The sequence below is a fragment of the Sturnus vulgaris genome, chromosome 14 (assembly GCF_052056855.1).
Source record: "Sturnus vulgaris isolate bStuVul1 chromosome 14, bStuVul1.hap1, whole genome shotgun sequence".
Classification (NCBI taxonomy): Eukaryota; Metazoa; Chordata; class Aves; order Passeriformes; family Sturnidae; genus Sturnus; species Sturnus vulgaris.
Genome location: NC_142256.1, coordinates 16,570,155 through 17,070,251, shown reverse-complemented (window position 1 = coordinate 17,070,251; position 500,097 = coordinate 16,570,155). Strand labels below are relative to the sequence as shown.

The 500,097-nt window shown below is 40.8% G+C and overlaps 10 protein-coding genes and 5 long non-coding RNA genes across 28 annotated transcripts; 6 read left to right on the top strand and 9 right to left on the bottom strand.

Annotated features, from left to right (window-relative positions):
• Positions 1–41,389: 41,389 nt before the first annotated feature.
• LOC148222175 (uncharacterized) lies at positions 41,390–44,360 on the bottom strand. Its single transcript, XR_015806895.1, has 2 exons — positions 44,315–44,360; positions 41,390–42,457 (listed from the first exon to the last, which is right to left on the bottom strand). It is a non-coding gene; the product is annotated as an uncharacterized LOC148222175 (long non-coding RNA).
• A 17-nt stretch (positions 44,361–44,377) lies between these two features.
• ACSL4 (acyl-CoA synthetase long chain family member 4) lies at positions 44,378–83,335 on the top strand. Of its 2 annotated transcripts, none has more exons than XM_088173414.1 (16): positions 44,378–44,514; positions 64,055–64,100; positions 66,398–66,913; positions 67,218–67,395; positions 69,095–69,204; positions 69,289–69,427; positions 70,809–70,959; positions 72,083–72,206; positions 72,971–73,042; positions 74,639–74,778; positions 75,230–75,402; positions 75,609–75,683; positions 75,911–76,102; positions 76,593–76,707; positions 77,418–77,575; positions 79,378–83,335. In XM_088173414.1, exons 3-16 carry the CDS (start codon positions 66,563–66,565, stop codon positions 79,533–79,535), a joined length of 2,136 nt encoding a protein of 711 aa, XP_088029540.1. In that variant the 5' UTR covers positions 44,378–44,514; positions 64,055–64,100; positions 66,398–66,562; the 3' UTR covers positions 79,536–83,335. The 2 variants fall into 2 exon arrangements, with proteins under 2 accessions (XP_088029540.1, XP_088029541.1); XM_088173415.1 differs by having other exon boundaries at positions 44,416–44,514; positions 66,674–66,913; positions 79,378–81,790.
• Positions 83,336–86,680: 3,345 nt separating this feature from the next.
• On the top strand, positions 86,681–87,649 carry KCNE5 (potassium voltage-gated channel subfamily E regulatory subunit 5). The gene has a single exon (XM_088173416.1). The coding sequence runs from the start codon at positions 86,824–86,826 to the stop codon at positions 87,511–87,513; it is 690 nt and encodes a 229-aa protein (XP_088029542.1). The 5' UTR covers positions 86,681–86,823; the 3' UTR covers positions 87,514–87,649.
• Positions 87,650–97,927: 10,278 nt separating this feature from the next.
• Positions 97,928–106,382, bottom strand: NXT2 (nuclear transport factor 2 like export factor 2). Its single transcript, XM_014886575.2, has 4 exons — positions 106,272–106,382; positions 104,134–104,220; positions 102,314–102,458; positions 97,928–101,459 (listed from the first exon to the last, which is right to left on the bottom strand). Exons 1-4 carry the CDS (start codon positions 106,284–106,286, stop codon positions 101,281–101,283), a joined length of 426 nt encoding a protein of 141 aa, XP_014742061.1. The 5' UTR covers positions 106,287–106,382; the 3' UTR covers positions 97,928–101,280.
• A 35,069-nt stretch (positions 106,383–141,451) lies between these two features.
• Positions 141,452–153,469, bottom strand: LOC148222173 (uncharacterized). Its single transcript, XR_015806802.1, has 2 exons — positions 144,603–153,469; positions 141,452–144,210 (listed from the first exon to the last, which is right to left on the bottom strand). It is a non-coding gene; the product is annotated as an uncharacterized LOC148222173 (long non-coding RNA).
• A 3,198-nt stretch (positions 153,470–156,667) lies between these two features.
• LOC106859352 (uncharacterized) lies at positions 156,668–160,118 on the bottom strand. The gene is made up of 3 exons (XR_015806801.1): positions 159,208–160,118; positions 157,312–157,394; positions 156,668–156,963 (listed from the first exon to the last, which is right to left on the bottom strand). It is a non-coding gene; the product is annotated as an uncharacterized LOC106859352 (long non-coding RNA).
• Positions 160,119–160,711: 593 nt separating this feature from the next.
• Positions 160,712–184,753, top strand: IRS4 (insulin receptor substrate 4). 4 transcript variants are annotated; one of them, XM_088173276.1, is made up of 2 exons: positions 160,712–162,420; positions 182,387–184,753. In XM_088173276.1, the coding sequence occupies exons 1-2, from the start codon at positions 161,027–161,029 to the stop codon at positions 182,439–182,441; spliced, it is 1,449 nt and encodes a 482-aa protein (XP_088029402.1). In that variant the 5' UTR covers positions 160,712–161,026; the 3' UTR covers positions 182,442–184,753. The 4 variants fall into 4 exon arrangements, 1 of the variants encoding a protein (XP_088029402.1); XR_015806797.1 differs by lacking the exon at positions 160,712–162,420 and adding an exon at positions 169,727–171,871; XR_015806798.1 differs by lacking the exon at positions 160,712–162,420 and adding an exon at positions 171,881–172,041.
• A 4,299-nt stretch (positions 184,754–189,052) lies between these two features.
• On the bottom strand, positions 189,053–264,630 carry COL4A5 (collagen type IV alpha 5 chain). Its single transcript, XM_014886554.2, has 51 exons — positions 264,423–264,630; positions 242,099–242,158; positions 235,205–235,294; positions 233,869–233,913; positions 233,195–233,239; positions 233,026–233,088; positions 232,207–232,260; positions 231,497–231,523; positions 230,264–230,344; positions 229,167–229,229; positions 228,601–228,636; positions 228,471–228,512; positions 228,272–228,364; positions 226,074–226,127; positions 225,915–225,971; positions 223,731–223,775; positions 223,574–223,627; positions 223,358–223,399; positions 222,762–222,894; positions 222,049–222,222; positions 221,104–221,187; positions 219,819–219,911; positions 219,187–219,257; positions 218,809–219,000; positions 218,204–218,372; positions 217,459–217,551; positions 217,271–217,375; positions 216,607–216,704; positions 216,201–216,351; positions 215,457–215,570; positions 212,235–212,402; positions 211,295–211,384; positions 210,383–210,532; positions 209,060–209,158; positions 207,988–208,077; positions 207,537–207,676; positions 206,475–206,601; positions 205,137–205,217; positions 204,506–204,604; positions 203,877–203,927; positions 202,938–203,123; positions 196,555–196,688; positions 196,118–196,190; positions 195,896–195,967; positions 195,397–195,525; positions 195,023–195,121; positions 193,534–193,746; positions 192,993–193,170; positions 192,458–192,572; positions 191,993–192,165; positions 189,053–190,518 (listed from the first exon to the last, which is right to left on the bottom strand). Exons 1-51 carry the CDS (start codon positions 264,510–264,512, stop codon positions 190,437–190,439), a joined length of 5,067 nt encoding a protein of 1,688 aa, XP_014742040.2. The 5' UTR covers positions 264,513–264,630; the 3' UTR covers positions 189,053–190,436.
• Positions 264,631–265,300: 670 nt separating this feature from the next.
• COL4A6 (collagen type IV alpha 6 chain) lies at positions 265,301–392,291 on the top strand. 4 transcript variants are annotated; one of them, XM_088173272.1, is made up of 45 exons: positions 265,301–265,329; positions 265,407–265,455; positions 312,523–312,606; positions 348,829–348,963; positions 350,107–350,151; positions 355,707–355,823; positions 356,587–356,655; positions 357,529–357,564; positions 358,004–358,066; positions 358,714–358,749; positions 358,884–358,925; positions 360,454–360,546; positions 361,574–361,627; positions 363,008–363,067; positions 363,512–363,556; positions 364,542–364,595; positions 365,893–365,962; positions 366,694–366,804; positions 367,607–367,756; positions 369,110–369,214; positions 370,073–370,233; positions 371,208–371,387; positions 371,959–372,142; positions 375,748–375,819; positions 376,215–376,322; positions 377,065–377,286; positions 377,532–377,693; positions 379,634–379,804; positions 380,473–380,616; positions 380,874–380,999; positions 381,295–381,476; positions 381,736–381,799; positions 382,294–382,368; positions 382,724–382,831; positions 383,557–383,664; positions 384,741–384,812; positions 386,093–386,218; positions 386,535–386,651; positions 386,829–386,990; positions 387,903–388,001; positions 388,262–388,408; positions 388,779–388,895; positions 389,613–389,804; positions 390,034–390,320; positions 390,955–392,291. In XM_088173272.1, the coding sequence occupies exons 1-45, from the start codon at positions 265,316–265,318 to the stop codon at positions 391,213–391,215; spliced, it is 5,079 nt and encodes a 1,692-aa protein (XP_088029398.1). In that variant the 5' UTR covers positions 265,301–265,315; the 3' UTR covers positions 391,216–392,291. The 4 variants fall into 4 exon arrangements, with proteins under 4 accessions (XP_088029398.1, XP_088029399.1, XP_088029400.1 ...); XM_088173273.1 differs by lacking the exons at positions 265,301–265,329; positions 265,407–265,455; positions 312,523–312,606 and adding an exon at positions 346,106–346,193; XM_088173274.1 differs by lacking the exons at positions 265,301–265,329; positions 265,407–265,455; positions 312,523–312,606; ... (4 more) ...; positions 357,529–357,564; positions 358,004–358,066 and adding an exon at positions 358,568–358,621.
• A 691-nt stretch (positions 392,292–392,982) lies between these two features.
• Positions 392,983–405,644, bottom strand: ATG4A (autophagy related 4A cysteine peptidase). Of its 3 annotated transcripts, none has more exons than XR_015806800.1 (13): positions 405,549–405,644; positions 403,921–404,031; positions 402,673–402,744; positions 402,226–402,324; positions 400,859–400,960; positions 400,256–400,328; positions 399,270–399,349; positions 398,118–398,305; positions 397,932–398,010; positions 396,865–397,010; positions 396,255–396,311; positions 395,287–395,424; positions 392,983–394,968 (listed from the first exon to the last, which is right to left on the bottom strand). XR_015806800.1 is itself a non-coding variant. In XM_014886563.2 (13 exons), the coding sequence occupies exons 1-13, from the start codon at positions 405,556–405,558 to the stop codon at positions 394,904–394,906; spliced, it is 1,194 nt and encodes a 397-aa protein (XP_014742049.1). In that variant the 5' UTR covers positions 405,559–405,644; the 3' UTR covers positions 392,983–394,903. The 3 variants fall into 3 exon arrangements, 2 of the variants coding, with proteins under 2 accessions (XP_014742049.1, XP_088029403.1); XM_014886563.2 differs by having other exon boundaries at positions 395,287–395,398; XM_088173277.1 differs by lacking the exon at positions 403,921–404,031 and having other exon boundaries at positions 395,287–395,398; positions 405,549–405,617.
• Positions 405,645–405,715: 71 nt separating this feature from the next.
• PSMD10 (proteasome 26S subunit, non-ATPase 10) lies at positions 405,716–409,797 on the top strand. 4 transcript variants are annotated; one of them, XR_015806795.1, is made up of 6 exons: positions 405,736–405,945; positions 406,049–406,147; positions 406,869–407,015; positions 407,123–407,289; positions 408,008–408,140; positions 408,274–409,797. XR_015806795.1 is itself a non-coding variant. In XM_014886564.2 (5 exons), the coding sequence occupies exons 1-5, from the start codon at positions 405,832–405,834 to the stop codon at positions 408,425–408,427; spliced, it is 681 nt and encodes a 226-aa protein (XP_014742050.2). In that variant the 5' UTR covers positions 405,716–405,831; the 3' UTR covers positions 408,428–409,797. The 4 variants fall into 4 exon arrangements, 2 of the variants coding, with proteins under 2 accessions (XP_014742050.2, XP_014742051.2); XR_015806796.1 differs by having other exon boundaries at positions 408,245–409,797; XM_014886564.2 differs by lacking the exon at positions 408,008–408,140 and having other exon boundaries at positions 405,716–405,945.
• Positions 409,798–409,863: 66 nt separating this feature from the next.
• Positions 409,864–422,638, bottom strand: VSIG1 (V-set and immunoglobulin domain containing 1). Its single transcript, XM_088173484.1, has 8 exons — positions 422,552–422,638; positions 421,542–421,637; positions 420,835–421,005; positions 418,392–418,590; positions 416,649–416,804; positions 415,884–416,003; positions 415,029–415,155; positions 409,864–413,592 (listed from the first exon to the last, which is right to left on the bottom strand). Exons 1-8 carry the CDS (start codon positions 422,636–422,638, stop codon positions 413,409–413,411), a joined length of 1,140 nt encoding a protein of 379 aa, XP_088029610.1. The 3' UTR covers positions 409,864–413,408.
• A 21,641-nt stretch (positions 422,639–444,279) lies between these two features.
• Positions 444,280–447,365, bottom strand: LOC148222172 (uncharacterized). The gene is made up of 2 exons (XR_015806794.1): positions 446,044–447,365; positions 444,280–444,906 (listed from the first exon to the last, which is right to left on the bottom strand). It is a non-coding gene; the product is annotated as an uncharacterized LOC148222172 (long non-coding RNA).
• A 1,597-nt stretch (positions 447,366–448,962) lies between these two features.
• Positions 448,963–458,596, bottom strand: LOC148222171 (uncharacterized). Its single transcript, XR_015806793.1, has 3 exons — positions 458,527–458,596; positions 453,864–453,943; positions 448,963–450,582 (listed from the first exon to the last, which is right to left on the bottom strand). It is a non-coding gene; the product is annotated as an uncharacterized LOC148222171 (long non-coding RNA).
• Positions 458,597–460,065: 1,469 nt separating this feature from the next.
• Positions 460,066–498,825, top strand: LOC106859364 (synaptotagmin-like protein 2). 2 transcript variants are annotated; one of them, XM_088173270.1, is made up of 18 exons: positions 460,067–460,124; positions 466,362–466,490; positions 472,454–473,009; positions 475,240–475,391; positions 479,702–479,795; positions 481,526–481,616; positions 482,562–482,655; positions 483,260–484,381; positions 485,608–485,706; positions 487,566–487,657; positions 488,104–488,205; positions 490,816–490,985; positions 491,319–491,421; positions 492,063–492,224; positions 492,927–493,005; positions 495,798–495,897; positions 496,141–496,346; positions 497,425–498,825. In XM_088173270.1, exons 3-18 carry the CDS (start codon positions 472,909–472,911, stop codon positions 497,568–497,570), a joined length of 2,913 nt encoding a protein of 970 aa, XP_088029396.1. In that variant the 5' UTR covers positions 460,067–460,124; positions 466,362–466,490; positions 472,454–472,908; the 3' UTR covers positions 497,571–498,825. The 2 variants fall into 2 exon arrangements, with proteins under 2 accessions (XP_014742055.2, XP_088029396.1); XM_014886569.2 differs by lacking the exon at positions 466,362–466,490 and having other exon boundaries at positions 460,066–460,124.
• Positions 498,826–500,097: the final 1,272 nt, after the last annotated feature.

The window sequence follows — 500,097 nt, the reverse complement described above, 5'->3', positions numbered from 1 at the left end:
CCACAAACTATTCAATTCTCAACAAAAATTGAAACCCTAAATGATGCACAGAAACTTTTGGGTTCTATCAACTGGGTTAGATGGTATTTAGGATTAACTGATTCACAATTGGCACCATTATTCGACCTGTTAAAGGGTGATCCAGAACTGACTTCACCGAGAAAGTTAATTATAAAAGCAAAAGCTGCTCTTGAAATAGTAGAGCAGGCTATAACAAAGAAACAAGTCCACCGGATATGCCCAGAGGTGTGTGTTACTGTGTTTATTATAATTGTTAAGTTTCATCCAACAGGAATCATCAGGCAGTGGAACTGACACTGGCCTGATCCTTTGCATGTATTAGAATGGATGTTTTTGCCTCACCAGCCCAAAAAGATGGCTCCCACCATCTTTGAGTTAATAGCACAATTGATTATCAAATGTCGTTACAGGTGCATGCAGTTAGGTGCTAAAGATCCCTCAAAAATTATTATTCCTGTGAAGCAAGAACAGTTTGAATGGTGTTTTGCAAACAGCACAGCTTTACAAAGTGCTTTGCAAGGTTTCTTGGGTCAGATTTCCAATCATTTGCCAAGCCATAGACTGCTTAAGCTAAGTGGGGAGACTGAACTCTCTCTCAAACCTCTGAGTAGCCGCATACCTTTAAAAGGTGTCACAGTGTTCACAGATGGCTCTGGGAGAACAGGGAAAGCCATTGTAACATGGAAAGAGGGGAGTGATTGGCAAACCCTAGAAGGATACGAGAGTAGATCATCTCAAATGGTAGAGCTACGAGCTGTAGCTATGGCTTTTCAGTATTTCCCTCACACTCCTCTAAATGTGGTAACAGACTCTGCATATGTAGCTGATATCACTCAAAGATTAGACCAAGCTCTGTTAAAGGAAGTTGAAAATGCACAACTGTTTAAGCTACTTAAAACTCTGTGCCTTGCCATACAAGCTAGAAGTTGTCCTTACTATGTATTACACATCAGAAGCCACACAAATTTGCCAGGTTTCATCACAGAAAGCAATGCTCGAGCAGATAAGTTAGCTGCTCCTGCCTGGACAGCACCACAGCCAGATATGCTTACACAAGCAAGAATGTCACATGATTTCTTCCACCAAGGTGTCCGAGCCTTGCAGTGGCAGTTTCAGCTGTCAAACACAGAAGCTCGTAACATTGTTAACACCTGCACTGACTGCCAAGGCCACACTGCACCACTGCAGATGGGGTAAACCCTCGTGGACTGCGTGCTTTGCAAATCTGGCAGACTGACGTGACACATATTGCCGAATTTGCCCATTTAAAGTATGTACATGTCTCAATTGACACGTTTTCATCAGCAATCTGGGCTACAGTACACACAGGAGAAAAGGGTCGGGATGCTATTGCACATTGGCGATCTGCATTTGCTGCCTTAGGAATCCCCCATCTCATCAAAACTGATAATGGTGCTGCCTACATTTCACAGAGAACAAGAAATTTCTTACAGCTCTGGGGAGTGTCACACCACACTGGCATTGCACACGTATCAACAGGACAAGCCATCGTGGAAAGAGCACAGGGCACCTTAAAAATTACACTTAAAAAAACAAAAGAGAGGAATGTGTGGTGAAACCCCATAGAGCAGAATAGCAAAGGCTGTATACACACTAAATCACTTGAGAGTAATAGAAAATTCCCAGAATCCAGTTATCCTAAATCACTTCCTATCATTACAATCATCTGGTGATAAACCTTTACCTAAGCCTAAGGTGATGGTGCGAGACCTCGACACCAATAAGTGGGGGGGTCCGTGGAATCTCATCACCTGGGGACGGGGGTATGCATGTGTAACCACGGACACAGGTACACATTGGGTACCTGCTAGATGTGTTCGTCCTGCACGGAACCACAGACAACGTCCCCGTAAGAGCTCCTCGACGGACGTGGGGGAGCCAGATGCAGAAGGACAGCACCCTCCCGAGAGCTCCTCGACAGATGTGGAGGAGCAAAATGCAGAAAGATAAATGGGAAAACTCACCTACCTCACAGAGTTATAAGACACTGAAATAACAGAGTTGTTTGTTTACAAAATGTTTTACTGTTTACAAATTGTCTTGTTAAGTTGGAATTTTGCACAGTTCTAAAACTGAATGTTATATTAAGTTATAATTTCAGAAGAAAAGTTTGAAGTTTTATTGATGTATGTGAAACCAAAAGTGCTAAATTCACCTGACTGCTCCTGAACAAAAGCACTGCAGCTTGTGGTATGTGGAACTCATCACTATCCAAAAAAGCCAAATTTATTAGGCTAGGTAAAACCCCATTCCAACTGAATAGATGCTGTTAATGTAATTTTGCATGCAAAAGGGCCCTTGCAGGCAAGATTACAGAGAACATTCAGAGTATTATTTGTTCTAAACATACCAATTCCCATGAAATTTGGTAGCAGGTTTCTCCCTCCTCCCAAAGTTCTTGTCTCAGCTTTAATGAAACACAAAATGCCTGTCAACAGAGCAGTAGTTATAATGCACTTAGCAACTTAATTTTTTGGTTGCCTTGAAGAGCTTTTTATACATAGACATTAATGGATGGCTGGATAAAGAAATTCTTCTACAGAAGGAATTAATTTTGCTTAATCCTTTTGAAATTAAGAGATGATATGGAGAGGTAGGTAATGAAGTGCACTCTCTAATTGTAACATTGCACATTTGTGTTTCAAAATTTGTTTTCAAATTAATAAAAAAGAAACGGGGAATTGTCACAGTGCAAGCTGGCTTGTACTGGGCAGTTAATCTGACCACTGATTGGATAAGTAACCTGGCTAAAAGGCAGGCCCCCAAAGAACAGAGATAGGACAAAATTGGAGACAGACAAGGATTTAATCCTATGAGTTCCAGCCCTGGCTGCAGAGAGCTATTGGTCAGCGGGCTGAGCAGCCTGACCTGGGAGCCAGTCACAGACGTTTACCCGGGAACATTGAAAGGGGTATATAAAGCGAGGTCAGACCTGAATAAAGGCTTTTGTCATATGGATTACAGAGTGTAGCATCTTCTGTCTCAGACTCTGCGCCGTCGCACCTAACACCACTCATTAGAAAAAAGGAATATGGTTGGTATAAAACTTTGTATCTTGGTACAACTGATACTTCTTTGCAACAACACAATATGGATCATTCATGTTCAGACTGTGATCCAAAGTAAATCCAGAAGATCTGGTTCTCTGATCTCGATCTGTTGGATGGCTTGGGCACAGTTCCTTCATTCTCTCTGAGTTTCTTCAGCTTCTTTGAAAAGCACCCTGAAATTTGTGAAAAACAATTTAGCATTATTGACTGAACACTAAGCTATTGCATTTTTTTTGTTTATTAATAATTTGTTCTCACCATTTGTCTAAGTTAGGATCTTACTAAGATCCACCATAAACATATGTATCTCCTATGTCAATAGAAATGGTTTTCTAAAAGCAGTAATTTCCTGCAACTAAAATGTTTGACGAGAGCCTGGGGCTTGTTCTTGCATCTAGCATGAGAATTATTTTTCTGTCAATGTCTTCTTTAAATACAAAAATGGTGAAATTTAATGTTAATCCCTGAAGAAATACCAGGCCCTGGGCATAGCAGGAGTCCTTGACCAGCCAGAGCCCCAGTCCTCTCCCAGGCTGGGCTTGTCCTGGGGTACAATGCAAAAATGTGTATTCTATCACCATCTGTTAAAATGTGGGAGGGGTGGTGATCCTTATCTCTGTGGGAGATATCCTCTGCTGATGTGCCATCTGATAAGATCAGGGGGATGATCATCATTATCTTTTCACAACCCATCCTTCCTCCAGAAGATATATTCTGTTAATGGGCCATTAAGTCCTATTGTGTGACTGATAAGATTACATCGTCCCATTGGGAGATGCCCCAGCCAGGGGCAGGAGCCAAGCCTTTCCTACCTAGATAAAAAACTGGGGTTTGGGACCAGAGGAGAGACCTTTCTACTGGATCCCAGAGGGAAGTCGGACCTTTTCCACATCATCGCTGGATCTTCAGAGGAAAACTGCACCTTCTACAGGAGCACTGCTTCAACGGAACCACATCTGTCATCCAGGACTGCAGCCACCATTTATACGGACTGCTACCAACACCCTGACTGACAGGGTGTCAGGTTGTATTTCTGACTGTGTTGGTGGTTGTTTATTTTATATTATTGCATGTATTTTATTTTTTCTCTTTTCTCCTATTAAATTGTATTACTGACTTGGAGTCTCGCACTGGTTTTACTTTCAAACTGATACCGAAATAATGAGAAAAAGGACTAATGTAGATATAGTAGTAGTCATGCTAAGGCTTAGAAAACTGCAGTTCTCGGACAGGCCCTGGGAACCAGCCCTGGGAATGAGCTGGGGACTGTGGAAACAATAATTAAAGATAATTAAAGAATTTAGTGGAGCATATAAGAACATCTAGAAACTTTCAGGATAAGGCTAAAGTATAATAATAAATAAAGGGTTCTGGTGATGGGAAAACATGCAAGGGGGAATTAAAGGGGGGTAGCCTATAGTTTTTAATAGACAAGCATGCAAAATTTATAACTTTTAGGAATGATATCTACAAGATTTATGTATCTGTATTGTCTTGAAGAATGTGTACCTCTGCACGTGGACTACTTTGTAAAAAGGTATAAAAAACTTGACGAAAAAGGGAACTGTGGGACCCTGACTTTGGATGCTAGTCCGCAGGTTCCCCGGGCCCTGAATAAAGCACCGCATAAACTGACACTCTGTTAGTTTGTGTTCTGTTTGGGGCATCGGGCAGCAGTTTTCTGGCGACCCAGATGGGACTCCGGAGGCGGCAGGGGCGGTTCGCGAGCTGATCCACTCCACGCCGGCACCAGGTGATTTCTGGGGAGGACATCAACCCGTGCCCGACCCCACGCCTGACGGACGACCAGGAGGTAAGCCCGAAGGTGCTTTATTCCTTTTATCGAGGGAAAGGGGGGCCTGCCGATTAAGTCGGAACGGCGTTTCCGCACGGGGGTCACAGACGTCTTTAAGGTTGTGGAAAAAGCCTAGGCGCTGACCGTCAGACGCAGCAGTGACTGCGCAGGTTCAGCACTTGCCACTCGCAGAGACGAGAAAGGCAAGATTTGTGGAAAGGGTGTGAGTGTAAAGGGTGTGAGTGTTGTGTGTGGTGTGTATTGGAAAGGGTGTGAGTGTTGTGTGTGGTGTGTATTGTGTATAAAAAAAAAAAAAAAAAAAAAAAAAAAAAAAAAAAAAGTGTAATGATGCCTTTAAAAACGTTTAAAACTCTAGCAAGTACCAGGATGGAAATCCCGGACGATTCACCATTGGGCTGTTTATTACAACACTGGAATGCGGGGAATTTTGGTCAAGAATTAAGTAAAAGGAAATTGATTGATTTCTGTAATCATGTATGGCCTTTATATGAACCCGATGGTATGCAATGGCCTAGGAACGGTACACTGAATCCTGACATTATTACACCTTTGATGCATTTCCTGCAAAGTAATGAAAAATGGGATGAAATACCGTACCTAGACCTCTTTTATTATTTGAAAGATAAACCAGAGTGGCAAAAGGAGTGTGGGATCATGGTTTTGAAAACATTAAACCTTTGTGAAGGATGTAAGGGGTGGCAGAAAGAGAAGGAATGCTCATTTAATGGTTCTGCTTCGTGAAGCAGTCGGGCCGCAGGGGGAACGGGTCATAGTGAAAGTTCCCTTTTCTCCGAATGATTTGCTAATTTGGAAACAATCAGTGGGGGCGTATCGGGAGGATCCTGAACGAACTGCGCGGGTGGTAAAAATGGTAATTAAGACTCAGAACCCAGATTGGAATGATTTACAAGTTCTGTTAGACACAATAATGGATTCTACTGAAAAGGAAATGGTGTTTAAAGCCATGACAGAGAAAGCACGGGAAATGATTAGGTTGCGGCTTGCGGATGGTACAGTAAATGACTTAGTGCCTAGGGAAGATCCGGAGTGGGATCCCAACTCGACGGGCGGGTCTCGGAGACTTAAAGCTTATCAGGATTTGTTAACAGAAGGAATACGGAATGGAATACCAAAAACTTTGAATTGGTCTAAGTTATATTCGGTCAGACAGGAAAAGAATGAGTCTCCATTAACCTTTTTAGAGCGGCTTAAGGAGACAGCTCGTAGATACACTAATTTAGAAGTTGAGGGAGAATCGGGAAAATTACAGCTAGCATTAATTTTATGGGGCAGTCCCAGGAAGATATTAGAAAGAAATTACAAAAATTGGAGGGAGAAGATACTCGGAATTTAGATAAACTATTGGAAGTTGCGTGGAAAGTATATAATAACAGGGAAAAAGAAACGGCCAGGAAACAACAGGCTACTATGTTAGCGGTGTTACAGCAAGTGGCTGGAAATAATATGAGAGGAGGGAGTCGTGGACGTGGACGAGGAAGGGGTAGAGGAATAGCAAAGGGGGAAATGCCAATGGGGGCGGGAGGACTCATGGGACAATTGAATATGGGAAGAGGAAGAATGCAGCTGGGGATAGATCAATGTGCTCTATGTAAAATAGAGGACATTGGAAAAATGAGTGTCCTCTCAACCAAGGAATGGGTTTTGGGGGAGGAATTATAGCCAGTGGGGATGGAAATCAGGGACTGATGAATAATACAGGTGCTTTCCCGGGAAATCCACAAGGTGCCGCCCAGGCCTTTATGATGGGGAATTACCAGAATCAGAGCTGACTAGACCAGGATTTAAAGGTAATAATGGAAGTAGATGGGGAACCGTTAGAATTTAGAGTAGATACTGGGGCATCATTCTCAGCTGTCAACACTAAGATAGGACCTTTGAGTGATTCTACTATTCAAGTAGTGGGAGTTACGGGACAAGTTGAGGAACGAACATTTTTGCGGCCATTAGATATAAAATTTGGGGGGAAGGAATTTGACCATCGATTTTTATATATGCCAAATAGCCCAGAATCACTATTTGGGAGGGATTTATTGTCAATGTTAGAAGCAAAGATAATATTTGAAAAAGGTAGAGTAAGATTGGAATTTCCTGAGGAGAATATTGCTAAGCTGTTTGTAGTGAAAGAAGTAGAAGCAGTAGAAATACCACAAGAAATAGAGCAAGCTGTAGTACCATGGGTATGGGAAACAGGAGTAGCTGGAAAATCAAAAGCGGCACAACCGGTTGTAATAGAACTAAAAGAAGGAGCCTCCCCAGTAAGGGTAAAACAATATCCTTTGAAATTGGAAGCACGAATAGGAATAGCACCTATGATTGAACAATTTCTTAGCTTAGGAATTTTACAGGAATGTGAGTCAGAATTCAATACTCCGATATTCCCAGTTAGAAAGCCAAATGGTAAGTATAGATTAGTTCAAGATTTAAGAGCAATTAATAATATCACTAAAGATATACACCCAGTAGTAGCTAATCCGTATACATTGTTGACAGCTGTGTCAGAAAAGTTTAAGTGGTTCACAGTGATTGATTTGAAAGATGCATTTTTCTGTATCCCCTTGGCACTTGAAAGTAGGAAATACTTTGCTTTTGAGTGGGAGAACCCAGACACGGGACGCAAGAAGCAGCTCACCTGGACGCGTCTACCACAAGGATTCAAAAACTCACCAACTATTTTTGGAAATCAATTGGCTCGAGAGTTAGAAGAATGGAAGATGACTCAGGTAAAAGAATCACCTTTTTTATATGTTCTCCTACAATATGTTGATAATATCTTTATAGCCTCCGCAGAAAAGGATGTTTGCCTTAGACTCACCATTGAATTACTTAATATGCTGGGACAAGCTGGATACCGAGTATCGAGAGAAAAAGCTCAGCTGGTAAGAACCCAAGTGATTTACTTAGGCTGCGAAATTTCACAAGGGGTGCGAAAGTTAGGAATCAATCGAGTACAAGCAATTTGCACCATACCCACACCACGAAATCCACAAGAGTTAAGATCCTTTTTGGGCATGATAGGGTGGTGCCGCTTGTGGATTCCGGAATTTGGACTGAAAGCAAAACCCTTGTATGAAGCAGCCAAAAGCCCTGTGTTTCAGTGGGGACAAACGCAAGAAAAGGCATTTCAGAGTCTGAAACAAGCTTTAAAGGAAGCCCCAGCACTAGGATTGCCAGATCTCACAAAACCTTTTCAACTATACGTAAATGAAAGACAGAGACTGGCAATAGGGGTTCTCACCCAAAAATTGGGCTCATGGAAACGCCCGGTGGGGTACTTCTCAAAGCAGCTAGACTCTGTAAGTGCCGGATGGCCCAGTTGTCTTAGGGCTGTGACAGCAACAGTGCTCCTAATTCGAGAAGCCAGAAAATTGACTTTGGGAAAAAGGATGGAAGTATTTGTTCCCCATATGGTCATTGCAGTTTTGGAACAAAAAGGGGGGCATTGGCTCTCGTCGAGTCGCATGTTACAATATCAGGCACTCCTCCGAGAACAGGATGACATTGAATTAAAAATAACCAATCATCTTAATCCAGCAGAATTTCTTAGGAGCAGCAGCCAGGAAGAAGGAGGCGAATTGACACATGATTGCGTAGAAATCATTGAACAGGTATATGCCAGCCGGAAGGACCTGAAAGATGAGCCTTTGGAAAATCCGGAATGGGAACTGTTTACAGATGGATCCAGCTTTGTGGAAAACGGAATCAGGTATGCGGGATACGCAGTAGTGACTTTGACACAAATAATAGAAGCTCGAGCTTTAACCTCGGGAACTTCAGCCCAGAAAGCCGAGATACAAGCTCTGGTAAGAGCCTTAGAATTGAGTCAGGGGAAAAGAGTAAACATTTGGACTGATTCAAAATATGCCTTTGGAGTAATACATGTACATGGAGCACTGTGGAAAGAAAGAGGACTGTTGAATTCTCAAGGATCAGAAATTAAGCACAAAGAACAAATATTAGCACTATTGGAAGCAGTGCATAAACCTCAGGCAGTAGCAGTGATGCATGTAAAAGGACATCAAAAGGAAGAGGGAAAAGCGTTCCAAGGAAACCAGCTGGCTGACAGAGTTGCCAAACAGGTTGCTCGAGAGGTATGGACACAATTAGCTTTACTGCCAGTGCGAATTAACCCTGCCACTTCTTTTCTTGAGCAGAAACCATGGTATACACATGAAGATGAGAAGCTTGCTCAATTTGTTCAGGCCCAGAAGAATGAAAAAGGATGGTATGTCACAGCTGAAGGTCAGGTTGTATTGCCAACAAAAGTAATGAAAACAATTTTAGAAATCGAACATAACAAGTGCCATTGGGGAGCAGACGCATTGGTACAATTTTTAAAACGTGAGATAATTTCCAATCGGATGTTAACAATGGCAAAACGGATTAACGCCATGTGTCCAGTCTGTATTAAAAATAACCCAGTGACACGAAGGCAGATACAACTAGGAAAGTTACAAGTGGGGCCGCAACCAGGAGACTATTGGCAAATAGATTTCTCAGAGCTACCAAAAGCACAAGGGTACCGTTATTTACTGGTGTATGTGTGTACCTTTTCAGGGTGGCCAGAAGCCTTCCCATGCAGGACTAACCAAGCAAAAGAAGTAATTAAAACTTTACTACGGGAAATCATCCCTAGATTTGGAATCCCATTAGGAATGTCCTCAGATAGAGGACCTCACTTTGTAGCTAGAGTAGTCCAAGAGGTAGCCAGAGTGTTAGGGATAGTTTGGAATCTCCATACGCCCTGGAGACCACATCTAGTGGCCAAGTGGAACGGATGAATCAGACATTAAAAGGGCAAATTAAGAAAATTTGTCAGGAAGCGAAGATACAGTGGCCTCAGGCACTACCTCTAGCCTTGCTAAGAATCAGGATTAAACCCAGAGAAAGGATAGGAGTAAGTCCATACGAAATTTTGTATGGCAAACCATATCATGCTACAACCTACAAAGGGGACCCTCACTTAGTAGGAGATCAAGTATTGTTGAGTTACATTTTGTCTTTAAATAAAGTCCTTACAGCGCCGCGAGGAGCATTGCAGTGGAACCGGCCTCTGCCCTTGGAGAATCCTGTCCATGACATACAGCCAGGAGATCAAGTATATGTGAAAAACTGGAATACGGAACCCTTGAAAGAAGTATGGGACGGTCCTCACCAGGTGATCATGACTACCTACACGGCAGTGAAAGTCCAAGGGATCGAAAACTGGATTCACTACACTCGAATCAAGAAGGTCCCGTCAAGATGGGAAGTACAGCCTCTGTCAGCAACAAAGCTGGTGTTCAGGGCAAGGCCTTAGTTCTTTTAACATTAGTCTGTATAATGCAGGTGGGAGAAGCGTTTGTTAAAATTACAGTTCCGGAGCCAGATGTAATGGTGCCTGAGGGTGCGGGAGTAAATTTAACCTGTTTGTTTTCTGACAACCAGAGAACTGGATTAAAAGAAGTACATGCAGCCTGGAGACAAATCACCACAGACGAGGTATTTACAGAAGGAATTGTGACACTTTGGGATATGGAACAGCAAAGAGGTAACACCACATTGACAATATCTCATATGCAAGCTGATCAGGTAGGACAATTCTCATGCATTGTGCGGATTAGAGAAAGTTTTGATTATGGGAACATAAATGTAGGTATTCTAAAAGAGAATGGGAGAACATGGCAGGTGACAGAAGCTGGAAAAACACAACAAGAATTGGGACAAGAAAATTTAATAGTGGGATTAGTTAGGGATTTTGGACAAGTACAAAATACTACGTCCATCACTGCATGTTTACCTTTACCTAAAGCTGCGGGAGATCCAATACCATGGGGCATCATTCCCGTTGGGGAAATGCCTCCAGTAACTATAAATGGGACAAAAAGATGTAATAAAGAAGTACGGAATCACACTAAGATGATAGAGGAAACCTATACAGTTCGAGGGAAATGGTCAACACCGGGACAAAAGAGTGAGTGCCTAAAATTACTAAATCCAGTTTTTACAAGAATTGGACGGTTCAAGAATGTAGGATGGTGTACTTATGACATAAGACAAAAAAAGACAAAAACCAGTCACAGAATTTTCTTATGAGATAGTATGTCAAGAAGGGAAGGAAGAATGGGAACATTGGAAAACGATTTGGGGTCCTAGTTTGTTAGAACCTTACAGTTACATAGGACCAGTACATTGGTGTGTCGAATGGTCAGGCCAGAGAGAGCAAGGACATCTAGGAGTGTTAGGAACTGAAACAGTAAGACGAGATCGAGTGACCCTCACACCTAGCTGGAATTGTAGCAAAATCATCACCTGTGATACCCCTGAATCCCAAATTGGTTTAGTGCCAGTACGGATACTATTAAAATGGGGCTGTGAATGTCAAAGGTATAATCATACAATAACAGGTGAAATAAAAGGGGCATGGAAAGATTGTCAGACGACTACCATCAGGAGTCCAGGGCATTCAGTGTGGGTAATGGGGCACGGACAGTGGACTACTCATATGCCTATTAATGGCCCGGTCACACAGATTACTTTAGGAGTCCCTACACTTTGCCCTTTTTGGAAACAGTCTAAATTAACGCAGAAAGAGATGCAGTCACGAACAAAGAGAGAAACAAATGAAGTGGCAGAAGAACTAGGATTGGGAAATGAAGATGAATGGCATGAACCCTCATCAGGAGTTAAATTTGGATGGGTATTGGAGTCCTTGTTTGCACCAATTTCTACATATAGAAACCGGGAGATGCTGTACAAATTAGTAGGACAAACTGAGAGGCTAGCCGCAGTTACAAAGAAAGGATTTAGGGATCTAAACTTACAGTTGCAGGCAACGACAAGAATGACAATTCAAAATAGAATGGCATTAGATTTGCTTTTATTAAAAGAACATGGAGTCTGTGGGTACCTCCAAGGAAAGGTTGACCATTGCTGCGTACATATCCCAAATGTCACAGAAGAAGTAGAAAAAGACATAAGTCAATTAGAACAAATTGAAACAAAAGTGCATGAAGTCCAGGAGGAAGCTGAACATAACTGGGTAGGAGCACTGTTTAGCTCCCTAGGAATCCAAGTCTCTGGTTGGATATCATCAATTGTACAATATGTAATAATGATTGTATTGATTATTGTAGTATGCATGATTATGTATAGATGTCTTTTAGGAATGATTGCCAGAGAAGGAACTCATACTCAACGTGTTATGAGAGCACTGACCCGGAAAGAAGTAATCCTGCCAACTCGAAAAGAAGACTCACCATCCTACTTAGAAACCATAACTTGAAGAATTGAGCATCCTTGCAGAAAATCTGAAGAATGCTCAAAAGGGGGGAGTTGATACCGAAATAATGAGAAAAAGGACTAATGTAGATATAGTAGTAGTCATGCTAAGGCTTAGAAAACTGCAGTTCTCGGACAGGCCCTGGGAACCAGCCCTGGGAATGAGCTGGGGACTGTGGAAACAATAATTAAAGATAATTAAAGAATTTAGTGGAGCATATAAGAACATCTAGAAACTTTCAGGATAAGGCTAAAGTATAATAATAAATAAAGGGTTCTGGTGATGGGAAAACATGCAAGGGGGAATTAAAGGGGGGTAGCCTATAGTTTTTAATAGACAAGCATGCAAAATTTATAACTTTTAGGAATGATATCTACAAGATTTATGTATCTGTATTGTCTTGAAGAATGTGTACCTCTGCACGTGGACTACTTTGTAAAAAGGTATAAAAAACTTGACGAAAAAGGGAACTGTGGGACCCTGACTTTGGACGCTAGTCCGCAGGTTCCCCGGGCCCTGAATAAAGCACCGCATAAACTGACACTCTGTTAGTTTGTGTTCTGTTTGGGGCATCGGGCAGCAAAACCAACACAGGGCTTTAGGCAGATTCTGCCCTCAGCTCTAGCATTTGCTGTTCCTGACTTGTTGAGTGGGCTTCCTGGACTGACCCTGGACCTGACTTGTCCCCCACCACTTTCTCAGTGATTGCTGGACTCTTACAGCCCCTGTCACCATTCCAGCCCTGTTCTCCTGGCCTGGCTGGATGCTCTGGGATGAGCCCTTGTTCAAGTCAGTGCCTCTGTGTAGTTGCCCTCGGCTCCTGTGGGGCAGCTCCACTCTGACAAGCTACGAAAGTAGCAGCTTATGCTCTCTCTGGAAAACAAAACTCTGCATCTTGTCTCTCTCTAATGTATCATTCGCAAATTCTAAAGTGAGTCTGAAAGTAAAGGCAAGGCCTGAGATCTTGCATGTGGTGCATATCAACAAGCATCACAAGTTGGACTTCAAAGCAGAAGGAGTAAAAGACCTCAATTCTTATTCAAAAGAGCATTTAAATATCAGCAATGGAGAGATGGGGACATCAGAGTTTGGATCAGAAGCCAATTTTATTGAGTATACAAGGCGTTTATATAGGGTTTTACTTCATGGCACTTTTATAGAGTTCTATTTTTTGTAACAATTTTCCATTGGTTATGTATTCTTCATGACATCATGTCAACTGGTAACATTATCTTATCACAAAGTTTCACAACATGTTTCTTGGTCACTTCTTTCCCAGGGAGCATTAATCTGTGTCTATCTCTCCCATGGTTTCTACTTGATGAGGCCTAAGATATCAGGCCCCTTTATCAGTTCCATTGTACTCTCTGTTTTATTCCCTGTATTTAAGCACATGCTTAGCTTTAACCTGTCCTCAAATACTTTGAACTTAATTATATTGATTAAGACCCTTCCTCAGTATCAAGCTCTGTTGCTGTACTTTAGAAATGTGACTGTACACATCTGTATGTAGTTACACCTGTAGAAGCACTAGAGACTGTGCCCTTGTTGTATAGGAGGTATTACAAGAAAACAAAACAACAAGAACCCATGAGCTAAATGAGCAACAAAGCAAATTATCTTTTAAGTCCTGAAATATTTCTGGTGAATAACAATATTCACAGATCTTCCTTGTTGTAATTTTTTTTGGCTGAAGAACAGTACTGGGCACATAACTGCAGTCTGAAAATGCTTTGAGCAGTCAAAATGAGACTTAAAGCAGTTCTGGGCAGCACTTGAAGACTATGGGCATGAATATATTTCAAGTTGTATATGTGGAAAGCAACAACAGTTGTAAACCAGAAGGCCTGTTGCTGTACAAAAGAGAAATCACAGTCTCTTTGGCTTCCTACTTACATCCTATCTCTTTTCACTTTTCACTTGGCCTTCCTGTTTCATTCCTTGTAGCCCAGGAATTAAATAAAATGTACTTTCTGTTCACAAATTAGGACATTTTCTTCCCTACCAAGGTTGAATCTTCAGGAGTCTATACATCTACATCCTTATTCTGACCTTATTTTCAATGTGCTTTTTGTTGTTGGGATGGCTTTGACACCCCAGGCTGAGTTCTGCTGACTCCTGAAGTGCTTTTATAGTCTTAAGAAAAATTCTCATTTTATCCACTTTTCAGAAAGTAATCAAACCCTGGATCACTTGTGAAAGCAGTGGGACCACAAGCAATGCTTTACTGGCTGTGGCAAGGGCTGATTACTTGCTTTGAACACAGGACATACGCTGTGATAGTCTGCTAGCCGTCAAACCTGCTGCTGGCTGCCCTGCTCATAGTGAAGCTGTAGCTGGATATAGATCCATGTCAGGAGCATGCAATGCACGTTCAGATGTGACATCAAACATTCTTACCTTGCTGCAGATATGAGATGCTGGCTCTACGAGCCTCAAGGGACACCCTGAGAGTATCCCTACCCCAGGAAGATCATCACCATGAGCTGCCATGAAGGACACCTCAGTGGTCTCGAGGATGCAGATACTTACAGCAAGCCTCTCACTACAGGGTGGATTTGTTTGTTCTTATTTTTTCTGTTTTGCTGGGGTTTTTTTCCTCTTGCTACAAATCTAGGTTCATAGAGATTCTTCCATCACTTATTCTGACTTCCTTTTATTGAGTCAGTTGCTCACATGTGTTTTTTATTAATTTAAAGAAAGGCTTGCGGTAGCATAATTGCTTAATTCCTCTCAAGGAATTTTCTTGAGAGAAAGATGGAAGTCTGTTGCATTTATCATCTCTCTCGCTGTCAGCTAATTTAGCTAGAACTTATGCTAAACAATACCAAAAAATGAGTAAATGTCAACTAGAAACATTCAAAATAGAAGTTTAAAAAGCGTATCACATTGTCATGTTTTTAACCAGATGGACTGAAAATAATATAAAGCACCAGCAGAAACTTGCTAGATGGCACTCCATGAACCAGCTTCTCACTGATTCACATTTCTGTCACATTTGCACTATTAGATTTATTTTTTCCATAATATAAAATGCTGCATTATTAATAGACACAAAATATAGGTGGATGTAAATTAGGGGAAAGTACAGAACTATCATGAATCAGCAAAGTTTGCTTTGAGATAAAGAAAACAGTTTATCTGCACATTGATTACTTGTGTTGAAATGAAGAGGTCAAACAGTATAGTGAAGGAGCCACCTGAACAATGAGAATATTTCTTTGTAGTTTCATATGCTAAATGACTAAACACAGTCTCTGAAGTTGTTTGGAGGGAAAATATATTTTTGTTGAGTCTGAAAAAATGGATTTGCTGTAAAACACATGTGTTCTTAAGAAAACTAAAGTTTCCATCCAGATATTCTCCTTAAACTTGAAGTATCTTGAGAACTAACAAAAAGATGACTGCTCTTTTCACACATCAGCAACTAAACATTTATGCCATAAAACGCTCCCTTTTGTGTTTGTGTCCTGTGTTGCTTAGCCATTTTTCAGTTTTCAAGGCATGTGCTTTATTTAATGTCCAGTACTAGCCCCATTTTATTGCTAAGTATAATAAAACGCATTTTACAAGGAACCATCCAAACTCTCTCTTGGAAGCTGAGCCTTAACAGCGCTTCTCTCAGTCTCTAATTGTTACAGTTCATTTAAGCTGTGACTGGTATACGTAGGAGGTCCACTCTAAATCTACATAGATATGCAGGTAGAAGAATGTGTGCTTTCTATTTTTCTTCTGTTTTTCCATAGTTTATTGAGCACCATGATGAATTACTGAAAACCCTTTTGGCTACAACTGAGTTCTTACTTTTAAAACTAATTTCAGATTATGAGACGCTGTCAATATTTATGAACCTCAACCCGAGAGATTCAGAATACTGTGTCTTCCCTAACCTTCTATGTAGAATTTACTTTTGTTATTAAAACCACAGTGATATTTGGTGTTCAGAGAACTGCTGTAATTTAACATAATGTAAAACAAATGTAATGGCAGTCTCAGAAACATGAAAGGTGGGAAGGAGAACTATAACATGATGTAATTTCTGGTTAATTCTATTGTGTGAAATTTGTACCATTTCATTATATCATGGAATATTATGTGGCCATATATTATGTTATGTAATTGTGTTATCACAGTGTATTTTTATGTCTTGTGATATTTGGGAAGGAGGTGTTGGATACCTCAGCTTTACAGTGAGTGATCAAGCAGTATCCATTTTTCACAAAGATTTCTGAGCCAAACCTGGGTTCTGTTAGAACTTCCCATTATTTATTAGCATGCACAGGTATCAGTCACACACTTGAACATTTCTGTGAATGTAACCCCTGAAACTAGATGGTTTAAAATGCCAAAAAGCTGCTCTTATACCTTTGTATTGGGTTTGCGTAACAAGGCTTTGGTAGTTGAGGGGGCTAAAGGGTGGTGGCTTCTGTGAAGCTGTCAGAAGATTCCCTGATGTCCAACAGAGCCAAGGCTGTCTTGAGTCCAGGACAGACCCGCTGCTGGACAAGGCTGTGCCCAGCACCAACAGAGACAACAGCTCCGGGATAACAGATTTCACAAGAGGCAATAACCCCGGTGTAACTGCAGTGGAAGACAGAAGTGAGAATAATTGAGAGGAACAATTGTAGACAGTGAAGAAGGAGGTGCTGGAGCAGAGATTCCCCTGTAGCCTGTAGTAAGGACTGACGAGGTTCCCACCTAATGCACCCACTCCTCTTGGGCTCCCGGCTCGCTCCGGGGAACCACATCAAGGTGTGGCCTCTCCCCAGCACCACTCTGGGAGCCGCAGGAGGGGTACAGCGCTCACGCTGTAGCTAGGGCGGTCCGTCAGGGTGAGATAAAAGGCTGCGTGAGAGACCTCTCACTGTTCCAGAGAGAGGGTTTTATTAGGGAATGGAAACAGGACCGGAGGTCGAGGGAAGGGAACCGAAAAAAGGCGGTGTGACGCGTTTGCACAAGCTTAAATATGGGGGAGACACAAGGGGAGGGTACATAACTTTGGCCAATTACGGCGAACTAGGGGAGGTACCGAAGGCGAGGAAAGGGATACATCAAACCAATAGGGAAATACGTGGGCGTCAACTGGGGGTACAACAACTAATTGTCTAACAGAGTAGGGAGAACTTTCCAGAACTCGGGGCAGGGTCCAGGGAGGATTGACAGCGCTAGGGGCAGAGATTAAGGTGAGGGACAGGGAAGAATCTGGAAGCTGGGAGTGGTTTAGGGTTGAAGGACAGGGGGGTAGGCGGGTAAGGGCTAAACCATTATTCACATAATTTAGGGGAACGAACCTGGGACAAACCATTAACATATGAAAAAGCTTAACATTAAATAACACAACACAACAAAGGACCATGGTGACGTATGTCTTTAGTGTGCCTTAATAAGTTATTGAGGAAAAGTAGGTATACTGCAATGTTTTCTGTGCAAGCTAATGCATTTCACAAAGAGTAGGAGCCTCACACGGGATACAGGTCATGTTTAAGTGATTTGTTACAGAAGGTTTAACATTTCATGTAACAGTCTGGAATGAGCTGTGAGCCCTCTGGTGGTTGCTCACCCCCTGAAATTCTGTTATATAACTGATATAATAACCCACACACACACTTTGCTTTCAGTAACAGCGCAAGTTTTGTTGGTTTATCCCTTGAGAATGTTGCTATGCCAACTTTTCAGCACAGAGGAAATGAAATAGTAACAATTTATTGTTAATCAGGCTGAAAGAGTTGGGAGTGTTCAGTCGGGAGAAGAGAAGGCTCCAGGGAGGCCTTAGAGCACCTTCTAGTGCCTAAAGGGGTTCCAAGAGATCTGGAGAGTGAGTTTTGACAAAGGCATGGAGTGACAGGACAAGGAAGAATGGCTTTAAATTGAAAAAGAGCTGGTTTAGGTTAGATACTAGGTAGTAATTCTTCCCTGTGAGGATGAAGCAGCCTGATCTGGTGGAAGGAATGAAATTCCAACCCTGGCCATTCTATGATTCTATGTTTCTATGAATTGAACTAGTTCTGTTCTAACAATATATGACACGCCTGCATGAGACACAATACTCTTCTATAAGGGAGTTTTACTTTAAATTCCAAGAATATGTGCCTGTTTCTGAAAAAGGGATGATGGCCATGTGGTCACTGAGATCTTGGCTGGGGCCTTGGCACACCAAGCATTTTGATAGAACAGAGATTAGGAAAAGGAGTCAGTGTTTGCAGGAAGGAAGGCAGGAATTGTGTTTTCATCTTAGTTCTCAGATGAGATGGGGTAGAAAAGGGCTAACTCTAAACTGCAGCAATCACTGGACTGATATTTCGTGATAAAACTTGAACTAAGTTTTCTAGAAATATGTAAGGATTGCATTTATTGTAAAGGAGGTTATGCTTAATTCTAAGAGGGGTTTTTTGGTGTTATTTGCTGAGGCCAATGTAGTGCACTGCATTTGAAGGAAACAAGAAAATATATATCTCATGCAAATTTAATAGCTTATCTTCTCATATTGGTATCCAGATGAATCACATAGTCATTGGCTCCTTTATTCATCCCACATCAGTGGATTGCTGCTAACAGTTTCCAGTAATAGAACAGGGGATGCAAAAGAGTTTTTCAGGTCTAGATCAGCTTTTCAGGATCAGTTTTTCAGGAGATAGATCAGCCCCTCTTAGGCTTTTTCATAAATCTTAAAAATATTTGCCACAGAGATTTCTGTATTTATCAGGATTCATGGCTTGTGTACATGTGAGCATTTTCACAGCTTGGCTGACGGTATCCATGTTTCAGAGCTGGGGACTGAGTTTTCTCCTGTGTCTGATTACTGGGAAGATTTCTTCAACAGTCTCAACCCTGACACAATCCCTTCTTGCCTGGATGGGAGGTCAGTGCTACGGTACTCAGTACAGCTTGTTACCCAGCATATCATATGGACACTGCAGCAGATTTTTCTGTTTATCCAGCAGCATGTCATTGAAAAAGTTATCCAAAGAAGGGGAAAAGAAGAATAAAACTCCTTACATTCCAGCTTAAAACATTTCAGGCTATTCCTGTTTTTCAGATCTGTTTGCTGCTGTTCTATGAAGTCCAAAGAGCACAAATGGCTGCTATATAAGCTAAAAAATTCTAGAAGTTCAGCCACACAAACAGAATAAAGTAGTTTTCTCTTTAAAAGATTCTTTAAAATCTTCATCACAATACTAATGCATGCCTTCTCTTATTTCTGTAGTGTAGTGAGATTCCAGGATCTACAAATTAAGTGAAACAAGGGTATTTTAAAAATACTTGATATCTATATAAAGTCTGCTTTTCTTAAAACAAAACAAAACAAACAAAACCCAAACCAACAGGAAAGAAATCATCAGTTAAGCAGACAAGTGCAATTTGGTGAGCATTTAGCAGAAAGCTGTAGGGTGACAGACAGTTCTTATGCATTCATTCACGTGCTGTATAAAATAGTTCCAATGTCCCCAGGAGTTGGTATTTTGAGATATTTCTTTTGTAGAGGTTGAAGTACATTGGGTTATACACATGTAGACAGTACCACATGAACTAATGTCGCAAAGCAGGTGTGTGTGACCCGCTCAGCTGAGGCACCTACCACTGTGATCTTGCCTGAGACCCTGAGTGTGCACCAGTGAACATGCCTGTGCTTCAAGACATTTTTCCCATTGTCACATGTCAAACTCTTCTCTAGATGTTTTTTTTATGAAGGAAGTCAGACTAGACACCTGCCTAGTGCAATTAAACTTTTGTTACAAAATCACTCACTACTTTAACAGAGAACAAAATTAACCATGCACAGCAGGTGGCAGCCCCGGTCCTGCTTGTCTTTAGCCTAGCTTGCACCTAAGAGGAAAAGAGTCTTCCAGAACTACAGCAGTTACTGGTATTAAACAGCTGTCCTTTCCTTCCTTGGAAGCAGGTGATTTTTAGCAAAGATGTCATTGGTCACTGCCATACTACAAAGGCAGAGCGGTTCAAGGGAAGCTCATTTGAAAATAAAATGAGTAAACTATGTGATCAGCACCACTCACTGGCAATTTGGGATGGTACCTTGTCTTAGTTTGTGAGACGTGTCTGCTAAGGAAGGCAGGAGCCTCCCTTGGAATGGAAAATGTAAAGCCCTTATTTCTGAATTATTATAATTTTCAAATGAAAGGGCTCTCAGGCAAAGATATGAGAATAGGAAAAACAATTCTTTACTAGTATGTATAAAAAAGCAAACAAACAACAACTACATTATTAACAACAAACACAACCACAAACCCAGTGACCCTTCTTGGCCACACTTTCCCTTTGGTGCAGTTCCAGTCACAGCCAGCAGGGGCGCTGGTGGCCCCCGGTGGGCAGGGCAGGCGCCATCATCCCCGCGCGGCTGCAGGGGGCGCTGTGGCGCCAGCTCGGAGAGCGCTTGGTAATGGCGGCAAGGCTGAGACAGGAAGGGATGGAAGAGAGAGGCTTTGCTTCACAAAACCCTGGGGCAGGCGATCCCAGTGTCCCAGAAAGACTCTCAGAAGCAGCAAGCTGGGCCGGCAATATGTATCGGCAGGCAGGGGGTACGGAGCTGCAGTGCCGAAGAAGCTTCAGGGGCAGGTAGTGGCAGCGCGGCTCCCAGCAGGGCAGGGAGAGGCAATAGTGATCAAGATCCCAGGTACCAAGCAGATGGTGATGGGTCCCTTTTTTTAGTGGAGTAGCTGTTAATAAGGTCCCAGTTCAGTGGCTGCTCTCACAGGCAGAGAGTCAACCGACGACAGAAGAAGCAGCTCTGGGCTGGGCTCTGGTGGCAGCAAATTCGCTTTCCTCAAGCAGCAGCTCCAACTGTCCTCTGAAGCCAAGTTGCCGAATTCTCGAGGTATCTCTACTTCTCTCTTGCCTTATCTGGAAGAGAAACTCACAGATAAGAGAAGTGTAATCAGATGCCCTCTTCTCTGGAGCTTGGCCACTTCTTTTATTTTCCTTTAGTACTTAGTCGTTAGTGTTTCCTAGCAACTTATGGGAAAAAATTCTATAGGTAAAAAAGAACAAAAGGAAAATAACCTAACTCCTGTTGTGGTTTGCTATTTTATTGTTGTTTTCCCCTGCACTGATGGTTTGTTCCAGTGTTGTTCCTCCCTATTTGTTGTAATACCAGCTGTCCAAGTTCCCGCCCTTACCCTATCAATCTACCCTTGTCCTGTCCCATTTTCCCAGATTGTTCCCCACCAGTCTCCTAAATCCCCTCCCATCCCATTGTCAATCCTCCCTATCTCCTCCCAACCTTCCAGAAACCTCCATGTCAGTTACCCTTCCCTTAAGATACTATTGGTTGTTACAAGTTGTTCCCCACCCAGGTTTTCCCTTATTGGTTAGTTATGTATTCCTCCCCGCCTTGTGTTCCTCCCCCAAGCTACTGTGGTTGGTTTATGCGCTGTACCCTCCCTTGGGACCTCCCCCGCATTTAAGCTGCTGCACAGTAGTGATTTTTGCCTTTTGTTGGATCCTCCCTTGTGGTTTCCTCGTCCCTTCGGACCCTACAATAAACCTTTTCCTTGGACGAACACAAGGACTCCGTCTCGTTCTTCACCTCTCCCAGACGTGGACTTTACCAGAAGGGCCTCACAGCTCTAGCTGCATTCCTGGGATATTTGTATCCGGGAAGCAGCCCACTCTTGGTGACAGTTCCCACCTGTGTGAGCTAGCCAGGTGGGCCGGAGGGCCAGACTTTGGAGCAGGTGGGCTGCGTCAAACCCCCAATATACCTGTAGTAATGTAGATTCAAGTTAAGTCAATAGAATGACAAAATAAGCAGTAAGTCAAACTCTTGATAATCCTCCTTGAATAATGCTCCACAGCCACCCCAATACATCTGCCTGTTAGCAGAAGCAAGAGGTTCCCACAGTGTATTTTCGGATATTGAATGGTATCTGAATATGATATCTGAATATATGTTATCAATAATCTGAAATATTTTGGTTAAATTGTAAGGAGTAAAGTGTTAGTCTAAATCTTGTAGAACCAATGGTGGGAAATTCTCTAGCAGATTGTGAAATTTAATTCCTGAAATGGAATTCTTACCCCTCCTCTCTTCTCTGAATCTTAAAAGGTGTGTTAAAGAAAGGAGGAGGAGGGGGCTCATACCTTCTCTGCAAATGGGGCAGTTTGCTTTGAAATATAATGAATAATACTTCTTAGAAAGCCCTCTTATCAGCTCCAGATGGATTTGTACCAATTCTGTCTTCAGACAGCCTAAAACCCATGATGTTATCATTGAATGTTATATATCCTTGTTCCGTCTCCTCACCTGGCCTGTGGGGGAAAAAAAAAGGAATCCTTCTGGGAATATGTTGATCATGAGATAAAAACCTGACAGTGTAATATATGATATAACGTAATCCGTGTAAAGCTGTAAACTAATGTGGAATAAGCAATGTTTGTATTAATAAAATAATAAAGAAAACTCAGAAACCAAAATGAGAACCACGGACAAAAAGGACACAGATTGCTTCATCACAACATTCTAACAGCCAACAAAAGCAGGACAGCCCAGATTAACAGCTGAATGGATGTGGCCGAAATGGAGATGGCTCTCTCGGAAACTGTCCAGGAAACACCCAAACGATGAGCTCCCTGAGCTCTTGACAAGCACCCACGATTAAGATAACCAGAGCCATCGGGGAAAAATACATCTCAATACCAGCTTTCCCTAAACCAAGACCTGCCTTCATCAGAATTCATTGTCTCCCAGAATATGGTTTTGTCCAGCCCAACACAGAGAAAGGAAACTGCATGAATATGCGAAACAACGAAAGGAGACAAAGACATCTGCTCCAGGCTAGGAAAAACTGTATTTAAACTGGACTAACCAAAGAGGTTTTGTGAACATTGGGGGATCCGGAGCAGTAGAGTTTGGATCATAGTGTGTTCACCCAGCACCGATCCCAGGCTCGGCGCTGCTCTTTGCAATTGTGGCTGTTGTGGACTGTATCCCGGTCCCGAAATAAATTATCGCTTGTTTTTGATTATACCAAATTCGGCTGAATCTCTTTATTATCTCTTTATTTTGGGTTGGCAAAATAATGAAATATGGCCTAGGTGGCAGGCATTTTAAACTTGATATGCTAAAACTGTTTACTTGCTTGAGTGGGACATTTCAGCGTTTGACTGAACTATTACCTAGTTCTAACTATTACTATTACCCCTGTACCAGGGGAATGTCTTAGACCTACAGACTTAGGTGGTTATTAGGCTTAATTGGTATTATTACTGTAGACCTCCTGAGATACTATGTCTTATTATGGCTTATTTTAAACTTTTAAATCCAGTATTAGGAGGAATTGCCATCAAGTTATACCATAGAAAAATAAGTCTAAAGTTAAATATTGCATTGTTGGTTTAAAACTGTTTAAGCCTCCTGTTCATCACAAATCCTCTAACATTTTTACTGCACTTCCTTATGCTTATGCCAACACTTTTTATAGCCTGTGAGCCATCCTTGGGCCCAGTGTAGAACCACAGAAGTCAGTGGGGTCATAACGGAGATGAATTTCACAACATTTCAGGATGAATTTCACAACATTTCAGTCATCTAAGCTGATTCCCTCCAAGTAAGCACAGGGCCCTGTGCTGCTAAAGGCAGTGGAAGCTCATTAAATGCCTGTTGCAGCCCTTATGGAGTCTCTTTTTTGTGGAAATCCTGTGTACTTGTTCTTGTTTGTTTTGTGTGATAACTTCCCCAGGTTAATTATGTCTATTTGCAAGATCAGTTCTGAAAGGCCCTACATTTTGTACATGGGATGTAAGGTAATGGAAATTGCATTGAGGTAGCATTTGCTGGCTTTGCTATGTAAAAAAAGGTGGAAATTGGAAACAAGTATCAGAAATTAATTGATAGTTTTAGCATTAAATGAGTAGCAAAAGTAAAAAGAAATACTTAGAAATTAGGGTGTAAATTCCGTCTGTAGTGTTTCTGCTGCACTTCAAGGATTCTATGAACTTCAAGTGCTCTTATAGCACTTTGCAGAGGTAAAACAAAACAAAACAAAACGAAAAGTGTGTAATGTTTGAAATTTTTATGCAAAATAGGGAAAAAGATGAAACAGTTTCATTGATTATAGATTTAATTTTGTGAGTAAACTCGAACAAGAAGTTGGGTTCTTTTATCTGAAATTCCTACCTGAAGCATGGGACAAAGGTTCTTTCACAGGATAACTAGGACAGACTCAAGACTTGACAATAAAAGCTCTATGAGGAAAGGGTGTCCACATTATAAATTTGCATTTTTGATAAGAATTTTATATTGGGTCAATGTTGAAGACACATGGGATTTGCATGCGCAGTCACTTGGCAATCTGGTTTAGTATGGAAATGGTGAATAATGTTGAATGATCTTTTATAGTAACAGAATTAGTTGAGCACTGAGAGGTTATCCTTATTAAACAGGGAATCCATGGAAAGAAAAGAGCTAGGGTCTCAATCTGTTAAAAACCTGGAAGGTTTCATCAGCTCTGTGCTCATAGGAGTTCTTATTTACTCTGCATAGCAATATTTCTGTCCAAACGCCTTTCTCCTGTGGGAAGCCATTTCTGGGAAGGGAGGTGAATGTCAGTGTAACATTGAATGACACTGAATAGGGACTTAGCTTTTAATTCTCCAGCTACAGCAGTGTTTAGTCAAGTTCCAGTATAAAACAAAATTTGATAGACAGCAGAGATAAAAAAAGGAAAGAGGGAATTTATGTTTAATTATGTGTTTTGTCTTCTGTGGAGGCCAGTGGGCTGACTGAGAAAGAATCTACTGTGCTTCCCTGGAGGGAATGCCCTTAGGCACTAACCTCCACTGTTACAGTGAGGAAAATTCTTCCCAGCATGCTTCCTTGCTCTGCATTTTGCTTGTACCTCATTACCTCCTTTGCCCCACCCCTGAGCCCTCAGCCTCACTCCCTGTTTTCCTTATATGAACCCTGCTCCCTCAGACCCTTTTGGAGCTGTCTTTTTCCCTGGTTCCCTCTGTGGTAGAAGCTCAATAAATTTCTCCGTGGAACACCATATGATGCTCCTGTCCCTCTCTTCAGCGTCACCCAAAGCGGATTCACAGAAGAGCTGAAATCACTCACCCGGGAGTGCAGACGTGCCTGTGCTACCTGGACGTCCTTTTCAGGGTGATTCTCTGGGAAGGTCATGGCATTCCAACCACCAGTGCCCCACTGTGACAGCTGGTGCACAAACATGGACCTCTATTAGGGGGTCCCTGGAGAAGCAGCTCCTGCAGCATCAGCTGCAGGACTCAAGTCGCTTTCGGGTTAGCTGGCTCCCTGAGGAGAGCCCTTCACATTTCAGTGGAGGCTATCTGAGGGGCGACCGGGACCATCTGAAGACATCTGGGAAGAAGAGCCCTGCAGACCAGTTGATGGGCTGACCACCTGCTCAGCAGTGTTTTGTTGACCCAGCGGGCTTTGATTGGCCCAGAGAGAAAAAGGGAGTTTGTGGATATTAGGGTCTTTTCTTAGGGGGTCTTTGTTTTTTATTTTACTGCTGGGTGTGGGATTGAAGTTTTGAGGATGGGTATTCAGTTCAGCCATCCTAAATTTAGCCTCCTCAACAGGACATATACTACCAAGTTGTGGGCACCGTTGTTGGGGGAAATTTTAAGTTCTCAAAAGGGGAACTTAAAAGATTTATTCACTGGGTTTTAAAGTGCTTTCCTAATACAAATCAGGATTCTGTTTGTTTAAGTTCATTTTGGGATAATGTGGGGAGAAAATTATATAATGTTCAAGTGTGTGGGGATCTTTCCGTTGCGAAATTTTTTCCATTATTGCATATTATCGTTGAGTTGGTAGAGTTATTGGGGAAAAGTTTGGGTGATGTTTTGTGCCCCCTGGAAAACCCCTTCCCCTCTTTCCTCTCTCCATGTTCCCAAACCCTCTTCCCCGCTGAGGGGCAATTGGCAGGTGGTTGTCACTATGATGCACAGGGCTGCTTCCGGATCCCTGACACCTCCTGAACCCCTCTCTCCCCTCGCCAGAGTGGCCCTGGCCATGCTGTCCTGGACCTTTCCCTCAATCTCCTACCAATACCCACATACCCAGTTTCATCCTCTGTTTCTGACTTACAAAATGGTGTTGGCAATGTGGCCAGCCCGGCCATTTTGCCTCCCTCATTTCCAAGTCTTCCTGCCCTTCCACCCCAAAATGGCCACCTTCCCACCTCCATCACACCCAGCTCCTCCCCCCCTGCATCAATGGGTGTAACCATGTTGGGACCCTTCCCTTCCACCGAGAAACCCCTTCCTATCACGGACCCCATCCTTTCCCCTCCCCCTTCTGCTGTTGTCTCCTCCCCCACTGACCAATTCTCTTCTGGTTCCCACAACACCCAAACAGGAAGTGGCAATGATGGTGACCAGAAGGAGCCATCTTGGCCTCCAGTGCCACCCACCACCCAGCAGCTCCAGTCCAGCTGAAAAGGCCCTGCCCTGTAATGAAGCGCTCTTCATCCTCTTTGGAGGATGAGTAGCAATTCCTCGGACTCAGATTCCAACCCCAAGTCCAAAGATTGCTGGGCAACAACTCAAACGGAGGTTACCTGGGAGGGAGACTGGGAATTGGCTAACAAAATTTCAGCTTTCCCAATTGTTTATAAGTGGGGGAGGAAGTCAACAATACCTGGGAGCCCCTCCCCTATGGGGAGCTTAAAGAACTCTGCAAGGTGGCCAAGGAGTATGGTCGGGGTTCACATTATTTTAAAAATCTATTGGAGGCCACCTTCTCTGCCTGTGTTTTGGTCCCACATGACATCAAAAATATCATAAGCTGCCTCCTTTCCCCAGCTGAATATATGCTGTGGGAGAGGCAATGGAAAAGGCATCTAAAAACCCTATCCGACACCTATTCAAAAGACACCAATAGACCAAATTTATCAATTGATTAAATGGCAGGAGAAGGAGACCTCCAAAAACCAATAAATCAAGCCCAACAATTACCTGCACTGCATTACAGGGCCACCGCAGCAAAAGTATCTCTGCTCCTCACCCCTGATGATTCCATCCCACCCAAAGTTTTACAAACATTAAACAGAGGGTAGATGAGTCCTTCATAAAATCTGTAGACTGATTAAAGTTTGCACTCAAAAGTCAAATTGGAAGTCCTGAGGGACAGAGAGAGGTATTAAATAAAATTGCTATGGCAAATGCCAATCAGGAGTGCAAAACTATTTTTAGGGCTCTACCCCTGGACTCTGAACCCACCATCAAACGGATGGTTGAAGCCTGCACAAGACATATCTCCAGCAAAAGCACAATAGCACAGGCAATTGCAAAGGGCATTGCGGTGGGGGTAGCAGGAGCCTTTGCAGTGGTTGCAGTGAAAGACAGTCAAAAATGCTTTAATTGTGGGGAACTTGGTCACTTTCTAAAAGACTGCCCCGAGAGACAGACTATACAAGACCATCGCAAACACCATCCGTGGCCCCAACGGCAATCACCTTACCAACAGCACCTGGGAAACTCCCAGCAGAGTGCGGAGCGTCCCTGTGCTACAACATTAAATTGGAAGCTGTTTCAACCCACTCTGTCCACCATCACAGAGCGGCAGGAGGACCAGACACCAGTCCTGACAGCTCCAGAGGTTCCAGCCCACCTCCAGATGACGTCACATATGGAGCAACTCAGGTGGGAACCCGGGTGCCAGCTGGTAAGTGTGCTGTCAATTGACTTTACAGATAAATGCATGCACCAAATTCCAACAGGAAAGTATGGGCCACCAGATGGTCCTTGGGACATTTTAATTATCGGGGACACATTCAATGGACCTGACCAAATTCATGCTTTCCCTGAGGTGCAGACAGTGAACCCAGGAGACTAAATCTTCATTTCCCTCCGCTGCACTAAACTACCATTCTACTTATCTCAGGGAGCACCGATTGCACAAGTTTTCCTTTTGCCTTGAGACTATTTGGAACAGCATCCTTTCAACCCTATGATTATGTGGGTACAGATTGTGGGCTCCAATAAGCCAATTATTGAGAGTGGCTTGTTCTGTAAGGGAGAAAAGATCCACTGCCCAGGAATGATGGACACCAGAGCAGTGTTGGACCAGAGGGTGATGGACATCATTGCCTGCTCCAAGTGGCCATCAAATTGGGAACTGCAACCTGTGGCGGGATGATCTTGGGGATTGGAGGGGTCACTGTCTCCATGAGGAGCAAGCAAAATAGTAGTAGAAGGTCCCAAGGGTAAAATGGCAACCATCAGGCCATATGTGGTGAGGGCACATATCACTCTCTGGTGCAGGGACCTCTTGTCCCAAACTGGGGGGCTTCCATACATATTCCTAATAGGGATTTTTAACTGGGGCCACTGTAGAGTGTGCAACATCCACCACCCCTCGACTCACTTGGAAACAAGACTATCCAGTGTGGATAGACAAATGGCCCCTCTCTAATGAAAAACTGAGCACCCTGGAAGCTCTCGTGGAGGAGCAGCTTTCCAAGGGCCACATTACTGAAGCCAATAGTTGATGCAACCACTGGAGTCTTTAGCTAACTCTTAGAACACCAGCAGCCACACCAAGGTGTGTGAAACAATTCCAAGATAATTTCAGCAGGTGGGATTAGCTTTACCAGCATCAGGGAGAAAAGTAAAAGAGTCAACAGATGCCCTCTGCCTGATATTCCAGAAGGTTTTTTAATCCGGAGATTCAGAAGTGAAAGAGAGCAGCTCTGCAGTGGCTTATACACAGGCCAAAACTGGTGGACGGGTACAAAAGCCAGCCAATGGGATAACCTTAGGGGAGGAGTGAGGGGAGTGATTTACAGAGCCAGTTCCAATGAGAGCGAAGGGGAGGAGAAAGGGGAGGTTTACATCAGGGGTGGATACAACTTAGGGAAAAACTAACTTGGAATGACATAGGGAGGGCTTTGGAAGCAACCATTATCAGACAACCTGATCACTTGAAACTGAAAACTGAGGTAACACAAACACTTAGCGCAACAAATAGTCCTCGCAACTCCCCATCTTAGTTTTGAAAAAACCTGGCAAGGACAGGTGGAAAATCCTCCATGACCTCAGAAAGATTAATGAGGCCATTGAGAACATGGGTCCCCTGCAGTCCAGCTTGCCCTCATCATTAATACTACCCCGGGACTGGAAATTAGCTATAATTAATATTAAAGATTGTTTTTTTAACATCCCTCTCCATCCTCAGGACGCCCCTAGGTTTGCATTTTCAGTTCCCTCCCCCAGCAGACAGGCCCCTCTGAAATGTTAACACTGGCTGGTCTTGCCACAACAAATTAAAAACTCCCCGACAATATGCCAGTGGTATGTAGCAAACATTCTGTCGCCCACAAGGAGCCTGTTCCCAGCGGCAATCATTCTACATTATATGGACGATATTCTCGTTTGTGCACTGGAACAAGCATACCTGGATGTGAACTTAAAAAACCCATCCAAGTTATAAAAAGAGCAGGCTTCGAAATCAGCAAGGACAAGATCCAACACACCAGCCCCTGGACCTACCTCGGACTTAGGATACATGAGCGGACTGTCACATCCCAGCAGCTGGTCATCCGGGACAACCCGAAGACCCTGCAAGACCTCCACCAGTTCTGCGGGTCCATCATCTGGGTATTTCCTCTGCTGGGGATAATGACGGAGGACCTTGTGCCGCTGTTCAACATTTTTCGCAGCAGCAAGGACCTGGATTCACCACGCACCCTCACACAGGAAGCCCAGGAGTCCATCACCAAGGTCCAGGAAGCCTTGTCCTCGTAGCAAGCACAGCAGTACGAGCTGAGCCTACCTTTCCAGATGACCATCCTAGGTAAGGCTCCTTGATTCCACAGCCTTATTTTCCAGTGGGATACCCAATTAAAAGACGACCCTCTAATCATTCTGGAATGTGTATTCCCCCACCACCAGCTGACCAAGACTATAACCACCCCTCAGGAGCTAATAGGGAAATTAATAAAAAAGGACAGATCTTGCCTCTGCTCTCTTGCAGGTTGTGAGTTCAGATGCATTTTTATACCGTTGGCATATTGGGAATTTGGAACATTTGTTCCAGTCCATTGAGAACCTCCATTTTGCCCTGGATAGCTACCAGGCTAAATCTCAATTCATCTACCCAGCCACAAATTATTCAAATCAAATTTCAATCTGGTCCCAAAATTCATACAAAGTAAAACACCTCTCAAAGCCTTGACCATTTTTGATGATGGCTCAGGGTCATCCCACAAATCAGTAATGACTTGGATGGACCCCAGGACATAGAAGTGGGAGTCTGATGTTCAAGTGGTTGAAGACTCACCACAAATGGCAGCTATTATAAGAATGTTCCATCTGCCACAGGAGCAGGCCTGAGCAATTATAGCCACCTGCCCCAACGGCCAGAATTGCCAAGTGCCATCTATGGGCTCTGGAGCTAACCTCTGAGGCCTAAACAGCTGCCAACTTTGGCAAACCAGTGTTACCCACTTCCCATCCTTTGGGAGGTTAAAATATATACACATGTCGGTGGACACTTTCTCAGAAATGGTGTTTGCATCAGCCCATACAGAAGAAAATGCCAAACACACCATCAGGCATCTTCTCCTTGCATTTGCCACCCTGGGAGTCCCCACATAAAGACAGATAATGGGCCCACTAACACCTTCTACAAACTCAAATATTTTTTTACCAGTGAGGGATAAAACATACTACAGGTATACCATTCAATCCCACAAGGCAGTCAATCATGGAAAGGACCCATGGCACCATCAAACGAGTACTCAATCAGTGTGGAGAGGGCTTACAGCTGGTCTATGAGCCAGAGAGAGTTAATTGATAAGGTTTACTTCTGAAAGGAATTTTATCAAGGCTGTTGGTATAGAGAACAAGAAGAGAAGAGGAGAAGATAAGCAAGAAGAAACTTGCAGCTGGAAAAAGTATTTTTAGAGAAGTTTTGTGAAAAACAGAGGTGGGGATGGTTTTCCACCAATGAACATAATATTGATCTATTGTAACCAATTAATAAAGTGCAAACTTTGTAGAGTGTATAAAAGACAGCATGCTGTTGTAATAAACAGGATTTTAGCCTTTTGAAATGTAGTGCGTCCTTTCATATGTCGCGTCTGTCCCAACAGCAACAAATCAGCAGCGGGGAGAGACAGAGACTGTGTTTCCCATTGAGAGACTCTGTAGGGCTCTGTATGATATAAATTTCCTAAACTGCTCTTTCTCTGAGCTGACCCTCCCTGTACTCCAGCACTTCTCGAATTTGGCTCGAGCAAAGCTCGATGAGAAACCGCTGGTGCTGATGAAGGACCCTGAAACTCAACAAATATCGGGGCCTTTCCCACTGATTACCTGGGGAAGAAGATATACCTGTGTGTTAGCTCCATCTGGCCCTAAATGGCTCCCAGGGAAATAAGTTAAGCTGTATTTAGGGCCAGCAAACACCACCCCCACCAATACTAACAAGGACATTCCTGAGATTAACACCACAGGACCAGAAAACCAAAGACATGTCACCTGGAGACGAAGACGTCATCGAACACTGAATCAGAAAAGACTGAACTGTCCCATCAAGAGGTCACAAACAAAGCAAAACCTTAAACCAGACTCGACTGAACAAGAAAAATGGCAAACTACAGGCTAGGCACAACCTAGCCACAGTTGCTCCCTGACGTCGATCAACAAAAGAGATGGGACCTCCACTTGCATAACAAAGAGACAAGACCCCCGTTTGATGCAAGCATGAAGCCAGTTTATTGATTTCACACATCAATATATATACCTTTTCAACTATAGCTAAAAATAGCACAATCACACAATTGGTGTTTCTAAGTAACATTACTTAATCAGAGCTCTGCACAGACCCTCTGCACAGACCTATACAGACCAGCATAGGCATGATTCTTCTTAAACAAAGCAGGCCAAGCACACCTTCTGCTTCCCCATTCAGGGTTCTGCCTCGGCTTGCCAGGGTTTGTGGCCTACCAAACCTGGTACATCCACTTCAGTCATGAGTTGAGCAGTGCTCTGAGCCCTGCTCTGCAGCTGTATTTCTCCAGCTCCTCGCCGTAATCCCCCAAAAACCCTACTCACCTTAAAGAAATCTCCAAACCCCACTTACCTCCATACTTATCTTTCTGTTCAAGTCAGTAAGTCAGGAGTTTCTCTGATTTCTTCAGAGAAATCAAAGTGCAGGGATTGAATTAAAGCCTTTGGATGGAATGAGTAAGTGAATAGATGGAGTGAATAAGTAAGTAAATGGAATAAGTTTTAAGTGCTTTTAGTGAGTAAAAGGTCTTAGATACCTGAGAAGTAGTACGTGTTCTGGTGAAGGTTGAAAAACTTACTAGTGTTTCCTTAGAGTCTCCAAGAACCTAGCTTCAGACATAATAGAGTTAGAGTTAAGAATATTGCTTACATTTTTCAGTTAGAACAAGATAGGCCATGAACGCAGTTTATACGTAGCCTGGTGTGCTAAGAAACTAGAATTCTAATAGGTTAAGAAGTAGTGGTCCGAGTTTGTGTCTTAGCTAGTTGGAAACTGTCTATAAAAGAATATGCATTAGGGAGAGCTGGTGCTCTATGCCGTGACTTTAGGCATGTGCATTCTGCCATTACATTTTGCCACTGCAGTTTTGCCATTGCTTTAGGCCATTGCTTTTGCCATTGTTTTATGCCATTGCTTTGCTTTGTTTTTGCCTTTGAGATGATGTGCTTCTACAATAAATAACTTTATAGCAACTATTAACTTGCTTGGCTTTTTAAAGAAGAAAATAACCCAACAGTGTGGGTGCCCAAGAGGCACCCGGAGGTCTGCAAAACCTCACACCTTTCCACTCCTTCCCCTTTTCCTCTTTTTACCCTGAGTTTCCCAATACCCTTTACCACCCCTACCCACTGTGTTTGTAATTAATGGAGAATGAAAGGGGTAGAGAGAGAACAAGTTAGTGTGAGAAAGAAAAGAAAACCCCTCTCCACACGAACTAAAGATTTTGTTTACTTCCCCTAACAGAAGCCCCATTCCTGCCCAAGATGAAAGGTGCTGTCCTCACAGCTGCTTGGATGCTCCTCGTTGTGCAATACACCCTTGGTTGGGTAATCCCACAACTTAGCCAAAATGTATGGATCACCCTAGCTAAGTCCCTCCAACAACAAGGCATGTGCCTGTCCTTGGGCTCAGTCGATAACCCGTTCGCATTGTGTCTAGTCAGAATTCCCTTTATGCCCAGCGAAGACCCTTCCTTAGGGAAGTTGCCCAAACCAATGGGCAGCTGGGTGGAGTGCCTACACCCTTCCAAGCTAGGGAAAAAGTGGTCGAGAGCCCTTCCACCCACACAAGCAGAACCACAAGAATTGGATTTGTTTGGACCAGCTAAGGTTAGTTATTGTATTAATTTTTACTTCTGGAATCCATCTTCCTGGCCTCAAGACATAACCCCAACCAAAAAAGTATATAAATTGGCCAATTGGTATGATTATACCACCATAACATGGTCCGAAACTTCTGCTTCTTTCCATCCCAGAAAACCTCCTCAAGGTGTGTTCCTAATGTGTGGAGACCGGGCTTGGGCAGGGATCCCCTCCTGTATTCGGGGAGGTCTGTGTACCCTTGCCTGGCTTACTACCCTCACCCCAAACACAACACTTCTGCAAGACTGTAAAAACAAAAAGGAATTAGCACACTAAAAAAGATCACCCACAGAATTTGATGAAAATTGCGATCCCACAGTAACTAATTGGTCAAAAGGTAAGAGATTTGCAGCCTCAGTATTTCTCCCGTGGGTGGTGGCTGCAAGGTCTTATGGTGAACTCGATCACCTGGGCTGTTGGCTTAGTAGGCAGGCCAACACAATATCAAAGGTGCTCAGTGACCTCCTCAAAGATGAGGGGATGAGCAGGCATGCCACCTTACAAAATCAAGCGGTACTGACTTTCTCCTCCTAGTTCATGGACATGGTTCCCAAGACTTTGAAGGTCTCTGTTGCTTTCATTTATCATCGCATGCAGAGTCAATTTCAAAGAGCATCCAGCTACTAAAGAAACAAGAAATCAAGACTGAAGGAAAGATTACAGATAAGTTCAGTAATTTCCTTGGACAATGGGGACTCAAAGGGTGGGTGCTTTCTTTAGTTAAGGGTGTCATATGGATTTGTGTTGTAATTTTCATTATGTTGCTCATGTTTTCATGTTTTGTACAGTGCCTCAAAAGAGCAGTTGGAGAGGTTTTTTTAATAAACAAAGACAGAGGAATTGTGGGCTGACTGAGATAGCGTCTACCACCTTTACCTGGAGGGAATGCTCTTAGGCTCTAACCTCCATTGCTACAGTGAGGAAAATTCTTCCCAGCATGCTTCCCTGCTCTATGCAACTTGCTTGTACCCCATTGGTCCTTCCCCCTTTGGTCCACCCCTGAGCCCTCAGCCAATTTGTTCTACCCTGCCCTTTGCTTTCCCTATATGAACCCTGCTCACCCAGACCCTTTTGGAGCTGCCTTTTTCCCCTCATCCCCTTTGTAGTAGAAGCTCAAAAAACTTCTCTGTGGAACACCGTATGATGCTCCTGTCCCTCTCTTCAGTGTTGCCCAAAGTGTTTTCACAGAAGAGCTGAAATCACTCACCCAGAAGCACAGATATAACTGTGCTACCTGGATGTCCTTTTCAGGACACTTCACTGGGAAGGTTGCAGCACTCCAACCACCAGCACCTCACCATGACAGTCTCCAAATTATAAGAGTTCCTTTCTAATATGACAAGTTTGCTTATAAGAAGGAATTAACTTATTATACCAGCTTGACACATAGCTGGTATTGGGGGAGTTCAGATCTTACTGTAACATACATAAGTCCAGTGTAAAAGCATATCTTAGAAAGACATATATAACTGCTTTGCTTTAAGCAACCCTTTAAATTCTGAGAACTAGGTTCTAGAGAACTAGAACTGAAAATCCTGTGCTACACACTGCACATGTTCTGTTTGCTGAGCAGCCTCTGCAGGCAGAACTGACCCTCACTTGTGCGTGAGGGGAGAGAGGGTGCTGTCACTGCCGTGCTCTTGTGTCCTGGACTGACACTTGGGCTGCTCCCCACTTTTCTCCTGAAGGGTGGTATTTTCAATGCTGATCAATAATATTTAAAGGAAAAACAGCCCTACTGCTGTTTGTATCCTTGATAATGAGGAGATAAGCAAGGCATCTCTCATTAGGCCTGATAATACAGTTGGATGAAGTAATGAAAAATAATATTTTAAAATTTGGTAAGAGATGGGGTTTCTCAGGGTGCTTGTCCAGTGGATATAATGTAGCTTTTGTTATCCTGCCTATTTTTGCACTGCCTTCTCATTTTCTCAAACTGCTACAAGTCTTTCATGTGAGGATGCTTCCTTTGTATACCAATGAAGGAGTTAAATTATCTAGGCAGCAGAGGCTAAAGCTGAAACTCCCTAGCATCACCTAAAGTATCATTGTCTGGTAAGAAAATAGGTCTGAAAGTGATACTATTCATCTGAGCAAGAAGAAACTGTTATCGGGGTACTTGTCACCTGTGTAATACTGATACCTGGGCTGGCCTCTGGAGCCAGATACAGCAGATAACAGGAGGGTGAGGTGAACGGGTGGGATGATGGTGATGACTGCTTTTGAACAATGTTGGACCTTGAGTACCAGAGTAGCAGGGGCAGAGAGCACCTCACAATGCAGTCATTCCCTTCCCCGGCCCCAGGGCCTGTGAATTTCAGAACTCGCCTTCATTCACAAGCATTTACTTCTTCTGTAGCTACAACAACAGTAACAGTTATTTTTTGCACACAGTTAGCACATATGGTCATATGAATAAATTGAATAACTGACTCCAATAATTAACTTGTAATAGAACTACCAACAGAAACAAAAGTATAGCAATTTTAGAAGTATTGTGTAAATTAAGTATATTCCATTTATATTTTTTGCTTACGTCATTTAACAATGACATTAATTGTAAACCTGAGGAATGTGCACAAGTAGGTAGCAGCCAATAAAATGACAAACCGATTGTGCAAGTAGAATTCTCTCCTGTTTTGCTGCCAAAAGGGAAGTCAATGTTACAAGTGCAAGCATTTAAGAGTCAGTTTTGTTAACTTCACCACAGCATTACAGACTGACTCACCTGGACTCTTCATTACAAATGCTTTTACTTTACAAATCGGAGTGCTGAGTCAAATCCTTCATCTCACAGAAAGCACTTTTTAAGGCAAGAATTCAAATACCTTTTTTACACTTTGAGCTGCATTTCCCATCTTTATATGACATTTCTGTTTTTTTCCATGGACAAATGTTTTGTGTACCACAAATATTATGAATGGAAACAGAGCAATTTAGACCCAAAAGATTTTGGCAATGCAGTTACTGTGCAAAGGAAATGTTGACTTGTTGACTGAAAAATGCTATTAAGAATGTAGAAACTTGTTATTCTGGCATCTTTGTTCATGTAAGCAAGAGCTTATACAGATCTAAGTGGATGGGAGAGGCAAAAGTGTATGTGGGGAATGTTTTACGGGTGACTCCTAAAGGGTCTGAAAAAGATGACCAAATAATCATATACCTTTCTTATAACGTTCAGTGTAATAGCCAAAATTGCTGAAGACGTCTGTATCACTACAGCAAACTGTCTATAAATTACATTTTAAAATACATTCTTCCTGGAATTTGTGTTCCTTTTTCGATGTTCCATAGTACTATGGAGGTAATTGTATTGGGCTGATGGGAAACAGTCCAGTGATCAATCAGCCTCTGAAGAAAGGGGTTGTGCTAGAAAAAACAAGCTGACTCAAAGCTTTGCTGCAAAGACAGAATTAAAAGAATACAAATTGAACTCCAGCAAAATCCTGACTTTTTCACAAGATGGGTAAATGAGATTCTTACAGGTGCAGTGTCTTGTAAATCATTAAAGAATGGAAGCTGCAAGGTTGTCTTCTTGTAAGTACTCCCTTACCATTTCAGGAACAGGCTGAAACAGAACTCATGGAGCATGTCAGGGCAGACTGGCAGCTTGCTGGAATTAAGACCGGATGCACAGAGTATTTTAGTACTTGAAGACTACCCACTTGCTTTAAAGCATATGCAATACTTCTGTCCTTGGGCTAGAATTCTGTGTTGTGACTCCATAATTTTACCCTCTGGGCACAGCAATCTCTGATACAAAAATAAAGTATATCTGTTGAAAGCAGGATTAGTTTGTACTGATTTTTATAGGGATTTACAACCATAGAAACAGATGTTCCAAGAGGAACATTTACAGGTCGTTTAAAAAATCACACAACACAGTTCACAATAACAAGAAAACTTCATAAGGTTTGCATATAAGTAGATTGCCAGTCTATCATCAAATAATTTTTGACGCAGCACAGCCTCTCAACACTCGGACCTGCAAGCCCAGCTAGCTTTAGGCCGCTGTCATCACGAGTGGGCCAGCTCCAGGACACTGAGGACCTGGAGTCTGGCTAAGGCACTCAGCCTTTGGCACTGCTTTCCGCATCCGAAAGAGAGTAAAGGATTAGGAGGAGGCCTTCTTGGATTCCAGCAGGGAAGGATTTATTATGGGGGAACAGGGAGGACACCGAACGCTGCGAAAGGGAACCTCAAAAAGGCAAGGGACACAGGCGTGCAGCAACTTAAATAGCGGCCCTCCCCCCAGGGGAGGGTACAAGCATAAACCAATCAGGGAAAGAGATGGGCGTTACATAGGGAGGAGTCATGGATACACAGAGCCAATGGGGTAAACCGAGGGTGGGGATACATACAGTACAACCAATCATTGATACAACAGGGAATGATTGACATGGAAACTTCTAGAACAAAGGGAGGGGCTACAAGGGATTGACGCTCACTGGGGCAGGGCTTAGGGTGAGGGACAGGGAAGGTTCCAGATAAAGGGGAGGATGACTGACTAGGGCAAATGCAGGAAAGGGAAAAACCATTTTACAATAACAAGGGGTACAACAAGGGGAACAAACCATTACAACATGAACACATTACAATTAAATAACATTCAAATAAAACGCGAACCGCAACAAATTTTTAGGAATTTCTCTTAGATTTTTGTTATTATATATAGAAGAGAGCTCAGTCTGTCAGTGTGTCCTGGGGTACAATGCAAAAATGTGTATTCTATCACCATCTGTTGAAATGTGGGAGGGGTGGTGATCCTTATCTCTGTGGGAGATATCCTCTGCTGATGTGCCATCTGATAAGATCAGGGGGATGATCATCGTTATCTTTTCACAACCCATCCTTCCTCCAGAAGATATATTCTGTTAATGGGTCATTAAGTCCTATTGTGTGACTGATAAGATTACATCATCCCATTGGGAGATGCTCCAACCAGGGGGAGGAGCCAAGCCTTTCCTACCTAGATAAAAAACTGGGGTTTGGGACGCGAAGGCAGACCTTTCCACTGGATCCCAGAGGAAAGTTGGACCATTTCCACATCATCGCTGGATCTTTGGAGGAAAACTGCACCTTCTACAGGAGCACTGCTTCAACTGAACCACATCTGTCATCCAGGAGGACTGCAGCCACCATTTAATGGGACTGCTACCAACACCCTGACTGACAGGGTGTCAGGTTGTATTTCTGACTTTGTTGGTGGTTTTTTCTTTTGTATTATTGCATGTATTTTATTTCTCTTTTTTCCTATTAAATTGTATTACTGACTTGGAGTCTCTCACTGGTTTTACTTTCAAACCAACACACAGTGTTAAGGACTATGTGTTGATTTGTTTTTTTCACTTTAAGAAATGAAATACCAAAACCCAAATAAACACACAATTTAATATTTCTGTAATAGGTAAATTGTTACACAGGAAGCCAGTTACTCTAAAATGAGTCAAGTACTTATTTTTGCACCAAAATATGTTTTGGACACAAGATGGTATCTGTCCCTCATGCAATCTACTGATGTGTATTTTCCTCCAAGGCTTATGGTAATGGCTACAAACAGATTAGCAATAAGTTGAGTCATTCTAACCTTACCAACGTTACTTCTCATTGGGCAAATTCGGAGGAATATATACACATGCAACTGCTCCCTGTGAGAACAACATGTACAGGAACACCACAGAGGATATTGTTTGTTCTTCCCTGTTCCACGTTCCTCTGAAATACAGCTGAAGCAGCAGCCAGCCCACAAACATGCATTAGGACTACTGCTACTTATTAAAATGAAATATTGCTTTTTTTTTTTTTGTAAATTGAGCTCAAATTAAAAACTGGAACAAAGTTAAGGTGAACAAGTACTTTTTTTCTATCTAGGTTCTAAATAAATTTTAAAAATGTGGAAAAAAGTATCAGTTAGGAACTGGCATTGTTGTTCCTGTCAAAAACTTCTGCCATCACATATGTAAACAGAAAAACTATTGAAGTCAAGGTCCTCACTGAAGTCTAGTCTTTGCTCTAATGAATTCCCCAAATAGTTTCATACTAAATTAGGGCACCATATTTAAAATGTTATGATTCCTTTAAAGGAAACTATAAGACTCAAGAGGTCCTGGTGAGAAGAGTACAGAAATGCTGAAAGAAGACAATATTTAAACATATTTTTAGCCATAACGTATCCTAATCTCATGGGCTCTTTGTAGTATGTCTGGCCTGTTGTGGCTACTGTTAGCTGTGTTTATGCACTTTAGACTGGATCTTGTGAAAAATTAAATAAAACATTTATTTTCCATAGCACTTAATTTTCTCTCTTGTGAATGTCTCTAGGCAGCATAGGATATATTTCATGATGAGCTACCTGCTCAATCTTTTGCAATGGCTGTTCAAAGTTTCCTCTGAAGTCTACTTTTAGGAATTTTGTTTTCTATGGTGATCTACTGATTGTCCTGTTGATAAGACATGTAACTGTTAGCACCAACAAAATTAAATTTAGAATTCCACATCTTTCCCTAGATTTTTTGTGGTATATATCAGAAACCTCTCTGTCAATACTGCTTTCCTTTCTAAAAATGTGTATTCTTCAGTTAGGAATTCCTGGTCCATACTGCATCCTATTTGTGATCTAATACTTTCAGGCTATGCTTCAGATAGGGCTTTTCAGTTTTGTGATAAACTGGACAGTAAGAGAACACTGAAACTACATTCTCCTTTGGCTTCGTGTAGTCTGTGACACAACCACTCTCAGTGGAACTCTCTGTGAGTGCTGATTTGACCCAAGATCAGTAAATAACCAGGTGCCCACTTGGAGGAAAGAATCAGGGGAAAGAGAAAACCAGAAAATGTGTACTGTCATTGGTCTGATATCTTGAAGCCTAAGCAGGCAGAGTGTTACTGTCAGGCATTACTTCTAGAAAGCAAAGTAGCTCTAACCTCTGCACACATCTGAGCAGGTAATGAAGCTGACGGTTTTGCAAAATACAAATGTTATGTCTGCAAGCAGGTACACGTTTCTGTTGCACACATGGAATAGGGCCCAAACCATTTAATTATGTAATGCAAGTATTTGTTCACTACTCACAAGCTGCTGTTCATTTTTCAACACGACTCAAAGTGAGAAGTCATATTTGGGTATATGAGGGGAACAAAACTGATTGCAGTTTTTTTTTCAGAGAATCTATCAGACTTTGTCTCTACATTTCTCCTATTCCTTCCCCTAAAGGCCCAGTATTATGATTAGAGATTCAATAAAGGGATTTTTATTTTTCATAAAAATATAGAAATTTGTTATTCTTTGACAACTGTTGTAAACAGATTTGCAGATAATCTAAAATCTGTATAAGACTAAGAGAGGAATGGAACTAGCTTGAACAAAAAGCATCAAGAAACAAAACAATTAATACGTTTGGTAGCAGCCCCCTCTCTTAAAATACTGCCTTTTATTCACAGCCATCCCTCAGTTCCCCCTACTGGAAATTCCTTCTTGGAATGCACTCACTTGGAGATTTCAGTAAGCCTTTTTGTCATCAAATGTGTATGACTGACTGCTATGCTGGTTTTTGTTTTCTTTTAAAACGCAAGAGTCAGTTTAAAAAGGTCTAGAGTAAACAAAAGTGCTTTACTCCTGATGGGCAGAATTCAATGTGCAAAAAGGGGCACACTAAAACTTCGCCAGCCTGAGACGAAACACAGGTAACTTTTCTGGGAGAATGCTTGCTCCAAATTTTGTTTTTTTGTTGTTTTGATTCTAACTGTCCACTCTGTGAAGACAAACAGGATTGTATTTAGGATCAGTCACTTCTCCTAATCAGTCACTTCTCCTAATATAAATAAATACATAAATAAATCACAAGGTTCCAGATATTGATTTATTACTTAGATTAGAAGTGCTAAGATTGTGCAATTCCTTTGCTGATATCAGGAATGAGATGATAAGCTCTTTACTCTTTGCACTGAATCTTAGGTTAAAAACAGAGACCTTCTAGGCCTTGGCTTCAGCCTCTCCTCAAGATCCCTTTCTCTTCTTTTAACGTCTGTGATAAGGCTGAAAATCAGCATCAGTACAGAGTGACTTCACTGTCTGGGAAGTGCTGTTACACTCATCACATCCCACAGAGATCTTCAGTGAGTATTTCTTACTGGAAAGATACAGAAGAGTTGCAACACAAGAGACAGGGAAAATCCTTTCAGATTTGGTTTTGAGGATACTGAGTCATTCTGTTTTATAAAGATAATTATAATTTTTGTTTAAAGACTTCTCTAAAAGTTTGCGAAGACATTTTACACATCTTGTAGTGAATATCAGCTTCCTGACCATAGCCTTCCTGTTTTAAAGCTTTTGGAAGTATCACACATCCTCAGGGAATTACAAGTTGATCACAGCTTTATTTATAAAGAGCGAGTAAATCCGTTTCAAAACAGAATGTTTGGCGTCTTTCAAAGAACTTGTTTAAATGAAATTGTGTCTCATGACAAACAAAAGAGCATATTCTACATCAGTAAATCCTATGAAAATCAGGCAGGTATTTGTATACATGTAGCTGCAGGAGAGGTTTCCCATGGTGCTCCTTCTAAAGCCTTGGCAGAACAAGGTGTATTTGACCCTTTACCCTGTCTGTAGTAAGTACAATTTTAGGACTCATTATTCTAATGATAACTTGAGAGGCTATATTTTTCCTTAATTGTAATTAACCAGAATTTGCTTCCAACTTTGCTGAAATTATTAGTTTGACCTAGGCGTTCATCCTTCTGAAACAGACAAAGTATTTTGTTGAGCATCCACTGAGGCCTGGATGTCAGTCAGTGGTGCCTGGCCTGGGGACATGAGTGGACAGACCCTGCAGGCACTGGGGTTCCCCACAGAGCTTCTTGCTGTGGCACACAAGTCAGCTTGTCCAGGGCCATGAAGAGGTGGTCCCATGGCTTGGTGAGATGTCCAGCAGGGAGGGCATAAAGGGACAAGAGAGGGAAAAGTTACACTCAGCAGAGGTGCACAACCTGAAGCACCTGAAATCCAGGTGGCAGCAAGGACATGCAGTCAGCAATGGAGAGATGGAAGCTCTGACTTATTGGGAGGTACTCTGAAACTGTACCTGGAAAATGTGAGACTTATCAGCCTAGAAGAGAGATGAGTAAGGTAGTAGTGCAAGGAATCTGTGTTACAAATCTGTAAAACAAGGAGTGGCATGGAGAGAGATAAGAGAGAATGGTTAACTAATGCAAAAGTCAGGGGATATGATAGGGAGATCCCAGACAGAAGGCACAGAACATATAGAAGTGATTTCCATCCAGCATGAAGTTAGACTGTGGAACAACATCAAGCTATAGATGCTGGAAGCTTATAGGACTAAGAAAGCAATTGGATTTCTTTTCCATTGTCTATCAAGAGCAGAAACAGGCTACTTCTAGCTAAATGTCTCAAAGTTGCAGAAGTCCTCATCTTTCCAGGAGATGGCCAGCTACTCTTTTGAACAGCATCGTGTTCTACCTTGGGCATTGCTCTGATCCACTGTGGCCATTCCCGTGCTTTAGCTGGCTTAGGCAGAAGACATGCTTCCTGACCCACCAGGAGGATACATCAAGGTAAATCTATACTCACTTAATTCAAAATCTAAGACTATAAGAAGTACAAAATAGCTGAAAGGAATTGCAAATAGATTTTCTTGCCTATTTACTGTATTTGACAAAGATTTAGAAAAGAGGCTGTGTCAGTGTTCTAATTGTGAAAAAAAACTGTAGCAAGTTGGTTTGCCCAACTTTTTCTAAGTATTTAGCTTGTGCAATCTAGGTTGTCTTATAAGTGATGATGTGACATTAAGAAAAGCAATGAGGTTTGAGACAAATTAGAACAAAGTGAGAATGTAACAGACTGCCCCAAGTGTCATACAGTCCAAACAGAGCAAAACCCACAGTGATTCAGCTCAGCCTCTATCCAAGGAAGTGATGCGCTTTTTGCTACTCTGAGAATTATTAAATGTAACATCCACATTGCATGTGCAGTTGTTGCCAGAACATTTTAGACTCCTGCAAGATGTTGTCTTTTATGGCAGCAAACTTGCTACCAAATATAGCAATGGCTACATAACGTATGCCAATTTTGTTTTTTTTCACACTCTGACCCACTCCATATGGGTGCAAGGGAGAATTCTGCTGGGCTTCTGTACCACATTGATGGAACATAGAATGTTTTCTCTTCCTTTACATGCTATTAAGAAGTGGCGTTTTCAGAAGCAAGTTATTTTGTGCCAGTTCTCTTCTGAAGAAGCCTCAGACTCCAAAACAGCTAAAACCATCTGGCAAACTCTTGCATGAATCATGGGGATATTTGTAGCCTCTGGCTTTTTGAAGCGCGCTGTGAGTAATCCCAGTCGCTCTTGTCAGCACTGCTGCCCGTTTATTGTGTTTTGAATAAAGACCAAAGGGGCCTCCGACCGGGCCTGGTGGTCTCTAGACTGCCAGGAGGCAAACCTGGGCTACAAACATCTGAGCTGTCTGTTCCGGCCTGAAAGATCATGACTGGCGGCTTTGCTGCTTCCAGCTAGAGCCTGCCCGGGAGGCTGTGCCCGAGGGTGGGGACTGGGGTTCCTGGAGCGGCTTTTGCCGTGTGCCCGCACATCGGCCTCTCCCGCGGCCTGTACATGAGCCTTAGCGGAACCGTAACAAGCCCCGCAGAAGGGCCTCGCTAATCGAGCTCTGCCCGAAGTCCGAGGTCCCGTGCCACCCCCTCACGAGCCTGGGAAGCCCAGGGTCACTTCGAGACGCGGCTGCAGCAGCACCCACCGGGTCCACGGGCTCGGGTCCGCGACCGCCCCTTCCCCGGTGCGTCACGGTGGCGGAGGGAGGGAGGGAGGGAGGGAGGCGCCCTGGCGGCGGCGGCGGCGCGGGGCTCGCTCCTCCCCCGCGCCCTCAGCCATTTTAACAAGCCGGTACCAACACCGATAGCGCCGTGATCTCCGTCGGTAGCGCCGGGGCTGGGCACGGTGAGTGCGGGCTCTGCGCGGCAGGACAGACGGGATGGGATGGGACGGGACGGGACGGGACGGGATGGGATGGGATGGTCCCCCTTTGGTGCCCCTCGGAGCATCTGGGGAGTGACGAGGGCTGGGAGGATCGACCCATGCACGAAGAGGGGGCGCGGGGCTGGCGCTGCCCCCGGCTCGGAGGTCTGCGGAGCTCCCGCCGGAGCAGAGGTGGCTGGGTCAGCCGGGAAGGAGCGGGGGTTACGCGGGGTCAGGTCCGTTCCCGCGGCAGTGGTTCTGGGGGGCCGGGCCGAGAGGATGCGCCGAGGCTTGGCGCTCCGGTATGGACGGGCAGGAGCTGTTTCTTCCGCTGCCCGGAACAGGTAGGCGGCGCGGAAAGGTCTCCTAGAAGTGCTACGAGGGGGGTCGGGTAGGGCGGCCCGGCGTGCAGCCGGCAGGGAAGCAACCTTGCTCGCCCCAGCACCATCCCGGGGCCTTGGCTTCGCTCCGGGTCTTCTCCACAACACCGGGCTAGCGCCGTCGCTTCTCGCCGTTCCCGTCCCGCCCGCAGCCCGCGGGGTCGAGCGCGGTCGTTCCCGCTGCGAGCCGGACCCGCCGCCCGCCACTTCCCTGCTCCGCGCTGGGCGGGAGCTCGTCCCCGGCAGCTCCCTGGGCCTGCCCGGGCCTTGCCCAGTGGTTTGGCGGTATTCTGGCCTCCTCCTCCGGAGCCCCTCGGCCTTTGGAGCCCTCCGGCCCCCGCCTGGATGCAGGGGAGGAGGCTGGGCTCGGGAGATAGGCTGATGCTGATCAGGAGAGGTGATTCACTCCTCAGCGCATGCTTCTCAGCTCCGCGTCACAAAAGCACCTGTTGAAGGAAAGCAAGAAACTGGCTGAATGTTTTTGTTGTCGTCTTCCTCTGTGATAAATTTTGCTTTTTGCTGTTCTAGAACATTCTCATTTGTGGATTTCTGAAGCTTATTTGAAAGCAAGTGCATGTGCACTGCCTGGCTCCCCTGCCCTGGCTGCACAGACCTCTCCTGATCCAGTGCTGCTGTTTGCCGAGTCCCTTAATGAAATTATTGTAGCATATGCCTTTATAGCATATAATATTTGGGGAAAAAATGAAATGTGAAACGTTTATGTTGGGGAAAAAAAAAGGAGTGATAGTACAAAATATTTCAGTGAGGATGTTCAGTAAATACAGATGGAGGTTACAGAGAGCATTGGTGTCAAGGAATGTTTTATAGAAAGTAAATGGAGAGTTGAAGTCCCTGATGGTGGTAAAAGATGATTGTTCCAGTAAGGATAGTGTTGGTCCTTGCTTGCTTACTCTTTACATCTTAGATTGTTGCACAAAAATAAGTATATGACCTGTGTTGTTATTTACTATTATAGACAATCTTGCAATTGTAGCATTGCCAATTTCAAGTGCAAAAACGAGCAAATAAAGCTGCAGATAGACCTTAGAAACGTACAGTTTTTTTCTTTAAGTTCTGCTTTTTGAATGTTGGGAATTTTTCATCTCAGACTAACTGTAATGATTAAAGACATGGATTATGTTTTTCCCTAAGATATGATTAAGATTTTCATGTCTCCTGTCTTTTCACCCAATTAAAAGACAGCAAAGTTCCACAGTCTCTGACAAGATGACGGGTTTCATGTTTTATTTCTTTTGCTCTTTGTGCATGGATACAGTTTTTATTCTAATACAGTTCTACAGAAGCCTTAAATATTTTCTCATAAAAGTTATTTTGGAAACTATTTAATGCATTTTTAACATAGCTGTCATTTCTTTATAATTACCAGTTCCCCCTTCATTGTTGTCTTAAATTATAGAATTCTATAAACTTGAAACGCACAATTTCAGCAGAGTTCAGTAGATGACACCTTCTCCTAATGCAAGGGTGATGCTTCAGCCCTTTTATAAAACTAGAGAAACCACTTCCAAACAAACTATTAAGGCAAGGCTTTGCGTACAGAAATACGCCAGGTGATGTTACAATGGTGCAGCCTATTACACTGTTGTAAATGAAGTTAGTACTCAGATATCAAACAGTAACCTGAACCAAGTAAACATGCAAAATATACTGAAGTTAATGTTAGAGTGAGGTAGTTAACATGACAAATGAATGAGTGCTCTTTTATAAGAAAATCCTTCTGAGTAAGGCATTACTTAAACTAAAAAAGAGTTGGAATTAATCATTAAGGGAAATTTCGTTGTATACTCTAATAAGCATATGGTCACTGTGCTTCAGGACATTTATTTTCTCAGGAGAGAAGGAAGTTGAACGGAAGGAGGAAAGCAATTTCCTGGGAAACAGAATGTATAGTTCCATTGTGTTTGTTCACAGATTGGATTCTTATTTGGATGGTGCAAGTTCTTCAACCTTGTTTTGGAAGTCCTATCTCAAAAGCTGTCCACACTTTAATTTTACTACCTTCTGGAGCAGCTGCAGAGTGACTGCTTTGATGTTAATCTTTCTTCCAAAGTCTCTTCCTCTCCTCCCTGTAACTTGGGTTGCTACCCTTTGCGTTTCCATTTGGAATAGGCTAGCTGTATGGAAAGGAAGGCTTAAGAAAGGTGTTTTTTTTTTTCCTCTACTGGTAGAGTGATGTTTGCAGTGAATAGGGGTTATTAGTACTTTGCTGTTGTTTCATTGTTTTTTTTGGTCGGGAGTGGGGGAGGGAAATTAGGATTGCCTATAATCTGCCGACACTGTTTCTTCAAAATGTTGAACTCTGTAGGTAGGCACATGCAAACAAACGCTGAGTGCAGCACTGGTTATTCCTTCTGTGGCCACTCACTCAGGGTAACCTGTGTTGCACTGCAAGTAAGGCACACATTGACATGTGTGTGACAGGTTTCTCCTATGACCTGTAGTGCTTGTGGAGCCTGACAGCACCAATACTCAGACTTCTCTGCGGTCTGAGTGGTGCATGGGGAGGACCTTGCCTTAATCCTGGACATGCTGGAGCTGTGAGTTGGTTTTTCTTGTTTTATATGGACATGAGCTAGAAGACACTGTTTGGAAAAAGATTTGGCCAGTGGCCAGCATTGTCTAGGAGCTGTGGTTTCAGTTTCCTTCTCTGCAGAAAGTACCTAGTATGATCTGCATAGGAATCAATAAAAATGGTTGGGCAGAATGTAAATAAACTACAGTAGCTCTGCTTTCCCTACCCCACTTCTTATCAGGCCTATCAGTTCTTACCTAGCACTGCATATGAAGTGCATTCATAATCAAGATATAGCTTCGATTGTGTGCCAGGTGTTCATAACATTATTTACCTGACCAAGTGTGTGAGACCTAGGTTAGGAATGAGTGGTGGAGTTGGAAATTCCTCATGCTGTTGTTATTGCCCTAGATAGGGAGCCTGTCTCCTCTCCACATTGCTGTCTTGCTACAGCCCAGAGTAGCTTCTGAGTCAGGACTGACCCAGGGCTGGGATCAGCTTCTTTTTTACTGTGAGGATGATGATATGTTGGCACAGGTTATCCAGGAGGGCTGTGAATGTCCCAACCCTGGCAATGTCCAAAGCCAGGTTGGATAAGGCCTTGAGCCTGCACAGCTTCATTGCAAGGAGTGTGTGAGTGTGAGGCTTGATGGTACAGTTGTCTGGAGAGTTATTTAAGATGATCCCAAATATAGCAGAAGACTCAAAGGCAAATTGAACAATTTTTTAGTAAGGAAATAAATAGCAGAGGCAGTGTTGGGAAATGGAGGAGCAGAACACGCAAGGAAAGATGACTGTGGGCATGGGAGGAGTAGGAAGTGTTTTCCTTCAGCCAACATGTTGCCAGATTGTCAGTTTGTATAATGGATGATTTTTCAAGTTTGAATGCATAAGTTGCTTATGGATGTGATGTGAGGTTGGAGCAAATGCTACAGCTTCAAAAAGTCATTGTGCAGTTTTACTTGCTTTACATTTGGAGTAACAGCTGTGTAACGTGAAGGATGCGGAAAATTGTTTTCCTTTTTTTTTGCTTCAGAGAACTAAGCACTTGGACTTGCCCCTGAAATCAAAAGGTACTTTCCACCTCAGTAAAGTGGTTTTAAGGAATCCTAGAGATTGAGAAATTATTATTTTTTTTTTAATTCATTTTTGCATGGGTTTTATAGTACAGTTAATACTAAACCAAGTTGTATGTCTGGGAATTCACCAAGCTTCAAGGTGAGATATCTTTATCTCCAAGGCAGAGATAAGTGATCCACCAATTATCACAGAATTAAGAGTCTCGGATTTAAAGTGATCCAAAGTGGATCCTTAGTTATCACTTTAAATCTGAGACTGTTAAATCTGTTATGCTTGAATACCACTGTTATTCATCAAGGACTAAATTAATGTACTAGGATTTCTAGGATTTCCTTCAATGCATATTGGTGTGACTATTGATTCCCTATAGTAAGTTACTGCTTCATCAGTAGAGCATCTTTTTTTTTAAAGGATACTTGTAACTTTCCTTTTAGGCTAACAGGTTTATATTTATTTTAAAATTCTTCCTATAAACTCATTGGCCTGGCAATGGCAGCTGTTAAATGTCAGAACTCAGAGCAGAAGACCTGTATGCATGTCTGTTTTACTTTAAGCTGTAATGATGCTCATTGCATGATTTTTGCTTGTCACTTTTGTTAGTGTACAGGGAATATGCCCTTATTTCCAAACCCTGATGTTTGCTGTATAGCACAGGTGTATAATGGCAGTTAGTATATTAATATATGTGTCAATTTAAAAAATAATCTAGGTATGCTTGGAAGACTGTGAAATTAGAAACAAGTTAACATGGCAAGGACAGACTTAAAATAGCACATTACACCCCAGTACTTTTTCTCTTACAGCTTGTACTAGTTAAGAGATGTTTAAATGATCGTTTTAATAACACTGAAGTGGTATTCTGTTCTAACTCTTCTTACAACAGAAGATAAGATTGTAAGTGAGCAATACCAAGACAGTTACAGAAATGTTCAAGATGATTTTAAAAAATTTAAATTTATAATAAATGAGTGCTTTATTTCAAAAATATGTGTTAATGACACATTTACCCTACCCCCTTCCTTTGTTGTAGTATAAGCTTGGCCAACATGTGACAGTTTTGACATTAAGCTAATGGTTATGTTTGGCAGAAGTACTCTTAGAGCTGTACAGCAGACCTAGTTTTTATTTTGGTTTTTTCAAGCTATTTTACAAGACAGTGCAACCCATTTCATTTAATACAGTGTACTCTGATTTTTGCACCACTTGGCAATGTGTTTCACCCAACTGCATAACATTTTCAATTTAAATTGTGCTTAATAATGGTGACATATTCTAGGAGACAGAGAAGTAGATTGAAGAGACATGAAAGGATGGCGCTTTTAAAAACTGGTTTTGGCACATTATAAGCTACAAGAGGTGCATCCTGCATTACACCTTCACTGAGGTTTTCCTCTGTATGTGCAGTGGCTCCATTTCAGCTGTTCAATATCCAGTTTATACAGCTACTTGTTTGGGTGCTTGCTGTGTAACTTCAGAGAAGTAAGTGGAGTGTCAGTATGCCTTTACTAAGGTTCTTACTGACTGCTGCATGGCAGTCTGTGAGTGTGTTGTGGGTGCAAGACTGTGCTCTGGTGCTGTCAGCAGTGTCCACTACACACCCATATGTGGTTTGACATCACTGGGGTTGGGGTTATTGGGGACCAAGAGCTTGAACACTAATTTCTATGCTGGAATTTTTGACCTTTAAACATCATGACTCAAAAAAAAAGTAAAGCATCCACATGGTGCTGCTTATTTCATGAAGTATTTCCTCCCATCCCCAAATAGTTGTGTCTTCAACAATGTCTCTGCTCACCTTGGCACTGCTGTAATTTATACATCCCTCATTCCACCTCCTCAGCTCGTTATCAGAGTAGCCTCTGAAATAGCTGGGTAACTGCCCTTCTTGGTAAGTGACCCTTAAGCTTTCTTAAAAGTCTTACTTGGTCCTGCTCACAGAAAAAAATGGGCATAGAGAGGAAGTGAATAAATTATAATACTGAATGTGTAATACCACAAAGAGAAAATTCTTTTCTGTGTTAGTAGTTTATAAACATGATTATTTGGTATTCCCCAGTTCAGGTTCTTGGAAAAGAAATATAAAGCAAATAACTGATTTCTTCAGAGCACCTGTATGCCCTAAAGCACTTCTTTCAAAGCTGCCTGAAAATCTTTGTTGCATAGCACAGTAAGAACAGCCTTAACACTTGTGTTAGGTTTGCTTTAAGAGTCTCTTAGTGCAAGTGAATTTTTACTATCCTTCAGTGCACAGATGCTTTTGCAGACATATCAGCAGAGCAGTGTTTCTATCTGATAGCTTTTCCTGTGATTGTTTTCCAACTTATCCGTGTCCTGCTGTGGCACCTAAAGGCCCCCAGCTACAAACCGTTAGACTCTATGCCCAGTGCAGGCAGCTCTCACCATGAGCCTGGTACTGGAGAAGCCTGATGTCCTTCATTACATCATCTCTCTGTTCTCCACAACACACACTGGGCACACCAGCTGATTCTTGTGCTTGAGTTTTTTTATAGGAGGTGTTCTCCTCTAACATAAGAGCTGTCCTCTGTGGTTCAGGATAAAATGTACTGATTAGCCTGAAAAAAAGTGAATCTTCTGCTGGTCTTTTAAAGACTAAGCTAAAGGTATGAAGTGTTTATGGAAACTGAGCAGCTAAGTTGCCCATTCTATATCAAACTTACTCAGCTCAATATCAAGTCTCCTATACCACAGTGTTTGCTAAAATAAGAACTTTCTCAAAATAAATACATTTTTGTGTTCATATAGTGATTGGTTATCTGGCAACAAGTCTTGATTGGAGATGTTATAATTTACAAAATAGTAATTTATTTATTAGGTCTGTTTCTGTGCACTAAAGCCACTGTACAACTTGAACCAAAAAGTACAGTAAGGATGTATTTAGAGAAACAGTAGATTATAAATAATGATTAGCATCAGTTCCTCACATGCAGTGGAATACAAAGAGCACTCACTACTCCTAACTTGTCAAGTTAGGCAGGTACTACAAAGTGTTTGCTCTAACTTTGCCCTGTGTTGTAGTTCACCATTTTATTGCACATATTTATGGCAGGTAGCACATACAACAGAATGAGTCTTTGCATATTTAAATGTGCACCAGTGTCCTGTTGAGTGGGTAGGGCTATAGCAAGCTAGTAAGAACACAAGGAGCATGTGTTGTCCTTGCTGGTAATAGGATGCAAGTGTCTTTCTGAAAAAAAAAAAAAAAAATGGACATACTGATATAACTGGTCAGGTTTACTGAAACACTTCACCGTGTCTAAGTGATCCATCAGGTACTTTGTTGTTTCCTCCCCAGCAGTCATACATGCAGTAGTTCTGGAAAAGATCACATTAAGTTCAGTTTATCTAAAACACTTGATAAGTAGAATACACAATGGGTCATTCTCCCATTTGTCTTGGTAGCTAGAGGAGTTGAGCAGCCTATGAAATGTTCACTGTTTCAAATGTCCCAGTTCAGTCTGAGGAGCTGTATCACAGCACGCTGAGTGGCTCACAGCAAAATCTCAAGAATTTATGAATGAGGGCATTCGTCTCATAGCTTAAGCTGACAACTTGGCAGCCAAATACCATACAGTCACTTTGGATTAGGAAAATTACTAACTCCTGACCTTCCACAAATAAAAAATTATGCCTGTGAAAGTATTTTGGAGTCTATAAAATTAATCTGCAATAAAATTTTTAAAGTGGCTAGGTATAGGAGGTTGGGCCTGGTTTTTTGGCTTTCAGTAAAGATGAAAGTAGGTTATATATCACGGTACAGCTTCTGGTTGCTTTTTTTTTTTCCCCCTAGTACGCTTCTGTGGATGCACTAAGCTTGTAAAGGCTGCAAGTCTGGGCAGCCTCTCACTCTTGCTCCTGGTAAAAGGAGAGGACAGGCTGGGGCAGCAACAAATAGGTAGATGTAACAAATAGGTAAATGCAACCAAAGGTTGTGTGACCAGGCGCTTGCAAACTCTGCAGCCCAGGGGCATAGCCAGTGCACCCCAGGTGGGACCATCTCAGTTCAGAACTGCATTCAGTTACCCGCCATGAGCCCAAACTTGAAGACTCAAGGAGCTAACCCCCCTGTTGCACTGTTCACTTCTCATTTGGAGTCTCCCTTACGCTGAGGTAATTTTTATGCCAATTCAGCAAAGTAATTTGCTGATGTTGTGTTGTATCCTAAAAATTGCTTTGAGTACTCTCTTAACTTTTCTAACATCTTTTCTATTCCTAGTATGGCGCTTCTTGTTCTGGTTTTCTTACACAATGAAAATGCATGTACTGAAAGAACTACAGTACTGTATAGATAAAGGGTAGTTTTCAACAGTATTTTCTATAGCTTTGAATGTTATGTAAAAGAGTAAGCAGTTAGTGGTAATGTCAACTAAGAGTGAAGTGATACAAAAATATAAAGAAAAATTTAAAAGAAGAGATCTTGGTTTGTGGTGTCTGTGATCTTTTTGCACTAGGTATAGAAGTAGGAAGGATGGAGTAGTTTCTATCTGCTCATAGTAGCCCATTAGTTCATCGTTCCGCATATTACTTTCCATGAAGGCAGTTGTGCGTACTGTTGAGTCATACTGTATATTTACACAGGATAAATTGATACTGAACTTGATAGCCTCGGCTTTGTCTTTGTTTGATAGTTGCGTTTTAATTTTAATTATGAAAATGGATTATCTGTTTATTTCATAAGCGTGCAAATACTTCTGCATTTTTATGAGCTCCTCTGTTTGAACAAGTTAGTCAAAAGTGCTTTCCTTCTGAAATGTATTGCCACAGGCAAGAGGCACAATTAGAAAGTGAAACTAAGCTTGCTGTGCTTAAGTAAAAAGCAGGGTGAGAATGTGAGGGCAGGAATAGGGTTCAGAGCAAGGTTATGCCTTAGAAAACTATGCAGAGCACCCTCCTTGTATGAGTGTGCTGCGTTTTTCCATTCTGGGATTGCCAGTTCTCCATCTGGCTGGTCTTTCACTCCTGTTTTTCTTTCATGTCTTTCAATAACAGTACCTATGCATGGTGTTTTATGGCTCTATGAACTCTACAAGGAGGAGAGATGATGAACATCTGGCAGTTTCTCTCTGACATAACTGAAGGAAAAACCCTCATGCCAGCCTTGAATGAGTCCAGGCTATTTGCACGCTCAAAGGTGTTTTGATGAATGATAATCACATAGACTTATTTCTGACTGTTATGTGTAAGACTCTATCCTTATCATATTACCACACTAGCTGTTTTCCCACCTTTCTGGGTCTGTGTCCAGACGTTGGATGAAAAGGTAAAGGGAGGTTGTGTTATTCCCTGAAAGGCAATGGTGGATAAGGTTTCTGTTGTCTAAGTTGATTCACTGGTGTTCCTCAGACAGAACAAATAGTTTGAGAAATTTGTTACATATTACCTCTTAGCTTTTAGTTTTGTTAATTAATTAATGACAATTAATTAAATTAGCTGATTAATTTAATTAATTAAATTTAATTAATTAAAATGAGATTTGCATTTGTAACTTGCATAGCATTAAGTAGATTTATCTTTCAGAAAGGTAAGCTTTGAATATTGGGTTGCTGAAGCTTTACTGTTGAGGCTGTTAAAAGCAATCTGATGCCAGATTTAACCATGAGTACACATGAAAACTTTGTCTGGCATGTTTTTGGCAGCATGTTATATCATTCAAACTCCTGAAGATTCTCAAAACATAAATCTGAGGTGAAAACTGCAAATGATAATGTAATGAGTTTCTAGTGGTATCCCCTGACCTACACCTCATTCCATATTTACAAGGAGGAGGTAGTGTTTGCCAGTTGTACAAATGGCATTGACAACCAACAGCTGACAAAGGTCTTTTTACCAAGCCAGGAAAAGTTTGGGTTGAGTGGTCTATCCAGTTATGTTTGTAACTTAAGAGGGCCTAGAACTTCCACTATTTAATGTTTCTTTTCTAGATTTTTTGTGAGTTTATCAACCTGCTTACCTAGAAACATTTGAATTGCAGTTGTGTTCAAGGTAAAGTGACTTGTTTTTTGTGTCTGCTAGTGAGCAGCAAGATTGACAATAACTAGAATGGGCATTTAAATAACCCTTACTCAAAACTTCAGCAGAGAACTTTGTCCTCCCATCACTGTAAGGATCAATCTCATAGACTTGAAGTGGGGACTGTGTATTTTTAAGTTGAATTGGAAATATTTTCTCACAATGTTAGCTTTTTGAGTATCATTGTATTTGTTAATAAACTAAATTACTAATTGTTTATTATTACTAACCATGAATTGTTGTGATGCACAGTGTCATGCTAAGGATTCTTCAGTCCCTTTTTCAGAACAAAAAGTTCCTAAAAATAAGTGGAAGGAATGGTCAGCAGCATCAGTTTCCTCTTGAGACTTCCTTCAGAATTTGTCTGAGACCACTTTACTGTGTGTTTAGTCTAGTGCTGCAGTTTTTCTTCTGCAGTTGCTACTGTGACTGCTGCTTTATTCATATTCAGAATTATCCAGTTAGCTAAATGAATAAAAGTCATGCCATTGAAGCTATATACTTTGCTGAAAATGTCACACTGTCAGGATTTGAACAAATTTCTTTCAGGAAGCTTTGTGGCTGTGTTAGCACCCAGCTGTCCTGTGCTAATGTGTTCTGCTGAGGGTAAGACATGTACACAGGTGTGACCATGATAATGTGGTTACAAAGCTCCTTGGCCAGAGCCAGCACCAGCTTGGGCCTGGAGCATGTGATCCTCTGACCCCTCTGCTGCTTTGCAAAAGGTACTTGGATATTTTGGAGTAAGAACATCAAATGCTTCTGCCTTTGCAACTGTACACCATAAACACTTTCATGTCAGTGCAATAAATGTGCCTGCACATTTATTGGGGTGTGGTAAAGTTCAAAACTTTGTTGTTTAAAACTGTTTCAGAGGTATTTTTTTTCCTGCATATTTTTTTAAGACATCTTGAAGAACTGTGCCAATTTCTGCTGTGTTCTCCTTAGTATAAATGATTATGTTCAGAGTACTTTTGAACAAACTATTGTTGAGAGCTTTTAAATCTAAAAACTTGAATGTTCACTTTGCCTTGTAGGGGAAAATGTTTGGTCACCTTACTTCCTCTTTGAAGTGCAGATAAAAATCAAAGAACTGTTATGATACAGTAAGGAAGTAAATGCCAGAAAATGGCAGAAAAGGCCAGATAATGTTATTTATTAACAGGAATGTACCCTAAAGGTATCTCTCTCTACCATACAGCACATGAAGGGAGCAGAAAGCAAGTTCACTCACATGAAGTTTAGTCAGTCAGCAAAAAGTTGCAGGATGTAGTACTGTCTTATCTAAGTTATGACTTGGGAATTCCACATATGGATCTAGAGATGATGAATGCTTAAAAATGAATCTAGGTATGTTTAGCTAGAAAGTAATGGGGTAGGTTCAACATGAACCAAGCAATAGGCTGTGCTAAAGTTTTGCATTAAGACTATAATAAAATTCAGTTCCTTAAACATGCAAAAAACATCGTCACTTTTTCACTGGAAGATACTGTGAATCTGTTCAAAAGATTAAACGGTGCTTGCTCCCAAAGCTCATAGTGTTTATTGACCCTCAAAGCATTTTTATTACACAATGAAAATTAAAAATAGAGATGACTCATGCTTGAAATCTCAGGGGCTATAATCCCCAATGACCATGGGTGGGGGCAACTTTCTTAAAACTTGTATTTTTTTAACTGCAAGGAGAGAATTTCTTTAAAATTCAAATAAGAAAGCCTATTTTCTTTCTTTTTTTTTTTCTTAGTCAAAAAAGGGAGACATTTGCATTTGAATGTGAGCTCCTAAGAGAAAAAGGAAGGTGTATTTTCCAGCTCTAGTGATCTTCTTGTTGACGTCCCCACAGAATTTTGAAAAACCTATACAAACCTTAGAAAAATCTCTCCCAGCCTACAGTATGCATTTTGGTAGACAAAAGACTACTGGTGCAGTACACAGGAGGAACATTTACTCTCCCCTCTTCTGTTTTTTAAGCATGTAATTAATTTCACTTCCTAACTCACAACCCATGTCTGAAAGGAAAACACCCTAATGTGAATGATGAGATGGAGTTTTTGAAAAGCAAGGAAGGTTAATGTAAAGTCAATGCCAGCATTTCTTGCCAAAATGAAAGCTGAAGAGCAAGTCAGGTTCCCAGAAGGAATAGAGAATTATATTTAGAGCTGGGACAAGTATAAGTACATTTTCTGTGAATCAAATTCTGAAAAACGCTTATCTGGGAGATTATTTTCTCCATCTTTATTTGCAAAACAAAAAGCACCTGCCATCCTAATTTCCTTACATTGTCAAAGGCTGTTGTTGAAATGATCATCGGAAGCATAAGAGGGGGCGATGAGCACCCTGATTCTTAAACAGTGAGTTTAAGAATTCTCAAACAAAGCATTTGTCAATGCTTATGTTTCTAGTGCTGACAATATCTGAAAATAGATAAAAAAGAATGTCACCAGGACCAGCGAAGCACCTAGCAATTAGAAACAAAAAATAAGTTAGAAAGTATTAATGCAACTTTTATCTCCAATATCCAGTAATATGCCAGAAACAGGAATATTACATCTGGGTTTGAAGACTGTCAAGCACTGTGATGCCCAAAAAAAAACCCCATAGACCAGTGTCTGTAGAATAGATATTTGTTTATTGTGGTGCTGGAGGTGAGGGGGATTTCTACTCCTTTGTCAAGTGCTGTGGTATATCTATACAGTAAGTATTGCTTAGTGTTACTATGTCACTATAACATCATCACACATGTGCTGGAACTAATTTACATAGTATGATCTCATGATTTTTAGATAGTGCTTTTGAACTGCGCTTGTGCCTCCCCAGTTCAGGGGTTGCTGGGGGTCTTAGATGAAGGCTTCCAAGGTTGTCTTCGCATCTGAGCCTTTCAACTTTGTCTTTGGAGCATGTGCAGTTACAGTGTTCCTTGGTCTGTCTCATCTTAACTGGCCTAAATTCTTTGTTTTGTGGCTAATTGGCTTTATTTTTCATTAGTACTATACTTAGTTTCTCCAAAGCTATCCACCTGGTGAGTTTTTTCTTCTTTTTTTGTCTATTCAGCACTGAGCAACTAGTTAACCATATACTAGCCACTACATTGTATAGAAAGTTATTTATATCAAGTAATATAAGTATAAAAGTTATGATTCAGGTTGTATAGGTATAAAAAGCTATGATTGTGGTTATATTGATATCAGGTTATATAGATATATAAAAAAAGTCAGGATTTAGGTTATATTGATACCAGGTTTTATAGATATATCAGGTTATATGGATATCTTATAACTCAAGCTATATAACCACCTTGTAACTCTGACCTAAGTTACATAGGCACCAACTGTAAGTTGGTTAAATAAATTATTTGCTTTTATTGTGCCCTGAAAATGCAGGGGAAGATGTGGCAAATAGGGCTTTACATCTTGAAGATCAAATCAATTTGAGACTTATACACTGTATAATTCAGCAGTCTTAGGAGAGGCCTCTCTTTTTGTGAAGCAGTTTGCTACCAAGAGTTTGCTTCCAAGAAAGAATTGGAAAGTTAAAGCGGTAACTTAAATCTCACTATTTGAATCATCAGAGCCATGCAAGTCACAACCTTTCCACTGTGAAATGGTTGTGTGGCTAAACACAGAACTAGCCAGTCTGTCCACTGTATATTCTGCGTGGGAGGGAAGACTATCAGCTCTTATTTGGCTGTTTACAGAGCTTTTGCTGAAGTCTTCTATGGCCACACGTCCTCTGAAATTTGTCCTTGTTTGTACTGCTTGTCTTTTCGTGTCCTTGTTTAAAAAAGTTGAGTGGAAATGGTACATTCATCTCTGCTTTGGAACAGCAGAGTAACACTGGTCATATTGCCTGATGATATGGGGTATATGTTGGGGGATTAGACTGAAATACTTCGTTATTAGTATAGAATATGCATTTTCTTTTTTTTTTTCCCATTTAGTCCAAGTATATTTTGTAGATGTTGGTAATAACAGTATTTTTCAGTTGCACATTTTCTCTTTTTCCATCTACTTCTGGAACACCCTCTGTCCAAGCTACCAGGTTTTAGCCTAGTCATTAATTAAAATGCCAGTGAAACAGAAAGATGCCTCTCACTTTCCGTATCACAAAAAAAGATACTGAAGCAGCTGTGTTTGTCATCACTCACAGTGAGTGCATTCACAGTGCTGTGTGTAACTCAGATTGACCTGGTGATTTTCTGCCCTGCGCTTGTGAGACCCAGCCTGGACTATCACACAGTTCTGGGGTGTCCAACATAAGAAGGATATGGAGCTGTTGGAGCAAGTCCAGAGGAGGCCATGGAGTGCTAAGAGGATGACTGGAGCACCTCCTTTATGGAGACAGCCCAGGAGAGTTGGGGCTGTTCAGTTGGGAGAAGAGAAGATTGTGTGGAGACCTCACAGCCCCTTCCAGTACCTGAAAGGGGCTTTCAGGGGAGCCAGAGCTCCTCATCATGAGGAACTGTAGTGACAGGATAAGGAGGAATGGGTGCAAATTGAAAGAGGGAAAGATTAGTTTAGGTAATAGGAAGAATTTTTCTAGTGAGGGTGGTGAGGCCTGGAACAGGCTGCCTAGAGAGGCTGTAGATGCCCCATTCCTGGAGTTATTCAAGACCATTCTTGATGGGGCCTTGAGCAACCTATTCTGGTAGAAGGTATCTGCCCAGGGCAGGGGGATGGAACAAAATTAGCTTTGAGGTCCATTCCAACCCCTTAACATTCTATGATTCTGTGGTTTTGTGACTTGACAGCCTGTGCAGCCCAGGTTGTGTGTGACCAGAGCACAGCACAGGTTGGGTACAGCTTTTGGGAGAGGCATTGCTGCAGTGAAAAAGCCTCAGGTACTCACAGGACAGGTTCTGGATAGAATTTGAGACAAAGGAACAGGTGAGTCAGAGGAAGTACTTTCCCAAATCAATGTAGTCGCAATGGACGGTTTTCAGTTGTGGAATCTTGCCGTGGTCTTTAAAGTTTTCTGCCTTTGGGGCATGCAAACAGCTCTTAGCCTTTCACCAAATATTTGCTCGCACTCAAGTTACAAATTAGGAGAGAGTTTCAAACCAGGCTCTTAGATAATTGAGAACTACTGGGTCAGTGTGGCTGGGCTAGCTTCTACTACAGTACTTGTTGCAGAAATAGATGTTGGACACAAATTGATTTTTTTTCTGATTGACTTTAAGTACATATATGTTGTGAGGTAGTAAGCAGAAGCAACGAACATAAAGGACAACAATAATATTTTTCTTAAAACCAAAAATAAATCTTACCTTTGCTGTTAGCTGAGTATCATATTAAGCAGCAGTATTTTTTAAGCAGCAGTAAGAGAAACAGTTTCCTAATACTACTTGTTATTTTGCTATTTCAAGTAGAATGTATATATTTAAACTTGTATCAGGATCCACTACAACTGATTTCCCCTCTCCCTGTTTGTTGGGACATAGGTACCAGTATTTACACTGTACAGACATAGTGAGAGCTCTCAAACTCTCAGGCTTTGAGCTTCTATTGCATTCCCAGAGCACAGAAGTACTTCTGAAAATTGGTTAGGTTTGGTTAGGCTTTCTCTGAATTTTCACTGCCCTTTGTGATGTGCCAAAATGTGCAAGAGGAAAATACCTAGAAATCTGCCTGTGAGAAAGAAAGAAAGAAAGAAAAATAAGACCTCATGAACTTTGCTTCCTACCATGAGTAACTTGAATTAATATTGCTGAAGTTTGTTTTTATAAAAACACCAATATGATGCAAAAAACAGAATAATTTCTTCTTTTTTTTTTTTTTTCAATCTTTCTAACCTGAACTAAGTTGTAATTAGCGACCAGATTCTTCTAATTCTTACTGCTATTTCATCACAGTCTTCTCAGCTCTGGAAAATGGTTTCTCATTCCTGTGTGTGTTAGGTATAAGTCTGGAATATCAAAACTTGCAGAGAGCCTGACCATATGCACTCATTTGCTTAATGTGCTACATCTTCCTTGCTATGGTGGTATTTCTTAGTCTTTGTGTCATCTCTTTTTGAAATCCCAGCCTTGTTCTGTCCTGTACTGGAACAAATTCAGGATGGCTAAATACCAACTAAGTTCCCTTCCAAAAATGGACTAACTGAACACCACATACTTACTCAGGTCAACTCTTTTTCTTTTTTTTTTTTTTTTGCTGCATAAAACCACTTTTCCAGTTACAAATCCTGAATGCTCAGTCATTCCAAAATATTTAGATGTGCCTGGATGCTAGAGAAATTCCAGAAATGGTTGTTACTTACACATACTGGATTGTTTTGGAAGATTTCAGAACTTCCTGACAGGAGTGAGCCCTGAACACTTACGCTAAAGTCAGAATTGTGTCTCCATTTGAAGTTGGCAAGAGCTCAAAGAGCTCTGATGCAGAGGAACCAGATTTCCTGTGGTGTTGCTTCTAAACTAAAATCAGTCTGCTTTGCAGATGGCAGTTTTCTTCACAAACTAGAACACAACCCTTTTCTTCTCTAATGTCATCTTTCTTACTAGATGATTTTACTAACACTATATTCGAAGCAGACAGAAAATGAAGTTGTGTTTTCTTCTAATCATGTTATTCCATAGTAAACTGGATCCCTGGCAAGCTTTTTAATACCTGAGCAAGGATTATAAACAGTGTTGCCAATATTCTTTCACTATTAAGCCTTTAGAGTGTTTTGGGCTTGGGCTAATTAAAGCCTTTCCTAGTGAAAATAATAATTTTCTACCTTATTAAAGTTAAACTGCAAAGTATAAAATTTCTAGCTATAGGTACTTAGATTTTTGATTTACACTTAAAAATTCTAGTAGTGTATGTAAATGTTGAATAATTGGTTCTGTTCAGGTTGGAGAATCAAATGCAGAGAAGATCAGGGCATTTCCTCCTCTGAGAATAGTCACTTCCAGAGGCATAAACCCTTTCTCTGTTTCCCATACAGACTTTTGCTCTTAGTCTCATAAGCTTTTCTAACTATTTAAAAGGCTTTTTTCTATATTAAAAAATATAATTGCTAGTTGTTTCTTAGATTTGAGTTAAATTAGGAAGAGAGGAATGTCTTTTCTGTTCTAGAACTGTGCTTTGATTTCAGACTCTCTTCTGTGATCCTGGCTACAGGACAGAAGTAGAGTATTAGCTGTCAGAGTATTCAGCATATTATCTGTCTGCAACTTTTAATTAAGGATATAGAAGTCAGATTATACTTGGATAACATCTCTTCCATCTTTGGCAGCCCATAAAGTACAGTGCCAGTCAGGAGTAAGCTTGGACTACAGAATTTTTGTAAACACTCAGCGTATAAAATCCATAAGTGAAACATTACTTCATGAGTAAGATTTCCAGCATGTAACAACTGCAAATTTTAAATGAACTCCAGACTACTTCAGAGTTAATAGAAGCTGCTTCACCTGAGGAAAATCCTTTGGAAATGCTGAAAACCAGCTATCTAGGAGAGAAATGTCTGGTTTTGTTTGGTTTGTTTTTTTTCTTGTAGTCATGCCTGACGCACACTGCTCTTTCTGAGAACATGCATTTCCTGCATCAAGAACGGGAAGCTCTGCTGTTTCTGAAACAGCTACATAAGTATCTAAAGAGGCTAGTTCTGTTCAACAGGCAAGAGAAATAGAAAGCTTTGTAAACCAATAGAAAATGTTACATATTCTAAATATTCCAGTGTTAAATAAGTTTTATCTTGTTATTGTGAATATTTTAATGAATGCTAGATTTTATTTGTAAGGAATGAGGAAATTTATGAAGAACATAACTTATACTTCAGTAATATGTAGTTGTCTTACCTTCAAGTGTCTTTGGTGCATTGATGTAAGCATTGCACCTCATCCTTGCTCTTAAAGTCTAAGGAGAAGATTGAAGGCATAAGTGTAATTTGAGTAGCTAAATTTGGCTTCTAACTGAATACAACTGGTGTGGAGATACCTTTGCATGTTGAGTATGTCAGTCTGTTATATGCAGTATATTTAACAGATGATAAATATTTATTTAGCATGAGCTTGGGATGATCCTGCAATGGATCAAAATCTTATACAGCCACATGCAAATGCAAGCAACTCTAAAAACATTATAGGATCTCTTTATATTTCAAGAGAAAAATCTTTGTAGGAGAACTTTGCAAGGGACATTTAACTCAGTTTCTGACATGGCCCGCCCCTTTGTCCACTCCTGAATGACACCCTGGCTAGCTCCGGGCAAGCCTGTGCCGAGTGGCCCCTCTTCAGGATCTCAATGGAGAACCCGGAGTAGGGGTGTGTAGCCCAAGCTACAGTGCTGATGGCCGGTCCAGGAGAGAGCAAAGAGCACGAGGGAATCCTTTCGTGCATCCAGGGAAGGGTTTATTGGAAAGGGACAGGGTACCGAACTGGAGCTGGGGAGGAGGAACACAAAAGGCACAGAACAGGGCTGTGCACCAACTTGAATAGGGGACCTCCCCCATGGGAGGGTACAAACCATAGACCAATCAGGGAGAGCAAGGGGTGTAACATAAGGTGGGATCACATAAGCACTGAACCAATAAGGGGAAACATAAGCGGGGATACACTTGTAACACCAAATCATATGCCGAGAAGGGGATGACTGATACAGAAACTACTAGAAGGATAGGAGGGGCCAGGAGGGGATTTGGGGGAAGGACAAGGAACAATCTGGAAAATGGGTCAGGACTAGGGTTGATTGGTTTGTTCCCTTCCCGCCTTTCTCTAATCATTCAGTACATAACTTGGGGGTGGAATTTGGGAACAAACCATATAACATGGGAGAGAAACCAAACTAAATGGTGCACTGCAACAAGTTTCAGCTTGTAAAGACTGATTAAAATCTTAGACTTATGGGGAAGGCCTTTAAAATATAACTAGGTTAAACATCAGTTAAAGCGTTCTGCAGTAGACTTATTGGAGCCTTCTCTGCAGTTACACACTGCCATCTTTTATTGCACTGGTCATGAGACCAATGAGGCCTCACTGCTTCTATAGACATGCTTTTGTTCTGGAAACTCTTCTCTTACCACAATACTCCAAATCCACTTCATGTTCTCTTGGGCAATGTGTGCCATGGGTCGTCCTGAGTTCATGTTTTTACTGATACCCATCTCTCAAGAGTGACAAAGGGCTTCTTTTTCTGCCTTAAGTCAGAAGAATAGACCATATGCAATATGAAAGTTTCTTCCTTGTCTTTCTGGGTTTCATTGGTAATTAAATTGCATTAAGCTTCTGTTCTTAATTTTATTCAGAACATGTTTAAATACAAAAGGGAGGAAGTAGTGTCACATAAAAATTAAGCTCCTTTTTGGCAGTTTCGTCTCTTGTTTGTCCGCTTAAGTTTGGAAGCTTAATCTTTTCCTGTATTGTAATTGCTCTCCTTTGTATGGGTTGTATTGCACCTCTGTCTGAATTTATAGTCTGTGCTTCTTAGGAGTAGTAGGGTGGAAGTTCTAAAGATTTCTCCTTTCTTCAAGGCAAAAAACATCCCAAATTCTACTATGTTCTTTCTTTCCTGTTTTACTATAGATCTATTCAACCTGAAAAAACCTTGGTCATCATTGTGAGCTCCCTTGTAAGTACACCTCTGCGTGTGTGTGCATGTGTGTGTGTTAGCTTTTGCATGAGCATGTTCAAAGGAGAAAGCCAGGGTGGTCTTTTTGGGACTCACTAAGTTTTCCCAACTGATGTCTTTTAAGAATTACATTTCTATCCTGACAAAAATCAGTTGTGATTATCTTTTAAATTACTACAAATATTCATAAATTAGCTAAATTTTCTGGTTTTATAAACACTTTTTAAAGTATTTCAAATCAACCTGAAATTCCAAAATTAAAGAAATGCAACCTTCTCTTCCCTTCCTAAATTATCCAGTTCTTGATTATTAGCCACTAGTGTTTCACAGTAAGACCACTTCTGAACAAGCTCCTATGCAGCCCAAAGAAAAACTGTGGTACTGTCTCATTGTGTTAAATAGTTTCCAGTACTCTGACAACTCTGCTTTTTATCCAAGTCAGTGTGCCTGGTCGTATGTTCATTGTTGGAAGGTGAGGAGCAGCCAGAGTTCCCCCTGGGGTTTATCTTAACTTGTTGCATTATGTGTAACCATGGGTGTGTCCTGACATTTCGTTACCATATCTTAGAGCCAAGGGTTGTCTGAAATAGAAGCTCAACTGCTGTGCTTGGAGCACTGAATTAGCTGGAATGAAAGTATGATACAAGATTTGTGTTATAAACGAATAATTCTTAATTTTAGAGAACTGAAGCCTTGGGAAGTAAACTCTTCTCTTTTCTGCTAAGGTTGATTGTGAGGTTCACCAGAGCAGAATAAACATGTACGTTTTGAAAAGAATGTAGCATTCATAATTTTTTATAAAAAGAAATATGCAGAATACTTTCATCCATACAAGTATGAGTTTAGTTTGGCTTAGTTTATTATACTATTATTCAGTAGTAATTTTATTCTGTAGTTGTAATTACAAAATTAATGTGGTAGTCTTGTTGTTTTAAATACCTGCAGATCTCTATTTTATATTAATTAAAGCTGTTGATATTGGCAACAACACAACTGCTTATGTTGAAATTCTCATTAAATAACCCACCAACTTGTTAACTGATTTCTGTCTGCTGTTAGTAGCAGTTGTCTTGTTTAACCTGAAATGTTAATCGTAGCCTCCCTCATCACCTGAGGGTGGCAAATATATCAATAAAGATGTATTTTGAGGTGTGCCTACATTCTTTTAATTCTTGATGGAGCCCTGAGAATTTTCCTATTCTCAGCCATTCTGTTTGTCAGATGGTGTCCATGACAGCCTGGGCTCCCTGATGGTGGTTGTCAGTGTCACTGGCTCCCTTGCCTGTGTGAGGTTCTGCCCTTGGTTAGCGCACCTGTGCCTTCTATTTTCCCCACTGTGGCAGTGCGGGTGATGTAGTAGCAGGCCGTGTTTGCACAGCAGCCAGGTGAAGAAAACCACCCCTCTCTCACATGCCAGTGCAAACTGGTCCCAGGCCAGTGAGCTGGCCATGACTGGGGTTTGCTGTGATGGTTGTTTTTCTTCCACTCACCACTAGTCCTTATTTAGGCCCAGCTCTCCTTAATGAGGAAAGATTTCTGATATGCAGACAAAATCTTGCCAAATTGTACTTTACTGTAAATTGAGTTTAAATTTTTATTTTAAATTGCATTTAATTGGTCAAATTTTATTCTATTTTCTGTACTTGGAGTTTGAAATGCACGTATTGAAGTAGATTTTGAAATTAGAAAAGCAGATCTGCATAATACCTTTCCAAGAGTCTGACATTCAGAGTTGAAAAGTAAAAGATGAAAAATGCAGTTGCTTGGAGCAAAGTTAATAAAGCAGTTTTGGAATATTATATAATTTTTAGATTACGGCTTGTAGATTTGAGTCTATATATTATTTTTTAGTATATCAAGATACATCTTAATCTGAATAGAAGTTGATGGAATATTCTGAAAAGCAGTTAAGTGATCTCCTGTACATTTTCTGTTGTACAAATATTTAGTGGGAAAACAACTGTTGACCTTTCCCATAATTACACAATTGTATCATTACGCAAGTGCTTAAACACAATATTATGTTGTGAAGGACAGACTTCATCTCAACAGCCCTGAACTATTCAAACAGAAATAGCGAGGAAAAGTCTGTGAAAAGTAAATATTTGTGGATGCAAGAAGTAAGTACGGAAAAGATTCATCTTCTTTCATCCCCAGAGCAGTTCAGTGCTCTGTTGTGCAGTGATGCTTATGAAGTGGTTCTTAGAAGTACTAAAACTAATTAACTGACTGTAATATTACTAATTATTTTTTCTTTTCTTTCCTGCTCTCTGCTTGGCACTGGTTTTCGCCCACAGGTGTCTACTGTTGGCTCTCAAAGGTTGCTAAAATTTCTGCAGCTGCTCTGAATCAGCACTACCTAAGCTTCACCTACTGTTGCTTCTCCCTACACCACTCTGCACTGCTGCCTTGCTCTTGCCTGCTTCAGAACCCCATAGGAATTTCTTTTTCAAATACCCACAATGAAATTTAGGTTAGAAGTGTGTGCCATTTTCTTGCTGCCTGTGTACTTGTTAATCTGGTTGTACAGTATGCTGGTATTTATTCCCTGGTATTTTCTTACCAATGCCAAGAAGAAAAAGGCTATGGCAAAACGGTTAAAAGCTAAACCCATCTCAGACAAGCCAGGGAGCCCCTACCGCTCTGTCACTCACCTGGACTCACTAGCAAACATAAACATCCCTGGAGCAGACACGCTGGACAAGCTCTTTGACCATGCTTTAGCAAAGTTTGGGAAGAAGGACTGTCTTGGAACCAGGGAAATTCTGAGTGAAGAAAATGAAATGCAGCCAAACGGAAAAGTATTCAAAAAGGTAAAACTTACAATTTTTTACTTAATTCTGATTTGGTTTTGAGCTGCTTTGTATCTTGCTTCAACAATGCATGTCCCTTTAGAGTTCATTAGAGTCATCGTCTAATAAACCATTCATTTTATGGTAGTTGAGGAAAAGCAGAATATACAGGATGCATTATTTATTCTACTTCGAGTAAGAGGAAAGCAATTTCTTAATGAATGCCAGACTGTGTACTTACGATGTTATGCACCAACTCACATCAGCCAGTAGACCTATACCAGAAGCTTCTTGTCATGAAAATTCATTGTTTTTTCCTCTCAAGTTAATTTTAGGAACGTATAGATGGTTATCCTATGAAGAAGTAAATGAGAAAATTACTTGCTTGGGGAATGGACTGACCGCCCTGGGACTAACTCCGAAAAGCACTGTTGTTATATTTTGTGAGACCCGAGCTGAGTGGATGATTGTAGCTCTCACCTGCTTCAAGTACAACTTCCCTCGTGAGTGCTCACCTTCGTTACTTCTAATGGATTTTAGAACCATTTCTCAGCACAGATATAGCTGGTTTTTTGCCAGTCTTGTCATTGGAGGTGTAAGAATTTCATAAACTTTCTGATGATGGTCTGATTCTTAGAAGTTTTCGGTCTATTCTATGCGTCGAGATCCTTAAAATTAACTTGCTGATACTTATGAAACTGTTTTTTATTATTTTATTGTACTAATGTTCTAGATGTTAAAATCACAGAATAGTACACTTACTATTCAGGTTGTTTTAAATATTCTGAAGATGTCAGTAGTTGTATTTTTCCCCACAAAATATGGGATGTTTTTATTATATTTTCTGACTGAATCCTAAATTATACGTCCAAAAGATGAAATGGTTATCAGAAGACAAGAATGGTAAACAAAATCATGTGATAGTCTGTGGGTAGTCTGTTTTGGTGACATTTGTAAGCAGCTCAAATTCATTACAATTATGTATGATTTTTCTTTTTTTTTTTTTTTTTTTAATTCAAGCTTTCAGAAATCTCTAATGAGAGTTAATGCATGCAGACTCCCTGGTGAGCTGCAGTGGTTACTGAGCACTCCAGTGCCCATTTTGCACACAACACACTGTGACCCACAGTCCATTTTTTTTTGCTTGCACTGGGCCATCTCTTTTTCTCCCAGCAGCAGTAGAAGCTGCCTGTGCAAGGAGCAGCTCCTACAGCAGAGTGTGCAGAGAGGCTGTTCAGGGGCAGTAGTGGAAAAGATGACCTTGGTACTGAAGTAGGAGACTATGGTTAATTTGGTCTGGATCCCTATACTTTGAAAGGCAATAAGAAATAGCTGTATAACATGAGTCTTTTAATTCTTCTGCATGGGTCCTGTCTCACAGCACTGTTAAATTCCCTTAATGGTCTTTGGAGGTTACAGTTTGAGATAACAAAAGATATTAAAGAAGGGTTTTTCTCAGTAGAGAGATAGTGGGGAGAGGTGAACTCCATTGTGCCTGTAAGGCACTTAATGGCATATCTGTAGCCAGTCTGGGTTAAAAATAATCTGGCAGCGTGAAAAACAGTCTTAATTCCTTAGTCTGATTCTCTATCTTGCCAGCATCACTAATTCCATGGGAGTAAGGGAAGTAGCTGACCGTGTGCAATTAGCTGCCTGTAGCTGTGCCTAGCTTTAAACTGGTGCCCTGTAATGCCTGAGTGTCATTTCTCCCCCAAGTTATGGTTGCAGAGAGCTCAGGGGCAGAACACCTGCTCTTAGTGGCTTATTCTGGGATTGCTTTGTACATTATTGTTGGGTTTTGGTGCATTTGTTGTTCTGATAATTTCTTTTTTGCTATAGAAAAAGTAGAATTATTTTAGGAGGATGTAGATGACCATTATAGGTTCCTTCCTTCCAACTGCCTGACCACTTCAGGGCTGACTAAAAGTTACCTGTTAGCTAGAGCGTTGTTCAAAGGCCTCCTAAACAATGACAGTCTTGGGGTATCAGCCAATTTGACCATGCTTTTATCCTGTCAAGCTGTCCTCCTTGTTCCAGAGGTCTCTTGTGCCATAAAATTTCTGATGTGGAAAAATTAAAAGCTGGTTTATTTCCAAATTAGAAAATTCCCAACTGAGTGCTTTGCAGTAAACTAAAGCAAGAGCTTTTGTATTTAGTATTACTTTTACCCTTCTTTCATGTCCTCTCCCATCCCTGTGACAGTTGTCACTCTCTATGCCACCCTGGGTGAAGAGGCAGTGACCTATGGTCTCAACGAGTGTGGAGCATCATATCTGGTCACAAGTGTGGAACTCCTTGAGAGCAAACTTAAGGTAATTTGGTATCATCTTCACCTGCTATAAGCAACCTTACAGTTCAGTCAGTACACTACTAAAAATTTCATTTCTCTTCTGTAGACTGCGCTGCCACAAGTCTCCTGTCTGAAACATGTAATTTATGTGGACACAAAGATGATAAATAAATCAGAATACCCTGAAAACGTGGAGATTCATAGTATGCAGGCAGTAAAAGAGCTGGGAGCCAAACCAGAAAACTGTAAGTGAATCTCTTCACAGCGGACTGACTAATAAAGCAGTGTTAACAGTGAAATCAGACCTGGGTTAAGAGGAATGTGTAGCAGAAAACCCCCCACCCAGCAAAGGGTGGCCTTTGTCACCAACAAAGGCAGTGGCAGGTTGCCAGTTCATCCTCCACCTCCCTTTAAATAAACAAAAAAATTAGTTTTATATTCTTTTGTTCATGTGTTATGTATGTCGGGATAAAACTTGTTTTTTAACTTATAAACCATAACAGAATAATTTAATACTTCATCTTTGTTTTAGGAAATGAAATGGAAACTGTTTTAATGTTTCATTTTCTGCTACTCTTACCTTTTGTTTATCTTACTGTCACTATTTTTTCTAAGAAAAGAGGAGAAAGCACTTTTCTAGTTTTCTGCTTGGAAATGTCCATTGTCTTAACCAAGATGTAGCTAAAAAAGCGCTTAAGGCCAGAGGAATAACGTTTACATTCCTTGCTCCATTGGGCAGCCAGGAATGACTTTAAACATCTGCTTTAAGGAAGGAAAACTCAACCCTGATGACCTGTTCTCCTTACATCAGCAGTCTGTAATTATAACCACATCTCTCTGGAATAAAGGAGGAGATAAACTGGCAAAGGAGCTTTGGGAAACACACGTTCATCACAGCTGCTAATCTCTGATCAGCCTGAGGTGCTGGTACAGACCCTAGTGGGTGTGTTTTCTTGGGGTTATTCTCTAAAAAAACCCACTTCCTTGCAGACACTGTAAAAGCCATGAAAAGCTGATGATTGTCATCCTAAGAATAAAGAGGACTAAAACAAAAATCAGAAGTCAAGTGTTCCCGCTTACTGCTTTTCTACTAAACCTGCAGCTTACCTGAGAAAGGTTTATTAAAAATAAAAAAAAAAAAAAAAGGGGGGGGGTTAGTTAAAAGGAATCGTACCTCTACAACCTTGGCTTTGAAAGACTGATGGACAGAAAAGCAGACTTGCAGCTTTTTGGGGTATTGGTTTTTTGTTTTATTTTTTACTCAACTTGCTGTTTATCATCAGTACTGTATTCTCCCCTTTGTTGCCTTTGACAGTTTTATTTGGTCTCCAGAAAGCTCCTTCTATGAAACTTTCAGTCGGCTATAAACCACAATGACAAAACTGTCACCCAGATCGTGTAGATGCTCAAATACTCATCATTCCTTTCAAAATGAGCCTTCCCTCTCTTCCTCTTAAAACCAGATGACTATTCTCTCCAGTACTGACATTGCAACAGCTCACTGTACTGGCCTTCCATGAAGCACCTATTTCACAATTATTACAGACGTTTTCACATTGATCAATTACAGAAATGACTTGGAAAGTAGGTAAGAATAAATAACAGTTTTTCTCCTGAATTTTTCAGCAAGCATTCTGCCAAGCAGACCTGTTCCTACAGACTTGGCTTTAGTAATGTACACCAGTGGCTCTACTGGGAGACCCAAAGGAGTGATGATGATGCATAAAAACTTAATAGCTGGAATGACAGGACAGTGTGAGAGAATACCTGGACTGGGGTAAGAAACACTTCGTTGTCTCATGTACAGAGAGCTAAAACAACTTCCAAAAGTGTCACATTTATAGAGTCTGCTGCTGGCACTGTGTTAACAAGTTTCTTCATATTATTGTGAGGCCACTACTCTTTAATTTATAAGAAATATGTCTTGTGTGTGTGAACTTCTCTTGTTTGAAAAATATGCTCTTCTAGCTGTTTTCTCACATGCTGTTGCTTTTTTTATTATTGTTACCCTTAGCTCTAAGTCTGATGGATTTTTGCACTTCTAAGTATCAGAGAATACCACTAGATAAGAGATGCCTCCTCTGGTGCAACTTGGGAAATGTTTTTAGACATTTTCAGGTACCTAGAATCAGTTTAGGAAGCATGTCAGAGCCTAGCACTTCATTGACCTGGAGATACCACTCTAGGTGCACATGCTGCAGAATCTACTCAAGTACAGTTCACTGAAGGACCAAAAAAGTAATAGATTATGCATTGACAACAGTAAAACCAAGTGCAAGTTCTCTCACATTAGTGTTTTGAGGAAGTTTTTCATGGAAGCATGTGTATTTGTCTCTGCATTCACAAAGGGTTCAATAGCTGAAATAAGCCTTGTTGCCAGACTGCTGTTGTGAGAGGATATAAACCCAGTTCTGGCTGGGTGCTGAAAGCTGCTGTTCAGTGACAGTTCTAAGGTTCTTGCTGAGAAATCTCTGGGCAATTACTTTCTGCAGCCAGCCTCAGTACTTCAGTAATCAGCTGTCTTTCTAGTAATGTATCCTAGAAGAAAACTACTTACAGGGCTTTGTAAATCATTTGTCATTATTTTAAAATAATTATTTCATCCTTAATTTCATAATTGGAATGAAACCTCCCACAAGGAGAGGAAGTAGCAGTAAAGGACTAAGGAATTGGAGTTTCCTAGAAAACAAGGCAAATCTTGTAACTCATACTGATTTCAGTAAGGGCAGATTTCCCCAATTTGTTCATATACTGAAATCACACCTGTCTTGTGTGCAGGAGAATAAGCTCAGATGTGATTCAGGTCAATCAAAAATTAATAACTAACCACACAATAAAATGGTTAAATGGTATTTTCAGTTCACTTGTGATTCATGGTTAATTTTTTTTTTCTTTCCCAGACCCAAGGACACTTATATTGGTTATTTGCCTCTGGCCCATGTGTTAGAACTGACAGCAGAAGTTTCTTGCATCACTTACGGCTGCAGGATTGGTTACTCCTCTCCTCTCACTCTGTCAGATCAGGTGAGGGCTAGCAGAGCAAGGTGGGGAGCAAACTGCACCTTTTGCAGCCTGTTCTCTCCTTGCTCAGCTTCCTCTTTCAGTAAAGAAATGCTGACGTATATGGGACACTTCAGAAATGTAATTTTTTTTCAGAAAATGATGCAAATTAACATTCGTGGTGAACAACAGCAGTGGGTTGTACCATATAAATTTTATTAGAACCTTTGCTTTTACGATACTTAGGAAATCTAAAAGCGATCCTAATAAATGCCTATAGCGTTATCCACTGGATAACAGCGTAAGAACAGCTCTTAATAGATCAGCTGAACTGTTTAAAGCGGTTCTAAGTTTTGGTCTCCCTTTATCAGTTCTTTATCCAGGTATTGCAGATCTTTTATTTAGTCCTTTGCCTTTTTCCCTTTAACAATTCAGATAAATAAGAGTAAATTAAGCCAGAATAGATACCTCTGTATGTTTTGCTTGTAGAGAGATTTGCATCAAGCAAAACAAGCTCCCAGAGGAAGATGGAGGAGAAAGGAAGTACTAGAGGGAGGAAGTAAGAGAAAGATAGATAAACAAAGTGAACTTGTAAAAGATTATTTCAGTTGAAATAGATGTTAATCATTACCCTTTCCATAACAGTGTGGGCAAAATGACACAGGAACAGGGGAAGATATTTGAACAAACTGCATGCTAATGTATCTCCTTTTTTTTGTTAGTCCTTTAGTTTTCAAGTGCTGTTTCATTTTCAGCTTCATAAATTGACATTTTTTTCCTTATTACAGTCAAGTAAAATAAAGAAGGGAAGCAAAGGAGACTGTACTGTACTTAAGCCTACACTGATGGCAGCTGTGCCTGTAAGTATGCAGAAGCAGAATGTCCAGTAAAAAACGTTGTCTTTTTTATGCTAGACAAATATATTTACTAGCGTGTTTTTCTCTTCACATGCAAGTAACTATCACTAATAGGAAAAGAGCAAACACAGACATTCGAGCTGTTGATGGATTGAACTGATGGATGAACTGATTGATGCTGCAGTTGAGCACAAGAGTTTGCCTCTACTAAAGCCAAGATCCTTTTTGATCCAAACCTGTAAATGTTTCAGTAGTTACAAGTGGTGTTTTACTGACACAGCAATAGGATACAGTCACAGTCTGGACCTCCTTTTTCCACAGGGACAAATAGGGTGGTTCTGGCCAAGAGGGAATTCTCTTTAAGGATATGGGCATTTGGCTCAGTCACAGACTTAGCAAGTCAAGGTGACACTGAGGCTGAGTCTCTCTTGCTGTTCTCAGGGTTAGCAGGCCAGGCTTAGCCTTCTCTCAGAGGAAAGAGTGATCAGGAGACTGTAACTCCTCTTGCTTCTGCAGGTTACATTGCTCTGGGAGTGACCAGGCTCCTACAGTCCACAAAGCTGTGGTGCTGTCCAAAAACTCTACAAATGTTTGTGTCTTTTTGGTGCCAAGGCCTTCCCCAAATGTGCTGCTTTTAGGATCCTGTCACATCTGTGGCTCATAAAACTGGTAGCACTGGGTGATGCCACATGGTGGTGGGGAGTGAATAGGAGGATTTAATCTCATTTAGGAATAGTGAGTTTTGGTTGGATCTGGTTGTTCTGCAACATCTTAGAATAGCCAAGAGTTGTAAAATCAATTTAGTCACTTGCATTCTTCTGTTTTATAAAATCATAGGCACATATAGAGGCTTGGTCATCTTCTTAATAATTAACAGAGTGACAATTAGTGTGTCTGAGAACTCCAACCTTTTGGAAAATATCCATTTAAATTTATTTCATGGGGAGAAAGCACATAAACACTTCAAAACATTGGCTCCTTCAAGTTTGTTTTGAAGCACAATCTTTAAACTTCCATTAAATACTTCACCAATCTGAACAGTGTTTCAGGTTCTGTGTATTTGGGTGACCGTAATCTTATTATTTTAATGGAAATTAATCTCTGGTCCGTTACAAAATTGTGGTGGGTTTTTGTCAGATAATTAGAATTACTGCAACCATGTTGCTCTGAAAGTTGAAGAACTCTCTTGGAAAAGGAATGGTTAAATGAATTCTCTTAGTTTATTCCCTTGCACTTAACAATTGCTATGGATAAATTACAGCATCAGCACTCCCAAGCATGAGACATCTTGAGGGGACTATACCAACCTTTAGCAAAGAGACTGTGTTAAACTTGAATTCAAAATTTTCTAAATCAGTTTATTACAGTTTAAGTATAGGTTCAGGTGTAATAGCTCCAAGCTGCAATGGTCTATAAATTGGCTCATTGATCACATGTTAAAAGCATTGCACTCGAGCACTACCTAACCTCATGATGCAAGATTTTCACTTTTATTATCCATTTTAAAGGAAGAATAATGGGGGGGGATTACTTATACTTAATTTACACATGCTGGTCTGTCCCATGTGGTAATCTTCTTTTTTTTTTAACACTTTGTAGGAAATAATGGACAGAATTTATAAAAATGTCATGAGTAAAGTTCAAGAGATGAACTATATTCAGAGAACACTGTTCAAGATAGGCTATGACTACAAATTGGAACAGATCAAGAGGGGATATGATGCACCTCTGTGTAATATGTAAGTAGCGTTCATGGGCCAAGGGTGCATTTTGCCTTGGGATCTGTTAGGACAGTCTAAAAGAATGATCCTCTGAGCTATCAGACAGTTCTCATATGACATGCAAATAACACCTAATGAGTAACTGAAGTAGTCCAAGTTCTTACTGGAAACAGGTGAGATATTTCATGGTAATGACTAATCTTCCAAACAGCTGCCTGGTTAATTTTCATTGCATTGTTGTTTTTTTTTCTGAGTGCTAAAACTGGAATGTCTATTAAGCTACGGGAACTCTGGCTCCTCAGGTGTTACACAAGAGCTAATGGGTTTGGATTAGTCCTGCTGTATACTAAAATCTGGGAAAAAATTAATTTTTAAGGTGTTCCAAATAGAAAGGAAGGAAGAAGGTTTGTGTCTTCTTATAAGAGTGAGCTAAGTGAATAATTTTTAATGCTTTTTGCCTTCTTTCAAGACTACTGTTTAAAAAAGTAAAGGCCCTGCTGGGAGGGAATGTCCGTATGATGCTTTCTGGAGGAGCACCGCTCTCACCTCAAACACAAAGATTCATGAACATCTGTTTTTGCTGTCCTGTTGGTCAAGGCTATGGACTGACAGAAACGTGTGGAGCCGGAACCATTACAGAAGGTAGTTAAAACACCTGTGGAAATATGTAAGTTAAGGAATAGAAATGTATGGACGTTTGATGGTTTTAATTTTTTTTTAAATAAGTCAAAATACAGCTACAATACTATACCTGTAGTTCTGAAGTAAAGTAACTTGAGATAAGATACACCCTATTCGTATTTCAAATAACAAAAAATCTTGCTTTTCTTTCTTGTTCTGTCCCTAAGTTGCTGATTACAGCACTGGCAGAGTTGGAGCTCCTCTTATTTGTTGTGAAATAAAACTGAGAGACTGGCAAGAAGGTGAGAGTAGTAATTGTTCTGATTTCAGAATAATTAATTTAGCCCCTGCTTAGCTGGTATCTTTGCCTATCTGCTTAGCTAGGTGCAGCATATGAAGTAATTGTTCTTTATCTTTGATAATAGTCATCAGTTAGTGTGCTTTAACTTCAAGCTGAAGTTTCAAAGTATTTTCTTGGCAGAAAGATACATATAAGTTAAAAATAATTGCTTGGGATTGTTGTTTTCAGGGGGCTATACTAATAAAGACAAGCCTAATCCTAGAGGAGAAATTATAATTGGTGGACCAAATGTCTCCATGGGATATTTTAAAAATGAAGAGAAGACAACAGAAGAGTTTTATGTTGATGAGAATGGCCAGAGATGGTTCTGTACAGGAGATATTGGGGAATTTCATCCAGATGGGTGTCTGCAGATCATAGGTGGGCCTCAGCTTTTGATACCTTAATATATTACAAGATATTGACTGACTAATTATTATAAACATGTTATTAATACTGTTGGCTTTGCCTGGGCTAATCTACTTAAAGTTACCTATTTACAGAATAGGTGTAAAATACATTTCCAAAAGTCCTCATAGCTGTAGTAAAATTTTGGAAGTGATGCCATTTCCTGTGACATTATCATCATCTAAATTTAGCACATGGACTTTAAAGAATAAATACAAGATTAATTTTTGTATTAATTACAAAGCTTTAAAATCAGAATATTTTTCTACAAGCTATGTGACAAAAAGTGTAGCAGCTATTAGCTGCTTTTAAATTTGTCTGTTAAGATCTGGTATAGCACAAAATACATATGTGGTATGTAATGGTATGGTATGGAAATGAGTTTTTGGAAAAATGGTGAAGTTTAAATGAAACGAGGCTTTTGGGTTTGTTTTTTTTTTGTTTTGTTTTCCCTGACTCCTAGATCGTAAGAAGGACTTGGTAAAGCTCCAAGCAGGAGAATATGTATCTCTGGGCAAAGTAGAGGCAGCACTGAAGAACTGCCCATTGATTGACAATATCTGTGCTTATGCCAAAAGGTAAGAGTGGTATTAATTTAGAAACTCTGTTTAGAGTAAACATGAAGTACAGGCTCTGATCCACATCTCTGATCCAACTATAGTTTTTCATGGTTTCCTTCTAATAACCCCCTCCATTAGAGTACAAGTTAGAAACACCATGTCTGAAGAAGCCCAGGTTCCCAGATTCCCTAAAAGCTGAAGAAATTGCCTATTTTTCTGTTGGCATTTCTCCTATCCCGATACACTTCTGTTCCATTTCATCCCTTTTCACTAAACTACATATATCATTATATGTTGTTATATTTAGCATGTGTTTTGGCTAGAATATCAGTGAAAAGTTAATCTGGACACTTTGCACCCGATTCAAAGCTTTCCAATGAGTTTGGGAAATAGTCCCAATATCTTCCCCTCTCTCCCTATGTGAGGGGGAACTGAGGAGAAGTAATTAAACCCCAGGTCTAGCTGGGGAGCTAAATGGAGATGTGCATGAGTGAAATGACAGCAAAGGCTCATTCTGATCAAACCTGATGATGTAAACCAGCTTAGAATATCTTCTTGATAAGCCATCAGATGTGAAGACTTAATGCTCAAGAAGGATTCTGTATGGTGGAATAACTCCAGTTCAGAAAGCCCTGGGCATTTGTGGGTCCAACAGCTGGTAGTTTACAACCTGAAATGAAAGTCTTGACTGGACCTTTTTTCCTTCCTTCTCTTGCCACTCTGTGTAGTGATCAGTCCTATGTGATCAGTTTTGTGGTCCCTAACCAGAAGAAGCTGACAGCATTGGCTGAGCAGAAAGGCATCAGTGGAACCTGGGTGGACATTTGTAACCATCCTACAATGGAAGCAGAAATACTGCAAGAGATTAAAGAAGTGGCAAACAAGAGTAAGTACCACAGCACATCCTGCTGGCCATGGAGGCTTATCCAGCAAAAACTGTCATTATCTTCACTGAATGCTCCTCCTTCTTCCAGTTTCTCTGTATCTCACAAAACTTAATAGTTTATCAAGGCAAAGACCGTGTGAAATTGTTGCATATTATTATTACATAATACTGGTTGTATTGATTACTATGCTTCTTATCTCCAGAGTTTAGTTGAAAAAAAACCTTCAGATATTTTGTAAAAAATACAAATTGCTTGTCTAATATGGTTAAAATAAGGTCCAAAAGAGCTGTCAGTTGGAAGAAAAGTTGCAAGGCATTTGCTGTCAAGGAAACTAGTTAAGCAAGATATTTCAAAGCATTTTTTCCCCAATATAATTTTGTTCCCTACTGCTTTGAACAGCCATGATCCTTGTGGTTGTAGAGGCTTAAAAGCCTGCTATTCTTTGCTGTGGTACTGAATGATCAAAAGTGTCCATCAGCCCTTTATGGGACAAAAAAATGAATAAACTCAGTGTGGAAGAGTCTAAAGCACTTGGCACCTCATACAAGGAAGCAGTAAAAGCTGCACTTAAGCACATGCTAAGCACTTTCTCTTGAACATAGAGGAGAATCTACCTTTTGAAAATGAGAAAACAAGGATGAAAGGCACTATTAAGGCTTACCTTGAAAAAATAAATCAATCCATATGTTTAAGGCTTAGGTTTAAACACTTTAATCCATGGGGGTTTTTATTGTGAATTAGGCAAATTACTATCCATATAGCTTTGTGTACTTAAATCCTTTGCTTATGTATTCTTTCTGATTTCCAGATAGTGATCTACTCTTGAGATACAGCTAATTTATGTGAAACTTTTTTCAAAACTGTTTTAAAGTGGTAATTCTTGTTCTTAGCAGAGCATGATGCACCTTCATCATGAGCAGGCATGCATCTGAGTGAGAGGCATCAGCACATCCTGATAGCAGCTGAAGTTAGAAAGGCAGAGGAGCTGCTGGGTCCCACTTCTGCTGCCCCCAGAGGCTGTGCTGGAATTCAGCTACAAGGCCATGTCTGTGGAGCCCATTCCCAGCCTACATGCAGGAGCTGGTAGTAAACCATGCAGTACTGGGCACATGCAGTAGCTCCCTGTGCTGTTCCTGCTGCTCCTGCCCTTACCCCTGAAGCAGTTCCCTTTCTGCTCCCTTGCTCCCCCCTCTTAGGCTATTACCTGTGCAAGAGAGAAACAGCCTTGGCTGCAATGAGGCTGTGCATGTGCCAAGCCACTGATTCCAGCTGAAGGGAAAATAAGTGGCTAATGTAAAAAAAATACAAAGTAGTCCCTTAGTTTTAAACTCTAATCAGACTTTTAGAAATAAAAAAATAGGAAAGAAACATTCAACCAGGGAAAGTGTACAAGTACTTCATTATAATTTAAATATGATGCATGTCCAGCTAGTCCAAGTTAACCTAGTTATTCCATTCCTTTAACAAAGATACAACTGTAGATTTCAGTGTATTCTCTTGTGGCAGTAGTCTCAGAGCTTCAGGCTACTCAGTCATTTGTTTCAAGCTTTAGATTTTGCCTTGTCATATCCAATACAACCTCTAAACACAGAGTGTTATTAAAGTATTTGCACACTAACTAGCAGTCAATGATGGGACAGGAAGAAATTTGCCTGTGGCCCTTCTGTAAGGTTATTTCATTAAGTAGGACAGTATATTATACAAGCTACAGGGTGCTGACCAGATTTTTAGGGAACTTGAATTAGTATTTCATTTGGCTTTGTAATCACAGTCATGCTTTTCTTTGTTCTTGTCTCTGCAGTGAAATTAGAAAGATTTGAAATACCCATCAAGGTCCGGTTAAGCCCTGAACCGTGGACCCCCGAGACTGGGTTAGTAACAGATGCTTTCAAGCTGAAAAGGAAAGAACTGAAAAATCATTACCTCAACGACATTGAAAGAATGTATGGAGGCAAATAAACAGCTCTGCTGATCTGGCACTTGTGCAGCTGGTTCCTTCTCATGCCTCAGTTTTGGATGTCTGTGTATACTGTAGATATCACACATTTCAAAAAAATACACCAAATGGATGACTGTTTCTATAATTGCTATAAAGCAAAAAAGATAATATCTTAGACTCCAAATTCTTAATTATTAGCAGATTAGACATTAGTCTTCACAGAGTTTTGTGTGATCATCTCCAGTTTTGAGACAGACATCATGATGTGAAGCAGTGTGACCAGGTGTTTTTATTGTTTCTCTAGCATATTCAGACTGCTTATAACTTCTCTTTAACTCATGCTGAAGTCTGGCCTATATTTCAAAGAAGAAAAAATAATGTAATTGTGATGATTCTTCTGTCATAATAGGACACTTGTAATAGGATACTTCCTTCTAGCAAGGAGGGAAAAGGAGTATCTAATGTCTACCCTTCTCCATTTAAAAACAAAACCAAGACAACAGCAGTAGTCAAGAACTTGCTAGAGATCACTAGAAACACACTGCTTGAGAATGGATTCCTCTGCACATCAGTATCTTGAATATTTACAGTGCCTACAAAATAATAGAAAGTACACTTATTGAAACAAAGGTGAACTGAAAAGCTTTCTACAAACAAGTCATAAGAAATTTCACTCGAGAGCATTGAATTAACTATTTCAACTTCCAACTCACCAAATAGCTTTCCACTGAACACAGAGTGTAAAAGAAAACAAAGACTTGCACTGTTCCGGGGGTGCTGATGAGAAATCAGTGCCTGAATGCAGAACTTGCATCTGGACTGGCAAACAGCTGTGAAAATGATGAGCAGTGGTCTCTAAACAGATGTGAAACTCGGAGTTTTGGTGGGTTTTTTTGAGGGGTTATTGATGTTTTTAAGGCACTGATTCTCTAGACAAGAGTACTGGTACAGGTTACCTGGACATAAGCTAGAGGATCAGGTTTTAAATGTCTGCATTCCTTTATGGAAGGTATTTCTGTTCACCTTTTAACTGTGGTAAGCATGACAAGACAACCAGAAACCAACAGGAGTTTCCCCTGTCTAGTTTTGTTTTACTTACAGAAAAGTAGTCTGTGGCCAAGGAATCTTTGTTTCCTGGAAACTTGTAAAAAGGGACAAATCACTCTTTCCAGAAATTCATTACAAAAATGTTATCTTATTAACTGGAAGTCATAGATGTGAAGGAGGATGATATAATTTAATAATAGTTCATAATTTTGTGTGCTGAATCCTATACTGTGTCTTTTGAATTGTAACTGAGCTTCTGCATCCCTGCCAGCTCTTCACATTTGAACCATAAGTGCTGTAAAAAGTGGAGGCTCTTGATACTGTTCTACTTTGCACTTTCTTAATCGTTTTATATATGTTGCTTACATTTTGTACAGCTGTGGCCCTCGACTGCTCTATATTGCAAATTCATTTGAAAGTATTTATAGCTTTCTATTCATAATATTTGTGTTGTGTATATTATGGTTAAAAAATTATTTCATATTGTCATTGTACAGAAAGTAAAAGATTTTGTACATTGCTTCTCTTGAACACACAAGCTTGCAATTTCAGGACAAGTTTTTCCTTTTCTGCATGTATATGTATTTTTATTTTCCAGTTAAAATAGACTTTGGCAAAAATAAATGATGGCTCTACAATCTTCAAGTAAACCATCCATTCTCCTGGGACCAACTTCAAACTTCACCATGCATAATTTTCTCTGGCTAGTCCAGAACACTGCCAGCTCACATTCCAAAAACCCCAAGGGGAAATGGGGAAAGAAAATCTGGTATATAAAGGTGACAGTATCCAGTTGTGCATGGGACTACAAGAGTCATTAAAAGAAACAAGAAAATAGCTTTTCTAAAAAAAAAAAAATTTTTTTTAGATACAGACAGTTGTTTTTTGACAACAGGGAATACTTCCTGTATCAGTAGCAACTTTTAAAATTACTTGGTCCTAGAGACATGGTACCAAGTTTTCCATGTTTTAGAACTGGTCTCTATTAAATAGCCTTTAGTCAGCCTGTAAGTACCACAAAAGTGAAATACATGTAAGAAAGTACTTACACTTTGAGTCTGTCAGCAGGTTATGAGACTTTTTTTTTTAAGCCATGAATGTATTTATATGAAATGCATTTTATTTTCTGTGTCTTGGTTGACTGAGGATCGCTATTTTCAAAGTATGTATACACAAATACATAATGTTAATATTTCAAAAGTGGAATACAACTTAAATGATTCAACAAGTTTGTGTTTCAGAATATCTTCATATTACACAGGTGCTCTTGTTCCTGTTCTGTGCCTCACATTCTGTCTAAAACTGAGCCTACCTTACAAAGACCGCTCAAAAACAGCAGCAATGAGTCCATACTTCAGGTAATAAAAACCAAGCCTCCAAGCAGGTCTGATTTTTCTTGTAAGGAATGAACTAGAGGTGGATGTACTGCAAAAGACAATTTGCTACATCATCAGCTTTTCAAGCACATTTGGAGAAAGGGAAGGATTGCATCAGACTGCCTTCAAGTACAGGGATTGTTTGCAAATACCTTGCAGTTGGACAAGAACTTTATCCTTCATTTTAATGAATTCTAAATCCTTTTTGTGACAGCTTGTGGAGGAGGAACAGAATGAGCAAGAATGTTTAATTCTTGCTATTAAAAAGAAGGAACTAGGATGCAGATGAAGAGATAGTAAATCACTTCAAAATCATTGTGATAGTTACAGATGTTACAGGTGCTGTTTATCTTCTGCTGGGCTGAAAGGACATACACCATGGGACTGAAGTGTGTCAGAAAGGTTCATGTACTGCTGAGGGTTCTGGAATGCTGGAAGTTCTTCAGAAAGCAGGTTAAGAATTTTAAGTCATCCTTCTAAGACTGAGGAAACGAGGTCAAAGAGAAACAAAATTCAGTTTGGGCATATCTTGTCTAAGATTATATTTAGGCCCTCTACCTGAAAATACACTGTCTGTCTAGATGTGTAAAGCCAGAGTGTAACTACCACAACAGCGGGTGTAGAAAGCTTTAGCAGTGAAGGAAGATTAGAGTTGTCTAGCTGGCCTGAGGAGGGATTGGCACATGCCACTAGATGATTAACCTGCAACTCCATGTACAGTTACTCTGATGAAAGCACACAGAGCTGCCCTCAGGGAAAGAGGAAGAACAGAGTATAAGTTTGCACAAAGTGAAATGGATGATTTAGTGTTTTAAAAAAACCACAGGATTTTAAACTAATTCCTTACTAAATACTGAACTAGTTGCCCAAGATCTTTCCCACTGAAAGTCTGCAGAGCCTCAGTGCCAATGAAAGCTCAACAAAGCCTTTGAGGAACAGCCTTGGCACAGACCTGTGGGTGGGGCTGGCAGGGACAGGTCCTGCATCTGACACAACAGGAACCGTGCCTGTAATAGGCACAGACATCATTAAGTGGCTTGAAAAGTAAAAAAAGAGCCTAAACATGGAGAGGAAGGAGTTACTCCCTTAGGAGCAGGTGAGTTGGTGTTTAACCACCTCATGCCATCACAGTGCCCCTGATAGCCGCTCAGAACATAACCTGCAGGGTGCTTCCTACCATCTCCCCCAGCACAAACTGCAATTCCTAGCACAGTGGTAGGCTATAAAAGGAACAGAACACCAGTTCAGAATGTGGGTCACTCATTTTCACTAGCTAAAAAAAAAAGACCGTATCTACCACATCTCAGAACAATAGCTTCAAATAACTATGTTGTATTCTAACAATAAATGTTGTTTTGCGATTACATGCAAAACAAGAAATAAATTCTAATTATGTATTTGGTTGTGGTGTGTTGGGGGTTTTGTTTGTTCATACCTTGGCTTTTTTTGGTTAATTTTGTTTCTGGTGGGGTTTCTTTTCAGTCATACTGAGCCTACCCAATGGCTAAGCTCTATTTACGTGACAGTAAAGCAATTTCCTTTTTGAAGGCTAAAATTTACACACTCAAAGCTTAGAAATAATAAATCTAGTGCGTTTTTTGCATAAGATGGTACCTAGATAATCTACAAAATGCAGTCAGCCAAACTTGCAGTCACTGGTTACATGCAGAGTAAAATTGTGTGTGAACTTACCTGGATTATTAAAACACCTTTCCAGTTAACTCAGTGCTCTGCAAAGTGGATTAGTGATTGCTTTATGATAGGAGTACATCAGCCATGGAGGATCAGAGCTGACTATATTAAATATACATTTGTACTTAGCCTGTCATTTTCACATAATTTAATGTGAATGAGCTCTGACTGAAACGAGGTAATGTTTGCACTATTGCTTTGCTACTGGGTGCTGTAATAGATTGGATCTTGCTACAGCTTTACTGGGGAGAGACATGTTTTGAAGAACATTAAACCCATTCTAGATTGATAAAGTGTTCTAATGAAGCTGAATATCACAGATAATTTATCCAAAGTTGGTTTTGGCTGGAAGCATGTAGCCTTGACATTAGAGCAGTGGTAATTTAGACAGAGCTCTGGCCACAGTGATCCTCACAGACTTGACTTGCACTTTTAAAGCAAAAAATAACTAAAGCACCAAAAGAAAAAATGAAACCAAAAACACACCACAAACTGCTGAGCTTTCTCCTTGTTCTTCCATTTTGAAACACCAGTAACCTGGTTAATGATGAACGCTACTGGAGATGTCAGAGGTCACTACATGTTTATCACGCCTGCTTTCTGCATTTACTCTCACGTCTCCAAATACAGAAGTTTGCCCACCACCTCTATGTTATCTCTTATTTCTGAGCATCCAGACCCTGGGCAGGGATGCCCATCACTCCAAGACATGACCTCCTATCAATCTAAATGCTAAAACAAGAAGGTGTCGTATAAGTTTTACTTTTTTAAAACACAGAAAAGACTTCAATCTGAAGCAGTTCTGGACTACTTCTAATAGGTCAATTGAAATTATGACCTCAGTTCACATGTTGTTCCAGCCCTGGGAGTTGTTTCTAGGATTTTTAATTGTTTTTAAACAACAAACCTAAGCTTTTCCTACCAGATATAAATCAGCCTATATCATGCTCCCCCAGGGAGTGAACATAAAGAATGGATCACTGTTCTCTATAGTTGCCTGCCCTACTTTACTTTCTGCCTTTTGGGTCAAAGCAAACCAAATCTCTCCCAGTGAGCCCATTCCTATGGCATTTAATCAGGGTCATTAAACCAGGCCCCTCTGCTCCCATGTTCAAGACAAAACACCTGCCTCACCCCCCGACACAGCTTACGAAAATTACTTCCCAAAGCCTTTACCTTCACCCCAGAACATATCTGCTGCTTAGGCAATGGGTGAACTATCACCTTGGGACTTTTTTTTTGTTCCTTGTTATTTTTAAAATCTGGATCTCAGCTCAAACATTTGAAGTACCACAAGAACTGTATTGCTGTGAGGAGGGGAAATGCACAGGTGATGACTGACTTTTTCAGGAGCTCTGCAAACAAACGCTACACCTCAACCCAAGCTGAATTTCTAACAAGTCAGTCTGGATCAGTTTTAACCTATGTGCAGATCATTTCTGAGCATTTACTGGCAAGCAGACTCCTTACTTTCAGAGGAAAGATGCCAAGAAAATTGTTCATGCCAATAAAAAAACATACCATAGGAAAGCAAACTAAAACCTATCTCTGTGTGATATGCATCAGACTCTGGGGTTTGGCTATCTTGAGATTCTAAATTGATACGCAGCCGTTCTAACTGTGGTAAAAACTATGGTCTGTTGTACTTTTTATTTTATTTCCATGCCCAGCCACCACTATGCTTTCAGTAGGTCACCTGCAAACAATGAAAATGCAATATGTCTGCAATGTATCCGATCCACAAATTTCACTTAAGAGACATGAACTGTAGGATTCATAAGTGAAAAACACCACCTTACTATGCCCAGACCCCCCATGTCTTCTTGACTAGACAGCAACCTCTCACTTGTGTCCTGGAGAGTGTAAATTCCACTGTGCTGTGGTTGTGGGGCAGTAACTATCCTGAAACCAGAGGGTCTCTGCATTGTATTTTTCTGATAGAGAAACAAGAAATTATTAATTGAAGCTCTTAGGGGAAAAAAATTAAAAATTGGGAAAAAAATAGGAAGCATGTATTGCTACAGAAACATCCCATTTACTTGTGTTGCTTCTGAAGCAACTTTAAAAGAGAAGCATTATGGAAAATCAACCTCTATTCTTTCAATACTTAACTCAGTATTGCACACTTGCCTAATAGAATAGAAAGCCCAAGTCAACACTACAGCATTTTACCTTTTCAGATGGGTACTCATTCTGGTCTGTGTCAAAATACATTTTTTTCCCCCGAAAACAATGAGAGGAAGATGAAATAGACCACAATGATCAGCCCCAGCCACCTCCTGGAAAGGAGCAAAGAAACTGCACAAGATAAAAACTACTCTAAATGCTGGCAAGATTGTGAATCTCTAAGACATGCAACTGCCACACTCACCTCTATGAATAATGACAATTAAAATTAGAATTACCAGATAAACAACTTGGGAGCACGGAAAAATTTGAGACTCTCAGACCGTTTACAAGATTTCAAAAAAACCTTAACTATAGGCACAGACCTTTGCAAGGGGGAAAAAAGAATATGGAGAAAACTCACCTGTCTTGCCTCAGGACCCTCTCCAGCCCATCCAGACTGGGGACCACCCAGAAATCACCTGGTCACATTCAATTCTTTCCAGGCTTTTCTGATTAAGGAAAAGACCCTCTGTAGCAGATTACCAAATGTTTTAATGACCCATATTAATTCTGCTCCTGGGTATTGAATCACTACAGCTGTTGCTGCTCAAGTTCCAATACCCCACCACCACTGTTCCTTCCAAACTTTCTTGCTTTTTTCTATGTGCCCCTCAACAGCAAACCTGCTCTGGGAGCCTGCCCAGGGTTTTTGCTTGACTGCTCTTGTTTTGTCAGCTGGGTGCTGGATGATGTTCTCCTGCAGGAGAGGTTTGGATTAAATATTAGGAAGAAATTCATTACTGTAAGGGTGGTGAGGCCCTGGCACTGGCTGGCCAAGAGAGCTGTGGATGTCCCATCCCTGAAGTGCTCAAAGCCAGGTTGGATGGAGCTTGGAGCAATCTTATCTGGTGGAAGGTGTCCCTGCCCATGGCAAAGGATTGGAAGGAGGTGAGGTCTCTTCCAACCCAAACCATTCTGTGATTCTGTGACTAGAACCAGCTTCTCCCTGTCTTTATTTTGGCAGACCTGCATTTTCCCAAGCATGAAATATCTCGCATCTCTAATTCAGGGAGCCTGACAAGCGATGTCATTTCGCACCGCTCTGAGCCCCATGGAAGCTCCCCTCAGCTCTGTCCAGCCCTGGCAGCGGGAGTCCCGCCGCCCTCCGCGCTGTCAGGACTGTGCCCGGGTGGCTCCGCTCCGCGGTGCCCGTGCCACCATGAACTGCAGCAAGGCAAGGCGCCTGCCGGCGCTGTTCGGGGCGGTGCTGCGGGAGATGCGCCGCGCCAACACCAGAACGGCCCCGCCGGGCCCCGGCTCGCTCTACATTCTGCTCAGCCTGATCTTCTACGGCTGTCTGGCCGGGGCGCTCATCCTGGCGTACACCCGCTCGCAGAAGCTGGAGTCCAGGCACGACTCCTACCACCTGTACATCAAGCGGGACTGGGGCCCCGTCGGCGCCGCACAGGAGGCGGAGGAGGGCGGCCCCCCAAGGGGTAGCGCGCAAGAGAGCGGCGGGAGCGGCGGCCAGAGCTCGGCAACACGAAGGGTCCCTCCTGCGATAGCAGCGCTTCTGCTGCCCTCCCAGCTGGGGACTGCGGGCAGCGAGCGACTGCGGTGGATGAGAAATTGTTCTGTTCTTGTGCAGCGGCTTTTACAGCGCCCAAGGCTTGTCATGCGGTGGGAGTTCTTCAATTCTTTGGATCCGTTTGTGCTGCTCTTGAACAATAAATACCTGCATTACATACTTTCAGTAGTCAGAGGGGGTTTATAAAAAGGAGGGAGAGTAAGTTTTTATACGGGCAGGTGATGGGTCAAAGGGGAACGGTTTTAAACTGAAAGCTGAGAAATTCAGTTTAGCTGTTGGGAAAAAATTCTTTAATGTGAGTGTGGTGAGGCAATAGAACAAGCTGCCCTCAGACGTTTTGAATGCTCCATCCCTGGAAATGTTCAAGGATGGGGTCCTGGACAACCTGGCCCCTGGCAGGGCTTTGGAAGTAGATGAAGTTTGAGATCCCTTCCAAACAAATCCATTCTGTGATTACTTATGCACAGAGATCTCTCTCATCAATTATCTTTAGATCTTAGTTTTCGGGTTTTTTTCTTTAAAATCTGTTTGTATTACACCTTGTTATCTGACCTCAGTGCTGTTGGTGGGGGCAGCATATTATGGAATTAAAAGCAGGTCTGTTATTGCTGTAGGATGCTTTCTTCTGTTACTTTGGAGGATTGACAGCTATGTCACGGGTTGGAAGGGTCAGGTCTCCTTTTGTTAAAGTAAGATGGGTTTGACTTACATGGAAACATTTCTTGAAACAAGAAGAGCTTAGAAAAAAGCACCAGTACTGTGGCTTTGATGATGCACAGAAACTTCTCAAGCCATCAAAAATACTCTTACATGCAGAGATGTGTGATTCCAAGCTTTGTACAAATTAAACTTTGTGATTAAACCAACATACAGCATATGCTTTCTATAGAAAAAGTGGGGCTGGCAGAGATTGTTTTGGATGTTCGTTTTTAGCCATGTCAGTAGTTTGGAGTGAGGCTTTTTCAGATAAAGACTAATGAACAATTCCAAGGAACAAATGCTGTCACTAGGAATTCTTCACTACGCAATTCAAATTACCACTTGGATTTTATCCACACCACACTGCTGGGAAAAGAAGCTTTGACATTAACTTCAAAGGAGGGGAGATTTTTGTTATACACTTAAACTTCCTAAGACTCATTAATATTTTTTCCAACAGAAAAACAGTTGTCTTGTATCTGGCAACAACTGCATCTTGCTGTCTCTGACTTTGTGAGGAATCATATACTGAACACCTGAAGTGATGAATTAAAAAAAAATCCTGGAGAGGACTGACAGTTACCAAGTCAATGTTGTCACTTCAGAAAAACACTCCAATGTTCACAGACCAAATTAAAAAGTATCCTTAAATATCAAACTGCATCTTGTGAATACCCAGACTTTCTAATAATTGAAAAGTATGAGGCAGAGAAAAAGTTCAAGTTCCATAAACAATTTCAATAGGAGTATATGCCATAGAACTACTTGCTAGCATTGTAGCTATACAGTAGATATATGTGAAGTGTAGCTCAGCAAAGCAAATGTAGTAGTATCATGTGAGAAAAGGATGTCAGAGAAACCAACAAACTGACCCTATTCTTAAAATCCCCTATCAAACAGACAACAGTAAAAGTTCTAGTCAGCTATTTCCATCTGCCAGAATTCTGACAGTATCTCTGGAAAATGAAAGCACTAATTTCAACTTGGACTTCTTGAAGAGTCACAAACAGTATATATATATACACACATAATATATTTACAGCTGCAGAAGCCGACTATCTAATGAGCTTTCACACTGGGATAACTAAAACACTGTATCAGTCCCATTAGCAGATTTTGTGAGGATTTCTTTCAGTAGAATCAGAATTAAGCTATGAGCAAAGTTTCCCCCTAAGAATGAGGGGATCATTATGCATATCCCAAACCTTTTACTTATTCTATCTCAGTGATTAACTTCTCTTTTTCTACCTGACCACTGCCTATAAGCAGGACTCTGGGAGGTCTTACAGGCTAATAGCTTAGGACTACTGAATTCAGCTACATTGGACATTAATAGGGAAGGACTGTTTAAAGTTTTTTGAGTATGAAAGATCTGAAAGTTTCAATGCACCGGACACTAAAATGCATATGCTTAGCACATTTTATTTAGTATCAACTAGTTACTAACTGCTTGCCACTGCTTCATCCCATAAACAAATCTGAAGGAAGGTTGTGGCAGTCCTTCTGTTGGGGGTTGAATTGTTCCCTTTTCTTTCTGTGGAATTTTCTCCCATTGTTATGCTAAGTAATTGTGGCTACACCTTAAAACGACAGATAATGTTCTCTCGTAGGGGGGTGGGTGGAGGGGGAGGGGGGGAACCGGAAAGGGAAAGGTGGATGGGGGGGTCTGGAGCAGGGGACTCTCTCTCGCTTGGCTCGTGGAGTGGGAGGACAGCCTGGGCTCCGCTCTGGCATCTCCCCTGTCATCCCAGCGCTGAGATCCATGCTCCCTGCCTTTGGACATCGCTCTGCTGCTCTCCCATCTCACCCTACTATCTCCGGACACTCTGCTGAGCACCACGACCGACACCGTGAGGGGGGAGTCACTTTCCCCATCCCTCTCACCCCTGGGCCGCTGCCGCCATCACCCAGCCCTCTTCAACTGCGCGGGCCCTGCCCTGCCCACAGCACCGGTAACTGAGCGCAGGGAGACGGCCTGCGGCCAAAAGGGACTGGAACTGAATTATACTGTTCTGTTCTGTTGCCAATTTTTATACCTGTTGTTGGTTTTTTTCTGCCTTGTTGGATATCAGTAAAGAACTGTTACCCTTATCCCCACATCTCCTGCCTGAAGGCTTCTGATTTGGACCTAAAATAATTAACAGGGAGGGGGTTGCATTCTGCATCACAGGAAAGGGGCTCTTGCCTTTCCTTAGACCATACCTGTCTTTCAAACCAAGACAGATTTTGGCACCCAGAACGTCAGGCGTTGCCTGAGGGCATTGAGAGAGGGGTAGAAAAGGGGATAACAGTTCTTGAATTACCCAAGCTTGTGGTAGGTGACACCATGCTGTCCAGCTTACCCTGGATTGGCCTCCATGTGGTCACTGCTATATCTCTCCCATTTGCAAGCCCTTTTTTAAACATGAGTTTCATATCAAGGTTACTGTGGCTATTATCCGGTTCATTTTGTGGGTTGATCAGTTGAGGAATTCATGGATTTTTAATTTTCTCTGGAAGATGGCCACATGGATTCAGAGCTATCACACTCTAAGTTGTGTGTTTCTGGGGCTACTTCAATAATGGTACTTACTGTGAGGAAGTGGCAGCAGGTGAAATTTTCTCCCAACCCATCACACCGTTTTTGAAGTTCACCCCACCAGTCTTCAAGGGGTTCCAATCTGCTTTAAATGCTAATGACATTATACTGTGGCTAGTGTTGCTTATATCCCTGTTAAACCTGTTCTATCTAACATTCAGAGATAAGGGGAGATTGACTTGGATAGCAACCCTGATACCTACCTCAGGATATAGTGATGTTACCCCAGAGCCTGATCCTGTCCCAGAGACTAGGGAGGTTACCCCAGAGCCTGATCTTGTCCCAGAGACTAGGGAGATTACCCCAGAGCCTGATCCTGTCCAAGAGACTAGGGAGATTACCCCAGAGCCTGACCCTGTCCAAGAGACTAGGAAGGTTACCCCAGAGCCTGACCCTGTTCCAGAGACTAGGGATTTTACCCCAGAGTTTGAACCTGCCCCACAGCCCACCTCGGAAAGGAACCACCCAGAATGGGTGGGGGTGCTAGCGAAGAAGATAAGTGAGATGGGCCAGATGCTGAAGGAGTACCTCTCCCCAGCTGGTGAGAAACCCTCCCCCTGCCTTAAAGAGGGAGACTCTGATGGTGCAGCAGTGGGACCCACAGATGTTACATCTGTCCAGGTTCCAGCTGAACTGCAAGGGCACTCACAGCCAGCACTCACAGCCAGCAGCAGTTGCCCCTGTGGAAACTAGGAAGTCTAAGATGAAAACAAGGCACCTAGATAATAAGGGTCAGGAAGGGGGCCCCTCACAACCAGCAGGGGAGCCAGAAGTTGAGATCATCACCGAGTCCCTGTCATACGAGAGTCTCCGTAACCTGCGAAAAGACATTGTACGACGGGGCCGTGAGCCTTTTACAACCTGGTTACTGCGGGTCTGGGACCTTATGGGTACAGGTGTGCAACTGGATGGTACTGAGGCAAGGAATTTGGGAGCCTTGACCCAGGACTCAGGTGTGGACCAGGTATTTGTAAGGGAGACAGGTCTCCTTTCCCTCTGGGAGTGACTTTTAATGAGTGTGAGAGAGAGATTTGTCCACAGGGAAAGAATGCAGGAGTACCACCAGAGAACACATTGGAATACCCTTGAGGAAGGGATCCAAAAGCTGAGAGAAGTGGCAGTACTGGAGGTGCTCTTTGGGAGGGATGGACAGCATGACAATGATCCTGACAAGGTCAGGTGCACAAGGGCAGATGTTGTGGAATCTGGCAAACCTGGGCCCATCTCAATATACCCCCTTTATTGCAATGATTGATGCTGATACCAACCAAGTGACAGTGGGTTCTGTTGCCAACAGGCTCAGGAATTATCAAAGTGTGATGGCTGGCCCAATGCAGGCTCATGTCTCTGCTGTGGCTAAGGACCTCAGAGAGGAGTTTAAGGAGGAGATGAAGGAGATAAGGGAAGAGGTGAGGAAGATCAGTGCAGCACCGGTGAGAGTCATGGACCCCAAAAGTAGAGCCAAACACCCCCCAGCTAGGGAGAGAGGGTACACCCCACGTGCTGACCTGTGGTTTTTTCTACGTGACCACGGGGAAGACATGAGAAGGTGGGATGGGAAACCCACTTCTGTCCTGGCAGCATAGGTGCGCCAACTCAGGGAGGGGAACACCAACAGAGGGAACTCCACTAAAGTGAAGGTAGCCTCAGCCTCCCATGACCAAGGTGCAGGCTATTACAGAAGGGAAGATGATCTGTCAGATCCCCTTGAAGGAACCTCCACTATGTATGCCCAGGAGAGAAATAATAACCAGGGCTAGAGGGGCCCTGCCTCTAGCCAGGGAGAGGCACGGGAAAACCGGATCTTTTGGACGGTGTGGATCCAATGGCCTGGCACATCAGAGCCACAGGAACACAGTGCATTGGTTGACACTGGTTCACAGTGCACATTAATACCATCGGGACATGTCGGGGAGGAACCTGTTTCAATTGCTGGGGTTACAGGGGGATCTCAGGAATTGACTCTGCTGGAGGCTGAGGTGAGCCTGACTGGGAAAGAGTGGCAGAAACATCCAATTGTGACTGGCCCAGAGGCACCATGTATCCTAGGCATAGACTTCCTCAGGAATGGCTATTACAAAGACCCAAAGGGACTCAGGTGGGCTTTTGGAATAGCTGCTGTGGCGGCAGAGGGCATTAAGCAGTTGAACACCCTGCCTGGGCTATCAGAAAACCCATCTGCAGTGGGACTCCTCAGGGTGAAAGAGCAACAGGTGCCAATTGCTACCTCAACAGTGCACCGCCGGCAGTACCGGACGAATCGAGATGCCGTGATCCCCATCCACAAGATGATCCGTGAGCTGGAGAGCCAAGGGGTGGTCAGCAAAACCCACTCACCCTTCAACAGCCCCATCTGGCCTGTGCGTAAATCTGAAGGAGAATGGAGATTGACCGTGGACTATTGTGCATTGAATGAAGTGACTCCATCGTTGAGCGCTGCCATGCCGGACATGCTGGAACTGCAGTACGAGCTGGAGTCCAAGGCAGCAAAGTGGTACGCCACTATTGATATTGCCAATGCATTTTTCTCCATTCCTCTGGCAGCAGAGTGCAGGCCTCAGTTTGATTTCACCTGGAGGGGTGTGCAATACATGTGGAACCGACTGCCCCAGGGGTGAAAACACAGCCCCACCATCTGTCATGGATTGATCCAGGCTACACTGGAGAGGGGTGGAGCTCCAGAACATCTGCAGTACATTGATGACATCATTGTGTGGGGGGACACGGCAATGGAGGTATTTCAGAAAGGAGAAAAGATCATTGAGATTCTGCTGGGAGCCAGCTTCGCCATTAAGAAGAGCAAAGTCAAAGGGCCTGCCCAAGAGATCCAGTTCCTGGGAGTAAAGTGGCAAGATGGACGGTGCCAGATCCCCAGTGAGGTCATCAATAAGATCACTGCAATGTCTCCACCTACCAGCAAGAAGGAAACACAAGCCTTCCTAGGTGCCATAGGCTTTTGGAGAATGCACATTCCTGAGTACAGCCAGATTGTGAGCCCTCTTTACCTGGTCAACCGCAAGAGGAACGATTTCCACTGGGGCCCTGAGCAGCAGCAAGCCTTTGCCCAGATCAAGCAGGAGATCGCTCATGCAGTAGCCCTTGGCCCAGTCAGGACGGGACCAGATGTGAAGAACGTGCTCTACTCTGCAGCCGGGAACCATGGTCTGTCCTGGAGCCTGTGGCAGAAGGTGCCTGGTGAGACGTGAGGCCGACCACTGGGATTCTGGAGTCGAAGCTACAGAGGGTCCGAGGCCAACTACACTCCAACAGAGAGGGAGATCTTGGCCGCCTATGAAGGGGTCCAAGCTGCCTCAGAGGTGGTTGGCACGGAAACACAACTCCTCCTGGCACCCCGACTGCCAGTGCTGGGGTGGATGTTTAAAGGAAAGGTTCCCTCAACCCACCATGCCACTGACGCCACATGGAGCAAATAGATTGCCCTCATCACACAACACACCCGTATTGGAAACCCGAATCGCCCTGGGATTTTGGAGATAATTACCAACTGGCCGGAAGGGGAAGACTTTGGTCTTGCCGATGAAGAGGAACAGGAACAAGTGACCCGGGCCGAAGAAGCCCCACTGTATAACCAACTGCCAGCAGCTGAAACACGCTATGCTCTTTTCACTGATGGTTCCTGCCGCATCGTGGGGATGAACCGGAAGTGGAAAGCAGCCGTATGGAGCCCCACACGACAGGTCACACAAGCTACTGAAGGAGAAGGTGGATCGAGTCAACTTGCTGAACTCAAAGCTGTTCAGCTGGCCCTGGACATTGCTGAAAGAGAGAAGTGGCCAAAACTCTACCTTTACACTGATTCATGGATGGTAGCCAATGCTCTGTGGGGATGGCTGGAAAGGTGGAAAAAGGCTGGCTGGCAACGTAGGGGAAAACCAATCTGGGCTGCCAATGAATGGAAAGACATTGCCACCTGGATAGAGAAGCTGCCTGTGAAAGTCCGTCACGTAGATGCCCATGTCCCCAAGAGTCGGGCTAATGAGGAACACCGACACAATGAGCAGGTAGATCAGGCGGCACAGATAGAGGTGTCGCAGATAGATTTAGACTGGCAGCACAAGGGAGAGTTGTTCCTGGCTCGATGGGCCCATGATGACTCAGGTCATCAGGGCAGAGATGCCACATATAAGTGGGCACGAGACCGAGGGGTGGATCTAACCATGGACAGTATTTCTCAAGTTATCCATGACTGTGAGACGTGTGCTGCCATCAAGCAAGCCAAGCGGGTGAAGCCCCTCTGGTATGGGGGGCGATGGTCCAAGTACAAGTATGGGGAGGCCTGGCAGATTGACTACATCACACTGCCTCAAACTCTCCAGGGCAAGCACTATGTACTGACCATGGTGGAAGCCACCACTGGATGGTTGGAGACCTACCCTGTGCCTCATGCCACTGCTCGGAACACCATCCTGGGCCTGGAAAAACAAGTTCTTTGGAGGCATGGTACCCCTGAGAGAATTGAGTCAGACAATGGGACTCATTTCAAGAACAGCCTTATAAACTCTTGGGCTAGAGAACACGGCATTGAGTGGGTGTACCATATCCCCTACCATGCACCAGCTGCAGGGAAAGTTGAACAGTGCAATGGCCTGCTTAAAACCACCTTGAAGGCACTGGGTGGGGGAACTTTCAAGAACTGGGAGATTAATCTACCAAAGGCCACCTGGTTAGTGAACACCTGAGATTCCACTAACCGAGCAGGCCCTGCCCAATCTGAGCCCTTGGTAATACCAGATGGAGATAGGGTTCCAGTGGTACACATGAGAGGTATGCTAGGAAAAACTGTTTGGGTGAATCCTGCCTCCAGCAAAGACAATCCCATCCATGGAGTTGTATTCGCACAAGGACCAGGTTGCACCTGGTGGGTGATGCAAAAGAATGGAGAGACCCAATGCATACCCCAAGGAGACCTTGTTTTAGGGTGAAATACCTATAGTACTGTGCCTATGTCTCTAACTGCATGTATGTATATATAATGTAACAGTTTAATTTGATATAGCATATTAGTATGGGAGAAATTCAGGGGTGGATAATGTTGGGGGTTGAATTGTTCCCTTTTCTTTCTGTGGAATTTTTTCCCATTGTTATGCTAAGTAATTGTGGCTACACCTTAAAACGACAGATAATGTTCTCTCGTAGGGGGGTGGCTGGAGGGGGAGGGGGGGGAACCGGAAAAGGAAAGGTGGGACAGGGGGTCTGGAGCGGGGGACTCTCTCTCGCTTGGCTCGTGGAGTGGGAGGACAGCCTGGGCTCCGCTCTGGCATCTCCCCTGCCATCCCAGCACTGAGATCCACGCTCCCTGCCTTTGGACATCGCTCTGCTGCTCTCCCATCTCACCCTACTACCTCCGGACACTCTGCCGAGCACCACGACCGACACCGTGAGGGGGGAGTCACTTTCCCCATCCCTCTCACCCCTGGGCCGCTGCCGCCATCACCCAGCCCTCTTCAACTGCGCGGGACCTGCCCTGCCCACAGCACCGGTAACTGAGCGCAGGGAGACGGCCTGCGGCCAAAAGGGACTGGAGCGGAGCTAGACTGTTCTGTTCTGTTGCCAATTTTTATACCTGTTGTTGGTTTTTTTCTGCCTTGTTGGATATCAGTCAAGAACTGTTACCCTTATCCCCACATCTCCTGCCTGAAGGCTTCTGATTTGGACCTAAAATAATTAACAGGGAGGGGGTTGCATTCTGCATCTCAGGAAAGGGGCTCTTGCCTTTCCTTAGACCATACCTGTCTTTCAAACCAAGACACCTTCCAAGTACCGATTTCTTCACCAGACTATCTTTATAGTCCATTTCTCTTACTCACTCAAATTGCAAAGTACATGCAACACACTGTATTTAGAGCCTAACTAAAACCAAGGGCTGCCCATGTGAAAAAGTTTGCCCTGCATTACACAGTTCACAAATAAAGCACAAGACCTCCTGCCACGTAACTAAACATCTTATTATCTGCTGTTCTATCAGAGCCTTTCAACGCCTGACCACAAGGTCTCAGTGAAGTGTAGTAATTTCTGATTTACATCAGTCCATCTGTTCTTGTAGTTAACAGTTCAACCAGCTGTTTAAAGAAGATAACATCATTGAGCATTAAGACATACCAAAGTACTTGAAACACTCAAGAAGAATTCATATTGTGGCATATAGACCTTGATATATAAGTATTAAGTCCAGCAGCAACGTTAATTTCTTTTTGCTTTAGTAAGTTCAATACATTGTGTAGTGGTTGAAATCTTGAAAAACCAAAAAACCAAACCCAGTGGGGTTTGGGAACTGAAATAGGCTGCAAGAAGACAAAAATCAGCCACTGCAATCCAACAGAATTTTGCCATCAACAGTATATTTGAAGGCACATGTATTACTGATGCAGGGCAAAATGGCCTGTAGTACATTCAGTCACAAAGTGTAATAAGATAGATTTATTTATATTATTAAACCCAGTCTTCTGAAGGAGTAAGCCCAGCTGTCCATGTCCTATCTTTCTGCAGTTAGGAACAATAAAAGAGAAGCTCACTTTTCTAGGAAGACTAATATTCTTTTCTTCAGCCCAATTCTGCAAAATGAGCAATTTCTGGATCCACTTTCAACACATCTGCAAAAATATCTTCTGGTTTGGGCTGATTTATTTTTCCCAGCACTCATAAATCTTTACACTGCATCAGCTGTCAGAGCCTTGCTCAGGATCATTACCAAGAGCAACTGCCAGCAAAACCTTACTGAAATCTATACCCTCACACACAGCAAGAACTTTCCAATATATTTGGCATGGTTTCCAGAATACATTTCTAGAACAAGATTTGTTTCCATGCAACTGTTGACTTTGCACGAGCATCTTCATCTTTGCAGTGTTAGCATTTAAAAGCTAATGTCTACACTGAGCAAGTGTGCATCAGTAATTTAATGTTCTAAACAGCAAAATAGTGAATAAATCACTGGAATTATCACAAAAAGCATTTCTCATTTCAGAGTTTCATTTCTTCTTAGAGAAACAGCAGAAGCATAATATGTTCTCAGTGCAAATATTTACAACCCAAGAATCTGGCTCAAATTTTGTTTGACTTCATCCAGGTATGTGTTGGAGAACAGTCTAAACTCTAAAAAATTTTAGAGGGATATGTTAATTTGAAATAGTTACTTTGAGCAGCTCAACATGTACTGCCTTGAGAGTGCTTTTGGCAAGGCATTTGCCATAGGGTTATTCACATTTTACCCGGACAGAGAGCTGCCAGCCTGTTTTGTAGTGTCCCCACACCACTCAGAACTCAGACCTACAACACAAGTAGTAAAGATAAGGAAGCCACAAATTATTTCTTGCACTTTTAATATCATAAGAACAAGCTATGAAAATTTCTAACAATAATAATAATAAAAGTTAGAGTAACCTGTAGGTTTGGGGGTTTTTTCCCTTGTTTTTTTTGTTTGGTTCTTTTAGATTTTTTTTTAATTAAACTTACAAGAGGTATTAAACAATTTCAAAAACTTACAAAATACATTCAAGTGTGGAAAGTTATTTTACTGGTAAAACAGCATTTCTTTATAATGTGCTTTTCTCCAGACAGGTTAAGGAAGCATAGGCATATCAGAACAAATCATTCATACCATCAGAACAAATCCCTTTTCTCCAACATAGGCATTTTAAATCCATTTAATTGTAGTATGCTAAAACAACACAGCAACAGAAAGCAGTGACTGCTATAGACAATATAGAGAACATACACAAAAGAGATCTCTCAAGTCTTCAGTTGCTACAATTTCACATGTGGAAGTGCTTAGCTCTTCAGCTGGCTTTCACTGACTGGTTGCACAGGAGTAATTTGGTCTTGAACAAAAAAATGGAAGCAGTAACTCCAGTTCAGTGTCTGGAGCAAAAACATAGATTCCCATTGTAAATTTTGGATATTGCAGTAGAGTCAGCAATGGTCACACCAAACCAGCTGTATGGGTTTGTACAGAACAAAATTAAAGCATTTTTGTGTTTTCTGCTAATTTCAGCACAGAATATTAACAAGCAGCACAGAGCTAGTAACAAAGAGGGGTTTTTGTGCCATTAGTTACTCCATTGTAAAACAACCACTTGACCCTAATAGCTACATTCTCACGTAATATAATAAATAAAAATATTTTGCAAACCAGCATTTTCAGTTATAAAGAGCAAGAGCTAATTATGGTAGTACTGAATCACCCCAAGTAATCCTCACTGAAGAGGACAGAAATAGGCAGGAGTAACTGGCACCTCCCCGTAGCCTGAAGCAATTGTGTTCCAATAAATTTCCCAACAAAACCTCTGGGTATGCACACCAAGTCCTACTCCATCTACAGATCTTACTCAGTAAGAGTTTTAACTGAGTTTGTCCAGCTAGGCCAGTGAGTTATCTTCCTCAGTCATATTCCAGGTAGTGGTAAGGTTTTTTGTTTGGTCGGGTTTTTTAATATTAATTGCAAAAGGCAGATTTAAAAGCAGCTTGCATTTAAATAGCATGAAAATAATTGAGAATAAACATCTGATTGACTGAAACATTGCCTCATATATTTTGAATCTTCTAGTCTGCCTAGAAAAAGCTTAAAATTATTATACAAATTCAAACTTGGATAAAAATATCCAGTAAGTATATATTCACAGCACAAGCTTATCAGGTACTGATATAAGTGTGTGTTCTGGTGACCGCCTTCAAAGTCCAACAAGCCAATGCCACAGCTGCACCCATTGCTGCATTTTAAAAGGCAAAACCTGTTTTGTGTATGCAAAGCAGATCTATAACACCATGTACACAATCAACAGCTAGTAGAATACACCACGCCAGTGTCACAGCTCAACAATGCTGTACCAGTTACAGGCATTCTTAGGTTATGTCTTCTTTTCAATCGTGTAGAGGAAACACAAGTATATGAACATCACATATTCTCTTAAGAACAAACAGTAATTAAATAGAATGATCCTTTCTTTACTACATACAGAAATAATAATGTATTTACAATATTTACAGTTTTCAAAAATTCTGTCCTTGCACTGTTCTGCAGGAATTCAAATTCTTCAGCCTGAAAAATAGGTGCACACAATAGTTTTGACTATAAACAGCCTCTGAACAGAGGATACCAATTCTAACTTACTGGTGAAAAGACTAGAGGGTCTGAAAAAGAAATAAAGCCACTCATTTCAGCTAAACATTCCATTGTTTGTAGGATTACATCACAAACTACAGATGCTTTAAGATATTTCACACAAGTGAGATATTGCTCATTTTCAGTTTTCTCCATTTCAGTCACTGAACAAGTGAGCTGCAGTTATAACTACTTTCAGACTGCTGTTGTCATTGAAACAGGCTATGACAAAAGTTACAAGCTCCACTCGTGTATTTTCAGTTACAAGCAAATGTCTGCTCAGGGATACAGCTACATTTTGGGTTTGTTTTTTTGCTTTACTCAGCTTAAAACAGAAATGCACCAGTTTGAAACAAAGCTGCTGATACTCAGATTTGCTCTTAAGTTCCAAAGTTAAGGTGGACTCTCTTAACTTACAGTCTTGAAAAAAGTGTTTCAAAGCAGCTGTAAGCTTTAAACTACAAATTTAAAGCAAGACACACAAAAACCCCAGAATCAATAATTAAAGGCAATGTTTAAAAAGAACATGAAAAATACAGTAAAAATCTGCATGAGAGAAAGATAGTGTTAGTGGTGCAGAGCTGCTGTTCTCAATTGAAAATAATGCAAGCACCTGTTCTAAATAACAGTACCGATGAGAAAAATTGAAGGCTTCACAGTAATGCACACTTTCAGTGCCACTTTTAACTACGTTTCCTGAAAAGACAGAAAGGATTCAAAACTTGCAGACTTTATATGGGAAAAATAATCCAAACCTCATAGCAACAGAATGCGGAACCTAAAGACAACAGAAAACTGAAATTTCAATTCATGTATGTGACCTATTTCTAGGCTACAGCAAGGCTTCAAAAGAAAAATAATCAGTTTGAAGTCCTTCACATGCATGTGAAGAGTTACTGGCACAGGAGCTCTGAATCATTCAGTATGCCCTACATATGAATCCATGGAATTAACAACCAAAGTCAAGGAAGCTCAGACCTAGAGGAAACCCAAAGATATACAGTCCTTTGGCATCAGAGAAGGTAAAAATTACCTTTCTAATGGATTGAGAGATTACAAATTTAGGAGCTGTATTTGCTCCTTTCAATAACAGTATAAACCATAGCAATCCTTCCCAGCCTCTTACAACTGGGAGTAGGGAGCTTTCTCACGCCACAAGCATCTTCTTCAAAAGAGAGAAGATGCTACTGTAAAAACAGATCTTTTCAAGTTGAAAAAAATTATGTTTGGTCAGAATTGTACATGAATAGGATTTTGTGTTCAAACAGAACAGTTTGAGCACTCAGCAGTGGCAGCATAGCTGCATGTAAGGCATTTTAGGAATGATTCGAATACAGCTCACTGCCTTTAGCACTTTACTAAATTCAAATAACACGAGCAACCTCTCACATTTTATTACTAAAGCTATTGTCACTGGAATCAACCCCAAAACATCTGTAGACCATCCATAACATCAGATGCAACACAAAGAGTGCGTGCATTCCCTGCATGGGAACAGCTGCCTGCACAGTGGACTTGTTGGTGCTGAATGAGAGGTCACTCCCCATGCCAGGCCCTGCTAACTGGCCCAGTCCTGGAAGCGGAAGCAGTCCCCGGCGATCTTCCACACGGTGTTGGTGGGGGTGGCCTGTGCCGTCAGTAGGAAGTTCTGATTGAAGTAGCGCTGCTTATCCCCATCAAATTTGACAGTCCCACTTGTCACCACGAGGACTGTTGTCTGGCCTTGAGTAGCTTGCTCTTCACAAGGAGGTATGAAATGATGAAGAAAACAACTCAAACAAAGACTAGCAGGTAAAGAGGCAGGAAATGTACACAGAAGCTTGGATCAACTCTGGTTACACTGCGCCAGGCTAACAGCTGGGTACAGGCAGGGAAGTGCAGCTCTGGTGCAGAGTTTCTACACAGACAGCGGTGGGTTCACCAACACGGCATGGCAATGGCTTTGCCATTTTCATCTCCTGCTCTTCATTTTAGAGCATTGACAAACACCTCCGTTTGTGCTTAGAATAAGCTCTCATTACTTGAGATATACACACATATAGATATTTAGCAACTTGCATATACTTTTCCCCCCGTTATTAGAAATGTTATCTTTTTCACAGCAGAGCAAAACAAGTGTGTTTGACCACAGGCTTTTCCCTTACTTTTATACCCAAAACATTCTTTAGAAGCAATTCATTAATTTCTCCTATGTAAGCCTTTCTTTAGGAGCTGTTAATCAGAAATCTAAATAACTTACTTAATACCTATTCCAGATGTAAAGAAATCAAAGTACATAGAGGTTATATGGCAGGTCAGTACAAGAGGCCATAGGGGTCTCCCAAGCACAACATAACCTGGTAAGCCAGACTTTTTCCATACATGAAAATAGATCACATCTGAATATGATCTAAACAAAAAAAGTCCTTCAAATATTTTCCCAGACATGAAAAAAAGTGTATAGCTGCTCCGTCTCTTGATTTGTGCTTTATTTAAGCACAATTTGACATTTCAACCCTCAGTATTTTCTCTAAAAGCACTATTATAATTGCTCACTTTCAATAGTTATAAAAAAATGAAAAATAACTAAATAAATTATAATACAACCTTACCGTGAACAGGCTGGCAGTCCAACACATTAACCTGGAATTCACTTGATGGCAACATTTCAAAAAACTTATTTAATTCTTCTTGCCCAGACACTGCATTTCCATTCCAAACTAATGTTGCTTTGTCCAAATACAATCTTGTTAAAGCCTGAGTGATTATGAAAACACACATTTAGGAAAAACAGGCAGACATACAATGGACAACATATAAAGCTCACACTGTGAATTACTGATTTCTTCTGTTACTTTGACAGATAAAACACCTTCCTGACACAGTAGCTCCTTTTAACAACTAATGCTTCTGACCAAGAATTAAAACTAACAAACACATTTTCCTTTATGAGTGGCACAGTGACTCACGTCTCAAATATTGATAATATCCCTTTAACAAAAGTGTCCTAGTGTGACGATATGGTGTTTGTATCTCCAATCGTGTGTTCTGTTTATGCTTGGTATTATGTCCTGTGCTTTCAGGACTGAATCTAAAAGTGAAAGTTTGTTTTGTCTTGTTATCAGCTGGATCACCTCCCCCATGGTCTGTGTTTAGGAGAGGCTGGCTCGCTGCTGGCTGGCGGGGCTTTGCTTTGCTTTGCTCGCTTAGCTTTGCTTGCTGCTCGCTTAGCTTTGCTTGTTTAGCTTGCTTTGCTTTGCTTGAAACTGAATACCATCTGAACCTGTTCTGGACGGGGACCTGGGAAACACTAAGAAACACCAGGAGTCTGCATTCTGTGACCTGCAGCAGTCATACCCCAGTGCCGGAGACTGATAACTGGGTGACCACTCGCTGCAGACACTTTCTGAGTTTGTCATCCCTTCAGAACGGTGAAAGAGGTTTTTTTTGTCAGCTGGTGTTGGGGTTTTTTTGTGCTGGGGAGTGGTTTCGCTTGTTAAATAAACAGGTTTTTTTTTCCACTCCTCTCTGAGGAAATTCTTCCCGAACCCGGTGGTGGGGGAAGGAGTCATGGGGGTTTGCTTTCTGGGGGCTCCTTCCGGAGGTTTTCCCCCAAAATTTGCCCTAAACCAGGACAAAAAGTAATGACAGAACTGAAGTGATTGCTAACAAAAGGCCAGTGCTACTTTTCCACAGTAAGTTTATCACTGATTTTCTTTTTTTTCTTCTGAGAGGGAGAGTGTGTACACAACACAGTTTAGGTCACGAAATTAAAATTTCAGGTTAATAAAAAGAAGTGAACAAGACTAGGAACAAGTGAAACTTGAAAAGGACAGCAGCATACCAGAACTTCCCAAATGCTTAATAAGCTATCACAGCTGAGTATCTGCCCAACTCTCCTTTAAGTTGCTAACACATACCTGTCCAATCTACTCATGTGCAAAGTGACTGTGAAGTAACATGGGACTGCTGGTAATTTCACATAAAAAATTGTGACTACAGTACATGTAAAATTCCAAAGACTAGCCTCCAAGACACTTCAGGCACTCTGAAGAACCCCAGAACCAAAAGTGGTAACTGCTATTGAAAGAAGTTTGGGAAAAAAGAAGTTAAATCCTGACCTCAAGGGAAAATAAAGCAAGTTCTGCTTCCCTATACTGACCAAATCCTGCACCTGTAAGACATAGCTGCACACCAACTGAATGAGGGTCATGAGAAGTCTAAGGCACTTTCTGAACAGCCCTTTTTATAGCAAGGCTACACAGGAGCACAAAATCCTCTGCAGGGCAGCCTGTGGAACAGCTGCCCTATTCTACCATGGACAGTATAGCACATGGCAACCAATGTTCAGTTGCTTTCTGTGTAATGACAGTTAGAAACGCAAACAAAAAGTGCCAAGACAGTTTTAACTACGGTCAAAACAGCTACATACCCTTCTTCTTTTGTCCATTGTCTCATAGTAAATGTTGACAAACTCATCTGCAGCTCTACAAGCTTGATCCACGTAGGTTTTGAAATCCTGGAGGGAAGAAATCGTATCAAAATTCTTTAGTTATGCAACCCAATCATTGACTCAATTTCTCCTGCAAGTCACTTTGACTGGTCTTTTCCATCCTCACCAAAAGATGACATCAAATAATGTTGAAATTTATTCTAAGCTCCTTTTTACTACTTGCAGAAGTACCAGCTGTTAGGCAGGTGACAGTTTCAGCATTAGTTTTGAATGCTGATATATTTATTGTACTTAAATTGCTAATATTTACATTGGAAAATGGGCTACAGATGTTGCAGGTAGTGTGGTCATGCAATTATTCAAGGAAAACAGTTGTTGCTGTGATGGCTCTTCTGAAATAAAGGTAAGGAACAACACTTATTAATGTACTTCCCATCATACCGCCATCCAAGTCTCATTGTTTAACATACCTTTACACATAGAAATATATAGTAAAAGAGAGAACATCAACATGTGGATGTGTTCCTTCTAGTATCAATCAGTGCTACATACACAGGTCAAAGCCAAACACTTCTCCCCACACCTTGCGTTTTCCTTATATCTCTCTACTTTCATTCATCCCCAGGTAACAGCCTTTGTTGTCCCACGACTGCACTGTGATCTCACTGGGTTATTTGCTCAGTTTGTTCATCTGTTTGGCCCTTGATCTCTTACAGATCCTGAACTGAGACATCCTGGAAAGGAGACTCTGAATTTCCTGTCCATACATCCATAAACCTGCATCTGGTTCTCTTATCATCAGTTGTTTAAAATGCTATTATTTATCATTATCCTATTTCAGTATTATAGGCTCAATATCTGCATCTCAATCAGTGCTGAACAATTTCACTGCTTGTATTTACTTGGCTGCTTTTACTGAATATATTCCAGAACCACCAGGAACTCATCCAGTATTAAGACAAGAAATATTCATAATCAGAGAAACCTTCAATCTGAAAAGTAACTAAGGCCTATCAAATAGTCCCTGTTTATTCAACAAAGCCAAACATGTTTCTGTGCACAATCCTTTCTCTCCCCCTGCAATGACACAAACTGCTCTTCATCTTCCTACCTTCCCCAGCAATTCCCAAAGTCACAGGCTAATGCCAATCCCAAAAAGTGCCCAGAGAAATTCTGGAGTCAGGAGTGTCAAACCTGCCCCTGGGAACAGAGACTGCAGCTCTGCCTGTTGTACCAGTGAGAGCAGGGGCCTGTGAGCCCTCAGCCAGCTTACACTGCACACCAAACCTTCCAAACCAGCACCAAACATTCTCATTCAGCTCCCAACAGAGGGAATGGCCATGAGCTTGGGCAGTGGAGAAATATCAGGAGACTGGAATGAGTTGTTGAGATCCCTTCAATGGTAGTCTAATAGGAAATAAGCTCCGTCGGTTTTGGCTAGTTTTTACAGCCATAACCACCAAACAGTTTAAACTCTGTGAAGAATTTAGGCTGGAATAAACTTCTGGAGGTCATCTGGTCCTAATCCCTTTTCAAAGCAGAGCTGACTCCAAAGGTTGATCCACTTTCCAGGTTGTATCTGACAGCTCTGTGTCCTCTGTCCTGTCTCCTGCCACGTTTGGACATCTCCGAGGATGGAGACGGTCACAGTTCCTTCGGGTTCCAACGTTCACCTACCTCACTCAAAAACCCTCCTTCGAAGCTTTTAACAAGAAAGCCGTAATTGAAAAAACCAACCAACCAACCCCCAAATCAACTTCTCGAAGACCCTGGTGGCAACTCCAGGCAGTTTCCCAACGCACACGGCTGCTGCTGACAGCCTCACTGAGCTCCTCTCTGCCCTAAGGCTCCTGTACGAAGACGCTGAAGCCGCAACTCACGGGCCCCCGCCCTGCCCCGGGGACCCTCCAGAGGGTGGGAGGGACCCCTGCCCGCACCCCACGCTGAGGCACTGCCGCCCTGCCCGTTCCGTCTCTCAAGCAGCCGGGACACTCTGGCGGCCTCCCCCCGCTCCCACGCCAGCCCTCTGACACGCAGCACCCTCCCGAGACGGACACCCCGCGCTCCCCTCTCCCCGGCCACGGTTCCTGGCGGTTCCTGGACCGGCCCGGACTCACCACGGATGCAGCCATGGGGCGGCGAGGCGGGAGGGCGCCGGAAGTGCGCTGTCCGCTACTTCCGGCCGCACGTCCCTCGCCGAAAGCGTTCCGCCGCGGTACCCTGAGGAGCGTTCTGCCTACAAACAAGGTCCGGCTGCGGGCGGGGCTTTCCTTCCAGAATCAACCTTTCAAATCACTGCTGTTGGAAATCTCCCCAAAGAGCTGATACTAGGGAAAATGAAAGCATGGACACTAAATAAAGGAAATTACATGATAAAATCATTCTGTTTAAAATCACCTTGTTATGTTATATTATGTTGTATTATGTTACAGTATATTATGTTATGTTTTCCAAATAAGCTGTATCTTCTACCAGCTTGCAAAATCAGACTTCCCAATAGGCTTTCCTGCCTTTGTCTGATCAATGCTGCCTATCTCAAGGACCAGACTTCCAGAACTTCTCTGGTGGTTATGTACAAGGACCAGATGGCTATCTGTGACTGATTATCACCCGGAGGTTTTGTGAATTTGTGTAAGGATGTTTATTCGACCACCACTGCTTACCTGGCAAAATTATGACAGCAAAAAAACCCAAAAATTATTGATTACAACGAGAAATCATAGTGTAAGAAGAGGCTGCAAACCAGGGTTCAGTGGAGTGTGGAGTGGGCGGTGACCCCTCGCGTTCCCCAGTGCGCTGCTTGCTCTTTCTATATTAAATAAAGCAATCTAAATTTTGCTGAATATTGAGACTTTTGTCTCTCATTCATAACAGTATTATATATTTCTCTATTTGTATGGAGTAATTCTTAGAAGTGACTGTTTTAGACCTTCAATCAAATTCAGTCAAAAACCCTAAATTCAGTCGAAAAATCTAAAAATATCTTTACTGAAGTTAGGATGTATCAAGATTTCAGAAATGCATTCAGCCATATGGGTTTGGCCATATTTTCTTATGTTTTCAGCCATTGAGTAAAATCAATCAAAATTTATAACAAAGCACTGAATAATTTTAGAATCACTGACAAACTGCATAGATTTTTTTATTGTAAATTATTTGATACTGGGCAAGGAATGACCACTGAATGAAAATGGAATTCAATCTCCAGTAAGGTGAAGAGTTCACAGTTTCTCATAGAACCCTCCTGTGACAATCATGCACATTTGTATTAAGACTTATGCAAAAATGAAGACAGGCCACATCTTACCCAGGCCACTCTTCAAATGAACCTTGCTCTGTGTCACAGCAAACTCTTGGCATTTCTGTAATGACCTCAGTTACAGACTGAAATTAGGCCTTTGGGTCCTGATTATCTTGAATAGTCCTTAGTTTTCCAAATAGTCTTGCTGGACTTGGATTAATGGATTTGTAACTTTCAATGGGTTATAATTTGTTTTCCTCTTTTATGCAATTAATACTGACAGATTTCCATTGAAAATTGTCTATTAAAAGAACCCAACAAACTACAATACTTCTTAATTTATTGATTCGAAATATACATTACATCACTGGAATCATAACACGCTTGAACCCTGCAGCCTCAAAATCTCACTGAAACATTGTAACCAACACTGAAGGACAAGTCCAGGGGGCAGCAGAAGGCAAATCTTTCAAATTTCTTCCAAATTTCAGATAGAGACCAAAGCACTAACGCATGGCCTGTGTCAGTGATTGAATTAAGCTGGTAGGTTGACTATTCTTGAGAGGTTCCTAGGCCTTCACTTGACATGCAGCATCCCTGCTCCCAAAGTCCAGCTGCCAAAGCTTCAGCAGAACTCTGATGTAAACAGTGATGTTTACCCGAAGAATTCCCTCCCAGACAGCAATTCACACAACACTTCAGCTTTCAAGCTGCTAAAGCAACATCTGCAAAGGCTGTCTTGAGGCCAGACTGTTCTCTACTCACATCTTTGTGAATAGTGAGGGTCTTGTGAAAGGCAGGACTCTCAACTGTTGATAAAGTTAACAGAGAGTACAGTAATGTTCCCATATGTACAGAAATTTGATGAACTATCTCCTAAAACAAGGGAAGCAACTGACACTGGCCAAATCCAGACAGACTCTGATTAATGGGATTCTTGTGAAACTGGATCATGACTCAGTGTTTGAGGGTTTTGCCTAAGCAAGAGCTGAATGAGAACTCAAAGATTTGATCTGTTGATTTTAATGAGAACTGGGAGTAGGTCTCAGATGTTTGACTTATAGGCTGGATAAAAAATTAATGCTAAAGCTGGATTTGGGATTTACTAAACTACAGTTGAATTAAGAAAGTCTATTTTGGCCTGTTCCCAGCATAAAAGGTGGACCTAGGCAGAAACTGTTACTGTTACAGTCCCATGAGGACTCTAAACTGTGACCACTCCACCTCAAATTTCTTCTATACCAGAACTAGAGGAATGCAATGACTCTTATGCTGATAACTACCTCCCTTGTTTTTTAAGAAAAACAGGACTTGCTATATATTGAAGTGGTAATTGTATCCAACAGGATATGCTGAGATCAAGTACAAATAACTGTTCCATTTTACTGAAAATAAATTTTCAGAACAGGTCAGTTCAAAGTGTCATCACATTTGCTGGTTAAAGAAATTTTAAAATCCTCTTAATTTCATTAGGTAATGATGCATTATTTGAGCTCTTGAGAAAATATGACCATGTGTATGTAAAACATATGGCCAGGTAAACATACTTGTGGAGTTTTTTTCCTCCAATATCTTTCCCCTTTTAAAAAAGAGACATCCTTTGAGAACAGGCAATTTTAAAGTAAATTTTCATTAATTTTCTTTTTTTTTAATGAATAATTATGGATCAGCTACAGATGGAGCACTAACTACTGCACATTATAGATTTAACAGAACTTCTGTGCAGAGTTCACTTGGATGAGAAAAGCCTGCAGGGCTGGAACTGTAGTTTATGTGCTCTCTGAAACTGTTAGCTCAGGTCAGCTTGTAGCATATTCTGAGCTCAGTTTGTGTTTAGTGCAATAATAAGGCCGGAATGCTGGGCCCTGGGTGGTAGCCCACAACAATTAACTGGTTTGTGGGAGTGTTTAAGATCAATCAAATGCTAAGTAATATTTATCCAGGCCAAACATACCTGTGACTTTTTAAGGAATCATCTTCCAGTGAAGAACAATTTACCTCCAGCTGCAAGTAAAGAGTTTTATCATTTGCTTTTCTTTACAAATGGAAGAGTTAGGAGAATCCGGTATGATTATTGAGTATATGTCTGCAGATGTTTCACTTCTATTCCTGAATAAACCAAACTATTTAGCTTTGTCTGAGCATCTGACCTGTGGTTCTGTGCTCAGATGATCTGGCACAACAGCTCTGCAGCAGAGAAGGCAGCATACCTTTCTTTTGGACTGTCCCTGCTCTCTGTGTTATTACAGTGGTACCCAATGTTCCCTACAATATCAGTAATTCAATAGCCAACTGTTAAAAAAAAGGCAAAATCCCACTAACTCTAGTGGAAGCCAGATCTGGCCTTTGGTTTATTTGTTTTGGCTAAATAGGGAATAAACAAAGTTTCTTCAAAATGTACCTTTAGCCACTACATCAGTTCCACAGCCCCAGTGCTCCAGCTCCAGTTTTAGGAAATATCATGGCGAAATGTCTAATAATTCCAGCAGCTCTTTGAAGGCAAATATTAGACAGAGATTGCATCTGAAAGAATTACCCAAGCACCATTCAATTAACCTACTTGGCTAAAAGGTAATGCACTAATCAATAGTTTGTAACAGAGGCATGTGTTTCAGATCAGACTAATCAATAGGCATCAGAGTAATTTTAAATTACAGACAAGTACAGACAAAGTTAAAATTCAAGGAATTTAGATACCAAATGTATTGCAACTTAAAAGAGCTCTTTTAGACAGGGTATTCCCCAGGTACAGTTTCAACATATCATTGCTTTTATTGAACTATTTTGTCTCTTTTCTAAAATAAAAATAATTACTGTCATTTGGGGAGAACTCAAAACAGGTGCAAGTTTCCCTGTTGGTCCTTGGCCAGCTAGTAACTAAAACTGTGCATTAGGATTCCCCTGAGCACAGCAATTGAAATAGACCTGACTATTCGGAATTTTTCTGTTTGCTTTTCATAACCACTTTTCTCCCCATTTACCTTCTAACCCTTGTACATGTGTAATGAAAGGGAACAACAGCAGACTCAGCTCAGAGCTCAAAGGATAAATTTTAGCATCAGAGGTCTTGCTATTTTCTACCTACCATAAGAAAAGTTTGTTGTTCACAAGCCTTTTAACTTGACAAGGGCTGTCAGCGAATGAAGAGGAGCTGTACAATATGAGCTGATTGTCATCTCTCTTTTCCTTTATACTATAAATATACTTCCAGTGGATTGTCTCGGTTCCATGGAATCATTGGCACATTTCTGGCCTGTGGCTGCAACAACATGTTGCTCTCTGTAAGCATTAATAACTCACTTTTTACAATTTGTAGGCAGAAGATCAACATCTTCCAAACAAATAATCCCAGTATGTTACATACATGTATCTTTGCATGTGCATTCTTTACATTGGAAGGCAACTGCCACTCTGTGCTTCCTTTAAGTAGTCAGAGTTGATGTGTGACAACCATGGGGATTCTAGAACTCCCACATGGCCCCAAGGGTTGCCTGCAGTGACAAAACAGTGAGTCTGCCATCTTTGCTAGTGATGACTTGCATGGAGGGCACCACCTACCCTTCTTTTTCCTGAATATTCTCAGCCCTCAACTAGATCAAAAGTAAAATATAAGATCTGATTGTGAATGCTCCCATCTCTCCAATAATTTTAAGGAATAGCCATTAAATTAGTGATATTTGGTCCCAATGATGAAAAGAAAGGCTGAAGAGCAAGCCTAGATACAAGTTTCCTTTTTACCTTTACTCTTTTCACAGGTTCTATTTATTACAAAGACCCAAAACGAGGTCAGTGTCTAATGTCATGTGTAACAGCCTGTTATGAGTAAGGTATCGTGGTTGGCTCATGCAAATGAGGAGGAGTTGTTGAGCGTGGTGGGGAGAGGTTGTGTTGGGATTGGCCTTTCTTTTGACATGTACTTTTGTTGTTCCAGTGTGGTTTTGAATCCTTTTCTGTTCTCCCTTCAATCTGCCGCCACGTGCGGTGGCTGCCCGGCAGCTCTGGCAGATGGAAGCGGAACTGTCGGGGCATGCGGTGGCGGGCGTGTGCTCGCCGCTGGTGCGGGGCGGCGGGAGGGCGATGCTGGGAGGCCGGGCAGGGTAACATAGCACCACCAATCAAGACGCCAGAAGAGCTCCACCAGTGAAAAGCGCGGAAGGACAATAAGCCCTGCTCGTGAATATGAATGAGGCTAATGCGATCTTGGAGGTATTTGGTAAGGCGGGCCTCTGGTGAACAGGAGTCTTGCTACGCTCCCAGCGCTGGTTTGGGTCATTTGTAACAAGCCTAATCTATTTTTCTTCGACAAGTTTGCCTTTGGAGTGGATTGTATATAATGGTCCTGCAGCATTTGTACTGCACTTACCAAATACTCAGTAGGATGAACTCCTATTCCCACTGCAGTTATTAATAACAAATCTTGCATTGCTGCAGTGTAAATACCGATACACCAAAGAACACTAAATCTGATTATTTACTCCCATGGTTGCACTAGTCTGCCAATGAGGAATATATTTAAAAATCACAGTAGTAAGCAGTGGAGAAACAAGAGTAATTTACAAGAATCTTTTTGATTTTATCAACAGACAGACAAGTAAGGTAAATAGAAAAAAACAAGCCCTATGACAGTTCAAAAATCGTTTTTCTGCATTCTTTCAGAGTTTACATCAAAGCAAGAAAAGGGATTATCATCTTTAAAAATGCTATTTCTTCATTTAGATTTTCTTCAATGAAGAGGTTTAAGCATATGAAGGTGCCTTTCAGAAAGAAGACCAAACATGAGAGATTTCCTAGACAATCTTTGGATTTATATTTCAAGATTATTTTGTATGGATAATAAGAGATACTATTTCCTTTCAGGCACTAAAGCAGATCAGGTATGAGGACTCAGGGTCCTGATGAAAGGCTGCAGAACCTCACACATTTAGATGTTGAGCCAAATCCATCCAACTTATTTAGGGACATAGGTGGCATTTACTGTCAATCCTTGTTCAGTTCTCAGAAAGCAGACAATGTCCTCTAAAAGGTTCAGACATTGTTTCACACATTGGGCATAGTGTCCCAATCAGGAAAATTAGGATACAGACAAGCTGTCTTTAGGTAAAATGCTCTAATTGCTTTTGTACCACTTCAGTATATCTAATGACCAAAGTACAGGAAATATGAGAATCTCCTGTAATGGTGGTTTAAAAAATCAAGGTGAACGTGCTCATGGAATTATAACAGGCCGTGTCCCTAAATTCTTGTCAAGATTATAAGTCAGGACTTTAAGTCTTCTCCTTATTATATACATTTCAACCCATTAATACACTACTGTGCAAAAAATTAAAATTGTTTCTTAAGTATTGAGAGAAGAACACCCAAGAAATTGGCTTAAATACCAATCAAAACAGGCAGGAATAAACCAACATGCCAATGCTCTGTTGATTTATTCCAGAGCAATGCACCTGAACCCAAACATATTCCCCCTGGAGAAACAGCTGTTTGCTCAGTAGTTGTCATATTGTCTGACACAAACAATTGCTTGTTAAATTTTTCATCAGGGATTCTCTTTGGGATTTGAAATACTTGAAAATGTCACATTTTGTTTCTATCCTTAGGTTTGGAGCATTCTTTTCCTACGTAGTGTGCAGGGTAACTTCTGTCAGAATTATAGGGCCTGTAGCATCTCCAAAAAGGTCAAGTTCAAGGTGGTTCACTGTGAGCTATGGATGCCTAAGTAAGGGGAAGTGGAAAGTAATGTTTAGTGGATCAAATTATGTGTCAGAGACAGTGGAAGGATCCAGTCTAATCACCAAGCTAAGAACATGAGACAACAAATACATTTTATATAAATTATGGGGGAAAAGAGAGAGGGAAATTCCAGATCATGGAAATTGTGGAATATGTTACAACAGTCAGGGCTGGGGAGTGACCTTAGAGAGTCATAGCTATGGGGAAAGAACAAACATGTTTGCTATAAGTCTTATTAAGGAATGTTTTGAAAGAAGCAGTGAAATATAAATACTTGATTAATGAAATAGCATGTACAGGGTTGAGCAACTGGGAGGACTGTGGTTAAGAAGATACTCAACAGGAAATGAACCAACATTATGTGATAGGAAAGTGCTTAGAAATGGAGAGGTAGACCTGAAAAACATTTGAAGCTGAGGGTTGATGGAATCACCACACAAATATGTGTAAGAATAAAATGTGGGAATTGATGACAATCATACAATACCTCTGAAGAACTGAGAGACTAGAACTGTACCCATCCAAACAGATGTTTTATGAACTGTAGGAGATAAGCACCAGGAATTTAAGTAATGAAAACAGTACATCAAGTTGCATCCTGAAAAAAATGGTTTGAAAGTATATTCCAGTGGGTAATAATAGAGTCAGTAAAGTGCATAATGGAGGGAAATCTAGTTAGCAGAGAGAGAACTTGCCAATTATCCATCTAATTTCTTCTTTACAAGTACTGTTTGTGGCACAGGAGAAACTGGCATGAATGATCATACTCAACATGTTAACTTAAACTGCCCACAACATACAACTAATCAAGAGACAGGAAAACTCCCTTCAAAAAACCTTTTCACTGACAGCATGCACTATTAGAAATGTGTGTTTTATGAAACTCTACACAAGCAGGTCCTTGAGAATGACCTGCTTTCCTCTCAGCTGTGTGCATACTGGGCTTGCTGATGCCTCATAACAGATTTGCTTCCTTTTTTGACCTAAACTGAAGAATAATGAATACCATAAAGTCAACTTTTAAAATCATCTTTTTTAATGAACATTGTGGACTTATCATAACAAGTCACCCAGAATGTTATTCCTCCAAAAATGGGATTTAATTAAACATCACTAAACTCAAGGATTTTTAAAGGGGAAACTGTGGTGAAAATGAACACAGTCAAAGATATACAGCAGATAACCTATGTCTCCATCATTCAAGTGAAGAAGGATAGGTTTTCTGCTGAACTTACTGACGTTGATCTTTAAATTCACTGAATATAGAAAAGACAGAGCGATTGAAAGACAGACACATTGCCTGCAAAAGAGGCTGAGAGAGTTGGAATTGTTCAGTCTGGAGAAAAAAAAGTCTCTGCTGCATTCCAGTAAAGAGGCCTTAAAGAGGACTTATAAGAAAGATGGAGACAGGCGTTTTAGCAGGACCTGTTGTGACAGGACAAGGGGTAAGGACTTTGAAAAAGGGTAGATGTAGATTAGAAGTTTGGAACTCGTGGTGCTGAGGCCCTGGCACAGCATGCCCGGAGAAGCTGTGGCTACCTCATCCCTGAAGTATTCAAAGCTCGGCTAGACGGGGCTTGGAGTAATTTGGTGCAGTGGGAGGTGTCCCAGCCCCGCGGGGCTTGGGACGAGCTGGTCCCTGAGTCGCTTCTCACGGCACCCCCAGCTCGCGCGGCCCCGGCGCCATTCCCCTCCTCACCCACAGGTGGCGCGCGCGCAGCACCCGGGTCAGGCGCGCGGCGATGACGTCAGGCACTGTTGATGGCGTCACGGGCGGAGCGGCCTTCGCCCAGCGAGCCGTAAATGGGGCGTGACTGAGGCAAACACGGGGATCGCTTTTGGTCATCGCGTGTCAGAACAAAGTCTAAAGGACAGCATTTAGCGCAATGTATTTACTTTGCACCAGTGCAAGGACTTTCCAGAAGTATGGAATGAAGAACAGGAAGATGTGTTTGTCCCCTGTAGACACAGCCATGGATACAAGTATGGCTCCCTGGGCATACATTGTCAATGTACTGATCACGCCAGAACACTGATGGAACAAGACCCTGGATAGCAAGTATCCAAATTACTTGTCCCAGAACTACCAAAACTTAGAGCACATTTATTCACCTTAGATGGAGACCTGAAAGCATTCATATTTTCAAAGCTTGTAAAAACTTTCAGGCTGGTCTTGGGACACTGGTAGAAGTTTAAAAGCTTTACTGCAACAAAACTTTATCTAAAGTTGTTCTTGCAAACTCCTTTTGCCACTGGCAACCACTGTGATAATTGATAAAAGATTTGTGTTAATCACAAAAGTGTTGAGGTTTGTATAAGCCGGAATACTAAGCTCTGAAGTGAAGCATGGACACTAGATAAAGGAAAATATATGATTAAATCATTCTGTTTAAAATCACCTTGTTATGTTATGTGATGTTATGTTATGTTTTCCAAATGAGCTGTATCTACTACCAGCTTGCAAAATCAGACTTCCCAATAATCTTTCCTGCCTTTGTCTGATCAATGATGCCTATCTCAAGGACCAGACTTCCAGATTTTGCTTGTGGTTATCTACAAAGACCAGATGGTTATCTGTGAGACTGACTATCGCCCAGAGACTTTGTGAATTTGGAAATGGATGTTTATTCGACCACCACTGCTTACCTGGCAAAATTATGACAGCAAAAAACCAAAAATTATTGATTACAACGAGAAACCACAGTATAAGAAGAGGCTGCAAACCAGGGTTCGGTGGAGCGTGGAGTGGGCAGTGACCTCTCACGTTCCCCAGTGCTGCTTTGCTCTGTCTATATCAAATAAAGCAATCTAAACTTTGCTGAATATTGAGACTTTAGTTTCTCACTTGTAAGAATCACCATCTAAGCCAAGTCCTCAGGCTTCCCAAAACCAACTGCATCCCTCTGCAAAATTAGTAATTAACAGTAACATAAATAATTTCATTCCAAGCACAGCACTCTATGAATGGGAGAGCAAAAGAACCAGTAGCCTCATGGAATTCAAGTGGGGTGCCTGTTGCAATCTGGTGGATCTTTGATGAAATGACGTTGAGAACCTGTGAACAATCAAACAGATGCCTCTGGAAGGAGAATGAAGTGATTTTTGTGTCTTTAGTGAAGATACCTGCTTGTTATTCAAACCATTCTTGAGATAGAAAGAGCAAAAGGAGAAGGAAGAAGAATATTTATGTATTTAAGATCTGACAACACTGTGGAATATTTTTCATTTTTGCAATTCAGCAGATTGCACAAAATGTTAGATATTTTCAAGCACATAATGAGGGACTGTTCTGTAAAATCAGATTTTTTTCTTTAGGTACCCAAAAGGCCACACACACCTGTGGTGTTTTAGTATATTACGTCTGAGTATAACATCCTAGCCATGAAAACAAAAGAATATTAGTACTACTGAAGTTTGAAAATCTCTTCAAATACAGACAGTACCTTTGCATGTCTCACAAATATCACTAAAGCATAAGTATAGGATAATATCGGAAAAGTGAATTATTTTTCTATTACCAGATATTTGGAATAAGGTTATGTGGCGCTTAAGTACAGAAGCAGAATAAACACTTCCAAGTTATTTTTCAGTTTCAAGCAGGAAGACAAGAAGGTACAATGACAGTGATGGAACACACCTTTCTGCATTCCACTGCCAAAAAAGAACAAATTATGATAATTTAAAGTGGGCTCCGGAGTATGCAATAGTCTGATAATTAATAGAGACAGATAATTTTGTTATTATTTGCACTAGATGCTCCAAACAATGAAGGCTGCTCAGAGCCAAGGAAATGTTGTCATTGATCTGTGAAGGTGTCTGTGCATATTGAGTACAAACTTCAATTTCTGCTCTCACAGAGAGTTCTGCAAAGAACGCATCTCTTCCCAGCAGTTACACTCAGGTTACAGGGCCAGTCCTTTGCCAGCAGGAATCAAGTGGCCATTGTGCACCCAGAGCAGCACTCACTGGCGCCCTGGTGTATTCAGCAATGTTCTATATCCAACCAAGACTCCAAGTATAGGTGTCATTTGATCACTGGCTGATCTCATTTGAGAAAGGAGACAGAAGTGTGCCTGAGGGACTTGTTCTAATTTTTATTTTAAGGCAGATCTTCACAACCTTGAACAACTATCAAGAAAAAGAAGCCAGTGCTGTAAACAAACTCTGAACTAGAAATTATAACACAATTAAAATTCAGACAGTAGGATCAGGAGATTGCAAACGGTCTGTGAAATAAAATGCACAGGGCTTCCTCAATTCCATTTCTGTGCTATCAGAGTGTGTCCCATCTATCCATCCACCTTCCTGTAGGTACCATCTGCCTCCCTCTGTGAAAAACTTGACTGTCACTTGCTTTACAAGTCTGTCTGATTTTCAAGGCTGTACATATTCAGGTCAGAAATATTAAAACAGGCATGAGAAATTGTATCTTCATTTGCATCCCAGTGAAGATTTGAACTATAATGAAAACATGGCTTTTAAAAATTGGTTTACCTTAAGGAAGGTTTAGAGGATAAGATTCCAGAAAGAGAAATGTGTTGATTTTCTCAAGTTACTTTAAAAGTTTTCTTAAGCAGCTTGTAAGGATTCTTTACAACAATGAGATGCTTGTATGAAAGGGTAATAAACTTTCAGAAGTGTGACATGGACTAGATTAGCTTCAGATAAATCTATGTGACTTTTAAAGCAACAGTCAATTGTACACTTAGTGTACCAGTGTGGATGGATTAGCAGTACAATCTAAAACAAATTAAATGATTAAGGACTTTAGGCTTAGTGTAGGTGCATGTAATGTCTACTCATTTGAGAATGGAAGTTTATAGACAGATGGCAATTTATTAACTTGAACAATATTTTTGTCTTCCTTCATAATGTTTAGGGTACAAACATAAAAGTCAAGGTCTAAAGAGGCACTACAAGGACAATAAGTTCTGTTTATTAACTCCACATAACCTTTTATATTAATCCTCAGCAGACGTGAAGAAATCAACAACAATGGTTTCAGCACAGTAGTTAAATTACTCTGAAAAATAGACGTAGATTTTACTGAAGGAAAATGATGGAGAGGAGTACAGAATATTGTAATACTGCAGGGCAGAACGCTTAGAGGGAGGATATCCCATTGCAAAGTGAAATGGTGAGGTAATGGTAACATTATTTTATATACTGCATACACATCAATGACAACTTAAAGCTTAGTGTACTGGAATGTCTTGAAATAACAGGAAAATAATTAATCTGACCACGTAACAGGCACAGAATACTGTTAATGATAATGCCAGCAGTAAAACCAAGAGGAATTTTTTTCAGCTTATATTGACCTCTGTTGCAGACCAACGTTCCTTGTGTGTGTGTCAGTTATTTATTTTTTGCTTCCTCAAGATGTTAGTATAAGAAAATATAAGAAAATCTCAGATGAATCTACCATATGCTATTGTCTACTAGCAATGAAGGCTCATGAAAAATGAGCCCAAATTATGCTGCACATTTTCTAAGAAAATACACTGGAAGTTCCTGAATGTACGTAGAAAAGTAGTGCAATACAAATCTAAATAGTAACGGTGTCCTGAATACTCTTGTTATTGTGCTATCAAAGCATCAGTCTCTTCCTGAAAGCAACACCCAGGAAACTGCTGTGACCAGGGAAAACAGAAATGTGGTCAGAACCATATCTAGTATGAAATGATGATGTTGACAATCACACGATTTGTTATTTTGTTATTTTCAGTGTGGTAAGTGAAGGAACATTTGTCAGCATAACGTACAGAAGTTCTGCTAAAAACATCAACTACCATTTAGCAGTTCCTGACAACTAGTGGTGCTTGGTGTTGTAAAAGGTCACACCTGGCAGACCCCATCAGCTTTACCAAGAGATGATTGCCTCAGCCAAGGCTGTTATGGAGTTCATTATGTGATGTCACACTATTAATGTTGCCACTGATTCCCACAGGAGCCCCTCGGGTCTAAAGATATCCTACAATCTCTGTTTGATGGCCCCAGCACCAGCCCAACTGTTCCAAAACTTAGCATTTCTTATGTCCTTTATTCAACTTATTCTGATACATTGCGCTGTGTATAGTCTTTGCTCAGCTTTTCTCATTGCAGATATCCTGTCCTACAGGACTTTCATGTATTCACTCCTCTCTCTCTTTACAGTCACTCTTGACCAAGCCCTCTCCTCACTTTCCAGCTGTGTCCAGCCATGCTCAAGAGGCAAAAGAATACAACTTTTATCACATTACTGGGTCTTGCTATTTTTTCACTATCAAGACTGGGGGTTTTTTTGTTTGTTTTGTTTTTTGTTTTTTGTCTTTTTATTTTTATTTTTTTGTTTGTTGGTTTGTTTTTGTGGGGGTTTTTGTGGTTTTTGGGTTTTTTTGGGGGGGGGTGTTGGTTGGGTTTGGTTTTCTTTGTTTGGGTTTTTGGTTTTGTATGGGGTTTTTTTTGCCAGTATACATTATTTCTCTTTGACTTCCCAAGGGTTTGATTTTGTAAAATGCTGAGAACTTTCCATTCCCACTGGCTTCTGTGGAACATAAAGAAGTCTGCATTATATGGGACAGACCCATTATGTTTACATATTTAAACTCAAGCTTAAATTGTTTTAAACTGATCCTACACTGTTAGGATGTGCCCTTTGTTAGACATTACAGGTGTACACTTAACAGCAAATATTTTAATATAGCTATTTCAAAATCTCTCTTCCCTTTACTTCTTAGGCTTCTGAGTTTCTACACTTTCCCAAAATATATCTACTATATTTTATCTCTGTAAATGCTTCCCGTAATGCCATCTTCAGTCCACTTTCTTTAAATAATGTCTTTTCGCATTTCTCCTTAGCCACAAACACAAGTGCTTTTGCATACTCTAATGCTGTTCAACTAGTGCTTCCACTCAAGTGGAGGAAGAGCTATAATTCAACTCTCCTCTTATAAAGCATTTAAAAATTTAAGAAGTAACAATCACATCAGGCTGATATTTCTTGTGTCCTCAGCCTAAGGGTAAAATAAAATGTAAGGACATTTTGAAAAATTTTGTATGGCTGCTTTTTTAATTTTGGAGCTTGAAAACTAAATAATGTTTTCATCATTGAAGAACATTTTTCATGGTTTCTTTGACAATAACTGACTCAAAAATAGCTTTATTGTTGGATTTTCTCTCCCTTTGAGCCTATGTATCAATTAAGGAAGTTGAAATTCTAATAAATAAACACATAGGCACAAGAGGAACCAGTGCTACTCATTGTTTAGGGAAACAATTTGGCATGTAATGAGTTCTTTATGGCAGGTGAAGAGGATGGTAATTAACAATTCATGTTGAGAGGGGCCTGGGCACTTCTTTCTAGGAAGCACTGTAGTTGTGGGTTTATTTGTAATACAAGCTTTCATATTTGCTAATCATATGTGTTTATGTTGCCCTAGCTGTTGTTAGATGAACAAATTAAATGCATATGTAAAATGAAACAACTGGAAAACAACTGAAATGTTGTGGTTGTGGGTTCAATCCCTGCATGGCCATTCACTTAGGTGTTGGACTTGATGATTCTTATGGGTCCCTTCCAACTCAGAAGATTCTGTGAATCTGTTATCTATGAAAGGCTGATTTGGTACTATCCATCTTGCAGAATGCTCTTGTGAGCAATAGCTGAAAAATAAAGGAAACTCTGACAGAGGAATTATATCAAAAAGTGAAAGGCGTTAGGGATTCTTCCTTCCATCACCATGAATTCAATCAGGAATTACTGACACTGGAGAAATAATTATGTGCTTAGTGGAAAGTAGTGGTAGCTAGTACAGCTATAAAAAGTAATTTTTATTTTCTGCACTGCTCTATATGGAAGTTCTTTATTTACAGTGGAGAGTTGCTAGTAGCTGGTACAGAGCTGTGCTTTAGTTTTAGTGTAAGATTAATGGACTCGTACTGAGTTCTGTGTTTTTTATTTTTCCTATTCTCCCTATTTTGGAAGAATAATAATTGAAACAAAGTCTAGACCTGGAAATATAGACTTCCATTGATTTATAGTCTAGAAAAGAGAGAGGAAGTAAAGAGCAGAAAACAGACAAATACATGCTGAAATGTTGAAACTGTTAAGTCTAACATATACTAATATATTTTTTTAACCATCTTAATTTGGTTACACTGGTTCTAAATAATTTTGATTTGCTGTGGAAATCTGTTTCTAGCAGCAAAAAAATTCCTAAGAATGGTGCTCAACATTCTTTAGAATGATTTTGTTATATCAAGGCTCAGGAGATACTCTTAAGAATAACAGCACTGTACAGTCTTAATTACTAACATTTTTAGATAAATGTGCTCAAAAATTTTCTGTCTCATGCTTTTATAGATCTAACTTACCTGAGTAAATCCAACTACACATTCCACTGACTAAATGTCTAGGTATCATTTAGATAAAAAGAGTGTAAACCAAATCAGTGGCACTCTACAAGAAAGCCAAATATGAAAAAAAAGCCTGTACATTCTTTTCTCATTGCTAATCTATTGGTTTATAGTAAGGAAGGCAGCCAGGGAGTGGGCACAGTAGAAGGGAGCAGCATTCCCTCTGAGAGGGCTGAATTCAGTGTCTATGGATGAGCCCACTGATGAAGGCAGACAACACAGACTCTAACACAGACTGTTCCTCTCCTCCCAGAGGGGACTGGAAGTGATCTGAAGTGCAAAAAGAGATAGAAACTGCTGACTTCAGTGGAATGTGAGGCGTGCTTTCTCCTTCGTTTTCCAGCATGTTTGACTGTTAAAGAAAACATTATCTCAAACTTTGAATCTTACCAGCTATAATATTGGTCAAAGCTAAAAGGTGCTGAGCCCTTTCTGAGACAGTGCATAGCCCCATGAATTCCCGGTAAGGCAGGAAATGCTAAAGGAACAGCCTTCCAACACTGAAACATGTTTGCAGCTTTCAAACTGTAGTAATAAAACTGTAGTAATAAAACTAATAAAACTGCCCTGCTGGTACTAAATCTAATCAGTACCACGTACCCCATCTCCCATGTAAGCATACTTTGGAGAATGCTTTTTACAATAACTCATCTGTGGATTCAACCACAAGTGAAATGTTTTGCTTACATTGAACGCCCTTTCCTGTCTGCCTGCACAGAGTAAAATGAAATGTTTCTTCAGTTATCAGGCAGTTTGTCTTTCTCTCTTCTTCAGTCCCAATATATTCAGCATCTCTCCGGGGTTATTGTATTTCTAACTTCACTGTATGCACATAGATGCATACACGTGCAAATATAAAGATAGCATGACAGTTTCCTATAGCAATACAAATGGGATACAAATACGGAATTCTTCTGACTGAAAAGTTTTTATGAAGCATTCTGTCACTGAAAAGCTTTTAGTTCTGATTTTACATACCTGAAATCAACAGAGTCCTGTAAATTGCTAAGTATTTTAGTTAACAAAAATAATAAATTTCCAGTCAGACTTTAAATCTTGTAAAAAAAAGCGGAAATAGAAATTATTAAAATTTTTTTAAAGTCTAGCTGTTTTCTTACTTATACACTCCCACTGTCCACTAAGCCATTTCACCATTCTCCAGCATCTCTGAGGAACTTTTCTATTCACAGTTAGAACTTACTACCATTTCCTAGGAAAAATGTTTTGGGAAAAAAAAAAGATTGTAATCCTTCATCCATGTTAAAAGCTTGCAGGTTCTCTTTTTATTATCTCACTTTTTATTTATTGGATTCCTGGGAAAATTTGCCTTTTCTGACCCTTCCACACTGGCCTCTCCATATACTTTCCTGCACTAAAATTCTCCATGTTCCTTACGCAGTATACAGCAAGATTCCCTAATTCTTGGTTTCCTGAGGGATCAAAGACTAGATCGTTCCTTGTGGATTTGTGGTAATATTATCAATGGACTGCCAGCCCAACTCCAATGCCTTATATTGCTAAAATGAGTCAGCTTTTGATACAAAATTGTTTCATTTTCTTGATTGAAATTTGAACAGTTTGCTGGTGCGCTTGCCTGGTATAGTTTGAGAAAAGTGTTTAACGAGCTAAATCTTTTTAAATTGTGTCTAAATCAATTAACCTATTTCTTAGTGTCAGATTCAATTGTAATTTGACCTAAATGAAGAACTAAAACCTGTGCTACACCAAATTACATTTTTCTGTTGAACCTGAAAAAACATCACATTTGAATCGGGCTGTACACATATGAATGAAACAAACTCAAACGAGGGGCTGCTTTAGGATCAGTATTTGGGAGGCTAAATTTTTTTTTTTTTTAGTCAAGGGTATAATATATGATGTAATTCGTGTAAAGTTGTAAATTAATAAACAGTGTTTGTATGAATAAAATAAACTCAGAAACCAAAAAGAAAACTACAAACCGAAAAAAACACAGATTGCTTCACCACAACATTGTAACAGCCAACAAAAAGCAGGAGAGCCCGGATTAAAACTGAGTGGACGTGGCCACAACGGAGCTGGTCTCTTCTCTTCGGAGACTGGAGACCGTCCAGAGAACACCCAGACGATAAGCGGCCCGACAAGCACCCACAATTAAGATAACCAGAGCCTTCGGAGAAAATACATTTCAATACCAGCTTCCCATAAACCAGGGCCTGCCTTCATCAGAATTCATCGTCTCCCAGAATATGGTTTTGTCCAGCCCAACGAAGAGAAAGAAAACCACATGAATATGCAAAGCAGCGAAAGGAGACAAAGACATCTGCTCCAGGCTAGGAAAAACTGTATTTAAACTGGACTAACCAAAGAGGTTTTGTGAACATTGGGGGATCCAGAGCAGTAGAGTTCGGGTCATAGTGTGTTCACCTGGCGCTGTATCCCGGTCACAAAATAAATTATCACTTACTTCTAATTATACTCAATTCAGCTAAATCTTTTTTTTTATCTATAACAAGGGTAAATCATATAATCAGAAATTCAGTGTGTAATTTGTATTGTGTTTTAGGTTTTTTTTAAAAAAGTATTTTGAGAAGTCCTTTAATGGCACAGTTTATTCAGTGTTTAAGCTGACTAATCAGGGGACACACACACATACACATGTATATATGTATATGACAGGTTACACCTATAAACAATGCAAAAATCTCCTCCTCGCCTGAGCTTGTTTGGAGAATGCCCAGATGCGTTCCCTTTCCATTTTAGTGTTCTGCCCTGAATTACAGACAACCACAAGTGAGAGGCAGTGTGAATATGTACTAAAAAAAAAGTTAAAGTACTTTGCAGCAGCTTGTTAGAGCAGAGGAAATCACTTGACTGGACCAAAGTCTGTGGGATTTGCCATTCCAATAGAGCTTATTTTGATTCTACTGGAGATTGCATGGGATGATTGAGTACTTAGGTTTCTACCTCGTTTGCCTGAAAAATGACCAGAAATCAGGATTATCACATTTTGACAGATGGAAAACAAGTGTTATTCTATAAGAATTGTCTTGATGAGTGTTCAATGATGCAGTTCCATGCCTGTCTCTTCATATTATTGAAGTGAATAATGGCAAGGAGACCAGCTCCCGTTTACTGCCTTTATTGAGAAATAAGCTGCACCACTGAATCCTCCTGATGGACAATCCCGAAGAGGAGGAATTCACTTTTGCTGTGCAGCAGAGCTGGGCCTTCTATCCTCACAGGAGTCCCACAGAAAACATGGCTTGGCTCGTAGTCCAGGGGTGTCACGTCGATCGGGTGCTGTTCAAGTCATGGTGACAAGGCAGGAGGGTCCTGGTTGGTGATTTCATCTTCTTCACTGCTTTTCTTACTTGGGAGTACCATTCTTGGTTTTCGATGTTATATTGGCTCGTTGTTTTTAGGGGTTTTTTATTACTGAGTTGTGTCCCATAAGCACTTGCAGTCTTCTCATTTGCCAGGCATCATTTTGGGAGCAGCAAAGGCGTTACCGATGGGGAGGGAAAGGGCATAAGGGCAAGGCAATTCCAGGGAGTGGGAATCAGAACAGAACAACAGCAACAATTAACATAAAAACAGGGTGTTTTCCACAGTTAACAGAACATTAACAGAACAAACAGGAGCTTGTTCTTAACAGTTATAACAGGAGAAGGATAGAGGAGCAACATTTTGAAATTTGACTTAACTCTTTTATTGCTGACCTACAGCATAACTGCACAAAGACCTGCACAAAGAGAACCCATGACCCCATAAATCCTGCAAGTTGCAAAAAGCCATGGCTGTGTCAACTGATTAATTTCTGTTGCTGGAAAACCAACTTTGCTACAGTAACATGTTGTACTTTAAAGGTCACGATGATCAGGGCTCTGATAAATCAGGCTTAGCAGCCACATAGTGAGTCCATGATAACAAAATAAGCTTTAAAATAAGTGAACAAAAAAGTAGGTAGAATAGCCAGAATTCCGTCTTAGACTGATTGGAACAGAAAAATCATAAATAAGAAAGCAGCACATTTTCTGCTGTCTGGGGCATTTTTCAGGTGCCCATCACAGTATTAATTCCAGGAAGGTGGGAATCTCATACAGTTCTATATTCTATACACGTACTACAAGACATATGTAGACAATCTGCTCATTTCTTCAGAGAAAAACATTTAAATTCGTAAAAAGAAATTATGTTTCAAACTTCCTGCCCATAATGGCAACTTCAGTTGTCACCTGTAAGACTGAAAATAGAGGGATGAAATCAAGTACATTCAAATGAAATTTTAACAACCAGATCATCTGGAATAACAAAGCAATGTTAGATAGATGACCAAGTCTGAGAGAGCCTGGCAAGAATATGCTTCTGGATTTCACAGAGAGACAGTAAACAAACATTTTACTCACAAGATATACTAAACTGAGTGCCGTGTTTTTGATTATTGCTGTGTTTTAAGCATGCACAGACTCACCATTTATATAATCTAGCCATCTGCATACTCACTGTGCTCATTTGTCTCAGAAGTGAGAAAGACACTTGCATCCACAAGGCCTTGCTCAGACTTTCAAGCTTCTTACTGAAGTTCAAATGTAAGAATTTAATGTATTAAAATACAAGGTGTATATTGCACTTGTGTGGCATTAATATCATTAATTAAAATTAATATAGCAGGAAAATGTGGGCACACATATTGAGAAAGCAAGAAAATTACAGCCTGAAAAATATTCCATGCTGGAGCTTCTCAGCTCTGTTCCCAGCCTGATAAGCTGGTCCAGCTGAAGGCTAGGGAGAATTTCTCCCAGGGTGATAACTTGGTCAAAATAGAGAGGAATTTAATAACAAAGACAGAACACCTGTTGTGGTGTGTGCTCAGGCCCTGGGAATGGGGTGTCTTCCCTCTGAACCAATCACCTTTTCCTGCTCTTGGAATTGCGAGTCATGCTACAAAAACAAGTGTGTTTCTGAATAAACTTGTCTCTTTCTTTTCTATCATGAAAGACGACCATGTAGCTCTGTGTTTTATTTCCACTGCATCCAAAGGGTTAATACCCCATTCCATGGCCACATGAAGATACATGTATTTAGCATTAACCAGGATCTCTACATTTAAAGAAAAATGTCTGCTTATCAAAATCCTAACTACCCATATGATTGAAATACTACAATGTTTTGATTTTGTCTGAATGTATATTTTGTTCTATATCTCAAGATTTAGTCTGAAATTAACTTACTATTATCAAATTATCACAGAGTATAGACCTAAGGAAACAATGCCAGACTCTCTTTTCCCCTAGACTTCCTTGAGCTACTCCAACAATCCCAACAGTGCTAAATCCAGCTAATTAAATTTGGATTATGTTTGTTTTCCATTATCACAGCAATCACAGTATGATAGATTAGTTTGCTAGAGAGAACATAAGGCATGGTTATGTCTGTTATGTAAAATAAGGTACACTGCAGAGATTCGTGAGATACTGCTACTTCAAACTACTATTTTTATATGGCATGACTGTCAGTAGAGATACCACCTTAGGAACAAACCCCCAAAGTAACTGTATTTAGTATTTCATCTGAGTATTAGTAATTGGATTTTTGAATTAAAAATAAGACCAAAATGTCAAAATACTCTGTGCAATGGTGACTAAAAATCTGATTTCATTACATGAATGGAAAAAAAACCCAGGGTGGCTGCAGCAGGATCTTTTCATAGAAAATGTCAAGTGATCCACTGTGGAGAAGTTTGTCACAAACTGTAAAAAATTCTGCTTTGATGTCACAAATACAGCCCTTCATACAGGCTGGAATGCTTGGTTAATTGAATGTGACTTTTTCATTGATGTGATATGAAAACTCCCAAGGCAACATCTGTATTTTATCTAAGACTTCCTATTCCTCATTTAAAGCTAAATTATTTCCTTCCATGGTTTTATCAATGGGCCACAAAGGCTGATAATATTGCTTCCTTCCCCTGTTAGATGTGTTTGGACTTTTGCCATACTGACTTGAAAAGTAGTAAGTTTGATTTCCTGTCCTGGGTAGAGCAACTGCCTTCATTCATAAAATGGAAGATTAACGTAAGCAATGGAAAATCAAGTTAAGAGACAATTTTTTTTGAGCTATTTGAATTCCCAGCCATTGCTCCCCAGTAATTTACTGCCATGATTACACTGAATGAGAAGCATGAAGCAAATGTCTCCTCACAAGACTGACTGCTGTGAACTACTGTGACCTCTCTCCAGGAGGGAGGTGCTAGGGGTCTGAAACTCTCCTCCCACCTCTCCCTTATGGTTCCACTCCTCCCTCCTCTTCTCCATTACACACTTTTGATACAGAACTCTCTTCTTATCAGCCCTTTGCACACCAAAATGAAGTAGGTGCGAGGGAGATGAAAGCATGACCTCATTTAATCCTTCACTGTACCTCTCCTGTGAAGGAGAATTTCTAGGGCTACGGCCAAAAGTGATTCTGCACTTTTGAGGCATAATAGAAAAGCTCTTTCCCTTCGTACTTCATCTCCTCGCAGGAAGAGTAATTTTGGACTTAACAGAATCTTCAGTATTTATCATAAATGTTCTTACATACTCTATTGGACCTCAGCTCAACACATGAGGAAGTGCAGCAGGTACAGGGAGCTTGACACAGCTCCTGTATATAAATGCTACGAGGCATGAATCATTACATTTATCTGGTTCCTGAACACAAGCACAAATGCAACAGCTGTTTTCACAAGATACACAATATTACATCCTACTGCACCTAAAAGAAAGAATCAGTCCTGAACTGCTGCATTAAATAAAAAATACCCCATTGATTAATATAAAGTTTCCCTGGCTTGTTTTTTGTGTCAGTTTGAGACATTGAATTTGTTAGACAGTTTTCTAGTAGAATTAGCCTCAGTCTGGTGTAGCATTCTCATTTCTTTGCCAAAAACACCTTTTGCAGCACGCAATGCAATCCGAATTTCATATTCTCACTTCAGAAAGGGAAGTATTTCATTGAGGAGTGATCTCTATTCACATAGGCAAGACACAGCTCATGACTGCCTCATAGCTCATCAGCCTGCAATGCAAACTTCTATTGCAGCAGCATAAGTGAAGCCATCTGTGGTGCTGGCTGCCCACCCTGAAACACGTGCCCAAATTGGCAGCTACTTCATGCTGCTTTACTGTGTGCCTTCCTCAGGGTCAAAGAACCCCAATGTCCCTTCTCAGCCCCCTCTACATTCCTGTTAGTACATTCCCACTTCTCCTCTAAATTCTCTTATATTTTTCTAGTTACAGTTCCAATCCTCTGCTCCTATTTTCCTCTCCCCAGATACTTCCCTTTCCTTCATGCCCACCACCCATCCTCTGAATTTTTTCTTGGCTACAGTTGGATCAAAGCACAGTGTGTAGAGCACCGAGCTGCTCTCCTGATGAGACTGCACTGGAACTACCAGGATGTCCTTTGTGGTTACTCAGCAGCCCTGCTCCAACAAACACTGAGATGCTGCAGAGCTCCGCACATTTCTGTGACTGTCTCAGAAAACATTCAATATGTTTCCTGCCCATAAAACTAATTTGGGAAGGGTGGAATAGGCTGCCTGTGCTTATGTCATTTTACACAAAAAAATTATTTTCATGCAAGGCTTTTTCTTAGAGGCAGCATCTGCACAATAATACAAATACAATATAAAACTATCAACCAGGTTACATTCAAACAAAAAATACACACATATGCAAGTACTTAAAAGCATATATAAATATGTAGTTATGGACATATACATAACCACTTATATAGAAGTGGATTAATAATTTTGGTTTTTAAAAATTATTAAATTCTATAAAAACCTTAGCAAACTAATTTTATGCTCCCAAGATTAAAAAAAAAAAAAAAAGAAAAAAGTGCCATCCATTCAACTGCTGAGACCTACAGTTGAAAGAACACAGAACAAATTAAACTCCTAAATTATGATATAGTTAAGTTGAATATAGCTTGGAAAAAACTGCACTTCTGGTGAAAATCAGCCTCTTGAGGAAGTTTAAGATGTGAAGTCATAATCTGGGCAATTTATTGCCAGAAGAGAACACTATCATCCCATGCTGAAATTCTGACTGATCTGGCAGTAATCTGAATACATTAAAAGTATTATTCTTCAAAATGTTTCAGTTTTCAGATTCATTAAAAGTTTAATTTTAACTCTAAAATTTGAATCCTTTCTCTTTACCACAGCAGAAAGTAATCAAATATGGTAAAGGAAGAAACACATCAAGAAATCTTGCAAAGTAATTTGGTCTAACTTTCAATGACATATAAATATATGTGGTCTGGTGGTCTGGGTGCAGTAGCAAAAGCCAGGCTTTTTGTATTTCCAGACCTGCCTGATGAATCAACGGCCTTAAGAGAGCTCTGTGTATGTATCTACTTTAGCTTTTCAGCGTGGTTAAATTTCATTAAGAAGCAATCATATTTTAATGACATTTTTAATACAAAAGAAGGTATTTATAACTTCCTTTTTATATCTATGACATCCTCATTCCTTCTGCTATGTTTTAATGTAACTCATGATATGCCTTATCTTAGCATCAAAGGTGGTAAATCCCCTCATAGATGCCATTATGATTTGTCTCTCTTTCCTTGGAACTTCTTGATAATTTAGCTCTTCTCCAGAACTTAGCTTTGTAAATTGGGACTCTTTTCCCCATTTCTTGAAATCCTGCCTAGAACTGAAAGCAACTCCAAGTAAATTGGATATATTGCCTTTCCAGCCACATGTTGGTTGGGAATGTATGGCATTCACAGTCTCAGAAGCATAACTGTCAAAGTTGGAAAATGGAGCAACTGTACACATCAGTAATTGCTTATTTAATGATTTCTGTCTATATGCAGCTTGAAAATCTATGGAGACTTACTTAAATAATTGGCAATTATGCATGAAAATGTACAAATTTTCAGCACAATAATTCTTGGTCTGTTGTTTGAATAAATCTTTAAGCCTTTGTCATTCCAAATGTGCATTTTGAGAGGTGTTCCCAGAATCTTAGGTCAGCAGACTGTTTTTTTTTTTTTACCTTTGTTGAGAAATGGAAATAAGTACCAGACAATAATACCTGAACACTATCTAAATACCAGATAGGTAATTAGAGTATGTAAGTATGGAAAATTGATTTTTATGTGCTTTATAAAGATTTTTTTATTTTAGTATTCTTCCAATTTCTGTCAGTCCTTTTCATACCCTCACCCACACCTGCAGGTATTCACCCAATACCTCAGGTCCTTCCAGAATATCCTCTAAAATTTAAAAAAGTAATCCAGAGTAACAATCACCCTCTCTCTTTAAATCAGTCTTTCCTCTTTCTCTTACAATACATACACTTTCAAGCAATGATGGATATAGAGGTTAGGCTAAGACATTTCTTTGGGTGTTTCCCTGATTGACTTGCTCTCATCCTGTGTGTTCCTTAACTAAACACAACCTGAACAGCAGGTTCTTCTGTTTCTTTGAATAACTTACATAAGTTTTCATTCTCAAGGGTTAGTGAAACAGTCTTATTTTAATGCCATTTGAATTGTGATAGTATCTAGAATCTTCATCTCTACATACTGTGATATGTCCTGTACGAAGTAATAAATTATAGTCCCTGATAATAAAAAGCAGTCATTAGCTCTGCCACGGCATGATGGGCCCCTTGAATTTCCAGTGGATTTTGTTCATCAGCTCCTAAATGTTCCTAGTGATTTTGTTTCCAGCACTTATTCTGGGGGACTATTTCACAATCAAATATATCACTCTGTCACAAAGTACTTCTTGCTATTCAGATGACAATTTCCATTTCCTTTTAAAGTGTAACGTTTCTGTTTGTATTGCCCAATACACATCAGAACAGAACCTCTGGTAAGAGCCACAACAGGATTTTGACTCATTGGGTTCTTTCACATCTGGGAAAACTGTACAGGAAGTAATATGCTTCTCCAAATTTTCTCATTTTATATTTTGAAGTATAACCTATAGTTGTCTATGAACATCCATAATGAGCCATGCTCAGGAACAGAAGAGTATCAGTTTGTAGTTACATAGATACTAAAAGTTCTTTATCCAAGGCTTAATCTGCAATATTTTCGTTATTTCCTATCCTGCTTCCCTCTGGACTGCTTTTGCTGTCATCATTCTTGCACTATATTTTGTTGACAGCCCTACTGTCCAAATTCTATCACATTGTGACAGTCAAAAATGCTCAATCTTCCCTTTTTCCTGTTCAATTAATATTAAAGGAATTTATTTTTGGTTTATAATTTGGAAGAAAATTGAGGCAACCTGCACAAAAACTTTGCCTGTACTCAGACCGGATCTAAGCTTTTGAACACCTGGTTTTTAAATTCAATTCTTCTGTAACAAAGAGGAAAAAAAGAGCTGTGTTTTTGAGTTACAAACATTTTTGAGTTACAACATTGTAACTACAGTTACAACATTTTTGGTAATTTAACATGATAATTGGCAACTGTGAAGCTCTGAGTGTCCTAAGAGAAATTAAGAATGTTGTATTTAATGCCTCAGTTTTCAGATTGTAATTTTAAAAACTAAGTGGCAGCGAAAAAAAACCATTCCTTTTTTTGTAAACTGGGCATATGTACAGTTTCTAACTCTATGTTTTTCCTAATCCTTAAAGAGCCTTTACAAATACAGTCTGACATTACATTTAAAGGCATAATTAATACCTGGAAAAAGTCTAGTGAGAAATTTCATTCTACATGAAAGAAACATTTGAACCCCCAAACTTTAAAAGAAGATGTGCCAGGTTTGAAGAAGTTAATACATTTAGAAAGACCATAGTCCTAGTGATCATTGTTTGATAAACCTAAACCACAGCAGATGGAATTCTGTATGTGTCTGTATGTCTACATGTCATTCTTCAGGCAGAAGAAATCCTGCTTGTGATTAGAGTGAAAGCAGAGCAGCTGCCAAACGTCTGTGAGACATTGAACATTTTTCATCCATAACCTGAAACCTGAGTGGACAGCTAGTCATTGGCCTCTTTTGTCTAGACTGGTGTTGTTCTCCACCCCCAACTCCATGTATAAGGCTCAGCCAGGAACCTGCAGGATGGAAAGAAAATGGTCCAAAATGACTAACACTTTTTATTCAAGTAATCAGAGTTCACTTCTCCACTCATTTCTTCCACCTCTATCAAAGCATAAGTAAGAGAAAAGCATGATATTAGAGTTGACACCTATGAAAATAAAATGCCTGGCACAGGTTCTAAGAAAAGGCATGCCTTAGTTTTAATTTGTGTTATGTAGAAGATCTCTAAAAGTGAAAAAGCATGTGGGGTGCTCAAGGCTCCTTGCAGCTATGAGACTGCAATGGGAGTAAATTCTTTATGCCCTCACTTTATTTACAGTCCTTTCCCAATGAAGGTGATTTTTTAATTGCTCAAAGTTTCATCCTTAACTCTTTCTTTGAGCTTTTACCTCTAATAAAAAGCTCTCTTACAAAGGACACTGTGGCATGTTAGTTAAGCTTCTCAAATAATTCCTAGGCCAAAAAAGTTAATTATAGTCCTTCCTTTGACTGGAAAAGTGAGTTGTGACAATGTATTTTTAGAAAAAAGTGGTGAGAAAGATGTTTAAACTTACATGCCAATATTTCAAATTAACTATAGCAACTATAAGTAGTTAGAGGCTGAATTTTGAAAGGTTGATCATTCAGAAACTCAACTAAGTTTAATAACTAATTAATAACACAAGCCTAGCTATGAAATTGTACTATGAAATTTTATAAATTAAATGTATAAGAGTGCTACATCCACTGTATCAGTGTATGCATAATCAATTAAAGAAACAGTGTTACATGGGAAAGATGGAAAGATTTGGATGCAGCTAATATCAGCATGAAGCCAGCATAGCACAGCTCATAGGTCATGATATCACCAGAGAGGATTCCCACTGAAGCTGGAGTCATGCCACAATAGATCACAGCATCAGTGGCAGGAAGTTGGAGAAAGATGGTGCTGATGTGATCTCATATGTTTAATCCACTTCAAATATGTATCCTTTTTGCCAATAATAGCTGTAATTCTACATCTATGAGATGGGAGAATATCAGCCTGCAAGATGACCTTATTGTTATTTAAATGAAGCTTTTAGCATTTAATCATTATAATACAGTTTTGTAGGTGCAGATTAGATACAAGAATTTGTATAGTAACATCTGTGATTAACATGACAAATTACCTCTTTTTTAGTTCCCATGGCGTTATCTCTACAGAGAACTAGATTTTTTCTTTCAAAAATATTAAGTAAATATGTGAATTCTATTGTACTTTTATCCATTTAACAGTGCATATGTTCTGATTCATGGGAAGTGCTTTTTGCTAACAATGACACAGTATCTAAGAGTTTGTGTTAAATCTTTAATCAAATTCCTTCTGGTTTACTTTTGCTCTTGGGTATAAAACCAGAAATGGTCACAGCATTGCCAGCTTGGAGAAAGATCAAAGGGACAGTAGAAAAATAAAGCAAATACACATAACTGCAATGAATATTGCTAATAAGCATATCCCAGTGGGTGCAGAAATCACACAATACTGTTATAACCACTCTCAAAGTTTGAGTTGAAACTTGATATTTGGCTGAACAGAGACACAAAGCTTGTAAATACATTACAGCTTATTTCTAGTAAAATCCGTTTTTATTATCATAGAGTCTAGACTGAATTGAGATTGGAATTCAAATCTTCATAGGTAGCATGCAGCTAAAAAAAAGATAGAAGGAAATGTTGAAGAAAGGTGGTAATTTTTTCCATTTTATAGGTTGGAAGCTAAAACACAAAATGGCTTCAAGCTTAACTCCAGCCCTAGTGATTTCTATGGGCTATGGTTAGACTCTTGGATTATATCCATGGTGTAGCACCTGCTCAGCTGCAGGCAGGACAGTGCAAGGACGTTGGCAGGATGGGGCAATAATGCAGGTGGCTCTGCTCAGTATGGGATAAGGCAGCAGAGACATTGCTGACCAGGACCATGGAGGTCTGCAAGGACTCACAGGAGGAGTGGGTGTTTCTGGAGACATCCCTTAGTTTACTCACAGTGTGTCTTTATGACTGCCCAGGCGTAGGATCATATTTATAGGAAAATGGACATGTACTAAATGAAGCAGCCTAAACCTTCTGAAATAGGTCATGTCTGTCGGTAAAGAAGCTGATGTTGCAAGAAGAAAGAAGCAGAAACTTGCTAACAGAACACAGGGGTGTCAACCCGAGTAAAATGATACATATACTATTAACCAATTAGATGAAAAAAAAAAAGATGCGTGCTTGCCTCGTGGACAATATAGAACTACTAATCAAAAGATGCAACAAAGCGTGGACAAAGCAGAGCAACCAATAAAATAATCTATGGCTGTATAATAAAAGATAAGAAGTAAATATAAACAATATTTAGAGGCACAGTAAATGGCTTTTGCTTGATTCACATTGAATCGTGCAGAGTCCTTTGTCTTCTCACCCAGGGGCAATCAAAATTTAAGACTGAGATCATGAGGGAATTTGGCTTGAAGGACACTCTAACAGGCATACTTTTATCCACACACAATATAACTCAATGTTATATGAGCATTTGAATTCAGACCCAAGCTTCCCATAATTCAGGAATAGCCCATTCCTCTAGTTTGAGTCCTTCAGAAATCCAACAGTTCAGTTCATTGAAACATGCAAGTTTGCATGCTTCTCTAACTCTTCAGAGTCTGCAAAAGTAGGGCAAGAAATCTCATAAAAATGTGTGTGACTTCAAGGAGAGTTCCCTACCCGTGTGGCTGCAGAATCAGACCTGATGAAGCACTCCTTTTGATCCAACTTCATTTTCCAGAACTCTCCCAGTAGGATTTGGTTACATGCACATGATCCTGAGTATATGTGTATGAGCTATACAGACATTCCCTCATCACCCAAAAGTGGGCTGCATTCATGGAAGACTGAGAGAAATTCTCATTCCAATGATTTAAAAAGATTGCAGTTAATGATCTGAATCCATGCCACTGCAAATGAATCTATATTAAACTAAAGAATTTGAGTGTTTCAGGACATTCCATTCTTGACTGAAAGTTTGGCAGTCAGCTCACACTTTCTGCAAACACAATGGATTCACGATCATTAGATTTAGTTTTGTATTTTATCACTTAAATCACTATTTTGCAAAAAATAGAAACTACTATGTATATTGTAATTTATATTCTCATTTAGTCCACACTGCATTTCTCAATGTATTCTTTAAATTTTAAAATTGAAATTATTCTGTATTAATATTGCATTTTCCATTTTCTTCCATGTATAAATCCCACCATCACTGCAATATGATTTCTGATTCGTGTGGAACAAAGCACTTGCAGAAGATGTGTTCAGTGCTCATTTTTAGCATGGCACACTAGTCCAGCATTTTCAAGTTATAGAATGAATAGACCCTTACAATCTCAGATGAATTCAGACCCTTTTCTTTAGATTTTAACCAGCAATGTCTAGCCATGGGTTCCCTGCAAAATCAAAGTCCAACCTGTTTACCACATACCTTACAAAAGTCTTTAACGCTGCAAGTTCTGCAGACTATGTGGCCTATTAAAAACTTCACAATAGGTCCAAAATAACAAAGTGCAGCATTTTTATTATTTCAGTGTTCCATACGATTGTTTGCTTATTGCACTTGGTGTTCTTGAATTTAAATGACAAATTTTGTAATCCTCCAGCCTTTGACAGCTGCAGTTGCTCTGCTACTTTGCTCTTTAAAAATGTCTGTCATCATCTTCTTCTTTTAGTATTTCGTGAATTTCCAACTCTGCAAATAATCTGCCTCTATAAAGTGATGTAGAGATATGACTAAATATTAGGACTCAGATCAGCATGCAAGAATTATGATAATATTTTAAATAATTATTTTTATTTTCTTTTTATCTTTGACAGTATTCCTCATATATACAAGACATGCTGATCCCCAAAAACTATCTCTAGGAGACCTATGTCTATATAATGTGCTATATCCATACAATAATGCAATGACATGCAGAGTGTGTTTGCAACTGCAGCATGAAACATGCACTAACATTGCTTAAAGCCTACCACCTTTTCATAATTTTTACCGCCTCATTTAGGAAAGCATTAAAAAATTGAATAATGCAAAGGTATTTTAAAACTGAAATGTATAGCTTATAGTGTTTGCCACTAATGGGAACAAGCAGTACTATAAGATGCTCAGCCAGTGAAAAACTCTTGAATTATCACAATCTTTTAGTCAGACATTCAAGTGAAATCTGTAAAAATTGTTTCCAACAATTCTGAGGACATCAATCTTTCCTTAAATTGACATACCAACTTCCATCATTCTTTTCAGATTAGGATTATCTTCTCTTCTGTCTGGTTATAACCTCTTGAAGGTTATATTATGCATAGATATGTATAAATCACATTTATGTTCATATTTCATAAATACTAATTCTATTTCCTCTGAAAGTCTACTCCACATGTACAGTACTTTTATTTTGCATTGACTTTTAATATAAATTTCTTCAACTCCAGATTTTTAAGATATCTGCTTGCTTTACACAATTTATTCTAGTGCATTTACTCATTTATTTTTGCTGTAGACACCATATGAGCACACACTGAACTCTTCCCCACTGCCCTCTGCCACAGCTGCCAACTTCCCCTCCTCAGGCTCTGGTCTGGCAGTAATAAAGCTGCAGAGGACCATGTAAGCCCCTCAGTGGGATTTGTCAGTCACAGACTTTTTCCAGCAGGACAAGGAAAGCAGGAGAGCTTCACCCTCCTGGCAGAGAAGCCTGCAGAGCTCTGTATAGCTCTGCTGCAATAGTGCAGAGTTGTACAGAGAGGACCCATTGTCTGTGGTTACCCTGCAGCAGGTGAGCACTGGGGGCGAGTCTCACTGCTCACCCTGGGAGAAATGTCTGCATTCTTCCATATGTAGTCCTGTTTTATTCCACAAAGTATAGCCACAGATTTAAGAACTGCAGCTAAAAGCAAGCCCATGAGAAGTTTCAGATGTTAGGAGCTTGGAGAAAGGTCAGATGACTCTGCTCTATCTGACAATGTGTTTTATATCATCTGTCTGTAGTAAGCACTTTTTAAAAGTGGGTTAAAGTACCTCCTTTCCTACTACTACTCAAGTCCAAACCTCTTCATGTAAATCCGAGTCTGCCCTCAGTTTGTTCTTGATAATCAGGAATTCTTGGAACAATACAAACACATTTGTATTTTTTGCACACATTATGTCTTTTCCATCTGCAAGACACTTATTTAAGCTACTTCCCTTTTCTACTGACTAAATTATTTTACTACTGTGAGAAACATGGCTCACTATTTAAAAATGTTATAAAAGTTTATTAAGGGATAAAAGGGACAATATCCAGTGCTGGGGTGCTTTGGCAATCTGCCAAAGGCACCCTGTTAGCTTAAAACAATGTTCTTATATATTTTTCACATTACACGGGTTAATGCATATTCATGAGAGTTTATACATATTCAATCATTCTTGTGAGTGTAGATGTTCTAGGAGTTTTTTTCTTGGTTTTAACCTTTGACTTGTATGCATGCCATCTTGTAGATTAGATTTATATTTTATTTCTTTTCGTGGTTCTATCCTGTTGTTTTTACACTTCCTGATAATGAAGAGTTAATACAATTTTCTCTCAGTGCTCTGTTTTTTGTCACTGTTATATTCAGGTAGTTCATAAATGTGAGAAACAACATAATTATTTTACACTATCCTCTGAGTTAGTTACATGAATAAAAGAATTTTAACATTACATAGTTTCTATTTTAATATTATGCTAAGGCCTAAGCTACAATATATTTATCACATTACTATTTATATAAGCTATATGGCGCACACAAAAACTGACAGTTTATACTATATCAAAAAGCAGTTAAAAGGAATTACAAATTGTACTATATCAAAATCGTTATGATTAATAATAACTTGTAAAAGCTAATATATAAATGTGAAAGCCAATATTTATATGGTCATTTATAACACTATTCTGTATTGATTATATGGATTTATTGTCATAGTAGAGTTTGAGATAATATTAGGATTTCTGACTTCATAAAACAAGCCAAAGACGTAGGATAGCAGAAATAAAAATTAAATTAGTGCCTTTTATACTTTTAGCATTTGTTCTCACTGGAACAAAACGTATGACTTATGAACAACTTAGCAATTTAAGAAACTATTCCTTATAGAGCACGGCCAGTGCACAGAGCAGAGGCTGAACGCGGTGCAATGATAGAAGATGCCGGCATTTTGGGATCTGCAGGGGCCACCTCCAAGGACAGGCAGAGGGAAGACCGGAGTAGAAGGAAAAGGAAGAGCCGGCAGCAGAGATGCAGTGTACCCTGGTGGGCTCGCTGGTCATAACAACTTGCTAATCACTGGCCTAACCCACCTCCTGCTAAGCTGACACTGCGCTTCAGTTGATAATGCAACTTCTCAGCACTTTATTTCAGAACAAGCTGTACTTGGCAGAGTGCCATGATGCTCAGTGATCCTTCTCCTGCGGGATTCCAAAACTTCCACAAACACAACAAGTCACTTTCCACTAATGTGACATAAAAGAAATAGACTGAAAATGTCAGTGTTGACATTGGCTGCCTGATGAAATCAGTACGCAGAACCAAGCTCTGTTTACAAGGCCAGAGTTTAAGGGAACTCATGTAACTCCCTCTGTCCCACGAACTTCCCCTCTCCTACACATGTATTCACCACCACACTGAACAGCTGGCTGGTGCCTGACCTGAATGACCACAAAGTAATGAATTGAATCTGAACCATTTTTAATGAGCACACAGCTAGTTTAGGATGAGAATGGCTGAATATCAAAGCTGCATTGTCCTGCTGCACAAGCAAAACCAGTACTTGATGTTTGAATATTACTTATGAATGAGGAGAATGGCATACAAATAAATTGATGACCTGCAAAAATTACCTACGTTTGATTGTAGGAAATGCGATCACAAAACTATGAAATGGAGAGGAAAATTGCTAATATGCTGTGGAACACCATTCATCAGGGTTACTTTTTACAATTCATATCACACTTCAGAAGAGGATATGTCAAATTATTATTGATTCAACTCTACCTGGTTTACAGCTATCTGGATTAATTACCCAAAGCTGCACTGTGTTCATACCAAGGAGAGTAAATTATTTAAAGAAATCATGAGAACTAGATCAATTCGCACAATGGCAGGTAAAAAACAGAGTATTCAGGAAGGAATAACAATTTAAATCAGGATGGTTTTGCTTCCTAAACACACTTTGGAAACAGCAAAAGCCTTGGTAGGCCATTCTGTAAAAACCACCACTATATGAATGCTAATATTTCTGTCATGTGCCATCCTCTATATCCCATTACTTTTACATTAATGAGTAAATGAACTGTGAAAAGACATTAGAAAACACAGGAGACATGTACATGCATTTGTTCACAGCCATGTTTTTAGATTTTTAAAAATTTCATTTATGCTATGTTTCTCTCATCCACTTGTGTCACTGTTAGCTATCAGATTAGCTGTTGGAACAGCAAAGGGAACAGCGACACGGTATCTTCTCAAGATAGGAAAAGGGCAGTTTATTTTAAGACTAGATTCCCTTATATACACTAGATCGCTAAACCAAGAGTAGAATACAGCTCTTTGGTGAGAGCAGGCAACACCTCTTGCACAGATGTTTTCACTATAAACAAGAGTTCTCACAATACACATTCTGTAACAGTAGCAGATGCATATTGTTTAAGATTCTTTCCTTTCTGTTTTCCTCCAAGTTCCTGGGAAAGCTTCTGCTTTCCCAGACCAGTGTATCTACACACTTGTATGGCACAGCATACCTGGCTCACTACTCTTGCTTAAATGGCTTTATTTCTACCCACTTGTATTAGTACTGGAGCTGGCTGCTTAACAATCTCCATAACTCTGTCACAGTGCAAGCTGGCTTGTACTGGGCAGTTAATCTGACCACTGACTGGATAAGCAGCCTGGCTTAAAAGGCAGGCCCCCAAAGAACAGAGATAGGACAAAATTGGAGACAGACAAGGATTTAATCCAATGAGTTCCAGCCCTGGCTGCAGAGAGCTATTGGTCAGCGGGCTGAGCAGCCTGACCTGGGAGCCAGTCACAGACGTTTACCCGGGAACATTGAAAGGGGTATATAAAGCGAGGTCAGAACTGAATAAAGGCTTTTGTCACGTGGATTACAGAGTGTAGCATCTTCTGTCTCAGACTCTACGCTGTCGCACCTAACATAACTCCACAGATTATCTCTTCTATTTTCATTCATTTTCTGAAGCTCTAGGGCAAGTGAATATTAAAATCAATCTAGAGTCTGTTTTTGAATCCTTGCAGTGAAATTAGTAATTCAGTTAGTAAAAATTTTGCCTATTGTGGGATTCCAAATCAATCAATAGGTAATCACTATGTAATTTTTATTTTAGAAACAGTAATAGAACACTGTATCAACTATTTTTAGTGGAATGTTGGTATTAAAAATCTTCTTACTTTCCTATTATCTCAATTTAAAATAATTATTAATATTAATATATTAATTGGTAAGTTATTATTAATGTGCATTCTTTTGATATGATATGATATTTATTATACTTATTATATTATATTTATTATATTCATTGAGACTCTTACCATAGCAGTACAAATAAAGAAGAAGATACAGTCGCGTCCTGTGCTTACAATTCTTCATCCCATTTTTGCGAAAAACTGGTTGAGTACACTGATCCAATCCACAACTAAAAATTGTATTCACATTTATGTGTGTTCTTAAATCACAGTTACAGTACAGCTAAGATTTGCATCTCAGATGCTGTTCTGTTGCTGAATGTTTGCATCTCCTGCTACATTGGTCTGACCTAACATGTTTCATAGACGTGAGACATTGCAAATGAAGAAAACAACAGAAGTTCGCTCATTTATTGTACTTTAATTATTAATCCTGCAAGAGTTTGAGCCAGTTTTTTTCTGTGGATCTAAGGATGGAAATTTGAGCAGTAATTCTTCTCCAAAAAAAAGCGGTCAACTCCATTTGAGCCCAGGAATGAAACACTACCAGCCCAGGTTAACATTTAAATGGGAGATCATAAAGTAAAGAATCGTGGCAGATGAAGAACAAAGACTTGTGACCAATTAGTCAAGAAATGTTATGCCTCATATATCAAAAGATTGGCTTTATTTAGTCCTACCGTTCCTGCTAAATTGCTACAGAAGTAAAAAAAAAAAATCAAGAATGATGAATTTCTATGCTCTAGAAATGTAATAATTTCACAGATAATTTTTACCCTTTCTAGAAAAGACAGGCAAAAAATACCATGGTAATTTCTTTCTTCCTTCCTATAGTTTAGTTTTCAAAACTGAAAATATACAGTTAACAGTTTAGTTTCAAGCAAAGATGTAAAAGTAAAGCAAAGAAAAAAGGAAGAGGTATTTCAAGGAATGTAGCACCTTTTACACTAAGCCACTATTTACAGTTAATCATAAAAACCAGTCTATTAAAATACAATTATCTGCAACTGATTTTAGCCTAAAGGTTTTAACTGTAAACAGTTTGCTCTCTAATAGGATAAATGATATTTTAAAAGTTAATAAATTGCATGAAATGATCATTACTTGCCAATAGGATGGAAGAAAGAAAAAGTATGTTATTATAATTAGGGACATGTATCATCTTTCGGCAGAAACAAAAATACAGTTTTTCTCAAGACAGGATAGAAATATTTTCTACTTTATCGATTATAAACATATTATTATAACATTTAATATATTTAATATAGATTAATATAACATTTTTAATTCCAGTGATTGAATGCAAGATAAATACAGCATTGAAATGCCACTCTTTTCTATTGACTGACAATAAATTACTTATTCAGTTCACTATTAGGCAAATAGTGCTTTGATACAGCTGACCTGTTGGAAAAGTAATTAGTAATAAAACAAATTTAAAGATTTTGAAGGGACTGAGCCTATCAGCATGTCTGAGCTGAGCACAGCAGCTTTGTGAATTAAGTTTACTTTATAAGGTGTAAGTGCTGGGTTTTCTAGACATCCATAGAATATGAGATAGGATCTCCCTAACAGCTCTCAAAATTAGATTTGTCCATCTTTACATAGAACCTAAAAGGAAATAAAAAGTCAAAGATCTCTGTTGATTTAAATTGTTTATATTGATCTTAATTTAGTTTACAGATTTGTTTATATGAATTTTAGTAGATCTATTAGCAATTTATTGTCTATAGAAGATCAGAAAACCATTCAGTTTTGCCTGAATAAAAACTGCCCCAGAGAGTTTACAATTACATTCTTACGTGCTGTTAACATATTTTCACAATTAAGACTTTTGCTGATCTTTTATATAATTATTTATGTTTGGGAGTATATACATCCTAACTAATATACTAGTTAAAGGTCCATAGAACCAGACTGGGTTCTATGGATCTTGAGCTAGCATGTTTCTCATTACTTTATTGTTGTTACACAGCCAGTGGAAACAGGCCACAACAGATATAAATATTGTTGCACCAGAGCTGCCTTGGTGTAAACATCCAGTTTTTTAGTTAATAAAAAAGAGACTTAAAAAAAAAAAAAAAAGTTAAAAAGAAATTGTGCTTCTGGATTCAGTTACTCTTGCAAATTCTGAAATATTTTATAAAGCCACAGCAAGCAGTTGACTTCTGGAATGCTCTGCTGCTGTCCCGTGCCTACAGCAGGCTGCACTCCTGCCCAGTCTATTGACTCATGAACTTAGTGCCTGCTGGTATTCCTACAAAACCTTGTTCTTGCATGTGAGACACAAGTTTTCAAACAACACATTTCTAGAGTCTCATTCTTGGTTGTCAGCTTATCGCATGTGAACTCCCTACAAATATTTTAAAAAACAAGCCAGGACAGTTGTGTTGACTCAATGGTGCCAGCACCTTTCGGTCAGGTAATGCTCAAAAGGGAAGTCTCTCTTATTAAAGACCCTTTGGCAGTCCAAAGGGTCAAAATCTTGCCTTTTCTGGTAAGTCAGAAGAATAGCTCTGTTAGATGCTTTAAAATTTGGAGAAATGTATAAATCCTTGGCATTCTTACTTGCTTCTGTTTACACAGGCAGACTCTAACACCCTTTATCCTCTTCAAATTAAACCCTAAATGCATGGGATCACAGACAAAAGAAAGCCACTTACCAAAACCTCTATCTTTCCTTTTTACAATTCTAAATATTTAAGTCTAACATCTAAATGCAATTTCATCTTAATATTTTCATGCATCAGTTGTTACATATGCACAAACATTCCAATTTGTACAGACAGATCATAACCAATTATTTTAGGATTCTATAGATTCAACAGCAAGTCCAAAAATTTACCAGCAGCTATGGAAATAATGAGTGCACCAATTTTTGCATAAGACTTTAGACAAACAAGTTCAGACTTCATATAAGCAAACATCCACGGGTGTAAAGTTTTAGAAGATGCTTGTGAAAAATACAGTTCTTATCTGAGATTTAACAGGGTAGGTTTTCCTACTGTATTGGAATCAAAAAGTTAGTCTTTGTCACCTATTCTTCAGTTTTGAATAAATTTTTATCTGACTTTCATCAAAGAAGCTTTACACATCACCAGCTTTCACTGCTTTGAGATCCTAACCAGTAGGGAGCTTGTCAAACTTTTAGAAATATTTCCTGTAACATTAATCAAGAAATCATTTCACAAATATGATCCTACATAAAGCATACACTATCATATTTGCATGAAAGCACTAAAGTTCAGAGATAAGGCAGGTGAAAAACAGACAGAAATATCCAGTTTCAAGATACAAAACTTTTAATGAAACATAAATGTATATTTCAAAGTATTTCCTGTCTCTGTCAAGTGATCTTTCTTTCCACTAAGCTGCTCTAGATTTACTACGCAGCTCAGTCTCACAAGGAAGTTGCTCATACTGTAAGTAACTTCTTTGCAATGAAAGCACAACTTTCCCTCCCTTTTTGCTCTAAAAGTGTAAGACTGATTTCTCTTTCCAATGCTTGCAAATAGAAAACAAGCATGCAGAAGCACACGACTCCACCCTGACCTTGCAGTTCAGGCTGCATCCACTCCCAAAACAGCAGTGCTTGAGCCATGCAGCAATTCACTCCCAGCAGTTCTAGTACAGGACTGTAGACATAAGCAGAGAACTCTAATAACTCTGTGAGTAGTAAAAATATTTACATTTATAATTGGATTTAAAAAATCAAGCATGTTTACCTAAGAAATGTAATACTTATTTACAAGAACTTTGAGAATTATTGCAATTAAACACATATTTTGGCTTGCCCATGCAAATATGAGCAGCCTTATGCTTACGTCCTGGTTTAGGGCAAATTTTGGGGGGAAAACCTCCGGAAGGAGCCCCCAGACAGCAAACCCTCACGACTCCTCCCCCCCACCACCGGGTTCGGGAATAATTTCCTCAGAGAGGAGTGGAAAAAGAACATGTTTATTTAACAAGCGAAACCACTCCCCAGCACAAAAAAAAACAATACCAGCTGACAAAAAAACTTTTTCACCAAGGGATGACAAACTCAGAAAGTCTCTGCGGCCAGTGGTCGCCCAGTTATCAGTCTCCGGCGCTGGGGGATGACTGCTGCAGGTCACAGAATGCAGACTCCCAGTGTTTCTTGGTGTTTCCCAGGTCCCCGTCCGGAACAGGTTCAGATGGTATTCAGGAAAGGGAAAGAAAAAAAAAACAGTCCAGGGAAAAAATTGGACTGCCTAGCTAAACTAACTAATAAGCAAAAGCAAGGGCAAAGCAAAGAAAAAGAGGCAGAAGCGAGAGAGCAAGCCTGCAAGCAAGCCAGCAAAACCAGCCAGCCTCTCCTAAACACAGACCATGGGGGAGGTGAGCCAGTTGATAACAGGACAAAACAAAGCTTCACTTTCAGATTCAGTCCTGAAAGCACAGGACATAATACCAAGCATAAACAGAACACACGATTGGAGATACAAACACTATAACATCACCCTAGGACAGTTGTCTTTGTTTTATGTACTTCTTCAGTACTCCAGCAGGTAATTGTTTAAAAAATATCACGACATGTTGTTGTTGCAGAATATTATCTGATATTCATTTGAAAACTAATCTCTGTCAGCTCTCCCATGAAATAGAGTAAGACTTTCTGTGAAAAAAAACCTACCCAAAGTAACATTTTTTCTACTCTATTGCAAGTTACTTCACCCCAAAATTTGGAAACACATTAAAACTCCTCTAAAAATACCTTGTTTCATTTTCCACATGAGAGGTAAAGATAGTTTAAGTGATTTAAGTGTGACTATAATCCAACAACTCATTATCAACAGATTATACAATCTTTCCAGAAAACACCAAAGCCATCAGGAAATTATTTCTAATTGCAGATATATTTCTGAGACTATTCCCCAAAGATATTATGAAACACTATTCTGCTTTTTAAATCTTCAGATTCATGATAGATAATAATGTTAACTTCATGAATGACATTTAAATCTTGTTCTCACGAGCAGGCAAACTACTTTGCAGACCTTGTAACTATCCATTATAGTTTCTTTCGGCTTCTAATCTAAAGAGAAGTGCAACATTGTTTCATGAATGGGCAATTTCCAGACACATCAGCTTTCTGGATCATAGCATTCGGAGTCTTGTGTAAGTAAAAGCCAAATTCCTCTAAAGCAGTGCTTTTCAGACCTAGACACACTGGCATGGCTGGGTGCCTCATGGACTCAATAATAGGGCATTTACTCTGACAACTACTGAAAAGATGTTTTCAAGACAGAGAACTGTAATGAAACAGCAGAACATGTATTTCACAACTGAGTAGGAGCATGAGATTTCTGGATAAAGGTAAAAGGGTTTTGAATTAATCAATAGCAGCAAAATAAAGGGGAATAGAAGAAGGGATTTTATATTGAAAAAATCCATGCAAATTTTATTTTCCCAAGTTTCAAAAATTAACTTTCCCTTTTATCTTCAGCAATGTTAATGTTAAATTAATATATTTTTTTATGTGTGAAAGGTTGATAGCTATGCCACTGACAGAGCGAACCATCAACAGAAATTAAATTTGGAATCTTATGGATTCCAAAGAAGCTTTGGAAAAACAAGAAAAAATAAATTTCAATCTAATAAAAACAATTATAATTTTGGGACCACAATGTGGTTCTAAACGTGTGTATCCACAAAGGTGAATTTTACATCACATCCTAATTGTCATATTTGGAGGAAATTTTGAAGCAGACAGAATGCAATTTCAAAAGTGCAATTATTATACTCTCCTTGTACAAGTCTATCTTTCTTGTATTTGTCTGAAGTAATAGGCTAATAGACTAAATAATTTTTTGATTCATTCTGCACAAATACCATCAATTTTTTGTCAGTGCTGCCATTATTCTCCTTTTATCTTCTTCAGTTTTCTACAATTCTTTATTTTCAGCTCATTTGAAGCATCATTTTTGGCGTTTATATTTGTATTGTAGATGTAATACAATGAACATTTCCTTATTATAAAAACTTTTTATCAATTTTTCTCTACATTTTTTTACAAGTAAAAAATCTATGAGCAACAAAGAGATCAGCAGACAGGGAAACTGTAATGAGGACCACATTCTCCTACTGACTTATGCTGAAGATGAAAGGAAAGGTATCAAACATTCAAAATACCTGATGTATATTTACATTATTTTAACACTGTATCCCAGTGTCAAACTTTGCACATTTCCTATTGTTGTTATGGGAATACAGCTGAAAATTCAAGACAAAAAGCTTTCCTAAATGTAATGCCACACACTGTGGATCCTAATTTAACCTAACCACTGAATGAATCTGGGATCCAATTCCAAGACTGAAATGTTGTCCTGGGGTACAATGCAAAAATGTGTATTCTATCACCATCTGTTGAAATGTGGGAGGGGTGGTGATCCTTATCTCTGTGGGAGATATCCTCTGCTGATGTGCCATCTGATAAGATCAGGGGGATGATCATCGTTATCTTTTCACAACCCATCCTTCCTCCAGAAGATATATTCTGTTAATGGGCCATTAAGTCCTATTGTGTGACTGATAAGATTACATCATCCCATTGGGAGATGCTCCAGCCAGGGGCAGGAGCCAAGCCTTTCCTACCCAGATAAAAAACTGGGGTTTGGAACACCAAAGCAGCCTCTTTCCACTGAATCTCAGAGGAAAGTCGGACCCTTTCCACATCATCACTGGATCTTGGGAGGAAAACTGCACCTTCTACAGGAGCACTGCTTCAACTGAACCCCATCTGTCATCCAGGAGGATGCAGCCACCATTTAATTGGACTGCTACCAACACCCTGACTGACAGGGTGTCAGGTTGTATTCTGACTCTGTCAGTGGGTTTTTTTGTATTATTGCATGTATTTTATTTTTTATCTTTTTTTTTTTTTTCTTATTAAATTGTATTACTGAGTTGGAGTCTCTCATTGGTTTTGCTTTCAAATCAGTACAAATATTTCCTTAACACCAGAGCAGGCATGACTGCTGGACTGACTCAGTGATAACCATCAAACTTACCCAACCATGGACATCCTTTCTAGTAATAAGATGAATTTTTGTTACACATCCTCCATTCAAGTACAGACTAGGCCCAAATCTGCTCAGTCTCTGAGATAACACATGATCCTTCTTCAAGCAAAAAAAGCATTTAAACTAACATCCTTTCTTAACATTAAAATAATTGTTCTTGCTAATTTTGTGACTCAAAGAACAAGACATTGTTAATTTCAGAAGTTTTTTTAGATTTATGTACTTTTACCACTATTGCAGCAATTGCAGCCTGTATGAAATGAGACACTAAATGAGACTATTACTATAAAAATCTTTTTCAATACCTATATATATATTAATTACAGAGATGTAGCAGTATGTCTAAGAAACCAAGTTATTTCCTCAAGCCCTATAATATACTCACTGATTACCTAATGACTAAATCTATTAATGATTAAATCTATTAATTTAGATACCCATAATTTATGTTTATAAGTTGGATATGAATGCTCTTTTCTTTTCTGAAATACTTGCTTCCTAGTGAAGATGTCTTGTGCATGGATATTGGGCATTACTACACAGACCCACTAGCAGACCTGAACTCATTACATTGAGGTAAAGCAGCTCTGGAAAACAAAGTCACAAACCACTCATCAATTTCAGAAGAGATTCTGGCTCCACTTGTACTAATATTTACTATTAAGATAGCAGCATAAAGACAAGAGGAACATAAATTTGTAACACAAAGAGAATTGCCAAATAACATACAATTAATGTTACTGTTTATTTTAGTTATTTATTTATTTGATCTTAGAATGTGATGGAATAATTAAGGGTGGCTAAAATATGTTTGGAACAGGCAAACTTCTAAAGATCTCTCTTACCTCTTCCCTACGCAGTCTAATGCCACCAATTCCCATTTTATTCTTTCAGTTCCATTCTTTCTACTAGCCAAATGCCTGCTCCCACTCTCTTTGTGTGGCACTCTTAATTGGTAAGAAAATATTTTTGCCTTCCTTCTTTCATCCATATTTTCCCTTAACTTCTTGGGCTCCACGTTAAGTCTTCTAGAGATTTGAAATTACCCTGCATATCAGTGACACTTTGCTGTAAAATAGGGTTAATGAGGTCACTTTGAAGGGACCAGAAGTAATGTTTGTTTTGAAAGTGAGCACTCTGTTTAAATATATTTATTTCTGCACTAAATCAAGGCACTTAGAGCTGTCATGATGACTCAGAGCAAAGTTGCAAAGCCTTGGTTCTGCAAAGAGATTAGTCACTGTTTTCTTGCACTGAGCTGCTCTGAGTCAGATGTAAATTGTTTTACATCGAGTATCTGGGTATAACTTCAAATGGTGCAGTTAACTTCAGTGCAAATTCCTGAAAGAAAAGCTCTCTGTATCTGAGCAAATTATTGACTAGGTCTACCTTCTCCAGTATAGAACTGGGTTTTACAATGAAAGAAATTAGAACTGCCTGAACATTGATTTACATTTTTTCCCTTAGCCAAGGAGAAATGTCAGGGTTAGCAGGCTGAGTTTAATAAACTCTGAGTACACGGAACAATCAGTTGAACTGTGCTCTTAATTCATTAATTATGTCAGAGATAAAAAATCTAGACATCAAAAGGCTTAGGTTGTTTTTTTTTTGTGTCAATCTATAAATGTAAACTTTAAACTTAATAAATATACTAACCCAAACTGTCTCCCTAGACAGCAATACCACCCTAATGCTTTTTGGAGAAAAAACCCACAAGAGACAGTATAGAAGAAATGTGACTTTTCTCTGAACCACTCAACTCTATTAATGCTTTCATATGGATCCAAAGAGAAGAATGTAAAAATAATGTGAAGGCTAAGAGTGGTGAGCTTCCTGAGAAAGAGGATGACCCAATCCACTGGTCAGTTATGGCAAATTAGTGTTGCTCTAAGGACATTTTGAGTTATTTCCACCTGTACAAAGCCTGCATTTGTTCCCGTCTCCTAATAGTATAGTTACCTTCCCATAAAGGCTGTCCTTACTAGTTTTTCTTTTTTTCAAACCCTTTGACTCGTGCTGCTGTTTTACTGGGGAATCAGAAGGCTCTAGCACATTTTCTATTCATAGTACAGTAAAGAACAAGCCAATACTCCTGTCTTTATTAAACCTAAAATAATAATGTCACTAAAAGATTTTCAGGAGAAATGTTGTGTTATTTACTTTTATTTCATTTATTTTCTAGAGAAGGTACTATGGCCAGTACTCCTCAAATGAGCAATCACTGTGTGAAGGAATTCCATCAAATACAACTTTTCCTGCACACTTACTCACCACTTGCTTTCAGTCTGACTTATTTGAAAACTGCCATCTACTTATTATTAACTAACAATAGGCATTCAAATATGCAAATAAGAATAAATATAGGAGTAATATCTGCTGCACTTGTTCATTCTTTAAACTTATGTCATTTATATGTATACCCTAGATTTTGTTCTGTAACTACCCATGCAAATAGTAATGAATTCTATAAACCTATTTGGAACATAATGTGTTAATTAAACTGTATGAAAGACAGTTTGATTATGTCATACCATACTTTATTATTGAAGGGATTAGCATCCAATACCACATCTTCTTTGCAAGATTCAAAATAATTGAGATTTGGAACATTAACACTTTAGAATATGATTGAGGAAGCAAGAACAGATCGTTAGTAAGAATTTTGACATTTTCTGTACACTACTCCTTTATACACAGCCTGAAGATAAGAAATACATTGCTATGAAATGAAGTGATGCAAATGAATACCCTGCACATTTTGTCTTCAGGAATCTTATGATAGTTTTGGAAAGGCTTAATTAAAAATAATGAAAAAATACTTTATTTCAAAATATATCAAATGTCTTTCTGAAAAATAAATATGTAAACCTGTTCTAATCTAGTATGTAATATAATTTAGAGATTCACTGTTACTGTATTATTTATTAATTTATTTATTATGTTGTGGTAATTGTGCTAAGTATTATGCTAAATATTAATATTGTATATTGTACCAATACACAGAAATAACATTGAACTGATAGCAGTTCTAAATAACAGAATGTTCTATTACTGATAGCACAGTAGTAAGGGAAGTCTTGAAAAGCATTGATTGATTCTGCCCTGATACAACATATTTACACACACTCTTTCCTCTCCCCTATTCTCACTCACATCAAGCCACATTTATAGGGCAAAATTGCCCCGTTGTCCAAGATGCATCAGTACCAAAAAGCATTGGTTTAGTCTATACTGATGTAGTAAAAAAAATAGAATGTAAAATAAATAATATAAATGACGTCACAGCTACTTAGAAAGGCACTATAGATAATGTTTCTTCCCAGAGCTCCAAAAAACTATGGTTAATCCCATAGAAGCAGACTAAGCCTTGTTCACTGGTCTCATTATATGTCAGCCATAAAAACAGATGAGATCAGTTTTATCAGTTTTACTTCTACACCCTAAAGCTTTATCTTACAGAATGAATGCTAGCTTCCTGAAAAAAAAAAAACACTGGCACATTATAATGTTTATGATTGTGATAACTCATTAATCACTCTATTCTTAATTTTAAGAAAAAGCAATGGAAAGTAAAGTTTGGCAAGCATAGATTAGCAAGAATAACAATTGAATATCAGGAGGCAGAAAACACTCAGCAACAATCTCCTGTCCTTCCAGTTTATTGCCATGTGACTTTTCTCCTGGCTTTACTATTAATTACTTTCTTTAGTAAAAAGTTTTAGTTGTTGCGAAAACTGCTTGTGAATCTGTGAAAGCTCTTTCTGAAGAACAAATGCAGGTGTAACGATCATACAGAATGGAATTTCAAGTTACATACTTAAAATTAGATTGTACAATCTATATCTCTGTTGGTGAGACCTACTCACCCAAGCTGTCCTACAGGCTAAACTGAGCAAATTGGTATTTCCTTATATATTTCCTCTTTCCAGGGGCATAATTTGTCCCTTAAGTAAATGGTTCAGGTAAAGCCCTCTGAAAATTTCACTAGAGAACTATAGATGTTTAAGACTGAAATAACCTATTTCAACACACACTATCCTATTTACTATAGATTTTCCTTCTTCATAAACCAATAAATAAAAAAAATGCCATTCACTGCCAGGCTTCACGAAGAATTACTGTTGCTACCAAATTAGGAATTCTCAGTGCTTGATTCCTAGTTGCCTACCAGAATCATTAACCTGTTTAGACCTCAAGAACAATGGATCTTTGCATTGCTAGCTGATCTAATATTAACAAATGAGTACTTTAAACTCAATTTTATTTACAGGTAAATCACTGTTCATCTGCAAAATCTGCTGCCTGAATCTGTTAGAAGTCATTGCAGAGCTTAATCAGCTGATTGGCTGGTTGTTTGATTATGCTAGTCTTAATTCTTAAATTTAACTGACAAAAAGTTTATTTTTGTTTTTGTGTGAGTGCAACTCATTTGCTTAAAAATGCATAAGAACTCAGATTTGTCTAATCATATTGGTGATTATTGCCAAGTCCGCTGGGAATCAAACTTGAATGGTCCTTTGCAAGTCATGTATGTGTTGCTGATATAATTTCTCACTGTGACAGATTTACCTCCTATAGGATGAAAAGTGAGTGTGCAAGGAACAAGCATTAGTTTCAGAGCTGACAAGTAAGTAGAATGTCTCACCTACCTACACATCAGCAGATAAACTGTACTCTGGACATCTGATGGTTACAGAGTTCTGCATGGAAGTAGTAAGGCATTCCTACATTCTATGCCACCCTTCCTCAAAGCTGTGCTAAGGGCACTAAATTAATGAGCCAGCCTTGAAGAGAAATTATTTCCTTCCACGAGCAAGTGGAGAAGTGGAGGGAATTTGGGTCAGAAAGAAACATAATCGTCATTCTGCTCCCTTCTGTGTCAGCACAGGGAGCTGGCTGGACACGAAGGAAGGAACGTGCTCTGGCAGGGTCTGATGGCACACTCCCCACTTGTGCAACGCTAAAGCTCGGGGGGAATATGATTCAGAGGATGCTTCTGAGTCACAACTTCTCACTGAGCCGCTCCGAGCGGGCATGGCCACATTTTGTCCCTTCTTGGAACAGATCATCCTCACCCTCCATTCTCAAATGTGTCAAGCAAGCACTGACTTTGTGAGGGGCACTAAAGCACTGGGCACTAATTCCCTTTGCAATAATTAAACCAGACTCATATATATTAACGAAAAGGCAACCACTCTCTGCTAATGACGTCAAACTGTAAAGAAGCATTCAGTATGTATGCTGTCCGAGATGTCTGTGGTGTAATGCTACACATTTAAAATAGTTCCTTACAGACGGACGCAAGTATTTTCACTGCACCTTTCGGAAGCGGAAGTTGTGACTTCTCTGGAGCTCACGGCATTCCCACAGCCAGGGGCACTCCCTGAAGCTTGCTACGAGAGCTTCAAGCGGGGCGCGCCGTCCGTCCGCCCCTGCGGGTCCGAAGGCGCTCCCGGCCACCGCCCGGCGCTCCCCCAACGGGACGGGTACAAAGTCACGTCCTCGGCACTCGCCAGAACGGCCGTGGCCCCTCGACAGAGCTGCCATGGGAACACGCCGCCGCCCAGGTGCCAGAGCCTGTCCCAGGGAGCGGGTGGCAGCGCGGGAGGAGCGGATCGAGCGGTGGCCGAGGAGGCTGATTAGCTCATACTGCTGGTAGTGCTGCGAGCGAAGAGATGAAGGAGCATCGGGGAGTTTCAGAAAGAGACTGGCGGAATCAAGCTCCGCCGTCTCTGAGATGGAAACAGGGACGACCACCAGAGAAAACCCATAATCACACTTCTTAAATACATTTATTTAAATACATAAATAACCCCTTCTTAAATACAGTATCCCTGAGGCGCTAGCACCGCGTGGGCTGGCATTGGCTATACTGGACATGGGGGAAATTTCTGGCAGTTCCTCACAGAAGCACCCGTGTAGCCCCTACTCCCAGCTACCCAAACCTACCAAAATAAACAACCCACTGCATGTCACCAAAACCACAGTGCCTCTGCCAGCAAACCAAACACATTCCATCCCTCACCTCTGGGTACCATATGTTTAAGAACTATCATTAAAATACACATTCATCACAAACTTCACTTACATCAACCAAAATAATTTCCTGCACTGAAGTCAAAATAACATGAACACCAACAAAAGTTACAGACAATACTTCCCTCATTGCTTCACCACGATTACAACTACCAAAATGCTCCAGAATCATTCTGCTCTTCCCTCTCTGGCATAGTTCATCTATGTTTGGTCCGTTACCTTTTCCTCTGTCCTTATCTGAAATTCCTCCTATCCCCATTTGGGCATCAAAAAGGCCTTTATTTTTTTGGTGGGGGAAGATGAAATTAATCCCACTCTCTGGTATTGCTATAGATGACTACAAGTCCTATAAACCCCGCCGACACAGTCTATCAGCCCAGTCTTTAGTAGCAGCGCTCAGCACACTGCCGACCCTGGGAGCCACACCTCCAGAGCAGCGATCCTCATCTTTGCCTGTGGCATCTGTAGAGGCATTGCCTGGAATTCTGACTACATCATCAACCAACCACCAAACAGTGGGCAATTAGCATCTAGCAGCAGACTCACTTCTCCAAGTCATGTCAGTCTTTCACTGAACACAGTCCCAGATTTTTCTTACTCAGGCAGTGAGGATGGATTCTGTAATTCATCAAACTTGTGCAAAAAGCTGAAACTTCTCATTTATAAACTGTCTAGAGGGCATTTACTTCTACTAATAATTTTTTCAAAACCAAAGACTTAAAGACATACTGGCTAATTGATATAAAACACCTTTTGGTAGACACGATGTACTGCAAAGAAGGTAATAGGAAAGGTTCTTTTCTACTCAGTTTGGGAAAAAAATGCTTTTGATTTACAAAAACAGTCCTGTCTGCTCATTATCATGAATAGTTGAAAAGTGATATTAATTATATCATTTTCATTTCCAGTTATATAAATGGGTATCTTTAGTTTCTGTCCCACTCTGCTATTCTCCAAAGACAATCTGTGAAATTAGTGAAGAAGAGTCTGGTTGCTTTAGTAGCTTCCCTATCTTAATGACCTGGATATATGGCCAAATCTGTGTCCAGCAAGAGGGTACAGTTATGTTTCTTTCACTAGCAGAGTTGCATAATATAGCACATAATCCTAAATCTATATATCACAAACAGCAACTATCTATCAATAGGAAAAGAAACAGGCAGAATAATCTTACTATTCATTCATGACCCAGTGAGAAAATGTGCAAATGCGTGCGTATGCCTTTGAAAAACAGCATTCTGTGGCTCTTTTCACTGCGTGGTGACACCATCCCCAATTATACAGAACAGCAAAGAAACCAAGCGTCTGAGTATTTCTGTAGACAATGATGTGATAGGATTAGTTGCATGGTGAAAGGAGTATAATGGAACAAGTAAACAACCAAATCCTCATTATCAGAGAAGTGCTGAGCACCCACAGCTCCCTCTAACTTAAACTGGCAACTCTTTAATATGTCTGCCTTTAATCTTTGTGCCTGAAAATCTTAAATTCAAATCTATACATTTTCATAAGTGAGCAACATCACAATTGCTGTGAAGATTCCAGCATCTTATTTCAACACAGCAAGGAAGGCCTGGATGAGAGACATAAGACCCCATGTAACTTATGGCGGGAAATGCATGTGTAGAGGACTCTTATAGCACAGTGGATTCTACACAACTGTAGGGATGATGGAAGCCCTCAGGTTGGCTTTAACATAATTTTATACAACCCTTGATAGCAAAATGTGTGTGGTTCTTTGTCATTAACAGACTTTATCTCTAAAAACACTCTTTTGAGAAAGGGAGGAATTCTTATTTCCATTAAATGACCAAGAGATTGAAACAACATAGAGGGAGAGATTTGCCCAAGGAATTAGGGCAAGACTGCCACAAACTGAAGTGACAACTTAGAACTCCCTATTTGTACCTTAAACAGAGGGTATTATGTCCTCTGGATCTTGGTTAAGAAATGGCACAATAATTTCATTTTCTTATTCCACTGACATACAATGGACAGGGACGTTTCTCCATCTGCAGAATAACCCATGATAACTGGTAATTTAAAACCACTGATCTATTTGATTTTGTAAGCTAACTTTGCCTCTTGTAAAAATAATCATATGACCTACTGTGAGAGCAGAACTACTAAGAAGTTAATGAGAGCAGACTACTTTGGAGATGTAAAGTTAAAATGAGGGAAGAGTTTGGGCCATAAATATGCATTATGAACAATTACATTAATTTATTTTGCACAAATGTATAGAAATATATGATTAGTAAAAATGTAACGCATACAATTAAAAACTGTTAACTTACCTTTCACTTATCATCCTTTGGTTGCTAAATACTTCTGGGATATTTTTATTATAAATTTCTACAGAGGTAATTTCTCCTGTTACTTTTCTTTTATGAACATGTCACAAGTATGACTGAGCCAGGATTGTGTTTTACTACTCAACAAAACTGCTTTCCTTCCTGTTTTTTTATGGGTAATTACTCCTGTAGATGTAAGTGAGGATGGGTATCGACAATTGAGAGAGAGATGGGGACTACTGACTCGTGATCAGAATCCAAATTTATTGTGAGCTACATATGCTTATATACCATTTTTAGGAAGGCTACTAATTTTTTACTACATTCATTGGGTTAAACATCACCCAGACAAACTTTATATTTCTACCTAGTTCAATCTTCTTTCCTGTCACCAGTCTTGATCCAATCTTCTTGTAATCTTCAAAGCTCGGTTTGCTCTTGCCAAGGCATCTTGGTTATCAAACTGCATATGGAGCTAATTAAATCCACAGTACTCCCTGTTTTAGCTTCCACAGATGGGCATAAGATAGGCTGTTGTAACTAGAAAAAATGAGCAATAAATCACGCAACATCACACCCAAAACCATTTACTTCTTATATCTTAACTAAATTAATAATATCACTCCTTGTAGAATTTCAGAGATCCCTACAGGAACCCATTCCTTGTTCCTCATTACTTCAGCCACAGATGGTACATCTGGCCCTCCATTTGGGTCAACAATATGACTACCAGTAGCTTAATTGCTTTATATTATAGACATTATAGCCACTTGTGGAAATTGTAATGAAAAAACTGGTTTTAAATTTCTGGCCTTTGATAGTGACTGCCTCATGCAGACACTTGGTAGGGTAGAAAGAACAAATACATGAAACATAAAGCAAACATACCTCCAGCTCTAAGAGCTACACGTTCTTCAAGTCTGGCAAAGATCAAGAGACATGTGGAGGGGATCTTGACTTCTCTTTCGTTTCTGAAAAACAGTGTACCCACAGCTAATGAAACATTTCATGCACAGGCTATGTTGGTTTCTGTAAGCAAAACTGAAGAATATAAAGCTGATTCTATATAAAAAGTGGGGCATAGACTTTACAGAGCAAACTATGGCTATGTGACTTACAACTAGCCAGAGAAACAGTAAGAAAAAAACCTAGAGAAGCTTGTGAAAAGTATAATAATTTGTGACAAAAAAGATAGTAAAATTAGATCCAATCCCATAGCAAAATAATTATTTCAGTAATAGAAGGGTATCATACACTAACAGGTATACTTAAATGTTTTATATAAGCTAAAAAATAAAAATTGTAACTACAGGAAACCAGTAATTTTGATTCCACAACTGCACAAAAGACTCTAAACAATATATATTCAAAGAGAGAGAAAACAAATAGTTGCTCTTTTTACTAATGAAAGTTGAGAAAGACTATGCAAACTATAGATTAGCTTGTACTTTCGATAAGTATTTTTTAGTAGTCACATAGGAAAACATGAACAAATTAAGTTTTCAGGAATACTAAGCACTCCTTTTAAGCCAGAGAGAACCCAGTGGGAAAATCCATTTCTATTAATTCTGTTTCTGCAGGTCCCTGTGAGTCTGATCACATGTGTTCACCCTCCCAAAATTCTGCATAACTTAATTATGCATAGGTCACTTTCTCAACTCCCTATCAAAAACACTGTAAGCGCAATGTAAGCGCAAAGGACCTAAAAAGAGACCAGAATACAATGGTACGTTTCTTTTTACAGGGACAGATTATTCATCCTTACTGTCAAACAAGCCCAGAGGTTGATGACTAAAAAAAACCCATAAACAAAAAAGAGAACCCAAGCCCTTTCTTTCAAAAGTGTTCCTTTCTTCTTCCCAAGTATAAACTTCAGCAACCAGCCCAAATAAGCATCCAATGAACAAAGTTCACCGTGCTCTATATATTTAAAACCACTTTAAATTCTCATGTAAAAGTACACAATGAAACCCAAACAATTGCAGAAATCTCAGCCTCGCCAAACTGACAGACCAGGCAGAAAAGAATAAAAAATAAAAGGAACTAATCTTCAAAAACCAGTTTAATTCTACCAAGGGCTATCAACAATATAATGCAATATAATTGTATAGTTAATTCATGACACCATTAACTAATGGGGAGTTAAGTTGTGTGTTTTTGTGCCAACATGTCTGAATGGCTTTAAAAACTATATTTAATCTCAGTTTTCTAGTGTTAATAATTCTTGTTTTAGGAAAAATTACGTTTCTGTAGTTACAACTTATTTACTGTATTGCCGTAACACTTAGGCACTCTAATAATGTACAGGAATATACAATGTTATATGATGTAAAAACATAAACCAAAAAGAGTGCAGCTTGAACACTGTGAGCAGGCAGTGAGTAGAGAATTATGGGGAAAAAAAAGAGACATTAACAATCAATATGGCAAGTACAAAGTTTGGCATGTCAACTTCCAAACTGAGTTCCTGAAGCCTTCAAAAATATCTTTTCCCACACCTGAGAGGCAGAATGAAAGAAAACATAGAGCTATTTATCCCAAAACAAAATAAGTGGATGACGGAAGTTGGTGTCAGGAATTGTTGAGAGCTGTCATCTCATAATGAATCATAGGTGAGGTAGCCCAAGAATGACCTTGAAAGCAAATCAAGACAGAAAGTATAGAGACCTGTGGTCAAAATTACTGGCTAGGAAAATAATCTTTGCTGTTGTATTACAGGAAAAGGATTACTTTTACACTTGACATCACTGGTGCACACAAACTCCTAACTCAAATAAAACGTACCTTTGGCAGTGACGCTTTTCTTAAGAGTGAGAACGCACCAGAAAAAGCATCCGTGGCCAACACCCTGCCCTGCCCTGCACTTTATGCACCCCCACACCACAGCACAGGAACATGGCTTGGGTTCTGGGCTGTAACGGACCTGCCGTGTGCTCTGCCCACCAACTTGGACAGTGTCCTCTGTGAGCACATAGGCGAGCTGGCAAAAGGAGGAATTAATTACCAGACGAAGAAAGTGTTGGGGAAGTGGATAGAGGACTGGAAGTGGCTCCCTGCCCTCCAACACTGCTTCTGAAATGGTGGGGCAGCCGTGTAATGACATCCAGCGCTGTATTTTATCAGTACAATTAATCTAGATGGAGCAGAGATTTTTACGACACACAAGTGCCCATTAACTGTGAAACAGAATGAATTTGCTCTTCACTCTTCGCATTTCGACCAAAACCCTAGGAATTATGTCAGTGGCCTGCTGGCATCCCACAAGCACACTATAGTAACAAGAGTAACACGGATTGTCATCCCACCAACCCCCACTGCGACTGGCACCGGGCAATCCCGAACCCGAGACAAGTTACATCAGTGCATCGGAAATAAACAACCCACTGCATGTCAACAACACCGCGCTGCCTCTGCCAGCAGAGGAAGTGGGGAATGAGTGCGCTGTGAGGAGGTCTCTGGAGTTGTGAGGGTTCTAAGCGTGCTATGGGGGCTTGTGAGGGTGCTGCGGAGGCTATGAGAAATTCTGTGAGGGCTTTGAGGGGGCTCTGGAGGCTGAGGAGATGTATAGGGTCCGTGAGGCCGAGTGAAGCAAAACTCCGAGATCGGACATAGCGTTCTGTGGGGAGACACGAGCGGCCGCGCGCCGCACACCGCACACTGTACACCGTACACCGTACACCGTACACCGTACACCACTCAACTCAACTGCGCAGCCGACGCCGCCGCCCGCTTCCGCGCTGACAGGTTGTTTACTTCCTCCGGGGCTCGCGCACCGCCCACCCAGCCCTGCTGCCCTGCCCTCAGCCCCCGCCCCCACCCGCGCGCCCTCCTGGCCGGTCAACGGCAGCCGGCGCCAGCCCCGCGCGCTAGGGGCGGGCCCCGCCCCGAAGGAACCGGGTGAACTCAACGTCAGCCGGTAATACTCGTCAGCCGGGGCTTTGCGCTGATTAGGCAAGCATCCTGCCCATCTTCTCAAGGCCCCACATTCCCCTTTACTCTCGCCGCTGAATACACAGCTCCCCGGCTTTGCCTCCCCTGTCCATGTGTGTGAGGCGCGGATTGGCTGTCAGACCCGCCGCTCAACACTCCTGCCAATCACAGTCAGCCCCGCCTCTTTCCCTAGCACAGGAAACACCCCTGCAGGTCGCGGCCAGCCCGGGACGGCCGCCACCTCCCATTGGTCCGCCGCGTTGTCCGTCCGCCGTAGCCCCTCCTCTCCGAACAGGGCGTAGCGAAACCTGTCTCTCCTCCCTGCTCCGCCCACTGATTGGCTCGCTGGCGAAGGACTGCCTTTTGCTATTGGCTCGGCTACTGCCACTCTGGCGCGCGGCCCCGTCGGCTCGCCGTTGCCCCCTCGGCCCGCGCACTGGGCGCCCCGCCCTCCGCGGCCCCGCCTTCCTCGGCGTCACGTGATGTTTTCGCCGTGCTGCTGCCGCCGCCGCCCGTGAGTGCGAGTGGCCCGAGCGACTGCCGGAAGCGGGGACCGGGCTGGGGCGCAGGAGGCAACGCCCGCTTCCCATGCAACAGGGCGCTTCTCCGGTGAGCGTGGATTCCCGCTGCCCGTCCTGTCCCCAGCGGCACCGGACCCTGCGTGGTCCCTAAGATGGCGAGCGGGATGAATGGCCCGGGCGGCGGCGGCGGCGGCGGCAGCAACGAGGAGGAGCCGGGCGCCCGGCATACGGGAGGCGGAGCCGCGCCCCAGCGGGAGCCCAGCGTGCTCGGCGCAGCGGCGGGCGAGGGGGAGCCGGCGGCGGGCGAGGGCGGGCGCTGCCCGTCCCCTCAGCCGCACCACCTGATGCTGCTGCTGCGGCGCTCGCCCAGCACCTCGCTGTGCCCGGCGCCCGAGGCCGCCTCCGCACCGGGCCGGGCCGTTTCCTCGGCGGGCCGCGGCGGGCAGCCCCCCCCGACGGGCCGCGGCGCCGGCGAGGACGTGAGGAAGTGCGGGTACCTGCGGAAGCAGAAGCACGGGCACAAACGTTACTTCGTCCTGCGGGCCGAGAGCCACCTGGCCCCCGCCCGGCTGGAGTACTATGACAGCGAGAAGAAGTTCAAGAGCAGCCTGCGGCCGGCGGGGGCCGGCGGGGCGGCTGCGCTGTGCTGCCCCCCACCCAAGCGGGTCATCCCCCTGTACCAGTGCTTCACCGTGAGCCGCCGGGCCGACGCTAAGCACAAGCACATCATCGCCCTGTACACTAAGGATGAGTACTTTGCCATGCTGGCCGAGAACGATGCCGAGCAGGAGGCCTGGTACGAGGCCATCAGCGAGCTCATGAATCAGAGCAAGAGGGGATTTCTGGAGCAGGAGGACCACGCTGATCAGCAGGTGGATGAGGATGATGAGCACTACGGGGCCGCTCTGAGGCCTGGCACCGTGTTCAAGGAGGTATGGCAGGTCAACGTGAAGCCCAAAGGCTTGGGACAAACAAAGAACCTCACTGGAGTGTATAGGTTGTGCCTTTCCAGCAAGGCCATCCACCTTGTCAAGCTGAACTCGGAGGTGCCCTCTGTTCACTTGCAGCTTATGAACATTCGCCGCTGCGGACACTCAGAGAACTTCTTCTTTATTGAAGTGGGCAGATCTGCCTCTATTGGACCTGGAGAACTCTGGATGCAAGTGGATGATTCAGTTGTTGCCCAAAATATGCACGAGACTTTTCTGGATACCATGAAAGCTCTAAAGGCCTTTGCAGAGTTCAGGCCCCGAAGCAAGAGCCAGTCTTCTGGTGGTGGCAGTGGTACCAATCCCATATCCTTCATCACCACCAGGAGGCACTTGGGCAACCTACCCCCTAGCCAGACAGGCTTGCAGAGAAGATCTAGAACTGAGAGTGTTGCTGGCGGGACTCCTCCTACCACCAAAAGCAACAGCTCCTATCGTTTCAGAACATCCAGTGAAGGAGAAGGAACCATGACTAGACCTTTTAGGTCAGTGACTGGGAGCCTGATCCACCTGAATACTGCAAGGATGAATCTGGGCCGGCAAGAAGGGAGTGGAAGGTACGTGAGAGCTGCTTTCAGCTCATCTTACCACACCAGGTCTGCTTCGCTGCCCGTTTCTCATTTTCCTTCCACCACAAGTCCCATCAGTGTTTCTTCCAGTAGTGGCCATGGTTCTGCTTCAGACATGCTGACCAGACCTTCTAGCTCATCTGTTTGTGGTTCCCCAAGTGATGGGGGATTCATCTCCTCTGATGAGTATGGCTCCAGCCCTGGAGATTTCAGGTACTTTAGGGTGAGGAGTAATACACCAGATTCTTTGGGAAACACACCACCTATCAGAGAGGAGAACTGTCTGAGTGAGTACATGTCCATGAATAAGCATCAGGGAGATGATGGTTCAAGAGATGATTATATGGAGGCTGAAAAATGTTTCAGGAAAAGAACTTATTCTCTAACAAAGCCAACTTCTGTAGCAGTGCAGCAGAAGACAACACAAACTACAGCTTTGTTGGATGAAGATACTGCAGGAAATCACGGACGATCACTTCATTCTGAAATACCAAAATTGAACGATAACCATGAATTGGAGTACAGTGACACTAACCTTGATTCCATGTGTAACCAAAGCAGGAGTAGGGTCAGGGATGATGGGTACATGCCAATGATGCCAGGAGTTGCATCTTCTCTATCCAGCAACAGTGGTTATTTGCCAGTGACTCCTAAAAGCATATCTGTTCCAAAACAGATTAACAATTCATGGTCGCCATCTCAGGTTGATTCCCGAGGCTATATGATGATGTTTCCGAAGGGCAGCTCTTCACCTGTACGGAGTCCTTTAACTGGATTTGCTTCTAAAGGAAGTAATGAGAAGATCGTAAACAACGAATATATGGATATGTCACCTGGTAATTCAGTTCCAAAGCACCCCAGTGATTCAAATTATATTCTTACCAGTTCTGTTTCCAAAGGTTTTAGTTCATATTTTTCTTTGCCCCGAAGCTTTAAGGCATTATCAGGACAAAATGGTGACCACAGTGAATATGTTCCAATGTCTTCACCTGGAAAACTCTTGTATGGTGCACCAGAAAATGTAAAGGAGGTCAGCAGTGAGACTCTGGCTAATGGCATCTCTAAATTGCCGACGTTGAAAGGTTCAGATGAAGGACTTTTGCAGAACAGGGCTACCAGGCCCACACGACTGCCCCTAGGTACAAGAGGGAGTAATACCATCCCCAGAATGTATGATCGTACAGTTCCACCTGAGCCAGCGAGTCCTGGTGAATACATAAATATTGATTTTAATGAAAAGGCAAGTAACACACCGTATTCCTTATCTGCAGAAGGATCTCCATCATCTCTAGGCTCAAGTAGTGACCACAGACAATCACCGCTCTCTGATTACATGAGTGTTGACTTGGATGTGCAGTCACCAAAAGCAGTGAAAGAGCTGTCAAACTCTCTTACAGATATTTCAGTTTATGCAAGTTCCAGTATTCCTAGAAACCAACCAAACCCTGACTATGCCAGGCTTTCATTTGGTGCTGCTTGTGTTAGCACGGCAAGTAACAGGACTGATGACTACACTGAGATGACGTTCAACATAGCAGCAACACCACCAAGGCCATTTGCCACTGAATCTGACAATACTCTAAAGATGGATAGTCCTTCTTCCATCGTTAATAGACTCTGCATTGTTGATAGATATGCTGGTAGCAGTAGCTTCTCTGTCCCTAGCTCTGACCCTCCTATAGGACCGAAAGTGATTCGAGCTGACCCTCAAGGCAGGAGGAGACACAGTTCTGAAACGTTCTCTTCTGCTGGGACTGTGATGTCCTCATCCTCTTTCTTTACTGACAGTAGCAAAAGACACAGCTCTGCCTCATTCGACAATGTTTGGTTAAAACCGGATGAAAACATTGCTGATGGTCAGGAAAGCAAAATGTCCAGGGATACCTCAACTGGATTTCAGAACGGCTTAAACTACATTGCTCTGAATTTACGCAATGACCCTCTAAGCTGTGAGGCGAGTACTACAGTGCCAGCTTGCCATCTCCGAAATGGTACTTCAGGTTTGGACAGTGGAGCTTACGTAAGCATAGATTTCAGCAGATCAGATGGGCTGAAGTGTCACGCTGCGAGAAAAGGTTTGTAACTTTAAAAGCACTTCCCTTTAATGCTTGCTTAACCATAGGAATTAGATTGTCTGCTTAGCACTGTTTTCAGAGTTGGGTAAATGCTTTTTATAATCTCCTGTTTTATTCTAGTACAACCAGTTTTGTTGTAGTGCAGCATCTGAACCACTGAACAGCAGTGAAAGGGGATGTGATCCTTGGCCTAAAGGATTTATGTGCCTCTTCTAGGCAGTCAAAGGTGTTACCAAACTGTCATCTGCCTTTTTTATTTTTTATTAATTTTGCTAGTATGAACATTAATGGTATGTCACGTTGTGAATTCTTGTTCTGAAGTTATGGTAGCTCTTGCCTTCACTTCTGTTTTGCTATTTTTCCCTTATTAGAGATAAATGACTCTTCATTTTTTTTCCTGAACTGAAATTTTTGTAATTGGAAAGCTCAAAATGGCTAAATTTGGTTTAGACCTCAAAATTTGAGGCTTAAATATATTTCCTGTTTCTTTTTAAGGTAGTTGAAATAGATATTAGAGCAGTTTCTTTATGTGCAAATCTATCTGGATCTATTTAGCTGACTCTTATATAAACAGAACTCAGTTTTTTTCTCTTGAAGGTTTGGTGTCTCTTTTGAGCTCTGGTCTCCACTACATCCGTGTGTCCTCTGGAGAAGCCTGAGGACCTGGCTGACCAGTGTGGAGGCGGGCTCAGGCAGCTCATGGCCTTTACATTCACCACCTAGGGCTCAGCTGAGCTGTAACTTTTCCCTGGGATCTGCCTTTTGTGTAGCAGGTGAGGAATGCCTGTGGTTGAGGAAAAGCAGGCTCTGAGGAGTGTCTTCCAGGTCAGAAACTTGGGAAGGGAGGCTGCTGCCTTTCAAATTGTCAGTGGTCTTACCCAGCTGTAAGGCAATGCAGTTTGAAGTGTGCATAAAAATAAAGGTGTTGCAGGTGGGGAGAAAGTATGGGAAAGAGGAGGGACACTCCTGTTCATATGATAAGCTCTCATGGTGGGAGCAAAGCCAGTAATTAGGGGTGTCGTGCAGGTACCCCGACTGAGTGGCGGTTTATGTGAGTGCTGTGCTGGAACTGTGGAAGAGTAATCATAGCTTTGGTGCCATTAATCCATTGAACTTCTTACAATAATTCACTCTCCTGGTAGAAGACCATTTCTGTTGGAAATTATGTTTTCCTCTCTTTGCAAATGTACATATAGTCAGTAATTGTTGGATACTAAGAGGAAATACTTAATCTGGTTGGGCATTATTACTTGTCTACTCTGTCCACAGATAAAGCAGTAAGGGGGCAGGCTGCTGCTGACATAGTTTTAATTAAAGTCTTATATGCTGGAAGGATTTTTTTTTTCTTATTTTGCTGTAAAACTAAGTTTCTAAAGGTAGAAGGTGTTACAGGTGTTGCTTAAAATTGTATAGGCTTTTCTAGTGAAAAGTATAAGCCTGACTCAGCTCACATGCTGTTCAGAATCTGGCAGCACTGCTTGGGGCTGCTCAGAAATGTGTGGTTTGCCTTAGTGGTTTTTTGTCCTCTGCTTTGTTTTGTTGGTTGGAATCAGATTTAGAAGATGTTGAAGGTTGCCAGTCTAAGAAGTGCTTTCTTCCAAAGTCAGTCTTTCAGCCCTTCAAAGACTTGTTTGCTAAATCTGCAGTCAGAGACACACTGATTGCTGCAGCTGGTTTGGTTTTGGTTTTTTGTGTTTTTTTTTTTTTTAAGCACCTCCAAAACCAGCAGAATTTTTAACTTGATCTTATTCCCCTTATATGACTAAAATCTGTGTTATAAAATTTTTTACAGAATTAAGATGAAAAAAGAACAAATATATTTTCAGCTGTATTGTAAATATTACATTGAAAAATACTTTACAAGAGATACTGTGTTTAGAAATTTTATTTATGATAAGCATTTTGCTTACTATTGCTGCAGCAAAGTATCTACAGCCCCACGCTTGGGGTTTTTCCCTTCTCTATTACAAGCTGCAAAGGAGCAAGAGGCATAACAGCTGCTGGCTTTTGTTGGGAATTGAGGTTTTCTAGAAATGCATTAAAAGGAGGCAAAACCAGCTCTGTGCAAAAAACATAGGCTTTGCCAGGAAATCAAGCATTTTTCTAGTCCTAATAAGAAACACAAAATTATACAAGACCTAACAGTTTTCTATAAAGGTATTGTAAAATATTTCTGGTATATAGTAGGAGGGTAGGTGGAGTGTGGACACTGGTCACTTGTAGGGGCTCATGAAGGGGTGAACAGATTTTGGAATGCTCCAGGCTAAAAGCAGCTTGCCAGACTTAAATACTGTAAATTGGTGGTGTTTATCTGTTTCTCAGGAATGACTTAAAATTCTTGATTATAAGGATAGGTGTTTACTTTCACATATGAAATCATGTCTCTGAGCTATAGCAAGCACAATTTTAGAAGTCTATATTCTTCAAACAGCTTATTGGTTACTGTGGTAATAAAGCTTTTATTTTAATATTTTAAAATTTTTCTGTAATTCAGAAAAACATTTTTATATTCCATTAAGTAGTTAAAATGAAGCTACACTCTTAAACCTCTTGTCTTCTGAAGAGGTGTAGTGTGCCTTTAGGTAATTGATATTTTTAATACTTTTGGAGACTCAGCAGAACTGTGTGCTGTCTTTCTTACTGCATTTCACTTTTTCAGTCTCTCTACCTGAAAAAGTGCTCTGTGGCTAAATCAATTCTTAAGGAAGATATTTAGCAGATGTATTTACTGTTTACTTCCTAGAAAGGCGCTATCCCATCTCTGTCAGGTAGAGAATTTAATCTCTTCTCTCTGAACCACAGTTTTATTAGAAGGAAAACACTTCCCAGCTTTGGATTGTTTGCTTTTTGTTTTTGTTCGCTTAAATGGTATATTGTGTTCCGTGACTCAGCTGTGTTCTCCAAACTGCCGAGGGTGGTGGAGTGATTTCCAATGCATCACTGCTCCTTCATTGTAATTCCCAAACTACTTCTGGTTCTGGTTCACTGATGTGAATCAAACTTTTTTTTTCCCCTTCTCCATTCATGACATGCATGGAGGAGGGGGAGAGCACAAACTTGGAATGGTAACTAGGGATGACTTGTTATTAAACTTTTTTGGGGGGCTTAGGCAAAGCTGAGCTCAGGTTTTATGTTGATAATGATAAAAAGAACATAAGATCCTGATTTTCAATGCTTGCAATTTAAGGAGGTCATTAGCAAAACAATTTCATCATGAAATTGTTACACAATATTGAAGTAAGTAGTTTGCAGTTTTGATTACATGAATCTGAGTCATGACATTTTGTGCTAGGAATACAGAACGCTAAAACTACTTCAAACGATTTAGCTAATGTATAGTTTGTTATTGGACCTTGTAGAAACTAAGCAGGATGAGAATGGGCAGTAATAAAATGCATAATGAGTCCTGTGTAATACAAGTTTCTTCAATCTTACTAGAAATATTATACCTGCAAAGATACCCTGGACTCAAAAAACAGCTGTTTAGTGTAAATGTAATGTTCAGCTTAATAGCAGCTCGGCTATTTTACACCCACTCTTCAATCTTATCTACTGCTCTGTGATACTTACCTGATACTCTAACACTGTGCTGAGATATTATTCAAGATGTTCTGTAAAGTGTAGGATTATAATATAATTGTTCCTCACCATTTTAATCTCTCCTGTGCTAGACTGGGTGAGAGTGCTGTGTATGCTTTGGGAAGCTGAGAGGAAGGAAAACAAGAACAGCTATAAACCAAAATTTATGTTCCAAATTGTCCAAATCCTTTCAGGTAACTTGCATATTTCAAATGCAGAATCTTGAAGAATATAAGGAACAATATAAACTGAAAAATTCAGAAGCTGAAAATTTTAGCTATTACTAATATAGTAAATTGCAATTTATGGGATATGAAGCAAATAACCACTCCTTTTGGGTTTCTAAGTAGTGGTTTTAAAGTTTGTTTTAAACTGAAGCTCTTCTGTATTGGCAGAATACTTAAGGCAGGGGCCCATTTAAAAATAATTTGAAGAACTCTGCTGCAGCACATCCAAATGCTGCTGTGTATCCTACATCTCTGAGATAGTGCTGGGATAATAATTCTTAAAAAAACCCAAACAACTCAAACCATTTTAATCTTGCTGCAACAGATGCTACTTGAATAATATTGGGTAATTTACAGCTATGCTTAAAAATACCCAGGAAATTTCTTCTTAAGTAGTATGTGAGCTACTGAAGGCAGAAGAGATTTTGCTGTATGGTGTGGGAGTGAGTTAATTATGACATATTTGACCAAGAATCAGTTCGGTTTTACTTGTACTTTGGTGAGAAAGTCTGCGACAAGAATGTTCCCCCGCCATTGAAAGAGAATGCTTACTTAGAGTCAGTGTTGAAATACTTTTGGAAATGAGCTTTCCAGACTTTAAATCCATAGTTGCAGCTGATGATGACATTTGTCTTTTTGGAAGTCTAAAACCTTTTGCTTGTAGTTGTCTAGTGGATGAAAGCATTGGCTGCAGAATGCAGGAAGGTCTGGGAGTAATCCAGCATAGGTTCAGGGTGGTTTTTTGGGTTGTTTCTGCATTTGTTTTGTTCTTTATTTTAAAGTCTTTTGTTGAAATCTTAAATGCATTATTATCCTTTTACTCTTCTCTCTACAACTTCACATTTTCCCTCCTCCTTTGATGTTGAGGACCCCTTGTTCCCCTGTTGCTGGGGCAGCAAGTTGGATTTGCAGAGGGTGGGCAGTGCTCATTTGGTCTTTCCAGAGGTTGTATTCCAGCATGTGATTACTGGGGTGGTTTGTCACTAGGTATGTCTTTGGGTTTTTTTTATGTCCAGTGGTATGTTAGCAGTAGATAGTGCTTGGGCTTGTTTTTTTCTGCATATGGCCTTTCTTAATGAAAGGATCTTTATACATTTTGTAATTTTGATTGGTTGGGGGGGATTTATACCTTGAGGTTTTGGGTGGTACTAAAAAGAGCTTATAATGCTGTTTTGTAACTTGGTGTGTGTGCGCTGTTTGTGGATCTGTGGTGCTCCCAAAACCATGCTGAATTCTGTTGATTGCACTAACAAGTTTGTTTTTCTGAGCTGAAGAAGGAAACAAACTCCACAGTTCTATTTTAGGTACTGATCAAATGTGGCATTCTTCAACTCAAAGGAAAATGGAGTGATAAAACTGGAAGGCATGTGTGAGAGTGTCAAGCTTTCTGGAGCCTGGGGAGGTACTGGTACTGCTGTTTTCTCTTAAAAATAGCCTATTATCTTACAATGCATCCTTAAATGGTGTGTAATGACTTGGCTGGAGAACTGTTCGATGGTCCACCCTGAAAATTTGCTGTTTAAGTTTTTCAGTTTAGGTTCTGCATATTCACAACAATCCTATGCTCAAGTTGCACTATTGTCTTGCAGGTTTAGGCAGTGACAAGGGAAAAATGGAGCCGTATGTTCCAGTTGTAATCAAGCCCTGCAACTCTGTGAAGGTCACTCAAGCTTAGGGATGGGTTATGATTTACTTTAGAGGCAGAGCTGTGATCAGGAAGGAATTTCTGACATACTTGAGCACAGTGGGAAGACAAATGTAAATGAGCCTGACTCATCAAAGGCATTTCAGAGGTGTTGCTGAGTATCTTATCTAAATGATCTGGAACATATATAAGTGTTTGGATTTGTGGCAATTTTGCTTCAGGTGTAGCATTACCCCAATAGCAACAGTGTTAGTAGACTTAGCAGAATTTTCTGCCCTTTTCAAGCCATGAGCTGTATGTTAAGGGCCAGAGGTTGCTTATTTCCAAACATTATTTTTCTGTTGATTTAGATCTGTGGTTGGATGGAAACCATTGAGACTGCACCTGTGTGTGTGAATACATGTATTTTGTCTGCCAGTGATTCGTGAGTTAAGTGTGAGGTCTAATCTTTTTTATTCTTCCAAGAAGAGAGGGTTTTTGAAAGAAGTGACTTTTACTGAAATTACTATAGGTGAGGTTTGGCTGTAGTTCCAAGGTAAAGATACAACTTAATGTGACTCAAGAAAATTGAAAACTTTAATAAATTAGTACAGAAGGTAAACAGGGGTTGTATTCACTGCATAGCGTATGTATGTTATGAACTTCTGTAAATACCAAACTGATTTATTATTTAGGGCATGAAATAGGTAAGAATAGTACTTCCTTTTTGCTAGGGTATGAAAGGCTGATAAATATGCTGCCTACTTGGAGAAAGATTTCCTTTTTAGTAGAACAGAATTTTGCTGAAAAACTGAGAATATCAAAATGCTTGGGTTTTCTTCTTCTGGTGATTGTAGGAAATAAAATGAAAAGGGCTGCAAAAAACCCTATTAAAATTGGTTTCTGAATTTATCGAGGCACTGTTGAGGGATACTCTCCTTCCACAGGGAATAGTGTGATTTTGTTCCTGTACTCTTGCTGACCCAGCTTTATTGTTTATTATTTATGGTTCTTGCTGACCAGATGAATTTTCCATGTAACTTTTTTTTCCTGCTGGATAGCCTGAGCCTGAATTATTTCTTGGGAACTTGTGCTTCTTCTTACCCAGATCTTGAGGTTAGCAGGAGTTTGGGAAATTCTTAGTGATAGTGAAGCAGATGTTGCATCATTGATAAATATTGATTGCGTACTAGCCCAAGAGCTTTTCTTGTGAGCTGTGGATATGCCATTTGTATGAAACCCCTGTTTAAGCTATTGACAGGCACTGGCGTTTCTGTTTCCTGTATAGAATTCTTTTGAATCTCAAGTTGATCTGTTAGAACAATTTGTAAGCTCTCTACTTTTCCAGTAGTACGATTGCTCCTTAACAACGTTTGTTTTTTGTTGTGTGAAATGCTTTGGGAGGCCTTTTTTGTCTATATTTCACCGTGTGATGTTTTCTTGGAGTGAGTCAGATTTGTATGTAGGTGTTTTTAGAAAAAGGTGTTTTTAGAAAAAGATGTTTTTAAATTGCAGATTGTGGTGAACAGGAAATCAGTTAGAAAAAACTAACAGATTTGATCTTGGGGTTATTCAGACATTATTATGACAGACTGTTAATGAAAGTATGTAGCTTCAGACAGGATCTTTCCAGACATGATCTCTACTTGTTGTGGAACCTGAACAGGTAGACAGGATGGAGGTCCCCATACGGTGCCACAAATGTTAATGTGTTGATCCCTCTCCTAAGGAGCTTAGAGTTTAAAGATGAAACTAAAGAGATGGATGAAACCTAATGTGCTGGGGTGGAGAGTAAGATAGAGATCAAGGCTGCTGCCATTGGCAGAGTCCAGATAAGAGCCTGGAAGAGATAAAAGGCTGCTGAGAGTGGTTGTGGGGCAGGAAGCTGGTGGAGGTACTTGGAAGGATATGCACATGGCAGGGAGCAAGGGAAGGTAATGAGCTATAAATACAGTGGTTGTAATGGTTTAAATGACTTGAAAAGGATGAGGTAAATGTCAGACCACAGGCCAGGATATTAATCGTGGTAAGAAGAATGTGGGCCAACATGTATCTCTTGAGTTAAGGAGCATGTCCCAATGTTTACTTCTCTCTTTTAGATGTGGTATGTGATTTTTTTCTGTTTTTATTTCTTTTTCCTTTCTGTCAGTTAATTTTCCTGCAGACATATGGCTAGTAGATTTGGTGTGAGCAGATGTGCAGAAATGCATAGCAAAACGCTGGATCACCCTGTGCAACATCCCTTGGCACTTAATGTTGTGTGGACTGGAGCCTCTGTTCTTGGTGAGACTTTGCTCCAGAAGCAGCAAAGCTGGTGGAACTGCCTTGGCATTACTACTGGTTCATTCTTGGGGTTTTATTAGGTGGTATCTCTGAGTTTCAGGCAGGCAGTCTTCTGGCATTGGAGAGAAGGCACAGTGGGGCTTGGAAATTACTTTTAGTATTTGTAACCAATGCACCAGAGCATTTGGAGCTCACCTCTAGGTGCGGAGGTCTGCATGGGGCCTGCTCATTGCTGCTGCTCTTGCAGGTGTCAGCTGCAAGAATGACGCCTGTGGAGGCTGGAGTACAGCACAGTCATTTTCACAGGAGAAAATTACTTTATTTCTGTGTCTGTAGATCAGGTTGAACAGATGCTACAGTGGTTTTGGGTAAATCTGGAAGTGGTGTCAACATCGAGGCTTGATTCACTGTTGAGGGTATGAGTGATTGAAACATTAATGTTGACATGTTCCACAAGGTAGACACTAAACAAGAGTTGGACACCGTTGATTAAATGTTGTCTGTGTTTCGAGTCAGTTTAACTCTGTCCTTGTCAACTCCCAAACTGCTTCTGGAAGCTGAAGGTGCAGTCCTTGGCTCTTGGGCATGTCCTGGGGTTTGAGAAGATATTGCTTCACACATGCAGTCCAATATGAACCTTTATTTTCCTCCCCTGTGTGAGCCAGGGTTTGGGGTGTCCTGATATTAATGGAGAGTCAATAATGTAATGGTTAGGAAATGTAAAAAACTGATGCATGCCACTGTTCTGTGTGTGATAGCGGAGAGTGACTGTTAGCAAAGATATATTTATTTTTCTGTGCAGGCACACATGAGCCTGCACAGGTGTGTAACTATGTGGGTATGTGGCTTTGTAGTAACTTTCTGCCTTGGACAGTCATTTTTGGCACTATAGAAGTGAAAGAAAAAGGTAGTGCTGAATGCTTACAGGTGTCGATGTCTAAAGTGATTGAGAAGAGGGAAGGGATGAATTACAACAGGTGAAATTTCGTGTAGAAAGGAAGTTTTCGGAAAGGTAGTTTGAAAGGTGGGGAGCTGTTTCATTAGTCACTGACCTTTCTCTTGGTTGTGTTCCTAAGAATAGTTTGGCTCAAGCCCCAGACCTATGCCTGCAAGCAGACACTACCCAGCAGAGGAAGAGCAGGGCAGGCATGTATACCTCCCACAAACATACACCCAAGCCTCTGATTTTTTTCTTTTTTTTTCAGCTTCGGGGATTTCTTAAGCCTGATGTTGTTTGTCTGTTTTGTAATTCTTTATTTCTCTTTAATCCAAGTACTTTTCCAATCTCTTTGATCCTGTGTAAACTCCTTGTATCCACAGCAACCTCCAATCCATCAGGACGTGCTGCATGCAGACCTCGGTCCATTTTGGACCCTGCTCTTTACCAGCTTTGTTTGGCAGCCTCTGGTCTGTGTAGTCAAAGAGATAACGAATCTTATCTTTTTTCTCCAAGCCTCTTAGGATTGTGTAGATGCTGTGCCCTCCTCTGCAGTACACTTGTCCAGTGTCACGTAGTGTGGACCTGTGGTATAATCTGGGCTTTTAAAATTTCCTGTTATGTCCCAATACTTCTCTGCAGGCTGAAGAGTTCTTGTTAACAGTCTGTTCCTCACTGGGAAGCTATGTCACACCTTGCAGGAGTTTTTTTGCACTACTGAAACTTCCCAAGTATTCCAGGTCCTTTCTGGATGCACGAAGCAGGGCTGTGCATGCAGAAGTGGTGTTTGCTGTGGCTGTTTTCTTTCCTGTTTGTTTCCAAACAGTTCATAATGCCCTTCTTTGCAGCAAGAGCACAGACAGGAAATATTCCTCCCTTTTGGCACTGAGGACTCTTGACCTTTGTCACGGTAGCAGAGGGAATTGCAGTAGGTGGTACTCTCAGAAGCCACACAAACAACTTTGTATTTTTTGGCTAAAATTCACTCATATTTTTTGTGGTTCAGGTCAGGTGCAGTAACTCACACACTTGTTGTGAGAATGCTTTTTCAGAAGCAGAACCTTTTTTACATTTTTCTGCAACATGAAAATCTGAAGTTCTGAGCTATGTATTTTGAGGTGGAGAAGAATTAATTTTTCATGTTGTTGTTGAAATTTAGTTTAAAACCTCCAAACAAACTCAAAAAAACCTCCAACAACTTCTTGTCAAGTTGTCCAGTGCAATTTGAGTTGGTATGAGACTTCTGCAAAAACTGCAGGCAAGTTTACTAATTCTAGGAATACTTTCAGCAAAGAGATGACATTAGGGAGTGTGCATAAGGCCTTCCTAGAAACAACTCTGCTGTTTATTTGAACAGGAAAAAAAGCCACTGTTGCAAGAGATAAGGCATTTCTGCAAAGTGAGTAGAAGTTATCTGAAAGCATGGGAGAGGTTTTTAGCTCGTGAAATTGCTGAGCACTAATAATAGCAAACCCATGTTTTGAATGAATAGTTGTGCATAAAGTTTATTTGTAAGAGTAACTTTACCTTCTAAATTTTAGAAACACAGCTTGAAGAGAAGTCTGATTCGCTGGGATATTGTTACTAGTTGCTGTGTTTAAATAGTTTATCCAGTGTAAAGTGGGTCCTGCAACAGGTTTTTTTTAAACCAAATTTTGCTTTTTTTGCTTGTGGAAAGTCAGTAAAATTATAGGTTCAACATATATTAATTACCTGATTTTGAGCATCATTAGTCTGTTGTTGGCTGAAGAAAGTACATGGAGCATGTGCTTGGTGGTCAGCAGGTAGTGGAACTCCTTGCAAAATCAGGATGTCTCTGTCGGGGCCTCGTTTGGGCACCTTAACTGCACATGTGAGGGATGCAGCAAGTGTGTCCGGTTTTGATTTGTATTTGGAGACTTGGTGTTCTGCCAGGTGCAAATTAAGTAGGAAATCTGCTTTTCACTGCTTGCCTCTAGCAATGTCTAAGGGTATTCCATTAAAATAAGAATTCCACGAAATAGGACAATGGCATGGGATGGTGACTGTGTATTTGGTAAGATCTGGAGCAAAAGAAAATTTTTCACTAAGTTGTGAATAATGTATTTGGACAAATGATCCCTTCCTGCCCTGCCTGCCATGAGGAGAGCTCCATGTGGAACTCGCTGCTGTGCTCCTGCCCCAGCCTGGCTGCTGAACGAGATGCTTTTGGATGCTACACAGTATCCTGAGATTGTGCTGGGTTTAGTTCTTTCCTGAACAACTGGAATATTGTGTGGCTGTATGCACAAAAAATCTAAGATTGCTCTGCTGCTTTTGGTCTGTGTAAATCAGATTAATTCTGATTTCCCCCTAACCTGAAGTTCAAGAAATGGAGAACTTCAGCAGTGTTCTCCAGAAAGCATTAAGCTGTCTTATTCTTTGACATGGAGATTTTAATAATTTAATTATATTAAATTTATATCTTCTGCAAGCAAAGCTTTTATCCTTTTAAGAACCAATTGCAGAATTATGTCAGTAAAAGCCTTCCCTGTAAAACCAGGTATTATTTAAGATGGATTTCTTCGAGAGAATTAGGGTATGTCTGCTGTGTTCTCAGGGCCTCTCAGTATGTTTCAAAGTGTCCTGACTTGTATGGGCTTGACAAGATGCAGGAAATGAAGTGTAAATTTGGTATATTCTCATCTCGTACATTTTCAAGTGAAACACACTGGGTATGCATCTGATGAATTACAACTGATTTATATTTCTGCTCCTAATTTTTATAAAAGTATGTGATTTTTGCATAGAAAATTTGCAGAGTGCTTTCTCAGTGTGTTCCTTAATTTTAAATAAAACTTTTTTGAGCAATGGCATGCTCCCGTCCCATTTTAAATATTTGCCCCTTAGTTTCTCTTCTGCCTCGTGATCTTTTTCCTCTGATTGTTCCTCAGCAAAATTCAGACAAATAAACAAGACCAAACTTTGCTTATATATTTTGCGCGATGAACTTTGAAGATGTTTGGATGCTTTCTAGATTTGTTTTCTATATTGAACATTGATAAGAAGTTGAATTTGTATTGTCAATAGTCTGAAGCAGTAGAACTCACTTTTGAATAAAGGTTAAAATTTTTGTGCAAAATCTGTTAATGGAGCTGAAGTTCTGATAGAAAAGCCTGGTGTAGGGTGCAATGCAGTGAAAACTACTTAGAGCAGTGTATTTCTGGGCTGCCTTGGAAAGTTTTTTGCAGAGGTTTTTTGGTTTCTTTTTCGTGTACTAATCAGTTACCAGATTTTTTTTTTTTTTTTTTTTTTAAGACTGAGTAGGTTTTCTTGGAAGAGCTTATGACAGTCCAGGAAGAGCTGTGTGTTTACACTGCGAGCGAAAGTTCTGAAGTTCTGAGTTCTGCCTGATTGGGCCACCATGTTTTATTTGGTGGCATTTTTGTTTGAGAACTTCAGGGGAATGCTGGGTTACTTGGTGAGAGTTGTACCTCTTGTCTCTGCTAGTTCACATCTCATAATTTGTTTACCTTATAGAAGAGTTTCTTCTTCCTTTTTTCTGGCAGTTTCCTTTACTGTTTGGTCAGTGCTGAGTTAAATCCGTTCATATGGGATCTGGTATGAAGTGTTAATGTGATATTTATTGTTGATCAACAATTCTCATATCTGTACCATTAACATAGGAAATTGATGTCTGAGAAATCTTACATTATGAGACTGAAATAAGATTATTCAGCTTCACAGAAGCACTGCTGTTTTATTCAAGCACTGCATGGCCTCATTAGGTTTCCTTCACCAACTAGTTAATGAAACAATGGAAGCAGCTCAGGTGTGGGAGAGAAGAATCGTCAAGAAGCTTAATGTGCAAGTCCTTTTGCAACCTCTCAAATTAAGGCCAGTCCCTTGAAAAGGATCCTTCTGGTATGGGCCACAGAGGTGGGAAATCCAGTATCAACAGCACAACACACTGGCCTTGTTCTCACATTAAATCCATTTTACACCTCTTTTGATGAACAGCTTCGCTTGATAAAACCTCCCTAGTGCCCAGGTGACGCCGAGTGGGCAGTGGGAGCAGTGACCTGTGAGACTCAGTAAGGGGGCGGTGTGATCCAGCACAGCTCTGGGGAATGTGGGGGAAGCTCCGGCAGCTCTGTGGTTTAGGAATTGTGCCAGGGATCATGACAGTGACTACACAGCTGGTTTTGTCTGGGCTGCAGACCCCACTCGCCCCTAGGTGCAGACTCCACCGGTCGTGACATGGGATTTCTGTGATGCCTGGAGGTTCATGCTGGGTGACGTGCAGGCCTTTGGCTGGAGCATGAATGGACTCCTGAGGATGGCCCTTGGGAATTGTGGTAACTGAAGCACTTTGTGGGAGGGATCTTGCAAGACTTCAATCTCTTAGATTTCAGATGAAAAGTTTTTCTTTTATGTGGTCAAGCTGCACAAGTTGCTCTTCGCCTTTTCTGTCTGACACTGATATATGCACGCACATGCGCATGCTCATGCGTATGCACCTACACGCACGTACACATGCACGCATACACATGCACGCGCGTACACGTGCACACACACGCACATGCACACGCACACGTGAACACGTGCGCGCACATACACATGCCCGCGCACACGTGAACACGTGCGCGCACATACACATGCCCGCGCACACGTGAACACAATCACATGCACACAGGCACACACGCGCATGCACGCACACATGCACACGCACGCGTGCAACTGCACGTGCGTGCGCACGCGCGTGCCCACGCACGTGCACACGTGCACACACGCACGTGACAACACGCGCATGCACACACACATGCAACTGCACGCGCGTGCACACGCGAATGCACACGCATACACACGCACGTGCCCACGCGCATACGCACATGCACGCACGTGCGAATACACACACGTGTGCACACACGCACGTGAACACATGCACACACGCGCACGCACACATACACACGCGCGCATACGCACGCACACGCACATACACGTACTCCTACACATGCACACGTGCACACATCTACATGTGCATATATGTGCACACATGCACACCCATACACATGCACACCTCCACACACATACACATGCATGCACACACACATACACATGCACGCACATAAACCCAGGCACATGCGCACACATACACGTGCACACGCACATAAATGCACTCACATGAACGCGCCTGCACATGCACACACATTCACCTGCATGCACACGCATAAACACATAAAATGCACACGCAAACACGTGCATACACATAAACTTGCAAACACGCGCGCACCTACACACGCGCATACACATATCCACAGGCACTTACATGCATATACATGCGCATACACATATGCGCACACACAGGCACTTACACGCATATACACAAGCACATACGCGCATACACACGCACATACATGCCTACACAATCACGCATTCGCACTTTGTACATGCAAACGCACATACACGCGCATACACAGGCACGTACATGCATATACACAAGCACATACGTGCATACATGTGCACGTACACACATACGCACGTACGCGCATACACTCGTACGTTCACTTATGCAAACGCACATACACAGGCCATTACGCGCATATACACACGCATGCGCACCTGCTCATGCGCATACGTGCGTACACAGGCTCTCGCATCTACACACGCGCTTACGTGCATACACAGGCACATACGCACATACAGAGGCACTTACGTGCGTGCACAGGCACTTAGGCATATATACACTCACATGCGCATGCACACGCAGATACGCGCGTACACAGGCATGCGCATATACACGTGCACATATGTGCATACAAAGGCACTGACATGCATATGCACACGCACATACGCACATATACACATGCTCATGCACACATGCACATACGTGCATGCACAGGCACTTACATGCATATATACGCACGCAGGTACGTGCATGCACACGCGCGTACTTGTATACACAGGCACGCGCATATACGTGCATACACACACGTATGCGCATACACAGGCACTTACGCACATACGCACATGCGCATACACACACACGCACGCACATATACACATGCACTATGCGCACACCACACAGACGTGCACTTACACCACTTACACATACATATACACACACGTGTGTATATGTATATATATATATGTATGTTGGCTTTATAACAAAGAAGTGGTGATGCCTCAGGACTCCAGACAATTGTACTGCTCCAATTGCAATATTGTAGTTTCCAGCTTTAATAAGGGAGATTAGAGAAGTGGTGACAACTAATAGCTCCATGTATGAAAGACTCAAGGCTTTATGAGACTGATATCTGCTTGTGGGTAATGTTTATATGAAGCTTGCTTATGTTTATTTCCAGTTCCTACAATTCTGTTTTTCCTTGAGAATAAAGGAGAAACATGTTGAAGTGTACTTTATAATCATGGGGGCAGGAAATTAATGAGCACTTATTCAGGATGTGCAGAGTTTTGGGGAGATGCTGCAGGGAGGTCCCAGCCTTTCTTCTGGTTTCTGATAAATTAATCTGTGCTGTTTGGGGTTCTGCCCAGAGTTACCTGATGCTCTTACTTTAGAATAGGTTGCTGTGCTGTCTCAGTACATCAGGCTGCTTCAGAGAATTAAACTTAGGACTTAAGCAGACTTGGGTTTTTTTTGCTCTTAAGCCCTTCCTCTTCCCATCCAAATATCTTAAATGTAATTTGGCAGTAGTTTGTGAAAAAATTCAAAACATTTTAGGTGTAAATACTGAGTTCTGCCATGTGGGATTGTCTGATTCAGGCAACTGGGCCTTTGCTCTTCAAAATGTTTTGGGGCATGTGCTTGGAGAGATTAGAATAACTTGTCAAACAGCTTTCAGGTGTGCCTTGTATGTAAGGCGTGGAGGAAAAATGTCCCGACAAAAGCAGAGATCGTTTTTGAAGTTCTTTTTATATGAGCTTACAGGTCCACAGTAAGGAAAGGGTGGGGAGATGCTGGTAAAGTTAATTTTTATTGAGTATAAGTTTAATATAGAAGCTTTAACTGTTTTAATGTTTGACTTGCATGTGTCACTGAGGTGTGATTCATTGCAAACGATGGTGCATATTTTCATCCTTTGGTCTTAGAACAAAACAATATTTTTGTAAAGAGGAAAAATAATTCAGAAATAATAGTTTCAATGGGCTTTTGTGAAAACAAGGCCATTGCTGACCACATCACGCTCTGTGTGTACCAAGCAGTAACTTTTTGTAGTGATCTTATGATATCTATATCTATGTGTTATGTATATCTCTATGTGTTATGAAATAACAGAAATAGAGATTCTCAAGTTGTAGGTGTATTTTGGATGCTTCTTCCTTTAATTGTGGAAAACTAAGTTATTGTAATTTTGAAATCACTGAAATATTTGAAAAATGAAACATAGCAGCCTGGACCTTGGTGAGGCCTAGGTAGGGATAAAAGGGAGTTTCTCCTGAAGTGGAAGAGATGCCTCTATACTTCCAGCCCTGCCGTACCTTTGCCTGTCTTGTCTCTGGAGCCACAGGCAGCCTTTGCTGAGTGCTGGGATGGGGCAGGGCTGCTCAGCTGAGCTTTGGTCTTTTTTCTATTTTTTTTTCTTTCTTTTTTCTTTTGGAGGGACAGTACTTTAAGCTGGACAGAAATACGAAGTTCTTTAGCACAGGGTGGAGTTTGTGTGTGCATACCTCATGATTGGTTTGTAAGTAAACATACAGGTTTGCATTATTACACATAATGCTTATTCTTTACATGATCATCTTTTCTTTGGCATATCCCTGGAGTAGAGGCAAGGAAGAACTATGAGATCTTCAGCAGTGAGATGTGATTTTCTTGTGACCCACTAGAAGAGCATGGGCAGGATTAAGCCCCAAAACCCCTTCCTCTGTTCCAGGGGCCTGTGCTGTCTTGCTGTGCTGTGTAATGAAGTGTTCCAATATTGCAGCTCGGGTAGCTCCCAGAACAGGGTGAGAGCTGGCATTGTGTGGCTTTGAGGGAAAAAGTAGCTGACATTTTTGTATCTGTTGTTTTCTGAAGACTCAACCTCTTACACTCATTGTTTCTCAGTATTGTTCACTTCTTTGCTGTACTGCAAGGAAACATCCTGCAGGTACGTACTTCAAACCTTGGAGGGAAGGCGAGCAAAAACACCTGCCTGGCAGAGGACAATGTCCTCAGTCTTGGCTGAGAGGACAAAAATGGTCGAAGAGTCTGACTCAGCTTGGAGACAGTGTGATTCAGAGTGAGTGGATTGGCAGTAGCCCTCCAGACTGAAAATTACTGTTCATGTTGACTCAACTGGGAGCAGAAGGGGTTTTGTAGAGAGTTGGAAAGTGACTTCTTATATGTTCCTCATTTGTGCTCATGCAATTGCAGAAAGCATTTGCATGCCCTTCATCACTCTTTCTTCCATCTCAGGAAACTCCTGAGTTGTTTTCACCTTGGCATGGGCGTGGTTAATTGCAGGGTTGATATTGTGCTTTGAGGGCAGACTCCCTCCTACTTTCATTTCTGCCTTGTCACCCATCTGTATCTTCCTGCAATACAAGAGTATATTTTTTGCCCGTCATTCTAGCAAGCACTTGGACTTCTGTCTTTTCCAGTTTGAAGCCCCTGAAGAAGGGAGCTTGGACGTAGTTGTGTGCTTTTGTCTTTGGGTGTTGCCTAGTAGTGAGACTTTATTCAGAAAGGGATGAGTGTACTCTGAGGTGTTTCTGCTTATAAATAAATAGAGCTTTTTCCTGAAAAGCTGAAGACAGGGCATGTAGCTGTCACGACTTGCTGCTTCTTGCTTGGAGCTGGAATTGCAAGCAGTGTTGGTGTTGCAGCTCTGCCCTGCTGTGAGTGGGAGTGTTGGCTGGAGCCTCCATCACACCTGGTGAGTGGCACTGCTGGGGTTCTCTCCACTGTGCAGCCTCAGCAGGGGAGTCGGGGACAGTGGAGTGGGCAGCTGTGAGATGTGGTCTGTCCTCAGCATGGGCTGGCAGGATGGGCTGGCTGCTGCACCAGTTTCTGTCCTATGTACACATGTCACTCTGGCTGCAGTGGCTCTTCAGTGCTTGCTTCAGACTCCATCATTCTTCCTTCCCTCAGGATCTCTGAAGGGTTGGCATCTGGGAGTGTCCCCTCCCTCTGCGAGGGACCTACATTCTGCAGTCAGCAGCTCTCTGCAGTGGATAAACTCCATGTGTTCTCCTCCCTAGAAAACATTTTTTTCTGATATAACTTGTACCTGAAATGTCACTGACTTTTTTCCCCCCTCCTTTCTAGACTGATTGCATTGCCATGGAAACCATTGTTGGAAAAGAAGACTTTCTGCTGGTAACTCCAGAAACTGTGTGGTGCTTTTGGAAGCAAAGCTCAACTCCAGCCGGCTACTTTCATTTCCACCAGCACGGACATAGACACACATCCTTTTAATTATTTTTTTTCATAGACATCGACTTTCTACAATTTAATTAATTTGAATTGACATTTTTTCATAGCTGTGCTTTGATGGTGGAATTTGGTCTTTCAATCCTATCTGTTTGGGAGGCAGTGTGAATGCTAATAGGAGATCTCTGTATGTCCCTTTCTTCTTCCTGCCTCTCTTGTTAATTAAAAAAAAAAATCCTATTCTGAGAAGTCAAAGCTGGTTTCTGATTGTCTGTTTAACATGGGTTTTATTTCTCTGGTACATTAACGTGTATTAGAAATACTTTGGCAGTTCAAGATTTTTCCAGGTGACTGGGCAGAAGGAGGGAGGGAGAGGTGCACATAAGCTTGAGGGATGAACCCGTGGAACTGGACGGGTCTGAGGAAAAGAGACCTCTTCTGCCTTTTTTTTTTTTTTTCTTTTTAAGGTTTTGTTTTTATGGTACAGGAAGTACTTCTTGAGCATAGGCTAGAGGCTTTTAATCTGTCAGAGCTTAAACAGATTTTTTTTTTTGCTCAGAATTTTGGTATGTACAAAGTAGGATTAATGGGCTGGTTGTCTTGTAGATTGTTTTTGTTCTTGTTCATAAATATTAGTTGTGTAAAATGAGGTTCTTGTTCATGGATTCGAATGGAGAACTGCGGAGTCATATCCAATGTTTGTGACTTCTGCATTAGACTTGTCAGCTGTAGCTTTTTAAAGGGAAACCACCCTAATTGATCTTACTTTCAACCAAAGTCCCACTTTTAATTTGGGACTATTTTTGTTCTTTCTTTCTTTCTGGCATAATGGGGTAAAAAAGTAAAATTAAAATGTTGGCTCATCATTTGTCTTTATTCCCCTGACAGAAATGTGAACAATGACTATTTGACATTTTAAAAATAAGCCCTGATTTTTCTACAATTTAAGTGCTTCACTCTTGTACTGAATTTTTTTTTTGGTTGAAATGAGTTTAGCTTTTTAACACTGCTATGAACTTAAAAGAGCATGACACTAGTCATTGGTACATGCAATGGATTATAAAAGGCACTGATGATTGCTAAAGGGTTTTAAAGTGGTACACAAATCCTCATGCTGTACTGCACCACACAGCTGGGAATCCTCCACGTGTATATTGTACAACGGATGTGCCAGACTGCCTCACCTCCAACAACCTTCAGATTGCTGGTACAGTTTGTGTAACAAATTAGACACTGTCAGCTTGGATTGCTCAGTGATGTGTACCAAGATCTATTTCTGAGTAGTAATGAAATGTATATGTCACTAAAATAAGAGGTGATTGTTTTGGGGTTTTTTTAGGAAACATGGTACCAATCAACTTACACAATGTCTAGTGACAGGAAAAACTGTTGCTACAGGGTTTAAAAGCACAGACCTGGTTTTGATTCTGGAAGAGAAGTTTCAGTTGGTACAATTACTTGCTGCTAAACGTACAGGAATTAAAAACACGACCACTCTTAAAGACCATGATACTGTCTTGCCATATAGCTGTTGGTTGGTCTCATAAATGAATAATGCAATACATAGACAGCTTTTTATAAAGCTTTACATCTTTTCTAAGAAATCAAAATTTGGGTGAAGATAGTTCTAAACATTTAATGTGAAAGGAAAAGGTTGTTTTGAAGAAATTTGTTACATACTTATTTCATATTAGATTCCCTGAGGCTGCCATTGTACAATATACAGCACTGATTTAATACATGCTGAATAAATAAGTAAATAGGTAACCTCAAATATAGTGGTACAAATGCTAATAGGTACGGCATAATAAATATGCAATCTTTTTGACTCTCTTAGTTTACAGCAACTATTTATTCAGTATTGTGCTGGAAGAACATTTTCAGATGATGTAAAACATATCACTATATATATTACCTTCCAGCTACCCGTTTATGCTGCTGTATAGTACGAAAATACCAATGATAGAACAATGTTTGTCCTGTAAATTTAATTTGATATTGGACAGTTATTGTCTGTACAAACAAAAACATATATGGTTGAAACTGTTCATTATATTTGCTATTTCTGCTCCACAGATCTGTTTTAAAGTTGGGCTGATTGATCTGGCTTTGTCTTCCATTGTAAATATTGTTCTGTTGTTTTCTTTGTAAAACACATCATGTTTGCGGTTTTGGGAGACTGGCTTGAAGCTCTGTATAGTGTTTATATTTATCTGACTTGGCTTTCCATAGAGCTACTTGCAGTAAATACGTGTTCATGTAGCTCCGTGTCTGGGTTTTATTTTTAAACAAACTTTTGGGTTTTTCCCTCAGACCTCCTGCTGCAGCTGCTGTTTCTGAAAGTGGTTTTGTCACCCCGTATCCCTGAAGATTTGGAGAAGTTTTAGCACTGTTTCAGGGTAGTGATTCCCCATCTCTCCAGTTTTCTTTGCCTTTCCGCTTAGTTTAAAAGGTAACATACAGAAGTTTTCTTTGCCATGGATTCACAGTTCCTGTAAACAATTAAGCTTTGGAATGAAAAAAAAAAGATGTTTTCTGCTTTACATGTAGAAGACATGAACAAAAAATTGTCACAAACTTTGTCCAAGACTGGATATGAAAGTCTCATGATCAAAAAGTACTAGTCCTGGAAGAAATTTTTAGAAGTGTGTTATCAGATAGGGGCCTGACTTGAGGGTAGGAGGGAACAAGAGTGTTTTGGTCTATCTTTTGCAGTGACACTTTGGTTTTAAAGATACGGTAAGTAGGTCTCAGTATGTGAAACCCAAAAACAAATAGATAATCTCATCATTTCAAGTAATGCACCACCTGTAAAAACAACTGAAGTCAAAATGCCAACAAAAGGTAGTGCTTTTTCAGATTCCTTGCTGACATGAAGGCTATAGCAAATATTTTTCTACAGAAAGAGGCTTTTATCCATAGATGTGAAGGTGTATATCTCCATAAATGTGGATGATTACTGTGATAGGTTGGATAAGACCTTTCTTTAAAATTACCTGACTTAATTCTTACCCTGTTACTCAGAACAGTACATTGAAACAACTCCCGGAAAGTTCAAGTTTGCTATATAAGAATAGGGTTTTCCTCAAATAAACCAGCCCCTTTCTTAGCATCCCTTTGCATAGTGTGTAGCCTGTATTGAGAGGGAAAAGAGCATAGGGCTGCTTAACCACAGCAGAAAGAGCCCTACAAGCAGTATGAACAGTGACAATTATCCAAACTCAGTCCAGATTTGTGCCGGTGTCACAGTAAGTCAAACTACCTTTGACTGATTGGATTTGAAATGGGCCAACTGCTGGAGGGTTGTGGCGTTTTGTATGTGAGGGGGACACAGTTTTACTCTGATTTTTCAAGCCCTTTTGGGTGCCAGAACCCTCTCGAATCTGAAGGATAGTGAAAGCTCTCAACTAAAGCCAAAAGGAAAGTAAAACTTCCTGACTGAATCCAGACAGTCACTAGAATACATCTTAAAAGTCTTTGTTTGGAAATGCATTGCCCAATTCTCATGGCCTGTGCATCTCCCTGAGCTGTGTGGTACTGGAAATGACCAAATACTGGGGAGTGAGTGGTTCACAACACTGGAAGAAGGACCTTGTTAGAGGTACCAGGTATCAGTTCAATCTGTATTGCATTTTTTTTTTTTTAGTCCCTGCATCCTCTTTTGGCTATAGCAAGTGTTTCCTCAAATAACTATAGAAGTTTCTTCCCTCCTTTGTCCATGCAGAACTGTGAAGCAGCATGTCTTGGGGAGAGCTTGCTGTACATGTCTGGAAGATAGAAACTTCTCCCCATCATCCCCTTTTGCTAAAGCAACACACCAAATCTTTGGTTACTTTGGTTTCCTTCTGAGTTAATTCACAACTTTTTAAAGCAGGATTATGGTTACAGCCTGAGTGTGAGGTAACAGCTAAGTGGGCACCAAAGCTACTGTTGGCAGAGCACCCTCAGCCCCCATCCTGTGCTATACCCAAGGGGCAGAGAGCCCTTGTAAGGACAGCAGGTGTCTGGTACTGACCAGTTATGGTCATCTCCTGTCCTTAGGCAGTGCTCACCTGTCTGCTGCAAAGGGGTAGAGTTAATATTTTTTTCCAAAGCTTAGGAGTTCTAGATACTTACCCTACATTTTAAATGTAGAACACTTAATGCTCCCCTGAGCTCATCACTGCCCTTGTCTCCCATTAGCAAGTGTTGCACTTTTTTTCACCAGACCAACCTGGAAAGACTAAATTATTCCTGTCTCTTGTGCAGTTTTCAGCTTGTGCTTCTAGTGGAAGTAGCAGAAGGATTGTGTGCCCAGCAGTGCTGGGTTATCTAAAGCATCTGGGAAGGACCTGTTGAAAACACATAATACTACTCCCAGCAGCATGGTCCTGAATCTGGCACAACAGCCCTCCCTCAGGTGTGTCCCACGGATGGCACAGCAGCACAGTTCAGGCAGCAAACTGACTACGGAAGTACTGCAGTTGGGTATCAAAGTATATAGAAAATATTTGAAGAACATCAGATTTTAGAACTTGAGCATTTGTTGCTTGCAAAATCAGTATGTTGTTTTTTTTAAGTTGTAGAACTACTTTTTCAAACAGATCCTTCCTGCACCCTCTGTTGGAAATAGGCACTAGAGAGGAAATGACTTACACAGCAGAGAACAAAATGCTGCAGACTTCAGGGCTTCTGCAGCTCATTTGTGTGTGACATCTAGTTCAGGGTACAGAAGTGCTGCTGCAGAAGTGTTTAAAAAGTTTAAATCCCACTTTAGCAGTGAATATGATGTTGAAGGAAGCTTTTTCCGCTTTGTAATGGGATTTCTAGAGGGACTCCAAATCTACCTTAAGCACAGCATTTTCTTTTTTAACACTAGAACAGTGTAAATCCAGCCTAGGCACAAGATTGCTAAATCCTGGTTTTAGGATCAAAACTAGTATTCCTTAAGAAAAACTGCACTTTCTCACTCATCATTCTGGTTGCAATTTACCGTGCCCCACCTGCAGCAGATTACAAGAATTGAGCCTGAGTAGTGGGCAACGCCCTCTCCTGCTGAGCTTTCCCTCCTGCACAGGCAGGGCCAGACCTGGCCGTGCTGCTGTCCCAGCTCCTGTCAAAGCCACATGGTGCCCTCGAGTGGCTTCGGCATGCCCCCAACGGCTCAGCCCGGTGCCTGCTGAGATTAAGTGAAATAGCACAAGTCTAGGTGATTAGTTATGAGACTAAAAACTTTTGCAAAAACATAGCAGACATCAGGAAAGAGCCTTAACTGGAGCTGAAGTGGTGTCTGGAGCTGCATTCTTAAGTGTTGAAAACTATTTTAAGGCTCCAATGGTCAAAGCAATATTTTCCTTTTTTAACAATAAAGCTGCAAACACAAACTTTTACCTGTATTTTAATGTTTATAGTGACAGATAGCACCTAGAGGCCCCGACCAACATTTGAGCCCCCTCAATGTCTCTGCCCCAAGGAGCTTACAGTCTAAGCATCAAGAAGCAGGAGAGAATAATAACAACCATGTTTTCTTTTATAGATCAGTAAGGTCAAGTGATTTACCTTCTCTAAGGCACAGAAGGTGTGGTGGGAATTAACCCAACATCTCTTGACTCGCTGCTGCAGATCTCAAAAGATGTTCCTTCATATCTAGACCACTTTTCTCTTGGTAAAATTGGAATTCTGTGCCTGAAGCTGATTAACGTTCAGGACTCTTGCCCAGAGAACGGACCTGTCACAAGCACAGCTGCTTTACATGCTTTAATTTTCTGTGGTCATCTCACAGCTTTGGGCCCTTAAGCTGCCACAGGACCAGCAGGTCTGGGTGCTCTGTACCTTAGCCTGGAATAGGCTCTCTTGTCTTGGTTTTACATGCTTCAGGAGAAGCCCAGATCTTACAAAGAAGCACCAGTTACGCACTGGTTTACTAAACATGGTCCACTCCATTCCATGTCCCCACATCCAAGCACTTTGTTTTGGTAATCACAAGATGGGGTTTTGGTAGGGAAGGCTGGGAGTACCCTTTCCTTTTAGATCTCCTTCGCCTTAGCATCCATTCTTCTGCTGTTTTAGGAGTAGGGAGTGGCTGCTACATTCATGTTAGACTTCTGCAGAGCCAGCAGCAAGATAAGGGCTTGTGTTTACAATGAAGAGACTTTATATTTTATTTCAGCTTTGGTAACAAATTCCTGACTTGGAGGTAGCAGCAGGTTTAGTTTATTACTACATGCATCAGCAAACCAAACTAAACTGAAAGATACACATGGCTGAATTCCCACTCTCTACCAACATATATAACTGCAGCTAATGGAAAAAAAGACAAAGCTATTATCATTTTGCACTTTAAACTAAAGAACTTCAGTTTCATACTTCAAAGCTTTAGAAATCAGCACCAATCTCATCGTATATCACTGCCACCTGTGTAGTCACCAGTCCTATGGCTTTTGTCAAATGTGTAAAACAAGGAGATGTCAGATGCTCCATGTTTACAGGGATAACTGGAAGGTAAGAATGAACCGCCATTAGCAGATAAATTACTTAACAGTATTCAATAAAAAAACACATCACCTTTATGGAGGTGATTCATTAATTTACAAGTTAGGTTGTATTGATAGTCAAGGTGGCAATATACAACGAAAATATTAAAGTATTGTCACTTGACAGTCCTGCATTGTCAGGGAGCTGTTTATACATGAGGGTAAATGAAATGCTCTGACCATAGAAGCTGAACAGTCATGCATATTAAAGTGATCACTTTTCAGCTATTGCACAAGTAGTGACACTCTTCAGACATACATAGGTGATTCTTACAAACTGACATCAGAAAGACTGCATGCACCATCTTTTAAGGCCTTATATGAACTATACATACACAAGAGTTGCTGTATACTGTGAATACATTATGGATGTATACAAATTCACATAAGATAAAAAGATTAATTTGTAAATAGGAAGGTTTCCACCAGCATATGCTTTATTTTCTTCAGAAGGTTTCTTAGCATGTATACTATTTTGGATAAAACATATGATTACACCATTTCAGAGTTGAAGTTTCATATAAGCGTCACCCTAAATGCTTTGGTAACTGGATATTCCCAGAGGACAATTTTGGTTAAACCAAACTGATTACTGACTTGTATTCTTAAAAGAGAGATATAGAATATGGCTAATAATGTCACATATTTTCACAAGATTAAAAATCCCTTTTCAAGTCATTGGGATTTCTAAGCACAAATAAAACCACTGATAGTATGGTGTACAACATTTAAAACCCTGATCAAAATTACTTGAGAAAAATTGTGCATTCCCCAAATGTATCAGATTGGCAACTGAGGAAGGAAATGAAAAATTAAATGAATAAGTTGGCATAAGAGGGGTAAATTCTCTCTGTACCACAAGTTTCATAATAAAATAGTGTCTTATCTTTTAATTTTAAACATAAGGATTTTTAGATCAGTCTGGTTTGTTTCTAAATGACTGAAAATTTAGATTTAAAAGGTGTTTACACAATATACACATTTAATTACTTACAAAGAGATAATAAGCTTAAAATTTCATATTAAAAATACAGTAGGGTTAGTAGCACCATGAAAAATGTTTTTCAAAACTGCAGTCTTGTTACTTTAAACATACTCAGTGCGTCGTGTTCTCCTCTATTCTCTTGGTAGATCAAAGAGGTGCCATTTTGGTACAGGGAGAGAAATGAAAAATTTCATCTTCTGATCCTTTGTGAACCTCAAGTGTTCTTTTCTGTTTCCAAGAGGTCAATTCTTTCATCTTAGTCCTGTTGTCAAATATGTACTGAACAACCCTTAGTTTGGCACACGAGTGAGGTACACTTGAATTTGCATGGTTAAAACAGTTTGGATTTGTTTTTTCTTTTCTTTCTGCACAGTAGCACCATTGTGGCAGCTGGAAGACAGTGCATCTTAGGAATTTTCAACGGTTTTATAAACCATTCTCCAAGATGTTACGTCGTCTTCATACAAACTTGACAGCGACTAATACGTGTCCTCAGGTCTCCGGCTTTCAGTGTCTCAGACTGAGGTTTGCTGGTTGACAGACACAAAGGAAAGGTTGGATTAGGTTTTTCTGTTTGCAGTTCCTTTCAACTTCTACTGAATTCACTGTTTCATATAAAACTGAAGTATGTGAGGAGGGATGAATCCTGAATTTGAGGGTTTTTCTAAAAGAGATAATTCTGTCTGTTTGCCAGCACCAGGTGACAGATGCTCAGTTGTGTCAATGTCTCAGTGTCCCCAAAGTGTGCTAAGCACCTGTTTCAGTCTGGCAGGTGATGGAGCACAAACATAACCTGAGGGGAAGGTGAATTGTGTACATTCGAGTCTATTTCTGGGGTCTGTTTCTGGCCTTTGGGTTGCTTAGTTGAAGGGTACTGCTACAGTCAGAGCTGTATTTAAGTAGTAGCTTTACCAAATAATTTATTTTTATTTTAAAAGGGTAACAAGATGAGAGATTAATATAGTTAGTGTAATATGTGTACACAAATAAGTCAAAGGCTTAAAAGTTTCTTTAAAAAAATAGAATGAAGAAGGAAGATGTTTTAATGGGAAGGAGAAAACAACAGAGACAGAAATCTCAAGGGTGCATGGCAGTTACTAATAGGAAGTTTTCACTGGTGAATTACCAATAATCAACTACACAGAAAACTGAAGAGTGATGAATTATCATGTCAAGTACCCTGATTGTAGGGGTTTCACGAAACCAGTTTAGGGGCCACCACTGCTCAGAGCACAGTGCCAGCCTGTGCCACAAAGCTACACTTTTCAATCAGGTGGCAGTGGGAATCTTAAGAGTTTTATCAGAAAACAAACAGGGCAGTAGCTATTTATTCTATGAAAGGAGATGATTTTTCAGTGAAGAAATGATTTGCTACTCAACTTGAAAGGGAAAAAGTTGGAGGAGCTGAGAGACTTCAGCTGAAATGCTGACTGCAGAGAAGTTGAGGACAGAATGGCCACTGGCTTTCTTGCAGCCAAAATGTTATCCTGTTCCTTCTGCAAAGTGTGGAAGAAAATGCTGGCCGTGGAGGGTAGGAAACCTTCATACAAAATCATTAAAAACAAGTCATGTGAACCTTTGCCTTAAAAGGCTGAAGTAAAGTTGATCTTGCCCTTCAGTCCTATCCCTTACATATCTGTGAACTACCTTTCCAAATATTTGAGTTTATTGAAGGGTTTGGCAAGAAAAAAAAAGGAAAATTGTTCTTTTGGGCTCCAAATACAGTAAACACAGTAGGACTACTTTCAGAGAAGGTACTACAACAAAATGTGAATAAGAATTGACACACCAAGAATCTGCCTCCTTACAAAGCAGAATATGCCCTAGCATATTTTAACATAATATTAAAGGTTTACCAAAGAAACACTTGAAAAACTGGTTGTGAGGGGAAAAACAAGCTAAATTTCCCTACACCCCTATAAACAAATCTCTTTTAATCTTTGGAATAATTTCCAAAGCATTCATTCTGGAATAAAGCAATAGACAAACAACGGGTTTTCTTACCTGAACATTTCTGACACCTCCACAGTTGCCAGCCAGAAACTGTATGAATTGGCATAATAATTACAGGTGCCCCGACCATGGCATTCAATGAATGGTGCTGAGCGGAATTCTTCCAGACAGGATCCAGGCGATGCCAAGGCCTGTCCAGAGCCCTCTGCTCCAGCACTCGTGTGCTAGTGGAGGAAAGAAAGACACAAACAAGGATCTTAGGTGTTAAAAATTGCATAGCACAGCAGTCAGCTATGAAAAGTCACTGTTCATTCTTGGCAGAGACAATGTGGTGTCAGACACCTCCATAAACATCAGTGACGCTGAGATCTGTGTACTGTCAATCTTGGCTGCCTTGGTTAGTGATTGAAGGTAAAAGCTTTCAAATGACAACCCTTGCAGTTCTTATCAGTGTCCTAAAGCAGCTGAGGACACAGGTGGGCAGTAGCTGCTTCTGGAGTAGCAGGCAATTCTTACCATCATGAAAGAGTAACCAATCCAGAGGGAGTCCCAGCCTGGAGGACATGAAGGGATCTGAATGGTTTGACTGTGGACAGCTATCACCATAGCAGGAGCTTCACACACAACACATCTGGACACAGGGGAAGCACCAGAGAAGCATGTCATGACATTAAAATAGGAGTATGTTTTATTAAGAATTCTTACACTGAAAAAGGGAACAAAAAATACTGAAAATGGAAGCTCAAAGTCCCCATGTGAGTGCCTTAATCCTAAAGCCAATGGCTCCCATATTCTTCCTGTCCATGATCTAGCACTGCTGGCTACAGACAGTGCTTGTTTGAAAAGAGCTGGTACAGCCTCTTATCACTGCTGCAGGGAGATGAACCTCTGCAGACAACGAATACTTTAAAACAAACTATTTTTCTAGTCTCTCCCAGAACAAAACATGACAGATTTATCTCTTAATACCCAACCTGCATGTTGGAAACACATGGGTAAGATGTACTATTTATCCAGATATTAAGAGGCCTGATGGCCTGCTTTGCCTCACCGGCTAATGAATGGCTGGATGCTTTGCCCAATCAGTGGCTCCATGCTCATTGGCATCGACTCTGGGGTTGACAGCCAGTAGGAATAGTCATTCCTTGATGCAAAGTTACAAACATTGTTGATGTTGCAGAACATGAAGGGCATGGTGCTGAAACGTCTAAGACAGCTCCCAGCAGTACCTACAGAGTAAAACATAAGAGTTTTCACTTCATTGCGTTTTACAGAAATTACAATTATATAGCAATTGCTTTTTATAGCAATTCTTTGAGAAGGAGTACTTGTGGATCCTTCCTCTCCTTCCTATGAGTGTACAGCAAGTGCTATCAGAGTGTCACATGGGGGAAACCACTTCTCCATTTTGGTTTACATTCTTTCATCCTGAATTACAATGTGCATCCTCTAGAGATAGCAGGTATTAGTATGCAATCCCCATCCTCATTTAGGAAATCTCCAAGACTGCTGTGTCTTCAGAGAACCTGAGCATTTAAAGAAGCAGCTACAACATTTTTCCTCTTAAAGAGAGAGCATACAGAATATCTCACCTAAATCTTGGCCATGTGCTCTCTCATTTCCTTGCACATATAGAAGAGAGAATCCATCATATATTCTTGATGTTCCCTGTGGACATAGTGGTGTATCCTTGGTCTGGCTGTGCCGAGTTATAAGGAATCCATGAGCAACAGAAGCTGTTCCAGGTGGACCAGGTGGGCCTTGTGAGCCATCAGGACCAGGAGGTCCTTGTATTCCTCGTGAACCTATTCACAGGAGAGAAACACAATACACAGTATTGATTAACACCATTGCCTGCTCTTTTAGGATTAACATAGCTCTGAAAGGTTGTTGGTCTTGTGATTGAGTGCTTGTGTGTTAAGGCACCTGATATTTGCTAACACTGTCTTCCCAGCTTTTTTTTTTTTTTTTTTTTTAAGTTTGGTTGAGTCAGGGAGATTGTCATAGGTGGTTGTAACAATGGAACTTCTCTGTGTTGCAGGGGTATTTTGAAGTTAAATATTCTCAGGGCTGTCAGGCACTATGATAACTGCAGAGGACATGGCAGCCAATGGAATGACTTCAATCAGCTTCCCACTTCCAAAACATATCTGCGTGTGCAGCTTAAGATAATGTTGAAATATCTTAAGTAAGATCACAAAATAAATGGCAGAGCCAGAAATGGGCAAGTCTCACTCCAGGCCATGGTGTGGTAACACCTGAGCCAAAGCCCATCAAAATGAATAGAAAAGCTGGTGCCAGTTTTGGCATAGGTTACTATAAGTGGAAATAAGCTATAACAGCCTTGAATGGAAGCAAAAATGAGTCAAGTCACTGAGAAATGTATCAGAAAAAGCTATTCTTAAACAGCAATATCAGGAAATACAAATATTTAGACTGTGTTATTCTGGAGTCATTATTTACATTTTTTTACTAAAATAATGCTATCAGATTTCATACAGCTGTTCAGAGAAAAAGAGGTGTTATGAATTTTTGTCTCCTTTTTAACTGTTTTAATTTTAATACTTTTTCTCACAAGTTGCAATAGAGAGCTACTTAATATCTGTCACCTTTAGAAAATTGTCCCAGTGCCTAGTCTGATTTCTCAAATCGTAGTTCAGTAGTTGTAAATAATATCTAAACAGTAGTCCAATCTCTGACTTTGGTGAACTCTTTTATGAAGTCTGTTTTTCTCCATTCATAATTTCCATGCAAAATAAGCATTATTTTACTAATGACTCTCTTCAGTTTCTTATAGTTTTCATTATCTCTTCTGTATCATCTGTGCTGCAAAGGGGATGCCATTAAACTTGAGGTAAAGCATTTGACAATGCTATTCAGCAATTATCAGCAACGTATTGGTGCTGAGAATATTCCAAATCAAAGTATGTTCATTTGCTTATATTTTTGCATTAAGAAAATCCTAAAATTATGGTTTTATCATTATTGCCATGAAGCAAAGATCTTACTTCCCAGTATTAGCCTCCATTCAGAAATGGAAGTCTCTTTTTCCAGTGAGTCATCATAGCATAAACACCATACCTGGTTGGCCTGGAAGACCTCTCTCTCCTTTTCGTCCTGCTGGACCATCAAAACCAGGAAGTCCATCTCTGCCTGGGTCACCAGGAAGACCAATTGGACCTAGAACACACAAAAGCATAACTGAAATAAAAGCTCTTGAAATCTCACTTACAGTAATCTTCAAGTTGTCAGTGACTCATCTGTTGCTTCTTTCTAATACATAAGAACAGCCCATTAAACCAGAGGTAAATAGTGGAATCCTGTGTTCATCTATTAACCTGCATTTCTCTCTTGCCCCTTACTGAGCTCAATAACTTATCTCTGCAGCTTGTGTCATGTCACTGGCACTGCCACCTGCACTTCTAGTCATGTCCTCATGCCACCTTGGATCGTACCTGGCAATCCCTGTGGCCCTGGCAATCCAGGTGGCCCTTTGGACCCAGGCTGTCCTGGAGGACCCGGGGAACCAGGATCACCTTTGACAACTATGTTTCGTCCAATGGTACCTGGTAATCCTGGTGGGCCTGAGAGAAGAAAGATTGGTATTAGATAAACCAAGGTGGAAGACACCATTAGAAACAGTTTATTTCAAAATCAGAAGCCAAGAGCTCCATCATTGCGAAAAAGAATAAGTGTATATATAGGACAAAAAAGTACTTTTGGTGACCCCCTCTAAGAACCCCTCTCACAGGAGTTAATCCATATAGACTAGATACAGAGTATAAAACACATTAGAATTACTTGTAGGGGCTAAAATGTATAGGTTGGAATTGTGTTGAAGATCTTGCTCGCTTCACTTTGACTGTTGGCTGAGACCAACTCAGTCTTACATCTGTGTAACAAATTCTACTGACAGCGAGCAAAAGTGACAGTGCCACTACCCAAGACTCCTACCTGGCGGGCCTGGCAGACCCTGGCTGCCCGTGAGGCCAGCAGGTCCTGTGGGTCCAGTGGGACCTTTCATACCTGAAACATCAAATTCACACAGTTACCCAGTGAAAGAACATGCTGTTCTACAAAGTCTGCTGCAGGAATGGCCTAAACAGACTTGTTATTGTGTCTGGAGGTTTTCACTCAAAATGCTGGTTAAATACCTGGGAATACCCAGTGAAATACCTGGGAATCCTGGAACGCCTGGAACCCCGGGGTCACCCTTCATTCCATTCAGGCCTGGACGACCAGGATCCCCCTGAAGAGAAGAGCCTCATGTTATTCTTTCATCTCAGCAGTTCCAGAGAACCAGAATGGAACAGGTGGTTGGGGGACAACCAAGCACACTGGGGGCTGTGGAGGGCTGAGGCCATGGGCACTGTCAGCAAGTGGGAACACAAGGCTGCAATAGCTCCAGCTCCCATGGGAATATAGCAGGGACATCCTGCCTAGATATTGGGGGATAGCTAGGGAAAGATCCTCTACCTTGCTACAAGACAACATATTAGCTACCACATTTTAGTTTTTATTTTATTATGTTAAATTGCATGTTCCACCCAAATATATTCCATTTTTATTGGATTTAAAAATTAACTAGGGGAAAACTCCTTTTCTTGTCCTACCTGGCGTCCAGGTGGTCCTTGATCTCCCTTTGGACCAGTCAGGCCAGGTGGACCAGGTGGACCTGGATTCCCTTTTTCCCCTTTAAGTCCTCCACTGCCTGGTGGCCCTCGTGGACCTTCTGGGCCTGGTGGACCTTAACATTGCAGAACAAATATGCACACATCAGTATATGCCATTCATTCTTCCCAAATTTGTGCCTTCGGTGTTGAAAAAAACAAAAGAGAAAGATAGTTTGGCTTAACTTCCCAGCTCTATTTCAATGCTAAATTCAGGGTAAACTAGAAGGAAAACAATTAAGAGGAATTTGCACTACCCAAATCAGGAACCAAGGCCCCTTATCTAGCTGATGAAGCAGGTCTTTCCAGAAGACAGTGCAGCTCACCTGCATTAGCAGCTTACTGGTAACCAGACCAGTGCCTTTACTAGGAGCCAAGAAACCCAAAATTAGATGGTACAAATATCCCCTCTGCTGATCTGCATTACATTCACTATGTCTTAAATGCCTCTTAACAGCCTGAAATCCTTTTACAAGCTAGTTTCAACACTAACACAGTACAGTGTAAACACTTGTAGTGCTCCTTTCTTCTTAGAATTTGACGTACCTATTAACGAGCACATGTGTACTGTCTCCTGACTGCTGGGCAGCAGGAAGTTCATCGTTCTGCCTTGCCTACATAACAACGTGAGTTCCAGAAACTCTTTCATCGAATGACTGTCTCTCCAGCTGATTTTTTTGTTCTTTATTAGACTTACTCAGTGTAAATCTAATAGAGAAACTGGGCTGGTCTTTTAAATATTTTGCCCTTGCTACAGCCAGATTAATCCAAAGCAAAGCAGTGGGTATAAAAGAAACTATGATATCTGGAAAACTGAAAAATGAGACCTCCACCTTTGTCCCACCATCTAAATGGAAAGTAACTAGTATTAATTTGTGGCAAAATAAACAATAAGCAAGTGCAGCAATAGCTAATAACATTTTACAAGTTAGAGCTCACAATTGGATTAACAAAAGTTTTTTTTGCAGGACAGTGTTATGACATTCTCTCCCGTAGTACAAATCTAACAACATTTATCAATGAGCTGGATTTTCAGTCCTCCTGCAACCTTGAATAACTTAACACCTCCTTTGACATCCTCATAGTCTATACCAAATGGATAAATTTGATGATTTATATTTCTGCATGCAAATCTGAGTATAGAATTCCTTCCCTTTTTAAATCAATAGCAATTTTGTACCAGATTTCACACATATCCTGTAGCAGTTTCAGCTACAGAAAACATCCCATCGTGCAAGGATTTTTTTGTGTTCATTTTGCTCTTTCATACTGGTTTAGTACTGTACGTATGGAAAATTGTACCAGGTTACCATCTGGGGCATGACCCATATGATCTGCAGAGTAATCATAGCCCTTAAAAAGACAATCACAGAATTACAGGAGAACATCTGTTTCTCTTACATCAAGTGCAACGCAATAAAACAAATTGCCCAAGTTAAAGAGTCTAACCTGGAGGCCCTGGAAGGATCAGAGTTCACCAAAGCCCAATGATCGATGTTAGAAGGGTCAGACATCACACAGTACAAAACAAGATTACTAGTTAGAAATAGTACAGATGACAGCATATACACTACACAACAACCCATTTCACCAGCATATTTTGTATTTACAGTATAATCCACATGCATGCATAAAACCACACATGAATACACAAACATCGGTATTTTCAGATACAAGTTATTCTGTCCGCTAGGCTCTACTGAAACAAATTTAACTGAAATTCTACTGAAACTTCATTTAACAGCAAACTTAAAGCTTCACTAGAGAATGTATTATTGCTTTAACATTACAGCTTAAGACCTATAACTGGTTAGTCCTGCTCACAATAGGGCCTGGAGTACGTAACCATTTCACTGACAGTATTCAGCCACACAGGGCCAGGAGCTTGGCAAATAGTGAATTACAACTTACTCTTGAGCAAAATTCTGCTTTGGGCAGGAGGGAAGTGTGACTAACAGAAGGACTTATTACCACTAATCAAGTATGAGCCTCAACTATCTGTGAACACAATTCCAGTACTGAAAAGTAGGCTTTGAAACTGTAAGCAGGATTAATATGAATCAACAGGGCTGCAAGTGCTGCAAACAAAAATACATCAGAACTTGCAAATTTAGAATGTTGTCTTCACTGCTGGCATTTTTTTGTCTTGATAAAAATATTTCGATATGCCAATTTGCCTGTTCAAGGTTATATGGAGAATGGCATGCAATAACATCCTTAGAAAAATGATTAAAATTTCCTCTCTCGAAAGATAAGCTGGTTGTCCCTACAATGCTCCTAAATTAATATGTATTTTAGCTCCTGTGTCACTTGTGTAGTTCATGTCAATGAAATTATTTAAATATATCAACTTATCACCATGCAATTTGCAGCTAAAAACGACAATAAATACACATCAGGTTTATTATCAGGTATTTTGAATGCTAACTGTAATACCGTTGTTAAAAATAATGACATGGACATTTCATTGTTAATGTTAAGTACTTATAAACTATATTTCACTGATAGGTAAGTTTTGCTATGATTTATAAATCGTAGAATTCATCACTGAATTTTGGCTGATCACAGTCACAGGATGGAGCAAAGCATGATGCAATTGCTCAGTTCCTCTCAGCACCCCGTGAGGGCAGCTGTCTTTGAAAGTGTGGTTACTGCTTGGGTGACCACAGTTAAATTAAAAGGTAAAGCCACATTCCCTTTTTTTGACATGGCTGCATAAAGATAGGATTCAAACATCAGGGACTACCACATTTCCTACCTTGTGGTGCTTAGGACAGCAGGCTGAAAACTAAAATTTATTCCTTTATTAAATTTTCATATCAGTTCTTTGCTGCCTGAAAGTCATCATAGCAAAACCTAAAGACATCATTATTATTATATAGATATACCAAGTCATTTTCAGTCTGGACACAAATGTTAAGATCTTCCCAAGTGCTAGTTTGTGCTCCGTGCTAATACACTAAATTTACAATTAACATCTGGAAATTACTATGTTCTCACGAATTCTGTCCCACTGCCCTAGTGCCAGGGAGGGCATGGCTGTGAGCTTTATTTTCATTAAATACTTGTGAAGGGAAGGACTTTCCTCATTTCCTCTAAATGGGCTGGTGAAGCTAAACAATGGAAATACGGATTTCTCTGCACTGAAAACTTAAAAGGCTCTAAGTTGGGAATCTAAAGCATCACTGTTAGTCTATATAAATTTTCCTACAGATACTGTTGGTATAAAAGAAACATCTAATTTAAGTCACTTGAGAGTGTTCAAAAATCAACAGTAGCAGGTGCTACAAAAATTTACAAAAATTGCTACTGTCACTTGCCCAAGCTGCAACATGCAATTATGCAGCAAGTCATGGGAGCACAATGCAACGTGCTTTTTTAAAAAAAGCTCAAAATGAGAATATATTTTTTCCAATTGCACTGAGGAAGAAAAAAAGCTAAAACAAGTTTCACAGCTGGGGACTCTTTATACAAGCCTTGCAAATCTAGACCCACATGGTCTTTCACCATGTTGCAGAGCAACTGTGTCCTTCCAATGTCAGTCCCACAACAACATGAAAGAGATGGCTGAAAGCCAACTCTGAGCACTTTTTTCCCACCACAAATTAAAAGGTATGTCTGAAACATGACTCCACATATCTACATTTAGACACTACAAAAGTAATACATTCATTTTCATGCAAAGTTATTATGTTGGAGTTATGGGGCTAACCTGAGGGACCTGGGAGTAGGGGGTCAGAATTCACCAAGGTCATCATTAGAACAAAGGGAAAAATATCAAAATTGTTAGAAATACCAACAAACTAACATATTCAACTAAACCTTTGTTTTTAGATTTAGCTCAATATTCCTTTACATATAGTATACAAAACACCAAACTATTATTATTCATAGCAAGGAAAATAGACATATGGAGTAACAGCACTGTTCTGTTGCCCTAGAAATTGGCTTGATTTTATAATGAATTAATAAATCTATCAATGTTTATTTTAAGGGTAGCTCAACTGGAGCCAGAGAGCTACATCATGTTTTACTTCATCTCTTTTACTAATCTTAGAATATATCCAGAAGTCAACAACAAACAGTACATGCAAACAGCTTCTGGTTTTATTTCTGTCCCTAGAAGGGGCAATTTGACAGCCACACAGCTGCTTTTATGAGTAACTGTCTTATGTTGTAATGTTACAAAATCAGCATTCCAACAATAGACTCTGTTATCATCAGAAACAAAAGGCTGGAGTGCTGATTGTACCAGAACTGCAATAATAGTTTGGTTTATCCACATTAGTTCACACATAACTGAGCAAAACAAATGCTTCACTTTATACATTGCATGCAACAAAATTGGAAATAAGAAAAAGAAAGAGAAAAAGAGAGAGAACATGGCTGAGCAGAACCTCACTGGTTGTTTCCCCTGCTCATAAATCTACACAAAATGAGTCCCACCATTGCTCCACCTTCCCAGCTGATCAGAATCAGTAAACACTTGATTTAGACAGGGAAGTGTGAACAGGATGAGCAGCTTCATAAACCCCCAATGCTACAACAGAGCAGAGAATCTCAGTTGGTACTTTTATTATACCCCAGAGGTTGCTTAGCCTGATTTACTTTTAAAATCATCTTTAAAGTCTGGAGATATCCTCTTAATAAGAAACTTTTAAAAATGAAAGCCCTACACTGTTATGGACCAATCACTGTCCTGGGCCAAAATTTTAATTGCTGTAGTACTCTATATACAGAAGAATTAACAGAAAGTCAAAAGCAAACTGGGGCTACAAACGTGCTGCAGGGATGTTTCACTGCCTGGTTAGAGCCCCTGGGGCACAGCAGGGAGCCAGTTTCTTCAAGAAAAAGGGGGAAGGCATTCCTCATTCCACTAACCAAATAGGAAACCAGGAAGACATTGTGACTGGCTGGGGATTATTAACCCACAGGGTGGTTGTTTCACATCAGTCACACACAAAGCAGGTTTAGGATGAAACACAATGGAAGTATTTTTACTAGGACTAAAAGAAAACCTCATTATACCAGCAAACAGCACCTCAGTTCTAAGGTGTTATAGATTAAAACCAAATGTTTATAATGACTCGTTTTTTAAATACACAGGGTATATGACTTCATAGCATGCTCTACAAAAGAAAAAACTCATATTGCTATTGATAATAACATGAATTTGAGCTCTAGGGAAAATATTTTGATAGAATTCCATTAAAAAAAACCCATTATTCAGTGTGACTGCTTCCTCTTGTGTCAGAAGCAAGCATGAGGAAAAAGTGAACCTTTAAATCTTTCCAAGTGTATACTGCAAAGCTAAACTCTCCCTTGATACCCAAAAATCAACAATATCTGTGTTGGAGTTATTTTACAAATGTACTAATTCAAAACTAACTTTCCTCAGAAAGTCTTTAAATAAAAGAATAATTTGAGGGCAATAAATAAAAATATTACTTCACCATTAATATGCAAAGGAAAAAATCCATGTCATCAACCAATGGCTTGGTTTGAAAGCGGCCTCCATTAGGGAGAATATCAAGCCTGTTATGTGAGATGAATCTTAGATGTAGCAAAGTACTTCTGGATTAAAGATCCAGCAATAAGCTTGAGCTGGAGCTGTGGCAGGTTTATTTAAATTAGATTTTTTTCAAGAGCAGTATCTAAATGCAAATAAACATTCTATAACAAAATAGAAATCAATTTCTAACACAGGCCAGGTAATTGCTCAGCAATGTTAACTCAGTGTAGTGTTTTCTCATTTCCCGAATTAGTTGGTGCAGGAATACAATGCAAACATGGAATGGAAAGATGAACACAGCACGATGGAGCAGAGTCCATGGGAGCCACGTGACACAATGGAGCAATGACTTGTGTTACATGGCCTGGAGATGAGGAGCAGTATCCAATCTGATCATGCTGGGATGCTAGTGGGAATTTGATTTTCATGACTCTTAGATTGATGGGGTTTGTTACTTTTGGTTTTTTGTGTGCAGTGACGTTTGCTGATTGTGTGACAATACTGCAAAGTTCTCAGGTGTTCAAAGGTCGTATCGTGCTTGTGAGTGATTATTGAGGCAGCATGCGGAAAATTTCCTGCGTGGGAACACCTTTGATTTTTGCTGCCAGGCATCAGAAATTTAGAGAAACTGAGGCTGGTTTATTTATAGACACTGAGGTTTTTTGGTAACAAAACTCTCTGGTTGCCCACACACCTATTCCATGAGGCTTGACCTTATCCATCCAAATAAACTGAGCCAATTTAAAGGCTGATGACCTACCAGCAAAATATCAAAGTACTGGCAGATGTTCACAGGTATGGATCATGCTCTTACCTGGCCTTCCTGGAACACCTGGTGGACCAGGGCTACCTTTAGGACCTTCCAGAGGTGGTCCTGGTATTCCTGGTGGACCTGGTGGACCCTGCAGACCAGGGAATCCCTGGAAACCTGGTTCCCCCTTCAGACCTGGAAGTCCAGGGGGTCCCGGTGGGCCAGGTAACCCCAGTTCTCCTTTTTGCCCTGCAAAAAGTCATGTTTATGAATACTGTTACAAAGTTATGTAAAGCCCAAAAGCCAGCTTGCAAAGTCGTTTCTCTCTCTTGCAGAACACACAAGTCTGGCCAGAACTCCCCTTATTTGCAGACTGAGACAGTGCAAAATTATCTAACATTCAGAAAAGAGTGAGGGCTAATAATTCTTGCAGGAGAAAGCACTATAGCTTATAACATGTTAAAACGTCTAAGTCAATGATGTTGCAATTCATAAACATCCTTGGAGACTGTAAGCCTACAAATAAGGCTTTCTGTGAAGAAACCTGTCAATATTAAGACTTCATCCTTTTTTTTTTGAGCTATTGCTGAAAATTAAGACATATTTGCAAAATTTTCAAATAAGCCTGAAGAATTCAGGAGCTTTAATTCAATGAAGAAGAGCAACGTATCAAGTACCTATACTTCCAAAGCAGCTTCATTTGTCATCTGTTGTATGAATGCTTTATTTACTGATAGAAATCAGCAAAGTTCCACACAATGCAGTAGGCTCTTGCTCTGTACATTTATTCTGGCTGCATAATTGCTAACTTACAAAATACAGTAGTCAGTAATAAAATGTCTTTATTGCTGTGGTTAATTTAAAACAGTCAGCTGAGGAAAAAAATTACTTGTAGCTATAGCATGTATTTGTTACAGAAAATACAACACACCTTTCTTGGTTTTGGTGTGTAAATGTATTTTACATTGACCCTTTTAATAAAGGGCAACAAAAAAGCTTTACCTGACAATCCTGGGAGTCCTGGAGGTCCTGGATGCCCAAAACCTGGTAGACCTGAAAATAAGATGGATTTAGAGAAAAATGAGTATTTAGCTTTCAGGTCTTTAGGAACAGAAACATGAGGCTTCGAGCAACGAAAGTGGTTTTCGTCTAAATAAGCAATCCCTTGAAATTACTTGGATTCTCATTCACTCACGAGTCTTCCCCAAAGTTGGGGGTTTTGCTATTGAATGCATCTGTAACTTTCATAAGTGTTTCCATCCCCTAGCAATCCATGTTCTTTCAAATTTTGGGAGTTACTATGTTTGCATTTTTGTTTGAAGATCTATCTTTAGAGCAGGGATTACACTGTTTATCCACTGTGTAACTGAGCTGAAGCAATACAGCTACCATAGAATACAGGAACAGGGACTAATGTTAAAGCCAGGTAATAAAACCCAGAAGAGCTGACTGAATTCTTGTCCTGTGCTTCTCTGGCAGCTTGCCAGCACTCTTTGTGAGCCACCCAGCAGCCAGAAACGACAGGAGCAGCTTTGACCGTGCAAAGGCAGTTACAGGAAAGAAAGAACAGAGCAAGCAGGACATGTCAGTGCAGAGTGAAGAGGAGGAAAGAAACAGGAAGGACACCTAACCTGGTTCACCCTTCTGACCCGCTGGTCCAGGGATACCATCTCGACCAGGTTGTCCCTTTTCCCCTGAAGGACCAGGAGGGCCAGGATGACCAATATCACCTAAAACAGGGACAGAACACATTAGCACAGTCTTGCCTAAACTGCAGTAAAGAAAACCAGCATCCCCTTCACCACCATCTGAATCTAAAAGTATAGTAATGCAATAAAAGTTTTACGGGGTATAATCTAAAAATTAACCCATTTTCTCTCTCCTTTGACAATTTAGAAAAGGCCTTTAGGTCTGGGAATTTTCAAGCAATCACTGTTTGCTAAAATATAATGCTTCCCTTTAGAATAAATTAGGATTTTGCTTCTTTAAAAACAGATTAGACCACTGTAATACGTAGCATAAATAAAGCTGGTAAGTACAGAAACACTTCTTGTTTCAATAGCTAATGAATTGACAGCAAATACAAGTCCTCAAAAGAAAGTTAAAATTTCTTTCTTTGCTGTTTAATTTCAGAAAATTAAGTGTATGCAATGGTGTTTGAACACCCATATACATACATTTCCATGATGCTAAAAATATAAGAAAGGAAGTGCTATGTTTTTCACAGAAGCAGCTGATCTCTGCTGCACTGTCCATGCTCACCTGCTGGCCCAGGCGGTCCAGGCAGGCCAGGATTACCTGGAGGGCCCTCAATACCTTTTGGTCCTGGAATTCCTGGTGTTCCTGTAAAGTACAAGCATTTCAATCAAATAATGAACAAAACTGACTTTTCAGCAGATCTTGAAATGCTACAATCTGAGATGCCCTGAGTAACAAATGAGCCAATTCTACCAAGATACTGTATGCTCGTTTTTGCAGGCTTATAGCTGCAAAGATGAATTATACAGCAAAGAATGTACAGAAACAAAACATACTGGTACAGCTGCCCTTATTGCTACTCTCAAGCTTCCTCTTAACTGTTGAGTGCTCGTGGCCAAGCACACAGCAACTCTGTTTGGCGGTCTGTTAGAAAGTTACTATTTTAGAGACAGGTGTTTCTGCTTGACAAGAAAATGAAAGCATGATGAACTGGGATTGAATGCAAGTTCCCCAACCCTTTTTTCCTTTCCTGCGACAGGAACTTAATAAAAATGGTCCTAAGAGTTTACACTAGATTCTCACCCCTACAGCGTGAGCTGAGTGGGAAGTAGGAAAAACACTTGATCTGTTGCAGTGTCTGTTCTGAACAGCACCTGAGCCTGATCAAGGCAGTGTCACAATACACGTTGTAGCTGCTCAGTCTTTTAGGCATGACATGGAAGAGAGCAAAAAGTCAGGTTCATGGTCAGGTTTTGTTTTCTTCTAAGCTTCCTGCTGTCACAACCACAGTTGTAAATTCCCTAATTTTCTACATCAAGGCAGCTCAAGCATATTTGTAAAACAGTCTTTAGTGCTGTTAATGCAGCAGAGGTAAAAGCTTTGTTTTTTTAAATTTTGAATGAAAAAACTGACATACACCTGTGAACAACCTCTATTAATATTTTTATAAAGAACAAAGTGCAAAACCTAATTTAATTATATTTCAGAGATTTCTCTTTAGAACACATTTTTTGGACAATAAATGCTATGAAAAGAAGTGCTAAATTTTCCAGGATGGTACTTTTTTATTGATTCATGAAGAAAAAACATGGATACTTTTTTTTGACCCCAATATTTGTGTGTTAGAGAAGGTAAGAGTGAGTGCTATGGAGAGCATTAACTAACATAGCTGCTCTATCCCCTCAGAGGAGATAATTTCAGAAGGCACTCATAACAGAAGCATTCCCACACTTTTGCAGTGACAATTCCAACAGCACAAAGCTTACAAGCACCAGATTGCCAGAAAATCTGAGGAGCTGGAGTCTCCCCAAGTTACCCAATGTGTTTAGCTACCATGTGTTACAATGTGTTTGTACCAATATTAGCAAGAGGGGAAATGAAAAGAAATCTGTTGAGAATTACCTGGGAATCCAGGAAGGCCTGGTTCTCCTTTTGCACCTGGACTGCCTGGAAATCCAGGCAAACCAGGATTTCCAGCTACACCTTTAGAGCCTGGACTGCCTGGGTATCCAGGCAAGCCAAGATCTCCCTAGAAAAATTAAGCAGAAATAAGAACCCAGACTCTTTAGGATAGGAAGGACATTATTGTATGTTCCCCATTCTACCATCACATCAAGGTCACAAATATGTTGTGTACACCTCTCCTTACATCCAGTTAATATGAATCATCTCAACACAAAATTAAGCAAAAACAGCAATAGTAAAACTTCAACAATTTTCCCCTATAATTTTGTGTACAGTATCATAGTTCTTCTTCAGAACTGGCCTTATTTAAAGAAAAAAAAAAGTATCTTCCTTTCTTCCAGCAGGATCAGAGATTTTTTGATGATAATGCAGAATAAAAAAGAAACCAGTGCAGCTTTGATTATGCAATGTTTTTGCTAAGTTAATTGTGTGCAACATTAATTGCAAGGCTGTGAAGTGATCAGTAATCAGTGAAGACTGTTAGACATTCTTTTTGATCTTTTAGATCTTTGTCACTTTTTTGTGGATGGCAGAAAGGATGACATTGGTAAATACTAATTCAAATATTTTATACAGACTTTAAAATTTTAAGCAGCAGTAACCATGCTATATTATTAGTAATTTGTCATTAAATGCATATCTTAATTTTTTAGGCATTAACTACGTAATTAGACAGGGGGACAATGATATTAATTGTATAAATCCCTAGCAACTGTGAAAGTGTCACAGCGAAGATAAGGCCACTAAGTAAACCCAACTTGAAAAGTCTGGTAAACAATCTTCTCCTTTAACCTGATTAAGTTATATATAACTATTTTCATCTTTAAAAGGAGAAATTTTTATTTCACCTGAAAAGTCAACCCTGCTTGTTACTAATCTATTTATATACATATTTGCAGTTATACATAGAATATATTAAGTAATAATTGGGGAGAAAAAAATCAACACAAAATTTAATTTGCTCATGGAATTTTCGATTGAAGAATTTTGTTAAGGTACCTTTGGTCCAGGGGGACCAGGAATACCAGTGCTTGAAAGACCAGGGTCACCTTTCTGCCCTTTCAGTCCAGGAAATCCTGCAGGCCCAGGCTGCCCTGGACGTCCTGCTAGTCCTTGGTTGCCTTTAAGCCCGGGGGGACCTGTCCAAAATATAAAATGAAATTTAAAAAAATATAAATAAAATTTCTGCAGTAATTTACAGAAATCAAAGTACAGCAACCAAACTAGAAAGGCCTAACAATTTGACTGGCTGGCCTTGAATACCTAATGTTTTTTTCCTTTTAAAACCAAACTAAAACAATTACCTAAAAATCTCAATTATGTATGTAGGGCTTTATGCAATCTTCATCTATATTGTTATTATTACATACTAGACACAAGCAAAGTCATCTTTGGAGTATATAAAAGAACACTGGCCCAAATGAAGTGAAATTGAAGCACTGAAACTAACCTGGAAGGCCCATCTCTCCCATAGCACCTTTTAATCCTGGAGGTCCTGTTGGTCCTGGCTGCCCAGGAAGCCCCATGTCTCCCTTGATGCCTAGGAAATGTGTGATTGAATTAATTAATGGCAGTAATTACAGGTTACCAATATCCCTGCATTCTCATGTGAACATGCTTATCATCTGATTACAAGCAATGGATTTGGAGTTGCTTTAAGCCTCATACTGCTCCTACTTGCTTTTCCAGACTTATTTGTAGTAAGTTTGTTGCAAGCCAAGATTTGATCAGGGCCACTGCTTATTTGTTTTGAAGATAAGTCTAATGAAATAGGTCAAATCTCAGTCCAGGATTTAGTCACCATCTGAAAGGATTCAGTACTGGTGTGATATAGTCTCTCAAGTTCCTCTGCAGAATGAACACATTATCTCTTTCTTATGTGCAACAAATATTCAGTAGCTTCTATTACAGAATTAAATGCAACCTACAATGCCCAAACTAGTTTGAGTCCTGAATGGTTAACAATATTCCCCAAGCCCAACAAAATATTTAGAGCAAGGCCTACATTAGACACAGCAAGCAAAGACTCAAGACTTCAGATAAATTGTTATAGCTGTACAGAGAACTGGTGCGAAACAGAATTAGTTTTCTTTTTCCTTGCAATTCTTTAAAGCAAATATTTGACTCCCAGACAGCCTTTGCAATACATCAGTTTGGCCATTTTCAAAATATAATGCTTATCAATACACAAAATAAACATATGAAATTAAAGTCCTATTGACAGATTCTGCAGTCACCTTGCTTGCTCAAGCAGCAAGTACTTTTCCAGTTATCTTAGAAGACACCTTAGTCTTTAATGGGATCAGTTTAAATCTGCTCTTGGGTCTGTTTGAAGGAAAGGGCTTCAACAAACCAGTGCTTGGATAATGATTTTAAATGTCCCAAAACTGTGCTACAGTTTTTAACACAAATCCCTAAGGTTAGTCTAGATATAAGCGTATTAACATCCCAACTCCATGTGATAAAAACATATGCAAATCTTTATTCATCAAAGCTGTCCAGCTGAGGCCTTATTTACTGACCTGACAATCCTGGCACACCTGGTGGGCCACTAATTCCTGGTGGGCCTGGGTCACCTGGGAGACCTTGATAACCTTTCTGGCCTGATAAACCAGGAATACCTTAAGGGAAAAAGACACATTCTATTATTACTGGTATTACTACTACTGTATGTTTTCTTTTACCTTAAGAGATCAGATGTAGCTATGGATGAAAAAAAAAAAAACAAATTGGGATTTTTCTTCAGTAAATATAATTCCTCCTAGTTTAGCAAAGAAAAGTATCACAGAACACAAAATATTTGTTCTGGAAAACTTAAAATTACTACAGAACAGGAACAATAAGTAAGTAGAGAGAAAAGTAACTTCATGACTAATGCCAGTATACTTCATTCAAAGGGCTGTCTTCTGTATGAGCAGACTTCATTCTAACCTTTGCATTCAGCTAGATTATTTATATATAAGTTAAATTACAAAATCACTTTGAGACTAATCCATTATAAAAATTAACGAAGGTGTTTTAGCAGATTTTTACAAATTCTATGTGGCTGTTATCTCATAAGAACTTTATGTTGCTCTGCTGACATAGTTAAACCTGCCTTCCACAGAGAAAGAAAAATAGTGTCTTAGGATCCTATCTAGGCTTGCAAGAAATTAATACAATAGGTAAATTAGCACAATAATGGCTGGGACAACATTAGGGGAAAGCATTCTGGCTCTCTCTAGGGTAGAATATTTTTCAGTCTTCTCAAGACTAAATTAGAGTTCAAAGGAGACCCCTTGATGGGGGAGGAGGGGGAAGCCTGCAGGAATGAGAGAACACAGACTTGAGAAAGACTTCCAGGCTGCCAACTTCCCAAGCAGAAACACACACAGAGATGACATTTAGCTCACAGGTGGTACAGAGAGACACCCAAAGGGAGAATATAGAGGTGGTGCATGAGCAGATGACCTGAGCAATTTCAACCTATATGGCAAAGACCCAACGGCCTTTGAGATAGCAGGAATGCAGCCAGCACAGCAACTATGAAAACTCTCTCACCATGCTTAGGAATAACCCCAAGAAGGCTGAAGTGTAATCCTGCTGAAAGCACCTTAGTGCTATTACAAAACTGCCACGTGCAAAATAATAGTAACAGTTAATGAGCAAGGACATTGCAAACTAACCATAAACAGGAAATAGTCACAAAATCCCTATAGAAAGTACAAGACCCTTAAACCACATCTACATTCCAAATTATTTTTTTTTCCTCTACGAGTGAATGAACAGTAATGGATTCAGTCACAGCTCACCACTATGTGTAGAGGACAAACCACCTCCCCATATCCACATGCAAAATTCTTTACCTGGAACACCTGGCTCCCCTTTTTCTCCTTTTGCTCCCAGCTGTTTGGGATCAAGTGTTCCGGGTGGACCTGGCAGACCTGCTTCACCTTTGATTCCTTTCTGCCCCACTGGTCCAGGAGGCCCTGGTGGACCAGGTAATCCACTATTACCTACAGTAAGTACAGCCAACAAAAGAGGAAAAAAACCAAAAAAAACCCGTAAGGTAGGCGAATTTGTCATGCTTTTTCTTACATAGGCATTCCATGATTTATTCACGAAGCTGGAATTCACCAAATGAGTAGGCAGTTTATGGAAGGTGCTCCACAGCACGGGCATGTCTGTCAGCTCTGGACAGCAGAGGAAGCAGCTGTGCCTATCTGAGCCACTTCAAGAGCTTCCAGAGCCCCACCAAGCTGTTCCACCAACACAAAAGGGTCACAACAGCTATGGCAGCTTTGGATTCAGAGCCTCTTTGTTATGGAGAGGTAAATCAGGTTTTCTTCTACTAAACTCTTTCAAAATTCATCTCCAGCAGGAGGTTTGGGAAAATGCAGAAAGAAGAGACTCTTTGTGATACTTATATAGATAATTCTTGATGACTCCATAACACTAACCTACTGATTTTCTTCTTTCTGCTATTTTAAGCAGATTTCAAAATACACTTCGGGGAACATTGCCCCATTTCAATGCCATCAATCCAAAGGAAACGTTTCTAAAATAGCTAACAATTCATGACATCAACTAAATAGTGGTTGAATGCTATGGCTTAAAATTGCAAAGCAATTCTGAACATCAGCACTATCACAAGACAATAACTTAGGCAGGTCCCAGAAATTAAAACCTAGATGTTAGTATTACAAAGCCTCTTTCAACACAGGACAGGGAAAACAGCATTCTGCATTCTTTTCAGGGGTAAATAAAACAAACATTACCTTTCAAGCCAGGCAGACCATTTCTTCCAGGAGTTCCTGGAGGCCCTGGAGGACCAGGAGCTCCCATGACACCTGTCTCACCTTTGGCACCTGAAAGCATTGAACCACATTGTCATTCTGAGCAGAAGCTCAAAACCTATCAGGTACCTTAAATTTGCTTCCCTGGATCTCTATTGTATTTATTAACCAGCACATGGCTATTTTAAGGGAATTACAAGCACTCATTTTTTGTACAAATTAAAACCAGATCAAATGACACTTGAAAACTGTGGCAATTTTTCCAGTTAGGTCCTGAGAAGAAAATTTGCACTGCTCTGCTATGGTAGAAAGCATATTTATATCTCCAAGAGGTTTAGTTCTCTGGTTTGAAACACAAATAGTAAGTGGAACAAACTTGAATTTATTGAAAGGCAAGAAGACAATTAAGTATATACTACTTCTAGAATTGTATTGCTCCCTCTCTTCAAGAGATTATCAAAAATTCATTTTTAATATTTCTATTTCAAAAGGCAAAACAGACTAGCTTAACTGAATAGTTGAACACTTAGAATAAGGAAATTAATACTTAAAACTAAATAGTATTTATCAATACTTTCTTTAAACATTTTAATTATAGCAGTGACTAGAAAAAAACCGCACAAAATAAATTAGAGAAGTAACATAACAATGATGATCAAAACCATGTCTGAAAGTTGAAAAAGAATAATGAAGTATGAAAAAGAATAATGTGTGAAATATTGGTAACAAGGATTTTGATGCAACAAATTTTTTTACAATTTTTTTTTTTTTTAAAGTATGAGATGTAATGGTTACATATATCTAACTTTAAATAGGTAGGATACACACCTAATCGCATTAAGCTGGCATGGCCAAGCATAAAGAACTTACCACCTGTAACTGCAGTTTGGTCTTTCCCCACAGGTAAAATACATGAACTTACCTGGAAGTCCAGGTATTCCATCCCTGCCAGGTGGCCCAGGTGAGCCCTGAGGCCCTGGTAGTCCAGGGGGTCCTGGATATCCTGGAGCTCCTTGGTCACCTGGAGGACCGGGAATATCGAAGCCTGGAGGACCTGGATCCCCTTTCTCCCCTGGAATGCCTTGCAGCCCTAGACAATGTTGTTAAGACACAACCTTTTAGTAAAAGGTCAGACAAGGCTGAGATTTGTATGTCTGGGTATAGTACCATAGGAATAGTTTTAGTTGCAGTCCATTCCTAGCACTGATGAAAACCCTGCAATTCTTCTAAAACCATTTATTTTTTAATGATTTCTAAGTGTTAGAAGGCCGTATTCCCCTGAAGAGAAACATGACTAAAATTTTACTAAGATGCAGCAAATGCAATTCAAATAAAACCCAAAAGGAAAACAACTCTCTTTAACAACTTATTAAGTCTGATTATTAAAAGAAAAAGCCAAATATATTAGACTAGTTTGTATTTTATATTTAGGTATTCAGATTCACATATTTCCATGAATTATTGCATTTTCCTACATTCTAAGATAACATTAGCTGAATATTTTTGAAGGTTAGCAAAATTCTGCACTGCATTGTATTTTCCCTGAATGAAAAATAATAATTGTCAAAATATGCTTAAGATTGTTCAATGCCAATGACCCTGAGCTCAAGGCATTGCTGAAGCAAGCAGATGGCTCATTTCCCTCCAGTGCACAGTGTCAGTGAAGATGCTCACTCTGGAAATGTAGCTCACCAAAAGGGAGAATTCATAAATCTCAAGTTAAGAAAAGGCTTTGGTAAACAAACCACAGTACCTGGGGGACCTGAGGTTCAAAAGCCAACGAGTTAGAGCTCATCAGGAAGTTGAGACAGGTAGCAGTAAGCAGTTGTAATGGTCATTAAGTTAGGAAACAAAATAAAGCACATATAGATTAGAACAAAGACAAAAAAAAACCCTCTATCTAAAGTTTCTGAAAACAGATCTAAATACAAAGAATTCAATGCTAGTGCAGCTAAGAGAAACCAGACGCAAGGAAACTTGGAGATCATTTTCAAAGTGCAGCCACCACTGTATGCAGAAACCCCAAACACTGAGATATTTTCAAGTATTGATGGTACATTTTAAAAATAATTTCCCCCCCCTTTCTCCTTGTCTAGTATTCTCTACAAAAGTGAGGAACAAGCTTTTTCTGATGTGTTTCCTACAAAATTCTCATTTCTAGGTACTGGCTTGGACCCCTTCTGAACACCAGAGTACACCCTATCAATCAGCTTCTCATTGATTGGCCCCACATTCTATTAAATCCCTCCAAATAGGGATTTTCAAAAGAGGTTCCTTCGTTATTGCACAAAAAAAAACTTGCAATATTTTCCCACATTCTTTTAGTTTTATTATGTAAGCGTATATTGTTATGCTCACAGATGGTATATTGCATTTTGCATGCCCTGGCATAGTCTGAAATAATTGACACTACCATGCCAAAACCTCATAAATAACTCCAAGGCAGCAGTATTCCAACTCTGTAATGGTGACCCCACTCTCAGCTGCAGGAACAAGTTTAGGAGTGATGTCATCATGTGTTCTTTGCACGTTGAAAAGGCAGATTGAACTTTCTTGACGGCATTAGCTGTAGATTTCCATTTATTCAATTCTAAGCATGTTTCCCTCTGGCAGCAGCTTATCACTGCTTTAAACCATGGTGTCATGTGCCTGGAGTGGTTATTTTGCAGAGGAAAAAGAACCAGTACCAGATGATGAACAGGGGATACATATGCGCTGTGTTCAAGGGCTTTCTATCAGCAAGTAGGAAAAAAAAAGAGAACATAATATATAGGACAAACTCCGAACTTAGAATGGTAAAGATAGGGACTTCTAAGAATTTTCCAAAATACCTGAAAAAACAGAGTCCTAGAAACTTTACCCTAATGCTGCATAAAGGAACAGAATCAAAACAGCCCAGTAAAAAACACAAGGGATGAGAGAAGGCATTCTGCACAAAACAGAGACAGAGCAGTACCAAGAGAAATAAGGATTTCTCAAGCAGGACCTTCCTGCATGCACCAGATTTCAGAGCCCCATGCTGTTAATAGCCACACTGATTAGTCGGTACACACATAAAGAGGGAAAATAGAGGCATTTCAAATCCATCAACTCTAGTAATCATTGTGCATTTGTCAACATTGGCATTTTGTAGAATTGTGATCACATGAAATCAAACTGGCTAGCACCAGAGGAGATGTTACAGACAAAAGAACATGCATTAGATGAAACATTCAAACCTGCACTAGTACGTCCCTCCCTCACCCCAAAACCTGGAGTGTATTGCCCTTCTGTTTCAGTTTAGCCTCCAGTGCATCTCAGGACTCTACAGTCAGAACAGCAAGCCAGGCACAGGACCCACTGCTGCCCCAGGGAACCCCTGTGTGCCTTGTCCCAACCCCTTTTATCCCTAGCTCCCAACACTGGGCACATTCCAGGCTTTCTGAATGCCCTGACCACATGTTTTTTGCCTCACTCAGGAAGAACAGATCTAAACATGATCTACACTATGCTTACAAGCAGAATGCAAGCTCCATAGGTCTATTTACTCAAGTGCTTACCTACCTTCAAGTTCAAAACTTTGCTGAATCTCAGCTCACCATTCATAAAAATCTGAATACAACCAACCAATCCATGATCCATAGTCTTAGAGCTGGCCATGACTTTGTCAGCATGCATTGCAAACAATGCCAAGCCCAGTGCTGACAAACAAACACATTCAAACAGTGTAGGTCACAGACATGCAACACACACATTCTACAGGCATGGCAGAATTCAATATTTAATTTAATACTGGAACTGGATAGGTTTGGAAACGCTTCAGTGCAAGGCATGCTTAAGACCACAATAAGTGTTCTCACTGTGGTGACTGCCACCTATCTGCAACATCAAGACTTGGTGCATGGCAAGCCCATGAAAGGAAAAGAAATTTCCCTGGACAAACTTTATGAATAGAATTACGTACATGCATGCATATGTACCCTTCTGTGCAGAGATGGAACAAGACCTTCATCACCAGTCATTTTAGACAAAAGGCAGCCAAACTCCCTTCAGATATATGTACTTAATTATCACTGTCTATCTGTCAAGTTGGATTTTAAGCATCTTCTGTACCTGCTTGCATATGCCAGAAATAATCTATGGGAACCATTCGTGTAAGTTTTACCTGGGGGGCCAACAGGACCTGGAGGTCCTGGAGATCCAGGAGGACCTTGACCACCAATGCCAGGGATGCCTGGTGGGCCTGGAAGTCCTGGTGGTCCACTTGGTCCAGGGTCACCTAAAAGAACACTCTTGTTTATTCAAATACTGAACTCATTTCAGAGACATTGCTTTTAGAGCAGAGTCCCTGAACATTGTACTTGAAATCTTGTCCTTGTGTGGAAACAAACATTGACCTAAAAGAAAAAAAAATAATTCACACTCCAGAGGCTATTTCTCAAAGCCAGAGATTTGTCCTCACTCAACATAGACTGTATTAAGTTTATGGTTCTAGGCTATACATACATATATTGTGCCATCATCCACATCAAACTCAAAAGATGCTCTCCGGCAAATCAGGCATGTACAGATGATGGTCAGTTATTCTGGGGTAAATGAATTGCTAACTCTGTGCATGTGGAAGCACAGTGGATCTAAATGACAATTATTCTATTGATAAAGTTTTACCCCCATATAAACATTATTTGTCTTTAGAATACAGACCTTCAGGTACTGACCCACATATTGGGATTTATTCCCTTTTGAGAACACAAACTTCCATTTACACAGTTGTGTCTGCTTTGGAAAAATTGATTTTGAAGTAATGGCTCTAAAGTCAGCACTGCTTGTATTTAACTGTTATATTCCTTCCAGCATAGCTACATTTTTAAAAGTTCAGTAGGGAACAAAACAGGAAAGTTCTCAATACCTTTTGGCCCTGGGATTCCATCAAAGCCTGCCCGGCCTGGGAGACCAGGGCTTCCTGGGAAGCCAGGATCACCTTTAGGTCCTTGAACTCCTTTTATGCCTGGGGGTCCTGGGGACCCAGGTGGTCCTGGAACTCCAAATCCACGGTCTCCCTATAACAAATAGATTTTAAAAAAATTGAAAGGGAGTTTTATAAGTTTAACCTCTCCTAAAAATGTTAAAAGTAACAAATTAAAAATGGCCACCATCTTAGAGTTCAATTTCTATTATACTACCCACACTCAAGTAAAACATTTTACTTGCCCACCATCAAAGACTGAGAACAAGAGTTGAAATCCTCCTCATCATCTTTCCAGTGACACAGAAAAACCTCTAAGGAAAGTTTTATAACAAACACAAACACAGACCTTCTGTCCTGGGAAACCAGGTGGTCCAGGAGGTCCATCCAGACCAGGGCGACCTGGAGTTCCTGGAGCTCCAGGCAGGCCTGGAGTCCCTGGGAAACCTACAAATGACATGAAAATTAGGGCAGTAGAAAGGACACCAGAGAGCATTACAGCAACTCCTCCAGACGTGCCTAAAGCTCATGAAGTTCTGTCCTAGCTCAAGCATACTTGAAGGGGTGCCCATTCAGCTGAGAGAATTTCTGAGCATTCAGTCTTTGCCACAAAGGGTCTCTGGGACTCTCAGAGGGGGCACTCCCTATGCCATGAATTTTTACAAAAATCACAAGCAGTTCACATCAGAAACATTAGCATCTTGAGGCAGCATTTGGAGACCATATATTGATTCAAGCTCATTTCCCAAAGTTTTACCCACTTGTGTGTTGTTGGTTTACTGAAGAATGTAAGCTACTGAGAAGGAGCAGGACAGTGAACAGAATAATAAGAGCTCAGTAGTTTTTTCTCCTGGTATTTCTCAAACTGTTATACGGATGTATAGCTTTAGGACAAACATTTTTTAAAGGATTCTAGAGACAGAAGTCAACTCACTAGTAAAAAGTGAAGAGACACTAGCCCTTTTGTCCCCTCTTCCAGCCAGTACAATACAGTAACAGGGCAGTAAACGTACCCTTTGGGCCTGGTGGACCTGGGAGTCCAATGCCAGGAATACCTGGCTCTCCCTTTGTACCTGGGATGCCAGGTAAACCACGCTGACCTGGCTGACCAGGATCTCCTGTAAAAAGAACATCAACATAGTTATCCAGAATCAGAACAAAAAGCTCTTGGAATTCCCTGGCTATCTAGCTGCTGCTTTACCTGGAAGACCTGGATCACCATTTCTTCCTGGAGGACCAGGGGGACCTGGAACTCCTGGTTCTGTAATAGTCTGGCCAGGGTCACCTTTTGGACCTAAAACCAAAAACTAGAAATATGAATCACGCAATAGGAGCTTTTCTGCTTTTCTTTTAGCAGAAAAAGATGCCTGTCCATCCCAAGTTTACAAAGAACTCAGACACCAGCAATACTTTATTCAATAGATTCTCAGGTCCCAAGCCCCACAAAGCACATAGGGGCTTGGAAGCCCTGTTCAGTGTTCAGACAGTATTTCTGAACTGTTATTTTTTAATAGTTTCATCCTCTGTACAATCATGTGAATAGTATTTTCCATAGCTGACACCAACACAACTGAGGATCTGTGTAGTTTACAAGAAAGTAACAAAAGCAAACTTGTTCAAAGCAGCCCCTTTTTTCCCAAATCTGTTGTAGCTGCAGTATAACCAAGCATACAGTGGAAGTTACAATGCATTTCCACTTCAGTCAGTGGGGAAGAAGAACCGTGGAGGTCAGAGCAGAAGGTGAGGCACATGCCTAAAGTGACATGGTACAAATGCTGCTCTCCCTGTGAGGACCCTCACTAAGGGAGCTCACAAATAACAATAGGTCATACAAAGCTTCTAGGAAAAGTTTAGAAGCAGCATTATGTTCTGAGAACTATCTGGAGTAAAAGAGGCAAAGTTCTACTTTGCAGTACTTGCTCAACAGCACACAGGGACCAACTCACCTGGAACACCAGGAGGCCCTGGACGGCCGGATACACCTTGGATACCTTTTTCACCAGGTGAGCCTTGTGGACCAAAACCAGGAGGTCCAGGAAGCCCTTTTTCTCCCGGAAGACCTGGTATCCCTGGGTCACCAGGAATACCCATTTCTCCTTTGAATGCAACACTTCCCTGAAAATAGAAAGAGCATAATGAGAAAGATTATGTATTTACTATCAGAAGAGTAAAGTGTTTCATTGCTTCTGCTTTGAAACTCTGGCAGTTTCCATCCTTCCAGCTCTCATTAGCTGCCTACACCTTACTAACATAGTAGAGAGCAGGCCTGAACCTGGCTACTGAGTTCCCTCCAGTACATAGGTGAAGTGTAGATGATGGCAGAAGAGACCCTCTGACATCACCCAAGAGAAGCCTCAACTTATTTCTAGAACTCTGGCAGATTGGGAAGGTACCTCAGTGTATCATCACTAGATTGGCACTTTCTGAAGAGAATTCCTGCCTTATCACATAAAGTGCATTTGTGCCAGTTCACTTATCTGCATTATGTCAAATGCATGCAGGACTTGCCCTAACATCCATCCAGTCAAAGACAGCCTAAAATGGAACTCACAGGTTCCCCCTTAGGGCCAGGCAAACCTGGCAGTCCATCTCGTCCAGGAGTGCCATCTATGCCAGGGAGACCTGGAGGTCCTGGGAAGCCAGGGTCTCCTTTGTCACCTTTCAATCTTGGAGAAATCAGGACATCCCCTGGGTCTCCTTTAGGACCAGGTCTGCCAGGAGCACCTGGGGTGCCTGGAAAGCCCTGAGGGAGAAAAAAAAAAAAACAAACCAAGAAGGAGTTTTTCTTTCACTCCCTCTGAGTATGGAACAATATATGAATCATGCATTCAAGGTAGTTATGGACAAAAAAATATTAGACAAATTAAATATACTGTTTACAGATCTATCTATCATGCAAGACAAATGAGAAGAGAACACCACCACTTACTGGTGGCCCTACAAGGCCAGTTAATCCAGGAAGCCCCTTTTCACCTTTTGGTCCAGGAAAACCAGGAGAACCTGAGTAGCACAGAAAAACATAAAAGAAAAACAAATCTGGAGAGGCTGCAGTATCAAGCATGATATTTCATTGATAATGGCTAAGTTGCTTTAAAACCGGACAAAGTTTACTCTTTTTTTTTGAGAGCTTCATTTTATTTCAGCAGAAACAAATTTGTTACTCTAAGTTGAAACAGTAGCACCAAAAAATAGAATGCTTTTAAAAGGCTTCAGCTTCTTCATTACTCCAGGAATAGCAGTAGTAGAAGTTAATTTTTCTCTCTCAGTTAAATCTACAGCAGACCCTAAACCTTCAATATGCAGAATGCTTGCAAGCTGTATTTGAACAGAGAAATACTTTTCAAATACTAGATTTTCAGAGAATGAGTGTTTGTTTTACACATGCCCATCTTGTTCCTTTCCAACTGCGCAAAATACAACACGTACCAACTCTGCACTGGAGCTGACAAATGCACATTTGAACTTGTACACAATATATTGTTACCATTGTATACAGACACGCTGATAAAAAAGTGACTTTATGGAACATATTAAGCAAACTAGTGAAGACTGTAGCCCTACCTGGACTACCTGGAGGTCCTGGTGGTCCTCTCTCCCCAGGAGGACCAGTTACTCCAGTTCCTATGCAGTTGAAGCATGTGTCTCCTCGATCACCTAAAAAGATTTGCATTGAAAAACTTACTTGAACATCAGGTTTTAGAAAATATTAAAAGAATTAAGCACAACAGCAACTGTTTTCTTGCTACTAATCTATAATACCAGGTTCAAAGTGACTACTTCAAATAATTACTGCTTAAATATTAGAAACCTCCCCCCCTGCACCCACAAGTTAAACTGAAGCTTTTTGGTGGCTTGGAGTCAGACAACCAATATTAGCTATGATCAGAATGCATTTATGACAGTATGGCAGTGCAAAATAATTAAAACAAAATCAATGCTTTCAAAAATAGAAAATAGAACCATGGACTTTTGTTTTCTCAGCAGAAATGTCCTATTTTAAAGTAGGTACTTGACACTTCTAACCATAACTCTAAAATACATACACCAGAATTCCAAACTTAATTAAACTCCAAGAGTGTAAAATAAATACTGGGAATGTTTTATTGATTTGAAAATAGACTAAAAGTATTTAATTAGAACAAAAAGATTTGTTTCAAGAAGCTTAGGAATTTCCTTCACATACAGACTTATGTGACATTCATCAGTGAAATATTTGAGCATTTAATTTAGGTTAATTAGCTAATCCTTACAGTCTCCATGAGAAAAAATATTTCTCTTTGAAGAGAGTACAAAATTAAGTGAGATGTCTAAAGTCATGATGTCCATGGTTGGGCTAGGAAAAGATTCTCACTTACCCATATCAGCATCCTCATTGCAAGGTTGTCTTTTTGGAAACAAGGATATATATTAAATATGACTCTGTTTTGCTTAACAAACAAACCCACTGCAGACTGACCAACTCAAATTAGGAATCTTGTATTTATAATTTTAATGCTGTTTTCCATAAAAAATTTCAAATTTATTCATGAACTAGAAAACATTTTCACACAGACTTGGCCAGTACTATTACAAAGTACCCAGTTTCTGTCTGCCTCAAGTTCCATTTTACTTTATTTAAGATCCATGCTAGACATTGGTTGTGCCCTCAGTCAATACTATGCTTTAATATTAGGTGAAGTAGTATCCTACACTCAAAGCAAACAGGTTTCTTATTCAGAGACATAAAATATCTGCACTCAACCCTACCAGGAAGGGCACCGTTAACCATTATGTAATGCAGTCTTTTCATTTGTTACCAAGCTTCCAAAAAAAGAGAAAAATAGAAAATATAGCCATGACACTGCACCTTTTTGGCCTCGCTCCCCTGTAAAACCTTGTTGTCCTGGAATTCCTGGAGGACCTGGTGGCCCTTGCTCACATAACCCATCACCTAAGGAGCATCATGAGAGGTTTTATTATCTATTTGTGTTAGACTGACAGCAACACCAAATACATGTATTCAGTACAAAAATGTATTTGTGTAGATATTCTAATCATAATCACAGACCAAACATTTTGGCAATTCAGACAGGACTGCTCGTGAAAACCCACACATGTAATTCAATCTCAAAAGGAAACAGTGATAATACACAACGATCATAAATTCTTTACAACCTCAACCATCTCCCACTGCTTCCCACAGCCTACATAATTCCAGCTCTACACTTCATTCTGATATTCAGCCTCATGTCATAAGCATGTTTTTATGAATCATCATCAGAGCAAGGGCACTTCAGATGCTAATGTCATCTAGACACTAAATTCCCCCCTGAACCATGTTAGCCCCTCTCCACTGCAGCTTTCCAGTTCTTACATTCCATCTGCCATTCCCCACTCTCCCTATACCAAAAAGAGAGCTAAGTGCTTTCATCCAAAGTGTCCACTCCGAAGCTAATTTCATGTGATCTATACACTAGAATATTTATGAAATGAAACTGGAATTCTGTGAAAAGTTACACTTTTGACTCTCCTGCTATCTATCACAACTCTTAGTAGGGAACAAATTCTGTATCTTAAGCCTAAGGTTCTCCTACAGATGTTTTGATTTGCAATGGGAGCAACTAGGAGAATGTATAGAAATAGAATCTCATGGACTTCAGCTGCTGATAAATGACATCTTTGGAGGTGGAATTTAAAAAACACAAACAAGCAAACAAACAGAAACCCAAACGTAAGCAAATGTCAAAGCTGTTTAGTCTCTTCTGCTTGCTGTTTGTGTGATCTGCTTGTTGTTCATGTGATCATCACTTACCAGGAGCAACAGATGGAGCAGGTGGCCCTGGGGGACCTGGTGGTCCTGGTGGTCCTGGTGGTCCTTCAACTCCTGGTTGCCCAGGAATAGAAACCCCAGGTAAACCTGGATCTCCCTTCTGTCCTCTCTCACCAGGTAAGCCAGGTGGGCCAGGAGGTCCAACAGTAGTGGTCCCTAAGATGGGAAGGACTTAGTTCCTTGCTAGCTTAATGGCTTACATCACATTTTTGCAAGGATGACAATGATATACATTTCACATTTTTAGAGGTGTTTCTTTGAAAAATTGAGATTCAACAACTAAGTTTATGATGAGGAAAAAAACCCAAAACAAACCAAGACTAATGAAAGAAGCACATATAGGTGTCACTGCTCACTCCCACTGTAGACTCAAATAATCTCCTACCAGACTTGTGGTACACAAAACTTTCTCTGTGTAATGCAATGGACAACATATAGTATAGATAAGTGATATGAGATAATTACCCCTAGGAGTATTAAGCTAGTATCTGAATAGCATCCTCAGTTCACCACAGCAAGGGCAATGAATGTTGAGAATTCCTCACACTATCCCCAGAAGTTCAAGACTACCCTTGAAGCTTAAAAGTAGCTCTGAATATTCTACCTTCTGTTAAAAGGAGTGTGTAGAGACTGTGAAGCCAAATATCCAATCACATGTTTGACCATACAGCTTAATTTAAAGCTTGCACTCCTACCTGGAGATCCTGGCAAGCCAGGTGGTCCTGGCCTACCAGAGAACCCACGCTCCCCTTTGGCTCCTGGAACTCCTGGCAATCCTTTGCTACCTTTTGGTCCCACTGTTGCATCAATGCCTGGTCTTGGAACAACCTGTAAATGTTTCATGCTCATGTGAAACTACTTGCCAAGAAAAGAGTCATTGGAATCATAGAGAGATGTGAGGGAGGGAAAGTTCAACATACTTTGAACCTTATGCCAATGACAGGATGCTTTTCCCACTCCATTGAATTACCAGGGAAAATTCCAGTAAAGAGCACTCCCCAATAGGAAGCTGTTTGCCTGCCAAGCCAGCAGTTACAACAGGCTTCAGTGAGGCTGACTCAATCCTGCTGGTCTGAGGTTACAGTCTAGCCTTTGTTTGTAACCTAACAAATCCCAGAGTACAGAATTGATATTGAAAGTAGGAAACACTTGTTTCTGTTAGTGTATATATGAAACATTTTCTGGTGCTCTTGGTGTGGTACCCAGAGACAGGACTCTCAGTCAGCCAAGAGCTACAATAAAACAACACTGTCAACCAAATGCAGAAGAAAATAAAGGATCAGCAACTTACAATTCCAGGAGGACCAGGGGGACCCATATCACCTTTTTCACCCTACCAATGAAATTAAGAGCATTTCTAATATGGTGCAGCAGTACATCAATTATTGCAAATATTCCTCAACAGTGTAATAGCATAGGCAATGCAATTACTACTCAGGCAGAAATGAACTCAGTGATGGCAAATTTTCAATCCATTACAGCAATACTGACAAAAATCCTGGCATACCTTTTCACCATCTCTTCCTGGAGCACCGTTTATTCCAGGCCCACCAGGTAAACCCTTCAAGAAAAGGGAAATATAATCACACTAAGATCTTCTCCAAAATACCAAAAGAAAAGCTTATAGAGAGTCTGCTTAAACTAAAAACATATGAATTACTCACATCTCTACCAGGCTGACCAGGTTCTCCATCTTTGCCAGGCTTTCCCTTCAAAGACAAATATGCATTGAAATAAAATGCTTCAGTGGTGAAGAATTCTTATTGAAACTATGTTACTTGTTTCCCATTATTCAGTAAACCAAACTATCAAGAATGCAGTCCTTGGGACAACACAAAGACATCAGCCATAATCAATGGAGTTACCTAAACTGAGATTTCCATTTTGAAAACCAGAGCACAAAACCATGACAGTCTCAGAGAAATGCTGGGTGAATACAACACAAAATGATCTCCAGTTAACTACTGCTGATTCATTGTGTTTACTACTCCCTTTATTTTAGCATTAGAGAAATTCTGTATTTGGAAAACAGATCCTAACTCCCTAAATAGTAGAACACTATATTTAATTAGGAAATTAGTATAATGTGACCAGTGAAACTAAATAAAACTTTGTGTTTGAATTTTAACTCTCCTTTAAATCAACCCAATTTTCTCAATAGTATCTATGAAAATATAAGATGAACTTCTGTTCAAAGAAGTGACTTCTAAAATATATATTCTTGCTGAACAGATTTGTCATTGCTGTAATAAAAGCAGGGCAAGCTTCACTTTATTCCAAACCATTCACTGGGCAGACAAATGGCACTTTATCATCAGAGTTACAGAAGCCATGTCTGGGGGCACCTGCTGGAACAGAACTAGAGCAGGTGATTGAACTTCACCTAGTGAACCTTCTTCAGTATGGAGATCAGCTTTCATTCATTGAGACGTTGATAAGACCTCACAGATTTAGTGAATCAGAGTATAATGTGATTTGTAGAGTTTGTTTTCACTGGTGATGAGCTCTAACTCTCAAAACTGAGCTTTTAAGATACCCTGCGAATGTGCAGAGCTATATGCTTGAATACGTAGACTGACATTTTTATGAATATATCTATAATGGCTTTGAGCCTCATCAAATCATATGGAGCCCTAAAATGCAACTTTAAAGTAACTTAACAGCAAAACTGCACTTCAAGTATGCAACGTGCCCAGATCCAGAGTAATAAAACCAAAAATACTGGTAAACAAGCTTTTGGCAAAAGGCATCTGACATATCCCCTCAGGACTTTTATCCTTTCAGATAATTGCAAATTTATGTGGTTCCCATTCACTGTTGCAGAGAGAAGCAACAATTCAAAATCTACTCAAAATATGATGAGACTTTTGGCTTGGTAAATCTGATTTTTATGTTCTTTAAAAGAGACAAATCAAAGCCCTTCTATACATCTCAGCAACTAAGGAGTACCAAACACTTATCTGGAGTACCAAACAGTTTCCAGTGTATTTATTTCCTATGGAAATTGGAAAACCTACTACCAGCATGTTTCTAAACAGTGTTTGTATATTGCCCAATTAACTCGAGTAGAACTTGCGTCTTGGTTTTCAAAGGGGCCCATTTTATTGATGAAACAATGCACTCAGAAGCTGTGGACGTGAAGATACTGAATGCTTTGAGCTGGTTACAGCCTCTTTTCTTTGTTGGTCCAGTCCATGTTATTTTTATCCTATTTCTTAGCACTTCTACAATCTTCTTCAGCTTTTCCAAGTTGTGATATCCAAGTACATTTAAATTCCAGCATTGATTTAAATCTGGTCGGGAACAAAGTGACTCTTGCTATCCCTAGATAAAACTATCTCGTGCCCTCCCCAGATAGCACATAAATTGAGGCAGTCTCTTGGAAAGTGACAAATGGACTACTTTTGATCTTAACAGTGTTCAGAGACTTGGTTTTGCTCACAAGCAAACCAGCTTTTATTTATATATATACACACACAGCAATCTCATGCTGCTTGGCAGCCCAGTACATAGCAAACTGAATGAAAACCCTTTCTAAAAGGAAACAAAACTGCTGCTTCAGACATGCAGTCCAACCACTTTAAAGGTTTTCATATGTTAACCACATAATATAAACTATTTTCTCTTGCCCCCCAAACTAAGATCTACATGTAGATAATTCTATCATTAGAATTAGAGCCATAGCTAGGAGCACTGTTATGAGCCCTGTGTGCCATCTACAAGTTACCAGGTTATAGAGAGAAAAAAAATGTAGTCTCTTACCCATAAGCTGATGGCCCCACATTTGCTTAATTGTCAAAGATAACAATGAACTGAAAGATAAATCTTTGGTTAAACAGACTACTTACTCTTTTGCCTGGTTCTCCTTGCTCACCTTTCTCACCTTTTACACCACCGGGAAGACCCTGGACACACAAACATCATCTTAAACTGAGCCCGCAAGCCAGAGTGGAATGAAGCTATAGTTCTGATACAGATGCAACAAACTAGAACTAAATTCTACTCACAGGAGGGCCTGGTGGCCCAGGAAGTCCTGGTGGGCCTGGATCACCTGGAATACCCTGTCAAGCATGGGCAGAGAAAAAGAGGATTAAAGCCTCCATGACTCTAGCAGCTCAGTTGACTTTTTCTTAAATAGGATATTATTGCTATCATTTAGATTCCAAGTTATAAAGCTCATATTTATTCTTTCTTTGTGTGGAATTTAAAGTGAATCTATAAATTTTATTAACTGTTCATCGTGTTTATTTAGATGATTCATTCCACTAAAAGCACAACTGTCTCCTGCATGCACTGCAGTAGCTGGTTTGGTGGCCTGAAGGTGCTATCCAGTAGTAAAGAGAAGAAAGGAAAAAAGGAAGAAAGAACAAACAGATGCCAGATCCTGCTGAAATTACAGGAGCAACAGCCATTAGATTATTGGTAACTGTTGAAATTGAGAGGCCATCAAGATCAAAGTGTGTTTGTCAGAAAAGTGTCACAAGATCATTGTGTTAAAAAGTTCTCATTCCTATTTTGTCTTATTACACCTTTGTATAAGTTACTAAATCTTTTCACCATTAACCCAAAGAAAAGTTACATGCTACTGAATCCACAAAAAGTTTCTGTGCAGTTTCCATTACTTTCTTGGAGTCATCCCAGACTCAAATCCATCTACAAACTTAATTTTAGTCAGAGATCATAGGTGAAGGTACACACCAGAACTCCACGTGCATTTCACAAACAAGTAACTGCAATGTTGATAGTTTTACTGATTGTGTTCTACGAAGCATAAACTTTGTTGAAATAAAAACCGATTTGCAAACTTGGAAATCATTATAAATGTTGGTCATAGGCAATGCACTCAGTGTTTATAATTCTTAGTGCTTTAAAAGGAATGTAGGTAGAATGCTTTTACTTTGTACATTTACACAAATTAGTGCCAGTATAATTAGTCCTTCAGGGGTCCCTGATGACAGAAGCAAATTACTCTGACCCCAATAAAATCAGATGAATTTTTGCTTCAACAATAGTGCGGTCAAAATGTCACCTTGTGTTTTCTTAGAATTATAAGGACACACAATGCTGCTCTTTACTTTCTGTTCTATCACCCAGTTACAGACAAAACCAGAGACCTTTCTAGGATGACTGTGCACTGCAAGTGTACACCAGCACCTAGTTCTAGTTAATGCCTTAGTGGTGCTTAATGCTCTTCTGAAAGGACAAGTAACAAATGATTTTGATCAAGATGAAGGGCAGAATTGCCCTACACCTTACTAAAATAAAATACTGCTATGTCTCAAAGCTTTCTCTGACACATTTCCCAAGATAAGAAGATGGAAAGGAAGAAATTGATCCAAAAACCAATGGAGAAACAAATAGTTAAAATTTCAGTTACTACGGTATCATTTGCAAAATAATCAGAGCACAAAAATGATCACTCAACACTTTTTCCTCGAAGTATCTACCTCAACTCTTCTATTACTCAGGGTGATATTTGAGAATATCACAAACTTCAAGGAAAATGTGACATCCACACACCCATGATCCTGCTGGTTTTGCTCAGACTGTCTATGGCACCCAGAATTAAACAGTACTACAGAATGTTCCTCAGTGAAAAGGAAAGAGGAAAAAAATGTACTAACTTTTAAATGCTAACTCTCCCAATGACCTTCTCGCATTTATGGGTAGGGAGGGATCCATACAAATCAAACCAGTATTTTGAGCTTGTTTGTAACAATATGACTGATTCACTTTTGAGATGCCAGAAACAGGGAAAGCACTTTATTCAGACCACAAGGAATAAAGATCTTGGGCATCAAGATCTTTTGGGCACCACTAATAATAAAAAAAGAAGAAATTGAATTAAAATTTTTCAAAGACTTCTTCACAATGGATGACACAACTGGTTAATTAGTAGGAATCTGAATCCCCAGACTGCTTTGAAAATTGCAATTTTGGGTGTCAAAGGAATGGCAGTATTTTAGCTGCTTTTAATGTTATTGTGAACTGCCTTTAAGAGAGTTTCTTTTGAATAGTTATTTTACTAAGGGAAGTAACAACTAATATGACTGGCATGCTTTCTATTAAAGGAAAAGTACTCAAGCCTGGAATATCAGTACTCTGAGAAAAAAAATAAAACCTCTGCAGTAAAAAAGATGTGAGCATAACAGAGGCTGCAGCTTGATCACACGCTCACTGCAGACAGGTGTAGTGTCCCACTCACCTGATCTCCTTTCTGAAACTCAATGTCATTTGGTCTTTTCTGTTCTCCAATTTGTCCTGGTGGCCCTGGAGGTCCCTGAAGACCTTGTTCACCCTAATGTGTAGGAAGATGCAGTTCATTACAGGCAATACAAGCAAAAATGGCAAGCATAAGTATTTTGAAAGTAATAAGTAAAAATATTATGTGATCACTGACTCACTTTTTCACCTTTGGGTCCTTGGAAATTCAAACCCATATTACCCTGCAAAAAGTACAACTCATCAGCCCTTAGAAGTTACAAGGAGAAAGAAAACAGTCCACCAGCACCATCAATATGAGAAAGCCAATACCTTGGGTCCTGTCAGCCCTGGTGGACCAGGAGGTCCCTATTGAAAAAGGAAACCAAAAACCAAGTCACTTAAAAGCACTTTACAAACCCCTGTAGAAAAAAGCCCCCCAATAAAGTTGCGGCTTTGATTCCTGTGAATTATCTCCATGCTGACAATGCACATTGCCTGCCTTTGCAAACTCATGCTATTCAACTTGATAAATATGTAAGAAACTAGTTCTTCAATTAAGTGAGACCATAAAATGAAATTAAACAGTCGGGTATTAAACATCATAGTCTAAATAAGGCAAATCTTGTCTTATGTTTCACACAACTAAGAAGCCTGCACAACAATTCAGCACAATCTAAAGCAAAAAGATGTCTGGAAACAGGATGTTTTAGAAGTATCTTATTAAAATGTGCATAGCAACAGCTCCAGGCTGAACTGAATGCATGGTTGCTGCTGTCCTCATACCAAGTCCTGACTATCATGATCTCTGCACTTTACTGACCTGCCTCTGAGAACCTGAAATGAAGTAGTTACTGTCCCATTTAAGGCTTTATGAGCAACAGGTTAAAGAAACTTACTGTCAAACCTGGGGGCCCTGGAGGGCCAATTGGACCTGGTATTCCCATGGAACCAGGTGGACCCTGTTGAGGAAGGGGAGGAGGCCATGAGAAGCACCTTTTTATAAAACAAACAAACAAACAAAACCCCAATGAGAGCTTTAAGCTAAAATAACCCCAACAGCTGGCACCCCATACATGTCAAATCAATGTAGCTGACCACTAACCTACCAATCTGTCCTTGGGGAAAAGCCTAAAGGAGCGTACGTCATGTTAGGAGAGTTCTGCTTTTAAAATCAATGCATCTCTTTGGCTAGGATAAGGGACTGCTTTTTTGTTTGAACTACTTTTGCACTTCCTTTCTCTTCATGCTCTGAGAGAGAACAACAAAACACTTAGTATTTGTGATTCCTTCCAGCCAGAAACAGACAATAGGAAAGCACAGATCAGAGGACCAGAAATGCTAACAGGCCCAGTCTGGTCACAGAATAGCATGGGGCTTGCGTCTCTGTACCAGGAAATGGGAGTCTGACTTCTGTCCAGTTCAGATCAATAGACTCATTTTCGGCTCCCTTTGTTCTTCCACTAAAGCAATGAATGGCTCAGTGGGGAAGTACAGTGCCTGGAGTCACTAGCTGTTTTCACAGAGCACTGCTGGGAGAGCACAAACACTGTTAGGAGTTTCACTGTCAGGAAACATGAGGAGAACAGCTGAGGCATTACCCTCTCCTTCCCACCACCCAAAACAGAAGCTATACCCAGGAATGTCAGATGTGACTGACAGAGTGAAGAAGGGAACTCCAGAACTGATACAAAGAATGTCTATGAAGTGGGAAGAGGCAGGGAAAGCAGAGAAGCAAATCTCTGAGTACTGCTGTCTGCTGGATACTACCTTCCTGCTCAGGGGACCTTTCTGGCTTCTGTGGGCCACCCTATTAAGAGCAATATGGAATCACACACCTTCCCTCAAGCCATAAATCGGAGGTACATGAAATGTGAGCCCTTCATCTCCAAGAAAATGTATCCAAGCACCAAGTTGCCAATTGTACTGCAATAAAAGTACTTTTCATGTTATCTTTTTGGCAGAACACAGCCTAATAATACTTTATGCAACTTACAGGTATCCCTGGAAGACCTGGAAATCCTGGGTCACCTTTCTGTCCTGGCAGCAAGGATGTAATTATTTCACCTGCTTCGCCCTAGAAAAAATACAGCTGACTTTAATTAACAACGCATTTTACAATTCCTTACCCCTATTTTTACTCCAAAGGGTACATAGTGGCTCCTAAGACTCTAAGAAACTCTGAGCTATGCTACACCCTAGCAGTACACTTTAATATGAGCACTAGATTCTCCAAGAATTGCTCTGTTTGAGAGATGACGATTCTAAATGACTAACAACAATTAAAAGGTTTCTTTAGCACAAAGATATCAGCATTGATTAAAACTCCAAAGGACTGGGGGATTAAAACACAAATTCTTCACGAAAGAGACATCCCAGCTTCATGTGAAAGCAGTGGATAGGACACAACAGAAAAAAGGGCTGATTCAGCTTTTTCTTATGACCCAGCTCATGAGATTAGTGCTGAGTGTGCTGTTACAACAATTATGCTTTGTGGTCCATATTGAAGTAGTTTCTTATTGACTTCAGGGAATATCTTTGTTTTGAAGGTATATATTCTGATGAGATTGTCCTTTAATATCTTGAAAACAACTGGAAAGAAAAGGAGCAAAGAAAGGCAATTCAGTTTAATAGTCCCAATTTTCCAGTAAGTGTTATGCTGTCCTCTTAGGAGTTTATTAGTGTAATTCTTTGGGTTGAGTTTCCTCTTAAATAGATTTGAATCAAAACTGATGTTTTGGCCCATGCTTAATCGGTCAAAGGCACAACAAATCCGTTAAAAAATAAAAGGTTCAGCATCAGATATGAGACTCTACATTAGGAGAAAAGGCCATATATGTAGCACAGAGTTCAAAAAAAAATTTTCAATATGAACAAAAGATTGTACTATTCTTGTCACTGGGTATTTTAGGTGACTATTATTTAGTCTTTAAGAGTGTTTTGAGTATGCACAGGCAGACTAACGGTGCATTTGAGTGTTGTAGACATTTTGTTAACTTGATGCGTCACAGTCCCAAGGAAACAGCTTCAGGAAACACTGCTACTTTTCAAGCTACTGACCCGATTTCCAGTTAGCTGCACTGGAGTGGCCTGGAAACACCAAGAATGTCACTCCAGGTTCCAGTGGATGCATGTAGTCTTTCATGAAACAAACAGGTTACTCATGGCAGATCACACTGCGCACACATGTTGGGTAAGTACCTGGACGTGACAGTACAGCACCACTCACCTTCATACCTGGCAGACCAGGAGGTCCCTTTGTTTAAAAGAAACAAAAAATAAAAGGAAGATCAATAGAAATAAATCACTGGTGTGTTGTTTTCAAATCACTAATCAGATCTACACCATGAGGCAACCATTAAAGACAGAAACTTAGAACAATATATAGAACAGAGGACAATAAATTTTTTTGAACTTCAGAATCAAATGGAAAAATTAGAGAAGCACTCCCATAGTAAATGTTGAGCATTAGAAGGATTATATTTTCCTTTCTTAGCAATTTGTTTCTATCTTGCCTCCTATTATCCATCCTGTCTACTACATCTGTTTGTACTTTGCTTCTGACATCCTTGTGTTTTATACTGAAAACACCCTACCCTGGTTCTTCTGACCCATTAATCACTGGTAATACTCTTTCGATATATGAGATATCAGTATCAAGATCTTCCTTCTCTGACAGATATGCATATATTTGTATTTCTCTGCAAGTGGTAAAGCATTTCAGCATGTGAGAATTCAAAGAGGTTTTTAAGCTTTACCACAGCATGCAGCAGAAAAATTCACTTTCACTCACTCACTTGGACAATTAAAATGCTCTGATTAAATTTTTTAAATTCCTGTTTATTAAAAGCAAAACTGCAAAAAGAGGCTGATATTTATTTTACTTTTCACAGTAGAAGTCTTTCAGTGGATAACAAGATTGGGAAATCTTTTACTTACAGGAGGCCCTTGTAAACCAGGAAAACCTGGACTGCCTGGGAATCCACGCTCTCCCTTAGGAATTAAGAAAATTATTAGCAGAAACCAAACCAAAATATAGCAAAACCAGATAAACAAATTTTGATTCAAAAGTCTAGTGTAATTGTTAGCTTAAGACTCCAGAAAAGAAAATTGTATTGGAATAAGATAGAATAATCACTTAGTTAATTCATACAACTGTTGGAAACAGATTTCCTCAGTCAGGTGTTTCTGCATTCTTCCAGGCAAAGTACTACACTACAGAGATGGAAAACTCATGGAATGTTATAGAACATCAACTTCTGGGACAATCTCAACGTGAAGCTAAGTAGCAAATCAGAATAAAATTATTCCCTCCAACAAGGACAGTGAATCAGTATTTTCAATATAATATTAAAAAATAATAATTAAAAACTCTCACTATTAAGTAATGAGTTTTCCTTAGTAGCAGAAGTTTACTACAACCATGAGACACAGCACCTGAGCTAATTATCAGACACACCTCTCAGCTGTAACTTATATAGGTAAGGATTAGAACAGAGTTTAACTACATTGGCTGCAGAGCACACAATGCTGTGCCTTGGTGCTGGCAATTTCTGGCAAAACTTACGCTTTAAGTAGCAGACCGTGACCCCTTCTCTCAAATGGGTGCGTAAGTCTGAATTATCTTGGAATTACCTTCACAACTCAGTAACAGCAAGTACTGTTGCATATGACAGACTACATCTATTTGGTACAGACAGGAGAACAAGAGCTCTTTACTATATTATTGTTGCATTAAGATTTTTTAAGGAATTCCACCTTTGTTCCATTGCATCCTGGGATACCCTGAGGTCCTGGTGGCCCATCTTGCCCAGGCAATCCCTTTAAAGTAGAAAAGAGGAAAAAAGAGTTAGATTGCAGGATGCTCTTCTGGGCTTGAAAGCCAAATGGGAACAGATTTGTATCTATACAGCCCATTCCTACTCACAGGAAGTCCTGGTGTTCCGGGAAACCCAGGAAGCCCTGGTGGTCCCTAGAAGGACAGTAACCATGTGTTTGAAACAGTACAGTACATGTTGACATAGCATTCAAAGTTCTTCCCAATTTTTAAGTGAAATAGCCACAAAAACATAGAAAAGACAATGCAGAACTACTAAAGTAATAGATTATAGATACAAAGAGGAAATAAATAAACTCTCATGGTGTAAAAAATGGATGTGGCCCAATGAAGTCAGAGATGTATCAATTATTACCAGCTAAGGTATGTGACAGAAAAAGCAAAGGCATAAAATCTAAAGGACTTCCAGACAAGTACATCTCTCTTGTATGGACTGTAGACATACTGCCTCTCCTTCAGAATACATTGAAAAAAACGTACTGGCACTTGCTTAGGTCCTGTATTGCAAATCAGACCAAATGAATATTGGGACTGCTCTCCCTTAAAGAGTTTATGAAATACAAAAAATACGTAAGCTTGCATGAGCAATACTATTTTGTATTTAATATAAAAAGTAGTACAAATCTCTCTGGTGGGTAGATTACTCTTCAGATTTAAGTCAATTTTTTTTCTTGTCAGTCACCACTTCTGTTAGGACCCACCAAATGCCTATCAATCTTTACTCATTATTCCAACGTACACTGTAAAACTGCATCAATACTTACTCTGATTCCTTTGGGTCCAATAGGCCCTGGAAGACCATTGTCACCCTAAAAAACAAAAATAGAAAAAGAAACAAGACCCCACACTCAAGCTAGAGTTTGTCTTTCTATCAAATTAAACAATAAGCCTAAACTTTCTCTTACATGTTCACAGTAAGTGGGTTAAAGTTGTAGTTATCATTTCCTGAGTTAAAGGATTCAAAATGATTTTAACTTTTGGCATTGGACTCTGAGCTGAAAAGTATTTGTTCCAGCTGATTAAACATGACTTCGAGGAAAGTTTTCCTTAAGGCCACTGTCAGGTTGCTGTCAGGTCACTGACAATCACGGGTCAGCCCTCCCACGGAGAATCCTCCAGCGGCCCCTTGTGGGCAGAGCAGCCCCTTGTGAGCCACGATTCAACATGGATCAGACTGTACCAGTGTTACTTTGCATTATGGTCATCGCAGAATCACAACGCAGAACTCTGCATCAAAATCTTAAAAAACTGCGTTTCTGGAATAAAAGTGTAGCAAAAGTTTCTAGTCCAAGACCCCTATGCCATTTCACTTTTGTTATATCCAATTAATCTTCTCTTTCAGTGTAGACCTCCTTTATTTTTTTTCTTATGACCTGCCTATTTTTTCCTTTGCTTCTTTTTGATGGGCTTTTGTTAGGTTTATACTGTGAGCAATTATAAAAGAAATGGCACATACTGAATATCCTTATGTATGTTAAAGGCAAATATGTTCAGAGGAATTTTACTGCTGAATTACACCATCTGAGTGTAAGGAGGCAATTCAGTAGTAAATAGAAATAAACGGAACCCCTCCAGGGAAAGCCAGGAGCATTCCTCAGCTCTCTGCACACAGGTTCAATGAGGCCATCATTTGCATCACCCCACCCAAACCCAACCCAGGAATCCCATCCCAGGAATGCTACCAGGTGCAAACAACAGTTTACCTACCTGGCAGGAGCCCCCAGGGCAGCTGAGAGCAAAACTCTGCTCTTATCATTAAGCTCAGCTAAGCCGAGATCTCCTTAGTGCAGGGACTAACAAAGCTACATCACAGCACCTTACCAAACCTGTTCTTTGACCTTAATGTGCAGCACCTAATGAAAGGCAGTGCTGGCAAGCACCTGTGTAGGTAAAGAACTGGATAGGAAATTCAGAGCAATCTTTTTCCACTGGCTGGCTATTCAAACTAATCAACTGAAAAACCTGTTATATCCCAACACCTAAAGATTTTGACTATTAAGCCAATGATAATCAGGAGTTCTGAAATTGCTTAGGATCACCACAACAATTAAGCTAACACTGCCCAGCACCTTCATACCATTCAAGAGAATTGTGACCTACCTTTGAGCCTCTTGGACCAGGTGGTCCTTCTGGTCCTGGAAATCCAGGCAAACCTGGCTGTCCTTCCAAGCCTGGGAATCCCCTTTCACCCTACAAAAAGAATAGGTGGTGGTGGAGGTGAAATATGACAGAAACAAAATATAAGATAGAAAAACTTAGAACACACATTATCTTTCTGCTTTTCTGTAGAAAGTCATAATGCTAACTAACACTGACTAAACATCTCACCTGCTTAACTAAAGAAATTCCTGAACACGGACAGATTTACCTTTAATTATAGCACTCAAACAGATTTCATAGGTTTACGGTTTCACAGGTGTTATCCCATGCAAACCTAATACAAATACTTTTGCATGGAGCTATACAGTTGGTCTGCTACCTCATCTGAAAAGCGACACTCTGGAGGAGTATTACTATCTCAGGCCAGCATATGAAAGGGTTAGCGTATCCTTGAAGGAGAGAGAATTAGGAATTTGGGAGTGCCGGATAAGGAAAACATTAGGCAAAACCTAATTGGAGCAAGCTCTGGCATGAACTGTGTTTGCACACTAAGAAACCACACCTGTGTACAAGAGGCATGTCAGATGTGTGAGGGGCAAGCCAGGCTATAGAGTGTCTACTAATCTCAACCCAGTCACTCTTCTTCACATTTTTTTAAACCAAGTAGCATCTACAAATGGTTGCTAGAACAGACTTCTAGCAGAGGGTTGGCCTTGTGTGTCATCTAAGGTTGAAGAACTGTTCTCTAAAATGCAACTATGCAAAAGTCTCCACTCTAAACAGTTATGGAATGGGGAAGCCAAGGCTTTGAAAGAAGAGAAACATGAAGCCAAACAGCTAAGCAGAATAGAAGAGGCAAAAACAAACTAGTGACAGTAGTACTGAAAGTGATTTGAGTATTTTCCAAGCCTGCTTTGAAATTGAGCAGCAAAAATGAGAGCCTTGCATGAGGAAACTGTTGCCAGGGCAACCCCTGTGGAGTTTGCCAGCAAATTACCCCCAAAAGCAAATAGATTGTTTGAAGGATTATGCTTGGGGACAGCTGAGGGAGTCTATTAGACATGTCCTAAGGGAACTTATATCAAAGGTAAAATAATTACAGTGGAAATAGCTGCACTATAATCCCTACTTTTGATTAAAAAATTGGTTAAAGAAATGTGGGCAAATTTTGTGGGGAGAGAAACTATGCTGATCCAGTTCTCTTTGAGGTTTTTTTGATAACTTTTTCTACTTAAACAATCTATAGACAATTCCATAAGTGACAACCGTTTTCAGATGTTGTTTCTGCCTCCATATTTTTCCTGTGGCCCACACCACACTGATTTTCATGAAGATTTGGCAGAAAAAACTGCCTGCTCACTGCTGGAACATACTAAAACAGAAAATAAATTTAACAAGTCTGTCACAAAAAGTAGTGCTAAAAAGGACATTGTTGGGGATAGAATGAGATTGAAGTCCCTGGTTAATGTGCAGTAAATTTTCTTATAAATGCAAAAACTCACTAGCCAGTTCTGCTTACACAGAGAAAACTGAGGAACATAGGATACTTCTTGTTTCAAACTGGAAGCTACTAAACTAAAAGATAAATAGCAGAGGTTCAGGTCAACTCAGATCTCCTCTTCCAATCCTGAAAATACAGGATTGTTTCCATACCCAAATATAGAACCATCATTTGCTTGGGGAATGGGCAAGGAGTCAGATTCTGATCTCAATTGCTCTCAATCAGCTACATCAATATGGCAAAACTGCCAGCTCACGAGCTTGAACATGACCGTTGCTTAGGTCATAGAAAGAAAAAAATATAGTTGGGAAACACCCTAAAATTATGCTTTGCTGCAGCAAGATATAGCCAATTAAATAAGGATACAGAAAAGTTTGGCAGAGTTCCATGTACTTTAATAATAGGACACAAGCAGGGATACATGCAATTTTAAAGTATGCACAAGTAATTCACATTTCTAGAATTTGTTCTCCAAAATCCCGTATTTATAAATACAGTATGGAGAGAGAAACCAGAATAATTACTTACATTGATGTGATATACTCACAGCAAAAAAAAACCCCAAACCAACAAACAAACAAACAAAAATCAGAAAAGTAGTAGTTGAAGAGTCCATTTTAATGTCTAAACACATACAAGAACATGGCTGTAACATTTGACAAAAGAGGCACGTACTTGCTTCCTGCCCTTGCTATAAAAATAGTGAACTTTAAACAAAAAGAGTCCAAAACCACATAACTATGGGAGGCTGCTTAAAACTAAATTAATGTACACATGTCCATAGTAATATTAAGATACACAGCATGGAAGAAGTGGTGCCACAGCCACCCATATTGTTCTCCACCTTTCTAAACAAATGGAAAGTAGGGTATAAGTAATAGCTGCCTTAGGTAATCATTGTAGCCAACAAATTCTTCTTCAACTCGAAGAGCCCTAATTCAACACATTTAAAACTACAGTATCTAATCAAAACAAACATAGACATCCCCTCTAATAGAACCTGCATTTTTCAAAACATCAAAATTTTTCAGGATGTCATTTGTGACTTGTTTTGGAAGATGGAACAGTTGAGGTTTAATGTTCAGTGGTTACTTATCAGGATTGTAAACATTTCAGTATACAGGGCCATATTTGTACAGTTCAGGTCAACAGTTATGAAGCGCATACACCAATCATGGAATTATTCTTGACAAAGTGATTAAAATCTGAGAAGTTTTAACTATTTCTTAGGAATTTTTATACAACATTGAAAAGAAAAGCTTAATTTGGGTCACAACTGTACTGAATTTTACCATGATAAAGGCAGAAGGAAATAAGGATCTTGAGGACAAACATTGATAATTTTCATCTGAGACTCAGAATTCCAGGAATATCCACCCAATGAGACCAAGAGTATGATATCACAGAATATGTGGCCTCACCTTGAGGTGGTCAAATTAGATCAAGGGTCCCCAGTATTTGTCAAAAATAGCACAATTTGCAGCTATTTTGAGGGGAAACTGCGTCTTAGGTTCTGTGAAAAAGTCTCAACTTAAGCAATGTGCTGCTACCACAGCCACATCATTGTGCTGCAACATAAACTGTGTGAAGGAATTGATTAGGCTGAAAACAAGTAAAACTTACAAGGAATTTTATTTTCAGTGAGATCACTTCACCAACTGCTTTGAGCAGGGCCTCCCAAGCCCCAGAGGAGAATAGGAATACCTGACATGGGGAAGGTATGAAAGCCATTTCAGCAGCAGCACTTATGCAAAACCCGCAGTAGCCTTGGGCTAAGTACCCTCAGCCCTGGGCTCTCAGGCTTCATCAGCTGTAGTAGCTGAGACTCAGTACCACCCCCTCCTCTTCCCCAGTCTTTATCAAGCTGATCTTATCAGCAGCTTTGGATCATCTTTTCAGATGAGATAAAACCAGCCCAAGTCTTACTGGTTACTAGAAATTGCTCTGTGTGCAGCATCTCATCCTGTTTATTTCTTTAGCCAGCTTTTACTCAGGAACCAGCTTTTAAGTATTAAAGCAGATTAATCTCAAAAGTGTGAAGCAATATTTATTTTAAACTCAGTTGCTGAAGTGGAAAGTATACACTTCCTATGGTTTAAGAGTGAGAGCAATTCCTATGATCACCTGTATGTAACATTTTAATAATACACTTCAGATTTAATACTCTTGCCAAATCCAGTTCACTTTTGAGCTGCTTACTTCAAGTAACAGCAAAATGGCTCCCAGCTGCAATCGATTTTTACTGACTTCTTTCTTCATTATTTCATTTTAGACATATTTGAACTTTATCCATTTTACATTTAAGTTCAGTAAGGTGGGTTTACAAAGAGGAAGAAAACTCAAGTGTGCTGATTTTTGTCAGCTGTTGTACTGTGAGTTTCAAAAAAAAAAGCTTAAAATGCTTTGATTCTTTTAGAGATAATGTGCTACTGATGCTACAGGGGCACATGGCAGAGGCAGAGTTAAAGAACAATCACTGGTAGAATGGGAGCAATTAAATTAGAGCTGTGGCTCCCCAAAGCAAGACAAGAAGATAGTCTTCCTATTTGTTACAGTTCAGTTTATAGTCCTGGGCCTGACCTGTTAAAATTGGGATATCCTAAAGGGAATGCTATGATGCTTAGGAAGAAGGCTATTTTTGAGTCTCAGAAGGAATGCATTAGGCTCTGCTAAGATGAACAAAGCAGCACTTCTTAGCTGACTTAATGCAAGTGAGCAGCAACTTGGGCACATATGCTGGTATAGGGCCAGAACGGAAGCCCAGTGGAACAGAAAGGCAGGGCTCAGCCAAGTGCATTAGACATGGCCCTTCCTGTCTTCCTAATACAGAGCCAGGTTCCATACATTTGACTTCCAGTACATCTTCAAATACATTGTCACATCCCTAATGGGAGAATCAAAGAAGGGAGATTATACAGACAGCTCTTTGTCTAACGCTTTTCCCACACCAATTAGGTAAGGAGCTATAGAATGTGACTCCTGGTTCAGAGGTCACTGCAGAAAGAAACAGTATTGGATTTGGAAACTTATATCAAATGTATACAAGTGATACACTGAGGGATCAAGGTAATAATTTTAAAACAGCCTTTGATGTCTTGTAGTAGTACAAGAATCTAGGAAGATTCAAACAATAATTCAAAACCTAAGCAAAGCAAAAACCTTATAAGATAAAGCATTAGGATTTCAGTGACAGACCTTGGGGTTCCCCAGAGCTGAGCTGCTGAATCCAGCAACACATCAAATACTGAGGGCTTTGTAATTATAGGGTGACTAACATAATGAGGTGTGTACACATATGCTCAAACAAATTCCACAAGCTACACATCATACCTAGGAAATATGGGCTTCGCTTTTCATCCTTCCTTTACATACATAACGTAGATGATGGTCTGCAAGCTTCAGGAGGACTATTTAAAAACCCTCTGGCATGCTTCAGGAGCATGCTGTGTTTACCTCGACTGCAGTGGAAATTAATCAGTTCCCCTATTTCATATCCATTCTAAGGACAGATTGCATTAGATCCACATTAACCAGACAACAGCTACTTGCTCAGTGAATTCACAAAATAGCTGTGACAAGTGGGAAGGGAAAAAAAAAAAAAAAAGAGCCAACTTAGAATCACAGAAAAGTCCTCCAAAGTTGTACCTGCAATAACTGTAACAGGCATAGAAATCTGATGTTTAAGTGCCTTCAAGCTGAACCTGAAATAACTTGTGACTAGTTATAATCCATCTGGTTTGGGCACCTGCATCTGAGATCCTCTAGGAACATTAACCAGGTTCATGTTTGGCTAACCAAACCTAACTTAGAAATTTTGCCATCAAGAGAATAGTGTTCTTCACTAGGTATGTAAATTGGGAATACACTCAGTGAACTAAAAGCAAGTAAATGCCAAAGAATGACCTCATCTGTCTGGAGCTATCTGGATGGCAGGTGTGGCATTGAGCATTACCTTGAATTTTGGACAGTTGCCTTGTTTAACCTGAGCCAATAGTAAAACTCTGCACCAGACATTATAGTGCCAGTGCCAGCTTTTTGAATTACTTTTGTTCATTTAAGGTTAAGTTTACACAAGTCAAAAGCCACCCTTGAAATGTGTCAGAAATTAATCTAGAGCACTGAAACCCTCCTAGAAACTTGCTAAGATAGGGTAAGTGGTTTGGTAGGACATGTTTCTCAAACTCTTATCAGTTCACATCTTTAGGACGACTCCATTGTATCTCAAGCAAACTGTTTACAAGACTAAAGAGCTGCATTTTGAGTAGCCTCTGCCCCTTGCAATGATCACATCCTATTCATTCTGTGACAACTGCAGTTACATGGGAACAATTTAAACACAATTTACTTACAACCAGGCTCCCCCACACTGGAGAAAGAACCAAGTACTTGCTCGGTTCACAGTACTGAGCTGTTTATCTACAGTGCATTGTAACTAAAGGAAATTCTGGGCACCTGCTGTTTCCTCAAAGAAAAAAAGTTGTAAAACGGTAAGAAATAATGTCGACAAACTTGAAGTACTGTACACATATACTGAGAACAGGGAGTGAGACTGGAAGTCAAAGCTGCAAGGAAGAAGAAAGCTCCAATATGTCAACGTGCATCTCTCGGCCTTAGAATACCATCTAGGCAGACCAAAACAGCTTGTTGCACCTAAATGAGGCACACAGAGATGCTTTTTGCAGTGGGGGTGGATTTTACTCTGCTTCATCCAAGAATACATGCTTGGCCATTAACTAGCTGCTTACTTGGGTGGCAGCTGTGTTGGGAAAGCTGTATCTGAATTTTGTTACTTCCATGGTCCAGTTCACATCTAGACAGTGACAGCAATCATTATCTTTCCATATGGCTATACAAATTACAAGGTGAAAAGCAGTACAAGTTTAGAACATTAGTGAGCATCAACTGGCAGTTCAAGAAAAAAGAAAACAACCCATATTCACTCAATTTTAAAATCTCACTGAAGCATTACTAGCATAGCTGTTATGGTACATTCCACACCTTAGCTTGTCAACACTAAGCAGTTAGTATAGACAGGCCTTGGCTGTAAATAGGAATTCTTTCTATTTTACTAGAATTTGTCTCATCTCTGTTTTTTGGGTTTTTTTTTTAATTGTCAGATAGATGGAAAAAAATCTGTGCATCAATGCCCCATTCTAAAGAAAATAATGATATGATAATCTTACACTGTCATATGGACCAGTCAGTCTTACTCAATATCTAAAACTGCTAATACAGCTTCGCTCTTTGGTGCATGCCCACGCTACCATCAAAGAAAAAAGATATGAGCTAGAAGCAAAGAACTATCATCCATAAGCTTCAGTTATCTGGAGCTCTCAAATGGTTCAGTGGTTTGTGTGCTGGTCTAACAGTTTAAAAAAAAAAGGAATATTTACCTTTTCACCTTTTACTCCACTGCAATCACATTTGGGTAAAGACGTACATCCATGGCAAGCCTTTAAAGACATAAGGGGGAAAAATTGTTTTTAATTGGCATAGGACTATATGAAGTATTTAATATTGTCACAAAAAGTTAAAACGTTTGTCTAAAATGTAAACTTACAAAGTGTCCTCTAGCCATTATACAAGTGCTCAAAGCCGACACAGTTAACTAAAAGTTCATTACCCTTTAATAATACCTATGTTTGTTTGTAAGTATTTTACAGTTCATTTTAGACTTCCAAATTTATGCTTAATCAGAACAATGCAATACCTAACACCAAAAGCACCAGTACTTTCTGAAACAGTCTCTTTGGCTCATCTCCAACTGAGAAGAGCTCAGTTATGCTTCCCACCAGTAGATGTCAGGTTTTGCACAAGAGTTTAATCAAGCCTGAAGATTATGAGAACATTTGCAATAGTTACGAGACAAATACTTGCTACGCTGTAGCTCAGTTACTGAGAAAACATATTTTAAAACCTCTATATTTCCTGTAGCTGCATTCACACACCAGTGCAAAGCATGACAAACCAGCTACAACAGTCTCTAGCATAAGGTGGCTGAGTGGTAGTCAGATTTCAAGGGGTTAAAGGAGAGGGATATAGAAGTTTGGTTTACAGAGAAGATCCAAGTTAAGTAACCATTCCATACCACATTTGCTTAGATTGTATTCTTCTACCCTCATTCTAACATGGGATATTCATTAGAGTCCTGTGTTGATCTCGGAGATTAATAGATGTGTTTACAGAAGTGCAATTTCTGGAAGAAATCCTTTTTTTCTTAGAATGTTTCTACATAATACAAGCTTCAGACCTCTTTAAAGTTAAAAACTATGAGCCATGTTAGAAGATACACTAGCTGAAACACTTCAGGGTTCAACTTGTTCTGAGAATAGGTGTGGCATTGTATTAAAAACATAGAGCTTATGCTTTAGAAGTTTGAAAAGCTAAGCATTTGAGGTCCTCCCCTACAGTAATTGACATTATGTCGATTCAAGAGAACATTATGTACATGTTCAAGAGAACATTATGTACAAAGTTTCAACCAAGCAAGAAACCTGTCAGTATGTCAGACCCGAAATACACTCGAATTCTAGCCTTCATTACCACAGAAACATTTAGGGACATGACCCATCCTCTACCTGGCATTAGGAATAGCCTGGCTCTTAGCCTAAACATACTACCAAGCATCAGATTGAAAACACAGAAGTAGCTTAATTCAGTTGGAGCTACAAAACCCCAGGATCAATTAAAGCATCTTGCAGCAAAAGGCAGAGCTTTGAGATTTAAGCCTAGCAGTGGTGCTACATGACATGACCAGGGTGTCCCTCCTGATCTTCCACGTGGCTTCTGTAACCAGTTTCTTGATGTTATCTATGTGAAAACTCAAAATTCTTGGTTAACAGGGATTTATTGAACCATTTCCTAGAATGAAATTGAGCCTTCCTAGCCCAGCTTTCAGAGATCAGACTGGATGAAGGCCTGAGTAAGGTGGCCTGACCTCATTGCTGTCCTTGTTTGGAACAGTGTTTGCCTAGATGTCCTTCTGATGCCGCCTTCAATCCCAGCTATCCTGTGAATTTGGTATCTGATCTCTTTTACTTTTCAAAATGGATTTTAAAAAAGCAATTTCCTTGTGAACCAGTTTTAGGATTAAACCCTTTAACAAAGCTTTGTTTAAAAGGGATTAACCTTAGTTACATGCAATATTCTCTTCCTTCACAGTACAAACCAGTGCTGTGCTGCAGCACTGATTCTGTATTACAAGGATGGAACAGTGAGAGCAACATGGAAAACCTCTGCCTCCAAGAGACGAGGGAAAAAAATAAACTCTATCAGTACTTACCAAAACCCACCATAAACTGTGGTAGAACACACAGGCTAAAACAGCACATACACAAAAAGCACAAACAGGATTTATTCAGCCTATGGAACAGAAGAGATTCATTTAGTCTTCCTTCCAACTTTCACAAAATGTTACTAGAGAAATCTTTTCTGTTTTCAGGTACAAGGCAACTCTTGGGGTAAATAGGGAGAAAGAGAAGTTGGGAGGGAAAAAGATGGTATGAGATTACATGGCCCCTTCACAAAACAAGTTAGAGGTGCACAATGTTGTGAAGGTGTTTTCCGACATTTAAACTCAGGAGTCTCTGCCCTTTGTTACTGTATGCAGAAAGCTACTTTGTTAGTGCTTACACATCTTAAACAGAAATCCAGCATCAAGACCACATGAAATAGAGCTGATTAATGAAACAAATTAAGTAATGAGATTATTTGGTATGGAAGGAATCACTCAAAGCGGGGCAGTTTAGGCAGTTTGCACAGGTCCTTGTTCAGTTGCCTATTGAATAACTACAGTAGTGGAGATCCCGCAGCCCCCTCAGGACTCAGATTTGGCGTCTGCTTGCCTTCACTACGAAGTCGTTTTCCACAAAATATCTCACCTCAATTCCTTATGTTGCAACTTGTATCGATTAAAAGTTTCATATACAAAGTTTCTGAAAAATGTACTTCTCTCCCTTATTTTGTTTGCACCAAAGTGCTTTATTTATCAATGCAAGGGTTCTTTTTAAACCGGTGACTGTCTTCCAACGCAATTTATATATTCAGACTATATTTATTATGCTTTGAATAGCTTCTTAATCTACATAATTAGCCTGTCTCGGAGAGTCAGGAGTACTCACTGAATGCTTTTTGACAAATGATTTTGGATATCCAGTTCAGATGCATTACCTGCAGGAAGGAAACATGGTCTTTCCCAGACAGCAGTGAAGGGAAGCTAAAGGTCTGTAATCAGAAAACTCTTCAAATACCCACTGTAATCAAACGGTAGTAAGTTTTTGGCATAAATCCTGGGAAGATCTATTTACCCACAAGCTTATCAAGAAGTACTCCCCCAGAAGTCTCACTTCTTGTACAAAAGGTGTGTTTGGCAGACTGTTTTTCTCATTTGCATTACCTTGTATCCACACCAAATTAAGGTATTCTTAATTAAAGTCTGAAGTAAAAAAAAGCCCTGAGAATCTGTATTATCTCAAGATCAATGCATGCCACTTAAAGGTCTTATTGCTTAAAAAAAACTGAAGTAAAATATGATGGCACAGAGGGGAAAAAAAACGTAATGACCTACTCTGAGTGAAAGCCTTCTTGTTTAGACTTTTCAGTAATCTCAAGGCCACTTTTTTTTAACTTTGCAAAGCAGAGTTAACAAAAATTGCACTACAGGAAATTGCATACTGCATAACAAGTAAGTACAAGTTTCAAAGCCGCTCAGCAGCCACAGGCTAGAGATTTTTGATGTCACAGAATCAGTTGTTTATCCCATATGAATGCAAGAAAATCTAGGCTCCATGCTATGCATAGAAACACTTTAAATTTCTCCTGCACATGGACAGTAAGTTATCTACACTTCAATTAATCAGTCAAAGAAAATGGATGCAATGACATTCCAAACACAGAAAAACCTACATTAAGAGCAAGACTTAGATGGTTACCATCAGTACTTTACCCTTAGGAACAAGTAAACCATCACTAGTTCTGAAAACTACGTTTCCTCTTCTGGGTTTCCAGATATGGAAAATTGAATGACTCCAAACCTCAGGGGAACTCCAAGTTACACTCAGCACATAATGCAGTTGGAAAACCAAGCAAGACTCTTGGCTTGTATTATTACTTGGCAGCCAGAAGCCTTCAGCAACAGTTCATTTCCCAGCTCTGGCCAATAGGCCACATTGTCTTATGTGACAGAATAAAAAATATTTGATACAATAGTGAGTTGTAGCTTGATTGTAAGGAGCTGGTCACAATCTCCATATCTATCAAAATCTTTTAGTTTTCAAGTACACCAAGATAAATAAGGAATCAAAGTAGCTTTTAAGTGTTGGTATTGAACAGGATGAAGAGTTCTGCCTGAGGCCATGGGAAAAATCGCCATAGTCACAGCGAGTAGAAGTCTGCCTGCATTGTCCCCTGGGAGCTGTTATGTTAATGCTTCTAGTAAGTTCTTTGCTTTCCCTGTTACCATTGTTTAAAAAATGATGCAGCGTTTTACATAGTAATCCCCAGTTTTCACTGGATTCTCATCCTCAGACTCCGTCTCTAACCTACCTTATTTAAGTTACTGTTTCACCCTGGCCTTTGCCCTTTCTGGTGCACCCTACATTGAGCTTGCATTCTACTATTTGCTGTTTTCTCCTTATTAAAGTTCTTCTGTTTGGGGTCACTGAATTGTGCCTATCTCTCTTGTATTCGCTGCCTTCAGACTTTTGCTGGTTCTGACATAACACTTGGCTGTACCATCCGGGCCCGGGCTGTTACATTTAAGAACTCAAGACAAACTGCTTAGATTTGCTCCTTACTGTGTTCCTGCTGCCTCCCTGCTCATGTACCTGTAAAGATGAATATACTATCACTGCTTATTTCCTATGCTGTGACTTTCCCATAGCAAGACACAACCAAAGGCTCTAATTAATCTATTCAAGTTTAGCTAATCCTTTCTCTGGATTTTCCTGACAGCTTCTACCCATTGAATCTCTGTGTGGAGAACAAGTTCTTTTCATTAGTATATAAAAGGAGGGATGGTATTGGTTTACTGATCAAAGGATAATTCTTCCAGAACAAGCTTGGTTTTTTGTGTCTTACATGGACTGAGGAAAACTGCTTTATGCCACCAACAGAATGCAGTTTTGTTTGTTGTTTTTCAATTTGAAGGGAAAAAGTACACAAAAGTACACAAAATATGTACAAAAGTACACAAAATATGTACAAAAGTACACTCTTGGTTTGTTACAGTCAGCTCAGTGAAATGAATAGTCTACGTCATCCTCAAAATGTGTTATGGTTAGAAGTTTGCCTTATGCATCGGGCATATTCCACTCCTCTCTCATCAGGCCCAAAGACCTTGGTTACAAGGCAATTTCAGCATATTCCATTCCCACCCCACCTCCCAGCTGCCATTCACAACAGTATTGGACAAAATGTTGGTAAGAACTACCAGGAAGATGAATGCTGTTGCTGGAGAGAACAGTAACTTGGGACTTTGCAAAACTATGAAATGAAAAAGTGATTTACCACTACATACACACAGCTGCAGGGAAACTTAACAGCTAATAGTGTGCGCATAGGGACGAGTTTTAGGGAGCACCCAAACCCCTATGCTAAAGTATTTCATTAATGTATTAGTATTAAAACATATAGGAGTTTAAGAGTAATTTCATATTCTTGCCATAAGCAAGATTATAGAGGGAAGCCAATTATTTCCAAACCTTGACACTTACAAATTACCAATCAAGAGAAAGTGAGGCTGCTTACAAAAGCATGGTAGGTGACTCAATGAGAGTTCTGACATGACCCAAGTTGCTTACAGATGAATTTTCAATTCAGGTATCAGAAAATTGGATAAGAAAAAGAAAAGAGAAATAAATAGCTTGAAGAATTTCTTTATTCTGACATCCTCCTTATATATAATTTCATCACAAATCCAGAATTTCTTGTTTGATAACTCCTCTCATTTCTAGAGGAGCAAAGTGACATTACTGAATCCAGCAATTCAGTTTGTACTAATAGACTGAATGCTTTTCTTGAAAGCTCCATTCTGATAGCTGCAGAAGGTCGAGAAAGAATCAAAAGCCTGATTGTGGGCAGCCACTGATTTTAAATGCTGGTGTCACCTGTAATGCATTAAGACCCCCTCAGAGACTTAAATGATGGAGCTTCACTGAGGGTTAACTTGCACACACTACCTTCATAAACAGATGTTGTCCTGAAGGGAACCAGATAGTTATTTGACACCACAACATTGTCAGGCCCCTCACTAGGTAAGGATGGTTCCCTCTAGTTGGAAAAATATGTACAGAAGTCATTGAAATAAATTCTGCCCAAGTAAAGATGGCCAGAGTTTTAAAACAAATTGAAAACTGCAACAGACACTGATGACAGGAGGTTAACTGAATAGTAGAACAATGTGAATGAAGAGCAGAGAGCAAGCAGTAAAGGCTAGAAAAAAAAAGTTAATATACATTCACATCACAGCGTGTAGCAATAGGTGTTTGTGTCCTGTATTTGTATTTTCCCATACTTTTCCCTAATTACTTCCTCAGGATTTATTTGCTACATATAATGAAGCCCTTTGATTGTTTGGTTTTACTAACCCTTCCATTCACTAGGATAGTGAAAGGAAGAACCATCCATAAATCCTATTCAAAAGCAATTCATCTCCGAGGGCTTCCACACAGCACACAGTCTGTCTCCCATAACAGTTCTTGAACCTGAGACTTGCAACTCAGATTTTTCACTGATAAAAATAACAGAAGCACTTCTGCAAGGCTGATGCAGTTATGAGTCCTTTCACTACCTGCGGGTATGACTGCACAGCCACTCAGGCAATGAATTGCTGTGATTCAAATACAGTCTCAACTTGAGAATGGACACATAGTATATTTATATTTTCCTTTCCTTCCAAGCGTTTTTAAAAGCTAATAGAGCACTTGCTCCTATTAGTTTTAGATTATCAAGAGCCTCAGGTCTCTCCCTTCTGTATTCACAAGCAATATGTGACCAGATACTCTTCTTAGCAAGTCAATCACATAATGAAGTTATCGTAGTACTAAAAAGAAAGCTGAATGAAACATGGAGTTTTGCATTCAGATTGCTTTGTGGTTTAGTGTGATTCAATGTCAAAAGAACTGCAGGTACATCAAACCCTTCAAGTTCTAGCACAGCATGCATTTTAAGTTTTAACTGTGGAAATTGCATTTTCAAGCAGACTTTCAAGCTGCTCTCATTCATGATTTAGGGTTGGCAGAAGAGAATTTTCACAGTAGGGGCTGCAATTACCTGTTAGACATCTGTGAAAGCTATTCCTAGAAAAACAGCTTATACACAGTGAACAAATCGTGCACCTCTCATAGTTATCCTGCTGCTACACAAGTTCTCTTAATGCTATTAACATCACTCTCTGCATTCAAATATGACAGCTTACCAGTTGTCAGCATAAGCTCAGCATCGAAAAAAAAGGAGCATAAATACTGGATAATTCTATCAAATATAAAGACTTGTTAGAAATTCACTCTGATTAAAATCAGCAAATTCAATATACAGTAAAGCATCAGTTACATATGCCTTTGCTCTGGGAGGATGACCTTAAGTAATCTTCCTGCTGTAACCATGCAAAAGCCACAAACTTAATTATTCATGCCTCTATTTATAATGCAAATAAATTCAGCCCTTCAGTTCCAAGCAGACAAAGATTAAACTCTATTTTAGTGGTGGTCCCAAAGAGCATCCTCATATTCATTAGCTTGCCAAGATCTGTGTAACAGAACACCTAGCTTTCTAGCTAAGGATTTACTACTCATCCAAGTCAGATCTCAGCATTTATCTTCAGCAAGTTGATTTTCCCTTCACCTGCCTGGACAGAAATATAACCAACAAACAAAAGGTTTTGCAGGGATTTGACAAGCAGAGCTAAAAGAGCTATTTTGAGTTCTAATTATGATTTCACATCCATGCTCTTTAGGCTTAAGACGGAGTACATATTTGCAGGTAATTTATTACTCATATATCCGTGTGAAGTCAGCTATGGCAGCAAAGCCATCAAAGGTTTCTAATCCAAATGGCCATCCTTTGCTCACTAAAGTGGTGCACTTATGAGCAATAACATTGCCAAAGCAGAATCTGAATTAAAAGCCTATTACATGCCCTTCTAAGGAATTGTTTCCCTCAATCTACCCAAAGATGTGAAAAGAATAAATATCATGTAAAAATGTAAGAATCAAAATATGTTTGCAGAAGTTCTTGACTTTTTTTAAACTAAGGGAACTTCTGACATGCAATTTCATCTGTTGCACCTCGAAGCATTTTCTTTCTTTGAAATCTGTACAGCATAAGACCTGTTCAGACTAGCAGAGGAAACTTTTAGTTGTAGTAGCTACAGCTCTGGCCACAGTGAATGAGAACACAAGAGGCGGGTTCTCGAACATTCTCAAGCATTTGATGGATAAACGACCCTTATTTTTCCTCTGAAGGGGTAGCACTATATGCTTGTTATTTAGACACATGACTAGCTACTAATACTAACATCATGGAACAACTGTAAGAGATCTGCTAAGTATAGTAATCACATCCCAAATGAATGGTCTGATTAAATGGAAAGTTTAAGAATTAATAAATTCTCTTAAAATACAGTTACTACAAATTGGTTGGAATTAAATTGGTACTTAAAAAAACCCTAAAATTATAAGCAAGGAAACCTTGGCATAACTACCTTCAGAATATGTAAAAACTGAAGCAACTTTGTCTGTGTTAAAAATATTTTGTGCCACAAGACATGGGCAGGAGATCTTATCTAAAGAGAATTGAACTTTACTGCCTGTACCTTGTACTAAAACTATATAGAATTGATTGCTTTAAACTGAACTAATTATGGTTCTTCAACATACAATTTTTCATGAAAGGTATCTTTCACAGAAGCTTCTAGTTAAAATAACAGCAATACTTGCAGCAACATATCTTCTTCTGTCTAACTACAGTCAATTTTTTGGAGTAAAAGACTCTTTACTGAGTGGATGCCCCAGAACTTGAACAGCTTTGATTAATCCCCAAACTGCAAAGATTCACCCATTAAGAACGGGAGGTATCACAACCTGACGATTTCTCTGTATCTGACTCCTGAGCCAGAAAAGAAGATAGAAGCCAGAAAGTAGAAGACCCCATCTGGGCATCTAACTCTTCCAAAATCCCAGACTTTACTCCCTTTCTCAATACTTGGGTATGGCTGACAACTTTTCAGGACACAAAGAAACATTAGGTAGAAAATTTAAGAACAGAGTTTAAGGAACAGAGTTAGCCCGTGCAACTCACAGTAGTTCACTCTTACTTTCTACACATACTTCCATCTTCAAAAATGGTTATTGCTCCTCTGCTTTAAGGGGCACTGCCAGCCTTGCACTCAAGTGAAGAAAAGGAAATGGACAGTTCTTAACACTTCTGAAAACCCTTAGGTTTCTGCAATCTATTAGTCTTACAATACAGAGAATGGGCTTCAGTGCAGTATATTTTACTGGGTGAGACACACACAAAGTAAAATAATTAGAAGATCAAGCTCTGCTGCCCTTCTCACAAGCATTTCACAGCTACAATTGAAGAGACCTGAGAAGCCAAGTACTTCTGAACATGGATTTCCAAACAGCTCCACATCAGATGTATGAATTGGCAAAAATTTCCTTCTACAGCAACTTAGAACTGTCTTTATGCTGCCATCCAGAGGCAGCATCTTACACAGCATCTATGTTTAGATTTGGCAAACAGTGCAAGCTAAGAGCATTAAACCAGCATGTAAACTACTGGGTGGCCTTGTCAATCCACTCCATCTCCACATTAATGAACTGACTGATGCCAACATCACATTCATTTGCTTCTTTAGCAAGCACTGCAGCTGCATGAATCTCTAAATATACAGCATATCTAGAGAAACATCCTAAACAAAGTAACTCTGGTTGGGTTTGCAGTTTGGGAACAGATTAATTTTATACCACCTTTGTAGGTGGTATCTACAGCTCACTACTGCTCATTTCACTTCTAAATGCAGAACTCTGAATGCAAGCCATCTTCTAACTTTTATACAGATCATAAGTGAACCCTTAAACAAGTACTCGGCAAATTAGAGGAATGGTTAGTTTTAAGCATGCCTCCATCTTCGCTTGAAGAGCTACAGATCTCTGCAACTCACACCGTCCCTGAGACACCCACATGGAGCACTGGCAGTCAGTCAGTGGCAGGATACAGTAAGCCACTTGACTTTTCAGGATGCCTCAGTTTTACTTTTATTTTACACACAAGTCTCTAATCACCAGCCTCTTGGGGCTTCCTAATTTTTTCCAGCTGCAAATAAGAAGTGTCATATGGTACTCATTACAGGTTAAGACTTACCAGTCATTTAGGACCTTTCCCATGTGACAGGTGTTAGATGTTGCCACGTTTTATAACCACGACCAAATGTGGCACAAACCTAGACCAAACAGCCAGTTAGGCTTCCAAGTCCCAGATAAGCTTGCAAGCCAAGAATTATACCGTCATAACGCCAGTCATTCTGGCACTCTGTTTTTACAGTTAAAGAAATGGAATAAAGACACACATTAATTCCCCAGAAAATGTCCTGTTCCTCACCTTCATCCATATAACATGCAATAGAAGAAGCTCCAATTCCAGAGTCCTGTTAATAGAGGTCAGACATTTGTCACTGACAACTGCACTTTCAAGTGTCAAGAGCATGAAGCAGACCACACAAGAACAGAAACCCACTTCTTCCTTGAAGACAGGAGAGGCAAAATAGAATAGCATTTCAGATTAAAAATAGACCCGAACGGGGTTGGATTAAACTACCGAGAGCACTAAATTAATACCAAAGATTAAGTAAGTATATATGCTAAAAAGAATTGAGGCTGTGCAGAGTGATGTTATCTGAAGAAGTCCACACCCTCTTAACTGCCAGAACAAGACCTAACTCACTCTAAGTCTTGGTGGGTGTCTGAGGGATTGTTTTCGTGGTAGAAGCTATTATCAGCTCTATTCTTCAGTTCTTGGACCAAGTATCATAGCTTCAAGGTTCTTCTAGTTTGAGCTGTTTTATCATTTGTTTATGCCTGTGGCAGCAGTGCACTCTGTGCGTGCACTTTAACACCTAAAGAGAGCACTACAGGCAACACTTTCTCTGTATTGCTCAATGTTAACAAGGAACTACTCTCCAGCCTCAGGTAATCAAAGCTTAAAAAGTAAGTGGCACTGAAGAAGGCCAAGCTAAACAAGGCAACAGTGGAGACCGAACAATTCTCCTAACTGTGTAAATCAGAGACACTCAAAAAAATGGAACATCAGGATATGATGAGATGGGAGACCCTTTTTTATCCACATGGGTTCAGAAATCCCTTAAGCTGATAGAAGCTGAATATTTAGTGAGAGGTCTCAGATGCCTGTTCAGGAACTTACATGTTGAACTTCAGCAGATATGGAGTACCCTCAGTGTCAGCCTCTCTAGTTCATTTACTTAAGCACTGGTTATGTGCTATAGCAATAGCTCAGGGCTCCTCAGAGCATCTGCCACTTAAAGTGAAGGACTTCTGTGAAAAATGCACCTTCCTATGAAAAAGTGGCCTTACAATGAATAGAGAATCACAACAGTAATTTCCCAGACTATCTCACAGGAAAAAAAGCAAAAGGGGTCTCAATGTATTTTATTGCCTTTAAAATGCTGTAAGACAGCCCCAGGCTAGTGCTAATAGAACATTCTATTTAGCACATGCAGATCTTGGAATTCAATACTCAACTTTGATTAGAAGAAAAAGTTTGCACTGCCTTACACCAGAGAAATTACATCTAGAGACTATAAATTACATTAACCTGAGAATCATTACATTTGGATTGCACTGATCATCACTAAGCAGAAAGCAAGCCTAGGGAATTAAGTCAGGCTTCTCAGAAACTTGCTACATTAAAAAATTTGAACCCATGCAAGGAAGTAGCTGAAAGAGCCATAGATCAGATCTTTAAACAGAATATTAAAAAGCCAACGAAATTTTTAAAGTATTAACATTGTATCAATTACAGGACAGGCAAGAAAAATCTGATCTGTGCTAGAGAAAGGGGGTGCAGAGGGACAGGAGAGACACTATATATATTTATTTCAAAGGGAAACAAAAGGGGAGGGAGGAAATCTTCAGTAGCAGCACTGAGCTCTTCCTTACTTTGACACTTGTAAATTTACGTTATTGCTTTTGTCAGCAATTGATTTTATTCTCAGTCACATTCAGGAGGCTCCTCGGTAGCAAGTGGACGATATGTAACCTAAAGTTACCACACTGTTCTTGCGGTGATTCTCTGACCAGGTCCAAGGATGTCAGTGACCTGTTTTCCTTACAACACCACACTAAAATACTGCCAGTTTAAAAAAGTGGGGGGCAGGCAAGAAGAGAGCACATGTGGTTCCAACACCCCAACACAATAATTAAAGTGAGGTGATCCATTCATAAGGAATAGCTGTCAAGTATTATTAAAACTAAAGACACAGTTCAGTCTGAAGCTTGGCAGGAGTAAGAAACAGTCCCTGGCATATATACTCATTCCAAAACTAAGTCACTTTCTCTAAGAGAAAGTATTCCCTCAGGCACCCCATTTTAGGGAGTATACCATCTTCCACGAGTGTTATTTGGAGCCGAACATATGCCAAGAAAGTAATCTGCTTCAAGTTTGTGATACATGCTCTGCATCCTGCAGTAATCAGTAAATTAACTGCAAATACTGAATTAGGAGCTTTCCCACCAAGTTTTAACACTATTCCTACAGCAAGCAAGGTTTGGAATAGAAGATAGTGTTTCAATATCCTTTTATATCCAACTATTTGAACAACAAACAGAAATTCCAAGTCAGCTCTACTTTGAGCAAGAGGTCCCCAAATCTAGACTCTAGAACAGAAGGTTTATGCTTCCAGCTTAAGTTTTACTATCTGCAATAAATTAGCTTGGAACACCACCACTTCTTAGTTTTGTTATATACATCTAAGTAAAATTTTTCAGAATATTAAATCCAGCAATACTTTTGTGGTGGGTGCCAGGTGCCCACCAAGTTCCACTATTACTCCTTAACTGGACAGGAAAGAGAAAATATAACAAAAGGCTCCTGGGCCAAGACAAGGACATGGAGAGATCATTCAGCAATTAGCTTCACAAGCAAATCAGACTAGGGGAAATAAATTTTATTGCAAATCAAAAGTCAGTGTAGGGTAATGAGAAATTTAAAAAACCCAACACCTTGCTCCTTCCTTACTTTTTCCCAGGCTTAACTTCACTCTCAGTTTTTCCACTCCTATCCCCCAGCAGCACAGGAAGACTGGGAATGAGGGTTCTGGTCAGTTCATACACATTGTCTCTTCATTATCAGTTTCTAATGATTTCATTCATAAAATTAATCTTTACACTTTAAGTATCAACCTTCTGTATTGATTCTTTTAGCAACTGATGATTATGCTCCTGAACACCACCAAAAAGCCTAAGGGTGTTCTTATTGTTTTAAGTAATTTTCTGCGAAAATTATCAGCCTACTCAGTCACAGAGTGAGTTGGAAGGGACCTCAAGAATTAAAGTCCAGCTCCTGGCCCTGCTTAGCATCATCCCCAAGAGTCAAACCATGTGCCCTTTTCTTACTTACTCCTTTCTGCTATCAAGACAAGAATAGTTACTGAACAGCTTCCACCAAAATTTAGAACAATACATTTCAGATTCATCTGCTTATTATGATAAACATATCTGTTTAGTCCAACTGTTTAAAAAGACAGAGAAAAACTACTACTATTTCCATTACTATTTCTATAACAGGCTGCGTTCTTCCTCTGCAATTACTTCTGCAGCATATCAGCTTCATATCAATCTAATGTTCTTTAAAGAGGCCTGTTTCATTATTCTGATTTTTGGGTGCAGTATACTAATGTCCTGAAAATACGTATTTCCTGAGCATGACTAGACCTGTCAAGCATTTCCTCATTCAAGCGTAAAGAAGTTTACTAGGTTCACTTAGGATACAAAAATTCATAGGTTACACAGACAGATGTTTTGACACTTTGTTACTACCACTGCTTTAAGAATTTGAAAGATTCTAGAACAGGAAAGTGACTTTCTATTGATACAAGAATGTTATCCATTCTATTGCCAAGAAGTTTCCATTAGCATTCTGGCTCAGAAACTAAATGAAATTATGAATATACTTTTCCTTCAATCAAAATTACAAAAAAAAAAAAACCCATTTCCACCCAGACAAATACCAATTCCTGCACTGTGTGTCTGAGTAGACTCCGGGCACAGCCTTCTAGCAACTTTCATGGCACTACCTTCCTTATTAAAAAAAGCATCAAATGAATATTGGAAATTAAACTACCAAAACAAAACACACTCAAGCCTTACAACTTACACAATCATAGAACGAACTATGTTGGAAAGGACCTTAAGATCATCTAGTCCAACCTATGACTTAACCTAACATCTCATCAAATCAACCATGGCACTGTGCTACGTCCAGTCTTTTTTTAAACACCTCCAGAGATGGTGACTCCACCATTTCCCTGGGCAGACAATTCCATTGCCCAATCACTCTTTCAGTGAAGAATTTCTTTCTAACGTCTAACCTAAACTTCCCTTGGTGCAGTTAAGACTGTGTCCTCTGGTTCTGTCAGTTGTTGCCTGGGAGAAGAGACTGACCCTCATCTGGCTACAGCCACCTTTCAGGTAGTTGTAGAGAGTGATAAGGTCACCCCAAGCTACCCTTTTTCCAGGTTAACTTCTTATCCTCTCTAGATTTTCTCCTTATTATTTTAAATATTTTTAAATCCTAAGTCATTAAATAAGTGATGGTTTTGCATAGATCTCAAGGTTTTTCCTCATGTCTGATGACACAGTGAATGGATGAAAAGAGATGGCAAAGTAAAATATAAATTCTCATTTCTCAGTGCCATGCAGAAGCTTCCTTTTTCTTCTGAATAGCTTTGCCCTTTAAGGTTGAATATACAAGAGAAGTGAACTAATTCAGAATAAGTATTTTCTGTTATTAAGCCAATTCCTATTGTCTGGATGACAGCTAGAAATCACCTTTCAGAAACAATGGATTCTGCTGTCTTTCTGTGTGACAGGTTGGTTCTAAGTAAGTTCACTCAAAAAAACCCCCACTGCCTCATAAAAAAGACTATTTTTAAAAGATTTAAAAACTGAGTTCATAAGCTCCTTCACCCAGACATTGTTTTCAGTGGCATTTCTTGTCAGGATATCATAATTTCTGGGAGCTGGAGGCTTGTCTAGCCTTGCCTACAAGCCACATTAGTTTTCATTGCTTTAAGTAAAGAGATTTAATTGTAGGTTTTAATAATTGCTACTTTAATTTACAATGTAAAAAGAATGGAGTTCATAGTTCAGGGTGGTCATTTTTTTCCTTTCTATCAGATTCCTGGGGGATTTAAGTACATGAAGATAAAGGTTCGCTTTTGTAGAATTGATGCTGCGTTTAACAGACAGACTGATGTTAGATAGAAATATATTTATGATTCATTAAATAAAGACTTTCCTAAGGAAAAAAAGAAGACAAGTCTTCATTGCTAAGATGGTGAATTCCAAAAAATGAGCTATAACTGTGGAATTAATAGTTGCTTAAGCTTGACAGCTTTATGTAGTTAATAACTAATGCTTGTTATATTTTCACACAGAATGCAGCAATTAGGATGCATAAGAAGCAGAATAGATAGAAATAAAACTATTATGAATACAGTGTAGACTTTTGACATTCCAGAGTACTGGAGAAATACAGGCAAGTCCAGTATATATAATCACTCCTTATTTCCCTAACTACTTTTAAGTAGTCCTGGATTCCAAATCACAAGTTTTGCATCACACTGCTTATACAATAATACAAATTAAGTTACTACTTCATACAAATTAAGACTCAGTCATATCTCTCTAGATTAAGACAAAAAAGTAGAAAACTCCTACTATAAGCAAAGCATGAAGGAATTGATAATGGGAAAATAAAACTTCCAGCCTACAGCACTGCAGGCAAGCAAAAAACCACAGCACCAACTAGTAACTGATTATTCCAAACATCTAGTTAATGATTTCAAATAGCATTCAAAACCCATCACTATTATAAGGGCTCAGTCTCTCAGTACAAATGTAGGTTACTTCACTGTAGCACTACAGTTGCCAGACAAAGCCAAAATTTTAAACTTTGCATAATAAAGTTCTATATTTTTGTCCAGCCCAGTAACCATATAAAAAGACAGTCAAACTGAAAAATAAGCTAGAAAGGAACATGTGCATAGTTCTGTTTTCCCTACAAAAGCACTAAGATATTGTAACTTCTGTCACTTACAGCAGTAGTTCTTAAAACAAGCTGAGTTAAAGAGTGTCTATGAAGCTTTATCTTTCTCATGAATGGCTCTGAATCTCTGAAATGAAGCCATTCCACTGCAGCTCTGGTTATTTGCCATGGCTCTCAGGTGAGTCTGTGCAGCAAACAGCACCAAGAGCAATCTGCCAAACCTCTATTTCTACTACCAGAGCCAATGAGGTGATCTTGTCTATTGGAATTGTATTTCCAAATACAACAGCAGGAGAGATACAACTATTGCAGCAGAGAAAGATGTCAAGAGATGAAAGTCTTGGTTTCATACCAGTGAAGCACATCAACAGAAACCAAGGATTTCCTCTGTGCTCACTACTCCTCCTGGAGAGGGGGTGTCTACCACATCCATAGACCCTGCAGCAGCCAAAGGCTGTGCAAGTCTGGTTTCTAAAAACATCTATATCCTCTACGAAGCAGTACAGCATAAATATCTCTCTAAATCAATGGTGTGGTTTAAAATTAAGATTCACTTTCCTAACAATAAAGCCACTCCTAGAACAAATATACTTTCCAACATGTTTAATGCATTTCAACAGAAAATCCTGACAGACACAGACACTGGCAAAAAGACTTACTAACCTGTGTTCTGGCAGGGAAGTGAATAAGCCTTGACTTACCTTGAGGAAAGAGGAGGAAAAGCAGGATTTCAGCAGAGCTGCAGTAGCAGAGCTTATCTAGTATGTACTGGAGTCATGTTAGACTAGAATAGGACAGTTCTGCAGGTCTTGCTACGCCTCAATAAAAGGAATCATTCTCTAGATAAACTAGAACCAAAAGTAAAACAGCAAAGTGTGTTGCACACATATGCCTTTTACAATGCTAGGAGAGAGGAGATTGAAATTCAACTCTGACATTTTAATTCTCTGTAGAGATTAGGTAAAAGAAAATACAAATGAGAGACTAAACTATTTCCCTTGCCCTCCAGAGGGGACAAAGAATCCAACAACAGAGCTGTAATAAACAAGAGCCTTCAAAGTGAGCTGAAATCCATAGCTTTAAAGCTCCTTTCTTTCCAACTTCTAACACACACTACTCAAGTAAAAAAAAATCCCAAACCAAAACCCCCAAATATTGCCACTACAATTTCTCTTCTGTTCCATTATAACAGAATAATAACAAACACTTCATAAGACACCTCCACAAAGAAGAATACAAAATTAAAATTCTGAATGCTATGTGCTGACACCTCAAGAGACAATTTCTTGACTAGTTGAAACTAATTTTTTTTAAAAAACCATTTAATCTGATACCTTCCAATCTGCAATTTAACTTAATGGATTATGATTAACTTTTGATTACTGGATATGAAAATTGTCTTAACAAAAATTATACTTGAAGCCTCCTAGGCATCACACCTAGGAGCACAACCGTACTTCCACATAATTTTAGACTTTTAGAATAATTCAGACTGGAAGGTGCCTTGGGGTTATTTAGTCCAGTTTATTACTTAAAATATGGAAAAAGAGAGGCAGATTTTCATAACTAGGAATCACACAACATTAGTCTTTTTGAAGCAGACTGAAGATATGTCTACTAATACGTTGGTTTCATCATCATGCCTTCTGGAAGAAGAGAGAGTAAAGGATTAACAGGCTTAAGCTACAATGTAAAACTTGTAATACAGCTTTGCAATTATCTAATTGTGCTTCATTCATCTCTCCTAAAATTAAGATCACATCTTGCAGTCTTTGCTTCTTGCAGCTCCTCACAAGTTGTCCAAGAAAGACTTAAGCTCTGCAAGAAAGACTCAGTCAATTGCAAAGCAATTTATTTAAAATAAGCAATAGATTTCTTTTTATAAATAGGACCCTTTCCTCTTAATCTCAACTACATTTACTCGTGTGACAATTTCACATTATATTGAAGCTTTTCCTCCCCATCCTTGGCAATTACATACCCAGGATGATCAGCACACTGCCTTTTTTTCCAGACGCTGCACTGTACCAATGACCTTTAATAAGGTTTAATTGCATTGCAAACCTTTCACAGGACAGTAGAGAATGCTGCTTAGTGATCCTTAAAACTGCATCAGCACTCTATCTTTTGAACAAGTTTTATTTCAAGTACTCTTGAGAATAGACGATTTACAGCACTAAAAATCTGCAGTCAACACTAGATTGCCAAACACTGCATTGAGCAGGAACTTCAAAGCACCCCAGTGTTTTTTAATGTTACTGAGTCCACATAGCCTTATGAAACAGACAAGCAAGAAGTGTCTTAATTCAAAGCAATTTTGTCTGGTATTATCACCATTGGCAGAGGCTACTTTCCATTCAGTACCCTTGTGCAATACCATTCCTGGAATATATATGTGAGTATTTCCTGGGTGTCTTGTTCTGGGGTGATCAGTGGAGAGTTTGCACAACTGATGCAATTGGAAAAGCAAGCTTTTTAATCTCAGTGAATGAAAGGTAAAAATGCACAATGAATCTTCACTGCATGTGAAACATGCACATTCCTCCCTGTACTTTGCCCCAGACTGAAAATATGTACGTTAGATTTGCTGGGATGCCCTTAATGATTTCAGTAGTTTTGTAATACAGAAAAGTTTACACAGGTTCTAGTAAACCCAACAACAGCTAATTGCATTGCAGTAAGCATCATTGCTTATTCATAGTAGGAAAGAAAAAAATCACTACATAAATTTATATTTGCTTTTAAATAAATTAACTTTGTCCTAGGAAGATTTCCCTTTCTACTTTAAGAAACATAACTAATAATTGCTTCCAGTGTGTAGATTATTCATTCACGACCAAGAAAATGAAAGGAAGTTCCACTGAAATATCACTATTTCCATCACGTGGAAAACCTGAAAAAATACATAATGATTTTATAAAATATTCTGTTATGCTCTAAATTGCTCTCACATTCTGCTTCATTCAGGATTTCTCGGATTTGTTAGCATTTTAGTACTAACTAAACATATGCTAGAATACAACTTGAGATACAACTTTTACTATATATCTTCAACTAAAAGCCATGAAAGCTCAAAAATCAAAATACATGACAAATGATAAGTTGCAAGCAGGAGGCCTTAGAGCCTTGATGTTACAAAACCAAATCTTGCGCATGACTAATCAAGACACATCTACAGAATTTCAGGATGAATACCTTCTGAATCCTAAAAGCCAGCATCCACTTCTTTTTGCTTTTACAGACCTAGCTTTTGTAACTAGAAAGAGCCACTGCCAGTTATGAAACCTAAAATAATAACAACTACCACCACTACCATGATAAAAGTTAGGACAAACAAGAAACACAGACGGCCATCAAATTAACCACATTAATTATGTACATTGTAATTACTGAGATGGTACCATGTATTCATACATTTGGTAACTTCTGAAAGGAAGAAAAGAAATCTCAACTAAACTTAAGGGAACTTTCACAAATAATATATTACTTCCTTAAACACAAATTATATCCATCATGCCAGCCTGCCTTACCATACTTGAAGAACTGTTTTCATCCCTATACTTTTAGTCAAACTGGAATTATAATGGAAGGCAAAGAAAAATGACATGGCAAACACTAAATTTTTGCTAACTGTTCGACTGACAAAGTCTATTTACTATAAAAATCTAGGCCTTAGCTATGGGGGAAATTTTTCCAATATAAGCCAATAGTCAGTCACTAACTTCTGGTGAGTTTCATAGACAGAACAACTGAAGAATCTAGTCCATCTATGTTCTTTAATTAAACAGATTTACAAGTCACAGCTTGCAATCACTTTTCTATAACACAGTGCAAGTGTAAACGTGCCAGGAGAGGAAAAATATTCTGCTTATATGCATGTATGTAGATTTATATTAAAACTAGCAAGGCAGTTAAGTAATAATTGAAATTTTTCATTGGAATAAGCCCTCATACCCTCTGCTGAAAGCAGATAAATTAATTTAAATTTAAATACAAATAAGCACTTTTAAAAAATATTCTAACTTCATTAATTGATGAAACCATCTTCCATCTCGTTCATTCTCCTAAAGCAAAACCTTTTTCAAAATCCAAGTTACTTTTACACTGCTCATCAGTAGTTACACGCTTTGCTCTATATCAACAATGAGTCTGCACAAGAGTGCATAGCATGATCCATATACAACTCACCAAGTTTAGACTATGGACTGTGAAAATCCAGCAATAAAATCTGAACAATGAAATCCATCCCTACTTGAGTATGAAATGTTGGTTTGGATTTTTTTTAATAAGTCACAGGGATTTCTCTGTGATGGGCACACTGGCAGATGATTCTTAACTATATTCTGTCACCTGGTAGCTGATCACATAACAATACACACTATTACAACAATCTGGAGCAAAGAAGATACAAATTTTTTTATTGGAAACGTGGATTGTGATGTTGAATGATAATTTCAGGTATTATTTTAACAGGCACCGGAATGACTTGAAGTCATTTGACCAAACTTGCCCTTTTGAGGGGAGGATTCTGACACAGGGTCTCAAAACAAAATTCACAGAACAGACACAGACTGTGTGTATCAAACATACTGCTACAGCATTTAGTCAACCCTTTCTGACAATGGGTAGAATAAATTGCTGATCCCCGTTAATAAGGATCAGCAACATTTAGTGCTATCAACAGGAAATTCAAAAACATCACAACACCAAAGTATTGAGAAACCATTAGAAAAAAGCGTATTACAAAAGACCAGTGGGATTTATGTAGTTAGAGACAGCTCTCTTCTTCCCCCACCCCCACTTAGCCCTTGGGTCTTCAGTTAATCTTATCTCACTGCAAATCCTGAAAGAGAAGCTGCAGCACAAGGTGGTGTTAAGAAACAGAAATTCTATCACTGGTTTTGCTCCTTTCTTCATTTCTCCCGACGTAGGGGACTGCCTACAGGGTCACCATAGAGTGCTTCCCACACCCCACAGATTCACAGTAATTGCACACACAGAACTCTGCTTGGACACTTTCCTGTAGAAAGAAAAGGGCCACATTTACGCACACAAATCTCCCTATCTTCAACCCCTACCTGCTAAAAGGGTGAGGTCCTGTAGGTGGGACTACCTGGGTCCTTCTTTGGGGTGGGGGTTATGGCAGGCAGGCTGGGGTAAGGCCTTATTGAACATAGCATCAGACCCAGTATTACAGACAACGTGGAGTCGAGCAGCTCTCCGTATCAGTGAGCACTGCTGGCACACCAGTACCACTTACACTTCGGTTCCCACCTGGGCACAGTTAGGAGGGGTGGAAGGAAGTAGCTTATTTTTCAGAGGGCAGATAAAAGGTCTACAAAGTTTCACTGTAAAGGAATGCACTTCAAAGGAGAGTTAAATAAGATTTTGTCAGCACTAACTACAGAATTGAAGGGGAGGGGGGGAGTAGGAGAATTATACTCTACGCCTATTACCATAACATATTATGACTTTTCAATTAGAAAGGAGTTCTAAACAACAGAAATCTGCAATTTTTTTTTCCTTTCCAAGTAAACTTTAAAAAGTTTAAAAAGGTACGTAAATCTGAAATTAATGCAGGTTAAAGTGGGAGCCTTTTTAGATCATTTCACCACTTGTTAGGTGAAGAGGTCTTAGTCAAATAGCCTGAAACCTGAAGCTAGCGATCGCCTCGCAGTTCCAAGGCCCTGCACTCCAGCGAAGCCGGGATAACATCCCTTTTCCAAATAGAGACCCAAAGTCTCCTCGAGGCGGCCTGCCGTGCGCTCTCTACTATGCTGCACACATTTACCACCTCCGCTAGCACTTCTACTTTAGTTTTAAGAAAGCAGAAATACAACCCTCAAGAAAATCAAGTCTCAGTGTGAGGTACAGTCCTGCAACAAACCATGCCTACATGGCTCCATGGCCCTGCCACATCCAAGTGTTACTCACGGCTGCAGGTGATGGTTCAGAGGAAAGAGCTCAGACACCTCTTCACAGAATTCTTTGCGGGGGGGGGGGGGGAGCGGGGGAAAACCTTTCCTCCTTTGTCCCGGAGAAACAGCGGGTTCAGAGACCACACTAATCTCACCCGGGCTTCCCTCGCCTAGTACTCTCTCCCTCCCCGGAGCCGCCGGCAAACCCAGACGTGCGGCGGCTCTCTGGTCCCGCGGGGAGCGGTCCGGCCCGACGGGGCAGCACCGCGGGGCTCTACCCAGAAAGAGCGGCCCGGGAGCCCCAATACCAGCGGGCAGAGCGAGAGACCCTCCCGCGGCCCGGCCCAGCCTCGCCACCGACCCCAAGGAGCCGCCGGGCTCATATCAGGGGTTTTTCACCTTCAGCCACTCCAGCCCCAAAGGAGCTCCAAAGCTCCCCCCACAAGGCTCCACACCGCGGCCTTGCCCGGCAGGGACCTCGCGCCCGAGAAGAGCAGAGAGGGCGCCTCGCACTCACCGCCGCCGCCGCCTCCTGGGACCCCCAGCACCCCAGCAGCAGCACCAGGCAGCCAGCGGCCAGGTTAAAGCTCCACCGCCACGGCTTCATCCTGCCCGCTCAGGAGCTCTGGGGCCGGCCCTGCGGCGCGGGCATAGCCCGGCGAGGCAGCCCGGCTCCCTGCAGGCGGCTCCCACCAGCCGCCCCGATGCCAGCGCCCGCCCCTCTACCACACTCTCCCGCTTCTCCTAGCTCAAGTCCGCCCGGGACTACAGTATTCCTCCGCTCGGGGGTGATTGGGGTGGGCGGTATAGGGCATGGTGCTGGTGCTGCTGCTGCTACCGCCCCTCTCCTCTCCAAGGAGACCACAGCCCTCCTCCCTTCCCTCAGGCGCCGCGGCTTTGTCGGCTCGAAGAGCGGGCACCGCCTCTCCCCGCCCCGCACCTCCACCGGGCGGGCAGCTGGACTCCGGACTATTTTCTGTAGCGGAAGTCGCCGGGGTGAGTGGGTGGAGGGGGAGTTGTTGCCAGTGCCGGGTCGCCCCTCTGGAGGGGCGGGCGGCAGGCGAGGGGCTCGCCTGGCTCAGTCTTGGCTCATCCGGCCCCGCTCAGGTGCGACGCCTCGGGAGAATTGTGCAAACTTCCTGCCTGGGCACGCTGTGAGTGCCTGGAGGGGCTGCGGTGCCTCGGAAAGCGAGCAGTGACCGACCCAGAGCGGGCACCGCTGGCGGTTTCAGCCCGGCCGCTGCCCCGGGGCTGGGCGCCCTCTGTGCTTCGTCGTGCTGGGGGAAGGAGCCCGAGAAGCGGGCGCACCGTGCCCTGCCCGCCTCGAGTGACTGCAGTCCCTCCTCTTCCTCCGGCGGGTGCAGCGGCGTGAACCCGTCTGTGCTGTGTCCCCCGCGGGCTGTCCGGGCCATGGGGCGCACAGGGTGAGTGCCAAGCGCGGTCGCGCCCTTCCCGCACTGCCCTCCGCATCGCCGTGACTCTGTTCCTTTGCCTCCCGCAGGGCGCTGGTGCTGCTGCTTCTCTGGCTGGGCGCGGAGCTGGCGAGTGCGGTAAGTGTGCTCAGGTTCGGACCGCAACAGTGCTCGCTGGAGGTGAACGTGCCTGGTCAAACCTGTCGGGGTTTGGGCATCCTTCGGCCAGAAAAACGACCCATCTCCGCCCCCTCTAAAAGTTGCGCGGATTTTTTTTATTTATTTATTTTTTAACTGCCGTATACCTCTCTCTGCTCTGGAGTTCCTTTGTGCCTTTCTTCTACTCTACTTTGACTAGCTTTTGAAAAGTACACTGGGTGGAAGACCGTCCGTGTGCGGTGTAACAGCTTTTAGTGTCTGATAGCGTGATCAGTGTCTCTCTTTACAACTGACTGCCTTTAGCTCTTTTTAAACATCTTCTCAAACCTTGCTTTAAAAGCGGACCGCCTCGGTCCTTGTTCGCAAGGGATCCAATCCAGAACTCGTCGTAACTAAGTAAAAGAGATGTGAGAAATTAAAGGATTAAGCTTTTAGGTGTTGTATCAAGGTTCATGACTATGGATTAGTAAATGTGTTTTAAATTCTAAGTTGGTATACAGGAACAATGACTTTATCATCTGTCTATCTGTCAACTTTAGGACATAAACATGGATTTTCTGATTTTCTCTTGCTGTTCCTAATTAATGTTTAAACAGACTAGTAGGGGACGGCAGATTTTTAAAATGTTCATAATTTTCTTATTTTTTGGTGTTACAAGAGGTTTTCTGCAACTGGAATCTGCAATTGTTAGCCCACTTAACTAGTGAATAAATCTGTAGCCTAAATTAAGTGTCCAACTGATGTTCAGTCAGCAGTTAAAAAACCACCTCTTTGTTACATTGTAATGTTAATTAAGACTGGACAATAATGTTTGTGGTGTGGATTTGATAGTGTAAATACAATATTAATGTTAGTATAATATTTTTTAAGCATGTTAATTTTGATTCAACTTCAGACAGATTTCTAACAAAACTAGTTGAAACATGGGTTCTTGACTTGTTATTCAATGTTTTTCTACCGCTTTTGCTACTTTTTGATTAAAATTTCTCTATAATCTTTCTATAGTCTATAATCTTTCTGTGCAACTGGGAAGAAATCTTCTGAAAAGGCTTTAATAGCAGAGGGATTTATACATTTCATAAATAGGAAAGGCTTGATTATGTTTTGCATTTTTCATAATCAATTGCACTAGTAGAATTTCATCATCCTGATCAGGTGGTAGTTACAAGCTCTGATCTTCTCAAAGATTAAAAGATTAGAGAGTTTTATTCAACAAAACCAAGAACTGTTCTATTAAGAGTTCTTACTGCAGTGGAATCTAGGTAGAAATTGCTTTTATAAAGCAGGTATGTTAAAAGCAAATGTTGAAGTTATTTTGAGACAAATGTGCTGGATTTTGCAATAATTTATATAAATTTATGCAACATGGCAGTGAAATTATTGCTGATTGATGCAGATGTAGCTAACAGCAGATTTTCAATTGTTTGCTCCATACCTTTTGGGAAACATCTCTTAAGCAGTCAGATTTCTGTTAGTTCTTTAACATCTTTCACTGCCCATAAAGGGACTCTTGTCAATTAAGTCATCACAATAATTAAAATTAATATCTACATTGTATTTCTAAGTCTTCCTGAGAGTTTTCTTCAGGGTTGCTGTGTAATCACTCTAAAAATATGAAGAAGAATCAGAAATAGGTCCATAAAATACTTAGTGCTTTATGTAGCTAACCAGATAATGGATTTAATTATTTCTATTAAAATCGTGTCAAACATGCCCAGCAGGAAAGAGTAAAACTATATTTTGGTCAACTTCAGATACAGCAGTATCACTGATTTAAAAACACATCCTAACGCCTTCCAGCATGAAATAAGCTGTTAAGAAAAAGGACTGGTGATTGAACTTGCATTAAACAGGACTTTTTTTTAGGAAAACTAAGATCTCTGAAACACTTCTTAATAGATCTCTGATGTATAATTTGAAGTGCTGGAGCACAGTGAAGTATGTCAATAAAATGAGGTTAAAGCTTTAGGTTAAGGAATAACAACTTCTGGAAGACTATTCACAGAGACAGTCAACTTGTTGCTGAAGATGATGTAATTTATAACTTTGTTCATTTTTTTTCTTTTAAATAATCTTATTTCAGTAACTTACCTGTTGTAAAAGAAACACCACTAAAATGTTGTTCCAAGTTCTTGAGCACTTTTCAGGAATGGTACTGTGGACATGACTAATGTACACAGTGGCTGGCACATCAGGCCAGCATCTTGTATCAAAGCTGGCTTTGATTCAGAGGTCTCAGTTATGAGATGTAGTCATCTCCCTTTCGGTAAGAATAAGATTTTAATATGTATCTGAATTAATATCTCAGTTAATAATTATTTTTCTTGCATATAAATGATGATCTATTTTGTATGGCAGTACAAAATTAGTCTTGTGACAAGATCTCTGCTTTCTTGAAGCAAATGTTGAAAACATGAATGACTTGCTGTTACACATGGGATTACATGGTAGAGAGATTGTTACCTGTAGACTAATTGCTGGGAGTGATCTAAGAGTTTCCTCTAACAGCTTTCACCCTGGAATCCCTCCAGAACCTATGCTTCATTCATGGTTTCAGTCTTTTATTATCAATAATTTTCGTTAATAATGAACCAGGAGCAAATCAGTGCAAAATGCTGTGCAAATACAAAACGATGTACTGCTATCTTTGAGAAGTTCATTGCACTAAGACAAGTGACAAAAGTTTGTCCAAAGGTAGAGGAGATAACACAAAATATTGGAACACTGAAGGAGAGGCAGGGATTCACCTTGGCTAAGCACTGTCCTCCCCTGAGGCTTTTGCAGGCTACAGTGCAAAGTAGAGTTTTTAGGAGAGGGACTTTTAAAAGCATAATCAGAGTTTTGCTGATGCTTCTGAGGTGTCATAAATGTGAGATGGAACATGTGCTGAAAATGGTCACTAAATTGAGAGACAGACTCTTGCAATAAAATTTGAGATTCGTGTCCCTTCACAAAGCTCTCAGGTGAGCTGCATCCTCGTCCTGTGCAGTTATTCTGTGCCCCCTTGAGAGCACACCAGGCATATAGGTGAGATGGTAACTCCTCATTTATTTGCTTTCTGTTGTTGTTGAGCTAGTTGAGTACACCTGGAATACATCCTAGTTTTGATGTGATATCCTAAAGAACTACTTTTAGGACTTATTGTCAGACATGTTCTGTTGGAACAACTGAGGTTTCAGGTGGACTTCAGTAAGATTTCTTCTATGAGTGGACTTCATGTACTGTTGCAACTCTTTCAAATCTGGATGGGGTTTTTTGTTGTTTTGTGGTCTTTTTGTTTGGTTTTGTTTATTTCTTTTTGGTTGTTTGTTTTTTTGGTTTTTTTTAGCTAATAGATGTGCAGATTAACTACAGCCACTTCCTTTTCCTAGCACTTGATATCTTCTTCAGCAAGAACACCTTCACTATCCAAGTAAGGCTAACAAAAACTGTGCTTAAACCAGTTCTAGGAAGTCTGCTTTATTTTCGGTAACTGAAGCTCTGCTAGTTTATGACAAGCTAGCCCGAGTGATCTTGTTTATCTATGTCTTAATACATCCTAGGTTTTCCATGTATTTTCTATTATTTTTATATCTATGATACAAATGCTTCATAGTGTCTTTTCCTTTATTATGTACTGGACCAGCTTAATTGAATTCAACTCCTTGTTTTCAACGGCCAAAAATAAATTTTGTTATAGAGCGGGTGACAGAGGGGAAATAATAGCAGTTTAATTATGGATATTTAAAACCAGATTTGCAACTCTTAACTGTAACTCTTTCCAATTGAGTTTCTGTAAATATGATATAATCCTTTAAGAGGTATTTATAAAGTTTTGACCTTTCCTTTGCCATTTTAATCAGTATTTTTAAGTATGCAACCCTTCTGTAACTTGACCTTTACAGCTGTATCTTTATGTAGCCGTAAACTTTATTGGAAAAAAAATATTATCTACAGTAAAGTTACTTTCACAAGGAGGGAGTCTACAGAATTCAAGAAATAATATAAAATACCAACCTAATCTTATAAATCTCAGGATTTGTTTACCAGATAAGGCAGCTTCTAATCTGTAAGAATGCATGTGGAGACACTTGTTGGTGAAGATTCACTACTGCATTGAGAATGATCCTTCTGTAAAGGTCAAGTTTGAATAACAATAGGTCTATGGTAAAATAATAAGAATTATACTCTGGTTCTGTAGCAAAATAAGGAGAATTACTAAAAAAAGAAACTGATTGTTGATGACAGTGCTATTTTTCTAGCTCTTGCTAAGGTGTTACATTTTAGGGGAAATTTTCATTTAAAGATGAATATATTTTCCCAGTTGAAGAAATAATTGCTTATTTGCTGAATATTTTCTATGTGCTGAAGACAATTGAGCAAGTTGAATTTTATTTGGCACTCGGATACCATGTCAGGTTACAGCAGCTATGAAATTAAGTAATGCATGTGATTTATTCTGAAGAACTTTTGTAATATAATTATCCATTTAAGGCTGTGGCTGCTTTTTGTATAGGTATGAGGCACTGTGTGACCTGAAGAAGCATTTAATTTCCTTTTGTGGACAATCATTGGCATCAGCCACTGTGTTCCCTTGATTTAAGCACTGCTATTGTTATGCTGGTATCCCTGAAGGAGGCAGAGTATTTCATGCTGGGGATTCTCTCCACTTTCTCCATCTTTGCTGTACAGAATCTCTTCATGAGTAGGGTTTGATAACGCCTGTATCTCAGCTTAAATGTTATAATGATGACTAAGAACAAAAATAAGATTTTTTTTAAGCTGTCATTGATAGGTTATTTTCAAACTCTCTGAAAATCAAGTCTCAAAATAAGGACTATTATTGTGGAAAAAAATAAAATGAAAGCTTTTCTGTTGTTAGCTGTGGAAGGGAATGTTCTAGCAAGGTCAATCTGTGTTTTAAAAGGGCTTAGAAGGAGACTGAATTGCTTGTTAGAGGGTATCTGCAAAATGCAGTCTTGATAGTGACTGCAGTGTTGACTATTATTGGAAGAAGATCAGTGGGGAGATCAGGCACTGACATTATGCACTTAATTTCTTTACATCGCTGGGGCTTTGTTTTGCTTTTTTGTTCTTTTTTTCTAGCTACCCATATAATCCAAAAGGGCTATAAACCTTGACTGAGCTTTACATACTTATTTCCATTTACATGTCTGAACAGAAAGAGCATTTAGAGTGGAATCGTGCCATTCTCGTTCCCTTTACTCTGCAAAAAAGGAAATTTAGAGGTGTAAGCAATAAATCTGAAAATACATGGGAAAAGCAAATAATTTGTTCCTGTGCTTTTTGCACAGACTTCCTGCAGTTCAGCCTGCCTTGGGTCTTTCCATATGACCTCCCCTTCTCTGATCGTGCGATTTTTATGGAAGTTGTATTGCTGCAGTTTCCAGGAGTGTTTAAAGTGTCTACTTTAAAAAGTTGTTGACAATAATCTACTACTTATAATCAAATTAATCTTTTCTTTTCAGAATGGTTTCCTCTTCTATCAGGTCTAAAGAAACACAAAGAGGAAACACAAATATCAAGTCAAAGGAGCTGTTCCATGGATCTGCTTCTTCTTTGACTTTGCCACATTTTTAACTGTTCTTGCTGGTCAGAGGTGACTTTGCTGGCCTTCTGATGCTGCTCATATCCAAACAGATACGAAGCTGTAGACATCCCGCTGTTTTGGGCTTCCCTTCTTGTTGTTTCTGCAGAATTTTGATTTGCTTTGATTATGTCAACCTCTTGGGGGCCACTAAACCAGCACCATCCAGTTTGCATAGTCTCTGCTCATGTGGTTACCTTAACACTGACAGACTCAACTCTGTGAACCAAACTGGTCTGATTTGCTTCAGTCCACTGAGATGTCAATAGTTACTGAATTCTGAGTTTGCATTATTCACTCACTACTCTATTTTCTCCTATTTGGCTAGAATCTACTGTACTTTATACAGCCTCCAGCCCTTGCCTCAACGTGCTCATAAGCTCCTCTGCCTTTCTGTCTCTCCTTTGTGCTTTAATAGTCAGGGAGGCTGCCAGTATCACTGCTGTTAATCCTGCATTGCTTTCTCTGATGCCTTACTCCCAGCAGCAGCGAGGACATGTCAGTGCCTGTTACCCAGGAATCTCTGTTGCACAAATCTCTTTAAGAGGTTTGCACCTAATGTTCATTGCTTTCCCCATAAGTGTAGAAACAAATGATTCCATGCTTGACACAAGCATTTGACAAAACCCCAGTGTGATGCATAACTCAGGTCAAATCTACTCTCTAGGTGTGGTAGATGGACTAATTTGGAATTAGTTAGAAAAGGCAATACATCAAAGTTTCTGTAAAAAATGAAATTAATATTTAATTTTCTTCAGTTTTGCATATTTGTAATTTTTCTAATTCCATTAAAGGAGAAAGGTTGTAAGCAAGGTGGCAACAGCAACATTAACTGTTTCCTTTGCATTTTTTTTTTGGCTGGTAGATAGATCAAAACCTTCAGCTTTCTGGAGATTAAGATAGTGTTAGTACAGAGTAAGCTGAAAGCCAACTGCATAAATTAATTTCTAGCACTGTTTGGAGGGGTTGGTTTTGACCTAAAAATCAGGAGAGAGGAAAATGGAAAGTGCGGTTAAGCAAGAAATGGACTTATGAATGCTCCTGTGCGTCTTCAAATCTCCACAAATTAAATATCACCAACTCTATTTTGCAAGCAGCACCACTTTAAAGCTCTATATAGTGACAAGTCAGTGCTTTGTCTTTTCCCAACTCTCAAAAATTACTGCATGTGCTTTACCTTCTCACATTGTATTAGTGTTTTCAAATCAATTTCTTACATTCCTTATGCATTTGTTTGAATCATTGAAGTTATTATTTCTTATTAAGGTCATGCCCTTGCAAGTTGTAAGGTATCTCTCTGGACATGAAATAATGCTTAGTTCTTAAAAGAATCTTGAAACCATAAAAGATAACTATAAAATTGTAGAAGAAGTGATGGAACTATTACTCTTAATACTTTAAGTTAACGTCTATTTAGAATTTGTAAGCTGGCAAGTCGTTTTTTTAGAAATGCATATAGAAATGCATATCATTACTGTAACAAAGTTAAATAGATTAAGTGACACACTGAATAATGGCTTGACTTTCTCAAAGAGGAGCAACATTTAAAAGTTGTAGTAGTTTTCCTTATATAAAACTTTTGCTGTGAAGTATTGTGCAGATACCTCTTGCTCTGTAAAATATATATTTTAAAAATATTTTTAAAACAACTTGGAATTATTGCTACTACTGTAGTGGAAGCACATCAAAACTATAGGAAGGGGAATCGTATTGTACTTGGATGACTAAAACTCTTCACAAAGCACATTGTAACTCAACTGGAAGAACATAGTCTTGCAGGATCAAAATCAAGCTTGGAAAATTAAGAATTTATAGTAGTCTTCAGACTTTTCCATAAAAGGAACCTGTAGGCTTTCAGCTTCAGCCTTGTGAAGTTTTAGACTATGATCAAAGTGTGTGTGAGGGGTTGAAAAGTTGGAAAATTATCTGTAAAATCAACATATCTCTGTAAATGCCTTCTCTACATATATGAAGTGTGGGTTTGGCTGGAAGGTGAGGTTGGCAGGTCCTGTATTGCACTGCACAGTGTATACAGCATTTTGCATAGAAAATGCTGAGCCTTTATTACCAGAAATGATAGAAGTGTGCTGTCTTGATCTCGTGTGATGGCTGAGGTGGTTTCTAGTAAGCCCTGGGTGCCAAAAGTAAGGTGCTTCGTTTCTGGGGTACTTTTTAAATGTGTGTGCTTTTTGGTCTGCTAGGGAAATAGGTGTAACACAAACACATTGACTACTATTTAGCAAAAACTTTGTACCTCTTTTCAGATAGAAGTGGATTTTTAATATACTTTTAATGTATTTTTAATAATTTTAATAGCTGTCTCTTCTTGTAAACTTTGTGATCATTTTTGCAAAGGAAGAGTAGTGCATTTTTAACCTAATAAAGTAGTTTTGGCTTAAACTGGTAACAGCCTGTGAAATCTTTCTACATATGGTGCTTGGCTTTGCTGTGACTTGAAAAGCTGTAAGATGTAAGAAAAATGTAGAGAAAATATGTTAATATGGTGACTAAAAGAAGAAGCTTTCAAACCACTCCTGTAACAAATGTGTTCTTGTCACCAAAGTAAATGTCAGTTCCTTGGCTTTTACCATAAATAGAAACAGAAAATTCCTTGGAATACTACAGAGGTTTTAAAATTTAAGGAGTTGGTGACCATAAACAGAATAGTTAATGATCTCTTCAATATAGTGATTATATGGTTTGCTCTGTGGTACTTTTAACAACCTTAATCTCTGTGAATGTATAATCTTGTGAGGATTAAACCAAAATCTGCCTAGATAATTAGTGAGCTCCAAACTGTGGTTTGACCTGTATCTCTTAGGGGAGCAATTTCCATGTGAATGTCCTGGCCCTGGGGCGTGTGGAGTGTTGGGAGCCTTCATCAGAGTCTCGGGGCACTGAGGGGCCCCCATGCCTCAAGTGGCCTGTGGGAAATCACCCGGGAGGTTTTGCAAAGACTGCCCTTCTTAAACTATACGAACCGAGGGCTGGGTCAGAACATCTTTCAATGTGGCAGAGCACATTTTCCATTGAAGGTAAAATGTGTTGCAGACCCTCCATTGTGCAGAGGTACAGGATAGGTTGAATCCTGAAACGAACATGCTGTTGAAGTTAAAACATTTGATCTGTTTCGACTCTTCTCTAGGGTTCATTTTTTTCATTCATTTCATGCTGTTTCCTTATGTAATACAAAGAAACAAGTTGCAGCTTTTGCTTTAAAGCGATTTTTCTTTAAAGCCTGAGCGATTTTCAGATATCTTTGCACTGGCCCAGGCTGAGTACTGGTCTTAATGTCCTGGATGTGTGAAGAAGGCTTTGCCTCAAGTCATGCATCTTTGAACTGTTGCACCGTGTGCTTTGTAAGGCTCCTCTCTAAATGAGGGGAACTTGTACAATCTACCTTTGGAAATCTTGAAAGCTTGAACCTCTAACCTGTAAGGCACAAAACTGTAAAATGTTAATTATGGCTACTTAAAGACTCTTCATTCAATTGTACTTTCTTCTATGGGCAAGCATGAGACTGTGAAGTTTCCAAAGAATCTGCTTGATTTTTATTTTTCAGATTTGTGCTATCCAGCCAAGTTCTGCACATCTTTCAGAGTGGAGGGGCAAGATTAAAATCCAGCTAATGAGTCTTAACTACAGTTAGTCAGTCGTAGAGTAGAATTAATATTTATATTGGATCTCCAGTGCTACTATAACTTTTCAACTCCGTTCAAGGATACTTTATGAATCACAAACCAAAGTGTTTACCAAGTATTTTGGATAGAAGTAAATAAAGGCTATGAGAAGGCAACTTTAAGATTTTTTTGGTTGTTCAGTTGAAGTTTTTATTTTTACTAAGTTACTGTCCACATTGGGAATAACTGTTTTACAGTTTTCTCTATACAGAAGACTGTCAGCCCGGGCATCTTCATGAAGTAATATTGGCTACAGATTTCATTTGGATTATATAATAACATTGAACTTAACAGAGACAAATTTTCCTGAAGTAGTTCTATGTTTTCTATATATAATAATACGTTTTCTTTGTGAATAACCAGGCAAAATACTTCCAGCATATCTTTCATCAAGATGTGTTCTTATAATTTCCATTAAAGAAATTCCAGTGAGAAAGTTACTTCCCTCCTCTTCATTCTGGTATTATGAACTCACTCAGAGGAGGACAGAGGGGTACCAGGTTTCAGGCCTGAATTCCTTTGCCAGAGGAATGTGCAATGAGACACAGGTACAGACTAGCTCCACGACATACTTGTTTAGAGGGGCCTTTCTGCAACCCAGCAGCTCACAGATCTAAGATTTACAACATTTTCTTATCTGGTTTTATTTTAAAAAATGAAAAGCACGATTAGTCTTTGTGAAGAAAGTCATCAGTTTTCTTTACTTTTCAAAGGGTAGATAGTTTCCTAGATAGGCAGTAGAGGTATTTTGTAAGACACTTAAAACATATGGATGCAACTGTGAGAAAGGTAAAGACGATTGAAAAGCATTTATACTGCTGTCAGGTGTACTCTGGCTACTGTGTTCAATTGAGGTCACTGAGAATTTAGTCTGCACCTTACATACTGTGTCCCTGGGGGCCTCACTTTCTTTTGGAATTTATTTAGAGTCTGGCATAAGTAATCCTGATTTTCCTTATTTATCGAATCTCAGTGGCATCTTAAACTTGATTATTTAGATGTTACATCACACTGTATCAAAGTAGCACTAGTATCAACTTGTATCTCAAAAAAGTTGCACAGAAGCACTGAACTGCTTCCATTAAGTTAATCATAAAACTGCTGTGGGAAAGGAATTCAAATTCTGTTTGGAACCAGATTATCTTTGTAAGATGAAACCACACAATTCATTCAATTACTTGACAGAATTGTGAAATTTACTGTCCTTGCTCAGTTCATAACCACTGCAGCGTCTGCCCTTGATAAGACTGAAATCACTAATTGCTGTGTGATGATATCAAGAAACTGTAGCAGGATATTGACTTCTATCAAATATTTTATGGTTAGGGCAGGAAGCTAGTATTTTGTAGATAAAACACGAGTGGCATAAAGTATCCTAGATTCTATTAGCAATATAGGTTGATAAATGGCTTTGTGTAACTTTCTTAAATGCTCCTCACCATGTTTGTAGCTATCTGTAAAGTAATCATACTGCTCTCATTGCTTTGTCTGCCTGTTTATCAAAAATTGCATGTATTTTTCTTTTCTTTCAAGGCATTGTGCTGGAGGGAGGCGCTCCCAGAGGGGAAGGTATTCCTCAAGGCAGATAACTGTGGGTAATTCTCAAACAAATTTAGTGGGGAGTTGAATGAGTGCTTATTTGTGTTTTTCTCAAATTCCTAAGGTGATGCAAGTATTTTTCTTTCTTGGTTTTCGTAACTAATCTAGTAGCTCTTCTAATATGCATGAATAGAGAATTAGGATAATAATATACAATATACATATTTCGTAAAAGCTGATCTGAATGCAGGTTTGAATTTCAGTTTTAATTTCACAAAATTGAAGACTTTACCTAAATCTTGTAATATTCTTTTCATGTATTTGTGTTGGTGTGTTGGTTTGAAAGTAAAACCAGTGCGAGACTCCAAGTCAGTAATACAATTTAATAGGAGAAAAGAGAAAAAAATAAAATACATGCAATAATATAAAAGAAACAACCACCAACACAGTCAGAAATACAACCTGACACCCTGTCAGTCAGGGTGTTGGTAGCAGTCCGTATAAATGGTGGCTGCAGTCCTCCTGGATGACAGATGTGGTTCTGTTGAAGCAGTGCTCCTGTAGAAGGTGCAGTTTTCCTCCGAAGATCCAGCAATGATGTGGAAAAAGGTCCGACTTTCCTCTGGGATCCAGTAGAAAGGTCTGCCCTCGGGTCCCAAACCCCAGTTTTTTTATCTAGGTAGGAAAGGCTTGGCTCCTGCCCCTGGTTGGGGCATCTCCCAATGGGGTGATGTAATCTTATCAGTCACACAATAGGACTTAATGGCCCATTAACAGAATATATCTTCTGGAGGAGGGATGGGTTGTGAATAGATAACGATGATCATCCCCCCATCTTATCAGATGGCACATCAGCAGAGGATATCTCCCACAGAGATAAGGATCACCACCCCTCCCACATTTTAACAGATGGTGATAGAATACACATTTTTGCATTGTACCCCAGGACATAATCCACCCCTTATTCTATTACCATCTACATCACACCCAAACCAATACCCTCTTACAGATATATAATACAAAATGAAACCTTACATACAGTTCTCACTAAAAATTAGGTCTCTTTGCGGTACACAACGGGTTTCCCCATCTTTCTGCATTACCCACCAAGTGCAACCAGGTCCTTGAGCAAAAACAATCCCACGGATTGGTTTGCCTTTGCCTGTGGTGGGATTAATCCAAACAGTCTTTCCTAAAATACCTTTCATGTGTACCACTGGGACCTTGTCCCCATCCACTGTGTGTAGGGGTTCAGAGTGGGCAGGACCGGCTCGATTGATGGACCCTCGGGTGTTAACCATCCAGGTGGCTTTGGCCAAGTTCATTTCCCAATTTCTGAAGGTTCCACCACCAAGTGCTTTCAAAGTAGTCTTAAGGAGTCCATTACACCGTTCAACTTTCCCGGCAGCTGGCGCATGGTAAGGAATATGATATATCCATTCAATGCCATGTTCTTTGGCCCACGTGTTGATAAGGCCGTTCTTGAAATGGGTTCCGTTGTCTGATTCAATTCTCTCAGGGGTACCATGCCTCCAAAGGACTTGTTTTTCTAGGCCCAAGATGGTGTTCCGGGCAGTGGCATGAGGCACAGGGTAGGTCTCTAACCATCCTGTGGTTGCTTCTACCATGGTCAGTACGTAGCGTTTGCCCTGGCGGGTTTGGGGAAGGGTGATGTAGTCAATTTGCCAGGCTTCCCCATACCTGTACTTTGACCATCGTCCACCATACCACAGAGGCTTCACCCGCTTGGCCTGTTTGATTGCGGCACAGGTCTCGCAGTCGTGGATGACCTGTGAGATACTGTCCATGGTAAGGTCCACCCCTCGGTCACGGGCCCATCGGTACGTCGCATCTCTCCCCTGATGACCAGAGGCATCATGGGCCCAACGAGCTAGGAATGATTCTCCCTTGTGCTGCCAGTCTAGATCCACCTGTGATACTTTCACTTTGGCAGCTCGGTCCACCTGCTCGTTGTTGTGATGTTCTTCGTTAGCCCGGCTTTTGGGTACATGTGCATCCACGTGTCGAACCTTTATGGTCAGTTTCTCTATTCGGGCAGCAATGTCCTGCCAAATCTCAGCTGCCCATATGGGTTTCCCTCTGCGTTGCCAGTTGGCCTTTTTCCAGCGATCCAGCCAACCCCACAGAGCATTAGCTACCATCCATGAGTCAGTGTAGAGATAGAGCCTTGGCCACTTCTCTCGTTCAGCAATATCCAAAGCCAACTGGATGGCTTTTAGCTCTGCGACCTGACTCGATCCACCTTGTCCCTCGGTAGCTTGTGCAACTTGTCGTGTGGGGCTCCATACTGCAGCTTTCCATTTCCGGTTAGTGCCTACAATTCGGCAGGAACCATCAGTGAAGAGGGCATATCGTCTTTCAGTCTCTGGTAGCTCATTATATGGTGGGGCTTCCTCAGCACGTGCCACTTGCTCCTCTTCTTCTTCAGAAGACAATCCAAAAGTCTCACCTTCAGGCCAGTTTGTAATTATTTCCAGAATCCCAGGGCGATTTGGATTCCCAATACGGGCGCGCTGAGTGATGAGGGCAATCCACTTGCTCCATGTGGTGTCAGTGGCGTGATGTGTGGAAGGCACCTTTCCCTTGAACATCCAGCCCAGCACTGGTAGTCGGGGTGCCAGGAGGAGTTGTGTTTCTGTGCCAATCACCTCTGAGGCAGCTTGAACTCCTTCATAGGCGGCCAAGATCTCCTTCTCTGTGGGAGTGTAGTTGGCTTCAGATCCTTTGTAGCTTCTGCTCCAGAATCCCAGTGGTCGACCCCGAGTCTCACCAGGCACCTTCTGCCACAGGCTCCAAGACAAACCATGGTTCCCGGCTGCAGAGTAGAGCACGTTCTTCACATCTGGTCCCGTTCTGACTGGGCCAAGGGCTACTGCATGAGCAATCTCCTGCTTGATCTGGGCGAAGGCTTGCTGCTGCTCAGGGCCCCAGTGGAAATCGTTCTTCTTGCAGGTAACCAGGTAGAGAGGGCTCACGATCTGACTGTACTCAGGAATGTGCATCCTCCAAAAGCCTATGGCACCTAGGAAGGCTTGTGTTTCCTTCTTGTTGGTAGGTGGAGACATAGCAGTGATCTTATTAATTACCTCTGTTGGGATCTGACGACGTCCATCTTGCCACTTGACTCCTAGAAACTGAATTTCCTGAGCTGGTCCCTTAACTTTACTTCGCTTAATGGCAAAACCAGCTTTCAGCAGAATCTGGATAATCTTCTCTCCTTTCTCGAAGACTTCCCCTGCTGTGCTGCCCCATACAATGATGTCATCGATATACTGTAGATGTTCGGGGGCCTCACCCTTCTCCAGTGCAGCCTGGATCAGTCCATGACAGATGGTGGGACTGTGCTTCCACCCCTGGGGCAGACGATTCCAGGTGTACTGCACACCCCTCCAGGTGAAAGCAAACTGAGGCCTGCATTCTGCTGCCAGAGGAATGGAGAAAAATGCATTGGCGATATCGATAGTGGCGTACCACTTTGCTGCCTTGGACTCCAGCTCGTACTGCAGTTCCAGCATGTCTGGCACAGCAGCGCTCAGCGGTGGAGTCACCTCATTCAATGCACGATAGTCTACGGTCAATCTCCATTCTCCTTCAGATTTACGCACAGGCCAGATGGGGCTGTTGAAGGGTGAGTGGGTTTTGCTGACCACCCCTTGGCTCTCCAGTTTACGGATCATTTCATGGATGGGAATCACTGAGTCTCTGTCAGTACGGTATTGCCGGCGGTGTACTGTTGTTCTGGCGATTGGTACCTGTTGCCCTTCAACTCTCAGTAGTCCCACAGCAGAGGGGTCATCTGCAAGACCAGGCAAGGTGCTCAGTTTTCTAATGCCGTCTGTCTCTACAGCAGCTATCCCGAAAGCCCAGCGATATCCTTTTGGGTCTTTGAAGTATCCATTTCTAAGATAGTCTATGCCAAGGATGCATGGGGCCTCTGGGCCAGTCACGATGGGGTGTTTCTGCCACCTGTTCCCAGTTAAACTCACTTCGGCCTCCACTACAGTCAGCTGCTGGGATCCTCCTGTTACCCCAGAAATAGAGATGGATTCTTCTCCTACATACTTTGATGGCATCAGAGTACACTGGGCGCCGGTGTCAACCAAAGCCTTATGTTTTTGTGGGTCGGATGTGCCAGGCCATCGGATCCACACAGTCCAATAGATCCGATTATCCCTCTCCTCTACCTGGCTAGAGGCAGGGCTCCTCTATTCCTGATCCTGGTACACGTTGCTCTCTCCCTGTAAATAGGTTCTTGAGGTTCCTTCAAGAGGATCAGTCATATCATCATTCTGATACTGTCTGGAGTTCTGTACACGAGAGACTGGAGCAGCATTGACTCTAGATGAACTTCTTGGGGTAGGTGTCCCTCTTTTCAGCTCACGTACCCGGGCTGCTAAGGAGGAGGTGGGTTTTCCATCCCACTTCCTCATGTCTTCTCCATGCTCCTGAAGGAAAAACCAGAGGTTACCTCGTGGAGTGTGTCCTCTCTCCCTGCCTGAGGAACGCCGGCTCCTAATGGCAGAAACTCTTGTTGGTTCAGGAGAGATCTGGTAGTTGTTTTCCTTAAGTTCTTTTTTTAGTTTCTGATGGCCCTCTTCAATCAGGCTTCGGACTTGCTCCACCAGCCTTGTTTCCACGGATGAGACATGGGTACGAAATGGGGCTGTGACAGTGTCCTCATAAATCCTTAGTTTATTGGCCAAGACGCCTACCATGTCCTCACCTTCCCTCCACTGCAGCGTTGCCAGGTAACGGGAATACATCTCTGGTCCAAGTCGTGCAAATCTCAACCACATCTGTGACGTGCACCGGACACAGTCTGGGCTCTTAGGAAATCTCTCATCTTCTGAGAAAATTATCTCCAGCACGGCCAATTCCCTCAGGCATCGGATACCTTGTTCTATTGTGCTCCATTTTCCTTGGTGCACCTGAAGATCTTCTTTACAAAGGTATCTGTCCTTCACACTTGTCAGCAGTCGCCGCCAGAGGCTGAGAGTTTCTTGGGTTCTCCCAATCCCCTGGTCAATGACCACATCCCGGGACAGAGATCCCAGTTGCCTGGCCTCACATCCATCCAGAATGGTGTCATTGGCTGCAGCGTCCCAGGTGCGGAGCAGCCAGGTCAAGATGGACTCATTTGTCTGGCGGGTGAATTCCCTCCGCAGGTCACGCAGCTCACCCAGGGATAGAGAGCGAGTGATGATTTCTGGCTCTGTCACTTCTGCTGGGTGCGAAGGTCCTGCCACGTCCTCGTCAGTCACTATGCGAACTGATTTGCTCTTTGATTTCTTCTTCTGAACGGGCGCAACTGCTACTGGTCTAGGCTGTTCTGGCTCAGTGATGGTTTGTGTGGAGATGCTGATGGTGCTTCTGTCTTTTTTCTCCTCTGTGGCAGACTGCATAGACACGGACACTGTTGCTTTGCTTTTGGCTTTTTCCTCCTCTGTGGCAGTCTGCGTAGACACGGACACTGTTGCTTTGCTTTTGGCTTTTTCCTCCTTTGTGGCAGTCTGCATAGACACGGGCACTGTTGCTTTTTGTTTGGTTCTTCTCCTCTTTGTGACATTCTGTGCAGTCGTGGACGAAGTTGATTTGTTTCTTTTTTCCTCTTCCTCAAGAATACGCATCAATACGCCATGTAGTGTTCTGTTTCTAAGCATGTTGTAGGCTGTAAAGGCTGTGCAGAGGAGACAAAGCAGAACTAACAACAATATTATGCTGTCCTTAGCATCCAGCGGGAACTCAACATTTCCAAAAACTACTGTATCAGGCCGGAAAGATTGGAAAAAATCATCCTTTACCCCTCCCCCCAAGGGCTGGGTGTGATTGTTAAAACCCCGGATGTAGCAACCTAGACTAGGACAAGCAAACAAAGTCGAGTATATATTCCGGATTATGTTCATTGCCTCAGAGGTTATCATGCAGTAGACATAATAGGCCAGTAAAGCAATTTTTATACCATATCCTGGTCTACACAGGAGCATTACAGCTGGCAGATAGTTCCCCATGTGTGGAAAAATATAGAGAGCAAGATATAAAACCCATGTAAGCATGTTGAGAATCATGGTGAAAACAAAATTGTAATACTGACTTTCCTCAGTACCCTTCGTGCCCCACGTTGGGCGCCAATTAATGTGTTGGTTTGAAAGTAAAACCAGTGCGAGACTCCAAGTCAGTAATACAATTTAATAGGAGAAAAGAGAAAAAAATAAAATACATGCAATAATATAAAAGAAACAACCACCAACACAGTCAGAAATACAACCTGACACCCTGTCAGTCAGGGTGTTGGTAGCAGTCCGTATAAATGGTGGCTGCAGTCCTCCTGGATGACAGATGTGGTTCTGTTGAAGCAGTGCTCCTGTAGAAGGTGCAGTTTTCCTCCGAAGATCCAGCAATGATGTGGAAAAAGGTCCGACTTTCCTCTGGGATCCAGTAGAAAGGTCTGCCCTCGGGTCCCAAACCCCAGTTTTTTTATCTAGGTAGGAAAGGCTTGGCTCCTGCCCCTGGTTGGGGCATCTCCCAATGGGGTGATGTAATCTTATCAGTCACACAATAGGACTTAATGGCCCATTAACAGAATATATCTTCTGGAGGAGGGATGGGTTGTGAATAGATAACGATGATCATCCCCCCATCTTATCAGATGGCACATCAGCAGAGGATATCTCCCACAGAGATAAGGATCACCACCCCTCCCACATTTTAACAGATGGTGATAGAATACACATTTTTGCATTGTACCCCAGGACAGTTGGTTTGAAAGCAAAACCGGTGAGAGACTCCAAGTCAGTAATACAATTTAATAGGAAAAAAGAGAAAATAAAATACATGCAGTAATACAAAAGAAAAACCACCGACAGAATCAGAATACAACCTGACACCCTGTCAGTCAGGGTGTTGGTAGCAGTCCCATTAAATGGTGGCTGCATCCTCCTGGATGACAGATGGGGTTCAGTTGAAGCAGTGCTCCTGTAGAAGGTGCAGTTTTCCTCCCAAGATCCAGCGATGATGTGGAAATGGTCCAACTTTCCTCTGGGATCCAGTGGAAAGGGCTGCTTTGGTGTTCCAAATCTCAGTTTTTATCTAGGTAGGAAAGGCTTGGCTCCTCCCCCTGGTTGGAGCATCTCCCAATGGGATGATGTAATCTTATCAGTCACACAGTAGGACTTAATGGCCCATTAACAGAATATATCTTCTGGAGGAAGGATGGGTTGTGAAAAGATAACGATGATCATCCCCCTGATTTTATCAGATGGCACATCAGCAGAGGATATCTCCCACAGAGATAAGGATCACCACCCCTCCTACATTTTAACAGATGGTGATAGAATACACATTTTTGCATTGTACCCCAGGGCAGTATTCCACTCAGGTGCCATGAGGCTGGCTAGAAATTAGTATTACTTTAAAAATTAGACTGTACCAAACAAATAGCATCTGTGTAAAGAAATAGAACAACGTTAGCGTTATTTTAATTTGTTCAAATTATAAAGGCATAATGTAAATAAAACAAAAGTGTTGTAGTATTTTGCACAGGGATACAGATGATGCCACATTTTTTCCTTGAAGTACAAGAGAGCTGGGTTTAAAAGAACCAAGGATTGAGTGTCTTAACTCTACTAGATTTAGAAAGCTATTGTTTTAACAGTAGCATAAGCTATTTTTTTAGTTTATAAAATAAAATATCAGTTTCTATCTCTAAAGCTTATTTGAGGAAACTAGGAGAAAATAAAATAGTCTTGAAAGTATCAGGTTACTTCTACAGCTTTTAGGTCAGGTGCTTGCCTGTAGGGATCTGTCATGTAACATCTGGATGTTTGACTTAAGCACTGTTGAGGAAATCAGGAGATGGTTTTCTGAGACTGGATTATCTCAGACCTGTCAACTGTGTGGTTTCCTTCATCTTTGTAGGAAGTAATTGGCACCTGGACCTGTTTCAGTTAGGGTATCTGACAAGCTGGATGGAGATCTGTTTAGAAAGGTCTGAGTTGGACAGCAGGAAAAAAAAGTATAAATCATACTTTCTGGCCTGCAGGATCTGGTGTTTTGGTTATGGCATGCTTGTTGCACACTGGACACAGTTAAGTGTTCAGAACAAAGTTCACTTTTTAAAAAGCAGTAATTGATTGAACCTTTTCTAAATAATGCTTTTAATTGCTGTGTCTTTGGATAAGCTGGAGTGGGAGGAGAAAAGCTGTTAAATGGAGTGAGAAACTCCAGCAGAGAAGCCTGCCAGGTGCCAGGAATCTTGCTTGCTGTTGCCATTTCCTAGCAGGAGGCTGTGCCTGGCCTGCGTGTGGGTCCACATGTCTGTAGGGAGGATGGAGGGCAACTGGTACTGACTGGTCCTCAGTAAGCTTCTGCTGCGCCCCTTTTGGCAGTTCAGTGTGTGATTTGGTGCAAACTTTTGCAAGCACAAAGTGTTTTCTTCAGTGTGAGGCAGGGAATATTTCTGTACCTGGGTTAAATACCAATAAGTTGGACAACTTAAGATAATTTATCTAACTAAATAAATTGAGTAACATCTTAATTCATTCTTTATTTCCCATTTGCTCCACTCTGAAAGCCTATGTGCTTTAAAAGTAATCAAATAAAGTATGTTCTTTCTTTCAGTTACTCTTTCCATACTGTTTTTTATCAAAGGTCTTAGCTGAAATTAGTTTAGTGGAAAAACTAATTTGAAACCTTTTTTAGTATGTGGTTCTGTCATACATTTGGTTGAAACTTGATATTAATTAATTTAGCCTTGTTTGCAGAGTACCTGTGGTATATAAGCTGCCATTGTTAGGATACTTTGGCAAAATCTGAAATGAAATACTTTCTTTTGAGCTCACTGCTCGTCGATAAATGAACACTCATGTAACCTTTTGTTTGGTTTTCTATAGAATTTGATTTGCAAACTTTGCTGGAAAATAACCTTTTGCCCTTATTAATGTATTCCATACTGCAAAGAATCTGCAGGGTGTCAGGGTGTATAATGTACAACCCCTACACTGCAGTGTGAAGTTGCTGTTTGTCTCTCATGGGGGGAGGTTAGGAACTTAATGTTTGGGTCAGTTCACAGCTGAATTTTTAGCTCTGATACTATTTCTCCCACGGCAAGTGTAGGGCTTGTGCCTGTCACAGCAAGTTTGTCTGTGTGATGAATGTGGGAGTATAGATAGCTGTGAATTGTTTTTCTTGTGGTTAGAGGAAGGAAATCTAGCACTTATCAGAAGTCCAGAGCATATAATCTTATTCAGATTTTACTTTTCAAAAGCACTCTTTAGATAGTACTTATATCAGCTTTGTTAAAAATCTGTGAGATTTAGGTATCTCTCTGTACACATGGAATACTTTTTTCTCTGAAACTCACAACTTTGTGAAGCTGTGACTTTTCTTGCACGTTTATCTAGGTTTGTAATGCTCCCACCTGTGAACTCTGGTCACCACATCTGACCCTAGTGTGCTCTCATACATGAAAAGTCAAAGTTAAAATAGAATCTCTACTTCAAAAGATGTGCAACCTGTTAGATACATGTGAAATCTAAAAACATCCTGGGAAAATATTGCTCAGCAAGGGGCAGTCTCATCACACCAACTGTAGAATTGTGCTGCTGCTGTTTAAGAAACTGTGTACACACAGCTTCCTCTGATATTCATTCTGGTTAAGGATGGCAGCTTCTCTGTCTCTAAAAACCTAGAGAATACCTGAGCTAAATGTTGTTCATGGGTATAGAAGTGGAGTTTCAAGACTGATTCTAATTTAAAATCACTTACTGCAGTAGGAAGGTGTTGGTAATCATTTGTCTGTGGGAAAGTCTTGGAAACAACTGTCATTGTTCCCAAAACTGTTCTTTCTCAGTCTTGTGGCAGGATGGTGTGCTCAGAGCAAAGCTGTGCTTTATGCTGCTGCTGTGTAAAGAGAGAGCAAAAAAAAGGAGCCTTTCTGCAGCAGGGTTTTATTGTTAAGCTGATTGTTGATGTGATAGCTCAGATCATAAATCTTTTGACTCAATGATCAGCAATCCAAAAGGATCATTCTCTTCTCTTCTTGCAACAACAGAAACATTAGTCTTCTAGAAAACATCAAATTATTTCATTTACTGAGGGAAAATCTGCCCCAGCCAGAAAAGACATCTAGTTTTTCACTCTGAGAACATTGCAAACCCCTCTTACAAATAGAAAAATTAATCAGGGTTATAATCCTTGGGTCAGACTAACATTAGAGTAGCTGAAGTTATTATACTTGATTCAAGTAAAAATTCGTGTGGGTGTATGTTTATGTACAGATATTGCTTAGTTTTGACCTCCTGGGAATCTCAAAGAAGAGTAACAGCAGATGGAAAGAGTTTTCAGGGTAAATTTGACATATCCAGCTTAGTTATTCAGTACCTCTCACTGACACTTTCGATCTCTAGAAGAAGGTTAAAGGAGAAGAGGATATTTAGACAATCTAATTTTGGTGCTAATTTATCCATTTAACCGAGGCATGACTTGGACAATAACTATTAGTAACCTGAGTCCTTTTATGACCAAAGGAGGATGGTAAGAGGGGTAATTTTATGAGGACCAAGGTCAGATGACTGACATAAGGAATGTCAGTACTCACCTCTGATACAAAGATTGTTTTTCTTAGTGTACACAAGTGTTGTAAACTGGCATGTGAGTGTGGATGAGAGATCTACAGAAGGATGGGACACAGCACAGCTGGGCACATATTCTCTCCTTGCAGTGATACTCCAGCAACTCTAAAGGATTCCATCCATGTAAGCTATTTCTCTAGGTCCCCACTGCAGGGTGTGCAGCCTGTCCACGTTCTATCACTCTGGAGAATGGGGGTTCAGGGTAGTTATGCTGGTAACAAAACCAAATATAGCTGTTACCAGACAACAGATAAAACAGATGAAACAAATGTTTTGTCATTGTGGAGTGCAATGTGTTCCTGTAATATTAGTGGTTTCTTTTGCAGCATACCAATAAACATTGCACAGCACCTTTGGGTGCTGTGGCTAGAAGAATATATGATTTTCTCCAAAACAGTAAGGAATTTTTTAGGAAGGTTGAATAAACTTATCTGTCTTGGAATATGACCAGGATTTAATGTCTAATAACTCCAGTATCTCTAGCTTCCTAATGGCCACCGGATGCTAGGACCTCTGGTTTTTATCTCATCTGAAAGAGAGTCTAAGTCATCAGAGCGCCTGATAGCTCAGGATGGTCTAAGATATAAATGCTTCCTGCTAATTCCCAGTCCAATCTGTTCTATCACTTATGTTTCTGGTGAAACTTCTTATGACAACACAGTTGTGCTGAGATTAGGATTTTTGAGATGGGGTTAGGTGCAAAAGGTTGCAACTTTCCTATGAGATACACACATTCCTTCATGTCAAGGCAAGGGCTATGGTCACTATTATCATAACAAAGTCAAAATGCATCTAAACACATTTCTCGAAGATGTTAACAATATTGGATCATTCCCTCAAGAATATCTTAATGGTCAGTCTTTAAAATAAGGATTTGTGATCAGTTATGAATTCAGAAGTAGTTTTTGGGCCAGAATGAATTAAAAAACATTGCTGCTGATTTCAAGGAAGGATTTTATTACTAAGTCTTTTCTTTTGCCCCCTTTTCCCCTCTTTTTCTTTTCCAGACATTAAGAAAGGAATCAAATACTAGATCATGTGCAAGAAATTAAGTATTTAATGAAGTTTTCTTCAGAAGGCTACATTCTGGGATGTTTTGCAAATCTCTGTATTTGTTGGCATTGTAAGGAAAATATGTAAACAACAACATTCCAACTTCAGTCCAAGTGAAGGTGTCATGCTCTTGTGTCACAATATTGAACAATAGTTTGTGAAATTCTTCTCCTGGCTTGTAGTCAGTGAACGATATAAAAGCTTTAATTATTACTAAGTGCACAAATTTCCCTCACCTCTTAGGTTCAATAGTGATTATATTACATTACCTGCTAGCAAGAGGATAAAACCAATGTTGTTTGTGAACGGGAAAATACATAGTATTCCTTTAATATGGTAATTTGATAGAAAGAGACTCATACAGCATTGTTTTTGCTTTCTGTATTTCTTTAGCTATCTAGATACATGTAAAATACATAACCAGGCATATTTCAGACACATGAAATAATTTTATTATTTTATATTTGTTAATGTTGTGCTGGCTATAATCAACTACCATTGTTTATAAAGAAAGCAGATCTTCTCTTCTAAACTTTCTTGTAAGTTGTGTGGCCAGAAATTTAAGCCTTGCAGCCCCTGAAATTTTGGGCACAAACTAGTGTTAAAAATGAGAGTGAACAGCAACCATAGTTCCCTCACTGAGCCTCCAAATAGCTGGTTCATGTTTTAAGCCACTACAATTACCTATAAATGCAGAAACTTAGCACATAGTTTCCAGGTGAATAAGAAGGAACTTTCTTTTTGACCACTATTTTGAAGGGTCAGCTTAAATTCCATATATGCTATGCTGTGCATCTTTGTTAGTGGAGCTTGGAGGGTCGCCAAAATCAGTTTGTTGTCTCTCTCCTCTTTAGTGGGGAGTGGGACTAGAAAACAGCTACTGATACTGTGGGACAGTAATGAGTCTGTGAAGAGTCATCCTACCACGTGCTGCATGACAGGGTATTGAACTCCAGCTCCTGCACAACTTGAGTGCAGTGAATGGTTCATCTAAACTCACCTCAGGAGTAGAAAAAGGGACCTTTCAGTCCTGTCCTCCTCTTTCTACAAATCCTAGGAAATGTCTTCTGATCCTGCATCTCTAACTATTGGGCCTCTTTTATTCCTTTGTTTAAGAACTATTAAAGTTCAGCAATAGTTGCAAACTAGAGCAACAAGGTTTGTAACAGTCTTACTTATAGGGGAAAATGGGGAGCAGCAGAGAGTCATATCTCTTAGAGAGATGCATCTACTTATACTAGAGGAAGAATGATAAAAGGTGAACTTGACTGCAGATCTGAAGGTCAAAAGAAAGTCTATGTCCTGGGGAGAGTGAAAACTGTATAGCACTTTTGGCAGCTGAGAGTAAGGTGAATGAACTTGGGAGTTAGACTAACTAGAGAGGTGCAATAGCTGTTTATGGAAATGGAAAAGCTATTTTATTTATTTTTACTACAAATGCCAATACAGTATTTCAGCAAGAACTTTAATCCTTAAAGCCTTGCAAATGAGTTTCATATAAGTCAGCATTTGTAGAAGATCTGAGAGCAGATTGAATTATTTTTTTCTTCCCCATTTCTTTTCCTGATCTCCAACTAAATTCCAGCCTACATCTGCCCTTCCACTGAAAACTTAAAACCCTTTGTTTTCTGAGTGACCTTTGCCCCCTCCTTTTAAGCAAGTGCAGGAGCAGGGATCAGAGGTGTTGTCATCTCCCAGCAGCAAGAGTTCTTCCTGAACAAGGGAAAAATCCAATGAGAAAATGAGGATTCACGTTCAGGCCAGTCCAGCATATGTTAAAACCTTGACACTTGGATGTTATCAAAATATTGTTGCCAATAGTGAGCTCTTTTTAGTAGTGTACAATTTTTCTTTTCTTCTTAAAATTTAGGTGGGTACTTCTACTCTTATTTTTGGAATCAAAGTACTAAAAGCAGTGGGTGATTTGAATACTTCCATTTTTAATAGGTCCATTAAGAAGACAGTACTGTTGCTGTCAAAGTACAATTATTCACACAGCTCTTATATGTCTAATCTGATATGAAAATGCCTTAGACAATGTAGGGTATCTTTGCACTTCAAGGAATCTGACAAGATCGAGACCTACATGTTTCTTTTTACAAACTACGTGCAGGTTTTTTTTTCCTTTTTAATGTTAATGATTCTTTTCCTTTTCATTCTGACCTTTAAAGAGGGATGCGAAAAACGGGAACTGCAGCTTTTGAAAAATACTTCTGAATACCAAATGATTGAAGCTGATTGTTTTATATTCAATTAGATCGTATGAATGCTTTTCAACATACATGAGCCATAGGCTGATGGTCAAGGTTGTAAGAATGACTAAAGAAATGTACCTCCTCTAGTCAAAATTCTGCTTTAAGCCACATGAGAAATGAGTACATGTTTTAACATTTTAGATATTAGGTATGTGAAAAATTGAGCATTCTTTGTGTTCTGCCTCTTTTTCTGTATGTACCATCCTAGCAGTTTTTACTGAGCACAGAAGCAGGGTGGGGTACTTTACAGCGTCCAAGCTGTGAGGTGGCTCCCTCTTAGTCTATTTTGGTATTTTGCTGACCTGTACTAATGCCAGACTCATACATTTGCTATATTATTTAGATCTGTTAAGAGACACATTTGTCTCTGCTAGTAGTTACTAAACTTAAAGTGGCTTACGTATAGCAACTCAGAGGAGTTGCTCAGATAAATAATACTCAGAGACTGTTTGGCCTTGTGTAGATTTAAATGACCCATTACATCATGGTGACATGTTTTGTAATGAGTAGTACTGTGGTTCTGTACAAAAGAAGGTGACCATTCTTATTTGCTCTATGTACAATGCCAAGGTACAAGATGATATACTAAATAATTTTCTATATTCTGTTCTGGACATGTGAGTGTAAAACAACTCAAAGCAAACATGAATTAGGAAAATGAGCCACATGCGTTCTTGGTTGTGTTGACTTCAAAGTTGCCCTTGCCTTCCCTGACTCTCTTGAGATTTTGAAAAAGTAGTTTCTAAGAACGTCCTGCATACTGGGAGGAGCATATAGTATTCAGACAAGATTGTGTGCAAGTGTTTGGCCAGTAAGATTCTAGAGCTCTCCTAGTGAAATCAAAGTTAAACGTCTATGTGGTGAGTAGCTTTAAATACATTGATTTATGACAGGCATTGATACTTGGTGTTCTTATTGATAAATTTTACTCTCTGTATTTTATTTCATGTGTAAAGAAGAATGTTGAGAAAGAATGTTCAGAGGACCAGGAATTCTTCAAGAGTGTCAGGGAAGTGGGATCCTGGCTATATTACCTAGGCTAGCAATGTTTATGAGTGTGATTACAAGAGGTACTATTTTCAGTTCAAAGGAACTGTATTTAAAAAGTTTCAAGGTGTTGGGTTTTTTTGTTTGGTTGTTTGTTGTTGTTTTTGTTTGGGTTTTGTTTGTTTGTTTGGGTGTTTTTTGGTTTTGGTTTGTTTTTTGTTTTTTTTGCATGTGTGTGTTTGTTAAAAAGATCTAAAATCCGCACATTTCAACTGCTGGCATGCAATCTTTCAATCATGGTCAAGGGTACCTGAGTATTTCCCTATATTCTTGTGCTTCTACCTTCAACTCCTTGATTTCTTCTGCTGCATTCAAGGCGGGTAGAAGTCACAGAACAGCCAGTTTTTCCCATAGTCCATTGAGCTGAGTGGGGAGGTTTTATGATTTAAGAAGCCCTGGAGTCTTCAGGTAAACAGTCTTCACTGTTTGAAATGTCAGTGTTTGTAAAGCTCTCCTGAAGCTGTCTTTTTTAAACATGCTGTTCAAATTCCAAACTGAAGAAACAAAGAGCAATTCTAACAGATGTCCCTGACAGAATTCTGTTTACTTTGCTCTAACAATGACACCATATATTTGTTTAAAGACAGAAAATATATGTGTATGAATGAAGGCAGAATTGGCCTAACCAAAATGTGAGTGGGAGGAAAGTGAATAACCTTACTCTGTGAATGAATGTAAATTTCTGTAGTGGTCTTTTTAGATATGTTCTCAGATGTGTTCTCATCATTGTTTACATCTCATTAGTTCCTGTTTTCTGAAAGCACTATTTTGCTTCACATTGCTGACATAAAATAAGTCTTTGAAGATGGTCTACTGTAAGAGAAACAACCTTGTGTCATAACGGAAGTGCCAAGCTGGAATTAAAAAATCAGAATTTTGATTATGGAAGCACTAGGTGACCATTAGTAATTTTGCTAATGTGCCTCTGTATTTCCTTCTACAGCTGTCAATGGGAATAGTGATAAAGGTGATGGAAAAGCTATTGGCTAATACTGATGAAATATATAATATTTCCAGCATACTGTAAGTATTAGCAGATGCTGTGTATGAAAAAACATTTTGCCAGGAAACCAAGTTTTAAACATTTAACTGTTCTTGACACTGATGTTGTCCTTAAGCCTTATGCTGCATTTGCATGTTGATTTCAGGCTCTGATTTCTGCAATATAATTTCTGTAGCCATTCTAAAATCAACAATTAGAAACAGCATTTGCAGAGGAGAGGAAAAGAATCCAGCTAAGTAAATTACTTTTCTGAAATATTTGTGCAGTAGGTAGAGCTTTTAATGAAGTCTAAGGATTTGGACAGTGCTAAAACTTATCTTCTACAAGATAATACAGTACAGCATAATTGAAAAACCATGGAGAGATGTATTTCGGATGATGCTTCAGCAAATTATTTGTTAGCCTTCAAATGGCAATGCACTGAGGCTAGGTCATAAAGAAGACCTGAGCTGGCTGTCACATGTTCTGTGTACCTTTATCACCGCTGCAGCTGGACTGGATCAGGTAGATCCTCTTAAAGTTGAAACCATTGAAATAAAGAGCTTCATCCTTTATGATACTAAGCTTCTTCAGTCATGGTGACTTCATTCACATGTTCTCATATAAACGAAGAGTAAAACTTAATTCACTTTATTTTTCAAGTCAGCTGAACCTGGCAATTGAGCCAGTTTTCAGTGTCTCTCGTTGTCCACTTGTCTGACCCGTGCTTTATTATTTTCTCTGTAAGGATCTTGAGGCACTGTTGAGCATCTCACTAAGGTTAGGGTAAACAACAATAACTCTCTTCTCATCCATCAAGCCTGACATCTCATCCTAAAAGGCCATCAGGATAATTAGGCATCATTTTCCATTTACAAATCTGTGCTGACAGTTTCTGATTATGTTCTTGTTCTTCATGTGTTTGGAATAGGATTTCAGAAGAATTTGCTCTGTTAACTTCCCAGGGACTGAGAGGAGGCTGTGTGCCTTGTAGTCCCCCAGATCTTCCTTCATGCCTTTCTTGAAGATAGGAATGAGATTTGCTTTCTTAGAGACCATAGAAACATCTGGTCACCGCGACTTTTCAGAGATAATCAAGAGTAGCCATGCAACATTAGTTGGCTCCCTCAGTACTTTCGGGCACACTTCTAGGTTTTATGAACTTGTGTATGTCCAGTTTGTTTACAAGTCCTATATCCAGCAAGCTTAAGTCTTACAGACTGCAATTAGGATCTAAAAGATCCCAGATCCACAAGCAGGTTAATATTCAGTAGAGTGCTAAAATATTGGCTTTGCAAATGTGGTTGCGAAAAGAAGGAACATTACTATCATGATTTAGTTTATAAAATGATATAATGTAACCTTTAAACATCTGCTTATAAAGAGAGGGTGTTAAGCTGGACTATAGGCCAGAGCACTTTGTTCTTAAAATGACACTTCTGGAATTTTCATTACAAGGACTGGCTGTTCCTTGTTTTATGAGAGGCCCCTACAAAACTGTACTGACATGTGAAATTCTTCTCTCATACTGCTGCCTCTCATGCTGCTGTCCTTCTGCCATATGGTCAGTCAGAAGGATTATTTGCTTATAGGTTTGACAATAACAGGAAAGCTATTCAAATGGCGAAAGTTTACTAGTACTGTAAAAATGTGTTTAGTCTTGGCTTAGCTTCCAACAGCTGAGGCAAGGAAGTTTATCAATCTCAATATAATTATTTACTGTCTTATAATGATGACTCTGATGGCCTAGTAGCTCATGCATTGTTGGGAAATATGCTATTCCACCATATGTACACTTTATATTAAAATTAATTATGTGCAGGAAAGAGCAGCATAAGCAGTCCTGTTGTTCCAGTCTTACAACAGCATCAGCAGTTCCTCCACACCACAGTTCAATTTTGTGAGACAAGTAGACTGGAGGGTATGTATGCAGAGATTGCTGTCCTTCCTTGCCATGTTTGTCCAGTCATCTCATGGGTCAGGTGCACCCACTGCTCCCTTCCCTGCATGGCTTTTGGTATGGATTGAAATGAAATGTGAATTCTCTCACAGTATGAGAAGAAAGTAACCCTGAATAGGGTCTAAACCTCCCAATATTGAGAGCTGAGTAGCTGTGGATCTTTCCTTTGCTTTGGCAGGAGATGACAGGGAGGAAATTCCAAATGTCAGGGAGCAGCAGTGTAACAAATGCAAGAGATGGCAAATTATTTTTGTTCCTTGGTCACTAATAAGAGGTTAAAAGGAAGCATGGAGCTGAATATGTACACTACTTCTTTCCTATAACAGACTGTATTTGTGGACTTTAAAATCCACAGGTCCTGTCATGATGCTGGTAAACACAAAGGTACCCTCAAAATAACATTTAAATCTTGTTCATGGCTGGTTCCTATACATAGCTTTAAATGTATGGAAAATGTTTTGGTAGTTTTATATCTATAGTTTTGTATATGTGTGTATATATATAAAAACTACAATTTCTGGTGTGTGCACGAGGTTCTTTGTCTAAATATCAGCTTAGGGTTGGGCAAACAGTACAAAATACTCCTTTGAGACACAGCCAGTACTCAGTCACCAGATAAAATGGCATTTGAATTTGCATGAGAAGGACATTTTGGTAACAAGCTCAATTTCACCACTGTTGGAGTCTGTCAGAAATTTCCACTGACCCCTGTGAATGCAGGATTCACAAGTACTTGCAAACCTTTAGTGAGGTCAGATTCTTTGCCCCTCATGCCAGTGCACCCAGCAAAGAAAAAGACCAATCCCATGAGGACCTGAGCCCATCAAAGTGAGAGAAGTAAATACAATTGAATACTTAAATTCAAACCTTATATCCCCTATCTTCTATGAAGTGCAGTCTTGCATTGCACTTAATCCGATCTAAGTGTGGGCTACCCTGTGTCCTGATTGTGGTTTCCTGCCCCTCTTTTTCTGGCTCAGTTGAGTAGATGGTGAGGTGGATCAGTTTATTGTTCTGACAGAAAAATACTCTCTGCTCTTCTTCTGACCCTCTGTTACCACAGACTCTCAGTTTGCTGGCTCTGAAGAGGTGAGAATGGGGAGAGAAATCTGTGAGAGTGGAAATGAGACTTGGGACAGCAGCCTGCAGTCCAGAGGAATTAATGTGAAACTAAGAATGATTGTATGAGCAAAACTTGCCAAATCAAACTATTAACTGGCCTATTCAGGTACCAAAAACGTACTCAAACTTCTATTGACTGAGCAGAGTGAAGGAACCAAGTCAGTTAGAATCACTTCAGTGAAAATAATCTGAATGTTGTCACAGCAGCTGTGTTTTGTCCCTTGTCCCTATGTGTTTAAGGAGTAACGTAGCACCCGTTTCTAGTTGCGTCAGGCTGAGACAAGCCTAAGTATTTGTGTAGTTTTCTTGAAGAAAGTTTCATAGCTGTTTAAACACTGTTCTAACTAATCTTAAAAGTGTTACATCCTTTCAAACTCTTTTCATTGACCTTTGTTACTGAAATTTAAGATAGGGGAAGGAAGAATTATAGCAGTTCATATTGAAGTAGTTTGGTTGGAAAAGGGTGGAAAGAATAGTTAAAGGTACATATAGGTGGTTTTTTTTTTCTATTTAGATGTAACAACTTTCCAGTCACTTCATGTCGTGACAAATACATGATGATTTCAACAGTTATCAAGAGACTATATTAATAATTGTCTTAAAGCAAATGAGTGAGTTGCAGAAACTTTAACTTCAAAGTGCTGTAGAAATAAAGAGGGCCTCTCAAACAAACATGCTTTTTCTGTTTAGTGCTATTGAAACCAGATAATGCTGTGTGTGTCTCATAAGTGATAAGGTGGCAAAAATACTCAGGAGTTGTCTGGTGGAGATTGTTGCTAGCAGGATGCTTTCAGGGACTGAAGGACTATACATCTTTTTCTCACTTTTGCTTTATATTCACCTCTGGACAATAATGCAGTGGCTACATTGTGTTGTAGATGTTCTCAGCTCAGGTCTGGAGAATTGACTTTTTTTCTTGTGTGAGGCTTTTAAGCAAAAGAAAATTGTGGAAAACTATTTTAATAACTTTCTTACTCAGTTATTTGTTATGAAAATTTCTCTGTTTCATTGTGTTGTGAGCTCAGATGTCAGTCCTTTTGAGGAAGATTATCTACGGGTTTTTTTACATATTCAGGTCCCTAATATTAACTTGAATAGAGGCCAATAGTCCTTATACTTACCTAGAATTGTCCTGTGCATGTATTAATAGTCTGTCCTGTTGATATAGTCTGACTGATGTACTGAATGTCTTTGCTCTGTACTGTTTCTGCGTGTTAATAATGCTATATACAAAGCACTGTAATAATGCCTGCAGTACAAAGCATTCTCTCAGGAAACACTGATTTTCTTCACCAAAATGGCTTTTGTTTGGTTTGTGGGCCTGTAACTATAACACTATTTAAATTTTCCTCACTAGATTTCAGATTTTAATTTTTTTTCTGCTTTTCTGTGCTAAGAACAATCACAGTAAGAGTTAAAAACAAGGCTTTCAAGACATAGCTTTTTAAAAATTGGTTTGAAATGGTTTTGACATCTTCAAGAATTTGAACTAGACTTTGTGGCTAGTTGTTTTGGGGATTTTGCTTATTACCATAATAGTAAATAATATTTTCTAGAGCTTTTATGGGTTTCTTGAATGTTTGTGTCCTGCAAACCCAGGAAGGTGATGTCTCTGCCTCTGCATTCACTGTCTCCTGAGCCTTCTGTAGCTGAAGTAAAAAAGCAGCTAGGGAAGAAAGGAGGCTAGGGAGTTTAACTAAAGTATGTAACTAAAGTATGTTCATTGGCAGAACACACCTGGTCTGCTCATCGTGTAGGGGAGGTAGATGTGGTCTGTAATTACAACCTACAAGGTAATGGCCAGGTCTATCTGTAGGTACATGGCTGTTGTAATCTTGCAGCTCTGGGAGTCACATCTGTTGAGAGCTGATAAGGAAAATAATCTCGTAAAAAGAAAATTATTTTATCAGAAGTTACCTAAATAACTCAGTCTTGCTGGACAGTTCAAAGTTTAAATTCATTCCACTCCTGCATTTTCAGAAATTCTAGGCAACATGAAACACTAATATTTAAGTTATTCCTTTTCAAGATCTAAACTCTTTGTTGCTCCCTAGTTTATCCCTTCACAGGGCCATGCAATAGGAGTCTTGAAATATTCTCCTAAATTGCAGTGCACATAAATATTACTAAGCCTGTTCTGGTGCTAGGACAGAGGTGGCTTTGGGAAATTCATTACAGGTCTATAAATTGTCTATCAGTTCAGATGGATAGGTTTTCTTTTTTCACGCTAAAGTTGCTGATGTTTTGCCAAAATTCTCTATGAATTTTCTTCTTTGGGATATAATTATATTATAAATATATTAATAATTATATTATAAATATATTAATAATTATAGGCCATTTCTTTTTTTTTTTTTTCTGATGGTTGTAGGATCAGAATTTTTCATTGTGTCATGTTGCAACTGTGTATCCCTGAAGAAAGCAATAGGTCTGCAAGGAGATTGGCTTTCACTGTGATCTGCGCTGCTGCTTTTTGGGGCAGGTTTGCTCAAGGGGAATTCAACAGTCTTGGTAATAGGCTCCAAAATCAAAAGAACTTGCGCAAGGCAAATTTACAGCGTGCCTTTTCTCCTTAAGAAAATCCTCACTGGGAAACAATCTGAAAGGACTCAACACCTCAATAAGACACAGTCCCTCCCCTCTGCTCCCTGTCCTGAAAGGGCCCATTGTTTCCAGGTTTCAAGGTGGGCTCGTTGACTTTCATGTTACCATGGAACCGGCGTGTCTTTCTTCCTGAATTATATTTGCTGGTAATCTCCACAGCTTTTTCAGCAAATTAACACAGGTGATTTGTGAGTGGACTTGGTTGGACTAAAGGCCAGTGAAGAACCTGTTTGATTAACCAGGTGAAGAAATAAAAGGTGTAAAAATAAAGTTCTGGGATAAGCCTTGGTTGAAAGAGAGAGGGCAGCTAACCAGAAATGCTGTTAACTCCTAGTTTCTATTATATGTAACAGAGGAAGGCTGGTGTTGAATGTACATGCTGGAAAGCTTAAATACAATTAAATCTGTTAAAGCATAGAATTTAAAATTGACAACATACCTTAGATGAAAAAGGAAGAGGTACTTTCATGTTAATTCATGGTTCACACAGTTAAAAACTAGATTATCCTAATTTGTTCAATAAAACCTATGCATACATTTACTATTTTTTCTCTATATTTGTCAGCCTGATGTCCAATAATACTTGTGCATTTAGCAATTTAGATGGAATGGTTTTTTCTCCCAAAAATTCTGATTGAGTGAATTTGAGGAATTTGATGAAATGGACCAATTTTGTTAACCTTCTGTACAGGAAATTATGAACATTTTCAGAAAATCAGACCACTTTGCATCTAGTCCTGTTGTGAAAGTTTTACACCTAGCTATTCAGAGGAAGATTGCATGATTTCCTAGAAGATACATTGTAGTTCAAACAGGAGTTAAATTGTGAGATGGTACAAGATGATTACATAGAATCACAGAATGTTTAGGGTTGGAAAGGGACCTCAGGAGTTCCCCTAATCCAACCCCCTGCTGCAGCAGGTTCATCCAGAGCTGGCTGCACAGAATCACGTTGTTCAGGTGGGGTTTGGACATCTCCAGAGACGGATATTCCGCAACCTTTCTGAGCAGCCTGTTCCAGTGCTCCGTCATCCTCACAACAAGTTTTTCCTCCTATTCAGGGGGTGAAACTTCGTGATTCAGTTTGTTCCCACTGTCCCTTGTCCTGTGCTGGGCACTACTGAAAGGAGTCTGGTCCCATCCTCTTGACACCCACTCTTAACACACTTGTTGTCTTGTCGCCAGCCTGCTCAGGTCCAGGTCCCTCAGTCTTTCTTTCTATTAGAAATGCTGCAGTTCCTCATCATCTGCTTTACAGCCCTCCATTGCACCTTCTCCAATAGTTCCTTGGCTTTCTTGTTCTGTGGAGCCCAGAACTGGATATAGCACTCTAGATGTGGCCTCAGCAGTACAGAGTAGTTCACAGAAATAGTACTGGCAAATATGTACCTCACTTGAGCTGGGAGGTTCATTCTGGCTGAGGACAGGCTGGGCTGGTTATGGCCAGCTTTGAGCCAGGACTCACAGGTACTTTGTTTGGGTTCATGTGGTTACTGTGCTGCAAAGAGAGAGAAAACACACACGGACCTCTTTTGGGGAAAAAAGGCCAACTTTATTGTACAGACATCCTGTATTTAAAGTGTGTTACGTGCAGCTAGGACAGGACAGTAGTTCATTGGACAATTGGGACAAACATCCCTGGGACAACATGTCTGAATGTCCCATGGGAGACACCAGGTGGTGTTAATCTTTATTATGAATTCCCTTCTGTTTTTCACCATGTTATCACTCTGGGAGACTGCCTCCCTTAACTGAAGCTGTAGTCAGCTTGTCAGCCTGGGAATGGACCTGAGAGACAGGAGAAATCCAGGCCTGAAAAGAATTGCCAAGCTGTAATTTCCTAGCTCTCTAAATGTGTGTGTCCACAGGTTCAGACTGAGACCTCTGAGATTCCACTCACTACACATTGTTCCACATTCCCAATCAACTTGGAAGAGATGAGTTTAGAGATGGGGTAGCAGGGTTTGAAGACAAGGTACCAGCACAAACCCATTAAACCATCCTGCTGGGCAAAGAGGTCATCATTGCAAATGAGTCTGCTCAAGTCTGGCAGTGCTGTGCAGTTCAGTGCTGGGAATGACAGGCTTGGCTGTCAGGATGGATGATGCAGGTGCATTTGACATTTGGTAGAATATGATTTTTTATCAGTACTGTGTTATACATATTTTCTGTTGGTTTGATTTGCTGAGTGTGCTGTCATCTCATTGAATCTCAGGGTGCTCAGCACTTTGTAGGGCAGGTTCCTGGTGGGTCCAGTGTCAATAAGAACGGTTCCTTTCTCTGCCTGGCATTTCCTTGTGAGTGATAGCAGTTGGAAATATCTGAGCCTGTTATTTTAGGAACAACTGTTGTTTTGTGTCACAAACCGTGATATTTTTCAACAGGAGCCAGTGTAAAAGTTAGAATGCAGTTTACCAACTAAGGAAAAAATGGAGTAGTCTTTTCTTAATACAATACAATTTGAACTAAATAGCATGCAAGCGAAAGTACGATAAGACAGGTTGTACAAAATCACATAGGAAAAATTAATATCCAGTATAGAGAAGGATTGTTTGCTCTTCCATTAGAATTTTTACTTATGTTTGTCATGTTACCATTATGCACGTGCCAAAAAAAATTAAAATAAACTGCTTAAGCTGGCAAAGTCCTTGAAAAAATTGTTTGAAATAGAGTGGGTGTTTTTTTCTCAGGAGGGACAGCTGTGCTTAGCTAGCATGTTTCTCAATGAGACCATAAATTTTAGCACTAGTCTTTGTTTCACTAATTGTTTGGTTTGCTGTTTTGAGTGGTAATGTTCAAGGTTGGATATTAAGTTACTAAGAATTTTTTAGTAGTATGTTTTCTATATTGCATGTACAGCAATTTTTAATCTCCTGGGTAGGTGCTGTATGTGTAGTGTAGGTAATCCCTTATCACACTATGCCTGACAGCTAAGAAATAAATGAACTCGAAGCACAATTTAGGACATTTTGAAAGCTTCAGATGAGTTATTTGGTGGTATTGTTTCAAATGTGACAGTGTCCATTCTGAGCAGTAATTCCTTTTTATTTTTTTTTTTTTTAATTTTGTTTCTTTTTAGTAAAACTTACTTTTGATTATGGTGGCAGCTGGTTCTTAAATGAAAAGCCTTACCCTCTGAGTCATCCATGTCTGAGTAATTCTAACTTCACAACGGTGGAGTCAATCCTGAGGGACTGCTTGAGAGGATTTATAAAAAGATCATAAGATGTTGATTTCAGTGAAATTTTGTGATTTTTGTCTCCACTGTATTAGTTTCTCTGTTTAAGTGGCATCTGTCCATTATCATCTCTAGTGGGTTTCAGGGAAGACAGAACAAGGTAATGCCTTAAGTAGAATGAATGTACTCTTACAGGACAACTATTATTTTACAAACTAACTTCTGTAAACATACTTGCTTGGACTTCCAGAATTAAATAACTGTTTAACCTTGTCCATTTTTTAATGTTAATTGGTTAAGACTTCATTTTAGCTGCTTTTACTTCCTGAGTTGCTTTTTGTCATCTCCCAAATGAGAAGTCCAAGCAGCATGGCTTTAGATTGGATAGTGGTAAAAGGGGATTAGAGGGTTAAAAATTTTAAAAAGTCGGTATTTCAAACAATTGCTTGCAGGGGCACACACACCTATTGATAAAGATCAATGCCTTTGGCATAAAAGAGTTTTGAAGATTATATTAAGTAGGCATTTCTGTTCTAAATTGCATCAGACTCCACAATCTGATTTTGTAGATAGTTTTAGTCTTTCTGATGACAGATTTTCCTTTGCATGGTTTAATAAAGACTGAAAAAAATGTTTTTCGAATTTTATGTCAGGTTCTGTGACAAACTGGGCATCCAAAGGTTGATGTTGCATATGCTCACTGTATGCCTTTTCTTTTCTGTAAAACAGTCTGAAAACAAAAGCCTTGTCTTCTGTCCCCCAACATATAAAATAGTATGTGAAACAAAATATCTAGAAGAAGTTTTACTTACATAGAGGGGGAAAAAAAGGAAATTAAAAGATTAAATTAATATTTGCATTATTTTCTACTTGAGAAGTTGTGATAATGGTGTCTCCAAAGACATATTTTCAGTTTTTTTAGCTGTTGCTAAGAATAGTTTTCTTTTGTCTCAGTTTTTCCTTTCCTTATCCAGTAGTGGCTAACTGAGACATTTGTTTCTGTGTTTTCTAATATATCATTCTAAAGTTCACACTCTGCTTAGTAGCCTAGAAACACACTTTTAAAAAATAGATTATTTTAAAATAAAATGATACATTTATTCTGCCAGTTCTATGTTTTGTCCTTTTTTGGTTTCCAGGGAGAAATGTTTGTGATACACTTTGTCTCAGAATTAATCAGTTCCTATTCCTCAGCAAACATACTCTTATCCTGTCAAAATACTGCATCAAGCTATACCTCCTCTGATCTGTTTAATCTAGATAAATATTATAAAGGCTTTTTGTCTTTTTCCACTCCAGACAGGTAAGATTATCCGTAATGGATAGTGTACATTTTGTCTTGGCAAAAGTTTGCGAGATCCACAGTTGGTGAATAGACATCTGCTCTGCTTAGAAGTGTTACTTGAAATTAAATAGGTGTAACACTAAATGAAATACATGGCTACACAATGGAACTAATTACATTTCCTTTGACATTTTATTTGACTTTCTTTGTTTACCTCAGTTTATATTTTCTCACTTCTCCTTTATCAGTGTCACTAGGAAGAGAAGTTATCACGATAAACCAGGGTCTTCTCCAACTTTTTTGGTTTCTCGAGTTGCTGTCTAATTTACATATGGCTCAACCATCTAGTGAGTATGCAGTGTGCTTGTTTGGCTGACTACAGGGTAATCCTTAAGCAAAGCAGTTGTGCCCTGCAGGGAAGGGCTTGACTGGCTGAATTACTACAAGGGATTGTTTTACCATGAAAGGACAGGTTGCTTGAAAGTCTCAGTGAATTGAGAAGGGCAACAAAGAAAACAAATCTGAACCAACAGCTGTAATAGTAAATACAACATCTTGTTGTGCACTTTATATGCTATTTCTAGGTATGCTGAAAGTGTGATTATTCTGTAGCAATAAAGTCACAGGTTGATTGTACATCTTGGATTCATCAGATAAACCAGAATCCTCAGAGTCCTAAGTGATCATCTAACACCGTGGACTGTGGTGCTATGTTTGTTCTGCACATGTGTCCAACCAGATTCAGAGACAGGTCCAGGAACCTCTTCCAGGGACTATGCCATTGCTGCTCCACAGAGCAGAAGAAGTGCAGAAAAGCACACTTGCATTGTTTCTTTGTGAATTTTTCTTGGTCCCTTCTTTGAATTTTCAGGCCCTGGGATGACCTCCACTCAGAGCTGTTGTGTAAATGTGAGGTGAGGGTGGGAATCTGGAGAATGTGCAGGACCTGCATCTCTCAAAGCAACCCAGGCATACTCAGCTGGAGAATAGGGAGCAAGCAGTCTTGGCTGTAGCTGTTTATTCGGGTTGGGCAGAATTTGGAGAATTTGGTTTTATTTCTGTTATCTCAAAGTCTTGAATTCCCGGTCTTGTGTCCTCCAACCCCTTGTTATTCTTCTCTGCCTGATCTGAAGTTGTTCTGTTTCTTCCTTGCACCCCTTCACCCCTGCCATCTATATCTGCATTTTGGGATGTTACTAGCTTTTGTTCACTTCCAACTGATGGACAGATATTTTATTTGCTCTCATGGGTTTGAAAAAGTGATTTTCATTGGGAATATTGCTGGGGGTAAAACTTGAAAGACTCCAAAGAATCTGTTATTGTAGATGAATGCTAGGAAATATCTTTTTTCTGTAGAAAACCTGCCTGGTCTCTGCCTGGTGGGTTTTTTTTTTTTTGTTTTGTTTTCATCAGCAGCCAGAGCCTGCAGGCTTTTGGATTCACATGCTGCTGAAACCCAAGGTCCTGGACCTTGCTGCAGAATGTGAAAAGTGTGCCTAGATCTCTTTCTCCAGTATAAAAAACATCTATTTTATTTTATCCTGAAATAACTAATTTTTCAGGTTTTCTTTTTTCCTAACCTTTGTTCCGTATGGAATGAAAAAAAGATATGAAATGTAGTATTTCCAGTAGATAAAATTTTTGCCCTCCTTGTCTCTTCCCAGAGATAGTCTGTTTGAAAAATACTTTTCAGGACCACCACTGTGTTTGTAGAGAACGTTAAGATGAATATGTTTATAGATAAGCTGTGTTTAGAAACATATGGTTATTTTCATCAGTATGATAGGAGGGCTCATCAAAGTCACTCTTTACAACTATAGCTATGAAAGGGAATTACTTTAGTAAATCCATGGTCAGTTATGTAAGTCTGCTTGCATGATGATATAGTATCTCAAATGCATACTCTTGGTTTTTTAACATAATTTACTTTTATGATTTTCCACCTATTGCTTACTCTTTGTAATTCTGGTATTTTTATAGCGTTGGAAAATTCTTAATTGCCAACTGATTTATCCTCTGTTAGGGACTAAATGGGGAGCCTTTGGACTTCAAAGGGCATTTAGACTGCATTTTCTGTTTGGATGGGCCTTTTATGCAACTTTTCTTTTGTTGTAGTACTACAGACAAACAATATATCTGATTTTTACTCTTTAATTTGTTTGCTTTGTTGAAGATGCTCACAGATGTACATACAATTTTAAGATGTACTATATGCATAATTCATTCTTTTTCATTTTAACATAGAGGAACTGATTCGTCACTGACATTTGTGCTAGTACAAGATGTTTGTAAATGGTACTGATATCCTGGTGGCATTCCACATTTCTCATAAAGGATAAATGACCAATCAAGAGTCCAAAGTTAACAGCCAACAGCAGACAGTTGTATGCTCCTGGGACGTGTTGTGACTTGATAAGTCTCACTCCCTGAAGATAGAAATAGTATACTAGAAATAGCATAGGGGATAGAGGAACAGCTCCAAAGATGTTTACTTTTGTAAAAAAACGTATTTTTTCTTAATTATGTTTACTACTATGATGCCCAAATGTTAGTTAACAACAAGGACCAATTGTGCAAGGATGAAATCAAACATAGTAGCAGACATCTTCTTCCCCTAAAGGAGAGCAATTTCTCTGTGGTTCTACTCTTTGAAGTATTTTGTGGGTGGAGCACATAGTGTCTCCCTAGTTTCTTTTGTGATTTAATTAACCAAAACCACAGTATGTGCATGGTACTTTCCAAAGCTGATGTAGTAAATCTTTCCTAGAGGACTTTAAACACAGTGGGATGTCTCACTGTGCTGTTTGCAATGACTTTATTCTGTTCTTGCTTCAGTCAATGATGAAACCTCCAGGGAAATTAGTGAGATGCATCCACATACAAGCCAGCTCTTATTTTCAGGATCACAAGGTGCAAGGGAATAGAATGCCTACACACATGGAGGTTAAAGAGTTAATCATGTTGGTACTATAACAGGTAGTCTTCTGACAGTTCCAGGAGATGACTGTGTATGTCCTTATTTAGATACTCTATATAGACTTTCAGCTATTTGGGTCTTTTGGCCCTTCTGTAACATATTTAAAAAAATAGGATGAAAGGTTAGTTGAGAGCAAATGAGTTGCTGAGTTGTTCATCTGTCCCACCCCAAAAAGGAAGGAGTGACCTTGATGTAGATATTGTAAGTGAACTGGAAAAGATGGGTGAACTTTATACCTGTGGGCCAGAATACTTTGCTAACTTTTGCTGCTCATGAGAGGGGTTCTTGGCAGATTTCATCGTGTCTGCAGCTGAATGTGTGCTGTCGATTTTGGGAATTTAATCTGGGACCTGAACAGACAAATATTGTATCTGTAACCATTAGTTTGGGACACAGGCATAGCTAATTGCTTTTGTATAACATGGAGATGCCCAGCCCATCTCTTTATAAATTACATTATTAATGACAAGCTCCAGCAGCAATAATCTCTGTTACCGGAACATTTTTTTAAAGTAAACCCAGTTCTTAGTCACTCATTTTCATTTTTAAAACTGTAGTCCTCTGGTAATTAAGCATGGGACATCAGGGTTTCTTAATGACTAGCTTGATAATGTGACCAGCAATTTGAATATAAGGCTCTGTGTGAGATTATTTAGTGCAGATTTTGAGTCCCTACTGCAGTTAGGAGGAGTGCTTGCATTCCCTCCCCAAAATATGGAATTTGTAGAATACTAATTATTTGTCAGAATAATGTGGTAGTTGAAGTAGTCCCAGACATTTTTATCATGTACTATGTCGTGGGATGGGGATGCAGGAGCTTTCCTATGTATGCATTCTGGTAAATCTAGTGGTATAAAAATGGCTATGGCTAATCAGGATTATTTCTGTCACTTTGCTGTGGAGAAAAATTGCTGTCAACGTTGTTCCAATGTCTGTGGAAATGTGCATACCTGGGCATTCAGTGCTGAGGGCAACCTTTTCCTAATCTGACAGGGAAGGAATTCGGAATATTCCAAACATTTTATTTTGTCCTATGGGCTAATCAAAAGAAACATGTGCCACATTCCAGCAAAAAGCTACATGGCATATTTATTTAAAATTAAAGTGTCAGATAAAAGAGGGAGTTTCACACACTTCTCTTATGTGTTTTGGAATAACATTCCGTCTCTTATAGAGGTATTTTCATCTTTCTCAAGGTGACTATTCCTAAAGAAGGAATAGTGCTATTTGGTTTTTTCTTTCCATGTCATGTTCAGAGTCATCTGTGGCAGGGAAGAGCAGTCTGCTGTACTGCTTTGGCCTTTGTGGAAGCTGAGGCAAATCCAGGAGGAACTAATACATATCCTTATTTCTTTGCAGGATTGCTCTGTGCTGAGGGTGTTACTGAGGCCTTCTCTGAGGAAAGCCAGCATGTACCCACGTTCATCTCTGTTTAGGAGGGCATTCAGCTGTGTTCTTTGGTCTCAATGATGTCATCAGAATTAAGCATGGAATTGTAGAATGGATTTTTTTTTTTTCACTACAGATATGTCTAACAGTGTACAGCAGTGTGCAGAGTTGTTCTTGGGAAGGTCATGCTTTTATTAGGGAAATAAAGTAGTAGTTAATAAATAAATTAATACTAATGTGTGCCATATATGCACGAACAAGCAGACCTGAGGGGATTCTGGTTGGGGTTTTTTTTGGTTGTTTGATTGGGGGGGGGGGTTTGTGTGTTTTTGTGTGTGTGTGTGTGTGTGTTTTTTGGTTGGTTGGTTGGTTTTTTGCCACAAGTTGATTTACTTTGCTTAGGAGAGAATTTAATGGAAGAAACTGACATGAAAATCATTGAAACCAAGGTATTCCTTGAACAGGATTAGTGATGACTTCAGTGACCTTGGTGGTTCCACAAATTGTCCTTCTTTGACAATACCTTGAAGGATGCAAACAGAACAGCAAATGACTAGAGTCAAGTGCATTGAGGTTTGTCTGGCTGAAGCTCCCATTCTGCAGCTTCCATCTGTGTTTTAGACAGTGTTTAATGCTGAGTCAGCTGAGCCTGCAGACCAAATTGTCCATGTGAAGAAATTACTCAAAAGCCCCTTGGCTAAGAGACTCTGGTCATGTCCCTTGCTGTGTAGTTCCTTCTGCTCATCCTGCTCATCACAGTCTCACCAGCAGAAAGATCAAGCATCCTTCTCCCAGCTCTCTCCCACACGTAAGGCTGCATTGACCCCTAGTGTGTCTTCACTGGAGAAAGCTGTTACAGCAAAGATTTTTTTCACCTGACTCAAATCCAAAAGATACAGAGAGAGAGTTTAGTAGATAACTTTAGTGTGGGAAGTCAGATGCAGCTCCTACCTTCACTTCTCTAATCCATCAGCATTTTGCCTCAAGTATCACTAAAAGTGTGGCCAGATTCTACCAATATTTTTCTTGGGTTTTACTATTTAATAGTCAGCTCTGGAGCTTTCAATTCGAAAAGGTTTTTAATAGATGGCTTGAGGAATGATGCATTAAAAAATAAAATACGAATAAAAAGTTACTGTCATATTTTCAAACTATGTGGTCTGTGTTATGTACAAATTTGTAAGATGAATCACAGGGGACACATGCCAGCTTACCTTCTGATAAATATTTACCTTTGATAAATACTGTGAGCATCCCTTTAACTTTAGGTGAAGGTTTTCCTTCTCTAGTAATTTTGTTAGAACTGTTTGCACAGTGGAGAAGCAGAGATACTTTCGAGGCTGATGCCCTGAAGATGGAGCTGTTCAGAGCCAGATTCAAATCTGTTAACATGGAATAACCAGTATATGACACTCTTACTCCTGTAAGGGTAAGAGAGCGGCTAAAAGCCTGACTTTATGTGTGGTATGTGAGTTAGTATTTAAACTACATTCTCTTACTTTTGAAGGTGTGTTTTTAACATTCTAATTCTGTTAAAGTCAATGAAAAATGCTTTTTCAGACTTTTTAGAATTTTACAGCAGATTTTAGTGTAGCGGGTCATAGAAATTTGGAGGTGTAGAAAGCAGAGACCTTGAGGTCTGCTTCTACACATTTTTATTTTATGAGGTCAGTTGCTTTGGGTTTTTTCCCACTTTTTTGCCATCCAGACACTATTGGTGCTAAGGGCTGGAACTGGAGTGGATGGGAAGGTGATGCTTTGACATGAACTGCTTTAGGAACAAAGAAAAAGTGGCAGTCATTGAATACTGTCTCATACTGTGACTGACCACTGTGTCGTATCAATCTCTGTCAAAATGCATTACCAGTTCAACAGAATTGTTAAGTGTCTTGACTTTGTAATTGGAAGGATGTTACCCTCTGCTTAAAAACTTCAATTCTGCAAATATATATGGAAACTTATACTTACTGCTTTTGTGCCAGATTGTTCTTTCCTGTGACTATTTAGTATAGGACAAGCCAATGTTCTGTCCGTGACAGTCACTCCTGTTGCTGATTTATATATTCTTGCCAGAGATCTGATTCTGTATCTTCTCATTTGCTCTCACTTGTATCAATACTGCTCAAATAGAGTGGTTTTTTCTACATTGAAATCATGGTAGTGAGTCTTATGTAAGCCTGAAATCACTCAGTTAAAATCAGGATGTCAGTTGATCTGGTTACTTGAATCTCAGAGTATGTGTTTTTGTAAGTGCTGCTATTTTGTTTTTAAGATCTTGGTATGCTTCCATGCAAAGAAATGAAATGGTTTAATTAATTTCTCTTATAATGATGGAGCTTACTACTATAACTAATAGTTAAATTTTTAAAAATTATTTTTTTCAAGAGCGTATTCATCTATCTGAAATGTAGAGCAGTAGGAAAAAAACTCTTACCTGAATACATGCACAGAACAAGTATGACAGGCTCATGTTTACAGGATCAGGTTACAATCTCTAAATGTTTGAATGACCTTGCATTCATATATTTGAATGGGAAAATGTATTAACCTTTTCCGAAAAGAACGCTGTTGTCTAGAATCTTATATGCAGTCTTTAGAGTTGTGTTCACAAATATTGTGCACATGGCTGTTTGCAATTTAAATAGCCATGGAGTGCCTGATGTCAGCTACTTCCCCTAAATAAAACACTCAGGACATGTACACCTGGTTTTGAGCCAACTGGCTTTGCTTTGCTTCCTTTCCAAATGCCTTCATTCACAAGTGAGCAAAACGACTCCTCATATTGTGAAGAAGAAACCTAGAAGTACATGGTGAACACAATTTTGCACGAAATAGGGACATAGAATTACAGAATCACTAGGTTTGAAGAGACGGTCAAGATCGGATCCAACCCACGCCCTTATACCTCAACTAAGCCATGGCACCAACTACCATATTCAGTCTTTTTTCAAATACATGCAGGGATGATGACTCCACCACCTCAGCAGGCAGATAATTCCAGTACTTGATCACTCTTTCTGTAAAATCTTTTTCCTAATATCCAACCTATATTTCCTTTGGCAGAACTTAAGACTGTGTCCTCTCGTTCTGTCAGTTACTGCTTGGAGAAAGAGACCAACCCCCACCTGACTATGACCTCTTTCAGGAAGTTGTAGAGAGTGATAAGGTCACCTCTAAGGCTCCCTTTCTCCAGGCTAAACAACCCCACTCCCTTAGTCATTCCTCATAAGGCTTGTGTTCCAAGCCCCTCACCAGCCGTGTTGCCCTTCTCTGATGTGCTCAAGCATCTCAACATCCGGCATACTTTCAGTTTTTCACAAATCTCAGTGAGAGTTTTATCCAGCTTCCAATAAATTAACGAGAAATATTTCTTTTTACTTCAGTGGGATTTTGACTGGAGCCATATTTACTACACTGTATCACTGATGGGAGCAGCAGGAGCCTGAGGGATAGAAGGAATAATGGATTTTTGTCTAGTCTTCTGCCACTGGGAAAGACCTGACTGCCACCAGAGGCAGGGGCGTAGTGCTCCGAGACAGCAACTATTATAGAGCAGTGACCTTAGAGGGATACAGAGCTATGGTGAAAGGAAGTTTGCTCACTCCTAGGAGGTATCTGAATGAGCAGAACCATGGGCCCCAAGAGCTTTGCAGAAGACTGCTGGAGAAAAAGTTCACTGGAAGTTTAAATCTCTAAGGAATTTAAGGTTGAATAAGCGTCTGGAAGAGCAGAATCTGACCACCTGGAGGCATAAAGCTGTGTGTGAAGAGTTTAAACGTAAGGTTAAGTGTCAAGAATAGAGATACATATTGCTTAGCAATGTGTCCAAATTTCCACTGTGAAATGTGCATATAAAAATGGCAAAATATGTCTCTCAGTGCACTTCACTCTAAAAACAAGTTCACAAAAAAATGACCTCTCGGCAGGTTGTCCATTAAGATAGGGACCAGTTTTTATGTACTGAGCCCTTGCTGTTGCACATTGCAGACTCAAGTGGCGATCATTTCTTGTCTGAGTAAAAAGCTTGGAGATGCACTTACAGTCTATAACCTCTAGATACAGTTTGTCTCCTTCTCTTTGCTTTTGGGTAGTTTGTAGGCTGGTTGGTAATTTTTGCTTTGTTAGCTGTTTGGGAAGTTTTTTTGCCTCTACTTCATTCTTTATCTTCTGCTGCTGACCGCTAGAATTGTCTGTGATGTGTTTCCTGTCATGGTGCCTCTCTTGTGGTTCCTTTCTTCAGTTCGAATTGTGTGTTAGATCTTACCATAGGATTTTAATGAGTAGTCTAAAAGCCCCATATCTAATGTGGCCTCATCTGAACAAAGCTGGCAAAAAGTCTGCAAAGTGGTTTCACTTGATGCCTCTTAGAATTGCTTGAAAGTTGTTGTGATTATTTTACAGCAAGAGATAACACTCCTTTCTGGATAAGGAAGTATGGGAGATTGGATCTAAGGCTTTCTGTTAATACCTGTTTGTTCTAAAACCAAAAAGTGTTTAATTTAGCAAAACAGTATCAACATCGGTGTGTATAGAGGGTTTTATTTACCTGCAGCAGAACGCTGAATAAGTGATGTTAGACTAGTTACTTTCTTTGAGAGAGCTGATTCAAAGAAGCTCAAGAGTTGAGAAGGTTGCATGAATTGTCTTTCATTTTTCACATTCCTCACTCTCAGGGAATTTTAAAGGCTTTAAAAATATTTCCTGTGAATGCTTGTAGTAAGGAAATCTTTTGGTTCCAGTCTGAACTTGTTTTGGCACTTAGTTTGAACACCTTGATATAAGAAGCTTAAATGTTTATTCGTTTCAGAATTTCAAAGCCTAGGGACTGTACCTGAGCATGCTGGACAGTGAAAGTTTCCTTAGAGAGGGGTGTTCATAGTGTGTCACAAAAGTACATTGCTAAAGGGGACCTTCTTTCCAGGACTTACAGTATTGTCAGTAGCATTGCAGGGCTTTGGGAAGCCCATTTCTTCAAACCTGTTCAGTGTGGAAGCAGATCAAACTCTCTAAACTAAATTCGTGTAGTTAGCTTTCATGTACTCTATTAAATGGTAATTAAGTTTGTGATATAGGGACTTCAGATTGACATAAATATTGTAATTATTCCTGAAACAACTAATGCCAGTGCAGCAAGTTTGGACTATATTTTCAGTTTAAATCCAAATCCATGATGATTTCCTAAACACTTCCTTGCACATGTGTTCATATTTAAAAATGCCATTTTCTCTCATCTAGAAGTTTTTGTTCTCATGGTTTAGCAGCTTCTTGTTCTTAGAAAAATGCAAAGGTCCCCAAATTAAATTTGTCTTGATAGTTCCTATTGAAGTAAAGAAACTTGTTTATGCAAGATAGCTGAGACACAAGTTGCAGTTACCAATTATGATCCTAGTCTAATAGTGTACTGATTATCTCAAAACATCATCTAGTTTTGTGGGTTTGAGAGCCCTAGGAAGCACTCTGCACCTTGCAGAAGAGCACCAACTTGTGTAAATTCACTTGTCCTCAAAGAATTTCTAACCCAACTTTTTTTGTTTATTTGGTGATTCCAAAAAGGACCCAATTGTGGAGAAGTTAAAATGTAATTACATTTTGTCCAATTACTTCCCAGCAATTTCACACAACAAAAGTAATGTAGGTAAGAAGTGTTGATATCAAGCGTTTTAATTAAAGGAGATCTTCAGCTAACAAATAGTTATGAAATTCAATTTTTAATTTTTTTTTTTATTTTTAAATTTTTAGGGTGGAAAAAAGTCCAACAATGGGCCATGTGGGGGCCGCGATTGCAGTGCTGGATGCAAATGTTTTCCAGAGAAGGGTGCACGGGTAAGTTTGTTTACACAAATATAACTTGTCCTTGCCTCTTATAAATATTTTTATAAATAAATAAATGCCGTGTTAATATGTGTAATTCTCAATCTAATGACCTCATGAAATGACAAATAATGAAGACCAGCTGCATTTCAAATGTCCCTGGCCAACATTGCAAAAGCTGTTCTAAAGATTTACAAATGGCTCACTTTGTAATGAGTCGTCAATAAAATCCTATTTCTTTGTGTGATCTGAGCCCTAGTTCAAAAGAAGTCAGATGGTTTTTAAGTAGATTACAACAATTAAAATTAGGAAAATCAAAGTAGTGTGGGCTTCTAGTACAGATTTTGCCCAGGCTTCACTATAATAGCTTCTTTATTTGTGGAAGTGTTTTTGATTTGTGTATTTGGTTGTGGAGGAATAATAACTTGGAATGGATCTAAGCAATTGCCTTTGAGAAAGTTGCTTGTGTAGCTGAAGTCTCTCTCTCTGAAGTCTTCCTTTGAAGAAACCAAATGTTTAAGAAAGATTTCTGTAAAATCTTTAATTTCTTTTGCTTGTATGAACAGACTATAACTTAATGCAGCTGCTTATCTCCTGTCTTAGGGGAATGCAGTAACTGACTTCACCCTGCCTTCAATTGCAATGTTAATTTTTGTCCAGACACCATCTATTTAATGTTTTATCTTAAACTCTAGAGCATTTTAAAATGTATGAAAATGATTTACAGATTTTGCTTTGGAAATGAAAGGAGGAAAGAGCACATAGTAAGTACTTGAGGAACTGGAAAAGCTTAAAGAGAAGGGAAATAATACTAGTTGTCTTGTTAAATTATCAGCTGTACTTCCCAAAATCATATTGAAAACTCATCTGAGCGAAAACAAAAGAAATTAAGTCTTATTTAAACACTAGCAATCCTGATTTTTTCCTGTCTATTTCAATGACACAGCATGTTTGGACTGAATTTAGAAAAATGTTGCTATTTAAAAATAATTGTTTTTAAAATAAGAAGTTTTTTCTAGTTTCAGACAGAAGTTGAGCATGAATGCTTAATTGATAACTGGTGATGTGTTTGCTCTGGAAATACAAAAAATTGTTTTAATTTATTATGTGGCAAACCGGTCTAAACAGATAAGCAGAACTTTGTGAGGAAGTTCTCAATATACCCTATGATATGAGCTAAAGTGAATTGCTCAATGCCTTTTGTGATTAGATACAGTAAGGGGCAGACCTAATTTGGTTCTGGAACACAATATCCTGTAAATGCTTTGACCTTTAGACAGCAGTGAGCATCATTCTTCTGTCTCTTTACATTCCCGGGGTCCAGCTTGATTGTTTGAAGTGTCCACAACGCTGTTGACCTTGCAGTTTGAGCTCTTGGCATCTCTTTTGTTAAGATGTCACAAAGATTTTAGGCTGTTTTCATTGCTGACCTGAGAACTCATTTGGCTTTTAGCTTATTTCTTATGTGACCTGTGTCGGTAGGGCATTTTCAGTCCTTCAAACACGTCCTGCTGAGATATGTCCATGGAGTAAACTGTCTGCTACAAGTGCTTATCTTTCCGTTTTACAACAGTACTTCCATCAAGTGTGCTGAGCCCTCCTGACACCTTCTTGGACATTGGCAGGCAGCTACTGGAGGCCTGCCATGCCTGAGGATATGGAGGTGACTGGCTGAACTGGGAAAGTGGATGGTGTGATTATGTATCCTACAGCACACCTTGTTTCTTGCAGGACACTGTACGGCCTGAGGCTAATTCCTTGGTTTCCTGCCTAGCTGCTTCTCCACTGCTGCACAGCCTTTAAGTTCAGAAATGGAGACACGACTTTGTCAGTAACCTGAATCCATATTTTGTTTAAAAAAATGCTTCAGCTGTCAATTTTCCTCAATTAGCCGGATCAGAATAAAGCTAAGCTTTCTTTTTAAAAGAAAGAAATAGCTAAAAAGTGCAGAAAAAATTACAATAAGCTGACACCTTAATGAAAATAATATAGACAATGTCCTTAAATGTCCTCCCTGAATGCACTTCTGATCAGATCAAGCTTTAAAAATTTTATTTCTTTTATTTATTTAAGCAATAAAAATGTCAAAACTGCCTCAGACTTTTTGATTAGTGGGAGATATTTCTAGAAATGGGATGCAGATATGTGTAATCCACAGGTACCCATGTTCTTATTATTGCTATAGACTGCTGCTGTATGTGCAGGATATATTAAAAAAACACCAAAAACCACAAAGAAACACCAACCAACAAAAAAAAACCTATCCCAAAACTCAACAAACCAATATAATCTCACTATCTGTAAAACTGACCTAGTCAGAAGACTTACCTCTATGCAGTGAGTCAGCAACTTGGGGAATAATTGATATTATTTTCTGAAGGAAGGGTGGTACAGTACTTGTCTAGCAGCCCCTTAGGGAGGTCTCCTAGCAGAGTGGTAGGGCACATCTCCTAAAAGAGCAAAATTTCCATTTTGTTGTCTGAATGCATGCATTACATTTGAAAAGTCATAATGTTACCTTATATCAATTTTAGGCTGTGCATTGACTCTTGATATGATCCAATTTACTGTGAAGCCTGCACAAGAAGAAATCTGTTATGGAAGCATTCTTCATCTTAGCCAGTGATTGAGAATTGGTTCTTTTATCTAATGATGAGTTAATGAAAAGCCTGTCTCTATGCAATTCAAACTCCTGGCCATTGCAACCATTCTCCCCTCCTTATCAGTTTTTATCTTGTAAAGATTTGTGAGTAGCAATCCAATGATTTGTGCAGAAGTCCAGTTCTTCATGGAGAAGTATTTCCTTCACCCAAGCGTGCCAGCTAGGATTTTGTCTGGAGGTTTTCTCAGAGATCAAGTTAAAAGATTAAACTGAGTGTGTGGCTCTTACTACTTACTACTTAAGTGCATAAGAAGATATCTACACATCGTATGATAGTGTAACAGTAAATGTAATGGCAAGTGAAGCCCGGGAAACTGATTTTAAACCTAGGAGTTTTGCATCTGATTGTTCCCTTCCCCTAAACTGCATTGTTAGAACTTGTACTGATTTTGATGTGAAAGCTAATGTAATGCTCTGCAAAGAAAATGCCAGGGAACATCCCAGAGGTTACATGAGACCCTGCCTAGCTGGAGTCTCTAGGTGAATGTGCAGATCTAAATCTCTGTGTTCCTACTCCCATTTTTCTGGCCAGCTGAGATACCAGTTATCTGATTAAGGCAAGGGAATTCTGCTGTGGTAATACCCAAATGAACCCTAGTACATTCAATTTTTTGGGGCAGGAGGCAGTCTGAACACAAACTTATACTGAACCCACTTTTCCATACAAGACTTACATACAGTCATCTTTAGGAACAACAACTGATGGGTAGAAAAAGTGCTTTATGTTAAATTATGAAGCACAAGAAGAAAGGTGAAAGAAAAGCAACCATAAGAAATTATAAGCTAAACGAGGAGGTAAATGTAAATTCTCATACTAGTCCCTATCCTAGTGCAAGAATATGTTCAGTTTCAGTGCAGGTGAGTGATCTACAGCTAGAAGATTTTTGTGACTGTCGGAATAATTTATTGTGTTTAAAACAGTGTTTTTCATTCCACTTGCTCACTGTTTGTCCACAGTTTATGAGCAGGGACAATGCTGCTGAAAGTTTCATGCTGTATTGATAGCTGTCTTGCTAGGAAATGCGCTGCAGATAAATCAGCAGGGAACAGGAAGCATTTTTCATTCTTTCAGAGTATCAAGAGGCACTAAATAGTTGGCAGCCTGCACCATGTCATTTTGCAGCTCATTTGTAATTTATTTGTTATAATGTTGGCATTTTTGTTTTTATATAATGTCATCAAATTTTAAACACTCACGAAGATAAAGTAGTGGACGCAGTCTTTGTTGCATGTATACCTTCTCTTGTTGCCTGTTCGCTTACCTTGGAATTTATAACAATATTAGAGTTTGTTTTAAACTTTACTCAACATGTGCTGGAGCTAATATTTTGGTTTTTTTAATTCTCCCTCTTCAAAAAAACAAATTAAGGAAAAAAAATTACAAATTGTTTCCAAGGCTTCACAAACTACTCAGAGGAGGCTGACTCCTAGGCAGCTTTTACAGCTGTAATTTGAGAAAACTTGATATTACTAATTATATTTCTTTTTTCCCTGTAATATGTAATCATGTCAAATAATATATATTTTTACATGCTCTTTAAAGCCCATTGAAATATTATGATATAATCAATTAGAAAACTATTAATGCCATTATAGAACTACTTTCCTGTCTCAAAAAATATTTCTGCAGAGACTGTTTCTAGCAACTGGTGTCGTTGGAAGGGGGTGTGTCTGTAGAATGAGGTAGTTGGTTCTGTGGACATGGTGGACACTTTACACTGGATTGAGTCTGATCCAGTAAAGTAAAGGACCACTAGAGTGTATCAGGTATGCCAGGAAACCCATTCCCTGACCTGATCCCACTCAAACAAAATCCTCTTTGTTTACTCCAAGACTACACTGCAAGGTGAAATAAAGCTTCATGAGTAGGAGGAATTTACTAAGATTGAGAGATTTGCTCAAAAACTTGGTTGCCATCTGAATGAAAGGTTAGTGTAACCAGAGATACATGTGATTCCCCACAGTTTTTCTGAAGTTCAAATGATGACAGTAAATGTAGTGTAAATGATCTCTGGGCAATCAAAGAAGTTTTGGTAGAATTACTGCAGATCAAATAAGCAAGAAAAGATAGACAGATCCTTAACATCCATGCAGTGAACAGTGTAACCTGAGGTCAAAACTTTGGATGATTAATCTAATTGTTATCTAGCATAAACTAATGTCAGATTGGCAAGAGATCTTAGATTAACTTTTGTCTGGAACTAATCCCCTCAACTTAATACTGGGTGTACAAAGTGTCTCTCTTGTGATAATTAGTGAAGATTGGTTGACCTTTCTTTGTTATGAGATTGTAATAATTATAAATTGTATTTTTAATAATGTTTGCTGATTTCTGCTTTAACTGGTTAATTACCTTATTTGGAACAGTCAGGAATTTCCTGATGAAAGACAATTTCTTTGGAAGTGTTGACTCAAAATGATTTTTTTTTGCAGAAGTGCTTTACACAAACATATTTGCTGGTGACAGAATTCTTTAATGCTGTTGTTTCAAACTTCTCTCTGTTTCAATGTGGCTTCCTACTCCCTGGCTTGACACTGTTGGACATAGTGCTGCTATTTTGATACCATGGCCTGCAGGTTGACCAGTTAAAAAAAAGAACAGACTGGTGGATACTACCATTTCTTTCAAAGTGGCAATGCCAAGGTATGAGCAGTGCTAAATGCACTGACCATGGATACAGGTATAAGTAATTCTGGGATTGTTATCTAGTTGTTTTTGTAAAGATGGACTAAATAATGTCTAATAAATAATAAGGTAAATAATGTCTAGTTCTTGTTCAAATTCACTTCTGGTTAAACATATAAAATGCCATAATTTTGTTTGGAAAGAGATTATCTATAACACTGAAAAATGTTGACCATCTGTGTGCAGTAATTAAGAAGTTCTGGCAATATTTTGGAAGAAAATGAGGTAATAGTTAAATCAAACAACTTATGTACCAGCTGTTTTTTTTTTAACAACTGACAAGGTTTGGTTTTTTTTAAGTAATAAAACAAATTTTGCCAAATATTGTATTAAACAATTATTGTACATGTCCTCCTGACCAAACCTAAATACACTGAGCTTAGCTCTCTAATGAAAACCACACTAATACTAAATACTAAAACACATAAATAAAACCAAACTAATTGCATTTGAAAGGGTTCCTTATGCAGTGGGTATAAAGACCAAACCTGTTCCTATGTGCAGTCTTACATCACCTCTTTGGGAAGAGTTCTCAAGGGGACAGGCCCCCGTCTTATCATAGAATTCAGTAACAGTAGCAGCTGTGTTCAAGCAGGGTAATCAAAGAGGCTCTGGTAGCAAACCCTGTCTCTGTGATTTAGTTTGCAGTTTTGTCTGAGAGGACATGGGTACTAAGTGAGGCTAAATATATTCTAGGAAATGTATCTTGTTAGGAAGATTTCCACTTTTCAGAACTAACTAGGATCCATGGCATTTCTGTGTCACCAGAGTGGGTGAGGTGACTGTGACCTGAAACTTTCTCAGTCTGCCTGCAAGGGCAGCAGATTTTGTAATTGCAGTGGGGACCTTTGAAATCAACCAGAACGTGGGCCCTCAAGCTGTGCTCCATAGAGTACTTCCAGATGGCTTGGAAAAGCCCAGCAAAGAAGCATGTGTCACTGTTCAAGTAATTGTGCTTCATGTGACCTTTAACCCAGGATTTTAAAGTCTTTACAGTATTTTGGAAGCAAATGGAACATTTAAAAAGCTCCTTGTTTAATCCTACGCTGTGAGTTGTCTTAGTTTAAGAAGTTGCGTAGCCTCACTGTACCAAGTGAATGTCCTTTTTGTTTCTCCTTTGTAGCCTGAAAGTTTCTAGTTTTCTCAAACTGAGCTTCTCAGAGGTGAGGTGTTACTGATATGGATGTAAGCTGAGATGACTCCTGGAAGTCCCACTCAGCTGGCAGAGAGTCGGAACCCTCTGCTTGTGCTGCGCTAAGTCCTCCTCTAAGATACTGCTCTGTTGCTAGCATGAGCTGAGGGTGTAGGCATGTTGCCCTGGGAATAGGAACTGTATAATTTCTTGTTTGTATGAGGTGCCATGGCTACACCTGGTAATCTGCAAGAGGTAGGTGCTGTTCCCCTTGAAGGCAATGCTGTCACTCCCACTGATTTCATTTTAGGTGTGTAGACAGATGGGAAAACAGAACCAGACTAGCCTTGTCTCTCCCTCTTTGGAGCCTTGCCACGACTAACTTATTCTAACTTTATATCTGTGGCACTTTCTCCAAGATCAAAAGTGATAACCTGTGCTGCGGATTTGCTCCATATGGACAAAACAGAGAGTTCAGCAAGAGTTTCCTAGTACTGACCCCCTCAGCTTCCTAAGTACTGGAGAATAAAAACATGTATCCAAATTATTTCTTCGTTAAAATTGTTGTCTTTCTTGGCCATAGAATGGAGACTTTGATGAGTTTGTGATGTTTTACTTGTCATGTAACTCCTTAGAATAGGATTAGAATCAACCTTTCAATTTCTCTTGTGTTTTCATTTATTCTCTGCAGGAGAAGAATTGTAAATATTCTTAAAATTGTTTTCTGTCAGCCACTCCACCTTGAAGTCAGAAAGAAAACTAAGAATTTCTGCAGGAAGATAAACTCTCTAGTGTTCTGCCCAGGGCAAGGAAAACATATGTTATCGTGAGTCTTTGAAATATATAAGTGGCTGGTTGGGCTTTTGCCTAATGAAAGCTGTAGAATTTTGTGCAATTAGTCTTGCAATGATGTCTCAGTTGAATCGAAATTTTTGATGCCTTCTTACATTTGAGAAATGGCACAAGACTTTCCTCTCCAAGCATTTGATAGACAAGAGGAGGTAACTTATATCCTGCCTTGAAATTACCCCATTGGCATTTTCTTCCAGCACATTCTATATTACTCATGTATAGTACTCACCACCTAGAGTATGTCTTAGTAGCCTTTTTGTCCAGGTTAAATTTTCTTAAATACCTCATTTTTGTCATGCCTCTTTCCTCTCACCCCACTCCAAAACTTGCCCATCTTCTAACTAAGTGTAATTGTCTCAGAATATTCCTGCTACTAATTATTTTTTAAGCTTCTTAAAATGAGATGTCCTTTGCAGAAACACGAGTCTTTTTTTAAAGACTTTCCACTTGCAGCAAGTGAAAGGTGTGACAGTGATTTCCAGTGTGATCCCTTGAGTAAGTCAGCCTTGGAAACAGAAGGATCACAGAACCAATCTGTGAGCAAGGCCCAGTTTGAAGAGATTTGGCTGACAGTCAGGTTAGCTGGTTCATGAGCCAGGAAAACAGCAAACAGCAGGGATTACTACAAAGCAAACTTAATTAGGCAACAGATAGGCAGGAAGTACATCAGTCATGGAGCCTTCAGCCAGAGAGCACACAATGAAGACAGCTAACCAGGCAAAACTGTGTTTGTAGTGGTAGAAGAGGCTGAAGTGCCAATTAGTTGGAAGTAAAGCTGAATGCATAGGTGTCTCAGGCTACTTATTTTCTGGGAAATGTGTGCAGTATTTTTTGTGCTTTTCCTGGTAGGAGATGGGAGATTTTAGAAGACAGGAGAACAGACTATACATTGTCCATCAGTGATACTCAAGGAAAATGGGGAGAGATGCTGTCTCCTTGTGAATGAGGAGCATGTATGTTTGCTGGTGTCCAGCAAAGTGTTAAGGCTTTTTTTTTTAACAAGTAAAGCAACATCCAAATAACAGAACGTAGTGGGAATAAGAGAAGAATTAATAGCATGTAGGATACAGAGTAGTCTAGCTGAGAATCTGGGTATAAGTGTAAATTATATAACTTTTCCTTTGATTTTACTTATTCTGCAAAAATAGGAGGAATATTCAGGTGTTTACCAGTCTCCTCCTTCTAGGCGGTTGATTAGAGACATTTTAGCTGTTGCTCTCTAATCAGTCATAAATCCATTGATAGAACAAGCATTTTTTTGCAACTCTCCTGATTTGATAGGTGACATATTAGGTTACTCTGACCTTCTGTGGAGTTGCCAAAATAGAAAACAAATTTGGTGGAAAGATGCAATGTAGTAAGAATGGGATACTATGAATTTTATCAGGTATCTCATCCAGCTACTTGTTTTGGAAATAGAAACATTTTAGTAGTCTGAAAAGTAGCATAGATGCAAATGTCCTTGTTCATAATGGGTGATTTTTGGAAGGGTTTTTTTGTGGGTCTTTTTTTAAAACAGCAGTATTGCCAAAGCTAATAAACAGAAAGTTAAAATAATTTCAAAATTTCTGGGTTTGATCCATAATAAATACAGTACAAATAGTGCACAAGTTTTGAAGGACTATTAGAAAGAAACATCTGGTTGTCTTTTTAAAGGTGGATGATACTTCTTTTAGATGATTAAAGAAAGCTGTCTAATGTCTAAATGACCTCAGCATGTGCTGAATTCTTAGTATATAGTAAAGGAAGAATTTTTTAGTACCTAGTGTTTAGCACTAAGGGTGGTACAATTCTGCACTAAATTTTGTTTTTTCGAAGTTCTATAAAGCTGCTATCTCTTAAGACAGATCTGTCAGATTTATTTTCGCATCCACAATATACTGCTGGAACAGTATAGGAGAACTTGTTCTGCTTTATAGCTGAGCTGTGTTCACCTGCCCCTGAAGCTGGGATACATTTTAACTGTGGCAAATCCCCCTGAACACCAAATTTCTTCTGCTTCCATCTCTATTGCCAGACCAGCACCATCTGCCTACTTGTGTGTCTGGGTAGTTCTATTTCCTATCAGGTTCTAAGAATAAAAATTTCTAAATGAAGGGAAAAAAAAAAAGAGAAATGCATCAGCCAGGGCATTCTTGCCGTAGCTGTTTGCTGCAACTGCTACACTTAGGGAATAGATTTTAGTGTAAAAAGGACTGTAAGCTCCAGGTGTGTGCACATGCAGAGCCTGTGCTCTGGAAGGCAAAGTCACTACATACAGCAATTTTAGACTTTTCCTCTGTACTAGTGAATGTAGGCCATAGAACTAAAGAATTGTTTTGGGTCTGGACATCCTGTCCTCTGATAGTTGCAAGATACATAAATAATCCTATTCAGTAAAGTGAGATGGGGGTTTTTTGTTTATAGTGATTTTATTATTTGTGACTTGAACTCCTAACTGCACTGTTGGTGGTTTGGATTGATAAACACTGATATCACTCTCAAAAGTGCAGAAACTGTAGCCCAAACTCCTGGACAGATACTCTGTGGGACCTGCACAGCACACTGGCTCCCACTGGTTTGGAGTGGTTCAGGAATGTTTCACCTCAGCCCTTCCTGGGGGTCACCGTGCAGGCATACCAGCAATCTCACTGGAAATACCGGTTAATGTTGCTCCCCGAATATATTGAAGACTGCTTATCCTGGCATCATGAATTATCTAGGAAGAGTTGCAATGTAAATCAGGATGTTTTTATATGAGAAATATAGGTGATAGGTATATTCTAGAAAAATTTTAAACAAATTTTGTTTCTTCTTTGTGTAGCTTCATTTCCCTTGATATTCACTGTGTTGTGTGTTCTGAATACCTACAAGATGTTGTTGTCTCATTTCCTTTATTGTGATGACTAATGACTGAGGATCCAGATGGAGTGCATGCATGGATGCAGTGCAGGGCAGTTACAAACATACAGTAGGAGAAAGTTGATGCTCCAAAGTGATTTTACTCTGTGAGAATTACTTTAGTTATATGTTTCTTCAAGTTTGAGTCAAGAAATCTGTTGCTTACTCAACTATATTTGCAGGAAAGTAAGTTACTTCACAGAAAATATTTTGATAAAAAACTCTAAAAAATTAGCCTTCTGTACTCCTTAATAAGACACCTCTGAAAATAGTTAATCACTTCTTCTGGAATACATTTTCTCTCCAAACTTAGAGACATTTGAAAGAGAAGATAGCAAAAGAGGTTGTCTTGTCTCATTTTAATTAGGGCATATCTTCCTAAGAGGACAAAATGTTTTTGGAAGATGTCAACCTTTGGAATATCCTTAGCAGTGGAAACATAGCCCAGCCTGTCTCACAGCAAATTTAAAATAAAGAAGTAAAGTCTGCATGCAAAATCAAGGCAGCAGTGGTTATTCTCTGTATAACTCCAGCTGTACTTGAATTGTAAATCCAAAAGCATTACAAAACTAGCAATGGGGCACCCAGTGAATCCTTGCAGGCTTGGATCAGTGTTTCTGGGACCTTTAAGGAAATTTTCCTGAGATTGATTTAATGTTTTCTCTTGAAACAATAAATGACATAAGTGTTATCTCCAGATTTTTTCCAGAGCTGTGAAGTAATTCACTTGTTTTTCCAACATCAGAACTAAAACCTGAACTAATCTAGTTTAATCATTCCCTTGTCTTTTATTAGCTGGAATGTGCTAATATACAAGAATAATGAGAACACTTGGATCAATAGAAGTTCTGCTTGCAGTGGCTGTATTTTGTACACTGGGTAACAAAAAGTAGTCAGGGTTTTCTTCACAGTTAATGTAGATGCAGAATCATGTGTCAGATGTTCCACATTTAGATGTCCTTAGCTTTATTTCATCAGTATCTGCTGTAAGCGGAGCCTGGGCTCTGTCACACTTTTGTTGTATTGTGTATCAGTATTATCAGCTCTCCAGTCTGGACTGAAGAGGAAAGCTGGGTTCCATTGGTGTTATTGAGGGGTTTCCCAACAGCTATGAAAAAGCCAGGATTTCAATTTTCAAACCTTTAAAGCAAAGTGCTTTCAGGCTTCTAAGAATGACTGCTCAAACAACCATTTATGTGAATTTTATGTGAAATTTGTGTTAAGGGAAGCAATTTCAAGGGAAGTACCTCCTGACATATTTTTCTTCACATTTGTTTAGAAAAGTGTGAATGCTTCATATAGTGTTGGCAGGATGTTATAGCTGGAGGAAGTGCATTACTTGAAACTGGATCTTCTCTGCAAAATTAAGACTTTATCTTTGCAAAATGATGTTCAACTGTGACCATACTGGATCAATGTCACATTTCAGAACTTCATCCTGCTTCACTGAGTTCCAGGGCAGGGTGTTACCCTGGGAGGTTTCAGCTCTGTGACCTGCCTGCTAGAAACATATACAAGTTCCTAATGCTGAGTTTTTTATGAGATCAATTACTCTAAAGAGGTGAAGATTTTCTCTTCAGCACGTGGACAAACAGGAATGGGCAGGAGGAAAGGAGGAACACTGGGATTTTTCATGTTTTAAATTATCACAGTATAGTTTGCTCTGGAGAAAAAAAGACAAACTGTGTGTCCCTCAAGGATATGGAAATTAAATGATCCTCCCATCTTTTATAATAACCTTCTTTGGAACCTACAGATGTGTGATCTTTTCCTGACCTTCTCTTTAAGCAGCACAATTCTGCCATGTTTCCAGACTGTCACTTGGAGTGCCTCATGAGAAATGTTTAATGGTGGTTTTCTTGCCCTTGCAAAAGGGGTTTGAGATTTTTATTGTTATTTCATAAAATGTCTTAGCAACTTGTGAGCAACTGTGGTGCTTGTTGTACCCATTTTAATGATGTTTCAATTTTTAGAAATATCAATCTTCTATCTTACATTTTTTTCAGTAAATACATCTCTTGGCACAAGGGAAATTGAAGTGGGAGTGTTTTTCATTAAAAAAAATAACATCCTTGTCAAATAAATCTGTACTTAATTAAATTTCCTCTGTTTTAACTGCCCATAGAAACAGATAACTGTGACAAACAAAAACAAAGAATCTTAAGGAATACTGACTTACATCTGATAAAAGCCATCTGGCATATACATATTATTTTTTTAGCTTATGCTTTAGTAACAACTTTTTTTAGCTTATGCTTTAATCAGCATTTGGTTCATATTTCTTCCTTCTACTTTGGGCTTACCTAATAGATTAAAGATATATGACTTGAAGTTTAAACCCCTGTTTTCAGAATTTTTAAATCACTTTTTTCTCATATACTAAAAAGCATATGGTACAGCTAGCTTTTGCCTAGAAATTACATGAGCACAAAGAAGTATTTGATAATTTGTAATTTTTAATTTTGTAATTAAAAGTAATTTGATAATTTCCCATTTGATAATTGTTAAGAGACTGCGAAGAAAACGGTAACTGGTTTTCATATTGTTAATAGTTGTCTTGGTTTAATTTAATTTTCCCAAAAAAAGCCTTCATTTAATTTGAATTTTCTGGCCAATGCACTAAATAATGTCATAGTTTTGATTTGCTAATTTAAATATACTCATTTTCTGTTGTGAGACAGAACTAGGAGCAGAAGCAAGGCAGGCTTAAAACTTAAAAGACTATAAAAAGAAATGTATTAACTACATAAACAGGGAGAAAAAAAACCAAATTCAGAATAAGATTTTTAGACTACTCCTTCCTTTCTTCTCTTAACTTTCATAACAATAAAACAAACATACAAAAAACTACTTCAGTCAGTTCCCAACTTAAATAGTCTTTTTTTCAGTTCACTTCCGAGAGAGAAGTTTCCTCTTGTCAGGCTATAGGGATTTTTTTACAAGCAGGAAGAAAAGAGTCTTATCGTGGTTTTATTTTGTTTGCATCCACCTGGGAACTTGCAATCGTGGCACTCCTCCCAACTCCACAGCCTTCCCAGAGCTGTGCATGCAGGCCATGTCGGACTCATGGGGTATTACTTTTAAGAATGAAATGTTCCAAAGCAAAGGTTTTCTTCCATCTTTTTTTTTTTTCTTCCTGTTCATGCTTTATCCTCAGAAAACCGAGATCCTCTTCTTTCCTCGGGGCAAAGATTCTCAACACAGGTACTTTAGTCAAATGATTTATCAAATGGAACACTCTAACTCTCCCTATGTCTTTTTTTCCACGGTTTATAGGAATTTTCAGTGTGATATCAGTCCATTTCTACAACTTTACAAAAGGATTTTCAGCCAACTTTTACAGCATTTTCTCATTCTCTTTCTATCTAAAAAAACTTAGCTCTTGCTTTACTGACTTCAGGGTATCTCCTTACCCCCCTCTCATATTTAAAGGAAAGCTGGAGGTTTTGCAAAATTTTATCTGAGCACAAAGAGTCAAAGTTTTACACAGCTACAAGCGTTAGGCCAGGCCCAGGCCTGCGGGGTGAGGGGCGGCTGAAATCTTAATAAGCCTTTTCTGGGGCTCAGCTGCAGCAGCCCCACTGTCCATGGCCACCCTTGCTTCCCAAACAGGGGCCCGGCTGCCTCCCCCACAGGCCATGCAGGGGCTGGCCAGGCCCGGCCCCTCCGAAGCTGCCGAAGCCAACAACAGGAGCCGAGCCCGAACCGTGGGCTAAGGTCTTATCAACGAGCCTTTCCTCCCTCCGGCCATCAGGTCCCTTGATTTGCAAACGGGGCCCAGGCGGCCTCTCGGGCCCCCCCGGCATGGGAGGGAGCCCGGGCCGAGCCGATGTTACTTGACCAGTCACCGGAAATCAGAGAACTCTTTTCTTGGGTAACGTCCTTTAAAATGTGTGTTCACGGAGCGAACTAACTTTCTCTAATTGGCTGTTGAAGCTGTCAATAACTAAACCAGCCCTCAATTGGTCCCAATCAACCTACAGAGGAAGCCCCCATAGAGAGAACCTCTCTCTGATTTTCTTTTTCCCAAGTAAACCCAGCTGTGGTTATTGTCTTGGTAGCCAGCTATGTTAATAGGGATTGCTTTCAGTGTTTCGGACTGTGGCCATAAAAATCTTTGATGACCTCGCAAAATGACCCTGGAAAAATAATTTCATGTTCCTGTGACTGTTTCCATTTCCACATATTGCTGGTCTCAGCTGTTTGTCCCAGGGCTGTGTGGATATCTGCAGGAGCATGGGTCAGAGGCTCCCCAGTGCAGGAGTGTGTGACTTGCACATCAGTGCTCAGGTCACCCAGAATGCAGGGAGCTCCCAGCTCCCTTCAACTTTGCATTTCCTGTCTTTTAGAGAGGGCCAACTGCCTCTACTTCCCACACTGGTTGTGCTGTTGTTCAAATTGGGAATGTGGAGCTGTCCTTTCCAAGTTGCATGGGAGGGAGTGTAGAGTTTTCCTTTAATGTACACCCAAACTTATCCAACACCTCCAGCTACACAGACACCTGCATCTGCCTCTCTGGGTGCCAGCAAAGCACAGGCTTCAACTTGGAATCAGGTCTATGTTCAGAATACAATGTTTATCTGTCTTATAAGCTTGCTGCTCAAAATGGCTGAGCGCATGGATGGAGTTCAGCTCGGAAAATAGCCTGGCACTCTGTTTGGCGATGGAAATTCTGTTAGTGAAAAAAGGCAACTTCAGTTCCTGGTAACTCTGTAATTTCTGTTTCTGGCCACATTAGAATCTAAGTTGAGTCATGGGCACACACAGTGAAAAATTGGCTCTTTGGATGGCGAGTGATCATATTATTAAGTGTAAGTTGAATCACTTCAACCAAGAGTTTAAATGATTTCTCATATACTTCTCATTATTTTTTGCTTGGAAATGTTGGTCTGAAAATAGATGTGAAGTAAACTGTGAACGCAAGAGTTATGAGGCTTTTATACTTTCATTGGATTTGTAGCTAGTTTTCCATTCCCTGAAGAGATCAGCCATAGAAATATCTCCTATGAAGAAGCTTCCTCTCTTCAGTCTTTGATTAATTAGGGAGCACTGGGGCCAATACAGTTTTAATGTATTACTGGTTTTGGCGTATTAAAACTTGCATGCAAAAAAGCTCTGACAGAACAACTGTGTTTTGGTCTTATCTCATTGCAAGGCCACACAAAAATGGTCTGATTTTACTGAAGACAAATAGAATTGATTCAAGAGATGGGAGAGGAAATATATTGCCACTCATCTTTTGGTGGGTCTTTTCTGAAGGAGAGTAACAGAAATTTTCAGTTCCTTCTAAGATGAAACAGTACATTTTTAATGTCTCAAAATTTTTGGCTGCTCTTGGTCCCATCTGAATTGTCTTTAGCAAATACTTGTTGTGACTTCAGGCTGAGATTTTTTTGTGGAAAGCAGAACATATTTTTTAATATGAAGCAGAGCAGCATCTTCTGTTGGCATCTGCCATTGATTTTTAACTGTCATCATGTTCCTCTTTGCCAGTAGAAAGAAGAATGATGCACAGGGAACTTCTTGAGATGCTTCAGGAAAAGGCATCATCAAGTGAGAGTAGGTTGCAAAATTGGACTTTTCCACATGCTGTCTTCAGAGTAAACTCTTCCTCCGTTCCTATACATTACATTATTAGTGAAATACATCAGCAAATGTTTATAGTCAAGGGAAGTTTGTACTAACACTGTCATGCAACTAATCTGTGTGCGTTCTAAAGAGGGAACACTAAGTTCCTAAGAAACTAAGCATTTTCCTCCAGACTCAAGTGTCTTATTAAATATTTATACATGGATTAGACTGTTTACTTTCCATCTCATACTATAGTTGTATTGGGGAGATCCAGAACACCTGGGTTTTAGTGAGGTCTTAAGGAAAGTTTGCTTCAACTTTCCAAATTAAAGATTAAGAGCTCACTGAATTACTGAGTATATGTGGGAGAATTTTAAACCAAGAAATATGAGTTCTAGAAGCATGTTTCTAAAATTGTGAATAACAAAATATTCATGAATACCAGATCTTGAATCTTGATTTCACTGTATTCTGCTGCATTTCTACACTTCTCAGAGCAGTGACAGAAATATCAAAGAAATACCAGTTTCTCCTGGTTTAGCTTTGCTGGAGGTCTGATCTTTACATTAATGGAAAATGATTGCTAGGATTAAGAAGTCACTTGGCTGACTTAGGTGATGCTACTTTAGCTTTGTGCAAAAAATGGTAAATGAACAGGATCCTGGATCACAGTATTTCAGGTATGCTGGCTATGTAAAATATCCTTTTTTAAAAAGAGAGGCTGTAGATCTACCCTTACTTTCCGTATTTAGGTGTAACTACATGTATGTAATTGGTATCCAGAAGTAAAGCCGAAGTGAGAACAGTTTGACTGTCTAGGCAGAAAGCAGAAAAGAATAGCCCAAACTTATTTTGCAGAGGATAATCCAGGCTCTTGGTGTGGAAACACAGATTCTCTGTGTATTTAACAGCTGTATACCCTGGAAGAAACATGTAAAAACCTTAATGTTCTTTAAACTACAGAAGCGTGAGTGAAAAGCTTCTCTTGAAGAATGAAAGCTACAGCTAAACAAAGTTGAAAGCTGGTTATTTATGTGTAAGTCATCCTGGGCTGTGCGTTTTATTAGAGAAACTAGGGAGCACTACTTTTAAGCCATCACCAGCAGCTTTTAGTATTCTCTCTCATCTTGCTCAACACTGGGAATGTTGATGCTGTTCAATCATTTCACAAATCAGCAAGAACTTGTCTGATCAGCACTCACCTCCAGCAAGTGTCTGCTGGAGGTGAGTATCACTTCACCATGAGGTGAACATAGAAGACCTTTAACTCTTTCGTTTGAGTGTGGTGGTTTGGGGTCTCGGGCAGCTTTGAATGTAAATGGCCTCTGAACAAATTTACACTTTTCTAGGATCTAGTGCCTATTGCCTGCTCCTAAATGTCACTGCATATCAGAAACTTCCTCCTAAACACAACTAGCTATTCAAGTTACACACTTCAGAGGACATCCAAAAACCATAGCAAGTACTGCTTGTCAAAACTGGTAGATTTTGCTAATTTTTGCTAAACATATAGGATTTGATCTCATTTCAGCTTTACAAGAATTAATGTTTTAACCACTGCCTTACAAGAGTAAAAGAGCCTTATTCTTGCAAGATGAAGAAATAATGAAATATGGCTATGAGTAATAATGCACTTTGCTTTCTTTCTGCTGATTCTGAGCTAATGCTTCCTATGTTTAAATTAATTTCCAAATATTTTGTGCAAGTTTTGGAAGTAAATAAAACGTGAATTTCTAGGTATGTACTCTTAAAATCTACTTTTCCCCTGAGTTTGTTCGGATAGGATTTAAGAGTTGTATGTGCTGTGTAAAATTTGTATTCCAGACTAAACAAAAAATATATTTACAAATTGTCTGCTTAGTTTAATTTTTAAGGTGCTTTCCATATTTTGTTGATATATCAATAAAAAAAATTAATATATTTTCACATAACTTTTGTGCTGAAACCTAACCAGAAAAATTAATTGTGGAAGAGATTTTGTTTCAATCAATTACTTTATCACTTGATTACTTTTTCCTTGCATTGAACTTACATGCTACTAGAAGTACTACACAGATTTTGTACACTATCTCTGGAGAAGAATCAATTTATTCCAATTATCTAGAGATATATTTGTCCTGTAGCAGCTAGGTTAATATGGAAGGTATAATGCTATTTCTGGTAAAATTGGAAGACACCATGCAAATGGATCATATTTTAAAAAGAGTATTTGTGCAAAGACTGTAGTTGCTTTAGTTTGATGATTGTTTTCAATATTTGCAGTACAGCAGGGTCTGAGGCCTCAGTTACACATGAGGATCAGTTGTACTTTATATAAACAATTAAAAAGCCTTGCACCAAATAACTTTTCTTCTAAGCATTAAATGTCCTGATTTTTTAAGGAAAACACACAGCTGGGACAAAAACATGGAATGATCTCAAACCAGCTGGACATAAGGACAGATCTTGATTTTCATCCATCTGTGTTCAACTGTGGAGCATTTGGATTTAGTGCTCACTGGAGACATAATGGGAACATTTAAAGATGCATTTCATGGATCCTCAATTTAATTAAAATAAAATATTCCAAATATACACCCAAGCAAAGCTGAAGGATAAGACACTTGGTTTGAAAGACAGGTATGGTCTAAGGAAAGGCAAGAGCCCCTTTCCTGCGATGCAGAGTGCAACCCCCCTCCCTTTTAATTATTTTAGGTCCAAATCAGAGGCCTTCAGGCAGGAGATGTGGGGATAAGAATAACAGTCCTTTACTGATATCTAACAAGGCAGAAAACAACAACAGCTACAAAAATCGACAACAGAACAGAACAGTCTAGCTCAGCTCCAGTCCCTTTTGGCCGCAGGCCGTCTCCCTGTGCTGTTACCGGTGCTGTGGGCAGGGCAGGTCCCGCGCAGTTGAAGAGGGCTGGGTGATGGCGGCAGCGGCCCAGGGGTGAGAGGGATGGGGAAAGTGACTCCCCCCTCACGGTGTCGGTCGTGGTGCTCGGCAGAGTGTCCGGAGGTAGTAGGGTGAGGTGGGAGAGCAGCAGAGCGGTGTCCAACGGCAGGGAGCGTGGATCTCAGTGCTGGGATGGCAGGGGAGATGCCAGATCCGAGCACGGGGCGTCCTCTCCCTCCACGAGCCAAACGAGAGAGTTTCCAGCCCGCTCCCGACCCCCGTCCCACCTTTCCTTTTTCTGGTTTCCCCCCCCTCTCCCTCCACCCACCTCCCTGTGAGAGAACATTACCTTAAGGTGTAGCCACTTAGCATAACAATGGGAGAAATTCCACAGAAAGAAAAGGGAAGCATTCAACCCCCAACAGACACTCAGTGAAGAAGAGCCTGAGAGTATCTTGATACAGTCTGATTCAGGTAAGCATAGGAGTTCAAGAGGCCTCTGCCCTGGAGCTGACTCTGGACTTGGAGTGGGACAGCAGCCAACTGGCCATACCTGACTGGGTGAGTGTGCGCTCAGATCATGCAGCCTCTCAACGGAGTTAAGGAGCCATAAAAGCACCACATGACTCTGTGGAATGTCCTGTTTCTAATCATCACAGAGTGGGTCAAGTTTTAGCATTCTTTTATTTAATTTTGAGAAAGATACGTCACTAATTTGACCCTTGTTGGATGACTGAATGTATATACACCACATAATTAGATTGATTTACAGTCAGGGGTACAAATACCTTCAAGATGGTGTTATCTTTCTGAGTGCTGGCCTGCTAAATATAGGGGGGATCTGATCTGTCTTGTTTTCATGGAAGGTTGCTAGATTTGGAGATACATACAAAAAAACCCCCAAACCTTTGGAGCTGCTGATATTTGGAAAAGGATGTACACTTCACATATTGCTGTAGTGGAGAGGAAAATAAAATAGTTGGTAGTAATAGTCAATTGTTTCTTTGATAAATATGGTATGAGGATGTTGGAACCCTGAAGCCTGGGAGTTTTGAGCTTTCTGTGCTGCCAGGCACTGATCTCCAGGGGAGCACTGCTTTTGACCTGAAGCTTTGGAGAAGGCTTCCAAAACGGAATGATAGAACTAGAATCACTGGTGTGTAGTTTGAATAGAAGTGTGTAATATCACATGGTGAAGAGTTTGGAATTTGGGGGTTTAGAATATAGTAATAGGTATAGGACAAGATGGAGGTTTTAGGGTGTTGGTTTTTCTTCCCTCTTGTCCTTCTTCTTGGGTTTAGGTAGTATTTTCTAATTGGATAGAAGATGCTGCACTGCGGGTCATGGGTGTTTGGTCATGGGGTCCAAAGTAAAAATAATGTAGGTGTTAGCTTTTAATTGGACTGTTTGGCTTTAAAAGACCTTGTAACAAGCAAGATACATCACCATTTCTTCCTTTTTAGCTTGTTAGCTAGAAGTGCTGTAGCACTCACTGTACTATAGGTAAGAATTAATAAACAACTGAGTCTGAACACGAAATTCCATCTCTTGTGCCCTTAATCCCAACTCTGACTGAAGAGGAAAAAAGAATATAAAACGTAATATAGTGGTGCCTCATGTGAGAATCAAACTCACAACCTTCAGATTATGAGACTGAAGCACTAAAAAGATGTAGTGATAGAAAAAATCTATCAAAATAATGTTGATTTGATACTGGTAATCACAATCTAAAGGAGTCCCAGATTTCTTCCCCTCTTGCTGCTGCATCTAGTATTGCAAAGACAAGGAAAAAAATACTTTTATTTTCTTTTATTTTTTCAGCAAAGACAAAATTTCTGGATAGTTAGGATAAACTATCTGTTATTCAAGTTGACCAATAAGTGCTTTGACACTGCAACATTACTTGTGTCAGTGGAAAAATGTTTCTGGAAAGCAGAGATGAGTGAGGATGCAGCTTTTGAGACTCAAGTAAAATCCTGGTGTTTAGGATGCAAGTTCTGTGCTCGGGCATGTCCTCTGTGAGAGCTGGGAAAATGAAAGCGAGGCTTTCCCATGACCACCTGTGGAACTGCAGCTCAGCATTTGTGGGTCTGTTTCTTGGACTTACCACTTGGAGCAATATTATCGTTGCTTTAATGAAGGGATGGGACTACGATCGTGCTAAAAATGATTTATTTTTCCAATGTGCATCAGCCTCAAGGCTGTATTTAGAGAAGCAAGAATTCGGCCATAGCTCAAAAGTAGTCACAGATTTCATCATTACAAGGCAATATATAGCATTCTAATCCAATGGAAAGTTGCTACGAAGTTTATTTTGTTTTTCTAACCTATCACTTTTACTTAATTCTGCTGCAATGCGTATACATTTATCCAATGAATTACTATTACACGTACACACATATACTTCTATTATAACACTTTAACTCCTAGCTTACCCTATACAATTATATTACTACACTATAAAACCCTTCACCATCTTGTCCAATACAGCTTCTTACTTACTTAAGACATATTCTTACTTACAACTATAGAAACATAAGTTTCTAATTTTTCTGCTTAATGTCTGTGTACTTTTATTTTTACATCAATCCAAGTTTCTTCCAAGGCTGCAAATCAAACCTTTCAGTATCTATGGAAGTTTCTATTTCTCCATTTCCTACAAAACAGCAGTAAGATCAAGGAAGTGGCCACCAGAATCACATAATAAGCAACCAGCAACAGTCTCTGATACACATCCTTGCTGCTTAGTTTCACGCTGGAAACAAGGACCGCACATGCAGAACTGTTTGTTGACTTATGTGGGCTTCTCTCATGTATACCCTTCAGCCTGTGCTGTAAACTGAAGGTGGACAGTATAGTTGTGCCTCCTCTGTACTTCCTATCTCCTTTAATTTCTCAGATTCTTTTTCCTTTATTCTGCTTTTAAGCCTTGACTATTTAGCCTTCCTCAGTGGCATGATTCCTCTCAGGCTTTGGTGGCAGACTGCCAGACTGGCATTTCCAGTCAGTGGCAGATATAAGAGAACATTTCTGCTGATGCTGATACAGCCAAGCGAAGATTGGCTGCGTTGGCAAGAGCAGTAGGCAGTGATGCCTATCTCTGACATCAGAGCTGTACTTCACTGCAGCCATCATTTATTTGTAGGTTTGTTACTGAGAAGATACTGGAATCTTTATGTGACCTAAAACTCTGTAGAAGTGAATGTGTGTTCATTGAACCAGTTCACTGTTTTGCTGTTCTTGCTGGCTAAAAGGCCGTTATAAATGCCTGTGGGGATTATCAAGAATGTAGCCTAGTGTGAGAAGGGTGGTATAGATGCGTGGGCTGAGGGTAGTTTGTTGCATGCTATGCAGCATAGTGTGAGGCTTTAAAAAATACCCTATGGGAAAACATTGCTGCAGCTAGCTGTGGTTTAACTGAAATTGGAGTGAGTGCAATTTAACTGAAAATGGAGTGAGGGAAATACAAAGCCAGTTTGCAGCAGTGATCAACACACGATTCTTTTTTTTCTCTATTCTTTTAAAATCTGCTTTGCTTATTTTTCTCAAATGGCAGTCGAATGGTTGTTCCCTGGCTGATGGCTCTAGGAAAAGGGCTTAGAGTAGTTTGTGTAGTTCAACAGTGGCTGTCCTGGCTGGGAAAGGAGCACTGGCAGCAACTTCCAAAGAGTCCTGCTGAGTCTGTGCAGACCAGATCTGCTTCCAGTGCTTGTCATCCCAGGGTTTCTGGGGGGCTGCATTTTTTATGAGCTGCGAGGAGGCTATTTGCAGATCTGAGACAGTTTTGGTTTCTCTAAAATGACATGTCATCATGTTGGTATGTAGTAACACTACTCTTTGATGTAATAGGATGATGTTGAACTAAAGCATCATTTTATTGTGGTGTACTGGTCCCCATTTGTTATTTTTTAGCAGAGTTTGCAGCCTGAAACAAATCCGTGGAAGTGGCTATGCTATGAACTTTGTGTCTTTCAGACCTTAGATAATGCTCATCATTCACTGTGCTCCAAGTGACTGCAAAATACATGGGAAATACAATATCATCTTTCAGAACACTATGGCTACATCGACATAATTAATAAAACATGGGAGATGTCAGTATTTGCTATTAGAAGAATATATAAAGAGGAGAAAAGCAAAAAAAATTTTAACACCTACTATCTCTTAAAAAAATAAAAAGGGAAACACCTTGCTTTTGTAAAATGTAGTGTCTCTCTACAGACTATTCCTGATTTCCATCATTATACTGTCCTGGTAATTTCTGAACTACTAAACAGACTTAGCCAAAACTTGGAGTTGCCAACCTTCTGTAAGCTACCTTGGGGTAAAGACTACTTTGCTCTCCTCAGTCTCATCTTGACATCAAGCTTAAGGCCTACTAAAGGCTTCTGTTTTTTCAAGTGAAAAGCAATGGATGAAAGGCATGCAATATCCTTAAGGTGTTTATATTTATGCTTATGTTACTTCAGGACTTGTTTCCATTGTTTTCAGAATGTTTTAAAGTTACATATTTAAAAGAATTAAAAATAAAACCATCAGAAACAAATGCAGCTTTGATTAGCAGCTAAATTAAAACAACTGATGAGCTACCCTACCTCTCCCTTTGTCTTGTTGGCTAGTTTCTTAACTGCAGGATACATTCCTATCCCTTACACTTTTCAGATCTGCTAGGTGCAGTGAAGGCCATATTCTGGCTTGCCATCCATCAGAACAGGGAATGATTTCACCTTTTATTTTGAGGAAGAAGAAGCTGCTGAGCTGATTTGGAAATAGTAGGCTGGTTATTGTCGTGTAAAGCTGCTGAGACCTGTGTGCAGGATGTCCCCAGTCAGGTTATCCTGTCATCATACACAGATCGCTGATTATCACACAGTGTTTGTGATCTTCTGCAGTGCTGCTTCCTTCTGTCTCTCATCAAGGCCCAGTGAGCACAGACCATGACAGGTAAAATCTTCTTCCAGACCTCAGATGCTCCCATACAAAGAGCCATGCTTAATCCCTGGCCTAGTGTGTAATTTAGTAATCTGCATGGTCATGAATTCCAGGGATATATGGGCAGGAAGCACGGAGCAGTGTGGGTAGCAGAGCAGGCCTACAGTGTCATTTAAGTCTTTGTTGTATTGTGTAGTGGGGGATTTTGGGGACAATGAGACCTGTCTGTCAAAGATTAAACAGACTGGAAGTGTGGTTTATACCAACAAATGAATGAGGCTTTTTGGAGTGTTAATACAGCCATATAGTAACTGTCCAATGACTAAAACATACAATTTATGGGATGACAAGCAACATTGGAATTGATAATTTATTCTATATACCTTAGCCAGTGGGAATTCAAGTAGGTGAAAAGTTCATTTCCGTCCTTACCTCGATCAATATGCAACACTTATGTATGACAAGTGAAAAATCCCCTATTTTTTCTCTCCCAGACTTTGGTTTGAAGTAATTTTTGCTAACTGCAGTTTATTCTCTGACACTGCCCAGTAAACCAGCCACTGACTGACTGACGCTTCATGTTTATCAGGCACTGCAGTAAAATTTTTCCCAGACCTGCTCTGCTTTAGCCTCTAGAGATAACTAGAATATTGCCAAATGTTATGTTAGCAGATTTGCAGACCTGTACTACTCTCCACTCCTGCTTTGACCTGTATATTTCCAAGCAATGTATACATGAGAATTCAGACTCCATTTTTTCCTTTAAAGTGAATTGTTTACATGTTTGCAAAGCTCCCTCAGCTTTGCTGTGTAACAGGTCTCTGGGAAGAGGTTTTGTTCTAAATCTGCTATCTTGAATAAGCATCAGATGGTTCCCATCTGAGTTTTAAATCTTGACTAATATCTGTTCCAACAGATACTTTCGGTTTTAGCAGAACCCTATGCAAGGAAAGTTGCTCAGACCTTTCTGAAGTGCCAGGAGCACGCTGGGAAGGTTATGGAAGGCAAAATGTAAGGGAAACTGTTTTCAGGGAATCTATTGTTTGCTGCTGACCCTGTACTGGCCAGATCTGTGCATGGCCTACTTTCCCTGCCTGCCTTTCTAACTAGAAGAATCCTTTGGGGCTGAATGACCTTAGTGGATAATGAGAAGTTTTGCTGTGTTTCTCCCTTGTAAACAGAATATTTAGCATGTGGAACATGGTCTGATGACTAAAATGGATACAGTTTTAAAGGTGTAGAGGGGCTTTTTTGTTGTTGTTAGGTTTTTTGTGTTTTTTTTTTTTTTTTTCCCAAAGAAAGAGGCTACTTTATTTACTAGACGATTAATATTATACATGATATGGTAGTAAGTCTTAGAGGCAGTCATGCTGCATATATCGCATGTCAGGCTCAGACTTGCTTTCAGAATTTCACTGTACTCAGCACTAATTTTGTTGTAATAGCATAAACACTGAATATCAGACAGGGGAAGGGACATAATAGTGCACCAGTAAGAACAAAGGGAAAAAGACATGATTGTTTTTCTGGAAAATTGCTTAACTTATGGCAATTTATAGATACACATTTTCTGTGTAACAGTGAAATGCCATAGAATAATTAGATTAGAAAAATAATAGGACAATCCAGTATGATAAAAGTGAGCCAAAAAAGCAGTCATAAGATTGTTGTCTAGAATAGGTTAGGCTGTGACTTGGATTGCTAACTAAGCTAGAGGAAAGGTTCAGGTTTTAGATTCAGTTATCAGCATTTTGCACACTTTTTCTCTCAGGAATTTGAGACAAATTGAGAGAAACTCCTGGAAGCATAAACGGATACAGACATTTAAATCTGCTTTTAGAATAGCAGTGTTATGCTTGGGATCCAAATCTCTGTTGTTCATATTCTAGTGATCCACTTTACATTCTGCAGAAACAGAGAACACAATAACAATAATTGAAAAGTTTTAATTAATTATGGTATTATTAAACTGAAAAACCACAGCTATGTTTTATTCCAAATATGAAAAGAAATCTCTATTATTTTAGTAAATATTAAGTAGTCTCTACAAAAAATTCACCTCAGTATTTAATTTATTGCAAAATGCTGTAAAACAAGTATCATTGATATGAGCAGCCACATTACTGACTAGAATATCTGCAGATAGACAAAGAGTAGAAAGCAAAGATTGAGCTTTAAAGAGATTTAAAGAGATTTGAGATTATAAAGATTCAAACACAAGCTGTTAAATATAAAGATTGTTCTCTTAGTTGTTAATTTTACAGCATTTAAACCAAGATAGGTTGTTCTGTTTTAGCTGGAATACCATTAGATGGTTGACAGCAACACAGGAAACTTCTGTAAGAAGTGTGAAAAATAGGGAAGTAACAACTTCAGTAGAGCTACTGCTGCAAATTAAGGAATTAATATGATATTTTGATATCTCCATTCCCCAGTTATGATCCTTGAAGAGAATGTTTTGCTCTAGAATAATTACCATGGAAAAAAATTATCACCCTCCTTTGAGATGTGTTCTATTATCACTTCTTGCTCTGATTACACCTATGAATAAACAGATACTATATTGAATAAAATTTCATTGAATGACCAAACCCCTACAGCTCCTTAATATAATTTAATAATGGGTCTGATCTGGCATCACAGCAATGTGGGGACGGATAAGCCTAGCCCAGAGAGCATACCTCAGATCTGGGTTTAAAATTTTCCAGAGAGAGGGAACGTTCCTATTAGTAGCCCAGAAAAAAACAGGGCACCATCTTGCTTATCCACTCCAGTGCCGAGCAGGGAACCCAGCTGGTGAGCACAAAAGGATTGTCCTAAAGACTGGTACCCTTTAACTTCTTCCTGGGTCCTGTTGATTCGTGGGTGGTTTCTTTCTAGAAACGCATGAGACTAAATCTTTGCTTCAAGTCTTTAACTGACGTTTTTGCAACTGTTCTTGTACATCTCTGTATTTTCCTCAGTTTGGCTATCCCTGTAAAAATACTCTTAGATTGCTCATCTTAGATGCATCTTGTGGAACTGAGTTCCCCAGAATAATTGCCAGGATTTAAATGGAGTGGAAACTTAGTTTAGCTGCTGATAGAAACTAAAACTGGGAATAGCTTATCTGTAGGTGAAACTGCAATAGAAAGCTCCAGTGTGTGAAGTTTCTCTGAAAGATTCATGAAGTACTTTTTGTCTCCAGCATTAGGACCTTTAGAAGGGCCAAGAAAGCATCATGTAAGGTAAGGGTTGTGACTATTCCTGTCCATGGAAGCCTCAAAGGGTTCTTGTTTTATTCATTCCTGTTTTCGTCATCTTTGTTCCTTTCTTTACTGGTTCAATCTCATGTTTGGGGAAGTTCTGATACAAGAGGACATCTCTGTTCCCACAGCATGAGGTAAATGGAAAGCTCTCTGTATTATCCACAGAGCAGAAAGGGCTTCTGTAGCTCCTTTTCCCTATCTTCTTCTCACACTTCTGGGTCTGTTCCTTATCTCCGAGTTATCTCCTGGTCTCTGCATAATTGAAGTTACAGGACATGTCTTGACCATACTTGATTTCCAGTTCCCAGACAGAAAGAGATAGGTAGTCATGTGAGGAAACACTAACATTTCATAGCCTTTGCTTGAAAAGGGGAATTAGACATTTAAAAAAAAATGGGTTTGTTGTAAAGGAAAGAACTGGAGGGGAGCCCAAAGCAAACTAACAGATCTGGGCCCGGAAGACCCTGTGGATGTTTGGAGTCTGTCCGCCTTCAGCATGTGGCTGAACCCTCCCTGCCTTTCTAGATACAATGTCCTTTTAATAGTCTTTACAGGCCTGACACTGACAGGATTTCACTTGTTCAGTGCACTAGTTAATAGAGCTAATTTTCCACTGACAACATGTTTTTGCAACAATGAATCTTCTGTCACTTGAGTCCATGGGGAAGGCAGCTTGAAAATACCAGCCAGAGAGGGAGGGAGCAAGTTCATTGTCACTGTTCATTTAAACAGTTCTTTAAAAACACATTGAGCTTTTTATTTGGTTTATTCTCTGGGGTGCTAGGGATAAGTGGAAGGGAAAATAACACAACTGCATGTTCTTGTTTCCTCATGAGCCCATAGGAGATCTCTGAATGTTGTGTGTTTTAGGGGGTATCTTAAGGAGGATCAGAAGATGCGGTTTTGTGGGTGGCAGTCCTGATGTGGCTGCCCATGAAATTACTACGATTCAACATCTGATTTCCCCAGGAGACTTGTATCTATGATTAGTGTTGTATCTTCCTCAGTAATGAGTTAAGTAAAACCCCTTTAAATTATTGGTAATAATTTAATAATTGTTTGTAATAATTTAATGATTGTTGTAATAACTTGCTTATCTTACCAAATGTGTGGGAGAGATGATACATATACACGCATATGTACTCATGGCAGCTAGAGCCAGGGGAGAGAGGGGCCGTGACCCTCACTTTTCATTCAGCCCATCTCTCCTTTTGGGTACTGACTGCCAAGGAGCTGCCATTTGGTCATTTCCACTGCCCATCTCTCACCAGAGATTACTTGTGTGCATCCTGGGAAGGAAAATACTTTGCATATGCTACCTTGTCTACTTTCCTGTACAGCCATCAGGAGAATGGAAAGAAGTTCTAAGGAAACCCTGTGTTTTCTTCTGAAATAATGAATTCTTTTGTATTAAAATTCAGCTCAGGACTTACTCTGCTGTCAAGAGATACACACAATACTCAAATTCTCTTCCTTCAGTTAAGGGCAGGAAAATGTTATGACAGCTGCTGTCCTATTTGAAGAGGTTGGGGAACTGTAAAGGCTTTCTAAAACATTTTTTAGAGATTAGGCAGTGAAGACTTGAGGGAGAGAATATGAACTGAGGTTGCAAAAGACCATAAAATCTCATAAACCATTCAAACCTTTGGCTGTACTATGCGCTTTTGTTAAAAAAAAAAAAAAAAAAAAAAAAAAAAAAAAAAAAAAAAAAAAAGCAAGCTTAATTCATAAGTAAATTCCAGTCAGTCAGTCAGTTAGACCTCACTTGCTTCAGCATTTTTGTTAACATTTCTTAAATTAATATTTCAGTATAAGCCCTATTTTTTTGAATGATGAGTGTAATGTAGTGCCAGAGCTCCATGAGGTGCAGCAGCAGTTCCTGCCTATTTTACCTCCTCCTTCATGTTTCATTTCTTCAGCTGCCTCTAATTCAGGCTTAAACATGTGCATGCGTTCAGAAGTGTGCCTTTTAGTCTCATGTGTTGCCTACATTAACTGTCTTCATTTGTGTATGAAGGTTATACTGCCAAGTGAAAACACAAAAAGGCCCTAAAGATGTCAGTCAAGGAAGCAAAAAACCGCTTTTGCTGTGGCAAATAGCAAAAATTTAATCTCAGATAACAACCTATTACCTGAGACTCACAACCAATTGGCTTTAACAAGCAGTGGGTAAGTTGGGGACTCAGGGGTGATCACCTTGGTTCTGGTGATACCCTGCAATGCAATTCATCAGGATCTAGTCTCTACAAATCTTTTTTTCCTGCTTAGAAAAGGCATAATTTTAGCTGCTGCTGATGAAAAGGCAAGTAAATTAAATTCAAATATATAATATAGCTCCTTAAAAATAAGCTTTAATTCATAATTTTCATGCATTGGTTATTTGTTTAATTGAAATACAATATGTCATTACTCTGCTTTGTAAACTCTGCTGCTTATTCCTTATTTAAAAAAATCTCTATAACTCAAATCTTTCTGTTCCTCTAGTGCTCATCATTGTGGGGTGTTACCCATGGCTCTCCTCCTGTCTGGAGCTCACCACAGCAAGGCTGTTGCCTCAGTGGTGCATCTCTCACACAGATGTTACAGCCCACAAAGGGCTTTCACAGGCTTTCATGTTATCTGTGCTCTCTGTGGCCTGGAACCTTTCCACAGCAGCTTCTTTCTTATCTAGCTTGGACATTTCACAACATCAAAGCAAAAAAGCAATCAAAGTTAAAGTCATGCTTTTTGACTTTTATACATTTTTCATAGTTGCTTTGGAAAGTTGTGAAGTATAAAATGGAGTAATTACTCTCCGTTGATATTAAGTCACTTCTGGCATTGTCCATGGTGGGAAAAAGATAACTATGAGGTCTCTTTTGTGTTTTGAATAGAAGTAGCAAATATGTGGAATTGATTGGATCAGGCTGTTTCATGAAAGCTTTTAACTGTAAATCAAACTTTTCATAGATTTAAATATCCAATTAAAATAAAGGTATTCTTAAAAATTGTCTAGGGTTCATATACAGTTGTATATTGATAGTGTGGTAAATTGAGGCGGCTCGCCTCACCACCGTGCTGTGACTGGCCCAGCTAGCCCTGAAGGCGAGAGCAGCGCCGAGCGCGGGCTGTGTCCCAGCGGCTCTGAAGCCCGAGTGCAGCCAGGGCGCTCTGCCCTTAGTGCGGCAATGTCCACGTCCGAGGGGAGGCAAAGGAATGAGGAATAGACCTTTCCAGGTTCCAGGCTAAGCTTTATTAGGGAAGCAGGGACATACACTGGGCCACTAAGGAAGGGAACCCAAAAAGGCAGGGAACACAGGCGTGCAGCAACTTAAATAGGGGACCTCCCACAAGGGAGGGGACAATACACAACCAATCGCTACAACTTAGGGGTGTAACATAAGGCAGGGCTGATTATACATACAACCAATAGGGGAAACATAGGCGGGGAAATACATGTAACATCAAATCATGCGCTAGGAAGGGGATGACTGATACAGAAGATACTGGAAGGATAGGAGGGGCTAGGAGGGATTGGCATAGGCCTGGGAGGGGATTAGGGAGAAGGACAGGGAACAGTCTGGAAGGTGGGTTGGGACTACGGTTGCCTTGGGAAAGGCGGGAATTAGGGCAACTGAACTACAACAAGGGGGGGGTACAAACAACGGAACAAACCATCTAACAAAGAAAAACAGCAGTAAAATAACACGATGCAACATCCATTGCAACTTTGTTACTGAATTATGGGATTCATCAAATGGTTAGTGGAATCCAATTTCAATAATTTTTTAAGCAGTTAAAAAATAGGGTGCAAAACTATATATATATATATATATATATATATATATATATATATATATATATATATATATATATATATATATATATATATATATATATATATATATATACACACATATATACATACATACACATACACATTACCTAGATTTTCTATTTGCAGTCATGTCTAGTCAGGCTTTGTGGAAATAACAGAACTATTTTTTGAAAATGGAGTTTATCACATGAACTAAAATTTAAAATTGTTGTGAGACCCAGCCAGCAGTTGCTCATTACTACATTAAAAGATTGGTCCTGAGATGACCAGAGCAGCCTTGACAGTCAGCAGTGTGAGCATGCTAAAGGCTGCTTTGCATAAACAGAAAACTTCTGAAAGGCTTTGTGATACTAAAGAATTTTACGTCATACATGAAAAAAATTGTCTCTTTTGTTAAAATTAAATGAAAAAAACCACATTATCACCCTAATATCCTTTCTTAAACAGAGAACAAAACAGAAAAATACCCAAACAATGGCATTTTTGGGAGGATGCTGAATGAAGCAAGATTGCTGCACAGGATTTTTTTCTGGTCCATTATTTCTGTGTGCACATATAGTTCTTTGTATTCTTCTCATGCTGTGTAGGTAAAAAGCTTTGTAGAGGAACAGTGAATTATATGACAGAAATAAAGGAGCCATTTTTAACTTGGAACTTCCCTATAGTTTTTAGAAGAACAACTGAATAATTTTCTTTAAAAGTACAAAGCGTTTTTCAGTAGGGAGAATAATTACTTACTTTGGAATGTGAGCAGGGCACTGGATACCTGACCTGTTATTTAGGAAAACAGTGAACGGTTTTCATCAGTAATTATTATTATTACAGTAGAACAGTGGGGCCCCAGTTGAGAGCAGGACTCTGTTGTGCTACTCACTGTCTATCTAGCAAGAGAGAACCAGTGCTGTGGGAATCTTGCTGTGAAGGCAGGGCAGACCAAAAAGGAGAAGGGAGGAAATAGAGGTAGAAAGTTGAAAGTTGGCCCAAGGCTGTGCTGCTCCCAGTGGACACAGCTGCCTTGCACTGGTAAGTCACTGACTGACCCCTCATCTGAGTTCTATGATATTCCTGGGTCAACTTTTGTAACCTGGTGTCACTCATCAGAGAGAATGTCTCTGGCTTGAATGGGAAATGCAATTTGTGTGTGTGAAAGAGCATCTTGAGGGATCAGTCCCTTGTAGAGGCTGTCCTGCCCAACAGGAATCGGGTACACAGATCTTAAAAGTTTCAGGCTTTAGAGTATGCAGTATATGAGAATATGCATGTTTAGGGCCATAATGTAATGAGTTAATGGTTGGCTGTTTGGTTCACCTTTATGTAATCAAACAAGCAAAAGATGCTTCAAGCTACAAAGCATTTGCTCATGAATAAATATTTCACTAACAATCTTTTTGTGTCAAAAAATATGTTTTATGGGGAAGATAATTGCTGAAGGAATAGACAATGTGAATAAGACTCTTAAAAAATATGGTCACTGAATTCTCGTAGAGAAGAAACCACACGTTAATTTCAGAAGTCATGAGCATATTTAAATTCAGTTGCTCTTTTCATACACAGGACCTTTTTTTTGCTTAGAAAATGAATAGTGCTGTGCTGCTTGAAATATGGCAGTCTACAAATTTACTAACAAAAATTGGAATCAGTTCTGCCCTTCCTGATCAGTAGCATTTCCTACTTAGTTACCAGAGCTGCTAGATTTATCTTAGTGGGTTCCAGTGTTCTTTATGGTGATCAATAACTGAGTTGGTATTCGACAGTTAGTTAGTTCCCAAGTAAATATGTACTTGCTTTTTTTTTTTGTCCCGGAAATAAGGGACATATCCAGTGGTGCCATACCACTTCCACATGTGTTCCTTTACACAGCGACAAATCAAATAGATTTACGCTTTATTCTTCAAGCTCACAGAGGCAATGAGAAATAAAAGAATGTTTGGAATCTGCAATGTGTAGCAGCTCTGCTTCAGTGGGCGAAAATTTATGTGGGGTATTAGATTTAGCAAAAGGGGTAGGGACAATAGAGAAACTGTGATGTGTTGGATTGTGCAGCAGCAGAGGCCCCATCATTAGCCATTGTACAAGCCTTTCCTCATGACACCCTGGGATGCAGATGAATTTAAAAGGGTATAAGGAAGAAGGGACATGTTACAGAACCTTTTCCATCTTGAAAGACACTGCCATCAAATTACACTTTCAGGCTGTTTGGTTTCACTGCCTTCTGCAGTGTGGTGACTGAGAAGCAATGGGAAGTTCCTTTTCAGGGCATTTTTTGCTCTTGCTTACTACACATTGAGAATGGAAACCTGAATGTCTGAGCCAGCTGTGTATTTGTAATGGTGTGGTTTTTACACACATAATTGATATGTGTGTAACAGAGATGCATATGATTCGTGCAGAACTTGTGACACAAACTTAGTCAGAATCCAAAATTATCTATGAAAATGCCTAGGTATATAAAAAACCCTACTATTTTTACCAGCATCATATTCATTACAGACAGGCATCTCATTTATTTTTACAATGCTGCTGCATTGTAAAAGCCTAGTGCACAAATATGTTTGTGAATACGGGTCATAGATTTCAAATATATGAAATTCTAGTGGGCATTTGAGAGAACATTCACAAGTCATGGTAATTTCATTGATTTTGTTATTGATGTTACTAGCATTCTATAATTTTCCTCTTTTTAAAACGATTGTCATACATCTGGGAAACCAAAATGATACCACTTGCATTAATTGCTAATGGCTTTTCTGCAGGCTATTGTGTAATATATGTTGAATATTAAAGATTAAAAATTGGGAGCTCTGTTGATTCGTTGTAGTTTTTGTTTGATGTAATCCTAATTTCATATTTCAGCTTGTCCTCACTGCTGAGAGATGTTTATTCTTTTTACCCTTTGGATAAGTAAAAGCACTCCTGGTGCTAAAGCACAGTAAAAGACTAGGTAAGTGCATTGAGGTCAGAAAGAAGTTCCACCTGGCATTGAGCTCTGTAAGTTTACCTTATGGTAAAACCTGAATCTTCATTGTGCTCTTATCCTCGAATTGCTCCTGCATCCGACCGACCGTGCTTGCTCTTTATAATGCTCTAATCTTGAAACAGTTCATGGGAGTGCTGCTGAGTGACGAAAAATACTGCTTTTTTAGCAGTGAAGGCAAATCCTTTGTTTCAGCATAAAAAACATTATTTCCATCCACACAGACTTCAAAAGAAACAGTGAGAATTCTCGAGAGCCTGATTATCATGGCATAATCACATTATCAGAGAGATTAGAAGCACTTTACTGTGTCCTTATGCTTTAGTGACATTCCAAGGCACTAGACAAAATCTTCAAGTGCTGTTAAAATCTTTCTTGTAGGGCACTAATGCAGGAGAGAGTTATTTAGCTGTGGACCTTGAAATCACAGAGAACATACTTAATTCTTCTGTCAGAGAGTTGCTCATTCAAACACAAGCAGAAGATGTAGTTGCTGGTCTTTACTCTCCAGTCTAGATATTTTTCTCAGAGCCACCTGCAGCAGAGCAAAACAAAAGCCTCCTAAAATGTTAATTCCCATCAGTTCCAGACATTGTGAAACACTGTCATTAACCAGGCAATCAAGCTAATGGAACACAGAAGTATTAGCAATTCAAACAAAAGAGAAATTCACAGTGTGTTTTCTCTACAAACCTGGTGGGCTCTTGGATGCCGTTTCTTTTGTGAGAGGTAAGACTGTAAGTTACTGTAATGTGCCCATTTTTAGGTTATGCCTCAGCACTGCTGTGGTGCCTTGGGGTAAATAATTCACCATCCATGCTTTGCAAGTGAATTGTTGCCTGAAAGCCTCTGAATTGCTTGTGATTATGGGAAATTCAGTTTCAGCTTTAACTTTTTAAAGTGAGAGCAAAGCACGTGATTTTTAACGTTTCTTGTTGTATATGGTTGCCAAGGACCACTGAAGATGTGGGGATTAATGTTCTGATTATATAGTTTCCAATATAAAGGATTCCATTGATAATTAGAGTGAAGAAAGCTAAAAATAATCAACATAAAAGCTTTTTCAGATGTGAGTCTGTGGTTCTGGAAGTGCACACTATGGGCAGTGTCTAGACAGAAAAGATATGAAATATCAAACATACACTTGACCTCAGTTAAAAGGCCAGGATGAAAAAATCACAACAGAAAAAAGTGATGTGGGAGAATTGTTGCAGTTAAAAGAAAACTGCTCCAACAGTGAAGACACATAGAATACAGGAAAAAATATTTTAGCCTGAATAGGTACTAAAAATGATCCTGGAAAAAGAATTTTTAAAATCATGTACAGTTTGTTTCACTTTGCTTGATTTTAAACGTGCAAGAATGCATTTTTAAATTAACAATAAAGTCTTTTACCTGCCAAGCCATGAGTCAGGGCTTTGTATGTCTCCAGCTGGGATTATTAAAACACTTGCAGCAGGGAGCTGCATTCCTTCTGCTGTTTTACTGCGTTAGGGAAGTAGAAGGGATACACACTTCCATGGACAAGAGAATTAAAAGGAGGAGAAATTGTGTGGTGGAATTATTAAGGTGTAGGGGTTTTAATCTTCCTCCTCCATTCTACTTTACTGTAAATCTTGATTCTTTACGGGGGTAACTTTGTGTAATCCGCTGTCTTGCCAGTAGAAAGCATAGGCATAAACTGCATTTTCTGCTGGTACTTTGGGGCCTGAGCCTGGTCTCTTTGATGCTCTCTCAGCACGCCCCGGGAGCGGAGTGTAAACGCGTTAGCGCGGGGCGGTGCTGGGCCCTCGGGGGCATCGCCCGCGCAGGGGAGCGGCCTCGCCCCCTGCCGGCAGCGCCCGGCACGGCACCCGCGGGAGCCCGCCGAGCGCGCTGCTCCTTCCTGCGCTTGGGATCTTGCAGGTAAAGGGGGATTTCTTACTGTAATCACGGATACTGAGGTGCTGGAGCGTGTCCAGAGAAGGGCAGCAAAGCAGCTGTACGGTCTGGAAGCACAAGTCTGATGAGAAGAGGCTGATGGAGCTGGGCTTGTTTAGCCTGGAGAAAAGGAGGCTCAGTGGGGACTTCATGTCTTTCTGAAAGGAGGTTGTGGTGAGGTGGGGATCAGCTTCTTCTAGGCAGAAAGCGATTGTACAAGGAAAAATGGCCTCAAGTTGGGCCAGGCGAGACTCAGGTTGGATATTAGAAAAAATTTCTTCACTGCAAGAGTGGTTAAGAACTGGAACATAGTGAAGTCACCGTGCCTGGAATTGTTAAAAAATGAACAGATATGGCACTTGGCAATATGGTTTAGTGTGCATGGTGGTATTCGGTCAAAGGTTGGACTTGATCTTGGAGGAATTTTCCAACCTTAATGATTCAGCACATCGCCAGCCAGTTTAGGGAGGTGGTTGTACTTCTCTACTCTGTGCTGGTGTGGCCCCATCTTGAATCCTGTGTGCAGTTTTGGACAGTCTTTGTCTGAGAATGGACAGGGAAAACTTTAGGATGTCCTAAGTACCCAGAGAGGTATCAAATTGCATTAAAAGTTGAATTGGAAAGAGTAATTACAAAGGAGCTTGTGGACATGATGCATTGACTTGTTTTTAATGTATATTAGGGTCGACCAGGACTGATTGGGCTTCAAGGACCAATAGGAGCACCTGGATTTACTGGCCCAGAAGGTTTGCCTGGAGCAAAAGGTGAGAGAGGAGCAATGGGCCCTCCTGGACCAGCTGGACAGAAAGGTGACAAGGTAGGCTCAACAGTGACTTTTCTGTCCCTGCGATAGTTCTATGGCCTTGTATATATTTTTGAGTGAATAAAAATAATCTTGGGCTATATGTCCAGGGATAAAGATATATTGGCATTTCAACAGTATCCTTAGAGAATTGTTTGCATTTGTTTTTGAATGAGAATACAGATGCTAAAGCTACTGAACAGTATAGCCATCCTGGTAGCTACAGCCAAATGAGTGTTGCTGTCCCAAGTAGTCTGTCACTTCACACGGGCAGGGGTAGATGGCTATTATTCACACTCTTTCCAGGGAGACATGGTGCTGGTTCCTGTGTAGAAGATCCTGAGTTGGTGTCTAGAAAGAAAAAGAATGGGTACTAAACAAGATTTGCAGTTCAGTTTTGCAGGTGCAAAGTTATTTCTAACAAAAAGAATACAATAAACGACATCATAATAAATGGAGTATCCCATAAGCTGTATGTGTCAATGAATGCAATGTGCAAGATTGGAAACAATTTCTTTTCACTGAAAAAAATCCATTTACTCCAGAACTGTTTCTATCTCGTGAAATGGTACATATGCAATACCAACGTGCCATAAGATTCTCTCTCTTCATCCCTTGTGGGAGAAATATATTTTACCTTTCCAAAGCAAGAACAGTTTAGGCTGGGTACCCTGCTTACACATTCTGTTTTGCTACTATTCAGAGCAGAGCAAGGTGTGGTAATTACTTTCAGCTTGGGCAGTCTGAAGTTAATGCAGTGGTCTGCTTATCTCTGGGGATCCTATCCTAGTATAGACAGAAAAATATGTAAGTTTTGTTGCAATTCTTGGAAAGACAAGGGTTACATTTATAGCAGATTGTTTATTTTCCTGGCATCTTGTTTTCCCCAGATGTGCAGTAGGAGATTATATTTTTACTTTAAATTGCCTGATTAAAACATTCCTGAAACACTCATTTGGCATCCAGTCAAGCTCAGATGTTCAGTTCCTATATTCACTCACCCCTGTGGTCAGAGAAAATCTGCATGAGATAGTTAGCTCCTTTTGGTTTTGAAGACAGAAGTCCAAGACTGAAAGTCTTGGAGTGAAAAATATCTCACAGGTAACTGAAATAGACAGACCAATGAAGTGAAATATAATGTGTATTCTTTTTCTTCAGGGTCCAATGGGAGTTCCAGGATTTCAGGGCATCAACGGGATCCCAGTAAGTTTGCATATGTAAATATAAATCACCAGAATGGTAATCACAGCTAAAAGCACCTGAACATTATTAGATTGTCCTAGCACATGCAAAGTGTACCTTGCAATTGCTTGCTTCTATCTGGAGGAAAATGGCAGTGTTTGTTAATCTACCTGGTGATTCCATGCTGTTTTATAAGAGAATAGGAATTTGATACATATCAGAAAGTGAGCCTGAGTTACATGGGGATCGTTTGCATGATTAGCTCTTCTTTCTGCACCATGTTCCCTCAGCACTGCCTAAAAAACACTAAATCATAAAATCATAGACTTGCAGAATTGAAAGGGACCTCAGGGAGTCAAACAGGCATGATGAGCTGTACTTCAAGCCCTTTTTAGCATGTGTTTCCTAGCCAGTTCTTAAAACCTTGTGATGATGAAGACTAACTTCTCTATTAGAAAAGCTTTGCTAATGCCTAACTTCAGTCTTTCTTTCTGCAGTTTAAAGCTCTTAGTGCTCATGTTGCTGATCAGGGACACAGAGAGATTGTTCACTTTTACTTTGTAGTAGCTTTCTTTTATATGATAGCCGTTATCAGGCCTCCCTCAATCATCTTTTGCTGTGACATGAATGAAAACAGTGATAAGAACTGAGGCCCTCCAGATAACCCTTAATTCTCTTCTAGGTTCTAGTCCTGGTTTAGATCAGGTGACAGGTAGGTAACCACTTTCCCTGACCATCAGGAACTTTTTGTTTCTTTCATTCTTTAGAACTTTACATTCTATAGGCAGTTTACAAAAAATCATGTGCCTATAGTGTTTTTGCCAGCTTTCTTTTGCTTGGTTTCTCCAGTGATTTTTGCAAAGGTATCTTGCTGTATCTCAGGGGTACTTTAGCTGGATCAGCTTTAGAAGTTGCCTCAAGCTTTCTTGTTCTTTCTACACTATTTGACTCATCCTGCTTTCTCCTTCTGATATTAGAATAATTTTTATTTTCTTGATGACATTTTTCTATCCTATGTGTCATTGTCCGTTTAGACTATGCTCATACTCTTTCTCATCTTCCTTGCTTTCTCAGATGACCAGGAGCTCCAACAATTGAGCTGTTTTCTTACTTCATATCAAAAATTGAATTGTTGTAATAGATTCGCTGAAAATGCACAGTTGGCCTTGTAAATGAGCTTGTTTGATTCCAATTCCTTCCTGGCCCTTGTCCTTTAGTCCCCCTCTGTTCATCCTTGCCTGTTTTCTCTCTTGCTCTACTCCCTTGCTGCTATTTTTTTTTCTTTTACCACCAGCCAACTGTTCAGGTCTGAAGACCACAAGCTGTTCTCATAATACTTAATTTAACTGAACACACTGTGGGAACATGCTGTTCTCAGGATATTTTTTCAGATGAGGCTCTGGAGAAAGGGGATTCCCAACAATGAGGGGAGGCAGAGATACAGCAGTTGGCAGTGACAGGCATTCCAGGGAGAGAGCAGGGGAGGCAGATGGGAGGATTCAAAGCCTCCAGCATATGCAGATATACTCTGCTTTGCAACATTCTGGAGGTGGGTGAATGGGAAAGAAGCAGATTTTCTGGTCATGAATAGCAAAGTGCTCAGCACTGTGGGTCTTCTCTGCCACAACTGCAGGGCAGAAAAAGGGGAAATGGAAACTTGTTCATACTGTTTACATTATAACCACTGAGATAAATGCTTTCATTGTAGGGTGAAAATAGCAACTGCCACTGCTTGTGTAAATATTTTTACTTTTGTGATTACATTTCAGGTTAGGGAGCAACTTAGATTTTTTTGAAATGTATACAAATATAGGCACTTCGAATGGATGTGTGAAAGGCAGAGGAGAGAGCATGTGTGTGTGAGAAAGATGGGAGAAGTAAAAATATATTGCTGTATCTGCACATCCAGTGAAGAGAGATTCTTTGTAGTATGCAGGTATGTTAGTGTGGGCAGGTGTAGTTTAGTCATGGCCATGGGCAAGGCCGTTATTCAGAGGGTAATCCCACTGTTGATCATAAGGCAAGTGGTATTCCACAGAATTCCCTTGGGGAACGCTGGTGGCAAGTAAATTATGTTGTTGCAGCTGGCCTGACTAATCCCTTTAACCTAGTAAATACAGCAGCTACATGTGTTTATTGCTAGACTTTCATGTCATGCTATAGTAGAAGCCCTCAAATCCTTTGCCCTACTTGGGAAGTTTATTTTTTCCTATAGGACAAGATTCAAGGAGACCTCTGGCAACGGCTGAAACTGAAGCTGGGAGATGTATATAGCTTTTCATGAACTATCCAAGGAGTTCCAGAAGGAAATATTTTTATGATAAGTGAACCCTTGTCTGTGCCATATAGCCAGAGTATATGAAGAGGCAGTTTTGTGACCTTCCTAGAGTAAATGCAAGCACTTGGTGATGTCTGTAGAAAGGCCACTTGCCTTAGCAGCCCATTAAACTGTTTAGTCAATTAGTTTTGTATTCATCCTTAATTGCATTTGTTTCTCTCTTTTTAATTTTCGTGGAGCTCTCCTGTTGGGATTTCCTTTTCACTGCTGATTTAGAAAAGAGGCCCCTTGGAATCAAAGTGTCAGTGTACAAGCAAGAGTCAGATAAAAGAGGGCCCAAGATAACAAGTTCAAGTTTCCTTATCTCTCTCACGCCAAATGCCTCCTTTTGTGAGTACAGAGAGCACAAGCATCTCTCCAGCCTGTGTTTTAACTCAGATCTGTAAACTAATCATCCTGATACATATAAGTCTGTGAAAGTCTGTGAAAGTCTTCTTTCTTAGTCAATGGAGATGCTTGTGTTCAATTGGCACATCTGCCAAAACAGGAATTAGAGGAGGTGAGAGCAATTAAACTACTTTTCCAGGTAAAACCAGCTCTTTCAATCAGTATTTTAAACCCCTGGGAAAAAGGTTCTTTTAAGGCAGGACTTAGCAACTCTCAAGAAAGTCAGCTGTGGGTGTTCAATATTTCCTCAGATAAGGGTCTTAAAACGAAATATTATGAATTCTGTTTGCAGATTAGCTTTAAAGTGGGAAATCCTGTGGATTGTTTTCCTAAAGCAGAAGACATAGAATGTGTGTGTCATGCTTTGGCACAGAATGACACACATGGATGCCATGGGATTAAGTGTCGGGGCGCAGATTTATTTAGCACACATAAGAAATCACTGTGATCAGCATATTTTATGTCCTCTCTCTGTGAGCCCTACTCACATTTTAAGAGGATACCAAAGTCCTCTGGGCCTCTTACAGGCTGTCTTGGTCTGAGAGATAGGAGATCTCACCCAAAGTGTTTCCCAGGACATGGCTCACCCGGCAGCTGCATGCCACAAGCTGGCTCTCGGCCAGCATGAAAGCTGGAGCAGCTTGGCTCCCTGTTGTCTCACGCTGAGGGCAGATGTTGGCCCTTTAAGCTTCACTAAACCTTGCAGCTGGTTACCTTGTGATGTAACCAGATACGTGTGCACCTGCCCCACATAGCTCCTGGTTTTGTTGATACTGTAAACAAAATGAAAAACATGGTAGACCCTGACAACTCTGGCCTCTGACTCTGCAGTCACTGCCTGTCCTGTCAGAGACTTGATGCTCTTGGCTATGACATCCTGCATGGATCAAATTAACTAAGTAATTTCTAAGAGAAAAATGTAAGTGGCAATAAATTGCTGCTTCAGCCTACTCCAGTTGCTTTACCAGGGCCTGGCAAGTCCCTGCTTGCACACTACATGTGGTTATTTTGACAAGCAGACTAACCATCAGAGCAACTAGTACTGTTAATGCAGTGGTCTCTGATGGCAATGCTTTAGGATTACTTCATTCCTTTCCTTGTTAAATCTCAAATTTATATTTACCTGGGTGAGCTGCCTTAATCGTTCGGTTGAGACACACTTGACATTGATTCAGTTTGTACCGTGTTGACTGACAGAAAGCAGACCAGATCTCTCTCGATTTTGTTGGCACAAATCTCAATGCAGTTGCCAGATGAACTGGACCAAGGACTTTATCTGACTGAAAATTAACCCCATTAAGAAACAGAACAGTTATTTCTCTGCTGTGTTTGTTTCCTATTCTGCCAGCACAGGGAGGAGGTACTTGTGAGTAAGCTGCAATGTGGAATAGCCTTCCTGGCAGCAGCTGAGATCAGCTCGAGTATTTACACAACTATGGCCTAAGTTGTTCTGCATCCTTGAGAAAATCACTCTACTACTGTGTGTCCCAAGCTTCCCATCTATAAAATTAAGATTATAGCATTCCCACATTTTTTCAAGGTATTTAAAAATCCTTAGATAAAAGACTTTACATTACTGCAAAATTCTCGTTGAGTTTCATCACAGAATATGCTATTGGCTTGGACTAGGAAGACCTTTAGTGTTGCAAATGTGTTTACTTAAAGTGTCAGGCATGAAGGATTGTTAATGTTCTGCTTTATCTCCATTTTATCCATGTTTTGTTTTTTTTACTTTCCTAATGTGAGCCATAACTTGCTTAGTGCCATATCTTAAGGACAGATCTTTGGGATCAAACAAAACTACTTTTGGGATGAGTCAAGATCACTGTGTACAGAGGGGGGAGAGAACTGTCAAGTTACCAATACTATCCCCATAAGTTTAATTTTTCTTCTTGCCTTAAAACAATGTTTTTGAGTGCCACAGGACACATTTATAGGAAAAGCAGTATAGAATAAGGAGCTGCCTGACACTGCCTGACACTTGGGCATTGTGACTGACAGAAGGCTTTTCTGCCTTCTGCACTCAAATACTCATATGGCACTGAAGTAAAACTACCTGAAGTTGCAAACTTTGATCTCCTTTGCACTAGTACCATGCTGAGTAAACTCCAGCCAAATTAGCAGAGCTATACCAGGACAAAAGACATGTGAAATCAGAATTAGCTGCCATTGTATTTTGCTCTGCTTGATTAATAATTGACCATTGCAAATACTTTTAAAAAATGTTGTTAGTTTAATTGTATCTTTCTCCCAGTTGCTTTGCCTCAGGCCTTATATTTAATATAACAAATAGAGCTGTTCTACTTGAATGGTCTGATAATGGAGCTTTAACATCTGTTGATCTATTAAAAGAAAGAATCCTCACCGGAGAGGAAGAGAAGTCACTGAAACTCAAAGCAGATTGGAATTATAAATGCTCAGTATTTTTGAGTCTGCCTCTGCACTTTCTTTCACATGAGCAGCCTCCATTCCTGGTGTCAGGTGCACCCTTGCGTGCTGCTTGACACTGTTACATTCCATATGGTTCACACTGCTGTGAGATGAGTACTGCCCTTTTGGGACCTACTCATGCACAAGTTCTGTACTTCAGAAAACTATCCCTTGGAGAAAAAGGTGAATCAGATGAATGCAGCCAATGTTCTAGGACTTAACCTCTAGGGAGGATAAACAAAGCTGGCTAAAGAAGCTTGTTCTGTTGCACTCTGCCATACATTGAACTTGGCTGGGATTTGTGCAATTCTTTTTGTTTGTGTTACCGTTTGGAAGGAAGACATCAATTTTATGGTGACAACAATATTACTAACAAAATAATGGATCCCGTTGGTTATTCTCTCTCTTTCCCTTTACACAGGGTCACCCTGGGCAGTCTGGACCTAGAGGCCTGGCTGGCCTAGATGGCTGCAATGGTACCACTGGGAGTCATGGCATTTCTGGACCAGATGGATTTCCTGGCCTGCCTGGACTGCCTGTATGTCCCAACTCAAATATGGTGTTCTGTAGTCACTAAAACAGGATTTGCTTTTTGTGGCATTGTTGGAGAAGTAACTGCCAAGTACTTAGGAAGAACCCAAAGAATCTTGAGTTTATTAGAATTGTTAGAGCTCAATTTTCTTATCCACTCCGAGAATAAAATGAAGATTCTGTGGATAATATCCTTTCCCTCACCTGCTGCCATCACTGCTTTGGATGCAGCCCAGGATATGTGTGGCTGTCTTGGCTGTGAACTCACACTGACAATTTTTCAGCTACAAGTACCCCCAAGTCCTTCTCCGGGGCTGCTTTAAATCCATTCATTGCCCAGACTGAATCTATGGTTGGGATTGCCCCAACTCAGTTGCAGTGTCCTGCACTTGAGGTTTACATGGGCCCATCCCTCAAGCCTGCCAAGGTTCCTCTAAAAGACATTGATGTGTATTTGAACAGAGGAGTTATACCATATCAAACAGGTTCACGTTGGTTGTCAAAGGCCTAAAATGAAAGGGAAATCTAGTATGAACAGTAAGATACCAGAGAAAATGTTTGTAGAACCCTGTTTTTCTAAAGCTGCAGGAAGTCTTTACTTCTCATAATAGCACAGCTTCTCTAAAGAAGCAGAGGTGGTACTTTTACAGTTAAAAAGTGGGAGCCAGGAGTTTGTCTTGTTCATTACACTAATTAGATATTCTTTCAAAATGAAAGCAGTATTTTATTGAAGAAATTTTTTTTTTGCTTTTATTTTTCTTTTTAATCAGGGTCGTCCTGGCCCAAAAGGCCTTAAAGGAGAACCTGTTTTTGCTCAAGGGAGTCTTAAAGGAATGAAGGTAAGACTTGTCATCACACAGGAGAAAATGCAGTACACTAAACTCTTTAATGTCCCACGGGCTGCAGGGCTGATACTGCAGGTTTAGTTGCTTGTGGTATCAGTCCTGAGTGAGTGCAGAGCTGTGGAAAAAGCCTTGTAATAACTTCATTAATGACAGCACAGAATACCCTCAGAACCTGGAATTGCTTGGTCTTTGAAGAGATTTTGTTCATCCCATACTGGGATGCTGGGACATTGCTCATCCTGTTACTGTTCAGTGCATGTTACCACTTCTACTGTGAGATTCCAGCTTCCTCTCATTGTTTCTTGTACTGGAAGGTACTAGAAATTTATCAGTCACATTCTCAGTTTACATACATGCTTCATTAAATATTGAAAATATTAAAAACTTCACTCTGTGATGTAAGGCCTCTCACACTGGCTTTACAGGTTAAAATTAGGAACTCTTCTAAAATTCTATCCACATTATATACCCTTATAAGTTCATAAAATTAAAATAGGTCTTTATTAATTTACTTCTGTATTTATGATAAATTAAGGTAATTTCATATTATGATCACATGCTTTTGCAAATTTTATAGCAGTCATATAGTATGAGTTTTTATAGTGTATTTTCGGTGGTTTTGTAGTTATTATTTTTTATGCCACTTTATTTTCTCTTGTTACTCATAAATAAAATGGTTCTAATTTCTCTAGAGGTCTCCATTACCCAATTCATATATGGAAGCACAGATTTCAAGATATTTTCCCATTTATACTTGATCTTATATTAAGTGATAGCAAATATTTCTATTTATACAAAACTTGATGTTCCTTATAGTTCGTAGCAATAATGTTGTGTAATTTTTATATATGCATTTATGATTTTTAGGGTGAAAATGGTCTTCCTGGACTGGATGGAGTTCTTGTAAGTTATTTAATTTGGAGCATAATGATTTTAAACAATATTAAGTAGGTACATTTTCAGGTATTGGTTCTCAAGGATCCTTTTCAAATTGATGGGAAGTATATTTACATGTGTGACACCAGTAGCAGTTCTAGATTTGTAAGGGTATGAGTGGATCCACATTATGGTGGATGAAGTCTAATTTTTCCTATTGCTTATTTCATTATTCCTTTTTCAAATCAAACTCCCTTCTACTATTGAACTCTGTGACTAATCATATGAAATAAATTGCTTTATTTAAATATTTAAATTGGCTTACTTAACTAGAGGATATTACTTATTATTCCCTGGGACTCACTTTCGGTATGGTATGATGGAGTAAATGCTACACATTGTCTATTTGTCTCTGTTGTCCTATTTGTTTCTATTTGTCTCTATTTGTCCTCTGTTATTTTTACAGGGCCCAAAAGGTTTTCCAGGTCCAATAGGTCCTGCAGGGCCCATAGGATTACCAGGTTTGCAGGTATGAGACCTCTGCTGTTGTGCTGTTTTACTTGTTGATGGAACAGTTCAAACTGTTGGCAGTTTTCCCTCCCCTTTCCCTTGTATTTGTGTCATGACAATGAGCAAGACAGCCTGTGCATCTGAAAAGACTGAGAACAGCTGACTTCTAGCATAGGATGCTCTGTCTTGGGTAGTTTAATCTGATCACAAGAGCAAAAATTTCTCTCTGGAGAATCCAGAGCAGCAAACAGGACTGAGGGCTTCAGCAGAGCTCTGCAGTGCTCTCTGCAGACACCTTGTTACACTGTTCTGAGTACTTTCTCATCTCAGGGCTTGGGGGTAATAGGCTGATCTCTGATGTTTGGAGCCTTTGTTGTCATAAGCTATGTTGAAGAGTTGCTTTTTCAAGATCCTGCAAGAAAATTTCTATTGGGCAAAGGTAAAACCAAACTACTTTTTTGTTTGGTTTAAGTTGAAGTTTTCTCTTAATTGACGATGTTTCTGAAAAGGTGTGCTATTAGAGATCTGAAGACTGGAGGGCATGTGTCTTGCTTTTGCTTTGGAGGCAAGAAAGGTCAGGTACCACTGTAGAGCCCAGCTTTGCTCCAATTATTTGCATCCTAATTAAGTCAAAAGGAATAAAATCTTGATCTCGTTTACATTTAGGGTCCAGTGGGTCCCCCTGGGCCACCAGGTCCAAAAGTAAGTAGCTACCTTTCCTGTTTTCTTTTTAATTTTTTGGTGTTTAACAGTGCTGTGGGCTCAGATGATAGGGATGGTGTTGTTTCCTGTTGTTTTATTATTCATTCATCCATTAATGATTTTTTCTCTCTTAGGGTAACATGGGATTAGGCTTTCAAGGAGAGAAAGGAGAAAAGGTAAGTGAAGCTTGTTTTAATATGGAAAGAGTATTAAACAATGCTCCAGAGTTCCATCATAGCTTGATCCTCTAGGAAGTGGCTAGATTCCAGCATTTTCTTCTCTTTGACTGACTGGCAGTTTAAATACTAAAGAATCTTGCTGCTTCCTTATTTGTTGGTACACTAAAAAGGATGGGAGCCTTTTCTGAGTGAAGAGGAATGTCTTGGTTTGAAAGACAGGTGTCTGCTCAGGAGCCTCTCTTGAAATGGAAAATGCAAACCCTCTCCATCCAAATTATTATAATTTTGAAATTAATAAGCTCTCGGGCAAAGATATGGGAATGAGAATGATAGTTCTTTACTAGGAAAATTAAAATAAAAATACAGTAATACAAAAAACCAAAACACTGACAGAGCTAGAATACAACCTGATGCCCCGTTAGTCAGGGTACTGGTAGCAGTCCAATTAAGTGGTGGCTGCAGTCCTCCTGGAGTGACAGATGTCGTTCTGTTGAAGCAGTGGTCCTGCAGAAGGGTGCAGTTTTCCTCCAAAGGTCCAGTGATGATTTATCCTCTGGGAATCCAGTGGAAAAAGCTGCTCTGATGTTCCAAATGTCATTTTTTATCTAGGTAGGAAATGCTTGGCTCCTCCCCCTGGGTGGAGCATCTCACAATGGGATGATGTAATCTTATCAGTCATGCAGTGGGACTCAATGACCCATTAACAGAAGATATCTCCCTGGAGGAAGGATGGGTTGTGGAAAAGATAAAGAACAATGCCTCACCTGGTTTTAACAGATGGCTCATTCAGAGAAGATACCTCCCCTGGAGATAAGGATCACAGTCCCACCTGGTTTCAACATATGGTGATAGAATACATACTTTTGGTTACATCCTGCATTGCAACCCAAGACAAAGAAGAAGGGGAAATCTCAAGTCAGTGCAGTGTTTTCATGGTTATCAAGACCTGAGGTCATTAGACATATTTTGAATCTCCATTTTTCAGTTTCTTTGGACCATCACCTCTTGAATTGAGTTATTCCAATGACTTCATTCTTCCTGACTTTCATTACATTATTTGGGTCAACTGGTATGAATTTATAGTCTCACTATCCTAAATGAGTGTCTTGCAGTCTGTGTCAGAATTTACACAGGCAAAAATAGGGCTTCAAGTTCTCAGTCGAAGACTTGATTCTGCTGATTGATTCTCCTTCCACAATTCTAATTGTTCATTCTCTTCTTTTATTTCATATTTCTCCCCAAAGTTTTTCTGAAATGTTTTCGTGTTGGTTCAATAGCTGAGCCCTTTCTTTATTTCTTGTCATGTTTTATTATCCACAAGGCTTTGGAAACATGCATTTTTTTCACCCTGATTTTCCATCTGATTTTTTAATTCCCATAACCAGAGTTCCATGGCAGCATTCAGGTGCACAGATTTATATACCTGAGATATAACTTAAGTGTTTTTTCTTCTGATCTGTAGGCCATTTCAATAGAAAATCAAAGCATGGTCTGCTATGCTAATATCTTCCTCTTTTGTCTACAGGGTGATGTAGGGCTGCCTGGGCCCCCAGGTCCCCCACCATCCACTGGAATACTGGAATTCATGGGATTTCCAAAGGGGAAGCAAGGAGAAAAGGTCTGTAAAATCAGTTTACATGCACTCTCCTTCTCCATGCTCTTTCATTCAAAATGAACCAAATTATTGAACAGTGAGAGCTGTTATATTTCCAAATGAAAATAATTTTCTGTACCAGTTTATTCTGTCAAATGATTATTGAATAAATATATTCATAGTTCAGGGCATTGTGGACCACTAGTGAATACACATCTCTCAGAAGACGAAATCTGGAAGCTATTTAAAGGTTTTTTGTCATTAATCCTAAAAATAAGTGAACTGTAGTTTGTTTTTGTTGGACCCGTGAAATTGTGTCAGCTGAAGCAAAAAAATCAATTTAGAAAAATAAATGGAATCTCCAGATCTTTTGCCTTAGTGCACACTACTCTGAAATAATCCGATTTTGTGACCTTTGCATTGTTATTACTGAGATATATATTTAGGTCATCAGTGTTTTTATGAAAGCTGTGTGGTCCTTGAGTTAACGATTCTCTAGACACATGAAATTTAGGCATATTGAATTAATCTGGGACTTATACAGGCTGGTTTGGGAGCCCAGTCTGACCTTGCCTGAGCCCCTGTGTAAAGTCATGAGAGAGATTGTTGCATTTGGTCGATTTACATTAGTGTGAGGTAAGGCTCAAACAAACCCCATTCCTTTGGGCTCACTCTGGAGTTTGTAAATAAAGTTGTGAAAACATTGCTGTCTCATCATGTGTTCTTTTGCTGCTTTCATGAAGCACTGTGCATGTTGCAGTCTCCTAGATGATGATATGAAATGCCTGTAGTTTGACTTGTAGTAGTTGTGGACACTAGAGCAGCAGTTCCCAGGCAGTGGTATTTGAAGCCGTGGGAAGTGGCCAGAGGATGCACTAGCACTGGGCTGAGAGCCTCTGATCTGACACATGGTGACACAAACCCAGTGCACTCGCTGACAAACAAATTACAAAGCTTTACTTTAGGTGTCAGGTGTGTGGCAGGTGGATAGGGGAAGGTCTTGCTTCCACAGGCACAGTGATTATTGTGTTTATCTCTTTCCCCTTGCTAGGGTGAGCAAGGTCCTCAAGGATTTCCTGGAGACCAAGGATTGCCTGGCATCCCGGTAAGGACAAAGGAGTGTTTTTAACATGTACCTAATAGAGGTTAGACCGTTCAGTAACCTCCGAATAGCTCACAAGACCTCTACAGGAGTTTCTAGGCACCAAAGAACTTTGAAAATCTGATAAAAATGTTCACAAGACTTTTTGAAGAGTGTAACTGTAATCTGATAGTTTTTTGTTCTGTAGATACAAAGAATATAATGCTGTCCTAGTACAGACTTACAAATCTGCCCAGATTTCAGTACTTGCAGCCTGCTGTTCGCAGACTTGCTCAGAGTTCTACCCGTGGCATGGCCACTTGATGGCAGTGTTCCTTGTCCCATAGACATTTTTAAAAATCCTATTTTTTTTCCTTTTATTATATCTAAGCATGTATTTTGTTGTTTTACTTTAAAGCTGCAGAGCCATGCAGATCTTTCTTTCTATCCGTATACACCCTGTTAAAATGGGCTATTTAATATGAGTGCTCATCAACTCAGCCTGGTGTTGCATCATCTCTATATGAATTAAGAAAAACCGTTTACTCCTGAATTCCAGAGAGGTATTTCCGAGCTTAAAACTTTTTGTAAACAGGGGTTGTTCCAATAAGTTTAGGGAATAAATACTTTTGGGAACTTCTGGCTAATAAGATACATTGTTTGCCAGTTTCTTCTGTGTACAGATGATCTTAGGAGAAATATGTGCAAGAAAAACCTGTTCATGAAGCACAATTTGTTATTAGCCTTTCTGGACATGTTCCATTATGTGCATATTTAGCTTTATGCATCATAAGAGACCTGTTGAAGCTGCTGAAATTGAACATATGTACAACCTTAACCACAACTGTAAGGTATTTTAAGATTGAATCCTGGAAATTGCTTAACTACTGTAACTCTTCCTGAAATTAAATCCTAGTGTTCTATCTCTGAATTTGATGCTTCTTGCTGAGATTTCCAAATGTTGAGTGTGAAAATACTAGTTTTGTGTCATTCTTGGGCTTTGGAAGGGAAAAGCATGCTTTGAGCATTCCCTTGAGCTGCTGCTGTTAAGAAATGAGACTTTAAATAATTTCTCAAAGTAGAATAGAATACAGAGTAGCATTGGCAAGTCTTTGCTGCCTATAACACACGAACACTTACAGTTGGTACTGAAATATGTGCCATTGTTTAAATGGATGGAAGTCTTGGGGAATAAAGCAGGTACTGTACTGCAGATACTGCCAGGTCTGATTGATAGAAGTTTTTCTTCCTGGTACAAAGTAGTCCCAGCAGAAACAGTATGTTCCTTTTGTCTTGCTGTTGTACTGTATGCATAAGTAAATGGGTTTATGTTGTCTTTACTTGGGGATATGTTGTTCAATTCCAAACAGATCACAGAGATTAAATGTTGACATTTTTTCTCAGGGCTTTGGAGGCGCTGGAGAAAAAGGAGAAAAAGGTGTGCCTGGCTTACCGGGTGGCAGGGTAGGTAACTTCAAAAAAGACTTTAAATACCTGTTCTCAAACACGTGAAGTGGGCCTTTCATCAACAGATGCATTCCCTGCAGTGATATCTATGCAACAGGAAGACAAAGACATTCTGTTCTTTGTGTACAGAATAAATTGATAAAAAGTCTTAAACACACTAAGATTTATTTGTGATTATAACACCTAAGTTCCTAGTAAGTTGAGACCCCATGACTTCCTTAACTTGAACTGCCAATTAGAAAAACAATGGTTAAATAGGATAAGCCTGCTTTTATCAGTTATTTTGTTAAATTCTTTATATTGTAATTGGTATTAATTGTGACATAAGAAAAGCAGTGGTAGCTTCTCCTTTTGAAAATTTTAATTATTTGATGCTGAGATATTTGAAGCCTCATCAAACTGAGATGGAGCTTCTAAAAGTTACTGTCTTTACTGTTCTAGGGTCTTTTGGGACTTGATGGATCTGAAGGAATCCCAGGAAGAAAGGTGAAATTTCTTTTATTTTTTACTGTACTTAGTCACAGAAGCCTTTAAGATCTACTGACTTCCTTATATTGTGGCTTCAGGTTCTCTGACGGATAAATATACCTGCCTTATTTAAATACTTAAGCTAAGTAGAAAGTCCACAAAAAACAGTAGATCCTGCATCTCCCAGTGTTACTTTAAATGTTTTGGTGCCAATAAATTTTTAGAAGGGGAAAACAATGGGGGCAAAATGTGTGGGACAAGGAAAAGAATGTTTTAGACTCTTCATTTTGCAAGCATTTCTACAGTTCTGTGAGAACTCCTAGTGTTCTCCTGATTTGCACACCTTCCTCCTGCTCGTGAATTCTCACCATCTTCACAGCACAGGGAGGCCAGAAGGAGCTCTGGTATTTTGTGAGTGCTGAGAAATTGATGCTTGATTACTTGAGGACTTTTCTCTTTAATTCTTCTTCAAATGTGTGGTAGGACAAAAACTCTGCAACAAAACTCTTGGGTTCAAGGTATTGAGGGTTTAAATGGCAAAAATAAAGGAGCAGGAACAACAGAGCTGGCCAAAAACTAAAGAACTTTAATGGAAAATTAAACAGGGACAATGGCCAGAAACCACACGCTGTATGGGGACAAACTCCGAGGACCAGAAACAAGGGAGGAGTGACAATATATACACTTGGGGGGAGAACTTTCTGGATTTATAACCATATAGGGTGAATGAGTAACCAATAGGGGAATAGAACTTGGACCACTTAACATAAGAGCACTAAGGACTGTGGGAAGAACATTTAGATTCATCCTAAGTTAAACAAATGTTTCCCAGGGGTTGAACCTGGTTCTTTTTTGGTGAAATTTGGCTGATTCACTGTCCCAGGCAGGCTGACTCCCATAGAATTTAGTTTGTGGTTTGAGTCCACGCTCTGCAGATGTTTTAGCTAAAAGATAATGCCATGTACTGTCTCACCGTGTATCATTGTTCCCTGGGATTTTGCAGGGCCATCCGGGTGTTCCAGGCTATCCAGGACTGGATGGAGTTGAAGGCATGAAGGTAACTTCTCACTAGAATATTTTTTTTTTTAAGGTAATTGCATGAATAAATTACTATCATTGCTCCAATCAAATCTCCTGTTTGCCCTTATATCACTGTCATTTTCAGTATGTTTCAGTTCCTCGTTCACTTTATCGTTAAGCATAAAATGAGTGGTTGCTGAGCCATGAACACTTGGGTATTTTAATAATTTTTCAGTTCTAATCATTGAACTTCATGACTTAGTACTGTAGGTGTAGCCTTTCTCATCTCCTTAATCCTTACACCAAATTTATTGGACTGTTGAGGCAAGATTAGGTGGAAGTAAGTGAATGTTAAGATAGTTGCCAAGGCTATCTGAAGTCTGGGATCACACATCAACAAGTATGGACAAGCCTGAGAATGTGTTCAATTTCTTGTACTAGACAGAGGTGACGCATAGCAGACATTTTGTGGGTATCTTATAATTTGGGCAGTCAGACAGCTGGAAACTGAGTGGAAAATGATGGGGTAGTAGTTTGCTGTGAAAACACAGATCTGCCACCAAGATTGCAGACTTGTGAAATGCAAGTACTGAAGGGATTTTCTGTGCAGAGTACATGGAAGAAGTAGTATTAGACGTTTCTGTACAGAGAAGTATTACTGGAAGAAGCAACAAAGTGTGCACTGCCTTGGCTCACTGCATGGTGTTTATATGATAAATATGATGGCAATTTGGACAACAGTAAAATTTTGTGCTTGCGATGTCAAGGAGGATCTGATAGTCTTTGAGAGTGTCAGTGAGATGAGGGAATGACACTGCAGTTTGTCACAACTTGCTTGTTCTATCTGGATGATTTTATGAAGGAATCAATTTTTCTGTAAGCTTCTATTTTTGAAATTCAGTATTCCAAGGCAACAGATAGCTGCAGTGATGAAAGCTTTTGAAAATAAGATAGGTCAAAGCAACTTTTACCATGAAGTGAACAGATATTATCTACCTGATTATTTACCATTGGTCAGTGTGCTGACATAACTGGTCTCCAGTACACATTGTGTATACATGTCTGTGCTTCCTATTGAGGTAATTGGAGACCTTCAGAGGATAGCTGGATAGTAGCAGCCATCTTAATTGAAGCAGCCATCAGTTTCATCAGACAGGAACAATGTAAGTCAAGACAGCAGATGATTATGAATAGCAGAAAAAAGTGAATTCTTCAGCAAGACAAATTATGGTTACTCAGTGAATGGTCACATACCATAATACAGTCTGCTTCCTGACAAGCAGCCTCCTCTCCATCACCTATCTGAATGTGGTGCTTATCTGTTTTCTTTACAGGGTGAATTAGGTGACATTGGTCCCCCAGGTCCACCTGTCATTATTGACAGGGAAGGTGTAGTCATTTCAGGTACACATTTCCATTTTGTTTTGGAACTCATCTAAAGCACTTCTTCCGATCCAACTTTCTTACTATATTTTACCACTTCCCCACATTGTATATTGAGTCTAATCCTTCCCTTGTTATTTTTTTCTTTATTTGTATTGTTTGACTACATATATATTTAGTCCTTTGTTTATAACTTCAGAATTTAAAGAAAGCCATCCATCCCCATATTGCAGAATGATGTATTTCAAGGCAGAATGAAATGTCTTGCCTGGGAGAGACTGTGCATAAGCACAGGCAAGTGCTTGTCTGCTCTGTAGAAACACTTCAATCTGTCTTCAGTGTACCAAGGAAAAATTAATTCCTGGTGCTGTGTGGTAAAGGGTCCTCTAAATGTCATTCTACTGTTATTTGTTGTCCAATGTGGTAAGAATATTGTTGAGAAAAATTAGCTTCATTAATGCCACAGATGACTGAAGCCTGAATGGGAACAGTCTCTGAATCCATAAAGGTAGGGGACAAATTGCATGGTCTCCTTTTTCCTTCATATATATAGTCAAGTTTGAAACAATCTCTGTAACAGCTCAGGAGGAATTTTCCCCAATATTATTAACTTTGACTAACAGGCTTCCTGCTCACAGCTTGGCAGCTTTTGCTATCTGTGAGATCAGTGGCCACTACAGTAATTGACTGAAGAGTATTTCAGCAGAAATTTGGATGAGATTTTCTTCCTTGTTTTCCTCTTTCTCTAATAGGTGCCCCAGGTGACCCTGGAAACGTGGGAATACCTGGTCCTCCAGGAGATGAAGGGATCATTGGTTTACCTGGCCTTCCAGGGGCTCCAGGGTTTCCAGGCCTGGAGAGAGGTAAAGCAACTGCTCCCAGTACTCTTGGCAGGCTGTTTGCTGTGGGTTTTGTGGAGAAGTTTCTGAATAGTGGCCTGGAGATGGTGAAAGTATTGGAGCAAGCCTCTCCCTGCTCCTTCAGCTGGCTGATTTGCAGGCTGCTGTATGAGAAATAAGAGGCAGGGATGAGACATAGGGAAGCCAATTGTGTTGACTTGGATGGGAGCAGAATTAGCGCCACAATTATTACAGCTCAGCTAAGTCTTCATGTGTCAGTATTTGATGTGGCAGTGTACACAGGAGGCTGTGGTTTGATTTCCATTCTGAATGTGTTGATTGGAATAACTTTTCCTACCTTTTAAATGATAATGATTTTTTTTTAAATTTTTAATGACTTTTTATATTTATAGTAAAGGGCTAACTGATTGGCTTGATAAACCCACTAGGGGTGCAACCTATTTGTCCCATCTGAGATCTCACTCAAAAGTTTTTGTTTTACTTAAATGTCATCTGGGAAATTCTGGCCTGCAATAATCCAGAGACTAGGAACAACTAAGAAAATCAGAAAATAAACCCCCCTCAGTCTTTCATAGTTAATTGTCTGATTGATCACAGTGCTCTGAAGTTTTTTGGATGACCAAAGCAGGGTGTAAATGAGAGCCAGTTGGTCCCTCCAATTAGTACTTTTTCCTTGGTGTAAAATTATGAATTGTTCTGTCCTAACATGATTGCAGTTCAGGGTACAATAGTAATTATCTTAATATTAAAAATACTTCAGTGTGTTTGCTGCTGGAGAGCTGCTCATTGTTTTGTTATTGTCTAGATGGAATGGGCCCTGGAGGGTCTCCAGGTATTCCAGGAGTCAAGGGTGAAGTGGGAGAGCCAGGAAGAGCAACGATTGGAATACCAGGCCCTCCTGGCAGAGGTGGCTTACCGGGTCTGCCAGGAGCACCAGGATTGCCTGGTTCACCACGTATGTAGTATTTTTACAACTATTTTTGTATTGGATTCAAAGTGAAATAGGATAAATAATCATTTATGTATTTAGTTATTTTTCAGCAAGAATTATTAATCTGAAAATTGTTAATGCTTGACTGACACCTCATTGTGATTGTAGCTTACAAATTTATATATATATATATCAATAGACACTCCTATAAAGTAAGACAATGGACCTAATTATTGTTAAGCATGGTAGCCTGAGAGACTGAAACACAAAGTTGTGTAGACACAATTTATGACACAAAGGACTTTGAAGGTCCAGGCTAGTCTCCTGTTTGCTTAGGTAAAGAACAGACCATGACCTTATGAACAACTGAGGTAAATGTCTGTCTTGTGAGCAAGTAGTTTGGGTATCAGGAGTCAGATAGGATGCCTGAAGACACAGTTTCCAGACCTAAGGAAATGGGATTTTGTTTTCACATGTTCATTTGTATGAGTGTCCTGATTAAATTAATTATGCATTATTTTGTTTTCATCAGAAATTGAGTATTACAGCTTTATCACGGTTGAATTTATGAAACTTTGTTTTACCATTCTGCCATAAGCTGGTGTTTTTGAGAGCTGACCCTTTGGGACAGGGGACAATGATGGAGCCAGCGAGCATGGTCTGATAAAATGGTTTTCTGTGGAGAATAAATAAGTGTTCTCTTATCAATAGCTTTTTGCTAGTCAAATCTGTCAGACTTTTCTGCAGAGTCAGTAAAGCTCCTGTGGCTAAGTTTAGCTGATGGCTGTGGGTTGTTTCCATGGAGCAACAGACGGTGCTGGTCAGCATTGCATCTTACTGTTGTCACAGAGAGGAAGGGTTTTCAGACAGTGTAGTGTTAGATTATCTTTGATTGCTTTCTGCTTCTGTTTTCATCAGCTTATGTTTCATTCTATTCAGCATATAAAGAGTTGTAGATGACAATCCTGCAGTCATGAAGTGAGGGACAGGGAAAGTCTCCTTAACCCTTTTGCCCTTTAGTATCTTTCCTGATCTGCAACCACTGAATGAAAATCATTTGCCCTTTTTTTACACTATGTGTCCACAGTTTGGTGAGTTCTTTGGTCAGCTGGTAAATCTGTGAAGAAGTGCAGTGGCAGAGTAGAGGAATGAAACTCTGTTGTATCCACACTGTGAGAACTTTTGCTTTTCTGTGTGAGGAGCTAGAAGAAAATGTGACAGAGAACTGTACTTGGTACCAACCAAGATCAATCTCCTTGTGCTACATCCACAGTTGCAGTTTTGTCTGGTGCCAGTTGCATCACTAATTTTATAAATCAGTAATGAGCTGGAGATCAGCCTTCTCATGGCTTTTCCTTGCCTTCTTTCTGCATATAGGCCCTTCATTCTCCCCAGTGATAATCCTGAGTGGAAGGACTGGGGCCCTGGGGGAGCCTGGGCAAAGAGGGCTTCCAGGAGCTTTGGGTCCAAAGGGCTACAAAGGTAATTGACTCTTGTTTTGAGAGATCTTTTCAGCAGACATCAGGCTGAAAGATATTTACACGTGGTTAATATTCTAAGGGATGGGTCGTCAGTGTTATTATGAGAAATCACAGGAGGGATTGAAGGAGCCAACAGGCTTTGCAATTTAGAGAGAGTTGTGCCCAGCACTGTCAGTAAAGTCTTATTTCTTCTTACTCTCCTCAGGCAAATAAGCTGATAAACATATCACGCCCAGAAAATTAGCTAAGTAAGTTATACTTTAAAGCCATGAGAAATAAATAGAAATAAAATCTTGCTCGTTGCTTTTTGCAATAGAGGCTGTAAATGACAGAAAAACTTAATTTTATTCTCCTCTGTGCTAAAAATGGTGAGAATTTGGGTCCTAGTGTGTGACAGAAGCAGCAGCAAAAGCCACGATGGCACAGATATCACTGTGCTTGGTGATTGTTTGGGTCCATGGCCAGTAACAATTCAGGGGGTCATTGTAACCTACTGTGCGGGGGAGTATAGATTTGCTTTCTTTGATAACTATCTCTTAAAAAATGCGCAAGACCTCCCTAAAACTCCCCTAAACCCATCTGTATAGGAAAGCTGAAACCTTTGGGAAGAGGTCTAGAACTGCTGAGGTTCGTGCTTCACATGGTTATTTGGTGATGGGCATTGCATGGAAATTAAACTGGAGAAAACCTGAGCTCCACTTGCTTGGCACTCACATCACATGAGCAGAGGAGGCATAAAATCAAATCATATGAGAATGGCTTTGTCTTAATTGAATTAAATACTGCTTTTGGAGCTCTTGCAACTGAAAAGGGTCTTTATCCAAATGAAACTCAGTTTGGAGAGTTGACTATTTTCCAGGAGAGGCAGGTGATTGTGCTTGTGATGGAGGAGGTACAAGAGCTGGTCTTAAAGGCATCTCAGGTCCACCAGGTCCGTCAGGAAGACCTGGTGTACCTGGTGCCAAGGGCGTTTGTGGAGACCCTGGCTCTGTGGGAGCACCAGGACTGCGAGGCCATCCGGTAAGCCAAGAAGAGTTTATGTTGGTTGTTGTGAATTACAGGAGTGGCCATGTGCAGTTGCTGGTCTTGAATGTAATGAAAGCAGAGCACTTTTTTTTTTTTTCATAATTACTTCTATTTGTGTGGATTTAAAAAAAAAAAAGCAACCTAGAAACTGATCTGTGTAAATAAACGCAGTAGAGATACTATCATACTATAAAAATGGGAGAACAAATGGTTCTTAATGGTTCTGAGAACTCCACATTCATCAGTCACGACAAAAACCAGTAAGAGTTATTAATCTCAGGACTTCTTAGAAGTAGACATACATGGATTAGACCCCGGCCTCTCCCTAAGTGAGGGCTGGCTGGGGAAGCAATTATACATGTGCATGAAGAGAAGATCCATAAAATCAAACAGGGAGATCTTTCCACATCATTACTCATAGCTATAAAAACTGTGCACCACAGATGGAGTCTGCTTCCTAACTGCAGTGTGCTAAATACATTAATGAGAGTTGAGCTCTGCTCTTTATCAAACTACGACCATAACAAATAGGATTTTCCAAAGTGCTGAGCATTGATCATTGCAAGTATTTACTTCTGAAAATTGTAGTCCACAAACATACTAGTCTATTGTCTTCAGAGTGTCTTTATCAGTGTCAGTAAGTGCAGCACACCAAACAATAGGGAAGAAGATTCATTACTTGGGTCTCATTATATCATGAGTGATGTAAAGTTCCCAGATGCCATGCAAGATTGCTATCATTATTACCAAGGCTTGGCTTGCCACTATGAAGCTGCAATGACAGAAACAGCTGAAAACAAACAAGCCTTTTCCCCCACCTCCTCCTCCCCCCTGCCCCTCCAAGTTAACGTATAAAATAGGAAATCCTCTGGAGATTCTTTCTGATCTGGTCATTGTGTCCTGTCCTCGTATGACGTTTTTAAGAAGCAAACCTTTTCTCTGCATGTTCTTTATGTATTGGTCTTTAGGCTTCAGCTGGTCAGCAAGGACTTCCAGGTCCTAAGGGAGAAAAAGGGGATCCGTCCTATGCAACAGTCAAAGGTGTTAGTGGGGATCGTGGTGCGACAGCACCCAGAGGACCTTCAGGCATCCCAGGAACTCCGGGCAGGGATGGACTTCCAGGCTTGCCAGGCCCACCAGGCCTTCCAGTAAGTTCAGATTAACTTAGCAGCAGTGGTTCTGGAATAAGGAGCAGAGAAAATGGCCAGGCCTGGCAAACTAGTCCTGATTAGCCCTGTGGTAAATCTTCAAATACATAAAAAGCTCACGGTCCCTGAGCACAAATTTGTCTTGGTCAAGTTTAATAATTGGCATTCCTAATGTCTCTATCAAAAGATAAACCTCAGTAGACCCTAACACTATTCTATGTTGAGTCTTAAAAGACAAAAGATATTGTAGGCATAATTATGTGTGAAATCTTGAAATAAAAAAATCACACCAGAACCTTATCAGTTAAAAAAAAAGTAAATGTCTTTCAGAATCTGTAAGATTTGCATTTTGGCAAATACAGCATAAAATATTCTTTGTAATATTTACCAAGTTTTGCTGCGTTTTAAAATAAAGATGGATGATTTACAGTGATATCTATGTATCTTTTCAGACTCATGTGAACCTTGCACAGAATCAACCAAACTCTTTTGCACTTTTTAAAGTTATAGTGGTGGATATTCTTTCTGCATCCCTTTGATTTTCAGCTGTAATTGTCTTTGTTGTGCACAGGGTGATGGTGGACTGGGTTTCCCAGGTGAAAAAGGTCTGCCAGGATTACCTGGCTCCAAGGGCCATCGTGGAGAAACTGGTTCTCCTGGCATTGGATACCCAGGTCCTAGTGGAGTTCGTGGACCACCGGGTGACACTGGAATGGATGGGTTGCCAGGACAAGCAGGTCTTCCAGGCCCTCCAGGTAGGTATTCCTGGGTCTGCTCTTATTTTAAAAAGAATAAAGTTGCAAGTCAAATGGTACTCAATTTACTACTGAGCCTGTGGCCAGGCCAGAAGATTGCATTGTGGGCTCACCAGGCCTCACATAGCAGTCACAGCTTTCTCAACTTGTCATGTTCTTGAGGATACAGATACTCAAGCAGTGCTGAAATACTAAGAGTATTAGATGGACTTACTCCCTGACTATTGTTGGAGAGCCATTTTACACCAAAGGTAGTTAGGAAGAGTGATAAAATGAGGCTTTTGGAAACACCAAATTCATTGTCCAAATAAAAATAGTAATTCACTGATATCTGAGGTGTCTGATTCAGTTTTCAGAACTATTACTCTTATTGAAATAAGAGTTCCAGATTTTATTTTTAGAAGAAATGGTAATACATTGTATGAATGAACAGGTGTTGATGAATATGATATTGAGGTTGTCAAGACAGTCAGGTAGGGAGTTCAGTTAAGACTTATGTGACCAGCTCTGGGCTGTGTTTGCTTCCTGAAGTACTATAGTTTGGCTCAATTGATGTGTCATTATATGCACCTAAAGCATACCATAATGATAAGTGATAAAGTAAGTAAATATGGGTTTGATAATACTTTAAATATGATGTTTTATGCTTGGGTTACATGGAAATTCATGTCTAAACATTTATGGAAAATGTTTTCATTACAAAATGACTGCAGAAAGCTGGTCCCAGTGTCTTGATTCCATGTCAGCCATTTAAATATGACTTAAAGGTAACAGTACTTTTTCTTTGTCACTGCTGATTTTCAGTGTGTTTTGTATGCTGTGTATACTTGGCTTCTAGGTTTGTAATTATGTCTGTGTCAATAATGCAGAGCCAGTAATGGATTTGGAGACGTAATATAGTAGCATAGATTTTCTCGACTGATAAAGTGGTGCTCTGAGTTCAAAACCCTTGGTGTTAGACCACCACAGTGAGAAGAGTTGGCAGAGGAATCTCAAACCCAGAGGGAGGTGAGAGCAAGGCCAGGGCAGCACCGGGAGGTTGCCAGATGTGCCAGATGGCGATAGTACCTCACACCAGTGTCACTGTGTAAACTGTGTAAACTTCTTTCTAATTCAAGTCACATGCAAATGCTAAAAGGCTTTACTAATCCCTAGAATGCTGACATATTTGTTCAGTAAATTTTCTCTTACAGAATCCACTAAATTAAAATTGCATTGTGAGATAAGTAAAAGTAAAATGTTCTGTGCATGATCTGAACTCCATTTATTTTGTGCAGCACATCAGAAGCCAGCTTCTTATGAATGCTACATTAAACTTTGGGAACAATGAACAGTCCTTTGGGAAGGGAGAGTATTTATAGCCAGAATACTGGGGAACGTGAGTAGTGGTTAGCCAGTTCAGTTTGCACCTCCACAGAGATGTATAAGAAAACTTGTGAGTGCATTTTTCCTCCCATACTAGGAAATAATTTGCATACCTTAAAAGATCTTTTGACTTAGTAAATGTGTGTGAGTAGAAGAAATAATAATTTATTATACTGTCCAAATTGAAAGGCCTTATCATGAAAATGAAGAAAGACCTTTAAAGAGTCTGTGATTTTGTACTAGTTTGAAAGCAAACCAGTGGGAGATCCCAAGTCAGAACTACAATTTAGTAAGAAAATTAAGATAAAGGTAGTAATACGGTATCACTGGCTTAAACTGACAGAGTCAGAATACAACCTGACACCCTGTGAGTCAAGATGGTGGTAGCAGTCTGATTAAATGGAGTTTGCAGTCCTGGTGTGATAGATGTGGTTCTGTTAAAGTGGTGATCCTGTAGAAGGGTCTGGTCTTCCACTGAAGGTCCAGTGGAGGTTATGCAGCTCTTCTCTGGGAATCCAGTAGATAAGGCTACTGTGGTGTCTCAGTTTATATCCAGGTAGGAATGCTTGGTTCCTCCCCCTGGGCAGAGTATCTCACAACAGGATGATGTAATTTTATGAGTAATTCGGTGAGGCTTGATGGCCCATTAACAGAAGATATACCTCCTGGGAATTATCAGGGATGAATCATGGGAGAGATGAAGAACACTGCCCCACCTGTTTTTAACAGATGGTGATGGAATATATGCTTTTGCTTACATCTTACACTGTAACCTAAGACAGACTTACTGAAGTTACCAGGTCAAAGGCACCATTGAGGAATTTTCAAATTTGTGTCTTAAAACAGGGTGAAACAGTCTGGCTTTGGAAGTCTGACTCTGTTTCTACCTGGCATTATGTAATTACTCCAAAATGTTAGAATTGCCCGTATTTCACTTTAATGCCTGACATTATGGTTTCCTAATTGTTTAATTTCCTTGACACTCAGATATTATTGTGCCAACTGTGAGAAGGTAAAGTATTAAGTAGCTGGGGAAGGTAAAGTTTTGATTATTTAATTTGTACAGTAAACCCTACTTACATAATTATAAGGATACAGTTTATTTACATTTTGGTTATTCTCACATGAAGTATCCATTGTTCAAGTATTCTACTGCTAACTAATGTAAAATACAGAATATGCTCTTGTACAGAGGCATTTTTTGAAAACTTGCATAAGATAGTTCTTAGGGTCATGTGATGTGAATGGAATTCTATTAATTAAAATTTCCCCTTCTATGCCAGGTGTACCCCAAACGCCTGGTTTTTGAAAAATGTAATTTTTATTGTACTGTATGTCTCAGAGAAGGACCTTAATGCTTTATTTTACAATCATTCAGCATCAGGCCCACATAGGATTGCAGAAAACCAGAAATAGAATGTTTCTTTTGTGTTGGAGATTGTTCAGTCAAATGTGATGTGCTGGCAACTGATAATGACCCGTAAATTTCATTCTGCTCAAGGTGGATTGCTAGTGCAAACAGAGCCTTTTTTTGGGAGGTGGGAGTCAGTCAAAGAGCTCTGCAATTGCTGAGTCTTGTTTGCTGCTAATAAGCTTTTAAGCCATGTGGTTATTTCTTAGTCTGGGAAACTGTAGAAAAAAACAGTTTTAGAGTAAGGCTGAAAGAAAAAAAACCCTTGCTATTCCACGCTCCATGCATGCACATCTCTGCCCTAACCTCTTGGGGGGAGGTTTGTTTTAAACACCTGTCAGTATTCTCTCTCAATGGATATATTTCACTTTGCCAAGTGCACATTTGTTTTAGAATTTCATGCAATAGCAAACTGGTTTTACACAGTTTAGAAACTTGCTCAAGTATTAACAGTTAAGAATACCTGTCAGCTCCCACTGACTTCGAAAGCTCTGAGCCTGGATCTGTTGGAGTCACAGAGCCCCTGCCGTAGGGAGGACAAGGTGCTGGGTGAAATCCTGAGTGTCATACTACAAGAAGTCCACAGCAAGAGATACTGACTTTTACTCATCATGCAGCAAGTCAGTAAGTAGGGATGAGGTCAGACAATTACCAGGTTCTGAATGCCTTTTACTTAACTTCACATATTTGAGATGTCAGCAATGCTTGATGTGCTTAAGTTCACTCAAAGCCACTTATGATGTGTCCTGTAAAAAACATCTGGGCACTCGATGTTCCTCTTCTGTCTCTGAAAGGGGCTGTGTGCAATCTCAGTGTTTCTTTGTTGTAGGTATCACCTTACCCTGCATAGTCCCTGGAGCATATGGGCCCCCAGGGATTCCCGGCTTCCCAGGACTGCCAGGTAGGGAGACAAGATGATGTAATGCATTGGCTGACTGCCAAGGAACACTTATTTTTCAAAGATGATAATACCTCCTAATTAATCCTCCTCCAAGTGGTGGTTATTCCAGAGGGTTAACAATGCCTTTTTTTCTCCCCAAAGTGACTAGGCCTAAATCCCATGGAGGATCATATTGACTGCACCGTTTTTTAGCCTTCGTGTAGCCTTTAACACAAACACTCTGCTTCTGTCTTTATGTAGCTCATGAACAGCCATAGCTTTGAGACTTTATTTAGCTTAAATTGTGAATCCAGCACCAGCTTTGCAAAAACATTTGATCCCATTTTCTTGTGCTGTGTTTTTGTCTTCTGCTATTAGTTTGTTGATATTATTAATTAATATGTTTTTACCCTTAGGTCCTAAAGGCAGCAAAGGCTTTTCTGGCATTCCGGGCCAACCTGGGTTACATGGGTCTAAAGGACAGCCAGGGTCTCCAGGAATAATAGGCTTGCTAGGGGAACCTGGTAAGAGGGAAGTTGCTGGGGTTTTTTTTATTGTCTGATCAATGTGTACAATACTTTATCAAAAGAGTTGTCTGACCTTCTTCGTCACTTCTGCCTCATACATTCATAATGCTTCACTGAGTGTTCCATTGTGCTCCTTGCAAATGCAAGCAAGGGACTGCAGCTTGAGAGAAAGCAAAGGAAATATTCGGGATGTTTATCACCTGCCTGTAACACTGTATCACTACTGGGAGAAGACAGTCAACAGTTTGTTTCTCCGGAGACCATTGTAAAGTGCTTTATTCCAGTTTAGATTAACCACAACCTTAGTGTAACACTTATTTTAAGCCCTGTGGTAAAGGCACGCTGTACAGTATTTAGACTCATTTTAGCCATGAGAATTTCTGATGGTTGTGTAAAGAAAGAGCAAGAAACAAAGGTGATGAGGGTTAGGGGTTTTGTCCTTTTGCTTAACCTGTGACCTAGTGAAACCAAGCTTGAAATACTTTCTACAGCTGCAGCTCCTACATGCTTCTACAGCATTCTTTTCTTGAAAAAATCCCCCCAAAACCAAAATCTTTCAACAGTTTCATCACTTTCTATCATCAATTATTGTTTCTAATTCAGTACTGAAAAACTTTGCAACTTTTCTAGCAACTTTTTCTTTCATGGAAATTTTTTAAATGTATATTTTATTTGAGATGCTATTGGAAGTAGTACTCTGTACTTCTATTGAGTGACTTTTATGGGTCTTCTCTTCAAGGCTTCCCTGGACCTCGAGGAGAGCAAGGCTCACAAGGACTTCCAGGACTGGATGGAACAGATGGTTTACCTGGGAAAATGGGTGCTCCAGGCTTAGCTGGAATAAAAGGAGCTCTTGGAGATCTATTTGGTGCTGAGAGTGGAACCTTGGGAGAGCGTGGCCGACCTGGACTTCCAGGTGATAAAGGGGTTACAGGTGATACTGGATTTCCAGGACCAAAAGGTAAGCACTGATACTGCTTGTATCTGAGAATATCAAACTGTTTTTCTTTCAAAGACCCTGCCTCTTTGCAATCTCTTTGGATTGATAAGATAATGCAACTCCCCATACCTATTCATTGATGGTGATTTGCTGGTTTTCTGTTAGAATCTAAAGCAACTCAAAGGCTTTTATTAAAACTCACTTTTTAATTAAAAGTGTGAATTTCTCTTTATTTGTTCTGTAACCTCCCATCTCTCTGTTTCCAGGGCTGGATGGAAGACCAGGCCTCCTGGGTGTTAAAGGTGAACAGGGTCATCCAGGATATTCAGGTGTCCCTGGAATGCGGGGACCTCCTGGCCCTGGAGGTACTTTTGGCATTAAGGGAAAACCAGGACCCTTGGGGTCAGCTGGCCTTGCAGGAGCACCAGGTATGTAATGTTTTCAAATGAAGATAGGTAGCTGAGCTGAGCTCTGTGGTGTTGAAGTGTGGGAGAAGTTTGGCATTTGCTCAGAGGAAGCTCTGACCACTGGTTAGGGGTAACAGTGCAGAATTTGAGCCTGTTGACCCTGACTGCTGGGCAATTCCAGCCAGGAAATGTTACCTCAATACTGTAGAAAGTACAACAGAAAGATAGAAGAAAGCATCTTAAATGTCATGATGTTTTTAACATCTTTGCTCTTACATGTTGGCTGTATCATTAACTAATCTTCATTTTCCATTTTCATGACAATTAATTTCTACTGTGTGAGGTTGCTTGAAATGTGATTTAGATTGAAAAATTGTTGACTTTCTCAGGACAAGCACTTGTCTTTTCTGTTTTCTCTTTGCTGGGGCAGAAGGCGACTTTATTTATCTTCACTTCAGAGGAGTTTAAAAACCACCACTTGAGTATAGCGGTATCTGTCAAGCTGCACTGACTAAGTGTTTCATGACAGTATGTGAAAAGACTTGACAACCAAGCAAAGAGAGACCTGGGAATTGGTAGATACTGGTCTGGGACATATAAGTACTCTTCTGACATGTTGAATGACAGTGCTGAAGCACAATGGCAACAAATGAATGAAAGCAGTAACATCACTTGACATGAAAATTACAGAGTTTTTAATTTTTAAAACTTTTAATATTAGTATTCCTTCTGCCTCTCTATTGTTTTACATTTATGGTCTGTATGCCATATTTGATTTTTCTTCAACTGTTTTTAAAAACCTCCCATTGCTAGGATGATAAGCTCCAAATTATGAAGTTTTTTTGCAGCTGTTGTCTCCCTGAATCATTAATTTCTTTTGTAGCTTTGTTCTTTCTGTTTACATATTTTGTCTGTTTTTTCCTTCACCATGTTTCTATTCCCTTTATCATCAACTCTCCATTTCTGATGTCACACTGTTTGGTTATGGGTCCTTCACATAGGCTGTCAAGGTGAGAAAATGCAGTGTAGCATAAAAGCTCATGGACTAACAACCCAGCTTTTAATGCTACATGAATTGCATTGACCATAGGTGATACCCCTTATCATTGCTAATCAAAGCAGAAGTCAAAGAACCATTGTAATGAGAATGCTCAGATAGTAACAAAGTCTCAAACCTATAAGGAAATCATTAATATGTGGAGATTTTTAAGTGTGTGTTTTGTCTTCTTAAATGAGGCAACTCTTTCATCTGATTAAGAAAATGCTGGGGTGTAGCATAAAGCCCTGAGTATAACAGAGCTTGAATACTGACTGCTACTGCAGCAAATGTAATTTTTCAGAAGCCACCTGAGTTTTCCTTCTCTTCATTCCTTTGGATCTGAACATTCTGTTTTCAATGGTTTGAGCCTTTTTTAAAAATTGTAAATCATTACAAAGCTTCAGCTAGAAACAATTAGAGGCAAAATAGTACATATGGTATTGGTTTTGTGACAGCACAATCAGCTTTCTGTAGTGGGCAATTGGCTCTTGAAAAGTACAGTTCAACTATCAAGGTGAAAATGAACTTGTGAATATAAGCTTGTCTAGCTGATTGATCTCTATTTCACCCGGATGATGGGGTAGGGAGCAGAAGATGGCATTAATGATGTTCCCCATTTATCTTGGCTGATGAAGGTAAGACTGCATTACAGGTCAGTGTCTGGTGGTCAAAAATGGGTACATCATAAGGGTTTCACTCTCGCCAGTTGTGTAGTGATGTAGGCAGTAACCCTCCTTGTAGGTATTTTAGATGACTAATGCTTTTGCAGTTCTAAACTTTATGCCTTCTAGTAGGCTGCATGTGCCATAAGGTCCATTTGTCATTAAAAGCAACACTGTGTTTAAAGAGCTTGGGAAGCTGCCACAAATTGTCCTAGTTTTGTGCAATACACTCTATTGAGTTATTTCTTGTATTGATTCAGGACCTCCTGGAGTCAAAGGCATGGCTGGGGATATAGGACCACAAGGCCCTGCTGGTATGAAAGGCTTCCTAGGTCTTGATGGTGCTCCAGGATCTCCTGGGGAAAGAGGATTCTTAGGGCCACCTGGACCTCTTGGTCAAGATGGACATCCAGGTTTCTCTGGGCCAAAAGGTAGGTGTTTCAGTCTTGAGATTGCTGTGCACACACAAAGAAACCTTGCTGGTGCTGATTTTAGGCCCAACTTGCTGGAAAGGAATGAATCCCCAGCTAGTGTTGGGATGCATTTGTTTTGCTGCTGGGTTACAAACTATGAATTTAATTATCAAATAATGTTTATAAGGCAATCTATCTAAGGGTCTTAGGTCCTTGTGGACAAAGGATTGTGTAAATCAGAATAGAACGATAAGAAAATTGAGGAAATGAACAGTGAATGAAATTTATAGAAAGAAGGGAGAGAATCAAACACAAATCAAATGGGAAGTCAAAATTTACAAACTGTGTGATCCTTAAGCACCAATAAAGTAGTTGGTTACCTGGAGAATAACACAAAGCAATAGAGCTGTGGAACTGCATGTTGTTCTCTTGGAATTTGATTGTGTTTGATCTCTACTGGAAGCAGGACCAGGGTCTCAGAGTGAACGAGAAGTACTGGTTGAAAGTATCATACATGGAGACCTGTGACAGAAGTGACAGTGTTGTGCCTGTGCCATGTGCTTGTTTAAGTACTTAGATTTGGTTGATTGGCCAGACCCAGGCAGCCTCTACCTGCCCCAGAGTGGGTGTGCAGTGTACCAGGAGAGACTAATATTCCCTTTTTATTTCTCAACATCTCTATGCAGGTGAGAAAGGGTCTTCTGGCCTGCTTGGTTTCCCTGGCATGCCAGGACTGCCTGGTGTCCCTGGAGTGAATGGGATTAAAGGAACTCCTGGCACAGCTGGAGGAAAAGGAAGTCCAGGAGTTGTGGGACTTCAAGGTCAAAAAGGTGAGAAACAGCTGAATGGCTTTTGCTGGCTGTGCAGCAGAGGGACTTATAGGCAGTTCTGAGACGGCTGTGCCTGGTATCATTCTGGTATCATTCTTCTAAATATTGTAATCTTGCAAAGTATTTTTCAACACTTTGGCCTCTTTACCAAAGATTACTAATGAATTCGCATCAGGAGATGTGGAAGTTCTGTTTTCTCTGTTTTTCTCTGCTAGATTATTTTGTGACAAGATTTTCTGACTTTTTTATTTCTTCAGGTGACAGAGGTGATATAGGTCCACCAGGTCTTCCTGTTCTTTGGACTTCAGAACAGGCACTGCAAATCAAAGGAGACAAAGGAGATCCTGGATTAGCTGGACTTGGAGGATTCCCAGGACCTAGAGGTATTTGCAGTTAATTGCCAGTATCAGTTGTTCAGTATCTGGGCTTGTTATTGGTGGAGCATGGTCTGTCCTTTTGACAGTGCCTACAGTGTTACTGTTTTCTGTTCTGCCATTCCCATTCTAGTAAGACTTGCATATGGCATATCTGAATTTTGAGAAAAGAGTTTTCCTTTGAAGTTCTGTTCTGTAGATCTAATGCCATCCCTTCTTCCTCTTTAGGGTCACAGGTCAACTGACCCAAATGAGCTGGATGTCTGTATTATTGAATTAAATTACACTCTTCTCTATTACCCAGGTGATAAAGGAATCCCAGGAAACCGTGGACAGCCTGGTCTCCCTGGTCCAGTTGGGTCACCAAGCAAAGAGAGAGGTCTTCATGGTGACCCAGGCTTCCCTGGTCCACCTGGACAACCTGGCCTGCCAGGACAGAAGGGTGCACATGGTATCATAGGATTTCCAGGAATGCCAGGAGAGAGGGTAAATATCTCTGAAGTATCATCTTCTTCTCTGGCTGCTCTTAGGAAAACCCTGGTACTTCTGGAGCACAGCAGCAGAAGCTGGCAGGATTTTTCCTTACAAAACTTCCAGATTGTTTTTGTTTGGCTCATACCATTAAATTACATTTTACATAGTATTTCTTCCTAGACCTTTGTGTTCTGTTATTCCACATGACCCAAGCTTGGAACAGCAAGAATAAAAAGCAAAGATTAATTTTGGTTGGATTGGTTTCTTTCAGGGTTCAGATGGCACCACAGGAACACTTGGATTTCCAGGACCTATTGGCCTTCCTGGTCCAAAGGGTAAAAAAATCTTTCACAGTGTATATGGCCTTTCATTATACACAGTCCTAATATTAATGACACAAAGGAATAAATATTGTTCTCGAAGTGTCCGTTGCTCTCCAGTGACTGGTTCCAACTACAAATCCCCTTGTAAGAGGCTTAATTCAGATGAGGTCCATACCAAGCCTAAATACTTTATGGTCCTCTGAAAGTTTGACCAGAGCACTGTGTGTAACCTGTTGGACAGTGCAAGAAGCACCCTTTTCTCTCATCTTCTCATGTCAAAAGTGCAGGATGTTGTGGAATTATGTGTAAACGTGTTGTACATTTGCATGAGTGGATCTGCATCCATTGATGATTATAAGCATTTTCAGACTCAGATGCATAATTTGCTCTTGTCTTTGTTTGCACCATGAATTTGAAATATAGCAAGATTTATTTTCTTATACAAGCCCTGGAAACTGATCTCTACACTCAATGATAGAATGCCCTTTCCTTCCTTCCTTTTCCAGGTGAGCAGGGAGAGTCTGTTCGTGTTCCTGGCATTGCTGGACCAAAAGGAGAGAGAGGAGACCCCGGGTTTCCAGGTAAAGTAGGCCTTGATAGCTCACTTCAAGAATACAAAATTCTAGAGACTAAACAGATTGGCATTGCCAAATTTGGGTATTTTTGTAATCCTGAAAGTGAGACATGAGAGTCTGAAATCCAGATAGGGTGCAAATCTGGATGATAGTGAACACATCTGAGACCATCCCACTTCTAATGCTGGGTTCACTTTGCTTCTTGAGGAGGCACCTGTGAACTTGCACTGGCACTTGGCTCCCTGGGAGTCCAGCCCAGGTGATGGCTGAGCAAACACAAGTGCTGCAACCTCAGCACACCATGTTTCTCACCCTCTTCATGCCTTCCTCCAGTTTGACTTGTATGTTTATATCTTTTTAGGAGAGAGAGGAAGAGAAGGACTCAAGGGTGAACCAGGCTACCCAGGAAACACTGGGGTGAATGGACCCAAAGGCAGCCCAGGAGATCTTGGCCAAGAAGGACCAGCAGGTACTGGACTGAGTTCTGCAGTTCATGTTGTGACTATGACAACCTCACATTGATGCTTCCTTAGCCCTGTTTGGCCTGTGTCAGGTGAGGCTTAAATAAGAAGTTTGGCAAGAAAATGAGAGTTTTCTTTGACAGTAGTGTAAGTTGTTACCTTGTCCTGCTGGTCAAATATGGTGAATCCTGCAACACTGAAACCCAAAGGAATCCCATTAACAAATAGGGAAGATCTCAGTTAGATACAACCGGCAGCAGCTTCTTTACAGCTCTTCCATCGCAACATTTTTGTCTGTTCCCTCTCTAGAGCCAAACCTACCCAGAAGAATGGCTACAAGTGTCTTTGGGTTGTGGGGTAATTAACAGGTAGATTCCCAAATAGTTATCAAGATCAAAGGCTGGAGAACAGTGAAAGTTGTTATTGAATTGTTTCATTTGAAGAACAATTTAATTAGTTATTTAGTGTGTGAATTGTTCATGTGCTACTTAGTGGATGATGAAGAATGTCAGTGATATGATTAAAAATTCCCCCATCAAATAAATAGTTTGATAAATGTGATGCTAATGGTGGCCATGAGGAGAGATTTGGATCTGATTTTGCTTTATTTAAACAGTAGTTTGTTCACCCATCTTATGAGTTAAGTGAGGAACAGAAGCTGTGAGATGGAACTGCTTCTATTTCAGCCTGGACGTGAGGTGTAGTACAGGAATATTTTTCTGCTTGCTTTTAGGAATCCCTGGAAATGCTGGGCTGAGAGGAGCCCCTGGCCCACCAGGATCCCCCGGACAGCCAGGATCTGTTGGATTCCCTGGAGCTCATGGAATAGCAGGACCTAAAGGTATATGTGCAATCTGCACATGGAGAGACAAGTTGGATCAGAAAAGCAGTGTTTCAGCCAAGTGTCTCCAGCAGGCAGCATGTGACGGGCCAGCTGTGCATGGGAAAGAGCTCCCTCTTGGCAACGTTGTGCAGCTGTTAGGAATGAGAAGAGGAACAGCTGGAAAAGGAGCTCTCACTTGGTTTGAGTCACTAGTGGGTGTTCATGGAGGGTGAAACTGGAGAGAGCAGTGGGAAGAGTTTCTGGGAAGGGCACTTGTGTGAAGGAAGACTTTACAGCTTTACAAACTGTGATCCCCTGTTGGGAAAGATGAAACAGGAAAACCTTATAAATATGATCGCCTGGCAAAAGATTTTGAGAATATAGAAACTATAAGCGAGATTGAAATGAAAGCCATCTTTGAGATACCAAACCTGAGTTACTGAACAACTAGAAAACAATAGTATGGCCAGCTGAAAGTAATCTCCTCTTGATTGAACAATTCCCTCTGCTTGCAGACAGGTCCAAGGGTCAGAGAAGACCCTACTAGCTTGGTAAAGGGGGTCCAAAGAGTAGTTTTTAGGGTTTAAAGTGTAACACAGTATGGTAATGTAATGATTCTTATAGGCTGTATGTAAATGCTATAGGATTTGTATCTTGTATTAGATTGGTTAGTGAAAATTAGAATATTCAACACAGAAGAAGATTTATTGTATTGTAACGGGAACCTCGTTTTTTTTACCTCTTACTCTCTTACCTCTTACTTCCTTAACTCTTACTGTCTTAACTCTTTACTCTTACTCCCTCAGCCTTCTTCGTACTCTTGCTCTCTTGCTCTCACAGGCCTGCTCCGAGCTGCGGCTGGCAGCTCCAAGCAGGGCCCTTTCACCCACGCCCTTTGCAATAAACCACAAGTTCCAAGGCCTGGCTTTAGAGATCTCTCGTCTCCGTTAGTCCCGACCGTCCTGCCCACCGTCGCTCCTACAGTCCCCTATGTGTCAGGTTTCTCTTATGTGTTATATTCTCTATGAGCCATCTTATGCATTTCCACCTAACTAGATTGTTTGCTCACATATGTATTCCCAATGTCTCCTCAGGCTTTCATGGATTTCCAGGTTTAAATGGTCTGAATGGCTTGCAAGGCACAAAAGGGTCTCCTGGGACACCAGGTAAATGAAATGTGTAGTAGAAGTGTCATAGCTAGGGAAATACTTAACTGCTCCACCATGGGAGGGCTGTTTCCCACAAAATTTCCATATTTCACCCAGTTCAGGCTTTAATTATGACCTGAAGAAAAACCTCAAGATGCTGAATGTGCATGAACTAATTCTTCTTCAATGCCAGTAAGAACAGGATGCAGCCTGTGGAGTTGGTGGTTCTGGTGGCCTGTTCTGGTGATGGTTCTCCTTGAATTCCTGAAAGACTGTTACTTCTGGAAAACTAATGGAATGAAGTCATAAAACGCTTTCTAATGGATGTTTGATTTGAACAGGGCAACACCAAATGCTTGCTTTGAATTGGACTTAGCAATGAAATATTTCTGTACTGCTTTTCAGAGCCCTCCATTATATGGAGCTCAAGGAAGGCATCAATAAAATCGGAAGCTGATTTCTTTGATTTGTTTGCAGATTCTGCTTTTAGGGAGCTTTTGCTGGACTTTTTCATATTTTGAATCATATGAAATGGAATGCAGTTCTGTGTTGCAAACAGAGTTTTACTAAAGTAAAGAAGCGAAGAAAGACCTTACCAAAAATACTTGTTTAGTTACAGTCATGTTGTAAAATAGCACCTAAAATTTGTGGCAGCTGTTTTATGCATGAAAATGGACAGACTTCACGTGTACAACTCCAACAATATCTGTGTTTTCTTTGTTTAAGACATTATCAGAAGAAGGCAATGATTTGCAGCATATAGATCCTCCACAATTTTCCTGAGAGAGCTGCTTTTAGTGTATACTATTCCCAGAGTGACATGTTGAACATCTCCCTGCAGCTTTTCCTGGGAGCCTCTGTCCTGCACCACTTGTGCCTGTGTGCATTCTGCAGCAGTCTGTACAAACTGAGCTCCCTTCCTGTGTTTCAGCATGAAGCCCACAAGGTTATTTAAAGACCAGAAGCTTGAGTCTGGTGTGTCCTCATGAGAGACACAGCATACGGGCTGTCAGCAGATCCTGTCACAGGACTGCTTTATTCCCATTCTTGTGCAAGAGCTTGTGGGGAGACCAGAACAGTCATATGCTTTTCTCTCAGCATCTCAGAGATTGTTTAAATTCACTTTGCACAACCAGAGTAGCATGTGAGACACCAAATCACCAATTTCAGCTGCTCTACTGAAAACAGCAGAGACAGTAGTAAATGGCTAGTTTTAAAATCATCACGTGTTTTGTGTAATAATTTGACTGCTATTAGGAAATTTGAATAGGCTCTCTTTGTTAACCATGTTTAATTAGGTCTGAGTGAAGCTGGACTGAAAGGACCTGCAGGTCTCCCAGGTGCAAAGGGTGAAGAAGGCTCTCCAGGCTTGGGAAGAGGACCTGCGGGATTCCCTGGAACAAAAGGCTCATCGGGAGACATGGGTAAATACTGATGTTCTGAAAGCAGGATGTATTGCAGCTGAGGTTAATGGGTTTCATGGTCAGCAGAACTACCAAGACAATTCCTGAAGCCTCAAAGGTGGTTAGAAGCTTGACAGATAAACTGTGATGTTGCTCTGTATTTTGAGAAACAGTTGGTTGCACAGTTCTGAAAGTATCTATATCTCTCCTGAACAGCACAATATGTATCGTTTCCCCTCCTGTAATGAGATGTCTCTTTATTTTCCTCAGTATAACTGATTCTGTCAATGTCTGTGAAGACCTTTTGTTGTCCCTCACTTTTTGTTTCTTATTCTAGGTCCCCCTGGTCCTATGGGACTGCCTGGCCTGCCAGGAAAACCTGGAGTTTCTCTTCCATCTGATATACGTGGGAGACCTGGAGATGCTGGCATTCCAGGCACTGATGGGAGTGCAGGTGTGTGCAGCTTGGAAGCTTTGTCATGATGGCACCGGTACCCATTCAGTACCTCACAGCCTTGCTGGAGAGGCTGAGACTCCAGTCTTTTCCCAGATAGAAAAAAATGCTGGGGATAGCCCCAGAATTTACTTTGCCCCAGGAATAGATTTTGCCAGTTAACTCTGTTGTCTCTAGGTTTTCCAGGTCCTCCAGGACCACGAGGGACCTCTGGCCCAGCTTCTGACCAAGGTGACACAGGCACTACAGGTTTCCCGGGTGTTCTTGGCTTGCGAGGCATTAAGGGTGACGTGGGGCCCACTGGTCCAGTTGGACTCCCTGGAGCATCTGGATTCAAAGGTAATCTTGCTTTGCTGAGAGTCGTTTGGCAGCTGTCATCTTGACAGTGGGAATGGCTGCTGGGTGGTTAGTATGGCCTCCTCATTCAGGTGTAACAGCTGAATTTGATGTCTCAATTTTTCCTTTTGGCTCCTGCAGATTTTACCTACTGACTCCAAAAGCAGCAAAGTGGGGCCAGCTTCAGTGTTCTTCAATGTGTTCCTAATTATTTTTTCCCCTTATCTTTGTTTTTTTCTGAGTAGATGGTGTCCACCTGCAATGTTGCTGTGCTTGCTGACCACAGTTACCCATTTGTGCTCTCTAGGCAAAACTGGAGTTGCTGTTGCATCCAACCTGTCCTGTATGCTCAGAGGCATTAGTGCAGTGAATTTAGGTCTCCACAAGAGGCAAGAGGATTGTAGGAGTTCAGAGATGTTATTATGGGCTAAGGCAGGGAGCATGTTGGTCTCTCTTTGGTCTGTATGAAAGGAGGCCAAAGGGCAGCTGCACACAGAGACTCCAGGAGTAAGGTTTGAGAGACACCACACAACTCAAAAGCCAGGGCAGGATGGAGAACCACTGCTAGATGAACAATTGTCTGCTGTCTTTGTAGGCTGGCAGATCTCATCCCTCTGTGCTGTGCATAGAGATGGATTTCAAATTGTAAAGATGTGTACTCTCCAAACCCTGTCCCTGGGTTACCCAAGGAAGGGTAAGAGTACTCTCAATAAAGTACAGTTAAGTAGCAAATCTTGTCAAATTCTTGTCTTGAGGTTCTGCAGCCATTGTGGATGTGAAATTAGGCACAGACTGCCTTGAGGGTTGTGGTGCCCTCCATGTCGGAGCCCCAGTGCTGTTGCTGCTATCAGTGAGAGCCGCAGCTATGGGTCAGAATTAGTGCTTAGCCCCAGTCTTAGCTGTGTGTCTTTGCAGGTGCAAGAGGCGAGCCTGGCCTGATGGGGATGCCAGGCAAAGATGGGCCTCCGGGGGATCCTGGCTATGCTGGGCTGAAAGGTGAAATGGGCCATCGAGGTGAGTGCTGGAGGATTTTAAAAGCTGTCATTTATTCACCTGGTTTGGGCTGGGGATGACTTCAGAGTTCCCTTACAAGGCTTATTTGGGAGACTCTAGATTTGTTAGAAACTGAAATAAGTTAGAAAGAGCTTGACATACTTTTTACAAGATACTCAGTGCTGATGTACAAAAATGGTCTTAATTTCACATTTTTCTCCTTTGTGTCAAATCTGTGTGGTTTTTGTGGGGTACTTACACACCTTTTGCCCCATATCCAGGTCTCCCTGGCAGACCAGGGGCTCCGGGAATAACCCCACAGCCAGAAGAAGTGACAGCCCCTGCAGGATTACCTGGTCTGCCAGGAATTGATGGTGTTCCTGGCTTTGATGGAGATCCTGGATTCCACGGCCCAGCTGGAAAACCAGGTAGAAAGTACACTCAGATCACCAAAATGCTATTCTGGAAGAAAAACACTACTTTATCAAATGCATTAGGAGTGTTTACAGGGTTTTTTAATTAAGAAGATAATTCCATCAAAATGCATACAAATATAATATATACAAATATAATGCTGCCTTTTAAACCACGTGATACTCAGCTGTACCTCTCAGTCATTTTACAGACAACTAGATCAGGTGGAGTCTCTTTTGGAAACAGCTGTTTATAACCATAGCTGGTGAAGAGCGAGCTTTTGGCATGGCGGCTGACATCTTATTTCCCTTCTAGAATATGATTGCAGGAGTCAAGGCAATAGTATGAGGAAATAATGATACTAATGATTGTATTTTATTTCAGGCCCAAAAGGTTTGCCAGGAAGATCTGGTTTGAAAGGACGTGATGGCTTACCTGGAACTCCTGGCATAGATGGGGATCCAGGACTTTCAGGTGCCCCAGGACCACAGGGATTTGAAGGTAATTTTATGATTTGGGGAGCACAGATCAAAAAGAAGCAAGCAGTAGAATTGTGTTTGTTTACAGCTTCTCCAGAGACCCTCCCCAACACCCAATTACCTTAGGGAAACCAGGGGACGTCTGTGGTACTGTGTTTTGGATCTGTAATGAAGGAAATTTAATCTGCAGTGAGGAAAGTTCTGTCACATGTCCTTGTTGCTGTCACTGCTGGTGTTTCTGTAGGTGCAATTCTAAACACCTTTTGATGTTAATGTTTTATGATGTTAATGTTTATAATGTTTAATGTGGGAATCATCTTGAAGATCTAGAAGAGTGATATAGTATTCAAAGTAACCATAGCTGTGAGGCTTGGACAGTAGAGGAAAGGCACAGTGAGAAAGAAGAGGAATATCATTAAGAAGAGTGCTATAGCAAAAATGAATGAATTAGGTTTTGGTTGGTACTTTGAGATCCTCAGAACTACTGTACTGTGAGTACCTAACACACTGGCACCAGAGTTGTTGGGCAAAGAAAGAAAACTAAAAGAGCAAGTGAATGGGTGGGTGGTTCTGTGAAATGACTGCTTTTGGAGCTGTTAAGTCTAGTAATTCATATAACAACCATATAGCTTGGGCTCCTCATTGTACAAGACTGCCATAAGCAATGCCAAATGGGGTATAGAGCCAGCTGATGTCCACACTGTGCACTAGCAATAGTGATTCTTCTTCTGTCTCCTAGGTGTTGCTGGGAAGCCGGGTTCCCTTGGTTTACCGGGAATGCCTGGTCGGAGTGTGGCCGTTGGATACACTCTAGTGAAGCACAGTCAGTCAGATCAGATCCCCCCATGTCCCATAGGAATGAATAAACTCTGGGACGGCTACAGCTTATTGTATGTGGAGGGGCAGGAGAAGTCACACAACCAGGATCTCGGTGAGTTGACAGAATTCTCTCAAGAATTAACAATACAGGCCAAAATTACATTTAAAAAGCCATCCTCCCTGGCAGTGCAGAGGGCTGTAGTGAAGGTGGTAGCAGTTGGCTTGGCCAGATCTGCACTGGGAGTGGTGTCACTCGTGCCATCCTCACCACTAAATATTGGTGTGTATGACTTGGAATGTTTGGCCGATGCTTGGTATGACCACTTCTCCCATTTTTCCAGGTTTTGCTGGCTCATGTTTGCCTCGCTTCAGCACCATGCCTTTTATTTACTGCAACATCAATGAAGTGTGCTACTATGCCAGCCGAAATGACAAGTCCTACTGGCTGTCCACCACTGCTCCCATCCCCATGATGCCCGTGGACAGCGTCCAGATCCCACAGTACATCAGCCGGTGCTCTGTGTGTGAAGCACCTTCCCAGGCTGTGGCTGTGCATAGCCAGGACATCACCATCCCACAGTGTCCCCTGGGCTGGCGCAGCCTGTGGATAGGATACTCCTTCCTTATGGTAACCTATGGTGCACAACTGCTAGTTCAAAGGCAGCTTTAAACATTTAGATCTCTCCTCTCTGATGAGGTCACTGAGACTATGTTCTGTGAGTTACAGGAACTTGGAACCCTGTCTCTTCTTGCCTCAGTGCCTATCTTCATCAGCTGAGTTGCTGTAGCTCTGAGTTTGCTCTGTTTAACACCTGCCCTGATTAGTTTTGGTGGTAACACTGCTGCTTAAGTTCTGTATTGCCACAGATGTTTTTTTCTTCAAACCTTTAAATGTGGGAACAGTAATTAAGCTACAGTATTGACTTAATCCTCTTTCACAGTGGAAAAAGTTCTCTGTTGCACTCTCCTAGAAGTTTATTAGTGTAAGATTGTTGGAAAAACATGATATCAGCATTATTGTTTCCAGATTTTCCCAACTTTCAAGGGAAAAGCTGGTTTTCCATTATTCCAGGCCTTCATATTCAGCCTAACTATGGTCCTTTGATTTTTGCCTTCTAGCCCTGATTTAAGAGACAGATATACATAGCCAGAGTATAATTTTGGTTGCCAGTTTCACTCCTTTTAGCAATGGAGCCAAGAGACTCCTCTGTTTTCCTCTTTCTATTCCTTTGAGCTTACTCAGCTTACCATCTTTATTTCAGCACACTGCAGCAGGGGCGGAAGGTGGAGGCCAGTCCCTTGTCTCACCTGGTTCTTGCCTGGAGGATTTCCGAGCTACTCCATTCATTGAGTGCAATGGTGCTCAGGGAACGTGCCATTACTTTGCCAACAAGTACAGCTTTTGGCTGACCACAGTGGAGCAGGAACAGCAGTTTGTCAGTGCTCCTCCCTCAGAGACTCTGAAAGCAGGGCAGCTTCGGACTCGCGTCAGCCGCTGCCAGGTGTGCATGAAGAACTTGTAGTGACAGAAATGCAGTTATGGGAACAGTCTTTGTTACCCCAGATTAAACATCACTGACTGGACAAGGATAAATTCACAAATGTGTGTGTTTGATGGGTGAATTAAGACAGCCAGAACTCTGCAAGGATCAAGTTTCAAGTCCAGGAGTTTGTGCACAGAGGAGGGAAAGACCAGTGTTCTGAAGCCATTTTTTAAATGAAACGTGGTGCTATATTTTTATTTCAATGTTTTTTCCCCTCCTTTATGGCTACCTCAGAAAGTCTCAGTGAGGAGAAGACTGAAGAGCAGCTGACACCTCGTACCACTCTGTCTGAGGCACATCCAGTGGTCACCCAGAGACACTTTGCAAAAGCTATGCTTAATTGATGTCTTTGCAAACAGTATTTGTTCTAGTCTAAGGGAGTGGAGACTCATTCTCCTGTGAAACACAGAACTAGCTAAAATTTATCAGTATATGCTGGATGACTCAGAAACACTATGTACTAATGGTTGAAAATGGATTTTCTAAGAAAAATTGAAAAATTAGTGTTTTGCTTTGCTTATTACACAGATGGAACATTCTTTCCTCCAGTGACAGGTAACCAGTTCTAATCCAGACTGATATCCATAACAGACCTTAAAGAGCTACACCAATGAAAAATGCAATTTTTCATGTGAAGATAAATGCAAAACACCTCTACCATTTTTCATTGTTTTCTATTGAAATATATTCTGGGTCTGTTGGCTTTAAGGTCTGTGCTTATCTCCTTGCAGCCAGTGATATGCAGCCATACTTTATTAGTCAACATTTTATTACTATGAACATAAATTTCCTTTCTGAGGCACCTTTGGAACACTTACTTTGTAATTATTCAAGCTGTGTGTGTTTGAAAAGTAGAGCCTTTACTAGATGGTATGCAAGCTTATGCAGATACAGGAGTAAGCAGTTATGAGATGTACATTTTTTACTCCTGCAGTCACCATGTGTTGTATTCTGCTTCCTCTGAGTTTTATTGCTGTTAGTTTAAAAAAATTGTATCTCTACTGTATGCACTGTTAACTTTCATTCAGGGTGTAATTAAAGAAAAGTACCACTAATTGGATTTTCCTTGTATATTTTAAGGGAAACCCATGACAAAGGTATGCTTATACCTATAATGAATTCATTCAGTAGGACTAAAGTTACTACCATTAACCTCTCTGGAGTGAAGTGTGTGAAATCCTTGGCTACTGACATTCCAGGGCATTTCAAAAGAGTGCCTTGCAAATACACTGTCACCTTGGCTTAAAAATCTTCAGAAAAAAATTATTAAAAAAATTATTATTAATGCATGACTTAGACATTATTTTAAACAGATAATAATCAGTAAAGATGTGTTACTTGCATAACACATTATTATCTTCATAGATGGAGGTCAGAGTTCTCCAAGTTCTGGAGTTGAACCACACTAGAGATGAACAGGGAAGTTATGAAGAACAATGTAGTCTTTTCATCTCATTCCTAATTGTGAAAGATCAGCAACTGCTTTGGATGTATTTTGCAAGTATCTTTAAGCATTTTAACAATCCTAAGCAGCAGTCCTTTCCTGCAGGATATCCAGTCTAGCTGTCCTGGCACAGACAGAGCATGTTGGATTTAAATCCTGGGTTATGCACATGCAAATTTAAAACACTTTTGTGCACAGAGCAAAGCTCAAGATTTTTGAAAATCACGCAGATACCTGACAAAGTACAATGAAATTTTCAGCCACTGGGTTCTCGTGGTGCTACAAAGAGACATGTTCAGGACTTATCTGCAGGGACTTGGCTTTATTTTTGAACATGACACATGCAAACACAATTAATTTATTCCCCAGGATCAGAGCTTTATGCATTTTAAACACCACTGTCTTTAGAGAGCTGATTCTCTTGAAGTAACTGGCTCCACTGCTGTCCCTGTCCAAGCTCCCATCATTCCACCAGCCACTCCCTGTCAGGTGCATGGAGCAGGAATTCCAGTCACCAGCTGTTTTGCCATCAGCCCCATTTCCATCCAGTTACCCCCACCCAGAATCCTTCAAGAGCTCTGCAAGGCTCATGCTGCTCTCTGAAGAAGCTAAGGGTGGCTTGGGGAAAAAGCACGTGGTACTCTACTGAGGGTCTTTTAATTACTTTTTTTAGCAGGTACTGCTCAAGCCTGAGCATTTCAGAGCAAGGGCTCATTTTAATTTTTTGTCCGTGGGGAGGAGAGGGCTGCAACTAATGTCATAAGCACAGTAACTTAATGTATTAATGAAAAATAAATACTTTGTTTAAAAAAAAAAAGCCTAAACTTGAACAGCTAATCCATGGAAAGGGCAAGAAAATGACATTTTTCCTACATGTATAGTTTCCAAATATGGCTATTACACATCGAAGGCAAACTAGATGAACCGTGCCCAGGTAATGACTATTTTCTTGGAAATCACAATAGCCCTAATCCAGAAGTGCAAGTGAGAGGAGACAGGATTCAGGATTTCTCTACGTGGTCATTTATTACTGAAGCTGAAAGTGTGCGTCCATTCACATCCATTACACTATTGTGACAATTATCAGAATGGTTCCTGTCTGATAGTAAAAAGGAACTGTAGAGTGAATTTAAAAGATCTTTGCCTTTATTCTGAGCTGGTTTTTGTACAGCTGCTACAGCGATACTCTAAGAAACAAAATTGTACCAGCTCTTCTGATAAACCTGGAGAATTTTAAGGCACTTTTACCAAAGAGATTTTAAAAGGCAACAAGTCAAAACTCGACAATTAAGTGATTTGCATATACCTATATATTAAGTTTTATAATAACCTGGGTTATATTTAGTTCACACAAATTAACGAAATATAGCAGCATACAACCTATGAAAAGCTTAAGAAATTTATTAGATGCACAGATAAAGTGCAGTAACAGAGATACTTGTGTAAATCTTTTTTAAAATAAATAAGGTACAGTTAAACCACCTTTGACTCGCTTTAGCTCCAAAAGAAAAGTCAGCCTAAGTTTTAATGATTGAACTTTAAGGTCAAGGTGAAATATAACTATAACAGTGGTTGTGATCTGTATCAACTATTTGAGGCTCCTGTTCCTCTTTAGGTCTCCCAGAAACAGGAAGGCTATTGCAAAATGGATATGTTAAACATAGTTCCTTTCACAGAAACATTTTTGTCATAAAGTGTGGTTGCTCAAATACATGTTAAAATATTTAACAAGGAAACAATTTTCTCCTGATCCAGTTGATCTTTTAAACAAGACAATGCATTTTGTCTATGATGCAGCCCACGGGAAGGAACAGAAATAAACATCTTCCTTAACTGAAGACTGTTTTACTTTAAGAACTAAACTATTGCATTATATGAGAGCAAGAAATACCCATTTTGTGTTATCCCTTTCTCCAAACATAAAGCCCACTGACAGACTTATTTTTGCCTTAATCTCAGAGATCTATTTGTCTTCAAGAAAGACATACATTAAAAAGAAGTTCCCTTTCAGGGTCTTACAATAAAATCTTTCACTGCCTTTCCATCTGGGGAAGCTCTCTGACAGAAGAAACTGTCCCTGCTGGAGTTTTGGATGATACCAGGTGTTTGTGCTCGGTTATCCATGATTTCAGGCACTTTTGGGCTAACATGGCTGTGTAATTTAAGTCAATGCAATAATATTAGCAATATGTTCAATACTCAGAAGGGTCACTATACTTTCCTTCATACACTGAGTATTTCAAATTCTTCTTCCAATTCAAATAGCTTGTCAGTAGATTCAATGAGTTCTGAAAAATAAATTAAACAATTGAGAATGTAAAGACCTGCCTGATTTTGTTTACTAAAAAAACCCTCAAACCCTCCCCCCCTACACTTTGGAAATGCTGCCTTTGAAATATTTTCAAAGATTTAAAAATATATTGTGCTAACACTTGTAAATTGGACATGGCCTGTTTGGATAACTGATACTCTGTAAGAGTAAGGCACTTAATCATGCAGTGATTGCTTGATCCTCAGAAAAGCCCAGTTATTCCACCTGCAATGGTTCTCCTGTTCGCTGAGGAGCCCCACTCTGCTGCCCAGCAGCACTTTCAGTGGTACCACACCTGCTCCCGTGGTCGTCACTTCTGGCTTGGTAGGAGGTATGAAAGGCGGCCAGTGTGGTGGGTGCTTCTGGACCAGCTCAAACATCCGTAGGCTCTGTTGCTTTAGAATCTCCTGAGGACAGAATACAAATCAAAAAACTGCCTGCTTAATTAAAAACATTTCAAATACTGTATATCTATCAAAGAAAAAAGGCTGTAAATTGCTGTTATTTCAGGTACCTGTCGTCATGAATCACTGCTTCACACATCTCTAGTATTGTACTACTTGAAAACACACCTGGAAGATGGATCTCTTAAACTCTCCTACAAGTTATCACTGCATTATAATGAACTTTGATGTCCATACATTTATAATTTTGTTTACATGGAGCAAATAGATACCAAGAACATACCTGCCTTTTAAAAGTAAATTACTTGCTTGGACCTCTCTGTGTTCAAGTTTTCTGTTGATCAATGGGAACAAAAGACAGATTTATCTACCAAAAAATAATCCAACATATTTTGGAAGATAGGTTTTGATCAGGAGAAACAAGTTATTACAGAAGCAAAATTTCACTGCTATCAGGTGAGCTACACCATATCTTCTACTTCAGTTATTTACAAACTACTTTCTGTAGCCTTTTTTTAAATAAATGCTTTTGGTTGGTGGTACCTCATATTCACATTCCTGTTGCTTAATATTCCAACTGCTTGCTGTGTTTCTCAATAAATGACTTAGGTATGAGCCATGAACACAGTACTGCTAACAGAACACAAACTCAGGAAGGGGGTGTATGTACTTGTTCTCCCAGTGCCAGGGCTCAGGATTGCAAAATGATGAACAAGCTCCATAAGCAGTGTCAGCTCTCCCCGATCATTAGTACCACCTTCACTGGGGATCATTTGATTTGCAGGCAGTAAATTTCCATTAACCAAAAAAGAACAGTATCCATGATTTCATACAGAGCAAAAAAAGATAGTAGTATTACCTTTTGTACAAGACTACACCAGTTATCAAAATCACATTCTTCTTTGCAAAAGAAGCCCTAAGGAAAGAATACACATTGTAATATTAAATACGTCAATGAGCAAAGATGCTGTAGTATCTATGTATAGATTTTATCTCAAGTGACAATCACCAATAACAGAACCAAAGTATATTTCTCTTCAACTACCATAGTATTCTTGTGACCTATACTAGATGACTTCTACAAGTAATTCCACTTGAAGATTTGTAGATTAAATAAAACAAGCTCAGGTAAATATCTTCTCGAGAGCAACCAACACACAGATGATAGTGATGGAATAAAATAAGGAAACCTGATTCAGTTCCTTACTTTGACTTTCAAACGACTTCTTGGAAAAGGTCTATGTTGCCCAGGAAAGCTACTTAATTGGCTCCCTGGGATATAAAAAGTTGATCCCCTGCTTGAGCTAAAATTAATGTATCCTATGCAGTTAATATGTAAACTACTGTGTGGTGAATTTTAGATTGTAGAAGAGTGCCCTGTGAGCAAGGAAACATGTTTCTGTCCTCACCAGTACACAAAAGTACTGCTATGAATAAAGTACACACATTTATTATTTTCTAACACCTACTAAAGCTACTGAAGGGTCCAAATTCATGATCTTCATTCTGTGTGGGGCTTGCTGGCAGTGGAAGCTCTTGTCATCAACTGTGCCATTTTCTTCTGAATCTACAAAACTCTGAGTGGTGTGAGGGTCCAAGTAGATCAGCTCATTGCCTGGAGGGGTAAAATCTATATGGTGATAACAAGCAAGAGGCAGTAATAAACACTTATTCCGTCCAGACTTGTAAAACAAAAATTGGATTATCATCACAGTTATCTTAACCCTCTAGCTACGGAGTCTTTAAGAGAACTGGAAAGCCAGGCACAACAGTATCCCACAGGGCATTTAGTATAATTTTTCACTGTTACCTTTTAGGGTAGATTTTTTGGATGTTTTTTCCTAGCTTTGTCACATACTTTCCTTTCTCTACATAAGGTCCAGTACATTTTAAAAAAAATTTCAACTGCAATAATCCCCAACATTCCTCAGATCAAAGATACAGGATGACCACAAATGCAATCTGTAATCCCATTAGGCATTCACTCAGAAATTGAACAAATAAGTCTGACTAAAACAGCTCAGGTTTTACAAAAGAAAGAACAAAATATCCAAGAAGTTACAGATCAAACCAGGGTGAAATATGAAAAACTGAATCTAGGATCAACTATTGCATTAATTAATAAAGAAGACATAGAAGAAGGTGAAAGACATACTGCTTTGAGAAAAAAATTGAAAAATATGACACAATAATTTAAGAAAGCCAGGAAGCAAAAGAATAAAACAAGACACTCTTCACTAGAAAGTATTAATGATTAGAAAAAATACAGTATTTAAGCAGCAGTGACATCTGACACTTGTTGTATGCTATCAACTTTTCTTAGTGTCTTGTTCTTGCTTATATCATTCCGTATTTTTATGTCAAGCTTTGCTGCTCCTTTTCTCTTCTAACGGTCTCATACCATTACTGAAGTGTCTGAGGTATGTTTCTTCTTGTCCATTCTCATGCTTAAAATGCTTACTACTGCCCCTTCCCAAAGAAAATCCTTTTTCTTTCAGTCATATGGATATTTGGAGTAAGTTTCTTTCTTCCTTACCTAAAAATCCTATAAAATAATAGGCATTATTGGGTTTCCCTCCTAATGCTCCCAAAGACTGTGGCATCTTAAAGCATTCCTAGGAGTCCAAAGAGAGAAAAATTAAATTTATTTGTTTATTGATGTAACAGATACCTGAACTTTTTCACAAGTCACACACACACAAGTCACTGAAGAATCCCTTACTTTAAAAGCATCAATATACACTGGATTAATGTGATTAATCCCTAGCCGGAGAGGGATAATGAGCAAGAGGGGCTTCCAGCCTGGGCACAATCCTGCTGTGTTCTTGTTTTGGCCAAGAGCACTTCTGTGCAAATGTGCACTGCTGTGGGCAACGCCGCTGCTCTGGGCAGGGGACCAGCACATCTTCTCTGGGGGAATGAAAAGAAAGATCAGTGAATGCAGAGGAACACATAGCAGATCTTCCTCTCAATCATGAATTAAATTACTTTTCCAGACATCTTTATAGAGCTCCTGTCTTAAGACAAAAGAAGCAGGACATGGAAATCCTGACTATTTAGTAGAAGTAATTCTGGCAGTCAGAGTAGGTGCTGGCACATTAGTGAGATATGAGAAAAAAGACTGAAGTTACATTTACTACTTGCAGTACTAAGGCTGTCATGCTTTGCCTGGGAGATGATAAAGCAGAGAGGAAGCAGTAGAAATTCTTCAGGGAACTCTTCACTTCCAGTGATGTAGACATAAAATAAGCAGAAGGGAGTAAAGTAGAACCAGGCTGTGGCTAAATACCACTTGTAAACCCACGCTTCTTACAACTGAAAATGGGGCACGTTTCTGAAGGATCTGCCCCTCATTTCCCTTTTGCTTGACAAAAGCAAATTTCCAGCAAACTCTATTATTACTAGCAATTCTCTGTATTTTTACATACTGCAACTTGATTCCATTGCTGTAGTGGAAGTTAAGGTAGCACAAATCAAACTCCACCATCTCATCCACATGGTATGTAAGTTGGTCACCAAAAATGCCCCACTGTTCTGTGCTAACTTTACTTTTGGAAACTCCAAACCTGAGTATCCATTTCCTTTATTCCTTTTCTTACCCTGGGAACAAACAGGGATCATCCCAAGATTTTGCTCATACTTAGACACATTCAAGAGAGTGAACTCAAATAAAAAACTGTCACCAAGGAAATAATCACAGAATCATCAAAGCATTTAGGCCAGAAGAGACCTTTAATGTCATCAAATCCAACCATTACCGTAATGCTCCCAGAAGTAGTTTGTGCAAACAATTAAATTTGCCTTGAGCTTGAGTTACTCTTTAACACCTGCTGAAATACTAAAGCAGTCCTGCAAAAACTCCTGTTTCACTTACTGATGTCTTCGATGACCACTGTATTGTCCATAGATACATAAACTGCTAATGAATTCCATTCATCAAATAAAGCAAGCTTCCTAGAAAACACAGAGGCAATAATTAATAAAAGCTTACTAGGACCATGAGAGTAGCTTTTAACTCAGGACAGTTAAATGGTTCTTGAGTAAAAAAATTCATTTATTTGGAAAAAAATTGGGATTTTTTTAAGTCTCCATGTAATAGAAAGATAACTTTTAGTTTAACATATTTAGAAAAAAATAACAATGAGTAGTTCCAGGAGAAGTACACACCTTGTACCATGTGAAAACTGTTTTGTCCTTTTGCCAAATGCAGGGATAGTAACAGCTCAACCACATAATTAGGTGTATTATTTTTTATTGCAATTAATGGATTCTGCTGTGGGATTCTGCCTATGGTGCCTGACATTATATAGAGAAGAAAGAAAATTCTTATACCAGTTTTTCACATTACTTTGTGCTTAAGAAGTTCCACTAAACTAAGTGGAATTATTTCAGGTTGTTAAAAGCCAGAGCAGCTCAAGATTTTGGCACCCAAAAGCTAGGAGGGTGGCATAATAGGACATAGGTTTCCGTCCACTTTGTGTGACATCCAGAACTCTGGGGAAGGGAGCTCTTAGGCTGAAAAAGCGGTGTTGTTAGTTTAAAATAAGCCTGAAAAACTGGTAGTGAGTTATGAAGAATCTGTAAGGGAAAGGAGCTGGAGGCCAGGACATCCTTTATCTGCTTTCTCTCTCCAGAAATTGTTTGTCCCAGGGCTGCAGCAAATGGTACCCAGGACCTGCAGTCCAGGCTCCACCTGAAATCTGGCATGGTCGCCTATCCCTCAGCAAAGTCAGCTCTAGTGCAGCTTCCAGACTAGGAGGAGTTTCCATGTTTTCTCCAGCAGCCTCGGGCAGCACTGCACAGTCTCCGAACCCAGCAGCCCCGGGAGCACATTCCAAGGGAGCCACTGACATGACTTACTTCAGTACTTGAGCAACTGTATTTGGTCCAAACCATTCTCCAATGGACTTCCCCTCTCCAACACCCATCTGTGCTGTTTTTGTAAGGGAAAACACACACAGAAAAAGACCACAGAGAGGCTGGTCATAGTCTATGTCAAATAGCATAGCCTACTAATACCTTGACAAACATTCTAGAGCAAGTGCAAGCTGTATTTAGCAACAATTATTTTCTCTATCTATACTTTTTTCAAAACTTAATGACTGTTAGTTCCCTTACAAAAAGTTCCTAAACTGTACTGACAATTACAAATATGTCCTTACTTACAAATTACAGCAATAAGTTTTATGACTGTCTATTTTAATACTATCAACTCTGCTACCCAAAACTTGTACACTTTATCAAGAGCTAGATTCTAGATTATAGATTTATTTAGGTCTTAGTGAATAATATTCCTGAATTATTATACTTTGTACCCACTTGCATACATTTCTATTTATATATAAACATATACATTGTCTTCATAATCACCTTTTAAAATTTTTAATTAACTTATTTCAAATGAGAAAGTTTCAACACCACAGGAATTTCAGTAGACAAATGGAAGTTGATGTGTGTTCTTACCCATCTGGTGGATGGAATAACAGCAATCTTTTCGATCCAGAAAGCACCGTAAGATTCTATGATATTCTTCTGGTTGTTTTTTGTGTTTTTCCCATTGCCAATCTTACAGGAAAAAAGTTATGCTGATTAAAAAATAATGTTTTCATTGTACTGATCAAATTTCTAGATGGCAGAAAGCCATACAATGAGAGCTTAAGAGACAATGCATTTCTAATATTATTTAGATTAATATAATTTTATTTAGAGTAGAAGTCACACCCTGTCATTTATTATCGAGCTGTCCTTTATCATCAAATGCTATCATGTGAAAATTGGGAAATTAAAATAACAATGCCAACTGCAAGTATACTCTGAGTAATCACTGCTGAGAATTGATTGCTAGTGCTCCGTGTGAGCTTCAAAGACTATTTAAAACTATCTGTTCTGTTTGGACTTTATTAGATTTGCAAGCATTTGGAGGATAATAAGACTCATAAAACAAAGTTCAAACACAACGCTGGCCCTCTCCCACAGCAAAACCCAAACCATGGCTTTGCCATGTGAGCTTCTGCTTCTAACATAAGGTAGTTACCTCACATTTACTAATAGAGAAGCACATACAGAAGGCTAATGCTATTTAGACCCATACTGCAAGTTCAAGGTCTAGTTTTTCTCAGGTAATATGTTTATTTGCCTACTCTTTCAGTTAAATCTTTGCACTACCGTTCTGTGGATTCAGTTATTCAAGTGGATAAATCCTTCTGTGGATTCAGTTATTAAAGTAGTAAATCCACAAATCATGCTGCCATAGAAACCATGTCAAAAGAGCATAAGAATCACAGACCCAACCATAGCAAGGTAATTGACAGAAGAGTGACACACAGAGCAGACTTAGACACTCACGTGTGACCCGGGGATATGGAGTGTTAGTACAGGATTAAGAGCAGGCACTAGTGGGTTCTACTGTGGGGTTTGGACTCAGGCTGATGATGGGTGAGTGGTTTGTGAAGTACTTTGTGTGGTGTCTATTACTCGGTCACTATTCACACCATCACCCTGGGCTAGCATTTTGGTGGCTATGAAAAGAGGGGAAGAACTCAGACCCATGGTGGCAAGTTTTCCCTTGGCTTCAACTTCAACTATAAACCAAAATATATATCAAATAACAGCAGGATTCCCTATTTGTCTGTCCTTCCTCTGTTTTTGTTTCTCTGCTTAAGGCTGACATGATTTTGCCTCATCAGACAAGAACAGTTCACTAACAACTTTATCAGGGCATCACAGAAAGTTTCATTAACAAATTTAAGTTTTATGCTTTTATGGAAAATTACAACAAAAATTAAACAACCTCCAAATAACACAAAAGTTGCCTCAGCAACAGTACTCACCTCTTCCTAAATGTCTGCAGATCAGTGCCTGGGCCAGCATCATCTGCCCACACCTCAGCATGCATCCCCAGCCCGCGTCAGATGAGGGACCGGTGCCTCCTGGGAACAGAGTTGCTCACAGTCAGCAAGGGCTCTACACAGAGCCCAGCTTCTGAAAGAACCTCACATTCAAACCTCTAACAACTGTCATACAGGTTAAAGACACTGAACCAGCTCCTTTCTCTCCACAGTGCTGGTGTCACTTCACAGCTCACTCCACAAACATGAAGATGTGATTATATACAGGTACAAGCAAACACTGATTTTAATAGTTTTAATCTTTTGTTTGCATACACAGTTAAATTATGATCAAAACGTTCTAGTACTGTAAAAATAACTTTTCAGTCCCCAACATCATCACTAATCCTGCTAATCCATAATGAGGCAGCTGGAATGCTGCATACTCACCAATGGGCGAAAACTTTCTTCTATACGTAAACCAGAGACGAGCGCTTATATCCAACAATAACTTAGATTTGTCTGGAATGATTTTAAGAGGAAATAAATTATTAAAACAGACTTAAAACTGAAAAATTAAAATTATCCCTGCATAGTCAATATAGAGAGTGCATGGAAGGCTCCTGTTAGCTTTTACATACAAGACCTTTAATACTTAAAACATTTTTAGCAGTTTAAACACAGAGATCTTATGCAGACTGCTAATTAAAGTTAACTTATTAGGTATTAAATCATTATTAGCCAATTAAACTTTACAAGGTGTTTGGAATGACTATGCTCAGCCTGAATAAAACAACTATGGAGAACCATGCCCTCAGGAAAGAACTGGTAAAGGTTAAGATGTTCTACATGCAAATCAACATGGAATTATACTTTACCTCCGAACCCAACAGAAAGTAATTTTAAGAAAAGGTTAATAATGTTAAATTGAATTAAACCTCTCTCTTCTTTTTTGTTTGTTTAATCATATGCACTTACAGAATTCTCCAAAGGCTCTGAATAATGCTTAAGAATCCTATTTGCTGCATTTTCCCTTAGCTGCGGCTCAGACTGGCTGGCTTTTCCAAAGGATTCTCCAGCTGATCAAGGCTGCATGCAGCACCCTCGGCTGTCCTGAACACCATGCCTGCATTGGTGGCCACTGCTTTTGACATGTACCACAGGAAGATGCCCCTGTCTTCTCCCCAGGGAGCAAAACTCATTTCTGAAATCTTATTTTTATATAAACACATTACTTTGCTCCAACTTTTACATCATGTATTTATTTTCACTAAAATGCAATATGTACCAGAGATTAACTTATTATTGTTATTTGAAATATCATTGTAGTTGCAAGTAACAGGCTGCAGACAGCACCCCTCATAGGAAAATGATTTCAGTAATGCTGAACATTTCCAGGAAGTTATTTATATATTTTATTTCTGAGGCCCTGATGTTGTGAAGTGACAAGGCTCTCATCTGACAGCCTTTGCTATGAGTGTGGTCGTATTTCATGAATTACAGCTGGAAGCACATTGGCCTTGGTTCTGATTGCTGTACAGGAGGAATTCCACTGCTTATATCTGGTGTCTCACTGATGAAGAAGAACAAACTTCCCTCATGAGACATTTAGGGAACACAAGGAAATCAGGAGCTGTTGCTGCATGTGAATCTATGAATATTCTACAGGTATTACAGACCATTTAATTCTAAAGATACCTGTGTTTAGGTGGTGTTGCCTTCCTAAAATCCACACTGGCTCATCAGTTTCTGGAAACTCTTCTAAGTAGTCTGACAAAATAGTGATCTGGTTTTCATACCTAGATAAAACTGAATAGGAATACACAAAATTCAAACTCTATTTTATCCCCTTGCTCTTTTATGCACAACTTGGAGCTCTCAAACCAGTTGTAGCGAGTCTTTGCAGCTTTTGGGGCTTCTGAGCAATGCGGCCAGCTGCTTTTAATTTTCTCCCTTAAAAGCTGTTCTGACACTAAAATAGTCAATGCCTTGGTTTTTATTTAGATCCTCTGTGAGTGCTGAGAACACTAGGAATAACACCTTGATTATAAGCAGTCTCACTGAAGCCAGTGACAGAAGTCCAGGATGACTGCAGTGAGGATGAGATTTGATTCAAGATAATAAGAAAAGGAAAAAAAAAATTAGGCACCACAGCTTGATCTGAAATGTAGGAAAAATACAAATCAGAGTGCTTACAGCCTCATGCTTAATGGGAAGCATGTGAAAAATGTTAGCAAGACTCGGCTTCACTGGCCCTTACTTTACCAATTGGAGATTTGAAACACTTAAGAAAAAAAATAAGCCTATTAATGTTATTATTCAATACCACATCTATTTAGTGAAAAATAACAAATTATCATTAACACCAAAATAAGCCAATCCCACCATTTTCTAGATCATTAAAATGGTGATTTTTTTGGAAGAGTGAAACAAACCTTCAATTTAAAAATTAATGTAAAGTTATTTAAGGAATATACTGCTAAAAAGCAGAAGTTAAACATGAAAGCAAACAATTTATCCTACTCTTCAAGTAAGTGGACATATATCCAGTAGAAATAATGAATAGTCACCCAGTAAATAAATATATATATAAACAGTAAGATTCCATTAAAAAAAATATACATTTCAACAATCAAAAAGGAGCTGCACCATCCTCTGGCTGGAGCACCAGGGCCAGCACTGCCGAGCCCCGACATTCACCGTCCTCGTAGGCAGTAGTTAAAACACCACGACAGCCTCCTCTAGGGCTGTCAGCTCAGCAAAACAACTTCTCGCACCGTGCTCTGCATTCTCCGTCAGAAAAGCCGTCGCTCACTGCACTTCGAGAGCAAATTACCTATTTTTGACTCTAAAGCCTTAAGACACTTTCGACCCCCGAAATCCAACCAGAGGCACCTGCGCCCCCTTCGTGGCCACTTCTCTCGTCCTCGCTTCCGTAGGACACCTCGGACCACAGGAGAACATGCCGCCAGGGCTTCTTTTCCCTTCCCGGGGTCTCACTCCCCTTGCCGGCACTCCCCCCACAGCGCTCTCCGCCGAGCTGCAGCGCCTCACGGAGCGGAGCTGGCAGATCCAGCTCCGGTCCCTCGGCTCAGGCCGCCCCGCGCCCCGGCCGAGCCCCCTCGAGCCCGGGCCCCCACCCGCTGGCCCCAGGAGAGGCCAGGCAACCCCTCAGGACAGACCGGACGGTACCGCACGGTGCCACCCACGCCACCCCCCTGCCCCTTAGCCCGCGGGCGTCTCCCGCTGCCGGTGGCTCCACTGGATCCCCGGAGCCCCGGCCTGGCCCCTCAGCGCCGTCCCGCCAACCTGCCCGCGCCGCTCACCGGCCTCCATCCTCCCGCTGTCACCATCCTCCTCCCCTTCGCCCCGACGCGGAGGCACAACACGGCCAAGCCGCGGGGCGCCCTGGGAACTGCAGTCCCGCCGCCCGCCGGGAGAGCACCAACCCCGCCCCCACGGGACTACAAACCCCAGCAGCCCTCGCTGTCGGAGAGGCAGGCGGAACAGGCGGGCAGGCGCGATTGGCTGGACTGGGCCTCGGCGCTCTTCTGACTGGCGGCTTGCGGGCTTGGCCCCGCCCCGTGGGCGGGGTGGCGTGGGGGCAGCATGGAGGGTGCGGTGTCGGACGTGGCTGTGTGTAACCTGGCGTTCGCGGGGCGCCTCGAGGAGTTGCGGGCGCTGCTGCTCCGCGACAGGACCCAGGCCACGCGGGCTGATCAGGTCAGCTGGCTGCGGTCCCGGGCGGTCTGGGGGTAGCTCCCCGCCGGGCGGCTCATGCCAGCCATTCCCCGTCCTTGCCCCGCTCACCGCTTCCTTCCCGCAGGATCACCGCACCGCACTGCACTGGGCCTGCTCGGCGGGACACACGGACGTCGCAGACCTCCTCCTCGGGCTTGGCGTGCCTGTGAACGATAAGGACGATGTGAGTGCCGCGGCCCTACCCTTGTGCGGCTGAGGGAGCCGTGGGCCGCTACGTAGGGACAGTCCGGGTGCGCAGATGCTGCCGGGGCCCGTTGCTGTCATGGTTTCAGCCGCAAAAGGGCCTTGAGAGCGGCCAGGGCCTGTTGTGCGGCTCCCTTCCGCCCTCTTCCCTCTTCTCCCGTCGGCTGGTGAGCCCGGCGCGATATGTGACACTTGGGAGAGTCCAGGCTGCTCTGTGTGCGCTGGGGAGACAGGATGAAGTATTTCACAGTTCGTGTGGAAATAGGCCTGAGGAGGAGATTTGAGACCTGTTCATTGTCCCGGAATTTTTAGGAGAATTCTTGCATAAAGAAGGAAATGTCTCATCAGTTTAGAGAATAGGATATAGAAAAAGTTTTTACTACTTTTCTACTACTGCTGTTTGTTCTTAAAAAGACACTAGTGTAAATACTGCAGGGACAAAGTGTTCTGCGAAGATACCATGCATAGCTGCATAGCAGAAGTGATTTCTCTCGTTTAACTGGCAGCTTTTCCCAGGTACTGAATGCAGGCATGTAAGAAGACATGAGCCTTGCATATAGTGAAAATCAATGTTTAGCTTTACACTGGTATGAATATGTGCAGTGTGAAAATAGTTCAGGTTTGTCTGGGTTATGCATTATCATGTTTTTCTGCCTGAAACTCGTGATTTGAATAATGTGGATTTCTTCTTGCCTCTGTAGGCTGGTTGGACTCCCTTGCACATTTCTGCTTCAGCAGGCCGTGATGAAATTGTGAAAGCCCTTATTGCTAAGGGTGCTCATGTAAATGCTGTCAATCAGAATGGCTGCACGCCCCTGCATTATGCAGCCTCCAAAAATAAGCAGGAGGTATGTTTACCTAAGCTACTGAAGCTGGTAGTGTTCTTGGAAGAAGGATTTAGGTATATTAAGTCCACATCCTCCTCCCCTGCTCCTTTCTCTTTCAACATACTCAGATTGCAATCATGCTTTTGGAGAATGGAGCAGATCCGGATGCAACGGATCATTTTGAGTCCACCCCGTTACACAGAGCAGCAGCCAAAGGAAACCTAAAAATGGTACAGATCCTTGTGCAGCACAATGCAACTGTGGATATGCGGGACTCTGAAGGAAATACTCCTCTGTAAGTAATTTTAAAATTTTGTTTAATATGGCATAATTTCCGTGAAGTGAAACTCCATTACTTCAATGTCTTTTTCTTTTTTTAATTTTTCAGTTCCTCAAAATACTCTCTTGTTTCACATCCCTGTGCAATTAAAAAGTATTTGAGAAAGTCATACTTAGTATTTTGCCTTAGCAGTCTGCATATGCATACTTTAATGTGTATTACTGTATCTACTTAAAGAGTGTGGAACATGTTTTGTATTAATCTGGAACATGGTTGCTGCTACAGGGTAGAAAGTGAGCAAATGACATCAGAGTCAAAGGAAACTGGTCTTGCAGGCTGGTCTACTCTGTCCTGCCAAGCAAGAACTCATTTCAGAAGCTTTTCTTCACCTCTAAAGAAAATAAGTTGCAATTGAAGTACAATCAGCCCAGTGTTTGTTGTTACCGTAGAGATCAATTTGAATCTGTAAGGGTTACAGCTACTTTGAAGTTGGTGTCAAAACCACAGTGGAATACAGATTTTGCTGTGAATAAGATCAAGCAGTATGTTTTAGCTGTACTTAAACCGCAGTATAGCCCTGGAATGCACACAGTTCTTCCTAGGACTCTGTGCCAAATGGAAAAAAGCATTTACAGTAACTCATTATATTTTAGCATTGGACAATTTATTTCTCACCTTCAATTTAATAAAGATTGCCATTTTCCATTCTCACCATGGATTATGTTCTGTTTAGCTTTGTTGTCTGCAGAGCCAAATCCTAACCCAAAGAACTGTCTTAACATTGCAAGGAGAGCAGTGAGAGGAATGTTCTTGAGTTGCTTAATGACAGCAGAGTGACTGGACAGCAAGCTTTGGAATCTGTCTAGGTAGTTGGCTGCTTGTGGATTTGTTGTTCTCAGATGTGTCTCCCCCTAATATTCACACTGTCTTTTTGGCATGGGGTAATTATTGCTCTTTAAACTTTTAACAGTGGCTGTGGGTTTCTTGTTCTCACTGCAGTCATTTAGCCTGTGATGAAGAGAGAGTGGAGGAGGCAAAGCTGCTGGTGTCTCATGGTGCAAGTATTCACATTGAGAATAAAGAAGAGCTGACCCCACTGAAAGTGGCAAAGGGTGGCCTGGGAGCCATCCTTAAAAAAATGGTGGAAGGCTAGAGAGGGGCTTCCCACTTGAGTCTCTCCTGTTGTACTTCTACTTAAGACTGCGAACTTCATATTTTGATAGTTCAACTAGGATGTTATGTGTAGTATCAGCATGGTAACAAAATGTTTTTATTGAAGCTGTCCTTCAAGTGCAGTGCCAAACAATTCTTTGTACTTCCTGTTAATTAAATAGTTCACTGATTTTAAAGTATTTTTCAATATCTCGCAGTTTTCTTTCATAAGTGTGATGTGTATAAATGTGGTATTCCTTCTACTTCAGATCCCAGTTTAGAATTATTTCTTTCAAGAAAAGGACCAAAAATGTTCTAACCATGTAAAGCCAATTTTTGTTTTATTCTAGAGTCTTTGTTTTTTGTCTTAGCCTTTGTGATTTCTGTGTGTGGTTTTGTGGGTACAAAAACCCCACAAAATTGCCTTTCTCCAGATGATACTAAGCTACACTGTATTTCTCTTTGTAGAATGCAGTTTGTTCATTTACTTAGATAACTGTATCGATTTTTGCTACTCTTGATGTATTAAGTGAAATGTGAGTGTTTAAAGCTTTTCTGTTGTTACTGTTGTTATCCTGTTTTTCTCTGAGTCTTTAAATACATGTATTTGATGACGTGCACTGGACACAGGCACTTGCAGACTTTCAGGGTTACCTCTGCAAATACACTGTGTTATAATGGATGGCTCTGGATACTCCTCTGGGATGTACTTCGACTTTAATATTTTTCTTCTTGCTCCTTTTGTAGGTTTCTCCTTCTGTTCTCTTTGACTCTCATATGCAGCACTGACACTCGCAGTTTACCATCTTATTTTATAACAGAAGCCTGGTTTAACCTTTATTTACTTTAATTATTTGTAAGTTATTGCAAGGCAGAGTCTCAAAAGTGCTTCTGTCCTGATGTTGATAAGATTATTTTTGACACCAGTGAATAGATTTCCCCTTGAACAAAAGACAAAATTTGTAATAGACAGGTAGAAGAATTATAAAAGAAAGGCCTCATAAAATCAGGCCTTGCTCTGCTAAATTAATAGCTGGCTTTTTGCTTCTTCTAAAGTGCAGCTAAGTGGTTTGCAAGTTCCCGTGTGAAAACAGTCTTGGGAATGAGAGTTTGTTAACACAACAAACTATTCCTGGGTGAAAAACAACTGCACCTGGGTAAGCAATGGATTTGTCCCATGAGAATCAGTGAAGAAATATGTAAACAATTCAAGAATAGGGAGATTTTATGGACAAGTAAAATATCTTTTACTAACCAATAGAGTGATTAGCAGGAAAGCTATTAACCAATTATAGTTGCACACAAGGTCTGTAAAACCTGTATAAAGTGAGTTGTGTGAATAAAGAATTGGCTTTTCCTGCATGAAGAAAATGGAGTTTTGGCTGAATTATTACAACAGAAATTCTGTGAAATAAAGAACTTTCCTAAACAACAGTCTTTGGTGCTATAAAATTTTATTAAAGTTACATGTAAGAAAACCAGTATTTTTTAAATCACTTGTATGTTTGGGATGTGAATGACAAGATGAAACCCTGCCATCCATTACACATCCATTATGGATATGCAACATGCTTGACCTTCAGCCTCAAGGAATAGGTGACATGCAAGCTGGCAGTTTCTACAGTTTGACTTGGATTAAGATAATGCAGTTTATTTTGATAAGCAAGACAGGAGCTAACAACCAAACACATACCTTCAGCTAGGACTTTAAATATATCTTAGAATACAAAATGCAGGTTAAATTTCACTGAGGGGACTCATGAACAAGAGGGATAACTTGCCTGTACATGTAAATGTTTCTTATGTACTGCACAGGCACTGCTGAAAATTTGATTGGAGAGCAGCTGAAGCTAAGAGTTCTGTGTTCATTCTTGATCTTTGTGTAGCAAAAGACCCCTGTTCTGTAGCTTTGTAAATCCACTTCCTTAGGAGATGGTGGCTTGAATGTTGGCTTAATGTCTGGTGTCCGTATAAATGATCCCTACTCCCTATGGGAAGATAAATGGGCCATGCAGCAAAGACTGTTGGAACATCTAAAGCATATTCTGAAAAATGTTTCTGCATCCTGCGTAGCTTTTCAGGGTTTTAGAGCTACACACTCTGGATCAGTACCTAATTTGACTTGTGCTTTGCCAAGAGTATCAGTGGGAAGCTAGAATGGTGCCCCATCCTTTTAGAAAAACTTTAGATACTAAACTCCGTAACAAGAACAAACGTCTGCCAGAAGGCTTATAGAAAACACCACGCTATAGTAAGTAACTCCAAATACATGTTATTTTCCTTACCTCCTTATTCTCAGCAGCCTGTTTTGCTTCTTATTTTGCCTTTTTACTAACCTCTGTTACTCACTAATGGTTAAAAGTATGAGAGGAATCATTAGTCAGGAATGTGGTCAACTGTTCCTATCTTTTATATAAAAACTTTAACATAACTTGAGCAATTTCTACTTTTTGAACAAATATAAAACCTGTGGTGTTCTAGGAAGACTATACTATCTATAGAAATTACTGACAACTTCACCAGCATAAGCACTTATCTTACTGTAGCAAGTTATGTAAGGAATAGCCGCATATAAATGTGTGGAAGTGAGATGAAGGAAAGACGAAAAGAAATATGACCACATAATAGAGTCGCCTCTTCAATCACAATAGTGCTGTTGCAGAGATGTGGAAGTTGGAAAGGTGTAGCAGTAAGAACAATGTGACAATAGCATGTACCTATGCAGGAAATGCTTTAGAAGAGCTAATACAGCTGTAGTGGTGACATGAAGACATTCATGTTTTCCTATGAAGGGCAAGAGTAAAAGAATGCTGAGGAATGTCAGATAAATTATTGCTGCTGTCAGTCAAGCCTTTGGACCAATAACTGGTTTGAATTGTGTCATCAGGAAACATCTTCAGTAAGAAATAGCACCCAAAGAGCAGCAGGTAGTACTGACTGTTCCCTTGCTGTTTCTGAGTGTGTTTAATGTCATCATCCTGCAGGTTTATACAAATCGGCTGTCAATATCATATTTTCAGTAAGCTGCTTAACCTGGATGGCAGGATGTGAGTTATGAATTTGGCCTGGCACAGTTGTCACAAGAGTCAATAAGAGCTACCTGATTAAGGAGACTTCTCTATAGATCCCAGTTTGAAATTTACCCTGGATATTTTGAGGAGAGAGGAGTCTGAGGATCCACTGCTACAACATGGCAGTATTGGTATTAACAGGGGTGTGACCTTCACAGTCTGGCACAAACAGCTTTTGGCTAAAATAGTGCTAGAAGAACACCATTAATGCTCTTTTACTCTGGAATGAAGTAAAACACTTTGATAGGACATGTCTATCAAAGACAAATATTTGGAAGTCAGAAAACTGAGGAAAGGGCAATGAATACAGTTATGCTTGAGGATCCAAAATAAATCTTAACTAGGCTCTCATGCCTTACATCCTTAAATATTGCCATGTATTTATCTTTTTTCCTTTTTCCTTTAATTTTTTTTGACTCAGTATTTTTATAAATACACTTAGAGCTGTAGGAACTGAACCGGAAAAATTTGGCCCAGAAATCTTAAAGATAAATGTTGTATATAACTAATGTTTATAGTCTAGGAACAGTCATCAAGGAATTTATGAATATTAGATCCTGTGAAAATTTAAGTGCCAAAAAACTCCAGATCTCTGAGCCAGATATATTTTCCTGCAATGTATGGTACTGAAACCAGTGTCTGGCTGTGTCAGCAAGGTTGTGGGTCTGTATTTGCCCAAGTCCCATGGTTCTTGAGCTTTTCTGAAAGTATTATCTTCACCTTTTTGAAAAACTGAGTTTGTGTAACCTTAGAAATGAGGCCCAGGGAGAAGGATTGTCTAGTGACCCAGGTGTATATGGTTCAATTCCCTTATCTCCTTACAAAAGGGCACTCATTGCTCGATTGCTGGCTGTCGGTGTGCATTGCACCACTTACCTTCCCTCTTGATGCTTTGACCTATAGAAGATAGATTGTTATACTGTTATAAGAGACCAAAAGAAGTGTGTTTGTTGCTTAGTGGGTAGGACTAGCCTGGAAAGAGATTTAAATAATTTAAGAAAATAAGAAAGCAATCAAAACTCATGTGCTGCATAGAAGGCAGTATCACTGCTAAGTTTTGAAAGCATCTGTATCTGTGTGTCAAGAGGAATGTGATGCTGTGCATGCCTATAGGAAGAAGCCTTGCAAAAGATTTAGATCTCCAGCTCCTGTTATGTGGAACAGGAATCTGTGTCTGAACTGGGTACCTAAATGCCAGTTCCATTAAACTGAAAACCAGAATTGCTGAAACAGACAACTCTGGAATGCCGGTGCCCTTGGGAACTTTAAGCCAAGAAGGTCACTGTTAACAGAATGCTTTCCAGGTCAGGCAGCAATGGGGTAAGATTTTCCAGGATTTTTTTTTGTTTTTTTTAGCTTAAGTGCAATTCAGACACACAAGATTTTGACTCAGGTTTTAACATCTCTTTCAGCATTTTGATGACATTAATGTAACTTCTTTTTACTTCTGATGTTCAAAATCAGTTTCTTGAAACACTGCAATGTACTGGCCATGATTACTGCTCTCATGCACACAGAGCAGGTTGAGCCAACAGCACTGTTTCTGGAGATGGCTGCTGTGGTTTTGCATACACAGCAAAACACAGCATACTGGAAGTTGACTGGAAAGCTCTTACTTTGACAAATGCTTCAGCCCATTTCCTAATTAGTTTTGCAAAATAGGTTGGATAAATATATATGATACTCCTTTTATACTTAAATTTTTGTACAGTATAACTAGATGACAAAAGAAGGCCAAATCTTCTGCTATTCACAAAGTGCCTGTTTAAGAGACCCTTTTTGATCCACCCCAGTGGCTCACAATACAAATACCTTGAATACAAGTTTTAGTCATGCTTCTATGTTAATTCAATTACAACAATTTTTATATAAAGGGGTCCAAAAGTGACAAAGAAATCTCTATTACAAACTCTAGACTCTTTCTTCTTTTTCTGCTTCTTGCTTCTCATCATTTTCAGGTGTTGCTGGAGCTGCTGTTTCATCAATGCTTGGGTATTCATTTGTTGCATTGCTTGATGGAGCTGTGGTTGTAGGAATGTTTTCTTCATTGGGTACCTGAACATAGTCTGCGTTGGATTGTTTCTGAGCCATTTCTCTGCAGAAAGACAGGATTAGGATTGTGATCTCACATGTTGAAATCCTGTGTACATTAGATTCTTTCAAAATAATGAATCTTTGTATTTGCTATCTGAACAGTAACCCGAGTGCTATTATGACTTTTTCAAGATTGTGTGAAAAGCTTACAACTCCTTTGTGCTGAGACAGAGAGAGTGATAGCATATTAGCTAGAAAGACATCTGCATTGCTGGTTTAAGTGATCCCATTAGAATAAAATGGATTTTAGTATATTTAAATGTTGTGCCAGGAAAGTGGAAAGGGAAAGTGAGCGCTGGTAGTGTCTGAGGAGCAATAACAAAACTCACTGCTTGGTGTGAGCTTTCTGGGAAATTCCATGCAGATCTGGTGTCCCATTGAAGTGCATGAAAAATAGAGTTCAGTCAGAAAAGAATTATGAAAAAACTGAAATCTGGAAAAGTAATATAAAATATGTTTAGTGTTCTAGAAAATATGGAAGTTAGAAAAATACTTTTAATAACAGGTATTAATTCCACTTATCAAAACGTTAATAAACCAACTCTCAATATTGAAGCACTTTCACATGGCAAAAAATATCAGATGCTAGTGGATTAATTAAGTACAGTAAGATTTATTAGGACCCAAGTACAAAACTAGATGTTAATGCTACATCAATTGAAAGCAGAACTCAGGTGCTTGAGTGACTGATCACTGGTCTGGGTTAGCAGAATTCCATATTAGGAAGTCTTAAACTTGTGCTACAGGGACATCACATTTTTTTTCTGGCCTCAGCTGCATGTAGTTATTTAGCATTTAACATCAATGGCCTGAATGCAATCTATATATAGTCTATACAGTATATATGTAATGCGATTATCCCTATTCTGAACATTTGGCAATTTAAGGGAAAAGTGAGCAACCAAAGCACAGAGAAGAAAACATCTCCAAGGCAGGAGCAAAATGGACATTTTGGGCTCCATTCTGTTGTTTAAACCTTGTGTTTCCTGCAATCTGAGATGCCCAGGAGTATCTCAAGTGTGTGTCCTGTAATTTCAGATAGCGCTGACCTGAGCCCTCTGTGTTTAAATCCCAATAAATTTATTGAGGTGACCCCTAGCTGCTCTTTCTTTTTACGTCTTCCACTGGCTTTTAAAAGACCCCATTAACTTTAAATCTAAATAGCTGTTTTTATAACTTGCCACTTTAGTTTGTTTTGTTTAAAAATACTTATTCCACTGTTTTAGATACTGCTAAGTGGTAGCTGCCTGTTAAAATAGGGAAGAGGGCAATGACACTTTCTGTTAAAAGAGCAACAGGTAAAAAGTCCCCCAAAAGCAGATGTTCACTCTGGAAGTTTTCTCTAAACTTGTATTATGCATTTTACTTTACTTCTGGATTAGCAGCAGTGCTTTACAGAAATAATTGTCTTAAAATTAGGCGAACAGAAATTCTTACTGGATCTCATAATTTGGTGACTTCCTATTTTTTGCCTTCTTGGTTAAGACCCAGATGATAATGCAGATTATAGCAGCTGCCAAAATTGCTCCAATCAGTGCTCCAGCAACAATGCCACCATCTGAATCTGCAAAAGAAAAAAAAAAAAAGATTACTTGAGTTTTTAAAAAGTAGTAGTAAAGGAAAATCCCATGAAAATTTGGTGCAACAGCCTTTAGCAGAAAGAAGGGATTAGGTGCAAAGAACTCTTTCCAGGAGGGTAGCCAAAGATTCTCCATGAAAGTGAGAGCTGTGTACTTGGATGGTCTTTGCTGCCTCCTTTTTCATTGGGTAGCTCCCTATCCCAACAAATTCTCTGTTTATGCCTGGCTAAGGGAATCATTGGGCTGTCATACTGACAAGAGGTGAAAGCCTTTGCTTTTCAATCATTGCAAACAGATATTGAAATCCAGGTTGCCTTTGTTTCTGTCTTTCAGCTAGTGGTCACATCTACAATGCCCCAGTCCTTGTACTACCACATTTCACTGATGGTTGTAATTTCTGGGGTGGGCAGACCTCAGTGGGACAGTTGGCTGAAAGAAATTGCTCAAATCTCCTTGTCTGTCTGTCCTCAGTAAAATCTCTGCAGTCAGAACAAGGTCCAGCTTCTGCTCCTTGCAAGAAATTAAGGTGGGGATGTTAAATCAGTTTTCTAGGTCATTGTTAAGTCTAGGCAGGCCTGGATGAAAACTCCAGAGCTCTCCAAATCCTGTTCTGTTCTTACTTGAAAAAAAACCTAAGCTTCAAAGTTGTTAAACTTGCTCCTGCCAGCTGTGTATGACCTCCATCAACGATACTTTCATGCCTTCCACTTACGTTTTGCCGTTAGGTCAAGCTCACAGGTGCTGTTCCCCAGGAGGTTGCTGGCTATGCACCGATAGTAGCCAGTTTCAAAAGTGGTGAGGTTGCCAATGTAGAGGATGCCAGAGTTTGGATCTGTGACAAGCAGGGAGCAGGTACACATTACTGTTTGTATTCTGTAGAGGCAAACAGTTCTCTGTAGTGGGTAACATAGAGCTATTCAGACATTAGGAAAAGGGTTCACCAATTATTGTTTTATTTGTGTGTTTTTTAATATTCTTTAAATATAAAACATTTACCTTCCTTGAAAATTGCTCCAGTGGATTCTTTGGGGGTGTATTAGAAGCCCCTACTCTGCCAACCACTCTGCCTGATGTTTTATCTACATTGATACTGTGGTTGCCTGTGTAACTCCACAAATGAAAATGTGACAGGTCCAGAAAATTACTGTGAGGGAAGGATGTGCTAGTATTTGAATGACAAATTGATTCAACTTAAATTCACTCAAAATTTCAAGGGAAGAGAGATGTAAAGACGTAAATATTTCTCTCATTTTAACAATTTAAAGGCATGGACAGGACTTCAACTTTTTTTTTTAATAGGAAAAGCATCCTGTGGTTTTGACAGCTGTCAGTTGATTTGAATAAGTAAAAATATGATTCTGTGACATTGACTATTGGAAGAAGAGAATAAATTTTAATTAGCCTATGGGATACACAGCATTTGATATACTGGAATTTCAAAACCTGGACATGGTACGTTAGTCCTGCAGTTACATACTAAGTTGTTCTGTCACAGGCTTGAGGGTGTTCTCATCAACTTTGTACCAGCGGTAGGTGGGGCGAGGCAATCCCTCTTCACAGTTGCATAGGAGGTAGATTAGATGGCCTTTTTCAGGTGTTCCTTCTACTTTGCAAAAAGGTTTTGATGGTTTGACTGTAAAATAAGAATGGAAACATCGGAAGTGCATACCCAGGGCTCCAAACATTCACCTCAAGTTCATCTCTCTGAGCAAAGACCTGAACCCCATCTACATGTTTCCTTCCAAGAGCAGAATCTAATTTATGAAACTGACCAAAGCCTCTCCCATTAAAAAATTGAGTAATATTAAATATGTGTACATGGCCTAGGATACAGTCTTATTATCTTCAATTTGCATACTAACTGTTGTTAAGGAGGTGTTGAGACTACAACTATCAATTATTTTCATTCTAATGGGCCACTGAATATTCACCATACACCATTCTGCCACATAGCAACATAATTTTCTTTAGAGACATGTTAGGAGCTTTTCCAGTGAGAGGGAGAAGATCAAGGCCCGATTCTTTCCACATATTAACAGTTCTGAAGGAAATAAGGCAGCTATAGTTCTGTTAAAAAATGTATCTGTTTTTATATAATGTCCTCACTTTGCACAAAAGGGAAGATTCTGTCTTCACTTATATACCCATTGTTTTTAATTTCCTACCTCCAGATAAGATTTTGTGGTTCTTTAGAGCACTATCAAGGGAAACTACCAGCAATGAACATAACCTAAACCAACAACTTTTCCTAGTTTTCATATTAAAAGTGCAATCTTTTACTCAACTGCTCCAAGGTTTACCGTTTATTTTGGGAATTTTACATGAGAATTATCAGTAGTAGTTTGATTTTCAGGAAATGAGTTTACATGTATCTTTTTCTTATCCCTAGAAGGTAGGCAAGTGATGTTGGAATCATGTTCCCACATGTCTATGATTTGTCACTCTGATCAGGTATGAATTCTCAAGATAAAAGAATTATTAGACATGGTTAGTACAATCTTCTATCTTATTAGGAAACAAAATATCTCATTCCGCTGCTTTTGATTCTTTCTGTTCTGCCTGTTCATGGTTGAACTGTTGCTTTCTTCCATACAAAACAGACTTTGTACTGCTTTCATCCAACACGTACTAAGTTTCTAGAGGTTTTGGGAATTGATGTGAGTCAGAACTCTTGGGCTATGCTGCTACCTAGATTTATACAAGTCACCATGATCAACATTAGGTAAAATTAGCAAAGTTTAGGACTGTGCTGGGGATGCATGTAATGGTTTCAGTGAGAAGTTGTCACTCCCAGCTAAAATGGTGTTTTATTTTAACTTAAACTAGTATCATTTTGTTTTGCAGTATGAAAAATGGAGTGAAGTTGGGTAATTCTAGCCACCCTCTTACCTGCTTATAGAAGGGAACTTTTTGAGAGCACAAAGTGATTCTGAAGGCCAGTGGTGGGAGAATGAGATTTGACTGCAGTTGAGGCAAAGGCAGCTGTGGAGTGGAACCAGGTCAGCTGTGACTGGAAGCTAGAGGGCACCCAGGCTCTGCCTTCCTCCAGAGCCCTTGGAAACACTGCAGCAGTGACTCAGGGAGCTTCCCTCTGCATCATGGACCTTGTTTACCACAGCCTGTTATTCCTTCAGTCCCTACGTATTTTGAGCTGTGAATTCAGTGTTTCATAATATGGGAAGAAAAAGACAATACAGCAATAGAGAGGGAAGGCACTTACCCAGCACATTGACGATCACAGATTTTTGACTCTGTCCAGAATCACCCTGAGGGCTGAAAACTTCACAGGTGTAGGAACCAGTGTCTGAGGGCTGCATGTTGGAGATTGTTATTGATGCATTCCCTGGACTTGATGAAGCTGTTATCCTGTTCTTAAATGCTCCATAGAAATAAGAATGGCCTCCTGAATAATAATAGATCTGTGATAAAGAAACAATTGTTTGTTTAATAACAAAAGATCTTCTTTCTGCTTTGTTTGGTACTCAGAATATATTTGATTTCTGATTAAAGCCAAGCAATGTTACCCTCTTTCTTGCCTCTTCCCCCAAGAAATCAGAAATTAAAACATAGTACATTTGAATACATACTTCTAAAGGTTCTTAAAAGACAAGTTTTCAGAAATGGCATTTTTAATTGTGTAATTGACAGTAGCTAAATATTTGTGGATACTCCAAACACAGATTGATGCAATTGCAAAATCAAAGGTGAGACCATTGACCATCATTTGAAAATTTTGTGAAAAAATGCTAAGTCATGAACAGTGAATAATGGTATTAAGTGAAGCACTGATAATTGGTGATAGCATTAATAAGTAGCTCGCTAGAAGATTGTGACAAGGATGGACCTGTCATTGGGAAAGTTGGTAGCTGCAGAACTTTCCAAATACAGAGTCTGGCAAACGGAGGACTGAAATGAATTCACAAGACGAAGGTCTAAGCAAACAAGGCACTTGATTGGATTGCAATAAATTTGAAATCCATAAGGATGCAGTACAAGAACAGAGCAGTGTCATCTCACATGCAATTAGAGCAGCCATGCTGTTCTTGTTTGTGTCATCAGCGTTGGAGGCAGTGTCATGGACTATCTTGATTTTTTGAATTTATACCAGGGAGGCAGTAAAGAATACCTGCTGGCCTCAGTGCCTGGGGGAGTTCCTATTGGGGATCAAGAAGTTCCCCTTTTATTAAATAATAAAAAAATGTTTTGCAAAATGATAGACACACTAAGGATAAATGTTTCTAAGGAATGCAACATTTCCTCTCAAATAAAAATTGCTGATTTAACATTGACTGATTTCACTGATTTCAGTAGCATCAATTGCTCTTAGCAGCATTGTGGAGCAGAATTGGCCTCATAAGCCTGAACTTGTTGTCTGATGATGGAAAGGAGAGGTAGAATAGTGTTCACTGCAGAGCCTGGATGGCAGTCTGAGCCTTGGGCCCTGAATCTGTTCAGGAACTGTGGTATCTCATCTGCTCTGGGGTAAATATAATAGTTCTTAAAGAGTACCTACCTTCTATCCAATCTAATTGTGCTCTGAAACAACAAAGATGCGGAGAACTACGATTCTTTAATTGTTTTTCTGAAGTGTTAATGATAGTGTTGTATGAAAATGACAGTGTCTGGGATAGGCAATATGTTTCCCCAGCGTCTGCATGCACACACTAGGCAAAGTGAACAGTTCCAGCACACTCAGTCATTTCTGTAAACTGGTGAGAGGTGTCCGTAGAGAATTACAGATTATGACCCAAATAGATCTAACATTGTTCCTACTGGCAGCATTCCAGAACTATCAATGTAAATGTATTTACTGAAGTTGAAGTAACAGCATGTTTTTTAATGGAAATATTGAGAAAATGCTTGTAGGAAAAAGTTTCACAGGCTCCTCTTCACAGGCCATTCTCACTTGACTAGTATCAAAATTTCCTTTTGGTCAAAGTTCCCTGGCTTTTAGGGATACTGCAGATCCCCAGGTGAGAGGTATAATTTGCTTTACTTTCAGATCAACTGATTGCATTTTGAATTAAGAATATTAATTCTTAATTCTATTTATCCTCTCTGATATGGTGTTGACTGAAGTCTTTAAGAAATGTTATCTAAAATCCTTTGTTATCTTAAGGCAAGGTACACTCCAAAACTGCCAGAGCACAGCCGGCTTATGCAAACATATAGCTTTGAAATGAAGGTCAGAATCGAGCTTGTGCAGCACCAGCAGCTCCAAGACTACAGCTTGGCCCTATCTCAAGAGCAGTTTTGCATACTCCTCAGCCAGACTTTATCTTTCCCTGTTCCAGGATTACAAACACCAGGTACAATTGATGTAGGGCTCTGAACACCAAAGCACTCCCAGGGTGTGGAACACTGGTGGTACAGTGGGGAAGCATAACAGGTCCAGGGTTAACTCGATGACAGACCTGGTTGGAAAGTTTTAAAACTGGTTTTAGGCTTTGCAAATATCTAGAGATGGAACTCTATTGCCAAACCAGAGTTTGGATGGACACACTGTATTCCCTGAGGAAGGAGAGTGTTCAAAATAAGGAGCTTGGTTTAAACAAATCACTCATCAAAAAGTTGTCTACCTGGAATTACAAAAACACACTGACCACATTAGTTTCATTCTACATTTATCTGGGTGTGAGCAATAGCAGAATATTATTCATCACCGTTTCTTGCAAGAGTTTGAAGTTACAAGAACTGTGACTTCTGACTTCAGCCTCTTCTGAGGCTGATGTCCCTGAATACCTCTCAATAGTGATAGGCTGGATTTGCATCTCCTCTCCATCAACTGCACTGTTGTAGTAGGGCAGTGAAAGGGGTTCCATCAGCTCTTTACACTAATGTCAAATTAAGCTCTACAATGATTTCAATGAAGTAATGTGTGTCTTGCTGCAGCATGAGGAGTGGCAGGCCCATCACACCCTATTAAAGGTTTGATTGTTGGAAAAAGGGGCTAAATTCTACTCAATCTACCTCAGAGTAATCTGAGAGTATGTGAGAGTAAAGAGCAGCAGAAGGAATCCACTGAATGCTCATTTAGATACAGTACATCTTCCTAAGAATAAGACTGGCATTTCAAGTCATAAATGCAGTTAGGGCATGCCAGTAAACACTGTAGAGGAGCAAGTGCTCCTCTGTATATTTGACCTGGAGTCAGGGTGAATTACATGCTTAAGTCCTCATTCAATGCACTGAAAAGCTAATCCCCTGTGTTCTCTCTTTCTGAGTCAATGAAAGCAGAGAAAATATTTTGTGTACGCTGTTAAATCTGAGGCAGGTATCAACACAGCCGAGACTATTTCTTCTCTTCATACATTCAAACAGAGTCTTCCTGGGTCATTTTTGTCAGCCATGAACATAAAGGCAGTGATACATTCTCAGGCAATGCGTTCAGCTCCTCTGCAGGCTCCTGCCTGTCCTCTGTTCTCTCCTGTTCTATGCTTATCTCCCTGGCTCTGGAGTTCATTGCCTGAAGGAAAGTGATAAACACCAAAAAGGCTGAATAAGTTCTGATTAATTGCTGAGTGCATATCTTGTCCCAGAGGTATGATTGGATTGTGTACACAGGAACTTTAATTTAAAAGAAATATGTTTCAGTTAATTGGCTGTGAATTCATAGTCCATTTTAAACAATACACTCGAAATGGGTATTTTAAACCCTGGTGCAAAGTAGTTTTATGCTGTCCTTGAAAAACTGGTTTGTGGCTTTTGGAGAACTGAAATGAAAACCTTTGCAAAAGTGTTTCTGTTTCATCTCAAAAGTAAAAAACCTTATTTTCTGCTGAAGGTATAGGAAGATTTTGGGGCAACTGCCAACTAATGTTTCCTCCTACAGACACACATGTCATTGACTTTTCTTTCCATATTACCTAAAATGTGTGTATGGGAAAACTGGATATTTAGTCAATGGTAGACTTTTTCTGGAAACCCGTTTAATCTGGTGTGATAAATATGTTTTAAGTATACCATCTTGAATGCAAAAAAAAAGAAAAAAAAAAGAAATCTGCTGTGCTTCTCTTCAAACAATAAGCTTTTCATCAAACAAATGGTCCTCAAGCAAATCATGAGCAGCTCTAGTGAAGTCAGTGATTTACCAGAGCAGAAACAATATTGAGGGTGCATTAATGGTTGTTGGTCTTCCTTACCAGCTAATTTTTTCAGGCAAGTTATTATATATAATAGTGCCTTTTCACATTTCATGGAAGCAGCTGCCTGGGTGACTAATCAAACACCTGGCAGAAAAAGGAGCGGAGATTATCACTCCTAAAACTGTTGTCCCGAATAATTCATAATCTGAGACACTAGTTTCTGCTAAATGGCAAAGTTGCCCAGAAGACATCTCCCTAGCCTTAGAAAGGGTTGCAGTTTAGTTGGTTGTTCAACCTGTGGGCCAGGCAGTGCTGCCTCCAGGCAGACAGCAGCCAGCCACACTTCCATGCCTTCTGAGGCAGTGCTGTGGTTACCCTTCATGTCCACAGGCAGTTTCTTCTAGAGTGATGGTGTGGAAAGTATTTGCCTGAAGAGGAAGCAGTCAGCAGAGCTGATGCTGAGTTGAGGACTTTCAAAGGCTGCCAGATGTTTGGCAGAGTGTGAGGAACCCACCTATAGGTTTTTGTTGTATAGCTTCTGTAGAAAGATCTTCCTTAGGCTGTGAAGGGGGTGTGTGAAGAAGCAGGCAGGAAAATAGAAGAAATATGCCTCCCTCTGCTTCTCTTCTTCTTTTGACAGGACAAATACATACCAGAATTTGCGTAAAAATGTGCCTTTCAGATGGCTTTGGATGGACTCATTCATAATTTCAGGTCAATACTCCTCCCTCCTCCCATCTCCTGGAGTTACTGCATCACAAGGTTGTACATGCCTAGTACTTATGGATATCAAAGTTATAAGATGAGATGTACTTGAAGGTGCCTTACAAAATGTCCTGCTTAATCTCCACAGAATCCTGACTTCCTGACTGGAGGGCAGTTTCAGGACATGACCTCTTCTCTAGTACCTGTCTTTCCTCCTCCAGCATCTTCTCCCTTTCCCCCACCAGCACATGTAAAGCTCTAGCATTCTGTTAGATGACGTTTTTCTGATGGATTCAGTTTGTGACTCAGTCTGCCTGGAGAGCTGGAAAGCTACAGCATCCAGAGGGCCCTGTCATTGTGCTGGTTTGTCACTTTCTGTTTGACATTTTCTCAAACTACTAGAAAATGGAGGACATTAACAATTTTACTGGTTGGAGATCATGATCTCTTTTTGAATTCTGAGGATGGATAGAATTTATAAAATAACAAGAGGAGAAAATGTTCATCACTTCCTTAAGCATCTTACCATCAAAATAGAGAACAAATGCTGCACAGAGTATTAGTGAAGGCCCAAAGCTCAGATTCAGCTAGCTAAGAAAGCAAATATTCACACGTGTTGGTTTCTTTGACACGTGTCACATGACTGAGTTTGGGCCCAAATCTCTTATTTCATCCACAGTTTCTTTTCACACATTTTTGTCAAAACTCTGATCTGCCTGAAGGTAGTAGGGATAATATAGGGATATCCCTTACTGGGTTTTTTGCGTAGGGAATTGAGGATATTAACAATGACAAGAAGTGTCTTGCCACAATAGTGCATTGAAGAAGAAGAAAGGGAGTCAGAAGCCTTTAGAGGATTATTCATTCAGCAGCTTTAACTGATGCAAATATATTGAAGGAGCAGCTCTTTCATGTTCTCATAGTATCGTTCTTGTGGCTCAACTATTAGTGAATAATTCCTACAGTGCATCAAGAACAAATGTGTTTTCTTAGTGCATTTGGTGTAACTGATCTTCATCAATTATTACCAAACCTCAGTTTACATTGGGCTGCACCCTGTACTTCATAGTGAGATAGGAATCCTGCTGCAGTCAGAGAGTTCAGAACAGATTATGGCTGGAATACTGAGCTGACAGCTGAGAGGAAGCTGGTTCAGCTCAGTGTCCTCGGTATCCATCATATCTCAAAATGTTTTTATATTCTAGAAAGGAGATCCAGGATGATTTTTTTCTATGTAAATATGTAGCCCCAAGTTTGGGCTATCCAGTCTTGCTCACATTCAGCCCAGAGGCTCCTGGTGGATGTACACTCCCTTCAGATACCCTTTGGATAGAATATTCCTAAAGGTGCCAGTTCAGCCACCTAGAATAGGTGGAGGGAAAACACCCCAACACAACAGCTACATCCAAAATAATTTTGACAGAGAAAAGTACAATAAAAATAGGGTGAATTAAAAATTCTGAATCATGCATCTGATTCAACTTATTTCAGTCATGCACTGGTTTTGAGATTTCAATACAGAATTTGAATACAGGTTTCACAGTAGCATAAATCTAGTAGAAGCTATTTAGCTCTGGTTTCCCTCTTAAGATTATGGGATTGTTTTCTTACCTTGTATCTCCAGCTACATCTTCCCCGTGCATCTGTCACATACACCATCTTTTGACAAAGACTGACTGACTTTTCGTCCATACTCAGAATACCGTGACACGGGGAATGCTGCATTTGAGTAAAAATGTGCTGATCTGAGAGTTAAATGAGACTTTAAATGTTCCCCCAAAATCAAAGAGCCACTTCTCCACACAGCTACTATCTCAGCTGATCACAAGGGCAGGGTGCCTCATGTTCAGTGTTTTGTGCAGAAAGTATTTCAAGCCTTGTCTACTGCAAGATGCAATAGAAGCTTATTCCTAAATTCTACTTAAAATTAGGCAAACTAAGATAAAATTCTAATATTTGCTCCAAACACTCCAGTTACAACCTGATTATTTTCTACTTGTCTGCACTTCCTTTTGTGATAACCACAGGCAGTCCACCATAGTCCCACTGACATCCAGAGTCACTCCAACTTCAGTGACATGACAACTGCATCTCCATTCCTCTGCATTGGAGGTGTTGCTACTGCTTTCCATGAAGTTGTTCCATACAGTGCCCTGTTCAGTCATCTAACTGCTAGATAAAATTCAGTTTTAAAAAATCACCTCTAGGCAGAAAAGAAATGCTTATGGATGAGAGCGGCCATTTCCAGGAAGTTTTCCTCTACTGCCTCAGGAGGGGGCTTCTCACAGGCTCATCTTTCTCATGGGCAGGAATGGACTGCTCTGCTCCCAAGCTGGTGTCCCCTGCAGCACTGACAGCCTCTGCAACACAAGATCTCAGGTGTCTTGTGGCTGAAAATATGTGAAGGTGTCCCCTGAACTGCTCAGACTACATGGAGGGGAATATGTTCTTTCAGAAGCTTTTATGGAAAGCCCCCACATGCAGGGCTGGCTGGCCTCTGGCTCTCACCCTGGGTAGACCAGAGCCCACAGCCGTGCCTTGCTTTGCACCGGGCAGCAGAGTTGTGCTGGTATTGCGACTACTGATAATCTGAATTTGGGATATCAGGGTGGAAGGAGCTGACACATCTGTGCTCAGGTCACTCTTCTTGCCTCTTTCCTGCTTTGGGCTTTCTCTCCTTGTCCCCTGTTGCTGACCAAAGTGCCACAAGTTCACTTTTAAAAAAGAGAAGGTTTTCATAAGAGGTCTACCAATAATTCTGCTTTGCCTAAAAGTAACAGGCATCCATGAGCTTTACTCAATTTTTCAATCAAGAATCCTGCCCTATGCACATCTTAGTTAGCCAGGTAGTGTCCCTGATCATTTCACTGACTTTAGCTGTGAGTGGCTCGGGCTGGAGGCTCAAGGTGTGGCCTGGGTTAGGTTCAAGAGTTGTATTAACTTTACAAGGCTGCAGCCTCGCCTTTGAAGAATCAACAAGGGCTTCAGCTTTCAAACATTTACTTAGGTGCTTTACACTGGGGCCAGCCAAGTGACTCAGAGCATGAAATGAAGCACAGATGTAGGTCTCAGCAGGAACTGAGACTTTACCTTATGAACCAGGCCAAGCTAGGATGTACCCTGGGTGAGCAGAATAGTGTTAGCCACAGTTTGTCTAGATGTAAAATAGATATCACTCAGTGTTGGAAAGTTCTCAAGATCCTTGGCTGGGAGTTATTATCTAAAACTTAAATTCAGCATTAAAGAACATGTTGCTAAGGGGTAAATGACAAAAAGAAGAAGTTAAAAATATGTATGACATTTTATTTTCCATTATTTTATACTTACATTATTAAGTTCAAGTGAGGGAAATTATTTCTACTAGACACACTTCTCAGGAAAAGAGCAGAGTTAGGCTCAGTTAGTAAAAAAGTTTATATTCACCCACTAAAGCTGTGCTGTTTTCAAAACAGTGCTGTGAACTCCTGGCTCTGTTTGCTTCCTCCCTTTTCTTTTTGCTGCCTGTGAGCAGCCTGGCTATGGTATCTCCTCCTTGCCCATGGTGCAGCTGCCATGGCCAGAGCTGTCGAGCACCTGTGGCAGCCTGAGGAGGAGGGTGGGCAAGGCAGAACAGGGCATGAAAACACCAGAACAAGCAGCAAAAGATGAAACCAACCTCACAAAGGCTGTGCTGGGAGGTAGATCTGCATCAGTAGCAGGGCTGCAAAGTACTGAAAAGCACAGCATCCCCTTGAGGCAAGGTAAAATCTGTGGCTGAGTACTTAGGGACATTAAATTAACACTGGCCCTAGTCCTGATCCTGGCCTTACTGATTTCACTCCAGCCAGGACTGTACCTGAGCTTATGGATCTCAAAACACTGCAAAATCTGTACTGTAAGTGGCAGTGTAAAATAAAGGGCCTCTGGCCTTTGCTTTTTATGTTATATCCTAAAATCTAGTAATTTAACTCTCCCATTCATTAATGCTTAAAGCCTAAAGCTTCTTGATGGTATAGTTTTCCTTAATTATATTTAACGTTTATAAATGTATATAATGTTTACAACTTGCTCTGTTATTTGTTGCCTCTGTAGAGAGAAAAGGCCATGTTCTCAATTGTTTGAATAAACAATATTTATTAAAATCAATTTTTTTTCCCCACACACATTTGATATTGAGAATGTCTCCTCTGCTTAATCTAATTATTTTGAGTATAGTGACCATGTGAATAACATGGTCATCAAGACCTCTAGCACTTAGTAAGATGTCAGGAATATTTTAAAATTTAGTAGGTGGGAGAAGATGTATTTTCTGTAATTTTTTGCAAAAATTGTAAGTCTCATGTCTTCAAAATATTTGGCAGAATTTTCCAATATTGAAAAATAGAATTAGAAAATGTTATTCAACTAGTTGCTGAAAAAAAATGGCAATTTTGAGTAGAGCCAGAATTTTCAACAAATTTTTCAGGGCAAATATATGCTATTTTGAAGGAAGTGTTTGGTATTTTTTTATGGATGTGTTAGAAGAAGCTAAATATCTCATCAAATGAAATTATTTTATTCCAGTTAAAATTCAAGCTATTGTTCTAGTATTAAGATGTCGTGCCAGTCTTTCCAATACAGTTGGGTTTGTCATCTTACTTGCATATTAAATACATTTTTGAATTGTGAAACTTAATTCAGCTATGTGCCAAACCACCAGGGCAAAGCCAGATTATCTTTTGTGTTTAAACTTGTGGGAGAAAAACATGTAGGCTTTCAGGCTCCCAGTCCTTTCTGAAAGTCAGAACAATAATTAGCCTGAAATAGAAATACCAGCTTCATTCAGAGGGAGATTGAAAATCCAACTTCATGTTCAGCTGTGTTGTGTGATTTCTTAAACCATATTTTCCACAAGTGATCACAAGCCTTTCTTCCCAGTGTTTGCATTAACACCATTAATTTTGTTGTGAATAGGTTCAAAATAGTAAGGAGTGGTAAAAGGATACAGGGTCAAGTAATACAAGACTGAATGAGCAGCAGAAAGAATTTTAAAAAGAGCAATGCCCCTGTCCTGCACCCTTCAGGGACACAGCAGGTTCTAGGGAGAAAAGGGAACGCTCTGAGCCTCACGGAGCATGCCAGCCCAGGAGAACTGGAGCTGCAGTGAGGGGAGATTGTGCCTTGGTGTTCAAGGAGTACGGGGTATGCACTAACCCATGGCCTTCCCAGATTGAACTGACTTTATGTAATGAAAATGCAAATCATCCATCACAAACACAGCTATTACAAATGTGTGAAAGTGAAGTTGCCGTGAAATTAGTTTCAGACGGGGAAATCCACCTGCAATTTTTCCCAGTAGTGTTTCTCATGGACCTTATAGGTTCAGCTTTCCCATTGCCTGTAATAGGAGCCTCTAGAATCTGGGAGGGAGCACTAGAGGGATTGATCCATCTGGTAGTCTTGCATCAGTTGGTTCTGTTTGAGCGTATTCTGAACTACCCACAGTGTTTTATGATTATAGTTTTCAGGGGGTATTTTTATCATCATTAGCCACTGTTTACAAACGGTTTTCCCCTCCCGAATCTCTTGAAATGGTGTGATTCTCTCCCTAAAATACTTATAACTGCTATCTGCTTATTTCCCTTGATTGTGACCAGAAAGATATATGACATTTAGTGTGTTGCAATATGGAAAATTTGATGCAAGTAGAACAGAAAGATTCTAACCAAACCTGGAGAAGACAAGGTTGATCCTGTGTCAGTGCTGTACTTCCCACTTGAACAAGCAATTAAAATTTAAGATGTAATATATTGGATCAGAATTATAATATATTGTTCTATATACAGCTTAGGAAACCTGCAGCTACCACCCTTGCAGGAATCATTCTTCATTTAGTGAAATCGTTTTAACTTGAGGAAAGCAAACAATGAATTACAACTATTCAACTACACAATCGGGCAAGGTATGCATACATAAGTCTGGCATTCAGCTAGAGTCAGAATTTGGGATGGGCCCAGAGTTTGTACTTAGCACTGATACAGGCTTTATCTGTGGCTGTGATATACTGCAGGTGAGTGAACAATTCTGTCTTAGGTTAAATTGCCATTTCTTACTTTTTGGCTCTTGCTATTCAATGCCAAATACATTACAACCTGCACATTCTGCAAATTACAGGCTAATTCTGCTGTTATTGGTAAACCAGATAGAAAGAAAGTACAACTGTATCAGCAATGGCAAACCTCCTACTATAATATTATTAAGAAACTTGTGAACAGGACAAAAATATCCTGAATGTGGACTGTGACACTCCTCTAAGTCAAATCTTTTTACATGAACTCTCAGCTCTAACATCAGGCAGGAGAACTGAACTTCCAGAAAAAAAATGTTGGCAACAGGATAAAAACAATGGGAAATTATTGTCCCACAAGCACAGGCCTGACACCAGGGCATGGAAAAGGAATCCCAGTCATCTTCAAGGATTCAGCAACACTTCTAATCAGGATTTCTCCTTATAAAGGAACGTGTTGTTGACTGCTCACCACCTGTCAGGACTGAGCTGATGGGAGGCCATACCTTTTGTGTTATGCTGGGAATTCAATTAATGGGTTCATTTCCCCACCAAAACATGAGATTAACAGATAGTTCTTGAAGTCTGGGCAGTAGTGTGAGTATGTATAGGCAGATATACGTCCCTGACTCCTTCCAGGCAGACCAGGCTGCTCTGCAAGGTCTTTACAGCCACATGAGAGGCTCAGGCAGTGTTTAGACCAAGTCACTGCCTGGTACTGGTGTCTTTCCCGTTCCCATCTGTGCTGACACTCCAGCCTACAACATGATCTCATTACACCCCCAGAGTAAGATATTGTTTGGCTCTACAGCCTCTCGGGGTCTCAGAAAAGGCAGGGACGATTTGCCCCAACATGTAACTGTTCTGTTTCCACAGTGACAGTCGTGGGATGCCAGGGAATACCAATGCAAGTTTGCTATGGCGAGTTTCCTGCTGTAATAAGTTTCTGCAGAGTGCTGCAGCACTCTTGCTGCTCATTTGTGCCCACAGTCCACTGTCATGCACAACACCTCTTACAGGGTTGCAAAAAGGCAACTGCAGTGCCTGAGTCAAGGAGCTCTCATCTGACCCTTAAATGAGGAACAACACATTGTCATAGGCAAGGGCGTCTCACCAGGAAAGCAGCTTTCACAATGGCAGGAAATATCTGCCAGACGAGAAAAGGGAGCTGGTCCAGGAGCTGCAGCGCTTGTGTGATTTTTGTACACCTGGTCTTTGCTTCACACTTCCTGTGTGACTTGGAGTAAGTTGAGCATCTGAATCGCTTTTGTACTTTCTCATCAGTTTGTGGAGGCATTCAGACATGTCAGTGGGAGCTAGGAGCTTAGATAACTTGTTCATCTGCCCTTAAATTTCACTGCACCCCAATCCTTAATCTTTAGGATAGGAACCCCAACATGACCTGATCTGTAATAAGGATAACCCTCTCAAACATAACAAGACTCTTTGAGGACTTAAGGATATTTCAAATATAATTTCATAGTAATAATAAATAAATGTCTTACGGTATGCAGCTGGCTCTCTTTGGCACTGTAAAAACTCCACTGAATAAAGAAATTTCCCAGTGGTCCAGAACTGGTGTATGTGCAGAGGAGGGTTGCGTTTCCACCTGTTGTGACATTCACTGTCTTCTCAGGGATGGTCACCACGACCCCCCCGCTGGTGTGGCCTGTGGACAGTAAGTGTGGTGAGAAGAGATCAGCTGGGGCTGGCCCTGGGAGCCATGCAGGAATGCCTTACTCACTCTGTTATTGAAGAAACCTGTAGTATGTATCTGGCTGTTCTCTTTTTCAGTACAGTTTCCCTTGGGCTTTGTGTGGAAATTTCAGAGATAACAAGCTGGGACTGGGTAAAAGCTAGAAAGCAAATAAATCTCCCAGAATACTTGTGCCCTTACAACAAATAATATTCTTAAATATTTTTAAAAAGTAGAGTTCCTAAGGCCATACTTGTTCTCATTGGCTGATACTCATCTTCTCACTAAGAGTCTGTGGTTAAACTGAACATTTCTTCTGCACTCACAGTGCTCTTCTGTGCTTGCACTCTCATTCACAACTGTCTACCCCTCTCTTACACCTTTCTTGCCTTTGTTTGCTTTGGTTTTTTTTCCAGTTATTTCGTTAGATAGCTGATCTCCTTCACTGTGGAGCATCATCACCTACAGTGTTCTCACTTCATACACCCTTATGTTCTGACCAGGATTCGGTGGCACTGTTGCATCCCTCAAGCTGGAGCCCAGAAGATTTTCTCTGCTTTTCTTTTGCTAATTACTTTGCTTTTGTTTAGGTTTCTAAGGTTTTACTTCCAGAAGCTGTTTTTTTTTCCAATGCTATTACATTCGAAAAGTCAAACTAAACTTTCTGGAAGTGCCTTTACTTGGAAGTTGTAGGGAGTTCTTTGATAACTTGATCAACCTATTCTATTGTGCTCAAAGCAGAAAGGGAGCAAATGCAACTTGAGAGCCCTTCCCCACAGTGTTCTGATCAGTCTCAACTACACAATCATAGTAATGAAAGGAATCAAGCACCACCTTACAGTATTTATCTGTTTCTATCCTCTGTGAATTACTAGCCATGACAGCAAAGATAGAGCTGTCAGAAAAATAAGTCTGAATTTCAGGGTTTTGGTATGTCACTGAGTCCAGTTTGAAAGCTAATGTCTAAAGATTCAAACTGAGAATGCATTTTTTCTGAATGGGATGAAAAACATAAAACATTTTGGAGTCTTCTATGCAAAACAGGCAAGGTGAGAATTTCATATTATAACAATTTTCATGTGGGTTTATTGCATATATTAATGATTGATACAAACATGCACAATGTTTTGCTCAATGCAGAATCTGTGTATCTTATGTTGGGGTGCTGCTTTTGAGAGTTTAAGCAGAATCTGCAGTAATACTAAAGAGTATTTTGCTGAAATTAACATCCCAGTGTGAGAAAACATTGTTTATAAAAAGAAACTATTTTGTCAATTTCAAATATGTAAATATTGCAAAATCATGAGTTAATACAGTATGCAAACCTATCTGAACTGTTTACCTTGTTTGATGGCTTCAATAGTAAAAGCTCACTTCAAGGAAGAAAGGAATAATATACTTTACATGTTGATGGTGGCTAGGATGAAAATTAATGGGTTTAAACTACAACAAGATTTATATTATATATGAAGACATATAATATAGTGTCACAGGAATGGCTGGAGACTGGCCTAAATACGTCAAACCTGCCTTTGTTTCTGCCTTGGGGAAAGAGGGGATCCCAGGACTGGCTGCCACTCCTACTTGTCTTGTGAGTTCACAGCAGCTTAATCCTTACTGACATCTAGTATAAAAGCTGTGCCAAATTATTTCAGGTATCTCGGTTCACTGTTCTCAGCTTTAAGAATTAGTGTTGGCCAGAGGATGATAGTTTCTTCCCACAGTTTACGTGTATTTATTTTCTGCTCTTTGTATAATTAAAGGTACTTTCTTTCAACACAATGTTATTCTACTGAAAACATCCATTTTCTAGTCATCTGCTCCACATATTTACTTTATCATTCTCTGGTTTTAGAGTAAGGAGTGCCACAGAGCCTGACTGTTAGAAGCTTTTCCTGAAGAAATTATTTTTAGCAGAAATTACTCCACAAAGCATTCTAGTTTACATAAAACTATATTTTGACGAAATACAATTAATTGAAATAATCTTCACTCAGGTAAAAAGGCTTTTTAAAACCAATATTAATTGCAACATGAATCTTTTGATTGACAGCAGAGTGAACGGACCCCACAGAGCCTGTTCCCTCACCATGAATGTTAACGGGAGTTTCACTTTGCATTTATGGCTTCCAACTCCTAATCCCATTTCATACATACAGGTCTTTTGGTTTGAATTAAAAAAGAGTGAACAAATAAGAATTAACTCAGTGAAAACAGCTAGTGTGAACAGGACCATAACTTGCTAAAAATGGCTGATCCATGTCTTTACTCATCAGTATTATAGTGCGACTGTTTCCTTCCCACAGAGAAAGTCATTGCAGTTAATTAGGAATCTCCCACTTTCACTGAAGTCCTTTGTAGTTTTTAACACTGATGAATTAAATCCGAGTTTGCTGATCTTTTCTGAGCCACAACAGAAACCCCCAGTTAGTAATGCCCACCAATATGGGCACATTGCTAGTCTTAAATCCAGAACTTTCAAATTAGAGAACTTAGCTTTGAAAAGTATATATGGTACCAATTCTGACTTACTTTTCATATCTAAGGTAAAAGTCTGCTGGGTTTATATGTGTGTGAGAGTAAGAACACTGAAACTCCAGGAGCAGCTACTTAAAATATTTCTATGACACCCAAACCAGGTAATTCCATCTGGAAAAGAAGATGTAGAAACTAACTTTCATTTTCTGTAGTGGATACAAGGGCTGTTAATCTCGTTGGAGCATTAAAATGACTGCTTCTGTATATATTAAAAGTAAAGTTTAGCACAATAAAATGCCCTTGAAATATGAATAATATATGGTTTTTACTGTACCATAAAATTCCTGGATTCCACAAAGTATTATGTCCTCATTTAATTTCAGAGAAATCCAAAAATTATTTGCATGCTTAAAGTTAAGCATCCCCCCCAATTTTTTTGGTGGTTGAGGGACTGAGGCATCATTTTCCAGCCCTGTTATTAAGGGGAACAAAAGCCAAATGTGGAAAAACCTGGCCTTAAAACACTTGAAAGACCTGAATGCTCCATACAAGAGCTCTTCCTGACATCAGAGCAAAGTATTAATCTACCAAATACAACATTCTGTTCTTGAGCAAAAAGCTCTTACCGGGCAGGGGTCAGTTTGTGGATTTCCATAGATTGGTCTGGCAGTGATTTTTATTCCATGAAATAATTAATCTTGAATGTTCTCCTAGTTTGCTAGTCAGATTTACTTGCTCCCTTACTTCAACAGGTTCCTTTGTTCCAGTGCTATTTTGATCAGCTTGTTATTCTTACCTGCAAGGATGGCTAGAATTGGTAATATCTTCAGCATTGTTGCAGACACCTTCTTGATGCTGTGAGAGAAAAGAGACCAGATGCTGCTTCTGGCTTTGACTGAAACTCAACTGTTTTATTTTGTGAAGTCGGTTTTTTGTTTTCCTTATCAGCTGTGTATCAACACGTCAGTGAGCTGTTTCATTCTTTATCACATGTGTGCCTTTCTCCAACTAGTGGTGTGACTGTTCACTTGAAACCATTTTGTGGGATTTCAGCAACCAAGGGTTTTGTTAATAATAAACCTTTGAAACAGAGAAGCCCAAATTCTCCCACTTTTGCCAGGGCCCTGCAGTATTTGCCTACCTAAGTACTTCCACTGAGTACAAGAAAAGTATTTGTGGAGCTATTTAACAGTCAATCTGATTACTAGCATTGGGGCCGGGCCTAATATGAATAATCTTTATTTCCTGTTAATTCTGTAATTTCCTTTGAAAAATGGGCATGTGTAGATAATACATTGTCTTATACATTTTCAATTCAAAACATGTGTCTTATACAGTTTCTTCAGCTTCCTGGGGGAGCCAGGTTTGCTTTTTGTGCTCCTTGTTGTTTGACTGAGGCTGATTCAGAGCCCTGAGCTGCAATGGGACTACCTGGCTCTGGTACACAGCCAAAGTGAGTGAGTGCCTGAAGACAGAGCAGAGGGCAGCATTGCTTTGTAGATGTGTGCCTGCACTTGGGATCAAGGCAGGTAACAACAGGGACTTTTTCTATGCTTGTTGAAAATATGAGACTAATTCATTCCTGATGATCCTATCTTTCTAGTGGCAGGCAAGGGCAGCCACCTCTTCCATGGCAGGAGCCATGCTGCAACATAAGAAGCCCTTTTGGAAGGTGGGGTTCAGCATCAGACCATGTGAGGTTGGAGGGGAAAGGTATGACCAGGCTCTCCCTTGTCTCACGTGTAATGTGGTGGCAGATTCTTCAGCAAAGAAGTCAGGTTGCTGGTTGCATCAGTTACTATTGGGATCAGATTTATGGACTATTTTATTTTGCCAGATATTTCTGTGCATGGCAGATGCCTGAATAATCTCTGGGCAGATGGCAGGGTTTGGTGATATTTTTATATGAGCCATCTCCAAAAGTTTTGGAGATGTCTTCTCCTTAGTTCTGACTGTCAGCACTTCACACAGTATTCCCACAGAGTGGGCAGTGCCCGTCTTTAAGCTATGGGAAGGATAAGTCTTGGGACTGTTAAATGTCTTGTCCAAGAATCACAGGGGACCCAGAGTCCAAAAAGGAATATGTACATTGAAAGACTGAAATTCAAATTCAGATTTCTTCCAAAAGTTGAAAAGCATTTAGACTCACCTTCACTGAGGAAGCATGGAGGGATCACAAGCTCTCATGGGAAGTTCTCACTGGCTTTCCCCAAAGCCTAAAATGGGAGCTGCTGCTGATTTCTAGTCATTTAACTATGGATGAGTGCAAATGATCTGAACATGAGACAACCTGCAGACACACTTCAGTGATTGCCTGTGGCAGCTCTATAGTACCCAGGAGTCTGACTGATAGCTCACAAAGGCCTGATCCTTTGCATAAGATAGCAATTTGCAAGAATATGCGAAAAAACCCACTGCCACCCTGCTGAGTAAGTCAGCACCTGCATGATCCTGTATCTTTACCACAGAACCAATGTGTCCTCTAACTCCCTCGCACCTATCAACACCAAAACCCTTTCTCTGGCATTTAAAGCTCTCTCAGCTAATATGTATTTTTGCTTTGTTACATTCACTTCTTGCCAATTAAAAAAATTACAGAGATACATTCCTGAAGGGTGAAATGCTCACTTTGACCAGAGAATGGGAGCCAAGAACACAAATTCTGTATCAACATGTGCACCTTTAAACTTGGGAGGAATGTCTGAGATTACCAGTTACAAAATGGGTATAGTTCACAGCGAAAGATTACAACCTGTTTTACAGAGGATTCTGAACAGCAGGAGTGTTTATGTTTGACTATTACCCACCTGGGGCTCATTTCACTCAAATCAGAGTTTCCTCAGAACTAAATCTGCAGGCCCTCCAGGGTTATTCTCCTGTGAAGGAAATAGATGATACCTGTAAACTGCTGACTTTGCTTCTAACTCATTGCTCCTGGAGAGCAGCACTGCCTGTTCAGGATAACTGAATGCATACAACAAAATCTGCTTTGGTTTGATATTTTAAATTACAGTGGGACAACAAAGAAGCTCTTACACTGCTCAGCTAAGAGAAGAAAGCCCAGAGTGCAGCAGCACAGGAGTCACTTTGCTATGGGTGGAGAAAAGACTCCTATCTCGAGATAAAATGGAAGGGGCCGCTACCAGGAGCTGTGTGTTAACAGACTTTGTGACTCAAGTCTGTGTACACTGAAATGTATTCAGAAATGTTCCCTTTCAAGCAGCTCCCATGTATTCACTCTCTAAATAGAAGCGTCAGTCATTAAAAAGCGAAGCCCAGAGGTAAACACCAAGCAAGGCAGCATCATCCAGAAAAAGCACTGCCATGATATACAGAAGTTGCTTCTGTTGGCCTGAAACCTAATTTAAGAACTTCCTGTAGAAGTCCATGTTTCACTTGACAAAGCTCAGCAGTGCTCCAACTGCTCTGTCTTCCTGAAATAAGCTAAATCTGTAATTGTGTGATGACAGTAAACCCTGTCTAACCCAGTGATTTATAAAGCTCCCTAGTTCAGTATCACAGCTGATGGCCTAGGATGAAGAGAAGTGTGTAATTAAAGATTCCAACAAGTGCAGTGAAAGAGTTGCTTTAAGCATCTAAGTCCATCATTAGGTTGATTTTCAAATGCACAGTACAGTTTGATTGCTTCTTGCTCAGCTTCATTTTTGGTTTAAAAATATTTATAAGCTTTTTTGGAGTGTTTGCAGCCTAAAAGCTAATTAATGAACTCACTGTTATTTTTAATCTTTTATAGGGTGAAAGTCTGTAAGGTTACAAAAATATAAACTCTTCTGAGGAGAGCACTGTGGCTTGTCACTTCAAAGTAACTTGGTCAGAAACACACCTAACCCTCTGTAATCAATCCCCAGAATGAGCGCTGTTTATTATCAAAAATCACAATTCCATTTCCTAGAATAGTCTCTCTTTTTAATGTTTTTCTCTCTCCAGAAAAAAGGTCTATTTCCCTTTTAGCCATTCAAAAGCCAGAATTTCCTAGAGCAAAATCCTTGTCCAACAAGCTTTCCTCTTTCTGGGGGAAAGAAACAAAAAAAATAAGAACTGAAATGAGATGAAGCACCCATGCACTGATCTTGTCCTGCCACAGAGGATGCTTCTGGAGTGCATTTGCCTGCCTGCTCACTGCACTGGCCTCCACACATGCAGGCAGGGAGGGGAGGAGATCCAGCCTCTTTGACAGACACAGACCATGTAGGAAGTTTTATTATTCTGTATTGCTTTAAGAAACTGATGCCTGCTGCAGTCAAAAGGATTTGTTTTTGTGCAACACCTTGCAATAGAAGTGTGACACCTGTACCTGCAGCAGTGCATCACCAAGTTCCATGTGAAATTTATGTGAATGTAAACATCTGGATAAATTTGTGGATCTGGTGTAGGCTTTTTGGGTTGATAGGAACACTCCTCTGGTCTTCCCTACCTTCTGACCTGAGAAAAAAATGAAAAGCAGAGAAACAGCTGCTCATGATGCTGCCCCAGACCTCCTGGGGATGCTGGTGAGCATTCACATACCCTAGGATAAGGCTGTCTTGGGCTGTGCTGGACCAGGATGATGGAAGTGTTGGAGGTAGTTTTGTTGCAGAAGCAGGGGATGGTTCTGCAGCAGTTGTGGTGTTAATATATATGGTAAATTTAAACACCTCGTGTGCAGGTGAGCTGAGCACCACGAGTGCCCTGATGGATGCAGTATAAAATAATGACTTTCTAACATAAAGTGCCACCTTCAGAGAATCCATTTCTGCTTTGTGGCTCAAGTGTCAAAGCCAAAGCAAGCTCTTCCCTGTGTGGTAAATCACAGTAAAATGGTTATGCCTTTCTACCACTGCTGTTCCCTTGAATTTGCATTGGCTGCATAACCTTTTCCCTGCATATGATTAACTCTCCTTATGTCTTTTTTTCTTTTGATCTATTTCTTTTTCATGTAGTTTCACAATTAAAACTAATCAAACAAAAACAAACCAAAACCAAAACAACCATCAAACAGACAACAACAAAGGAAAGTAAGGAAAATTCACCCTGAGGATCTGGGGATTAAACTGTCTATCAAGCTTATCAGAGGGAAAGGTCTTTTTTCTAACCATTATTTGCATTTTCGTAGATTAACCATTTTTGAAACTAGAAAGTGGTTTTGTTCTTTCAGTTTTGCAGTATTTGTTGTCCTTGTCTAAAAGGAAAAATGCTTTCAGCTTGAGAATGCATGGAATTGCATGATTTATATGGTGGCTGCTTGCCTTAACAGGTGTGATAATGTAATTTTAGGATTACTCTGCCATATTAAAACCTAGCGTAAAATTCATGCAATTTGGCTTAACTCTAGGCTTTCCACATGCTCCTGCTGCCTCTGAATAAGAGGATTCAGGTGCATTAATGTTAAAAGGATGCATTTTTTGCTTTGACACACAACAGTTTATGCTTTCAAATGACTACAAGGTGATCTCATTCTTTACTTTATAAAATAGCCTGGTTTTTAATTCTCACTATTTCAAGGAAATTTGTGGACTCAGTGCTGATCTCAACTGCTCTCTACTCCATGTATGTCTACAAATCTCTTTCCTATTGGCATGCTCCAGTTTAGGAGACAGACTAAAGCAGCCTCTGTGTCTGAGCATTGCTTTGCCTGCCTGAGTATGACCGGGCTGAGAATCCCTTTCACTTTAATTCACATATTTGGTTCGCAGAAGGAGCTGAGAAAATGTTTCTGCATCCAGGCTCTGCAACTCAGCTGCTTTCTGAAGGAGACTGAATTTAGTGGATCTGTGTGTCCTTTTTCTTGGGGAGGCAGAATAATATTTGTATATGCCATTAATTATTAATTAATGGTTGTATAGCTGGTTTTGCCCCAGCTACCCTTCTCCCAGCAGAAACGCCGTGGAGTCCCTGGTGACAGCAGTAGCCTGGCTCTGTCTCCCAGCAGCCAGCTTCCCAAAGTGCTCTGGCATTGGCTCCTTGAGGTGGTATATAAAGGGGCATTTTCCTGGCAAACTCTGGGTTCCCAGAAGCTGGGCAGTTCTTTGGAAATGCTCCAATATATTAAGGTGAACAAGCTAACATGAAGTGAACCACGAGCAGCTGCTTGCTTGGTGCCTGGCTTCATGAGACTTTTCCTTTTGATTCCCAGGTGCTTCCCAGGACAAAGTTGCTTGTTTACTTGGTTTTAATTCTCAGAAAGAATTATAAGATGCCTCCTTTCCTGCTTTGCTAATAATCTCATTAGATTTGTCTTAATTATTTTCATTACACTGAGTATGGCAACACGATGACGTGATGAAGTTGTAGAGCAGAGGATCTGCAATCCTGAATACAAAAGTGTAGGAGACCAGCCAAGATAAGCCTAAGCACTTGCTTTGTCCTGACTCTGACTTACTTGTGACAGGCAACCAAAGTTGTTAATCAACTGATCGGGACTCAGATTCTTAGTTCAACTTTGTTACACACCACTGTTAAAATTATTTGGAAGCAATTGTTATCCTTCAGTGATCTAGTGGGCACTGAGTTTGCAAAGTGTAGGGAAGTAATGGAAAATGAAACTGTCAGCAGCCTGTACACCGTGGGAACAGCTGGGATAAGAAATAGCTCAGATGACTTCAGATGGAAAACATGAATCTTAATAGTGTTTCGGGTGAAACCTTTGAAAAACAACTGTCTAATCCAGTTGTACGCAGCAATTTGATTCAAACGAGCTAATCAAAGCCGTGGGGCAGTTCAGCCTAGCGCAGTTACATCCCTGTCACGCCTTCCCTCGCGGTCCCAGAGGTTTGCAGCTGTGCAAACCCGTCCCGTAGTGAAGCCCTGGCCCGTGGCCGATGGCAGTGGCACACTACACACAGCCGTGTCCCACAGCCCAGCTCCGTGTGTACCTGCATCCCGGCTGTCCTGCACGCCTGCCGCGTGTGGCCGCGTCCTTGGTCCCGTGTCATGGCTGGGTTGGCCGTGCCAGGCAGGAGGTGCTGCAGAGCCCCGGGCAGTGCCTCTTGTGCCGCCCCTGCCACGAGAACTCCTCGTTCTGCAGCAGCCTCCCCTCGCCCGGCCCGGCTCTTCCTGCCTCTGCACCTGCACTTGCTGCACCAATCTTGGTTTATAAACTACCCTCTAATTCCCACTCTCACAAGGGAAAAGCAAAAAGCCACAGGCTTGTACAGGCTTTCCCAAAGAATGAAATGGCCTTGTAAAATTATCAGAAATGCAGTTGGGCTCTTTGCCCTTTTCCTTCCCAAGCATTGAGTACTGATTCTGTGCTAGAGATGATGTAAAACTGGATGGCCTTTTCTGTAATGTTCAATAAGTGATGTGTTCTTGGAGCCTATATGAAATGCTGAAAAGCTTCCAATTTCTATAAACACACAGTCCTCAGAAAGAATGAACAGCTTTAAACCCAGTTCAGGGACTTATCTATCAGCACCACTGATGTGACTGGTATTTAATTAGCATCAGCTTTTCATTTTTCCCCTTTTCCTTCTACAAGTTAATGTCATGTATCCAACTGTGACTGTTCTTTTTGGCATCCATCATGGTCACTGTCTATGCATATACAGAAAAAACTGATTTTGGTTCACTGTGATTTTGAGAGATAGGTCACACCCCAGATGACAACTGACCTGTAGCAGATAGATTAGAGTGGTTGTATCTTGCTAACAGTAATTACATGTAATTAGTGTCTTCCTGGGACAGGAAGCCCCTACCTTACGAGTGATCACTTGCAGTCTTGATTTGAGTCCTGGTGAGATTCCTGCAGCACTGGAGCTATCCACGTGCATGCAGCTGTGGGAGCAGGGCTGAGGCCTGGAGAAGAGGATGACACCACTGAGCATATGTGCTGTAGAAAGTTAGTTCTTAGCCTCTGTGTTCTGTCATTAAAATATGTTGTAGATCAGAGACACCTAAGGTGCACTAGGACTGTCAAATTTATCATGACCCATGCAATAATTAATGGTTTCCCCTACATTTCCACCTCTGGCAAGGTGTTGGTGAATAATGACATGAAAGGTCAGTTTCATTTGCTCTTTCATTAAGGAAAGGCTGCTTCTGTCCTGTGGATTGCAAGGAAAAAAAAATCTTAAAATAGTTCCAAGTATACACTAAAAGAGCAAAAATCAGAAAGCAAATCAATGACCTGCATAATTTTTATCTTTAAAATGTACAGCCCTTCTGAAGCACACAATGACTTTGAATATGTCATCATTATAATGGATCAAAAACTATTAGCAGCTTCTTGCAGTTTGGACTTTAAATCCAAACAGGACAATGAATCTTCTTAATATTTCTACTTCAACATAATAATAATAATAATAATAATAATAATAATAATAATAATAATAATGGTAATATACTTGACAGTTACTAAGTTCTAGAAAGAATTTTTTTTTAATATAATCTCTCTTGGTGTTCAACTGTCATTCATAGGGTGCTTGCATTTTTTGCAAATGTTTCCTATTTTAGGACATGAACTGAACAAATAGATAATCAAATGGTGTGCGAGTTCAATACAATGGCTGAAAATGAGAAAGGACTTTTTTGTTGTGAATGAGCACAAATTCATGTTTTTAAATACTTTTTGTGTGTTATCCCTCATGTAGCAGCTTAATTTGTACTTCCAAAGAACATCAGCAAATCTTTTCTGTTTCCTTAGAAAATGCTATTTTTGTGATCTTATTCCTGTAAGCCACATTCATCTTGTTCAGCAGTCCCTCAGGTCAAATACAGCAAAGGCAATACTTTCTCTAAGTAAATATCAGCATAATGCGGTTAGGCATCTTTTTTCATGTTTTAATAATATAAAAGTTTGGCAGAGTCCTGGTTTATTTCATGTATGTTAAGTAAACGACCTATTTTGATAGCCTTTTTTTGCAATACAAAAGCTTTATGTACATTAGTGGCTTAAAACCTCCTTGGACCCTTTTGAGATGGGAATGTACTTGGGTGAGTGATTCAGCCTTGCTTGGATTGATGGAACCAGGGGGGGAAGGAAGGGGTCAGGAAAAAATGTTCTGATATTTCATAATGAGAAATCATCTTCAAACTAAGGTTCCCTTTTCCTTTTTAAATAATTATTCATAAGAATTGTCCTTTCTGCTTTGACTGCTTGTTAAGGCACTAGATACTAAAAGCATTTTGTCCTTCAAAATTATGGGTATATAAGCAATTCTGAAACCCATTTGAGTAGAGTTCTCACCCTGATGTCTGGTAGTTCAGTGGGACTTCTCTCAAGACAGGTGTTTACTTATAGTACTTCAAAAATAACTGGGAAAATGTGGACTTTTAGTCCAAAAAAGAAATTCTAGAGCTGACCATGTGTGGTTCTGATTGTGACAAGTAGTCTTATGCACCTGAAATGCTGACTCTCTGTTGGAGCAGAGCATGGTTTCATATCGCTAAGCAGTATTTCTGTTAGATTTGCTATTTTACATGACAGATCCATGAACAAATCCAGCCTCTGCTTACCCCAGAGGTTGGAGGTTGGGTTGGAAACGCCTTGCTCTCCAGGGTGCTGGTATCCTGCTGGTACAAGCTTTCTCATAATGAAATGCAACAAGCTGTGCAGTGCTGGTGGCAAAACAGCAGCTGGGGAGAATGTTGTGCCACTGTAGGTAATTTTACCCTTCACTTTTATTCACTGGAGTTTGTTCAGTAATCTAACTGCAGATATTCTCATTAAGTAGAGAAAAATCTACTCCTGTTTTTGTATCTTGCAAACAGCTTTGTCTCTGTGCTACCTTTCCTAGTGTGGTACTGTGCAGCAGTGTAGTCTTTGCTTAGGATATCCTGTCAGAACCAAAGAGAAATCCATTTCTTAAATGTGATTTGGACTGCAAAGGGGGCAGCAAACTCACTAATATTTCAAAGAAACCTGTATATGCAAGAAGATTTATTGTTTGCTTGTTTTAAAGGAATGCCAGGATGTGTTCCCAACAGGAGAGACTGTATTATTTCCTCTTACAACATAGTGCAATTTTAAAGCCAGTTAACAGCAAACATGTATCTCTCAGGGCTTCCTGCTGACAAGAAGGGAACATGCGGGGCATCCAGAGGGCAGGAATGGAATAGTGTGTGGAAGGGATATCAGGCAGTGTCACTTAACCATCAAGAGAACGTTTCGGTCTGAAAATAATAAAATTTTGCTAATTGTCTCTCTTTGATCAAAGTTACTTTCTGCTCCATGTTTTCTTCTGCTGTAAGCTGGGTTACTGCATTATTGGAAGCCAGAGAACAGATTTCTCAGGATGCTTTTTGCCATGTATCTAGTCTAAATCTTCAGTTCAGCACAGCAAACCTGGAGTGACAGTAGTGGTATGAGCAATTGTGTGGTATTTCCTTCTCTATGCTGGTTTCACTCTGGCCAGAAATAAATGCATTGCAACAGAGCAGTACAGAAACAACCTATGCTGGTGTATGTCATGCATGTGGAAACTCTCCCATTTCCTTTATGAACACTGATCAATACCAGTCTTGAGATATGGCTGGAGGTCTCAGGCTTGTAGGTCTGTTTTCCTGAAGGATTTTGCTTTTCTACAGATGACTCTGTTTCTCTTTTCTGCAGTGAAACCTCAGAAACCTTTAGTAACCATCTCTTCTCACTACAGAGTGTAGTCTGGACCTTGCCCCGAACCTGATACAAACTCAAGCCCCTCGTGTTTCTTGAACCATGGGTGACTGTGTGCACTTTGTCATCCCACTATGTCACTGGTAGTTGGGATGGATGTGGCCTTACAAAAACTGTTGGCTTTGCTGTAAGAAATTAGCAACATCTTTCCCATGACTTGGGTTACATGATTTGTAAGTCTCTCAGAAAGTTCCCTGAAACATGAGCCATTTCAAAGCCTTTAAAAACTCTTATTGCATTAAAAGAATAAAATTGCACTGCTGAGCAAGACAGTATCAAAAATGTAGTTCTTGCTGCCAACCAATGCAGATTTACATCTTACAGTAGAAAGGGCACAGAACCTCATTTTTTTATTAAAACAGCTCAGCTTTTTGTCAGTAAAAACTAAGATCCATAGTGCCAAATAAAATAAGGCCAGGTTCTTAGCTGGTTTTAACTGGGTGACCTCCCTGTGGTGTCACTTGACTGTGGCCTAATGGCACAAAAGGAAAGACACACTCTGACCAATCAAGCAGGAAAAGAACCCTTTATTTACATTTCATGTCTATTTATAGAATTCCAGCAATGACCATGGATTGGCCAGTGAGGATAATACCTCCTGACCCCATAGGTCCCATCAACAGTCCATCCATTCTCTCTTCCTCCAAAGAGGAATGCAAAACAGTCATTATTTACAAGGAAGGGTGTGAGAAATTGTAAAAAGAATCTGTTAAGAATCAGAAGGCTGAAACACAAGGCAACATCTCACCCTTTTACCATTTAAAATAAGAAAAAGAAAAAAGAAAAATGAATAGTTTAGAAAGGGAAAATGAACAATGATCAGTCTCTGGTCGTGGTCAGCTCATTGGAGTGATGACTCGTGTCGTCTGCATCTGAGTCCTCACTCGATGAGTCGTCCACTAGGTGACTTTCAGTTTGGTCATGGCTTCCACCCTGCCTGTCTGCCGGATTCTGTCTCTGCAGTTGCAGGTCAGGACGGACACGCCTCGAAGGTACCCAGTGCACCCCAGTATCTGTGGACACACATGCATACCCATGCCCTGAAGCGACAAGGTCATAAGGACCTTCCCACTGTTTGGTGACTAGATTTTGCACCCAAACTTTGGCTTGAGGCAGGTCTGTCTCATCCGAAGCCTGTAACGAGAAGTGGTGATTCAAAATGACAGGGTTATTTGAGTTCTGCAGCACTGTAAGGTAATTGATGGTGTACAAAGCTTTCACCAACCAACTGTGCGGGGTTTCACCCTGCATTCCCTGTTTTTTTTTTTTAAGAACTCGATTCAGAGTACTGTGAGCGTGTTCTACAATGGCTTGACCAGTTGGGCAATGAGGGATACCAAACTTGTGTGACACACCCCACGACTGTAAGAACTGCCGCACGCTTTGCGATGCACAAGCAGGACCATTGTTGGTTTTTCACAGCAGAGGGTACACCTAGAGAGGCAAAGGCCTGCCTCCAGTGGGCAATGACATCTCGGCCCTTTTCTTCAGTGTGAGCAGAAGCCCACATTGCAGAGGAGAACGTGTCCACTGTCACATGCACATACTTGAGCCAACCAGTCTCAGCAATCTGGGTGACATCGGTCTGCCAAAGCTCCAAGGCTCTTAGGCCTTTAGGGTTTAACCCTGTCGGCAAAGGTGGAGCCAGCGCATGACAGTTGTCACACGCCTCGACAATGTCACAAGCCTCAGTTGGTGACAGCTGAAACTGCTTCTGCAACGTTTGTGTGTTCTGATGGAAAAACCCATGTGATGCCTTGGCCTGTGTGAGTGTATCAGGCTGAGGTGCTACCCCATGCTGGGTTAGCCAACTTGTCAACCCTCATGTTACCTTCTGCTAGAAATCCTGGCAAATTGGTGTGACTCCTTACATGCAGAACGTAGTACGGATGAACCCTGGCCTGAATTGCACACCACAAAGTTTTCAGTAAATGAAACAAGGCAGGATTACTGACTGCCTTCAAAACTGAATAACTCAACCGCCGTGTGATATCGGCCACATATGTGGAATCCGTGACCAAACTGAAAGGTTCCTGAGAAAATATCTCAAACACCATGACAGCAGCCCTCAGTCCAACCAATTGGGCTGAGCCAGCCTTACGACCTTCCAGAACCTGCCACCCAGATCCATCCTGCCTGGTCTTCCTGAGCCGTCAGGAAAGACAGTGGGTCCTTGCACCAGCCCCTGGCTATGTCTGGGCCACAGCAAAAAGACCCATTCCAAAACGTGCAAGGGATCAGACCATTTGTCATCCCATTGGCCAATGATACCTGTAGGTTGTTGATCTGGAGCGATAATGAAAACAGTGACATCAAAGGAAGGATCAATGCGACAAACTTGGCAAGCAGAAATCGCTTGCTGAACTTCCTCCAGCACTCATCGTGACTCCGGAGTCAATGTGCAGGGTGACTTCAAATCAGAGTCCCCCTTCAACAAATCAAACAATGGAGACAATCGTGTCGTGGTCAGTCCCAAATATGGATGTAACCAACTGACCACACCCACCAATTTTTGCACATCGTTCAGTGTCCTGACCGAACACTCGAATTGCACTTCTTGGTGCTGAATTGTTTTCTCCATGATTCTGACTCCTAAATATTTCCAAGGAGGTTGCACTTGAACCTTTTCTGGAGCCACCTGCAGCCCATGTGAATGCAGAGCATCGAACAGCTGAGGCTTTATTCTCAGCAGCTCATCCTGAATGGATGCTGCCACCAGGATATCACCCACGTAAGGAGAAATTCAGGCATCAGGGAACTGTTTGCGAACTCTAGACAAGGAACGGGCCACTGGCAAGTGGCTGGCTAGTGTCCCGTGCCCTGGGAAAGAATCTTCCATTGATATCTCAGTGTTGAGAGCTGGCACTGTGAGAGCAAATTTGGGTTTATCATGAGGATACAAAAGAATCGAAAAGAAACAATCTTTCAAATCAATTATGAAAAGTGGCCAGTCTGCGGAAAGCATGGTGGGCGACGGCATACCAGACTGCAGCGCCCCCATCTGTTCTATCACCGCAATGGCCCCCATTAAAAATCCGTCCCAATGCACACTCCCCACGGGAACAGAACATCCCTCGCCCAGAGGGTAATAGAAGTGGAAGCAATGAGAGGACGAATCTTGGCCGTTTGTTCCTCTTGGTTTTTGACCATCATGGACCGCTGACTCACGTAGCATCGCTTCGTTCCGCCCAGTCCCGCACCAGGCGTCCCCAGAGGATCCAGGGGGGACACGGCACACAGCATCTTGGGACATTCTTCAGCCAGGATCACTGGCCAGTGAAGTCCAGGCGGCCCAGTGGACGCAAAGCCGCCATCTCCTCGCGACTGGTCGTCCACCCTGCGAACACAAAACTCAAAAGGGACAAGTTGAGCAATCCGTATTCCTTTCGGAATTGCTGTTCTCCCATCTGCTTTTGCGGGAGGCAGAAGCAGCGCGGCCCATCTGGCCGCCACTGGGGCCGCGCCAGCCTCAGCAGAGCCTGCGCTCGCCACCACCAAGGCTGCTCCAGCGGAGCTCACAGTCGGCGGGACGGCTCGCGAGCCTCGAGTGAGTTGGCACGGAGCCACCTCAGATTCACCCCCTTGTTGGGCGGGGGCGGGACGGAGCGCAGAGGAAGCAGGCTCGCGGGGAGCCGTGTCCCCGCCCCGTGCTGCGGACATGGGGGCCGGCCCGGCCACCACCGGGTCGCCCCAGCCCCGGCGGAGCCTGTGTTTGCCAACTCGGCTCGCAAATCTGGCGCAAGCTGGCGCGGAGCCATCCCAGGCTCATCCCCCTCCATGGCACGCTGGGGAGAGAGCGCTGAGGAAGCAGGTTCCCGGGGAGCCGCGACCCCGTCCCGCGCTCCAGTCACAGGAGCCGGCCCCAATGGGAGGGGCATCCCGGATGGCAAAGGTGGCTGCGGGAGGCCACTCCCACCTGGGGCGCAGGAAGAGCCGGGCGCAGGAAAGATTGACACACGGGGGGCCGCACCCCCATCCTGCTCCCCGGCCACGGTCTGCGGCAGAGACCGCGCAGGCGGCGGAGACTGCACAGGGCCAACTAGGGCCGAGGCCGCTCCCCCGCAGCTTGTGGCAGCTCCCACGGAGCAGGAGGAAGCGGAAGCACCCCGGGCAGCAAAGGGGACTGCGCAGGGCCAGCCAAGGCTGGAGCCAACACCTTCCCCCCCCCGCAGCCCGTGCGGCCCCCACCATGTCAGGCGGAGGTGGCGGAGGGGGCGGGGGGGGCGGGGGGGGTCCGAAATTGCTCCAAGGAGGGCACTTCCCGCAGCCAGCCGGCCCATGGGGGGGGCAGCCCTCCGCCCAGGCGGGGCGAGGCCACCCGCCTCTCCATCGGGACGGAGCCGCCCCGACCTGGTGGCCTCACGCACCTGCGCATGCCCAGCAGATTGCGACTCCTCTGGGCCAGCAATCCTAAAGCCCTCCGCCGCTCGCAGCACGGAGCGGGCAGATCCGGTCCAGCTGTGTCCAGCGCGTTACGCGCGGACACTCCGCAGTTTGGACACAGTGTTGTGACCTACTTTGAGCCCAGAAAAAGCAGCGGCCGGGCCAGAGGCCCCCCGCAGCCCCCAAGCGCCAGGAACAAGCAGAGGGAGGGCGTCCCTCCCCACCGGCAGCCTCTGCGCTGGAAAGCAGCTGGCCATGGGCGGCCCCCCCGCCCCTAGCCTGGGGGGAACGGGGAAGTCCTGGCCAGGGTAAGAACTAAAAACTCCTGTCAGATTCGCTTGTCCATCTGCACAGTAGGATACGGGATCTCGCCACGAAGGTCCTCCATGGACCCTCGGGCACTGAAAACATCGTCCAGAAGGCTATCAGTCCTTTTCCACCGCAGCAAAAATTGTACCCCATCTACCTCATAGGCAGAGAGAGTACCCCAGAGATGGTCACCCAAGAGAGACTACGCCTCCCTAGAGAAGGCTTTCGCAGGCACAGAGAAAAAGCCCTGGCTCCGAGCCCATAAAAACAGCCGTTGGAACTCCATCAGGGAGATGGAAGGCCCAGGTCTGTCCAGGAGATCCCCCCAGAGGCTGAGAACCAACGTGTCCTTCGAAGAGACCAAAAAGTTCTCCATGGCTAAAACCACCAAATTAGAGAAAAGGGAGAGAGAAAAATCTCACCCACACTTGGTCCTTCACTCGGGGTCACCATTGTGGCCTAATGGCACAAAAGGAAAGACACTCATATTCTGAGCAATCAAGCAGGAAAAGAACCCTTTATTTACATTTCATGTCTATTTATAGAATTCCAGCAATGACCATGGATTGGCCAGTGAGGATACCTCCTGACCCCATCAACAGTCCATCAATTCTCTCTTCCTCCAAAGAGGAATGCAAAACAATCATTATTTACAAGGAAGAGTGTGAGAAACTGTAAAAAGAATCTGTTAACAATCAGAAGGCTGAAACACAAGGCAACACTTGACCTGCACTGAATTTTACTTGCTGAAATTTGGCTGTTACGTGACTTACCATCTCTAACCAAGTAAGACATACAGCAGGATTGCAAAGGATGTATCTAAAGAGATATGTTACTATTCTGCTTCTATCCAGTCCTAGATGCCCAGTTCTTCCAGATAGAAGTAGGCCTTTCCTCATATACACATTTTTCAGGGCTTTTTTTCTCCTTTGGAGTCTATGTTTATGGTTTGCTGGTGGAGCATTTGTCTTGATGGAGTGGGGATTTTATCTGTTTCTTAATTCTGGCAAGCTGTAAACCAAAATTTTAACACCTAGTAAACAAAACTGAGAACCAGTTTGTTCTCAGTAAAATATTTTTGTGATAAGACAGCAGGACATAAATGACATCTCCAAAGTACCATGTTCTTCCCTTGGTGCTTTCAGTAATTTTAGCACTGCAGTCATGTAGCTGGGTATTATGTTTTATCTTTTTTTTTCTTTTGCTATAGTTGGGATTAAAAGTTCGAGAGATGGCATTTCATGTTAGGACTTAGAGGTTTGTTAATTTTTATCTGTTACAGTGAGTGCTATAGTGTGGCTTTGACCCTTTGAGTCTTCACCCTTTCGTCTGGACTAGCTCAGATGTTAGGGTGAAGCCTCAGGATCCGCCACATGAACGTGAATAAAAGATAACAAAAGAGGCTCTTTCCCCCTGGGGAGGTTGCAGGGGTTTATTTCTTGTGGTTCCCCAGGAGCGACAGGAGAGAAAAAAGGAAAGAGAGAGAGAAAAGAGAGAAAGAGAGGGCGAAAGAGCGAGGGAAAGAGGGAAAGAGAGCGAGGTCAGGGGGCACAGGTCTTTTCTAGGGTCTGAAAGGGGGGTGGGAAGAAATTGGATCTCGGCCAGCTAGGTATGGCCAGGAGGGGAGAGGAACCAGACCACAGGACATTGCAGGGGTCACAGAATCTACCATTTCCAATACATCTAGGGAGATGCAACGTCTCCCCGTTTTTTGTTTAACAAAGTTGAAAGAAGGATATTAGGTTCATCTTGATTCAAATTATGATTTTGCCCACCACCCTGTGAGTCCCCAGCCTTTGAACAGTTCATTGAACCAATCTTCAGATTCTTGCTTCACTTGTCCGATCAAGTTGTTCATGTTTTGGAGGTTAGCATGGATGTTAGGAGCTCTCGAGGTCAGGTCCATGCAGCAAAGTCCTTCAAATTCCTGGCACTCATGTCCATGCAGCAGTAGGAGAAAATCTATAGCAGCACGATTTTGGAGTGTGTGTGCCAGGGTCACCCAGATGTTCTGACGTGGCTGAGGGACGATCCATGCAGGTGCCAAACTGTTCAGTGTTAACAGGAAGACAACTTGGATGGGGTTCATCACAGGACTGAGTGGAGGGAAGGTTTTCTCTTAAAGGAAAGACAAACATTATAAAACCTGTTAAAAGTCTCTATCTGCCAGAATGTCATCCTCTATGAGGATTTCCTTTCCTTTTTTCCGGTGGCGTCTTCTTATTGAAGCCACAGCTACTTGCTCCTTGTTCCCCTCAGTTGGAGCAGGATGTCTGGGGCCATACGGTTTCACCTACTTTTGGGGAATCCACCGAGGGCCTGAGGGAGTGGATACACATGCATAGTCACGTCCCCAGGTAACGAGCTCATAGGGACCTTTGGTTTCCCAGGTTTCTGGGTCCCTAATCAAGACTGGAGGATGTTGGGATAACTTGAACTGTTTACCACTGTTAAAATGACGTACCACAGGTGGACTCATGTTCTCAAATGAACAATTCAGGAAATTGATAGTAAACATGGGTTTGCAGAGCTTCTGCTGTGGAGACATCCACGCAGTTGAACTGCTCTGTTTAGCCAAGACCTGCTTGAGTGTCTGATTGGCACGCTCTACTACACCTTGGCCTGTGGGGGAGTGGTAGGTGCCAGTTTTATGTTCCACTTCCCACTGCTGGACAAATTCCAGGAACTCCTTGGACTCATACACTGGGCCCTGATCAGTTTTGATTTCCCTAGGGATCCCCAACACTGAAAAGGCTTGCACTAGGTGTTGTTTGGCGTGCATTGCCCTTTCTCCCACGTGGGCAGAGGCATAGACTGCACCTGAATATGTGTCAATGCTAACATGCACATATTTGAGGCGACCGAAACTAGGAATGTGTGTGATGTCTGTCTGCCATACCTCACAACTGCCAAGACCTCGGGGGTTAACCCCCATGCCCATTGAGGGCATGGTGTGCAGCTGACAGTTGGGACAGGTGGTCACAATGGCTCGAGCCTGACTCCGTGTTAGCTGGAACTGACGCATCAGACCTGGTGCATTCTGATAATACTGCTGGTGGCTCAGCTTTGCCTGTTGGAAGATGTCAGGAAGGCGTGCTTGTTCTGCTGGGGTTGCTTGTTCTGCTGGGGTTGCAAGGGAGTCTGCCTGACGGTTCCCTTCTGCAATTTCGCCTGGCAAATCTGTGTGTGACCTCACATGCATCACATAGAAAGGGTATTCTCTATAAGAAATCAAATAAATTAGTTTGGAAAGCAACCTGAAAAGCTGCTCATTCTCGATGTCTCTGAGCACTGCCTGCTCCGCCCTGGACACCACCCCTGCCACATAGGCTGAGTCTGTTACCAAGTTGATTGGCTCTGAGAACTTCTCAAAGGCTCTCACGACTGCTGCCAGTTCAGCTACCTGGGGTGACCCTTCCACAAACTCAACATCAGCTTCCCAATGCTGAGTCTGGGGATTTCTCCAAGTCATCACCAACTTGTGGGACGCTCCGGATGCATCCGTGAACACTGTGAGAGCTTTGAGTGGTCTCCGACTCCTCACAAGGAATGAGGTGGAATTCCTCATTAAACAGCTTGTGAGATGGGGCATGGACTGATATTTGTCCTCTATACCTGTCCAGAGGTAATTGGAGACTGGCATTGCTCTGGAGCAAATGCTCAAACATCTCTTTAGTCAGTCTCTCAGGAGAGTTCCTCCCCTCCTCAGACAGTTTAACTGGGAGGTGAATACATGTGAAGTCACAACCAGCTAGTTCATACAGTTTCTTTGGTGGGAGAGGAAGACCCACTCTATGATTAAGAGTGACTCTCTCTGCCCCTTGATCCAATGGAATATCAACCCGTGTAAGTGTGGCAGTTTTCTTAGGACAATGAATTTGAAGGACAGCTTGGGCCGGTAACAATGAGCTTGTCTCTCTCCTAAAGTCTTTTGTATCTTTTCAATTGCAGTCTTTGCCTCTGGGGTCAGTTCCCTGGGAGAAAGCAGCTCTCTCCCCACCTTCAATAAATTGAAGAGAGGTTGGAGGTCCTCATTAGTGAGGCCTAGCCAGGGCCTAACCCAATTCAATGACCCACACAGGGAATGCTAAGGTTTTTGGATTACAATTAATTTCAATTTCTGCGGAACAATGGTCCGTGCAGTAATTTCCAAGCCCAGGTACTTCCAAGGTGGCATCCTTTGGACTTTGTACTCCTGCAATTGAAATCCAGCAGAGGTTAAAACTTTAACCACTAGGTCAAGTATGTCTTGGAGTAGAGAGTTATCGGGGGCACACACAAGCACATCATCCATTTAATGCAAGGTGATGGCTTCCCTTCTCTGAGCATGCAGCGGGGACAGCAATGAGGCCACATGCCACTGGCAGATGGAGGGACTACATTTCATGCCTTGCAGCAGAACTCTCCAGTGGTAGCGCTTCATTGGGGCCTCCCGATTGATGGTAGGAACTGAGAAGGCAAACCGTGGGGCATCCTCTGGGTGTAGGGGAATGTGGAAGAACCAGTCCTGGATGTCCAGGACAGCCAATTGCCAATCTCTGGGAAGTGTCATTGGAGAAGGCATCCCAGGTTGGAGTGACCCCATGTCCTCAATCACTTTGTTTATTTCCCAGAGGTCGTGGAGCAGCCTCCACTTGTCTTTCCCCGGCTTCTTTATTACAAAGACTGGAAAATTCCACGGACTTGTGGTCTCCTCTATGTGGCCTTTAGCCAATTGCTCCTCCACAAGCTCTTCAAGCGTTTTGAGCTTCTCCTTACTCATTGGCCACTGTGCTACCCACTTTGGGGTATCATCTAGCCATGTCAATTTTTGGGTAGGGCGCTCTACAGTGGCCACCTCTAAAAATCCCGAGGAGTTTTAGGAATAATCAATTTCACCCCCCACTGGGACATGGTGTCTCTCCCCCACAGAGGGCATTTATAGTCTGTAACAAATGGACGGATGCTAGCCAGTTTTCCATCCGGCCCTTCAATTTGCACGATGCTTTTTGATATTTTTGCCAATTTTACTCCTCCTACACCTTGGATTTTGCCTGCCACAGGCTGAAGTTCCCAATGTGACGGCCACATCCTTTTGGGTATGATAGTCACATCAGCACCTGTGTCCAGTACCCCCTCCACATGGAGGTGGTCTGATCCATGGGTTAGGTTGCATGCCAGGGAAGGTTTGTGCTCACCCACCACTTCTGCCCAGTAGCCTTCAGGTGATTTTCCATCTACTGGGACCTCCACTGGGATGGGAATGGCCTGGGCAAGGATTTGTCCCTCAACCAGGTAATATGGTGGTAGAGGACTTCGTGCCAGGAGAATGAGGCTGGTTATGCTTCCCTTGATGGTCATGGGAGCCACCTCAATCTCTGGGGGTGTGTGTGCTGTGTCCCTGACAACAAAGTACTCACTGTCCAGTTTCATGTGGTTTAATGTCACGTCCTGTGTGCTGTTAGGTAAGTCCACTGTTATGACTGTCCAATCAGGTGACCTGAAATGAAAACCTTTGGTAGTCATGAGCCTAAAACGGCCTAGTGGCTTCCAAACCTTGTTAATTGAACATTTAATATTTTGATTGCCATGCATCCCCACACCCTCTATTCCATCCTCCCCTTTTTTTTTTTAAGAGAGAGTCTTTTGCCAGTGTGGAGCCTGCAGTATTTATAGCCGAGCGCGCTATGGTGTTAATGGCAGGTACGCGCTGTAAAGTTAGTTTTTTTGTTTGTTGGTCTTCTTCTGTTTCTGGTTGTGTGGACAGTCCCTGGTGAAGTATCCTGGCTGCTTGCACTGGAAGCAGATGATGTGCTGCAGCTGCTCTGGTGACATTGGTTGCTTCTTGGCTTCTGGTGTCACAGCTGCCATGGTCTTTGGGTGTACCAGTCCTGGATTTCTCTCGTGTCCATTGAGCAGCTCTGCTTTCCTGGCGCAGGCTTCTATCATCTGTGCTAAGCTAGGTGCTGGCTCCAGGGGAAGGCTAAGGATAACCCTGCAGCAGGTTTCATTAGCATTCCTCTGAGCCATCTCTTTAATCAATTCGGCTTGTACCACTGGATCAGACACCTGTCTTTCCACTTGCACACGAAGACGATCTACAAACTGTAAGAAATTCTCAGAAGCAAACTGTTTAATGTTAACATAACTACCCTTGGCATCTACTGTTGGTAATTGATTAAAAGCTTTTTCTGCAACATTGCATAATTTATCCAGGACAGACTTGGATAGTACTCTGGTTTGGCTCTCGGGGCAATGTCAATTTTTTTCCCTACATAGGTGTTCATATGTTATATCATTATTATCAGCATCTTTTGTATCATCTGAGCTTTGTAAAAGCTCTTGTAAAAGCACTTTCAAAGATCTTTTCCACAGGCTTTCCCATAGATCATATTCTGAGGGAGTTAACAGACATCAGAAAAGCTCCTTGATATCATATGGAACCAGTTTGTTTGAGCTAAATGTGGCTCTCATCATGCCTTTAAAGATTTCACTATTTCTGCCAAATTCTCTCTGTACTTGACAAATTTCCTTCTTATCTTGATAGGACAAAGGTTGATAACTTCTCCTACCGTTTCTCCTACCCAGATAAACTACAGGAGCAACTGATGGTACATATTCTTCTACCAGGTGTTGACTTCCAGGGCTGGGCACCCCCCCCCCCACCGGGCCCGGGAGGCTGCCCACCACGGGGACATCATCCATCCCGCAGGGGCTGTGAGCTGATCCCCCCCCACCCCTGCCCCCACCGGCACTGAACCCAGCAGGGGCTCCACTGCCCCCCCCGCAGTAGCTTGGAGGGCAGGCATGTGAAACCAGAGCAGGGGTGTGGTGGTGGGATCCAGGGTTGCAACACGTGTGGGTGGGGTTGCAGGGTGCCGTCATGCAGGGCAGGGTCTTGGAGGGGGGAGGGGGCAAGGCAGCCGAGGGCAGGGATGGGTTATGGGAGGGAACAGGGTTAGGGGCAGGGACCAGAGGGTAAAGGGGGTTGTGGGATGAAGGAGGAAACACGTGACTGCCAACATATGGGACCCCCCCCACTCGGTCTACCGCATGGCCAAAGCTATCTTGGACCTTGACCCCGAACCCTTCAGGCTTAGCCATGTGGCTGTTGCCCAGAAGGGAAGGGAAGTCACTTGTATAGCTTTCTGAACACTGCTCCGAAGGAAAAACCCTTGGGTGGGCAGGGTACAAGGAAGGAGAGCTGACAATTTTCGAAAAATCATCAGAACCGGGATACTGGGGAGGACCCAGGGACTCAGAGCAGCTACAGCTGTGCTGGGTGCCCTGCGGTTCCTGGGGAGACCCATGAGTCCCCTCCAGTTCTAGGTTATAGGGTTTTGGGGAAAGGGAAGGTGAATTTGAACTGTTTTGCTGCTGCTGCCTGTTGTTTTCTGTCTGAATTAAAAGTTTCCGAATTTGTAAGAATATTGGGAGGAATACAGAGGCTGTTTTATCTCCATTTTCCACTTTTAAAGTTAATAAGTCCCCTATTTTATCCCAAAATGAAATTGAATTTATATCGTGCAATTCAAGGTCCGATTTTTCAACAGCCAGCCAGCTTGCAAAACGGGCTAATCTTTTCTTAGATATTAAAACATTTCCTGAACTTAATATTTCCCTGAGCTGGGATCTTACACTCTTTTGTAGGGCAGGTTGCTGTAAGCCCATGATGTTTAACAACAATTTGCCACTATATCTACCCCACTACAGTTAAAACACAGGAAAAGAGTTAGTTGTTAAAATGTGCCAGGTACAGCATGGTTTTCGGGCTTTACTGGCTGCGGATCTGATGTTAATTTCGCCATTTTTGTCGGTAAAACCCACGTGGCGCCGGTGCCGCTTTTGGGACCAATCTGGCCTGGCCGAGCCGCAAAAAGCCACAATAAAACATAAAAAGCCACAAAAAACCCAGTGCCGCCGCTTTGAAACCGATCAAAGCTGTCTGCCTGCCGCTCTGCGCTTGAGGTGGCCGCGTCCAGCCCCCCCCAGCCTGCGCGCCGCGCCCCGAACGCTGCACGAATCGCGTGCCCGCCAGGTTGTGGAGCCACGCGTGCCACGCACACCCCCGCGCCGCTGCCTCTCCCGAGAGCGGCGCCGCGCTGGCCAAATGCCACTGGTGACACTGCCCCGTGGAGCTCCGGGAAGCCACCCCGCCGCAAAAGGAGGCTTTCAATCACCCTTTATCTTGCAGGCATAGACTTCTGTGTAACTGTAGTGGGTCTCCGTCCAGAACCGACCTGCCTGGGCTCCTGACAGGCTCCCGGTTCTTCCTTAAAATCTTCGAACTGCACAAAATGCAGCTCAAAGAAATTTAAGGTAGTTGATCAGCTCAAAAGTTTCTTGAATCCCGAAAATGGGAGTCACAGCCGGTCATGGGGTTCTCTGTAGAGACCAGCCACGTGAGCGCCAACTGTGGCTTTGACGCTTTGAATCTTCACCCTTTTGTCCAGACTAGCTCAGATGTTAGGGTGAAGCCTCAGGATCCGCCACATGAACGTGAATAAAAGATAACAAAAGAGGCTCTTTCCCCCTGGGGAGGTTGCAGGGGTTTATTTCTTGTGGTTCCCCAGGAGCGACAGGAGAGAAAAAAGGAAAGAGAGAGAGAAAAGAGAGAAAGAGAGGGCGAAAGAGCGAGGGAAAGAGGGAAAGAGAGCGAGGTCAGGGGGCACAGGTCTTTTCTAGGGTCTGAAAGGGGGGCGGGAAGAAATTGGATCTCAGCCAGCTAGGTATGGCCAGGAGGGGAGAGGAACCAGACCACAGGACATTGCAGGGGTCACAGAATCTATAATTTTTAATACATCTAGGGAGATGCAACACTATAGCACTTTATCTTGGTTTGAAAGACAGGTATTTGCTAAGAAAAGGCAAGAGCCCCTTTCCTGAGATGGAGAGTGCAACTCCTTCCCTTCCAATTATTATAATTTTGGAATCAGGGGCTTTCAGGCAAAAGATATGGGGATAGGAATAACAGTTCTTTACTAATATATCTAACAAGGCAAACAAAAGAAACAACAACAGCTATAAAAATTGACAGCAAAACAGAACAGTATAGCTCAGTTCCAGTCCCTTTTGGCCAAGGCCTTCTCTCCCTGCACTCAGTTCCCGGTGCTGTGGGCAGGGCAGGGCCCGTGTAGCTGAATGGGGCTGGGTGATGGCGGCAGCGGCCCAGGGGTGAGAGGGATGGAGGAGCGACTCCCCCCTCACGGTGCCGGCCGTGGTGCTCGGCAGAGTGCCTGGAGGTAGTAGGGTGAGGCGGGAAGGCAGCACTGCAATGTCTGACGGCAGGGAACGTGGCTCCCGGCATTGGGATTGCGGGGAGGACGCTGGGTAGGAGCCCTGGCCGTCTTCCTTTGACTCCACGAGCGAGCAAGAGAGTGAGAGTGAGAGCCCAGGCCCCTGTCCCACCTTTTCTTTTCTGGTATTCCCCCTGTTCCCCACCCCACTTAGAGAGAAAACTCTTACTACTAAGGTATAGCCACAAATACTTAGCATAACAATAGGAAAAATTCCACAGAAAGAAAAGGGAACAATTCAACCCACAACATAGAGCCAAATCATGAAGAAACACTGAAAGCATTAATCACACTGATATATACTTTTCAGCTATCTTTTTGCAGCCTTTTGAAAGTCACAGCTGAAAATACTGAAAACACTTTAGGCTTAATGGGATTTGAGTTAAGAAAAAGGACACAGAAAGAAAATCATTAGAACAATGGGTTTTGCTATGAGTGTACTTGCAGAGATCCGAACATAGATGAGATAACGAAAGGATTGTTCAGCTGAACTAGAGGTGCACCTTATCTAAAGGGGAGTCCTGTATTGTACTCTGAAAAGTCGTGTAGGTTTTGAGGGACTTTTCACTGTGATGAGACTATGAATGAACAAACATTTTGGTGGTGGGTTTACCTGGGCTGGTGCTTACCAGCTAGGTGCTGCTCTATCACCACCTTCCTCAGTAGGACAAGGTGGGGTGGAGGAAATAAGATGGAAAAAACACGTGTGTCAAGATATAGGCAGTTTAATAAAGCAAAAGCAAAGGATGCACATGGAAGAAAAGGAAAACAAAAGACTTATTCTTACTTTCCATCAGCAGGCAATGTCCAGTCACTTCCCAGGAATCAGGGCTTCAGTACACAGAGCAGTTGTTCTGGAAGACAAAAGTCATAATAATGAATGACATAGGGGCAGGCAGCAATCAGCATCTCTCAGACTCAGAAGACCTCCTGAGGCTTTAAGCTTAATAGCCGGTCTTAGACTTGAATTAGCAGTTCATTTTAGGATATGGACCATGAAAGCCTAAATAGAAATCAGCAAGTAAATCAAATTTTTTCCCCACCTCTGCCTACTATTTTAATGTTTCATGTAATTTCTGCCAGTTGTTCTCCTGAAGATACTAAGAGACTGAAATATGGGAAAAACATGGGAAGCACAGGCTGTGGCAATAAAACACATTTCTTCACTGATTTTACAGGCTGTTTTAAAGTCCCCATGGGACTGTATTTACTTATTCCCAAGTCACGGTTTTTTCTAGCATTGAACAGGAGTGGCCAGAAAGAAACCCTACACTAAGCCCTTGTTCCTGCCACAACTTGGCGCAGAATCATTGACTGCCCAGCAGCTAGAAATTCAAACTTTTAGTGATGTCAAAGTGTGACTGGTTTTGCTTCAACCTTCTCTGTTGTAGACGATGGAAACTGGGGGAGCTGCCGTGTCTGCGGCGGGTCGGGGCAGCAGGGACAGCCAGCAGCTGCGTGCTGCTTTTCGTGCCTGGGCGCTGCATCCTTTCAGGGATGCACTGCTTTTCTTCTAACGTGGCACTGGCACATTGTAAACTACCCCTGGGGAATTAGCGAGGTAGGCACATTCCCTAGGTCTCCTGGAGCCTCCCGATTTTTCCTCCCCATCTAAGATTTATCTAGTGTATCCTTTACTGTGTCTTCTTGGGAGCAGTGCCCTTGTGAGAGGAATCGCGGAAGCGCTGTAGGGGGCAGAGTCATACGTCTAGATTGAGTTACCGAGGTAATCAGCAGGGAGCAGAAATTCCAATAAACTGGTGATTTGGGTTAGAACAGGGGCTGGGTGGGTTCACTCTTGGTTACCTGCCTGAGTTGAACACTGGAATAACGCTCGTTCCCCAGCATCTCTCTTCACCAGGCACAGACCGAGGGGAGAGCGACAGGTTTTGTTTCAGAAGGAAGCAACTTTGCTATGCTAAGGTGAGATGGGGCGGCTGCTCTGCCTACTCCGAGGCTGCTCCGAGCCCTGGGGGTGCCTCACACAGAGCGCTGGGGCTAAGGTGGCCTTCCTGCCTACATCTCCTCTCCAAATACCTAATAATTTATATCTGTTCTTCTAACACCTTACATCTCTCCTAACACCTTTCATTTCCAAGGCGGGTCCTGCCGTGGCTGAGACAAGGGTAGCACCAATTACTTTGCCTTAATATACAATGACAGTATTCGGCAAGACTGAAAGGATCCCAAGCCCAGGCTGCCTCCAACCCCACCGTGCCCCTCACAGGTCCCGCTGACCTGCCTGACCCCCACCGCTGCTCCGGCCCGGGTTTTCCGCGTGGCTGCCGCGGGACGGGCTCGGCTCCGCCTCGGAATAGCCCCGCCCCGGGATGGATAGCCCCGCCCCGGGATTACCCCGCTCCTGCCCCGCGCCGCCGAGGGCAGGTAAGGGTTGTGGGGCTTCGCCGTGCCGGGCACAGCTCCGGTGTGCGGGGAGTGGGGAGCGCAGCCCCGGGCCGGGCTCGGTGCGAGAGCTCCGTGTCCGCGTCCACGTCCGTGTCCGTGTCTGTGTCCGCGTCCGTGTCCGTGTCCGTGTCCGTGTCCGTGTCCGTGTCCGTGTCCGTGTCCGTGTCCGTGTCCGTGTCCGTGTCCGTGTGCCGGGTTCAGCCGCCGGACGAGATAGACCGGTGCCTGCCAGACCTCGTTCGCCGGCCGGGCCGGGCGGCGCTTGGAGTGGGCGGCGGTGCCGCTGTCCTCCTTGTCCCCCGCTTCAGGCCAGCCGTGCCGCGCGTGCCCGCGGGTCCCCACAGGGGTCCGGGACTGCCCCTCCAGGGAGGTTCTAGCCTGGGGGGCATCGTGCGCTGGGCCCGGCGGTGGGTGGGAATGTGGAGTCGGGCGGCTGCACGGGAGCAACTGCCTGGCAGTTCAGTGGGCAGAACACGGGGGCAGCCTCGGCGGCCGTGGCGGGAGCGGCAGTGCCGGTGGGGACACGGGTTACAGGTGCCCGTGTGCTCCGCGGCTGCGCTCGGGGTCAGGACAGCGCCTGGCGCAGCGACAGTGCGGCATCCGGCGGGGCCGAGGACAAGGAGGTGGCCGTGCCTTTCGCAGCCCTGCAGGTGAGGGCTCGGGGCTGATTCCACAGACCAGGCTGTCGGCCCCTGCTTTGACATGGGGCATCATTCCCGTGGGTCCGGCCGGAACTTTGAGCTGTTCAAATCAAAGCGTATCTTATCTTGCACTGATGAATTGTGTTATCAAAGCCGTTCACAATTAGTCACATAGTAGTTTTGTCCCATCTATTAAAATTAAGTTTGTGAGGCAATTGCTGGTTTTCAGAGGAGATATCGTATAAACAGAATAGTTCGGGTTGGAAGATCATCTCATTCCAACCCTCCTGCCATGGGCAGAGACACCTTACTCTAGACCAGGTTGCTCAAAGCCCTACCCAGCCTGGCCTTAGACACTTCCAGGGATGTAGAAAAAATCTGATATAAAAAACTTTCCTTTTTATAAAGGAAATAAAAAAATAAGGAGTACTTTTGATGATTTATAGTGTACTTTTGTTATTGCTTCCCCACTTTGTATTCTTAATTACTTGTAAAAACATGGAACATGATGTGTCACTTTCCTGTGACTTCTGCTGTTGTGTCTGTATTTTCCTAGTCTAGTTCCCTCTCTATCCTAGTTTTATTTACTTCCGTGTTCATTCTTCATTGTTGTAAATGCTCAGAATGGCAATAAAAACAGCATTTATTAATTTCTGCTCCCTTTGCAGCCATCTCTCCAGTGTGATCAATGCTGTTTTATAAGCCATGGTAATCTATGGCCTATGACCTATTTGGTTCTTATGTCTTTCTTGGATTGCTCTGGCAGTGAGTCATTTTCACATAAAATAGTTTGCAGTGGGGCTTTTTCTCTCCAGTGATGCTATAGACCATTCTAGGCCCCTGCATCTCTGGCCCTGGAGCAGACCACAGGGCATGGTCAGATAGTGGAGATCTACTGACTTGTCCCTGTGAAACTTCTGTAAGGGTGTCAGCAGGCAAGAGTTAGTTGGTTCTCCACATGGTGACCCAAGTTTCTGTTCTTCTGCACAGTTCTGTAATTGAAGTGTAAATATGTTTTTTTTCTCCTGAACTCATAAATTGTGTCCCTTTAATGGGCCTCCATCCCTGGGAAAGGGGCAGCTCTGCCACAGTACGGCACAACATGGGACAGAGTTCATTGTACATCAGCCTCACTTTGATTGCATTTAAATCAATGTTGTTATCTGCATTCAGAGATGTAGCAGGGGAGTGTGTGTGTTGGGGGGGGAGAAAAAAAAGTAATAAAATGTTTGCAATAAACTTGAAAGGAGTATAAGGCTGTCTTGGGGTGTGAGCAGGCATCAGAGCCTGAGAAAAATAAGGGTTTGTTAGTAACACTTGATTCAGAACCAAGTTACTTTTTTTTTTGCAAGTTAAACTTAATGATGCAGTTCATCTTGGAGAGCCGAAACAGACGGGATTAGAAACTCACCCGGGGAGGATGCTGCTGGGAACTGCCCTGCATGTCTGCTTGGCTGAGCCTCCATTGCTTCAAGAGCTTCAGCCCAAGCTGTTCCCTTCTTGCAAGCCTGCAGCTCATAGGGCTGATGCCACAAAGCAGTCACCAGTGTGGCGTGTCCCTGGACAAGCATCTTACCCTCTGCAGCATAACATGCATTTTACACAACAGCATCATCATTCAGTTGTGTCTGGGCAGAATTAGAGTTATCACTACTCATATAAAAGCTCCCAATCTTATTCAGCTTAAGCACCTAGAAATAAAACTACATAGTTCAAACAGTTCAGATGATCTTATTATTTTTATCCAAAAAGTCTGTTTTCTGTACCTTCCTTCAAGATTTGCTAAGTATTCATGGAGCTGCACAGATGGAAGAAACACCTTGTCCGTGCAAGGAAGTGGCACCAGATGATCATCTGATACTGAATTTATTTTTAGTGATTTAATTAAATCAGTGCAATCTGTGTTTGGACTTCTTACTCAAGTTTGTCTAAATTTTTATATCTAGCTAAACAAAATGACAGGCCATGTCCACATGCAGATTTGTGCGAGTTTAAGCACATCTGTTTATAGCTGTGCTTGTAGGTAATTAACCTACTGCAACTTTATCCAGTAGAAAGAAGCTGGTAGTATGAGAACTATGGATTTGTGTTGAAATTAGTGTGGCATCTGGTTTACTTTTAATCTCTTTGTGAATTGAGACTGTTCATCAGGTAGTATTAGCCTCTTGATGGCTGTGGGTGTTGGATGTCATCCTTCACTGGACTGACTTAAATCTTTCACCTACCTCTAAGCATTGCAGAGAACAGACAGTGGAAGCAGGTGCCTTCTTCCTTCTTGTAAGTAATGACTACTGCCAGGGCCTCCTGTCCCACTCAGGTCATCCTGCTCCTAGAGCATATACATGCTACATAAGGTGAATTAATGACTGACTTGGCGTGTGTATTGGAAAGTTGCATTATTTCTGGAAGGAAAGTGGCCAGTATTAAAAAAAAATACTCACATGTATGAGTTTGTTTTCTCATGGAACAAGGTCTGTGAAAGCAGGTGATGTGGCAGATTCGGCAATAGGCTTAATCTTCCTGGAGTTTCCTTTCACTGTATGTCAGGGTGGCAAAGTAAAACAGCTTCAGTTAAAATTTTAGTGTAGAGCATTTCTGTGCTAGAACTAGGCCCAGCACAGACCAGTCTAGACCTTGGGAATTAGAAGAGAAAAAGGCATGGATCCCAGATCAGACATGGATGGACTTGGGCATCATTTTTCTCCCCTTCCATCATGTTGGGGGTGGCCCCAGCCTCTGGATGTAGAATCTATTTGTTTTGGCATCAATAACTAGAAACTACAGATCAGGTGATTACTTCCTAAGAGTGTTTCTAAAACTCCTTTTCCTGGATGTTGGAGGGAATTATACCTGCCAGATATCTCAAACAATGAGATGCACTCTGCTATTTTACAGTTAACTCAAAACTGGGATTAAGGTATTTCAGAATCATCCAGGCATGTCTGAGGCTTAAAAATAATCAGTGACCAGAAGGAAGGATTCGTCAGTATGCAAAGTTTCCTAAACAAACAGCACTGTTTTCCCTTGGGATTTATTACCACGCCTCATGCCGTTGAGCTCAGCAGGAATTTCCTCACAAAGGAATTGGGCCCTACATATTTTTAACTTCTCCATTATGTTGCAAAGTGACATAAATGTGGTTTAAGCATTGTGTTTTTTTAATAAAATGGCTTCTGATTTGGAGGGCTCCTTGCCATAGTAGGTGTTGCAAGCTCACAATTATTGGGGCATAACAAGCAAGGTCAGGAAAGCAATTCAAGACATGTCACCACTGCGGGCAAACACAGAGAAATTCTGTTTGGAAGAAAGCACAGTTGAGGTTAGCAAATATTTTTCTCGGTCAAAAATAAAAGACAGAAGTTCTCATGGGTGGTTGCTTTTTTCTTAATCTTCCATTTCTGCAGTTTGAACTCAGCCAAAAACTTACCTTCCACCTCCCATTTTTCATATTGAAAATATCTGAGGATGAGTGGGTGACAAAGGGGGACAGGGAAGTGATTACATACTCGTAGTGTTCTAGCTTTAGTCTGTTAACTGCTGAGTTTCAGATACTGTACATTTAATTATCGTTGCCTTTTCAAGTGTAACAGCTGAGAAGATGCTTTTAGGAGTACCCATCATACCACGTGGCATCTAGAAACCTTGCTAGCAGGACAGATGAGTTTTAAAAGGTAATATAACATGCCGTTCTCCTTTGGCTGAGAGGGAAGCCTGGACACTGGGATGTTTCTCTGATAGAAATGCCAGTGTAGCGGAAACGCAGCACGATGTCCATGAGAAGCCTTGAACTGTCTCACAGCTAAGCTGTGGAGGTGAAGAATTGTTACAAACTAATAAATTGGGAATGCAAATTCTTTTAGAACTAATTTTCTTGAGGACACAAGCGTAGATTTAGAGCAAACCTCAGCACAAGCCCCTGCCACACCCCAAAGCCACGTGCATTTAGTGGGGGTGTGGGAGCGCTTCCCTCTCACCTCCACCAGAGCTCTTGGGAGTGGAATATCTGTGCTGGGAATGAACGGAAGCAGAGCGGGTGACAGAGCAAAGTCTCTGAAGTACTGGAATCCTCTCTGGAGATCTACCCATCCCTGTTCACTGGGATATTAGGGGATTTCTTGGTGTCCCAGGTGGCTGTGCTTGTTTATTTATGTATTGGCAATCTGCAGAATTGAAATGAACTACATCCTGCAAGCTCTGCTAATAGTTCCCACCTATGAAATAAACAGAACTCTCAAATATTTAGACTACATCATTGCATTATCAGTTTATTGCCAATAAAAAGACTTGTTGACCTTAAGGAGTCTGAGTCAGACTTCTCCTCTGATGGGTGTTTTTATTTTGGCAGTGTTAGTTCTAGGAAGTAATGATAGAGACTGAGAAGCTCAATCTTTTGTTTACCCTAGGTGGTAACCGTAGGATGATTAATTTAATTAAAAATGGCTAAAAGGAAGTAAATTGTGTGTACTGGAAATTCCACCCATTGCAGTTCCTTGTTAGAAGGAGATGAGTAGAGTTCAGGGGAGATAATTGTTCATGTGGTGATTACATTGCATTGGGTAGAAAATGTAGAGGGGAGGAAAAATCCTTATGCATCTTTAATTGAACCTTTTATTATGTCCTGGATCTGGGACGTTCTTTGGAAGCCGAGGTATTTCTGAGGCTGAGTGCAAATAGGGAGAATTCACCCATTTCCTCAGTTATGCATTCCTCACATACACTGAATAGGGCTGTTTGCCCTTTTTTTTGGCTTAGCATTGTATTATTGTTCTAAAATATCTTCTACTGACTACTCTTGAGGGGCTGGGCTAGAGACTTCCTTGTTCTGATAAATTCCTGCAATTCCTCTGTGCCATCTCAGAGCAATTCTAGATCAGTGGATGTCCTTCACTAAAACTAAGGGGAGGGGAAGAGATTTTAATAAAACTGCAGAGATTCTCCATCGTGCTGGACATTATTGGAAAGTGTGATGTGAAAAAATGACTTGATCTGAGAGAAACCACCCAGGGCTGTGCTCAGAATGAACTGAGCAGTAGTTTTTTGTTCTAGGATGCACACTGGAGTGAAGAGCTATCTCTAGGGTCAGAGCTGCTCTCTTCCAGCTGCCCCTCAGGGCCTGCCAAAGCTGCCCTCGAATGGGAGTTATCAGCAACATGAGCTGCTCATCATTCTGTCTGAGGTCGGAATGGCACATTGTCATGTACAGCCCTCACTGAATAGAAGAAAATATGTATAAAGTCTGTGAGTAGTTGAGCTTGAGCAATTGTGGCATTTGTACCTGGCATTGCCAGAATTTGGCCTTGACATTTCCTGTGTGATGGTAACAGATGTGTTTAGATGTGGACTGCTCTGGGAAACCACAACTGCCTGCTTTGTTGGAAGTTACTCTTTATCTTATCAGCTGTCTCTCATCTGAAGGCCATTTGTAGCTGCTTAGGAGGTTTTTTGGGTAGGAACTGTAGGCCTCTAATTTCTCTGCCATGAGTCAGACAAAATATCATTGCAGTCAGTGAAGTGACAGCATTTTTAGTGGAATAGCTTTTCAGAAAGGAATTCAATATATTCTCTGTTCTTGTAGTTCACAGCTGTTCCTAGTCTGCAGAGGAGTAGACAGTTCAGAGCTGCAAGTGTTTTATTGCAAATTAGGATAGTGCACCTTGGAAGAGCTCTTGTGATGCTGTGGAGCTCCACAACAACTAAACAAAAGGCAAGTATTTTATACATTCATTTCATTACAGTGAGAGGGGAGATGTGAGCACAGAGAAAGAGGGTTAGTTAGAAAGAGGGCATGAGTGTGGCCACAGGCAGAATAGACTGGGGTAGGAGTGTCTGCTGTTCAGCCATGTGCCTTCTCAGTGGGACAACCTTTGGCTGCCTTAGGAACACTGTCGTACTTCCCAGCAATTTAATTATTTAAGAGCAGTGCTTTTAAGCTTGTGCAATACCTTTCCCCTCTGTATTTATGTACCTTGAGGTCTTGTCTGTGTGTAAAAGGGAGCACTTGGATCAATTGAGCTACCACAGGTCCAAGTGGGACTCACACCTGGCCCGCTGCAGCTGTCCCATCACTCAGCCTCCCAGACTGGGACTGCCCTTTCTCTTGGTGACCGTGACCAGTGCCAGCATTTGGCACAAATACAGGGCACAAACTAGGATCACACCTCTCCCTCTGTAGCTGCAGCACTGGACTCCAGGCAGGGAGAGACAGCCCATCCTCACAGACAGGAAGTTTTATGCTGGTTTTCAGCCCATCCCTTCCAAAGAGAAAGACCATCCTACAGTTTGCTTTTTATTTTTTCTTTGCTGACAAAGGACATCCATTAAAAATTATAATATTACGCCAATGAGCATTATAATGGCTGTCAGTGTTTTGCCTGTAAAATAATGATGGCAATGCCTCCTCATGTTTCACTGATTGCAGAAGAAATCAGAGGGGAGGAAGAGTGGGGTTGGACTTTCCAGCATGAGAGGCACATGGCTGATCATGGACTCTACAGGTACGGCAATTTTGGCACTAAATCTTTGTGGTGCTGTTAACTACAGCACATACTGGGAACTGCAGTATGACTGTAGGTGCCAGGACCACATCCATCATTCTTAAAACAATGCTACTCTTGGTTTTGACCTGCCCTGGCTGTCTTGACTAATAAAGGTACTGGAAGTGTCCACACATTTTAAAGCAAAAGGAGGTTATTTCCTTACATTGTGACCTGATGTGTGATAAAGAGATATGGGCAACAGCCTTTTCAGATAGTGGCTATTTTCATTGGGTAATGAATAGTCTCATGAGATCAGTATTATGTGTTCCAGGTTTTGTTAAGAGGTTTTCATATCTTTATTACATGGACCTATGTGCAGCTCCAGGTCTAAAGGGTGAGGTGGGTCTAAATGGTCCTATGCTCACCTAGGTGATGAAATGGGGTCTTGCCTACCAATTTGTCAGGTTACAGTTCCTAAATTCCTCCTCTCCCTTTACATGCCACTCAATGTCTAGTCAATGAAATCTGCTTGGCCCATGGTGTATATTATTAATCTGTGCATGTCCCAGGGCTGAGGAAGATGTGCAGCATTTTGAAGGAAAAGGTACATGCTGAGAAATCAGAAACAAGATTGGAGTGCCCTGCAGATGGCCCACAAATAATTTGTGTCTGTAGGCAAATGTCAGCAAGAGCACTGAGCTGTACTGGGTATCTGAGCAGTTTGTGCATGAGTTAGTTATGCAGAGTATTAACATAGTTCTGTTTTGAGCTGGAGCTCAGTTCAGCCTCCAGAAATAAAATTAAAATGCAGCAAAAAGAAGGGGTCAGCCCCTTCATCTGCCTTTCCAAAAAGGAATGTTTCATACCTGCTAGGCCAAGCTAGCTTTTAATTTTCCCCTGATCAAACTATTTGAAAGAGAGTTACTTTAAAAAACCCAAACCGCTTCCGGAACAGCAGCCTTCTCCACTACTTTTGTTAGTAACCTTCTTAGCTGTTCTGCAGGTGATCAGAGCTCTCCTCTCTCCGAGAGCTTGGCAGAGCCATTTGCTGTGCCCTGTGTGAAGGCTGGCATTGCCTGTCTCCCTCCTGGCTGCAGAGCTGCAGTTGGGCATAGCTTACACCAAGCCTCCTGGCACTGCAAAACCAGTCCCACAGGTGAATAACCTGAGGGCTGCAGCTGTTGGAAAGAGCCATTTTGCACCTGAACGCTGCTAAGCAGTTCTGTAGTAAACTAGATATGGGGCTGAGAAGGGTGTGAGGAATGAGCAAAGCTTCCTGAGTAACACCTAGAATGAGCAAACAATAAACTTCCTTTGTCTGTGAAGAGAAGCCATGGCTGTGACACAGGTCTGCAAAATGTGCAAGATGGAGCAGGTGATTACAGAGTGATCTTTACTGGGTTTTCTAATAAAATACTTGAGGATATAAAATGAAACAAGCAAGTGGCAGGTAAAAACAAATCAAGGACAAGTACTTTTGTGTTTAAAACTTAGTGAAGCTGTGTGACTGTGGGGCTTTGAGGATATCGTGAATGCTTAAAATTAATGTGAGTTCAGAAAGTAATTGGAAAAACTGCAAAATGCAGGGACAGTGCTCCTGTTTCAAGGCATCCCTGCCTGGTACCTTGCAGGAAACTGGAGCACAGGATGGTTCTTGCTATATGCTCTTAGCCCTTGTGGAAGACCAGCTGGTGCATTACAGGACCTTCAGTCCAGCTGTATACGGCCTTCCCTGTACTACACTGGGCACTGACAATCTGCTGGGAGATGAAACACACATGCCAGGGCAGACCTCACTTCTCCACCCATGCCTGGGCTCTGTTTATGAGCTGTACAGCAGTGTCATACATCATCACAGATCTTTTCTGGAGTCTGAAGTTTTGGCTTCTTCTTGGGGAGGTGGCCACAAGAAATCAAAAGTTGTCACAGTAGGGGATGCAGCCAGTTATGCCACATGATGGGTCCTGTTGTGACATGTCTCCACACCCCGTCCACCCCCAGTATTTGTCAACATGGCCGGGCATCTGAGTTAATCTTTGTGATGTTCTTTTCCCCAGAAAAGCAGTCAGAAGAGTGAAATCCCTTTGGACATCCAGTGCTTCTCTGATCAGATTTATGGTTTTTCCTGTAGCCATGACAATACATTTTACCCATCTACTTTGCTGTGAAATGCCAGGACCCCCTCTGTTGGGATGTCGTGGTGGTGCAGTACCTGAGGGCAGCCCAGATTTGTTCTGCATGGTGGGCCACAGGCTTTGGGCAGAAGTTGCCTATCCGGACACAAACAATTCACTTCTTTATGACTCCATTTTGTTCCTGTCACTAGAGAGTCATTGTGATCTAGGAAGGGTCTCCCACTGGTGAAAGAGAAGGAGAGTGCAACAGTTTCTCCAAAACCAGCTTACATCAGTGAGCTAAATAAAGGGCTTGCACTGAAGAAGTCTCAATCTGGGGTAAAACCTGCCCCAGCACTGTGAAATGACTCCTGTCATTGCCCTACAAAGCTGCAAGGCTTTTGTGTTTCCCTTCCTGGCTGTTTGCAGAGATGGCAAGGCCAGGGCTGGGCAGAACATGCAGAAATTTTTTCTATCTGTGTAGGACCCATAGGGTCTTGACTTTCCTATTGATCTGCTGATTTAGGTGTTTGTACTATATCACCTCTGTTGTGTCCAAACTGGCTATTAACAAGGCTTTGATAGGGGAGAGGATTATGTGCAATCTAACAGAACAAATCCAAGCTGTGTGGTGCTGCAGCAGCAGTGTGAGCATGCCTCAGGGATTAAGCAATCCGATGAGCTGGCAGTGGTTGGGCACCAAGCACTGTGCCTGCCTGATAACGTCCTGTACCTGTCATGTTATTCTTATCCTTAATCTATTGTGCTTATAGACCCAGGTAAACAGTTAGCACACTCTCCCTTAATGCTCTGCATCTGAGTGGTTCATGATGGGCTTCTCCTTTCGAGCCTCTGCACTGCCCAAGACACACATGGGGCTCCCATCAGAGGCTGCCCAAGCTCAGTGGAGCAGCAGCATCCCTGTGGCCATGCTGCAGATTAAGATAATTTCACAGGCTTGTTTATTCCTGCAGGTCTGGGTCAACAGCTTTGCAGCTCCTGACACTTCCAGCAAAACCTCCACCTCTAGTGGAGCAGACCAGCTCACTTTCCCACAGCAGGTGCATCAAGTGGTTTGATTTTTAACACAAATGAAGGAGTTGGTTGTTTGGTTTCTGTTAACCTTTTCCTTGAAATGTAGCTATTTCAGTAAGATAAAACATTTTAATGGGAAAGAAAGAAAAAAGACTCTTTACAAAGAAGTAGCATTTTTCCCAAGAAGAAGCCTTTATTTTTAATTGACTGCCATACTGATGAATAAATATGAGTCTTCACTGAAAATATTTTCTGAAATAGTAGAAGTTTCAGCCCACTTGTTATGGGATTTGTTAAAAATAAATAAAAGTTCTTGAGAAGCAAATATGATGATATGTCCCTAGATACCTTTTCAAAAATAAAATCTGTCCCAGAAAATTCTGTGAGTGTCTTTGTAGAAGTAGGATTGTGCCTGAGAGCCCGAGAAGAGTAGATGGAACTAAGCATGGAAAAGCCATGCCAAGTTGGATGAAATGTAGGTTTAAACAGTAGAGATTCACCGTGGCTTTTTATTATTGTTTCTGTTTAAACTATTTAGAGTGGTATTGATAGTTTCTCACATGATAAAGGCAATAATTGTAGTGTGACAAACACAGCCATTCTTGCCTTAAAGAAATAGGAAATGCTGTTTCCTTTCCTCCAACAATTTTTTACAAAAAATTAAGGGGTTTTATGACAATGCTATTCCTTTTATTAACTTCTTAATGCAGTGTTCTGTGGTATTTATTTGTAAACAGTATGGTCAGATGCCTGTTCTTTCTTTAAACATATTGTTACATTCACAAATGTTTGTCTTTTTGCTAACAGTGTATCATCTGTAAAATAAGGTAAGTCTGTGAAATGATGTTAAATGAGCGAAGTTCAGCTCTGGTTCTCAGCTTTGGATGGGTCACTTGACGAAAGAGATGCACCATGTAGACAGTCCAAAGAAGTGACAAAAATTATGAAAAAGCTGGCTTTGAGGAATCTGAAGGAGCTGTGGTTGGTTAACATGGAGGCTGAGGTGTCAAGCCCAGTGAGGATGACTGCAAAGGGTTAATTCCTGTGTTAGCCAGGATGGGCTGACACCTATCAGGGAGATCTCGGATAGGCAATAGGAAGAAGTTTCTTGCTGACAGCAAAGCACTGAAATAGGTGGCCTGAAAGGGCTGAGGTTGGTATCCTCAAAGGCACTGATTAGAGACTAACCATGATACAAGCTTTGAGTTTAGGGAATGGGCGTGATGACCTTCAGATCATGTTTGCCATGAAAGCTGGGATTTATTAATTTTTAATGATCTGACTCCTAAGGCTGTAGCTTTGGAAGAAATAGCAGAGTATCATGAAAACCGCAATCACTTGAAAGGTTTGGAAACAGTAGAAAAATTGAGTAAGGTAGAAACTGCCTGCATGGACAGGAGCAGAACTTTTCTTCCCTCAAAGGTGGGCCTTACTGCCCTCAAGTTTTCCAGGAGAGAGGAAAAGGAATAAAGTGGCAAAGCAGTGCTTGATTTACCTTGCCTTCATGCCCTGCAGCCTCTGGCCATTTTTGCTGTCTTTTGAAACACAAAGTGATCTGCACCAATAGTGTTTGAATAGCAAATATCAGTGCAGCATAAAGCAAAGGGCATGCATGTTAGAAAATGAGCAACCCCTGGTATTTCATAGCATAACATACAGCAGAAATGCTTGCAGGTTGCTGTTCTGTCATCTTCTGATTGCTGTACAAAGGTTGGTTGCTTTTCCTTGGTCTCATTTAGGGCACAAAGAAGTGAGAATAAGAAGAATGGAGGTAAAAAGCAAGCAAGTCATTTGGTAATTTATATGCGTATTTTGTTTGTAGCATGCTGAGTCAATTGTTTACCTGTTAGTAGGAAAGGGCTAAAATAAAACATTACCTTGGTTAGGTTAATACCACATGAGGAGCTCTAGGATGCAGAGAAAAGTAGAGCAGCTTGTTTTGGAACTTGTGCTGTAGAACAAATAAAAACCCTGAATGTACACATTCTGTTACCATATGTCACGCTTATCATAAAAGGCATCTCGGTGTTATTTCTTTGCAGGGATGTTTGAACTCCACAGAGCAGACTTCCCTATGAGGAGAGCGCATGCCAGGGGTGCTGGGATTGCCATTGGTGCCTGTTGAGGCAGCTCCAGCGGGTGTCAGGAGCTCGTTCCTTCCTTTGCTTTCCTCTGTGATTGACACTGGCATCTGAATCGCTGCAACTGTGCCTGAAGAAAAGCAAAGGAGCCTAATTTTGTTTAGAGAATTTTCCTGACAGGGGAAGGTATGCAGTGCAGAGAGATGTGCCAGCCAAGAGCCTGGAAGTGTAAGTCCAGATGCTAGGGTGAGTTCCACTCAAGCCATGCTGTGGTGAATCTTTTCTCTCCAACCATATCTTGCTCGGCACCAGGGCATCTGTGAGGGGCTGCCCATGGCACTGTGGCAGCCTAGGCTGCTTTAGTCCCTGCTCTGTCTTCACTTGAGCCATCTGAAGAACTGAAGATTGTAGGGAAGATGTTGGACTTGAGCTTCCTGACCGAGGAGGAGTATGAAAAGCTGATGAAGGTTCTGCAGAGAGATGCAGAGCTGAAGAAGAAGGATGTGGATCGCATCAGGTGAGAGAGCATGTGATAGCAGGATGTGAGCTTCCCTTGGGGAAGACTTTTTTCATTTCTTTGAGAGAGGAGCATGTGTATGTGTGTGTGTGTGTGTGTGTGTGAACAAGGAGAGGTGCAGGTTGCAGCAGTGCTGTCCCTTTTGCTCAGATTCTGATAGATCTTTTCATTGTACTTCGCCTTTCTCAGCCATCGTTCTGTTGCTGCTCTCCTTTCCTTATGAGAGTGTTTTGAGTTAATGATCAGTCCTCAGAGATGCCAAGGGCAATCACCCCTTTCCTGCTCAGTGGAGGAAGATACTGCTTTCTTGGTGGTAGAGGTCTGAGCAGGGGAGTAGCTGCTACCTTGTTTTACTCACTCCATAGCACAGAAAGTCCATAGTGTGTTTTAAAATGAGATTTTACAAAATGAGATTTTATATCCCCTTCTCTGTTTGCCCCATTGCTTTTTGAGGTGGATGTGTGTGCACCATCTGTCATACAGAGAGGGGTGATTAAAGGCTGCATGATCTGCCAGAGGTTTGCAGGGAGCTGCTCCAGAGCCAGGGATTCTCGCTCAGTTCAGCTCCTCTGCCACTGGCTATTCTGGAGCTCAGGTCTGGTTGATCAGGATTGCTTGTTGCTGCTGTTGCTTTTTAAATGACATCCATTCGACCATCTGGGCTTACAGTATGCACCAGACTCAGGGAGCTGGCACTGAATTCTCTATGGCAAGAAATTAGTAACTCAGTGAGTGTGGATGGCACTGTGCCAGTTTACTCCAACTAAGGATGTGAATCTTCGATTTGTTGTCGAGCCAAAAAAAGAATAAGCCCTGTATAGAAAGGATGCCCAAGGCTTTAAGGAGGAGCAGGAAGCTTTGCTGCAGGCTCCTGGGAACCTGTGTGCCCTGGCCTCTGCTTGGAGGTGGGAGCTGGGAAAACAACTGGAAGCCAGAAGTCTGGACTTGTGGTGTATGTGTCTGCATATTCTTGCCTCTCCTCTGAATTGAAACAATTTCAAAAAGGTTTGTTTTTAATTTCTTTTGGGTTTTGTTTGTTTGTTTCTGAAATTGAGTAAATTTTTCCTCTGAAGTGGAGGTTTGGTAAAAAGACTGTTTGGATTATTTTGGTTTTGTTTCACTTGTCTTTGAAAGCTGTTACACAAGAGGCTTTGATTTGGGAGTGAAGTGAATTAGGTCCTGCCCAGAGCCCCTTGCTGTCAGTTTGGCTATCTGCAGTAAGACATACTTGGTTTCAACACAACCTGTCTGCTGGGCAAAATGAAGTCAATGGCATTTCCTTGATCTGCTGTCAGCAAGATTAGAATAAGTATTTCCTCTGGCCCAACACTTTGAGACCCTCATGGAGGCAGTGCAGCCCTGGTCTAGATGGGAGCTTCTGTTGAGTCCCCAGCATGGCCTGCAGAGGTTTGAGCCCAGTTATTCCTGTTCCCTCCTAGCCTTTAGGCAACCAAATGTGACCCTTCAAGGCTCCAGGGTTATCTGGGGGTTTGCCCCCTTTTCTTGCTGAGAACTGGGCTGAGATGGGAGCTTCCTCTGACCTCCCAGGTTCCACAGGGATCCTGAACTGTGGTAGGCTGTGTCAGCTGAAAGGCAGCTAATTCAGCAAGCCATGGTGAAGGGGATTAGAGTATGGGCTGGCAATAGAGCACTGACAGGTTTAGGTGTCAGAAACCAGCCCTGGGTGTGCCCAAGTGAGGTACAGTAGAAGTCATGCTTTGGAGGAAGAGCTAACCACACGAGTGCCAAAATAGGCATGGCAGGAGGAGCAGGGAGAGGAGCAGTGTCCAGGGACAATGCTACAAGGACAGGTTGTTTCCCTAAATACCATTATTTGTTTCTGTGGTTTGCAGCAAATTTGATCCAAAAGGTTTTGCTGTTCATAAAAAGATAATTAGACAAATAAAATGGAGAAGTGCAAGACAGACAAATAGCCCCACCCCTTCCTTAACCCTCAGGGCAGCCAAGCAAGTGGGCAGGTGAATGATTTGGATTTGTGAAATTTGGAAGAGGTGAAAGCCTGTGTTTACAAGGTGCTGTTCCCATTTTAGACAAAGAATAAATCAGCTGCTGTTTTAATGCTGGTTTGGCTCTTGTGATTGCAGAGTATAATCTCTGGATCCTTTGTAGTGCCAGACAGGTGAACCCATGGGCATATTACAAAAGTAGCTCAGAGGAAGTTGAAACTTTGCAGATCTTTTTGGTGTGTAATGCTTGCACTGACTTTCAGGCGAATACAAGACTCCATCAAGGATGAAAAGAAGAAGAAGTTTGTGACAGGTGAATGGTTTTCAGAAGTGAAGGCAAAACGGTTTCAGGAAGACTTGGAGGGGCCAGATCTACTTCGTGCATCAATTAGAAGGAAAAAGGGCAAACTAGAAAGTAAGTATGTTAGTGTATATCTTAAGAAAACAAATTGATGGACGAGGAAAAAATTGGTCCAGGATGGGAGTATCCCTGTACTGGGAGTCTGTTGAGAACCAATCCCTGTGTTATGGTAAGGGAATTCTCATCTATGTTTTCAGTACCAAAGAAACATCTCTTGTTATCAAAATCAGGACCCAAAGAAAAAATTACAGTGTGGCAGAGGACCAAGGCAAAAGCCATGTGCAGTGAATGCCTTTTCTCCACTTCAGCTGATTTTTTCTTTTTTTGCTTCTTTTTCCCAAAATTTCTGTTTGCTAGAGGTCATCGGTATGATTTCTTACCACAGAAGTAAAAAGAGAAGGGGATGATGTAGAACAGTTTCTGGCATGAAGTTGGCATGTGTGGGTCAAACTTATCAGTTCCTGAAGTGGTCTGACAAGAGCTGCTCTCACAGGCCTCTGGAGTGGTGAGGTCAGTCACATTTCTGCAAAGTGAGAGGGTGCCTCTCTTCTCCTGGCATGTATTTGCCCACTTGAGAGGGTTCATGCATCGCTTTTTACATGGAAATAATTCCAAGGCAAAATGTGGTTTACAAAGTAAAAAGGGCTTTGTGGCCAAGTCTGAATGGTACCCAGGCTGTGTGCCACTTGTGCTAATTGGAAGCAGATATTTTGCTTGTTTGACATGCAGATAAACTTTCATGGTGCTGTGTAAAACAGATCAAAATTTGTCAGCTCAGGGCAAGAGGTCAGCCCTGTGTGAAAGAGGCAGGACCATGCTTAGAGTCCAAATGTAACTAGCCTGGAGCTGGAACTTTGTGCTGAACATCTGTGCAAAGCAGAACTGGGGATGATTCACATCCAGTCCTCAACATGAGGACAGGCCAGCCACCCCTGCAGCCCAGTGTCACACAACCTCCTGGATGATTTGTCAGGGTGGGCAGTCACAGATGCTCAGCCATGGCTGGGGAGTTACTGGGTGCTGGTGCCCTGGGGAAGCCTTGGCCCTTAACACTGTCTCTAACACAAGGGCCCCATAGTTGGGCTCTGCATTTTGCAGTAAAGGCTACTGCCCCAGCAGAGGGGCATCTGTCCAGCACTCAAATGTCACCTCCAGAAGTTCAGTTCAGCCATCATTCCTGGAAACAGCTTCCCATTCCTGCCAGGGGGAGCAGCAGTATAGATCACTCCTTTTTTGGTAAGCTTCCTTGGCCAGGATGTGTCTGTAGCAGGAATTGCTTGGATTTAGATATCCCTCCTTGCCCCATGTTACTTAGACATTCTGAAAGCTAAATGCTGACTAGGGACTTCACTGAGAGCCTTATTTTCTTTTTGCTCTTTACCTATTCTTGACAGCTCTTATAACTTAGCATAGATTTATTGGAGCCTCTCATACAGAACTGGCCCATCATATTTCATATGAAGTTGCTTTGATCCTTGGTATTATGAATTCATGATGTCATTGAATTTACTATTTTATCATACCTCCAGAATGCTAAAACATATAAAACCTTTTCCATTTGGAAAAGACGCCTGGCTTTTCTGCAGAGCACATTCTTCTTTTTGAGGATGTGCATTTGTGCTTGCACCCTCTTGGCATGAAGGGGCAGAGCTTCAGCAGCTTCTCTGCCAGGGCCCAGGTCAGACAAATGCTCTGTCACCTACCCAGCTACCAGCCTGCAGTGAATAGGATTGTCTGCCTTTGCCTTGCACTCTTAGCTCTCTGCCCACTTCAGGAAAGCAGAATTTGAAGTACTGTTTATTTTATATTTAACTTATAGGGCTGATGTGCACATATCAGATGATGTCTCAGGTCATCATATAAAATAATCTCTTTACTAGTGCAGCAGTATTATGCAAGATAATCATTGCACGTGCATTACTTGACTCTTGATGTTTTAAGAAGGAAAAAGCAAATGTTTTTAAATTACTATAATAATTATGTCTAGATTTAGCCTTTATTCCTTTTTCAACATTTTTTCCTTCTTTTTTCCCTCTATTTGTATTCTCAGACTTATTTTGATAAAGCACAGTATAACATGTGACTTTACTCCATCCTCTTACTTTTTCCACTGCCATTCCACATCTCGTGCAATCTTGTTCATCAAGATTCCACAGCTAATATATTCGCCTTAGATAAGGGCCTTTGCTTGCCATATTGACACATTTTTCCTTCCCCTGGAAAGATCAGTCATTCACCTCTGCTGGCTTTTAAGGTGATGAAGAGGTGCATGTTCATTTAGTCAAATCTGTGTTTGTACCTCCTTATTTAAGTCTTTAGACTAAAGTCTGTGTTAGGGAGTAAAATGAGAAAATTCCTGCATGGAAAAGCCCCACTGAGATAATTGCTGGCATTCCCTTTGCAAGGTAGGTGGGCTGAGGAGGAGTGGAAATTTGTGCTTGCAAAGGAAAATTCCCAGTGATCTTTTCTGAAGGAGGGTTTTAGCCTTCAGAAGGGAGGGTTGTGGGGATCTCTAAGGGTTTTCACAAGTGATACTGATTGTAGTAGAAATCACTAGTCATGGGCAGTCATAAAAATCTATAAAACAGATAGATATCCTATATTTAAACTACAGCCTGCGGAGCAGCACAAATGGATGAATTTGACGATAATTTCTCCTTGCGGTTATGTGCAATACTTGAGGGGTAAAAATCACCTACAAGAGAGACCATTTTATTCACCTGCTGTGGCAAGTGAGCCCTGATGCACAGTTAGTTATGAATATCTTTGTTTTAGAGTAGTAGGAAATGAGTAAAAGTGTTAAGAGTAGGAGTGCCTGTCAGTTTTATAGACGTGTATAAGAATACATGTATGGGCAAGTTAATGCAGTCTTTGGTTGTCAAGGTCTTTTCAACCATGACAGGCAAAGGGAAAGTGTGGGAACTCTGTGTTTGGTTCCTTTACTTCTAGCACAGCTACCTGCTGGTACCTCCCTCCCCCAGGTCTGAGGCAGAAGAGGAGTATCAATACTATATCAATAAATCTCCTCAGTGTGCCTTCCTGTGCCTGCATATGCCCTGGCCTGCACGTGCCACCAACCGTGCCTCGGGTTCTCTCTCCTAAAACAATGTTCAGTGATGCTTTGTGCACACTGGTGTTGGCATGGGCAAAACAGTCCCTCTCTCGAAACCATGCTCTCTAAAACTGGCTCATTCCAACACAACCAGATTCATGTTTTTCAGCAGGAGCAGTTCCCTGACTTCCTGCTGCTGTGGAAACCATGGGGCCCCTCAGCTGCCACCACCCATGTATGCCAGACATTTAGTCCTAATGCAGACAGCTCTGAGCAGTGGCTGCTGTGTCCCCACACTTCAGGGTCAGGTGCTGGGCAGGCCGGAAGATTGGGAATGCAGCATTTTTCTCCATAGGAATGCACAGGCAAGGGGGAGTGAATCTTTGGATATTCCTATGACTTGCAGGCTGACTGTGCTAATGCTGGATGGCACCATGCAGGCAGTCTTGAGTCTTCTCAGCATAAGACTGGCCTGCTTTTGGGCCTCATGTGGTTTTCCAACCAGATAACGAGCAAGGGTATACTATTTAATATTACTTCTGAATCCTCTGAACTTCCTTTTCTATTGCATTTTTTAATGAAATATATCCTAAAATGGTTTGGCAGTTCTTGAAAGAGGTAGATTTTCTCTTTAAAATAGACCTAGCTGCATGAATAAATAAGTGTAGATCTTGTTAACCAGACTAAACTTATTTTTTATTTACTGTTTGAGAGTTTAATCCTTTTGGTTTTGCAGTAGCAAGAAAACCCATTTGCTAACAAAATATCTAATGCAAAGTTATACCCTGCAGTCTGCTGTAAAAGTTGCTGTCCTCTATTGTTTTTTATTTGGGGTCTTTGGAGGCTTAGAAGATCTCGCTGGGTCTTGTGCCAGTAAAAATAACAGGAATCTCCTCATTATCTGTATTGGCCTCCTCCTTTGTTTGCAAAGATTGGATGACTTGAGTCAAAACAGGAAATGGCTGAATTTAAATCCTGGAACAGATTAACTTTATTGACAGTCAGTGGCAGTGTCCTGTGGAGGTTTCCAGTGATGCGACAGCTCCTGGCACAAGTTGGGCATTGGGCAGCTTTGTCCTCTTGGACCTGTGGGGTCTGGAAGTGCTTTTGCTACCCTGGGGCCTCCCAATCCCTGAAGAGAGCAGGCAGAACCCCTGAACTCCTCTCCTCTTAAACCTCCAGGAATTAAAAGTCCCAGTGCTGGTGGGTCTCTTTTTCACTGGGCAAAGCATTTTCTTACCCCAAACAAAACACACCAAACATTACAAGTTTAATGAAATGCTGTTTCTCAGTTGTCTCTGTTATATTACAGATGAAGCCAACAAGCTAATCCAGATGAGTCTGGAAAGCAAAGCTGCCCCAAGTCCTGCCTTTCCTGAGGACATTGCTGATGCAGGAGAGGGAAGGTAACACTGCTGCGTTTGCAATGCTCAGGCTGCTGCTCTTACTTCTAATGAAAATTGCATGCTACCCATTAAACCCTGATCTCTGAGTTTCTGAGACTGTATAAGTAATATGTACTATAGGATTATTTTTATTTATTATTCATCTTCCAGGAATTGTGAGGATATCAATCCACCCCTCATAATCAAGTGCTAATGTGCTTATCTCACAAAGGTCTTTTCCTGCATGATTTGATAAGGGATCAGTAAAATGGAAGCTGTCTCTAATGTCAGGATATGCTGGTTAGTTTTTCAAAGTAATTATGGTTTTATTTGTTTTATTTTTGCTGTGGAGCAACACTAAGGAAATGAACTGTCTGAGGAAACTGCTCATTTCCTGCTGATGCCATACTCTGTGTCCAGTGCTCACCACTCTCCATCAAGGCTTGGTAGGATTTTATATTGTGCTGACTGAGTAGAAATATCTATTAAAAGCACTCCAGTGAGCAAGTCAGTGACCTCACTCAATATCCATGGACTATGGAGAAGCAATTAAAATATTCACATATTCATGTATTGTTGTTCCCATCTAATTTGCCTTTTTTGTCAGCAGAATGAGGAATCATTCTCCACAGGTGGCAGTTGCTCCAGTTAAATATTAAATATTGGCCTTGACAACACTTGGAAACCTCTTGTAGCTGATTAGTGAGTGTTGTTTAATGAAGGATGCAGAGGCCCTAGGTACTCCTGCTTTGATGGCACAACACCCAGTTGTTTTTTTTGGGAGTGTTGGTTAAATCTTGAAAAGCTAGCTTTGTTTTTCTCATTCAGTCTTAAGCAAGGTGTGGCCTGTTCCTTCCTGGGCCATAGCATAAAAATGTCTCTCCTTTCTGCATGGCCTTGGGGTTCTTCTAGCACTTCCAAGAAGGGGAAAGTCTGAATAAACCTAGTAGTTGACACACTTTGTTTTTGTTATAAATGAGAGGCAAAAGTCTCGATATTCAGCAAAATTTAGATTGCTTTATTTGATATAGAAAGAGCAAGCAGCGCGCTGGGGAACGTGAGGGGTCACCGCCCACTCCACACTCCACTGAACCCTGGTTTGCAGCCTCGTCTTATACTGTGGTTTCTCGTTGTAATCAATAATTTTTGGGTTTTTTGGCTGTCATAATTTTGCCAGCTAAGCAGTGGTGATTGAATAAACATCCTTACCTAAACTCACAAAGCCTTTGGGTGATAATCAGTCACAGATAGCCATCTGGTCCTTGTAGATAACCACTAAAGAAGTTCTGGAAGTCTGGTCTTTGTAGATAACCACCAGAGAAGTTCTGGGAGTCTGGTTTTTGGGATAGGCAGTATTGATTAGACAAAGGTAGGAAGGGCTTTTTGGGAAGTCTGATTTTGCAAGCTGGTAGCCGATACAACTTATTTGGAAAACATAACATAATATAACATAATGTAATGTAACATAATACAACATAATATAACATAACAAGGTGATTTTAAACAGAATTATTGAATCATATAATTTTCTTTATCTAGTGTCCATGCTTCACTTCAGAGCTTAGTATTCTGGTTTATACAAACCCCAATGCTTTTGTGATTAACACGAATCTTTTATCAATTATCACATTTTTATTGAGCAAATTCTACATCTGAGCAGAACTGAGGTGATTTTGAAGACTGCCTGAGCACCCAAACAGGCACATTATTACCACAGACCTCCTTGTTCAGACATTTCTCCTCTCCCACAGATCCAGTACACCTACTCTTGAAGCCACAGAGCAAAAAATTTTCCCAAAACTGAAGCCAAGACTTCCTGTCCAGTTGTCTGCATCATACAAGGTAGTACAGGAACAGCCTCTTGTCTCTATTTAAAAGACAGGTGTCTGCTAGGGAAAGCAGGACCCTCCCTTGAAATGGAAAAAGTCAACCCCCTCCCTCTGAATTAGTAAAATTTTGAAATTAAGGGGCTCTCAGGCAAAGATATGGGGATAGGAATAACAGTTCTTTACTAGTATGTATAACAAGGCAAACAAAACAACAACAGCTAAGGAATTAATAACAAACAGAACAGGAACACTCCTCTTTCCCTTTGGTGCAGTTCCAGTCACAGCCAGCAGGGGCGCTGGTGGCCCCCGGTGGGCAGGGCAGGCGCCATCATCCCCGCGCGGCTGCAGGGGGCGCTGTGGCGCCAGCTCGGAGAGCGCGTGGTAATGGCGGCATGGCCGAGATGGGAAAGGATGGAAGAGAGAGGCTTTGCTTCAGGAATCCCGGTGCTCCAGCAGAACTCTTGGAAACAGAAAACTGAAACGGCAGGGCGTCCCGGCAGGGCGCGGGTGCTGTGTGCAGCAGCAGAAGACGCAGCTCCCGGCTGGGTTATGGCGGTGGTAGCGGCAACGCACGGCCTCCAAAGGCAGGAGCAAGCGAGAGAGCAACTGCCCCCCGCCCCCCGCCTTTTACCTGCTTCTAATCTGGGGTGTCTCTGACCCTCCCTCTGAGAGAAACTCCCAAAAACCAGAGAGGTTCCCCCCTCCCCTATCTCAAGTACTTTAGGCATCAGTGCTTCTATAGTAAGTCAATGGGAAAAATTCCACAGGCAATGAGTAAAAGAAAAACCAACCCCCAACACCTCTGCACTTTGTTTTGTTACTCATTGAAGCTTCGCACAATCTATACCTACTAACAGGGACTCCACAGGCTGCCTGCCCTGATGTCTCTGCTCAAATAAAATACTTTTTTCCAGTCTTGCCAGTATTTATACACTGATAAGATTTGTTTTCTGTTCAGAGATCCGGCATACATGGTATCTCTTCCTCAGAGAGTGACACTGGAATAAGTCCATTTGTGACTGCAACAAACAGCTTTCATTTGTATAGAAAAGGTAGGTATTTTGTTCAGTGAGCCATTGGTGTTTTTGTTACTCAACATCAAACTCCAAGAGACAAGATGACAATATGTGTACAAATAAATAACAAAGAGTACCTTGGCATATAAGAGTGGGCTGACAACACTTTGTGAATTGCAGCCAAGGCAGCAGGGACCAAGGCAGAAAGCAATCTAATAACTGAAACTTCTCTGTACATATTGAACTGGGTGCTTGGCTCTCAGCTCTTTAATCCAGAAGAGGACTTACCCTCTCTTTCTGGCATTGATTGTATAATGTAGTTTTGGAACATTGCAAATAGCCAGTAGGGAAGCTGTCAAATTGAAAGAGAAACTGGAAACAAATCCACAATTCTCAGCAACAGTTTAGAGCTCAGTGGATTTTTTTCTGTGCCCTGTTGCAGGGAGAAAGACTGGGGTTTTCAGGGCTTTCTTCAGATGGAAGGGAGCTTTCTAGAGTCTGAATATGGAATAGAACTAGGAATATATTGATGATTTCTGAAAATTCCCTGTCTTCTCATTGAGAAATTGCAGCCCAGACCTTCTGAGGAGATTGGATGTGATGCAGTAGGACAGGCTCTGAACATTTGTTGTTGTTGTAGGTCATGGAGTATCTCCATTGCCCACTAAGATTTCAGAGGATGCTGTGCCTCAGCCCACCACTGCAGCTGGAGGAGAAGCTTGTGATGGGGCCACTGGCACCACAGAGGGGCCAAAAATTCCACCTGAAGAAACTTATGCTCCCAGCAAAATACCAGTTAAGAAGAAACCAAGCAGAACCCTCCCCAGATCTGAGCAGTTTGTGAATCACGTGGGGCCAGCACAAAATAGCCTTGCAAAGAAAGAGCCACTGGCAAGCCCCCGACCACTGCCCACAGAAGGGGAAAGCAGCGGGGCTGGTAAGCAAAGCGTGAACTACACAATCTCATCCATGAGTAACAAAGAGGAGGATATTGGCCTCAACCGTGAACACTTCAGGAACCTGAAGAACTTTTGGGAGAAGGCAGCAGACTCGGTGGCAGTGGAGAGCATGGAGGCAGAGCTGGGCTGGATGGAGGCAGATGGCTGGCAGTTCAAGCTGTGCCGCTCGCTGTCTATGCAGTCTGGGCAAGGCCAGGATGCTGAAGAAAAACCTGGTGCCTTCACCAAAACAAGGGCCCCCTACAGAAGGACAATAATGTTGTCTTCTAGTGAGGAAGAGCCAAGCTATGCCACTCCTGCAAGGAAGGGCTCGGTTTCCATCACTCCCAGATCCACATATGCCAAGAGCAAAGGTGACCTGGTTACAAGGAATGACTTGCTGAGTGAAAGCAATGGGAAGCTGCTGATGCCAGAGGAAGAGAAGGTGGTGCAGCACTGCTCCAAGAAATCCAGATTGCCTGTGCGAGCACCTTCCAACCAACTTGAATTGCCTACCAAGGATGTGTCTGGCAGCACGCTGGAGCCAGGGACGCCTGTGGAGGAGCTGGTTGCAGTAGAAGGGCATAAGCCCACAGCGAGGTCCCTGGCAAGCAGGGTACAGATACTGATCGAGCCTGTACTCACAGATGGTGAAAGTGATAATGAGAAAGAGGAAAGATCTGATTTGGGCACTCAAGACAACATGGAAATAAATGGAGAGCTACCTGAGGAAAAAATGTGCAAGCCTTCAGACCAGCCAACACCCAGTAAACCATCTGGAGAGAGAGAAGCTGTTCAGGGGACAGACTCAGCTGTTTACTCAGGTATTGAGGGCTCTGACTGCACCCTGTGAAATCCAAATAGAAAGCCATCCCTAAGCCTGTTTTCTTCCCTAACCCTTCTGCATTTTGCACATTTTCTTCATTGTCCATTTGTCCTATATTACAATTTGTGCAGAGTTAGCTTGTGTAGAATGTATTCTGCAGACAGCTCTGGAAACAAATCTTGTGTAGCCTAGTGTGAGTGTAGAAGGGGACTGGTGCCATGTTCCCTTGCTTTCCTCCCCACACCCAGCCCCTGTGCTTTACCTGCAAGCACCTCATCTTGGGACAGCCCTGCACTACCTACAACACATCACAGGAACTCACTTTATTTCACTCACTGGCAAGACTGTATTTTCTTCAAATGCGGGACTGAAGGAATTCTTTGTGGTAGTAGAGATAAGTCTAACACAAGTACGGGAAATAAAATGTGAAGCAAACTGTTTAATAAATACACTAGCTCTTTTAGTACCTTGATATAGCCGTTGGCTGTCAGTGCCTAAATAACATTTTGTATTTTTGGAATGCGCAAGTGAACTTTGATAATAAACTTTAAGCAAAGCTGACTGAACAAGGAATCTGCTCTTTCTGGGTTCTGATACCATGTTCTCAACCGTGATGGTGTCAATAGCATCATCATTTTAGCAGCCTCTTCTTCTGGGTTTGGTGGGCTCTTGTAGTGACTATTACTATGAGAAAACATTATTGTTATTTGCAACTCACTTTACATTTAGGCTCTGATTACCCACTGCTCTGCATAGGAATACAACATTCCTATGAAAATCCTGAGTTGTGCTTCATGTCATTGTAAATATTTTCTTTATGGAATATTATGGGTTGTGAAAGACATCTAAGCTCATTAAGTCCAACCATTTATACACTAGATCATTCTTGTATTTTACAAGGCTTTTTCCTTTATTAATTCATTAATTTCAGGATGATATTAAGAAATGGCTGTGTTTCACTGGAAGCTCTTTGCAAGGGTTGGTCTGTCTTGGGGACTGGGTTAATCCAGTATTTACATTTCCTGACACAGTGTGAAGAGGTTTTCTCAGGGGAGACATCAGAGCACCCGGACAATTGGGAAGGAGCCCTGTGCAATGCAACTGCAGTATGCTCTAGGCAGAGTGACCAAGGGAGGCACACACACACACGGGCTTGTTGATGCACTGCCCATTTGTGTTTGTTTATTTATTTACCATGTTGATTTGGCTTTTTGTGTATTCCAGAGGAAGATGGGGATCATTCTCCTGCTGTTCAGGCAGTGGCCCGAGCAAATAGCATTAATCTAGCAAAGAGCATGGTGAACATTTACACAACCACAGAGAGTGAGTAACATCTTTCTTTCTTCTTTTTGGTTTATATTTGCTGAAGGTAATATATTATGCCAGTTTTTCATCACCATGCTTCTGTGCATGTACCAGGCTAGGAAAATGACATATTGTTTCATCATCAAATTAGAGAGTTTATACTGCCTAAAATTAAATTCAGAGCCAGGAAAATACAGCTAGATTGATGGTTTGTTACTTCAACAAAAAACACAAAGGCTTCAAAGGGTTGGCAAGAAGCTCATGCTCATCTCTTCTGTTCCTGCACAAGGGATGTGGGACCTGCTGGCAGCCTGTGGATTGATCCGAGGTGCCAGACCTGGTGTCATCATGTGAGTCGTGCCACTGACTCCTGCTTATGAGGTCTCTCCCCTCACCCAGAGCAGAGCCCGTGGCTGGACTGATGTCCCCAAGCTGCCAGCTGGGACATGTTTTCTGGTGACAGTCTCTCCTTGAGAAACCCAGAGAAGCTGAGGAGAAGGAAGGAAGCAACCAAGGAAGCAGCAGCCTGCCTAAAGAAGCCCAAGAAAGCTGCAGCCAGGGAAAACACCTGAGGGAAGGCAGCAGCAACCTCTGTGCCCAAGAAAGCCAATGACAATCCCCAGAGGGTGAAACCTGGCAAGCTCAAAAAGACAGCTAAAGAGCTTGCCTCAAAAGAAAGTGGTGAGGCCAAAGCTGCCAGGACTGAAATGAGAAGGATGGGAAAGCAATGCCCAAGGAAAGGTAAAGGTAAAGCCACTTAGAGGCTTTGATTAAGCCGATTTAAGTCCAACGCTGGTTATAGGAGGCAGGCAGCTTGCTGGCACATCACACTGCACAGCCCTGTGGCTGTGCCCACCTTGGCTGGCACCTCGTGCCAAGCACTGTCCCATCATGTGGTCCCCGACATGTCACAGGGCATATTGGCTCAAAGCTCTAAGGCCTGTTCAGGGATTTGGTCTCCACCAAGACAACCGAGATTTCAGCTTCCCCTTATTTAGAGACCCAAACCTCATCCTTGGAAACTCTCCTGTAACAGTTAAGTTTCATGTTTGCAGTATAGCAAATAGTCTGTGAAGAGGGGTAGATACAATTATTTATTCAGGTTTGGAAATAAAAATAGTAAATATCAAATGAAGGGTAAATCAAGAATCTCTTGGGCATTTTGAGCACCAAAGAATGTATCATCATGCCTAAAATGCTATACCAGTGTGTATATGAACATGCATGTTCGTATACATATATCTTCAAAACAAATTCTTCTGGGATGGAGAAATTAATCTTCAAGAGAGTTATTGGGAGAAGATAAAGATACAAAAAATAAGTTTAATTAGACATCTAAGCAGTCCAGTAGCCATCTTTCTATTGATAGGAAACTTCCTAACTTTATTTTAGATAATCTGGCTATTGTCCACCTCTGTGTCTAGCAGAGTCTTTGACAGATGTATGCAGTGGTGAAATTGTAGATAAAAATATTTTAGTGCTCTTTTCTATAGGGCAGTGTGCTATGAGATAAAAATGTGAACAATCATGTTTTCTTTGACAAGGAGGCAGATTTGTGTGGTTTTAGAGTAAGTTCAGTCTATACAAAGCAGGCAACATCCATGTCCTTGTGCTGATAAGGGAATTAGATGAGCCACTAGAGGGAGTTCCACACTCTCACACAGTGAATGAAAAGATACTGAATATAGCTCTAGGATGTTAATAGCAGTTTTTTGGGGAGGATCAGCTTCAATGTCAGGTGACACAGACAGGGCAAGTAGGTACTTCAGTGCCTTCCACAAGCTTTTCCTCCTTACTTGTACCCTTTAACAAGAGTGTGACTTATAATTTCCTGATTCTGACAAGCTATCTTGATGCTTTTTTTTTTGTACCTGCAGCATACAATAAACCTCATTTGATACCACATCAATTTCTTGAACCTGAAAGAGTCAAAGAACTGAGCATATCCTCTCCTCTCCTGTTGTCTGAGGTGGGTTGATGCCAAAAATGGCTGAAATAGTGTTCACAGCATTCCCTGAATGGCAGTTGGTGTCATGAAAATGTTTCTCCTGGAGACCAACAGTACTTGCTTTAGAGCATGCCTTGGTTATGTCATGAATGAATGAGAAATGCCTGAGGAAAAAAGCCCCCAGAAACCTAGAGCAGCTGTTCCATCCTGGAGGATGTTGGCTCTGTGTGTCAAACCATGCTGTTCTGTGCCCTTTCCCAGAGGCATGCAACTCTGTTTGGAGGCAGTTCATGATGACGTTCAGTGCTGGTTGGAGGGGATGCCCTGGGGAGGCTCCCTGCACTCTCCTCCACTCTCCTAATCTGATCTCTGCTTAATGGGACTCTGCTGAGCAATTCCTTTTTCTCTGTAGTGCTGCAAACTGCTCATTCGGCAGAGCTTAAAGATACTTCTTATTTTTTGAGCAGACTGAATCAGACACGGCTTCGGAAATCAGCTTCCAGTTTAACAGGCACAAAAAGACACCCAGCATTGGCAGCCACTCGTCTGACATGGCTTCCGTCTCTTCGGTAGGTACCAAGCGCCAGTGGCTCCTGGACAGGGCTCCTCAGTCAGATGCAGTGACACTGCATTTAGACTGGTGCTGATGATGTGGCCTCCAGAGTATCCTGTTGGTTTCTGCAGGGTACATTATTAAAGGAATAGGGGTGATTAATTACTTGCTTAGGTTAAAGGAGTGAATCCAGGTACCACCTCAAAATAGAGACCCACTGAGTTGTCCTTGGTCAAATTCCCTGTAAGTGACAGCCCCCACTCCCAGGTGTGAATACCCTAAATCCTGGCAGTGCAGAAGGTGGGGGAGGGAGTTTCTAGGTGGGAAAATGAGGCACACAGCAATTAAGGAACATGTTTGTGTTTCAGGGCTGCAGATGGGTTCCCTCTGCAAGCTCATCCTTTATCAGCAGATAGGGAAGTCAGAGTTAGACAGCAAAAGCTTGTTTTGGAGCTTCAGCTTCTAAGGAAAGCTGAAAAAAGCTGAACGTATTCAGTTGAGTGTTTTTAAAAGTTTTCTTAATATCTGGGGAGAGAGCTGCTTAAAAGTGCTTGAATTTGCTGTATTACTGTTATGGATTTCTCCAAGGAGTATATTTGTATATATCACAGAATATATCTGAAGAAAAGCTGGTAAGGAGAGGTCATGGATGTAAATAAATATTGTCCTGGTTTGAAAGACAGGTATCTGCTAGAGGAAAGCAGGGTGTCCCCACCTTGAAATAGAGAAAGTAAATCCTCTCCCTCTGAATTAGTATAACTTTGAAATTAAGGGGCTCTCAGGCAAAGATATGGGGATAGGAATAACAGTTATTTAATAGTATGTATAACAAGGCAAACAAAACAACAACAACTAAGGAATTAATAACAAGCAGAACAGGAACACTCCTCTTTCCCTTTGGTGCAGTTCCAGTCACAGCCAGCAGGGGCGCTGGTGGCTCCCGGTGGGCAGGGCAGGCGCCATCATCCCCGCGCGGCTGCAGGGGGCGCTGTGGTGATGGCCGCTGTGTCCCGGACGGGAAGAGATGGAGGACAGGCTTTGCTTCAGGAATCCCGGGGCAGTGTCGGTCCCAGTGCTCCAACAGTACTCTTGGAAACAGCATGCTAAAGCAGGAGGGTGTCCTAGCAGAGCATGGGTGCAGGGTCCAGCAGAAGAAGAGGCAGCTCCCAGCTGGGTTATGGTGGTGGTAGCAGCGACCCTCCTCCTCCGAAGGCAGCAGCAAGCGGGAAACAGCAACTGCTCCCCACCCTCCTTTTACCTGCTTCTAATCTGGGATGTCCCCTGCCTCCTCCCTCCGAGAGAAACTCCCAAAAAACTAGGGAAGTTCCCCCTCCCCCCATCTCACAGACCTAGCCATCAGTGCTTCTTAGCATGTCAATGGGAAAAAATTCCACAGGCAAAGAGAAAAGGAAAAACCAACCCCCATTAAAGATACTAAAAATTTGGGGCACATGAATTCTTCTAATCTGGAGCATCTGGGTGCTGAAAACGAGTCCAGGTCATGCAAGTGTTCTGGAAAATCTTGTTCAGGATTCTCTGCTGGGGTGAGTATCCTGATGGGATGGTAAATGCAGCTCCAAAGACTGACAGGAGATGTTTAGCAGGTTTTTGGAGGTTATAATAAAATTCAGAACCAAAGTAAGTAGGGAAAGACAGAGAAGAATTGGGTTAATTACTAGGAAGGTTTTTTGATAAGTGTTCATCACGGCACCACAGAAAAATGCCAAGAGGGTTAATTATTTGCTTTGTAAACAGCATTAGTTTTTATGATATCCTGTCAGGAATCATGAGTGATTGGTGCAAGAGAAAATCATCTCATCTTTCTGTAGCTGAGCTTTGCTTGTGCTTTGTGACTTTCTACCAGTGAAAGACAAAGACTTGAAAAAAGAAGTCCAAGTTGTCTGGGCAAAATGCAATTTATTTTGAGAAAGCAAAAAACTCTTGGGTGCCTAGCTTCATATTTATAGCTGGAGAAACCTCATGTTCCTGTTCCTTTGGGGCAAGCACAGGCTGTCTCTGGTGGGGCAGTGGCTCTTCAGAACAGGGTTGTATCTGTTTTGTGCTGCTCCATACACATTGTGAGTAAGCAACAAGATAGGAATAGTTCTTTCTAGTCTGATAGGGTTCTTATTAACCTGTTTTATAAATGGATTGACAATTGTGTGCTATATCTACCTGAAATAACAAGTTCTTATAATATAGTTCAAGTTCTCTCAATATCTTTATTTCTTAGTGATGAGATTGGGTCAGGATATCAGTTATTTATTCCCTATAAGCATAGGGAAGAGACATATGTGGTCTCCCCAGGAATATCTGAGTCCATTTCCCAAAGTTTTGGGATTTAGGAGTGAAAAAACTTCGGTATTTCTTGAGCATTCAGTGCTTCCAAGTCCTGGTTTAGGATAGCACACCCATGTGAGATCCTAACTTGGATTCCCCAGCCTGGCTTGCTTGAGAACAGCCACAGCTGTGAACCATCTCTGTGTCAAGAACACTGCATAGCACGAGGACAGGAACACCAGATTTTTTTCTCTGGGAATGCATGTCTCATCCTATTGTCTCTGTCCAGAACCGAGTCAGACTGTGCCTTTTTCAGTGGCACTGACCTTGCTCTTCCCCCTGGCAGGTGAGTGGCAGTGTGCTCAGTGTCTACAGTGGTGATTTTGGGAGTGTGGATGCCCAAGGAACTGTGGAATTTGCTCTAGACTATGACGAGAAGAACCGGGAGTTCCAGGTCCATGTGTCCCAGTGCAAGGACCTGGCTATAGTGGATGAGAAGAAAGGAAGATCTGACCCGTGAGTGATGTTTTAGTGCCTTGTGACTTCTACATTGCTGAATTTTGTGTTCCGGAGGATTTTTCTATTTTCTTTAAATGTAATCCCTCCCTCCCTCCCTCCCTTCCTTCCTTCCTTCCTTCCTTCCTTCCTTCCTTCCTTCCTTCCTTCCTTCCTTCCTTCCTTCCTTCCTTCCTTCCTTCCTTCCTTCCTTCCTTCCTTCCTTCCTTCCTTCCTTCCTTCCTTCCTTCCTCCCTTCCTCCCTTCCTCCCTTCCTCCCTTCCTCCCTTCCTCCCTCCCTCCCTCCCTTCCCCCTTCCCTTTTCTCCCTGTCCAACTAGAGTTTGTTTTCTAGGTATGTAAAAACTTACCTGCTCCCAGACAAAGCTAAGATGGGTAAGAGGAAAACGTCAGTGAAGAAGAGGACAGTGAACCCCATTTACAACGAGGTGTTACGGGTAAGAACAAATACACACTCTGAAAACCTCTGTTGTAGTAGGCACCTCTATCAGGCAGGTCTGGAAATATCCTGCCTTCTTGGCCAGATTCTTTGCCTACCTCCTGCCAGTACTGCAATGCTTTTGCCTGGGATTTGAGAGGCCTGGGATGTTAAAGGTTTCTCTGCACCCATCTGTGTGGCACCAAAGATTTCTCTTCCAAGACCACAGACATCTTTGGATGTAATAGGGGCCTGCAGTCAGAGCAAGGGCTGGTTGTCCTCCCCTTCTCTGGCATGCAGGCACAAGGCACAGGACTGGTAAGAAAGCTCTGCATTATGTGATCACACTTATCAAAGCATAAAGAATTATTTAATAATGCCCAGGCCTGTGTTAATAATTCTTGAAAAAATATTGGTTTTACACTGTGATGAATGGAATGCCAGGTTTCCCTGTGCTCAGAAGAAAAGCTTTGTCAGGATGGTAGTACTGCTACAAGATGAAAAAAGAGATGTTCAGACTGAAGCCAGTCCATTGGTAGTGCATGTGTGTGGTGGGTTTGAGTGTCTCAGAGCTTATTCAAGCTTTTAAGTCGTTTATTTCTGTTTATGAAAGAAACAGAAGAAAAATTTGAACAATCTGACTTCTCTTTCTTCCTCTAGTATAAAATAGAGAAAATGGTATTGCTGATCCAAAAATTAAATCTCTCTGTTTGGCACAATGATCCATTGGGACGCAACAGCTTTTTGGGAGAGATTGAAATAGATTTGGCCAGCTGGGACTGGAGCAACAGGAAACTCAACTGGTACTCACTGAAGCCTCGGGTAAGTGTGCTTCAGCTGCAGTTCTGCTTTCTAGCCCAGTCGTGAAGCCTTGAGGGTGGCAGAAGTCCTTCCTGACTCCTCTGAGGTCTTTGGGTATGGTGGAGCAGAACAATCTGAACTGTACTAAGGAACAACCCCTGGACACCTTAGTGCAGTTCAGTGCTTGGAACAATGGCCTTCTTGGGTCTGTTTTGGTGACCAATCTGTAGGGACACTTTCATAAGTGCAACCTGACACTAATCACAGCAACTTTGATATGACTTTGCCATTCTCCCCACTCACATGGATACATCCCTTAAAAACAGCAGAGTACTAGCTGAAGCAGCTGACGTGCCTTGAGAGGTAAATATTCAGGTGCCATTGTTTGTAAAGCCTGTTAAGCTTCCTGCATGCTTCTGGATTCACAGGTCTGATATGTGGTCCCTTTTAGGCAAATAGAGGACCTTTATCTTTCAGAACCAAGATGCTTAATTATATCCAGCTGAGCATGTCTGGAAGGGCAGCCTTGTACTCTGAATCCTCAGGCTTTTGCTTCTGAGAGACTGAGAACAAACCCACAGAGAAACGACCTGTCCTAAGAAAGGGCTGCTCCAACCATGGAAAATCAGTTTGTCCATTTGTGCGTCTTCACTGAAGTCAGAAACTGTTTGTCTTGCTGTGTTTCCACAATCCTCCATTTAGTCAGTCATAACTCTGTTTCAGAGCCTTTCTGCTGTTAATGGTGTGGATCATCGAGGAGTGATGAGTTTGTCCATTAAGTATGTCCCTCCTGGCAGCCTAGGTAAGTGTGGTTCATGCATTAAGGGCTGCTGCCCAAGCGCAAACACACAACTTGCAATGCCTCATCTGCTTAGGGGCTGCTTAAAGAGGAATCTAATTAGATTAAGATCTTAGAGATCAACACAAAGGCAGTGCCTCTAGCCTACATCTGATTTCCACATCTGAATTTACAGGGAAAGTGTTAGGGAGAGAGAAAGGGCTCAACAACCTCTAACTCATTACCTGTTACGAGCATGTGGGCACTGTAGGGTGCTGAAACGTGATAGGAGTAGCACAAAACCCATGTTACTATGGGTCTGGCACAAGGTTGGTTTGGCTCATCAGTTCTTTCTCTTTTCCTGTCTGTTACAGCACTGGCAGCATGTGTCAGGAGCCTCTACAGATGCAGGAGTGATGGAGCTGGCTGAAGGGCTGAGATCCCCAGGGAGGGTGTAGTGACTTTGATTTGCCAATTTGAGATTTCCCAGCCGATGCACCAATTTATGTGGTGGATTTAGCGCTGGCCAAGTTGCCACTGCACCTTATTTACTCATTTCTTGCTGTGGGATGGGGTTAGGAGATGAATGAAGCAGGTCAAACTTTATAGGGTATAAAGAAAAATTTTATTAACAGAAACTAAAAGAAAATAGTAAGAATCAGAATAAAACCTTCAGAACAACTTTCCTCCCCCCATATCCTCTTTTCTTTCACACTGACAATGTGCAGAAACAAATCAGCCAGTTTACCATGTCTAAAATAGTCTTTCTCCAAGTTACTTAGGGAGAGGAATCTCTCTCTTCAGTCTATGGAGACTTTTCCACAAGAAACATTTCTCTCGTTGCTTCAATGTCACAGTGAATCAACTGCCTGGGAGAATGGAAATCTGATCACTGTGTAAAAATCCCTTTCCATGACTTACAGTTTTCCCCACAACTGTTTTCAAGGACCATGTCAACTTACGGGGTACCATTTTTAGGGATGAAACTCTTCACCTAACTCTGAGATCATCAGCTCTGGGAACAGAGGTCTTCTTCCCTGGGGGCAAAGGGTCTTCATCACTCTTCTCTCTCTCTCTGTTCAAACTTGTTATGGGATCACAGCTACTTCAATATCTGCTTACTTCAGCTCTGGTGCTTCTGCTCATAACTGTAGTTAGTTAGTCTGACAGTCTGATATATCAATCATATCTTCTCCATAGCTTACAAGAGAATTTCAGTCCAAGATATCTTTTCATCCCCTCCCATCAAGGACCCGACTCTTCCTTCTTGTCTTACCTTGATGTCTCCATGCTCTTTCTGTCTGTGTCTTTCATCTCTGTCCTTTTTCACGAGAGAGAGAGAAAACAGATGTTTGCAGGTTTCATCTGTGCAGTGAAAGAGTTAATGTCTCGCCTGAGACCTGCTCATGTGATCCCTGCTGGGTGGCGGCCCGGAGCTAAACCGCTCTCCGGTGGAGAGTTTTTCGGCGGCCGCGCTGGGGGCTGGGCTGGGCCAGGATAGCAGGGACTAGAAACGGTGGTGGTTGCTCTGGCTGCATGACCATTTTCTGCTTTTGGCTGCATTCGATTGCAGGGAGGCCCGACGCGGCCCCCGCTGGGCCACGTGGGCTGCAGCACAGTGGGCCCGGCCTAGCCTGGAACCACTTCCGGCGTCCAGCAGACCCCCGGCTCGGCCTGGGCTGGCGGCAGGGCAGGGCTTAATGTCGGCTAGATGTTAGCAGCGGCAGTATTCCAGCCGTGTTGTGGGCCCGGTCTGGCCGTGCTGGGGGAAGGGGTACCCTGTGAAATAAATGGGCCAGGAGACCAGCCTTTTTAAGGCCTTTATTAGAGGTCAGCTTGGGTGGGGAGCTTGAGGGGTCGTGCACACCGCCGGGAACGCAGAAGAGAAGATGAACAGCTGTGTCTTCCAGCAGACGGGGGGGCTTCCGTCCTCACGGGAGTCCTCAGGAATACGATGGTTGCCTCTTAGTCTAGGCATGTCCTGTCGACCAGTACTGTAGGACCATAATGACGAGGTGAAAAAGCCCTGGTTGGTGATTTCATTTTCTCCACTATTTTCCCTACCTGGGAGTACCATTTTTAGTCTTGGATGTTATATTGGCTCATGGTTTTTAGGGGTTCTTATTACCGCGTTGCGTCCCATAAGCACTTGCTGTTTCCCTATTTGTATATTATGTCGGGCGCCATTTTGGGAGGGGGTGGTGGAGGTGTGCATCGGTGTGAGAGTGAGTACTGGGACAGGGTAAGGGACAGACAACCAGGAGTATTAACAATTTACAAAGACATACAACATTAACAACAAATAGTCAATACAAACATCAACAATTACGGTCAACTAGGTGGACACACATTAACACAAACATCAACAACTGTAGTCAACTGGGTGGACACCTTGTAGAGAAAAACCTGTGTTTGGGAATTCATTCCCCACACCCTGGTCCTGCCAGCGCTACAATGGAGGCAGGGCCTGGCTCTGCCTCCCCCACCAGGCCCATGGGCTGCACAGGCCTGGCCTGGCCTGCAGCAGCCTCCCACCCACCCAGCCAGCCTGTTGGCTGTACTTAGGCAGAAGAAAGAAGAGAGTTTTCTGGGGTTTGTTCATTTTAAAATGTGTGTTCACAGAGACGTGTTCAACTTTCTTAGTGGTTTAACAGGTTGTCAGTTCCCAAAACCAATCAATGTGCAAAACCAGCACAGAGGGGCAGTGAGCTCACAGGAGCCATGTGGGTCCCACGGGTCCCTGTAGAGCAGGCCTGTCATTCTGAGAGCTATGGCTTCAACTGGCATGACAGTTTTTCTCTTCTCATAAATGGCAGGGCCCAAGAATCCTCCTTCTGGTGAAGTTCACATTTGGGTCAAAGACGTCAAGGACCTGCTGCAGTTGCGTCCATCTGGAGTTGACTCCTTTGTGAAGTGGTGAGTGCATGAGCACAGTGCTCCTCCTGCTCTATGCCCCCACAAAGGGCTGTGTTTCGTACTCTGTTCTCAGGCTCACCAAGCTGTGCCTCCATACTGGAAAGCCTTTGCATTGCACTGGGAGAATTGTAGGGGAGAATTGCCCTTGTTATTCACCGGTGGCCAAACTAGGAAAATCCTTGCTGTGATAAAACTCTTGGTCAATGTTCAATGGTTCATGCTGTGTGTTTTTTTCTCTTAAAGCTATGTGCTTCCAGATACCAGTAAGAAGAGCTACCAAAAGACCCGAGTCATAAAAAGAGACACAAACCCTGTTTTCAATCACACCATTGTGTATGATGGCTTTCATACGGAAGATCTGAAGGATGCCTGTGTTGAACTGACTGTGTGGGATCATGAAAAGCTTACCAATCATTTCCTTGGAGGAATCAGGCTGGGCCTTGGGACAGGTGAGAATTTTCCTTTATATTAACTCAATTACTGTATTGCTGAGCTACAAGGTAAAGTGGGAAGTCACAGAGTATTTTCCTGTTGGAGAGAAACCAGGGATCAGATGTCTCAGTAACTGGTACCTGCACTATTCCTTGGATGGAGGGGGCCCTGGTACCATGGTAACAACCCTCTGTTCCCACATTTTCTGCCAACATCTGATCTGAGGTCTGGCAAAACTCAGGAATCTCCTTGGGTGCCTCAGAGAGTTTCCCTGCTATTACAAGAAAACAGGCTGCATGACAAACCAACATTATATTGGTGCTCTTCCTAGGGAAGAGTGCTCAGGGATGGACTGGAATGTCACACAGGACAGCACCATCTGGTGACTGTCCAGCCTTGAAGTGCTCTCCAAGAGATTTCACAATGTTGCAATCAAGGATAATTGTTGCTTGGGGGACAAGGCTCATGATAGCTGGAAGGTCTGCTTTGCAGGTGCACTGTGGCTATTGGATTTGCCAGTATGTTCTCTGTTTTCCACCTCTAATGCCACCGGGTAGGTTATGAACTCTACAAAGGGAAGGGGCAACAAGAATAAGACATAAAAATACCAAATCCGAGATTAGCTGTGATCTAGACTTCTCACTCACTGACAAGTAATTGGCACCTAAAAATTTGGTTGAATTGGAACTGATGTACACTTTTCTGCTTTGGTATGCTTGATTCGTATAGAAATGAAACAAGAGAATTTTGGTTAGTATTCCACCTTATCCACAAGGAAATCTTTCAAGGGGAAAACCAAGCCTTTAAGACCTTTGCCGTCCAAAAGATGCAGAAAGGGCTTGAGCTCAGTATTGCTTTCCTTGGTATGTGATGTTTAGGGCTCTTGCATTTTATGGCTTTTGCAGTGACTTCATTCTGAACTTGGTGTAGAATGGGCATTTACAGGAAAACAGGAGGTGCTCAGGGTACAGCTTGCTGAGAGGGAGTCAGCAGCTTTTATGTTAGGACATTGTCTGCAGCAGCTACATCCCATTGACTATTTTTGCATGGAGTGGGAACTCTGTGTAACTCCCAAAGTTTTCTTGTTCTTTTCAGGTTTGAGCTATGGCATCTCTGTAGACTGGATGGACTCCACACAGGAGGAGGTGGCATTTTGGCAGGAGATGATGTTGGCTGCCAATGAATGGATCGAGGGATTGCTGCCACTGCGCTCACTGGCAGGGAGGAAGAAACTGAAATAATCCATTGCTGGTGCCATAGAACCATAGAAATGCCCAGTGTGTTCATTAGAATTAGAAAACTTCCTGCACCAGGGAGAAAGAGACCATCCACAGGGCTGCAAGTGTCAGGGTAGTAATGCAATTAATGGACATCACCTTGGAGGTGTTAATGTTAAGTACTAATCCACTCATGGAGGACATGGAACATGCCAAACTGATGCTATATATGATTTTGACTAAGAAGAAACTTAATTTGCCTTTTTGTTTAATCATTTATGTATTCAGTATATTTTAATTCCATTAAGCTCTTGGGAACATTTGCAAAAGGAAAAGGAGATACAGATACATTTTTTTTTTACCATTTCTTGTGCTGTTCTTCTTCTGTGCAGAGATGTAGTTGTACTGAAGCAGCAGCGTGGTATTATTCATACTCCTTGCAAGGGGTACACCTTGTACGTGGTGTACAATTGCTCCAAGTCACAGCACAGTTTGAGAATGGGAGCTTTGTGTTTGTCACCAGTGATAACACCTCTTTAACATGAGGAAAATTGAGTTCCAAGGTGCATCTAAAGAAAGAGAGGACTATTTGCAGCAGAAAATGGAGAATCCTGAGGAGGATGACAATGAGGAATTTGATATATTAATTTCTTTCTGGTTTAATTTAAAAGAGTGCAGGGATGCTTTTAGAGATAGTGGGATTTTGCAAGCAGGGGCTGTTTTACTGTCTTTCCCACAGACTTCCTAAGTGCCCTCACGCAAGTTTCTTTGTGAAAGGAGAGTTTTGAGTGCAATATAAACTAAAATGTTTGCCCAAATGTAAAATATGGCTACATTGCTAGCAGGCCTAAGCACACCTTTGCAATGCCTTATGTGCAAAACATTTCAATATGAACTAATGAGGTAGGAGACAGTCTCATGTTAGCCTGGTGTCAGGGATGAAAGGTCAAAATCACACTGGAATGCAGGAGATACTGGAAGCTGATGGGAGAGGTAAGTAGGGAGTGAGTGAATATGAAGGGAGTGCAAAACTACAGTTTCCTTGGGGTCTCCTGCCTCTGCATCTCCTGCTGCCTCTCTAGTGTTCCTTTCACCTGATGCCTGTTAGTGAGTTGTCTGCAGCTGGAATTTCCCTATTGCCAGTAGCTTGCAAAAAACTTTGCGTCTGGCACATTGACCACTGGTGGAGTGGTGTTGTGAATACATTTTGAATTGCAGCTTTGTAATTTTTATTTCGGATGTACATATTGTGATTAAATAGAATGTTTTTCTTTAGTTATCAGTTGGTCGTGTTGTACCTATTTTTATCATTTTTATCAAGCAAAAGAGGTGTTAAATTTTGTTGTGCCATTTTTGCCAAAGGGCAAGTGAAATGTCATGAAGAAATAATTTTTATAACTATCCCATTTTAGATTTTGGCTCTCTGATTATTTTGATATTCTTCCTTAATGGATTTATTTTATTTAACTCAAGCCTACTGTGAATTTTCAGCTTAGAAAAGATGGTTATAAGTAAATGAATAGAAAAATGTACACTTACAGTAACAAGACCTTTTCTTTAAATGGAAACATTTGGGAGACAATCACCAACTTTCATGGGGAAAATAAAGAATTAAAGTGATTTTGCAGTTGGAAAAAGACAATACTTGGAAATGCACCAGACATAGTAATAAAAGCACTAGAGCAAGAGAATTAAGCAATGACTGTCTAATGAAGGAGCTGATACATCTGTAACATCAGCCCAAAAATACGTTGTAGGGAGCCCAGCCTGACATGTTTTGTTACCAAGATTTAGTCATTTGTAGCAATGGGGAACAAAGCGACAGGGACCCCCTTATTCATCCAAAGAAGATCACTTGATTGTAGTAATTGCACCCTTTTTATACCTATAATCTCTGCCTGACAGAAACCAAAACAAAGCCTAACAGAACCTAACAGAAAGAGGGCACCCATTGGCTGGCTCAGCTGCAGTGCTGCTGTCCACGTGTCCTTCCACCCAATCAGCTTCCCACTCATCCGCTGTCCACGCGTTCCTCCAGCCAATCACAGTCTCACTTCCCGCTGTCACTAACTGACTCTCCTCACTTATAATCATTGCTCACCCCTCAGCCGACTTCCAACGTCCAGCCTGCAGCTGTGCCTTCCCCACAGGGCCTTCTGGTGAGCAAAAGCCTTAACCACTTTAACAATTATAACCCCATATCCTACAGTCATTTATTACCTTTGTGGGATAAAATAACAATACGAGGCCTAAGTTGAGAGTTTCAAAAAATATTATCTTTACCTTATGAATGGGCCAGGAGCCAAAAGTCCTTTAAAAAAGGCCTTTATTAAAACAGCCCCGAGTGGGGAACCCGAGGGGTCGCGCACACCGCCACTGCTCCCTAGTTGTGACAAGAAAGGACATGGTGATCAGTTTTGTCTGGTGACAGAGCTGGGGCTTCCATACTCACGGGAGTCCTCAGGAAGACAATTGTGGCTCATGGTCAAGGGAGGTCATGTTGGTCGGGTGCTGTTGGGTCATGGCGATGGGACAAAGCAGCTCCGGATGG

Bases quoted from the DNA above. Each gene is read 5' to 3' on its own strand.
- ACSL4 (XM_088173414.1), top strand. From the start codon at position 66,563: ATGAAATTTAGGTTAGAAGTGTGTGCCATTTTCTTGCTGCCTGTGTAC. The intron at 70,960-72,082 runs GTAAGAAACACT...TTTCTTTCCCAG, and splicing joins GAGAGAATACCTGGACTGGG to ACCCAAGGACACTTATATTG. The intron at 75,684-75,910 runs GTGAGAGTAGTA...TGTTGTTTTCAG, and splicing joins ACTGAGAGACTGGCAAGAAG to GGGGCTATACTAATAAAGAC.
- KCNE5 (XM_088173416.1), top strand. From the start codon at position 86,824: ATGTCATTTCGCACCGCTCTGAGCCCCATGGAAGCTCCCCTCAGCTCT.
- NXT2 (XM_014886575.2), bottom strand. The intron at 102,459-104,133 runs GTATGTAGCTGT...ATAATCACTCAG, and splicing joins CAATGGACAAAAGAAGAAGG to GCTTTAACAAGATTGTATTT. The intron at 101,460-102,313 runs GTAAGGTTGTAT...CTCCTTGTGAAG, and splicing joins GGACTGCCAGCCTGTTCACG to AGCAAGCTACTCAAGGCCAG.
- IRS4 (XM_088173276.1), top strand. From the start codon at position 161,027: ATGGCGAGCGGGATGAATGGCCCGGGCGGCGGCGGCGGCGGCGGCAGC. The intron at 162,421-182,386 runs GTACGTGAGAGC...CCTCCTTTCTAG, and splicing joins CGGCAAGAAGGGAGTGGAAG to ACTGATTGCATTGCCATGGA.
- COL4A5 (XM_014886554.2), bottom strand. From the start codon at position 264,512: ATGAAGCCGTGGCGGTGGAGCTTTAACCTGGCCGCTGGCTGCCTGGTG. The intron at 222,223-222,761 runs GTAGGAGTGCAA...TTCCCATCTTAG, and splicing joins TGGCTTGCCAGGATCTCCAG to GGACCACTACTGTTGGACCT. The intron at 208,078-209,059 runs GTCAGTAAATAA...CACATTTCCTAG, and splicing joins AGGTGTGCCAGGATTGTCAG to GCATCAAGGGAGACATGGGG.
- COL4A6 (XM_088173272.1), top strand. The intron at 358,926-360,453 runs GTAAGTGAAGCT...TTTTGTCTACAG, and splicing joins AAGGAGAGAAAGGAGAAAAG to GGTGATGTAGGGCTGCCTGG. The intron at 377,694-379,633 runs GTATGTAATGTT...GTATTGATTCAG, and splicing joins TGGCCTTGCAGGAGCACCAG to GACCTCCTGGAGTCAAAGGC.
- ATG4A (XM_014886563.2), bottom strand. The intron at 400,329-400,858 runs GTAAGAACACAC...TTACAAAAACAG, and splicing joins TTATTCCATCCACCAGATGG to CACAGATGGGTGTTGGAGAG. The intron at 395,399-396,254 runs GTAATACTACTA...TTCTGTCCTCAG, and splicing joins GGTGTAGTCTTGTACAAAAG to GAGATTCTAAAGCAACAGAG.
- PSMD10 (XM_014886564.2), top strand. From the start codon at position 405,832: ATGGAGGGTGCGGTGTCGGACGTGGCTGTGTGTAACCTGGCGTTCGCG. The intron at 406,148-406,868 runs GTGAGTGCCGCG...TTGCCTCTGTAG, and splicing joins CTGTGAACGATAAGGACGAT to GCTGGTTGGACTCCCTTGCA. The intron at 407,016-407,122 runs GTATGTTTACCT...CAACATACTCAG, and splicing joins CCTCCAAAAATAAGCAGGAG to ATTGCAATCATGCTTTTGGA.
- VSIG1 (XM_088173484.1), bottom strand. From the start codon at position 422,638: ATGAAGGGTAACCACAGCACTGCCTCAGAAGGCATGGAAGTGTGGCTG. The intron at 418,591-420,834 runs GTGATGAATAAT...TCTTTATCACAG, and splicing joins TCAAACTCTTGCAAGAAACG to ATCTATTATTATTCAGGAGG. The intron at 415,156-415,883 runs GTAAGTGGAAGG...TTTCTTTTGCAG, and splicing joins GCTTGACCTAACGGCAAAAC to ATTCAGATGGTGGCATTGTT.
- LOC106859364 (XM_014886569.2), top strand. From the start codon at position 472,909: ATGTTGGACTTGAGCTTCCTGACCGAGGAGGAGTATGAAAAGCTGATG. The intron at 482,656-483,259 runs GTAGGTATTTTG...TTGTTGTTGTAG, and splicing joins CTTTCATTTGTATAGAAAAG to GTCATGGAGTATCTCCATTG. The intron at 491,422-492,062 runs GTAAGAACAAAT...TTCTTCCTCTAG, and splicing joins TTTACAACGAGGTGTTACGG to TATAAAATAGAGAAAATGGT.